General features: G+C 37.2%; 1 protein-coding gene and 1 pseudogene across 1 annotated transcript; both read right to left on the bottom strand.

Annotated features, from left to right (window-relative positions):
* Window positions 1–84,448: 84,448 nt before the first annotated feature.
* LOC118972283 (small ribosomal subunit protein eS25 pseudogene) lies at window positions 84,449–84,825 on the bottom strand (annotated as a pseudogene).
* An 88,108-nt stretch (window positions 84,826–172,933) lies between these two features.
* KCNH5 (potassium voltage-gated channel subfamily H member 5) lies at window positions 172,934–493,294 on the bottom strand. Its single transcript, XM_037006649.2, has 11 exons — window positions 492,447–493,294; window positions 465,940–466,063; window positions 455,088–455,194; window positions 450,968–451,096; window positions 441,617–441,732; window positions 435,653–436,045; window positions 408,882–409,308; window positions 289,336–289,535; window positions 248,958–249,210; window positions 233,556–233,752; window positions 172,934–184,003 (listed from the first exon to the last, which is right to left on the bottom strand). Exons 1-11 carry the CDS (start codon window positions 492,517–492,519, stop codon window positions 183,056–183,058), a joined length of 2,967 nt encoding a protein of 988 aa, XP_036862544.1. The 5' UTR covers window positions 492,520–493,294; the 3' UTR covers window positions 172,934–183,055.
* Window positions 493,295–576,716: the final 83,422 nt, after the last annotated feature.

The following is a 576,716-nucleotide window of genomic DNA, read 5'->3' as shown; positions in this document are numbered from 1 at the left end:
AGAGTGCCTATGTTAATATCCACTAATGTAAACTTCAGAGCAAATATTAGCAGTGATAAGAACATTACATAACAATAGAGACCAATTCATCAAGACATTGCCATGTTAAATATGTATGCATCTAACAACAAATCTTCTAAATATATGAAGCAAAAACTGATAAAACTGAAGTAAACAATTCTACAGTTACAGTTGGGGACTTCAATTCTCCTCTTTTAGTCACTGATAAAACTAGTAGTCAGAACATGATTTTAAAAAAAGAAAATATTGATCTATGAAGTCTTCCAAAAATAAAGGACAATGGAGCACATCCAAACTTATTAGAAGTCAGTAATACCTTAATGTCAAAGTCAGACAAACACATTGTAAGAAAATAGAAGCCAATGTTCCTCAAGAATATAAAGTCAAAACTCTCAGAAATGTTAGCAAGTTAAAGTCAGCAAAACTTTGCTTCCGTCTACCACTGATCTTGCCTGAGAGTCACTTGTCCTTTCCATGGGCATCAGGATATCTGTACATAGTATTTATTACCTATAGGATTCTAAAGCCATCTATCTCTTCTAGGAGTTAAATTTTTAGTCCTCGTCCAGCTGTAGTGTGTCTGCCTGTGTGTTCTGTGTGTGACTGGCTTTGCTGCCTCCAGTTGCATCAGGCTTCTTCTTCATATATTGAAGATGCAAACAAGGCTTGGTGCCCGCTCACCCCTCCCTATAGCCAATAATCTCCCCAATAATTTCCCGACTTGCGAAGTCGTTATTCCGAGCACTCAGCTGAGCCTTCTGAGGAGTCTGCAGCGACGGCAGGATCACCTTTGGTCAGTGCCTCTTCCTCTTGTATCTGGTCACAGGTGAGGCAGTTTGGGACCTAGTCATCTTCCTGGAATGTTTGTCCCACTTAAGATTTCAGAATAGTTGATTACCTTGTGATGTCAACTCTTTGATGAATTTAAGGAAAGTTATGACTTTGTAGTTTTTCCAGATTCTCCTCATCTTTAGGTTGACAGCACGCTTTTTGTAGCTTGTACTTCCTGAGTGGTGGACACCAAAGTGTGGTTTGCTGATTTTGGCCTCTGTTCAGAATCGTTCTTCTCACAGTTGTAAGATCAACATAAGCAAACCGATGTTTCCAAAGTGCAGGAATTGAATGTCCTCTGTCACTCTGGTTGCTGGCTGATTGTGGATCATCTATTTTCTTCCTTCTTTACAATGCCTGTCCACTGTTGTTTGTGGCTTTCCTTTCCTGTTGTCCTTTCATTTTTCTCTCCTCTTATATCCTCGTGTTGTTGTAATGATTTCACTACCTCACCCTTGTAGGTTCCTCTGTTTAGCCCCAAGTTTCTCAGGCATCACACTCTTCCCTGTGACTCACACTCTTCCCTCTGATTTCACTCTCCTGCCCAGCCTGGAAGCCCTTTTACTGCACCCTCCTCCTCCACAAGACGGAGCTGCACCACATTAACATCCTGTAACCTGTATACAAGGTAATTAACATGTCCTGACACCATTTAATTCCGTGGTGTTTCATTGTAGCTCATCTCCTTTCCATGCACTGGTGAATAATGTACAGATCTGTTGTGATTTTAGTGTTCAGAGGCTCTATTATATTGGTTTATTTTTAGACAACATCAGTCTGACTTTGTTAAACTAGCATATCAGCAAATTGATAGTTTGAACATTTTGACTTCTTACTTTCAAAAGATAAGACATCTGCTTTACTCTTTTAAATATCTTTTAGAGCAACCATCAGCTTTAATGTAATTAATGTATACTACATAAGAGAGATGATGGTCTCATTGTGAGAGTTTGATAATTCAGCAACTTGGTTTTCCATCTCTGGGTCCTTCCTCTCATCTGTGACCCACCAGGGAGCCATACCACCCTCCTGCAGACCACCTCCTTCAAGTCTCAGTTCAGGAATCATTGCTCTGCTTTCCCAAAGGGTTGCCTCCTCTTGATCCATTTTGTTCTTTTCTAGTTCTCTTTCTTGTTTTTCTTTTGTATTTCCTGTAAGTCCCAGACTCATTGTTTTATCTCTTGAGGCTGCTTCTTTAGATTGTTTTCTCTTGCTATCAACATTCTATGAATGTGCCGAGAAGTCCCTGCCAAATGTTCTCAAAATTTATTTTTAAAAATAGAGCAAATCTGAAAAAAACAAAATAATTACAAGCTTAACATCTTTGTAACATCTGAACAAGGTTTTTATAAGGAAATGGTAAAATCCCTCTGTTGCCCACAAGCATGAGGAAATCCTGAAATCCGAGCAGAAGTGATTTAAATGGGAAGTGTGGCTCATCTCTTAGAATTCTTTTGTGGCCCAGCTCCTCATTTATAGACATGAGATGTGAACCTCAGATACATTTATATAATATTTTGATCACATTTTGGACTTATAAGAAACTTACAGACTGTATCTCACAGAAGATGTGCTTTGTTTTGCTTACACAATATTTTACAACTTTTGAATTACTTGTCAACAATTAAAATTTTAGAGATTTTACATAAAAATCAGGATTTATGTTTTCCTTTAAAATACATAAGCCCTGTATATTGTATATTGTGTTGTATTAGGCCTGTATTTTGACACAGCAATACAACTGGCTGCGTGTGCATGGCAGCTACCCCCTTTAGATGGGCCATGGAAACCTAGCTTCACACAGTCTTCATAACTCCACACTCTGTCACTCTGCCCACTCTACATACTTCTGCTACCTTGCTGGCTCCTGAGGTTTTGAGATTATAGCTATTATCTTAGAGATTGGCATCCAGTAGAGACAGATACAGTTTCAATGACTAAGGAACCAATCAAAACAAATTATATGACTTCCCTTCAGGCTGCTGACAATTTAAAGCAGATGAGCCTGGCATTGTCTAAATTCACCTATTACTTGCTCCCATCCCTGTACATTTCCCCTGTACTTAGGGTGATCTTAAATTATCATCTAAACCAGGATGGTATGAGTATAAACAGGGACACTATCAATAATCTGTTAGTAGTACAATTGTATAACAAGATTGTCCAGGTCAAACTCTAACATATGCTCATCCAAGTTATATTTATGGATGGAATCCTCTTCATCAACGAACTTACAAAATTATCTGTAATTTCACCTTCTTGCTTAAATTTCCAGCTACCTATAGCTTCTTCTCCATGTTTGTTCAATTATTTATTCATTCAATAAATATTATGTGCTGGGTTTATTCTTGGTTCTGGGAATAAGATATGAAAAACAACAAACTGGGAGTGGTTATTTCAGGCATATTTACATCCTTAGAGATGTACTTATATTTACATCCTTAGAGAACTTACATCCTGTATACAAATAAGCAATTAAAGATGCAATGCTACATCATGGGGACAGGATCTATGAATGCAAATGCAACAAGATAAGGGACAGAGGTGATATATTGGTTCTATTTTCATAGGATTGTTAAGAAAGACCTCACTGAGAAGGTGATTCTGGGACAGAGCCCTGAAAGAAATGGGAAAGTGAACCCTTCAAATGTCTGGGGAGAGCTTTTGAGGGCAGCTGCAAGTGTGAATACCCTGAGAGTGTTTGACATCTTCAAAGAAAAGCTAGCAGCCAGGTGAGGCTACTGCAGAGAGCTCCGGGAATGAGTGATGCAGAATGAGGGCAAAGGTGTACTGAACCAGATCAGATAAATACAGGATTATAGGAGTGACTCACAGGCTCTCTCCTTCTGAGATTTGCCCCTGCCCTGACAGAAGGTATGAAGAAAGTTTCAAAAATGCTTAAGTCAAAACACTGTTGCCTTTGAATCTTGCCAGGGCTTTGGGCAGTGGCCTGCCTAAGTCAGGCTTCCCGGGCCTGACATCTGGACCTCATGCCTCCTCTGACCTCTCCTTATGCTGCAGGCAACTGGTTGTCTTCCAGACTGCTGACTCCTTCCTGTCACCTAGTTACTTTAGACAGTCTCTCTGACCTCTGAATCAAATCCTTGATCTTTCTATCCTTAACTGGATCCTAATCTCTGCCCTTGCACCTGGTTGTGTGTGCTCTTAGTTTCCTAGCTGCTTGACTTCTGGTTGAATATGGCCTCCGATGACTCAGTCTGTTCAACTTCAGCTTCTCTTCCATATTCTCTTCCTCTCCCTGCCTTTCTCCATCCTTGGTTTGAAATAACAATTCCATGCCAGCTATTTGGCCCTGATCCTGATACGAGTTCAGTATCTGATGCCATGAATCCCTATTGTGCAACTGATTTCATTAAGGTGGGTAATTAAAGTAAATGAAATATAATGCCTGAAACAAGCACTCCCAGTATTGTGCCTGAACTTGACGCCGACTGAGTTCATGCTGGTTACTTGCCAATGTAAAGCAAGAGCAAGAGGATTTTTAAAGTTTCTCTCTCTTCCCACACAAATGGATAATATAATTTTGTTGTTTGTAACTTTTTTATTCATAAGAAAATATTTTAGGTCAATGTCATGACTTACCCTTACACCACAAAGACATGCTTCTCAACTGTTCCCATGTTTTGGCCCATGTAGAAAATAATATTTGTATATTGCAATAAAGTAACTGGATGTGACTATACATCGGCCCTAGGGAATCACCTCCTAAGTACATATGTAAGCCATCCAAGCCATACCAGTTAAGAGTCCTTTTGTGCAGGTGGTTTTTTTTGTTTATTTTCCAAATTAGCTTGATTACCTCTAAAATTCAATTAATTATAGATACTTCTACATATGTCATAATAAGAAACTGACACCCCAACTGCATTTCACTTATGTTTCTGAAAAATTCAAGACCAAAAAGAGAGTAGAAAGTATCGTACCACCAATATATTTTAAATCTCCTTTTCACCCCTCTGAAACAAATGACTTACCCAAATGAGACTAATATGAACAGTATTATCTTTCAGAATTAGCTCCTATTTCTGAGCTTTAAAATGTATTATTTTCCTATTTGTTTCATTTTTCTCAAATATTATCTAGCCTAAACTTTTTGTAACATAGATTTCATTCCAGAATACTTCTCATTTGCAGTTTTAATACTTATCGTTTGCACTTCCAAACTAGGAACATGTATTTCACTTTTTATCTCAACAAGCACCTACTTACTGCCTACAATATACTGTGTTCTGTATTCAGAGGCAGTAGGAAGAGAAAGACATAGTCCCTTGTCCAAGGTGTTCATGGTTTAAAGGGGAAATGGAGAAGGAAACAACTGGTTATGACATCAGATGTGTAGATAAAGAGACAGAACAGTAGACAGGAAGGAGTGATCAACTTTATTCATGTGGTAGGAGAGTAAGCAAGTGATCAGAAGAGGCAAAACAAAGTAAGCTACCTAGTGTCTGCAAATTCTGCCTTCAACAGTAATGTCAAATCCTTATTGTGCAAAGTGCATCAAGCCTGGCATTAACAATCCCAGACATATTCCTATACTTGCCCTAGATGAAATTATTATGGCTTTTAAATCACATTTTTTTCTCACCATAGAAGAAAATTCTCAGTGTAAAGTGGGCAACGTGAGCATCTGTGGTTATGAGAAAGATGCTGATCATTTCCATTGCCTTGAATGGGGCAGTTTATCCAAAGGCACTGATGTGCTGTCATAGACGATGGAGTTCCTCTTAATCATTTTATAGAGGGAATAAAGCCAGTTCTACTGGGACACCAACATCATTTTATCTATTTCAGAAGCTTGGCATTAGAAGAACATCAGTTGCTTGCCCAAACAAAAATGTGTTCAGACCTTTTAACTGGCCCCCTTTGTACTGAACTTAACTCACGCCCTTGCCTCACTGCAGGCGGCATGAGTGAGGGTCGGCAGTAACTGCCTCCCTTGAAGATGCCTAAATTAGTCTGCTGCTTTGCCCCTGCTGATACTGGTGATTCATCTGAGTGCCTGAATATGAGGGGAATGTTAACTTTAGTGTCCTAAAAATTCCTAACAAGGTAATTGTGATCTAATTTCTGCCTATCAAACACCTCTTAGCCATTTAAACTATGTGTCGCTATATAACTTCATTTCTCTTCCCAAACCACTGAGTATTACTATAAAAGATTGGTAAAAGTGATGTCATATCTCATTCTGATATAATTACATGTTGTAAATATTCCAGTACTTGAAAAGTGTAGATTATTTTTATTCATTTTTCTCAGTCTTACTTTCATAAAGAATTTGTATTATTTAGGAAAATATAGTCAATTGTAACAAATTAAAAATCAGTTAATTAATGACTGTAAAGTTATAGTAAGACAAGATGCTGTGTTACATTTCCTATTTATTATCTTCTCCTCTTTTTCCTTTTTACATGTTCTTTCAGGTAATATCTTCCAGGACCATGATTTCAACTCAGGCCCAGAATTTTCTGTCCTGGACTTCAAGCCTTTAACAGATGTTTCGCCTGCATATCCTCAGGATATCTCAATCCCCAATTCTAGAAATAATATTATTATCTGTCCTATGTTCTTGTATCTTCTTTTCTCCCCATATTTCCTATACCCATTCATGTTGCCAAGTTAGAAACTTGTGAGCCATCAGGACCAGCTCCTCTTCCTCTCCATTTCTTCTACATCCATGAGTTTACAGAGACATAAGATTCAATATTATGAATATTTAAAATCCATATCCTCCTTTCCATTCTTATTGCTGTTACTCTGGTTCTGGAGCTGATCATCTCCCTCTAGACCCTTGGGATGATTCCTGACTGCAGTCTTCCAGTCTGAGTTTTACACTGCTTCATTCTCTTGTTTGCAATAGCTAGGGAATATCCATGGGATTAGCAGGTGATCAGAAGTTAAGGATATAAGTTATATTTTGAGGTAAGAGATTTAGGATGTTGAAATTCAAAATGTAAATTAGATCAACCAGCCAATATTTCATGAGAAAAGATGGAGTCTTTAAGAGAGGTCATTGAAACAAGAGTAGAAAAATACAGTGACTAAGTTAGAAAAGCTAAATTTTAATGTCATTAAAGTATGTGATTACAGTTTGCCCTATTCTAGACAGTAGGTAGAGTTTTTGCACAGTGAGTGTTTCTGTGTATACCAATCTGAGATTAGGTCCCTAGTCTTCAAACTAGCCACTTGCTCCAAAGCACACCAAGAATTCTTAGGATGGAATGAAGCATTTGGACACTTGCTCCCAGAAGTCTCTTGTAAGTGCCTGCTGTCTTTTGTGATTTGTCTCATATGATAATTTAGCTTCACAATTTCTATCAGATGGACTACCGCTGGTGAAGTGAGATGGTAAGAACAGTGCAGTGCCAGCTACATGTGTTTACTTGATGAGCTATCTGAAAGAGAAAACATCTGTGCCATGTAGTGGCAAGTCTCTTGGGAAAACCATGCATGTGAGACCACTAATGCTGCTAGAGAGCAGAACAGATACAATCACTTGAAGTAAAGTTAGACATCTTTCTCTTCAAGATCATAAGGAGGGTTGTTAAATGTAACACCCTCCACTTTACAGTCTGCAAAGGATTAGAAAAGTGAACAATACTGTTGCAGTTAATCATTTGAAACAAACTTCTGAGTTCCCTTAGTATTTAAGAGCTACATATTACATGTTGCTGTATCAACCATTATCACACTTAATCTGGAAAAGTAGTTAAACTGAACAGCATCTCCTAATCAGCATTATTTTTGTAAGAACAGCACACTATCTCTCCGCCCTTAGATGATACATATTTTAATAAGAGAAACCAATAGCATATAGAATGTACTGTTCTGCAAGAAATCTGATATTCCAGAAAGCAATAAGCAATGTGTTACCTGACTCTAATGCCTATTTCACAGTAAGGTATCTGGCTAAAATGAAAAGCTTATTCAAAACAATCACTTGTGATATTGCTAAGCCTTTGTCCCTAGACAGATAAAAGAAGAAACTATAAATGATGCTGAAATGATATAGAGATCTAAAGAAAGGCATTTTCTATCATTTTTTTTTAGTCAGTACCAATCTAAAAAGATCTTTGCAATACACACGGACCTACGCGCTTAAGAAACTTAACTAAATTTTCAACCAGATCTGTGTATAGAATTGCCGTAAGTCAAAAGTCTTCACATTTCACTTGACTCATATGTTCAAGTTGAAATATTTCTAGTGCTGTGTTGACTGAATTGTTTGACTTACAAGTATAAACCACTTTCAAGATGGTCATACAACTGCATTTCTCAAGGCACTCAATTTTCAAGTCATTTTAATAACAAGCCACACTGCTACTAGTATTGGCCTTCATACTGTGCTCACCTGCAGTGGTTTCATATTTTGATAAGTTTCACTGGTACTAATCTACTTTATTCTTGCTTTAACTCTGTTCACATGATTTTAATTAATCAAAAGGCAGTCATTTGTGCATTGAGAAATACTTTCAAAAAGTAAAAATAAGTAGAAGAGTAACTTTTCAAAACAAGTTTGAAAAGCAGTTGATTACTGACTAGTGCCAAATACTGAGATATATTCCTACCCAAACTTGTACTCAGTTGATGCCTTCAGCTTCAGATTCCAAGGTATGACTTGGATATGTGGCTCCTTTGGGTCATTGGGTTGTTTGCACAGATACTGAGATTCCTGGGCTGCTCTCTCTTTTGTGCTTGTGAAAGTTTGTTCCGGCTGGCCTCTCCATTCCAACACACCCCTGCACATTTGCCCTGAGGCTACCGCTGGAGGATTCTCTTACTGCCTCTGGCCCCCATCGGCCAGCTCCGTGATGTCCAATTTGAGGGAGCCTCCCCCACCCCCACAATAAGGTACTTCAGAAATGCCCAGAGCTGGAGTGTCATTATCCATAGCTCTTCATGCAAGTGAGAAAGTGCAAGATTCATACTGTGAAATTCATGTTTTTAATATTAACTGGATTTAGGATTATTTCTGTAAAGACACAAAACAAATCCACTGTAAAGTATAAGTAAATCATTGGGTCCAGTTCTTTGGTCAGCTGGCTGATAACTTCCTCCTTGAAATACAGAATTAGAAATCCTCCGGAGTAGTTCCTGTGACTTATTTTCCTTGGCTAGCAGGAGGATATGCTGCTGACAGTAAATGAACCAAATGCCTATGTTTTAGACCTTTGGATTCCTTCCTCATTCCCTCAAACTGAAGGAAAGTAAGAGACACTGCCTCAGGCAGTGGCCTTGGAAAAGGGTGTTGATAGACGAAGGAAAGGAGATAGTGTAAGATAAATTCTAGCCGAAATAAGCAGGCGAAGAGAGGCAACAAAGGGCCAGGTAGTTTATTTGAACGCAAGTTCCTGGGTGATGTTCCACAGTCTGGCTAGTCACAGGCCAGGGAAGTCACACTCAGCAGGGCAGGCAGCGAGTTTTTAAAGAAGGTAGGGGGAGGCAGAGCTTAGATTTACAGCGGCCTGAGGATTGGCTAGTCTAAGGCACATTTTTCAGGTTGGGAGGGGGCAGCAGCCAGGGACTTTGGCATGTCATCAGTGTCTGACGTGCTCCCCACTCCCCCCAGTGCCTTCAACCTTACATTCCAGCCTTTTGGTCATAATGGACAACGACTCAATCTGGCTACTTTTGGCTGACAAGGGACATCGTGGCGGGTAGGGGTTCGTAGCATGTAGTTACATTGCTCTGACTGCAAATATCTTGCCCTGCTTTCTCTAGAGGCTCTCTCTTTATTCTGTCTAAGCTTATGGTCTCTGTCTCATTTTCTCCTCTACAGATAGAGACTCTAGCTGCTGCTAGGGAAAAGGGGCAGTGACTGCTCTGGCTGCTTCATGCTGAGGAGGGGTGCAGTAAAGGGTGCAGCTAGGTCTCCATCACTGGTCAGTTGAGAGAGCCTCGGAAGATTAGCATTTCTATTCTGGAAGGACAAACTTGATGAGATTAAGAATGCATGGCTGAATATGAGAACTAGAAATATGAAGAGTCTAATTGAGAATCATAGCTAGGTATCATGGGGAAACTAAAATTCTGGATTGAGTTTACATCTCAATGACTAGGATTAGGATTTAGTATAGATAAAACTGCATTATTGAAACAATACTTTTCTCTAAAATCACCTTTATTTTTATTAGAAGTAGCCAGATTAAGAAAATAATCAACAGTTGGCTTGATTATTTGCGTAAGTGCAGCAAGAAGAGCAATTGATTATATAGGCTCTTTTAAAGGTGCTTTTCTGGAACTTTTTTTTAATTTTGTTTTTTATTTCTTTTATTTTGTTATCATTAATCTACAATTACATGAAGAACATTATGTTTACTAGGCTTTCCCCTACCCCAAGTCACCCACACAAACCCCATTAGAGTCACTGTCCATCAGCATAGCAAAATGCTGTAGAATCACTACTTGTCTTCTCTGTGTTGCACAGCCCTCCCTTTTCCCCCATACCCCCACATTATACATGCTAATCATACCCCTTTCTTCTTCCCAGCCCTCATCCTTCCCTACCCTCCCATTCTCCCCAGTCTCTTTCCCTTTGGTAATTGTTAGTCCATTCTTGGGTTCTCTGATTCTGCTGCTGTTTTGTTCCTTCAGTTTTTCTTATACTCCACAGATGAGTGAAATGATTTGGTATTTGTCTTTCTCCACTTGGCTATTCGGGGTCTTTGGTGTTTCCATATGAATTTTTGAACTATTTGTTCCAGTTCGTTGAAGAATGCTGTTGGTAATTTGATAGGGATTGCATCAAATCTATATATTACTTTGGGCAGGATGGCCATTTTGACGATATTAATTCTTCCTAGCCAAGAGCTGGGATGAGTTTCCATTTGTTAGTTTCCTCTTTAATTTCTCTTAAGAGTGTCTTATAGTTTTCAGGGTATAGGTCTTTTACTTCCTTGGTTATATTTATTCCTAGGTATTTCATTCTTTTTGATGTAATTGTGAATGGAATTGTTTTCCTGATTTCTCTTTCTATGGGTTCACTGTTAGTGTATAGGAAAGCCACACATTTCTGTGTGTTAATTTTGTATCCGGCAACTTTGCTGTAGTCTGATATCAGTTTTAGTAGTTTTGGAGTTGAGTCTTTAGGGATTTTTTTGTACAATATCATGTCATCTGCAAATAGTGAGAGTTTAACTTCTTCTTTACCAATCTGGATTCCTTGTATTTCTTTGTTTTGTCTGATTGCCATGGCTAGGACCTCCAGTACTATGTTAAATAACAGTGGGGAGAGTGGGCATCCCTGTCTTGTTCCCTATCTCAGAGGAAAAGCTTTCAGCTTCTCGCTGTTCAGTATGATGTTGGCAATGGATTTATCATATAAGGCCTTTATTATGTTGCGGTACTTGCCCTCTATACCCATTTTGTTGAGAGTTTTTATCATGAATGGATGTTGAATTTTGTCAAATGCTTTTTCAACATCTATGGAGATGATCTTGTGGTTTTTGTCTTTCTTTTTGTTGATGTGCTGGATGATGTTGATGGATTTTTGAATGTTGTACCATCCTTGCATCCCTGGGATGAATCCCACTTGGTCATGGTGTATGATCCTTTTGATGTATGTTTGAATTTGGTTTGCTAATATTTTGTTGAGTATTTTTGCATCTATTTTCATCAGGGATATTGGTCTGTAGTTGTCTTTTTTGGTGGGGTCTTTGCCTGGTTTTGGTATTAGGGTGATGTTGGCTTCATAGAATGAGTTTGAGAGTATTCCCTCCTCTTCTATTTTTTGGAAAACTTTAAGGAGAATGGGTATTATGTCTTCTCTGTATGTCTGATAAAATTCCAAGGTAAATCCATCTGGCCTGAGTTTTTTTCTCTTGGGTAGTTTTTTGATTACCACTTCAATTTCTTTGCTGGTAATTGGTTTGTTTAGCTTTTCTGTTTCTTCCTTGGTCAGTCTTGGAAGGTTGTATTATTCTAGGAAGTTGTCCATTTCTTCTAGGTTTTCCAGCTTCTTGCATATAGGTTTTATGCTAATAATTCTTTGTATTTATGTTGGGTCTATCGTGATGTTTTCTTTCTCGTTTCTGATTCTGTTGATGTGTGTTGATTCTCTTTTTCTCTTAATAAGTCTGGCTAGAGGCTTATCTATTTTATTTTCTCAAAGAAGCAGCTCTTGATTTCATTGGTTTTTTCTATTGTTTTATTCTTCTCAATTTTGTTTATTTCTTCTCTGATCTTCGTTATGTCCCTCTTTCTGCTGACTTTAGGCCTCATTTGTTCTTCTTTTTCCAATTTTGATAATTGTGACGTTAGACTATTCATTTGGGTTTGTGGGTTTGTTCTTCCTTCTTTGAATATGGCTGGTTTGCTATATACTTTCCTCTTAAAACTGCTTTTGCTGCATCCCACAGAAGTTGGGGCTTTCTGTTGTTGTTGTCATTTATTTCCATACATTTCTGGATCTCCATTTTAATTTGGTCGTTGATCCATTGATTATTTAGAAGCGTGTTGTTAAGCCTCCATGTGTTTGTGAGCCTTTTTGCTTTCTTGGTACTATTTATTTCTAGTTTTATGCCTTTTTGATCTGAAAAGTTGGTTGGTAGGATTTCAATCTTTTGGAATTTACTGAGGCTCTTTTTGTGGCTTAGTATGTGGTCTATTCTGGAGAATGTTCCATGTGCACTTGAGAAGAATGTGTATCCTGTTGCTTTTGGTTGTAGAGTTCTATAGATGTCTATTAGGTCCATCTGTTCTAGTGTGTTGTTCAGTGCCTCTGTGTCCTTACTTATTTTCTGTCTGGTGGATCTGTCCTTTGGAATGAATGGTGTGTTGAGGACTCCTAAAATGAATGCATTGCATTCTATTTCCTCCTTTAGTTCTGTTAGTATTTGTTTCACATATGCTGGTGTTCCTGTGTTAGGTGCATATATATTTATATATATTTATAATGGCTATATCATCTTGTTGGACTGAGCCCTTTATCATTATGTAATGTACTTCTTTATCTCTTGTTACTTCCTTTGTTTTGAAGTCTATTTTGTCTGATACTATTACTGCAACACCTGCTTTTTTCTCCCTGCTGTTTGCATGAAATATTTTTTTCCATCCCTTGACTTTTAGTCTGTGCATGTCTTTGGGTTTGAGGTGAGTCTCTTGTAAGCAGCATATAGATGGGTCTTGTTTTTTTATCCATTCAGTGACTCTATGTCTTTTGATTGGTGCATTCAGTCCATTTACATTTAGGGTGATTATCAATAGGTTTGTATTTATTGCCATTTCAGGCTTTAGATTTGTGGTTACCAAAGGTTCCAGGTTACTTTCCTTACTATCTAAGAGTCTAACTTAACTCACTTAGTATGCTGTTACAAACACAATCTAAAGGTTCTTTTTTATTTCTCCTCCTTTTTCTTCCTCCTTCATTCTTTATATATTAGGTTTCAAATTCTGTACTTTTTGTCTATCCCTTGATTGACTTTGGTGATAGTCAATTTAATTTTGTATTTTCCTCGCAATCAGCTGCTCCACCCTCCCTACCGTGGTTTTACTACCTCTGGTGACAGCTATCCAACCCTAGGAACACTTCCATCTGTAGCAGTCCCTCCAAAATAGACTGCAGAGATGGTTTGTGGGAGGTAATCTCTCTCAGCTTTTGCTTATCTGGAAATTGTTTAATACCTCCTTCAAATTTAAATGATAATCTCACTGGATAAAGTAATCTTGGTTCCAGGCCCTTCTGCTTCATGGCATTAAATATATCATGCCACTCCCTTCTGGCCTGTAAGGTTTCTGCTGAGAAGTCTGTTGTTAGTCTGATGGGCTTTCCTTTGTATGTGATCTTATTTCTGCCTCTGGCTGCTTTTAACAGTCTGTCCTTATCCTTGATCTTTCCCATTTTAATTACTATGTGTCTTGCTGTTGTCTTCCTTGGGTCCTTTGTGTAGGGGGATCTGTGGATCTCCATGGCCTGAGAGACTATCTCCTTCCCCAAATTGGGGAAGTTTTCAGCAACTACCTCCTCAAAGACACTTTCTATCCCTTTCTCTCTCTTCTTCTTCTTCTGGTATCCCTGTAATGCGAATATTGTTCCTCTTGGATTGGTCACAAAGTTCTCTCAATATTCTTTCATTTTTAGAGATCTTTTTTTCTCTCTGTGCCTCAGCTTCTTTGTATTCCTCTTCTCTAGTTTCTATTTCATTTATTGTCTCCTCCACCATATCCAACCTGCTTTTAATACCCTCCATCATGCTCTTCAACGATTGGATCTCTGACCTGAATTCATTCCTGAGTTCTTGGATGTCTTTCCATACCTCCATTATAATGTTGATGATTTGTATTTTGAACTACCTTTCAGGAAGAGTCACAAGGTCTATATCATTTAAATATTTCTCAGGAGTTATATTAACAATTTTACTCTGGACAAGGTTCCTTTGGCATTTCATGTTTGTGTATGGCACCCTCTAGTGTCCATAAGCTCTGTTCTGGAGCTGCTCAGTTCCTGAAGCAATTTCAGGGGTCGCCGGTGAGCAGTACTGGTGCCTGGGGGAGGAAAGAGCTGTTCCCCGCCTCCTGGCTGCTGTGCCTGTCTCTACTGCCTGAGCCAGTGGGCAGGTCACACAGGTATAAATTTTTGTCCCAGAGCAGCCGGATATGGATCCCTGCTTTCCACAAGCAGCTGGAATCCCAGTCTCCCCAGGAACTCGGCCTGTATTAACTTTCCAACCCGGTAGTCATGCGAATCTCATGAAAGCACCATGAAATATAGGTTTGTGCTCCCAGAGCAGATCTCAGGAGCTAGGTATTCAGCAGTCCTAAGCCTTCCACTCCCTCTCTGCTCCATTTCTCTTCCTCCTGCCATGAGCTGGGGTGGGGGAAGGCTTTATCTCTGGTATGTTACCCCATTCGCTGAGGTCTGCTCTTTTCTCCAGGTGTGTGCAGTCTGACACTGTCCTCTTTCCTGTTGCTCTCTCAGGATAAGTTGCACCAATTAAATTTTCTTATTATATCCAGTTTTAGGAGGAAGCCTCTGTCTCTCCTCTCATGCCACCATCTTTAATCCTTGATCTGCTGGAACTTTTTTATGGAATTTCAGATTGAACTTTTAAAGGCCTCTTGAGGCCAGAAAGCCAAGCTAGACTTGCCATCAGGTTTTGCCTGCAGTACCTGTAGATTTGGTTGAATTCTTATCTTCTCGAAGTCTCCAAGATATCTTGCGGTTCCTGCACTTGCCAGGAAGTGACCTTCTGTACTCACCTGGTAAGGCTGCTGGGATCTTGGCAAGCAAGGTACTAGGCCAATTCTTCCAAGGGGTTTTGTTGACTTTATAAAGTCAATGTTAGTTTTTTAAAGTTGTCTGTTCATATCTGAGTTTACACACGTCTCTCAGGTATGACATTCCAGTTAAAGCTTTGGTAATATAACTAGTGTTTCTAATTGGTCTTCTTATGAGGAAAGCAGATTCTTATTGAACTTGTGCAAATAAACATACTGCCATGAAATATAAAAATAGTCACTGAGAACTTTTTTTAAATTCTGGAGGGATCAGGTAGAGAGAAAGATAAAGTTTCAATTCTGCTTATACAGGCAGTCACTTACTAAACTGTTGTCAGCTTAAGAGAAAAAGCTTCAAACACTTTATCAGCAACATTTGAAACAAAAAGCTAAAAATCATCCTCTTTAGTTTACTTAATCTTATGTAACTCATACCTGTTCTGCTGAAATCTAGTTCTTTACTAGCTTAGGAGTCATAAAACAGTGACTATAAATGACAGAAGACTTACAAATGACAATGGTTAAAGATCTGATGAGAGCTTACTGTAAGACAGTTGACATAAGGAAATTCTGGTATTTCTGTAACACAAAACATTCAGTAGCAAAGTTTAGCATTATTTTTTTTTTGACAGTGCTTTCTAGGTAATTAAGCAGATAATTATATATCAGATAAATAAGCTAAATTAGCCAAATACTTTCTCCAATGAGAAAAAGTTCCTCTGACATGTTCCAGGGGCCCTCTGGAAAATATTAGAGTTAACTAGAGGTAAAAGTATCTTTTTGAATTTGATTTTGGGAAGCTGTTAAAAGTTTTAAGGCACTTGCTTAAATAGGATTATAGGTTGCTATGAAGCAATACTTATCTATTTAAGCAGAATGACAACAAAATACCTCAAAGGCAAATAAAGGAGGTTACACAGTTGTTAGCAAACTTTAGCTTTTAGTCTTTTTAATATGAAGATCTCATTTTCTTAAATACTCTGACAACTCATTGAGACTTTAAGCATGAGAAACTGCTTTGATAAAACAATTAGAGAACTTTTTGCAATTTTTCAATATTAAGAGCAGACTAACAGTTAAGAAAACTTTGTCTTTTTAACTGATAACAAAACTCTAATTTTTCTGTGTACTTTATACCAAGACCCATTTGCTTTAATTTTATATAGCATGACCATATTAAATTCTTCCACAAACTTTCTACGACCTTTTTACATTTAGATTTCTCCCTCTAAATAAACTGCTGTACTTTAGAACAAAGTTACTCTCTTTTATCAAAAGACACATTCTTTAGCATGCAGAAATGTTTTCCTTATTACTTTAAGTAGTTTTAATTAGAACTTAAAACTATTAGGTACCTTAATTTTTAGTGAACACTGAGAAGTAGGCTATTATAAACTGTTACACTAGCATTCTTTGGATTGACAAATTTATGAACATTTTATAATTTCTGTTACTATGAGCTTTATAAGACAATCTCTCACTAAGCATAAAGTATATCTTTTTAACTCAGCAAAATTTTAAGGTTTTAGGTTACTATAAAGATTTCTAGGCTGTAGATAGCTATACACACTGTAACACAATTAAAAAGGTGTTCACTTGCCACACTTATTTAATTTACTCATTCATAACAACTATGCTACATTATTTTCAAGACCTTTACTGAATATTAGACAAAGCCAAGCCTTTAGGCATTTTATTCTTAAAAGTTTTAGTAGATAACATCCACTTAAATGACCTTTGGTAAACTTAGGCAGCTGATAACCACAAGGACATGCTCACCTCAGCCAAACCCAAATTAGCATTAATGCTTAACATTTTTTATCAGATTTTCTGGAAGTTTTAGAAAGCCCCATTTTCACAAGCACTTGTTTTTAAATTAATTTTTATTAATACCATCTGGAGGTAGAAAAATATTTTTCATTTACATACCTAGACACACAAACATACAAACTGAGACACAACGACTACAGTCAGCAACACCCCCCACACAAAAACATATAAACAGACAGACAAACTGATATAAATACTTGAGTCACTGATATCCAATTGCCTTCCCTCTCCTCAGCTTCCTGTCTGTGGCTTCTGGAACCAGAGGGCAGGAGGAGTGTGTTCTGATGGGGGAAGAGGGCGGTGAAGGCAGAAGGAGAGGGGGAGGGAGTGGTGCAGCCACTGGAAGAGGAGAGGAGCAGGATGACGGCATGATTGAGAATGTAGGACTTTGAGATGGCAGCAACACGTGTGAAAACAAAGGACTTAAAGATGGTGGTGGAGAGAGAGGGAGGGGATTGCGAGCTTAGGGAGGCAGGGCAGGTGACTGAGATCTTCTGGCAGATCTGAAAAGGAAGAAGGACTGAACAGAGTAAGAGGTTGACAATCTTTAACTGGAGATCAGACTAGGAGAACCTGAGTCATTGAACACTTAACATAAAGGTCTGGGCGGGAGCGCAAAGTCCAAAAAGCCTGCATATATGGGATTTCACTCTACTCTCTGCTCCAGTTGATAATTAATCAAGTTGGTGAGGAGGCCAAAATTGAAAGTTCCCTCAGGGGGCCAGCGAGATTGATTGTCCAAGGGATACTGAGTCCCGGCCTCAGAGCAAAGAAAGACTAGCTTCTGTTTGTGAACTTCCCGGGACAAATATAGAGTAGCCAAATTAGAAATGAGACACCGCAACAGGGTCTGAGCCTCCTTTTTTGAGGTCTGGTTCCCCGTGTCTGTGTCACTCCCCAACTAATCCCACTGAGAGGAGTGCCCAGCGTCCCAAGTGCGCCAAGTCAGGAGGGACGGCCTGAGAGCCTGGGTGAGGGACGTCTCCCCCACCGCAGGGCCAGGGGTGGGCTGGATGCCCACAGATGTCCTGGGGCCTGGGGTAGGGACATCTCCCTTACCACAGGGCTAGGGGCAGGCTGGATGCCTGCAGTGGGTGGGCTTAATGCCCAAGGGGCCGGATGCCCCCACCTGGACATACGTACGATTTCTTATACGGAGTTAGGAAGGGAAGCAGAGCAGGAGAAACTGAGGGACTCACCAGAAAATAGGCCATGAAGCGGAGAGCAGGCTGAGGTCCGGGGTCGGGGAAGGAGGGGGTGGGGCCACTGGTGGCTGCTCGGGGCTCCGTGCTCACGCTCCTTCCTGGGATTTTGGTACCAAATGTAAGATAAATTCTAGCTGAAATAAGCAGGTGAAGAGAGGCAACAAAGGGCCAGGTAGTTTATTTGAATGCAAATTCCCAGGTGATGTTCCACAGTCTGGCTATCACAGGCCAGGGAAGTCACACTCAGCAGGGCAGGCAGCGAGTTTTTAAAGAGGGTAGGGGAAGACAGGGCTTAGATCTACAGCAGCGTGAGGATTGGCTAGCCTAAGGCACATTTTTCAGGTTGGGAGGGGGCAGCAGCTGGGGACTTTGGCATGTCATCAGTGTCTGACATGCTCATCCCTCCCTCCAGTGCCTTCAACCTTACAGATAGTATTCTCAATTAATATAGCTCTTAATACCTGCTGGTACTAGGCCTGAGTAAGCAGCAAGATCACTACAAATTAAGACAAAGAAGGATGATTTATGAGTTGTTTGCAGTATGGAAAGATGAGATCTGTTTTGTGCTGGTCTCAGCCTGTCAGTAACCTATGTGTGGCTAGATTGGCCCTTGTGGCTTCTATTATGTGGCAAGACACCCTCAGGCATAACCATAAGGACACTTTGGGGAGTAAAAAAGTTTTATCACTTACAAGTCTTGGAAATTACACCTCTGGGGCACACAGTGAGGTCCTGGGGAGTGAGAGTGTGCACGGGCCTGGGATTCTGGCCAGCAGGAGGGTGAGGGGCAGCTAGGGTTTTGCAGCTCACTCCTTAGTGATCAGTTTAAAACATTAGAGTGGGAACTTACAGTGTGGGAACAGTAAAACAAGTGGACCAGTGGTTCTCAAAAATCAACCAAGATCTCTAAAACAATGGAACCTGGGGTGGTGGGGGAGGGGAAAGAAGGGGTCCGCTCTTTGTCAAGTCAGGTAGCTGACAATGTGTTATAGGTGATGGACATCTTTGAAGTGGAAGCCTAGGCAATCAGAGCTTAAGTCAGGTACTTGCATCACACACAAAAAAAGAGAAAAACCAACTATTAAGGTTTATACTACAAAGTCAAAGTCAAAGCTAAAATGAGAGTTGAAAATTATAGGGCAAGGTGCAGGAAGAAATAGCAAACCAGATTTAGACACATTAGTTTCAGTGCACTGATTCAGAATCCTGGAGAGAGGTCAATACCCTGGATAAACTCTATTGGAGGTAAATCCCTCCAAATATATTCTGAATCAGCCTGAGAAATTTTAGTTTAGTTTCAGGTTTATCAAATGGCTTCCACCTTCTTTATGAAACTGATTGTTGAAGGAGGCTGACCTTGTCCTGACTGCATTCATTTTCATAGGGTGGGATATATAGGTTTTATTTCAACATAAATTTTTGGTACCCTCGATATCCTATGAAATCAATAAAGTAAATCAAGAGAGCTTGTGCTATGGGGAGGGAGTCTATCCTACTTGTTAGCAGTTCATGTTGTGGAAACATCTTTCTCCTTGTCTAAAACTAAGTACCCACTCAGGACTAGAGCCCTGGCACTTCCTCTGTCGAACATGTATTACATGGCCATATGATTGAAGGTCCACACTTATTACTCAGAACTTTCCTGTCACTATTTGTCATAACTTTGGACTTTGAGGAAGTCAAGTTTACCTCAATACTTTAATCATGTCAAACACAGGAACTTCAATGGGCAGCCATGGTGAGTGCTCAAAGAAAACATCCGTAGGACAGAATATAGGTGAATCCTTGCAAGGAATATAAATTATAGATGCACATGGAACATTGTGCACTTCAATCCTTTCAGGGGCAGGTGACAGAATGGATGTTCTTATGAAAGGTGCACAGCGAGTGTCATTATAAGATTTTCTGACATATAAAATTTTTGGAAAATAATTGACACAATCACCAAAGCACTAATACAGCCTTAGTGTTGGTATACAGGTGGATCATGCCAGTTCTACTAAATTCGGAGTATGAAAGTTTCTCAAAGATTAGCCTGCAAGGTAAGCAGAGTTTGCTTTCAGACAAATGCTTATAGGTCCTTGCACCCTGCCCTACTTAATATCATCTATCCATTTAAGAGTAAGGCTTTAAGTGGACCATGTTTGAGAGTATAAGAGTCATAAAGTGCAATGAGGAGTACAAACAAAAACATGTTCAGATCAAACGGGAAGATAATAGTAAAATAGGCTGAGAGGCACAGCAAAAGGAGTAGAATGTTTACATCTGCCCCTTTTCCATTTGCTTTAGGCATTGACATTTCATTCTCTCCTCAAAGCCTAACGGCCTCACACTTACAAAGCAGGGACCTACATTCCTTTTGTTTGCAGCGAATCATTTCAGAACGCCTCTGTGGGTCCGAAGTTATGTCCTCTTGCTATCAGTTACCTGCATGCAAACACACAGACAAAGGTGAAGAATGCAGATTTCTTCTCTCCAATATACAAAATATGAGAGAGTTTGGATTTTAATTTATAGACCAGGATACTAGTAATCTAGCCATAGTTTGTCTGGCAACATTATAATCATTAAAGGATGTAAAATCCCTTAGGTTAGGTAAGTACCCAAAACCCCTCTTCTCTCCTTTGTTATCTGGATTTATAAAGTGATGGGAGTAGAGGAAGAATTAGGAAGAGACTGGAGAAGAAAATGTTAATGGACCTAATCATCTTTGTAAAAGCTTTTTTTTTTTTCTTCAGGACATTACCCTACTCTCACAATGTCAAGGATTTTCAGACAGAACTGGAATCCCTCTTAAGTTATGCTAAGTCCTTAAAAAATTTTTAAAGCTTCAACTACTCAGATAATAAATTTGAAAACAGCAACAAAATAGTTAAATAGTAAAATACTCTAAAAGTACAGGTTTTACAGTTTTGTGTCCTAGCTTCTACCTCAGCTCAGAGAGAGGTGATACAGAAAAATAATTAAGAAAAAGATGGAAGTAGATGGAAATGATTATAAAGCAAAAAACTTTTTAAAGAGTGCTTATACTTGGGTAATTCTCCTCTTGAGAACTCTGAACTAGTTTTTTTTCCTCTTTCTGTCAAGAACCAGGGAAGATTCTGAATCCCTCTCAATGCATAACAGAAAAAAAAAGAAAAAAGAGAAAGAAAAAGACATTGTAGCAAGTAAAAGAGAGTCATAACCTGAAGTTGGTGCATTTGTTCACATCTGTGCATTATGAAAGAGAAATAATTAGATCTTTTCAAATAATTTGTCCTAGGAAGTCTAAACTTTAAGCACTTGTAACTAATATTAGAGTTGATATATATTTTCTAATGCAAGTGAATCTGAATTGGACCTCTGTGGATAAAATGGAAAGAACAGACACAGTACAAGAGAAATAGATAACTGAATAAAGGTAATGAGGAAAGAAACAATTTTCCTTACTCAGCCAATAAGCAAAGATTCATTGTTGTAGTGATGAAGAGAGATTTGTTAACTCTAGACTCCCATGCTGTGTATTTATTGTAATTATATTAGTGTGTGTGCATACAGGCATGCTCATATCCAAAACTTTGCTTGTGTTCTCTCTCTATATGTTCATGGTTGAGTCTATCATGAGTTTAGATTTTCTTATATAATAACATGCATTGTCTTTATGAAGTCCTAATTTAAAACACCGTGATTGAAGTAAAGTCTTAACTGTATAGACCAAAATACAGTTATTATTGACAATCTTATTGTTCAGAATTGATAGACAAAATTAGCATGTCCACTTGTAAAATGATAAAACACACACGTTCACAGGGCAAGTATGATGATTAGAGAGCTAATACTCAGGCACAAAAGATAATAATACACAAACTCATGATCTTGGGAAACCTTGGTGTAATAGAAACCACAGTTCCTTGAAGAATAACATCACTGAAAAGGTATGAACTGAAACATGTTCTCTGTGATGTGAAATGTGGGGGTTATGTTTACTGGAAATTACCCTTCCTGTGCCAGCCTCTTTTTCTTATTTCTATATTATTTGAGTAAGCACCTGAGTATGGGATGGGAGGGTATGAATAAATGTTAGTTTACACTATAAAAATCATGCCTTTATATAGAAAAACATATTATGAAAGTAACTACAACCATGACAATGAGCAAAAATGTATATTGTCAAACTTTCAGAGTTTTTTTTTTTAAGCATGTAAATAAGGGTGCCTTCCAAGGGTCCAATCCTATTTGGGTCTCTCTTAATCTTGCATGAAATTTCCCCTGCCCTGATGACAAATCTTTTTACAACAAACTGCTGTGTTTTCTAGCAGATCAGTCCTGATACTAAGGCAATGTCTAGAACAAAGTATAGGCTCAAGGCCTATTTTGAGTGATTATTTACTCTAAGGTAAGTTTAATACAGCAGAGACTCATTCAGAACTCACTGTATTTTGGGAGATTTAGATACAGGAAGAAATAATGGACAGATCTAAAAAAGATGCTAATATGTAGATATTGCAACATGTTTCTCGAGGAAAGACTGAGATTGTGACCTTGAGTAGTAGCCTTGCCCAGAACAGGCCCTAAGGCCAGATCGCCCTGAGTATGGAGTCTTGTTGCTCCTTGGCACAGGTCTGCGAGCCTGAGCCAGCAGCATCATGCTATACATTTTCTTCTCAGATACCTAAACAAGAATGACAAGTCTAATTTTACTATCCTTACTCTAGCCAAATACCCGCGGTCATTTGTAAGGACAATATGATCAAGTCCCTTGGCTGAAAAATGCATTTCCTCAGCCATAGTGTCCCTAAGGCTTCTAAATAAAGTGGAAATTTGAACTTTACTTTAAAAAAAAAAATCAGTGGGTTGCATTTCTAAAAATAAGTTTTGTTCAGAAAGAGCTTTCTGTAAAGCTAGAGGGAGGCATTCTAGCTGACGTTTATAGAAAGTGGCAATGGAGTCTCCTAACTGATGTACAGTTAACAGCCTAGCATTGACTCTAGTCACAGGTAAAATAAAGGTGAGGGAGAGAGGATCTGCGACCCAGTGAGGTAAAGCGGAGACAGCAGTGATGAGTTCCACAGGCCTTGGCCAGACTCAGGTGTCTTCAGGGGCCAGACAGGAGATGCATCCTTGTAGAGCCGTGGGTGTAATAAAACATGGAGTGTGAGGGACTATGACATGCCCAGCACACACATCTCAGGGCCAGCACTGGCTCATGAAGCACCAGTGTGTGATTCTGTATTTACAGTCTGGAGAAGAAGAAAGTGGCCACACTAATTAGGGTTGTTTTCTTCCCAGAGAAACTAGAGAGACACAAACATTCACATTACAAAGCTCAACAATTCTGCTCTGGCTTTTTACCTAATATTAAGCCGTAAGTCTTACTGAGGCAAAGGCAAAAAGGTCTTATAAATGCCTCCCTGTTTTCACCCAAGCAAAGGGTGATAATGTTGATGACTAACTAAAGCGTGAGAGGCAGCCCTGTCATCATTAGAGAGGTTCTGACATCTACTATTATGTTCCTGTGCTTCCTCTGCTTACCTCTTCTGCATATTACACAAAACAGAACCACAAGCCATAACCACTTATAAAGAGCAGAGACTAATTATATAACCTTGGGAAAAAGGTCTTATAAATGCCTAGCTGAATTCGCTTTCCTCTCAGTAAAATAAGAATAATGATATCTTATGCTAGCTTCCTCAAAGATTTAGATGGAGAGAAAATTAAATTAGATGAGAATAAGGTTCCTAAAAGTAAAATAGTTCTGTATTAAAGTAACATTTACTTATAATTATGAGACTATAAGTGATAATTCCTTACAGTGAACTAAATTTTAATCAGCCTCTTATTCAACTATTATATATGTGCTCTAAGATTATTAGCTCCTTCTACCATTTGGAAATATGCCATATACAAAAAAGTGGGTATATCTATAAATATATATATAAAAGAAAAAATGTTTCTTACTCTGAAAGTACTCCTGTAGTTGTAGTTGTGAAAGAGTATGTGACTAGGTAGCTGAATCCGTCATCCTTCACAATCAGTTTGAAACCACCTCTATGAGAGAAGGAGCAAAAATCATCCATTACAACAGAACAACCTGTACCATCCCTGGCCCAGAGAATTCTTGTTAGAATATTATAAAATAAGTCTTGGTGAAAAATTCTATTGCTAAAATTAAGGAGGAAGATTTTCATTAACCAAAAAGTAATAACAACTATTCAAACTTAACATTTCACAAATAATAATGCCTAAATTGAAAGAATATTTTTGGAGATAAAAGGAATGGAACCAGGTTGATGGGGTTGTGTTTCCTGCAGCAGAAAAAGTATAGCATCTTGTTCTGCTGAAACCAAATCAGGAAAATGTATGACTTTTGTGTCATTGAAAGATTCTTTCAGCATGTGCCCAGGTGAATAACTCTTTTGGAAGGAACAGAACCAATTTGCCCCGATCAAAACATTAGAAAATAGCTGAAAATAATATCTTTCTTCACCCCCTGGAAACCTAAAGGTCAAACTTTACTCAGCTGGAAGAAGCTTTTACTTTCCTTGGAATAATGAGAAGGAAGTCCTTCTGTATGATGGTTCTTTGAATTGTTTTATGTCTTTTGATGCTCCAACAAGCAATAAAAGGCACACATACATAAGCTTAAGTAACTGCTATCCTTCAAGAACACTTGAGAGAGCCTCAGAAGAAAGGTGCTACAGCTGACATGAAAAGTTACCTGGTAACGGGGACTCGCTTTGTATCAGCTACATTATTTCATGTGATAGAGTGGAAATGTCCATAACCACAGAGTTACACTCACTCAACAAATACCTACTGAGTATCTACTGTGACCAGTACTAGGCATATACCTGCAAACAATATCCCTCCTCTCTTTGAATAATCCAGTGCAAAAAGTAGGAAATCAATAGATATTTAATGTGCCATATAGTGATATGTGCTACAAAGGAAAAGACAATATAATAAAATAATTCAAGGAGATAGAAGGGACTGTGGTGGAGAGGGTGCTTTCATATCACGTGGTCAGAAAAGACCCTTTGATAATGTGATATTTGAGCTGAGACCTAGAGGAAATAATGGAGTGAGCCTGCATCTCAGAGGAAAGGTAGGTCACAGCGGTAAGAGATCTGAAGGCAGGAGCATGCGTTACACACATTTCAAGAAAATAAGGAGCCATTGTAGACAGAACAGAGGAAGGAAGCATGGTGGTCCTTGTGATACTCTTTTAGATTACATTGTCACTTGGAAGTCAAAGTGAATCTTAGTATGAGTGAGATGGAAGGCACTGTGGCATTTTAAACGAAGGAATGAGACAATCCAGTTCACATTCTGAAATTAATAATTCAGAAGCCATGTGAAAAATATACACAAAAGTGTGAGCAGAGTAGGCTCTTGCTCTGTGTGACTAGCTAGGAGGCGCTTGCAATGATGCAGGTAGGAGATGATGATGACTTGGAGAGGATGCAAGGGAAAAGATGGTGAGAAGACAGAACTGCATTAACTTGCTGACAGATTAGAAGTGTGAAGAAAAGTAGTCAAAAATGATGGTAAGGCTTTGGACTAAGCAATCAGAAGAACAGGGTTACCATTTACTAAGAAAAAGTTGGATCTGGAAGTAGCAGGTTCAGGGACAGGGGGAAATTAAGAGTTTGGTTTCAAAAATACTAAATTTGAGCTGCCTTTTCCATGTGTAAATTTTGAGTAGGCACTTGAGTATGTATACAAGTTGGGAAGGCTAGAGATATAAATTAGGAGTTAGTGTTCAAAGACACATAAAACAGACTTGATGAGATCACCCGGACAATGAGTGGAGAGAGACCAGGAGATGTCCCAGGACTGAGCCTCAGGGCTCTATAACATTTAGAGGTTAGGAACAAGAGGATGATTCAGCAAAGGACACTAAGAAGGAGTAACTCATTAAAGTGAAACCAAGAGAATTATTTTCCTGCAGCAAGGGAGAAAGGTGTTGTGAAGACAATGAGTAATCAACTGTTAAGTATGACTAATTAGTTAAGTAAGATGAAACCTGGGAACTGGCCTTCGGATTTCCACAGTGTGTAGCCCATTGGTGACTTTGAATAGAGCACTCTCAGGGAAGAAAGAGGGAAGAAAAACTGATAAAATGACATCAAGAGAGAATGAGTTTCACTTCCAGCTGAAATGGAAGATTTACTACCCACTTGAAACAGTCAAGGGAGGAAAAAATAAACAGACAAAATAAGGGACAATGGTTTTTAAGACCCTGGATATCAGGCAATGCAGGACAGTGATCCCCCAAGACACTGGGAACAAAGATGTTAACCTGATAGATGGCCCAGTTTACTGTCCTGAGGGTTTCCAGGCTGCAGCAACACCAGTCAGAAAACAGGGCAGAGCCTGGGGATGGGGTGACCACCTTGACCCAGCTTGCCTGAGACTTGCCCAATTTTAAACATGACAGTCCTGCCTGCCACCACCCCTTCCACTCAAGTCTTGGGATGAATGGGACTTTACTTGGAGAACTCAACTGAAATGGATCTGAGAGTCCAGGAAACTAAAGCAACTACAGTCGCAGGAAAGATGAGGAAGAAAAGAGCAGCCCAAAGAACCGCATAGATCCACATGGAGAAATTGCCTGAGGCTGGGGAAAGAATGAACTGAAAGGATTAGGAGGGAGCAGAACGGTCCACTAACAAAGGGCCAGCAAGAATGCGTCTCCATTCCCCAGACTGGAAAACACCACACTTCTCAAAGCCCTAGGGAAAGTCCTCAGAAGTGTCTTGCCCCTCAGTATGGAGGAATAATTAGCTCTAGACTAAAGAATACTATGGTTCCAGCCCAACAAGTCTTAAAAGGACAATCTGAAGAGATCAAAGTGTTCTCAAAAACTGAACTGCATTTCCAAACAAAGCTCAAGAAGACTTATAGAAACACAAAAATATGCAACACCACTGAAGTAAAATTCATAAATGTCATCCAGTCCTGGATTTTCATTAAAATCCAAACTTATCAAGATGTCTGGCTTCCTTATTACTAATTAGAATCAGATCATAGTATACAGCTAGCTTTAAAGGCCACTGTGAAAGTGATATACCCACTTCCCTGTACCATCAGTACAGAAAAGTAGGGCAGAATATGCCTTTAACTTTGGAAACATCTGCCTCACTTACCAACTCCCAAGAGACACTGTCAGTTCCCACGCCACTATGTGGCCTTGCCAATTCAGGGATTATCCAGTTCCTGCTGATGATTTCGGCTCCAAAGGCTGCTTTCAGCCATGCAGAGGGCTCTGGTTAATGGAATCCTTATTTTAAGAATACTGCATTCCTCTGTTCTAAAAATAGTCTCTGACAGTTCTCATCATCTAAAAGCCCCTTGGGTGAATGTACCCAAATGTACCTCTTTGAGTTTATAGAATCTGACTAGAAAATTTTCACAGGGGTATAAATTCCAGGGATTGAAGATAAATGAGATGACTTGTATAATATTTTAAGCACTGTGGACATAAACTGCTATATACATCTAAGGCGCAGTGGAGTAACAGAAGAAAAGCATCATAAAGCAACCTAAAAGAACTACCCATCAAACAAGCAAGCAAGTCTCCCCACTAGCTTTCAGTCAAGCTGGTGAGAGACAACTGTGAATGTTGCTACTAAAGGACCCGCAATCTGGGTGCATGTTTCCCAAGATTTTCCCTTTGTTTTTTTTTTCCCCATGGATTTTCTGTCCATTCCTCTAGTGCCATTAAGAAAGCAAGAAGGAAAAACTGTCATTTTCTCTATGTATTAGTGTCATAGAGTTTCCTAAACTATCAAGAAAGTCAAGGGGTTGGAAGTAATTGCTCTTCTTAAGCAACTTGCAATGCTCCTGCCTTTCCTCTTAAAGTAACATTTAGATTCACGGGTAGAACTCACAGGCCCCTGCTTCGCTGTCATCCCATTGCAGATATTCTTTCTGCTCAATGGCAGACAACTAAGGTAGGAAGGGCTTCAGAAATGCTCCTCCTCGTTGCTTCATATTAACCTCACAAACATCCCACTTACCCTTGTTCTGTGGATTGCTCCCCTGCCCACTCTTCTGCTACATTCAGCACCCTGAGCCTCACAGACCCTGCTAGAGTTATGCCATCAGGAGTGTTCTTCTCCTGCCTCTTCCTGTTTGCCTCTGGGGAGACAGAACCACATCACCTGCTATCGCACCCTTTCAATGGGACAGATGCATTTCAGGAAGCATGGTTACTGCACCATATTAGACTGAAAGCACATAGACTTCCCCCAGCCTCCAGGTGAGAGTAGCCACGCCACAACCCCTGCGGAGCTGCATCTCCTTTCATCAGCATGTGCCTCTGAGACATCCATCTGATATCTATTCCCTATTTTGCTCTGGAGAGGTGGGGAAATAGTTATGGGTTGTTTGAAGCTATGGAGATTTGGGAATCCTAGTTTTCACAATTTAGAGAGAAACTTTGCAAACTTTATTAGTCATGATTCATCAATCTTTTTATAACCTTCTATATCTCTTTTGCAAGACTAGCTTATACAAAAAAAAAAAAAAAACAACCCAAAAACTCTATTTCTCACTCCAGGATTTCAGTTTTAGTACACTTGAAATTCAGGACTCTTCTATTGAGATACTACTTGTAAATATTTCAAAGTCTTTTCCATTAAAAGCCTAAAGTTGTCTTCAACAACTGGTATTGGCAAAACTAGACAGCTACATGTAAGAGAATGAAACTGGATTATTGTCTAACCCCATACACAAAAGTAAACTCAAAATGGATCAAAGCCCTGAATGTAAGTCATGAAACCATAAAAATCTTTGAAGAAAACACAGGCAAAAATCTCTTGAATATAGACATGAGCAACTTTTTTCTGAACACATCTCCTCGGGCAAGGGAAACAAAAGCAAAAATGAACAAATGGGACTACATCAAACTAAAAACCTTCTGTAAAGCAAAGGACATCATCAGTAGAACAAAAAGGCATCCTACAGTATGGGAGAATATATTCATAAATGACATATCTGACAAAGGGTTAACATCTAAAAGAACTCACACACGTCAACACCCAAAAAGCAAATAACCTGATTAAAAAATGGACAGAGGATCTGAACAGACACTTCTCCAAGGAAGAAATTCAGAAGGCCAACAGGCACATGAAAAGATGCTCCACATCACTAATTATCAGGGAAATGCAAATTAAAACCACAATGAAATATCCCCTCATATCAGTTAGGATGGCCAACACTGAAAAGACTAGAAACAGCAAATGCTGGCAAGGATGCAGAGAAAAGGGAACCCTCCTACACTGCTGGTGAGAATATAAATTAGTTCGACCACTGTGGAAAGCAATATGTAGGTTCCTCAAAAAACTAAAAAAGAAATACCATTTGACCCAGGAATTCCACTCCTAGGAATTTACCCAAAGAAAACCAAAGATCCCTGATTCAAAAAGACAAATGCACCCCTATGTTTACCTCAGCACTATTTATAATAGCCAAGATATGGAAACAACCTAAATGTCCATCAGTATATTAATGGATAAAGAACATGTGGTACATATAAACCATGGAATATTATTCAGCCATAAGAAGAAAACAAATCCTACATTTGCAACAACATGGATGGAGCTAGAGGGTGTTACACTTAGTGAAATAAGCTAAGTGGAGAAAGACAAGTACCAAATGATTTCACTTGTTTGTAGAGTATAACTATAAAGCAAAACTGAAGGAACAAAACAGCAGCAGACTCACAGACTCCAAGAAGGGACTAGTGGTTAGCAAAGGGGAGGGGTTGGGGAAGGCAGATGGGGAGTGAGGGAGAAGGGGATTAAGGGGTATTATGATTGGCACACATGTTGAGGGGGATCACAGGGAAGACAAGTAGTGACTTTGTGGCATCTTATGCTGATGGACAGTGACTGTGGTGGAGTGCGGGGGGGGCTGGATAATATGGGTGAATGTAGTGACAACAATATTGCTTATGTGAAATCTTCATAAGGTTGTATATTAACGTACCTTAATAAAATAAATAAATGAATGAATGAATAAATGAATAAATAAATAATAAAACCTCTAAGTTTCTATTTCTGAGACCTGGAACCTGAATCAGATATTAATACATACAAATGAGGAAGTCACTAAGTGTTTGCATGGAGAAACATATGCATGAAGATATATCTATGGTTTGTTTGTATATTTCTACAAGGTGCGAAAAGAACTTACAGCACCACATTGAAGCACAGTGGAGGGGAAATCCTGCCAAGTTTCAGTGAGCAATGTGTAATAAATGAAAAGTAACTGTATAAAAATTACTATTGCTAATTTAAGATAGTATAATTGGTAGTCTCTTCATTAAACTACTAAGTGAGTTAGTAACACTTCTGCATTTTAGTGGGCAGCAAATAAAGGGCAATCATTTGATCCTGTGTGGCCATTCTGGTTGTTTATTGCCATGTAACGAATTGTCCCAAGACTTAGTGCTTTAACCCGCAGCAATCATGCTGTGACCAGTTCTCATGGTTAGAACTTTGAGAGGGACTGGACTGTGCTGTCCTAGTCGGAGGTCTGCCATGAACTGGCCGTCAGACAGTGGCTGAGCTGGAGCAGTGGGGAGTTGGAACATCTAGAGAATGGTGAGGCCTCTCTTTCTCTCTCATCACGTGGTCCCAGAGCTTCTCCATTTTGTCTGTTTGTGTGAGTTACTTTGGGCTTCGTCGCAGCTCTGGCAAGCTCAGGGCAGCTGGACTGCTTATGTGACAGCTGCTTAGGGCAGCTCAGGGCTCAGAATGAAAGTACTAGTGAACAACAGGAGCCTTTTATGAATGCGCCTCAGCAGTCACATAATAGTACTTCTGCCATAATCACATGGCTTCCAAGATTTAAAGGGAGGCAGTATAGACCCCCCTTCTCAGTGGGAGGAGTGTCAAATAACATGGGGTCGTATTTCAAAATCTCCGCATTCTGCACTTTGACCAAAAGCTATTTGCATTATCCCCACATTCAAAATACAGTCACTCTCTCATTATAGTTTCCACAAATTTTATCTCATTACAGCATCAGGCTCAGGCTTGAGGACCAGCATCTCATTACAAATGGGTATGAAGTTCCCTAGGTTAGGGACATATCTCAGACACTGTTCCTCTCAATTTTAAGATGTATGAGTTAGAAGTTACCTGCCTCCTACACATCCAATATACACTGGTAGGGTAGGCAGGATAGGCATAGGATAAATGGTTTAGGCACAAACATATATTCATAAAAGGAAAGGAGTCAGAAATGGTGGGCACAAAGGTTACTGATACACAGCAGTTTTGAAACCCAGACCAGACACATGTTTCCAGTTCCTTAATTAGGAGCCAGTCCTGCTTCCAGGCACTGATGCTCCAGAGCCTTTTGTTCCATCTTGAGGGATCATGGTTCTGCACTTGACTTTCCCTTTCTTTCCCATAATAAGGAGGCTTTGTATGCAATCGAGTCATTTTTCTCAGATGGTCTCCTGCCTGTGGAGACTCAAAGATCCAGGGCTATTTTGCATTTTGCCTTGTCTTTATCCTGTTCTGTCCACACAGATGCAATTACTTTAAAAATGATATAGGCTTTCTGTATGGCAGATTATAAGTGATTCCATTAGACAGATGTCAAACCCACAAATGTGTTTCAGAGAAAGATTTTTTACTTGAGTTTCCTGTGAAGCTTCCATGGAAAACACTCCGGAGATTTTTGGGGACTTATTGTTCAACAGTGGAGGGTGGGGGAGGAGTCTGTCTGCCAGTCATGCTCTTAAAATCTTTAAAAGGCTTTTCTGTCTGTTTGAAAGAATTTATGGTGCACAAAGTTAAATTTTTCTTCTGTCTTAACAAGGAATCTTTAGGCCCGTTTTGGATTTGGTCTTTGCCCTGAAGCCATTTCTTACTTTAAACACTGTATTATTTCATTTTGCCATTTGGATAGACTAGAAGTGAGAAATGATTTTATTTTACAATGCAGCAAGCTCTGGATCCTCCAAATTTTAATTATAACTAAGTAGTTAGGTTTTGTGGTTCATCTCTCCACATCTATTGCTTACCATGCAGGTCTGAACGAGTTTACACTTCCAGTATCCTACCCCAAAGTCTTAGCCAGATCCATCAGCTCATGACCTACATTTTTTATTTTCAATATTACCATAACTAAGAGTCTTGCTGAATATTCTGCTACCTGAAATGAATCTCCTTTGCTCTGGCTTCAAATAACATTTCTCTCCATGTCCTTTAAGCCCTCACTAACAACGTCCTTGAACCTCTGACCTGCTTGCATTTAGCTTCCTTAAGTCCACTAAGCTCCTGCCCCCCACGTGTGCCCAAGGCCAGTGTCAGCTGTTTTAGGTTAGTGTTATAGATACAGTCCACTTCAAGGTACCAAACTTGCTTCCGGTTCTCTGTTGCTGCCTTTTGTTGTGTCTCACAGTTTCTGTGGGTCAGGAATTTGCTGAGTGCATGGCAGTACAGATCTGTGTTGGTATCTCTCATGAAGCTGCCCTTGGATGGTGGCTGGAGCTGAGCAAGAAGGGAGCTGGAGCAGCTGGGGGCCCACTGGGCCTCTCGTGCAGCCTTGGAACTGGTCCATGTGATTTCTGCATCAGCTATTTGGGCTTCCTCATAGCATCGCAACCTTAGGGCTCTTATGCAAGTGCTCCAGTGAGCAAGGCAATAGCTTCATTTCCTTTTCTGATCTAGCCTCAAGAGTCACCTACCATCATGTTTCTTGTAGTCACAATTTCTTCCAAATTCATGTGAAGAGAGGGCATAGAGAGACCCTACCTCTTATTGAATTTCGGGCTGTGTTTTAAACCTGATGCAATGACTGTGGTTTAATCATGTTTTTTAAATAAGGTCTTAAGTTTCTTAACCATGAAGCCTGCATCTACTACAAAAATTTGTGAGGAATCCACCTCTCACCTTGGGATATGTTTTAAACCTGATGCAATGACTGTGGTTTAATCATGTTTTTTAAATAAGGTCTTAAGTTTCTTAACCATGAAGCCTGCATCTACTACAAAAATTTGTGAGGAATCCACCTCTCACCTTGGGATAAAAGGTAAAAGGACTATATGTGGAATCTAAGAATAAAACAGAAGGAACAAAACAGCAGTATATTCAGACACTGAGAAGTGACTGGTGGTTACCATGAGGAAGGGCTTGGAGTGAGTGGGTAGAGAGGGTGAGGGGGATAAAGGGGTACCAAACCTCAATCAACCATCATGGGGATGGAAGTGCAGCATGGAGAATATAGTCAGTGGTTCTGTAACATCTTTCTATGTTGACAGTAACTACACTAGTTGAGAGTAAAGATTTAATAATGTGTGTAACTATTGAATCACTTTGTTGTATACCTAAAATCAATATAATATTGTATATCAACTATACTTAAGTAGAAATTTTTTTAAAATATTATAGTATTTTTTAAATAACTGTGTCATGGACTTTTAAGCATCAGATGACATGACACTAGGGTATCTTAGCATTCAACTCTTTGGCCTTCCTGCTCTCCGAAAATGTTTGGACCAGAGTCTAATGATCTAACTTCTGTATATGTGGAGTCCACTCTCTGTTCTGCTCAACTAGTGCCCATTTCTAACCATTCCCTATTAAAACAAGGAATATTTTATCAGTTACACTAAATGGTATGACTTTTGAGTGACCAACCTCACCTCTGCTCTGAAGATTTTTTTCCATTATGCAACTGACTTCTTTGCCCCTATAAAGGACCTAAAATTTAAGACATTTCATTATACCTATCACTTAGCACAAATATCTCATCGAAGTAATATGTTCATTATAACAGGTGAAAGGGAACATTGTGGCTGCTTAATGTTAACAGGCTAAAAATGTGATCCTGATTACTATGAAATTCCCATAATCTTGATATGATTTCTATGTAAGGGAAAACAAAACATCATATAAAGAAATTTAAAACACATTAGGTCATCAAGACAAAATTTTGTTCTTTTCCCCTGTAGTCATTTCTATTTGAAAAACTGACTGGAGTTTTGGGCTGTTATATGAAAATAAAGCCATTAAGTAGCTGAAGTACTGCTCAGTCCTTAAAACAGTCTTTAAAAGATAAGTCATTACATAAAACTCTTGGGTTACAGGTACACTCCAACTTAATTTCACTACCATCCTCCATCACAACCACCTTGGTATCACAACAGGAGCATAGAGTACACAGTGAAACTGAAGACTCTTGAATTTTACTCTTTTAATGAGCATACACTTTCATTTCTGATTGATAGCGTAGTGCAATTGGCCAGAACCAGATCTACATACAAGTTTAATTAAAGGGTGACTAAAGTCTTCCATGACTCTGACTTTCTCACATTATGTTAAATAAGAAAAATCCAGGTAGTTAGAGGAATTGGCTCTGGGAAAGATCTTTATCTTTCTCATCCAAAAGTAACTTGAATTTAAAATATTCTTAGCTCATACTCATCAAATTCTTCAGCTCAACAGATGCACATAGTTGTATAGTGTAGCCTCTCATCTCAGTATTTTATATTTTCAAATAGAAGCCATTGATGAATCCTAGTAGATGTAATTAAAGGATAAAATAAAGAAAATACATTGCTTCTCTCAGCCTTTTGGCCTAATTTGTTAACCAGAGCACCACTTGGTGTATTTTTCCCTTAGTCTCTACCCTAAGTCTACCAGGTTAACTAAAGCAAGTCTGTGGAAAAAGAGAAAGTTTCTACCTCATTTTTAGGTAGAGCTGCTTCTGCTCTTAAAATGTAAGGAGGGACCAATATGTGCAGACCATGATCACATTGATTGGTTCATTCATTGATTTACTGATTCAACAAACATGACATAGTGCAAATCACATACCATGCAGAGAGGACCTTTCATTTGTCCATATCCTGACTTCTAAAAGTATAAAGATCTCATTTTGTGGATTTTGACTGATTTCCAGAAAGCCCTGGAAGAAAAACTAGGAAAAAATGGCTATCTTATAATGCCAGAAATAAAAATATGAATTAAATTAGTTTTCAGATTTCTTCAAGTTTGATATAAGAAAAACAGTCTTTCAACTGAACAATCTTTTGCATTTCCAGACACCTCCATAGTTTGTCATTATCTTCCTGAATTACGTTCAGTATTATCTGCATGTGTCAAGGAAATTGCTCAGGGTACTTCTTCAGAAGTCTTAAAATTAATTTGAGTCTTTAAAAACTTCCATTAAAGTAATAATTATTTTATTCCTAGATAAAGCAGACCTCACTGACAATACAGCAATTACTGTGTAGAAGTGTGTACACATGTATCTGTTCACACACACATAATCTTTCATCTATATGCTGTATTCGCTTCAAAACTTTTTATGCAAGATTTCTCTTGATTCTCATAAAGGAATTGGGATGAATATAAAGCAAATATGTATCCTTATTTTAGAAATTAAGGCAAACCTATTTACATAGAATAGGCTTATATTAATCTTATATCATAGCAACAGAACTGCTATCAGTAACAGAGAATATTTTAGCTATTATACAATTTGGGGAGCTGCTAGAGCAGCCTGTATAACCTGTTGTTTCTGGGTCTCATATTGAGCCTCAGGTCACTATAGGTTAGCCAGATGGGCAGTTGGAAAACTAGATGTGGATGAGAGTAAGGAGGAACTGGAGCCTGCAAGGATGGAAGAAGACATAGAATGGCAGCTGGAACTTATGAAGACAAACTGAACTCATGTCTGTCTCTTAGCATGTCCAACCTCAATGCCATGGGTACATAGGAAAAGCTGGTGTCTTCACACATATTTGCACTTGTGCATGAGCTAAAGTGTCTGGTGTCCTGCACCAACCTTCAGAGCTACCTCATTTCCATCTTTGAAATCTTGTGCAGAATATCTCCTATGGGCTGTGCAAAGCCAGAATCATGCAGAAGAATTCCAGAAAAACTGTTTAGCTTAGCTAAGTTGACTCAGGACAGAGCCACTGTACTGAGTACAGTGCATGATAGAATCTGGGTCTTCTGTCTTAAGTCTTTACCCACTACATTTTCTAAGGCTAATGTTCAATAGTAGGCTAATGTCCAGCAGTGGCCATACAGGAAGCAGAGCCTAGAAGACAAAGCCCCAGAAAAAAACAATCCAATCCACTTGAGATGTGATTACTTCTATAAGGTTATGATAAAAGCAATCACCCTTGCTTAAAGAGGAGGAAGAAGAATCTTGTATTTGGGTTTACTCACCAGACACATTTCATTAGAAAATTAACCTTTACTTTGACCCTCACTACCTTTCATCATTTATGCTATTGTTTAAATAAATGATTCTCTTTAGGCAGTTCTCAGTAATATTATGAAATAGTCATGAGGATCAGATTAATCATCTAACTGTCATCATTTACTTTGCTTCAGTGAAAGTAATTACATCCTTGCATTGAGCCACCAGACAGACCCCTGATGGTATGGAAAGCTGGTGCTTGGACAGAATTAGGTGCTACTGAATATGCAGGGACTTCTGTACCCTGCATTTATGATTTGTCTAGCCAATTAGCAAGACTTGCTAGATGACAAATCTAAATCTTTAAGAAACAATGCATTACAAAAATTTCCTCTTCTGCTCATTTTTAAGGTACTGCTCATTCTCCTGGCTTTTCTCTACCTCCAAATTTGAAGGAAGCTGGGCCTTAGGAATGGGCAAGCATAGAGCTTGTGTATTCCATTGCCTCCTGGCTACAGTATGTGGAGCATAGAGGAGCTATGCAAGACAGCATGTCCTGGGGAAAAAAGAAAGGCAGTCAGGCAGCTCTTCTAGAAGAGTTTGAGAGACAGAAGGTGAGAATTCTCTGGGTGAGACAGAAGGTTCCTCACCCAGAACTGAGGAAGCAAGATGAGAAATAGGGACAAAGGTAGAAATGAAAGAGATGCCAAAACCCTTCAAACAACCTCATTTTCATGTGAACATGGAGAAGCTCTGTGCATAAACTTTTGGAAGAACTCTGTGGATCCATTAAGGAAAAATGAGGCTCCAGGCCTGGAGAGGACTTCACCAAGTACAAAGAGCCTAGAGTTTGAAGTTAAGAAGAGAGAGGGTCAGAATCAAATATTGTAGGGACTGAAAAGAAGGATCAAAGCTTTGGTGCTTCCTCAAGCTTATCATACATAAGCTTTCAGACCGATCCCAGAGTTAAAGTTATAAAGTACTTGATCAGTACAGAACTTCGATCTCTTTAGCATTTTTGCACCATGTCTAGTACAGCCTGATAAGCAAACAAATCAGCAAGACTGACGCTTACACAGGACATGTTTCCTGGTCTGTAGCAATAGCTCTCATGTTTGCTGCAGAGGAATAAGGAGCAACCAGAATGAGTAAGTGTGTGTCAGCACCTGAGCTTCTAGCTGGGGTAATATTTGCTTTTGTTATTATGGATGCTCTTCTTTTTTCTTTTTCCTTAAGTGCAGGCCTAATTTTCTTTCTTGTTATTTTGTTTTTGTTCCCCCTCTGGGAAAAAGGACAGGTATGGAAAACTCAACAGTATTATATGAGAAGTTTTACAGAATCTCATGTAAGGAAAACACATGAAAAATAATAGAATGTTGTAGAAAACATTTTTTTTGAAGAAAGGAAAAGTTAAGTTTTCTCTGGAATCACCCAAACATGCAGTAGGGATTTCATCTCATTCATCCATTGTTAGAATTCAGACATGCCAGAGCTGGCAGACAGCAAGGTACATTTGCTAGAAGATTGAAAACCTCAGGGAACTCATGCCAAGAGAAGAATTATGAGCTGACCCAGTTCAGTTCCTTAACTGATGGAGAAGGAAGGGATAGGTTCAGTGTGATGGATATTATTTGAATTTCCCTGTTTTCTTCAGAGCTCCTTGCCTAGTTTGTAGGGAGAGAAAAAGGCATAACTTAAACTTCTTAAAAGCTGGTTGACTATCCTCTGTTATGTCTTAGGATCCCTTTATCTCAGCGTAACAGGATTAGGGTTTGACAGACTTAACTTCCCCCACTCTGGACCTCCTCCACGGACCACTCTGAAGATTTGACATCTTAGGTTCTTCAGTGACAGTACCAGACAAAGGGAAATAGCCACAGGAGTCATGGGAAGATCCGCTAGGAGCAGACTTCTTTGTTCATACCTGAGAAACGCTCCCTGGAGATACCCAGAAATTATAGGGTTTTGATTTTGAGGAGGTGAGAATATTTCCACAGGGCCTGAGTCTCTTGCATCAGAAAGTATGAGCAAGTCCCAATTACATTTAAGTTATTACTACCTGTGTGGATCTTTAACTACCCAGATGTTAAAGGGCCTGAGGGATTTGGGTTATAAAAGTAATTGGGAACTGTATTAGTTTTATAGGGCTGCCATAAAAAATTAATACAAACTGGTAGCTTAGTACAACAGAAACTTATTTCCTCACAGCTTTGGAGGCTAGAAGTCTAAAATGAAGGTGTTGGTTGGATGGGTTCCTCCTGGAGGCTCTGAGGAGAATATGTTCCAGGCCTGTCTCCCAGTTTCTGATGGTTGCCAGCAACCCTGGGCATTCCTTGGGTGTGGAGGCAGCATTTCAGCCTCTGCCTCTGTCCTCACGTGGTGTCCTCTCTAGCTATTAGAAGGACACTAGTCATTGGATTTGGGGCCCACCCTAATCCAGTGTGACCTCATCTTATCTGATAACATCTGCAAAGACCCTATTCCCAAATCAAGTCGAATTTGGAGTCAGTCATTTGTGTAATATGGACAATGACTTGTATCTTCTGTCAGAATGTTTATACACTTAAACTCCTAACTTGAGCAGTAACCCTGAATCCTCAGAGGGAATAAATGTCTGTGTTAAGACACAGTCGAAATAAAAACCAGCAAAAGGCATTTTCATTCTTAATCAACAAGATAGATTTATGATAGGAAATTCTACTTTTCCGTTGACTATTTCAAATGACATTCTCCTTGGTGCTCATTCAGAATTCCAGAATGTCTTTTATATAGTATTCTGTTCTTCATATTTTTAACTTAGGATGACTCCTGATGAGTGAATTCATTTAAAAATGAAAAATAAAGGTCATATCATACTTCAGAAGAAGGGTTCAGAAAAACTGCCTGAATCAAGGGTTTGGAAGAACAATGGCCAGGGAAAGTCAAGCATAACAAGATCAGATAAAGGATAACAGAGAGTCTGAGACTCTAAAACCTGTTTTTAGTTAGCATAGTTTTCCTTTCATCCAATCTGAGGATGAAAGGGAGAATTCTATATACAAGCAATTTATACTTCCAATACTTAAAATCATTTCGTTCTCTTTAGCTCTAAAGGGAATGGTATGAGACCAAAGCCATCTTTGCTAGCAGTCCCATTTGAAGTCTGATTAATCCTCTCCATTTCCATCTCCTTGAATTACTTTGTATTATTCACATGCTTCCTACTGTTTTCTATCAATTTCTTTTTGCATAATTGATCAGGAACTAAAATTACCTAAGGAGATACTGCCAGCTTTGTATAAGTGTGCCATTAACAGTTCTTTCTCTAGTACAGCCTCATAAATCCTCTTGTTAGCATAAAAACAGTATGAGAGAGGAAAAAGCCTTTAAATGAATGACATCTGACAAGGCCATCAGTGATACCATAAATAGACATGTTTGCTTTTTTTGCAAACATGGTTATCACTCCGCTTTACAGTCAGGGCTAAACATCTTATTTTCCATCATTGACTGCATTTTTTTCTAAGCCCAAGAATTGTGCCTTATTCATACTTGGAGCCCAGACTTAAGAATTGTGTCTAAGAGCATAGTACTCAATGAACGTTGCACTGAGTTGAAAATCACTTTAAGACCATGTGCTATTTTCACAAACAAGATCTTGTTTTTGTTCCAAAGGAGAAAGTCTGGGCAATTTTGTAGGCCTCCTCCCGAAAACACTGGTGGAAGATAAGCTCCAAGGAAGCTTGCTTGCTTTTACTCCTGAGACCGTCTTCGGCAGGGACCCACTTTGTGGCTAGATCTAATTAAAAGCATCTCACTTCAGGTGTGTTTACCCTTTAGGCGAGCACTCAGAGTTCATTTCTACAAAGTAAAAGCAGCAAGAGTAAATTTAGGTTTTATGTTCCATCATTCTAATTCTAGTTAGCTCTTTGAAGTGATTGTAAATATAGTTTATTGTTATTTCTACTGTACTTAGCTTGTATCATTGCCATAGTTATTGTACATTTAAGTGCATTACAACTTGAAAAAATCAACCTTCTTGCCATCATTTAAAAAATTATTATCAATTGACCACCATATCACTAGTTTAAATACAGATTGATAGGAATCTGGATTTGCTGCATAAGAAAGAAACCTTATGCTGGTAATCTCTCCTAATAGCTACTTTCCTTCCTAGAACATAATATAACTACTTTGCTCATTTTCTGACATTCAAAACAAATAAATGGATGAAATCCTATAAACACTGTTCTTCTATTACTGACAAGAAAAACTCTGGCTTTATTCATGCTGAACACTAAGTCACCAGAGGGGAACAAACTGAAGCTCCTGGCAGGTGAAGGGAATGTCAGTTTTAGGATTTAGGGAGCCTGGTCTCCACGCCTGGCTCTTGCAATCTCTAGCACTTTTTGAATCAAAGTCTTAGGTTATGGGCCAGACTAAAAATCTTCACATGAAATCTGCTGCTGTGGTTTAGATCCTACTAAGGAACAATGCTCTATCATAAGAAGTTTTCTTCTATTAAAAAATTAAATATTGAAGAATGATCTAGAATTTACAATATTCCTGAAGGTCCTGGAGATGGGAGCATTTTAAGCCTATAGCATAGTACACTGCCACTATAAGTTCACATTCACATAAACTTTGTATATTACAACATTGATTCTCCCAAAAGCAAAATAATAATAACAATAATAGCTACATCTATGATCTAATTTTTATTACTCATGATCTAGCAGATGACTGTAGTTTAACATGTTAACTATAATGTAACAACTATAATAGGTTATTCCCATTCCATTACAATTATGAGCAGTGTTATAATGGTTCAAGCTAAGCTCAGCCTTATAAAAACTTCATGTTTCGTAAGAACAAAGAATTGACTAGCACTTTTGGTTTTAATGGGAATATGATGGAAAGTTGAATTTCAATATCATCTAATGCAGTATTATTACCATTAATGAGCTCTACTTCTGTGTAAGAACAAAAAAATGCAAAATATAACAAATGAAAAACCTTCAGGGACAGCCCACACTTGTCTGGAACTTGCTGGTAGCACATTCAGCGGTAAAATATAGTAGTAGCACACATTTAGAGGTAAAATCGTGCTGCATGTACCACATTTTGATAGTTTTTTCAAGTATTAAATCTAGATTCAGTTTTTTATTTGGACTAGAGGGAAATGTATATAGCCAGGCCAGCTAAAAGTAATGTCAAGAAATAGATCAGTCCTTGAAATACTATGCTATGACCTCCATAGTACATTATTTAGTCTTAAGTGACACTCTGACAATGAATCTTTACATTGATGCTTAAAAGTAAAAAATCTGCTAAATTGTATCTATCAGAAGAACTGAAATTCTAGTTATCACAACAAATATTTATGAGGATTGGAAAGATAAAAACAAAAGATGCTTAAGAATCACAGAGCTAAAATATCCTTCAGGAGATCATCTAACCCATCCCAAAGCATGAGATAAGTTCACTGCTAAATAACTACCCTAACTGAGAAAATGGAGATTCCAAAAAATTCTTTATTATCCCAAAGAAGTATTCCTCAGCTTATATACATAGGAATGTCTTTCATCCAATCAAAAAACCATAGGCGTAAGTAAAAATTCTTTGTTTTTCATTGTTATTCAGTATAACAAAGAAGGACTTTGATGTAGTTAGACTTCGAACAGCATATGGCTCTTTTATCTCCAAATGTAAAAATGTACACTCAAAATATATTTGAAAAGGGCTCTGGTGGAAAGAGCTCCTGAGGCCAGGGTACTTTGGGGTTTTGTTGGACCAACTCACCTTTTGCGTCAAATGCATTGTGTTCTTCCAAACCTCGACGGCACTTTCATCATCATTAGCAACAGAATTTCCACACCAGGTGATTGAGCTCAGGATGGGAAGACCAACTTCACACAAACCTAAGAAGTAAGTGCTGGTCTCTCTTAGCATACATCCTCGTTAATATATTCACTTTTTTTCCCTAGACCATTCTTTGAGGGAATGAGATTAATAGATATTTTTCTCATTGTCAAAATTAGTAGGATGCACTTTTTCCACCCTAACCTTACCTCAACAAGTTACAACAGGAATTTCCAACTGTGGATAAACTGAGAGTTCCTGTGGCCAGGATTCTCACCTGGCCGTGGTTGACTAGCTCACTGCACACCTGTGGGCAATACATGGCTATTGACTCTATAAAAAGAGCTCCACCCAGTGCTCTGGGCAGGACACTGTGGCAGGGCTGCAAGGCTGCAGGAGAGCAGAGCAGAGGCTGGAGTGATGGCAGTGCTGAGGACAGAGGTCCAGAGGACAGCTGTGTGGGACGGCTGTGCAGACAGAGGGGCCCAGAGGATGGCTGTCAGACAGAGGGGCCCAGAGGCAGAGACTGGCTTGCTGCAAGCAGACTCGCTCTGAGTGAACGGGATTTTAGTGACCTGCCACCTGGAAATAAAGTTGGGTATAACCCTATAACCCCAAGAATGTTTTGCTGTCATTTTCTTAGGTCACATTGAATCCATAGCGAACTCGCCCGGGGCTGAAACCTTTTGGCAAGACACCAACCAACTCATTGTCTTAGCATTTAAAGTTTTTCTAATTCAAAATTTAATTGTAGTTTTTTTCTTTAGAAGCAAAACATATATACAGTGAAATACACATATCTTAAGTGTAAAAATCTGGGAGTTTTGAAAAAGGCATACACCTGGGTAACTCATACCCATGTCAGATACAGAACATTTCCATTATCTCAGAAAATTCCCTCATGCTCTTCCCATCTAATTGCTTTCCACCGAAAGCAGCTACTTGCTGATTACTTTCACCTGTCCTAGGGTTTCAAATAAATGGAATCACACAGTATGCAGTCTTTAGATTTGGCTTATTTCCTTGGACATGCATAATGCTTATAAGATTCTTGCATGTTGTTGTATATATATATTTTTTATTGTTGAGAAGTTTGCCATTTAGTTATACAAAAATTTGATTATTTTGCTGCTGATGAGCATTAACATGGTTACCAGTTTTATTGCTACTGTGAATAAAATGCTGGAACATTCTTGTATCTATGTGGACGTGTTTTTATTTCTCTTGGGTAAATGCCTAAATTGTTAGATCACAGAGTTAGAGCATATTTAACTTTATAAAAAACTTCCAAACACATTTCCAAATTTCTTTTACCATTTTACTCTCTAATAATGCATAAGTTTCACTTCTTGTCCAATCTCACCAAAGTTTGGTACTGACAGCCTTTTTAGTTTTAGCCATTCTAGGGATTTTAAATGGCATGTCATTAGGGTTTGATTTCTGATTTTCTGGAAGCTAATGGTGTTAAGTGCACTTGGAGATGAGTGGTGGGCATGCATGTATCATCCTTTGCACCACGTCTATGCAAGTTCTTTATGTTTTCGGAACTGGATTGTTGTCTATCCTTGAGGTATAGGAATTCTTTGTATATTCTGAGTATTAATTATTTGTCAGATAGATATTTTATGAATGTATTTTCCATTTCTTTTCTTAAAGTTGTATTTTGATGAGTAGAAGTTTAAATTTTGATTAAGGTATACCTTACAATTTTTTCTTTCATGGTTGCTGCCTTCTTTGACTGCCTAGGATATGTTCACCTAACCCCAGGTCACACTCTCATGTCTTCTAGAGGCTCATTTTAGCTTTTGTTTTTAGGTTTAAGATCGTTCTCAAAAAAATTTTTTTATCTGATGAGACATAGGAATTAAGTTTGTTTTATTTTCATATGAATATTTAGTTACTCAAAAACCACTTCTTGAAAATGGTCAAATTTTTATTGACTTGCTCCACTGAATTGCTTTGATTACTGTATCAAAAATCAAATGGGGCACCTGGAAAACAGTAGATAGCATATAACGATGACAAGCAAAGGAAGACTGAAAGGTTAAAACAAGAAGGTGGGCAGCCTAGGCACCTGGGCATTTGAGGAACAGCACGCTGAGGAGTCCCTCTGTCTCCTCATCGCCTTCTGTGTATCTCTGACCAGCATCCTGAAGAAGCCTCCAGCTCTGAAGCCAAAAAATACACAGCAAATAAAAGGCTTCAAGTGGACCCTTCTCCCTAACTAAGGGCTGGCAAAAGGGTAACCAAACAAGAGCAAACCTATTGGCAATACCCACCCTATTCCAATCAAAAACCAATGGGAAAACCTCGCCCCGCCACCTGCTGTGGTGTTCATGGGGCCAGGCTGGAAACTGATCTTCCACCCCAGCCCCAGGCCAGGAGAAGCAGGCAGCCCCCGTGAGCCAAGCAAGGAAGCTCATGTTCCATCCTTGCTGGCCTGAAGGAGGCTGCGTTTCAGTTTCCCCATCAGCGTGGTGTCAGGGAGTTCAGCAGCAACTCAACTGCCATTCCCATCCAGCAGCAGACTTAACAAAGCCCTGTGAGGCGGGATTAGGCATCTTAGGCTTCACTCTCCTAACCGCTCAGGGCACAGTGAGTGGGGTGACAAAGATTCTACCCCACTCATCATCAGGGAAGTGGAAGGAAGTGTGGGAGGCTCCCTGGCAGGCTCCTCTTCCCCTCCTCTAACATCGGTGGGCAAGGAATTGAATATATATGCTCAACTGGCTACTGCTACACCTCAACATCAGCCTGCCTACTAATAAAAGAAGATAACAGAATCCATAGTCTCACAAAGTAACATCCAAAATATTCAGGATACAATAAAAAAAAAAATCACTCATACCAGGTGATGAATCAATGGTTGGAATTATATGACAAAATTTTAAAGCAGCCATCATTAAAATGCTTCAATAAGCAACTATAAATTATTTTGAAATAAATTTTAAAAATAGAAAAATCTCAGAAAAGCAATAGAAAATATAAATAAGAACCAAATATAAATTACAGAACCAAAAAATATAATTACCAAAATTTTAAAACTTGATAAATAGTAGGTGGGAATGACAGAGAATAGGATCAATGACCTTGAGGATAGACCAATAGAATTTACCCAATTTGAACAGTAGAGACATAATACATTTTTAAAAAAATTAACAGAATCTCAGGAACCTTGGAAACAATAACAAAAGAATTAATGTTTGTATCACTGGAGTCCTAAAGGAGAAGAGACAGAATTGAATAATTATTCAAAAAAATAAAAAACTGAAAACTTGCCAAATTTAGCAAAAGACATGATGAACCCACAGATTTGAAAAGTTGGACTCACTTCAAATATAATAAACTCAAAGAATCTACACCTAGATAAATCATCATTTAATTTAAGAAAGCTAAAGAAAAAACAACCAGCCAAGGTAAAAACAAAAGAATATTATTTACAGGGTAACTCCAATTTGAATAGCACATTTCTCATCTGAAATCTTGGAGTTGAGGAGGAAGTGTCACAACATTTTTTTTTAAATACTTAAAGAAAAAGAACTGCCAACGGTATGTTTATGTCCAGGAAAATGTACTTCAGGATGGCGAAATAAAGGCATTTTCAGATGAATCCATAACCCCACTCTAATTATGATACAAAAATCAGACAAATCTCAATTGAGGGCATTCTGCAAAATACCTAACGAGCACTCCTCAAAACTGTCAAGGTTATCAAAAACAAAGAAGTCCTGAGAAACCCGCACAGTCAAGAGGATCTTAAGGAGACACATGATGACTAAATGTCATGTGGAAATCTCAGTTGGATCCTGGAACAGAAAAAGGACATTAAGAAAAGCTAAAAGTACAAATATAGACATTAGCTAATATGTCAATTTTGTTTCATTAATTGTAACAAATGTGCATACTTAAGTAAGATGTTGATAGTAACAGAGACTAGGTATGGGATACATGAGAATTCTGTACTCTTTTGGTAAAATTTTCTGTAAATCTAAAACCATTATAAAATAAGAAGTTTATTTTTTAAAAATGCTCTTAAAGCATAAAGCAGTCTTACAATTAGATAACAAGAATATAGTAATCCAATACAAAGGGGAAAATATTTTAATAGACTCTCAGGAAAAAAGTTCAGATGGTAAATAATTACATGAAAAGATTAGTAACATTAGTAACATTAACTGTTAGGGAAATGCAAATTAAGACTACAGTGAAATACCTGTAGACACTCACTAGAATGGCTGACAATGCCAAATGTTGACAAGAATGAACAACTGTTACAGGAAATGCAAGATGTTACAGCTACTTTGCAAAAACAGTTTGGCAGTTTCTTGTGGAGTTAAATATACATTTATTGTCTGATCCAGGAATCCCATGATTAGCTATTTGCCCAAGAACAATTAAAACTTTGTTCAACCAAAATACTTGTGCAAAAACTTTAGAGCCATTTTATTTATACAAGTCTAAAATTGAAAAGACCCCTAATATCTGTCAATTGACAAATGGAAGAACAAATTATGGTATATATATGCCATAGATACTACTTAGCAATCTTGATGGCTCTGTAATGTGCCGACTTGGTATGCTGAACTAAATTTCCCAGAATTCCTTTTTCATTTATGTTTCTGGTTAGCATGTGCTACTTCTAATGTTCTTATTTTTCATTTGTATATACTCTTGGATAAAGTTGCTTTTCAAGCTCTTTGCCCATTTGTTAGGTTGTTTGTTTTCTTATTGTTAAGATTTGAGAGTTCTTTATGCATTTTTTATATATTCTGGGTACAAGTGTTTTCTTGGATATATGATTTGCAAATATTTTCCCCAATCTGCAGCTATGTCGTTATTATTTAGTGGTATATTTCACTGTGTACTCACTGAAAAAACTCTAATTGTAATGAAATTTAATTTAATTTTATTTTTCTTTTATGGATCATTCTTGAAATCATATCTGGGAACTCTTAACCTAAATCCCAGTAATTAAGATTTCTCTAATTTTTAAAAGTTTTATTTATTTTTATGTTTTACATTTAATTCTATGATTCATTTTGAGTTTGTCTTTTTGTTTGTTTTTTGAAATATTAAGGATGAGGATTTAGTCCAGATTTTTTTGCATTTTGATGTCAAATTATCACACCACCAGTTGTTGAAAAGATGACATATTCTCTATGGAATTCCCTTTGTACCTTTGTCAAAAAACAATTGGCAAATGAACTAAATTGTGAATTGTTCACATTCAAAGTGTTACAGTGATTAATTTTATGTGTATTTTACCACAATAAAATATAGTGGGCCATATTTGTCAAGATCTATTTATGGATTCTATGTTCAATGAAACATCTATCTGTTCCATTGACATCTGTGTCTGCTCCTTTACCAGTACCAGTACCACGCAGTCTTGATTATTTAGCTTTATATAAGCATTCAAATTGGGTAATGTGATTCACTCAAGTTTATTTTCCTTTTTCAAAATTATTTTGCTATTCTATTTTTTTTACCTTTCTCTATAAATTTTAGAGTCAGCTTGTCTAGTATATATCTACAAAAATTCCAGATTAGAATTTCTGTTAAATCTGTTTATTAGTTGTAGAAAATTGACATCTTAACTTTATTTTTCAGTTTTATTGAGGTGTAATTGACAATTGTAAAACCATCTTAACTATCTTGGATATTTCAATCTAAGATGTGGCATGCCGTCCCTCAGAGTTAGATCTTCTTGGAATTGTTTCATCAGTGGTTTGTAATGTTATTCATAGAAAGCCTGCACATGGAAGTATTTGTACCAAAATATTTCCATTTCGGGTGCTATTTTAAATAACATCTCTTAAGATTTTCAATTTTCAATTGTTCATTGCTAGTATATAGAACTATGATTGATATTCATGTGTTGACCTTGTGCCCTGCAACCTTCCTAAGCTCACTTATTAGTTCTAGAAACTTTTTGGTAGATTCCATGGACATTTCCACTTAGAGAATCATGTAGTCTATGAATAGGAACAGTTACATTCTTTCTTTCTGATCTCTATGCCTTTTTTTTTGTCTTATTATACTCTGACTTATAATGTCAAATAGGAACGGTGAAGATAGACATTGATTGACATTATCCATAATATTGCAGTGAACATATTCAGTTGTTTTTACCATTAAGTGATATTTGAGGTAGATTTTTGTAAATGCTTTTATCAGGGTAAGGAAATTCTATTGTTATATGCTATATGCAACCATACTGAGGATTGTTGTGTCTTCTTGTTAACTTGATATTTTATTGCGTGTAATTTTCTCTTCACCTCTGTTAAGTCTACTTGATTTGATACAAACCTTTCTGATAGAATATATCTATCTGGCTATATGACATAAAATTTGCCATTTTAATAACAAATTTTAAGGGTACAATTCAGTGGCATTAAGTATATTCACAGTGTGATGCCACCATTAACACCATTTCCAGACCTTCTTCATCATCCCAAACGGGATCTCTGTACCCACTAAACATTAACTCCACATTTCCCTCCTCCCTACATCGCTGGTAACATCTATTTTACTTTCTGTCTCTGAGAATTTGCCTATTCTAGATGTCTTATATACCTGGAATTATACAAAATTTTCCTTTTATGCCTGGCTTATTTCACATAGCACAATGTTTTCAAGACTCATGCAAGTTGTATCATGTATCAGAACTTCATCACTTTTAAGGCTGAAAACATTCCATCATGTGTATATACCACATTTTGTTTACCTATTCATCTGTTGTGAACATTTAGACTGTTTCCACCCTTTTGGCTCTGGTGCATAATGTTGCTATGAACATTGGTATGTAAGTGTCTGTTCGAATAGTGATTTTATCTATATAATGAGGAGTGAATTTCTGTATCATAAGGTAATTTTATGTTTATCTTTATGAGGAAACGCAAACTGTTTTGCACAGTGGCTGTACTATTTTATAGTCCCACCGGCATTGCAGAAGGGTTCTAATTTCTCCAACATCCTCACCAACATTTGTTATTTTCCTATTTTTTATAATGATCAATAGTCTGAAGAAGTGGTATCTCATTCTGATTTTAATTTTAATTTATGTAATGGCTAGTGATGTTGAGGTCTTTCCATGTGCACATTGGTCATTTGCATATATTTTTTGAAGAAACGTCTATTCATGTCCTTCATGCATTTTTAAGAATTATTTATTTTTTAATTGATGCTGGGTTATAGGAGATTTTTATATATTTTAGATATTTACCCTTTATCAGACATATGCTTTGCAAATATTTTCTCCCCCTCTGAGGATTGCCTTTTCATTGGTTTAATAATATCCTTTAATGGACAAAAGTTTTAAAGTATATGAAGTTCAGTTTGTCTAATTTTCATTTTGTTGCCTGTATTCTGGTATCATATCCAAATAACTGACAAATTAATTGAATATTTTCTTCTGTCCTTTTTTCTAAAATTGTTAGAGTTTTACTTCTTACATTGAGACCTTTTATCTACTTTGAGTTAATTTTTGTATATGGTGTAAGGTAAGGGTCCAATTTAATTTCTTGCATGTGAATATCCAGTGTTCCCAGCTCCATTTGTTGAAAAGACTGTCCTTTCTCTACTAAGGATCCTGGCACCCTTGTCAAAAATCAATTGACCAAATATGCAATCATTTATCTCTGGACTCTGTATGATTCCATTTGTCTGTATATTTGTTCCCATGCTAGTACCCTACTGTTTTGATTATTGTAGCATTTTAGTAAGCTCTGAAATCAAGAAGTGAGTTTTCCAACTTTGTTCTTTTTCAAGATTATTTTGGTTATCTGGGGTCTCTTGAAATTCCATATGAATTTAAGGTTTGATTTTTCTATTTATGCTGAGATTTCGATAGGGACTGCATTGAATCTGTAGAAAGCTTTGGGTAGAACTGTCATCTTAACAATAGTAAGTCTTGCAAGTCATGAATGTGGGATGTCTTCCCATTCATTGATGTCTTTTTTAATATACTACAGTAATGTTTTTAGTTTCCATGTACAAGTCTTTTCTACCCTGGTTAAATTTATTCATAAGTACTTTATGCTTTTTGATGTTATTTTAAATGGAATTGTTTTCTTTCCTTTTTGGATTGCTCATCATTAGTGTATAGAAATGCAATTGATTGTTGTGTGTTGATTTTACATCATGGCTCTTCTGAATTTGTTTAATAGCTCTAACATTTTTGTAGAATATTTAGGTTACCTACAATAGAAAATCATGCCCCCTGTGAAAAGGAATAATTTCTCTTCCTCCCTTCCAATATGGATTCCTTCGTATTTCTTCTACTTGACTAATTGCTCTGGCAGAATTTCCATAGAATGTTGAACTGGAGAGAGACCATATTTGACACTAATGATAATGACAAAAATGTGTATGTCAGACATTAAACAAAGTATTTTATATATATCTTCCTACAATGTTCCCATTACGATATTAAAAGATAGATATTATCACTCCCATTTGGGAGATGAGAATGAACCAGAGGCTAAATAAATTGCATGAGACCACACATCTAGAAAATGACTGACCTGGAGTTTGATTTGGTGTGAGTGACCTCAGAAACTATATGCTGTCCTGTACATTTTGCCTTCATGTCAGTTCATAAGCAGTCTTTTGGTGCACTTTCCAAAGGTATGTATTTTTTATTTGCTCTGTATATTCATTAGGTATCTTCTTTCCTTTTTGATTTCTCTCAAAATTTTTCATTTTGTGGCTATTTGGAACTTTAAATATTTGCTTAGTGGAAAACGTCTGAGTGTAAAATCTTTAATTAGAGCCAGATGAATGCTTCATTCTTCCACAATTGTGATAAAATCCATAAAGACAAGTCACAGGTGACTTTTGGAGTCTGCATTATAAATGGCAAATCAGCAACACAGAAAATCCAAAAGATTCTTTTAGGCTCAATTTGTATCTTATCTGAACTACTAATTAAAATCAGATAGAGTGCCTATATTTGTGAGATGATGCATGAAAAATGGAGATAAGTAATTTTGCATTTGTCTTTTAAGAGCAAATACACCATTATAGGAAAAATCATAGATTAGCATCCTTCTCAAGATATTCCAAAAATGATCCTATTTATATGAGAGAACTGTAACTGCACAAGATGTACAGAGCATTAGTTTGACAAGAAGATCAATCCTGTACTGTGTATATGGCTGTGATTCAAACTTCTTTATTGTTTCCATAGTTTTGCAATCATTTTTTCACCTAATAGTCTTTTCTGAAGTACTTGCTTTTGTTCAATGCTTTATCAATACTCCCAAGAAATTACTGGCCGAAGCAAGATACTTTCTCCTTGAAGAATTATTAACTAGGTCAAGAGTTAGCTGATTAAAATGACAAGAGTAGCAGTCTTAGTCTTGTTTATAGTGAGGCTCTTAAAGTTTCAAGAAAGCAAACAGTTCTATTCTGTTAGATGCATTGTAAATTTCTGATTATCATATACATAAATATATTTGTATTTCTGATTATATTGTACATATTATATATAGAATACAGACTAAGGATATAGAATGCATCTTTGCATACTTTATGTAGAAACAGACCTTACAATTAGAAGGCTCTCTGGGTGATACAAATCTGTATAAGACTTGGAGCCTTCCATCTATATTTTGAGAATAGGTGACACATAATAGAACTAAAGTAATATAACATAAGGACTATCTGATTAACTCAGAACTCTATAGAAAGAAAAAATTAAAATAAAACAGTTTGTCCTGTATTGTGATGTTGCTACACAATAAATAATATAACAACTAATAGAAAGAAAGTAGAAACTGAAGTCATGAAGAAGGAGAATTAAAAGGTGGCACAAAGACAAACTACTACATAGAATTAGAAAGTCAACAAAAAATAAGGGAGACAGAAGTTTCAAGACACATAAAAAGAAAACAAGTTCTTCATGTAAGAAGAAAATCAAGAAAATTACCTTGTAACTAATGAATAGGGAATATTAAAATTACAGCTAATGTTGAAAAATACAGGGTTTACATATTATAATAGGATCATAAAAATTTTGTTCTTTTGAACAAAAATAAATAATACAAAACTTTCAGAAAGAACATCATTCATCTGCAGCCATCTCACCAAGCTCATACTGGGAAGGGATTTGCAAGTTTAAACTATGAGATGGAGAGGAAACAGAATACTAAAGCAAAAAATTTTGGTACCATGAAATAAATAAACAGTGGTAATATAAATTATGTTAAATTAAATAGTAGCAACTATGATGTCACTGAAAGCATTCAAGCAGAACTTAAGTGACTATATGTCAGGAGTGGTGTAGAGGTGATTTTTTGACTGTGAAAAGTAGAATACATAGATGACTTTTAAGCTTCGTTTCAAAACTAAGGTATTTTTGTAACATATTTAATTTCCTTTGTTTATATTGCTTTGCCTGGTTCTGTTCATTTTAGTTATAAAAACTGCATTTAGTTCCCTTTGTTTGTTGTAAATACAAATTGCAAAATCTACCACTATGTCTGTATCTACTACTGCATGTTATTTACTGCAGTAAAATTATGACCAAGGAAACACAAAGAATGGAAAACATTCTTTCAGGAGAAAATACCTCATTAAATATGCAACCTGTGTCAAAAATTCTGTGCTTTTATAATATTTTTTTCTTATTACAGAATTAAAATATGTTCATTGTGGAAAACTTAGAAGATTTCAACAAAACATAAATCATCCTCTGGGCTGAATAAGGGAAATTTACTCCTCTCCTCCTTTCCTCGCTGTTTACTTTCTAGAACAGATGATTAATATTATAGGCTATAGTCTGGAATGCTGCTAGAGCATATTTCCTAGTGGTCAGAATCACTGCATCTTTTAATTTAAACATTGTACATGGTTTTCTTTCTCTTCACACCTCCAAATAGGAGACATTAGATGCAGCTGAATCCAGGCCTTCTTTGAGACACAACCTGTCCCCCTCTCTCCTGTTCTACCACCAGAATCTAGAAAGTTTCAAGATGTATTTTGGGTTTGGGAGTGGAAGAAAGTGCAGGTTCTGGGGACATCAGGTTTAGAAGAGATTTTTAGATCTTTTTCCTGGGCCATCAGTCCATTGGTATTTCAGATACACTGCCAGATAACGAATTTGTGCCTTGGAAGACTTACGTAGAAGAATGGCTGAAATATGGGTTGGAAGTCAAATATTACTTGATGACGCTGCCAAATATTATCTGCTAGCAATGAAACCTCACTCTGATTCCTATCAATTCCCTCTACCCAGAGATAATCACTGGGATACTTTAGTGCAAAGCTTTGTGTCTTCCTTCCATGATATGAGTACAGGAAGTTTATTTTTAATGTAATCTTCCAAAGTACAGAGAATTAGAATATTTATAATTTAAAAATTAATTACTTTCCATGGTATTAAATATATTTTATAACATAATTAAAAAGTTTATTTGAATATAAATATAAAGCAAAACAGAATGAACAAGACAGCAGTAGACTCATAGACACTGAGAAATGACTAGTGGTTACCATGGGGGAGGGGTTGGGGTGGGTGGGTATGGAAATTGAGGGTGATAAAGGGGCACAATAATTCACAATCACAATGTAAGTTGGTCGCAGGGACAGTAGTACAGCATGGAGGATATAGTCAATGATTCTGTAACATCTTTCTACACTGATAGTAACCACACTAGAGGTGGGTGAGGATTTAATAATATGTGTAACTGCTGAACCACTGTGTTGTATACTTGAAACTAATGTAAGATTTTATATCAATGATACTTCAATTTTTTAAAAAGTTTCTTTGTGTGTATACCTAGTTGTTGGACACATGAGTGGCAAACATTGTTAGTACTTACCAAATGGCTACTCTTTTTTCTTTTCCTTAAAATTTAACCCTGATTTTGTTTGGGGTTTCCATGTGTTTAGTCCCTAAGAAATGATTCAAGAGTGTTCCAAATTAATCATGGAAATTCTGTCTCTTTTTCCAGGTACCCACTTACCCACCTTCCTTGCAGCTAGAATTTGCCATGTGACCCACTTCTGGCTAATGAGAGGTAAGAGCAAGTCTGCTGAGATTAGAAGATTTCTGGGAAACATTGCCCTTCCCCACAAGAATGCATAGCTTCTTTTACCATTTACTTCTTTTTATCCAGGCACATTGCTTGGATCTGTGGCCATAACTTTATGGCCAACCGAAAAAAGTCTGGGAAAATGTTGTCAAATGAAGATGGCAGAGAAGAAGTCTAGAAAGAGCCTGGTTCCTTGATGAAACTGCAGAAATAAACTAGGAATAGACCACCTCCAGACTATTAATATGATCTTCTGTGTCTTTCAGCTAAATACAACCTATGATGTTTCAGATCTTCCCCTCTTACACGCAGAGCTTTGATGAACATCTACATAGCTAAGACTTTATTCACATCTATGACTATGTCTTTATGATAAATTCCTAAAGATAGAATTAGTAATTCATAGGAGATGGAAAACGTTAAGGCTTTTGATATATATAGCCTCAGGAAAGATTGTACAAATTGAGACTTCAGCAAACATTGTAGAAACTTTTAAAAATGAAATCATACCTAGAAAACTTAATTTTTCTTAAAAGTCTACATCTCTGCAACTTTCTGGAAAGCTAAGCAAAATTCCAAGAGGGAACAGAGGGTCCACAAAGTCTGGAAATTGTGATTAGATGAATAAAATGTCATGAAGGACATCTTCAGTCTGTAAATGCACACATTCATAAAGAATCATCTCAGTTTCCAGACTTGTGGATACCTGATGTACCAACTGACAATGCTGTCTGAGTTTCAGAGTTTAATTAAGTACCTCAATTAACATGGACAGGTACCATTGCTCCACAGCACAGCAGCGCTCTTTGGCTACTGTGCTTGTCCCCTAAAGACTATCACAGGAGAGCTTGAAAAAGCATAAACTGTCCTTGGAAATCTATTGTCAGACACTGAGCACTGAGTTTCTGTACTTAAACGTCCCCACTGCCCCATCCTCTCAGTCCGCCTTCCCTGGTTATAATACCAAACATGAGCAATGGCATGCTACACGCCAATGCAGTGAAGTGGTGGGAAAACATATGGCGGGCTGATTACTCCAGTACAGCTTAAATGAATGACACAGCAGAACCCCATTATCAGGTTAGCTAACTGGAAGGTGAAAGAAAGGTCGAAGGTACAGAATGTCCTTTTGAGAAGTTATTCTTTGTGGATATCTGCACTACAGCTCATCCGACAAGTCTATTCTCCTGCGTACCTCACTATGACTATTCATAATATCTGAATTTATATACTAAGATATGTTTAAAGCCAATGTCTAGACCATAAAATGTCATTTCTCCTAGGGAACACTTTGTTTCCAGCTTCCTCTGGGGTCAGTTAACAATAGGAATATATGGCATTTCCAAATATCTATCCACTCTAATAAAAATAACAAGTTCGTTCCTACCATTCCTGACCTCTCTCTTCAAGGAAGTGGGCCTGTTTGCTTCCAGCTAAATATTCATTCTATATGTCTTATATGTAGAATGTGAGGCTAGTGAAAGAAGGGGCACAGGAAGGCTGGGGATTGAGGACAAACACTGTGAAGAATGCAATGTTTGGTGTATTGACATAGGTGTGAAAGACAACTGCATGAAACGGTTATGGTGAAGCCAAGAAAAGAAAAAAGTGCTCTGCTCTAAAAAGCTTAAGCTCAACTCTCAAAGTGCAGTAGTGCTATAGTTGTTATCGTTGCTATTGTACTAAGGGCCCACTAGATGAATGGAGAGATATGAACATGGGCTTTGACCTTGAAATGTTTACGCATTAATTGAGAATAGAGTGCAAGTCCCTAAGGAGTTGACTATGATGTGTATGCAGGGAGAACACCATGTACAGACTGGACTCATGCTGCCACAAGCCAAGGAACTTCCCAGAAGCTGGGAGAGCTCGAACAGACCCTTTGGAGGGAGCACGGCCCTACTGACACCTTCATGTGGTCCTCTGGCCTCCAGAACTGTGGGGCAATGCATTTCTGTCTTCCTTAGCCTCCCAGTGTTCAGCACTTTGTGACAGCAGCCCTAGGAAATTAATACAGCTATGTTCTCCATGTTACTTCTCACCATCCTAGTGGTACCTCATGTGTTTGTTCATTTACATCTATCTCCTCCACAGCATGCTTCATGAGAGCAGGAACAGCACTGTTCTGGGTGCTGGAGATTCAGATAGTTGGATGAACTATAATGTTGATCTTTGAAGGGCTTATGGAAGTATTTGTAACTAAAATGTGGAGCATTTATACACTCATTAATTGAACAAATATTTAAGTACTGTATGTTCCAAGTCCTGCCACAAATGCTGAGATCTCAGTGAGAAACAGATCTTATCTTATGCAGGGGAGGAAGATAGTAAGAAGGTATAAACAGAATAAAAATATAAAACAAAATAATTAGTAAAGACTGGAATTCAGAGGGAAATGTAAGTTGACTGGTCAAGAAAAGTCAGTCAAAAGTAAACTAGGTTTATTTAAGGAGCAGCAAGAAGGTGAGTGTCTAGGTCAGGTGAATGAGGCAATGGACGGGACAAATGAGAATGAGGGAGTTGATCTCACGGCACCTGGGAAGCTATGAACAGGGCATGGACTTTATTCTAAGCACCTTGGAAAGACATTAGGAGGTTGCAGTTAAGAGTCTGACATCTCAATTATTTTCTAAAAACATCACTCTGGCTGCTGTGAGGTAAAGGGACTGCAGGGAGACAAAGCTAGAAGCAGAAAGATTAGCTAGGGGGCTGCTGCAGGAGCCCAGGTGAGAGGTTGTGATTTTGTTTAGGATCATAGCAGTGGACGTGATGAGAAAGGTACAGGTTATCCATGTGTTTTGGAGGTATAGTGAATAGGACTAGCTCTTGGATGGAAGACAGGTGCTAGAAAATAAGAAATCAGGACTAATCCTTGGGTTTGATTTTATAAGAGATCTTGAAGAAACCTAACTAATTGGATGATAATTCTCCAATAGAGGAGCATTTGCTTGGTGTTTATAAAGAAGATAGGTAGATTTTGGGGATAGATGATCTTCAAGCTCTTTTATGACACTGAGTACTTATAATCCTAAGGATCAAAGCAGAACTGCCTCTCTGCGATTGATCAGGTGGCACAGGAACTGAGGAGCCCACACAGTGAGAAGATAGTTGAGACTAGGAACCTGGAGACTCCATCCATACTGGATGCATGCTATTCATGATTTTTTCCATTTCACGTTTTGATTAATTACAATCATTATCACTTTCTGGCCACCCCTGGGCTCCTAGACTTGGTAGTAAAGGTTTTACATATGTTATCACATAATGCTCATAAAAATGTCATGCAGTGAGTGAAATTATCCCTCTCTTATGGATCAAGCAGCTGATTCTGAGTGGACAGTGTAATGGCCAAGACCTTAGAGGTTGGAAATGACAGCATAGTTTTAACCAGATCTTTCTAACTTCTAACACTGTTCTTAATTCCTATTTTGTACTGCCTCCTCTCTGATTGATAAAGAACTCCAGAATAATGAATAGGGGCTGTAAGAAGAATTAAAAATAGGGTAGATCACAAAGACATTTTTGTCTAATTTTAATTTAGTTATTTGAAATATGTTTTAGAATGAAATAGTATTCATGTGTTTTAGCATGTGAATATGTACTCATAACATGTACCCTCATATGAAACACACACGTATATCAACTTTCAATAGAAAAGAGTATCTCCTAGTAGGAAACACAGGTAAAACCCTCTTGTCAGGGATGACTTTGGTGATTTCAGATTTACCCACAGACCAGTGCTTTGGCTTATTGGAGAAGAAGCTTCCTGGAAGCCAACATGAGAGTGTTCTTTAAAAAAAAGAAAGAAAAAATGGAATTCCATTTTTATTGCATGCTTTATGTTCCTATTCACTGGGTACTTAGAGAAATAAATCAAAGTGACAATGAGTTGAAACGAAAAGCAACTTTTGCTAGTATTTTCATTCAAAGAAGAATTCTTCAAAAAGCTGGAAATGGAAGAAAAAATGAAAGTCATGCTTATTGCTAATGAAATGCTTCCTTGCTGTCAAGCAATATGTGGCTGGAAGAAAAACAACTTGGACTTAACCAGAAACTCAAAATACAGTGCATTTCCAACCTGGTAATTCGGCTGATATGAGATGTCACAAATAGTGATTGTTACAATAGGCTGGCTCTGAAATGAACACTCTGGATTAAATGGTACCTGCACGGTGAGGGCAGCTCTCTGTAGTCTTGCTTATCTAGGTGAAATGAAGGTATTGGGGAAGCTGCTCCTGCTGGCTCTGACTAAAGCCTGTCCCCAGGCACCTGCTGGAAAAGCAGGTGTTTTTTCCCATAGATCTGATTTTTTTAAATAAGGTTAAAATCTGACAGCTGTGAGAAATTGAAGCCCTTCTCAGGAGAGTAGCTGCCTCATGGAATAAGGAAAACAGTTCTCGGAAGCCAGCCCTGAAGCACTGTATTAGGTGGGAAAGGAGAGTTGCCTCCTCTAGAACTTGGGCTGAAAAGTGACCTTTCAGCCCTCTCTTAGGCAATATAATTTTCACTTTCTAAAAAATAAAGAAAATGAGCCTCTGTGCCAGTATATTCATTTGACACTCGCTCAACAACTATTTATTGAGCAATTACTAAAATAATGTTAATGAAAATGCTAATATGCTCCTGAAAAACTAAATTGTATATGAGTTAAGGAGTTTTTGATGTGCTATAAAAGAAAATACTTTTAATTCACTGTTTCTACACAAATGTGAACAGACTGTGACAGTTAACTAAGGTTGTTTGGTGGTACTGCTCAGAGAGATCAAAAGTCTTTCCAGGAATAGCATTTCAAACCCAAATATATTTATCAAAGTCCTATTTTGTACAAATCATGTATACTGTGGAAGAATTTAATGATGAATAAGATATTCTTGCTTTTAGGGAGCTGAGATTCTAGTGAAGAAAGCAGATATATACAGGATAAAATTCAAGTCACAATTATGCCTAGTTAGTGAAAGTGTCCTATAAGTACAGAACAGAGAGAAATAAAACCCAATTGGGACAATTAGGGAACCACTTAAGGGGAATCATAGTTGAACCTAGATCTGGATGTAAAAAATAAATTAGGCAAGCTTATTTCAGCAGAAAGATCAATAGAAGGAACAAAATGCCCAGAAACTAGAAAATTTGTGGAATGACAAATAGTATTCTGGTTTGAGGGTGGAGGTGGGGAAGGGGATGTTTTAAAAGGAGAAAAATAGAGTGGCCTCAAGTGGCAGGCTATCTAGTGCAGACTTTGTTTTTTGTAGAAAATCAGGAAACAAAAGTGTTTGAGCAAGGGAGTGGAGGCCATAATCTCCATGGAGCTTTAGGAAGATAACATTTGTGACTATATGGGGGAGAGAGCGAGCTGTACAGAGGTTATTTGCGATAGTCCAGGCAAGGAATCACGGGGCCCTAAATGAGTGTAGTGGTGATAGAGATGAGGGAGAAACAGATATCAGTAACACTGAAGGAATAGAATTGGTATTGGTTGTTAACAGTTTGAGTTTTGTGGCAGATGTGAAGATGTCCTGACAAATGTTGTAAATTCTGATCTTAAGAGAAGCGAGGTTTGGAGATGCAGAACTGGGAGTCTTCTGTGTAGAATTTAAGTATTGGGTTTGTGGGAGTAGAAAAAGATACTCAAAGAAAATAAAATATAGCAATTACTAGGGAGAGAACCTCATGATATAATACAAGTGTTTAATAGCTGAAAAAACAGAGTCATCAAGGGGTGGTGCACCCCACAGAGATAGGTGTGTTCTAGACTGTGGAGAAGCCAAGTCAGGTGGATGACAAAAAGGAGGAAGTGGTCCTGGTGATTTGTAAGCATTTGTGACTACAGGCAGAGCATGTTGAGACAGTATTATAGCCAAATACAAACTTCTGTGGGTTAAGGAATAAAAACTGAGGAGGAGAAACAGTGCATAGAGACAATTCTTTGTGACATTCAGGATTTAGGATGGGAGAATATATTGAATGGGAAGCATAGTCAAAGGGAATTTTTTTAGGAATGAGGAGATAAGGGAATGTCCACAAAAGTCAAGAAAAACTGGAGAAGGAGAAAATAGAATTGTGAGAGGATCTAGAAAAAGTGGACTACATAGTTTGTGTGGAGAAGGTAGAGAGAATGTTTAAAAATGTGGAAGGTTTTGAGGTGGCTGAAAAGAAAGCCTATGAATTTCAGTGACTGGAAGTCAAAGAGTTTGAGGTGATGGGCAAGCCCAAACCTAACCCATGTGGAAGCAGGCAGAAAGGATTGGAATGAAGTTTAGGTAAATAGACTTGGTTGTTGAAGTCAAAGAAGATGAGGGAAAGAGCAGGTAGGGAGAAGAGAAAAACTTGATAACTAATTGGTGTTTCTATCATGCTTAATTTTGTGTGTCAGCTTGACTGGGCCATATGGTTCCCAGACTGAACATTATTTCTGGGTGTGTATGTTAGGGTATTTCCAGATGAGATCAGCATCTGAATTATTACCCAGTAAAGCAGATTGCTGTCTCCAGTGTGGGTGGTCATCATCCAATCTGCTGAGGGCCTGGATAGAACAAAAAAAAGAGGAAGGATGATTTGTTCCTATCCTGGTTCACCAGTCTTCTCCTGCCTTTGCACTAGGATTTACACTACTGACTCCTCTGGCTAGACAGTGGAGGTGGGGAAGGGTTATTTTAAAAGGAGTCAAAAATGAAGTGAATGGTCTCAAATGACATGCTAACTAGTGTGGACAATGTTACACCAGCTTTCCTGAATTTGAAGATGCCAGATCTTGGGACTTCTCAGGCTTATCTATCGATTGATCTATCAATCAATCAATCTATCTCCTATTGTTCTCTTTCTCTGGAAAATCCTGAGTAATATACCATCTCTACTGGGATATATGAAGTGTCTTTGTATGTATATACTACATACATTTGGACACATATACACAAAGAATATTTTTTACCACTAAAAATTCAATATTCTTTACTGTGCCTGCTTACTTTTTCATAAATTAGTATTTGACAAAAAAAGTCATCGAGGCACTACAGTAAAGTTACTATCATGTAAATTAGTTTAACCAATGAGAATAAAAGTTAAGGCATAGGAATCTACCAAGGGGAGGATTTAAAGATTGTAGGGTGAGAGGTGAGACAGAAAACTTCTCCCAAAAACCACTTATAATATGAAGATATAGTTAATACAACGAATCCTAAAAGAGCAACAGGAAAGAAGGCTTTGCCAGACTGCATATATCTGGAGAACCGAGCAGACTTCATGAAACAGGATGATGTACCAAAGCCTTGATCTGGCGGGACACAAGACCTTCCCCCACCATAGCTCACCAGCAAGAGGAAGAGAAACAGAGTGGGGAGGGGGTGGAAGCCTAGGACTGCTGAACACCATGCCCTGGAGATCTTCCTAGGGAGCACAAACCTATATTGCATGGTGCTCTGGAGACTAGTGGGGTTGGAAAGCTAAGACAGGTGGAATACTTGGAGGGACTAAGATCCCAGACATTTCTGAATGACAGGGGTCCACATCCAGCTGCTCTGGGACAAAGGAAAGGCAGGTAGTCTGAGAGGATTCCTAGCAGCAAGAGGGCTGCTTAAGGGGTGGGGATTGCATGGAGTTTGCTGTGCAGGAGAAGGGATAGGTGGACAAGGTTGTCTGGGTGCTCTCTGTCCAGCAGGTTGGGAATTTTCAGGAGCTTCACGTACTGCATCCCCCTGGCTGCTACTCAGCTTCGAGGCCCCTCACTGTGATTCACAGCCTGCTCCATCTTCCTGCTGGCCTGTTGGCACTGGCTCACAAACTGGCAGTCTCTGCCCTGGTGTCAGGCCAGCCATAGGGAGGCCCCACCTAAGGAAGCTAAAAACACAAAGCACAGAGGCTTACACCTGTGTGATCAGCCCACCTGTTCTGACAGTGGAGACAGGCACTGCAGCTGAGAAGCAGGAAACAGATCTTTCCTCCCCTCAGGCACCAATGCTGCTCACTGCAAACCCTGACATCACTCCAGGGGCTGCATAGCTCCAGAGACTACAGTTTCTGGGCATTAGAGAGTGCCACATACAAATATGAAATGTTAAAGGAACCTTGTTCAAACCAAAATCTCACAAACACCAGAAAAAGGCCCAAGTGAAACTATACTCACCAATCTTCCTGAAAGAGGAATGTTCAGAAAAATATTCAAGAACAAAGAAACAAATTTAGGATGGAGATTCAATTATTAAGAAATTCCATATCTGAAATGAAACATACAATGGAGGGATTTAAAAGCAGATTCGATGTAGTAGAAGAGATGGTAAATGAAACAAAAATTAGAGAAGAGAAATACAAAGAGGCTGAGGGAGAAAAAAGGATCTCTAGAATATTGAGAAAACTGTGTGACCAATCCAAATGGAACAATATTCACATTATAGGGGTATGGGAAGAAGAAGAAGAGAGAAAAGGATAGAAAGTGTCTTTGAGGAGGTAATTGCTGAAAACTTCCCCAATCTGAAGAAGGAAATAGTCTCTCAGGCCATGGAGGTGCACAGATCTTCCAACACAAGGGGACTCAAGGAAGACAACACCAAGACATATAATAATTAAAACGGCAAAGATCAAGGATAAGGACAGACTACTAAAAGCAGCCAGAGACAGAAATAAGATCACATGCAAAAGATAACCCATCAGGCTATTATCAGACTTCTCAATAGAAACCTTAAACGTCAGAAAGGAGTGGCATAATATATTTAATGCAATGAAACAGAAGGGCCTCAAACCAAAAATACTTTATCCGGCAAGATTATCATTTAAATTTGAAGGAGGGATTAAACAACTTTCAGATAAGCAAAACCTGAGAGAATTTACCTCCTACAAACAGTCCCTACAGTGTATTTTGGAGGGACTGTTATAGATGGAAGTGTTTCTAAGGTTTAGTAGCTGTCACCAGAGGTAATAAAACCACAGTAAAGATCGTAGAACAGTTAATTACTAAGCAAATGCAAAATTAAATAAACTATGCCAAAAGTCAATCAAGGGATAGATAAAGAGTACAGAATATGATACCTAATATATAAAGAATGGAGGAGGAAGAAAAAGGAGGAGAAAAAAAGAACATTGAGAATCTGTTTGCAACAGCATACTAAGTGAGTTAAGTTAGACTCTTAGATAGTAAGGAAGTTAACCTTGAACATTTGGTAACCATGAATCTAAAGCCTGCAATAGCAATAAGTATATACCTAAAGATAATCACCCTAAATGTAAATGGTCTGAATGCACCAATCAAAAGACAAAGAGTCACTGAATGGATAAAAAAACAAGACCCATCTATATGCTGCCTACAAGAGACTTACTTTAAACCCTAAGACATACACAGACTAAAAGTGGAGGTATGGAAAAAGATATTACATGCAACTAATAGTATGAAAAAAAAGCAGGAGTTGCAGTACTTGTATCAGACAAATTAGACTTCAAAAAAAAGAAACTAAGAAGAGACAAAGAAGGACATTACATAATGATAAAGGAGTCAGTCCAAAAAGAGGACATAACTATTATAAATATCTATGAACCCAACACAGAATCACCTACATATGTGAAACAAATACTAACAGAATTAAAGGGGAAAATAGAATGCAATGCATTCATTCTAGGAGACTTCAACACACAATTCACTCCAAAGGACGTATCAACCAGACAGAAAATAAGTAAGGAGACAGAGGCACTGAACAACATATTACAACAGATGGACCTAACAGACATCTACAGAACACTCCATCCAAAAGCAACATGATACACATTCTTCTCAGTGCACATGAACATTTTCAAGAATAAATCATATACTAGGCCACAAAAAGAGCCTCAGTAAATTAAAAAAGATTGAAATTGTATCAACCAGCTTCTCAGACCACAAAGGTATGAAACTAGAAATAAATTGCGCAAAGAAAATGAAGAAGCCCACAAACACATGGAGGCTTAATAACATGCTTCTAAGTAATAAATGGATCAATGACCAAATAAAAACACAGATCAAGCAATATATGCAGACAAATAAGAACAACAATTAAACACCACAAAAGCTGTGCGATGCAGTAAAGGCTGTGCTAAGAGGGAGGTACGTTGCAATACAGGCCTACCTCAAGAAATAACAATCCCAAATGAATCATCTAAACTCACAACTAACAAAACTAGAAAAAGAAGAACAAATGAGGCCCAAAGTTAGTAGAAGGAGGAACATAATAAAGACTAGGGCACAAATAAATAAAATTGAGAAGAATAAAACAAGAGAAAGAATCAGTGAAATCAGGAGCTGGTTCTTTGAGAAAATAAACAAAATGGGTAAACCTCTAGCCAGACTTATCAAGAAAAAAAGAGAATCTACACACATAAACAGAATCAGAAATGAGAAAGGAAAAATCAATATGGATACACATAAATACAAAGAATTATTAGAGAATACTATGAAAAATTATATGCTAACACACTGGATAACCAAGAAGAAATGGAAAACTTTCTAGAAAAATACAACCTTCCAAGGCTGACCCAGGAAGAAACAGAAAATCTGAATAGACCAATTACCAGCAATGAAATTGAGTTGGTAATAAAAAAACTACCTAAGAATAAAATACCTGGTCCAGATGGTTTCACTGATGAATTTTATCAAACATTTAGTGAAGACATAGTACCCATCCTCCTTAAACTTTTCCAAAATGTGGAAGAGGAGAGAACACTCCCAAAATCATTCTATGAGGCCAGCATAACTTTAATACAAAAACCAGGCAAAGATACCACAAAAAAAGAATATTACAGCCCAATATCCCTAATGAAGAGAGATGCAAAAATATTCAACAAAATATTAGCAAACCGAATTGAAAAATACATCAAAAAGGTCACCCATCATGATCAAGTAGCATTTATACCAGGGATACAAGGATGGTACAATATTCGAAAATCTATCAACATCATCCACCACATCAACAAAAAGGACAAAAACCACATGATCATCTCCACTGATGCAGAAAAAACATTCAACAAAATTCAACATCGAATCATGATAAAATCTCTCAACAAAATGGTTATAGAAGACAAGTACCTCAACATAATAAAGGCCATATATATGACAAACCCACAGCCAACATCATACTTAACAGTATTCTCCTTTAAGACCAAGAACAAAACAAGGTTGCCCACTCTCCCCACTTTTATTCAACATAGTTATGGAGGTCCTAGCCACAGCCATCAGACAACACAAAGAAATAAAAGGCTGGCAAGGAAGAAGTCAAATTGTCCCTGTTTGCAGATGACATGATATTGTATGTAAAAAATCCTAAGGAATCCACTCCAAAACTACTAGATCTAATATCTGAATTCAGCAAAGTTGCAGGATACAAAATTAATACACAGAAATCTGTTACATTCCTATACACTAACGATGAACTAACAGAAAGAGAAATCAGAAAAACAATTCCATTCACAATTACATCAAAAAGAATAAAATACCTAGGAATAAACCTAACCAAGGAAGTGAAAGACCTATACTCGGAAAACTGCAAGACACTCATGAGAGAAATTAAAGAAGATACCAATGAATGGAAACACATCTCGTGCTCATGGATAGGAAGAATTAATATTGTCAAAATGGCCATCCTGCCTAAAGCAATCTACAGATTCAATGCATCACTATCAAAACACCAACAGCATTCTTCAATAAACTAGAGCAAATAGTTCTAAAATTCATATGGAACCACAAAAGACCCTGAATAGTTAAAGCAATCCTAAGAAGTAAGAATAAAGCTGGGGGAATTATGCTCCCCAACTTCAAGCTCTACTACAAAGCCACAGTAATCAAGACAATTTGGTCCTGACACAAGAACAGACCCATAGACCAGTGGAACAGACTAGAGAGTGCAGATATAAACCCAAGCATATATGGTCAATTAATGTATGATAAAGGAGCCATCAATATACAATGGGGAAATGACAGCCTCTTCAAAAACTGGTTTGGCAAAATTGGACAGCTACATGCAAGAGAATGAAACTGGATTAATGTCTAACTCCATACACAAAAGTAAACTCAAAATGGATCAAAGACCTGAATGTAAGTCATGAAACCATAAAACTCTTAGAGGAAAACATTGGGAAGAATCTCCTGAATGTAAGCATGAGCAACTTTTTCCTGAACCCATCTCCTCGGACAAGGGAAACAAAATAAAGAAATGAACAAATGGGACTACATCATGCTAAAAAGCATCTATTCAGCAAAGGACACCTTTAGCAGAACAAAAAGGCATCCTACAGTATGGGAGAATATATTTGTAAATGACATATCTGATAAAGGGTTAACATCCAATATATATAAAGAACTCACACACCTCAACTACCAAAAAGCAAATAACCCTATTAAAAAATGGGTGGAGAATAAGAACAGACACTTCTCCAAAGAAGAAATTCAGATGGCCAACAGGCACATGAAAAGATCCTCCACATCACTAATTATCAGGGAAATGCAAATTAAAACCACGATGAGATATCACCTCACACCAGTTAGGATGGACAACATAGAAAAGACTAGGAACAACAAATGCTGGCAAGGATGCAGAAAAAGGGGAACCCTCCTACACTGCTAGTGGGAATGTAAACTAGTTCAACCATTGTGGAAAGCAGTATGGAGGTTCCTTAAAAAACTAACAATAGAAATACCATTTGATCCAGGAATTCTACTCCTAGGAATTTACCCAAAGAAAACAACTTCTCAGATTCAAAAAGACATATGCACTCCTATGTTTATTGCAACACTATTTACAATAGCCAAGAAATGGAAGCAACCTAAGAGTCCATCAGTAGATGAATGGATAAAGAAGATGTGGTACATATACACAATGGAATATTCAGCCATAAGAAGAAAACAAATCCTACCTTTTGCAACAACATGGATGGAGCTAGAGGGCATTATTCTCAGTGAAATAAGCCAGGCAGAGAAAGACAATTACCAAATGATTTCACTCATTTGTAGAGCATAAGAACAAAGCAAAAACTGAAGGAATAAAATATCAGACTCACAGATTCCAAGAAGGTACTAGTGGTTACCAAAGGGGAGGGGTGTGGGAAGGCAGGTGGGGAGGTAGGGAGAAGGGGATTGACGGGTATCATGATTGGTGCACATGGTGTGTGTGGGGTCATGAGGAAGACAGTGTAGCTCAGAGAAGACAAATACGGACTCTGTGGCATCTTACTATACTGATGGACAGTGACTGCAATGGGGCATGGGGGGGACTCGATAATAAGTGAATGTAATGACCACATTGTTTTTCTTGTGAAACCTTCATTAGAGTGTATATCAATGATACCTTAATAAAAAGAAAGAAAAAAGGAAAGATATAGTTTAGGTATAGAAATAGAATGAGGAAGCCTCTCTAATAGTGTACATGTACTTAGTGTTTTTGTGATGGTCAAAGCACCAGATGTAATCATCCACCCCTGTGGCATAATCCTGGAGTCACTCAGGCAGGTGCTGTTTCTCATTCTGCCATAGAAGAAACCTGCTTTGACCACATGGATCCTCATCTTCTAAATCCTGCACTTTCTACTGCAATCCTCCCATCACATTGCTTTACTATTTAGATAAATACTTTATTTTTTTAAGAAAAGGAGTGAAATACAGAAGAGAGATCATTTTTTCAGTGCTCAAGTATTTATAAATGGTTAAGTCTAATGTCTAATATTTATACATTACTGTTCACAAGGCATTTTGATAAAATCTCAATGTTCACTATGTACTCCTTTGAATTCCAAGACAGTCAGTCTCTCATTGCACCAATGTACCATTTTCTCACCTTTCAGCTTCCTCAAAGCCAGGTGCTGTGGGAAGTGCTTCAGACTGGCAAAAAAAAAAAACCATCAGACTTTAGAGGAATTATTGGGAAGAAAAGAAAGCACATTCTGATGGTATTAATTACTTTGTTGAAACTTACAGTCTGGAAGCTTTTGACACATCTCCCCTTCCAGTCAGGTACCAGAGAGAAAGTAACAATACAGAAATGTTTTTGTCGCCTGAGGCATGTTTTAAGTTGGGGCCCAATGTTTCAGTCCTACCTGGGCAACTAAAATACAAACTTTTATTCTGGAAGTTGGTTTGTAAGGTCTTGGGGTTAATATCGCTGAAGATTTCAGCATCATCTGCTAAAGGTTTGTTGTTTTATTTGGTTTAGAATTATATACAGGTAGAGATAAACTCTTATTAAACTCTGAGATGCTTTCTTTCTCATTTTATAGGGAAGAGGATATGTCATCAGTTGGGCAGCAATAAAAACACCATTCTTTCCAAGTGGATGTTAAAGTCATTAACCCAGGATTTCATCCTGATTTTTTTCAGCAGGACTAGTATCAAGGGACAGTTTGCTGAGTCTCACCTGAAATCTATTTTTCATCAGGTTGCTTAGGACCTGAAAAATGGTGGGGCTGAGATCCTCTGTGCTTTCTGCAACTTCAAGCTGCCCATTTTCTGAGGCTGGTTCTTTTCCCATGGTCCTCACGCATGTCATTTAGGATGGCTGCCATATTATTTTGGAGGTTAAACTGAAAGCTTCCCTGGGTAATTGAGGTCACCTTCATGTGAACAGTGGTTGGTCTGAGATAATTCCTTTTTTTAAAAATCTTTCCTTTTCTCTGAAGATATGTTCAGAGATTGCAGTGAAAAAGTCAGAATAGAATGCTCATGAGTGTGTAGCTATTAAATTCTTCGTCCCATATATGTTATATATAATCTTTAATATGTACAAATAGTTCATTTCAAAACTCTTGTAATAAGTTTTGTAAAAATGTATTTTACAGGTGATATAAATCTCACAAGACTTTCTCATTCCATTCTCTGCTTTTTTCTGATTTTGGCATTTGTCAAACAGATTTGGCAAAAATCAAACAGTCTGTTAAAATCAACTCTTTTCAGAGGCTGAGGATTCTGGACCACAGTGCTTGGTGATGGCCAATTAATTATATTGTGCAACTTAGAACAAAAAGAGCATTTTACATAATTCTACATGTGTTCTCTTTTTTTTTTTTGCATTTTTCCCATGTTGTTGCAGGATTTTTAAGACCTTACTTTTGAAATGCTGCAGAGCTGTAGTGCTACAGAAACTGAATATTAAGCATAGAGAGACCTAATGTTTAAACTGAATTTGATTGAAATCAGATGGGAGAGCATTTGGGTCTTCATCCCTGCCCCCCTTGCCTGCTATGATATTATCTCCTTAAATGAAAACAACCCTTCAAAAATGACAATTGCACAGTGGCATTCCTATTGTTTCTTTTAGGAATGAGAACAGAAGAGAATGACATGGAAAGCAATTAAAACTGGAAAAGGAGAGATAAAAGATGCGTGAGAGGGGATGAGAAAGGCAAGACTGAAGTGTAATATGGTTTAGGGCCTAGTGTGTGGAAAGTAGGCAATGGCCTATCAGAGAATGAGACCATCCCCTGTTAAGAAAGTCTCAAAACAAAGCAATTAGCTTATTTTTAAAGTCATGATTACCAGACTCAAATCAATGCTGGGTAATGCCATGCATTCCTGCCATGTTGTCCTGATCAGCTCACTTTTCCACCTCTACAATAACAGCGTTCTCTCTTCTTTTCAGAATTATGTGCCATTTCCCCAGCTCTCTTTTCATTCTTGGCAGCTAACCTCTTGCCTCTTGGCAGATGCATCACGTGGAAAATTGAAGCTGCCAGATGGAAACTTCATCAGCTCACTGCCTCCAAACCAGCACACCTACCTACAAGGTGCTCATCTGTTCTCTTCTTCTCCTGTTTAATCCTATTTCCTTACCTTTCCCCTCCTTCTGTCTAAAATCCACTTCTTCCCCTGGTGCTTTGGATCTGACCCCTTCTGTCTTTCTCAGAAACTGCACTTCCCTGTCCCTTCTCTCTTTGTGTTGGTCCTTTTGATGGTCACTTAAAACATATTTGGTTCTCACGGATGAAACCCCCTTCAATCACAAATCCTCCTCCTGTTGCCTCACTCATCTTCTCCCTTCAGGGCTCCTTAGAAGATGGAGATGTATGTATTTTCTGTCCCATTTTCTTATTTGTATTTATTTCTCAAACTAACCCCCAATCAGTCCACCAAAGCATTTCTTTCCAATGTCACTGATGACTTCTGTATTCCTCACAAGGCCAGTTTAAATACTTTCTCATCATACCCCATTTGTCAAGAGTATTTGACACTGTTAATTGCTCTTTCCTTCTGGAACCTCTCTCTTCTCCTGGCTTTGATGACCCCACATTGTCTTGGATATCATCCTTTCTTCTGCATCCCTCCTTTGTAGTTTTCTTTGCAGGCTTGCCCTCTTTTACAAAGGCATCAAATGCTGGAACGCCTCCAGGGTAGATGCTTGCCTGCCTTCTCATCTCACTCTATCCAGTCTCCTTAGCAATGTCTCCCAGCCCACGGTTCCAAATACCCTCCTTACACTAATGGTTCCTAAAGTGTATCTTCAGCCCAGGTACATATATCTAACAGCTACCTGATATCTCTTATTAGATGTCATACGAATACGTCAAATTCAAAATAGCCAAAATAGATATCATGGTTCTCCTCCACCATGAAATTAATAGAACCTTTTCTGTGTTTCTTTTTTTTATTTTTAGTGAAAGACTCTACCGTCCATCCAAATGAAAAGCAGAAATCTGGAGGGCATTTGTAATATTGCTCACTCTCTCACTGGCTATAATCAATTTATTGCTCAAGCTTGCCAAGTTTAATCTCCCAGCTAACTCCAAACCCATTCCACTTAGCTTGTTCCACTGCCTCCCTAGTCCTGGACATTACCCTCTCTTTCTGGGACTATTCCAAGAGCCTACTAATTGCTATGTCATTTTTCATTCTGACAGCCCTCCCTACCACAAGTTATTCTCTGAATTACAGCAACTGTGATCTTTACAGAGCAGAAATTATATTCATGTTGCATCCCTTACCTGTTTAAAACATTTCAAGGGCTGCCCACTGATCTCAGGACAAAGACCTAAATTCTTAGCAAGGTTCATACAGTCTGATGGTATAGTTCTTGGCTATCTCTCCGGGTTTGTGCCAGTTTTCCTTTATCTCTTTTCTCCATCCTCTCTGGTCCTTCTCAGTTTCTCAAGGAACCATGTTCCCTCCTGCTGCAGAGCTTTAACATATTTTGCTGAAACCTTCCCCTACCAGCCCTCACCTCATTAACTCCTGTAATTCTCAGATCTCACCTCTCGTCACCTGTATAGTCATTTACTACCATAGTCTAAACCAGATGCCATGTATTTCACCCTCACGGAATAATATTCTTCCCTCTGAATGATCTCAGTGTGTAATGATTTATTACTGAGACTTTTTTTTTTAATAAATCTCTCCCTTCTCCCTGTCAGCTCCTTCAAAGCATGAACCCAGCTTCTTCTTTTGCTTACAATTTTGTCTCCACCACTTAATCAAGTGCATAGTATATAGGAGCATTTAACATTTTTAATTTTAATTTTAGTTTTTATTGCACTAAAGCTGATATACAATATTATGTTGGTTTCATATGCACAACGTAGTGGCTCAATAATTATATATATATTATTAGATGCTTGTCACAATAGGTGTAGTTACCCCATAATTATACCAAGATATTTAAGTATTATTGGTTAAATTCTCTATATTGTACTTCCATTCGTATGTCTAACTTATTTTACAATTTGCAGTTTGTACCTCTCTATCCCTTTTACCTATTCTCCCATGCCACCTCATTCCCTGTGATAACCAACAGTCTGTTGTCTACATTTGTGGGTCTATTTCTTTTTGGTTTGTTTTTTATATTCCACATATAGGTGAAATCATATGGTATTTGTCTTTCTTTGCCTGACTTATTTCACTTAACATGATACTCTCTAGGTCTACCCATATTGTCAAAAATGGAAAAATTTTCTTCTTTTTATGGCTGAGTAATATTCCATTGTGTGTATGTACCATATCTTCTTTATCCATTTATTTATTGATGAACACTTGGATTGCTTCCATATCTTTGCTATTGTAAATAATGCAGCAATGAACATACATATGCATATATGTTTTTGAATTAGTGATTTTGTTTTCTTCAGGTAAATTCCCAGAAGTAGAATTGCTGGGTCATATAGCATTTCTATTTTCAGTTTTTTGAGAAACCTCCATATTGTTTTCCGCAGTGGCTGCACCAGTTAACATTCCTACCAACAGTGTAGGAGGGTTCCCTTTTCTCTATATCCTCACCAGCACTTGTTATTTCTTGTCTTTTGGATAGTGGCCATTCTGACTGGTATGAGGTGATATCTCAGTGTGGTTTTGGTTTGCATTTTCCTAATGATTAATGATGTTGAGTGTCATTTCACGTATCTGTTGGCCATCTGTATATCTTCTTTGGAGAAATGTCTGTTCAGGTCCTCTGCCCATTCTTAATTGAATTATTATTTTTTTTGATGTTGAGTTTTGTGAGTTCTTTATATATTTTGGATACTAGCCCCTTGTCAGATATATCATTTGCCAACATATTCTCCCCCACAGTACATTGCCTTTTTATTTTGTTAATGATGTCCTTTGCTGTGCAGACACTTTTAAGTTTCATATAGTCCCACTTGTTCATTTTTTGCTTTTGTTTCCCTTCCCCAGGGAGGCATATCTAGAAAGAAAATCCTCATGCTGGTGTTCATGAGATTCTTGCCTGAGAGATTCTTCCATGAGTTTTATGGTTTCCTGTCTTACATTTAGGTCTTTAATCCATTTAGAGTTTACTTTTGTGTATGGTGTAAGACAAGTGATCTAGTTTCATTCTCTTATGTGTAGCTTTCCAGTTTTCCCAACACCAATTGTTGAAGAGGCTGTCTTTTTCCCATTGTATATTCATGGCTCCTTTGTCACATATTAATTGGCCATATATGTGTGAGTTTATTTCTGGGCTCTCTATTCTGTTCCCTTGATCTATGGGTCTGTTCTTGTGCCAGTATCATACTGTTTTAATCACTGTAGCTTTGTGTGTTCTGGCTTGAAATCAAGGAACTTGATACCCCCAGCTTTGCTCTTCTTTTTCAAGATTGCTTTGGCTGTTCAGGATTTTATGGTTTCATATAAGTTTTAGGATTCTTTGTTCCAGTACATTGAAAAATATCATTGGTGTTTTGAGAGGGATTACACTGAATCTGTAAATTGATTTGGGCAGGATGGCCATTTTAATATTCATTCTTCCTATCCATGAACACAGGATAGATTTCCATTTATTGGTATCTTCTTTAATTTCTCTCAATAGTGTCATAGTTTTCAGAGTACATGTCTTTCACTTCCTTGGTTAAGTTTATTCCTAGGTATTTTATTCTTTTAAATGCAATTGTAAATAGAATTGTTCTTCTAATTTCTCTTTCTGCTAGTTTGTTGTTACTATATAGGAATGCAATGGATTTCTGTATATTGATTTTGTATCCTGCAACTTTGCCAAATTCAGTTATTCTAGTATATTTTTGGTGGAATCTTTAGTGTTTTCAATATATATAGTATCATGTTATCTGCAAATAGTGGCACTTAAACTTCTTCCTTACCAATCTGGGTGCCTTTTGTTTCTTTGTGTTGTCTGATTGCAATGGCTAGGACCTCCAGTACTATGTTGAATAAAAGTGGTGAGAGTGGACATCTTTGTCTTGTTCCTGTCTCAGAGGAAAAGCTTTCAGCTTTTTGCCATTGATTATGTTGCCAGCTGTGGGTTTGTCATACACGGCCTTTATACTCTTGGTGTATGTTGTCTCTATACCCATTTTCTTGGGAGTCTTTATCATGAATGGATGTTGAATTTTGCATCTATTGAGATGATCATATGGTTTTTATCCTTTTTTCTCATTGATATGGTGTATCACATTGATTGATTTATGAATATTGTGTCATCCTTGCATCCCTGGAATAAATCCCACTTGGTTGTGTTGGATGATCCTTGTGATGTATTTTTTAATTCAGTTTGCTGATATTTTGTTGAATATTTTTGCATCTATGTTCATCAGGGATATTGGTCTATTCTTTTTGGAGTGTCTGATTTGGCTATTAGAGTGCTGGCTATAGAATGAGTTTGGAAGTATTCCCTTCATCTCTACTTTTTGAAATACTTTAAGAATGAATATTAGTTCTTTAAATGTTTGGTAGAATTAGTTCTTCTTTAAATGTTTGGTAGAACCCATCTGTGAAGCCATCTGTTTTTGGTATTTTGTTTTTTGGGAGTTTTTTGATTACCAGTTCAATTTTGTTGCTATTAATTGCTTTGTTCATATTTTTGTTTCTTCCTGGGTCAGTCTTGGAAGGTTGTATATTTCTAGGAATTTATCTGTTTCTTCTAGTTTGTCCAATTTATTGGCATATAATTTTTCATAAAATTCTCTTATAATTCTTTAAATTTCTGTGGTATCAGTTGTAACTTCTCCTTTTTCACTTCTGATTTTATTTAAATCCTTTCTCTTTTTTTCTTTATAAGTTCGGCTAAGGGTTTGCTTATTTATCTTCTCCGAGAACTAGCTCTTGGTTGCATTGATTTTTTCTGTTTTCTTAGTCTCTATTTTATTTAGTTCTGCTCTGATCTTTATTATGTCCCTCTCTCTACTAATTGTGGGCTTTGTTTGTTCTTATTCTAGTTTCTTTAGTTATAGGGTTAGATTATTTATTTGAACTTGTTCTTGTTTCTTAAGGTAGGCCTATATTGCTATAAACTTTCCTCCTGCAACTGCTTTTGCTGCATCCCACATATTTTGAACCTTTGATTTCTGTTTTCATTTGTCTCCATGTATTGTTTGATTTCCTTTTTAATCTTGATTCATTGATTATTTAGAAGGTAGTTGTTTAGCCTCTGTTTGTTTTTTCTAGTTTTATTCTTGCAGTTGATTTCTAGTTTCATACCATTGTGCTCTGAGAAAATGCCTGATACAATTTCAACCTTCTTGAATTTTATGAGCCTTTGTTTGTGTCCTAAATTGTGATCTATTTTGAGAACATTCTGTATGCACTTGAGAAAAATACGTATTCTGTTGCTTTTGGATAGAATGTTCTATAGATACCTGAACTCCATCTGGTCTAATGTGTCATTCAATACCTCTATATCCTTTTTTATTTTCTATCTGGATGATCTATCCATTGATCTAAGTGGGGTGTTAAAGGCCCCTACTATTATTGTCTTGCTGTTAATTTCTCCTTTTAGGTCTTTTAGTATTTGGTTTATGTATTTAGGTTTTCCTATGTGGGGTACATAGGTGTTTGATTGTTATATCCTCTTGTTGGACTGATTCTTTTAGCATTATGTAATGTTCTTTGCCTCTTGTTACTTTCTTTGTTTTGAAGTATATTTTATCTAAGTATTCCAACTCCAGCTTTTCTTTTAAATCCCTATTTGAATGTATGTCTTTTTCCATTCCTTCAGTTTCAGTCTTTAGTTTCAGTGTGTGTTCTCAGATCTGAAATGAGTCTTGTGTATGCAGCAAATAGCTGGTTCTTGTTTTTTCATCCAAAAGTCATTTATGTCTTTTGCTTAGAGCATTTAGGCCATTTACATTTAAATGTATGTGTGTACTTACGGCGACTTTGTTAAGTGTTTCATGGTTGGTTTTTTTGTTGTTGCTGTTCTTCTCTAATCTTTCATTTCTCTCTTGCTCTCTTTTCTTGTGTTGTATGACTTTCTTTAGTGTTGTTATTTGGTTCCCTTCTCTTTCTTTATTGTGTATCTGTTAATAAGTTTTTGATTTGTGGCTATCATAGGGTTCTTATATGACATACTATGAATATAAGAATCTATAGTAAGCTGATGGTCACTTAAGTTTGAATACATTCTAACAGCATTACTTTTATTATTACCCCTCCTCCCCATGTGATGTATGTATCTTCTTTTACACTTTTGTATGAAGTGATTCCCTTAACTAGTTTTTAGATGTAATTGCTTTTGTTATTTTTGTCTTTTTGACTTTCATACTAGTTTTCAAATAATTGATCTACTACCTCTGCTGTATGTTTGCTTTACCAGTGGAAATTTTTCCCTTTCTTAAATTTCTTGCTTCTATTTAGGGTCTTTTATTTTCCTGTTAAAAAAGTCCCTTTAACATTTCTTGTAAGGCTGGGTTAGTAGTGATGAACTGTTTTAACTTCCTCAACCTGATAGACTTTCCTTCCTCAGGTTACTGAAGTTTTCATCTATTAACTCTTCAAATAAATTTTCTACTCCTTTCTCTGTTCTCCTTCTGGGACTCCAATAGTACAGATGTTAAGATGTTTGGTGTTGTCACAGAGCACTCTTAATCTATCCTTAGTTCTCCTAGTTCTTTCTGCTTTGTTCAGCTTGAGTGATTTCTATTACTCTATCTTCTAACCCACTGATCTATTTCTTATGCATCCTCTAGTCGGCTGCTCATTCCTTTCCGTGTATTTTTTATTTCATCTATTGAATACTTCATCTCTGATTGTTTCTTTTTCAGATTTTCTCTTTGTTGAGGTCTGCCTTTAGTTCTGCTATTGTTTTCTCAAGTCCAGTGAGTATCTTTGTAACTATAGCTTTAAACTCTTTATCAGATAGATTGGTTAACTTTGTTTCATTTAGCTTTTCTTCTGGGTTTTTTTCTTGTTCCATCTTTTGGAGTGTAGTCTTCTGTCTCCTCATTTTGTATAACTTCCTGTGTTTGGTTCTATGATTTAGTTGGAAGGGTCACTCTCCTGGTCTTGGAGTCCTGGCCTTGTACAAGAGAGTTCCCTGTGTAGACTGTGTGTGCCTCCTGGTTTTGGCAAGCTGGAGGTCAAGTATGAAATGGTGATGGGGGAAGGGAGGGCCTTGGTGGCCCTTTAGAGGTTCTACTGGGTGGACACCTGTGAGTTCTGTGATGGTGTGGGGAGGGTGGCGGGTCAGGGGTATACTCCAGGTAACTCCCAGATTGGCACCAGCTGAATGCCCTGTGCCTCCTCACCCATTTGCCCATGCATGATCTGGACCACTTGTGACCACTCCAGGGAATTCCTGAGTTGGGCACATATCAGGTCCTGTTGGCAGTGTGGAGTCAGGCTCCATGCACATCCCTCCTCAGCCCCTGGCAGCTTGAATCAGGCACCATGGATACACACATTTCCCCATAGCCCCTGCACAATCTGGGCTGCTTCTAGGAATTCCAGAATTGGTGCCCACCTGGTCCTGTGGGAGTTTGGGCTCAGGCATGGTGGGGTCATGTTTCCAGGCAGCCCTGCACTTTCTGGTCTGCTCTGGGGAATCCTGTATTGACCCCCACTGGATCCCACTCATGACCTGGGATCAGGCCTGGCACATGCATTCCCACTTGCTCTGAGGACTTGCCTCAGTGGCACCAGCCCGAAATTTGTGCACCCTCCCTGTGAGCTGGGGAACTTTCAGGTCCTGCTGATGGAGGCTCGGCCACTGGATAACAGCAGGCAGCAAGGTGGGACTACTGAATGGTGCCAAGATCCTGCTCTCAGACACCCCAAGATGTGCAGGAGGAGCACAAACAATGGTGCTGGTTGGCTCCTCCAATCCCAGATTGCCACCATTGGTTTTCTTGCCAAATGGTAGATGTTTAGTTCTGAAACTTAGGTTTCACTTATGGTCTAGTTGCACTTTAAATCACAAGGCTTTTTTGCTGCACCTCATAGCAGGAAGCCAAATGTGGCTCTCCCAGAGACATCCCCTCCCACCCCGATTCTGGTGGCTGTGCTGGGGATGAGGTTCCTTTGATACTGTGCTTGTGTCTCTCCTGCCATTTTGGGCTTTTTCTTATTTGATCTTTCTGTCCCTTGTAGTTCAGAACATCTTCACTTTGGTCTTTGTTCTTCAGGGTGAAATACTCTGTGTGTAGGTGGGAAAAGGTGGATTCAGGTTCTCACTACTCTGCCATCTTCCCACAATCTCCTTATCATTAAAAATAAATAAATAAAATTCTGAATCAGATAATCATTATCTCCTTTCACCCCATTTTAATATTGGATCAGTGGTGATTTGAGGGGGCAGAGAATAAGGAAGAGACCAGAGAAAATAAAATAATCGTGAGCTTATGTGTATGTGAAAGTTTGCTGGGTTGAGCTTGACTAAGATCAGTGGCCTGACTCCTCGGTATTATGCTGGGAACCTAAGCATCCATGACCTCCATAAGGGTGAGTTATAGAGCAGTAACGCTGGTCACTCTCCCATACAATCTCCTCACTGGGTCTCAGGTAGCCTATTGCACAGAATTCAGATTGTTCATTCAGGATTGTAGGTTTTTTTGGAACTTGATTTTATGAACACCACCAAGGAGAAGGCCTCCCTCTTCTGCCTCCTCCTAATCATCATTCACTTTGCCTCATTTTCCCTTCCCTTCCCTCCATGCTTCCTGCCCTCCCTCCCATGAGTCACCTCCCTTCTGTATAACTAACTTCACTGAGGCTGGCCTTGGGGAGGCCTTGCCTTTAAGTGAAGTTGCAACTGACCTTCTTTGGATCATTTAGCTTCAAATTGGGAGCTGAATAAGACAAGAAAATTATACATTTTTAAAAATCATTGTCAACACATTTTTCCTGTATATATTTGTATTTATATAACCTTGTACATGTACAACTCTGATCTAAATTATTTGTTTGTACAGTATAGCAGGTTTCTACAACATATGCCAGGCTTGAGTTTCCCTAAAGACAAAAGTGTCCATTAAATCAAATTCTTAGTTTTAAAGCTTTGTACTCAGTAGTAATGTAGGTAGTATATGCCATTACATTGTGTAATCAAAGAGTCACTTGTAAGGATGAATTCATAAAGTGAGCCAGTAGAGAACATGAAAACACTGCCTCCTACAAATGAGTTCATCCCTCTCCTCTTCTCACTTTTAAGTGGAAGAGGTGACTATAAAATTCTGAATGCCTGTTAATGTATTATTCATGAAAGGATCCCAGAAAAGAGTTGCTTGTTGCATTCGTTTGAGTCTGAAAGTACATGTCCTTACATCTAAGAAAGAAAGCAGTGAATAAAAATCTTGCCAACAAGACAAGAAGATATGTCATTATCAATCTGAGGATTCACTTTTCCTAGAAGATTACAAATACATCCTTCTAAAACTGCTGAACTAATAAGGCATCAAATAAATAATACATAAATAAAATATTTTAGCTACATAATTGAATTTGTGCCCCTTTCATAAACTTCTCCAAAACTCTGAATTTTAAAAATTGGGCAAAAAGAAGTTGATTTTTCAATCAAGTTTATTGAAAGGTATTTTTCTGACCCAGTGTTATTATGCCTATGGAAATAAAAATTCTTGCCTATCTGTATAAAATATTGAAGTGAGTGTGAAAGCTGTCTAGTACCTTCTTTACTGTAGCTTTCCTAGTTTGGATGTCATGTTTCTCATGAATTATGCAGGATATGCAATGTTGCCAATGATCTTAATATTTTCCCCATATTAAAGAAATGTCTTCCTTGACAGGTGTTCTCACAATTCCCACAGAACTTAGCTTTTCTTTTATAAGGTAGTTACATTGTCTAGTAAAGCTTGATCATTTGTCAATGGTTAATTATTGACAATATAAAGAAATGATATTTTAAACATTATAGAAATGTTGAAATTTAAAGTTGAAGGAATATTTCACTGAAAGCCATATATCTAACATCTAAATTCTATAATTAACATTATATACTGTAGTTTATTTATTACACCTGTCCTTCTATTTATCTTTTTATTCACACATAAGTCCATCTGATTTTAAAAGTGTTTCCAAGTCCTACTGAATTGTAAGAATTCTATACATATCTTGGATACCAGTGCATTTTCAGATATATGTTCTCCTACTCTATGGTTTACCTGTGAATTTTTTAATGATGAATTTGATAATCAGAAGTTTTTAATTTTGTTAAGTTCAATTCAACACTTTTTAAGTGTATTTTCAATGTCATGGCAACAAATTCTTTGATGTATCTTGGTCACAAAGATATTCTCCTATGGTATCTTCTAAAAAATTCTCCATTTATATCTATGATCCATTTTCAGTTAATATGTGTATAAGGAGTGATATTTATATTGAGAGCCATTATTTTACATATGGATGTCTAATTGTTCCAACACCATATGCTGAAGAGGCCATCCTTTCTCCACTGAGTTTCTTTAGTAACTTTGTCAAAAAATCAATTTAAGTGTCTATTTCTGGACCATGATTTAGCTGTCTATCCCTTCACCAATACCACCATGTCTTGAATATAATAGGTTTATGGTAAGTTCAAAAATTAAACAGTGTGATTCTTCCAAGTTTACTTTTCTTTTTCAAAATTGCTTTTGCTACTCTAGTTTCTTTGCCCTTTCATTCATATGTTAAAATCAGCTTACTTAGAGGTACAACAAATTCTGCTAGGATTTTTATTGAAATTGTATTAAATCTAGTTAACTTGGGGAGAATAAAATATTTATGTAGTTGAATATTCCAACCTATAGCTAAGTACATATCACCATTTATTTTAGCTTACTTTCAGTTCTCAACATATAGATCTTATATTTATTTTGTTAGATTTTGTTAGTTGTTCATTGAAATTATTTTCCAGCTTTATGTGATAAAATCCACATATAGCATTGTACGAGTTTGAGGTATATAATGTGATAATTTGATACATGTATATATTATAATATGTTCCCCACAATAAAGCTAGTTAATACATCCTTCACCTCAAATAATGTTACTTAGTTATTGCTGTTATGGTGAGAATATTTAAAATTTACTCTCATAGCAACTTTAAAGTACACAATACAGTATTGGTAACTATCATCACTCTGTTGTACATTAAATCACCAGAAATTATCTTATAACTGAAAGTTTGTATATTTTGATCAATATCTCATTTCCTCCATCCCAGACCCTGACAACCTTCACTATATTCTTTTTCTGCCAATTAAACACTTTTAGATTCCATATGTAAGTTACCATACATTATTTCTCTTTTCTGTCTAATTTATTTCACTTAACAATTATTAACAATAATAATGCCCTCAAGATCCATCCATGTTGTTTCAAATGGCAGAATTTCCTTCTTTATTATGGCAGTGTGTACATATGCCTGTTTCTTTATCTATTCATCCATCATTGGACACTTAGGTTGTTTCCATATCTTGGTTATTGTGAACAATGTAGCAGTGAACATGGGGTGTAAATCTCTCTTTGAAAGAGTAATTTCATATTCTTTGGATGTATACCCAGAAGTGGGAATGCCGGATCATATGGTAGTTCTATTTTTAATTTTTTGAGGAACCTCCATAGTGGCTACACCAGTTTACATCTCCACTAGCACTGCACAAGGATTCCCTTTTCTCTGCATCCTCATCAACACTTATTACCTCTTGTCTTTTTGATGATAGCCATTCTAATAGGTGTGGGGTGATATTTCACTGTGTTTTTATTTCCATTTCCCTTATGATTAACGATGTTAAGCACCTTTCATGTACCTACTTGCCATATTTATGGCCTGTAGGTCTTCTTTGGAAAAATGTCTATTCATATTTTCTATTTTTTAATCACTTATTTTTTGGCTATTGAGTTATAAGGGTTCTTCATATATTTTATACATTAACCCCTAACAGATAGAAGGTTGGCAAATATTTTCTCCCATTCTATAGATTGCCTTTTTATTTTGTTGATTGTTTCTTTTGCTGTGTAGAAGCTTTTTTAACTGGATGTAGTCCTTCTTATTACTATTATTATTTTTTCTTTCATTGCTTAGGCTTCTGGTGTCAAATCCAAAAAAAAAGTTGTTGCCAATATCAGTGTCAGGGTGTTTTTACCCTGTATATTTTTCCAGGAATTTTGTGGTTTCTGATTTTATGTTAAATCCATTCTGAGTTCATTTTTGTGAGTGGTGCAAGATATGGGTCCAATTTCATTCTTCTTCATGAGATTATCCAGTTTTTCCAGCACCATTTATTGAAGAGACTATCCCCCATTGTATATTCTTGTTCCCTCGTCAAATATTAGTATATTATGTATGCAAGTGTTTATTTCTGGGCTTTTAATCCTGTTCCATTGGTTTATATGTTTATTCTTGTGCCAGTACCATACTGTTTTGATTACTACATCTTTGTAATATAGTTTCAAATCAGGAAGTATGATACCTCCAGCTTTGTTCTTCCTCAAGATTTCTTGGACTATTTGGGGTCTTTTGTATTTCCTTACAAATTTTAGGGTTGTGTTTTCTATTTCTGTGAAAAAAATATCACTGAAATTTTGATAAGAATTGCATTGAATCTGTAGATGGCTTAGGATAGTACTTCCTAACAATAGTAACTCTTCTGGTCCATGAACATGGACTATCTTTCCATTAATTTGTGTCTTTGGTTTCTTTCATCAATGTCAGAATTTTCAGTCATTTTCATTTAAAATTTTTTTATTTCCATTTTTATTTAATCTTGGACCATTTGGTTATTCAAAGGATCATAATACTCAAAGAATATGTTATTAATTTCCACATGCTTGTTATTTTTCCAGTTTTCCTCTTCTTATTGATTTCTAGTTTCATACCTTTGTATTCAGAAAAGATTCTTGATAACGATTTCAATCTTCTTAAATTTGTTAAGACTTGTGTTATGGCCTAGTATATGATGTATTCTGGAGAATGTTCCATCTGCACTTGAGAAGAAGGTGTATTCTGCTGACATTGGGTGGAGTGTTCTATATGTCTGTGAAGCCCATAGTTTAGATGCAGCATTTTCTTATTGATTCTCTGTTTGGATGACCTGTCCATTCTGAAAGTGTTGAAGTTCCCTACTATTTGTGTATTATGGTTTATTACTCTCTTTAGTATTTCATATATTTAGGAGCTCTGATGTTAGATATATATAAATTCACAATTGTTATATCTTCTTGATGAATTGACCCCTTTATATTTATACAATGACCTACTTTGTCTCTTGTTATATAGTTTTGACTTAAAGTATATTTTATCTGATATGACTATAGCTATCCCTGCTTTCTTTTGGTTTCTATTTCTACATTGAGAGTATACAGGTACACAACTGGAGGGGCTAGCTGCAGGTAAGCCCAGTGGTGTAGGATATGGATAGAAGACAAGACTGGATCCAGGCCCATAAGCAACTACAGGGATCCTGGCTGTTGGTATACATTTCTGTGGCTATAGGGTCTCACCATGGAATTGCATAGCAATAGATGGCAGTGTTGAGAGTTGGGCTGAGAGCTTGCAGGTACACAGTCATAGGGGCTAACCCTGACTGTACATACAGTAGTGAGGGTCAGCTGCAAGGGTCTAGAGTAGCAGGGGTCAGATGCAAGGGTGTCCTGCATTCACTCAGCTGTAAAGTCTGGGGATGTCTGCTGGTGCAGATCCTAGGATTCAATGGAGTTGGAGGGGAGAGAGCAGGGTGGGACTTATGTGGCTGACATCTTGGAACACAAAATCTATGGGCTCAAAATTGGTCAAATTTTCAAGAGGTCCACAGTAGTTGTGCTTGCTATTGTTTTCTCTTGTGGCAAAAGCTGCTGGGGTCCTCTACAAAGCAAGTAACTGGAAACCATGTTTATCCCCCCTGGGTACCTACTACTGGTAACCCTTGCCGTTTTCTCTTTTCCCTTGTTGCTAGCCTTCTGTATACTTCTCAGCTCTTCCGGTCTCTGGGTGGAGTGAAACCAAAGCAAGTCCTTTCTTCAGTGCCCTGAAAAGCTGAGAAAGCTTGTCACTCACCCTGCCTTCCCTTTCCTGGTGAGGGAAATTCCTCCTGGTTGGAGAGTTCCTTGGCACTGAAGCAGTGCTGGCCTTGGGGATGGAATGATGCAAGCAAAATGAAGTTGTTCTTCCTTCCATTTTGAGGAAAGTTATTTTCAGGTTATTTTGTTCCACTGTGTTGCTAAAGTTTCTTAAATGGATTCCTAAGCTCTCCCAAAACTATTTGTTTGTTTTTCATGGATAGATGTTTAATTGTTGATCTTTGTTGCAGAAAGGAGCTTGGGACCTCTTACTCCATCATCTTTGTAATATCACTCTGATTGAATTTTAAATATTAAACTATCCTTCCATCCCTGGAATAAACATTAATTTTTTTTAATTACTAAATTCTATTTACTAAAACTTTTGGAGAATTTTAGTGGTAGCTTGATAAAATTCATTAGGAACTCTTCTACTCTTCTATTTTCTGAAAAAGTTTGTATAGAGTTAGAGTTGAAATTATTTACTATTTAAAAATATTACTAGAATTCACAAGTGAAAACATCTGGGTCCTGGAGATTTCTTTTTTGGAAGGATTTTAACTACTAATTAAATAAGTATAAGACTACACGGATTATCTATTTTGTTTTTGATTTAATATAATTTTACTTTTCAAAATTTAGTTGGTGGGACCTCTTCATGCATCTTCACTAGCAGCTGGGGCATGCTGCCCTTGGTGTTTCTGGTGTAAAATATTTGAGCTCTGTGCTTTGAAATGAATTTAATAAGTCCTTTACAAAGAAACTCCTAAAAGGCTGCCCTGGGCAGGGAACCATGAATCTTCAGTCTCTCGAGACAACAGCTGGGATTATAAGCATATAATTGAGAACTTCCTTACAAAACTTGTCATATGTCACTTTGTCAAACAAGACTAAATTATTGAGCTTAGCTTGTCCTGAACTTGCCTTCAGACCACTTCTTTCTGGCCTTGCCCCCAGACTTGTGTACTGGGTCTTCTTCTTTCTTGGCCATCTTCATGGTTTGTTTTTTCTTCTTGTCTCCCTTGAGTGGCATGATGAAGCTTGCAGAACAGGTCTACCATGGCAGCCTCACTAAGATGTTTAACCAAAAAAAAAAAAAAAGAAAAGGTAATATACCTATTTCAACTTGAATTAGTTTTGAATTCAGTTTTCGGAATTTTTCCAGTTCATTTCGGTTTTGATTTTAGGTATGTACCCTTATCCTTTTAGTGTCTGTGACAGGTGTAGTGATACATTATTTCATTTCTGATAGTGGGAATTTGTGTCTGCCCTCCTTTTTGTTTTTCTTTATCAGTCTTTCAAGAAGCTTATTAGTTTTTATTGATCTTTAGAAAGAACCAGCTTTTAGTTTCACTGATTTGTTTTAATATTTTTATATTTTCCATTTCATGATCTTATATCTATTCTTCCCTTTGTTCTGTTAACTGTAAATTTGTTTTTCTTTTTTGATCCCTGAGTAAGAAATGTAGATTTTCATATGCTCTTCAAGCTTAATTATTTTTTTTTTGCCTTTTAGAAAGTTGTTAAAAATAATAAATAGAACTCTAGATTAAATTTTATGTTACTGGGAAAACAAAAATATATTTGCTATGTAGCCCTACTTTGTTAAAAATGTTTATCAAATCATGGTTCGGATTATTCATCTGAAACTTTTCTTCCTTTCTAATATAAGCATTTCATGCTATAATTTTGCCTCTGAGCACTGAATCAGCAACACTCCCTCATTTTCATTTTCATTGAGGTCAATACATATTAGAATTTCTTTGGCCCTTCCTCTTTTACCCCAGAATTATTTAGAAACATATGTGTCAAGTACAAGTGAGGGGAGAGTTTCTTGTTACTGTTTTATTATTAATTTATATTTAATTCTACTATAGTCAGAAACCTGCTTACATGATTTCTGTGCTTTAAATTATTTAAAGTCAATTTTATGACTTGGGACAAGGTCTATCTCGGTGAATGCTCCATGTGCACTTGAATGTGCATTCTTCTGGTGATGTGTGGAATGTTCTCTAAATGTCTATTAGATCCAGCTGGTAGGTGGTACTGTTTCGTTTTTTAATATCTTTGCTGATTTTGTCTACTAGCTCTAGAGATTGCTGAGAGAGTGTCTTCAAGTCCCTAGTTATGATGGATTTTTAATTACTACTCCCAGTTCTGTCCGTTTTTATGTACTTTTCATAAATATGTATGCTTTATGTATTTTGAAGATCTTTATTTGGAACATAATCATTTAAGGTTGTATTGTCTTCTTGGTGAATTTCTATGTTTAGCCCTCAACATTTTCTTTGCCCTAAAGCCCACTAGTCTGGTATCAAAAAAAAACTACTGAGGCTTTCTTTTAGTTATTATTTACAGAGAATATTTTTTTCTAATGCTTTCCTTTTAACCTATCTACAGCATTATATTTAAAGATGAGTTTTGCGATTGACAAAACTGTTGCACAGTCTCTGAAAATCCCACTGGTATAGGGCCAGGGAGCCACTCCTTTTGTAGTGCTTGCCTACAGTAGGTCTGGTGTAGTCCAAAGGGTACTGTCCCCTAGGTCAGGCTTATTATCAGCCCTTGGTCAGAGAGTCAGCTTCCCTTAGTACTAATTTTTCATTCACTCACATTTCTGAGTTGCAATTTACTTTAATTACCAGGAGGCAAAAGTAAAAAGTCATCCATTGAGGCTTAAAGTCCCAGCCAATATGACTTCTTTTTTCCACTTCCAAAGTCTTCTGATAGTTACTTTATCACTTTTTTCCCCTTTTAGATTTAATTTATGGCATAAATAGGGCACATTGTAGTTACTCCGTCTTATCTTACCCTGGATATTCCGCCTTTTTATTTCCATACAGGTCAAATTTTCCTGTTCTTTCACCCATTGAATGTTTTCTTAGGTGGATACTAAAGATTATGATAGGTACATTGTAGAGACTCTGAATTTGGTTATCTTCCCCTGAAGATTAATTCTTATTCTATCAGATAATCAGCTTAGCTAGGTTCAAATATCAAACTCAGGCTTTCCTGTTTATATCAGCAGCTGAAATCTCTTTTCACTTCCTCCAACTTAAAGTGACTGCTTTTCACCAGACCCTAGTTTCTCCTCTACAGTTGTATTAGTAATTAGCCAAGGATTTCAGTGATTCTTACATATCACATGCAGATTTTGGAGCATAAAAGTATCTGACCCCTTCCTTCCAAGATTGTCTGCCTCCTAAATTTTTATCTGTTCTACCAGTCTCAAATATTGTCTCTGACACACTAATCTGCAGTTTTCTGATGCCTGAACAGTTTTCTGATGTCCTAAGCCATGGGAAGAGTGGGGATTGAGACAGATAAAAATTCTTTAGTTTTATAAATATAACCAGGCTCTTATCTTTCTTATCTCTCAAAGAAAGGCTCCCTTCCAATTTCTATCTTATTGTGATCATGATCCAGTGCCTTTGTATATAGTTGGGTGATTTTATATGTGTGCTGCTTTTCCTACCTGGTATCTCAGTTTTTATTATGTCTACTGGAGATTTAGTCTGAACATGCTACATTGCTATTACTGGAATCTGCAAGCCCCCCTCACTGTTTTTTTGTGGATATCACATTATAATAGTGAAGGTCAGGGAAGGTGTCATTCAGGCCACATATCTACCCTTTGTTAATTTATGCTTTTGTGAACAAGGAATACAACCCTGTCCTCCTTTTTAAAGTGTTAGTTAGCTCTAGCCCTTGAGCAATTAAGGCTATGTGCTACAATCTCAGCCTTGAGGGAGGTATTTACAGATGGAAACAGGTAGCAGTTTCCAGGGGTACTGAGATTTTCTGTCACAGTCAAAAGGGACCAGCACTTGAGTCAGAGATTCACAAGTGAAAGAGCATTAGTGTATCTGGACAGAGCATACTCCTATTACCCAAAGAAAGAATAAAATAGTATTCACTTTTGGGTGTCCTCATAGAATCATGACCTCACAGGGAAATTCCAGTTATCTTCTGATAAGATTCCATATCAAGTCAAATTAACACATCCACATTCAAAACTTCTTTTATATCTATCAGCTTCCTGCTCTACTCTTTTTTAGGCCATGCACAAACTTCTCAGTGTTAGTAAAGTGTGATAGTAAAGAAGAGAAATACAATTGCTTGACACTCACATTTGTGAAACGTAGACTGGAAGCATTAGCATCATTTAGGAACTTTTGCAAATGCAGAGTACCAGGCCTTATGAACAAACTAAATCAGAATGTGCATTTTAACAAGATTCCCCAGGTGACTCTCTAATAAAGTCAGAAAAGCACTAAGCTAAAATATAGGCTGATCTGTGGCTCATATCCATTGTAGATAATATATCCAACATACAATAAAAATGTATTAATATAAAAGTAAAATAAGACATATGATATAAAATCCTGATTTTTATTAGATTTAATGGAGTTACATTTCAAAAACATAATCTGAACATAGAATACAAAAAAATGCAATGTAAAATCTGTGTTCATTGAAAGTATCTTTTAGATTATTAATATTAACATTTGCATATAGCATACTAAATATCTTCTGTTGCTTATAAACCAGAACTGTTTCTTTCAAGTTATTATTTTTTCAAAAATTTATTTGTAATGGCTTGTATGAAAATTCCATGTAGGTTTTGATGGTTTCATTGCTTCATTAGCCAGTGTATCTCTGCAAATAATACATTGTGGTTTTCTCACTTCATGATCAAATATGTTTATAAAACCTAATTAAATATAACTTGGCTGAATTCTCTTTGTCTTTATTTCTTCAGAATCACTTCTATTTTTATCATTTGTTTTATGAAATTTTGACACTTTATTTTTTATTTTTTATATTTTATTAAGATATCATTGATATACAATCTTATGCTCAGGTTTCACATGAGCAACATTGTGGTTACTACATACCCCCTATTATAAATTCTCCACCACATACTCCATTACAGTCAATGTCCATCAGCATAGTAAGATGCTGTAGAGTCACTACTTGTCTTCTGTGCTATACTTCCTTCCCCATGCCCCCCTATATTATGTGTGCTAATCATAATGTCCCTTAATCCCCTTATCCCTCTCTTCCCACCCACCCTCCCCAGTCCCTTTCCCATTGGTAACTGTTAGTCCATTCTTGGGTTCTGTGTTTCTGCTGTTGTTTTGTTCCTTCAGTTTTTTCTTTGTTCTTATACTCCACGTATGAGTGAAATCATTTGATACTTGTCCTTCTCCACCTGGCTTATTTCACTGAGCATAATACCTTCTAGCTCCATCCATGGTGTTGCAAATGGTACGATTTGTTTTCTTCTTATGGCTGAATAATATTCCATTGTGTATATGTACCACATCTTCTTTATCCATTCATCTACTGATGGACACTAAGGTTGCTTCCATTTCTGGCTATTGTACATAGTGCTATGATAAACATAGGGGTACATATGTCTTTTTGAATCTGTGATCCTGTTTTCTTAGGGTAAATTCCTAGAGATGGAATTCCTGGGTCAAATGGCATTTTTGTTTTTAGTTTTTTGAGGAACCTCCATAATGCTTTCCACAATGGTTGAACTAATTTACATTCCCACCAGCAGTGTAGGAGGGTTCCCTTTTCTCCGCATCCTCGCCAACATTTGTTGTTGTTTGTCTTTCAGGTGTTGGCCATCCTAACTGGTGTGAGGTGGTGTCTGGACACAGCATACTCCTATTGCCAAAGAAAGAGGCCATCCTAACTGGTGTGAGGTGATGTTTCATTGTGGTTTTAATTTGCATTTCTCTGATGATTAGCTATGAGGAGCATCTTTTCATGTGTTTGTAGGCCATCTGAATTTCTTCTTTGGTGAAGTGTCTGTTCATATCCTCTGCCCATTTTTTAATCAGGTTATTTGCTTTTTGGTTGTTAGAGCATGTAAGATCTTTGTATGTTTTGGATGTCAACCCCTTATTGGATATGTCATTTATGAATATATTCTCCCATACTGTAGGATGCCTTTTTGTTCTACTGATGGCTTCCTTTGCTGTACAGAAGATTTTTAGTTTGATATAGTCCCACTTACTCATTTTTGCTTTTGTTTCCCTTGCCTGAGGAGCTATGTTCATGAAAAAGTTGTTCATGTTTATATTCAAGAGAGATTTGCCTAAGTTTTCTTCTTAGAGTTTTATGAATTCATGAGTTACATTCAGGTCTTTGATCCTTTTTGAGTTTACTTTTGTGTATGGAGTTAGGCAGTAATCCAGTTACATTTTCATACATGTGGCTGTCCAGTTTTGCCAGCACCAGTTGTTGAGGAGGTTGTCATTTCCCAACTGTATGTCCATGGCTCCTTTATCATATATTAATTGGCCATCTATGATTGGGTTTATACCTGGGCCCTCTATTCTGTTCCATTGATCTATGGGTCTGTTCTTGTGCCAATACCAAATTGTCTTGATTAGTGTGGCTTTATAGTAGAGCTTGATGTTGGGGAGCATAATTCCCCCTGCCTTATTCTTCCTTCTCAGGATTGCTTTGGCTATTTGGGGTCTTTTGTGGTTCCATATGAATTTAAGAACTATTTGTTCCAGTTCATTGAAGAATGCTGTCAGTATTTTGATAGGGTTTGCATTGAATCTTTAGATTGCTTTAGGCAGGATGGCCATTTTGACAATATTAATTCTTCCTACCCAAGAGCATGGGATGAATTTCCATTTCCACTCTTTAATTCCTCTCAAGAGTGTCTTGTAGTTTTCAGGTATAGGTCTTTCACTTCCTTGGTTAGGTTTATTCCTATGTATTTTATTCTTTTTGATGCAACTGTGAATGGAATTGTTTACCTGATTTCTGTTTCTGCTAGTTCATCATTAGTGTATAGGAATGCCACAGATTTCTGTGTATTAATTTTGTATCCTGTAACTTTGCTGAATTCAGATATTAGTGCGAGTATTTTTGGAGTGGATTCTTTAAGGTTTTTTTATGTACAATATCATGTAATCTGCAAACAGAGACAATCTAACTTCTTCCTTGCCAATCTGGATGCCTTTTATTTCTTTGTTTTGTCTGATTGCTGTGGCTAGGACCTCCAGTACTATGTTGAATAAAAGTGGGGAGAGTGGGCATCCTTGTCCTGTTCCCAAAACTTAAAGAAAAACTGTCATTTTTTCATTGTTAAGTATGATATTGGCTGTGGGTTTGTCATATATGGCCTTTATTATGTTAAGGTACTTGCCCTCTATACCCATTTTGTTGAAAGTTTTTATCATGAATGGATGTAGAATTTTGTCAAATGCTTTTTCAGCATCTATGGTGATAATCTTGTGGTTTTTGTCCTTCTTTTTGTTTATGTCATCGATGATATCGATGGATTTTCAAATGTTGTTCCATCCTTGCATCCCTGAGATAAATCCCACTTGATCCTGGTGTATTATCTTCTTGATGTATTTTTGAGTTCATTTTGCTAATATTTTGTTGAGTATTTTTACATCTATCTTCATCAGGGATATTTGTAGTGTTTTGTGTGATATATTTGTCTGGTTTTGGTATTAGAGTGATGCTGTTTTCATAGAATGTGTTTGGAAGTATTCCCTCTTGTATTTTTTGGAAAATTTTAAGGAGAATGGGTATTACGGCATCTCTAAATGTCTGATGAAATTCAGCTGGAATCCATCTGGTCTGGGGTTTTTGTTCTTGGGTAGTTATTTGATTACCAAATTAATTTCCTTGCTGGTATTTAGTCTGTTTATATATTCTATTTCTTCCCAGGTCAGTCTTGGAAGGTTGTATTTTTCTGGAAAGTTGTCCATTTTTTCTAGGTTATTTAGTTTGTTAGCATATAATTTTTCATAGTATTCTCTAATAATTCTTTGTATTTCAGTGGCATCCATAGTGATTTTTCCTTTCTCTTTTCTGATTCTGTTTATATGTGTAGATTGTCTTTTTTTCTTGATAAGTCTGGCTAGGGGTTTATCTATTTTCTTTATTTTCTCAAATAACCAGCTCTTAGTTTCATTAATTTTTTCTATTGTTTTATTCTTCTCAATTTTATTCATTTCTTCTCTGATCTTTATTATGTTCCTTCTTCTGCTAACTTAGAGCCTCATTTGTTCTTCTTTTTCCAGTTTTAAGTACTGGGAATTCAAACTGTTTATTTGGGATTGTTTTTCCTTCTTTAAATAGGCCTGTATTGCTATACACTTTCCTCTTAGAACTGCCTTCACTGTGTCCCAAAGAAGTTGGGGCATTGAGGTATTGTTTTCATTTTTCTCCACATATTGTATGATCTCTGTTTTAATTTGATCATTGATCCATTGATTATTTAGGATTACATTGTTAAGCCTCCATGTGTTTGTGAGCCTTTTTGTTTTCTTTGTAAAATTTATTTCTAATTTTATACCATTGTGATTTGAGAAGTTGGTAGAATTTCAATCTTTTTGAATTTACTGAGGCTCTTATTGTTGTCTAGTATGTGGTCTATTATGGAAAATGTTCCATGTGCACTTGAGAAGAATGCGTATCCTGCTGCTTTTGGGTGGAGTGTTCTGTAGATGTCTGTTAGGTCCATCTGTTCTAATACATTGTTCAGTGCCTCTGTCTCCTTACTTATTTTCTGTCTGGTTTGTCTATCCTTTGGAGTGAATGGTGTGTTGAAGTCTCCTAAAATAAATGCATTGCATTCTATCTCCCCCTTTATTTCTGTTAGTATTTGTTTCACATATGTAGGTGATCCTGTGTTGGGTGCATACATATTTATAATGGTTATATCCTCTTGTTGGACTGACCCCTTTATCATTAATATAATGTCCTTCTTTGTCTCTTGTGACTTTGTTTTGAAGTCTATTTTGTCTGATACAAGTACTGCAATGCCTGCTTTTTTCTCTCTATTGGTTGCATGAAATATTATTTTCCATCCCTTCACTTTTGGTCTGTGTATGTCTTTGGGTTTGAAGTGAGTCTCTTGTAGGCAGCATATAAATGGGTCTTGCTTTTTTATCCATTCGGTAACTCTATGTCTTTTGATTGGTGCATTCAGTCCATTTACATTTAGGGTGATTATCAATAGATAGGTACTTATTGTCATTGCAGGCTTTGGATTCATGGTTACCAAGGTTCAAGGGCACCTTCTTTACTATCTAGTAGCCTACCTTAATTCTCTTATTACATTATTATAAACACAGTCTGATGATTCTTTTTTCTCTCCCTTGTTTTTTTTCCTTCTCCACTCTTTACATGTTAGGTGTCATATTCTGTACTCTTTATGTATCCCTTGACTGACTTTGTGGGTAGCTGCTTTAATTTTTGCATTTGGTTAGTATTTAATTCATCCACTTCCTTAACTATGGTTTTGTTTTCTCTGGTGACAACTATTTAGCCTTAGGCATGCTTCCATCAAGAGCAGTTCCTTTAAAATACACTGCAGAAATGGTTTGTAGGAGGTAAATTCCCTCAAATTTTGCTTATCTCAGGACTGTTTAATCCCTCCTTCAAATTTAAATGATAATCTTTCTGGGTAGAGTATTCTTGGTTCAAGGTCCTTCTGTTTCATTGCTTTCAATATATCATGCCACTACCTTCTGGTCTGTAAGGTTTCTGCTGAGACGTCTGATCATAGCCTGATGGGTTTTCCTTTGTAGGTGATCTTTTTTCTCCCTCTGACTGCTTTTAACACTTTGTCCTTGTCTTTGACCTTTGGCATTTTACTTATTATATGTTGTGGTATTGTTCTCCTTTGGTCCCTTGTGTTGGGAGATCTGTGGACTTCCATGGCCTAAGAGACAATTTCCTTCCCCAAATTGGGGAAGTTTTCAGCAATTATTTCTTCAATGACACTTTCTATCCTTTTTTCTCTCTTTTCTTCTTCTGCTACCCGTATAGTGCAAATATTTTTCCATTTGGATTGGTCACACAGTTCTCTTAATATTCTTTAATTCCTAGGGATCCTTTTTTCTCTTTCTGCTTCAGCTTCTCTGTATTCCTCTTCTCTAATTTCTATTCCATTTTCTGTCTCCTCTACCTCACCTAATTTGCTTTTAAATCTCTCCATTGTTTGTTTCACTTCAGTTATCTCCCTCCTGAATTCATCCCTTACCTCTTGAATATCTTTTTGTAGCTCCATTAGCATGCTTATGACTTCTTAAAATTCTTTTTCAGGAAGATTGGTGATTTCAATCTCACTGAGCCCTCTTTCTGGTGTTTGAGGAATTTTGGATTGAACGAGGTTCTTCTGCCTTTTCATAGTCCAGGAATGATGGGAGTAGTCGTAGGTGAGTGGCTCGGGTGTCAGCTGGGAGTACAAAGTCCCTTCCTGCTTGCCGGTTACTGTGCCTGTCTCCGCTGTCTGTTCCAGTTAACTGTGCACAGGGAGAGGCCTCCAGCTTAATCCCCTAAACTGATGTGGGCAGGGTGGCCCTCCACATGGCCTAGGGCGATAGTATGGGTGTCAGACAAGTGTCACGGGTTCTGCCATGAGGAAAAAGCCCTTTTGTGCTTCCCACTCATCGTGCTTGTCTCTGCTGTCTAGGCCAGTTAGCCACGTGCAGGGAGAAGCCTCTGCATTAATCTGTATAGTTGCTGTATATGGGGCTGCTCTCTGGCTGGTCTGCAGCAATGACTGGGATAATGAGTTTATGCGCAGGCACCGGCAGAGAGGAAGGAGCGGCAAGTTGCTTGTCACACTGAGGGGCCTCAGGGCTGCATTGTCAACCAGGGGTATAGGGTGCCTGAAGTTCCTGAAAGTTCCCAACCTACTGGGCTGAGTGTGCCAGGAAAATTTTGTCCACCTGTTCCTTCTCCTAAACCCTTGCCCCTTTAGCAGCCTTCTGACTGTTGAGAAGTCTTAAAGTGCCTGCTTTTCTTTTGGCCCAGGACAGCTCATTGTGGGGCCTGTTCGCAGCCTTAGTCTCTGACTTTGGTTTTCAGCCCCTGATCTCCAGAGCACCATGCAATGTGGGGTCTGTGCTTCTTGGGTAGATTTCTAGGGCTGGGTATTTAGCAGTCCTGTGCTTCCACTCCCTCCCCACTCTGATTCTTTTCCTCCCAACAGTGATCTTGGGTTGGGGGGAGTCCTTGGGTTCCGCTGGGTTGTGGCTTTTTATTTTACCCTTTTCCATGAGATGTTGACTTCCCCCAGATTTAGACTGGCTGGTTTACTCTTACTTCTGGTCATTCTTTTAGAGATGGCTGTATTTGTGGTATTTTCAAAATACATGTGGTTTGGGGAGGAGATTTCTGCCTACTTCTCATGCTGCCATCTTTTCCCCTCTCACTATTGACACTTTAGAAATAGGGGTGTTTTTGTTTGACAAAGAATCCAGTGAAGCTTGTTTTGCCACAAATAAATTATATTTTAAAATAAATAATTTAAAATGTACTTCCCTAACTTAGTTTTATAGTTAAGAATACCAATTCTTTTAATATAACTTTTCAAAAGGTTATTTATAAAATACTATTATAAAAATAAAGGCTTATATTCTCTCAAATGCTTCTATCCTTTAAATTAAAAATGGAAGACTAACCTTAAAACATTGTATCACACATTGTCTTACAAATTACAGTAATACAAAGTTCATACCATGTATTCATGCCATGCATTCAACAACTCAATTGGTCTAGGTCCTCTTCAAAAGACAAATCCACTCATCATGCTTTTTGATATAACACTAATGTGAAATTACTATAAAATGTGGAAATGCAAAATTCAATTACAGGGCTCATCTTTTTGCACAACTGTAAGAGAGCTGGTGGTCAATATCAATCCACAGAACATACTTCAAGCAGCATTGGTCTAGGCTACTAAGATTGAAGACTGATGGACCCAGAGCACCAAGAAAGTGTGAGCATTTCCCATTTTCACATCCACTCTTTCATGCAATTCTTAAAAATAAATGAGGCAATGTGGATATGGCAACTGGGTGATTTATGTCCTATTCTTACCCAAGTAGAGTCTGCTTGGGAAATGACAGGTAGTTAAGTACCCAAAAAGTTCTCAGACATACAGATTTGGGTCTGTACATTATATTTAGATCAAAAGCCTCCTCCCAAGTTCATTATCTATTACCAGGTTCTTTACCAAAACCTTACTTAATATAATCTTACAGTTCTCTCTATTCCATACACATATTTGGCCTACACTTCTGGCTTCTTCAGTATTTTATTTCTTTGCATTATAAAGACTAGATATTCCCTTTCCACTGTACCTTACTAATATTTTGGGGTCGAACAGCTCTATGTGCATTTGCATTTTGACTATACTTTTCTAATGAAGCTGTTTTTTTCTTAGTATTTTTATTTGTATGTTCATTTCTATATATGCTGATACTTTCTGCAATGTTTTATTTTAATCACCAACATCATTATCACAAGATGAATTCTTTATGTCCCCATGACTTTAGAGCACAGTATGGTAATCATTGGAAGACAGTCCATTGAATGAGGTGTCTGATGGGTGGGAAAGTGGTAGGGGTAATCCAAAGTGTTTACCACATAAAAATGTTCACTACCATCAACTTGAGGACAGAACCTCACCACTGCCAAACTAGCAGTTCACTCACTTAGGAACTCAATTTCCTTACCCACTTAGGTGTTATAGGCTGAACTTTCAAAAATCTTTGAATTGACCAAATGAAAAACATTCCCTGCAGCATTCAGAATCCTAGGGCCATGCCATTTATCTTGGAGAAATGGTGACAGCCTCTCTTTCTTTACTGTATATCACACATTGTTATCTGGATTGCAAAGCTACAGTACCTACACCCCCAGTCTTAAGGAATACCTAGTGAAAGAGATTGTCACCGTCTGTAATGTTTCAAGGTGTGCATCAGATGGATGAATCCAGAAAGAAAGAAGTATAATGGTATGAAAAAATAGATACTGGAAGTAGGACCACTATGCTAGTCATGGTGTAGATAGAAAGCAATTGGGCCTGAATTAACATATTGGGATAAAGAGGAGAAACAATTTTGAGAGACATTTCAGAAATTGGATAAGGGATGATAGGGAATGTGGGGCTTTCAGAAAGAGAAAGATATGAAAAGAAGATAAGTACAGTTTTAAGTAAATGAACTTTGAAGTGCTAATGGGATTCAAGTGGCAGCCATAAATTCTGTCTAATAAAGTACCCCTAAGAACTGAAATGATGGCACAAATATTTAGATAAAATTATGGGTAAATTGTTGTAAAATAGCAATTCTAACATTGCTATTTTACATTTGATTCAACATTTATGAATCAAAAATAATGGATGTTTGTTTTCATGCCCAAAGGAGACTGAAATACACAATATTGTTTTTTAAAAGTCTTAAAACACATGATAAAACATTGCAATATAACATATAAAAATGCATAAAATTAGAAAAGCACTAAAAGTGTAGGACTCCAAGAGAACAAAAATGTTATAGGCAAAATGTTGAAGCAGATAATTCATACCAAAGGAAATACCATTGTTATTTGAAACAAGTTCAATTTGTATAAAAATTAAATTCAAAATGAATTACATAAGATTCTTATATTTAATACTCTAGCTTAACAAATAAGCAAAAAGTTTTTAAAACAGTGTAATTCCTCTAAGTTGGAGGATATACGGTAATACAAACTCAGTTATTCTGACACAATATTCCTAAACAGTCATTTTAAATATACATATCAAAAGACTATTAAAATTGTCTATATCTGAAATTATACTTCTGACTTACCTTATGGAAATAATTAGAAACAAAAAGATCTAAGCATAAACATTCATTGTAACTTATCTTTAATGTCAAAAAATGGGGGAAACCTAAATGCCCAGTAATGTCTCCCCACTAGTTTCTAAACTCTTTCAGAATAAAGAACATGCCTTTTGAGTTTGGGTACATGTTAAATACATATTTTTGCATAAATAAATTATGTAGGCATTAAAACATTAATGAATTTTATGAAGAAATGTTTACAATGTAAAGTTAAAATGGGCACATGAAATCATGCATACGTAGTAATTATGTACGGTATATACAAATGAGAGAACTCCACTAACAGTTTGATGTAGTTGTTTGATGCTTTTGTAATTAACAGTAGGTATACCATTCTTCAATATTTTTCTGTTTTCCAAGGTTACATCATGATGTTGCATATGTAAGTTGTTTTCTACTGAGTAGTAATCCATTTTATAAATGTAGTTTATCCCCAGTGGCAGCCAGGTTGGTCTCCCTTCAAGAGATAGCCGTGAAAAGTGTAGCTAGCCGATAGCCTCTAGCTGCAGCGCCTTTAGGATCTGCCCCAGTGTTTGAGATTAAGTCATGCCTTTCCTGGCCAGTGACTAAGCACAGTTTGTATCCTAGGGCCTGGTTCTTGATGCTCCAGTGAAGATCTACTCAGTGGGTGTTTATCATGCCAGGGATTCCTACTGGGTGATATAAGACCTTGTCAGGGTTGCACTATAACTGAGACTCCTCAAACAAATCTTCCTTTCTTTCCCCTGGCTTCTCATAGATGTGAGAACTGCATCATGTCTCAAGGATTTCCCATGCACTCCCTGCTCCCTCTCATCTTTACCTGTTATAGGTGTTTCCCTAAAACCAACAACTCCATTCACCTGTGAAGGACATTTAAGTGGATTCTAGTTTTTGGTTGTTAGGAATAAAACTGCTCTAAATATTTGTGCACAAATGTTCTTTTGTTTGTTCACTTTGTTTTTTGGGGACATGCTTTTATTTTACTCAGGTAGCTATCTAGAATGAAATTGCTGGGTCACAGCATATGTGTATGCTGAACTTCAACAGAAACTGCCCAGTTGTTTTCCACAATGGCTATACTCTTCTCCACTCCCACTGGCAATATGACAACTGCCATTGTTCCACATCCCAAATGGTGCTTGATATTGTCATACTAAAAAACTATTTTAGTAGTTCTGCATAAGTCTTTCATTGTGGTTATAATTTGTGTTTCCCTGCTGACTAATTATATTGAGCATCTTTTCATGTGCTTAGTGACCATTCATACATATATATATATATGTATCTTCTTTTGTGAACTGTTAAAATTCCAGGTCAATTTTTTTTTTAACTGGAGCATTCACTTAGTGCATTATAAGAGTTTTTATATGTTCTAGAAAATAGTACTTTCCTGAAGATATGAGTATTGGGAATATTTTTCTCTCATTTTGTACCTTGCCTTTTCATTTTCTTAATGGTGTCTTTTGAAAAGAAGGTTTTAGACTGATGAAAAGCAATTTATAGGTTTTTTTTTCATTTATGATTGTTGAGTTTTGTGCCACCACAATTTTCTCCTATTTTTTTCAAGGATTCTTGTAGTCATATCCTTAGTATTTAGGTCTGTGAACCATTTCAGGTAAATCTTCATGTGGTTTGAGGAAAGCATTGAGCTTCATTTTTTATATATGTCACTAATTTGTTCAAAATATTTTGTTGAAAAAATATACATTCCCCATTGATTTAATGAATGTGCACATTTTTCAAGAACCCTTGGCTATGTAGGTTTATTTCTGGACAATGTATTCTGTTTCATTGATTTATATGTCTACTCTTGCACCAATATCACACTGTATTATTATAGTTTCATGGAGTTTTGAAGTGAACTTTGCTCTTCTTTTCAAATTTTTTTGGCTATTCAAGTCCATTTTAATTTCAGGAAGATCATATTTCTCAATTCTTTGAACATATTTGTCTATAATAGTTTTTTTAAAGTGTTTGATTAACCCAGCATCTGTGTCACAATGGGTTAGTTTCTACAGACTACTTATTCTCTTAACTGTAAAGCACCATTTTGTATTTCTTAAATGTCTACTATTTTTTTTTACTTTGCACCAGACATTGTAAATGATAGATTTGAAGCTCTGAAGTTTGTTATCTTCCCCTGGAAAGTGCTGATCATTGTTCTAGTTCAGTGTTCAATTTCCAACTGAACAGCTTGAATTTGTGTAGGTTTGGACTTAGATTTTGTTAGCAGAGATCTCTAAGAAGTTCACTACATTCCCTAAGCCCTTCTAGCTTGACAGGATCAACATTTAAACTCTGTGACCCCTATATATCTAGGCGGAACATGATTTTCAACTTTGTTAGGATAGATCTAGAGTAGGTCTCTCTCTCTCTTTATTTAAGGTGGGGGTTTCTGATGTTTCAGCTAAATGCCCACTTTTGTTAAAAGAATGTTTACAAGTTTTCCACATGCTGTCCAGGCTCAATTCCATAGGACTGGAATCTGTGAGCCTGATGCTGTCTTGCCCTGGCCCATGTATAGTCTACTTCACTGCCAAGAACCACTCCCTGCAAGGAAACACTCCATTCAGTTGCCTTATCTCCAGTGTCTTTCCCCATATGTTCCAATTACCTAAGCTGCTAAAGGTCTTGACATATGACTGCTCAGTTCAGCATGACTGACATGCTATACTGGGACTCTGGCTCACTCTGCTATGGCTAGAATATTACTCCCAGGCATGTCATTTGTCCGATTATGGATCTCACCTTCAGTTTCTTAGCCCTCAAGTACTACTTACTGCACCATGCCTAAATACAGTTGCTTCATATATTTTGTTCAGTTGTATGATTATTTACAAGAAAACAACTAGAGTAGTAGAGTTGTTTCTTTACAACTGGAAATGCTAATTTAGGTTTTATGGTGGGATCAATGCATATTTCTAGGTCAGTGCTAGCTAATAGAACTTTCTGCAATGATGAAAACGTTTCACACCCATACTACCCAAGGAGATGCCAGCTGCTTGCTGTTACTGAACAGTTAAAACATGGCTTGTGCAACTGAACAACTGGATTTTTTAAATATTACTTAATTTAAATTTAAAGTCACAGAGGCTAGTGGCTACCATATTAGACAGTGCAGTTCTAAGTAATAGAGATAAAATCACTCAACCAGAGCCAGAAAAACTGCCATGAGTATATTCTCTTAATACTGTTATTAGAGTTAAATCTCTGGCTAGCTTTTCTTTTTACTCAGATTTATTTGTTCTCAGCTAATTGCTCACCCCAGGCACCATGACTCATCCTTTCTCTGAGATGTGTGCTTTTCTGATATTTCTGTTTTTGCACTGCATTTGGCATGATACTGGCCTTACATTTCACTCTTCTTGCCTTTTCTGATTTACCTGTTTCCTTGATTCTGATCCAGTTTTGCTCTAAAAAAATTGGTGTAAGTACTAGGTCTCAAGTAACTGTGCTCCAATTGTGCTTAAAATGGTGATAGCAATGTGTGCTATGCCTCTTTATGACTATTTGTCTGTCTTTCTTACTCTTAGAGTGAACTGGAGGTTTTATACTTAGGAGAGAGTCAGAATGTAGATAAACATTGATTGTGATTACTTGAATTTATCAAGAAACAGATAATCAGACCAAAGTCTATGTTTTCCTAATATTGTTCTAAATTTATTCCATTAGAATATTATGTTAAAACTAGATCATTTTTATTCCTAGCTATTTTAACCAGGATTCAGTGTGTAAGTAAAAGCATAACTGAGCATTAATTTTGGTCTAATTTTCCACTGCAATGTAAATAAAGGGGTTTTGTCCATTAGATTTCATCAACCTGCTGGAAAATAACATAAAGGCAGGAAACCTATATATAAAAATGAGCTGTTATGGGATTATTATATATATGTCTACCTAAGAAAATTAAATTACAAAAAACTGCTTATTGTCACTAGCTCTTGATGTTTTTTCTTGTAATTTTGTGTGTCTGTGAGAAAGAGAGAGAGAGAAAAAGATGGAGGGGATCATGATTACCTAACAATTTGGTTACTTAAAAGAAATACAAAATTTCCATTTACATAGACTATGAACTACCTGTTTTTTTCACTTGTACTCTTATAATTATATGATATTAAATGTGCAGTAGTTTGTCTGATCATTTTTATTATATGGCTAATCATGATTCATGTAACTATATATCCATTTTTGCACACAGACAGTTCTTACTCTCCATAATTTGTTTTGTGACACGGTCACAAGTTAAAAACATTAAAGAAAGATGTCATAATTAATGTATTTTAATTGTCCAGTATATTTTGTCACCATTGACATACACTGATAAAATATTTCTAAATAAAAATAAGTAGAATGATAAAAATGATTATTATCTAAAACATAGGACTGAAAAAGAACCATGAAGTAATTCTTTCCAACTTTCATAATAAAAGCAGAGCTACTGCTATTTTAAGGAAAAAAAGTCGCCATCATCTGTTTCATGAGATGCTCCTTACAATCCAATTCACTGCCTTAAATTTATGTCCATTTTCTCTCATTCTGAAGTCAAGTGGAGATTTATAATATACAACAGTTACTATACAAATAAAATTGTTATTAAAATCAAAGGAAATTGGTAACAATTTGCTTGAATTTTCTTGTATTATAATGCAGTGTTTAGAAAATGTCTCAGTGTGTCGACTAGATGGGATGCTCCTCATGGATAAAGATTCCATAGACTTTTTCTCCTGCTGTCCTCCAAGGCACCTAGTTTGGTGTTTTGCATAGAAGCACTCCAGTTATTTGGAAAACACAGACCTATCAGCTCATGTTATTTCAAACATAAAATTCCAGACCTCTCTTCCTAACAATCTGAAATCACTGTAGGCTTTCCACCCTATCCTCTGTCCCAGTATAGATTCAGATTTTAGCTCCTAATGCTTCTCAGACTGCCTGATGACTATTCCCAGATGGAGGTCCTTGCCTGCTTCAGGCCTTCTGATGTTACTGGTCAACACCGTATGTCCTAACTATGAAACCCCTAAGATAGTAAAAGCACTTTAGTTAGAATTTATGGGTTGGTAGTCCAGTTTTCACTCTTTCGAAAGGTTGCACGGGCATTATTCTGCACTAGGTAACTAGGGAGAGACTCAGCACAGAGACACAGCATTTCAACTCAGCAAAAATCCTGATTGGAGAAAATTAGAAGAAATGGGGAGAGGAGGGACAAAGTGAGAATCAGCTCAGTGTCCATGGCATTTACAAGACAGAGAACAAAGCAAACCAGAGAGTGAAAAAAGACGAAAGGGGGAAATTTATGGTGTCAGACTTTTGCTTCAGAATGAAATAAATTTATCGATTTAACATAAACTTACACAACTTGCTGACATTGTGATAGTCTTTATTTACTTGATCATTTAACATAATTTGGCAGGGAAGGGACATGAAAGGACAAGAAAAATATGAAGATATTCAGGGTAGAGAAATGACGTTCTATAGAAAAGACTGACAGGAGGGACTTTGGCCAGTAGCAGGCTTCTTGCAGGATCCCACACTTGAAGAGACTACTCCCAGAAGTTACCTGGTTTACAGCTTCTCTCTACATGGACCATGTCTTTGAACTTCCCTTCACCATGGAATTAAAGTATAAAAACAAGTTTCCTTTAATGACATTCCAAATACCTATGTGCATGTTTCAAGCATAAATTATTTCAAGGACTATTGCTTCCCAAATATATATTCAATCTGACCGTTGGTGCCAGATACTCCATTGTTGGGACAAAAAGTCAAAACGGAACATTTTTACAAATAAGAATCACCTTATAATTAGTATCAGTAGAAACAAGGGAGGATGTGACTGCCATTCCTTCTAGAAAAGCTCTGCACCAGAATCTTGACTATCCCGGAAACAGAAAATAACATTTGTGATATTCAGCCCATATTATTTTCATGATGGTAAGAAAATTCTTAATAAAGTCACCATTTTAAACTCTTATAAACAAACTCATGAAAAAATAACATCTTGGTGTGTTGAGAACTAGCCATAACCAAAATTGGACTGACACAAGAATGCCTTGAGCAATAATTTGAAGAAAAAACACTTTGACTGCAGAATATCTTGGATATATAAAATGTTAGATGCTAATGATAATTATCTGAGACATTTTCATGACTTAAACTCATTACTGTGACTCATGAAAAGTAACCATCAGTCATACTTAACATGAAAAATATTCTTATTCTAATCACCCTAAAGAAACAAAGTCCATTCCAGCTTATTATCTAATGCCTATAGTGGCACAACTGATTTGATTTGGTGTAAACATTGGCCCAGTGGTAATCATTCATCAGGGTTATATTTATGTAGTGTAATCTTATACAAGGCAAATTTTCCATGCTCAATAATCTGGTCCAGGCAATCATATTCATCTATGCTTCTATTGTCACCCCTTAAATGATTATTTATGAATAGATTAATTATAATTTTATAATTGTATAAATGCAAGAAAAATGTTCAGTTCTCCTATTCAACTTTACTTGAATAGCAGTAAGTAAAAACTTACTCCTTAAAGTACAGACAATTAAATAAAAATTAATCTGAATTATGGACTCATGATATAGCAAGGATGGTCAACATTAGGTTAATCTACATTCTTTACCTAGGTCTTAAATGGATTCTAAAACTTTTCTGGTGTAAATTAAATCTGGGATGACTTTTTCATTCTGGCTGGAACAGTGGAATTAGAAATAGCTCAAAGAATGAACAGACAGGCGATACAGCATATGCACAGACATAAGAAGAAAATCTTGTAATACTTTGGAATGTATTGTCCTTTTTTTTACCAAAATTATGCTTTGGACAACCAAGGGAATGTTGGGTTATTTTATCAGTAAAAAAGATAATAAATTTATATTGGGCTGAACTGACCACTTAATTTCTCTCCTGTTGTGACCATTTTGACATACTTGCAAGGTGGCTGGCATTAATTACAATGCTGAAATAAACCCTAAAGCAGTTCATCTGTACTTTTTAATCCCATCTATTGAATTTTGTTCTTTTTTTTCTGTTTATTTTCCTCAAATATTTGGTGGTCTTTGGCTTACCACTTATTTATGAAGGTGATAAGCATGCATACATAATACAAAATTATTCTTGAACAAAAATATGTTTATGAATATACATAGAAATCTTGTTTCCAGCTCACAAGAATTGTTTTTCTTCTTTTCATATTTTTACTTCCTTTATATGAATTTAGGAGTTGTGGGAAGTAATTTAAAATGTAAATATATGGAATAAAAGTAATAGGGAGAATTCTGCTCCTAGACATTTTGGAATAACCAGTATAGGATATGTAGCACAGTAAGTAAAAAGATGGAGAAAAATAGGGCTTCACTAATCTGTGAGACAATATAAAATGATCTAATTTAAGGTTAATTGGAATCACAAAAGGAGATGTCAAGCAGGAAAGAAATTTTGAAAAAGAATGGCTAAAATTTTTCAGAGTTGATTAATCCTAAGCAGCCAAGAAGCTCAGAGAACTCCAGGCAAAAAAAAAAATTAAGCCTAATTCTAAAAGCACACCAGATATTGTTATCAAATTACTGAACTAGTGATAAAAAGAAAAAAATCATACAAACATCCAGAGAAGGAAAATTATTTCAAATAAAAACTTGGATGCTTACAAAGGAACACAGTGTACTGTGAATGGTAAATGTGTGAGTAAACATATAAGTATTTTTCTTCTTCCTAAATTTCTTTCCAAGATAATTGTTCAAAGCAAAAAATACTATCAAATGTGTTTTGGCTATCTAACCATGTGCAGAAATAAAAGGTATAAAATCAATACTACAAGGACTAGGAGGGTGTCTTGCTGGAGGTGAATTGCTCCCAGGCAATTTCACTCTGGATGCAGTGAGACTGAATAACAACAAGGGAACATTAAGGGTAAAAGGATTTATATCAAGATTCATTCTCACAGTGGCAGGTTGAATGCTAGAATCATGTCTACCTCTGGGGCATTCACAGTTGATCTCTGTCTCTGCCTCCGGGAAGATCACTGGGCAGAGCTCTTTATATAGTAACACTGACTGACAATAATGGCTCATTGCCAATGAGTGTGTAAGCATTATCCTACAGTAGGCCAATTACATCATCAAGTAGTTTAGGGTCAGGTGAGGATCTTGGCCATAGGAACTTTCATTGTGCCTTGCAGAGGGATAAATGGAAACATATTCCTCTAAATTTCTTATACTGTTTGGGAAATGGTATATTATTCTTTGAAGGTACACTATGATAAGTTGAATTTGCATATTTTAAACCCTAGAGCAACCACAAATTTCATGCAAAGAGGTACAGCTAATAAGCCAAAAGGAGAGATAAAGAGGAATACTAATAGGTACTAAATCCAAAAGAAGACAGAAAAATAGTAAAAATAGAATAAACAATATGGAACACATAGAAAACAAATATCAAGATAATGCACTTAAACATATCCATATAAATAATTGCATGAAATAAAAATATCTGAATACTCAAAGGCAGACATTGCCATACAGGATGTAAACAAGACCTAAATATGTGGTCTATAAGAAACACATTTTAAATGTAAATAAAGATATATCTTAAAAGTAAAGGATAAAAAAAGTCATGAAACATAAGAAAATTGGAGTCACTCTGTTAATATCAAAGAGGACTGTAGAACAAGGACAATACAAAGTGGGTAACATTTTATAATGATGAAGGACCAATTCTCAATGAAACATAAAGTTACTAAATTTATTTGTTAAAAGATACAAATACATGAAACTTCAAAGTACACTGAAGCCAAAACAGGCGGAAGTGAAGGTAAAAAAGTATAAATCCACAAGTATAATTGGAGATTTCAATATTCCTCCTTCAGTAATTAATGAAAGTAATCAGAAAATTAACCAGAATATAAGAGACATGAAAAACCATGTTAATTTTGAACTAATTATATTTATGAGACAGTCCACCAAACACCTACAGAATAGTCTTTTCAAATGCAAATGAAAAAATTCACCAATATAGACCATTTGCTGGACTATAAAACAAGATTTGTTAATTTGTTTTTTAACTGTTTCATTGAGATATGATTGACATACAAAAGTTGCAGATATTTAATGTATACAACTTGATATATTAGCTTGCCAATGGGTTTCAGCCCCAGGCAAGTTCACTCTGGATTCAGTGAGACTGAAAAATGACTCACACTGGAATGTTCGTGGGGTGAAAGGGTTTATTCCCAATTTTATTCCCATGGTCAAGTACTAGGATCCCTTCCACCTCAGAGCAAGTGTTCATGCAGCAAGCAAGTCTCTGGCTCTGGGCCTCTCAGCCTCCACAGCTGTCTCAGTCTCTGTCCTTGGTGCTGCCACCATTCCAGCCTCTGCTCTCCTGAAGCCATGCAGCCCAGAGTACTGGGCAGAGCTCTTTACATAGAGTCAGTAATAACATACTGCGCACACATGCGTAGTGAGCAAGCCGACCAGGGTCAGGTGGGAATCCTGGCCATAGGAACTTTCATTTTCTCTACATGCATTTAGAAGACTCATTAATTTAAAAGAATTGAAATAATACAGAGTATAGTCTCTAATCATAAAATATTTAAAGCAGAAATAAATAGCAAACTATTTCTCAAAAATCTCCTAACACTTGGACAATAAATGACAAGATTCTAAATCGCCTATGGATCAAATAGGAAGTAATAAGGCTATTTAAAATATTTTTTGAGGAATGATGATAAGATATATCAAATCAAAATTTGAGGAATGCAGTTAAAGCAGGGATTACAGGGAAACATGTAACCTAAACTGCTAATATTAGAAAAGAAGATGGGGCTAAATCAGTTATTTAAAATTCAACCTTAAAATCTTTGAAAAAGAAGAGAAAATTAAACCAAAATAAGAAGGAAAGAAACATATTAGAAAAAGATTTAAAAATTTTTTAAATTAATGAAACCAAAATGTGTCTTTAAAAAGATCAATAAACTGAGCAATAAAGGAGAAAAAGAGAACATGTAAATAACCAGTACCAGGAATTAAAGAATGGACATCCCCATAGACATTACAGTCATTAAAAGATAGAAAAGACAGTCGTGCTCAGATTTTGCCAATAAATTTGTCAATTCAACTAAAATTGATAAAATTGTCAAATGATACAGCTTGATTAAATTCATACCAGAAAAAAATGGAAAATGTTATTAGCTCCATAACTATTAAAGAAATTGAATTTATAATTTAAAAATGTCACAAGAAAACTCTAAGCCCATATGTTTTTCCTGGTGCATCCTATTAACATTTAAGAATAAATAATGTCATTCCTACATCAACTCAGTATTTGAACATGAAGAGGTAATATCAAACAAGTTTACTGAGGTAAGAATTACTCTGATAACTAAACAAGACAAATACATTAAAAGATAAAAATTATAGACAAATATCATTCATAATATAGATGCAGAAATCATTAACAAATTTTAACAAATCCAACATTATATAAAAAGGATAGTTCATTATGATCAAGTTGGATTTATGCATTAAACAACAAATCAATGTAACTGTATTATCAACTCAGTAGGTACAGAAATAGTATTTGTCAGAATTGAAACCCATATTCTCAAAAAACTAGGAATAGAAGGGAATACTCTCAACCTGATGAAGGACATCTGTTAAAGAAAAACAGCCCTTATGATTGGGAATAGGGCAAGCATGTGTGTTCTCACTACATTGCACATAAAGCTCTAGAAAGAGCAGTAAGTCAAGAAAAAGAAAGAGAAGACTTACAGATAGTGAAAAATGAGTAAAATGGTCTCTGTGTTCAGGAATTGTGAGTATATATATATATATATATAAAAGTCCTAAGGGATCTACCAAATGCTATTAGAACTAGTAATTTAACTTAGCAAGTTTTCAAGATACATGGTCAACATTTAAAATACAAATTTTTTGTTTTAATTTTTGTGTATAGGTTCAGAAAATAAAAGTTCCTACGGCCAGGATTCTCACCTGACCCAGGTCAGCTTGCTCACTATACATGTGTGGGCAATACCTTATTACTGACAATATATAAAGAGCTCCATCCAGTGCTCTGGGCTGCACGACTGCAGGAGAGCAGAGGCTGGAGTGGTAGCAATGCCGAGGACAGAGACTGAGACAGTTGTGGAGGCAGAGATGGAGGAGGATTACAGACCTGCAGACTGTTGGATGCAGATGCAATTCTAGTTCTTGACCTATAGTAGGGAGAATAAAGCTGGGTAATAAGTACTTTTACTCCAAGACCATTCCATTGTCATGCCTTGGTCTCATTGAATCCACAATGAACTTGCCCAGGGCCAAAACCCTCAGGCAAGACACTGTACCAGCAGTGAACAATTGAAAAAAGAAATTAAAGAGAAACTAGTTGAAATCCATGTATCTGACCAAGGATGTTAATCCAGAACATCTAGAGAACTCATAACAATAAGAAGGCAAGTTACTAAACAAAAAAATTGAGTACAAGAAAACTTAAACTTCCCAAGCTGACTTGCAAAGACTTCAGAAGTCATCATTCCCATCCTCACAACAAGAAAAAAGCTGAACAAACTGAAGATCAACAACTTTTTTTAGAGCCGTCAGAGACCTGAGGTCACAGAGCAAACTGCGGCTCTGAAATTTGGAGAGACAGACACAGATAATCACAGTGTGCAGAGAGCAGAAGCCCACAGCTGGAGCCAGTATCCATGGGGACACTTGAACTGTGGATGATGAATTGCTAGAGGCTCAATGTAAAATAGCTTGAGAGTTAAAATTTCCAAGGGAGCCAAGTCTTAAGGGGGTCACCACACTTTTGGGAGTTTTATACTTAGGAAGCCCACCAGGATCTTACTGTGAAGATGAGAAAAAAAATTCCTTGTGCTTCTACAATGGATTGAAAAAAGTGTACATTCCTATAAAATGAAATTATATTCAATAATAAAAACAGAAGTACTCTATATACAAGAACACAAGTGACTACCAAAAATGTTATGCTAAGTAAATAAGCTAGAAATGAGAGTATGTATAGTATGATTGTATTTATGTGAAATTCTAATTTATAGTGACAGCACATCAGTAGTTTCTTCAGGCCAGAGTAGAAGAATCACTGCACAGAAGCATTAGGGAGTTTTGTGGGGTGAAGAAAATGTACAGTTCATACACATTCATCAAAATTCACTGAACTTTATTTATAAAAATTATTCTAAAAATTATAACATGAATTTGGGGGGGAGAAGACTGACAAGGTGATTCTATAATTGGAAAAATTATATAGAAAAAATAAGCAAGAGTATTCAGAAAAATTGTGAAATGTAAAGCTAATGTCTTGACAAAGCAGTCACCTCCAAATTTCCCAGAATTGAGAAACATGAAGTCCATGTCTTACAATAATATTTATTATATATTCTTAAACAAAAAATTCAGTTTTACTTCTGAAGACACAAGACTGAGAAAGCTTCAATATAAAAAGTTAAATGTAATATTTTATATGTGACTATTCCTACCATTAAACTATTAGCAATATATATTTTATGCTTGACTTGCTAATTTAGCTAAAACATTGAAAACAAATGTGTTTAGGTTAAATTTGAAACCTATTCCTGGATGAAGGAGTGGTATGGAAAACATTTTAATGTGAAAATGCCTAGTCAACCATGAAACAAATGAACAGAAATTTGCATTGATTTTAAATGAGTAATAAATTTAGAATAATTCAGAGTTAAACTAACAGTATACAGTACAAAACTTTTACAAGAAATACTTGCAAAGTCTGCTCTAAAATATATCACACACCTCATTTCACTTAAAAATGAATAAATATCCTCATCCAGTATAATATAGAATCTGATTGGACTTTCTTCTCTTCAGTATTGGTCCAGAATAGATATGACTGTTGTATTAGAAGAATAGGAAGCTGTTCAGAACAAAAGAATGTTTCAGAATCTTCTACCCTATGAAACTCGGTATTTGTTACCTGTCTCTGTCTCTCTGTCTCTGTATGCTTTAAATATTATCAATTTAAATATTTAATAATTTAAATATTATGTATAATATATATTTAAATATGTATTTATAAATATTATAAATATCTTACAAAGTTCATCATTAGTAGCTGTAGCACAGAACTAGATAAGGTCATGTATATACATGTATGCACATACATTATTCATTTATCAACATACATAAATTTATATATAAATATGTAAAGACTATGCATGTATATATATTACATATGAACTGCATATATATGCAAAGAAAACCATCACTAGAAAACCTTCATTAGAAAAACATTTTGTCACTTGCCAAAAGATGTTCATAAAATATACTCCAGTGTAAGTTAAGTCACTGTAAACTCAATGAATTCCCTATCCTGGAATATTCACATCCAGTAAGTTCATAAAACTAATAAAAATTAGAAAAGGGACTGAAAGTTTAGCTTATTAGATGTTTGAAAAAAGCACAAAGAAATTAAACTAAGACTCCTGTTACACTTTAACAAGTATTCTTTTGCAAGGAATAGTTGAATTTCACCTATGAAATGTACTTATCATTAAGACAATTTTAATTAACAGACTCCAAATGTATAAAACAAAAACCAGAAAATGAAATGCATCTTTACTGGGACAAGATTTGTTTCCTAAGGATGGTAATTCAGAGACTTTGAATGCACTTTGGAAGTGCATGATTTCCCAGTGATTTATTAAATAACAGAACTGAGGATCGCCAGTCTCCATTTCCATGGAATAAAGAAAGATTTCTGGCTGTTGCATATGGAAGGCTTGGATCTGAATCCTGATCTCCTCTCTAAATCTGGCCTTAGTCAAGTCACTCAACTGACTTCAGTTTCCTCATCTGTAATAGGGATAATAATTGCTGCCTTAAAAGGGTTGGTAGTGAGGCAACAAAATAATGAAAGTGAAAGGATTTTTTACATATGGCTTTGTTTGAAAATAAAGCTCTTGTGTTTTTCGACGTGTATGTTCACTTTGATTTGAATATACCTCTTGGAGGAAGGTTTGCAGGTTTGTCTCTGTCTTCTTTTCAAGGCCTCATCATGTCACCCTGGTGCATTTCTAGCCTAAGCTGCTTTTATTGTAGGTAATGTGAACATTTACATGCTAATTTCCAGAAACAGCTATAAATTAGTATTTCATTTACTAATAGAATCAGGCAGGAATCATATATTATTTTCATTAATACCAGACCTGCCCTGAGCTAGGCCATACAATAGCTGGATACTCTAGATTTTATTTTGGTGATTTCCAATGTGAAAGACAATGGCCAATATCACTGAAAGTGGGAATATAGGCAGCAAATCAAGTGCCAAAGCTGACAAAGAAAGTGGACTTTACATCGTCAAAATATCCAAAGTAATTAGAGAAAATGCATTATAGAAAACACAGTCTCAGAAAACACATGTAAAGGAAAGCTGTAAAACCCCCAATGTCTGGAATGATGACAGAAATCTTATTGCTCATGTGATACCCAGTACCAGCCCAGGCAGAGCAGAAACAACCTCAGTATATCCTTTGCAAGGAGTACACGTTTTCAAAGACATATAAGGTTTAAATCCTTCTACATTTTAAGTGTCTTTTACAGTTTCCTCCTCTTAGACTCCATCCATTCCACCACAACAGTGCCTATCCCCAAATAAGCAGCAAGAGCTTTATCAGGAAAGATGGGAGTGAGCTGCATTTGTGTCCTGATTCCTATGGGAGAAATTTTTCTCTGAGGCTCTCCTGTCATGCTATTATCATCTAACAAGTACATTTTGATGCCACTTGCACTGGAAAATATACAATTCTAGTATGTCTGATCTATGATTTGGGAATGCTGGGCGTTAGAGACAATAAATGTAAAATTAAGCAATATCCTTAGAGCCAAGATGTTGACCCAGCCTTTTTTTACCTTTTCTTTTGATTTTGTAGCGCTACTCCTTAAATCAACATAAATATACTCCTGATGCTCACATTTTTCTTATTTCTTTCCCTATTTATTCAATTTTTTTTTTTTCAGACAAGCTCTTCAAAGGAGCTTTCCTTTACCTTGCTGGTCATCCAAGGCTCTGTCTCAGGCTCTCCCCTCACTCTACAGACTGGTCTGCACAATCCCATCTTGTCTCCATGTTACAATGACAAGTGTACAAGCCAGTGAGTCTCAAAGTTACATCTTTAGAGCTCTCCTGTGAGGTATAACCTATAGATATAAATATTCAACAGCTTATTGGGCATCTTAATTTCCCAGACCCTCAAGCTCATCACACAAATGAGAGCCCGTGATGATCTACCTGGACTAAACCTCTTCCTGCAGTGTCATCACCTCAGTGATGGTCCTGTCCAGCTCCCAAGTGCCCCAGTCAGAACCCTGAGCATTTTTCTTGATGCTTCTGCTTTCTCACCTCAGCATGTAACTACCAGGTTTGCCAATTCTACCTCCTATATATCTCTCAGGTTAGTCTGCATAATCTCCACCCTCTCAGCCACTGCCTTACATCAAGTTCCCATCAATTTTTGTCCAGATCATTTCAAAGCCTCTCAACCACTCTGCCTACAGTATTACAGTCCCTCTAAGAGATTCTCTGCAAAGCTATCCTAGCAGTCTTCTCACATTTTAAATCCAGCCATTCAGTTTCCTGCTTAAAATGCTGGAATGGTTTTTCAATTGCCTCAAGGTTAAAATTCAAACTCATTTGCATGCCATTCTGCAAGCTCTGGGTCCTGTCCATCTGTCCAGTCCCATGCCTGACCATTCCCTACCACCCACCTTGCCATGCAGATACAACAAAGTACTGTACTGGCAATTCTAGGAGATGGCTCCACTCTCAATGACTCCCCTATTTTAGACAAACTTTTCCCACTTTCCAGAATGTTATTGTTCTCCTTCTTTGCTTGTTTAGCCCCTACCTGTAATTAACAATTCTGTTCAAATGTCACTTCCTCTGGAAAGTTGTCTCTGACCCTCATTATTCCCACCACTTAGACTGGATCAGGTGCCCTTCCTCTGAGCTGCTATATTAGAAGCCCTATTACAGCATGTCAGTTCTCACCAATGTCAGTATGTATTAAGAACTGAATACACGAGCCAGGCATTGGGCTAAGAGTTAGAGAGGTACAAAGATAAGGACACAACTCTTCCTTCTATGAAGCATTTGGCTTAGACTAGCCCCTTTTGCACACTCTGAAAAGTTGGTTCACACTCTTCTTCGTGACACTATGAGCCTCTTGAGGCCAGGTAACTTCGGTGTCCGGTGTCTAACACAGTATCTGGCATCTGGCACACTGAGTATGCTCAATAAGCATGTAAATGAATAGCTTCAGCATTACCCGTAGTGGAAGATTGCAGGGGCCTTAAAATCATTGTAGCATTTTTAAAATAAGCATGCTTGTCTGCAAATGGGCAGAGATTTCATCTTTGTATTTGCGGTAACAATCCTTCCGGACATGCTATTCTGTCTCTCTTCTCCTCTTATCCTTTTGCATTTTGGCAGAAGCCCACTCTGTATCTGAGCATTATTTATGTAATGACTCCTCTCAATACCTGCCTTGGCTGACTGGCATGAAAGCCCCAGCTTTTCTATTAAATCAGGTGCTTATCTCTGACAGAACACTCAACTTACTTTTCTCCTTATCTCTGACAGAATACTGAACTTACTTTTCTTAGTTTGCATTCCAGTGGCTTTAATAGACACCCTGGGGCTTTCCTTATTAGCCCCCATTGGAGCACCCATGACAGTTGTAAGCCATTAGTTCGTGGGCTTGCTGGAGGTCTGCAAAGCACTGTGCCATGAAAGTATGATTAATCCAGTTCATGCAACAACCATAATTCTGAATTTCTGATGGGGTTTTATTAGAAATGGTCAGAGGAGACTGTGTCTCAGAGCCACGAAAATTTATATTTTTCTCCCAATGTCAGAGTGAATTTGAACAATCATGTTTGGTTCTTAAAAAACAAAAGGAAAAGTTTCCTTTTCATATATCTTGCCTGATGAAGTAAATTGTAGGTACTTTCTGAAATGTTCTGCAGAAAGCAACTCCTCCAAATTTATGCCTATCATTAGTTGCATGAATTGTCTGTACATGGAAAAAGGAAACTGAGTTGAGAAATATCTATGCATGCCCCATAAAAGGCTCACAGCTGTCTTTACGCTCGACGCTTTCCTCACCAAGGAGGTGAATGTCAGTCACGTACTTAAGCAACAATAACCCCAAGATTCTGGGATCTTGTCTAAAAGTGCAGCATCACCAAAGGGTCTCTGAAGAGTGAACCGAAGCTTGAACACTTCACTGCTGTTTTATGCTTTAGAAATTAAAAAGGAGATAGCAAAACAAAATGCATTTTTCCTACATTATCTTAGTCAATATTAGCTACCCAAATAATTGATTAAATAGAGAAGTAGAGAAAATATAAGGTTTCTATTTAACCTTGTATTCATATCAATTCTTCACTCCCTCTCCTATGATACCACATTTACAGGATACTGAGAGGAAAGGAAAATATTCCTCATAAGATGAGAAGTCATTGTGGTGCTACATTTGATCACTAAATTTCCCAAGGATACTTTATTGCTCTTCATAGATTTGGTCAGTAAATTCTCTTTTAGTGACTATTTTCTGACACTTTGTGTGGTGCTGAGAACCTGAAAATGTTAAAACAGACATCAGCCATGCCTTCAATGAGCTTATAATGAAGAAAGAAACCAGCATTAAACATTTTTTCATATAAATAAATAAGATTATATTTTGCGATAACAGGTATGAAGTATAAGAGCAGAATGTGAGAATTGGATGTGTTAAGGCTTCCTCTGTCCACTTGCCACCACAGCACAGATGAGCAGAGCAGCGCTCCCAGAGTGGCATGTACCAACCATTTCTCAGCCCAGCGTGCACAGAGCAGCCCACTGTTTCCCTTGAATCAAGGTGCACTGGTGGGTTAGCCAGGAACCAGGTGGAAGCACCCTGCTGTCTGATGGTCAAAGATGCCCCCTGATGCGGCCCAGACTGTTTATAATAGGCACTGTGTGGAAGGTCTGTTTCAAGTCTATCAAAAGAAAACCTAATGTTTATTGCAAGACTCTTCTAGTGCCTCCACTCTGTCCGCAACAACAAAAATGGTATCATTTATGTATCACTTGCCAGTTCCAGATTCATCCACACACATTATCCAGCTTGAATTTTACATTCACCCAGGGAAACAGTTTAGTGTTCTCATTTAGAAGGAAATAATGGCTCAGAGAGGAGGCGTGACTTGCCCAGGGTCATGCAGTTAATACATTATCCTGAATCCAAAGCAGGAGCTCTTTCTGCCAAGCCAGAGCACTCTCCCCTCCAATGCCTTCATCACTGTTGTTCCTGGGAGGATTGTTTAGATCCCAATTTTACTTGCCATCTGGTTTTTGAACAACCCAGGATCAAGTCTAGTCTCTCCGGAACTTAATTATGGTGAGCAGAATGTGAGCCACGTAGAAGCGTCTCTTAGAAGGGGAAGAAAAGTCAAATGGCCAGTGTCACTCTCCTTGTGAGATGAAAGTACAGGCAGCTGAGAAACAGAAAGTGACAGATAGGGTCCTGAATGAAAAATTTATCATAAGTAATAGGTGGAGTAAGCAAAAGAGCGGAGGAATTTAAATTTTTGTTAAGCCAAGCTTAACTGTCTTAGTGTCGGATCTCATTTTACAAAGTTGAGTATTTAGTTTAAACACTTAGGGAAGGTAAATTATTGCATTGATATGGAAAAAAAATCCCAGAAAAAAGCATACTGTTTTCATGAGAAATGGAAGGGTTTTTTTGGCAGCTCACACAAGGAGCAGTGTTGATGAACAAAAGCAACGGTGACAGCTGGCTTTTGCTCCCAACTGGCTGGGGGGACAGCAAGAAGGGCCATGAGCTAGACCTGAGGACAGCTGCTCCCCAGTAAGTGGGGCTTTACCTGGACATTATCTCAGTCTGCATTTGGGATCAGACTTTTTTTGTTTTTTTTCTGGCTTGCATCCTGTGTATAGAGTGCTTCATTTTCTCACTCGGTACATGCTTTTCTTAAAGAGCAGAAGTAGAGGCTCAAATCAAACCAGTATCCAGTTATGCACTCAGTGTGGAATGCTCCAGAGTCTAGGAAATTAGGTGTCCTTGGCAAAGCAGAAATGTGTATTTATGCTCCCTCCTCTGTTTCTGGCCTGTCAGGGTCTGAGGCGCGAGAACAGTTAGCATGATCGGAAGTATGAAACCTGGAATCAGGCAGCCTGGTGCAGAATCTTGGCTCTCCTATCTACAGTCTGTATGTCTGAGGGGAAGTTATTTAATTTCTGTTACCTCATCTGTAAAATGGAAATGGGAAAATTTTTTTCTCCTTTTATCTTCAGTTCTCTTTTCTCTCCTCCTCTCTGTCCTCTTTCTCTTCCTCACTCCCTTCCCGCATTCCTTCTTCCTGCCTAGCATCACACCACCTCCCCTTGCTTCCTTTTGAGGAACCCGCCACGTGAAATCCTCCCCCCAGGGAGGCCAGGGAGGCCAGATAGCCTCTCAACCCCGACCCCTGGTGGCTAAGACGCTGGCAGGTCGCCTTTTCTCAGCCGACGCTTCTTCCTGCTGAGACTGCCTCTGAAGCAGAGGAGAGATGAGGAACGGATGCTGGCGAGAGCACGGGCAGAGGCGGCCTGGAGCGCCCAGGAGGCAACATGTGACGCGACCGCCACCTCGGCCCCGGGGACCCGGCCCCCTACCCCGTCCTTCAGCCTTCCTGTAGACTCCGTAAGCTTCCCGGTTCCAGCCAACACATTTCCTCCCTAAGTCAACCCAAGTCAGGTTCTCTTGTTTTCCTCTAAGAATGTCGGTAGAAGAAATGGGAAAAAATAATACAATTGCAAGAACTAAATAGGCAACTACGAGTTAAGCACCTAATACACCGACTGGCATGTTAAATAGGTGAATTTAACAAAATTTGAGTTATTATAAATGTAATCATTAAAACTACTAGTATTCTAGCATTACAGGTTATCTTAGTATTTATTAAAGAAATGTAAAGGGTTTTTTTCTGGGCATAATTTCAAATGTTTCTGATTAAATGAGCATGGATGATAAAGCATAAGAAATTGGAAATATAGAAAATTATGAGGAAGGAAAAAGAAATAGTTCTTACTCTCCTTAAAAAGTAAAATGGTGGATTGGGTAAAGATGTCTGTATATATATATATAAATATATACACAACAGAATATTACTCAGCCACAAGAAAGAAGGGCATCTTGCCATTTGTGACAACAGAGATGGGCCTTGAAGGTGTTGTGTTAAGTGAGATAAGTTAGACAGAGAAAGACAGATCCTGTATGTTCTCACTTAATGTGGAATCTAAAAAAGCCAGACTCATAGAAATAGAGACTAGAATGATGGTTACCAGGGGTTAGAAATTGGGGGAAATGGCAAATGCTGGTCAAAGAATATAAACTTCCAGCTGTAAGTTGAACAGGTTCTGGGGATCTCATATACAGCCTAGTAATTATAGTAATAAAATTGTATTATATACTTGGGGGATAAGAGTAATTGGTGTGGCAGCTACAAAGATCAGCAACTTCAAGAAAATAAACCAGGCTGAGAAAGACAAATACCAAAGGATTTCCCTGATTTGTGGAGTATAACAAATCAGGTGACTGGTTCCTACATACCTAACCAGGGTTCCAGCTGCATTCTCTGACACGTCCAGCTCTGCTTTCTCCTTGTTTCCAACCCTTTTTTTTTTCCCAGGATAACCCCTGATTCCCAGCTCAGACTCTTCTTCCAGGCCACAGGTCCTGCCTGACTCACCAAGTCTCATCACCCTTGACCCAGCATGACATTTAAGAAATATTGGAAAGATTTAAGAGGTTGCAAAAATGGAAGTATTTGTAATGAAGGCCCACTGCTGAGCCTACACTGCATTTCAAAGTCATGTGGGAATAGCTGAAAGTGTGGGAAATAAGGATGGATAGTAAGACTGGCTTTTACCCTCTGCACAGACCCTAACTTCCTCATATATTTTCTTAATTTTCTGCCTTTGTAAAATAGCTTGGTAATTAACAAAGGCTTTATTTTTTTTAATTATGACAGTGGGAACAAAATACTATTTACTCATAAAAATTATCCTTATGACATTAGGTATAATCTCACTCAAAGAAAGATCATTGCTACACTCAAAGATACCTGTAGAGTATGCTTAACAGACATGTAAATTGTGGGCTCTTTTTTTATGATAGTGGGTGGTGGTGGGAAGGAATTTCCTGCAGCTAAAAATAATAAAGGCCTAACCTCCTCTCCAAGATATAAACAATTGACATATTCTCAGCTTCTTGCAACTGAATCCACCATGGATCCCATCCATAGACTTAAGACCACCACAGTTCCTGAACTAACTATGAGTGAGTCTGAATATGTAACAAAAAATTTTAGTTCTACCACTCAATTAGCCTTAGTAATGGACTGGCAAATTTTATTTTCTAAGCTTGGCCATGGAAATATTTCTGGCCTTACACGCTGTTTGAGAACCTTGCTACTCTCCAACCAAGAGGTAGAGTTTATTTTCTTTCCTCTTGAAGCAGGTCCAGCCTTTGTGGGGTAAATGGTATGCAGCAGAGCAGAAGTAATTCTACCTGCTGAGGTTGGGTCATCAAAGGTGTACAACTTCCACCTGGCTCTTTCTGCTTTATTATGTTCATCCTTAAATATAAGTCATCATGTCAGGAGCCCAGGCCCCACAGAGAGGCCATGCATAGATGTTCCAGTATCTGGCCCCAGCCAAAGTCCAAAGTCCTGGATGTGGGTGAACAAGCCTTCATATGATTCTAGACCCCAACCTTCAAGCTGACATTAGAGGAGTAGAGTTATTTCCACTGAGTCCTACCCAAACCACAGTTTCAGAAACAAACTAAAAGTTGTCATTGTTTTGGGGGTGGCTATTACACAACAATAATCATGACAACAGATGGTCTTGTTGTCAATAAGATATGGTTTCCACTGTGCTAGGGATGAGTGTTGAGTGCTCTTATCCAGAGAACACTGAGATGCAACATTTTACAGTTATCTTTGAGGCTAAAATTGCATAGGAAGAAGAGCACAGGACTTGGAAGCACAAGAACCTGGGTTCAGAGCTCAGCACTGCATCTTACTAACAGCTGAGGGACCTCTGACTAATTACCAAGCCATTTTAAGATGGGGACTTTTTTACTTGTCTCATTAAACTGTTGTGGGGACTGAGGGCCTTTAAAGAATTTAATACAAACTGGCATACACTCTCTTAGAAACTAAGGTCTCTGAATCAATAAAGTTTAACTTTTTAGGGACAAGGAACAAAATTATGGGTTATTAAAAGCAGTAACAGGAGGAACCTCTTCTAATTCTACCCTTTGATTCCTGAACTTTTAGTAATTTGGCCCTAGGATGTAGAGGTACGTGTACTCTGGTTATTGGTTCAAAATGTATATACCACCTCCACTTAATAACACAGCATTGATGTCCACAGACTCCATTATGGTTTGGTAGATGAGATATTATTCACTTTGTGATGGACAACTCAGGTTGTCTGACCACCTGGTATCCCATGGTCAAAAATTAAGTCTTTAACTGGGCACAGTAGCAAGCAGGAGCCAGAGATCTATACAGCATATATGGGGAAAATGGAAATTCCTATGACCAGGATCCTCACCTGACCCTAAACTACCTGATGATATAATTGGCCTGCTACTAGGCTACTGCGTCCACACCCACAGACAATAAGCTTCTATTGACTGAGTCACTACATAAAGAGCTCTGCCCAGTGCTCTGGGTAGAGGCAGAGACAGAGGTGAATTAGAGACCTGCAGACAGCTGGATACAGACATGATTCTAGTGCTCAACCTAGCACCGGGAGAATAAAGCTGGCTATAAACCCTTTTACCCTAAGAATGTTCCATTCTCATTCCTCTGTCTGAATCTGTAGTGAACTTTTCCAGGGCTGAAACCCTCAGGCAAGACAGCATCCCTGTTTGCCACAGACTTCAGCACCATTATGTCAACGGGTGATAGAGTAGCTTGCACTGCAGACCCTGTTTTGCTCCAGGCCTTGCGCAACTGTCAGTCACTCAGCATATGAGAGCAGCACGCTCATTCTGATACATACTGTTTCCAAATTCAAAGAGATGATCATGCCCCTTTCTTAATGGTAAGACACTTGTCTTTCGCTTTGGAAGGGATTTCCAAACAAGCCCCTTATCCTGAACCCTCAGATACTTTTCTAATGAGACAGACCCTTGAATTTTCCTTGTGTTCATGTCCCCCACTCTGGCACACATTTTTTGTTATTTAGGCTTCTAGGACACTTGTCATAAACTTCTCCTCAAGTCCTGTCAATATAATGAATGATCTATGAGATGTCAGGGGGGTCCAGGTTCTCCACACTCTATTATGACCGGGAAGAGAGGAGTTGATATAGCCCTCTCCTGCCAAGTGAAACAAACTGCTGCTGTGATCCTTGATGATAATATGGAGAAAAAAGACATTTAACTGATTGATACGCACATCAGCTGTCAAGGGCTGATTTTCTTCAATAAATATACCACATCTGGAACAGCAGCTGTCACAGGAAATCACCACTGAGTTGGATTTGTGATACTGCATAGTCATTCTTTATAATCCATTTGTCATACAGGGCAGCTAAAAGTGAATGTAATAAGAATCATCATCCCTGCAAATTCTGCCTTTGCTGAGGACACAAACTTCATCGTGCACATATACACAAAGCCCTGGCTCTGGTTTATATGCTTGTAAGGAAGGGAAGTTCCTGTGCCATTGTTGGGTATGTCTATTCCAATTAAGTATTTAGGTGCTGAGGAAATAACCACAGGATGGTTAAAGCCATCAGGCCAACTGCAAGTAGAGTTCAAACTCTATTTAACAGCTGATCTATATAAACTGTCACACAGACCCTTAGAATTCCTTTCAACACATATTTTCCAAGTTTTCACTATTATACATTAACATTTTCTTACTATGCAGTTCAAACTCAACTCTATCCTGCTTGGAGTTTTAAAATTTCCTTCTAGAGCTTTTTAACCTATGGCTTTAGTTATGGGTCGAAACATAATTAGGGAGAGTGGAGTGGGTTTAGGGGAGAATGAGCATTTATTTATTTATTTATTTTGCAAGGCACTTGCTTCAGGGGGTCTTCATAAATTCATGTACTTAACAGAGGAGAATTTCTTCTATTGGCAGGGGATTCTTGGGAAATTGGAGGGTTTTTGATTCTCCTATTTTACCCATGTGCTCCATTCCAATGATAAGGGTCTCCTTCCTTTCCAGTTAAGGCCCTAACTTTCACATGAGAGACTTGGAAAGCACATGAAGGTTACTTATATTGTAATTTCAAATTATAGAAACACATTCTGAGTGTTAGAGAATCTCAGCTCTCAGTCCTGCTGATACTGAAAGTTTTAAGCCTTGAGCTTGTTATTTCCTTCATGTAAGCTCTCTGATGCAATCAGAATGAGTCAAGTCATCGTTGTGCCATGATTATTACTATAATGGTCTGGTTCAGGGTCCAGCTGGTTTCCCCAGCCCTGTCTTCTACAGGCATTCTTCCCCAGGCTTCAACAGATTATACATAAAGTAACCATGAAAACCAACCATGCTATGGGCTATCAGTATTTTATTTTCCACTGGTAATGAGTTCTTCATTTTGTTCAAATACATTCAGGTTCTTATTTTTTTTAATAATCTTTTTCCTGAGAAAAAGTATCAGTCAGGATCTACTCAGGAAAACAAAAAACATATTAGGTATTTCAAACAGAGAGAATTAAATACAGGAAAACAGTTGAAATGTGTGAAAAGGACTGGAAGAGCAGAAGGAAGAGAAGAAGTCACCCCAAAATGAGAAAACACCATCACCTCTTCAATGAGCCCATTTACATGTACCTTCTGGCATTTCCAAAGGCTGCTAGCCCTGCCAGAGCTGGGATCCTGGGAGGGCTGGTCTGCTGGAGTGAAGGCACAGCCTTCTGGTCTCCCCTACTCACCACCAGTAACTACTAGAGCAACTGCTGATGGTTTCTGGGCTAGAATCAGAATTGTTCTTTCTTCATCCCATTTTAAAGTCTCCTATCAGTGACTATTTTGGGGCAGAATTTAACAAGAAATTAGATGCCAAAAGAGTGAGACACATAGTTTGCAGAGTCCCAGGGCTAGTAGTTTGAAGCAGAGTAGAGAAGAATAGGCATAAAGCTGGTAGGAAACAGATAAATACCCAAAGACGACCAGGTGGAAAGGTAGGTTCTGGGATGTTGGTGGCATTGAGTTGCTTTAACAGCTCTGGGCTAAATAAAATTCATGAAAAATAAAATTCCCATTTGTTTGAACAACTATTATTTGTAGTTTGTGCTGCATTCAGCTGATTACCATCCCCTTCTGAAACAGAATTTGATGAGGGGAAGTAGAATGTTACAATATGGAATTAACTTAGCAGGACCCTGGGGGGAAGGACACATGTATAGACTGGAGAACTGGTGACCTTTGCTGTGTGCTGTTGTTTGGCCCATGTTTTCCCTGCTCTACCTGTGAGGGGACATGGCAGGAAATCCAGATTTTTGGGTGTGTGCTGGCTATTTCTTGTCATTTTCTGCAAGAATGTCTTGATAGAGAAATATGAACTTAAACTAGACCTCACCAGTCAGAAAGCAAGGAACAAGGGCACTGCCAAGAGAGGTTTTCTGACCCTGCTTGCAATCTAAATTGAATGAGAGTCCCATAATTTGGAGCCTAACAGAGTTGAAAAAGTCGATTGCTTTTTCTTTTTTCCCAAACAGAAGAGTTATAGACTATACCCAGCAAAGCTGCCTTTGCAGTAATAGATGAGGCTGACACCTCAGGCCTTTGCAAGCACCTTCCTTCAATAAGGAGATTACAAAGAGTTTTCACCAATACCCACATTAAAAGCACATTTTTATATTGCAGTCCAGCACACATGCACATGTACATAACTAAAGTATTTCATGAAACAATATTTACATTTATTGCCTATGATGCTATCTGGTATTCTGTATTCTAGTCCATCTCATTCCAATCTATTTATTCTCAAAAATGCTGACCATGACCCACTGAACTGCCTTCATAATCCAGTAATGAAACATTTTGCAACTACTCATCTACATCTTCACAAATACTGTTACTTTTCATTGGTCAGCAACATGTTTACACTTTTCTATGCCCAGCTTCGATTATGTGGTATATCCTCCTAATCACCCCCTGGCGTTCCCCTAGACCCTGTTACTTGCCTCATAGTTAGTATAATTGGTTAAATCCAACTCTTCACTTACTCCAACCTGCACTTGAGATGAACAAGCCAGGAGAAATCACACAACCAAGCTAAACGGTCTTTAGTGCCACCGAGAAACCTTCCCCAATTCTTTTGTCAGTCCACTCTCCCGCTCTCCTCACAGATGTTTCATATTGTCTGCTTTCTTGAACTTTCAATACCTTTGCTCTCGATTTCAAGCTCATTTGGTGTAAATTCCTTGTTATTTCACTGAGAAAAGAAAAGCAACCAGAAGAGAATGTCAAGATGCTTCCACTGCCAAAAACACCGACCTACCACGTCTGTCCTATGCCTTCCTTCTTTTAGCAGAGGACAACTCTCAATCTCATCCTCTTGCAATTGTCACTTTTTACCTGCATCACCAAATTTTACCTCTACTGGATGATTCCTACAGTTATAAAACACGCTTGTAAGGATTAATCCCACCTTAAACACCCCATATTCTACCCTGCTACTACCCATTTCTCTGATTCCTAGTTTAGCAAAACTATAGGGTTACTATCTCAACTTCATCTCTTCCAATTATTTCTTGAATCAGACTCTAGCAGGCTTTCATCACCACCACCTTCCCAAAAAGATTGTACTTCAATTATATTATGGCTTCGTGGGCCTCATCTTCTTCAGCCTATATTGGCAGCTGTTAATATATACAGGGGCTAACCCTTTACTTGGCCTCCAGAATACCCTTCTCTTTGCCCTTCCATATCATTCCTGGGTCTTGTTAGTCACCTTTCCTAGTACTTACCCATCTCCCAGACCTATAAACCTTTGTGTGACCTAGGCCTCGGTCTCACACATCTCTTTCCTATAAATATTGTAGATGATTTCATTCAGTCCTATGGATTTTAATAGCATCACTTTGGTAATATGTATATCCTAAACATTTATCCCAAACACCTGAATTTTAGTCTCAAATATATAAAACTGGGTACTTGACATCTCCACTCCACTCTGCTCTGTCAGGACTCGCAAAGTTAACATGTCCTCAACTGTACTCTTTATTCATCTCAAACCTGCCTTTCCCAGTGTTCCCAGTCTGAGAACAGGCAAACTGCTTTCTTCTAGTCATTCAGGTCCAAATCCTTGACTTTGCTCTTTCACTCTCACTTTCACTCAAACTCTATTTTGCACCTTTCAGCAAACTCTGTGTGCTCTTCTTTATAAATATTTCCAGAATCTTATAAATTATTTTGAATTCTGCTGCTACCACCTGTTTCAAGACACCATGGTTTCCTGCCTGGACTACTGAAATTTCCTACATATATATAATCCTTCCTTCCATTACTAGCAGTCTTTATTGCTGCTGAAATCATCAGACAATGGCAAAGAATAGAAACACAAATCAATGGGATAGCATAGAGATTTCAGAAATAGACCCACACAACTATGGCCAATAGATTTTCCATAAAAGTGCTAAGGGAAGTCAGCAGAAAACAGATAATCGTGTCAACAAATGGTGCTAAAATAATTGGACATCATAAACAGAAATAATAACAACAAAAATAAACTTCAGCCTAGACCTCCACCTGATATAAAAATTAACTTAAAATGGATTGCAAATACAAATGTAAATATAAAACTATAAACCTTTTAGAAGAAAACTTTCGTAACTTTAGATTAGGCAAAGAGGTCTTATGAAACATGACCACAAAAGCATGATTCATGAAAGAAAACAATGATTAATTGGAATTTGTCAGAATTGTAAAATGTTGCTCTGCAAAAAACCATTAAAGAGAAGGAAAAAGTAAGCTACCACAGAGAGAAAATATTTATAAATGGCATATCTTGGAAATGGAGTTGTATCTAGAATATATAAAGTATTCTTAAAGCTTAAGAATAAGAAAATAAACCCAATGCAATAAAAAAAAAAACAGATATACATAAATGCCTCTTAAAGGGCTTTCCCAAAAATTTAAATTTTTAATTTTCATCTCTGGCTAAAACTGGATCACATGCTCCCATAGCATAGCTACAAGGGAATCTGGGAAAGAAACTATTTTAATGCCCTTGCATTCTGAAGCTGTATAAAACTAATGTCTTTCTGCTTCATAAAATTAGTGTTATATTCATAAATAATATAAGTGCTGTTGACTTTTCATACTTCCATTTATTCCTGCCTTGACTATAAAAATGACGCTGGAGCTGAAGAAACTACTTTGCAATCTTGATACAAGAACATGTAAACAAATACTTTAAGATAGGCTGCTGGACTGTGACTCATAAATGAGTTTTAAGCATGTAAAAAGTGCTGAGCACATAACACATGCTCAAGGATGTTAGTGGTATTATTATTGTTATATTTATAACTTATTTATTTTAAATCTCACCCATTAATTATTCAATGGTCTTTGAATAATAATTAAATTCATTCTTCAGCCATTTTCAAAATCCTGTTTAGAATGTTTTTAGTATGCAGATACGAATGATTTTATAAGTATTATTCCTATGACAATTTTAATAGCGAGTAAAGTATTTCCACATTTTTATACATTTGTTTTCCAAATTCCCTCTCAATAGCATAATTTTTTGAAAGGTAATTATTTTCTCATTTATTATTTAAACATCAAGTTGATAAATTATCTTGAAGGTCTGTGTGTTGTTTTTTTTCCAAAAAGTGTATGTCAGGCAACATAAAACTAAAAGCTGTTTGTCCATTCAGAAATCATCTAAAAATTTGGAACCCTTGCTGTTTTATTTTTCAATGCATAATTTGTCATGAAGTTCCATAACTGTATCATATATTGTCATGAGATTGCTAGCAAACTTCTATGAAATGCAAATGATTCTCCTAGCTATTATCCATCTCATATAAGGGTCTGATGAGTTGAAAAGTCTTTGCATTTAAAACTAACCTCATCCATTATATTCTGGCTTTAACCTCACTGCTAAAATACATTGTCTATAAAATATGCAATAAATGAATCTCACATATAGTGCTATCTCCATAATCTCGCTCTTGCATCCCTTTCTCATTCCATCAAAGAACCTGCTCCTTCATGTTTACTCTAGTACACTCCGTCCTTTAAAAGTATGTTTATTAAATGTGAAAAACACCATTAGTGATCATCAGCATTCACTTCTCCTCTACTTCCTGGGCACACAAGAAACTATAGTTCTCACCAGCTTGCCATTTAAGGGAGCCATCAACTCCCTTAAATTTTGGCTGATGGAACGTAAGCGGTAGTTACCTGAGTCACAGTGCCAAAGGATGCAGAAAGCTGCTGCATGAACATCCAACCCTTTCTTTTCCTGCCACAGTGACCCAGCAGCCTCGTTCTGGGATGATGGAGCACGAAAGTGGAAGCACCCTGGATCTCTAGGTCATTGCTCGGAAGATAGCTCCCTTGGAAAAAAGTCATTAGATCTATAAAAGACTTGGTGTGAGCAAGAAATAAACTGTTGATATATTAAGCCATTGTAATTTGTAGTTAATTTACTACCAAATTGTAGCACAACCTCTTCTGAGGAACACATTACATAATTCACTTTATGGTGAGCCTATATAATCTCTGGTACATTGCTACTTAAGTGATTCACAAATATGCAGATATTTGTACAGTCATTATTGAAAAAGAATTTTTTTGAATGTCTTGAACTGAGAAATGTTACAAATAGATTTACTTTTATCCAATTCTACAGTCATTTTCCCACACTGGATAATTTATTCTCCCCCAAATTTGCAGCAGCAATGAATGTTTTCCCCAACAAGTCTTCTGGTAGTACCTGCTGACAGAGAAATGTATTTTAGCTTATCACCATATTATTTTCCATGTATCATTTCAGCTGACATTGCTGTTGGGCACTGGCAAAGGAACAAGTGATTTCTCTATTGATATCTCTCTGTTTTCTCCCTATTAAGTAAAAAAGACTCAAAAGAAAGTTCTAAATTTTATCAAATTCATTGAAAATTTTAAAGTACTGGACTCTCATGAACTCAAGCATTACAAAAACACAAGTTAGAGGGGTTTGTTTCATTGTTCTGCATGCTTGGTGCTTATATGTTTTAAATTCTGTTTTTCAGATGAACTAAGATGGTTTCATGCTCCCCTGTACTCCACCTCAGGTGGAGTTCATCCTTAAGTCTTTTGGATAATTTCAACAGTGTTTGACTGACTTATAGTCTGATCTGTTTGGACTGTGATCATTTTAGTCATAGAATGTGTGTGATAATGATCTTGTCTTGCAGTTGTGTTTCTTTAATTATTACTAGTATCTTCATATCATGGCTTCCTTGCAAGGATAAAGACATAAAGACACGTCTTTTATGTGAAGTTTCACTCATCTATAATTAGATAACATAATTCATAAATCCAGCTAGCTAAGAGTGTGTAAGTTTAAATAATGACAATACACTGAAAGTGAACAAATGAATAAAGGTGCTATATCATGCCTTCTGTATCTGTGGAACTCTCACATCTCCTAAGGGACACTTCCATGGCAAAGAGTGGGGATTATTGTTCCCAAATTGTAGCACAGTTTGCCCTGATAATTCACTTTATGGTGGGGCTATATGATCTCTGGTACATTATTCCTTCAGTGGTTCAGTGGGCATTGCTACAACCTCCTTCTTCCTTAATCACTCAATTACCTCTACTATAGATGGTGGGGAGCAAGATAAACCAATTCCAAGATCTTCCTTAATCTAAGGTAGCAATGTGACACTGCTTGCCAATGAGATATAACCAGAGGTCCCTGCAGAAAGCATCCCTTCTGAGACAACACATTGCTACGAGAAGGATTTTTACTTTTGGTCTTACTTCTTTTTTTCAGCTTGAAACATGGAAGCAATGTTTGAAGAAGCAGCATCCATCTTGCCTGAGGCTGAGGGGCCTCAAGCATCGACTAGAAAGTGCCAAAGTCTGGACTAGGCTCTAGAAATGTCTGATTCCAAAATCAAAATGTTCTTAACCCCTGTGGTATACCACCTCGCCACAGCTGGGGTGAAATGAGCTTCATGGGATGGAGAGGATTTCAGATGAAAGAAGAAAACAAAAGCAATGGGGAGTTAATAAATGATGAACTTGCTAAGAGAGTAAGATTTTAGGAGAATAAGGATTCTCCAACCCAGGACAAAAAAAGGAACCGATGTCCTCAGGACATTTGTGAAAGTAGGGTGTTTTGATGAGGTATCTTTAATATTAAATACAATCACACATAAATCAAGTTTGTAGAATTGATCCTAATTGTTGGTAAAGTAATAAAAGTGGAGATTATTCAATGTTCAATGTTCTGTAGGTTTTGTAATAAGACCATGGGGCATATGAATAAATAGGTTGTTAATATATTTTGACATTTTGATAAGTTTTTGCTACTTGTCTAAAGGCAAAATTTCAAGTGTTCCAGCATCAGATCCCCAGATAAGAGCCTGTTAATATATATTTGTTTTTTTTCTTGACTAAATCTCAATCTTGTTCTCAATTTTGTTTCATTTTGTTCAAAAGACTATCTTACTGTAAACAATATGAGTAAACATTTAACACTATAGTATTGCCCATGAAAAAATAATTAAAACTATTGAATATCATCATGTAGAATTAAAATATTTAGAAGAGTTTTTCATTTTCTATACTGTAAGTTTTATACTTCAGACAGACTCATGGAAACAGACTGAATATTTCTGAAACTTTCATTATACCAGTTTGAATAGAACAGGGCTTCATAGAAAAAATTAGAAATAAATGGTTGGGTGGGGCCAGGCTATGGCCTAACTGAAGAGGTCCTGGAAGAAAAGGGCCGTTGAGTGTAAGGCAGAGATTTGATGTCCATGTCTGGAATTAAAATGGAAAGACTGTAGCTTATTCTACACAACTGTATAGAACACATGCAATTTTTATATCAGGAATTAAGCTTAAGTTTCCTATACTTTTTTACCCCATATTCACAATGTAGTGAAATCATGTTTTTCATAAGCCTACAATCAACTCCTTCTAAAAATCCCATCTACTTGAGCAGTGAAGACCAGAAACTGAAGCTCTGTTCCTCTAAATTAAGTCAGAACTGAGGACAAATAGGGAGAACAAGGCTGTCTGTAGAAAATTCCATCATTAGTTTGATGAAGCTGGATGCTGAACGCTGCTAACAGAAACATCCCTGCTGACCTGATATCACGGCACACAGGTAGACTGAAAGTCGTCCAGATCACACACACCTCTCAGGAATTTGCAGTTGGTAGTACCTGTTACATTCTGACACACACCCAGACCTGGTCACAGTGTGCTCTCTGCTGCCTGCACCATTTTGTCAGACTCCTGGTTTCTGTGTCAGATGCCAAAGTGGAAAATAGAGATGGAATAAACATTTTCATAATCCAGTTACAGCAGCTGAAACGAGGTGGATTTACTTGGAGTTTGAACCACAGAAAATTTAAAGAATTCCCTTCCCCTTTGGCTGTCTCAAGGTTTCTCAACCTTGGCAGTGTTAACATCTGGGCTTGATGATTCTTTGCTGCAGAGGCTGCTTACATTGTAGGACACTGGGCAGCACCCTTGGCCTCTACTCACTTGAGGCCAGGAGCACTCCTCAGTCGTGTCAATCAAAAATGTCGGTAGACATTGTCAAATGGCCCCTGAAGGCAAAACTGCGCCCCCCCCTGCCTAGTTGAAGACCACCACCCTATTCAGAGATTTGACCTGTGCTGAAATATCCCAAATGGCTCTTATCCACAGTATCAAATAGAACACAGGGGTCATATAGAACAAGTGCTCAGAAGAGGCCATTCGATGTGACAGTGTGGATACCGTGGGGGATGGGAAGGTATGATTCTGCCAGAGTGACAGGCATGCAGACTACAGTCAGGGTTTGGGAAAAGGAGAGAGGTATGATTTTTTTTTTTAAGTAGAAATTGGCACTTTTCTGCAACTTGGCATGAAGGAAGAGATGTAGGCTGATATTTGGCAGGGTTCAGTGTCTTAATGAAAGGCATACTGAACAAACAGAAGTGCATTTATTTATTTAACTTAGGACTTCTTTTCCCCTTCAAGATAGAGACAGCTGAGCATGTTTGGAGATAGAGGAAAAGGAGACAGTAGGTGGAATCAAGAGCCCAAGGAGAAGAATTGGAGGTAGAGGTGTCCTGGAAGGAGGACAATGACAGGGGAGACAGAAAAACAAAGCTGGAAGAATTTGGAATCCAGAACTAGGCTGACTTTAAATCCTGAGTCCACCGTTTATGATATGTGTGGCCTTGAAGATTTGTTTTAATTTCTTGAAGTTTCTGTTTTCTCATCTGCAAAATGGGGAGCATAATAACTGCTCTCCTTGAAGGTTGCTGTGATGTGAAAATGTGATGGTGCCTGTAAGGCTTATAACACAGGGCCTGGGCTAAATAGCAGTGGCACAGTACTGAGGGTGTGATGGGGCTCTGAGGAACACACAGGCCCTGTGTGTGGTGGCTTCCACAGGGGCTGTGAGGATTCTTTGCAGGCCAGGCACAGTGAAGTTCAACAGGAAGATGAGAGTATGGCCCAGAAGGCACAATAGAAAGGACAGGGGAAGATGAAAAGGCTTAGCTGCCCCAGACCCAGCCTCAGTTGAGAATCACTGCTTATTTAATGACTATGCTGGAAATCGGTGAACACAGAGGAGGAATCTGATACCTAATCGTCTAGGAGCATTGGCAAGCAAGAGAGATGACAGGTATCTATGGTAAGTGTGGGAACTGGGACACCAGGGCCACGATCTTGGCAGGAAAGCAGGGAGGAACATGCATGATTCTAGAGTCTAGGTGCTGTCCACATTGCCAGCACACATGTTCTCAGGGGGAGTGGGGCTTGTGCTGAAGTCCCAGCCCTTACAACAGCATCTCTCTTCTGTAAATTTGAGTGAACAATAGAATTGTTGGGAAATCCAATAGCCTTCTTTCTGAAGTGCTCTTCTTTCAAACCTTTTAAATCTTTATAGCAATGAATTTTCCTTTCTTAGGGACATTTACAAATTGTGTTTCTAAATTTTTTGTCAATTTAACTGAGCCATGGGGTGTACAGATATTGGTCAAACATTATTCTGGGTGTCCATGTGGGTAGTGTTGGATGAGATTATTGTTTGAATTCACGAACTGAGTAAAGCTGATTGCCCTCCTTAATGTGCGAGGCCCTCACCCCACCAGGTGAGGGCCTGAATGTAGCCGATAGGCTGAACATCTTGTGACAAAGAACGAACTCTTCCTGCCTGCCTGACCGAGCTGGGACATTGGTCTTTTCCTACTTGCAGACCTGAACTGAGACACTGGCTTTTCATGGGTCTCCAGCCTGCTGCCATCCTTTGGACTTAACCCAGTCAGTTCTTCTGATTTCAGGCCTTTGGACGCAGACTGGAACTATGCCATTGGCTCTCTCATGTCTGCAATGCACCAGATGCACATTCTGAGACTTCTCAGCTTTCATAATTGCACAAACCAATTCCTTATAAGAAAAAAAAAACTAATAAAAAAGAACTTACTATATCACTCACATTTAAGAAACTCTTGTTTGGGAAAGACTGCTAGGCTAAATATCAGGAGAATAGGGTCTAGCCCTGGCTCTGTCAACATTTGGAAAATCACCCTAGACTTCAATTTTGTTATCCATTAAACAAGGGGTTTGAATTTGATTGGTTTCTGAGTTTTTCCCTCAGCTCCAAATTTCTCTGTTTCTAACAATGTTGAAATTAGCAGGGGAACAGGAAGAGAATGAAAATGTGAACAAGACTGTACAAATTTCAAGGAAGGTGAAAACGGTACTTATAAAGCAAGGGAAACTACTATATATCAGTTATTTCCTTTATATTTTCAACTATATTTGTCGTATGACTACTACATAGCAGGCATGGTTCCAGGCATTTGGAACCATCAGTGCACAAATCAATATCCCCTGCCTTCAGGAAATCTGCACTGGGGCATACTTTAGTAGATGTAAATAGAAAACAAACAAGTAAATTAATGAATCAATATGTAGTGTAGAAAAAATGTGTGCTTTCATGGAAAACTATGCACTGTCAGGAGCCTATCCCGCCAGGCTATCCAGTTTTAGTCGTTCATTATCTCTTCTGAAGTTTCACAGTTCTGTAAATTGTAGATAACTGATAGCAATGCAAATAATCCTTATACACCTGCAAATTGTCCTGTCTAGTAGTAGATGTACAAGTGATGTGTCTTCCCCATCTCCCCCCACTCATCCTTCCCAAAAAGCCCATTTTGTCTCCATTTACACACTCATTTCAATATTCTGATTGATAAATTTGATCCGCAGATTGTCTTTTGAACTGGTTACAACATCTGCAAAGATGTTAATTGAGGAATAGAATAGAATCTTTAAAATGTTCATTTTCATTTCTGCAAGAGGGTCGTGCTCTTCCCTTTTTCTGAAATTTACCTTTTAATAATGGCTGAAGTCTGTGAAGGAAGTAAATCACATAAATGTGCCAGAGGAGGATGATGTAGGAGCAGGGCTGAACAGCTCTAGGTCGGGTGGTCAGGAAAGGCCACTTGGAGGAGGGAGCCACTGAGCTAAGCCCCGAGGGATGAAAGGAGCACCGCTTGAAGCCCCGGGCATTGACCATTCCAGGAAGATGCAGCAAGAGTCGCCAGAGCCCTGACCTGAGAATGTCTTTGGTGTGTTCGAGCTTCCAGAAGAAGGCAGGAAATGTGGTTGTCATTTGACAACATGATCAGAGGGAGCATGGTATAAAGTGGACAGAGACGTGGGCAAGTGCTCATGTTTAGAGACTGAAAGGCCATGACAGAATGTTTGGATTTAATTCTCAGTGCAAGTATGAAGACATAGGAGAGAAATGATCTGGATCCTGTTTTTGAAAGACCTTTCTATGGCCAATACACTTGACTTGCTGGTTTACATGCATTATTTCTATCAATCCTCACGTCACTTCTATAGAACAGAAAGTGTCAAGTCCCCCCACCTCACCGATGAGGAAAATGAGACTCAGAGGGTAAATGGAAAACTAGTACCTCCAAGATAGCAGTTGTTATATATCATTATAAATAGGTGTTTCTGCTGTCTACTGTTCATACAATGATTGTGACTAAGTAAAATAAGTTCATACATGATCACTAATACTTTTATGGTTATTACATTGAACTAAGTTTTGTAGATTTGCTTTACAAAGTTTCTTATCCTTTTGAGATTATTTTCTGGTACTTCTTTCAAAGATTATTTGAAAAGTTTGATGTAGTCCCACTGGTTCATTTTTGCTTTTGTTTCCTTTGCTCAGGGAGATGTATCCAGAAAAATATTGCTCATGCTTATGTTCAAAGAAAGTAAATTTTGAGTGGGAATTTGACTTGATATTATTATTGAATCAGTGCTAGCTATGAGGGCCTTGGTAAACTTACCCAACTTCTACATTATTCCTATGAGTTTTTATTTGTCTGTATAATGGAGCATACAATAGCTTGCATATTGTCTTACATGCAGCAGACATGTAATATGTAGTAATTAGATTAATTATTGTAATCAAATGCACTTAAATAGATACATTTCTCATACTTAGAATGTGAGTGGCCAATAAAAATACATCTTTAATCATGTTTGTGATAAGCATTGACAATTTAATGGCCATAATAATGACATATTCTTTTTTTTTTATTTAGTGAGTCTACTACAAATCTTAGTATTCACATTGATACTTCACTGCTTAAATATTCTTACAATATTCTCATTTAAAAATAAAGTAGGGAAATGACATTTGGGAGGAAAAATAGTGAATTGGCAAGTAAAATTCCACCAATAAGCTGGGATGAGAAGACTTGTCAGTATCTGCAACCTTTTTAGCTTAGATATTTTAATTTTTCAGATCATTGTCATTTCGTTCTCATGATGTTCTTAGCTTCTGCTGTTGTGATCTGCTCCACTTTCTTTTCTTGGCTAAATTAGTTTTCTGTGAACCCAACTTAGACACTTTTCCATCTGAAAATACAGATGATTTTGAAATTTGACAAGTAAGACAATCCCAACTTGAAACATACTGAAATGAACCACCAGTGATGTCGCAGAAAAAGTAGAATGACTATTTTGTGGACAACATACTCGCCCTGAGTTCCCTGAATCATTTAGCTTGGCTACATCCCAGTTTTTCTTTCAGCAAAAAATGGAGAAAAGGAAAAAACTGGGATGACTAGCTAAGCAAAACACAAGCTGTTTAAAGATTAAAGAGGCACAAAAGATATTTCAGGAAGGGCAGTCAACTGGAAGTTTGGAGTCAAAAACTATCAGCTTGTTGGATCAGAAAAGTTTAGGAATTTGAACTTTACAAGAAAAATAAAACTACACAAGTCTTTGCATGTGTGTGTATCTACGTTGATAAATATACACTCACTGTGCATTTTACCTTTATTTCAAATACATTTTCCAAGCAGATGGTCATATTTGAGCAGATACCTTGCACACCCACAGGGGTACTACAAGAAACAAAAATAAAACACTAAGCATATTAAAATATGTAAATATTTTCTGCAACTGATTTTGCTAGCTGGGCATCTCACACGAACGTTTAGTCCACTAAGTTTGTTTTATTGATTTAATTAAATTAAGCCCTGATTTAGCCCACTAAGTTTGTTTCATTGATTCCACATTTTACTTGAGGTCAGGCAGAATGCCCCTGAGGTGAAGACAGCTGTTCTCTGCACACTCTCGGGGAGTTCCAGTGAAGGAGAGCTTTCAGTGCTTGCTCAAGCTTAAAAAGAGCTGCTTGCTTAGCCTAAGAAATTAGAATACTGTCCTTAAAAAGCCCTAAAATAGGGCATTTTACATCAAATGTGCTCTGCTAATCTCCGTTGGAGAAAAAAATACCAAACTAAATGCGTTTTTTTTTTCCAAGTCAAGCAGAGTATGGTTAAGAAAAAACAGTGACTTCTCTTCTGACCAGAACTTGAAACCTTTCCTTGACTACCTTATTCTACCCATATGAGCTATTGTAGAAACTGAAACATATTATGGATTATTTTTAGAAAAAAAGTCTACTTATGGCTTAGGTGCCAGTTAATATTAGGATATAAGAATGCCTATGGCTTTAAGTGTCAAATAATAGTACGAAACAACATAAACTGAGTCAAAACAGTTGCTCTAACTATATCAGAAGTTCACTTTGTAAGGAAAGATCAATATATAATGTTTATTTTCAAGGTGGCTGTTGGAGTTACAGCTGTAATTTTCTTTATACACTGAACATTTAACATTACTGATGACTAACAGTCATTTCTAAAAATGTTTAATGCATTGACGAATTGTTAACATATTATATATGTTTGTTAATTATTTAATGCATCTTTATAGGCCCTGACATTACCTGAGCCAAGCACCTGTTACATAGATTCTTTGAAGGTTAATAGAGCAGAAAGAAGGAGCTCAATTACACAGAGATAAATATAATGAAGGGAGAAGAAAAGAGAAAATACTAGCCTTTCAGATGCATATACTGGAAAAATATCATGTAGTCTTTTAACGTTTTCAGATATATTTTAGGTTTATTTTTTGATCGTTAGATTCTCAACCGTTACATTGTTATACAACCTTTACCCATTCTAGGCCTCCAAAGAGCTTTTACCTGTGACTTTAAATATAGCTGAGAACTGCAGTCCTGCCATTCACAGAAACTGTTTTGCACCCTCAACTCTGTTCTGATGTAATCAGGACTCACACTGGGTAACCAACCAAAAAGCCTGAAGGCAATGATACGGGACCCAGAGACATACGGGGGCCAAACCACCTCTAGTTCCCAGGATGGCCAGCGGAACTGGCCTCAACTTCCTGTTCCATGAATGAATCTCAACAGCTCCCTGATGTGGAACATAAGGATTACCCCTATTCCAGAACTACCTATTTTCCACCACTAGCTTGTTCTGTTTCTCTGTGATGAGCTACCCCACTTTAAAACCTAGGCAGTTTCCAGACTCCTTTGTTTATTAAGATGTTTACTAGAAAATCTCTTGCACACATACCAAGATTGAACCTACTAATTCAAATTGCTTACAATGAACCAAATAATTTTAAAACATGTATTATGAATAACAAGAAGCATGTCCCATGGAAATGAAAGCTTATATTCATATGGGCTTAAATTATTTTAAACAATTTTACATTTTACTCAACTTGATTCTTACATCAGCCAGGATAAGAGAGCTTCTGTTGTGATGACAAACCACTACAGGGTCTCATTGACTTAAAACAAGAAAGGCATTATTTCTTGTTCACACAACTTGTCTCTCATGGGTCTTCTAGGGAGGGAGCCTTTCCTGTATCATCCAAACTCAGGGGCCCAAGCTAAGGGGGCTCTATCTCGGTGCTTCCAAGATCGCAAAGGTGGGAGAAAAGAATCATGGCATCCGGTGTGCTGACTCATAAGGTGTCTTCTAAAAAGTGACTCATACTACTTCTGCTCAAGGGTTAAGGGCCATAGAAAGTCACATGATCCCTCCTAACTTCAAAGGAAGTGAGAGATTTAATCTGGCTCTGTGTCTAGAAATGAAATAAATTGAATGTTTGGAATGGCCACCATACTCCTCCTCACAGCCCTGTGAGGATATATAGCCAGTGAGGCAAGTCATAGAAACCAGGCAGATTTTCTAAAAATGGTATTTAGTGAAAGAATGAATAGTTAGCTACATGTGTTAAGGCTTTTCCATTTGGTTCATAAGTATCTTCCTTTCACCAAGCCACAATGCCTAAAATTTCATTCTTTACTTCTTTACACAAAGCAATGCCTTGCTTAAAAAAAAAAGAACCTTTCCTAACATCAAGGGACAACAGAGCACGCTGTCCAAGATGGACATGAAGCACACTCATGACATGAGAATCAGACAATCAAGCGGTGCACCTGCAGGCTGATTCCAGCAGGAGTTTCTGGAGGGCAGCATGGGAAGTAATGAGTCTCCATGACTCTTCAGTATGGTGGGGAAGGTGGGATGAGAGTTCGGGGGCTCTTTTTCCAAAGAGCAGGATGCTCCACGTATATTTCCTGGAATAGGACCTCTGTAGACATTTTTGCAGATGATATACTATGATAGGGTTAAATTATATGTCCTTATATAGTATTTCTCAAAATTGTAGGTAGCAAATTAAAAGCAAAATAAGGATTAAACAGAGAATGTATTTAAGCTGTGAACTTTATGAAAATGCAAACACACTGAAAATTGTCCTTGAATTTGCTGTGCTAGGCTTAGCCAAGCGATTGACCATTCCAGGGAAGGTCAGTTTGGAGGCTGAAATTCACAATTAGACCCAAGGAATAAAAACCAGCTGATGACAGCTGGAGACACACTTTGCCTCCTAAACACTTTTAAATAGAAAGACAAAGAAGTTTTTTGTATACAGTTGTATACAAAAAAGCAAACTGTATACAAAATCATATTGTATTGACACATATATGTATGTGCTTTCTTATTAACAAAGTACTTTGGTGTTTCTGATCATGAAACTTTTTTGAATGGAGCCTTCATGAAATCTCTGATCTTTTTCTACTTGTGTTCTTATAAAATACTAACATTTTCAATCCATAGTTTCTATCCATCCTTAAAAGCACAAAAGCTCTGATGAAAAATACAAGTGGCTTTAAGCAAGCCATCTATTATGGTGATAATTCTCGTGCTTAAACTAAGAAATGCTAAACTATATCATAATTTTAAAATATGGTGAATTATGTTCAAGCTCTTCATGAACTTCAGCCTGATTCTCAAGTTTAGGTTATTTCAAATGATTGAAATTTTAAATTATGGGAAGCAAAAAAGTTATAATGACATTTTCTTACACTAACTGCAGTGTTTGCTTCTAAAAGATGTGAAAATAAAATGAGTGTTTTCTTCCTGTTTATCTTACTTTTTCCCATTTAAGAATAAATATTTAATATACTATTACAACTTACTATTCAACTTCACATTAATTCCACTATGCACCTCTTAGTTCTTAAGCCTTCATCTTGATTTCTAGTTTGCAAAGCATTTTGTGATGGTTTGAAATGAAATTGCCTATTATTGTTTTAATCTTTAAGCTGGGTTTTTACTACCAAAAAACCTATTTACTAGCTCACAAGTATTTTATAAAAATTAGAGTATATTAAAAAGACCCATTGCTGAAATATACCTTTTTTACATTAGTGATAACCTTGTCTGAATTCCTGTATAAAAATCAGGAGACGCTTTACATCACTTACCCTTTTGGCACACTGCCCATTGGAACTGGAAGACCACCAGGATTTAAATTTGGTCTTTGCCACTTACTAACTGTCAGACCTAAGCTTGGCCATTTACCAGCTCAAATTTAATATGCATCAAAAGGAAATAATAATAATGGCCCTGACTCCTAGTTTTCGTGTTGTGAAGATTAAACACATTTAAAATCATCAAAAAAAAAATACTTTGACCATTCTAAAGTGTTACAGAAGCTTAAACTATTAGTATACCATTTAATTACTAGATGTGTTTCCCTGCCCTTTGGAGTAAAGAATTTACTTTAATTATAGTAAGAATTAGAAATGTTACTAAAAGATTTAGTTTACTTTTGTGGCAGTTGAAAGCCTTAGAGATTACAAGTGTCTGAATTCTGTGCAGACCGCTTGCTATCTTATTTCTGCTCTGTGTTTCTACTGTTTATAAAATCTGGTTTAACTGTGTTACAGGGAAACAATGTAATCTAGGATATAAAAATATGCATACTTCAGTAACAATCTCTTCTCCATTTTAGAGTAAACTTTCTTTATGTTGACCTAAAGAAGTAGCTAGATGAACTGGCAGAGATGATACAGAAGTTGTATTTACATTGAATGAGGAAGGCCAGGTGACTGATACAGTAGATTCACATCACGCTTCACCAGGAAACCCAGGTGTGATTGGTTCATTCAAAACTCTTCAGCAAAAACGGAATCTAATCCTGGAGGAAATGTCATTGAATCCAAAGAGATACGAGAAAATTTCTCAGAGATCAAAAAGGAAGTTTAATATAAACAAAGAATTTGCAGATAAATTTTAAAAAATCCAAATCTCTGAAATATATGAAATGCTAAGTGAACTTATAGGAAGAGCTATTTAAATTAAAAATGTATTAAACTTTCTTCCTAAATCTTGTTACTGAATAACAAACGCTACCCCTTAACACTAAATGGCCCCTGGATAAGGATGCAATTCCCTTGGAGTTCTTCCTCAAGGTTTCCTGCTTCCCATCTCCAGTTTAGAGCTGTAGAGGTTTGAGGGCACACTTTTCCCATTTTTGCCTTTGCTTATGCCATTTCCTGGATCTAGAATCCCCAACCCCACCCCAACCTGCATGTCTACTGAAATCCTACTTAAGTTCCTTTCGGAGGTACTTTAAAATTTCCTGCCCTGCTGCAGCAGTCACACAATGTTCTTCCCACCCTCGGCCCCCTCACCTAGGCAGTAGATGTCTCTATTTTACTTTTTGGGCCAATCAGTACAGTACTTTCTGACTTCACTTCTCTTAAGTCATTTACCTGCTATGGATAAGTCTTCCTCACTCCCATTCCTGAACCACAGGCTTTATTTCTCTCATAGACCTACCCTGCATAGTGGGAGATTGAAAGGAATTGAAATTCCCATCGTTCTTTTTTTTCCACTTATTTTTTTTATTAAAGTATCATTGATACACAATCTTATGAAGGTTTCACATGAACAACATTGTGGTTTCAACATTCACCTGTATTATCAAGTCCCCCCACACACACTGCTGTCACTGTCTATCAGGGTAGTAAGATGCTACAGTCATTACTGTACTCCTTCTGTACTCTCCATGCTGTACTGCCTTCCTCATGACCTACCTATATTATGATTGCAAATTATAGTGCCCTTTACTCCCCTTCTCCCTCCCCATCCACGGTCCCCAAACCCTTTCCTTTGGTAACTACTAGTCCCTTCTCGGAATCTGTGAGATTGATGCTGCTTTTTTTCCTTCACTTTTGCTTTGTTGTTATACTCCACAATTGAGTGAAGTTATTTGGTATTTGTCTTTCTCCACCTGACTTATTTCACTGATCATTATATCCTATAGCTCCATCCATGTTGCAAATGGTAGGATTTCTTTTCTTTTCTTTTCATGGCTGAATAATATTCCATTGTGTATATGTACCATACCTTCTTTCTCCATTCATCTACTAATAGACACTTAGGTTGCTTCCATATCTTGGCTATCATAAATAGGGCTGAGATAAACATAGGGATGCATATGTCTTTTTGAATCAGAGACATTGTTTTCTTCAGATAAATTCCCAGGAGTGGAATTCCTTGATCAAATGGTATTTCTATTTTTAGTTTTTTGAGGAATCTCCATATTGCTTTCCACAATGGTTGAACTAATTCACATTCCCACCAACAATGTAGGAGGATTTCCCTTTCTCTGCATCCTCACCAGCATTTGCTGTTTCTTGACTTTTGGATGATGCTGGCCAGCCTAACTGGTGTGAAGTGGTATCTCATTGTGGTTTTAATTTGCATTTCCCTGATGATTAGGATGAGGATTCACATCATTCTTTTAACAAATATTTATTAAAAGTGTCCTAGCTACAAAATCTTATTTAATTGACTCCTTTGAAAGAGATAGCTAAGCAGGTGCTTTGCTCAGGACAGGGTCTGTAAAATGGAATTGGAGTATCACTTGGTAAGGAAGTAATAGGTTTGGAGAATTTCCCCAGCCTTCTATTATTAGTTAAGAGTAGCTTGTCAATACTTCCTTATTGCCTTAGTTGTTTTAATAGAAGAATAGAGTTTGAGAAATGTGATGGTTAAATTCTGAGTGTTTGAAATCATAGCAGAGGCATTAGGAGAGAGCAGTAAATGAACAAGGTGCCAGATAATGGATTGTGTAGAAAAGGATATGGGAGTGGTAAGGACATTCCTACCAATGGAATTGGGAAGGGAAGGATTTGCAGAGTGATAGAGAACCCTCTGCATATCTGTACTTCTTCATGTTTTCACTAGAATTAACTCTGGCCTTAAGAAAGATATTTAAGAGGACAGAGACACTATCAATGGTAGTACTTTGAGAGTGTCTCAATCACCCAGGAAGCATTATAGACAGAGGCACAGACTACATTCACAGAGGTTCTAATCCAAGTGCATAGAGTAGGGCCACGGAATCTGCACTTTTAAGAAGTACCCCAAGTGACTCTGATACAAGAGGTCTAAGAGCCATCCTTTGGGAAACTGTGGTAGAGACTATGAGGTTTCACTGTTAAAACATAGCTTTTATGCCAGCATCTGCTGGTTAATTTACAGCCTGTCCTGTCCATGAATCTGGCATCTGAGTAGCAGGAAAATGTCTGTGGCTTCATTCACAGATTGCTCACAATTTTTATAGCTGCCAGAGGCCTAATTTAAGCGAGAAGAAAGAATCTATAGTTTTGATACATTCAAATCTTGAGGCCCAGCATCTGTTCCATTTAGTGCTGTGTGTTTTCAGCTGAACAGGATGTAGTTTTTTTTCATGTATCTTAAGTTACTTATAGTCTAATAGCATGCATAGCTTTTGGTAGTAAAACCTCTATAACTGTCCCAAGGATAATTTACAAAACTTCTCACAAAAGCCAAGCATGCAAGTACAAACACAAGCCTTTAGCTTTTCAACTTTCAAACTATATCCAAAGAGCACAATTAAGCTTCTGTATAGTAATTATCTCAAGAAAAATGGCCAGTAAATGCTTCCCATAGACAATTTATTTTAGTGTTATTGATTTTTTTTTTCCTCCTAAAAGGCTGTATTGAAACAACAGCTATTAAGGCTTATAAGGCTTTGCAACATCTGGTTATGATTGTAGACAATTGCTCCATTTCTTATTCTTGAGGCTGCATGTAATACCACTGAGAACACCTTCATTAGCCGCCTACTATTTCCCTTTCAGATGGCACCTGGGGAGAAGCATGCAAAAGAGATAAGAAATATCTGAAGGCAAAGCAATAGTTATTGTCCATAAATTACTTATGTCTACCCACAGAGTCTGCTCCCTGGTATTGTGTTAGGAGAACGTTTTGCTTCTATATTCATTACTTGGGATAACTGTGCCCAGTGTATTTAGTGAATTAAATACATCCATTTTTAAATTAGAGCCATCCTAGTGCAGGGTCTGCCACTTAAACAATTTTGCGTAAATAGAATTCATAGCAGTTATTCATCAATTTTGTTAACAGAAAACAGCAGAAACTGACTCTGGCCAGTTGAAGCTGAAGGATTTCATCAAAAAGGTTAGAGTACCTTCAGAAACTCCTGAAAAGACCAGAGCAAGAGGTGCAGAAAATGAACAGAAATAAGGAAGTATCAGGAAGGTCCCAGCATCCCAGAAACTGTTATGTGAACGTACTGCCTCCTCTGCCACGAGGGCTGAAATAGCTGCCGCTGAGAAGCTGGGGGTGGGCGTGGCTGCAAAGGAACACACGCTACTGGCTCCAGGTTCGGTGTCACGCCTTCAAATTCAAAATGCCTGGAGGACTTTGGTCTTGTTGGCCAAGCCTAGATCTCATTCCTGAGAGGAGGCTGAATCTGAATGGACCTGGTTTCCTGGAGCTTTAGTAAGATTTGGGCCCTGCCTCCCACCAACACAGGTGGCAGAAACCTAGGAAGGAGATGTGGCTTCTGGGCAGTCAAAAAATCCTTGTGTCTACTACCCTTAGTGGCAAGACCCAGCATGAAGTTCCAATGTTTCCTTCAGAGGCTTTTGACTCAAAATGGCTAATTTTTAACATGGGATATGTCACATCTGAAAGAATAAAACTAATCACTAAACCCATATCACAACAGTAGTAACTTTAATGAGAGTAAACTGGTAGAGACTCTTCAGAGAATCAGATGTTTTTGCCCACAAAGATTAAGTTTGTGGCTGAATAATATTAAATAAATATGTTTCCATTGTTCTTCCATCCCACCTGTCAATAAACATTTATTTAATGTTTTCTATAGTCCAGGCATTCCCATAGGTACTGGGAACTCAGAAGTGAACTTAACTGTTTTCTTCAGTAAACTTACAGTAGAAGACATATATGCAGAGAGCCAGTGCAATATGTGCTTCATGAATTTATGTACACAGCACAGTGTAGGTACAAATATGTGGGGGGTTAAATCCATCTAAGCAGAAAGAAAGATTTCAGGTTAAAAAAATCAATAAATGGCCTAAGTCTTAGAAAATGAAGGTATGTTCTCTTGGGAAAGTAGAAAACGGATTCCCAGGCATGAGAAAAGACCCAGAAGTAGTTGTATGTGATTTGGAAATGGGTGAATCTATGTACACGGGTGGGGATGGGAAATAGGAGTAGGGGGAGGCAGATGGTAAAATAAAACTAAACAACAAGATGGAGTCAAAATTTGGAGAGCTTGTTCCCAGGAGGAAAGTTGAGTTTTCACACAAACAGAGAATCATTAAAGGTTTTTAATCAACAGGATATTGTATTTTAATTCTGTCCTTTCTCTTTTATGAAATATTTTATGAAGGTTGTCCCTGTGTGAAGAATGAATAGAAGAATGCAATCTAACGCAGAAAGAGCTTGATGGGTTTTGGTAATATCTCAGGGAAGAGAAAAAGAGAGCCAACACTGGTGAAGTTAAACTATTAATGGAAAATGAGAGAAGGATGTGGGAAATGAAAAAGAAAAAAAAGAATTGGCAGGGCTTTGCCACAAGCTGCACATGAGCAGTGAGGGAGGCATGGAGGAGGTGGGGAAAACAGCCAGACTTTGTCTCAGTGAAAGAGGGGTAGAGTTTGTGGAGAAAGAGTGTCTTATAAGTTGGATATATACAGGTTTGGAATGCACAAGAGATATTTCAGTAGAAATATCACTATCAATCACCAGGATGGAGTATATGAGATCATGGAGAATATGTACAATAAAGAAAGAAGACAAAATAAAAAGCATAGGGACACATTAACATTTGGAGAATTGCCAGAAAGAGAAGCCTGCAGTGGGATGATCAGAGAGGTTAGAGGAACCTGATGATAAACACAGAATGGTCGGATGGAAAGAAATTACAGAAAAATGGCATGGTCAATACCATAGGAAGCTGGAATTCTTTTCATTGTCTGTAAGGTCCTCAATAGAAGCAACAATACCTTACTGAATGCCAAATTACTCAGCATCTAAGAAAATACTTGGCACATTGTAGGTGCTCAGAAGTGTTCTTTGGATTGAAGTATAAAACATGCTTGCTGCCAGAGGAGTTGGGGACATAACATCCAAAATATTCCCCTAGAGAAAGTTTACATATCAGTGTGTTAACAAGAATACCCTGAGCTGAAACAGTCATGGTATCCATATTTCTACCTTTCAATAAATGGGGATAGATACCTGTTATAAGCTGAGAGCATATAGGGGAGGCTATTCATCTAGCTTTAAAGGAGCATCTCTTCTCTGCCAGTTAGAAAGGAAAATACAGAAAACAGAAGGGCAGAACAAAAAATAATTGACCAAAGACCTCATAGAATTCAGATCAACCTTGATTCTGGAGAGATGTGTGCAGAACAGTCATTTCCAGAGTGATAGTAATCAGTGGCTAGAATGTAATCAGTGGCAGGCATTTTTGTGGAGCATCTTTCAAGGACAGGAAGATTACAGTGAACTTGGGTATCAGTTAAGGATACTTAGCAAGGGCCATAATAAAATTACTGAGCATCCCAGATAGATTTATATGGGACAAATATAGCATGTAATGCTCAGAGAGGATCTGTGTAATTTATGTAATGTAAGAGGAGAGGAAGCTAGGCACTGCCAGAAGCATTGTAGACTCTTGGTTAAAGGTTTTCACTTATTCCCTAACTGGAGATTAGCTTGCTTCCTCAATCAGGATGCAAACTGCTATGAGAAGCCTATCATGGAAAAGATATCATTTATGATATCAAATTATGCTTGTGTTAGAGTGTGATGCCTTTTCATTCTATAACATAGGTCCAGTTTGTTATATCTTATGGTTATGAACCCCTTCCAGTATATAGATATAGAGATGTGATAAAGAGATATAGTCATAGACAGAGATAGATTCATATATAGATATGGTATATCTATATAATATATATACACATATATATATAGAGAGAGAGAGGGATGAACATACATGTGAATATTAAAGTGGTATGGTTATAAATATGATGAAGAATTTGGAGATAGAGATAGATGTTTGAGCTACGTAGGTGCCTCTTGACTACTGCAGAAAGGATTGAAGTGCTACAGGCAATTAAAATAGGTAAGTAGTGTAGATAAAATGTTTATTTCACATTATAAATGTTTAAAAATAAAATAACATGATTCCTGAGATTTACTGCAAATTCTTGGGAAAGAAGATAGGTGGTGTATAGATCAAACAAGACTAGCTATGATTTGATCATTGTTGAAGCCAGGTGATGGATATAAAGATGCTTATTTTACTAAATCGTCAACTTCTGAATGTGTTGAAATGTTTTTCCACAATTAAAAGTGAAAGTTTACTTTTGCCTCAGAGTGCTAGATGTTAAAATAGCATTTAAGTAGGCACTAAAATACTTGGTAGAGATTATTAAGTCAGAGAATGTTCAAGGCAAGTGTCAAATAGTGGATGGGAATGGAAGCAGGATATTGAAGGGTGGGTATAGTTTAGACAGGCAGAGGAGTTGGGAGTGCATTTTAGGCAAGTTCAAGCCATTGGGAAAGGAAAAGAGGAGACAGGTCATTGAACAATAAAAATACTAGTTTTTTAGAGTGATAGATGACTGATACAAATATTGAATTAGAGAGACAGTTCTCAATTGTGAAAATCCTTGTGTGCTACAAGGTACAATTTCATATCTGCAGAGTAAGAAGTAGGAACCCACTGACGGTTTTTGAAAAACAAATAATACGAAGAAATTTACTTTAAATATCAAACTGGTGTGAGACAATGAAGAGTGGATAGACTAGTCTCAGGAAGTCCTGCTAAAGGCCTTTCAGGAGTCCCGGAGATGTGATAGAAGACCTAACCGGTGTGCTGGCTGGGCAAGGAACTGGCCGAGAGGAGGAAGCACTTGGGGGAAGAACCAGATGACACAGTGATTGTCCAGAGGTGAAGCGTGGGATACTCATAGTCCTGAAGGAAAGAGAACATTAAAGATAAGTTCATCAATTTTTAAATATATAATAAGATAATTTTGGCAAGAACTGGGAAGTTGATTTAAGGTTTTAAAAGAGGCCATGTTAAGATATTTTTAAAGATACGCCTCTATCTAATTTTTCCAAATTGTATTTGAGAAAGCCTGCTTTTCCTTCTCACACCAATTTTCTTCAAATAGAGAGCAATGTCTATAACCGATACTCTGAATGCACACTATATGTAGGCTGTATTTTGAATAATACAAAAGGAAGTATGCAGGGACAGGCCACTCTATTAAAAGTTATACTTTTCCTGTATAGACAGGGGGAAAAATTAAATGTGCATTATAACACACCCACACAGTAAGTCAATATTCATGAAGCCCCATTCTCTATTCATTGCATAAGAAAGTAAAGAACATCTCAATTGTCACTTAATGCAACTGCGTTTAATAAGATTGGACACAAAAAGCAAGAAGCTGGACTAAAAACTAGCACTAAAATACCCAACTTGAGTTTAGTACAGTATTTATGGAACTGAGTATATTTTGTTCTAATAAGGAGCAGCTTAATGAAATTCAGAGTCTGAACAAACACAATCCTACGCAGAGGATAAAGTATAAGAGTGACAAGATGCCAACACATTATGACAGCTACTGTGCCGCCTGACCTGGAACATTTATGCATTTTTCTAAAAGTGCATAAAAAGCAAATTTTATCATCACTTCCAGCACATCAACCTTACATTTTTAATTTTATTACCCATAATCCCACAAGCTTTGATAAAATATCAAACTGAAGTTCATTAGTTAACATTATAAAAGGACATGAGTTTAAGATGTTCCCCAGGTGCCCTGATTTCTGCAAATTTGCTTCACATGCCAAGTAGCGGACAAATCACTAGCCCTGAAAACAGCCAACACCAGTATGATTATCAACAATGAAATCGACCCCTGAGTGGGACCAGTGCCAAACAACCATTCTGAAATGCTGACAGCATCATGGGGCTTTCCAACTGTGGGCACAGGGGAATCAGCTGCAATTTCCACACTAAATGCAAATGGTGAGAAGCTAGACTGTTTTGGTTGGTGTTCAGGATGGATACTTACGGGGAAGTCACTAAGAATCTGCATAGATGTACCCAGTGATGTGGCAATTCATCCCAGATATTAGTTGCAAACTCATCTTTTCATCTCCCACATGCTTCTCCTCCTGCATTTTCTTTCTCAGATCATTGCATTACCACCTACCCAATGGTCCAAACTAGTTGCAAACTCATCTTTTCATCTCCCACATGCTTCTCCTCCTGCATTTTCTTTCTCAGATCATTGCATTACCACCTACCCAATGGTCCAAACTAGAAACCTCCAAATTGGCTTTTTCTCTACACTCCCCAAAATCCAAAGTTAGGAAATCTCAGCTCCATCCCCTCCTCTCTGGCCCCACTACCTCACTTCAACTCCTCTCATTTCCCTCTGGACTATTACTAGGGGTCTTAATCAGGCTTGTGTTTGGCCATAATTAATTGCTAATATAGTATTCTATATTTAATAAGTGAGTAGATGACATATTATAGATTTGTTGTTAGAAGATTTAGAAACTATTAATTTAAAACTGGAAATAAAATTAGCAATTGGAATAATTTCCATGTGGTGCTCAGACTCACATTCAATATTCATAGGGCTGATAGATAACTTTTAAATTAGACATTCCAGATATTCCAAGACATATCTTTTTTTTTATTCAGGGAGAAAGATGCTGGTATACTTAAGTGGCTAAAGGAGGATTTAAAGATTCTATCCTCCTGTCGTTTAGAGGTTGAGGTTGGGTGATAATGTTTTTCCTGGATTCTTCTCCCTGTAAGTAAGCACTTGTAAATGTTGCAAATCTGACTTCTTAAGTCATTCATTTGCAGAAAAAATAATACCATCTCTGATTTTAACTTGGAGGTTGGTACAGGTAGTGGGCTGTTTCCTTTTCTGCCACAGAAACTAATGTCTCTCCCAAATCCTGAACTCAGAGTTTTGAAGAATTAGTCAGATCTAGCCTATGAATGACAGCTTTGCAGGGAACTCTATTGATTATGCTGTCCCTTGCCACCACGGCCCCTGTCATTAGCCTTGTCGGGGGCAGGCCTATTGCTGTGTGACAAACAGTCACCTTGGAGACACAGCAAGTACAGCTTCATCCAGTGCCCTTTTCTTTAGCTCCTTGCTTTGAAAGCCACTTACCCTTGAATGTGTTATTTAACATGGTGAAAAATGCATTGCTCTTCCAGACCTTCAGAGCTCAAACAGGTTTAAAAAGTTTCGGAAACCTTTCTAAAACTAAAATAACCCAGTCCTTGGAAAAACCATACATGGTGTTCACATCAGGACTGTCAACGGTCCTGGATGAGTAAAACAATTAAATGAATAGTTTGATGAAATTTGGTGATGTGCCCCCCCACCACATCCCCTATTCACCCAAGAAGCTTAAAAGGCCTGTGGGTCATAAACCAATTATCCTGCCATCATGTGTGAAAGAAGTACAAAATTGTTGTAGCCATAGCCTCAAAGGTAGTGTCAAACTTTAGACACACAATAACTGGCAAGGAGAAGTGAAATAACTTGATTCAGCTAAAAGAACAAAAATTGAAATAGAGTTGGCCAGATGTCTGATTTCCTGACAAATGGAATAAACTGACACTGCTGCTTGAATCAGAGATTGCCAATTCAATTAGGTCATTTACACAGACCTAAATAGTTTATATATAATTTTTTAACATACCTTTTTAGCCACAGACTTGAAGCATAGATGGGAAGAAAGAAAGGATTCTCATGTCTCTATACAAAGCCAGCTTAGCTAAGCTTGAAATGTGTTTCCTAGAACGTCTTCTCTGTATGATGCTGGTCTAGGGCTGGGACCCCAGGAGAAGTTTGTGAGAGAAATAGATTCCAGAAGGGAATCAGGAGCCTCGTTTAGCCTGGCAGGTCAGTATGGTGTCAGATACTAGGCCAGCTCACATATGTGGCTGCATATATGCTCGTCCACCTTGTTGGCCTACGTCTGACTCCTCCGTGGGCTTCTCCAGCTCTGCAGCCAGGTGCATTTTTAGGATTCTGAAAGATTGGTAGCTTCTCCTGTAGGTCACCTGCCTCATCAAAATTGTAGGCTTCGAGGTGGTTACAAGTTAACTCACTTTCTCTTTGTGGCCCCAGCTTGCCCTCCCGCATCCCAGCTTGCCCCACCCTCTCTGCTTCATACCCATCTTTCCTTCCCAGCTACCTGCTTCCTATAGGCCCAGCACCAGATGCAAAAGCAACAGTCTAACATAAATTGTTCAGACACTTCCTCACACTTTGATTTCCTCACAATTTCATAAATTATTCTACTTCCTTAATGTCAAGTCCCTCTGATAAATTCCTTATGCTAACTTATTCCTGGTGGTTTTGCCATTCTGATCAAACCCTGAGTGACACAGAAAGTATGCCAGATCTTGTAACAGATGCGTGGATGAACATGGTCCGATTCAACCCTCACAGAGATTCATTTTTAAGTAAATTGAAAGAAAAAGTAGGTGAAATGCCTAAAGCCACACAAGTTTCTATGGCACCAAACTTGAGCTTTATGCCATTTTCTGTGTGTCATATAGCTTGGTGAAAGCTCCTTCTCCCGAGTCAAAACACATTAAACATCAATTTTAGGAATGGTAGTGACAGGGTCAAGAATTCAGAGCAAAGAGCCCGGCTAGAATGATAGAGCCAGATTAGAAAAGTGCAGAGCTGAAAAGCAGATGGTCAATGTTAAATTAAGGGTCTGAAAATAAGTTCTCAGTCTTTGGGCACCAAAAATTCTCATTAAGATTTCCAGGAAGACAAATCCGCACAACATAGTGGAAGAGTTAAGATTGGAGCAGGTAATAAACCAGAAAAGAAGAAAAAGATTCCAAGTCCAGAGGACAACCAAAGCAGGTCTGGAACTGCAGAACCCAGGAGATCAAACATTTTATGAGCACCTACTTATGTAAAGTAAATTTGGATACCATGTAATTCGAAGAGCACAGCAAAGTGTTAAAAGCAAACGTGTGGTTGAAAACTGGATTGCAGGGACTGAGGGAGCAGGACTAATGTTCAGGAGGACAGATTCAGGGATGGCCTTCTAGGCCCCTAAGTGTGGACTGCTGCTTGGCTCAGCCAGGAACCATACTCGCTGGAGCTTGGTCTAAGCCCATGTCTGATCTTGACATTTAGGTACAAGAAGCAAAATGAAGATCCAGCCCGTCATGAGGACTCAAGCTCAAAACCAGATTAGAGACAAGTCAGAGTGACTCATTGTACTGCAAAGGATATGCGTTGAGATTCTGTTCCCCTTGCCAAAGCCAGAGTGGGTCCCTTTAGTGCTGTACAGGGAGGTCAAGTGGTTCCTACAGCTAAGAAGGTCCAGGAAACCAGGAGTGACAAGCTATGAGGCTGAAAAACAAACTGCATAGGAAAAGTGTATAAACTATAAATAAATCCTAAGTTCAGAATGGATGAACAAAGTGACTTATCTGAGATTCATATTTATGATCTGTATGTGTAATATTTGTATATATGAGACATGATGTACCTAATGGGGAGAGATTATATATACTTTCTATATATGTAAAGAAGCTACACTGACCCCATTTTCATGACAATTATATTTAGTAAAGTTGAGTATAGGTTGAACTTCATTCACTGACTAACTGAAGTTTCCGAATTTGAACAACTATTAGTTTTTCCTAAACTGCTTCCACTGGGGTAAAAATAACTGTATAGACATTATTCACACAAGCGTTTTCTCTTCTGTAGTTATATAGATCAATTACTCCACATTAAGTTGTGCTTTTCCACGTTCTTGAAACTTTGTGGCTTGTTTGTTTTTTTTTTTTTTTTGCAACAAACATGTAGATAAATAATTATATTGATTAAATTTGGCTTTGATGTTCTGGAATTTACATGATGGGATTTCAAATCCTCAGTCCACAGATATGTATCCTGCTGCCTTCCCTCCTCTGTGTGTGTGTGTGTGTGTGTGGTGTATGTGTGTGACTGTATATATTTTTTTTGAAGGAGTACAAGAGGACTCTCACACAGCTACCTACTATTTATAGCGGGGAAGGAAATGTTTGAAAAGCAATCGGTAATGAGAGGTTTCTGGCTTTTAAGATTATTAGATCTGTTTCTTAACAACAGTAATCAGATCATCAAGATTCAACAAATAAAAACTCCCACTGCCAAGATATGGTAAAGTTTGCAAAAGGAATCTACTTCAACAATGTTGGCTTACACCCCATGTCGGTAATGATTCATTTTAATATCTTCTATCTTGCTGAATTATTATACTTCCTTTTATTTGCTCACCATGTCCCAACCATCAAGAAAGCTATTAACATGATATTCATGCATGTTACTTTCTTTAGAAATTATATTTTCTGTTCCCCTTCACTGGAGGTAACAGCTTTAAAATGAATATTAGACCATTATACTTTCATCTATTCATTATTTTAGGCATTTAATCTGAACCAGGAAAACTTGTCTTCTAGTTGAGCCGCAAGGAGAGACAAATTTCTAGTTTCTTGGTCCTGAAGCTTGATGTACAGTAGAGACCCAGGCTAAGCTGATTTCCAGAGGGAACATATAGATAAATCACATCATGGCCAGCATTACCCACTACCCTCAGGCTGGCTGTTAGATGGGACAGCACTATAGTTCTCACAGGGGGTTTCAGGAAGAAATGCTTATAGTAAAAGTTCTGATCCCATGAAGATCATTTACATCACCATTTGAAAGAGATATGTATGGGCACAGGAAGGAGAATGACTGGCTGCTATGCACCAAAGTACTTTTTGATCTAAAGTACTTTCAGTTACATGGAAGGGCATAGGAGATGCTAACATGAGCTACTGGAAATCTTTTACAAGCAGAGTGGTGGGAGATGTCTGTACAGGTGCAGCGATAAGGGCACAAGGCAATGCTTTGACTCTACAGAAGTGAAAAAGAATAATAAAACCAACTAAAAGTGGGTTTACCTTCTATTAGCACCATTAGTGGGCAGTTTTTAACAACATCAGTGATAACTATATCTCTCAAAAAAATGTGTTCATCTAAGTTCTAAACAAATCCTGCATTATTGTTGAGTTTGTATTATATGTGTGTATAAATAATACACATTATCTTACATATATAATTTTTGTGTATGCTTGCAATTTAAAACACTAAAACAAAGTGTGAACTGTGAGAGAACATTTTTCTTTGGTAAGTGTAAATTTTAGTTCATAGATAAAACATTTTACTGAATTTGAATAATTCCTTTACATTAATCTTTATATTTCACTTTCAATTGTTAAGTGTTATAAAACTAAAGAATCTGAAAATAATGATTATTTTTCATTATTGAATTATTATTACCATAAATATTTTTGTCCTATGAGAAAGAAGGTGTTAAAAAAGTGATTTGCTCCAGGGATCAAATACTCTAAGCATACCACTGACTAAAATAGGCCAGGCTCTGAGACTATGATTTGCACAGTGTATCAGTCACTCACTCCAGAGAAATAAAATTGAACCCACTTAGAAAGGACCTTCAGAGGCATATTTGTAATCAGTTCTGCATGTGCTATGAGTAAGTTACCACCTTTAATAGCCTGTCCCAAATGGCCAATAATTTGATTTTCATATAGGAAATACTTCTTAAAATATTTCTTAAAATAATTCTTAAAATAATTGTCATTCATGACATTTCAACACAGGGAACAAATCAGAACTGTAACACCCCTAGAAGCCCCACCTAGCATTCTGAACTGAGAGCAGTTTGTATGTCTGCTCTGTGAAGACCATCAGGGTGGTTCCGGTAGTCTGGAGTCAGGAGGAAGAGGTGGAGGTGTACTTGCTTGCCCATATCCTTGCTTGGCTGCTGGCTGAACAGCACCAAGGGATCCAGATGAGTTATCCCATCTGTGGTTTTCATCTTCATCCCTTTTTTCTGAGACTCAGCATGATGTATTTTAATTTTTTCTAGTAGCAGAATATGTACTTAATAACTAATAAGAACTCATCTTTGAAAAACAAATATTTTCTTTTGCTAAAAATTACTTATTAGCCTTGAATAAGGCTACAAAAATGCTGGGCATACCTGCCACACAAAGGATATAGAAATAAAACAAATACAGGTTTCAGGGGTTTTTCTTTGTTTCGTCGTTGTTTTATATAATGAGAGGGAACGTGTAAATATAGGCCCTGTTTGTTGCCTCACAGACAAGCATGGTTACTAGGATAATCCAAAAGCATTTAATTTCCTATTTTACCTTTGCATTTGTATGTAAGAATGTGTGATAGCCAAAGAAAAAGCAGTGTTCAAATGGAAGTCATGATCATAACTGAGTAGAGCAAGATCTCCATTTATTTTCCCCCTTCTTTCATCTTCTATGCTTCTAGTTTCTGTAAAATTTACACATGAGTAGAGGAAGCAGAGAGCAGGTAAAAGGTTTCTTGAAAGGTATCTTTCCCATGTCCCACCCAAGGTTCAGAAAGGGTCTCAAGTCTTGGTTATTGACTTAACCTTAATAGCAAGTTCCATCCTTAACCCTCATTTTTTACTAATCAAACAAATCAGTAGGAGGTACAGAAGAACATCACCAAAGGTGAAATAGCCTACTCCTGGCGGATAATCTGCTATGGAGATCATATCTACAGATACTAAAAACAGAGCAGGGAATGACACTCCCCACCCAGAGTAGAGCATATTTTTTAATAGTCGCTATTTTTAGAGGAATTTTTCTCTTTTGGTAACAATGGAAAGAGTTTCACATATTAATCTGCCTTTAGACCAAATTTGGATAAATAATTCAACTGAAACTTCGTCCAGGTTTCAACCTTGCCACATTTAATCATCACATGAGTGAATATTGTGGGAGAAAATTTGAGGTTACTTAAAATTGTTTTCCCTTAGAAATGTTTTTCCCTGGGTATTTTCTTGCATTTCTCTCACTCTTTCCCATCTCTTGACATTACACCAACGTAAGAGGAGAGGCCCCCAACTAAATCGTATATAATTCCTTATGCTACATCAGTGCTCAAGTAACAGCACTGGCATTCCCAAGCCAAAAGGATGCAGGCAGAGTCCCCAGCTTCCCATCTACCGCTTTCCTCTGAGCAAGCTGAAATGATCCTCCTCTTTTGCTCTTCCTTTTCTCTCTTCCTACTGTCTCTCCTTTTCTTTGACCTACTGCCAGCTTTCCTAATATATATACATAAGATGTGGTACTTTGAGAACCCTCTGGCATATAGCTGCCTCTAATATTCCTAAATCTATTTTCTCTTTCTTGAAGACTCACTATTTCAAGGTAATATATCCTGAACTATAACAACTTGCCTATATTGGAAACAAAAAAAAACACCAACATAACTAATACCCAAAGGTACCTCACCTCTACTGAAGCAGAGAAAACAAACCTGTCTAAATAACAGTCAAAATGGAAAATGGAAAGCTTCTTATAGGAAGAAGTGAAGCTGGGTTATTATTGCCACCTTATGTACCACTTGTGGATATTTGCAAATATCCCTAAAGAGGAGATAGTGATTCATCTTAATTAGAGAGGCTGTATAAGCCTCTGAAGTTAGACTGCCTGGGTCAAATTATGACTCTGTTATTATACTCACTGGACCAGGAGACTTAATGTTTCTATGCCTTGGTTTTCCCTACTGAAACAGTAGGATAATAGGGTTGTTGCAAGCATTAATTGAGTTAATATTGGTAAAGCACTTAGAACTGCACCCAGCATACATACTAATACCCCTTTGAGATACTGTGGGTCTTACTCTCCTAGAGGCACCAGGTAGGTAGATGGCAAAGGAGAAGTGACTACTTCTTCCAGAGAAGATCATTGCTGTTTTCACAGAGGAACAGACTCAAAACAATTGGAGTGAGAGGACATCAATGCTAGCAAAACCTATTGTATTATAATACTTCATGTAATAGATAGTGGGAACCTGAATCAGAGTAACAGCCATGGGATCGATTTAGGGACAGCTTCAAATATGGTGAAGAAAAATTCTACAGAATGTGGCAACTGATTGAATCAGTGAAGCAAGGGAACAGGAAGAATTAAAGGTAACAAAATACTGGCCTCAGCATCTGGGTGAATGAGTATCTCTTAAATGCACAGAGCACTGTGGGATTTGGGACTGGTAATGGGGCCCTGGGGAACTTGTCAGCAGACAGCAGAACCATCACAGTCACCTGGAGATCAAGGGCAAAAATATGTGATTGGGAGGAGAATGCCAAGATCAAGGCAGGGATGTAGCCAGGGGACCAAGTCCAGGATTCAGTTTTAAGGAATAAGAATGTTGAAACAAGAAGGGTCCTGGGTCAGGGAGCATGCATTAAGAAAATAGGTCAGGGAAGAATTCTAGATGACCTACATCTGTCTGCCAGGTCATTAGATTAGAGCTTCCCAAATTTCTCTTGCCAAAAGCCAAGATCTATTCTAGATGCTAGAGAGTCATCCTTATAGAGTGTGTTCAGCTAAGGAGAAAAAAAGCATGAAGAGTCCAGAAAACTGGGGATAGTTTTGAAAAAAATGGAGGGACTTGAGAGGAAGATGTTACACATTTTTTGATGAGGCAATGTAGAGGGACTCCAAGTGAAAATGGAGATAGGGGAATAAAATTATCAATCATGTCTTTAAAAACAACTACATGGAGGTATGCACAGGTCATCAATGAAGAAAGTGCCTGGAAATTCACAGAATAAGATAGCTGGGAAAGGGGTCAGAAGATATTCAGATGTCTCTGTACATAAAAGAAATTTCATGCACAGAAATTTGGTAAATTGAATTTAGGTGTTTCATCTTAAGAAGAAATATAGGAACTCATATATACTACCAAGATATAGCAACCAATATATAGCTATGAAAAACTACAGCCTGCACAAAATAAGCATAGGTTTTTGCTTTGTTTAGTTTGATTTGGTTTGGTTTACTTTTCAGAAGGGATACAAAATATGTTTTCTGTTAAGAAGGCATACACTTCTGTATATTGCATGAATTTCTACATGGAAACTAAGCCTTTGGCTGACAGTAGAAGAGTGGGGACATGAAGAAAAGGAGGAAACTTCTGGGAGCACCAAACACATACTTTATTTACTTAACAGTCATTTCTGGGCCCAGGTCTGGTCAAGAGACTGCTCAGGTAGCTGACTGAAAAGATGGAAGGTAGAATATGACCTTACTTTTTGGCCTTTAGTGTTCTGTAAGAATTATGATGGTAAGTAATTGTATTGTCAATAAAGCGTGCATATCCAGGCTTCCTAACGGCCTAGTTGTTCATTAAAGGGAAAGAAATATTTAGCAACAGATTTTTTCAGTATAAATATTGAGAATCAAATTCTGACTAAGAGATATCTGTAACTCCCAACCACAGAAGTGTGTATGCAATTTATCCAATGCAAAATTAGAGTGGACAATGGTTCCACCACAAATCTAAGATCAGTGCCACATGGGTGCAGTCTGCCACTAGGTTATTGATCCTCTGAACCACAGCCCCATGCAGAAATAATTACCATCAGTCATACCTGTAAAGAAAGGGCCACAACACCTCCCTTCCACATGTCAACATGCAGCAGGACACTGTCATTTAGGATAATTCCATATTGTAGCTCTGTAATTCAGCCTTCATTACATTGGGATAATAAGAACTATATAAAGTCACGTTTTTAAAAGTGAGTCTGGTGTGTTATCTACTTGTAAATGTTTTTAACAGTGAATTGTAATCAATAGTTATTTGAAAATAAAATACTGTAGGTTTTAAAATGTTCTATAATTCTAAAAAAAATTTCCCAAATGAGTCACATTACTGAAGTGTGTACATGTGTGTTTGTTTGTAGCACTCTTAAATTTTTGGAATAAATTAATCAGATGAAAATGCAAAACACTGCTTAAAGTCTTTAAGCAAACTACATGTGCTTCCCATCAAAATAAATAAATATTAACACAAATTATGCTTTTTAAGGCAAACCAGAAGTACATTTCTCCAGTATTTTAGAAAGTATATTTAAATTACCCAGATTCCAACTGTCTTATGCACACAATGAAAGAGAAATTGTTTATTTCTGTGTCTCCCACTGCACCCAGCTTTGCCTGTACAGAGTAAAGGACCAATAAACATTTATTGATGCATGAACAAAAAATAACTGAGGAAGCAACACTGCTAGATTATCATCTCCTTTTTATTAAAAATAAATATTTAATAGCTGTCAAGCATACTTCAAGAGATTACCGCAAACCTCCATTTGTAAATAATACTGATGCCTTTTATCTAAGTGGTGTCACAACTATGAATCAAAACAAACAAAACTCTGTACACCCAGGTTATCCAGTAAAATGCTTTCTGCAAAAGTCTTCAAAAAGGTTTTCGGTATAAAACAACCTCTCCATATGTTCACCTTCTTATAACATACAGAAACAAACCAGTCTCAAATATGTTTCTCTTTCTTCTACTGACAGCTTCAGCTACTTAAGTTTATCCCATTCCTTCCCTTCAGTACCGATTGTTTTTAAGCCACTGCAGTGGAAACTAGGAGAAAGCTCTTGGCTGGAGCCCTTGCCTTGTTTATAGTCCTAGCAGAACCACGTGTAGTTTTCACAAATAATAGATTTTGAATAAATATTTTTGAGATGCAGGGATAGAATTAAAGGAGAGTTGGCAAAATTTTTATCTGCAGACTAAGAGTGAATTTAAGGAAGATCTTTTTTTTTTTTAGCTTAGCTCTCTAAACCCATTAAGTGAATGAACTATGTGTCTTTTGTACATTGAGGCAAAAGAATGATTTTACCAAGTACTTTTCTAATTGAAACATTCAACTATTTCACATACTACTTTGAAATATTAAGTGAAAAGAGCATCATAAACTTTTTACTAGGAATTTGTGCTGGAAATCATCTCCCGAAATCCATTCTGCTGTTTTTGATTAGCAAAAGTAACCCAGCATATTTGGTTAGCCATATTACCTCCCTGCTAAAATTCAACAATGTCCCAGTCATTTTTGCAGCTAAGTAGGGTCTGTAGCTAAGTAAACCTATCCCTTCTTTCCTCTAGATCTGCTGGCTGGGAGGCAGATGAAATGGATGGGGTACCAGTAGCCATCTTTGATAATGACAATTAAAGTCCTACCTTGGAAAAATGAATCAGAAAATTAAAAGGAACATGAGTCCCTGAAGGCTCTAGAATAGTCATTCTAGTCCTATTTTGGATAAGACGAAAGAAGATTATACAGGTGAAAAAAACTCTTACATCCTACTAAGTGATGGAGTTAGGGTTAGACCACAGCAAGGCTTACCCCAGAGGGAATTTTCTTAGCCACCATGCTATGCAGTCTCCTCAAGTTCTAACTGCAATTTTCTATATGTTTTATGTGATATTTTAATTGATAGGGCAGGATGATCATATAAAAATAAATCTTTTTAGAATATTAGTATTTTTAGTAAGAGAGTGGAGTTGTACCTGGGGTCAGATAAAATCTTCTTAAAGTGACATGGAGAAGAAAAGAAAAAGGTCCTACAATTTGGGCCGAGTAAAGCTGCAATGATGACGTGACATTCTTGTTTTCAAATAATGATTTTTAATTCTGGAAAAGTTTGAATATTAAAAAAATATTTTTAAAGCACCAAATATTGACCTGTTGTCTCTTATCCTTCTATTTAAAAGTAAGATGATTAGGAACATTCCAAGGTAAAACTTTATGTGTTGGTTACTGGCAAATGCACAGCTATAAAGCAATATTATAGGAGCCTACATTTGAAATTAACACAGAGAAAGAGTTTCCATTTATCCTAAAGCTATTTGCAAAGGAGACACAGGACAACCAGATAGGGTGTTTGGTTTCACTAATGAGATTTTCAAGTAAGATAAAATAATATACCCAGTGCAGATTACCATCATATTCGTAACAGTATTTTCATGTTCAGCCTGTATTTTCAATCATATTTGGTTTACTAGTACTCATCAAAATTCACTGTACAAGAAATAAAATGTAACTGGAAAGTCCTTTCAGGCATTAACTGTCACCATGTCTTATTCATTATAAATTACCTTTCAATCCAACAGTGTTTAAACTGAGAAAATTTGGAGCCTTTTAAATTCATTTTCTCAGAAAAAAAAAAAGAAAACCTTTATAGTAAAATGACCTTCCTTTGAAAAGGAAAGAAGTGACACATTTTTTAATTTTTCAAGGACATGACTGTGATACAGCAGAGGGTTTTTATCCAGATGTAATAACTAGAGCTCACCTGTGTTCATTGTATCAAACTCTTTTTTGTGTAATTCTAACCATGGAAGCTGAAAATGCTCTTGTAAACTTGTTGTCATGACAACAAAATCCCTTGAGAAATGATGCAAGTCTGCCTGGGAAGGAAGTATTCATGACATAATTTAACAGAAAGATGTTTCAACCACCCACTACAACCCCATTTTTTCAGCTTATCTATTGTTTGCTTACATTTTTCCAACATTTAACAAAATTTCCACCTACATAACTCTGTAATGAATATGCTAAATGTAGCAGTTATTTTCTCTTTCTTTTACCAACTGTGATTTATAGTGAATAAGAAAGGGGATTACTAAAATTTTTCAGTCTTTAGAAGTTACTTAGAAATATTTTCCTTGGCCACTTATCCTTGATTTCGTTTGAAGAAGCTCCTTCAATTATGCTCTAATAGATTTCTCTATAAAGGAAATGTTTGATAACTCTGGGCAAGGAGAATTTGTAGGTAAGTATAGATTTGTTGTTTAACAAAGATAAGAAAACAAGGAGTGAAAAGATGAAAAGAATTTTAAAGCATATTTGTTTTGAATAGCTAAAAATAATTTCACAAAATAAATTGGGAGGAATTATTCTAATCAGTTTCAAGAATTACTACATAGCTCCAGTAATCAAGATCATGTAGCATTAGCAGAGCAATTGACACATAATAATAAATGGAACAGATTGGTATGGCCAGCTGATTTCTTACAAAAGTAATAATACATTTCTTTGGTGGGAGCATAAACTTTTCCACAAGTGGTTCTGGAACAATTGGTTATCTATAGGCAAAAAAGTAAATCTCAATTTAAATCTCACATCTTCTATAAAAACCAACTCATAGAATCGTAGATTAAAGTGTAAAACACAAAAGTCTATAACTTTTAGAAGATAGAAGAAAATCTTTGGGACCTAGAACTTTATGAGGAGTTCTCAGACATGATTCCAAAGTCATTATCTATTAAAAAAAAAACTATAAGTTAGGCTTAATCACAAACAGTTTTGCTTCACAAAGATCAGGCTAGGAGGATAAAAAGACTAAAGACTGGGGTGGCTGTAGCAATTTCTTAAAATAAGATACTGAAGTTTACCGCATCAACTGACTCCTCCTTTCATGAATGATTTCTTTGTGGCATGTGATGCTGCATGACAGCATTTTACTCACAGCAGAATTTCCTCCAAATTGGAGTTAACTCTCTCAAACCCTGCTGCTACTCTATCAAATAAGTGTACGTAATATTATAAATCCTTTGTCATGTAAACACTCTTCACAGCATCTTCACCAGTGGTAGATTCCATCTCAAGAAAGCACTACATTGCTCATCCATAAGATGCAACTGCTCATCCATTCAAGTTTTACCATGAGATGCAACATTTCAGTCATACCTTCAGGCTCCACTTCTAATTCTAGTTCTCTTGCCACTTCCACCACATCTGCAGTTACTCTCCCCACTGAAGTCTTGAATCCCGTAAGGTCATCTGTAAGGGTTGGAATCAACAACAAACTCCAGTGAATGCGGATATTTTGACCTCTTCCCATGAATCATAATTGTTCTTAATGGCATCTAGAATGGCAGGTCTTTTATGGAAAGTTTTCAATTTACTTTGCCCAAATCTATCAGAGAAATCACGATGTATGGCAGTGATAGCCTACAAAATGTATTTCTTAAATAATAGGAATTGAAAGTTGGAATGACTTCTTGTCCATGATGGGCTGCAGAATGGTTACTATGTTAACAGACATGAAAACAACATTCGTCTCATTGTAGATCTCCATCAGAGCTCTTGCATGACTAGGTGCATCATCAGTGAGCAGTAATATTATGAAAGGAATCTTTTCTCTGAGCTGTAGGTCTCAACAGTGGGCTTAAAATATTGAGTAAACCAGGTTATTAACAGATGTGCTGTCATCCAGGCTAAGAGCATGGGCAGAGTAGATTTAACGTAATTCTTAAAGACCTTAGGATTTTCAGAATGATCAGAAAGCACTGGCTTCAACTTAAAAGTCACCATTTGCATTGGCCCCTAACAAGAGAGTCAAACTGTCCTTTGAAGCTTTGAAGCCAGGCCTTAACTTCTCCTCTCTAGTAATAAAAGTCCTAGATGGAATCTTCTTCCAATACAGGGCTATTTCATTACATTGAAAGTCTGCTGTTTAGTGCAGCCACCTTAATGAATGATCTCAGCTGGATCTTCTGGAGAACTTGCTGCAGCTTCTACTACATCAGCACTTGCTGCTTCATTTTGCATGTTTATGTTATGGGCATAGTTTCATTCCTTAAACCTCTGCTGGCTTCAGTCTTCCGGAGTTTCCTCACCTCTCAGCCTTCATAGAATTGAAGAGTTAGGGCCTAGCTCTGGGTTAGGCTTTGGCTGAAGGGAATATTGTGGCTTGTTTGATCTTCTCTCCTTGCCACTAAAACTTTCTCCCTATCAGCAATAAATCTGTTTTACTTTCTCACCATTTGTGTGTTCACAGAAGCAGTATGTTTACATTCCTTGAAGAACTTTTCCTTTGCATCCACAACTCGGCCGTTTGCACAACAGGCCTCTCTTTCAGCTCGTCTTGGCTTTTGGCAAGTTTTCATCACCAAGATTTATCATTTCTAGCTTTTGATTTAAATAATAGACATGCAACTCAAACACTTAGAGGCCACTGTAAAGTTATGAATTGGCCTAGATATAATATATTGTGTCTCAGGGACTAGGGAGGCCTGAGGAGTGAGAAGAATGGGGAACAGCCCACTGATGGAGCAGTCAGAACACATACAACATTTACCAATTAAGTTCACCATCTTCTACGGGTACAGTTTGTCACTCCCCCAAATAACTACAATAGTAACTCAAATATCACTGACCACAGATCACCAAAGCAAAGATAATAATGAAAAAGTCTGAAATACCATGAGAATTACCAAAGTGACACAGAGACACAAGTGAGCAAATACTGTTGGAAAAATGGTGCAAAAATACTTGCAGAGTTGACACAAACCTTTAATTTGTGAAATATGCAATATCTGTGAAGCTCAATAAAGTGAAGCACAATAAAATGAGGAATGCCTATAGGACAAATCTAATTAATGTTTGTAAAATAGAACACATTTAAATAATTACAAGAGAATTAAAATGGCGCAGTTATGTACAGGTATTTCTGCAGATTCTGTAATGTTAGCACCATATCAGAATATACAATGTTGGCTCCTTCACTTTAACCATATTGTACCAAAAGGAACAAATTTAAACAAAACTGAAAATTCTGAGCTAGAAGATAGTCTCTCTGGGAGTGAACCAGTGAGGTATTCAGGTATTCATTCATTTCATGATGTTAACATTTAACAATGTTAAGATAACATGCAACGTTTGTTTAGTCAACAAATAATGTCTGAATATATTCCATATGCAAGGCTCTCTGCCAGGTCTTGGAGAAACAAATGTGTCCAAGAGATGTGACCTTACCCTTCACAGAATCAGGTCACAGAATCGGATTTATTTTTGTACATTAGTGGGAGCCTAGTCTGGGCTTTATAAGCACAGAACAAATATATTTAGAAGCAGCACAGTCTGGGGTCCCAGATTTGTGAAGCACTTCTCAATAGGCATCTTCTTTCAAAGCGTCACTGTGGCTTGAGATGTGGCAGGGAAATGTGAGCCTTAAGACTTCGTTCAGAGTAGTACTAAATCCCTCTAATTGCAAACAGGTTTATTCTTCTGCTCCGAATAATTCAAGTTCTATCTCATTAGGTTACTCTGAAAAAATGAACTGTTGCTAACAAGTCAAAAGAAACTTTTCAGGAATGAGTTTGCAAAACAAATGAACAAAGGTAGACTAGTAAATTTTATATTATTGCATATCTTAAGGTTGTGGACCAAACTCTGATTTTCCTAAACAGAATATTGTTATATAGTTACATCTCCTGTTTTAGAGAGCAAGAAGAACTTTTTTAATTTTAGTTTAACTGACAAACAAATGTACCAATAAAAAGTACAGGCCTCCAAACATGAGTTTTACAACTTTATAAGTGCTTAAACAGTGACTAGCAAGTAGAGAGGTTAGTGTAAGTCACCTCTAAAAAAAAAAAAACAAAAAGAAAATTGCAGGCTGCTGAAGAAAGCAGTGGATAGAACCAAGTGACTTTTCTACAAAATAAAGGATTTAACGCAGAGTTGGCCTACTTAGTAAGTTGCTTAGATTGCAAGAAACACAACTTACCTAAATATACATCTTTAATTTTTTAATAGACTTTATTTTTAGGGAAGTTTTAAGTTTAGAGCAAAATTGAGCAGAAGGTACAGAGATTTCTCATATGCTCTCTGCCCCCCACACAGGCATAACCTCCCCCACTATCAATGTTTCCCACCAGAGAGGTACATTCATTTCAACTGATGAACCTACAGACACATCATAATCACCCAAGGTCCATATTTACATTAGAGTTCACTCTTGGTGTTACACACTCTGTGGTGTTAGACAAATACATAGGGACACATTGTAATATCATATGGAGTAGTTTCACTGCTGTAAAAATCCTCTGTGCTCCACCTATTCATCCCTCTTTCTCCACTAACTCATGGCAACCACTGGGGTCATTTTACAGTCTCCATAATTTTGCCTTTTACAGAATAACATAGTTACAATCATACAGTAGGTAGCCTTCTCAGATTGGCATCTTTCACTTAGTAATAGGAATCTAAGTTTCCTTCATGTATTTTCATTGCCTGATCATTGATTTATTTTTAGTGCTGAATAATATTCCACTGTCTCGACCATTCTATCCTGAATTTTTAAGATGCTGTACCTTTGAAGTTTCTTACAGTTTTATCTCGAGCTCATTCAGATAAATTCCTCCTGGATTCTTTTTAACAATCAGCTTTTGGGATAAATAAGGTCTTTTTAGATTAAAATCTCTGGCACTAGAATTATTTTCCATCACCTATTAGCTGCATTTAGGAAATAAGCTTACTGGGTTCAAACATATTAAGCATTAAATAGCTTTAACTTCAAGTTAATGCTCCCCAAAGTGTTAGTGTCTCTTACTTCCCCATCAATAAGATATCTGCAGAGTATACTCTTCTAACTCACAAAAGTAGTGGTGCCAAGAGGCAAAGGAAAGATAAGAGATTAGAATGTTTTCTTAATGCAATATATTCAAATAGAAACTTCACCAAAGAAGATATAGGAAGGCCACATTAAAATACTTAACAACATTAGTCACTAGGGAAATGCACATTTAAACCACAAAGGGATAACATTATAGACCCATTAGAATGACTATAATCAAAAAGACATAATACTAAGGATATGGAAAAACAGGAACTATCATATACATTGCTGGTGGGAATGTAAAATGGTACAGCAACTTTGGGAAAAGACTTGTTACTTTCTTAAAAAGTTAATATACACCTGCCATATGACCCAGTAATTCCACTCCTAAAATCTACCCACAGCAAATGAAAATGTATGTATGTCCACACAGAGACTTGCATGCAAATGCTTAGAGCAGAAGTATTCATAGTAACCCAAAAAAAAAAAGGAAACAATCCAAATGTCTGTAAAATGTTGAATGGATGTAGCAATGCACTGGAATATTACTCACCAATAAATATAAACTACTGACACAAGCAACAACATGGGTTAACGTCAAAAACATTTTGTCTGGAAAAGAAGATAGATAGAAAAGCCTACATATTGTGTGGTTCTATTTAATAAAATTTCTAGTGAAGGCAAATCTATAGAAACAGCAGATCATGATTGCCCAGGGCTTCGAATGGTAGTGAGGACTGACAGTGTGCATGAGAAACATTCTTGGGATGATGGAAATATTTTAGATCAGGATCATGGTAGTGATTGTACAGCTATATAAATTTACTAAATTCATTGAATTGTACACTTACAATGAGTGAATTTTATGCTAAATTATACTTCAAAAAAGTTATTTGTTAAGAGTCAGTGAAGCTTCTCCCATGAAAGCTTGTCCAATAGTTCTGCAGCTGGCAGCGATATTCCAAGCAAACAAAACTCACTTGTATATAAACTTGTGAATCACTAGCAGGCCTAAAGGAGGCAAAATTGCTGAAGTCAATAAATATTCCTTGGAATTGCCTAATTCACAAGGAAATAAAAGTGGTGGCTATTCAGTTAAGATGGTTCCAACACACACATGAATGTGATATATTTATAATTTGAGAGATATTTAAAGGGTCATTTGACTGGTGAGAAAATTCCTCTTTCAAAATAAAGTCAGGATTCCATAACTTTTTTTTCAACTTATAAATTTCAACTGAAAGAAGCCAGTATAAATATATGAAAACTTTAGTATTTAATGAAAGATACAAATATTCTTTAAGAGAGAACACTAAGCTGAAAGTTACAGCATTGGACTGAGAATTACTCATATGATTCTGCTTTGTTCGGCAGGTGGGGAGGGATGGTTGGGTACAGAGATTAAATTCAGGTGGAAAGGGCTGCAAACCTTGGATCAGCCAAGCTTAGCCCCTTGGCCCTGTGTGGTGCTTGGGATTACTTTTAGGAATGTTCTCAAGGACTGCTTCTGAATAATACAACTTCTGGCCCCATTTTGTGTCAAATTATTAACATTTTAGTTGTTTGAAAAGTACAAACAGTACACCATATGGGCCCAATCAGGATCTCTCAATAAACAGATTGTGGTTATCAATTACTATGTTAGAGTGTGTGTGTGGTGGAGGAGGGGCATTTCCTCACACACCCAACAGTTCTCTGACACTAGCTGGGCATCCTACAGTCAACTCAATTCTAACACCATGCACCAGAGAGAGAGGGTCAGATTCCACAGGTTAAGGCACAGTCCCAAAGACTGCCCTCCATTTCAGATGCCAATTGCCAGCTCAGGTTGTTACCTATGCTTCTGACCAAAGGGCTACAGAGTAGAGATTCCTTCAATTTCCTCTCTGGGTTTGATTAATTCGCTAGAGTGGTTTACACAACTCAGAGAAATATTTTACTTACTAGATTACCAGTTGATTATAAAAGGATATTAACTATGGAACAGCCAGTTGGAAAAGATTTATAGGGCCAGGTATGGGAAAGGGGCACAGAGCTTCCATGCTCTCTCCAGGTGCACCATTCTCCCCAAATCTCCGTGTGTTCACCAAGCAGGAAGCTCTCTGAGCCTCATCCTTTTGGGTTTGTATGGAGGCTTCATTACCTACATGTGACTTACTAACTCAGTGGGCATTGGCGATTGAACTCAATCTCCAGCCCCTCTCCCCTCCCTGGAGGGGTGAGGTAGGACTGAAAGTTCCATCCCTCTAATCATAGGGTTGGCTCCTCAGCAACCAGTTCCTAGGACCTAAAGCCACTTCATTAACATCACAAAAGACAACTACATCTCTCTCATCACTTAGGAAATTCAAGAGTTTTCAGAGTTCTGTTGCAGGAATGGGGACTGTAACACAGTATTGCATTGAACCTCAGCACTATGCATATATGGAGCTGGATAATTCCTTACTACGGGGGCATCCTGTGCAATGTAGGGTGTTTAGCAGCATCCCTAGTCTCTACCCATAAACACCCTTAGTGCTGCTGCTCCAGTTAGACAACCAAAAATGTCCCAGAAATTGACAAATTTCCCTTGGGAGTAAAATGCCCCCAGCTGAGAATTAATGGTCTAAATGATCTGTTCAAACTTTTTAGTCAAAAGATTGTGTAAGAACCATGAAAAAGCCCAGTTTCTCTTTCCATTGAATTGTCCAGGTAACTATAAATAAATGATACCTAGAAAATGAAAGGAGTATCGTGGAAAGTGAAAACATTTACGGGAGGGAAAGTGTCATTATTCCAGTTTTTTTGCATCAACAAAGTCCAGCGTCTAGAACAATAAATGAGGAATAAAGTTTGTTCTAAGCATTCAAACTGGATAAAAGAGACTGATTTTTACTACATGACTGACCTCCATGTACATTAAACAAACTGCTTTTATTATGAAATATTAGCAACACATCAAAAGACAAAATCCAAAGTATTTACCCAATCAAATTTTATTACCACATTTGACTACAAAGCTCTACTGTATAAATTGTCATTTAATGAATTCATCAAAGTGAAAAGAGAAAATGTGCTTACTTTGATGAACAGTATTAGTTGATGGACATTAAAATTCTCTTCAATAAAGTGAATTACAGTCTGTTCTTATTGTATCTATTTGCCTTATCGGCAAGGGAGTGGTTCCCACATTCAAAATTACACACGATGGTCAAAACACAACACCAAACACTGGACAGATGAAACAGCAGCTTATCAGCTGCGTACTCACAGTCTGGGACGGAAAGGCATTGTATACACGCAGAAACACCCTGGGACTGCCTGCATTCAGGGAAGAACGGGCAGGGTCTGTGGGTGGGAGAGGCTTTGCTGAAATAAGAGGGCGAGGTGACCCTTGGTTCTCCCATGAGGATGTGATTGGCTTGTTTGAAAAACCTTGCGGGCTGTCAGGGAGGCGCAATGCTGTCGGGCTGATGACCAGGTGGAAAGCAGCTGTGCTGGCTCACAGAGAACTAGGCAGGGGGCAGCCTTTCCTGTTAGGGTGAGGTGAGTGCTCACACCTGAAAATCAGGGGATCTCACCTTGAGGTCCTCTTAGGCACAAACGTAGCAAGGCAGCACATGGAATTTTAGGCCTTCTAACACACATTTGCAGACAGAAGTGATTTAGGATGTCTCACTCATCCTCATTGCAAAAACACCAAGTGGTAGGTATCTCTTTCCTGAATGAGTTGCTGTGTTAAAGCTTTTCAAAACAGAAGAGAATCTAAAAGGAATAGATCTGAACTATTCCAAGGATTCTTTCAGGACTTATAATTGTTGGAACAGTGCTGCATACAGGGCACATTTTAAACATGCAAGGAGCTATAAAGGAAGAAGAAAACACCACCATTTCCTTCCAGGACCTCCTGCCCACATCACCCAAGTGTCCTGCCCTGAGCTCAGGGCTCCTGAGGGGCTCCTGTGATCCTACACAGATTACTGTGCAAAGGAGAAAGTACAGGGATGCCATGAACTGCAGTAGTTTATATCTGTGATCGTACATAAAGGTGAACCTTAGCTTTTCTCCTGCCTTTGAAAGAGCACAAGGCCCCAAATCCCTGAAATTCTATAATCAGAGGAGAACTTTCTGTGAAGAGCCTGAACTAATAAAGAGTGCTCCCCAAAATAATTTTAACGTTTATTTCTACAAGTGCTGACATGATAACCAGGTATCTAATGTGTGTTTAAGAATCACTTTGAGGCAAATAAAAACTTGATTTGGAGTCAGATATCTGGGTCTGAAAACATTCTCTGATACTTTATAGCTATGTGAGCTTAGAAAAGGCTTTTAGTCACCCAGAACGTGTGGCCTTGTCTCTCTAATAGGGTCACTGGTAGCATTAGATGTGAAAGCAACTAGGACTCTATCTGACAAATAGTCATTAATTCTACTTTCTTATCCACCCATCCATTCATCCACCCATTTACATACAACATATGAAATAGTAAGAATCTTGATTCTATACCAAAGTCAATCCAAGTAAAGCAGTCACAATAGCAGCAAAAACACAACAGGTGCAGTTCTATAAAAGTGCAGACATCCCAGCAGGTGTAGAATGGAAGCTTGATGGGGAAGATGAAGTTGTTGGTATGAATTGTGGTCTCTGTGTTACATTTGGTATAAACACTTTCAGTTGTCAACTTCAGCACTATTTCCTCACTTACATCTAAATAAGTTGTGTAAGAGTCTTAAATGAACTCTACATCTAGCACCTCTGCTACTTTAACATTAGCTTTGGGCATTTATCTTATTACTCTGAATCATAAATCAGGAAGAACTGATTTAATTCCTAATCTATGTGACAGAGACCTCCTAAGATACTGATTATTAACTCTGAAAGTGAGAAAGTCAAATAGCACCACTGTCTTGAGAATTTCAGATTAATGAAGCTGGGAACATATTTATGATACAGCCCATAAGTTAATGATCTTTTAAGAAATATTTTATATCCAGAAGTGAGGGTGAGGAGCGGGAGAGGGTGTGTGGTGTTTACATTTGCCTTAAGAGTTGACAGGGAAATAAAGGCACTCCAGCTGCTGGCCACGCCTGAACACACTTTGATCTTGTCTGATTTTCTCTACATATGAGAAAATCCTGGAACTTCGCTAGAAGCTGGGTGTCAGTGTATGTTATTAATATTTATGGCTCCTTCTCAATAAGTTCTGGAATCTATGTTTGACTACTGGGAAAATCAATGGCAAATAGAAAGAACCTCAAATTTTGTATGACCCATTGTATTTTTCAAAGCCCTTTCAGTGCTATTACCTCATTTGATCTGGTCCCAACATACCGTAGGCTACACAAAGAATAAAGGACCCACTAGCAGAGGAAAGGAAGAGGGGAGAGGCTTCTGGCAGCTCCACCTGCACAGAAGAGTCTGCTCTGCTGCTGCTGAAAGGCACAGCCCCTCCCGCCCTCCCTCCTTTCAGAGGACTCCTGTTCACTGTTGGATGTCTTCTTTAGCCCTCCCTTTTTTCCTTAAGCAGGCAGGGAGCCACAAAGCCACCAGCTCAAGGTCACCTGCAGAGCATTTCTTTTCCTCCCCCAGCTTCAAGCCCAGTGGAAAACTACAGGGAACAGAGCACAGTGTATGTATGCAGCAGTGAAAGAGCCAGGATTCCGAAAATCTGCTCCCTTCTCTCCTTCCCCGAGTTGTTAGGATTTGTGGGAAGGGTGTTAGGAGTAGAGAGCATGGAAATTTAAAGAGGGTCCAGAGGAGCTGAAACTCTTCCCTCTCTCTACACTCGGGTATTGTTCTGAACTCCTGCCAATCGGTAAATTAAATGGCTCAAATGCATTAGCATAAAGAATTTCAACAGAAACTTGTTGTTGGTCTTCAAACAGAATATTTATGGTTGTGGAAGACAGTCCTAGGATCCGCTCTCTGGGGGCAGTTGCATTTAGTCAGTCTGGTCACCTTACCATACACAGAAGCAATGTTGTTTGATGGGTTGAACGTCTCCAGGTGGCAAGATGTTAGCACTTCCCACCAATCACTCATCGCATTAAATAGCTGTTTATAAATCATCAACATTTGTCCTTTTCATGGGAATAGTCCCAGTGAATTTTAAGAACCAAGAGGGTATCAGTCTTCTTGAACTCTGGTCCTACTGTTCAGCCTTCACAAGATACAACAAGAAAATGATCTATTTAGTTCTTAATACTAAAACTTCGGTGCACAGAGTATCATGATTGTAGGATACTAGATAACAATCTTAATAGTAAAGGGAGAGTATGGCTTTTGTGAGATACTATTTTTTTATTTAGCAAAACTGAAATAAAGGACATACACCTTTGTGTAAATAGCATAGTTGGACACGCAATTATCCTTTCAGCAACACTCAAAGATGAAACTAGCAACATTTTCAGCAGTATTAAATCAAAAGTGTGTGTGTGTGTGTCCGTGTGTTACACTGTGGAAAATTCAGACAGCGATCTGAAAAAACACTGACTTGAAATCAAGACAACTGAATTTTAATCCCAGCTACTCTACTAACAAAAAAGTAACTTTGGAAAATACCCTCTCCAGTTCTCGGTTTCTTCATTTCTCAAAGTGGTGTGGTGCCGATCCAGTCACAAAGTCCCTTCCATCTGTAAATTGTTGGTGCTGGCTTGCTAGCAATGGGCACATCTTTAATCTAATTAAAGCACCTTGTGCTTATTTGCCTAAATTAAACAAAATGGATCTGGTTTGATATAGGCAAACTGGGTGTTTTCAGCAATCTTAAAGAAAGCAAAGCCTTTCTTGCTGGCTGGGAGCAGAAGCCTACTGATACAAGATTGAAGATGGAAAGATGCAAGCTTATTCTATTCTTCATGACACTCTTAGGAGAAAATATCTCACGGGACAGAAGTTTCTCTCTCATTCTCCTTTTAATACTATTTGTTACTTGAGTACTTAGACAAATCTAGAATATGTTTTAACATGTTCTGAAAATTGTTCTTTCCCACTTCTTGTATTACCACAGAACTTACAAGGAAAGACTGTAATATTTTGTTGAGTGTGTGTGTGTGTGTGTGTGTGTGTGTGTGTGGTATATAAAGAAGAGGGAAAAAAAAGGGCAAAACGACGAGAGCATATTAATGATTGATTATTTATATAAAAAGTATGCCACCACTTGGATGATCTGTTTAGTTCTGTGTGGACATGACACCCTTGTCTCCTGCATAAACGAGAGCCGACTAGAATCTCTATTCTCCATGAATGCACCATAATACACCCATAACAAAGACAGAGCTTTGTTTAGCTGTCCTCTAATCAAGATGTCATATTGCACAGAAAAGTAATAGATAAGAATAACTCTTCAGTGATGTCCAAAAAGTGTCCCTTAACTTGTGTTTCTTTAATTAGAAAAAAATCTTCAGTGCTCATACAACAGTCTTTGTAATAGCACATATTTAGCCCTTGCCTTTCAATACCTCAGGGGCTAGTGGCAAAACCATTTATGAATTTTTCCAAAAAATGAACACATTCTATTGTTCCATGTACATTCTGTCCTTGTGTTTCTAAACTTCACAGACTGGGATAAACCCATAATGTTAGGAAAGTAATAACATTTTTGGTAGATTGATAGAATTAAAAAAACATTCAAAATAAAAATTTCTCCAAAACTCTATCTAGATTTTATCATTACCTATTTCTCATGGAACAGAGAAATCACCTAATTAAAACAAATTCACTCCTGGGGTTTAAAATTTTAACTTCTCATATGACACTACTTTAATTTTATTGCTTGTACCAGCACAGTGCAATTTATCAGAGGAAAAGCATGATAGAAGTTTAAAGTGACGTTATCAAAGCTAATATATCAAGACTATTTTCTCTGAATGCACTGCTTCATGTCCTTGTAAGGCAAAGTTTTCATTTATTAAACCAAATTCAAAATAAAGTTTTCAACAAAGACTCAATTCAAACAAGTTCCATAAAATGCACATTTTATTCTGTATCATGAAAAAATATTCACATTTAAATAAAGTGTGAAAAAACCCTAAGTTAATCCTCCCTGATGTAAGACAATGTATTGTGCTGAAACCCAGAATTCTTTTGGGTTAGAAACTTTCACCAGCCATTCACTTTTTTAAATGACTGTTTCTTGAGAAAAATTTTAAATAAAGTGATATTCACCACAAACTTCCCAGAAGTAATCAAATTTTGATCACAAGATTTCCAGAATTGACCCTAATATCACATAGTTAAAATATTTTCACACATTCTCTCAGCAGTCAGGTGATAGGTCAATAGTACATACAAAACTACTATATCACACATTATGATACCTTTTTTTAAGTAGAAAAAATTACCTGCTAAGCATGAATTAGATTTTGAAAAGAGCAAACAAGTATTGTTTAGCATAGAGTATTAAAAACATCACATGAAATTTTTGCATTGTTTTCTTGGCCAATACATAATCAATTGCTTCCAGTGAATTACCCTTGTAGAGAGAGGCATTTTTAATACCCCCAATTCCCATCAATATAGTTGCAGGGGCAAAAGCATTTAAGAATTTGTGAAAATAAATTCCCATAGTAACATTAGTATTGTAGTCAGGTCAGGAATTTGCATTATAGTATACAAAATGCCACAACCGGAGTAAGCCAAGTCACTATGACATAGACTAAAAAGAAATATATTTTCAATATATCATAAATATGCACATTTTAATTGGTGTTGTCTGAGTACCAAGCACTTCTAGGAGTCTTTGCTTTTTCAGTAAAATATCATGAATGTTTCAGGGAAGAAATGGTTCTAAACTAGTTTCCAGTTTCAGTGTGGTAACAATCACATAGTTCCTTTTATGAAATGCATGTTCTGTGTTGCTTTGACTGTGAATGGGCTCCCGAGTGGAAGATGACTACTCAGTGGAAGAGGGCTGTGCTGTCTACCAAAACAAGACGTAAGTGAACACTACATTTACACCCTCTCTAAGAAAGAATTCCAAGAATCACAACATGAAAACATTCCCACAGCGATAAAAAAACAAGTCCTCACTGCTATTTTTCTAAATTGGGGTTTATGTTAAATAATTTTATTTTAGATGAAAGTACATCTGGTTTTTGTACGAAATGACAATGCATGGCTGTGACATCACGTGCCAGTATTAGACTCAGGTCTACCAAACTTTCTTTGACATGGAATTAAAAATTAATCTGTCTTGTGATTTTGCATAGTGTGCTAGCTCTTCTTCCTATTTGCTCATTTGCCTGTACTATTAAAAGCATCACACACAGGAAGCACGTTAAGAGGAGGCACTGGCTCTCCTTAGCCCTCCCTATTTCCTTTCCCTCAGTTATAACCCTGACCAACATCTGGGCCAATTGTTCTTTGACTAAGTGCTTTTAGTTGTAGTACAATTATGACTTCAATTAAATAATACTGCAATGATAATATAAAAGCCAGGTATGAATGTAAGCCAAGTAAAAAGCTTTTTGTATAGTGTCACTGGGGTCCCCAATGGTTATTATGAAAACCTTCCTTCCTTCCATGGGTACCTCTGGTTATATGACCAAAAACTGGATGGTTTAGGCTAAGGATCCCAAAGCATAATGTTGTGATACCTTGTTTTTTCTTATCTCAAGAAAGCTTTAAAAAATCTCAAAGGGTAGAACAAATAAATCACTTTCAGAAAATTAACATTATTTTCATTAGAGAATATTATTTAAACTCTCCAAAGTAAATATACATACAGCAGACTCATTAAATTTGGAAATAACACAAATTGCCATTCTCAACAGAAGTAGTGCATTTGGATAATGCATTTAATAGTGGTTTGGCCAAAAAGCCAACATCAGTATAATCAATAAAATGATCTGCGTAATCTACTTAAAACTCAGTGGGTCAAAAAATAATCTTAAAAATAAAATTTTTCTGGAGTCTTACCTAAATCCCAACATTAAAAATGAAGGGAAAGTAGAGAAAATCTGAATGTCTCTTTTGCTTTCCCTGACTGTCATGCATTAATTTATTACCTCTTTAGGTTAAAATTCAACTGGAAAGGGAAATTTTAATACCAGTGACTACAGTTTGCTTCTTACTTATAACCACATTTGGCAATTAATCTCTACAGATAGATGCCTTTTGATTGTTGGGATAAATGAAGGAAAATTCCATTATTGGGATGGGATTTGTGCTTGTAAGTTATGACTTCAAACTCTGTTCTTTGCTCTAACCTACCATGAAAAATCAAACATTTATGTTTATATAATAGAGTGAAATTTTTGAAAACTATTTTAGTTTTAGAAACCTTTAAAAGAACATGTCATGAAAGATCTGGAATTTTTGGTTGGACTCGATAGCTCCAGCAATGTCAGTATTCTATAAAATGAAGTTTTCTCTGTAGGGTCTATCTGCCTGTGCTAGAATTTCACCTGTACCACTCAATAGCTATGCTATCCTGACAAGTTCCCAAATCGATCCTTTCACATTTGCAAAAATTAAATTTGATAGATCTAAACAAAGTGTTTAGCATAGTATAAATAGAGAGTGAGCACTCAATAAATTTAATCTTAACTCAATTTATTTAACTTCTAACCCTGAAGGTAAGAAGCAGAGATATTCCACTCAGTTTTCTCTCAGCCTTCGTCTTCATCACTTTCCTGGTTCCTACTCCAAATTCTCAGTGGTCCTGACCCTCATCAAGCTTGCAAACACACTGGTTTCATCATAAAAATCAAGAGAGAGTCTCAAGTTAGAGGCCAGACCAATACCCTTACGTCTAGCACATAGTAGGCATTAAAGAATTCTAGCTCATATTCCCCTTCCCTGTATAACATGATTCTTAATTAGAATGTAGGAATACAAATTCCAATACTATCTAAACAAGTATGTCAACATGTGTACCTAAATAATTTTTCTAAATTAAGCACTCCCAAACTCCATCATGCAGCTTAATAAATTTAAACACTCTTCAAAGAATGAAAAAGTCATGTAGAAGAAGGTGCTTTGTTTGGTTATGTGTTTGTGTATGCCCCCAAGCATTCTGAGAGCCTGGGAAGGACCCTAAAGACATAGTAGTGGAACTCACAGTATCAGTAGTTTTGGGATTTGGGTAAGAGATGTTTTCTGCCCTCACTGGATGGCTAAAACCAATTATTTTACATAAAATGCTTTGAAGATGAAACTTATTAACAATAATTAAATTGGGCAATGTTTAACAAACTGATTTATTTGATATAATTAGGCATCATAATTCTATTAATTATTTTGTAAATAAAGAATGTGCTTCTTGTTTTTTTAGTGCTTCTCATTTTCACATACTTTATGACCTAAAACTGATTTTCACTATGACATTTGGAAATAATACCATTTTCAAAATTGTGACAATTTTTTAATGAAATTTATCATGAAAACAAAATAAAGATCAAATTTATAATTTCATAAATGTCTATCTTCACCATTTCCAACGTAGAAAAGGACCTAGGGTCAAAGAAAAGTTTTGAGCCTTCTTTTTTTTTAGTGGTTTTGGGGGACAAATATCAAGGATGGAAAATGAAACCACTGGAATTCAGAGTAAGCATTTTATCCTAAAATAAGAAGTCAATTGTTTTTTAAATGTGAAATATTGAATAACTCACATTTCTTCTTTTTAGCATCTAAATCTCTAGCACTGGAAATGTTCTCAATGAGAAAAGTTTGGTAAAATCCAAGAGATAAAAGACCTGTAAATTTGTTAAAAAGTAATAGACACCTTTACAGAGAAATAAAAGGTGAATGTCAAATGCCAAAAAGAATGAATGCAAATGTGAACTAATATTAATCTTGTGGTGATGATTCTTGAAAATAAAGTCTGACAAAAATATTTTATTGAAGATCTAAATCTCATAGGAAAGAGGGATGGAAAACCTGACCATGTGTCTCTTTTAATGATGATTCTGTAGCTTCATTGTTAAAACTACATTTTTTATAATTGATTCATGGGTATACCAGAAACATCTCATATAGCCCTCCTTCGCTTGAGGATGAGAAAACCTGATACTAAAGAAAGATATATGCAGCATAGATATGTTAGAATTTAATACTTGAGTCCTAAGATTACATTAAGTTTTGTACAATTATTTAATGTTTAAAGACTCTTTGACACTTGGAAATTCCTTCGAATTTGTCCTTTTGTTTTGCCTAGTGATGTGCCAATGGGAAAAATAAGCTGTAACTACAGAAATGTAAATGTTACAGTTTTGTTTCTGTACATATGCCCTGTTGTGGTTACTCCCGTCCACACTTTTCTTTTTTTTTTTTGTTGACAAATGGCAAATCCATCATTAGCAAATCTTCTCACTGAGTAGGCCGCACATACTTACAAAAAACAGTCAACACAATGCAGACCAGCAAAGCTAAGACAACATAAAATCTATATGAACTCACCAGAGTTGATCTGATTGAACCCATAGGCATTGCCAGTGACCATGCTTAGATCTCCATGCATCTAAATTTTATGCTCCTCTTTGTAGATTTGTTCCAAACATAGGAACACAAATCCTGATTTGGACTCCTGCAAGCTCAGGAGCCTGGTTCCACTAACCTATTTAAAATGTGGTCTTGATTTTATTTTGATCGTGTTGTCCCACATACATCACTTTGTGGTTTGTTTTCCTGGGCCAAGATAAGAAGAATCTTTCCTATACTGTCAAATTGATCTATACCAACCAGCTAAAACACAATGAGTGTCATGCCATAGTTTAAAGAGTTTTTATTATCTAAGCCGCTAACAATGTTTAGGCAGTAAGTACAAAAGTTACATGAGATCAGGTGATTGAAAATACTTATTTACATATGTGTAGAATACATATGTAATGAGATTATAATTTGGAATGCCATAGACCTATCACAGTGAATAAAAATATAAATGTTACTGACCACTTAGCAAATAAATCAAGTTACAATGAATAGTACAAAGTCATGGCCAGTGATGACTGAATCCCTTAAATCTCTTCTAATACTACTTGAATATATTAGGCATTTATAACTAATCCTTCTTTAAATTGAGAAATTGTGTCTGCTTTCAAAATAATGCCTAATTTCTAATTTATAATAACAGTTTTTAAATTCTGGCTTTTTATAAAGATTAAAAAATCCAGTAAGAGATGGAAGTAGCTCTTATAGTGCATAAAAGTTTCCCATTTGTTTCTATGTGCTCTATTTTCTTTACCCAAAGGGTCATGACAAATGTAGTGACTGCAGGTTTGAGTATATCCCTTAGGATACAAGACTCTCTGTAGAGTGAACAAATGTTAACATAATTAATCTTATTTTCAAAAACAAAATGTTTACATGCTATAAGTGGCTTCCTTGAGTTACCAATATTACCAATCACATAAATTTTTAAATTAAAGAACTCTAACTTAGGACACAGTAACATGAGTGGTTTTCTTTTTTTAACCTTTTTTTTTTCCAGTTCAAAATACACATTGAAAAATTAACTGGTCATTGGAAAGAATTCTTTATAGGTAGGAATTTTGTTACAGAAGATCTGTCTATGAGGAGTCATATATCTTGAGTAAGTCATGATTATTTTACACAAAAAGTTGAAAGATGAATTGTTCTATACCATTGAATACTCAACAATTTGTTTAGTTTTCCTCACAAAAATTGAGAATTTCTGCTGAGCAGCATGGTTAAGTAGAATAAGAAACATCACAGTATTTACATGTCTTTTTCTCTCTTCCTTCCCTCAAAAGACCTTCATTCTTCTATGTTTATTTGAAATTAGTAATTCTAACTTCTCAGATAATTTTCAAGTCTTTTGCTCACATGCCACTAATTACTTAGTCACTGATGTCTTTCTCCACCAAACTCTGACCAGTGAAATCTTCTCTAAACACATAGAGATCACATCTCAGCTGATCTATGAACAAAAGAAAAAAAATGATAATGTGAATTTCATTTGAGAGGAAGTTGACTTTTCCACTGAACTAACACCATCTTGATATAAGAAGGGAGCATTTGTTATCTTTATTTTATTTATTGATGGGGGAAGTTGAAGCCCTGGACAGTTAACTTGCCCAGAATTGCACTGTCATTGAGGAAAACTAGATTCATAGTCCAAGGTGGAGCTCAGTTACTCATCCTAGCATGTTTTCCAAAAGACTGTTCTTTCTTCTCTCCTTTCCAACAAGGTCACAAGAGAAATGCTTTTATCCATAACAAAATATTGAAATACAACATTCACATAATTACAAAATACCGATATTTTACAGTTATTCATGTATGATATGTACATTCTAGACAAATTGTCTTAATACCTCCATAAAATTTTGGAAAAGAGACAGATAAAATTACATACAAGATTAAAATTATATACAATAGCAGAATTCATTAGGAATATGACCAGTAATGTCACCAGTACCAGCCACTGCCCACCTAAAAACAATCACTGCTCTGAAGACTAATTTAAAAAAAAAAAAAGCTCTCTAAAAGAATTCAGTTATTTAAAATTGAACAGAAATTTGGCCAGATCTCACAGGTGAACAAAATCTCCTTACATTTAAGGAAACTGGGATTTGCACTTGGGCCCCAGTAAGATTAATTTTCAAAATAGCACTTTAGTTAATGGTTAGAATTAATATTCCTGTTAAAGTGTTGGGTACTCCAGGAGTATACATTTGTTCTTAGGAGAGATTTAAAACTCCAAGTTTACTAATTCTCTTGCTCTGCTCTATATAATCTTTTTAACATAATACTTAGGACATTTGTATTTCTATACTTAATGTGATAGGAAACCAGCATCATGATGAAAATTTTTCAATTTAACAATGAATTATGTGTCTCTAACATCTATGCCTGAACCCTTCCTTTTGAGTACTATTTATGTCAATGTGGGGCACTAGTACTTTGGTATTGTCATCTGTCTTTTATATGCCTATTTGCCCTTGATAGTAAGCTCCTCTATCTACCAGACCACATTTAGTGAAATAATATCCTAATGTAGACTGATAAAAATTGCCATTATGATGCACAGTTTGTATTTCCATTTTTGTTTGATTTTTGCTATTACATTACAACCACCTGTCCAAGTAAGAGCATTTGATCATATAGATTACCATAGAAAAATATTGAAGGAGTACAAGTTGCTTTTGGAAAATGTTTGGCTTTTAAGTACATATCCATTTACTCTTATCAGTACATTGTTCAGAAATATAATAATAAAATCTTTATTCTTGATGCACCAAGAGCATCTATACAGTGTAAGAATAAAACATGCAGTTGTCTGGTCCTCCAAAAGAGAATCTACTGTCTGTGTGCTGGCTGAGGCAACACACAACATGACATATCGTTATTGCACATATTAAAGCAAGTGCTCACCCTTCATTCAAATCTGAGTTAAGTTCAACTGGTAAGAATCATGGAATATGGGACTAAAAGACTACTGAATATATACAACGTTTGCTGAACACATGCATTCCTACTGAAAACAAGAGAGTACATTCAGCACCTCGGCATGTCATGCACATAGGAATAAAGGTGGCCAGAAAAGAACAGTATGATAACTGCATCATAAATAAGCAATTGCTACTTCCTTCCCCTCTTTGTGACAACCTGCAGTTCAAAGCCATGTTTCTTTTCCATACACATGAATGATAATGTTGTAGGTCCATTAGCTGAAATAGAGTCAATGTCAGAACAGTAAATATTTGCACCACTAACAAGCAAAGGCATGGATTGCAACTTCAAACTGTGCTGCTGGTTCACACTCGCTGTCTAATACCTTTATACCAACCACTACTTTTGAAACACATGGCTAAAGTTAAACTGACCATTCCTGTACTCAGCTTATTTTTACCATTCATTCACCTTTAAAAGCTTAGTTAGCTATGCTAGTCTCATACATGGTTAAATAGACAAATGACCTGAAATCCAATAAATGCCAGAGGTCAAGAACAAAGTACCATCCTCACCATGAAAGTAATGAAGTCCCAATTTCAAGGCTGATTTCTTACACCATGATCACCTCATCATCTTGTGCCAATGGTGAGTAGATACTGCAACATAGCACGAAGATAGGCTCCCCTGAAAACTTCCATTATGGGTAATGGACGTTACAGCACAAAGAAAGGAATATGGAACCACGGCAAATAACACCTATTCTGAGATTCCTGGATTAAAGAGGTACATCTTATGGGCATGTGAAGATGTTCTAATAGAAATTGTAAAATGTCAACTGTTTTTCTTATAAATTACTTTGTCTGGCATATCTCCAGTCTGATTGTGATAACTTGTCTTTCAGTTCTGATGGTTTTGCTTGGGGATGCTAGGAGATAGAAAAGCTCATACAAATGGGTACAATAGATCAAAATATTTCCTTTGATTTTGCTATCATCTTGTGTATGTCATTAATGTATATGTACAGATGGTCTGATAATGTACAGATTACTGGAATATACTTTCAACTTGGTGCAAACAATTAACTGCCCTGCTTCCATTATTAAAAGTCATGCATGCACCAATTCAAAAGTATACCTCTTTGATCAACTTCATAAAATATCCATTAGTCAAAAGAAATAAATTCTTCTGGGTTCTGGCAAATGAACATTATTTTATTCCCAATACATATCATTTAAGGGACTAGCTGTACACAACTTTGTGACTTTTTTTTGTAGTTGAGGCACTTTCTAAGAAGAGGATTTGTGACCCAAAGACTCTGAAATTCAGTCTTTAGTAGCCCCTTTCAATTAGTGGATCTGCCTGACCCACATACAGCAGTCTATTGTATCAATGCAAAAGTCCAGCAGTAGAACTGTGTGCAAAAAAGCTTTACAAAATTGTAACCACAATAATATTATAGAAAAGCAGGTATCTGAATTGAGCAACTTAACCTCTACTTTTTAGTTGTTTTTTTAAACCACTTTCATGTGGCATCTCTACAAAGAGTAACAATCATGTGCGAACAATTCCTTACCTGTGTTTCATTCTTCCTAAGTTACTGATACACTACAAAAACTTGTCTATCTGTTTACATTATTTTTTATTTTATATCATTATAGTTCAAATTTTGAAATGATTCAATATTTTCTGCTTGTTTCTTTCTAAGAGACTTCCAACTTCACCTTTGAACAAGCTTGAGAAACACAAATTTAGAACATTCATCACCTTTGGAAAATCAGCATCTCTAACATACAAATTGTTAAAAGGCCCTTTTACCCTGTGGTGCAGTGTTTCTATAATAATATACACTCTATTAATAGTTTAGTATTTATGGGATTGATAAAATGGCAGCTCTTCTCCAAGACGGAGGGAGCAGAGATTGCCTTACATAAGAGTCAATGATTACTATCCAAGTAGAATGTTAAAGAAGGAGAAGTATAATTGAGTGAAAATGCAATTCATGCACAAAACCCACAGCAATACGTTCTCAGTATTGCACACTGCTATCTGACTTAGGCAACAAAACAGTCATTTAAATGGAACAAACCCTGCCTGCTGGAGAAAATAATCTAGCACTAAATTACAGAAAAACATCCTATGGAAAGAAATTATAAAGTGATGCAAACAGTTTAAGAGGTTGAACTCTTCCTTTGCAATAAACCACCATTTTAACTAAACAGAACAGTGAGGAAATGGCAGCTCAATATACTCAGCCTGAGATCAAATTTGTCACGGCAACATTGGCAGGTTGGACCCTGATTGTTCAAATATTACATTGCCTTGGTTAACAAAAATCATACTTTTTTTATAGAATAGAGATTATAAATAAATGTAAAGTGTGCATGCAGTCAACTGCATAATATACAAGCAATATCTATGTTTTTAAATAATCATCTTTGGCAGGCCAGAATCCAGCTGGACATGCAATATTTACATATCAAAATCCATACTGTGTTCATCATATTGAAAGCAAGTGAAAATATATATATATATGTATATACTGTATATACACACATATGTATATATATGTATATACTGTTTTTAATATATTAACAAATATATATGTATATATATTAAAAGTGGATTTCATCTTTGTCAGATTCGGGTGACTCAGGCCTCGAAACACTAAAAATATCCTGACATGGTATTTGGGGAGGTACCTGGAGTGGCATCTGGGATTTGGGAGAAGAGGTCTGGGGCATACTTTTTTCTGAGAGTATTTTTAAAATCTCTGCCACCTGCTTTTCCAGGGCAGTCATTCTGCAGCTTAGCAGCTGAATGTCCTCTTTGAGTTCATGTTTGACTTCCTGCAGTGTGGTCTGTAAGGCCTGCTCAGGAATGGGATAAAAGGGGTGCTTGGCATCAGCCTGAACAGGGCTATGCTCCAGCGGACTTCGGGCCTCACCGGCCTTATCCAAACGAAGGTCACTTTTTGTAATCCCGCTGTCACAAGAATCTGTTTTCCTTAATGGGTTTTTGGTCACACCGTTCTCTGAATCGCTGCCCTTGGGGTCCTCTGACAATAGCCCCATGGACTCTGCTTTAGTGACATTATTCCAGTCTTCCTTTTTCTCCTCATGAGCTCCCATATTATTCTTGAGTCGCAGCCACCCTTTGCCATTTCCGTTCTTCATTCTTACTGGGCTGTTGACTTTGAGACATTTGGGGTCAGCACCACCATTGGGCTTGAGTTCCATGGCATCGCGGTTATTTTGCTTGAGGGCCTCACTCGTTTTCACGTAGGCCAGAGATGTCTGAATGGGTGTGATCTGTGACACAGTGACCACACTGGTGCCAGTGATGGAGGCTCCATTCTGCAAGGAGCGGCTTTCTACCTGGAGCTGGTTCCGCTCAGGGTCACCCTGCGCTGACCCTTGATTCCGCAGCTCCTTCTGCTGCTTGAACTTTTGGAAGAGCTTTCTGACTGGGTGGTCCACAGGGATGCTGAGGGTGACCTCATTCTTCTGTCTGAGGCGTTCTTCCTCCTCTTTCTTCACATCACTGATTTTACGGAAAATGATCTGTGGAGGAGAGACATTCAAAAACATGACTATAAAAACAGATGAGTTTATAATTGTGTGACATGATACTGGATTTATTTATTTTATTAATGAAACCCTTAAACATAGGGTTAGGTCATTTCTGAAAGGAAAACATATTCCAGTGCCATTGAACAGATGAAAGATACTTAAAACTCAACATAGGAATAGTAGAATAAGCTTCTACTCCCTCACATATCAGAGGGCAAATATAATAAAGAGACGATGGGATTAAAGATGGCAGCATAAGAGGTGAGAAAGAAACCTCCTCCCCAAACCACATACACTTTGAAAATATAGCAAATACAACTAATCCTGAAAGAGCAAAAGGAAAGAAGGCTGCCATGGGGAACTTGGTAGACCTCAAGGAAAAGGGTAAAGTACCAAAGCTGTGATCTGTCAGAACCCAAGCCCTTCCCCACACCAGTTCACTTGTGGGATGAAGAGAAATGGAGTGGGGAGGGGGTGGAGGCCTAGAACTGCTGAACACCTAGCCCTGGAGATCTGCTGGGAGCATAAACCTACATTACATGGTGCTCTGGAGATTAGTGGTGTTGGAAAGCGAAGACAGGTGGAATACTTGGAGAGACTGAGATTCTAGCCACTTATGGAGAACAGTTACTCACAGCAGTTCAAGGGCACTCTGAGAGATTTCTTAACATCAATAGGGCTGCCAAAGGGGCAAGGATTAGACAGAGCTTGCTGCTGAGGAGAAAGGACAAGTAGACAATATTGTCCCAGCACACTCTGCCCAGCAGGTTGGGAACTTTCAGGAGCTTCAGGTGCTCCATCCCTGTGGCTGGCAACACAACTATGAGGACCCCATGGCAATACACAGCCTGCTGCTCCTTCATCCTGGTAGGCACCGGCTTGGAAACTGGCTGCCCCTGCCATTGCATGAGGTCAGCCAGAGGGTGGACTGGCCAATTGTAGATACAGGGGCACAGCATAGAGGCTCCTCCCTGTGCACTCAGCCCACTGGCTCTGGCAAGCAGGGAACAGCTCTTTCCTCCTGGCAGGCACAAGAGCAGTTCACCTGCTACACCCACCATCACTCCACAGGCTAAGCAGCTCCAGAGATTAGAGCTTCTGGGCACTAGAGGGCACCATCTACAAATACAAAACATCAAAGATACCTGGTTCAAACCCAAATCCCACAAACACCAGAAAGAGTGCCAAGTTAAACTGAACTCACCAATCTTCCTGCAAAAAAGATTTCAAAATAAAAATCATACACATGCTCATGTGCTACAGAAAAATATGCAAGAACTCAGGGAGGAATTATAGAATGACATACACTGAAAAACACAGTATCTGCAATGAAACATACAATGGAGAGATTTTAAAGCAGGTTAGATGAAGCAGAAGAGATGGTAAATGAAAGAGAAATTAAAGAACAGGAATACAAAGAAGTTGAGGCACAGAGAGAAAAAAGGATCTCTAGGAATGAAAGAATATTGAGAGAACTGTATGACCAAACCAAACACAACAATATTCACATTATTGGGGTACTAGAAGAAGAAGAGAGGAAAAGGGATAGAAAGTGTCTTTGAGGAGGTAATTGATGAAAACTTCCCCAATCTTGGGAAGGAGACAGCCTCTCAGGCCATGGAGGTACACAGATCTCCCAACACAGGGACCCAAGGAAGACAACACCAAGACATATAATAATTAAAATAGCAAAGATCAAGCATAAGGACAGACTTTTAAAAGCAGCTAGAGAGAGAAAAAAGTTCATATACAAAGGAAAACCCATTAGGCTGTCATCAGATTTCTCAACAGAAGCCTTAGAGGCCAGAAGGGAGTGGCATGATATATTTAATGCCATGAAGCAGAAGGGCCTGGAACCAAGATTACTTTATCCAGTGAGATTATCATTTAAATTTGAAGGAGCGATTAAACAATTTTCAGATAAGCAAAATCTGAGAGAATTTACCTCCTACAAACCACCTCTGTAGTGCCTTTTGGTGGTACTGCTACAGACAGAAGTGTTCCTAAGCCTAAATAGTTATAACAAGAGGAAATAAAACCACAGTACAGAAAGAAGACCAATTAATTACTAAACAAATGCAAAGTTAAATCAACTACTCCCAAAATCAGTGAAGGGACAAAGAGTACAGAATGTAATACCTAATATATAAAGAATGGAGGAGGAAGAAAAAGGAGGGAAAAAAAAGAACCTTTAGATTGTATTTGTAATAGTGTACTGAGTTAAACTAGACTGTTAGATAGTAAAGAAGTTACCCTTGAATCTTTGGTAACCACAAATCTAAAGCCTACAATGGCAATAAATACATACCTATTGATAATCACCCTAAATGTAAATAGACTGAATGCACCAATCAAAAGACATAGACTCACTGCATGGATAAAAAAGCAAGACCCATCTGTATGCTGCTTACAAGAGACTCACCTCAAACCCAAAGACATACACAGACTAAAAGTGAAGGGATGGAAAAGATACTTCATGCAACTAATAGGGAGAAAAAAGCAGGAGTTGTAGTACTAGTATCAGACAAAATAGACTTCAAAACACAGAAAGTAACAAGAGACAAAGAAGAACATTGCATAATGATAAAGGGGTCAGTCCAACAAGAGGATAAAACCATTATAAATATCTATGCATCCAACATAGGAGCACCTACATATGTGAAACAAACACTAACAGAATTAAAGGGGGAAATACAATGCAATGCATTCATTTTAGGAGACTTCAGCACACTACTTACTCCAAAGGACAGATCAACCAGACAGAAAATAAGTAAGGAGACAGAGGCACTGAACAACACATTAGAACACATGGACCTAACAGACATCTACAGAACATTTCACCCAAAAGCATCAGGATACACATTCTTCACAAGTGCACATGGAACATTTTCAAGAATAGATCATACACTAGGTCACAAAAAGAGCCTCAGTAAATTCAAAAAGATTGAAATTATACCAACCATCTTCTCAGATCACAAAGGTATGAAACTAGAAATAAATTATGCAAAGAAAACAGAAAAGCCCACAAACACATGGAGGCTTAACAACATGTTCCTAAATAATCAATGGATCAATGATCAAATAAAAACAGAGATCAAGCAATATATGGAAACATATGACAACAATAACTCAACACTGCAAAATCTGTGGGATGCAGCGAAGGCTGTGCTAAGAGGGAAGTGTATCGCAATACAGGCCTACCTCAGGAAAGAAGAACAATCCCATATGAATAGTCTAAACTCACAATTAATGAAACTAGAAAAAGAAGAACAAATGAGGCCCAAAGTCAGTAGAAGGATGGACATAATAAAGATTAGAGCAGAGATAAATAAAGTTGAGAAGAATAAAATCAAAAGAATCAATGAAAGACCAAGCTGGTTTTTTGAGAAAATTAACAAATAGATAAATCCCTAGCCAGACTTATCAAGAAAAAAAAGAGTCTATACACATAAATAGAACCAGAAATGAGAAAGAAAAAATCACTATGGACACCACAGAAATACAAAGAATTATGAGAGAATACTATGCAAAATTATATGTTAACAAACTGAATAACATAGAAGAAATTGACAACTTTCTAGAAAAATACAACCTTCCAAGACTGACCCAGGAAGAAATGGAAAATCTGAAAAGACCAATTACCAGCAACAAAATTGAATTAGTAATAAAAAAAACTACCTAAGAGCAAAACTCCTGGAACAGTTGGCTTCATCACTAAATTTTAACAAACATTTAGTGAAGCCCTAATACCCATCTTCCTCAAATTTTTACAAAATCAGAAGAGGCAGGAATACTTTCAAACTCATTCTATGATGTCAGCATCACTCTAGTACCAAAATCAGGCAAAGACCCCATCACAAAAGAAAATAGCAGACCAATATCCCAATGTACATGAATGCAAAAATACTCAACAAAATATTAGCAAATCAAAAACAAAAATACATAAAAAAGATCATCCATCATTATCAAGTAGGATTTATTCCAGGGATGCAGGATAGTACAATACTCAAAAATCCATCAACATCATCGACATCAACAAAAAGGACAAAAACCACATGATCATCTCCATAAACGCTGCAAAAGCATTTGAAAAAATTCAAAATCCATTCATAATAAAATCTCTCAACAAAATGGGTATAGAGCACAAGTACCTCAACATAATAAAGGCCATATATAACAAACCCACAGCAAACATCATACTTAATAGCGAGAAGCTGAAAGCTTTTCCTTTAAGATCAGGAACAAGACAAGGATGCCAACTCTCTCCACTTTCATTCAGCACAGTTCTGGAGGTCTTAGCCATGGCAATCAGACAAAACAAAGAAAGAAAAGGCATCCAGACTGGTAAGGTAGAAGTTAAACTGTCACTGTTTGCAGATGACATTATATTCTATATAAAAAACCCTAAAGAATCCACTCCAAAACTACTAGAACTAATAATTCAATTCAGCAAAGTTGCAGGATCCAAAATTAATCCACAGAAATCTGTTGCATTCCTATATACTGATAATGAACTAGCAGAAAGAGAAATCAGGAAAACATTTCCATGTACAATTGCGTTTAAAAGAATAAAATGCTGAGGAATAAACCTAACTAGGGAGGTGAAAGACCTATACCATGAAAACTACAAGACACTCATGAGAGAAATTTGAGAAGACACCAATAAATGGAATACATTCCATGCTCATGGATAGGAAGAATTAATATTGTCAAAATGACCATTCTCCTAAAGCAATCTACAGATTCAATGCAATCCCTATCAAAATAGAGCAAATAGTTCTAAAATTCATATGGAACCACAAAAGCCAAATAGCCAAAGCAATCCTGAGAAGGAAGAATAAAGCTTTACGATTATGCTACCCAATTCAAGCTGTACTACAAAGCCACAGTAATCAAGACAATTTGGTACTGGCACAAGGACAGACCCATAGATCAATGGAATAGACTAGAGAACCCAGATATAAACCCAAGTATATAGGGCCAATTAATATACAAAAAGGGAGCCTTGGATATACAATGGGGAAATGATAGCCTCTTCAACAACTGGTGTTGGCAAAACTGGACAGCTACATGTAAGAGAATGAAACTGGATTATTGTCTAACTCCATACACAGAAGTAAACTCGAAATGGGTCAAAGACCTGAATGTAAGTCATGAAACTATAAAACTCTTAGAAGAAAATACAGGCAAACATCTCTTGAATATAAACATGAGCAATTTTTTTCTGAACACATCTCCTCAGGCAAGGGAAACAAAAGCAAAAATGAACAAATGGAATTACATCAAAGTAAAAGCTTCTGTACAGCAAAGGACACCATCAGTAAAACAAGAAGGCATCCTACAGAATGGGGGATTTACATTTGTAAATGACATATCCAACAAGGGATTAATATCAAAAATATATAAAGAACTCACATGGCTTAACACCCAAAAAGCAAATAACCCCATTAAAAATTGGGTGGAGGATATGAACAGATAATTCTCCAAAGAAGAAATTCAGATGACCAACAGACACATGAAAAGATGCTCCATATTGCTCATTATCAGGGAAATGCAAATTAAAACCACAATGAAATATCACCTCACACCAGTTAGGATGGCCAACATCAAAAAATAAGGAACAACAAATGCTGGTGAGGATGTGGAGAAAGGGGAACCCTCCTACACTGCTGGTAGGAATGTAAATTAGTTTAACCATTGTGGAAAGCAATATGGAGGTTTCTCACAAAAGTAAAAATAGAAATACCATTTGACTCAGGAATTCTGTTCCTTTGGGTAAATTTAGGAATTTACCCAAAGGAAACAAGATCTCAAATTCAAAGAGACATATGCACCCCTATGTTTATCACAGTCCTATTTACAATAGCCAAGATATGGAAGCAACCTAAGTGTCCATCAGTAGATGAATGGATAAAGATGTGGTACATATACATGATGGAATATTATTCAGCCAAAGAAGAAAACAAATCCTACCATTTGCAACAACATGGATGAAGCTAGAGGGTATTATGCTCAGTGAAATAAGCCTGGCAGAGAAAGAAAAGTACCAAATGATTTCACTCATCTGTGGAGTATAACAACGAAGCAAAACTGAAGGGACAGAACAGTGGCAGACTCACAGACTCCAAGAAGGGACTAGCAGTTACCAAAGGGAAGGGGTGAGGGAGTGTGAATGGGTAGGGAGGGAGAAGGGGATTGAGGGGTATTAGGAATGGTACACATGGTGTGGGGAGGGTCATGAGAAAGACAGTGTAGCACAGAGAAGACAAGTAGTGACTTTATCCCATCTTACTATGCTAATGGACAGTGACTTCAGTGGTGTATGGGGAGGACTTGATAGTATGGGTGAATGTAGTAACTACAACGTTTTTCATGTGAAACCTTCATAAGAGTATATATCAGCAGAGCCAACATGGCGGCATGAGTAGGACAGTGGGAATCTCCTCCCAAAAACATATATATTTTTGAAAATACAACAAATACAACTAATCCTAAAAGAGAGACCAGAAGACACAGGACAACAGCCAGACTACATCCATACGTGCAAGAGCCCAGCACCTGGTGAAAGGGCAACATGGATGGAGCTGGAGGGTATTATGCTCAGCAAAATAAGCCAAGCGGAAAGAGAAATACCAAATGATTTCACTCATCTGTGGAGTATAAGAACAAAGGAAAAACTGAAGGAACAAAACAGCAGCAGAATCACAGAACTCAAGAATGGACTAACAGGTAACAAAGGGAAAGGGACTGGAGAGGATGGGTGGGTAGGGAGGGATAAGGTGGGGAGAAGAAGGGGGGTATTAAGATTAGCATTCATGGGGGGTGGGAGAAAGGGGAGGGCTGTACAACACAGAGAAGACAAGTAGTGATTCTACAACACTTTGCTATGCTGATGGTCAGTGACTGTAAAGGGGTTTATAGGGGGACCTGGTATAGGGGAGATCCTAGTAAACATAATATTCATCATGTAAGTGTAGATTAATGATAACAAAAAAAAAAAAAGCAGTTCCTGTGTGGTGACCTCCAATGAGTTCTACACAATTCCTGTGTGGTGACCTCCAGTGATTACTACGCAATGGTATAAAGGGCATATAAAAGTGTAGGCAAAGGGTCTGTTTGTGTTTATACAGAGGATCAAAGCCTAATTTGGCTACCCCAAAAATGAACTAAGATACGATATGAAAAAGAACTTCCAACATCAGCACTCTCTGGAAGACTCATGACAGAAGATGATCATCAAAAAACCCCAACAAAGATCCACGCGCTGCTACAGGTGTAGATGCACTCATCCCACAGGTTCCTGGACCTGCCATGGGAATGAAGAAGGAGATATCTAAGCTGGTCTGTGCATACAGTAAAACAACAAATTTGACTGGATCTATACTGTTGGAACTCAACCAAGAATTAGGAGAAGTGCAAATTGTAGCGCTCCAAAATGTTACAACGACAGACTATTTACTCTTAAAAGAACATATGGGATGTGAACAGTCCCCAGGAATGGGTTGCTTTAATTTGTCTGATTTCTCTCAGACTGTTCAAATTCAGCTGGACAATATCCACCATATCATAGATAAGTTTTCACAAAGGCCTAAGGTGCCTAACTGGTTTTCTTGGTTTCACTGGAGATGGCTGGTAATTATAGGTATACTTTGGTTATGTAACTGTACTCCTATTGTTAATGTGTGTGCGCCATTTAATTAGTAGTTTAAAAACCTATACATGCTGAAGTTACTCTACAAGAAGATATGTCAAAGAAATAATCAATCTTCCCATGTTTTCTTCCGCCTGCTACTTCTATAGCTTTTCTTCTTCCTTCCTAATTACAACCCCTAAATAGAATTCGTGCCTCATATCGAATTTACTGTGTATCACAATTCTTCCAAGTGGTAAAGATACCTCAAGACAAATGCTGGGCATAGAAGCCACAGGGCATAAATATGCAAAGAAGTAAAAAACTAACCTTTTCAAACAATAAGGCTTCTCTCTCACTTACCAACTTTACATCTCCCTGTATGGCCCTGGAAGATGACTGGTTAGCCAGAGACGGGTAAGATTCCGCAAGGGAGGAACAACCTAAGACAGGCACAGTCGCAGGGGGGCCATCAGGTGAGAAATTGGGGATCAACAGAGGTGAGCCTTAGAACCTCTCCCCCCTCCCATGTTCTGAGAGAAATCTGCTGCATCCGTGGATGTTTTATTGCCTTGTCTAGCTTGGATTAACACATAGTCTACAGGCACACACCTGATCATCTACATCTGCTCTCTTACAACACTAAACTATGTTTTCTACCATTATCTCACATCTACCTACCACTTCAGCATTTTATTAAAAATAATAATAATAAAGAGAGAAATGTGGTATCCACATATAAATCAAGTATAAAAATCAAACGAATATTCATATTTGACCTGATTGTTTATAGTTCATAATGCATGATCAAAACCAAAAGTTCCTGTGAAGACTGCCCTTGTACTGTTCACCATGTAACTTATTCACTATGTAAGAATTTGTTCTCCATGTAAGAACTTGTTCATTATGCTTCAGAAGATTGGAGACTGATGAAAATTGGGCTTGGGGTGGATTAATGATTGTGCATTGAGCATTGACTCCCCTATACAGAATTTTATTGTTGTTAACAACTGTTTGATCAATAAATAGGAGAGATGCCCTCACAAAAAAAAAAAAAAAAAGTACACACTTTCAATTGTAAAATAAATAAGTAACCGGGATGTAATGTATAGCATAAGGAATATAGTCAAAATATTGTAACAACTTGGTATGGTGATAGCTGGTACCTACAATTATCATGTATATAAATGTTGAATCACTGTATTGTACACCTGAAACTAATGTAATACTGTGTGTCAACTACCCTTCAATAAAAAATAATTATCTAAAAAAAACCCAAAAAAAACATAGAGTATATATCAGTGATACCTTAATAACAATAAAAAATAGATGACTGAAGAGAAATGCTTGCTTTATATTATATATTCCTATTTAATAGATGTTATATAAATACAATCTTAGTATAGGCTTATATGTGCATGCATATATGGGTAAGGAAATACACTAATTTTTCTTGTAATACAATTCTATTTTTTATACATTTTTCTTTTGTATATAAGTAGGATTGAAAACCATTTTTAATACCTTCCTCTGTTTAGAGGTCAAATAGTGAGATTTGCAGGCCACAAAGGTACTGAAAAGTTACACAGTTTACTAACATAGTTAGGTTGGGTGCGAGGAAGGATTAAATTTATTTATGTGATTCCAGAAGGCAGAACTAGTATCTACAAGTAAAAGTTTCTGGGAGGCAAATACCAGATCAACATATACGTCATTTGACATACAGGCTACCTATTAACTAAATAACCTGCCTTGAAAACTCATGAGCATCACACGGCTAAAATACTCAAACATAAGTAAGGATGTTGTCTATGCAATACTACCACTGGGTGGGGGTTTAGACTCTTCAGATTCCAACTTTTTTACATTTTAAATAAAGAATTAAATAAATACACAGTTCATGGATGTTAGATAGGTATCCACAAATAAATAACCATAAATTTTACTAAAAATGTATTCTAAAAGTAATATTGAAAAGAACTTATAAACCCATCAAGAAAAGTAATAAATGTTAATTATGTACGTAATTACCACTTATACTATCAGAGGTCAAAGTGAATTTAGTTAAGTGTGAGATTTGTGCTCCGAGTCCTTCTGAAGATCAGAATAACTGCAGGTGAGGGCTGTGAGGAAAATGCCAAAGGGAGTTACATTCGATTAAATACTTTCGGAATCAGACAATTTTATGAGGCTGGCAAAATTAACTCCGTGTCCCTCCCATTAAGTTGTTGGCTCGGATTAGAAATACATGTGAAATACAGAGTCCCTGGCCTACTAAACAGACATTCAAAATATGGTTCTCTCCCTTGAACTCTCATAAAATACATTCTGTCTGAGTATGAACACTTCTTATTTCATCCCCTCTTGAAGACTCAGCAGCTTCTAGGAGTAACATGTGATCACTGATTTTACACCAGGAGCCAGGACTAGTGATGGTTGCTGTTAACAGAAAAGTCAAGGAGACAGCAGTCCTCTAAGAACAGATTTTCTTAAATTGGGATGGAGAAATATGCTTATCAAGTGGTAATATTTGTATTTTAAAATAAATATTCTCCAAATTCAATAACTGTGTGTGAAGATCAGCATATTTCTCCCTCTCTAGTGGCACATGAAATTGGATCTTTTTAAAAGATGTAATACTAATCTGGAGGTCTGACATCAAAGCTCTAGCAGTTTAACTAGCAGTCTTTCAAAGGGCTGACATATTTCATATGCTTCATGCTTCCTAAGTAAACAGAGCTTGTTCTATGCTTTCAAGATATGAACACTCTTTGGGACCAGACAGATCCAAATATGGAAACACTGATACTACATTCCTACTTCCACCCTTTTCATTGAAAAGGTTCTCACTTTGGTTCTCTGGACTGACATGAAAGGATAAATGTGAATGAATTTGAACTGGAGACTAACTGAAAACCATAGCCCTTGGATTTGATCAGTTACTTACCATAACCAGGTTTTTAAATAATAGGTACCTTTTTAAAAATTAATAGACTAAACAGAGTTTATTGAATGTGACTATATTTATTTTATTTCTTTCGACTGCAGAACAGAAATTAGGACTTACTAAAAAACAATGATAAGAACTTTGCATATAGCAAAGAGGTCACTTTCATACAGACATTGTCTCCTGTAACTTTCATAACGACTCATGAAATAAGTCCTAATATTCTCATGTTACAGAAGAGCAAACCGAGGCATAGACTGTTTAAGCAGTTTGCCTTACGTCACACGACTAGTAAGTGGCCAGGATACAAACCCAAGCAGTCAGATTCCAAGCGGTTTTAACCGTTACACTCTGCTCTAGCTCTGCCGTGGGACTCTGACACTTCCTCCTAGACCCTGGGAAAGCCCAGAGGGCTGAGTGGATGAGGTAGGGAGGGATACAGCAGTTTCATACCCAAAGATAACCCCTATAGAGAGTTTGTCCTGGAGAACCATCCTTGACAGCAGTTAATTGAACAAATGATTGAAGCTCTGAGTCACTGACAGCCTTGGCAAAGCGCTGGGGAGAGCATGATGGGAAGCGGACTCTGCACTCTCCTCACTCTGCTACTTCACATCAGAATACATGCTGCCATTATGAGGCTTCTTACAGCCATTAAGGCAGCCCTTGTATTTTCTTTTGCTTGCTTCCACGTATATTAAATGTACTGCCTTTATGAAGGGCAGGGGATGGGGGAGGGTCAGAGAATATGATTTGCCCTGGACTCTAATACCATTATTGATCCCACAATACCCAGATTCATTTGTTATGGGGCAGAGACTTTTGTCTTGTTTTGTGAACTCCTGTATCTCTAGTCCCTACAACATAGTCCATTACACTGAAAGTTCTCAATAAATAAGTGGCATTCTTAATTCAATAACCTTTTTATACATTCAGAAATGTATGTCTGTGATAGGCCTAGGAATAGAAAATATTACAAATGAGAAGATTTTCCTAGTTCTTTTGTTATTTTCCACTATGTAAACAATGAATCAATGTTAATCTGTATTATAATTGATCATTAACATCTAATCTTTTTTCCTTATTTGGAAGCAAACACTCCATCATCCACCTCCTAGCATCCCCAGGTGAGCCCACTGCCCAGCACAAGTACTTAACAAATGCTTGCTAAGTATAATCAGGTTCAAGTCTTCGATCCACAAATGTCTTTAAAGAACTTAAATCAGAACTTATCTTCAATATCATTGTAAGGATGCAATATAATCCATTAAGAACTTATTTTGCAGCTGATGACAATGCAAACCTTTCTTAATGCAAGGTTTAAAGAATACAGGCACTGAAGTTAAAAACAAAAATGAAGAGATGATTTTTATCATGTTACAAGGTTTAAAGACAATAATCTACAGAGGTGCCACTGCCAGTTGAGTGATGTCATATATGTAAAGTATGATAGGTTTTTGTTCTGTATTAAGTTATAAAGAATGTATGATATAACAAATGATAAAATGAAACAGCAGGAATGCCTAATGAAAGTAACTCAGTGTTTTTCTAAAACATTAAATATAATAAGCCCTCCCTATAAATCCTCATGGTTGAAGATAACTTTATATCCAAGTTGGAATAACAATGTATTTTATTACTAAGGAGACTGCATTTCATCATAAAAATAGCATGGCAATTATTCTACATTACCCTTACAAGCCTGAGCTTTCTCAAATAAATTCTGCTGAATCTTTCCTTTTAAAAAACCTTTAACTTTTTAATTATGCATATAGTAGTTTAATTTAACAAAAGAATGGAAAGATTGATAAAATTTAGTTAAATCCTTTAAAAAGAATGTTTCTATTTAGATTTTTTTAAAATTCTTCATGCTACTCTCACAATTGAAAGAATCTGCAAAGAAGAGTTTTCATAACCCAATTGATTCTCATATGGGCAATAATAGGTCACATGGAAAGTAAAAAAGTTTCCTACTAATTCAATGCATAAATGGTATAGATTTATTTTACCCAATTATTACATGGAAGGGATAATGATTTTTCTTTAGGAAAAAAGCATTAAAAGAACACCTCAATAAAATCATTTTAGAAAATGTTAAAGGATCTGAGTGAAGTTCATAGATCAACTTATATGAATTAAGCCATGTAAAAGAAAACAGGTAAATCCATGGTTATCAACAAGGTGTTAAATCAGTTTTTAAAGATCTAATATTGTTTTTTTTCCCCCACTATTAATAATCAGGACTTTGCAATTGATGTACTCTGTGTCTATCTTTGGCCCATTGGCAAATTGAATTGCTAATGAACACCACAAAAATTAAGGACAAAATTTAAAAAGAAAAATCACAAATCAGGCTATGATTCCAGCCACACATTTACTGGTAAAATGCACAATTGTCTGTACTGTTTCTATCAGCAAAGAGGTTTATTTCATTTAAGCTTTTCTTCTCTGTCCTTCATTATGTTCTGTGGAGACCATGCTGGAAGGCTTATTTTATTTAAATGATAAAAGCTTCTTAAACTTAACAGGGAACATGGCCAACTGAGCTTTCCAATTCAAAAGTAAGACATTTGATCATAAAAGTTGAATATGTACTGAACTTTGAAATCCAATAAAGGCAAGAAAAAAAGGAGTTAGAATCATTTGTTTAATGACATGGATTAAGTGTTATATAATTTGCAGGAGGATAGAGTGTTTTCTTTCAAATGGCCCATCACTTTCCAGATCTGTGAATCTAGGGAACTGAGTAGGAATTCAGCTATATGTGATCAATCTGCAGCTCCAGTTTATCTGACTCTTATAGGACCTGGCTGGTGGGGTTCTCTGGTTGTTTTTATTGTTTCTACATACCTAGTCACTAATTCTAACTCTATCTGAACTAATATGAACTAATACAACAAAGCATCACTTATTAAACACTATCATGTACATATCAGATGCTATAAGCTCTTCTTCACAAAGGCCACAGTGAAAGAGCTGCTGCAGATGGCCACTCAACAGATGAGGTATGTGAAGGCAGGGTAATGACAATGCGCAACACTCTTCTTTGAAAAACGGCTGCCTGCTTTACTTCAGCCACTCATACTGAGGGAGGGCAGGGACATGGGACAGGCATCATCATGATTAATTTTTCCTGCCTGTGATGAAAATGCCAAGGTATAAACAGTAGAGTGAGAACTCCATCTTAAGGCTAAGATTCCACTTTAAAATGTAGGGAGTTAGGAGGTAAGATTCCTAACATATTTTATGGTAATCAGACAATAGCCAACCCTATCTTAAGGGAAGGCAAGCAGTCCTAAATGATATGTTTCCAGTGCTTGAGGGTAACCACTATCTTGGAGAAGAACAGGACCAAGAAATTTCTTGTGTTAAGTTTATATGACAGAATATCTACAGGGCAGACAATGGGTGGTGACATAGTATCTCTCACCAGAGAAAGACATCATGAGACCACATGTCAAACCTACAAACCCCTCACACTCTTCACCCCATTCTTGAAAGCCTTAAAAGACAGAACCTTAAGCCTTAACTGCACCTCCTCTCTGAGGTTGCCCATGCTCCCCTTTCTTTGAGTGTGTACTCTGCCCTAAATAAAGACTTCTCACGGCTCAACTTACTGTGTTTTGTCTCTACACTCTTCCAGTGGTAAAAGTCTGTTACTTTGCTCTTTCATTCAATTTTATAGACTTAAACATAAGTCTTCTCTCTCTCTCTTCTACTTCAGACAAGCAGGGAGGGCCTACTGAGATCTCTGATTTGGGCTTACAAGTTCCCATCTCAGAGTGACCCAGACGGGACTACAACCATATGATCAGGCTCTTTAGTAGCCTGCCCAAAAATCTCCTTTGACTTTTGGGAAGTTCTCAGAACATATTCTCACTCTGTCCAGTGCTCTTCAGCTCCCCCAACTCCTGGGAGTGTAGGGCCTTAGTTCCCACTTAATTCCTTGGTTCTTCTAAGTGCAAGCCCCTGCGTGAGCATGGGCTGAACATTCGTAAAGCTGGCTCTGCTAGGAGGCTTTCACTTGCTGCCCCATGTAGAGTTGGGTCCATACTGTTCAGCAGCAGCAGACAAGATATTTATTCACATTACAAGTATTTGTTAAACACCTACCATGTTCCAGGCTATCTGGAGTTCAGTGTGTATCAGTAAACAAAACAAAGTTCCTTAACTATTATGTAAAATGTTAGATGGTGACATGGGCTGCAAAGAAAAACAGAGTGTAAGGACAAAGAAAAGGTTGGGTCTTGGAGCAGAGGTAGTCATGTAGTCATGGAGTGAGAAGTGGGCCATGCGGATAGCCCTGGGGAGAGAGGGAACCAGAGAGGTGAGAGAATGCTTTGCATGCTTGAGGAACAGCAAGGAGGACAAAGGGGGAGGCTCTTAAGAAACATGGGAAGAATATCTGGAAAGGAGGCCAGGGACTTTGTGTTTTACATGTGAGGAAAGCCATGGGAGCATTGGGAGCACAGGATTCATATTCTCTCACTCCCACCCTTGAAGGATCGTGCAGGCTACTGTGGGTACCATGTCTGTGTCTCCATCTCCATCTCTTTCCATAATGGCAGCTATACTGAAGGCATCAGGTTTGTTGGGAGGTCACATATCCATTATGTGATCTTTGCCACAAAACTGAGTCTTAATGGATTATTTTGTGCAATGACTTTTCAATCTTAACTGCTACTTTACCTGTTCTCAATTCCTTTCCATATTTGCTTACAAGCCAGCCAATTCTTGTCTGAGATCCCTTCTTTCTTCTTATGCTTTGTTAAACGAACTAGTCACAACTCAAACTCACTACTAATACTGTTTTCCAGCCTCTTCCAAAAGAGCTACAGCATTAGAAGGCAATCGCAAGTAGCAACTTTGTTAAATACTTTGTCACTGAAAAACATTTGTCTCCATCTATCATAGTCTCAAATATCAATTTCCTCACTTATTTCCAATCCTGCTAAGTCAATGCCATATATATTAGGATAAATGGTGGCAGAGCCCCACTGTAGGTATCAATTTAAGCTAATGTCCAGTAGCATTGTAATTGTTGTCTATTTCATAGCATTTGAAAACTCAGAAGAAAATTCAGAAGAATAGAATTGTTTTATTGCTAAATTCTTAGCATAAACTTTTTAGGACACTCAAGTTCAAAGGAATGAAACTGATTAAGAAAAACCATCACTATTACCCTTTGTTGTGAATGTAGAAATACAGCCCTGAGCATTGCCTGAATCCTGTAAGTGAACCATTAGATCACGGTGTCTCTGAGAGCATAATTATTCTGATACACAGCAACTGCTTCCACATGTTTTCATCTTAGAATCATTGCAATCCAAACAACAATATTAGAGGACTTGCACCAAATATTTTCCATATCTTATTTGCTCATTTAATATTCACAATCATCTATTTTATAGATGAAAAGTCTGAGGTTTAGAGAGATTTAAACATCTTCCCCAAATCTACATAACTAACACATCACAAAGTAGGGGTTCCTTCCTTGGTCTATTGGGCTCAAAGAGTAGGCTACTATGACTTATGAATTCCTGATATAAATTTAAGAGAGATACAATGGATCAAAAACCCAGAGAGAAGGAAATAAAATGATAAAGGAGGTTGAATCACTTAATGGCACACACCAAAAATCATGACTCTAGGCTGGAAGGTTAACACACAGAAGGTGTATACATATGAAAATGTAATGAGACTCTCCAGTATGTAAGTAGAAATTAACATTATTTAACATTCGGCAAATGTGATACATTTAACAACACACTTTAGCATATGTTACCTCATTTTCTTCCCAAAACCTCATAATTATAATGAGGAAGGGCAATTATTATTATCTTGGTTTGATAGATAAGGGTTAGAGAAGTTATATGCCTGTCTGAACTCACTTAGCTAGTAAATGGTCAAGCTGGGACTAATATCTTTTTCCTGAAAGGGGGCATTATGATTAGCATGTATAATATGGCGGGGGGGGGGGCATGGGGAGGGCTGTGCAACAGTGAAGACAAGTAGTGATTCTACAGCATCTTACTACGCTGATGGACAGTGACTGTAATGGGGTGTGTGGGGGGGGACTTGGTGAAGGGGGGAGCCTAGTCAACATAATGTTCTTCAAAAAAAAAATTAATCTTTTTCCTAAAGCCAACCCCAGTGTTCCTTTCACAAATCCATGTTGACATTCCTAATGCTGTATGTAAATGTTTTGTAGTTTACAGTGTACTTTCAACTATCTTACCCTACTGCCTCTCTTTTGATACTGTTCCTTTGTCCCCAAGAACACATCTAATGTACGCTTTAGCTTCTGCCTTCTGAGAGAATTGCTGAGCATCAGGGAGAACAATCCTGGGGCAGTTAGCATACCTGCAAAGTTGTTTTTTCATAATGAAAGAAAATTTCTACAGCTTTTGTTTGGAAAACCAACTCCAGTACATTCACTTAAATATGTGTTAATTTTTGCATTTGATTTTTAAAAGAATAACGCAGTGTTTACTTGATACCTGAGGAGGTGAATAGTTTTCTCTATTGGTGTACTATCTTCCACAAAGATTGAGAAGTATCTAGTCTAGGTGAGATAGTAAGGTTTCGATCTTTTACAATTGGAATCATATAGAAAATGGGGTAATTCTTGGGTATTTCTTCATTTTGTGGACTGTGAGAACTGAAACTCAGAGGAGTCAAAGTGGCTTGAATGTGCAGCCAGTCATTCATAATTGTACCTTGAAATTATTTTTCCTGGTCTCTAAATCCACTTTCCATTTCCCCCAAGGGGTAGCTCTTATATGTAGATTAAAATTTTCTAGATTAAAAAATTTTAAAGACATCTCTGAGAGTCAAGACGCAAGGGTTTGGATGCTCTGACGTCAACTACCTGTATAACCTGACCAAGCCATTTGGCCCATGTAAATATCAGGTGCACTTAAAGATCTGTTTGAGGTAAAAGGTTCTCTCTCAGGATGACGTAGATATTTACCATCCTGAGGTAGATACAATAGACATCAATTACTTTTGTTGAATTTACTGAGTGGCATAATAAACAATATATGTCCACCCAGGTGAAATGACAATAAGGTCTCTAAGTATTTATTGATTGCAAAACAACCAGATTCTGGTGCAGAAATCTCTCCTCTTTCATTCACTACTTGGATTTTTTAACTTTCCATAGAGATGAAACAAGATATGCAAATGACTGTCCCTGCCTCTCTGGACCATCTCTATTCCAATTGAAGAATAATTTAGATAATACAGAGGAAACAGTCCTACCTTGCCTTAAACACAGATTAGAAAGAAAGCAGTGTAACATATATATTATTTTATATTTAATTTAGTAAAATGTTACTAGAAACAAAATTGGTGACTAGTACAACTTCCAAAGTGAAAACTTTCTGTGAAGGAGACAGGAAGTTAGAGGGTCTTGTGGAAAGGGCAATGATGGGTCATTCGGAGATGGGAGCTCTGCTCCTAACCAGGGCTGTCATTAGTTGTGCAACCTTGTGTGCATGTCCCATAATCTTCCTGAAGTTTCATTCTGTTATTTCAATAGTGATGATGGCGCTAGACCCTCTTTTCAGCTCTAACCATCTTTGAATATATGAAATAAGAGATTATCTGATGTTAAGAAAAAAGAAACACTTTGAAATAAGATACGCCATCTACTTTGTGATCTTTAAATAATTCCTAACATTACTTCTTGCTAGAGGATGACACACTTGTCCACTTTCTAGGTGTCAAAAATTCCTTGCATCAAACACTGCTGAAGCTTCTATGACCCTCAGTAACAGGTGCAGCTTTTATTTGTGTTTTTATTCTGCTTCTTCCAGAGGCAACTGCTCACATCCTATGCTGAGAGATGAAAATTTGATGTTAATTACCAAGGTCTGTGCTTACAAACATTGCTAGCCAGTAAATGAATATCCATATCTAGAGCTGAGTATTAGCTAATAACTTTGTCCATACAATGATGAACTGTAATTAGTTAATGTAGTCAGAGAACAGTATGAGAAGCTATGTGGCTGTTTCTTTAGTGTTTTGACTGCCAGGAGTTGGAACCCTCAGTCTTAAAAAGAGTAGAGCTGTTTAAGTGATTGACATATGCCAATATACTTGCTCACCAACATGTATGCATATATACATACAGCAAAGCTAGTAGATGCCCTTGGAAGTGAAGTTTGAGCAGGTCTGGTTAAGGAGATCTCAGCTCTGAACAGGCTTGGGGACTGAATTATGAAAAATTATATATGAGAATTAGCATTTAAAAATATGATAACTTCACTTGAAGCTTCCTATGTAAATATAGTTATATAATATAGCAAATCTACTATTCTGTTAATTAACACTTATGTGTCTGTGATTTATTACAATAATAAATTGGAAGTATCTTTGTACATCAAGAAAGGTGTCCAACTACGATATTCTATTTATCACTAGCTAGTTGTGTTATCCTTGGGTGGAAGTACCTCGGACTCTCTTTATTACTGTGTGTGGAGGTACTGTTTACAACTAATATAGGTAACATAATAGAGGTAATTTGAGAAGAATCTTTGCCCTGTTTTCCTAGAAAGCACAGATTACAGTAAGTGATATTTCAGGGAGTTTTGGCTCTGAGGGAAAGACAATCTCTAGGGAGAACACTGAGTGCTTTTTAGTTGAGGATAGCATGGTATAAAAGGGGAAAATATGAGAGATCATAATTGATTGAGGACGTAAGAATGGATGGAGAGAGAGAGGATAAGAATTCATAATTTTGAGAGTTGACTGAGCCCCAGGCACATACAGAACACAAAAACAAATGACTGAAATAAATGCAGGGATATACCATGTTATGGTTTAGAACACTGACTTTTGTTAAGATGGGACAAACTCTTCCCTAATTGATTAATAGATTTTATTAAAATCAAAATCAAAATTGGTTGCAAGAGGGCAAAATTAATAACTTTATACCAGTAATGTGCACATGGATCAATTACTACAATCAAAGGCATAATAATCAATTTACAGGACACATCTATCCTTTTCATTTTCTCTTTGTTACTCATCACATATACAGAAAAAATCTCTATAAATTGTTTTACTCTGTTTAATATTAACAGAATCAGGAAACCTCTTGGTATTTAGTCCACATTTGGTGGACTTGGTATTCCACATTTAATCAAGAACAATAATATGTTATATTATGTTTATATGTTATTTGTTTATATGTTATTGTGTTTATATGTTAAATGAATCTGGGAACATAACAGGCTCACAGAAATCTTCATTTCTACTAGTATGATGCTATATACAATTAAAATCTGTCTTTACTAGTGGGCAGATTTCATCTCCCACATAAGACACACATATCAACAGCTGCTAGAGTAAACTACAAAGGCACAGTTTCCAGTTGGATGATATTTAACTGTATTCCAATGAGTATAGATTTATGGCATAAGATACTCTTTTCCAATAATACCATTTTTCTATTGACTTAATTTGTAAAATAGCTTTTTTTCAATTTTGAAAATATAATAACTGACCATTTTTTAAGAACTAATCATATTGAAAAAAAGGAAATGAGAAAATGTCACTGCAATAATTCAATATAGTTCTCTTCTATTTTGAAGTACAATATTAATTTGTTAGCTGTAAGTTTGTAGATTTAGCAAATAGCACTGATGTTTTTCACAAATGTAATGCAGGTTTATAAGACATTTCTTTACTAAAATTTAAACCTCAACTATATCTGCCTTCTGTGATACTTACATTCAACCTTCAGAAAAAAATTTGTTGTACTGAGCATGAAAATGCTCATTATGATACTCTGAAGGCATTCAGCACGCCCAACACAGTCCAAACCTAGCTATCCTTATGTTAGCACAACTATCTGCATATTCTGATGACACTTCAAAGTCAGCATGGCCAGTACTAAAATCATTATCTTTATACTATGTGCCTCAGAACTGTTTCTACTTCTATTTTCCTCTAGGATAATTGTTCCATTTATTCAGTCAGAAGTCTAGTCATCCTAGATTCCTCTTTTGTCACTACCATATCAGCTTCCAGTCATGACTCCTGAAAAATTATTGTTCATACTTGCACCAGAGAGAAATTTCTAAAATAAAAACTCAACCTAAAGACCAAATGGTTTCCCTTATTTGTGGAGTATAACAATGAAGCAAAACTGGAAGAACAAAATAGCACCAGACTCAGAGACTCCAAGAAGGAACTAGTGGTTTTCAAAGGGGAGGGGTGGGGGAAGGCTGGTGGGGAGAGAGGGAGAAGGGGATTGTGGGGTATCATAATTGGTGCACGGGGTGTGTGTGGGGTCACAGGGAAGACAATGTAGCTCAGAGAAGACAAGTAGTGACTCTGTGGCATCTTACTACACTGATGGACAGTGACTGCAATGGGGTATGGGGGTAGACTCGATTATAAGTGTGAATGTAGTAACCACATTGCTTTTCTTATGAAACCTTCTTAAGAGTGAATATCAAGGATACCTTGATTAAAAAAATATATGGTACCAATAAACCACATGTGGATTTAACATTAAAAAAAAAAACTCAACCATGCCATTCCAGTGCTGAAGACCCTTCAGTGGCTCTAGTTTGAGCTCTCTCAGGTCGCCCAGATGCTCCTTGCTGCCCTGACTTACATCCTTGCCTCAGCAGCTGGAAGCATCATTCCCTGTGCTTTATGTGCTATTAATGCCCACCTGCTTATAGTTTCTAGGTCAAGTCATAATATTTTATACCTCCATGCCTTCTGAAGTCTATCCTTTGGCCAAAATGCTCCTCTTTGAATGTGTCCTTAGTGTTTTAGCCTAAGCACCATTCTTTTCCAGGAAGCCTCTCCACTTACTCTTACTTACCTCGCCCTTTCCTCTACGGCAGTGTTCCTTCCCCACTGTCCTCCTGTCTAAGCATCTATAGTCGGGCTCCCAGAACATTTTAAAACCTCTCAGACAATATAAAGTAGTATGTTGAAATTATCTGTCAGTTTCTCTCTCTATCTCATTAAACTTAAAGTGCTCTAAGGCAGGGATGAGGACTTGACCATCTTTTAACAACTGCAGAGCAGTTACCTAAATTAAAGCAAATATTTGACATCAATTTTTATAAATTAGAAGTAATTCTTAAAAATAAGAAACCTCTTGTTACCCTTAACCTCAATGTCATTATTTAGAAAACAAACACTGAAACTTTTTTAATATGCATGAAAAAAATTAGTGTTTTGATATATTATAGGACAGTTTTTCCAAAAATTGATATATTGTATGCAGCAGCCATATACCAGTGGAAGGTCCTGTTATATGTATTTACTTGAAATCAAGACAAGTGCAGACAAGCCTTTGGGTCAGGCCAGTCTGGATTTATATGCCTTAAGACCAAGATAGATGTCCTGTCAACATGTGTTAGAGCTGATATCCGATCCCTATACCTGAGACCCTATTGTAGAGGTCTTGCAGGAAACGAAGCTTTATGATGTTCAGTCAGAAATGTGGAGGGAAGATTTTGTAGCACAAGGGCCTGTAGGGTGAAAAAAGAAAGTTGATATGATCAGATCAATGTAGGTGACATAAAGAGGTGAAGAGAATGATAGAGCTGCAGTGACTGGTGGGCTCGGGAGCAGCAGTGATGCTGGCTGCGAGGCAGAGAAGCAGTGAAGAGTAAAGTTAAGACTCCTCAGGACAATGTGAGTGATTCCAGAGATGCCTTGAACTGAGAGATTTGGTGGCCGAGGACCCTCAACTGCACTGACACCATTGTCCTCATGCATTCCCTAAGGAAGCAGGGGCTAGTTATCACTCAGACTAAGTACACTGCTACTGTGGTCACTGGATCATGATTTTTTAATAACAAAAATAATCGTGGTTACCAATTAGCACTTACAATAGTCACTATGCTATTCTACATATATTTCAATTAGTTGCTTACTATTTCTACTGATACCTCTATGGCCTAAGCCACTTTCATGGGTTAAATTTTATTCCACAAAAAAGAAATATTGAAGCCATAACCCCCTCCCAGTACCTCAGAATGTGACTGCATTTGGAAATAGTCTTTGCAGAGGCAATCAAGTTAAAATGAGGCCATTAGGATGGACCCTAGTCCAGTAAGACTGGTATCCTTATAAAAAAAAGGAAATGTAGACAGAAACAGACAGTACAATGGAGAGATGTGAAGACACACTGGGAAAAGAGAGCCATGTGACAGGAGCGATGCAAGCCAAGGAAGGCCAAGGACTGCTGGGAGACACCAGAAGCTAGAAAAGGTAAGGACAGATTCTCTCCACCATCTGTCAGGGAGCACGGCCCTGCTGACACACTGATTTCAGACTCTGAGGCTCCAGAACTGTGAAACAGTGAATTTCTGCTGTAAGGTACCCAGTTTTTGGTGCTTTGTTAAGGCAGCCCTAGCTAGCAAAAAAACATAGCCACCAAGCTTGCAATAGCCTCCTCACTGGTTTCTTGTATACTGCACCTCTCCATCTTCCCACCCACCCCCAACACATCTATTCTCAATATACAATAACACATAGAACCTAGCATATAGAACATGCACAAGGTATGTATCTGTTAGGTGAATAAATCAACTATCTCTTGTACTTTAGAGATAGCACCAAGTAGTAGAATGCAGAGTGGAGCCACTGGAGTCAGAATTTCTGGCTCTCTACCCAACTGAATCACTTACCAGGGGTAAACAGCCTTGGGTAGGTGACCTCTGAGTCTGTTTATTCAGCTGTGAAGATGGGGAGGACAAAATCCACTTTATCTACCTCACACTGTTATTCTGAGGATCAACTTGGATAATGCATATAAAAGTACCTCGGTAATCTCCACACTGTTATATAAATATGACCTACTATTAAAATAAATCTATTCAAAGTTTTATAGAGTGAAAGTGATTCTGTATGTTAAGAAGTAAATAATAAAAGCTGACATTCTTAACTGTTGAGAAGTCAGGCTTCCTGAAAATAGGTACTGAAAAAGAAAAAGTAAAAGGAGCCTCTGTCAAGCAGTGCTGGAAGATTTTTTTTTTAAGTGGGAATTGCAAAATGCAGTGTTTATCATCAGTACCTATTACTTACTGAGTTTTACTGAACACACTTGGATGTGTAGCAAAATACTTAAGAACCCAGGACATTGAAGCTTTCTTGGTGCCACAAAGAGCTCATTATGAGTGAATGAGATAGCATTATTGCCTGGAAGTGTAGCACTTCACAAAAAAGAAGAGAAAATATTTTAAAATACCATATTGTGGTTTCCTTAATTTACCTTGCTCACTGACTTACATGTGTTAATATACTCCTGCCAAATAAGTTTCCCATGGATAATGTATAATTTGTCTCCATGCCCCTATCAGAACCTACAATCATCCTTAGGACATGTGTTTTCAACTTACCATTCATCAAACAGTTAAACAGGAAGCATTTCTTAAGTATCTCCTGAGGGCCACTGTGCCCGATGGGGGAGGGAGCAATGCTAAATAAAACAGTTTCTCTTTTACAGTGGCTTACAATCCTGTTAGCAATGTAGAGCCATATAAAACCTCAGTGCAAGCCAAACTAGGGAAGGCTCTTTAAGAAATGGAATGCACACACCCAAGAGTGCACTGTGAAAGGGTCACTGAGGCAATCTGGAAGAGTCTTTAGAAATGGTGCTTTTCATTGGATCTTAAAGGACTTCAATAGGCAGAGAAGTGGAGAGGATATAAAGGCATAGCAGGCAGATGACGAGGAACACTTAAAGGTTCAAGAAGAAATTAGACAGGCTTGTAGTAACTTTATCTGTAAGCAGCTTTTAAGGGCAACGTGGATATTTAGGGGACATCCTGAATCTGAGGAAATTAATGTCAATGGTAAACATTTGCTCTGATACAAATCATGCTATGGTGTTATAGTCAAAGACAGTGGCACATGGCATTTCTTAATAGCTAAATCTGAGGATGAGTTCAATCTCTTACTGGGTCACACATTTTTAGGGGTATCTGCTAAAACTTTAAAAACATCCCTCAAAAGTACACATTGTCCAAGACATGAAAAAATTAAAATCTTATTTCATAATAAATTTCCCTGAAGCCTGCATTTGGACCTCAGGCTCAGAACCTCTAGGCAAAATGACAAGACTTTTTGCATGGAAAACTGTTTTCCTTTTTTTATGCCAGGGCACTTAAGCGTTCTTAGAGGGGAAGTTTTGAGGGCAGGGCTATAGTAACATATCATCTGAAAAACAAGAAATCATATGTAATTATGTTGGAGAACATCTAAGATGTTGTCTACTGAATATAAAATCTGCCACATTAACAGAGAAAACTTTTGATAGGGACCTCTGTGACCCACTGAAATAATAAATCCCAAAGGCCTGTCAGCTTCAATCACAGTACTGTTGCACTGATTGAAATACTTAAATAAGAAAGTTCTGCACAAACATTATAACTGGACAAAGATTTATGTTCCTATAGACCCAGGACATGGAATTTGAGTGTGACTCTCTGTCATATAAACCTGAAGGGAGCTTAAAGAACTGAAGGGAGAGTTTGCTGCAAATCCCAAGGACGGCCAAGAGAACATTGTCTTGGATGTACAAGAGCAGGGTAATAGCATTATATGGATAGTCCATAAACATAAAAGTAATCAAATGAAAGCCCTTCAGCAAATAAGACAGTGTGTTTGGAGGGGTGAGATGGGAATGTTTTAGCATCTGAATCAGCACTATGAAGAATCCTTTCTTTCAACAAACTGCCATGTAAATAGTAAGCTTCTTTCAATTCCTAGAGATCACACAATTAAACAAGTCAGATCTGGTTAAACCAACAGGAGAATAAAGAAGATCAAGTAGGAGTCAGTCTGTGATAGAATCATTACATGGACTAAGTACCAATGTATTTTAAACAACCACCAGCCCCTGTCCTGTATCCCTCCTGAGCTGATTTTCTAACATTACACTTAAACTTGCCTCTTGCTTTTCACCCCAGCCTGAAAAAGCCTTCCCAGCAGGGAAGGTAGTTCTGAGAACAAAGGATAATACCCCTGTATTTCAACCTTATTCTGATTTCTTCCTTTGTTTACCTTTATCTGGCTTATCTTGCTATTCATGTATTTTGATAAGTTATGCATAAAAGATATTAAATATGGAGGTGGAAATGAAGTGTAGTCAACTGTACATTACAAAGCTGATTGTTTAGTGTCAAGAAATCACTTTTGGATAATAGTAAGAACAGAATTAATATGCACTAGCATGTAAAGCTTTCCCGTTGTCTCTTTAGAGCTATACAGACTGATGAGTTCTGTGCAGCAATCTAAAACAAAGAACTCATGGGAAGCATTTAATAGTCTCATTTCTGACTTCTATGACTTATCTAACTAAACTTAATCTGCTAATTTCCAGACATGTCTTATTTTTAAGTAGAAGTCACTTAAACAGATGCCTTGATTTCTTTGAATATGAAAAAAAAGAGGGAAATGCTTATAAATGTAAAAGATATCCCTCTCACATTTTTAAGGGCAAACATTATAATCTCAAACTGTATCTATGTGAAGATGGCTTATATGGGATTTTCCCAGCAAAGCAAGTGTACTGATAGGCGAAGTGGTTTATATCTATTCCTTAAGAACTTTTGTAAGGTACTTAATGCTTCATATGTAGGAGGAAAAAGGACTGCATTATATTTTCAGATGAGAGGATGACTGACAATACAAGGTCCATTCTATCAACAGGCTAGATTAGGATGGAAGAAAAGCTTTCAGGGCAAGTTCATGATGGTGCAGACGGAGTGACCTTCTAACTGTACTACAGGCTGCCTGTAGATAACAACCTACTAGCACACCATGACTCATTCTTTTAATGAACTGAACATGCCAAGACAACTTTCAGTTAAAATTAAGATTGAGTGATCCAGATTTCAGATTGTAACAGCTCTTGCATCTCTTCTGGCATCCTATAGGACCTTTAGTCTCCTCCTCACACCCAGTGATAATGTAAATCATGGAGACAAGGATCCACCCACATGAGTGGTATTTGCTCATGATTCTTAGAAATTTTTCACCAGAGAGAAAGGGAAAGTGAGAAAGACATTCTTGGCTAATGGAGTTGCTGTTATTTTCTAAAACTTTTATTTTCTATTTAATCTTTCCTCCCTGGCAATACTCAGTAATACAGTTTTGTTTTCCGCTTTTATTTTATAATAGACTTGACATTTGTGCTTTAACACATCTCTGTGCAACTAAAGAATAGCACTAGTGGTTTAAATGTAAAGCACTGTAAATTGTTAGTTCTGCAAAAATTGTCTACAAAATTTTTCTCTAACTAAAGATAGTGTAGTATAAGAAAAGACTACTGGCCTCAGAGAGACCCTGGGGTATAAATTCCATCTCTGCTGCTTATCAGGGTTACAATTTTAGGAGTCAACTTAGTATTACCTTCTGTGTATCTCAGTTGTCTGGATTATAAAATGAAACAGTGGTATCTTACCTCAAAGGCTTGGTGGGAATGAATGAAATAATATCTGGAAAAGAGAGGCATGAAGAGTGTATAACATACTTGCAAAGCTTTGGGATAGCGAGTATCATAAGTGGCAAAAGAGTCCAAGGTAAATTGTAGTACCTCATTTAACGTATTTCAGAATTTTGAAGGATCTTCATTTACTTTACACTTTATTATCAGACTTTAATAAAATTAACATAATTATATTTTAATAAGTAACAATCCCAAATAAAGTGAATAAAAATATTTCAATTAAATTTTCACAAAACTGAAGGCAGAAACTCTTAAGGATTTTATAAACTGAGTCTATGTCAAAAAATGAGAAGCTTCTGCACAGCATATATTTAATTTTATAGATAAGGGAGAAAGGAAAGAAATTTTAAAAAATAAGAAAAAGGAAATAGCTACATTCTTTTCCCTTAGCTGTCAAGAAAGTTGAGTTTAGATATTCATTTTTAGTGAACTGAAATCTTGTCTTGGTTCCCACAAGACAGTCAGACTCCAATTACTTAAAGCTCGTGAGTGGTGTTTCTCAAAGTGTTTTCCAAGAAGCACCCAAATTATAATCATTAAGGGTACTATTTCTAGGTCTCACTTCACACCAACCAAATCAAAATCTTTGAGAGCATCTCCCAGGAATCTAAATTTTAACCAATGCCCCTTAGGTAATTCTCATGCACAGTTTCAGAATCACTGGCTTAGAACAGTAGTTTTCAAACCTGGCTGAGCATTATAATCACTCAGAGAATATTAAAAAAAAATCCATGCTTTTTCCCAAACCAATTTGAATTAGAACTGAATTTTAAAAAAATCTCAGCATCATACTCTTTTTTAAAGCTCCCAGAACGACTCTGGAAGTGCTGCCTGGGTACCAAACCACCACTTTAAAGCATTCCAGAGTTCCTGCTTTGTATGTCAAGGTAAAGGCTAAAAATCTATAGCAAAACATAAACTTGACTTTATATGCAAATCTATAGCTGGGCCTCACTGCTGAAGCCAGAATGGTCCTTTACCACCCATATTCACACTATGCTGCCTATATTCAAGAGGAGCAAATCTTTGCATGTTTCCACTTGATTCAACCCCATATCTGAACAACTTAATTCCCATATGAAACTGATGTTTTCATCTCATTATAATTTTTATTCTATTGCTACTTTTTGCCACATAATAGTCACTCAATACATATTTGCTGATTGGATGTCTCTTAGTCCCCTTGCGCTCTTTTAATAGAAATAACCAACAGAAATTTATTTCTAACAGTTATGGAGACCGAGGAGTCCAAGACCAAGGTGCTGGTGTGCTCAGTGTCTGGTGGTGGCCTGTGCTTTCCCTGTGCCTTCACATGGTGCGAGGCAGTGGGGAAGCTTTCTCAGGCCTCTTTTAAAAGGATATTTAACCCCATTAATGAGGGCTCCATCCTTACAACCCAAATATGTCCCAACAGTCCCACCTTAGGAATAAGGATTTCAACAAAGGAATTTGGGGGCAGTGGAGGGAGGGGGAACAAACATTCAATCTATCGCAGTCTCTCATCACTAAAAGGCTAAAGGTAGCAAGCTCTGTGTTATAACGGAGAACCACAGTGGTAGCCAGCACTACACAACCTAAGGTGGACTTAAAACTCAGTTTCCAAACTTGCTGACAGGTTTTTAATCTATAAAAATAAAATTATCAGTTTGTCTACCACCACATCATGCAAAAATAGGCTATTCTCACCAATATGGAGGATGTATTTGAGATATATACTCATTATGCAGTATACATGCAATTCACATACTGGGGAGCATCATGAAAGATCGGCAGCCCAATTCCAGAGTAACTAAAATGCAGTGAAAAGCCCATGTGATTATCATTCAGGAAGAACAGGGTATATGAGTTAGGACACTGTAGAGAAAGCACAGTGGTTTGAGAGATCAAGAATCAAGTCACAAGAGCAAAAGCTTTGAATGGCAGGGCTCAATTCCCAAATTGTTTCCTCACGTGAACAATTCTAGGTGGCTTTAGAGTGAGCAGTAGCAGACATTTATTTTTAACAATGGCTAATATTTTTCCTGAGCACAGCTGTAGAAGTCACTAGAAACTTGCTAAATGACTTGGTTTTTTAAATAAAGCTCTCTTATCCCAGAAGAGAAAGCTAGCTGGCTGCGTGTGCCATGCATAGTCTTCATCCCATGAAAGAGCCAGTGAACAGCTTCGGCCCTGGTTGGCACCAACTAGTAAACATGAGCAATACAGAATCAAGTTAAGTTTCTGAGCTTCCATTGAAAGGTTTGTCTCTATATTGATTTCTTTATCCCATATCAACTTTGAACTCTCCTAAGCTTAAGGAACTAGAGAAAAGCAAGACTACTGAAGGGTTTCAGTAGTAAAGACAATCCTGCTTCATAAAATATTAACTTACCTTATACTGTTTTTGATTTCTTAAAAACCCTTTTGCTATTCTTTACTTACTTTTTTTAATAATTCCTTGAGCTCTGTGGGACATATTTATATAAGGGAAAAATTAGTAAATTTCCTGAAGACTTATGTTTTGGTACAATGATTGTCACTTTTAATACTGAGGGATCTTGGCAAATTACTTTGCTTCTGCAGACCCTGGTTTTCTAATTTACAAAATGCAGACAATGATATGTTTGGTCCCTGAAGGACACATATGTACTGCATTACAAATAGACTTCTAGACTGTAAAAGCTATTAAAATGTCAGAAATTATACTTATTCCAATTTTAAAGATGATCAGATTGAGGCTCATCAAGAGGTTAAGGTGGTCACCTAAGGTAAGAAGTAAGAAAAGTTACCATAGATTTTCTAATTCCTGTCCATAAGTTTTTTCTATATTATCACAAACAGTCTCAATATTACCAAATAGACTTCCTGATACCAAATCAAGAAAAAATAATATTGAGAACTTACTATGGTCTGGGGTACAAACATTGACAAAAAGAGCTTTTCGGATCTTGACCATATCTTTGGGAAAGGAAATGTAACCACATGAGTTTATATATTCTGAAATAACAAGTAGAAAACTAAATAAAAACTGAGTCCCTTAGCAACTGGCACCAAAATTCACACTCTGGTCAGAAGCCCTGATGGATCACTCTCCACACCAATCACTCAGAGGCCTCTGAAGAAACCTCCTCTGATTTGAAATGGCTGCAAAAGCAGATACTTTCTTTCCATACTACATACCTCTTACCAAGGGCTGGAGAATCAGAATCTTTGGGAAAAAAATCAAGTAAAACATCATAGCTTTCAGAACACCTTGTAATGCAAGACTGTTAGGCAGGAGATGTAATGAAGGAACAAAGGAAATTGGAGAAAGAAACCAGGAGAAGGTATGTCTTCTAAGGACATATCAGCAGACCTCTTCAATTTAGTCTTTGCCTCTGCATTTTGTTTTGACCTGAGTTTAGCAGAGGGAATTCTTTACCACTGGCTTTCCTGTATGATGCTGACATCACACAAGTTGCCTACAAAAGTAAAGGTCAGATGTCTAGGCTTTTAGAGATCTTAATGCACAAGTTATCTTGTGTAGCAAGTCGACTCAGTGGCTGGTTACTCAGTTTGTCTATGTAGATCACAAGTCATGAGGTGGAAAAAATTCATTTGTTCCCCCATTTTTAGGCCTGTATTGTCCCAGACAGAGCAGCAGCCACAGTACTTCTAAAGAATAACATGCTGTCCTCACTCTACAAGAAACTGTTATCCTAGAAAATGCAATTTTAACCTGGACTCAATGCTGAGTCTGGCTTTTCAACCAAGCAATATTTCTTCAGAATATCTGACATTGTATGAAATGTTCAAAAGCACCAACTTCACCAACTCTCTAAACAAGTATACATTTAATGTCTCTATGATATATGGTTTAACCATATATAACAGAGAACCAGTCACACATACTTTATTCATTTTTATTTAAACATCGTTGGAAGACTTTCATTAGAGCCAGGGGCCAGAGGGACTCTAAGGATAAAGACTAGATGGGTGTTGACGGTTGGTGAGGGGCTAGGGTATTCATCACGGAGGCCACTAGAAGACAGACTGGATCATAGTGGACTGCTGCTTCTCACATGAACACGCCCTACTATGGGTGTAAGTGCCAGGAATCTCTCAGAAGAAGTGCTATACACTTGGAACTATTCACAATTCCCATACAGAGCAGCCATTTCCCTGGCCACTCCTATTGTCAGAAGAGTCTTCACTCAAAATCTAAGTAACTCATGTGGTAACTGAGTCCTTCTGTCTCCTTTCAGTGGGGAACAGGTGATTGCCAAAGCTGATCACAATCCCCCGCAGAACTCAAGGTCAAGCGGTCACTACTTTGGCCATGGCTTTCCATTCTACACATGAATCCCTTGGAGTGAATCCCTAACCCCCGTAACCTGGTAACTACAGTTCAGTGTCTGAAGTGGGGCCCATGTATCTGCAACTGGAAAAAGCATTCAAGTGATTCTGATCTACTTTCAGTCCATGGGCCTCACTTTTCCCTACGGTCTGCTCTATGTCATTCCCAAAAAAGTTCACGGCCCATGGCATCTTGTCCACATTACTTCCAATCCTTCAGGTCATAGTCACTTTGCCTGCAATTCTGCTGGTAGAGACTGAGTAATCTTTTAAAGTGTAAATGTACACATGTAATATGTTATGTATTATACTGCAAAAGACATGTTATATATGTATATGTATCATTATGTTTATATATTAGTATCTGTTTTGAATTTTATATGTTATAAATGTTTGCAAAGGTTGTATATGTTATAAATGTTACATAATTCATGCATGCGTATGATTCCTAACTAGCTTGATTCCACTTGCACTCATCAGGGGAGAATATGCAGTCTCCTCTCACTCCTCCCCTCATTACGTATCCAAATGGACAGACCCCTACAAGGCTAATATTACTAACATTTGTCTCATCTTTCATTTGCTTCTCTCCAGAAAAGGAATGATTTCTCTGGCTGGAGAAGAAACCAGGCCTTACCACTGCCTCTCCCCTTGGGAAACAGTCCTTCCAGAGATGAAGCATTTGCAGCGACCTATGGAGGGATGAGTTCATCAGGGCAGGCTGTGCCTCGGAGGGGGGCTGTGGTTACTCAGCCAAGCCAGTGCCTGGATGGAAAACATGCCTGATTCAGGGCTAAAGCACTAGAAAGTCTACCTGATAGAGCCTTAAAGCCATATCCTCCAATCAGCTTTCTCAGTGCTAACAGTGATATTCTGATCTCTCAATTAGCTCCAAACATGAGCTGGACACAGAGATATTGTATCCTGACCCCTCAAAGCTAGACAATACCTAATGCCTGAAAAGACAGATGTCAGGCTCAACAAAAAAGTGTATATTTCCAAACACCAAGAAGCTGTGTGGAGAATAAAGTGTAAGAGGTGGAGACAGAGGCAAGACCAGACGTTCGAGGAGGTGGGAGGGAAGTATGAACTCCTCGAAGGGAAAATTTATATTACAATTTTCTCACGACCTTGCTCTGCTGCAGATTTTTATAGCATTAGCTTCTCTTCAACAAATTAAACAATTCTAGCCTCTTTAACCTTTTCTTAGAGATATTTTTGTTAAGGGAATAAAAATCCATGTAATAATAACTATATTAGTTATCTTACAACTAGGAGGCACTCAAATACGGATTCACTCACTTACCAAACATTTACTGAACCTTAAGAGTACAAAATGTTACTCTAGGTGCTATGACTACACTAGCCACAATATTTGACCTCAAATAGTTTACAATTCAGTGAGAACAATCAACCAAAAATAAGAAATATAATAAAAAATTCAAGTAATAAACTCAAGGAGCTACTTCTGTAAGCTTACTAAATGTTTGATGCAAAAGTATCTCATGGCAGATGATGTAGTTAGGATCATTTCCACTGCCTGGCCAGCCACCAATCCTGAAAGAACTTCATGGAGCTGTATTTTTGACTAGAAACTTTCTGTAATTCATTAGTTGCTCTTTTTAAATGACAGTTCTCTCTTCCTGCATTTCTTTAAATTAATTACCCTGTGGAATATTTTTCATTAAAAATGAATTTTACCTTTACTATGAAATGTCAAACATGAATAAAATGAGCAACTTTTTCTTGCAGGGAACATTATAAAAAGGAAAGGTAGTAGTTCACCTTTTCTTTGACAAATTTGACTAGTGGAATGAGCTTGTTGAAGCAATATTTCTTTTCTTCCCATGCCAGTGGCCTTTTTTTATTATGTTCTTTCACAAGCAGATGAATGGATGCAAAATAGTTTTTTTTAATTAAGTCTTTCAAAGATGCCATAATGTTAAAAGCAGGTGAAATGTAAAATTTTATGAAAGTAAAATGTAGTTGCCTTTTATTTCTAAAACAGCAATTCAAATTTAGCTTGAGGTTCTAAATAAAAGAGTGAACTTAGCTCTTGGTTTACAAACTACTGTGTTAATGTTGAGCACAGATTGGAAAAGCTCTTTTCCATTTTTTTCTGAGTGTCTCCCATTAAGAACACATTGACGTAGTAACTGTTTCTATAGCCAAAGGGACAATGTTAAGAGGAGAGTATTTCAATAGATAGGAGTGCCCAAACAGTCAAACTTGGTAGATGTCATTCAGGATGAGTTTAGAACCTGTAGTTAAAGTGTAAGTCTTAGGTCAAGTTAAATTGCTGATGCTAATGTTAGCAACACAACAAAACAGAGCATGGAAGTTGTTCATTAACCTAGATTAGAGAAATGCAATCCTTGAGCTAAAAGTGCCAAGAACTGAATGTGACATCACAATCCTCATCTGTTCCCTTAATATGTATCATCAGCCAAATTATGTCATCAAATGTTAGGGACCACAATTGAGATTTTACCCCAATAGAGGTTATGCTAAATGTGTGAAGTTAGAAAGAGGTGGAGAAAGATAGTGCTTTGTGTTAACAGAAGAAAGTAGGTATTTCGAAAAACTCAACATAGTTCCAGGCAAGTGTAGAAGTGTGTACTTCTGCCACTCTCAGCAGATCCTGCATCTTCTCAACATGCTGCTGCATATGGAATTCCTTGCCATGACACAGTTCATTTGGCTTAAAAGAAGGGGAGGCTACCTTCTAAAGAGTTTAGTGCTGGCTGCCTTGTTAACATTTCTCTTACTTTCTTATCACCAGTGACTGTGGACTCAGTCAATGCTGAGACTACAGTCTGACCTTCTCTTCCCATCAGAATCTTGGAAGAGGGTCTTGGGCACCCATTTGGTACTGCCACTTATGAAACACAATCTTGCCACCATCACCATCATCATTGCCATTGTCACTGCCAACATTCACTACAACCTCACATGGGCTAGTCTCTATCTTTCTAATACTTACAACTCTACGAGGTAGATACTAGACCCTAGACCCCATAAGGAACATGTCTGTTTTATTCACCTGTAGGTATTCTGCATATAGAAAAGTATATGGCAATCAAAAGCACTCCCATGCATATTTATTAGCTGTTATTCTCATTTTAGAGCTATATGAACTGAGGCATATTGAGTAAACTGATGTGCCCAACATCATACACCTAAACCAAAAGCTGGCTTTCTACGCCTTACAACAAAGAGATCTTGGAACACTCCGTAGGACAGAGTATAGATGCTTCCTGATTGTGGGGGTCAACAGGATTGTTTTTACTTCTGAATTGGGAGGAAGTTATGGTCCACTTCTGCCTGCAGTTGTTTAAGAGCAAAGCAGCCACATGTCTGGGACATGCTTTCCTCTCTTGCCCAAACAACTAAAGATTCATTCTAAATTAAATGCCTAATGCTGGCAAAGGAATAATTCAGGTGCCTTCTGGAGAATCCCAACTATTACCATTTCCCTTTACTATTTTTGGACAAGTCTTAACCATTTAAAAGATCTTCCCTACTACATTTCCCTCAGCACCCATTCACCCATGGGTATTCGGTGCTACCACCAGAGAGGGAAGATCACACACAGCTTTGTGTGCATGGGCTCCGCAGTGTTATCACTGCTCAGTCATTCAATCAGCAAGTGTCCTCAGGGAGCTGGAGTGCAAAGAGGAGCTGGATATACTGGGTAACAGGTGTTTCTCACCTTGAAGAGCTAAACAGTTAAGTGTATGAGGATGGGGCATGTATACAATACATACAACTCTACAAAAAACATACAATCAATACTGAAGGAAATGATACAGGGCTGGGTGGTACAGAAGTAGAGAGGAGGGCCGGATCACCTGGAGAGGGAGCACAAGAGGAGGCCGATGGAGAGGCTGGGCTGAAGCTCATCTTTGAGGGGAATGAAGTCATGGGAAAAGGGGGTTGGCTGTTTTTATAAAATAGCAATGCAAGTGACAAGTATCTTTTTTCTTGTAATACATTTTTTTCCCCAAGTTTGCTTCCTTTAGTCTAAATCTTCATTTCACTGTCTCATACTTTGAAGACATGATTTCAAATTTCTAGTTTTGAGAACAAATGTCCCTTCACAACTCAATAAAAGAATACCTTTGCCCTGTTCGCCATTTAAAATAACCACTTTATTGCTGGATGAATAGCTACCTTTTGTCTTATTATAGCCCTGGTCACTCATAGATATTTATATGGAGAAGACTTGACCAAAATGAGAAAATACTTAGATACTTTGAAATTTTATGGCATCAATTAAGAATTTATTTCTGAGATATAGATATTTGACCAAGGAAATAGAGAGGTGCCTGGGCTTCCAGAAAAATATTGATATATTTGTTTTATAAAGTTGCTCAAAAGCTAGAAATTCATATATCATATATTCTGGTTGGTATAGGAAAGTCAGCTTACCCTCTGAGCATCTGATACATTTTCATATAATTACGTTTGTTACAAAACTTCTCTGCAGAAAGACATGTCCTGACTGATTTTTTGAATTTTTAAAGCATACCTCCGCCCCTGCCCAGCATTGCTTGAGTCTCAACCTCCATAGATATGCTGGTTCACAATTAAAAACACACCTTCAAAAGGAACGTGTCAAGTAGAATGGCCTAGGGATCCAACAACAGAGATTTTTCAATTTGGCAAAAGCTATTAAATTCAGATCTACTTTCATAGTTGTCTTGGCAGAGTAAATGTCCATGTTAAGACCTTGTTTGCAAACGCTCTGGAGAAGTCAGGTGCATCAGAAGGAAGGGGACAAGGCCCTGACAGGACTTTCTTCTTCAGGTTCTCACCCCCATACCCACTTCCAAAAGCCTACGGAGAAAGCCCTTTTAATGTGTGTGATTTCAGTAAGAAGTCCCTTTGTGACTGTCAGGTGTGGAAATGTTGTTATTAACAAGCTGGCAGTCCGTCTCATTTTATGGAGTTATAATCTGGCAGGCTGGGTCTCACCCCTTGTGCTTGATCTCTTCTGGTACAACAGACCCTTCCCCATGTAATAAGACACTATGCAATGGCTCTGTAGGCCATTCTACACCCTGGTTTCTGAATTTTTGAGCATTAGAAAACTATTTCTCACTCAAGATGGGTCATGTATCTTCCTGCCACAGGAAGCTAACTTTCAAAGGACCTGTATTACATATCACCCATTTAGCATGCTGGAATTACTCGGCAATCCACAACCATATATAACCATTGCTAAGCACCTCTTAAAAAGAGGGAAGCAAATTCCTGAATGGGGTCCAATTCTCCAAGTTACTCTGTGTGCTGCCATTAGGGGAAACCGGCTGTTGCATACATGCAGAATAAGCAAATTATGGTTTTTATTCCACACTTTTCATTCCAGATTGTGTGTTTCCTAAGGGACGGTGCCTCTGCCCAACTTCTACAGATGACCTTGCTCTCCAGAGGATAAAAGTGTGGACATAGAATAAACCCCAGTGAAATCAAATGCCAGCTTCTGCAAGTATTGGTGAATTAAGCATAATCTGATTCAGAGAGATGAGGCAGAAAATGAATGACTTTCTCTGGGAGAAATTAGTGTAGCCTTGCAGGGTCATCTGGAGTGTCTCTGGCTATTTATTAGAATGATTTGATTTGATCCCTTTGGGTAAAGATCACTTGATTGGAATGTCAAAATCTATGAAATGTACCTCCCAGCTAGGAATAAAAATGGATATTCTAGGAAAGTAAATGCTATTTTAGTCATAATTGTCAACTATGAAGAATTGAATCTAATCACAGAGCAGCTCCGTTCTCATTTGCAAAATGTATGTAATGCTTTAAAATGCGTTCTATTCTACATTAATTGATATATTTTAATACAATGTTTATTTTACTTGTTTTGTCAATAGGCAGAATTTACTGAATTCACAATAATACTAAATTCACTGTAAGTATTTGGGATCCCTCCTCCAAATAATCAAATGCTTCTCAAAATATATCCCATTGTAAAGTTTTACAAGGCTACTTCCCAGAATCAGCTTGGAAGCCTTTTGAATAAGTCTATTGAGCTCTGTATTTCTCAAGTATAAGCCAGAGGACAGAAAAAGCTGCGTCAGCAAACTCAGCTAAAAAGTGAAAGGAAGAAATCCTACAATGACAAACTAGCTATATAATCAAATTTAGAGTTGTCTTAGGAAGAACCCCCCCAAAAGAACTCTGCCAAAAATTATATTAAAATACACATCCATAAACAGATCCAAGCTTAACATTATCTATAATACAGATGTGTTATTATATATTATATATTAATTTTCAACCACAGAGAAGATTCATTGACTTCTTTTTCTAGAACTGAGAAGGAAAAAAACATAAGAAGTTAGGATAGGAAAACTGCGCCTATTCCAAATTCATCTCAATACCAAAGGCATTAGAAAAGAAAATATTACATGTATTTCAGTCTTAATATGAGTATAAATCTTGCTTCTTTTAATTCAAAAGGAGCATTTTCTTTTTGTGTGATAAGCACTCTGCTTCCAGTGTCCCCTCATCAAATATTAATTGTTGAGAATTCAGAAGTGGTAGCACCCTGAAAATGAACAGTCCGACATCCAGCTGTGATGCCTCTAGGAAGCAATTATTTATTGTAAGGCAGGATACAGCCCTAAAGTAAAAATAAGTGTTTCAGGTGGATTGTTGGCTACTTTGAGGATTCCCATGAAAAATAATTTATAAATTCTCTACCTTTTCATATTCAACTAAATACTCCTCTATTAAAAGTTTATTCATTATTTCCTTCTTGTTTATTACATTACATATTTTCTTACAAGAAAAATAAACTCTAGTTCTGAAAAGAGGAGCTATCAAACAGTGTAATTTACTGCCAAGTATTAGTAAATTATTGAATCCAGCCCCTACTCTGAAACTTGAGAAAAACTCTGTCCTTAAATAGCTGCTTTGGGGACATTATTGCAGAGTGAGAGTTCTGTGAACCTATGTCCTGGTAACTAAATGTGGAAAAGTTTTTATTGTCTGGAAGCAGACCAAGACAGCCCTAAATAGAAGCCGCTTACGGGCTCAGAAGACTGCATAATTACGTCTCTGCTTCATTTAAATGCACATGACAAATTCTGGAACTGCTGAAAGTCTGCCTTTTCCTACCAGCATCAGTGGAATGAGACCCAGTGTGGAGTTGGGAAACCAAAGTTGGAGCCTCAGTGTAGCTCTCAGCTGTATGGCCATAAGAAAGTTGCCCAATTTCTCTTAGCTCACTTCCCTGCAGTGTTTATCTGAAGCTCAAATGATATATCTCCTGTGGTGTGTAAACTCCAAGGCACAAGCTACATCAGTTTGGAGGTGAAAGTTCTACAAAATACAGCATGTAAGCAGAACTATTGCCAGCAGGGCCAATAGTTCACAGTGAATTTGCAGTCCTGATATGAACAGACACTTCTCCAAAGAAGAAATTCAGATGGCCAACAGGCACATGAAAAGATGCTTCACATCACTAATTATCAGGGAAATGCAAATAAAAACCACAATGAGATATCACCTCACACCAGTTAGGATGGCCAGTATTGAAAAGACTAAGAACTACAAATGCTGGAGAGGATGTGGAAAAAGGGGAATCCTTCTACACTGCTGGTGGGAATGTAAGCTAGTTCAACTATTGTGGAAAGCAATATGGAGGTTCCTCAAAAAAATAAAAATAGAAATACCATTTGACCTGAGAATTCCACTCCTAGGAATTTACCCAAAGAGTATGATTTCTCAAATTCAAAAAGACATATGCACCCCTATGTTTATTGCAGCACTATTTACAATAGCCAAGATATGGAAGCAACCTAAGTGTCCATCAGTAGATGAATGGATAAAGAAGAGGTGGTACATATACACAATGGAATACTATTCAGCCATAAGAAGCAAATCCTGCCATTTGCAACAACATCGATGGAGCTAGAGAATAATATGCTCAGTGAAATATGCCAGGCAGAGAAAGACAAGTACCAAATGATTTCCCTCATTAGTGGAGTATAACAATGAAGCAAAACTGAAGGAACAAAACAGCAACAGACTCACAAACTCTAAGAAGGGACTAGTGGTTACCAAAGGGGAGGTGTGGGAAAGGGTGGGTGGGGAGGGAGGGAGAAGGGGACTGAGGAGTATTATGATTGGCACACATGGTGTGGGGGGTCACAGGGAAAACAGTGTAGCACAGAGAGGGCAAATAGTGACTCTGTGGCATCTTACTATACTGCTAGGCAGTGACTGCAATGGGGTATGTGGGGGGACATGATAACATGGGTGAATGTAGTACCCACATTGTTTTTTCACATAAAACCTTCATAAGAGTGTATATTAATAATACCTTAATTAAAAAATAAATAAATAAATAAATAAATAAATAAATAAATAAATAAATAAATAAATAAATGATTTGCCATCCTGATGATCAATTGAGGTCATGAGTTTTAACTATACTCTACTCAGATTCAAATGTAGTACGCAGATGCTTCAAAGGAAACAAGGAAAAAAGTTCATTCTTCAAAGTCCTTGGGAATAAAAATTAAGGTGCCATTCTGGCAGTCACAGCCCCTCTGGCATCTGATGATCTTAATTCATTCAACAGTGATGTCGAAGCACTGTACTACTCTGAGAGCACTAAGCAAGATGCTGCATTGTGCAGAAGCAGTTGTCATAAATGGTTACAAACTGCAGCTGGAATTTAACTCCAATCGTGATTTAACACTGATTAGTAATGGTCATTTTCATAATCCTATTTTGTGAATTCCTTTGCCAAAGTTGTCAAGGGTATCATTTGCTTTTCTGGATGACAGTGAATATTCTAGTGGGGGTGATGATAAAAATAGTGCTGGGCAGCACATCTGGTTCACATTTCATTCATTCACTGATTCATTCATTCAATAACAAAGCCAGACACTCTTCTGGTCTTTGGCAATAAAGATCATAGAAAATACTTATGGAGCTCACTGTTTAGTTGAGAAAACAAAAATGTAAACAGGAAACCAAACTACTATAACCAGTGCTATGAGAAGTAAGCATATGTACTATGGAATACTTCAGAATTTTATGGGGACCATGTTATCACTTGTTCCAAGTGTGAACGGAGTTTTAGAGAAGTCTTTTTCATGGGATAAAATAATAATTACGGGTATGTGGAATGAATGTACTCCCAGATTTTGTTTACCTGACAGACCAGTGTGGGCAGGAGTGGTAAGAAAAGAAAGTAGCGAGGTCAGAGCTCCCTGTATCACATTCCCAGACCACGTTTTCAAAACTGCTAGCATCAACTACTGCAACACACGCAGCCTGCATCGCACGTGCACCAGGCAAGTGCTCTCGGCCTGCTGGACATCCAATCCCAGCATGCTTTCCACCCACAGAGGTGCCTCACTGCTCACGGAAAAAAAGACATTCTATGTTGCCGGCTTCACCATGGAACGAATGCTTTCTGGAAAGAAAAAGAGTAACTGAGTTCTGAACCTTTGTTAATGCAGAAGTGAGCCTAAACCACTGTTCCTTACTGTGGGAACATTAAAATCTGGACTGGTGTTGTGCTTATCCTTAGACCTGCCAGATGGCTTCTATAACCCTCTGCTTAAGATCAGTCCTGTGTGCAGAAAAGGACTCTGCCTTTAATGGTGTGAAAGGGACACTGAGCACCTGTATGCTCAGTTTCTCCAATTTGTAATTTGTATTGATCATTCTTGAGGGAAATTTTACTAGGTTTAAATGGGAATCCTTTCTTAAATCGCTGGAGGAGTGCTTTGCTAGTACTGATAATTAAGCATTGCACAGAAGTTACAAAAATCAATATGGCTGCCTCAATACATCCCCAATAATGCAGATCTAGTCCTGCTGTAAATTCTCATTTCAGAGTATTTCTCAAAGTTACTCACTCCTTTACCTTTTATTTTAAAAAGAAACAATACAGAGTTATTATGGACTGCATGTTTGTGTCTTCCCCCAGCATTCATATGTTTAAACCCTAACCCCCAATGTGGCTGTATTTGGAGATGGGGCTTCTAAAGAGGCAATTAAGGTGAAATGAAGGCATAAAGGTGGGGCCCTGATCCAACAGGACTAGTGTCACTATAAGACGAGACACCAGCGAACTCACACCCTTTCCTTGGGTAAAAGTAAGCACCCCACAAGAAGGCAGCCATCTGCAACCCAAGAAGAGAGCTCTCACCAGGCGCCAGCCCTGCTGGCACCTTGATCTTGGACTTCAGCCTCCAGACTGTAAGAAAATAAATTTCTGTTTAACCTGCCAGTCTTCATTGTTTTCTTATGGCAGTCCAAGCAGACTAATACAAGGGTTCAATGAATATTGTGGGGAGGACCCAGATTAGCATGAGTCTTGAACTAAGGGGTATGGAGATGTTCCGTTAAAAAGAGTGTAACGTAGATGTTTAGTAAAAAGGTGTATAAACTAGTAGCAAAAGGCATCTCTGTGGCAACAACGGTGGTATTTCTTTGAAACCATAACTAAAGGGCAAGTGTTACTTTGGCCTCACTTTTGATCAATGCCCAATGGGCTCTACTCCATGACAATTATAGAGGTACTCGAAACATTTTCTGTAGAGCCGTTTGGCTTAGAAATTTTGAGTACATCAGCAACAAATTTGTGGAGTGAATTCTCTGGCCATAACCACTCCATCTGGAACCACAAGAGGGTTTATATTCACTAATCTAACAGATACAGTCTTTAAAAGAGAGACCCACTTTAGCATATTCGCCTGAAATGACATTGTTCAAACTTAATTCTTTTCTTTCCAAATTTCAGTTAGCAACCTTTTTATTTGAGTTTTTGGAATTGGCCAATTGTGATGGTAGTCCTCAGTCCTAACCAAGAATTCTCAATACCAGCTCATCCCATGTCTGCTTCCTGCCGTTAACCAGGTCTGGGGTTTTCCCAGTTCTATATGGAAATGCTTGTTTTTTTCTTTTCTTTCTTTCTTCCTATTTCTCTTCCCTTTCTTAAAATCAACTAATGTTTTTAGTAGTCACAATTCTCATGTTTGGCAGTAAACCTGTCAATGTTTTCATAATGTTTAATGTGGAAGTGCTAACCTCTTAAAAAATAAAATCTGAAGATGTAAAAAATGGGGGTTTTGAGAAATTTTCTTTTATATATGTTTACACTAATTGGTGCAGCAGTCAGTATAGTTCTTCAAAGTACTGACAAGAGAGCAAAGGGTGTATCAGAACACAGCATCATCAGCAAGGCAACATTTCACCCTATTCAGTAGCACTTACTGGATAATACTGATATTTAAGTTACCTGCTTTTACTAAAATGAGACCCTTCAAAATCGGAGTGACACACCTGCTGTGGCCCATCACACACACGGGCCCGTGGTGAGACTGGGACTCCCATTCACAACTCTGCACACTGCTTATTGCTTGGTTTGGGTTTGTTGTTTTTTTTCGTTTCACTGTTATTTTTTACTGGATGATGGTGTGAAAAACACTAAAATCAATCTATGAATCACATGCAAACTCATGCCATATACCTTCCTTTTTCCCTGCTAGAAATGAATAGAATCAAGTGTTGCATTGCACTCACAATTTTCTATACAAGACTTTTAATCTAGGCTAAAGAGTAGAAGAACAGCGAGCATGGGATTCTGAGGCCTTGAATTCCAGTCCCAGCTCTGCTAACTAGCTAAGGGAATTTAAGCAAATCACTTAATTCTCTGGGTCTCCATTTTCTCATCTTTAAAGAAACCAGAAGTTAAACTAGGTGATCTACAGATCCTTCCTTGCTCTAGAATATTTCTCTGTTTGAAATGAAATCTTAACTTCAGGGTTGTCATCATCTCCTGGAATCCATGCACCTCCTCCCCTGGGATGAACTGGATTCATGTCCCCTACGCCCCCTGTGTGTCTGAGCATAGCCCTGTCTTCACACTTACCTGATTTGTTCATCTGTCTCTCTTACTAGACTATAGGCTCCAGAGAGCAGGCACTCGGCCTTTTATCTCCCTGAGCCCACAGGGATGTGATGCGGCCATCATGGATATACACTGGGTATATGCTGAGCCAGCCAACACTTTCTGTGCCACATGTTATCAAAGTGTCTCATCAGAAAAGGTACAAAAAATAGGAAATAAAACTCCTTGCTCATCCTGTCTAATCAATATGGAGGAAAATATGTTCTTGCTAGACTGAAAGTGAAGGAAATATTTAGAAATTAGAGTTGACCTTTGAACAACATGGGTTTGAACTGTGCAGGTCCACTTAAATGTGGATTCTTTTCTCCAATAAATATATTGGAAAAGTTTTTGGAGATTTGCAACACTTTGAAGATACATTTTCTTCTCTCTAGCTTACTTTATCGTAAGAATACAGCAAATAATACATATAACATACAAAATATCTGTCAATTAATTGTTTATGTAATTGTAAGGCTTCCAGTCAACAGTAGGCTATTAGTAGATAAGTTCTGTGGGAGCTAAAAGTTATACATGGATTTTGAACTGTGTTGGGGGATTGATGCACCTAGCCTGAGTCGTTCAAGGATCAACTGTAATTCAAAATCCCAGCTATACTTAATGTAAATGTAAGTGCATTGTAAACTGTAGCATTGACTTTAGGTTTCAAGGAAATGGAATTTTCCTGACAGTCTCATGGAAAAATATACAGAGCAATTTAAAAATGGTTCATTCTTTTATACTCATAAAACATAATGTCTGTCAGTTTCAGCATCTTTTACAGAATAAAAGGTCACAGTGAAATTACCAAGTTATCTACCCATTTGAGGACCTCTCAGAATATAGATTTCTTACCAATCTTTATAAATGGTACATTGATGGTCCTCAAGATCACTCCCAGGTTAGATGACTCACTAGGAGGCCTCACAGGATTTAGCATATACACAGTCATAGTCACAGCTTGAACTTGCTGCAACATAAAGATGCAAAGCAAACTTAGCAAAGGGAAAAGGGAGAAGTCCAGGGGAAGCTAAACACCAGCTTCCAAGCGTTCTTTCCCTAATTCCTCCAGTGACAAGTTGTGACAATACTTATGAAATGTTCCCACCAGGGATGATAGCGAGGGACTCACTGGAGGTTGGTCATACGGATATCCTCTGCTTGACACATATCGAAATTCAGACCCGTGGAAGGAAAGTAGATGCTCAGCACAAACCACACTGTTTGAATAAACAGTGTAGGCACAGTAAGCCACTCTTATCAGTATGAGTAGCAAGAATGGCCTGGAAATCCAAGTTCCCAGATGCCAACCAAAGGCTCGCTTTATAAGCAGGTCTTTCAAAGGTCAGCTGGTGTGCCTGCCATGTTAACTCTTCAGACAAATGGGAAACATCACTCTATAACAAGCATGCAGAAGAAGCAAAAGGGCATGAATTATTTTAAAAGTTTGATTAGAATCCTTTAAAACTTATATATCACCCACACTGCTTGCTTTCTCAGAGCTATATGCCTGAGGGCTGGTCCTCAAGTTAATGAACACTCTTTTGTCCTTGCAGTTAATGGTACCTTAAGTAAATAAATACATAAATGAAGTCATCAAGTGAATCAACCTTCCTCTGGTGCTTTCCTGTGCCTTTTCTGAGTATGTTTGAACTTATTGGAAGTTATGGAATTGTGTTCTTATTATTGAAAAAAAAATCACACTGCTCTAATTGTTTAGTTTCTGACTCTCATTCAGAGAATTTTAATCTCCAACCATCTAGTAAAGCCTGTGGAGAAGGGCTCACTTTAAAAGAATTGCTTTAAATGCACAAAATAAAATGCATAGTATTGCAAAGGAAATACATTATATTGAAATCCAGTTATCAAAATATTAAAAAATAATTCACAAGATAACCTATGTGTTTTTTTATCAGTGTAATAATATCATCCCAGCAGGAGGTCTAATGACTACCATAATTATTAAGTAGAAATAAAACATAAACAATATTTCAGGATATCTTCAACAAATACAATATGATTTTTAAATATCTATGATTTCTTTTAGTACTTCTAATCATACTGCAGTTTGTTACTAACCTTTGTAATTGAAGAAATAGCTAAATATCACTTAGAAATCAAAGAAAAAAAAGATGTAACAATTTTTCTCATGCAAATTTACAGGATCCAGGAAAAAGTTCAGGTTTCTAGTATCATGAGATCAGGAGTTCATAAAATCATTTAATTTAGTTCCCAAACTGTTAGACTAACAGCAAGCTGACTTGTTTTCATTGACCATAGTATTTTAAAAAACAGCAGATTACTTATCAAATTAATGTGATTTCACATAAAGAGTCACAGTCTGTCTTCTTGGGGATATAAATACGCAGACCAAGCAACACTGGGCTGCCTACCAGCAAGGCATAGGCAACCAGACTAAGGAGCAGTTGCCCCTTTTGCATATGGTGTGACCTTTCCAGTCTGCAGCCACGTAAGCCTTGCCTCACTCAAGTGGGTTTTCTACCTGGCTCCTATAGCCACCTCTTTTTTTGTTTTGTGTGTGACCACCTTTATATATGGTAGTTTCCATTTCATGATCACCCTCTGGCTGGGTGGCAAGTAGTAGAGAGTTGCTTCCTAATAAACAGGGATGGAACTCTATTTGCATACCCACTGTCATTCCCATCTAACTTCCACTCCATTTCCACACACTAAGACCCATGAGAGCCACCTGCTTTTGCAAATAAAGGTTTATCGAAATATAAATATGCTTATTTACTTACATACTACCTTTGGTAGCTGCCATGGACTTGTGTCCCCCTCCCCACAAATTTCACATATTGAAGCCCTAGCCAACCATTGTGATGATATTTGAAGAATGAGTTTTGGGAAGGTATTTAGGTTTAGAGGAGATCATGAGGGTGGGGCCCTCATGATGAGATTAGTGGGTACATAAGACCCCAAAGATTGCTTCTTTCTCCCCTTCTTTTTCTCTTCCTCCCTCTATCTCTCTCCCAGTCCACACCCACCCTGCACACTCCCACCCCTGACCCCTGTTTCTCTCTCCCCCAGCCACCATGTAAGGACACACCCAGAAGGCAGACATCTTCAAGACAGGAAGAAAAGAGTGGTTACTGGGGAACTGAATTGGCCAGCATCTTGACCTTGGACTTCCCAGCCTCCAGAAGGGTGAGAAATAAAGTCCTGTTGTTTAAGTCCCCCAGCCTACTGCATTTTGTTATGGCACCCTGAGTAAGGCAGCTGCTTTCACACTACAGTGGCAAGGTTGAGTTGTTGAGACAGAGACTATACGGCTCTCAAATCCTAAAATATCTGCTATATGATCCTTGACAGAAAAATTTTGCCAACACCTGCTCTAGTTATTGGGTGAAATTACCAGTTAGATTTCTAGAGTTTTTATAGACAGGGACTTAAGACTGGTTAGCAGGAGCTTTATAGCTTTATTCACACAACAAATATCTTATTTTTCCTCAACAGAGAGGGAAGCAAGCAGCTAGAGTACTACCACATTTCTTCCTATTGCAGTCATGGAGAACTTCACAGGGTACACACCTCTCCACCGAACCACCTCCTGCAGTCGTGTGGCCAGAGCTGTGATCTATGATGGCTGGAAATACGGGTTCTAAATGTTCTCCCCCGACTTACTAGGAACATGCCCTTATTTAATGGTTATGGTAGCTATGAGATAGCAGGACCATTCTAAGAACATAGTTTTGATTACATGATTCACAATGAATGTTCATTGCAAGAATGCTTACAATAATAGCAATAAGGACAGAATCTTTTTTTATTAATAGCTCAATGGAGAACAAAGTTAAAGTGACTGAGTGAATGAGAAATTCTAGGTTCTGTTCATAACGTGCCTGTGGACTAGTGTTGTGGAAAAAAAATGTCAGCTACTTTGACAAGCCAAAGCAACATAGTATATTCTAGATATTATACATTTCAGAATCAGACAGAGATGGATTCAAATGCAGAACATGACTCATAATTTATATGGTGACTAGCTGTCCAACCCTCAAAACCTCGACTTCCTTATTGAGAATATACTGCTTCATCTATGGTTTGGTGACTTTAATAAGATCAGTTATTATATATAAAATATGTTGAAGTGCCTGGCTATTAAGTAGGCTCTCTAAATAATAATTATTCTCACAAATCATTGGAGGGTATTTCCCCACAGTTTCCTTTTTATGAGAGTATTTTTTTCTGAGACTAAAGTGACACTGACTGAAAATACACCTCACCCTACATTTTGCCAAGTTATTAAGACTATCCATTGATTGCAGAAGAGCTGGAATCGTTAAAAAAAACAAGTAAAGAAAACTGACACAGGTGTTACAGGTGACAGGTTACATAGGGGAAAAAGCTATTTGATGTAACTTGTGTGCAGAAACCTGAAGAGGCAGGTACACCATTCCCAGGTCCCATTAAAAAACAATACGAGTTTTCTGTTTCTAGCTTCTCTTCCTATCAGAGGTAGCAATGCTGGTATGTGCACTGAGTTCTCATAATCCATGTGTGTGTGTATGATGTGCATGTGCTCAGATGTGTGAAAGAGAAAAAGAGGCAATAGAGCTTTGTGATGAACTCATTTTGAAGAACCAATTTTTTTTTCTACTGATGAGTTGTCTTAATTATCCCTCTTTGAGATCTTGCCCTGCAAATGTGTCAGTTGGTGATCTGATACCAGTCCCTCCAGGCCTGAGTTTCCTCATGTGTTTTGAAGGGGAAATAACTGCCCTTTTTCTTCACAGGCATATTATAAACATCAGATGAGATACTGTGTAAACAAGATGCTCTGAGGAGGACAGTGACGAATAAGATATGCCCTGAGGACTGTAATGATGATGGAGAGGGGTTTTGGTAATCTTGCAGAATATGGGAAGATTCCAAAACTGGCAAAATTCATATTGGAGAAGACTTAAAAAGACATAAGAGTTTCAAATATAAAACAGGCTGCCTGGTAGTAAAGGAATTTGTCAGTGAGATGACAGAATACAGACCAAAGGAGACACATTTTTGCCTAAAAGGGACTCCAGGCTCTCTAATAAATAAGCAAGAAAGTTCCATATTTAGCTCATATTTGGTGCCCTTCCTCCACATTCATCACTAGCTTAACTTTCAGTTACTTGTACAAATATATGTTTACATAATATTCACAATTGGCTGTCAGCTACTTAAGCACAGGACTCTGTATTTGGTGTTTGCGTTCTTGTCAGTTTTTTACATTTTGTCAAGCAGATTATGGATGCTCAATAACTATTTCTTAACAAAAATATAAACTGAAAATGCTACTCAAATATAGATCGAATGTTGTGACACAGCTAGTACAAATATGACTCCTGCAGTCTTATCCTCACTCAGAACCGTGAACAGGGGATAATGGTGGTTTGCTTATATTCGTGTCTATGTTGCTGCAGTGGAGATGTTAATTTGTCTCCAGGCTTGATTTTCTCCTCCATGTTAACTACAGGGAAGGTCCTACTTAAGGGAGTGGAACAGAATGTTTGCTATTTCAAAATACTTCACCATAGACAGGCAATCATTTTAGATTAATTCTTTAAATGCAGTTAACTTAACATGTATCATATTCTTAGCAATTAAAAAAGCCCTAGCCAATGTCCAATGACCTATAAAGCAGAGCTAGGACACTTGTTTATGCAAATCAAGTTTGTGTCACACTCTTCAGCTAAATAGAAAATGGCAGTGAAGATTGTATTTGCAGGAGCAGTGCAAAGTAAAGGATTCCCATACCTATTGTGGGCTATGTCAGTGTGGTGGATTACTTTCTGAGATAGTATACTTTGAAAGAATTAATACAGAATAAGTTTTGTGAATGATTATTAAATAAGAAGGAGAGTTTAAAGAGAGTCAGGAATATAAAATAGGCAAATAATTTTACTAGCTTTTAAAAATCTGCATAATAAAATAAGAGGCACTGATATTAATTTTATGGCAATATTATCACCCCCAAGAGCTAACTAATTATAGTTTGTTTCTCCTCAAACTGTTTTTCATACTGTATTTAAACAATAAAGATTAAAATATTTACCCATGTACTCCGGGTCTTTTTCTCCCTTTAAAAGAGAAGAAAATGTAAAGAAAGGGAAAGAAAATTATGTCACTACGTTTTTGTAGTATATGCTGCAAAATGAAATAACTTTTCCACTGCTCAGCTAATAGACATATTAACCTCTGGATACTAATTAGGGGAAGTGGATACAGACAACATACCCGTTTCCTTAGATTGCAAGTAAGGGTGAGGTTCCTGGAGAACGAGTTTGCAAAAGCTGTATAAAAGTCTAGGACTTTGAGCAAGGCTTCTCGCTTGATGATGTGGAGGTCACAGTATGTCAGTGCTCGGACATTGGCACACGCGTGAGCAAGGGTGGTTTCCTTCCAGAAGATGTCTCCAAATACATCTCCTTTCCCTGGAAAATAGTATAACACATGTATTCAAGGATCTACACCAGTTCTTATAATAATCACTATTTTGATTCAGTTGTATATATAGTATCAATCTCCTAACAAAATTTAGAGGCTGAATGTATACCTCCATCTATATATTTAAAACAATATACAACACCTTCATATAGTATGTAAAGTAACATCACCCTGAATTCAGTTCTTGATGGAAATCTGTAGCATTATGAATAAATGGAATCCAACAGAAAAGCCAAAAACCTAATTTTAACAAATAGCTTCATTGTTTTCTGCCACCTTTACTTTTCCCATCCTGACTAGAAGGAACAAAGGTGACTTCTTAGTTTCATCCTTTCTTCTGCTCCTTGTGGTAGACATGACAGTAAAATGCAATGTATAAGGATCTACTGTTACAGCCTTTATACATCTTGGACTGATTCGACATAGTATATTAAACATAACATGATTCAGCAACTAAGTCTCGTGCTCCAGGCAGACTGAAGCTCACCATGATTTATTCCCCAAAGATGCCCTTCCTGAGAGCTCACTGCTGAGTTGGGTAACAGGTGGAGATCCAGGTTTGTTATGCCATCAACAGTTCCATAATAAATGCTATACTATAGCCAAATGTCGGGTTTTTTTTAATGATAGAAGTCACACAGAAATCAACTATTCACTTCAGAGCACCATCCACTGATAGCCTGAATTCAATGTTTACCTCTCTGAATCAAGAGTACTTTAATTGCCCAAATGAAGTGGGGATGAGGAAAGCTCAGATTAAGGCCAAAAGGCCTTTCTGTTGAGGCAGTTCCACAAAGCTCCTGGTTTCTGAAGTGTTGTCAGCCTCATTCTTTGTTTTGTGAGAAAGGGACAGTTTTAAAGTAGAAAAAATAAGGAATATATCCAGGTGGGAAGATCTATCTAGAGGCACTCTGCCAAAGACATATTCTTTCTACATTTAACCACAGAGATGAGCAAATATCTACTCTCATCATAAAGACTGAAGTCAGCATGGACAGAAAAAAATGCAGGAAGAAAGGCATTTCTAATACTTTAGACCAGCCAGACCACCAGAGAAAAAGATAACCTGTAACCAGAGAAATGAGAGAGAGAAAGACAGGGAAAGAGAGAGAGGGTGAGAGAGACTGAGGTGAGAGAGAAAGAGACTGAGGCAGTGTGGTTACAGATTCTTTGTCCACACGGTCTTTCGGAAATCCTTACAGAACCACAAGGCACTCTGGGATAGAAAGAGAAAGCATGCATTTGGCTGAAGAGGTGGTTAAAACCACCAAGCAATCATATGATCAGCATAAAATAACGATAATGAGTATTTTATTAATCTTGAGTGATATCATTTGTTTCCCAACCCTCCAAAAATTCCTTTTAGTTAGTGACATTGATGGATGACTTTACTGTCTGATAGCCATATATTTGTCTAAGGAAAGATAATTAGAGACCAGGGACCTAAATAAAGTGTCTGGAGTTATACAGCTTCATAAACTAAGGGCAACTTCAGCTATAGAAATTTAAAAGGTAAACCCTATCATCACACACACAGATGAATTTCAGAAATCTGTAAAGGGCATTCTCTTTAAACCAGTAATTCCAATTTTAGGCATTTATTCTAATTGCATTATCAGAAGTAGCAAATTTCCTTATAAAAAACATTTACTGAAGTGTTATTTATAATAGCCAACAAAGGTAGAAACAAGATAAATGTGAATGAATAAATAATGAACTGTTATGCAGCTACACAATATCATAAATTGAAAAAAAGTGACAGAGAAATGTCCACATTATGTAAAGTAATGAAAGCAGGATACCAAATCGTACATACAGTATGACCTCATTTATGCACCCTGTCCCTCCCGCAAACACACACACACACAGAAAGCAAATCCAACGCAATCGTAGGTTCCCTCTGCCTTATGGGATAATGGATGGGCTTTAGTTCCTCTGATAATTTACATACATTACTTTTAAAAAAGAAGAGATCAACAATGGTTATATCATCGTAGCCTCTGGTGCTATGACAATACCAAAGTTTTTAAAAACATGCTTTGATGTCCCTCTTGTCTTTGTCTGTATTGTCATTGTTACTTTGACCATAGTGGGATTTTCCTTGAAGAGATCAAAAAAGGATTACAATTTCTTTCTGATTCATTTCTGTGACTCTTTCTCACCTTATCACTTACAGTACAACCTCTGGCCCACTTGTAAGTACTCATTAATTTTCAACTATTTGATTCTCATGGATACTAACTACAATAATAATCAGTGCCTTCGAGTCAGTAATTTCACCTCTGGAATCAATCAAAAGATTTAGAGTCAACCCATGTAATAGTCACTGTGGTGTTACTAATCACAAGCTCAGTTTGGTATAAATAAATAAATGTCCAACAACAGTGGAAATCTATCTATATATAAGTATCAAATTCATATAAAATTAAAACCAGTTTTTAAAATAACATGGAAAAATGCTTACTTTATTTTAAATAAAAAATAAAGATATAAAGAATAATATGATTATGGTTACAGCTATAATAAAGTGCACTAAAATGAAACTGAAACTCTTAAGAGTTTAAGAATTGTTTTTAAAAATCTACTTTTTCCCATTTTCTTCAAGAAAAATAATCTTGATAGAACCAAAGTATGTTTTACTTTATTATTCTATTTTTCTATATAGTATATTATGTTATTATAAACTTGTCAATTGATAATAAATTGTATTAAAAACTAAGAGGGATACAAGACTAAAAGAAAATGCATTTAAATAATTACAGCAACTGGCTTCAAGTGATGTGTTTATTATTTCTCCTTTCTACTTTGTTTTCCAAACTTTTCTCCAATGACTCTAACATTTGAAAATAGCAAACCATTTTCACAAGTCTTTTCTTACACTTTTTAATGAAACTGACTTAATATGTTCAAATATATACAGAGTAGTAAATAAATATCCATTGATTGATAAGTGTATCATCAATAGCTAAAAGATACCCAACATATAAATGAATTTCCCCTTGCCAATATAGGTCATTTTTTAATTGTGGAGGCATTCAGATGTCAGTTTTAAAAGTTATTTTCCCTAACTGATGAAGTTAAAATTCTTGCCATATTTCTATCAAAAAATTTAATTTAAATTATTTATCCTTTTAGTATAATTGAGAAATAAAAAGAAATAAAAATGTGGAAAGAACAGTATTTAACTAGAATATAAACTCAAGAGGGCAGGAAATTTTTCCTCTTTTGCCCACTCCTGTTAATCCCAATGTCTAGAACAGTTCAAGAGCTCAGTAAATATTTATTGAAAAAAAAATACATTAATGGAGGAGGAGGAAAGACACAGAAGGACAAATTGGAAAATTTAAGATTGGTATTAGAATTGCATCTCTATCTCCAACAGTATGGACTGAATTAATTTATTAAGCTACCTGAATCTAATCTTCCTTTAATCCTAAAGAGAACAGTATGAACACACACTAATATTAAGGTTTCTGTATATCTATAATTCCATAGCAAATCAACTAAAAATCATCAGATTATATTTTGTCTGTATTTCACTGTCAAAAAAACAATAAAAAAGGACTTTAAAAACTAGGACCTCAAGTCCAAATTCCATTACGAGGCTGAAAAAATAACAAAAGAGTTCACTGACTTAACCAAAGTAAAACTTGTCCCCTCCTCCTCCCCCGAAAAAAAATTTTAGAGTCATAGCAAAACTAACAAATGTGGATAATTTTGTTCTCAACTTCAGAACTCACATTACATAATCAGCAGTACTAATTGTTTTGTAACACAAATTTCCATTAGAAATCACAATATATCAATTGGATGCTAATCTAATGAACTGTTTAAAAATGTGAATGCTTTTTTCAGTTTTCTGTATCACCCAATAGTCACTTAATGCACAACACATTTTTATGACACTTCTGGGAAGATGGTTGTTTTGTAAATCAATTAATTAATTTATCAGCCACAGTAGAGATGGTTAATGTCCTTGCTCAAGAAATATTATGCACATTTACAGGGAGTCATCTGCAGAAATCACAGATTGTGGAGACATGGAATATCCAGCAGAGAAGCCCACTGTTCATCATGACAATCTTGCACACTTTCAAGGCTGGAAACTCCTGTTCACCTTCATGACTACAGAATATTTAATGCTAGTTTTTAGGTCAGCTCCCACTGGGTGGAAGCAGTCTCAGCTATAAACAATTTAGAGCTTGAGAAAAACCTTCCCCCAAAACCCTAAAATTAGTAGAAAAGCTCACACTCAACATGAAAGTTGTTGTTTGGTCTATTTATATATTCTCAGTTCTTTGCATCAAGTCTTATGAAGAATTTCACTTTTAAACCACAGGAAACAGGACTGTAAAATAGAAGTAAATGTTAAATATTTTTAGAATAGGAAATAGGAAAATTTAAAGATAAAACAGAGACAGAGTTACAACATAATTAAAGGAGTGATACAGAGAATGGTATGTGTGGGGATTATGGTCCTCTGAGGTACTGGTTTTACAGGCATAGTTTTTGTTTTTGTTTTTAATGTGAAACACATTATTTGGTGAGTTAATGACATGAACAAAATAAATGCATAAAAATAATCTCAGCTATTCAATAGTGAGTATAACTATCTAATATAGTCAATGAATCCTTAAAAAATATAGCATTTGAAGTGTACTTACTTAGGTAGTTTCCTGTGAGTGTGTGTGGAGATGCAATGATGGCCCTATTTGATGATTCTTCTATAGAAAGGACTTAAGCCATGAATTCACTTTTTTTGATTAGTCAACACTTCACTATAGGTGATTATTGCAGTAGGCTCATAAACTTTATTATGAATACATATGCATAAAAATATTTATTAGTAAATGAAAAACAGTATGACTTTTAAAATTATAATATTTTTAAATGGACTTTGGCTATTTACCACAGCAACTGTCATACAGTATATTTTAAAGGAAAAGAACAGAAAGAATAAGATGATGTATGTTAAAATTAACAAATTATATAGGTGTCTTGAAATAAAATGTTTTAAAATACTTAAAATTGAGGCCTGCCAAAAAAATCGTAACAGATACACACTTGAAGACACTTTCAGAGCAGCAAGCAATTTTTATGTACTAAACAAACAAATCACCAGTTTAGCTTATAGATTTTTACCTGCACACATGAAAAATGAGCCAAATAGGTCTTACTAAGTATAAAGAAAAAAATAAAGAGTATCTGGAGAGCAGCAAGGCATGATGGTAGCAACTTGTAAGGAGGTAGAAGATAACAACAAGCAGGCTAAGAGTCCTGAGTTTGGCACTACTAGATTAAGAACACACATTATATACAGAAACCCAAGTATGAGCCCAAATCAAGAAACTCAGCAGCATATTATAAAAATGAAATTTAAGAAAAAGACTAAATTAAAAAGCAGTTGCATCTTGAAATTCTTGTTTTCTTTTTCTAAAAGAACATTTAATGTTGAAGTCAATAAAAACGTTCATATTATAACTTAGTCTTATAACTTTCATATCTGTGAAATGGTGAAATGATGGCTGCACTATTCACCCCATTCAACTAATATATTCAGCATCATAACCATAACCTTAACACTATCTTAAGCTGGAACGGGTGGGTGCTTTATGGCAGGGAAGAGGGAAGGGGAACAGGTGGATAGAGACATGCGGCAAATGGAAATCCTGCTCTCACAGTCTTTAATTTTGTAAGTAACAGACATGAACCCACAAAAAAATCATGAAGTAGGAAATATCAGTGCTACAGTATCAGGATAGGCAAAGCACACAAGAAAAAAAAAAGTTGTTTTGAATGTGAGGGGATTTAGGAAAGAGCTCCCAAATAAAGTAGTATTTGAGTTTAATCACAGGTGAGCCTTCAAGAGAAGACAGTCATGTGTGTCAGAAAGCAGTGTAAGCACAGACTGCTCAGGGAGTGCTGAGCAGGGTTAGCCCCATACACTGGACACCTAAGAGACACAGAGAAAGGACCAAGTCTAGAGGCAAAAGGCAGTTCCCAAGAGGAAGAGAAGAACCTTGAATGCCATGCAACACAGTCTGCTTAATCCTCTTTTAAGTGGAAACAACTAAAAGTGTTTCAAGAAGAGAGTCATGACCTGCCCAGTGCTTTAATAGCAGAACAAATGACAGCATGAGGATTGGCAACGGAAGTGCTGTTGGAAGCCCATTTCCATCACTGTGAAACAAGTTATACTTCACAGACTACAAATACATGATTTCACCTTGCCTCACAATCATCTCATCAGGAGTCAGGACAGTGACAGAATAAAATGGAGAGAAAGATATAACAGTAGGAAACAATCACTATGATTTACTCATTGATTTGAATGGAGTAGAGGGAGTGACATACTTAAGATACTCAAGGAAGGAAGAACCAAGAATTTCATATCCTACAAAACTGATTTTCAAGTTTAAAAGGCACAAGCATAAAAGAACAAAGGGAATATTGTTCCTGTGGACCTTCCTAAGGAACTTAGTGATATGCTTCAAACAACCAAAATACCTAGAGAGACATTGACGTAAAGGCTAGTGGTAGCACCGACTACACAGTTACTTGTAGAAGTAAGACAACATGAAGGTTAAGGGAGAGAGTATAGTGCGTAATGGCTATATGTTTCACAGTTTAGAGATAGTACAACCACTAAAAGTAATGGTAGGTAGGGAAGAATGGGACAAGCGTATGCAAAAATATTTTTACATATTTTCAATAATCATATTGGTGGTGGTAATGGTATTAGTTTTGCCATTCTGAGGTTGTTACAAAATTAATGTAACATAAAGTAATTGAGCAATCATGTGGAATTTTAATTATATCATCTCAGCATTCTCAATGTAGAAGAAAGTAGATGAACATGTAACAGAATGGAGTAAATAAAGCCCTATTGCACTGAATTTAGTTACACATATTTGTATGAACTCACGAGAAATTTTGTGTACATGTGTGTACACACACACACACACACACACACACATATTTATATTTTCCCCTAATTCTATTAAAAAGGCTAAGCAATGATGACCAGTCCAAAAGTAATGAGCATCTCTAGGACCAAAGACTGTGCTTTTGAAATATTATTTTTCACAAACACAAATTAGACTTTCTTAGAGAAATGGCTAATGGCTGATTCTAGGTCTGAGGCAGAATATGCACAAGCTGAGGATCGGTCATACTACACAGAAAGGAAGTTGTCAAAGACCACTGTATCAAAGTGACACACAGGCCAACTTGAAGGGGCTCTCACTGGCCAAAGATGGGACAATTTGCACTTCCATAATGATAAAACTGCAATACATTGAAATTCATCATTTATTTAAATCCATTAGTACATAAGGATAGTTTTTAAAGAAACGACCTAGGTACCATCAGAAAACAAGAAAACAATTATCTTAAAAAAATTGGCAAATAGTGGAAAGGCATCAAGCATTTATGTGGCCATTTCTACATGAAGGGTAACCAAACAGTAGTTGACAGGAAGCAATTCTCTATAAAAGTACTCCAATAACAAACGAAAATGTCAAGTTAAGTATCTTCATGGTGCAACTTCCCCAAATTAATGGATCCAAGCATTGAGAATCAATAGTTGTTAACAATGCAAAAAATATTCAATTAGATAGCATGTGCCTCCTGATGAAAGAACCCAGACCCAACCATAATCTCACCAAAGGGATTGAACCTGGGTCTGATGAAGCCAGCTGCTAATTTGCAGGAAGTATAGAGGATGGAAGGACAGGGTTGAATTTCAGTGAGCAAACAATCACCAGAATACAGACTGTGGAAACTCGGCAGGACAAACGGCCCAGGTTCTTCAGCAAATAATTACAAAGAAGGGGATGGGAGGAGCTTCTTGATTAAAAGTGATTTAAAAGATATATCAAACTTAAAAATAGGCAAATTAAACTTGGTGTTTAGGATGGGTCACAATGGCATGACTACTGTGAGTGGGTGAATGTTAAAGTTTTATTTCTTGACCTGCGAAATGGTTACTCACTCTTTGTCTTATACAGTTTCACTGGGTTATGCATTTATATTGTGATATTTTTCTGATTCTGTTTTTTAATTTTCAAATAAAAAATTTCAGGTGATTTTGATGTGCATCTACTCACCAATACCACCTCCCCCTCCCCACACCTAAAGGAAAACTGAATTCTCCTTGGCATCACTGAGCAGGTAAGACAATACCCACAACAAAGTAGCTCTAATCTTCTTATATAACAACATAAAGCCCACTTATTAAATTTATAGTTAGTTAACTTCCCAGTTCCTTGAAGACAAAAACATCCTTGATGCTTTTTGAGACAGGATGAAATAATGGACTCGACTAGGGGAGGACAGAAGAGTGGGAGCACAACACTGATGTGTCGGTAGGGCTAGGAAAGCCGGGAAAATGCACATGTAGCTGTCTTAAGTGGGTGTCACAATCTCAGAAAACAAAGAGCTATGAAAAAAAGCAAGCCAATCAGCCCCACTTCATCCAAAGAGCTCAGCACATAACAGAAGGATGGAAGATTCAGCAGAGCCGAGACATGTCACCAGGCAGTACACACTCAAGGAGTGGAGAGAAAGGCTCCACCTCTTCATGAAGGGAACTGCAAAGACTCTGGCCATTCTTGCAAACGTGGAATATTCTCACAAGCTTCATTTCCACTTTCAGACCTACCAACTAGGTAAACTCTGAACACTTTCAGGACCCAAATGAAAGACCTGTAACCAGAATTTAAGATCTCCATCTTGTATCTAGTGGTATATTAGTCCCTTGGAGGAGGACCCTATTTTTATATATTTAATGGCTGATTAACTAACTTATACTCAGGTAATGTTTGGGGAAGGATTTTTTGTAATGTACACTGTTAGTACACTAACAGTATTGTTAGAAAAAATAATATTTTTAATAAAAGGAAACAAATTGGTATAGTTAATGTAGGCACTTTATTTTATGTCAAGATTAAATTAATAGTTGCATAATACCAAAATTCTATTTAAAAATTTCTGTTAAAGAACACATCACATTTATAACGTGATATTTAAGGGAATTAACATATAGTTAGACAGATCTGGGTTCAAATTCCGTGCCAACGACTTATTTTCTAGCTGTGACCTGGGTAAATCATTTGATACTGCAGAGCCTTGGTTTCTTTGTAAGATGATGATGATATAAGTGCTTTGTTTACAGAGTTAATTAAAGGATCTGATGTAATATTGCATATATAAAAAAAGAGTACTCAATAACTATTGGTATTTAAATCAGGCTTTGAAAGACACCTGAAGTGCATTTTTCAAAAATGTATTTTAAAACTTTTGATAGGAAATATTAAAATAAAAATGTTTCTATGGACTTAATATTTTACTTAAGCATGGTGGGGGAGGAGTTCACTTACAAACTATAAATAAGATTTTTCTTTCTCTAAGCCCCTTTTAACTCTTTAATGTTCATTTGCTAACAATATTCATTTTGATTTGTATAACTATCCACTCCAGTTATGGCAAAAGTAATGTCATTTTTAGGAATTAAAGCTAAATCCATTCCTGTAATTTAAAGTTTTCCTACCAAGGATAATGACCAGAGTATAAGTTAGATAATTTCTCGACACTAAGAGTTTCTGATGGAGAGCAGGGAAGGAGTGTTTTATTAAAGAGTTTTAAATGGCCTGAGATATTTAACATTTAGCCCTTCTTATTCTCCTCATTCACAGTGCCAATTAACAGTAGGAAAATGTTTTCTCAGTCCATAACAGATCTATGCTAAAACTAGAGTCTTAAGGAAATGAATTTTATTATAAGCAGCAGATGAAAGAGAAACAGAGGGTCGTCAGTCTCAAATTAAAACATAAAGGAAATGGCAACAGAACACAACATATTTTTTACGGGTACCCAGAACTAAAACAATTATGGAAACAGCTTAATGGCATAATAAAGGGCTCGTTAATTTAGTTCATTGAATCTTTACTGAGAACCTGTTTAAGGTGTCCTATCACAGATGACAGAGATAAAAATGAACAAGACGTTTCAAGTGCTCACAATGTAGTAGGAGGATAAACAGATGCGAGATAACAGTAGGAGGGACTAAGAGCCCTATGGAGACATGCAGTGGGAGCCCGGAACAGAGGTACCTGGTCCAGACCAGGACAAGAAGGGAAAGAATAAAAGATGAAGAAAAGGGTTTGAAACAAGGAAGCAGTATGTGCAAACGCTTACCAGGAAGAGGAAAGTTGGTAGAACTAAATAAACTTCCTGCAATTCAGTGTGGTGAGAACAGTAGGGGGAATGGCACAAATCAGGATGGAAACAAGGGCAGAGACCAAGATCTTAATAGCTTCATAGGCCATACTAGAAGTTATCTCCAAGGTGCTAAAAAGCCAATCCTCATGAGGAGACTGACAGTTTCATATCAGAAAGATTATTGTGGCGTCAGCATAACGTAGCATTGGAGGTGGAAGATAATGACAGCTAGGCAGTCACAGCCTACATCCAAAATTTTAGGAGCAGTGCTCATAGGAAGGGATTATTAAGAACAGGATAAAGAGATACCAAGGAGATAGCATAAACAAGATTTTGAAGGATGGCAGGAAGAGGGTTTGGCATCTAAAGCACCAGATTGTGAGGACTCATATTTTATCCAAAAACCTACAGGCTGAGGAACTCTAAAGTGTATAATTTGAACCACAGACAAATGACATTATAATCACTACTTACAAAGTTTAAAACAAGACAAGCATGCAAATTTTTTTTAAAGCAAATAACTGGTTTGCCCCTTACAAAAATGTCTGAATTAACTAAGTTCATCACCATAATATGTGGAACAAACCTACCTGGTTCACAGTTCAACAACTCAAAACACAGAAATGTGGATGCAAAAGAAAACAATTTTTTCTGGGGCTTGGGAAAAGCCCTTTTAAGGATTTAAAGTGTGAAGCATTTGACTTCTAAATAGCAAGGATGCAGGAAGAAATCTTAACCACAGCATAAAAGTCACATTTTCACAGATTCTCAAAATAGCAAAGTATTCATTCACATCTCAGATTTTTTCTTTTTGGAATAAAAATCAGAAGCAAATTTTAAGTTTCGAGAACCACAATTTAAAAGTTTTCCTTGATAATGTACAAATGTTTATAAATAGTTCTAATTAAAATGGAATCTTAACCCTGGTATAAGAAATTATCTTTTTTATATTATTAAGTTCATTTAATTCTGCCTTTCCCTTCTTCACTTATGTTCCCTTCCCCCAGCCCCATAATAACTAATTTGTGCATTCAAACTTTATATAAACAAGCATAATTCTCCTGGGAACTTAAAGTTATAATTAAAAGATTTAGATACAGATTGTCTTCAATTAATAATGCAAATTGTATGATTCTAATAATCAATAAATATAGAAGATAAAAGACAAAATGTGAAAGCAACAAAGCAATTATCTTAGAAGCCAGGTCTATTATTAGTGGGGAAATGCCATTTTTATAACCTCTAAAAGGTACAATATTCCTTGTCAAGACATGTAGCAGTCACCTGGCTATTTTAGCCATACCCATAAATCTGTTCACTTAAGCAATTATAGAATAGGAACTAAAAAGCAAGAAGATATTAAAGAATATAAAATATCATTGAGTTTAATTTGGAATTCTTTGTATTTCATAAAAAGTGGAAGGTCAAAAAAAAAGGTGGAGGTGTAAAAACTGAAAGAACTTCAAATGGGAAAAAGACATGAACTGCAATTATCTTCATATGCCCTATTTAGAAAAACATCTTGAAGCCATCCTTCAGAGTTAAAAAAAGAAGGTATTTGTTGACTACATTTTTTATCTTTCCATTAATTAGTTATGCTTCAGAACTTATTCATTAAACACCTTAGCACTTTTGACACACAGAATTATGTACCTACCAAGAGACTGCTGAGAGGCAAAGATCCAAAAAAATGAAACTGCACCTGTTTTTTGAATTCAGAGTTTTTAATTAATTCTAAATTCCCCTCCTCCTCCCCACCTTTTAACTGGCAAATTAATCACTGTAAGAGAGATTATTTCTTCTATCAGACCAGTTAAGACAAATTCTCATTTTTCTAATGAGGTGTACTCAGATGTGAGGAATGCCATTTCTCTCTGACCTTTATGAAGCAAAAGTCCTTAGATATGATGAAAAAGGACAAAGTTCAATGCTAAAAGCCACAAGTCGCAATGAATATACAATGGCTATGAATATCTGTGCACCAAATAACGTAGCAATAACTATTATAATGCACAAAGTACAGGAGATGCAAGGAGACATAATAAAACACATTAATAAGATACCTTAACATGTCACTCTTGGTTCAAATGACAGTTCAAGAAGAAGAAAAAACAAGTGAAGATAGAAAAGCCCTAAGCAACTTAATAAGTAGAAAAGATAAAGACGTATGAACCTTCACACCCTGACAATTTTTGAAATTTTTTATTGTTTTTAATTCTTTCAAAATTAAACTACCAAAATATGAGAACAGGAAGAAGGAAAATAGGGTCAGGAAAGGAAGGGACAGTCATCAAAAAGTCAGGAGTGACACAATGAGTTACTAGTTTCTTCTCCCTTTCTTAAAACATTGCTAAAGCATCTTGACTGTTTTTTTTAATTGTAAAAGAAAGTATTTTTTATTTAAAAACATGCATCCCCCATGGAAACCACAGTCACAAGATTGAGCCAGCGCCATGACCTACAAGTCAAGAAGCTGGCTCAGCCAGGGAAGGCTCTCCTGGCAGGTTCCAGCCCCTCGGGCAGAGCACAGGCTGCACGGGACACCCGTCTTCAGCTGCCTCTGGGGTGGAACCTGAGCACAAGGGCGAGGTCAGCATGGTAGATGCACTCCGTGGGGCCCTTGGTGCATCACCCCTCACATGTGGCATGCTCCCTCTCCCGCCGAAGGTCACCTCGAGTGCACACCGCGGGCCCACAATCTCCTCAGATGCCTCTCCTGTAAACTGAGACTGGCGCAAGGCCAACTCCAGGACGACTGCCTGAAGCTCATCTCCGCCGGCCGTGTCGTCACTGACCCAGATCTCAGACTCAGACTCATGCAGGGCAGTGTCTCGGCTCTGCCCATGACGCAAGGCGGCCCGCAGGCCTGTGTGCTGCCTCCGGTGTCTCACCTACTCACGAACGGGTCTAAACATTATTTTTTTTTTAAGAAAACTTTCTGACTTATTAATGGCTGAACTAATCTTTGTTGGAAGTTCATGAAAGAAAGAAAGGTTGCCAGAGAGGTGTACATATAATTTGACTCATTAAGCCAAGAGATGAAAAATCTGAGTCCCAAGATTTTTGAGGAGGATAAGTAAAAAGCACACACTCAAAGAATATGTTAACAGATATATGATGAGACTGGTCCAATACCCAGGGGCCCTGTGTTCATTTTTACTCTGTTACTGGGCAAAGCAGCTACCATTTTATTTTTAAATGAAAAGAAAATGCATTTTGTCTGTTTCACTGAGCAAATGATTCCAGCTTAGCTGACCCAGCCCAGAGGCACTGCACTAAGGGCTTTCTCCATCCTTCTTTTTAGAAAATAAGTTACCAAGGTGACGCTGTAATGAAGAAAATGAGGCAAAGCAAATGACAGTGAGTACACAGCTGAGGTAATTTGTCACAAGGATACTCACTTTACTGTCATATATTTGATGTCTATTCTCCCACCATCGACACAAACATTCAGGGAAAAAAAAATACACCTGTTTGGGGCTTGTATTTTATCCTCTTCTTTAAGCAAACAAGACTGTTTGTGGCATGTATATGCTTCATTTTACCACAAAGGATTGTTCTGGCAAGATGTACACTTTTTATGAAGGGTTACGTAAAACTCCTTTACACCCCAGGAAACAAAGCAGAACAAGCACTAGTGTTAAACACATTCACGGTGCTGACTCTAAAAATACTGTATGAATTTTTCTTGCAAAAATAAAAAATAAAAATAGTTCCTAAATGAAATTTCACCATAACTGTAATGTAATTTCTAACCAGTTAAGGAAAGGTTTACAAACAATATTGTTCAGTCATTTGCAACCCTATTTTATATAACTTACAAATTTTCCTGAACTTGTTTTCCTAGGAAGGGTCATTTCTTTTTAGTTCTCAACTCTTGTTTTTTTTGGGTAATTGCAGTTTCTAAAATACATCAGTCGTACTTTTACTTATGAGCATAAGTGGCATTCAAGCTATGGTAGGTTAACCTCGGTAGCTAAAAAATTCAATAGTTGAAAAATTGAGCTCATTTTTCATGGGACACAAGCCATGAAAAATGTGTTCAAAATGGAGTTGACATCCTACAAATCTAACTCATTTTACTTTAGAGAAAAGCAAGGGATGATTCTTCTCTGACCCTATTATTGCTTCCTTTAAATTTATATGGATTTGATGAACCTGCTGCAAATATTTGAGCAGAAAATGATTGGAAATATCGTTTAGCACTCTTTTACCTATATAAATTAGACTGTCCCCAAACATGTAATTAAAAAAATTTTGTCACTTCCATACATTACCACTGACTTTTTCTTATTAATACATCTATGGTCTCTGAATTTTTAGATAAATTTACTATCGGTTAAATAATTTACCTGGTTCATGAATGGATAGAAACCAGCTTTATAAATCTAATTTAGTTGCATTATAAGTACTCCAATATAATAGATGAAATTCATTTACCTCTTCATCACTCTTAGTCACTACTTAGGTCCACTGTGATGAGGTACAAAGATTTAGAGTAAGATGATCTGTACTCACGCCCTAACTCACTCACTAACTGGTAAGCCACTAAACCTTCCTGAGCCTCACTTTGCTCATCTCTAAAGAAAATTACTGAAGTAAGCAGCTTCTTTTGCCCTCTGAGACTAGCATTCTGTGTTACTAACCTGACCATCATTTCAGAAGCCATTTTCACAGTTACCAACATGGTGGTACAAGCCACCTTTGGCTGTGATCAGCTCTAGTCTAAATGGTATTGTTCTATGTTGCCAAAGAAAACTTAATCAAACCCTCATGCAGCCCATTAAGCTGTAACCAGTACTAATGTTCTTTGCTGAAACAGCATTACTAGTTTTCACTAAGATTCATCATCTCATTAGTGGTCCAATTTCCAAAGTTACCAAGCAAAGGAAATTTTTCATAAGAAACCTGAGAAGCAAAATCTCTAAAACTGTTACACATTTGCTACTACATTAGGAAGGTTCACAGTACCTAAGATAGCCACCACCTCATCATCCTGGATGACTTCCAAGGATCCTGATACCACAAAGCAGAGGGCATCCACACTTTCTCCAGCATGGTAAATGAGGTCTCCAGGAGCACAGTGAATAGTTTGGAACTCTACCGCCAAGGCACGCAGACACCCATCGCTGGCCAATCGAAAAGCAGGATGTTCATTAAAAACCTTCCGGTTTAGATGAACACAGATATCAGCTCTCATATCCTTGGGACAGATGGAGAGGACCTGAAAAAAGTGAAAGATGAATAAGTGAGAAGAAAAAGGAAAGGACCTACTTCAGAAAAAAAGTCATCTAACAAATACTTATCTGCAAAACACTGCACTAGATATTGGAAAGGCCAAGTTAAAAGACATGGCTCTGTTCTCTAGGACCTAACAATCCAGGGAGATGGGCTGAGGAGCACATGGACCTTTACAATCCAGCACCACACAGTACAGTTTGTAATTGGGTATGGCTCTCCTCATAGAAAGAATAGTGTTTAGGTGGTCACAACAAGTTTCAGAAAAAATGTCTAGTCTCTGTTTTAGAATTTTTTCATAAAAAATCAAAATTCAGTATAACGAACTTGTTCCATATTGGAGGTAGATTCATATCAACCTGTTATAAGAAAATAAAATCAACAGAAGCACCCTTGCAACTTGTTATGCTGGCAACTGGCTGTTATAACTCCATTTTTTATGTTTTTCACTCTGAAATATTTTCATTTTACAAATGGACTTATGTCCAGGGAGTGAAAACAGTATGCACCACTATGTGGGCCTTAGGCAACTGGAAATGTCAATGTCCGCAAGGTGGGCACATCATTTTGCATGGCAGCCCTTGCTCATTTTGGTCTTTCACTCCTAAAGACTGCTGAGGGCAACAGCAAAATACAAGCTTTAGGCATCCTTTAGAAGAGCAAACAAATGGCAAAAACATACCTAGAGAGCTAGGATTAGAGAGGTTTTATTGCCTGAAGCTTTCAGAGCAGGCAATTTAAAAACTAGATTAAAATGGACATTATCATCACATTTAATCAGAGCATCATTGAGCAAGATGGGATGACAGAAGTCAATACTACCCACTTTAAAGTTGCATGTGCAAACTCAGGATCCTCTTCCAACCCTGTGGTAAACTATTCCTTATATTGAGAAATGCTTTTCTTTGATAGGCTTTCAATTTTTCAAGCTGAAGTCTAAACTAACTTCTCCCATTAAGTTGTACTGAATAATGTTTAATATAAAATAGTTTTCTTTCCTGTACTAATTGCATTTTAGCCTTTTAAAAAATTACGGCTGGAAATATCCCAAGTATTCCGTTTATTTGGGGCTCACTATCAAGAAAAGCTGGTTGCTTCCCTGTGTAGAAGATGAGTCCATCATAAATGCAAAGACCATTACCTAAATTGTGCTTCAGTGTCCCTTTCCTTAACCTTTCCTAATACTGTACATATTATTTCACATCACTTAGGCATTTCTCTGGGATTTTCTCATACTCCTTTGAATTCCTGTAAGCAGGAGCCATCAGCTACCTAACTCTTGGAAGTCTCATTTTTGAGGAAAGGAATGCCTAACAGAAATTTAAGAGCAGTTCACTTCCTTCATATCAGTTTTTTTCCATAATAATTTTCTTTAATATATTAATTTTTAGTGGCTTCTAACAACAACAGTTGTGCAATAGGCACTAACTGAGCTCTCCTACGGGTCATGCCACTGAATTAAACCCCTGAAACTACTTGGATAAATTAGACACTCTTTGCCTTGGAAGAGCCAACCATGAAGTAGGGGGAGGTAGGCATGTGAAGAGACAATTATAACACAATGAGGAAAGTGCTATGACAGTGTATGGCCAGGGTGAATGGGGGTGCATATTGCCTAGAAGTCATTACTTATGACTTTGAGGCAGCATAAAAGATCAGGCTCAAGAGGACCCAGGTCTGGGTACAAATCTATCACTTAATACCTCTGTAACCTAAATAATTTAATCTCTCTAAGCCTCATCTATGAAATGGGATGAAAGTGCCTATTTCATAGGCTCATTGCAAGAATTAAATAGCTTACCCTTGCACACAGTAGGAACTAAAGAAATGCTAGTTTTCATTATCTCTATTGAGCCTAAGAATTCCTACAAAGTTTATGTTGCTTTAGCTCTCTAGAAAAGTACTTTGCTTTTCTTTGTTTTCCACCCTGACTAAATTCTGTATCTTGGCTGTTTGATGACTTTCCAGGAAAAATTAAGACAATATTTCAGCATGAATCTGAAGGTGGTTTCAAGCACTAGCTGAAGTTAATGTTTTACATAACTTGAAAATGAAATTAGTATTAGGAAGGCAAAAAGGTAAAAAAATTGAAAATATATATATACACACATGCATAAACATTACACTGAACAGCTTAATGGGAAAATGGGTCATTCTATTTCTATTCCATTTCCCTTACAGGATTTCGACTGTTTTAGATGCATTTTGGTAATAGCCATTTTATGTCCTTTTAATTATTTCTTTCAGGATTCATGCAGCAAATGAAATCTCCCAATGTTTGCAATATTCTTTGTTTAGTGGCATGGCAAAAGAGGTTTTTATTACACTTTAAGTGCATCTTTCTTTTTTTCATTTTACTTCACTTATGACACTAACTCATTTATTATTTTTATTGATGGTATATACTAAAGTCTAGATGTCATAAAGTAACAAGTTAAAACTAAGTGTTAAGTTAGACCGAAGTCACACCCAGTGGCAAGCTTTTTCCCTATCATAGATAGAGCATGTGGCTTACGGTGTATCTGTCATCAAAATATGGGTATCGTGTTATTTTTCTGTAAATAAAAGGACTGGTAAGTGTTTTAGGCAAGGTAAAATTTAGCTTGACATGATAAAATAAAATTACAATTCAAGACGAATCTAACATCTAGTCCATAGTCCCAATTTCAATACACTATGCCTTGAATGTGATATCCAATCTCTTGTGGGTAGGTTCCTCATGGGTATCTAATAGTGATAAACAAATGAAATTACATTTAAGTAGAAAATATTTGGGTAAAAATGACTGTTACTGTCTCCAAAGTTGTTTATTTATCCCCTCTACATGTTAGGATAGTTATAAATTAAAGATTCTTAAGACAGTTAAGTTTTTCACTTGGAAAGAGTTATGGCATATATAAAGAATCATTTTTAGAATTCTGTAAACCAACCCTGAAAAAAAAATAAAAGGAACACTACAGTTTGATAAAGAAAACTTTTTGAAAGAATTTATGATACCAGTTCCACTGAACCCAAGATCAAGAGGTATCTTAAGAGATATCCTTTAGGTACCAAAGACCTAACCTCAACAATGTGATAAAGAATTTTTAGTAAAATACAAATATGACTATGTTACCTTGCTTTCTTAAAATATCACTGGCTTGTTTCTCCACCAGGCAAAGCTAAAGTCTTCACCAAGCATATGAGGCTCTTTATGATGGGAGCCTCCACCAGCCACATCCCTTACTACCTTCCTCCAGCCCTGCATGCCAGTCACAGGATATTTCTCACTTCTCTAAACCTGCCATACTCTCTCATGACTCTGCTTTGCATATGCTGCTTTTTTTGACTGGCATATCCCATCCTCCCTTCTCTGCCTAGGCACCTCTGATTCATCCATCAAAGCACAGATTGTTCCTCTCTCTGTCATAAATACAATTTATACACAGCTCTAGCATAGAATTTGGTAATGTATAAAAGGGGAAAATGAGAGTAAGAGGGACTGTGATCTGTATTTTTTTAAATAATAGCACGCATTAAATTATCAAAGAATTGAAAGGACTTTAGCTCAGAGACTTCACATTTTTATTTTCAGCAGCAAAATCATTTTTAGTTTTTTAATGAAGTCTTACCTTATGCCCAATATAGAAAGCTGATATAAGCAGAATTATTCTGGGTGAAGCTCTGGTGGGAAAGCAGAGTCCCAACAGGGCTCCACAAAGGTACACTCAGTCATTCACTTAACTCATGGTTATTAAACACTGATTATGTGCAAGTTACACGCTGGCTCCTATGCAGGCCCTCTAAATCCATGAACAAAAATTCTCACAGTGCTTGTCGCCCTGGGGCTTTCAGTAAGAGAGAACTTGAAAAATCACTGTTTCTAGTCTGATGCCCCACTTCACACAAGGCAAATTATAGCATAAAGATTATGGGACTAACTCATGGGCTCTCAATAAATTACTAGCAACCCCCAAAACTTGGGTTCCAGCTCTTAAGCCATGGCTCCTCAAAGCTCCACCAGGAATAAAATATAACATCTGGTATTATCTGATATTTTCTAGTTCTTTGTGTACTACAAAAATAAGAATTTCTGAAAATCATTCAAAGTACAGTTAGTCAAAGTACGGTTTATTTATCAAGAAATTAGTAATGTCTCCCCACCGTCAGCACCACAGAACAGCCTAGATTTCTTTCCAAATTTGTTTCAGTTCTAAACAATTTAATTTCAGCTCCAATAAATGTCTTGCATATGTTAGTGTGTCGATAAAGACGTAAGGATTCACTGGCAAATTGTTTATTTACCTCATTACTATCTCACAAAAAGAAGTCATCCTATTTGGGATATAGGTTTTCATGTATATGCAAAAAGGATCTAAGGTAGATATTAGCATACAGTAAACACTGGTAGTTGTCATTCTTCTTAGGTCCCTTCTTCCATCACTTTCATTCATTATGGTGTTAGTAATGTTGCAAAAGCTTATAAGAAGAGTGAGATTAAGTACTTTAAAAAACAGTTAAACCAAGACACTCCTGAGGAAATAGTTGACTAAAGAGAGTCACAACACTTTATCCTCTCCTACTCATTCTTTGAATTACTTTAAAAAGCATTTTAACAATCATTATACAAAATATAGGAAATTAAAAACCATAAAGAAGAAAATAAAATTTTTCTATTATTTATATACATTTACATAGGTATACATCATTTTCATAAAACTTGAATCTCTAAAGTTTTATTTCCTGCTATAATCACCTGATATATTATAATCATTGCCATGCCATGAAATACTGATTTAAAAAAATTATTTCAATCATTGCATAATACTCCATCATATAATTGAAGCAAAACAAATTTAACCACTGCCTTATAACTGGATATCAAGGTTTTTAGTTTCCCATTTCATAAATTAAGTTATAACAAATACCTATATCACATTGTCTAAGGACAGATTTTTTTACAAGAAAAATTAGTGGGTAAAATATAGAAACATTTTTAAGTCTCTTGATAAACAGCTTCCCAGAAAGGTAAACCAAATTACACTCTAAAAAGTAGTAGATGAGAGTATCTTACATCTTTTTTAATAACTCCCTCTAAAATCTTTCATCTGTATTTGTCAGAGAAAAGGCAATTTCACCTGAAACAAAAGTATAATTGTATAGTGTAATGGGACACAGGCTGGAGACCTTCAATCTTTGGAACTAGTCTTCTATCACTATTCCCTTCTATCACTATTCCACAGATTGGTCACTTTTAATTAATCTATAACACATTTCTAATGTGAAAATGGGGAAAACGGACTTAATTCTACTTTAAAATGCCTGAAGGTAGTGAATTAAACAAGGCTCCCTCTCAACGTCTCTTAATGCTCTAAAATACATTTATTATATATTTATAATAATAAATTTTTAATAAATAGGTTTATTAAATATCTATAAAGTCCTCCATCAGAAGTAATGTATTATCAGCTATTTTTAATAATAATTGATAATGGAGATGATCCCCCTGTTTTCTTTTTTAGGACAAAGAAATAAATGCATTAATGACATTTTGATAGGCTTGAACCTTCCACTGATCTTCAAAATCCCTGCTTCATTTGATGCAGTTAAGTTGTGCATTACTAATTAATCTCTCCTCACCAGTCCAACTGAATTGGTATTAAGTTAGTGAAAATCAGTGGAAAGATTCAGCCAAGTGAAATTTGCACATATAACATTTTTTACAATCCTTCCTGGGAATGAGGAGTTCAAACACTGCCAACAAATGAAGTAGAGTCCTCTACAGGAATTCAATTCTCATTCATTTTATGGGAAGAAATGAAAGCTCACCTTATTTTGTAAGAAAAAAAAAAGCAGAGGCAGGCAGTCATGTGGACTAAGAGACAGGAGCTGTCTGAATGTTAGTCTGATGATTTCTGGGGTTATCAAAACCTCCAAGGAATTAACTCAGGAAAAATGTAATGAAATAAAACCAAAGCAAATTAACTTCCATTTAACTTCCATTTTTTTTAAAAATAAAAGGTCATATTTAGCAACAGAAGACAGCTCTAACCAGTGAGAGATTATAGGTTAAAATTTGTGGGTTTCACTTCAGAGATAAATTTCCTGCAAATAGACCACATACAAAAGTGAGACTTAGGTTTTTCTTTAAAAAATACAGAACCAATTCTACCAAGTTTTTATGGTTTTGATTTTGCAATAAAGCAAGTATTGAAAAGAAACAAACAGCAATTACCAATTTATAACTTGTTAAAGCTCCTATTTTGGGCCATAGTTTTCCCAAAGTTAGGGCTCTGGATGAAATTTAGGGTTTCTATTGTTCTCGTTTCTTAATCTCATGTCTGTAATTTTTTATGTGTATATATTTTACTAAATAAGAATACTTTACCACCTGTGAAGATATTTTCTAAAATTAGAAATACATTTTAAAATATATTTGATTAATTACACACAAGAGTGGAAACAATATTGGAAACAATATTGCATGATCTTTTTAAAGACCTCTTAAGACAAATGATGTTTCCAGCTTCTTTAAAAGAATTAGTTTCTCTAATATACTGTGGTTGGAAGTGAACTGGCACTTCCATTACCTAGCTATACTGACAGAAGTTAAACATTTATATATATATATATAATATATATACATATATATAATATATATATACACACACACATACCTTGGATCCAGCAATTCCACTTCTAGGTATATGACCAACAGAAATGTCTATATATATGCACCATAGCACATGAAGAAGAGTGTTTGTAGCAACACTATTCATAATAGCTCCAAACTGAAAATTACCCAAAGATCCATAAATATTAGAATAAACATATGGTGGCATATTTATGCAATAGACTGCTATACAGCAATAAAAGAGCACTGCACATAACATAGATGAATCTCAACAACATGTCAGTTGAAAAAGAGCCTGACACGAAAGAGTATCCTCACCATAATTCCATTTATATAAAGTTCAACAACTGGCAAAATCAATAAGTGGTTTTGGAACCCAAAATATTGGTAACACCTGGAGAGAACACGGAAGGGCTTCTGCGTTCCGGTAGTGGGGCTTTTGAACCCACGTGTTCAGTTTGTGAAAATTTTTCAAGCTGTTCATTTATGATGTAATTTTCCCACTTTTCATCATTATAGCATATTTCAATTTTAAAAGTTTACATATGCTATGATAACTATGTGAAGAGATGGATGTATTATTATATAATTATTTGAATATGTATATGTAATCAAGTCATGTTGTACACCTTAAATATGATTTTTATTAAACACAAAAATTCAGCTATTTTTAAACAAATAGGTATTTATCTAAAGAAGATGAATAAAACAGATATTGGGGCTGACAAATCAATAGTGACAATTATTTCTAAAATGATTGTGATTATGAAAGCTTATGTCTCAACCTACTATCTTTCCAGTAGAGAGAGCAAACTCTACTCCCTAAAGGTATGCATTGGCTCTCTTTCAAGTTATTTATGCCATTTAATATATTTATACACATACATGCATATATACCAACTGTAAAATGTAAAGGTAAAGGAAGTCACAGAGTAGCAAATGAAGCAAAGGATATGTGGGTTGACTATTTATATTGTATCTAAATCCAAAAAGAATTTAAGATCTGATGATCCAATCATAAAATATAAAATATATATATATATATATACACACACACACACACACATATACATACACATATATATGCACAAATTACATATGTGTGTATATATATGTGTGTGTTTATATAGATAGATAAAATCAAGTACATATAAATAAAAACTAGAAACTCTTAAAAAAATTGGGAAATCATTAAAGTGGAAGAAAAATTAAATGAAATAAACAAATTACCAATGCTTAGACAACTGAAAATACACTGAAACATTTTTTCAGAACTCTAACACTCACATATAGATTACTGATATGGTGGGTGTGTACATATACCAATGTGTGTATGTGTAAGAAACCACGTACTCATAAAATCAGAAACCTTTCACAGAGCATCAAGCTCCTCCACCCATTCTCCTAGGGTGCTGATATTCATCAGACTAAACCCCAATCAATATGTTCTTATTGAGTGAAGCCTGTTATGTTATTACTCATAGTTAAAATAGGGTGGTAATAGTACATTGAGTTTTGTGATAAATTGAACCTTTCACTATTAGTAAAGCACCTCAGGAATTTAGCTCTTTGGGACCTGTGGAATAGACAAAAGGGTATAGTTATTTGACTATTTATATTCACAAGTATGCTTTCTAGCATTTTCTAATGCTGTAATTCATATATAAGTAAAATATAAAAAACAACATATAAACTATAATAAATATAATAACAATATAATAGTACAGAAAATAAAAGCTTAAAAGTTAAGAAATGAAAAGCTTCGATTGAAAAAGATATTTGCAATACATATATCCTACAAAGAAGTCATATCCAAGATATATGAAAAACTCCTATGAGTCAAAAGAAAAAAGGTAGATTACCTGATTTAAAAAAAAAAGCTCAAGACTTGGACAATTTACAAGAGATTATCTAAATGGCCAGTGTAATTTTAAAAAGTGATCAAAACCATTAAGTATGGGGAAATGCAAACTAAAACTACAATTAGATACCACTACACATACATCCACAATGGCTAAATATAAAAGGCTGACAGTATCCCAAGTCTTGGGGAACATGTGGGACAACTGAAACTCTCTCGTATTCTACTAGGAATGTCAAGAGCACAGTCACTCTTCAAAACTCATTGATGACTTTTAATGAAACAAAACTTCTACCAATACTATAACCTATCAATTTCATTCCTATGTATATACACCAGAGAAGTGTATAAATATGTTCATAAAGATTTGTACAAGAATTTTGTAACATCTTTATTCATAACAGCCAAAAATTAGCATCCACCCTAATGCCCATCAGCAGTAGAAAGATCAGATAACTTTTGTCATATCCATACCATTGAATACTACCTATGTACTGCATGATTCCATTTATTTGAAGTTCAGCATCAAAACAGTGGTTACAAGAAACAACCCAAATGTCCATCAGCTCATGAATGGAAAAACAAAATGTGGTTAACCCATTTTATTCAGTCATATTCAGAATACCATTCAGTCATAAAAAGAAATGATATGTGCTACTTCATGAAAGAAACTTGAAAATTTGCTCACTGAAAGAAGCCAGTCACAAAAGGCCACATACCATTTGTGATGTGATTTCCACTTATACAAAACATCCAGAATCAGCAAGTGTATAGAGCCAGAAAGTTAATTAATCCTTTATGATGTCTTGGGGGACGGGGTATAGAAAGTACCTGGTAATGGGAACAGAGTTTCTTTTCAGGATGAAAATGCCTCTGAAAAGTGGTGATGGTTGCACAACCTTGTGAATATACAAAAAAAACATTAAAGTGTACATTTTTTAATGGTGAATTTTATTATATGTCAATTATATCTCAGTTTTTTAAATAATGGTTACTTTGGCAAGGGCAGTAATTCTTTTGACAAGACATTGGGGAGAGATTTCTGGGATGATATAAAATTTTTTATCTTGATCTGGGTAGCAGTTACATGGTATATAGATATGTGCAAATCTGTTTATCTGTATGCCTGTGATTTGTACATATTAAATGTGTATGTACACGTGTGTGTGTACCTTTCTATGATAAAATACTATTGGAAAATTGTTACTATCACCATTCTTCTCCAACCACTAAAAATACTGGCATTAGGCAAATTTGCTCAAAAGTAAGTTAAACCACTTATGGAATAGAACATTGCAAAAAATATGACTACCTAATTGCATTCAATAATCATACAATACTGGATAGAGTGTTTACTGTATGTGAAACACAGATAGCAGGCAGCATTAGAAAAGCAGCTCCAAACAGTTTATGCATGCAGTTTACCAGTCTCACAAGGAAGACGAGACAAACTTGCAAGTGAGTCAAAGTTACAGGGAAAGACTAGGGTGTTGCAAAGGCAAGCTGGTTTAGGGGAAATAGGCAGCAGCTCAGAAGAGGACGTAGGTAAAGAATGTTTGGCAAAAGTAAGCTGTCTACAGAAGCCAAAGCAAAGTGAAAGCTTGGCCATTTTATAATAAGTGACTTTATGATTATGACACCTCTGTGTTCAGTTCATGTAGTGTCTACAATTTTAATAAAGTTTATATCAGTGCTGTTGATAAGACTTAAAAACAGAATGGTTAACACTGATCTTTATTTGTTTACTTGGTAGTATATATGCTGTTATAGCAACTAAAATGTTACAGTATTTTTAGGACCAAAAATAAGCAAACTTTTCTTTTTGCATGAGTCTATTCAGTAGCACAGGGACTATATATATATATATATATATATATATATATATATATATGTGTGTGTGTGTGTGTGTGTGTGTGTGTGTGTGTGTGTGCGTGTGTGTGTGTGTGTGTGTATGTGTGTATACACACACATATAGACATTTATTTTTTTTAAGTTTAAGAAATTTCTTTAAAACTCATTAGTATTCTACAATATCTTAGAAAACAAATTATCATCTTTTTGATATAGCATGTTATGTTGAAAATATTAAAAGGACCTTGGGGAAATAAACCATAAATGAATTTTGGTTTATATATTAGTTACATTGATATTTGCCACCAATGTCTTTATTGCTGAGAAACTAGCCATGTCAATAATCAAGCTTGCAATTTTCATCATCCAGAGAAATAGCCATGAATACCAGAATAAGTACAAATGTCCATAAATAGAAGACTGTCACAGAACATGGAGGATTTACATGTAACAAATGTCCCAGACACCACTTAATGCCTCTAGGAACCCTTCCAGAATCCCAGATGCTACAAACATGATCTAGTTTCTGTCCATGGCAGATCAAATAAATTTTGCAAGACTTGAGTGCTGACTATAAGGAAAAGCAATAGATGAGAGCCTAAGGCCAAAGAACTATTTTAATAGACTAAAACAAAATGATGAACATATGGAAACCAAAACTTAAAACATAATACAACTTATAATTTATAAAATGAAATACTTAGGTATAAATCTAACAAAACATGGACAGGATTTATATCCTGAAAATTTAAAAATGCTGATGAAGGAAATCAAAGAACACCTAAATTAATGGGGAGAGACACCATATCAGTGAATTGAAAGACCCAACACACTAAATATGCCAATTCTCCCCCAAATTGATCTCTAAGTTGAATGCAATTCCTATCAAAATCTTAGGAAGGATTTTTTGTAGCTATAGAGAAGCTTATTCTAAAATTGATATGAAAGCACAAGATCTAGAATAGTTAAAACCACTGAAAAGGAACAAAGTCTCCTTTTCACTCACTCTCCTCAATGTTTTGACATACTGTCTAGCTAAGCAATCAAGACAGTGTGGTATTGGAAGAGGAAAGATAGTCTTTTCAACAAACGGTGCTGGAGAAGCTGGACATATATTTTGCCCCCATCCTTAAAAAGTAAAGAAAGCCAAATTTCAACTTAAACCTCACACCTCATGCAAAAATTAACTCACAATGCATCAAAGACTTAAATAAAAAAATAAAAGACTATAAAACTTATAAAGAATAAAAAGACAAGCTACAGACTGGGAAAAAATACTTGAGAATCACACATCCAACAAGGGATAAATATCTGAAATACATAAGAAGTATCAAAATTCAATATTAAAAAATATCCAATTAGTGAATAGACAAAAGAAGTTTGAAGAGAATATATAGATGAAAAGCAAGCACATGAAAATATGTTCATTATCAGCCATTAGGGAAATAAAAATTAAACCTACAATGTGGTATCACAGGCAACCACAGTGAAAAATAATGATAACCCCAAATGATGTGAGGATGCAGAGAAATTAGGTTGCACATATGCTGTTGGGTATACAAAACTGTATATCTACTCTGAAAAACAACATGACAATTTTGTATAAAACTAAACACGTGCTTAGAATTGCACTCTTGAGTATTTACCCAGAGAAATGAAGATGCGTGTTCACACAAAAGCCTGTACATGAAAGAACTTATTCACTATGTAAGAATTTGTTCACCATGTAAGAACTTGTTTGTTATGCTTCAGAAGTTTGGAGACTGTTGAGAACTAGGCTTGGGGTTGATTAATGATTGTGCATTGAGTCCCCTATACAGAATTTTATTGTTGTTAACCATTTGATCAATAAATTTGAGAGATGCCCTCTCAAAAAAAAAAATTAAAAATTGTGCTCCACAAAAAAAAAGCCTGTACATGAATGTTTATACCAGCTCTATGTGTGAAAGCCCCAAACTGAAAACAACACAAATTTCCTGTAGCAGGTGAAGAGTTGAACAAAGTATAGTACATCTAAGCCATGGCATGCTTCTCAGCAAAGAAAAACAGGAAATACTGATATGGACAACAATTTGGATGGATCTCAGGGGAATTATGTGCAATGAAAAAACTGCTCAAAAGTATGAAAAAACTCTCAAAAAATTTATATATTTCTATTTATATAGCATTGTTGAAATGACAACATTAAAAAGATAGAGGATAGATTTATGGTTGCCAGGGTTTAGGAAGGTTGGAGGAAAAGGAGTGCTGTGGCAGTATGAGGGGCACACAAGGGATCCTGGGATGGAACTGCTCTGTATCTTGACTGTGGTAGTGGCTACATGAATCTATGCCTGTGAAAAAATAGTTTGATGTAGAACCACACATGCACAATACACAGAGAAATGGGTATGTATAAAACTGGTGAAATCTGTATAAGGTTGATGATTCATATCAAGGTCAATTTGCTAATAAGAGAAACTGGGCAAAGAGTATATGCAATCTCTGTATCATTTTTTATATTTGCAGGTGAATCTACAGTTTTCCTGAAATTTAAAAATATTAATTATAACTTGTGTATTAGCAGAAACTAAAAGTTTTGTCCCTCCCTTTGAGGAAGGGATAAATAGCCCTATGATCAGAGCCCCTAGAACATCAACTAATTACAGGGCATTGCATTCAGTGTAATTAACACACTTTTATTAAGTGTTATGTTTCATAAAGCCAAAAATATTTGAGAAAGCCCCTCGGTAGAAGAGCTGTCTGTATGCCCCAGATTTACAAAGTGCCAGCATGGCAGGTTGAAGAGCTGTCTCCCCAGGGACAACTGCAGTTTGTCTCTCTGCTCCAGGGACCAAATGCCAAACTCGTGACCTGAGGCATTAACCTACAGCACAAAGCCCAGGGTTTTGGCCCAAAAAACTTTGCTGAGGAAAATCAACATTCAACCTTGAAATTTATAAGAGAGCTCTACACAAAACACTCTAGTATCACTTTCTTAAATGCTCTAAGCACTTCAAAACTGCATTGAAATTTTCATTTAAAGAAAGAGTTTCTCTGGCCCTTGGTGATGTTTTATACCTGAACAAAACCTTTATAGTATTATTTTCCCTTTAATGAATGCTTTATATGAGGTTTGCAAATTTTATCTCATCCAATAAACTGAGGAAGCAGTGTTAAAGAAAAGGGAGTAATTGCTTCCATGACTAAGTTCCAAGAGGCTTTCAAATCACTCTAAAATATTTTAGTTCTGTTATTGTTTGTATTTCATTTGCTCATTGACTGATGGTCACCTATGAATGCCAGAAACATGTTATGTCTTCTGGATACAGACCAAAAAATAAAAAGGCACAGCCACTATCTTCAGAAGTTTCTAGTGTATTGGCTGAGATATATTAACCACTTTATCAATTAGATGTGACTAGCATTCTGGGAAGACCTGAGTGACTTAAAAGGTATCCTTGGAGTCAGCAGCCTTATGCCTATTTGTGAAATGGCAGTATCTAGTATTTTAGTGGAACAGCAAATCAAATTTCCCTCTCTGAAGGTTCAAACACAGCTCAGCAGGGATTCCAATATTGTTTTCTTAGATTCAATTGGTTCAGACTTCGAAAGAGACAGCAAACATCAACAGCTTACTTCTAACAAACACTCTACAGTGCATGTATTGGTATTTCCATTTTACAAAGGTTAGTGATAGACCCACGGCCCAGGTGACTTTGAAACCCTCTTGCTCAGCATTGATTCTGGATACAGAGACAATCAACAGAAAGTCATCCCAAGTCAACATGTAACAGCTGGAGGCATATTTGACTACAAAGCCTAAGCAGAATGCTGCCTAATAGGGCTCTTACAATTCCATGTGGCCCTTTCAGAAACATTCCCTGAAAGATTCTCAGATTGGAACCCTAGTGCCTTTTGTAGAGCACAATTCATCTAACACCCCATTAGCTTATAGTGACAAAACCATCTGTCCCTCACCCTGACTTTCCTCATCTTTTGATGTTCTTTCTGCTCCTCAAACTGACCCTTGATCTTATTCAATTCACTCCCATGATAAATGTAATCATTCTCTGTATTTAGCTTACCCTTTCTCAAGAGTTTCTCCATTTCTGCATCACTAAACCCAAAAGCTCATATGTTTCCCTGGTCTAAGGTACTTGCCATGCAGCACCCTGTTAGAACACTCAAAGGCTGGTGGTATGAACAATGTAATCATTGTGGAATTAAATGCCTCTGAACACCCAAAAGTCAAATTCACGCACACTGCCAGCAGCAGTTCATTAACTGTATTAAGTTCCCCAAACCACTGACCACTCTCAACTCTTTCTCCCTACCAATTTAAACTCTCCTGGCTTCGTTCATTAAATGTCTACCAGATTCAGATTATCCAACATTGTGAATACTTGTATTATTCTTCACCTTTATATTATCTACGATAATCTCATCCTTGGTTTATCCCTTTAGCTAGATGATATCACACAATTCTGTTCAATGCTCTTACAAAATGAGTATTAACTTAAAATGGGCATTCATCAATACTTAGTGTGTCTACTGTATTTCCCTGACAGTTACACATTCCCACTTATAGGGTCTATCTTGGAGTTTATTATAATAGATCCACTTTCCCCAGTATGAGGTTGACCAGGTGTATGGAGTTTGGGGGCTTTTGTTTGTTTCAGTAATGTTTTCCTGAGTTATAAACATTAGTTCTACTTTTTTTTGTTTTATTTCAAGTTTTCATATTTCATATATGTTGGATCTTTATGCCTGTGTTCTCTATTATATGTTTTCTTACTTCATACCTTTTTATTTTGGCTTCACTAACTTTTTTGTCTTTCTTCTCATCCTCTGTATATCTTCTTATAACTATTAATAGATAATAGAAGATAGAATGTGGGCATCTTGTAATTAAGTCTATACTTGTAAGATTATCTTTTCTCTTTGTTTTATGACTTTGATCAGCTGCCTGTATTTCTCTTTCTATAACCATTTTTTGGATTTCTGACTCATTAAGTTCTTTCCTGTCTCAAATTGCTTGTTTGGCTTTATTTAATTTAGGTGTTATATTAGTTTTATTCTGTACTATGGCTTTGAAGGGGTATATTTTTCATGTTGAAAACTTTTATTCCCTTATTTCCAATATTTTTATATGAATCCTTTTTTTTTTTTACTGTTAGAATTATTTGTGCTGTGTTGTTCTTAAGCTGAATAGATAATCCTCTGTGAGGAAGGGGAGGGTGTGTGGGTGGGTGGGAGGTTGCTTCTGTATCTTACCAGATTCCTTGGTTCAAAGGCATTTGTTACTACAGGTGAGTGTGGTTTCTTCAATAAACAATAACATTTGGATATGACTTATTCTATCTTGTTCTTAGTCTGTTTATTTTCACACACTTTCTTCATTTCTTCATCCCTTCACCACTAAGCTTTCCTTTTCCCCAGTACGGCCTTCACACAACTGTTTTCCTCTCATCTAAGCTGTTTAACCCCACAGTAGCATGTGCTCTGGCCCACAAGGTCTCAGCCCTGTCCTTGGTACTTCCCATTCCGGATGGGGTTCTTTCTAGTAGTGAACCCTGCTGGCCGTGTGTCCTCCACTGTGCCAAGAACGCATGCCTCTTCCGCTGTTCTGTCTGTTTCCCTCATGACTCTCAGCTCTTTTGTGGGCCTCAGAGTCTACTTCGTTGGTTTGGATGTTTATTTCCCATGTTCAGCTCAGTATAAAAATTTGTGGTGTTCTCTGTCTCTTATCTAAGCTTTAGGAATACTCTGAGGGTGACTTTATTTGTCCCCCATGTTATTCTTGAGATTTTGGGAGAAGATTTGTGAACAAATTTTGGCTACAACCATTACATTATAGGAATCCAGAGCACAGAATTAGGTTTTTAATTTGTATTTCTGCCTCTTAAAATGCCTGTTTGTATCCGTTCTTTATTTTTCCATTGGGTTAAATATTATATATGCACATATATTTTTAAACTAATTTTCAGGAATTATATATTGTGGATGCTAACATTTTACTAGTTATGTTTCTAATTACTAGATCTTTACTAATTACTTCTTTCAGTATTTTCTCCTAGTTTGTAGGTTGTTTCCACTTTTCTTGTAGTGTAGTCTGATGAAAATAAAGTGTTAATTTTAATAAAGCTAAATATTTTCTTTATAGTTTAGCCAAAATGTACAATGTTTGAAATTAAAAGCATATTTAATCAGAAATTATTTTCATATATTCTTTTTTCAAATCATGGTAGAACACTTAACATGAGATTTACTCTCTTGACAATTGCTTAAGTGTGCAGTACAGTATTGGTAGCCATATGCAGTGTTGTACAGCAGAACAACATTGCCTAACTGAACCTTACTCATCTAGAACTTATCATCTTGCATAACTGAAGCTTTATACCCATTGAATAGCAACTCCTCACTGCCCCTCTGCCCAGTCTCTAGCAACCACCATTCTATTATCTGTATCTAAATTTTACTATATTTAGATACCTCATGCAAACAGAATCATGTAATAATTGTCCCTCTGTGACTAGCTTGTTTTATTTAGCATAATGTCATCTTAGTTCATCCAAGTTGTCACATTGGGCAAGATTTCTTTCTTTTATGGCTGAATAATACTCTATTGTGTGTGTGTATTTTCTTTGCCCATTTATCCACTGATGGGCACTTAGGCAGCTTTCACATCTTGACTGTTGTTAATACTGCTGTAATGAAAATGAGAGTGCAAATGTTATTTTGGATAGTAAGATTGCTATAGTAAGTTGGATAGTAAGAGGTAAGATTGCTGGTTCATACAATAGTTTTAATTTTTGAAGAACCTTTATACTGTTTTCCATAGCAGCTACACCATTTTATATTCCTACAAATAGTGTTTAAGGGTTTCAATGTCTCCTCACCAACAGTTGTCCACATTCATTTTGCTGAGAATAGCCACCCTAAAGTGTTAGGTATTAAGTTTTTATTAGAATTACCTTGATGATTAAAAATGTTGAGCATCTTTTTTTGTACTTGGCCATATGTCTTCTATGGACAAATGTCTGTTCAGGTCCTCTGCCCTTTTTTAAATTGGGTTATTGTTTTTTACTATTGACTTGCATGAGATCCTTATGTACAGGGTTTGAAAATATTTCATATTCTGTAGGCTGCCTTTTTACTCTTTCAATCGTTTCCTTTGCTATGCAGAGGTTTCTTAGTTTGATATAGTTAGTTAGAAAGTAAAGGTCATAACATTAAGATTTGGGTTTTTCTCTCAGTTCTTTTGAATCTCTTACAAAATACTTTAAAAATAAAGTGTCGAGAAAGAAAAATTAGACAGTTGGGGTTTTTGTTTGCTTGTTTTATTTTTGAATTTTGTTTTATCTTACTTTTGAAACTTTACAATAGTCCAAAAAAGGCCAAAGAAATGAAGCTCTTTTTCTGTGGGTTTGTAGGGAGATTTCATTCCATGAACTTTCATAAAAACCAATTAAAAATAAATCTAATATCAATAATATTAGCTCTACTCTTCCACCAATTTTAAATTACAGAACCAGGCCTTTTTGTTGTATGTATGTGTTCTATATATGTATTAAGTCTGATGGCAGGACCACAATTGAAATGCTCATTCACTACTTTCTCACAGTGGTATTGTAGGGTTGTTGGCTTAAGAAAATCCTATGGCTTTCTGAAATCTGTTCATTAAAATATTCAGCTCTTGGATTCTCACAATGGTGGCATGAGTAGGGTGGCAGAAATCTCCTCCCAAAACCATATATATTTTGAAAATACACGGAATACAACTATTCCTAAACAGTGACCAGAAGGTACACTACATGAGCCAGGCTACATCTGTGAGAGCTCAACATCTCACAGAAAATGGGCAGGATAAAAAGCCGTGACCCAGTGGGACCCAAGCACTCCCCCAACCCCAGCTCACCAGCAGGAGGAAGAGAATCAGAGCCGGAGGGAGTAAAAGCACAGAACTGCTAAATAACCAGCCCTGGTGGTCTGCCCCAGGAGCACAGACACACATTGCATGGTGCACTGGATATTGGAGAAGCAGAAAAGCAAGGTCTGAGATTGAGACTGTGAACAGGTTCCCATAGCTGGCTGCCCTGGGACAAAAGAAGAGTGGGCACTTTAAAACACTTAAAGGGACAAGGGTTTAACAGGTGGACAAAATCGGCCTGGCACACTCAGCCCAGCAGGCTGGGAACTTTAAGGAACTTCAGGCACTCTAACCCCTGGGTGGCAATGCAGCTTTGAAACCCCTCATGGCAATAAGCAGCATGCTATTCCTTACCCCTGCCAGCACTGCAAACAAACCAGCAGACTTGCCATTGTTGTGGAACAGCCAGAGCAGCCCCACCTACAGAAACCACACAGCTTAGCACAGAGGCTTCTCCCTGCATGCAGTTAACCAGCCCAGACCCAGAAACTGCTCCCTGCGCACGGTTGACTGGCACAGACAGTGGAGATGGATACAGAGTCCAGCAAGCACGAAGGGGCTCTGTTCTCATAACAGAAAACACGTCACTGGCCAGCAACCCCCACCAGGGCCCTAGGCCATCCCAAGGGCAGCCCCACCCACAGCAGTTCAGGAGATTAACCCAGAGGCTACTCCCTGTGTGCGGTTAACCAGCACAAACAGCAGAGACAGGCAAGGCAACCAGCAAGCAGGAAGGGACTTTGTTCTCTCAGCTGACACACACGCCACTTGCCAGAGACCACTCCCATTGCCATGAAAAGGCAGAAGAACCTTGTTTAGTCCAAAACCCTCAAACACCAGAGAGGGCTTAGTGAGATTGAAATCACCAATCTTCCATGAAAAAGAATTCAAAATAAAAGTCATAAGCATGCTGATAGAGCTACAGAGAAATATTCAAGAGCTAATGGATGAATTCAGGAGGGAGATAACAGAAATGAAACAAACAATGGAAGGATTTAAGAGTAGACTGGATGAGGTGGAAGAGACTGTTAATGGAATAGAAATCATAGAAGAGGAATACAGAGAAGCTGAGGCAGAGAGAGATAAAAGGATCTCTAGGAATGAAATAATATTAAGAAGACTGTGTGACCAATCCAAATGGAACAATATTTGCATTACAGGGGTACCAGAAGAAGAAGAGAGAGAAAAAGAGATAGAAAGTGTCTTTGAAGAAATAATTACTGAAAATTTCCACAATCTGGGGAAGGAAATACTCTCTCAGACCCAGGAAGTCCACAGATCTCACAACACAAGGGGCCCTAGGAGGAAAGGACATATAATAATTAAAATGGCAATGATCAAAGAAAAGGACAGAGTATTAAAAGCAGACACAGAGAGAAAAAAGATCACCTACAAAGGAAAATCCATCAGGCTATGATCAGACTTCTCAGAAGAAACTTTAGAGGGAAGAAAGGAATGGCATGATATATTCAATGCAATGAAACAGAAGGGCCTCAAACCAAGAATACTATATCCAGCAAGAGTATCATTTAAATTTGAAGGAGGGATTAAACAATTCCCAGATAAGCAAAAGTTGAGGGAATTTACCTTCCACAAACCATCTCTACAGTGTATTTTAAAGGGACTTCTCAAGATGGAAGTACGCCTAAGGCTAAATAGCTGTCACCAAAGAAAAAAAAAACCACAGCAAAGAAAGTAGACCAACCAAATACAAACTAAAAGCAAAATAAAATCAGCTATGCACAAAATCAGTTAAGGGAAACACAAAGAGTACAGAATAAAACATGTAATATATAAAGAGTGTGGGAGGAAGAAAAAGAAGGGACAGAAAGAAGAATCATCATACTATGTTTGTAATAGCATAATAAGTGAGTTAAGTTAGATGGTTCGATAGTAAAGAAGGTGCCCTTGAACCTTTGGTAAGCAGGAATCCAAAGCCTGCAATGGCAATAAGTACATACCTATCAATAATCACCCTAAATGGAAATGGAATGAATGCACAAACAAAAGACACAGAGTAACAGAATGGATAAAAAAGCAAGACCCACCTATATGCTGCCTACAAAAGACTCACTTCAAACCCAAAGACATACACAGACCAAAAGTGAAGGGATGTAAGAAGATATTTCATGCAAACAATAGGGAGAAAAAAGCAGGTGTTGCAGTACTTTTATCAGAAAAAATAGATTCCAAAACAAAGAAAGTAACAAGAGACACAGAAGGACATTACATAATGATAAATGTGTCAGTACAACAAGAGGATATAACTATTATAAATACTTATGCACCCAACACAGGAGCCCCTACATAATTGAAACAAATATTAACAGAAATAAAGGGGGAAATAGAATGTAATGCATTCATTTTAGAAGACTTCAACACACCACTCAATCCAAACAACAGATCAATCAGACAGCAAATAAGTAAGGACACAGAGGCACTGAACAACACACTAGAAAAGATGGACCTAACAGACATCTACAGAACTCTACATCCAAAAGCAGCAGGATACACATACCTCTCAAGTGCACACAGAACATTTTCCAAAATAGACCATAAACTAGGCCACAAAAAGAGCCTAAGTAAATTCAGAAAGATTGAAATACTGCCAAACAACTTCTCAGATGACAAAGGTATAAAACTACAAATAAATTGTACAAAGAAAACAAAAAGACTCACAAACACATGGAGGTTTAACAACATGCTCCTAAATAATCAATGGATGAATGACCAAAATAAAACAGGAATCAAGCAATACATGGAGACAAATGAAAACAACAGCACAATGCCCCAACTTATGTGGGACATAGCAAAGGCAGTTCTAAGAGGAAAGTATATAACATTTCAGGCCTATTTAAAGAAGGAATAAGAATCACAAATGAATAGGCCAAATTCACAATTATTGAAACAGGAAAAAGAAGAACAAATGAGGCCCAAAGTCAGCAGAAGGAGGGACATAATAAAGATCGGAGAAGAAAAAAATAAAATTGAGAAGAATAATACAATATAAAAATTAATGAAACCAATAGCTGGTTCTTTGAAAAAATAAACAAAATAGAAAACCCCTAGCCAGACTTATTAAGAAAAAAAGAGAATCTACACACATAAACAGAATCAGAAATGAGAAAGGAAAAATCACTATGGACATCACCAAAATACAAAGAATTATTAGAGAATAGTATGAAAATCTATATGCTAACAAACTTGATAACCTAGAAGAAATGGACAACTTTCTAGAAAAATACAATCTTCCAAGACTGATGCAGGAAGAAACAGAAATTTTAACAGACAAATTACCAGCAATGAAATTGAATCAGTAATCAAAAAACTATCTAAGAACAAAACACCTGTACCAAATATATTCAATGCTGAATTCTATCAGACATTTAGAGAAGACATAATATCCATTCTCCTTACAGTTTTCCAAAAAATAGAAGAGGAGCGAATACTTCCAAACTCATTCTATGAAGCCAGCATAACTCTAATACCAAAACTAGACAAAGAAAGTACAAAAAAAGAAAACTACAGACCAATATCCCTAATGAACATAGATGCAAAAATGCTCAACAAAATATTAGCAAACCAAATTCAAAAATACATCAAAAAGATCATCCATCATGATCAAGTGGGATTCATCCCAGGGATGCAAGGATGGTACAACATTTGAAAATTCATCAACATGATCCAATACATCAACAAAAAGGACAAAAACCAAATGATCATCTCCAAAGATGCTGAAAAAGCATTTGACAAAATTCAACATCCTTTCATGATAAAAACTCTCAACAAAATGTGTATAGAGGGCAAGTACCTCAACATAATAAAGGCCATACATGACAAACCCAAAGCCAACATACTTAACAGTGAGAAGCTGAAAGCTTTTTCTTTAAGATTGGGAACAAGACAAGGATGCCCATTCTCCCCACTTTTATTCAACATAGTTCTCGAGGTCCTAGCCATGCCAATCAGACAACACAAAGAAATAAAAGGCATCCAGATTGGCAAGGAAGAAGTTAAACTGTCCCTGACGCAGATGACATAATATTGTACATAAAAAACCCAAAAGAATCCACCCCAAAACTACTAGATCTAATATCTGAATTCAGCAAAGTTGCAGGTTACAAAATTAATACACACAAATCTGTTACATTCCTATACACTAACGATGAACTAGCAGGAAGAGAAATCAGGAAAACAATTCCATTCACAGTTGCATCAAAAAGAATAAAATACCTAGCAATAAACTTAACCAAGGAAGTGAATAACCTATACTCTGAAAAGACACTCATGAGAGACATTAAAGAAGATATCAATAAATGGAAATACATCCCGTCCTCATGGACAGGAAGAATTAATATTGTCAAAATGGCCATTGTGCCTAAAGCAATCTACAGATTCAGTACAATCCCTATCAAAATACCAACAGCAAAAGAATCCAAATAGCCAAAGCAATCCTGAGAAGGAAGAATAAAGTGGGGAGGATTATGTTCCCTGACTTCAAACTCTACTACAGAGCCACAGTAATCAAGACAATTTGGTACTGGCACAAGAACAGACACATAGAGTCCAATGGAACAGACTAGAGAGCCCAGATATAAACCCAAGCATATACGGTCAATTAATATACCATAAAGGAGCCACGGATATACAATGGGGAAATGACAGACTCTTCAACAACTGGTGCTGGCAAAACTGGACAGCAACATGTAAGAGAATTTAACTGGATTGCTGTCTAACTCCATACACAAAAGTAAATTCAAAATGGATCAAGGACATGAATGTAAGTCATGAAACCATAAAACTCTTAGAAGAAAACATAGACAAAACTCTCTTAAACATAAACATGAACAACTTCTTCATGAACATATCCCCATGAGCAAGGGAAACAAAAGCAAAAATGAACAAGTGGGACTATATCAAACTAAAAAGCTTTTGTAAAGCAAAGGACACCATCAATAGAACAAAAAGGCATCCTACACTATGGGAAAATACATTCATAAATGACATATTGATAAGGGGTTGACATCCAAATATACAAAGAGCTCATGCACCTCAACAAACAAAAAGCAAATAATCCAATTAAAAACTGGGTAGAGTCAGAGCCAAGATAGCAGCGTGAGTAGAGCAGTGGAAATCTCCTCCCAAAACCACATATATCTATGAAATATAACAAAGACAACTCTTCGTAGAATAAAGACCAGAGGACACAGGAAAACATCCAGACCACATCCACACCTGCAAGAACCCAGCGCCTCGCAAAGGGGGTAAGATACAAGCCCTGGCCCCGTGAGACCTGAGCGCCCCTCCACCCAGATCCCGGTGGGAGGAGAGGAGTCAGAGCGGAGAGGGAGAGGGAGCCCAGGACTGCTAATCACCCAGCCCCAGCCATCCGGACCAGAGCGCAGACACAGTGCATGCGTGGGGTCCTGGATACTAGGGAAACAAGGCAGCAAGACCAGCGAGGGGTACCAGAGGCCGGCGCCGGAGAACAAAAGAAAAGCGAGTGGCCATTTTTGTTGTTGTTGTTGTTGTTTTGTTGTGGCGAGTGCTTTTTGGAAGTCTTACAGGAACAGGGACCCCAATACTAGGGAAACAGGGCTGCAAGACCAGTGAGCAGGTGCCTGAGGCTGGCAACAGAGAATAAAGAAAAACGAGCAGCCATTTTTTTTTTGTGGTCATTTTGTTTTGGCGGGTGCTTTTAGGAAGTCTTAAAGGGGCACGGTGGGACACTTAGTCCAGAGGTAGAGAATCTGGGGATCTCTGGGCACTCTAATCCCCTGGGCTGCAGGGAGCACAGAGGCCCCTTACAGAGATAAATAGCCTCCCAGCCGCTCCCCCTCCAAAGTGGCTCCACCATTTTGGAGCAGCGGCCCCAACCAGGCCACACACACAGCAATAGCGGAGATAAACCCCATAGCAGCCGGGCAAGAAGCAGGAGCCCTGTCTGCATGCAGCTACCCAGCGCAAGTCACTAGAGGTCGCTGCTCTCCCAGGAGAGGAAAGACACAAACCAACAAGAAGGGAAGTTCTTCCAGCCGTCACTCGTCCCAGCTCTGCAAACTATTCCTATCACCATGAAAAGACAAAATTACAGGCAAACCAAGATCACAGAGACACCAGAGAAGGAGACAGACCTAACCAGTCTTCCTGACAAAGAATTCAAAATAAAAATCATAAACATGCTGACAGAGATGCAGAGAAATATGCAAGAGAAATGGGATGAAGTCTGAGGGAGATCACAGATGCCAGGAAGGAGATTACAGAAATGAAACAAACTCTGGAAGGATTTATAAACAGAATGGCTAAGATGCAAGAGGCCATTGTTGGAATAGACACCAGAGAACAGGAAAGCATAGAAGCTGACATAGAGAGAGATAAAAGGATCTCCAGGAATGAAACAATATTAAGAGAACTGTGTGACCAATCCAAAAGGAACAATATCCATATTATAGGGGTACCAGAAGAAGAAGAGAGAGGAAAAGGGATGAAAAGTATCTTGGAAGAAATAATTGCTGAAAACTTCCCCACACTGGAGGAGGAAATAATCAAACAGACCATGGAAATACACAGAACCCCCAACAGAAAGGACCCAAGGAGGACAACACCAAGACACATAATAATTAAAATGGCAAAGATCAAGGACAAGGAAAGAGTCTTAAAGGCAGCTAGAGAGAAAAAGGTCACCTATAAAGGAAAACCCATCAGGCTAACATCAGACGTCTCAACAGAAACCCTACAGGCCAGAAAAGAATGGCATGATATATTTAATGCAATGAAACAGAAGGGCCTTGAACCAAGGATACTGTATCCAGCATGACTATCATTTAAATATGACAGTGGGATTAAACAATTCCCAGAAAAGCAAAAGCTGAGGGAATTTGCTTCCCACAAACCACCTCTCCAGGGCATCTTACAGGGACTGCTCTAGATGGGAGCACTCCTAAAAAGAGCACATAACAAAACACACAACATATGAAGAATGGAGGAGGAGGAATAAGAAGGGAGAGAAGAAAAGAATCTCCAGACAGTGTATATAACAGCTCAATAAATGAGCTAAGTTAGGCAGTAAGATACTAAAGAGGCTAACCTTGAACCTTACCTAAACACAAATTTAAAGCCTGCAATGGCAATAAGTATATATCTTTCAATAGTCACCCTAAATGTAAATGGACTTAATGCACCAATCAAAAGACACAGAGTAATAGAATGGATAAAAAAGCAAGACCCATCTATATGCTGCTTACAAGAAACTCACCTCAAACCCAAAGACATGCGCAGACTAAAAGTCAAGGGATGGAAAAACATATTTCAGGCAAACAACAGCGAGAAGAAAGCAGGGGTTGCAGTACCAATATCAGACAAAATAGACTTAAAAACAAAGAAAGTAACAAGAGATAAAGAAGGACACTACATAATGATAAAGGGCTCAGTCCAACAAGAGGATATAACCATTCTAAATATATATGCACCCAACACAGGAGCACCAGCATGTGTGAAAGAAATACTAAAGGTGGAAATAGACTGCAATGCATTCATTTTAGGAAACTTCAACACACCACTCACCCCACAGGATAGATCCACTGGGCAGAAAATAAGTAAGGACATGGAAGCACTGAACAACACAGCAGAGCAGATGGACCTAATAGACATCTCTAGAACTCTATATCCAAAAGCAACAGATATACATTCTTCTCAAGTGCACATGGAACATTCCCCAGAATAGACCACATACTAGCCCACAAAAAGAGCCTCAGCAAAATGCAAAATATTGAAATTCTACCAACCAATTTTTCAGACCACAAAGGTATAAAACTAGAAGTAAATTCTACAAAGAAAACAAAAAGGCTCACAAACACATGGAGGCTTAACAACATGCTCCTAAATAATCAATGGATCAATGAACAAATTAAAATAGAGACCAAGGAATATATAGAAACAAATGAAAACAACAACACAAGCCCCAACTTCTGTGGGATGCAGCAAAAGCAGTCTTAAGAGGAAAGTATATAGCGATCCAGGCACACCTGAAGAAGGAAGAACAAACCCAAATGAATAGTCCAACATCACAATTATCGAAATTGGAAAAAGAACAACAAATGAGGCCTAAAGTCAGCAGAAGGAGGGACATAATAAAGATCAGAGAAGAAATAAACAAAATTGAGAAGAATAAAACAATAGCAAAAATCATGAAGCCAAGAGCTGGTTCTTTGAGAAAATAAACAAAATAGATAAGCCTCTAGCCAAACTTATTAAGAGAAAAAGAATCAACACAAATCAACATAATCAGAAATGAGAATGGAAAAATCATGACAGACTCCACAGAAATACAAAGAATTATTAAAGACTACTATGAAAACCTATATGCCAACAAGCTGGAAAACCTAGAAGAAATGGACAACTTCCTAGAAAAATACAGCCTCCCAAGACTGACCAAGGAAGAAACACAAAAGTTAAACAAACCAATTACGAGCAAAGAAATTGAAACGGTAATCAAAAAACTACCCAAGAACAAAACTCTGGGGTCGGATGGATTTACCTCGGAATTTTATCAGACACACAGAGAAGACATAATACCCATTCTCCTTACAGTGTTCCAAAAAATAGAAGAAGAGGGAATACTCCCAAACTCATTCTATGAAGCCAACATCACCCTAATACCAAAACCAGGCAAAGACCCCACCAAAAAAGAAAATCACAGACCAATATCCCTGATGAATGTAGACGCAAAAATACTCAATAAAATATTAGCAAACAGAATTCAACAGTCTATCAAAAGGATCATACAGCATGACCAAGTGGGATTCATCCCAGGGATGCAAGGCTGGTACAACATTTGAAAATTCATCAACATCATCCACCACATCAACAAAAAGAAAGACAAAAACCACATGATCATCTCCATAGATGCTGAAAAAGCATTTGACAAAATACCAAATGATTTCACTCATCTGTGGAGTATAAGAACAAAGGAAAAACTGAAGGAACAAAACAGCAGCGGAATCACAGAACCCAAGAATGGACTAACAGGTACCAAAAGGAAAGGGACTGGGGAGGATGGGTGCGTAGGGAGGGATAAGGGGGGAGAAGAAGAAGGGGGTTATTAAGATTAGCATGCATAAGGGGGGTGGTGGGAGAACGGGGAGGGCTGTACAACACAGAGAAGACAAGTAATGATTCTACAACATTTTGCTATGCTGATGGACAGTGACTGTAAAGGAGTTTATAGTGGGGACCTGGTATAGGGGAGAGCATAGTAAACATAATATTCTTCATGTAAGTGTAGATTAAAGGAAAAAAAATGAAAGAAAGAAAAGGGGGATTACTCCCTGATAGGATAAAACTAACTGTAAATCAACGATTAATGCATGCTTTAAATATCCTTAATTTTGATCACTTAAAGGGTGTCAGATGATCACCTATGTAGGTGTACTTTTCTGATAACATTCCTTTCTCTTAAAAAAAAAAAGGAGTTCCTGTGTGGTGACCTCCAATGAGTTCTACACAATGGTATAAAGGGCATATCAAAGTGTGAGCAAAGGGTCTGTTTGTGTTTATACAGAGGATCAAAGCCTAATTTGGCTACCCAGAAAATGAACTAAGATACAATATGAAGAAGAACTTCCAACATCAGCACTCTCTGGAAGAGTCATACCAGAAGATGATCATCAAAAAACCTCAACAAAGATCCAGGCGATGCTGCAGTTGTAGCTGCATTCATCCCACCAGTTCCTGGACTTGCCATTGGAATGAAGAAGGAGATATCTAAGCTGGCCTGTGCATACAGTAAAACAACAAATTTGACTGGATCTGTACTGTTGGAACCCAACCAAGAATTAGGAGAAGTGCAAGTTGTAGCGCTCCGAAATCTTACGACTACAGACTATCTACTGTTAAAAGAACATATGGGATGTGAACAGTCCCCAAGAATGGGTTGTTTTAATTTGTCTGATTTCTCTCAGACTGTTCCAGTTCAGTTGGACAATATCCACCATATCATAGATAAGTTATCACAAATGCCTAGGCAGCCTAACTGGTTTTCTTGCCTTCACTGGAGATGGCTGGTAATTATAGGTCTGCTTTGGTTATGTAACTGTATTCCCATTATGTTAATATGTGTATGCAAATTAATTAGTAGTTTAAAACCTATACATGCTTAAGTTACTCTACAAGAAGATACGTCAAAGAAATAATTAATCTTCCCATGTTTTCTTCCATCTGCTACTCCTACAGCTATTCTTCTTCCTTCCTAATTACAACCCGTTAGTAGAATTCGTGCCTCATATCGAAAATTACTGAGTATCATAATTCTTCCAAGTGATAAAGATACCTCAAGATAAATACTGGGCATAAAAGCCACAGGGCATAAATCTGCAAAGAAGTAAAAAGCTAACCTTTTCAAACAATATTGCCTCTCTCTCACTTACCAACTTTACATTTCCCTGTATGGCCCCAGAAGATGACTGGTTAGCCAGAGACGGGTAAGATTCCTCAAGGGAGGAACAACCTAAGACAGGCACAGTCACAGGGGGGCCATCAGGTGAGAAATTGGGGATCAACAGAGGTGAGGCTTAGAACCTCACCCCCCCTGTTTTGAGAGAAATCTTCTGCATCTGTGGATGTTTTGTTGCCCTTGTCTAGCTTGGATTAACACTTAGTCTACAGGCACACACCTGATCATCTACATCTGCTCTCTTACAGCACTAAACTATGTTTTCTACCTTTATCTTGCATCTACCTACCACTTCAGCATTTTATTAAAAATAATAATAATAATAATAATAATAATGGAGAAATGTGGGATTCACATATAAATCAAGTATAAAAATCAAACAAATACTCATATTTGACCTGATTGTTTATAGTTCATAATGCATGATCAAAACCGAAAGTTTCTGTGATGAATTCCCTTGTACTGTTCACCATGTAGGAACTTATTCACTATGTAAAAATTTGTTCACCAGGTAAGAACTTGTTCGTTATGCATCAGAAGATTGGAGACTTAATGAGAATTAGGCTTGGGGTGGATTAATGATTGTGCATTGAGCATTGAGTCCCCTATACAGAATTTTATTGTTGTTAACAACCATCTTATCAATAAATATGAGAGATGCCCTCTCAAAAAAAAAAAAAACTGGGTAGAGGATCTGAACAGACACTTCCAATTCAAATGGCCAACAGGCACATGAAAAGATGCTCCACATCACTAATCATCAGAGATGCAAATTAAAACCACAATGAGATATCACCTCACACCAGTTAGGATGGCCAACATCCAGAAGACAAACAACAACAAATGTTCACGAGGATATGGAGAAAGGGAAATCCTCCTATGCTGCTTGTGGGAATGTAAATTAGTTCAACTATTGTTGAAAGCAGTATGGAGGTTTCTCAAAAAACTGAAATAGAAATACCATTTGACCCAGGAATTCCACTTCTAGGAATTTACCCTAAGAATGCGGCAGCCCAGTTTCAAAAAGACATATGCACCCCTATGTTTATTGCAGTACTATTTACAATAGCCAAGAAATAGAAGCAACCTAAATGTCCATCAGAAGATAAATGGATAAAGATGTGGTACATATACACAATGGAATATTATTCAGCCATAAGAAAAAAACAAATCCTACCATTTGCAACAACATGGATGGAACTAGAGGGTATCATGCTCAGTGAAATAAGCCAGGCAGAGAAAGACAAGTACCATATGATTTCACTCATCTGTGGAGTATAAGAACAAAGCAAAACCTGAAGGAACAAAACAGCAGCAGACTCACAGAACCTGAGAATGGACTAACAGTTACCAAAGGGAAAGGGACTGGGCAGCATGGGTGGGAAGGAAGGGATAAGGGTAAAAAAGGGAATTACAATTAGCTCACATAGTGGGGGGGTGGGCACGGAGAAGGCAGTACAGCACAGAGAAGACAAATAGTGATTCTGTAGCATCTTACTATGCTGATGGACAGTGACTATAATGGGGTATGCGGTGGGGACTTGATAATGGGGGGAATTAGTAACCACAATGTTGCTCATGTAAATGTATATTAATCATAACAAAATAAAACATTCCATTCTTAAGGGGACTTTAGTTCTTAAAGGAATTTAAGAAAATATATTTTGTATGTATGTTTGAAATGTTATATACTAAATGCCTGTACAAATGAAAGCAGCTTTCCTAAGGCCTATGCCAGTAAAAGAACTTTTCTTCAGTACTGAGAAGTCTGAATATTAATCTAATATTCATCATAAATTAGGCAGCATAAGCTCACTTAAAGTCCAAGTTTCATTGTTCCTGATTATAATTATACCAATTCAGTTTAGTAAAATTATGTACTTTGTATTGATTAATAAAAACAGAAACAAGAATTGTTACAATCATACTATTATCTGGCTTCAGAGTACTTACAAAATAGTCATCAAAGATCGTATAATTATAATATGCTCATAAAAATTGATGTTTCAAAATATCACAGAGTCTGTTTGGGAATAGGACATTTATTCTGCCAATCTCAATGCAGGTGGGAACTACCTTCTGTATGTCGTAGAAGAAAACCAAAGCTTAAAACAAAATCTCTTTTACCTTAAATACTACCACTCCATAATCATTTGAATTTTTATTATGGAATTGGAGAATAATAATTATTCATGTAATCAGAATTCTCTGTCTCCCCCACTAGTGTGAGTTTCATGAGTCAAGGACCCTGGCTATCTTGTTCAGAGCTTTAAAAGTCTTTGGTGCCTAGTGTGGTGTCTGATACATAATAGATGTGGAATAAGAGAATAATGCAAGACAAAGGGCATGGAGTTTGGAGTCAGAACCCCAGGAATCAGAAACAAACTCTGACTCTGCCATTTCACTCTCTACCTGGGTAGTCTTCCAGGTATTTCAAGCCTGGTGGCCAAGAACGTTTTCATGTAGACGTGAAACAGTTTCAAGCAGGTCAAAGAAAGTGGAAATTATTTGATTAGTCTTGCTAGATCCACGTCCCATGTCTCAGGGAATGTCTCATTCACCATTGTCATTCCAGAGACTGAAAAAATGTCTTGAGTGTAAGCAGGGGCTTACCCAACACTTATTATTGAATATTGGAATAGTAAACAAGTCTTTAAAATAAACACTAACCTATACCATCAATCTCTACCTAATATTTAAGAATTCTTATCCAAACCTTGTCAGGCCTCAACTCTCAGCAGAATTCTTTTAAAAAACATTTTCCATTTCTCCTCTAACCATACCATATTTTATTTCAAGGTCAATAAACCGTTGTTAGATCAAAATCCTTCTAATAGAAAATTTGAATGATAATGAAGTATGACCATCGAGTTACTATCAATAGGAAAAGGATTTTCAGTTTGGGATTTTAGTTTTGTTTCCTTATACATGGAAGGATGGTTCTCAACTGTCTTGAGAATGGTTGAATAAATGAATCACTTCTAACTGTACTGTATTCTATGATTTATTGAAGTATATGAATCATTAAAAACATAAAATTATGTAACCATTGATTTCACTACTTTCCAAGGCAAGTCGTTTGATTTCTTACAGCCTAGTTTCTGTATTAGTAAATGGGAGTAATTGTAGTGCCTATGTGTTGTAAAGAGTAAAAATTAAACACACTAAGGTTATTGGCCTATTAAATTCACAAAGATTAAAAGAAAAAGCCCAGTATTAACAATGTTATTCCAAAAGAGAACACAAATAATGTGTTGGTTATAGCTAATTCATCTTTAAGAAAAAATAAATTATAAAAATAATATAAACTCTAAAATGTGCATAGTCTTTGATATAGCAAACTCCATTCTCAGTGTTTACATTAATATAATTATTAGATACCTTAAATATCCAGTTATAGGAGATTAATAAAAATACAACATGTAAGTAGAATACAAATGTTTATATAAACATAATCACACAGAATAAATGTGACAAGGTATATTTCTGTGAGTGGTCGGACTATAGATGGCTTATTATATTTTCTTCTTTTTCTAGCTCTTTTTTCTAATTTTAGGTGACAGTTTTGCATTTCTATCAAACATTTTTTAGAAACAAATGGTTATATAAATACTCTGCTTCTAGCATTTATCCATCCTTGGTAAAAGTGATGATAACAGGACAGCAGTTTTCATTCTAAACAATATGTGCTAATTAGTTCATCATGATTAGGGTACCAGTAGAGTCAATATGCCCCTCTATTGATTTGTGTATTGTTATTGGTTTTAGAGTAAGATTTTTAAACAACATGAATGTTCATTTGAAGTTATTCTAAGGCACATTGGATGTATAGGCCATGTATAGTTAATTAATGTCAGTTAACTAATAATTTATTAGCAGTTAATGGACTAACTGGATTTTGCTTTTTCTCCTTTCTATGGTTTTTCATTTTCAAATGAGTTACTAGAAGATTAGTACATAGGTAATTTGCATTTTATTATAAAATATGTGAAGTGTTTCAACTTCTAACCAAGCTTTAATTTTGAAATTCTATTGCTTTCTCTATTGCCTTCTTTAATCCACATCTTCGCAACATAAATTAGATTCACCCCTCTCCTTTTAAAAAATCATTACATAGCTCCCTATATTGTATTTATGTGTCATTATGATTTGGAATCATGATTATACCTGACATTACTTAAGTTTTTCCTCCCCCACTAGACTCTGAGCAACCCAGGAAAAGGCATTGTGTTTATTTTTTATTTACTACTCTACAGCAATTACTCTAATACCCAACAAAACCATGGTTTCCTTTTATGTGGATGTAAATTTTAAAGGATGGGTAATTTCTTATTTGTAAGTTCTACCACAGTATAGATCCTTCTTTAGCTGGTATCTTATATATCTCAGAGATATCACAGCAGAAATGAGGGGAGTGAAGACTTGCTCAAAAAAGTTCGAGATATAAAGAAAGAAGGAAAAATGCTGATGTGAGAAAAGAAGGGAATGTGTGGAGGTCCCCAGACAGGTCACGACTCCTGACCAGCAAAGCTGCGAGAAAGCCACCAGACGGCACAGCCATGCGCATCATCTTCCCCTTGCCTCCAGGACCACACCCAGGGGAAGGGCGCGGGGGAGCACCGCAGGCAGCTGTCAGTGAACAACGAGAGGAATCTCTTACATAACAATGTTTCTGTTTCTTTTAATGTATTTATTTTTTCCACCCTCTTGCTGCCTTCTGCTGTGCCAGACAAGGATGCCCATGGTTATTTGGCACTACAAGTAAAGCAGCTAAAAGTGGCTTTTCAGTAGTGCACACAGAATAAATTAATCCAAAATCAAAAACAATCAGCCTAAGCCAAAAAGACAGGCATCTTTTAGGCATTATCATAAAAGCTAGGAAAGAGATAGAAAAGTGGGTGGAGAGTAGAAAGCCACAAAGCCCTGGAAGAAAAATAAAATAACAAACACAGTTAAATAACAATAGAAATCAGAGGCAAGGAAACTTTTTTTAAATTCAGTTTATAAAATCCAACCACCTGCATAATCCTATCTTTATCTAGTAGACTGTAAAAGTTGTAGGAAGCACTATGATCTTATTCAAAAACAGGTTTTTCAATAGACATTTCTATGGATTCATTCTAGTGAATAAACAGATCAATCAAGGCAGCTCAGAACAAAATAATAGTTTGGATACACACACCTACTCCTGCAATAACATTGTCTGCAGCACATGGATTCATTCAGGAGTTAATTTTTTCCCCAAAGTCTAAAACATATTTGTGTTCAGTGTGTATGTATACCAGAATATTTTATTCATCCAAGTTACTCTCCAATTAAGGCTCTATTTTCATCTATTTTTAAAGACAACAGTATACACTGAATAGCAAGCAAAGACTAAGATTAAAAGTGGTGCCAGGCATGACCAAGTTCTCATAGTTTATAACTGGTAAAGGACAATAAATTATTGCCACAATAGACTAAATTATTTGCCACCTGAGTAAGAGGTGGGGGGTGGCATCTCCACTGCAGATGGGAACATGAGAGCATGAAATGCAATCTTCATGATCTAGATAAAGCCAGGCTACTGAGTAAGTCATCCACGGCCCTATATGGACCTCCCATATATATCTTCTTATATATAATTCTTATACGTATCTTCTTCTAGACCACACTACTACACCAGCCCACACTACTCCACAAAAGGAATTTCAACATGGGATATAAAAAGAATGCTCTCAGTATTATTCCTAGAGAGAAATTTGGGTCATTCAGGATTTAATTTAGTTATACAATGCCTCCCTACCATTACTGGAGAAAAATAATAGTGCCTGCTACCTGACACACAAAAAGCTTACTGATAAGTATATTAGCTAACAATATAAATCACACTGGCATACTCTTAAAACTATATCAAAAGCTATAACAAATTATATATACTTGAATGGTTCCAAAATACTACCATAGAAGGTTATTACTTAAAGTTTTCATTTACTTGTAACGTTTCTAATAAACCCTGGAGAGGCTTTTTTTAATTTAATTTCTGATAGATGAAAGAAAAAATAAAACTGAGGTTTCAAATAAAGTCTGCCTTTTCAGAGAGGGCCTGTAGGTCAGCTAGAAAAGAGATAAGTCAGTAATGACTTATTGCCTTCAGAGGTTCAGCTGTATATCACCATAGGAATCTCTTAAAGTATTTAAATATTGAACCAAGAAAATGATGCTAGGTTAGACCTATCCCTGTTTTTCAGATTTAGGAATATAACAAATATTTAGATGTGTTTTGCTAAGTTAACAAGAAAACATAAAAGTAAACTGACTAAAAGAACTATAAATTGTAAAAAAAATATACATTGCCTACTATATTTGGAACAAGTAGAGTATATCTGTAATAGTTTTGGTTAAAGAATAATCCAAGATTTTAAAATGTTAGAAGTCTCAGTTTGTTGAAATTCTGAAGGCATAATTTGACCTGAATATTTTATGTAATTCTCCTAGAACTTTCATATAATGTCATATTTCTACCCATATTTTCTGTTTATTACAAAACAGATGAAACAAGAAATGAAGACCAAAGATTTTTCACCTACTGATTTTTTTTAGAAAAATCATTAGAAAATGTGAGATGGTGGAAAATAAAAATGGGAAAGTTTTAAGCTTCATTCTATAAAACAAGCTAAAAAATCCAGTATGATAGGAAATAAACAGTCTACACTATGTTATACAAGTGGCACATGTTTCATATGGTCCCCAAAACTGAAAATAGAGTCTTTAGCCACTTACTTCATTTGAATTATTTTCCAGTAAAGTCATTTCAAATTGCAAGATAGATTTTTTGAGCTTTAACCATCATCCTTTCTATTTTTTTCCCATAATCTCCCCTTTCCCTTGTAAATCCTCATTCATTCCACCCATGTCTCTGCCTTTTAAGTGCACAGAATGTTAGCAAGTAGCAAAGCCCACAAGACAGATTTTGGTTATTAAATTTTTAAAGAATCTAAAGCAACTGTAGTAATTAGTACTCAATAAACTACTTGCAACTAAATAAAATTCATCTAGGTATTATCCTATATAGAAAATATTGCCTAGGGCAACCTTTCATGATAGAAATGCTACAATCTCCACATCGCTACTAATTTTAATGCCAAATTTGTATTAGAAAAAGCATTATTCACATAAGGCAAGTTAAGGCTGAATTAAATCACAGTGTTTAATTTGCTTGTGGAGCAAAGATGAATTAAAAAAATCTATAAAACTAAATATGTGAAAATGATAAAAGGAAATCTCAGTAACTGGGCTGAAGATTTTTGTCTAATTAGCTGCAATACATAATTAAATTCTGTTTTACTAGCAACTGAAAAATATAGCTCTTTTAGAACTAATGAGAGAAGAGATGCATCAGGACAGGGAAACTTGTCATACATTTCAATCTTTTTCAGTATGTACTTATAATTAAATCAGGTAGAACTAGTATTAATAAAATATTTTAAAGAAATCTCACAACCGAATTGTGAGATAAGAAACATAGTATATAGTAACATAAAACAGACAGTAAGATTGTGACTATAATTACAGTATTTATGATTACTATTATCAATCATTCATTTACTTGTTTCCACCCTTATTTAATATTTTAATAGGTTCAATCAATTTTATTCTTATTATCAAAAAGCCTTCAGTACAGATGAATGTATGATAGAGAGAGACAAAACTTTACTATGAAAGCCATGTAAGCTCATTGGCTGCTCTGCTAAAAATATACAATAAAGGGACAAAAATGGAAGCACAGACCTGTTATTTGGCTATAAATAACCCAGGCAGGACCAATGGTGACTTGGACCAGGTGAATGAAATGGAGGTGGAACCAACAGCATTTGGTGATTTTATTTGTGGGGGGTTTTGTCCTAAGCAACTGAGGGGTGGAGTGGATTGGAAAGAATGCTAGTGGAGCACTTTTGTGGAGATTGACTAGGAGTTCAGCTGTGGACAACTTCAACAGACATGGGTAGGAAGTTGGATAAAAGAGTGTAGTTCAGGGAATAAGTCCATGATGAGTATGTATATTTGGGTGGTGTTATCATATATTTTTAGAGTCATAAAATTATTTGATATAACCAAAGGAGAAATATAGAGAGAAAAGGGAAGAAAAACAAGGATTGAACTCTAGCATATCCCAAAATTTAGTATATCATTTTGGTCGAATTGCTTTCAAGAAATGTCCTACCAAATTACACACAGGCCAGAATTACATGATAATGTCAGTCACTACAGCCTTTGCTAAGATTGGGCATTATCTTTGGCAATTTGACATGTTAAAAATGGTCTCTTGCTGTTTCAGTATTTATTCATTGTAAGTGAAAATAAGATTTTTTTTGTATGTTTATTAGTAATTTGTATTTCTGTCTTCTATAAATTATCTACTCAGTTCATTTTCTCCCCAAGTATTCTAATTCTCATTGATTTCCAAAATCACTTTATATATTAAGGTAATTTACCTTTAAAATTGTAATATTTGTCACAAATGCTTTATCTCATCTTCATTCTCATGGTGTTTTATCTGAGTGATTTTACATTTTCTAGCCAAATCTACTTAACAGTCACTTTGTTGTATATTCTATTGCTTTAATATGTGCAAAGATAAATATATTCACATATTTTCTTTTAGGGGTTTATGGTTTCTTATTTCTTACATTTAACTCTCAGTCCTTCATTTATATCATGTGGGAATAAATGTGATATTTATTTATTAATAAATATTAATTTATTAAATATTTTCTTAGAATTTTAGCTCATTTTACATACATAATTTATATAAATATGTAATTAAATAATATGTCAGTTCCATTTGTGATGTGTCCTTTAACATACATTCAGTTCTTATCTATAGTAAAGCCTAGTTCTGAAATATTTATTCCTACTCATTGTTTTAGCTACTAATTCTTCTGTCTATACTTCAATACTTTATTATTACATTTTAAAGTAACATATTACACTTTAAAGTAAAATATTATCTGTTTGTCACATAACTAAATAACTAAATGCCTAACAGGCATGTGGGTTGTTAGGATCTGTACTAAAAACAGAGGATTGGATGCCAATTTTTGTATTCTTCCTGTCCAGTATAGCATATGGTGTATAGTCTAAGACTGTATCTTTAAGTTCAGCCTTATTGGCTACACTTTTAATGGGATCTGCCAAATCCCCTTCCTAGACCCAGACCTTATCATATGTCTCTTTACTTATAGTGCTCTTACCACTAGTTCTTATGCATCTGGGTGGAGATTTTCTTAGCACACTGGAAGAAATCAATATAGACACAGAGAGTTTATTGCCACATTAAATTAAACTTTAGATATGTTCTATACATGCACAACAAAATTCTCATATTTACCACAGTTATTTAAATCTGCTTCTGTTATTAGTCAAAACTACTGTAAGGATTCCCCATTCATTTAGGAGTGACATCCATAATTTTTTCTTACTCAAAGCTAATTCATTTAATATTTTTACTTATTTAAAAATTATTTTATTTGAATTAAAATTGTATTTCACCTTCAGTATTAGCCTCCCCATCTTTTTCCCTTGTATTCCAGTTTCCACACTCTACTAAACAGAAGTACATTTATTTCTGTGAGCACAAATGATAAACAAACAAAACAAAGAAAAAGTAGTAAATAATAAGAACCCCCAGAAATCATTCCTTGCTTCATGGCATGTACACTTCCAGGCTGGTGTATTATACCCTCACAAGGCTTGCAGCTGAACAGGTCTGGGAAGGGAAGCTTGTGAGAATCTAGTCAGTTCCATTCTTGAACCAACCCAGCATCTGGGAATACAGAGAACGGGGACTCATACATATGGCACATACCAGACCTGTGGCACAGGCTCTGGGTCTGGCTCTTTTCTAATGTAATGTGCCATTATTCCATTATTTTACTCGTGTTTTCTGTCAGCTACCACATGACCCCATTGCATTTTTCTGGAAAGAAAAACTTCTGACTGAGATGGTGACTGACAAGGTGATCTCAGGCTCACCGAACGTGGACCTCAAAGGACAGCCTGCATTTCACGTCCTAAACACTGCCTGTTGCTTGCATCCCTGAGGAAGACTCTGTGCTGCCTTTGGGCACTCAGGCATACCCGAATCAAATTCCACAGCAATGTGGTTTGACCTTTTCCTCTCTGTGCTCATACATTCCACTTCAAGTGGCTGTTTAAGTAGAAAATTAATACTGCATCTTGTAAAATATTGAAAGAGGAACAATTTTCACTCTCATGATTCCTCTACATAACTGCCCTAGTATCTCATCTACACTCTTTCTGAAGGCTTCTCTCCCTCAGCTACTCCACTCCACGTCTATTCCCTAAATGCTTCCTCAACCTTCTCCTCCTGACAACACTACCAACTTGCTCTGGCATAAAACTACCTGCTGAATCATGTAATTCTTCTGAGTGGACATCCCCTTTGCTCATTTGTTCTTTCCCTTTAACACTGAAAGGTGACTGCTGAGTAGATCTTGAAGAAAACCTACAAGTCAGTCTCATATGTTAAAAGAACAAATCAAATTTGTGAGAAATGGCAAGGAAGGTGATGTGCTGTCTGATTATTATAGGTCAAAATCAGTGCCTAAAACTAATAGTGTCCACTGATGCTTATAAAGGAAAATCATTCAAGTTTGGTTTTCTTTAAAACTTGTGCACAAGCCCTATTTGTCATTCCCTATATTTGATGTGAAACACCCAGGTGTAGGAAGTGAGAATTTATTAATTTTTTTGTGTTTGCTTATTTATTTATTGTGAAAAGGTCTTTGGGTCCTTCTTTGCCCCTAATATGACATAGACAGGAAAATTTTAAAGAGATTCCATGAAAACACAAGCAAAAATTAGAGATGTCAGATGAATGGGGAGGATGGTATCCAATTCATATATTTTTGAAAGGAAAAGAGGAAAATAAAGAATTATAAGTCGCTTTATAAACATGTGAAGGAGTTGGGGAGAGACTTAAGTGGAGGATAGCATAGAAGAAATATAATTTCTTAGCCCACAGTGAAGAAAGTTTCCTGCTATATTTTAAATGGCAAAAAGTCAAAGGAGAAATCAAGAATAAAATCTAACACCAGAAATGGCAGCACTGCTAAGAATTTTAGAGGAATGCAGCAAATTACTCTGAGTGGCAATGAGAGCATTTTAGAGAAATGGAATAATTACTTATTTTCAGGAACCACAATTTCTAAATTGAGTGTGATGACTAGTACTGATTGATAATTAATGGTTGAGCGCTTTGCACCTTCTAAGCCCTCAATACATAAAATAATTGATTGGTATGTCATTTATGAAATACAGAGTAACATTTACAAAGCAGTTATACAGGCAATATGTGAGTGGGATAGCTACCAGCATCTAAAGGCTCTAAAGAAATAGAAAATAAGCAATAATAACCCATACCTTCTCTGTGTCAATGCCTTTTGACATGGACCATGTTGACACAATATAATCCATGACTCGTTCACTAAGGCCTTTGGGGACCTGATAGAGTTTCAGAAAGTCCCGTACATTATTCAGCATCTCATGGTATCGGTTGGTGTTGGCATACATTTGCTGGAAAATTGTGGTAACATTTCCAAAAATAGTTGCATAAAGAAGAGCTGCAAGAGAGGAAATTATGAAAATAAAACAAATATCCCAATTCAAAAAGTAATATGAATATTGGCCAAGTCAATGAATCATTTGACAGAGATGTCTCCCTAAACTATAGGGTCTAATGCATGTTAACCCCTGAGAAGAGAGCATGGATTTGGTGTTGCTCTGTAAATGTACATTCAGTACAATAAACATAATTTTATGAGCATGCAGCACTCTAGTCAATGTGGCAAAACATGAGAGTAGCTAATAGATTTTGTAAAGAACTAAATGTTCCAAAGTTATAACTTGCCTAAGAAATTCTAGCCTTATGACTAAAAGTTATCCTCCAGCCTTGTCTTCCCAAAGGAAGCCTAATCAATTTAAATTTCCTGGGATTGATGATCCAGTTTATGAATGCATGCTCTTTCTTATTGCTTGCTTCTTCCAGCTTCTATAATATATCCCTGCTTATGAATATTTTTGACAGAATATCAGAAATAAAAGGAATGGAGACAAATTACAGTGCTCCATTTTTATAAGATTCTGAAGTGAAATGGGTTAGAAATAACAGCTAAAATAAAACTTCAGGAGTACCTGAAATTTCAGTTATTAAACTCATGTCAGTATCCCAGTGTTACAAGTTTTTTTATTATATCATTTTAACTAAGCATAAAGCCAATTTGCAAACTATTGTTATTTATTGACAGGGACCTGTAGATAAATGGACAGGGTTTTTTAGTGCCCTTGACTGCTACTCCCTCCTTCAACCTATAATTTACCAAATCTTTTCATTCCAGATCTGGTCAGGCTACCAAAGTTGACCTGATCTTATAAAAGCTTTTAAAGGCAATGAGTTCAACCCAAATTCAGCATATCCCCTATCACACACCACTCACCCTATTCTGTCCTTTTAGTATCATTCCTTTGTTACTAGAAAGCTCTTTTGAAAAGGAGGTAGTACTTTATGCCCTTTAATATTTGGTAAACACAACGTTTAGTGACCGCATATATTGCATAAGCATTTCACAAATAAGTGGAATATCAGACAATGATCACTTCCATTCTATATCCTCCAAGCATTTGAAAAATGATTCCTCTAAATAAAGAGTGGGCAGTTTCATTTTCCTGTTTCATTGACTGAATCCCATTTGATGGAAGTGGTATAAAATCGAGCTAGTGAAGAACTTAGTGTATTTTCAGGAAAACATTTGGTTTTTTTTAAGAATAATTGTTCTTTGAATATAACAAATTATAATTTCATAACAAAAAGCTATGTATTTATAAGCATTTACCCAGTTAAAGCTGAGTATGAAGAATATATTGCTGATATTTCTCAACTGGGTGTTTAAAACTTTGAATATTTATACTTAAAAACAAAAATAATGTGAACAAATTAATGGTAGAAGAATCATATAACATGAAACATTGTGCTTTCAGAAAAGATAAAGATAATTTATGGTTTTAAAATAATGAGAGCTTTAGAAGTTAACGAAATAATGTTTGAATAGTGTCCAGCTATTTTAAGTCATCAATAAATAAAATAAATATCACAGAACTACCTATTATTTTGACATGTCTAATTTGTCTGGCTCCTTGAGGTGCTTGCAATATGTTATATTTAACTAAATATATAAATATAAATATATAAAGTATCCTACTACTACCTTTTAGTTTAACAAATCATCACACATTTCACTTTTTGGAGTACATTGAAGATGCACACATTCTGCTCATATAAAAAGTTAATACACTAACATATGAATAAAACTGCCAATGTATTAAAAGTCTGCAACATTAGCAAATGGAAAGTATAATCAATACCCATTTATTTGGCATATGACAAAGTTACCCACTTCTGCCTCCCATTTTCATGTGAGTTGGTGTCCTAAATAAGGTCATAACTTAAAGACAGATGTTCAATTCTACATATATACATTTTTTAATTTCTTTACTTTGAAATAAGTTGGAAAAATTATGCAAATAGTTCACATGTACCCAACATGCAGCTTCTCTCAATGATGGCATCTTATACAACTACAGTAACTTTTCAAAATCAGGAAATTGACCATGGCACAACACAATCAAATAAACTATAGACCTTATTCATATTTCACAAGGTTTTTATATATACTCATTTCTCATGTATACAATTTTATAAAATTTTCATATGGACAGATCTGTACGTCTATGTATATATCTATGATATATGTACATTTTAAAAAAGAGAAACACTTCTTCCTTAAAATTATTCTCAACACTTAGGACTAGTATACATTTCAAAAAATTTAGTGAAAGCAAGTATATTCCACATCAAGCAACAACACTATTTCCCTCTGTAGTCTGGGTTCCCAGGAAAAATGGGCACATCTTTAATGAGAGAGGCCCTGGGACATAACAATGATGGGGACATAACAATCTCAGTAGAAACCACATCATTGCCACTAACTCCCAAAGTAATACTTCTTTCCTGAATTGCAGGCACACATATTTCTTGGAAGTCTAATAGCCTTTCAAGTCAAACATTTCCAAAAAAAAGAACTCTTAATTTACAACGCCCTCTCTCCAACCACCAAATGTACTTTTCAACTCAGTAAATTGCAAAGCCACACCGAGTTGCTGAGACAAAAAACTACAAAGTCCTCCTTCAACTCACTCTTCAGTTCATCCCCTACATCTAAGCCATCAACAATTCCTGTTGGTTCCACCATCAAAATAAAACCTCAATTCAACCACTTCTCACTACCTCTACCAGCATCCTTGCAAAGTCTTTAAGAGTACATGCTTTCCCACTTAATAGCTGTGTGCCTTTGGGCCAGTAACTAAACTTGTCTAGGCTTCCATTTCCTCACTTATAACTTTAAAATTACACTAGAATTCTTTACAAAGAGTGTGTTAAATGAGATAACTCATAGACAACAGTTAAAACGTCCAACAGGGAGTAAACATCCATGAAAGGTTATGCATTACTGTCCTCAATATCATCAAAATACCTTCCAAACTTTCCCACAGCAGAAAAATGAGATGATCTTGGCCCTCCTCTATTTTAAACCTTTCCCATCACACTTAGACTTAAATCCAACATAGTCATGGTCCCAGCCCACATATAATCAGAGTGCTGCCTCCCTCACTGATCACTGATCCCAAGTCTTCCCTCATGTTCTCTGTGCCAGTTGGAGCTTCTTGATGCTACTCAAACATTCTAAATTATTGACTCTTCAGGGCCCCTTCACTAAATGTTTCTTCTGCCTACAACACACTTCTCTAAGATCTTCATGTGGTCTATTTCCTCTCCCCATTCAGGTCTCTGCTCAAAACCCAGCTCATCACAGAGGTCTTCCCTAACTACCTAGTCATAGTTCAAAAGATTGAATGATGCCAATATAACTAATTACAGATTTCATTATTCAGTCAGCATTGGTGAATTTAGTAGATATTTATTGAACACCTATTATATACCAGTGCCTACACTAGCCACTAGGAATATGGTGATAAATAAAATGACAGATAAAACCCCTGCTTTCAAGTAGTATCCACTACTTCTTACTGAGAAGTATTAGTCTTCAGTTCTCCCAAATCACATTCTTTGAAAGAAGGCTAATGATCTTTTCCAGTACATAGTTTATAAAAATTGACAAATGTATAGCCATTCCAAGTATATGAATTAAACAGCTTATTTCTCATGGTTAAACAGTTTTCAGAGTCAAACAAAAAAATCTATGTTCAGCTAACTAATTGTAACTCAGCCTCTACTCTTATGAGTTGCTCACGAAAACAGGTAAGGATGATATCCAGGTCTCTCCAGGAGTGTTCTCTAGTCACTTCATTTTGTTTGCGTCTTAGGGCAAGCTGCATCCATTCATCTCATTAGTGATTTGTACTTTTTAGATTTTTGTGGCTATTCATGATGACATCCAACATTTACCTCTCCTAATTATCATCCTTTTATAAATCTTGGCAAGTTAGCAATGGCTTTAGGCTGAGTACCTTAAATATTGATAAGCGAGGATGCATTTCTGGTAATTATTAATGCCATGTAGATGATTCAGCTATTTCCCTTCCTATTTGCATTCACTAAAGTCCACCCTTACTAATATTATTTAAGATATGAAAGGAAAATGTTCCATCAATATATGATTATATGTGTTGCTCACAGCCTGTTAAAATATCTGGTATTATGCCAGTTGGCCTTAGAATAAAGTGAACAAGTTTATGTTCAGAAACCTCTAGTTTCAAGGTCTTTCTCTCCTCCCAGCTCTCTCACAATGGTTCCTTGTCTCTCTGGATGCCCCATACGTATAGGCACCCTCCAGGCATTGACTATGAGCCAGACATTTTCTTCTTCCCAGTCTTCACTATCTATGCTCCATCCTATCTAGCACCCAAACTATGCCAATTATCCCATTAGAAACTGATCTCATTAATTACTTTATGTTAGGTTCTAAATATTGAAAACCAGTTAATGTACTATCCCTCTCAGGGATGTTGGAATTTTGAAGGGGGAATTCCAGGTAATATAATGAGTTACTTGAATCATTATTTGTATTAACTGTTAACTAGTAAGATAAATTTAGACAGAATAAGGGATAATATTTAGAACTTAACAAATTACGGCATAATATTTGATAGGTTTCACCAGCATACAGCTGATCCATGATTGTCGTAACAACTGACTATGTTAAAATGTTCTCAATGGGAATGATGTCCTTATTATTTCCTACATACTCCAAAGAATCACTTAATTTTAGGAAATTAATCATAAATCTATGTTGATCAATATGTAAATCAACGATGAAGAAAGGGAGGGAGAAGAATGAATGGAATGATGTAGATGACTGTTAATTCAAAAGAACTGTAAGACAACATAAAGTAAAAACAAAGAATTAAAGGATCAAAATAGCTTGATTTAACCTTTAACTTTCTCTGATAGTTATGCTATCTTTATGCTAAGTAAATACATTTTCTTTATTCTTTAATTGAGCACAATTCATTTGGACTTCAAATAAAATTAGTACACTGACTATATAACTATAGAAGTTTTTGTAACTTTGATAAAGACTAGCTGGGAAATACCGAATAATGTTTGTGAAATAAAAGGAACCATAGTAACAGATGCTAAATGAATACTGACCTCATCATCCCAGACTCATTTATTTTGAGTCCAACAAAAGTTCCCAAAATACATCAACTGTCAGGCAACCAGAAAAAAACAAAGATTAAAATGGTATGTCATATTTAGAGGCCCCCAGCTCCCTCCTAGCACCCATCTCCTCCCTATTTTTTATACACCTACTACTACCCTGAACCCCTCCATCCAGGGACCTACCTGGTTGCATAGGACTTCACAACCTTCTGGTTGGTTCAGTTGCCCAGCTGATACAAAGACTAGTGAGGTCACTTAAAAAAAAAAAAAAACACTTTGGAGGGAGCTGTCTTAGGTGCTGAACACAGTCTCAAGCAAGGGCGCTGTGAGCTATGCCAGCCTTGGAGCACAGATCTCTCTTCTGCATGTTTCTCAGGAATACTAAAACCAGCTTAGAAAGAAGCAGAGGCAGGAGGAATGTGAGACTGTAGAAAATAAAAAGGCACATAGGTAGAGACTGCTGGTGATGCACAATCACTCAGAGATGCCAGAAGGGAAAGGAGATACCTTTATTTTGACATTATTTTTTGAAAATCATAGTTACTAAGACTAAAACTTCAGCTGAGAATGAATTACTAAAGGAAAATAATTTATGTTCATACCAGGTGATGCAAAACTGGGTAAGGGTCAGCAAAAACAGAAGGAGCAGAACACCAACTTGGAAAATATAACATGATGGAGCTGTTTTTTACAATTAGAAGATACTATTTATTTTTATTTTGTGTGTAAAGTAAAAATTGCTACTTTTATTGTTTCAAGAAACAACTGAAAGAATATTTCATAAGTTTCTTAGCTGATAAGACATGCTTTGATACTTGCATTTTATTTCCACCTCTGTTAAAAAAAATACATTTCTCCTCTATCATCTCCATTCAAAACACATTTACAGAGTTCAATTATGATCTGATCTGATGAAAAGATGATAATTACATACATTGTATTTGCAGGATATTTATAAACTCTTATACTGTATCTTTTTCTAAAAAAATATTTAAAACACAAAATGAAACCACAATGGTTAGATTCAAATACTGTAGCAGTGCTGTGATTTAATACAGAGATTTTCCTATGCCCTCAAATAATAAAATGCAAAAGTTGGCCCTAATCCACCTAGTTGTAAGTCTAGCTTTATCCATACAGGAAAAAAAAATGAGAAAATACAGCATGGTTACAGAATGGCTTCACTTAAGTGAAAAATGGAATTTATTTATAGCTGTTTTTATTTATTCTGTACTAAACACACACTTTAATTGCTTTTCAGTAGCCTTTGCTTTTCAGTAATGATAACTGCAAGTCATTTTTCTAACTTTTAGTACCAGAATATACATGAAAAAAAGCAAAATGTAGAGAATGACATTAAATCACTTTTTCTATAGATGTATAAAGTGAATGTTACTATTATGCTTACATTAATATGGAAACACTAAACATGATACTTGAAATAACACTAAAATGTCTTTTTGCCAAAACGCAAGTATTACTGATCCAAGATCCAAAGAGTTAAGTGGCACTGCTAATCACATAAATTAACTGTTGGGGCTCCTAAGAAGAGTACCTGTGGGACAGCCAAGAGCTTCTTAGTTACTCTGAAAAAAATGGTGTTACACCTATCTGCTTGCTGACCCTCAGTATAATACATTCTTGCTTCCAAAACATTGTTCTTACAGTTTCCTTGTGGTGGATTTCAAAATATAACCACAGTTGTTTCCTCTCCTGGTTTGTGCATCTTTTTGCAATGGGACTTCATTGCTTCTCACCAAAAGGTGGAATCGATTTCCTTTATCTGGGCTGGCTTTGTGATTTCCATGATAGACTGTAGCAGAGTTGATAGTGTATAATTTCTAAAGCTATCCCTTAAGGGGACTTGTATGCTCTGTTTTGATTTATGGGTACACACAGAAACATGACTAGAAGGATATCTGCAAAATGTTAACAGTTGTTGTATTTGAGTAATACGATTTGTGGTGATTTCTATGTTCTTTAAACATTTCAGCTTTTTATTTTTTCGCAATAAGCATGCATCAACTTAATAAAAAGAATAAGTTACCTGTGACAAGAACAAGATCTCTCTTCTCTCTCCCTCTCTCTTCACAATGACTCCTTCATAACTTACATTCTCAGGAGCCAGACTGCATCTGTCCAGTTTCATGTGCTCTGGCTCCAAGGCCAAAATTAGAGTATTTGGTTCCAGAGTGAAAGTCAGGACAATAGCTGGAAGTGGAGAGCAATTATTCTACTTATACTAAAAATTTACACGTGTGTAGCAAGATTAGTTCTTCCAAAGAAGATGAAGTAAAGGGCACTGAATCCACTTTCTCATGGTAAACAACTAGAGAATTTGACACAAAATATATGGAAGAAAAGTTTTTGGAGATCAGAAAACAGAAAAGCATGGAACTGTGTACTTGAAAGAAAAGGAATTTACAAAGATAGCCCTGCAATTGCAACAATTCAATACCTGGTGGTATTTTCCAGGATGCAGTATACAGATGAGAAATTAAAAGAGAGCCCAATGAAGGAAAGATTGGAGTTTTTGGAGGCCAAGTTACCTAATCTCTGCAAGACAGAATTTGCAAGATGAAGTCTACACCTAGAGAGACCTGGAGATTTAAATAAAGCCCTTCCCACCCTTCCCGTGTTTTAGCTTAGTACTGATTTGTGTATCAAGAGATAAAACTGCATGAGGCCAGAGAAAGAACCACAGAAAGAAGTTGGTGGAAGATCTCCTCACACTAGTAAGGAAAATTTTCAGTTTATAATATGTAAAGTGAAAAGACATAGTAATACACAAAGCATCAGTTAGAATAATCAGAAAGCTACTTGGTCAGAATGAGATTACCAAATGAATAAAACACATTGGTCCCAGGACCAAATGCTTCTCTCTACCTGTGCTACCAAATCTTAAAAGCAAGCCTTGAGAAGGAAAACAGGACATTTAAAAGAGCCACATGAAACTTCCATAGAAAAGAACTGCAATATCTGAAAAAAAAATACACTAAGGCAACTGAGAGCAATTTAGATACTAAAGAAAAAACTAAGTGAATGTGAAACATAGAAACTTTTGAAAATGAAGGACAGCAAAACAGTTTCAACAAAGAATAGAGCATCAGTGATCAATGAAATATAAAATGTATGGGCAATTAAAGAAATTCAATTCAAGAAAAAGGAGAGAAAAAGGGGATTATAAATATATAAAAATTAATGGCTGAAATGTTCCCAAATTTGTTGGTAAAATCACAGTTCAAAGAAGTTCAATAAATCCAAAGAGAATAACACCAAAGAATCCTATCAAGTCATGTTTAATCAAATTACAAAAAAAATCACTGATAATGAGAAAATTTTTAAAAGCCAACCGGAAGAAAAAACAACATTGCACAGGAGAAAAAATTAAAATAACAAAAGTTCTTTGTCAGAAAATATTGTAAGTAAAAAGACAATAAAGAGACACCCAAAAAGTAAATTAATTTTATAAAACAGAATTCTTTATCTAGTAAAAATATCCTTAAAAAGAGAAGGTGAGGGGAATTGGATTAAAGATGGTGGCATGAGAGGAGAGACACAGGTTTCCCCCTAAAACTGGATACAATTAGAAAATTTAATTGGCCCAACTAATCCTGAGAGAGCAACAGGAAAGAGGATGGCATCAGACTGCACACACCTGGAGAAAAGAGCAGACCTCAGCGAATGGGGTAACGCACCAGAGATAAGCCCCTCCCCCACCCCAGCTCACTGGAGAGAGGAAGACAAACAGAGCAGGGAGGGAGTGGAAGGCTTGGGACTGCTGAGTACCTAGCTCCGGAGATCTGCTCTGGGAGCACAAACCTACATTTCATGGTGCTTTCATGAGACTCGCATGACTACCGGGTTGGAAAGTTAATACAGTCAGAGTTCCTGGGGAAAATGGGATTCCAGCTGCTTGTGGAAAGCAGGGATCCATAACTGGCTGCTCTGGGAAAAAGCTTGTACCTGTGTGCCTGGCCCACTGGCTCAGGCAGTGGAGACAGAAACAGCAGCCGGGAAGCGGGGAACAGCTCTTTCCTCCACGTAGGCACCAGTACTGCTCCCCTGTGACCCCCGAAATTGCTTTAGGGGCTCAGCAGCTCCAGAATAGAGCTTCAGGACACTAGAGGGCACCATATACAAACATGATACACCAAAGGAACCTTGTCCAGAGTAAAATTGTTAATACAACTCCCGAGAAAGATTTAAATGATATGGACCTCCTGACTCTTCCTGAAAGGGAGTTCAAAATAAAAATCATCAACATTCTAATGTAGGTATGGAAAGACATCCAAGAACTCAGGAATGAATTCAGGTCAGAGATCCAATCATTGAGGTGCACGATGAAGGGTATTAAAAGCAGGTTGGATACCGTGGAGGAGACAATAAATGAAATAGAAACAAGAGAAGAGGAATACAAAGAAGCTGAGGCACAGAGAGAAAAAGGATCTCTAAGAATGAAAGAATATTGAGAGAATTGTGTGACCAATCCAAGCGTAACAATATTCGCATCATAGGGATACCAGAAGAAGAAGAGAGAGAGAAAGGGACAGAAAGTGTCTTTGAGGAGGTCATTGCTGAAAACTTCCCGAATCTGGGGAAGGACATAGTCTCTCAGGCCATGGAGATCCACAGATCTCCCAACACAAGGGACCCAAGGAAGACAACACCAAGACACATAGTAATTAAAATGGGAAAGATCAAGGATAAGGACAGACTGCTAAAAGCAGCCAGAGAAATAAGATCACATACAAAGGAAAGCCCATCAGGCTAACATCAGACTTCTCAGTAGAAACCCTACAGGCCAGAAGGGAGTGGCATGATGTATTTAATGCCATGAAGCAGAAGGGCCAAAAACCAAGATTACTTTACCCGGCAAGATTATCATTTAAATTTTTGTAAAAATTTTATTTTGGTATCATTAATCTACAATTACATGAAAGACATTATGTTTACAAGGCTCCCCCCTTCAACAAGTCCCCTGCACATCCTCGTTCACAGTCACTGTCCATCAACATAATAAAATGCTGTAAAATCACTTGTCAACAAGTTCACAGTCACTGTCCATCAACATAGAAAGATGCTGTAAAATCCCTACTTGTCTTCTCTGTGTTGCACAGCCCTCCCTGTGACCCCCCAACACTATACATGCTCATCGTAATGCCCCCTTTCTTTTTTTCCCACCCTTCCCAATCGTTCTCCCCAGGCCCTTTCCCTTTGGTAACTGTTAGGCCATTCTTGGGTTCTGTGAGTCTGCTGCTGTTTTGTTCCTTCAGTTTTATTCTGTTCTTATACTCCACATATGAGTTAAATCATTTGGTACTTGTCTTTCTCTGCCTGGCTTATTTCACTGAGCATAATACCCTCTAGCTCCAACCATGTTGTTGCAAATGGTAGGATCTGTTTTTTTCTTATGGCTGAGTAATATTCCATTGTGTATATGTACCACATCTTCTTTATCCATTCATCTACTGATGGACATTTAGGTTGCTTCCATATATTGGCTATTGTAAGTAGTGAATGATAAACATAGGGGTGCATCTGTCTTTTTCAAACTGGAGTGCTGCATTCTTGGGGAAAATTCCTATAAGTGGAATTCCTGGGTCAAATGCTATTTCTATTTTGAGCATTTTGAGGAACCTCCATACTGCTTTCCACAATGGCTGAACTAATTTATATTCCCACCAGCAGTGTAGGAGGATTCCCCTTTCTCCACAACCTCGCGAACATTTGTTGTTGTTTGTCTTTTGGATGGTAGCCATCCTTACTGGTGTGAGATGATATCTCTTTGTGGTTTTAATTTGCATTTCTCTGGTGACAAGCGATGTGGAGCATCTTTTCATGTGTCTGTTGGCCACCTGAATTTCTTCTTTAGGTAACTGTCTATTCAGCTCCTCTGCCCATTTTTTAATTGGATTATTTGCTTTTTGTTTGTGGAGGTGAGTGAGCTCTTTATATATTTTAGATGTCAACCCTTTATCAGAACTGTCATTTATGAATATATTCTCCCATACTGTAGGATACCTTTTTGTTATATTGATGGTGTCCTTTGCTGTACAGAAGCTTTTCAGCTTGATATAGTTCCATTTGTTCATTTTTGCCTTTGTTTCCCTTGCCTGGGGAGATATGTTCAAGAAGAGGTCACTCATGTTTATGTCTAAGAGATTTTTGCCTATTTTTTTTCTAATAGTTTTATGGTTTCATGACTTACATTCAAGTCTTTGACAAATTTCGAATTTACTTTTGTGTATGGGGTTAGACAGTGATCCAGTTTCATTCTCTTACATGTAGTTGTCCATTTTTTTCAGCACCATCTGTTGAAGAGACTGTCATTTCCCCATTGTATGTCCATGGCCCCTTATCAAAAATTAGTTGACCATATATGCTTGGGTTAATGTTTGGAGTCTCTATTCTGTTCCATTGGTCTGTGGCTCTGTTCTTGTGCCAGTACCAAACTGTCTTGATTACTGTGGCTTTGTAGTAGAGCTTGAAGTTGGGGAGTGAGATCCCCTCCCCACTTTATTCCTCCTTCTGAGGATTGCTTTAGCTATTCACGGTCTTTGGTGTTTCCATATGAATTTCTGAACTATTTGTTCCAGTTCATTGAAGAATGCTGTTGGTAGTTTGATAGGGATTGCATCGAATCTGTATATTGCTTTGGGCAGGATGGCCATTTTGATGATATTAATTCTTCCTAGCCAGGAGCATAGGATGAGTTTCCATTTGTTAGTAACCTCTTTAATTTCTCTTAAAAGTGTCTTACAGTTTTCAGGGTATAGGTCTTTCACTTCCTTCTTTAGGTTCATTCCTAGGTACTTTATTCTTTTTGATGCTATTGTGAATGGAATTGTCTTCTTGATTTCTCTTTCTATTAGTTTATTGTTAGTGTATAGGAAAGGCACAGATTTCTGTGTGTTAATTTTGTATCCTGCAACTTTGCTGAATTCCGAAATTAGCTCTAGAAGTTTTGGAGTGGAGTCTTCAGGGTTTTTTATGTACAATATAATGTCATCTGCAAATAGTGACAGTTCAACCTCTTCTTTACCAATCTGGATTCCTTGTATTTCTTTGTTTTGTCTAATTGCTGTGGCTAGGACCTCCAGTACTATGTTGAATAACAGTGGGGAGAGTGGGCATCCCTGTCTTGTTTCCGATCTCAGAGGAAAAGCTTTCAGCTCCTCGCTGTTCAGTATGATGTTGTCTGTGGGTTTATTAAATATGGCCTTAATTATGTTGAGGTACTTGCCCTTTATACCCATTTTGTTCAGAGTTTTTATCGTGAATGGATGTTGAATTTTGTCGAATGCTTTTTCAGCATCTATAGAGATGATCATGTAGTTTTTGTCCTTTTTGTTGATGTGGTGGATGATGTTGATGGATTTTCAAATGTTGTACCATCCTTGCATCCCTGGGGTGAATCCCACTTGGTCATGGTGTATGATCCTTTTGATGTATTTTTGAATTCGGTTTGCTAATATTTTGTTGAGTATTTTTGCATCTACATTCATCAGGGATATTGGTCTGTAGTTTTCTTTTTTGGTGGGGTCTTTGCCTGGTTTTGGTATTAGGGTGATGTTGGCTTCATAGAATGAGTTTGGGAGTATTCCCTCCTCTTCTATTTTTTGGAAAACTTTAAGGAGAATGGGAATTTTATCTTCTCTGTATGTCTGATAAAATTCTGAGGTATATCTATCTGGCTCGGGGGTTTTGTTCTTTGGTAGTTTTTTGATCACCGCTTCAATTTCATTGCTGGTAATTGGTCTGTTTAGATTTTCTGTTTCTTTCTGGGTCAGTCTTGGAAGGTTGTATTTTTCTAGGTAGTTGTCCATTTCTCCTAGGTTTCCCAGCTTGTTAGCATATAGGTTTTCATACTACTCTCTAATAATTCTTGGTATTTCTGTGGGGTCCACTGTGATTTTTCCTTTCTCGTTTCTGATTCTGTTGATTTGTGTTGACTCTCTTTTCCTCTGAATAGTCTGGCTAGAGGCTTATCTATTTTGTTGATTTTCTCAAAGAATCAGCTCTTGGTTTCATTGATTTTTGCTATTGTTTTATTCTTCTCAATTTTATTTATTTCTTCTCTGATCTTTATTATGTCCCTCCTTCCGCTGCCCTTAGGCCTCATTTGTTCTTCTTTTTCCAATTTCAATAATTGTGACATTAGACCATTCATTTGGGATTGTAATTCACTCTTTAAATATGCCTGGATTGCTATATACTTTCCTCTTAAGACTGCTTTTGCTGTATCCCTCAGTAGTTGGGGCTTTGTGTTGTTGTTGTCATTTGTTTCCATATACTGATGGATACCCATTTTGATTTGGTCACTGATGCATTGATTATTTAGGAGCGTGTTGTTAAGCTTCCATGTGTTTGTGAGCCTTTTTGCTTTCTTTGTACAGTTTATTTCTTTTATGCCTTTATGGTCTGAAAAGTTGGTTGGTAGGATATCAATCTTCTGGAATTTACTGAGGCTCTTTTTGTGGCCTAGTATTTGGTCTATTCTGGAGAATGTTCCATGTGCACTTGAGAAGAATGTGTATCCTGTTGCTTTTGGATGTAGAGTTCTGTAGATTTCTATTAGGTCCATCTGTTCTAGTGTGTTGTTCAGTGCCTCTGTGTCCTTACCTATTTTCTGTCTGGTGGATCTGTAATTTGGAGTGAGTGGTGGGTTGAAGTCTCCCAGAATGAATGCATTGCATTCTATTTTCTCCTTTAACTCTGTTAGTATTTGTTACACATATGTTGTTGCTCCTGTGTTGGGTGCATATATATTTATAATGGACTGAGCCATTTATCATTATGTAATGTCCTTCTTTATCTCTTGTTACTTTATTTATTTTGAAGTCTATTTTGTCTGATACTAGTACTGCAACAGCTGCTTTTTTCTCCCTATTGTTTGCATGAAATATCTTTTTCCATACCTTGACTTTTAGTCTGTGCATGTCTTTGGGTTTGAGGTGAGTCTCTTGTAAGCAGCATATAGATGGGTCTTGCTTTTTTATCCATTCTATTACTCTGTGTCTTTTGATTGGTGCATTCAGTCCATTTACATTTAAGGTGAGTATGTACTTATTGCCATTGCAGGCTTTAAGTTTGTGGTTACCAAATGTTCAAGTTTAGCTTCTTTACTATCTTTCTGTCTAACTTAACTTGCTTATTGAGCTATTATAAACACGGTCTTATGATTCTTTATTTCTCTCCCTTCTTATTCCTCCTCCTACCTTCTTCATATGTTGGGTGTTTCATTCTGTGCTCTTTTTAGGAGTGCTCCCATTTAGAGCAGTCCCTGTAAGATGCCCTGTAGAGGTGGTTTGTGGGAGGCAAATTCCCTCAACTTTTGCTTGTCTGGGAATTGTTTAATCCCTCCTTCATACTTAAATGATAATCGTGCTGGATACAGTATTCTTGGTTCGAGGCCCTTCTTTTTCATTGCATTAAGTATATCATGCCATTCTCTTCTGGCCTGTAGGGTTTCTGTTGAGAAGTCTGATGATAGCCAATGGGTTGTCCTTTGTAGGTGACCTTTTTTTTCTCTCTGGTTTCCCTTAATACTTTGTCTTTGTCTTTGATCTTTGCCATTTTAATTATTATGCATCTTGGTGTTGCCCTCCTTGGGTCCCTTGTCATGAGAGTTCTGTGTACCTCTGTGGTCTGAGAGGCCATTTCCTCCCCTAGTCTGGGGAAGTTTTCAGCAATTATTTCTTCAAAGACACTTTCTATCCCTTTTTCTCTCTCTTCTACTTCTGGTACGCCTATAATGTGGATATTGTTCCATTTTGATTGGTCACTCAGTTCTCTTGAAATTCTTTCATTCCTGGAGATCCTTTTTTCTCTCTCTGCATCGGTTTCTCTGCATTCCTGTTCTCTGTTTTCTAGTCCATTAATGGTCTCTTGCATCTCGTCCTTTCTGTTTTGAAGTCCTTCCAGAGCTTGTTTTATTTCTGTATTCTCCTTCCTTAGTTCTTGCATATTTCTCCACAAGTCCATCAGCATGGTTATGACTTTTGTTTTGAATTCTTTTTCAGGAAGACTGGTTAAATCTATCTCCCCAGGTTCCTTCTCAGGGCACGATGTAGAAGATGTTGAAGCTGTCTGGGTTAGTCTTGTCTGTATGAAATTTTTTTGCCTTTTCATGTTAATAGGTGCAATGGTGAGCTATTGACTTTCTGTCAGCTGGGAGAGCCAAGGCTTTCCACTTGCTCCTGGCCTTTCTTTACTGGGACAACTGCAACCCCTAGTGGCTTGTGTTGGGCAATTGCGTGTAGACTGGGTCTCTGTATCTTGCCTGGCCAGTATGGAGGAAGCTCCCTTGCTATGAGCGTGGCCAGCCTCAGGCTGCTACTCTGCTATGGCGGGGCCCCGGAGGGATAATTTTCAAAGGATTATTTGGCTGTTTACCTCCGTGTGGGGTCTCAGAGCTGTTGCACAGGGGGTTAGTGTGCCCAGAGTTCCCTGGAATTTCCAGCTGCTGGACTCTGACCCAGGATGCTTCCATCCAGCTGTGGGATCTCTGTCCCTTTGAGACTTTCAAAACACACTCGCTTTTCTTTATCCCAAAGGCGCCAGCTACAGGACCTGCTCACAGGTCTTACTGTCCTGCTCCCCTAGTATCCAGGACCCCACACATGCACTGTGTCTGTGCTCTGGTGTGGATGGCTGGGGCTGGGTGACTAGCAGTCCTGGGCTCCCTCTCCCTCCCCGCTCCAACTCCTCTCCTCCCGCCGGGAGCTGGGCTGAGGGTCACTTGGGTCCTGCTGGACCAGGGTTTGTATCTTACCCCTTTCACCAGGCGCTGGGTTCTTGCAGGTGTGGATGTAGTCCGGTTGTTGTCCTGTGTCTTCTGGTCTCTCTTTTAGGATTAGTTGTATTTGTTGTATTTTCAAAAATATATATATTTTTGGGAGGAGATTCCCACTGTCATACTCATGGCACCATCTTGGATCTGCCTCTTCCGATTATCATTTAAATTTGAAGGAGGGATTAAACAATTTCCAGATAAGCAAAAGCTGAGAGAATTTACCTCCCACAAACCATCTCTACAGTCTATTTTGGAAGGACTGCTATAGATGGAAGTGTTCCTAAGGTTGAATATCTGTCACCAGAGGTAATAAAATCACAGTGAAGAAAGTAGAGCAGCTAATTATGAAGCAAATTCAAAATTAAAATAACTATCCTCAAAGGCAATCAAGGGATAGACAAAAAGTACAGAATTTGATACCTAATATATAAAGAATGAAAGAGGAAGAAAAAGGAGGAGAATTATAGAAAAGTACCTTTAGATTGTGTTTGTAACAGCATACTAAGTGAGTTAAGTTAGACTCTTAGAGAGTAAGGAAAGTAACCTGAACATTTGGTAACCATGAATCTAAAGCCTGAAATAGCAATAAGTACATACCTATTGATAATCACCCTAAATGTAAATGGACTGAATGCACCAATCAAAAGACATAGACTCACTGCATGGATAAAAGAGCAAAACCCATCTGTATGCTGCTTACAAGAGACTCACCTCAAACCCAAAGACATGCACAGACTAAAAGTCAAGGGATGGAAAAAGATATTTCATGCAAACAATAGGGAGAAAAAAGCAGCTGTTGCAGTACTAGTATCAGACAAAATAGACTTCAAAACAAAGAAAGTAACAAGAGATAAAGAAGGACATTACATAATGATAAAGGGCTCAGTCCAAAAAGAGGATATACCATTATAAATGTTTATGCACCCAACACAGGAGCACCAGCATATATGAAACAAATACTAACAGAACTAAAGGAGGAAATAGAATGCAATGCATTCATTTTAGGAGACTTCAACACACCACTCACTCCAAAGGACATATCCACCAGATAGAAAATAAGACACAGAGGCACTGAACAACACACTAGAACAGATGGACCTAATAGACATCTATAGAACTCTACACCCAAAAGCTACAGGATACACATTCTTCTCAAGTGCACATGGAACATTCTCCAGAATAGACCACATACTAGGTCACAAAAAGAGCCTCAGTAAATTCTAAAAGTTTAAAATCCTACCAAACAACTTTTCAGACCACAAAGGTATAAAACTAGAAATAAATTGTACAAAGAAAGCAAAAAGGCTCACAAACACATGGAGGCTTAACAACATACTTATAAATAGTCAATGGATCAATGACCAAATTAAAATGGAGATCCAGCAATATATGGAAATAAATGACAACAACAACACAAAGCCCAACTTCTTTGGGATGCAGCGAAAGAAGTCTTAAGAGGAAAGTATATAGCGATGCAGGCACATTTGAAGAAGGAAGAACAATCCCAAATGAATAGTCTAACATCACAATTATCGAAACTGGAAAAAGAAGAACAAATAAGGCCTAAAGTCAGCAGAAGGAGGGACATAATAAAGATCAGAGAAGAAATAAACAAAATTGAGAAGAATAAAACAAAAGAAAAAAATCAATGAAACCAAGATCTGGTTCTTTGAGAAAATAAAGAAAATAGATAAGCGTCTAGCCAGACTATTCAGAGGAAAAGAGAATCAACAAACATCAATAGAATCAGAAATGAGAAAGGGAAAATTACGACAGCCCCGACAAAAATACAAAGAATTATGAGAGACTACTATGAAAACCTATATGCTAAGAAGCTGGAAAACCTAGAAGAAATGGACAACTTCCTAGAAAAATACAACCTTCCAAGACTGACCCAGAAAGAAACAGAAAATCTAAACAGACCAATTACCAGCAACGAAATTAAAGTACTGATCAAAAACTACCCAAGAATAAAACCCCCGAGCCAGATGGATATACTTCAGAATTTTATCAGACATACAGAGAAGATACAATTCCCATTCTCCTTAAAGTTTTCCAAAAAACAGAAGAGGAGGGAATACTCACAAACTCATTCTATGAAGCCAACATCACCCTAATACCAAAACCAGGCAAAGACCCCACCAAAAAAGAAAACTACAGACCAATATCCCTGATGAATGTAGATGCAAAAATACTCAACAAAATATTAGCAAACCGAATTCAAAAATACATCAAAAGGACCATACACAATGACCAAGTGGGATTCATCCCAGGGATGCAAGGATGGTACAACATTCAAAAATCCATCCCATCAACATCGTACCACATCAACAAAAAGCAGGACAAAAACCACATCATCATCTCCATAGATGCTGAAAAAGCATTCAACAAAATTCAACATCCATTCATGATAAAATCTCTCAGCAAAATGGGTATAGAGGGCAAGTGCCTCAACATAATAAAGGCCATACATGATAAACCCACAGCCAACATCATACTGAACAGCCAAAAGCTGAAAGCTTTTCCTCTGAGATTGGGGAACAAGACAGGGCTGCCCACTCTCTTCACTCTTATTCAACACAGTACTGGATGTCCTAGCCACGGCAATTAGACAAAACAAAGAAATACAAGGAATCCAAATTGGTAACGAAGAAGTTAAACTGTCACTATTTGCAGATGACATGATATTGTACATAAAAACCCTAAAGACTCCACTCCAAAACTATTGGAACTGCTATCGGAATTCAGCAAAGTTGCAGGAAACAAAATTAACACTCAGAAATCTGTGGCTTTCCTATACACTAACAATGAACCAATAGAAAGAGAAATCAGGAAAACAATTCCATTCACCAATGCATCAAAAAGAATAAAACACTTAGGAAGAAACCTTACCAAGGAAGTTAAAGACCTATACCATGAAAACTAAAAGACACTCTAAGGAGAAATTAAAGAAGACACTAACAAATGGAAACTCATCCCATGCTCTTGGCTAGGAAGAATTAAAATTGTCAAAATGGCCATCCTGCCCAAAGTAATATACAGATTTGATTCAATCCCTATCAAATTAGTAACAACATTCTTCAACAAACTAGAATAAATAGTTCAAAAATTCATATGGAAACACCAAAGACCCTGAATAGCCAAAACAATCCTGAGAAGGAAGAATAAAGTTGGGGGGATCTCGCTCCCCAACTTCAAGCTCTACTACAAAGCCACAGTAATCAAGACAGTTTGGTACTGGCACAAAAACAGAGCCATAGATCAGTGGAACAGAATAGAGACCCCAGACATTAACCCAAACAGTTATGGTCAATGAGTATATGATAAAGGAGCCATGGACATACAATGGGGAAATGACAGTCTCTTCAACAGTTGGTGCTGGCAAAACTGGAGAGCTACATGTAAGGGAATGAAACTGGATCACTGTCTAGCCCCATACACAAAAGTAAATTCAAAATGGATCAAAGACCTGAATGTAAGTCATGAAACCATAAAACTCTTAGAACAAAACATAGGCAAAAATGTCTTAGACATAAACATGAGTGACTTCTTCATGAACATATCTCCCCAGGCAAGGGAAACAAAACCAAAAATGAACAAGTGGGACTATATCAAGCTGAAAAGCTTCTGTACAGCAAAGGACACCATCAATAGAACAAAAAGGTACCCTACAGTATGGGAGAATATATTCATAAATGACAGATCTGATAAAGGGTTGACATCTAAAATATATAAAGAGCTCATGCACCTCAACAAACAAAAAGCAAATAATCCAATTAAAAAATGGGCAGAGGAGCTGAACAGACAGTTCTCCAGAGAAGAAATACAGATGGCCAACAGGCACATGAAAAGATGCTCCGCATCGCTTGTCATCAGAGAAATGCAAATTAAAACCACAATGAGATATCACCTCACCCCAGTAAGGATCGCCAACATCCAAAAGACAAACAGCAACAAATGTTGGCGAGGTTGCAGAGAAAGGGGAACCCTCCTACACTGCTGGTGGTAATGTAAATTAGTCCAACCATTGTAGAAAGCAGTATGGAGGTTCCTCAAAAAGCTCAAAATAGAAATACCATTTGACCCAGGAATTCCATTTCCAGGAATTTACCCTAAGAATGCAGTAGTCCAGTTTGTAAAAGACAGGTGCACCCCTGTGTTTCTTGCAGCACTATTTACAATAGCCAATATATGGAAGCAACCTAAATGTCCATCAGTAGATGAATGGATAAAGAAGATGTGGTACATATACACAATGGAATATTATTCAGCCATAAGAAAAAAACAAATACTACCATTTGCAACAACATGGATGGAGCTAGAGGGTATTATGCTCAGTGAAATAAGCCAGGCAGAGAAAGACAAGTACCAAATGATTTCACTCATATGTGGAGTATAAGAACAAAGAAAAACTGAAGGAACAAAACAGCAGCAGAATTACAGAACCCAAGAATGGACTAACGGTTACCAAAAGGAAAGGGACTGGATAGGAGGAGTGGGAAGGGAGGGATAAGGGCAGGGAAAAAGAAAGGGGGGCCTTACAATTAGCATGTATTATGGGGGGGCATAGGGAAGGATGTGCAATGCAGAGTAGATGAGTAGTGAGTCTACAGCATCTTACTATGCTGATGAACAGTTACTGTAATGGGGTTTGTCAGGGGGGACTTGGTGAAGGGGGTAGTCTAGTAACCATAATGTTCTTCGTGTATTTGTAGATGAATGATAATAAAATGAATTTTTTAAAAAAAGAGAAGGTGAAATATTTTTTAGACAAATATTGATAAAAAATCATTGTCAGTATACCTAGTATAAGATATGGTAAAAGATGTTTCTCAGGAAGAAGAAAAATGATATCAGATGGAAATTTGGATCTGTAAAAGGACTCAAGAGAGTCAGAAAGTTTAAATCTCTTAAAGGGCAATTAGGTTATTTCCCAGGTGACATATTCATTAAAGTCATTAAGAAACCCAAGATGATAATGGTGAATTCAATGGTATATGAGTGAATATAGAAGACATTTTCTCGGATTTAACTTCTTTAGAAGTTAAATATTTAAGGCAAAAAAAACAGATGACAACATATTTTGAGTTTTGTAACATACATAGAAATAAAATATACGACACCAACAGTGGAGAGGATGAAGCAGAGAAAGGGAAGTGCATTGTTGTAAGGGCCATAAGGGTACATGAAGTGGGAAAATATTTTTTCACAGTAGAGTATCACCATCAAAGGGAGAGAGATATAGAGGTAAAAATAGAGATGATGGGGGTGTGAAGAATCAAACAGTGAAGAAAAGAATGAATCATTGAAAACTCACTTAATACAAATAGTAGCAGGTAAAGAGAAAAAACAGACCAGAAATCAGATGGAACAAATAAGAAGCAAATGGCAAAATAATAGCTTTTAATCCAACCATATCTATAATTATAACAAATGTAACTGATTTAAACCCTCAAGATAAAAACCAGGGATTGTCACAGGGAATTTTTTAAAAGACCCAACTATAGAAACCCACCTTAATTTTGTATACATAGATGGGGTAAAAGTAAATGGATAGAAAAACTAACTCCCATTATGAAAAATTGGAGTTTCCTAACCTTGAGATTCCTTGCCTGTCATAAAACATATCATGTGTCCAGGCATCATATGGCTTTGTGGCAACTGAGGCTTAGGGAATGAGAACAAATGCTGATATTCTGGTTACTGCTGCACACCTTTGTCTTTGATCCAGAAGTTTTATATTTTGCCAGCAACCATGAAACTATGTCAGGCTCATTTGTTAGCTTACAAAAAAGGTAAAAATAGGATAAGAAGTAGGGAAAATTTTCAAACTCTTCACAGTTCCTGACAGGATACACTTCCAGTTGTCCCATAACTGGAGATTGGTTTCAGTGCGAGGCCTCCGTTTCTCCCCAGGTGGGCCTTCTCATCTGCCTGAGTGTCCTTGCAACATGGCAGCTGGTTTCACTGAGAAAGAATGATCCAAAGGAGATAGAAAACCAAGTAGAAACTAACCTTTTTATGACCTAACCTCGGAAATCAAGTAGTATAATTCTGTAGTATTCTTATGCATTAAAAGCTAGTTAGAAAATTGAACCAACACTGAAGTAGAGAGGAATTAAAGATTCCCTGTTGAAGGAGGAATGTCAAAGAATTTCTGGAATTTATAAACCACCATGTAGTATGATTCCACTTCTATGAAGTTCTAGAAAAGACAAATCTATAATGACAGAAACTCTTCAGTGGTTGGAAGTGACCAGAGGTGGGGCATAAGGATTGATTGCTAAAACAAGGGAACTTTGTGAGGGGAATGTTCTATATCATGCTTCTCATGTTCATTGCCTAATAAAACTGCACTTAAAATGGAAAAAAAAAAAAAGAGAAAGTTACCTGTATTTTTTATAATAGTAGAACTATAAATCTCTACTATAACATATTCATGAAAGTCATTAAGAAACCCAAGATGGTAATGGTGATAGCAAACCATTACATAGTGCTTATTATGAGCCTTATCATTGAATTCACACAATCACCCTGTTACTCTTTTATCCTCATTGTAGATACGTAAGAAAACAAATATAAGAAATTAATCTTCCTCAAAGTCAGATCCGAGATTCTGTCTCATCAACTACAACATCTAACACCCTTATCAGCTTTAAGATTGATATTGCAAATAATAATCATTCTGTCCCACAGCAGACCTCTTGTAGCCAGTGTTAGTTGTTTACTAACCAAAATTTATCTGACCAAAAGTTCTTAGGTCTCAAAGAATTAAGCAGAATATCAAAGAATTAAGTAGGCCCAGGGTCTAGATTATAGACTAAATTGAAACAGGATGCACCCCTTAAGTGTTATACAGCAAGAGCTATTCTGGACCCATCACTACATTAGGATATGCTTAGTTAGATACAGACAAGGAGCCCTTAAATACACTATGTTGCCACATTACCTAGTTATTTAATGTAGTAGCAAAGAAAACTTACTAATATTTTTGTAGCATAAAAGGAAAATTTTAGTTTACTTTTCTTAGGCTTATACACTATGATACGCTATTATACATTATCATACACATTAACACTAAACAAGCATGAATCTTTCTTTTGAGAGCATTAAAAATTCAAGAAAATGGATATATACTTAATGATGGAATGGCATTTCTAGTGTTTGAATCTTAGAAGGCAAAATACCCAGAAAACATGAGAAATACTACCATTTATAGTCTCCCCATGATCATCTTCAAAGTGTGCATTTTCAAGTCGCTGCTGTATGCACCCATGTGATCCCCACCCCGCGATACAATCTAGCTCAGATGCTTTGTCGTCAATTTGTTATGACTTCAGCTGGGCTCCTCCTTCTATTTTCTCAGATATTAGGGTCACTCCACTGAACTCTGGAACAGATCGGTATCATTTATCGGCAATCTTTGAACCCTTTCTTTAAAGCACTGGGCAGAGATCCACTTGCTTGTCACTATTCCCCTCCTTCCCTTCTAATCTGGAACTACACTAAAGGTCAAGCATCCAAGCCAGATCAGAGCATTTTGGGTAGTGGGGTGCAGACTTTCATTTTTGAGCTGGGAAGAGAGATGAGATTTATTGTGAATTTCTTTATTTCCTCAGTGTACATAATCTACAGATCCCTTACATGGTGGAAATGCAGACAATGTTACAACTCTTCAAAGGTGGAACTCGAACAATTTTACGAGGCAGACGTTTTGATCGAGAGCACCACAGGCCTTCTCAGGTCCACTGTTGGCTCCTCTCTCTCTACGACCCCTTCATGAAATCAGTTACTAAGAGTTTTCCATCTGCCTTCAGAATACCTCTTACACTCACAGCCTCCTTTCTTCCTACTAACAATTCAGAAGCCTGTCTTATCCCATGGCTAAGTTACCACAACTGCTTCCTAACTGTTCTCCTTGTCTCCAGTCCCTGTAATACAACAGCCTGCACGTGGACACCAGACAAAATTTTCTAAAATACTAAAATCTTGTGATTTTACTTTTCTTGTTAAAAAATATTTAGTGTATGCACAAAGCCTGTAAGGTAAAGGCACTTTGAGAGAAGCTATAGGATCTATACAGTGGGGAAAACTTTCTGCCAGACTCAGTACTTTTTTTGTTTCCATAGGTCAATTTATCACTTCCCCAACCTTGACTTGGAGCTATTGGAAGGAAGAAACTACATCCTTAACTTCTTTTCAAACAAAGGCAGAGTTTTATCCAGTGAATGAATAGATAAGTTAATGTACTCCTATGAATAAACGTGAGGCTTTTTCTGATTATGTGAGTTTAACAGCATTATCATGACTGTATCTCTCCAGCTGCCTATATGGCGCATTAATTATCTTATACCCTATTATAATTTCATGTATTGCATAGCAAGCAATTCACCAAAGGAAAGGCAATATAATCCTTAGATAAATTAATCCTTTAAACTCTTTAAGTCAGGACCAGTATCATCCATTTCCTTCATTATCCCCAAGAGTAACTACAATGTTCTTCAACAAAGTGGGTTACTGACAAAAGTTGCCAATGAGGATGAAAGAATTATAACAGCTGATCTGGAATGTATCCCTTGTTTGGTGAATTTATAAAACTAGTTGGTGTAAGCCCAGAGGACACTGTTGTATGCATACTGTCAAAACTTTTTAAAATGGCATTTTAGCCATTTTATAAATATAATTTGGCTTTTTGTGTGTGTGTTGGTCAATAGTCAGGGTACTCATCAACATATTGAGCACACATTTATCAGATGCTTACTGTATATAAACACAATACTAGGCACTGTGGGAGATACAAGGATGTGCAATTCTCCTGTAAATATTTTTTTAACTAATACATGAATAATTTTGGTTGCAAAATTCTATGCTTAGCACTGATTATGAATTTTCTTATATTCCCTAAAAATGTTCTAAACAATGTATCAGAAGTCTGACAAAATTTCAACACAAAAAGCCTGATCATTATATAGCAATACAATTGGCAAATACTCTGAGAGTCATTAAGGTAAAAAGTAAAAGGTTGACCTTATTTTCCTACTGAAACTATTCCATATTGAAATCTCTGTTAGCTTCATCATTGCTGACTTAACATTGCCCCTTTCATTGCTCTTTTCCTTTTGAACAGTGTGACTCTTCACTTTTAGGACTCACGGTTTCTCTACTGGCTCCTGTCTCCTTCCTTATCTAAAGTGTTGTCCAATTAATTAGTCAAACCAGCACCTTTCCAAGAGTAAAAAAGGGCATTCTTAATAGTCATGTAGAGACAACAGAAGTCAGGAGGGCTATTCCAGGTAAACCAGGGACACGCGAGGTACTCCATTCTTAGTCCAGTCCCTCTTCCTATGGTCCCTTCCCCCATTACACAAGAAGGTCTGTGGGCTTCTGATGGTCATTTGCACTGAAACTTATTCTCTGAGGAAGTCTGTCCGTTCACAGGATTTCAACTAGCATCTGAACTCAGATGGCCACCCTGTTCATGGGCCCTACCATCTCATGTTGCAAGGTCCTACATGGGCACTTTATCTGGATGAATGTATCTCTCAAACTGCCCAATGTGATGCCTAAAAGGAATCATTTCATTTCCTCCAGGTCTGGATTATTACTTTTCCGCAAATTCTTTTTTACATTCATCTGATGGGCATAAAGTATAAAACCAAGGCTCTAGAAGCTGAAACCACTATGTTTTGTTTTGTTTTTGTTGGCTAGGACTGTGAACATACTCATTTAAATGTAGCTGACTCTGGAGTTTTAAATGAATGGTGAATTATGGGAAATATATGAGTGACGTGAGAAAAGTATATGTAGAGGAGGTGATGAGTGGTCAAAGCATAAAGAATTTTATTTGATGGAGAAGTCCAAACTTTTCAGACTGTATTCTATTGGGATACTATAATAATTCTCTGTGATGGTAAGATGTGTGTTTAAAAAATAGTTTCTGGATCAAGTAAGTTTCATATTAGTCCTTCTTGGGGAGTCCCAGTTCACATTACATGCATATTAGCATATCGAAACCTCTGAGAAGCCTTCCAGTAAAGACACCATTTTTCATACTTGTTTGTTCTTGTAACTCTCTTTGTTAACTAATAACCCACAAACATTTTACAGATCTCCATGGAAAACCATTTCACAATCACTGCAGTGGGCAAGAGGGAGCAGGTGCAGGCACTGGGGCACATGAGACACTGTTGCCACAATCTCAGGATGCTAATGCAGGCCAGCCACTGGGGAACCCATTTTAGCAAATCTAAAAACTGATGGTACTGCATTAACCAGTGTCACAGATTGATGTTAAAAAAGGAAATAGTCATGAAAGGTAATGCCTCCCTGTAGGAAAAGCAGGAGTGGGAGTCCCAAGTGGTGAAGCAAAACTTGAATTTGTTCAAAAAATAATCGAGGCAGAGAGCTGGGAGAAGGCCAGTACAGGTATATGAGCAGGCAGGGCTTGTTGCTTTCTCTAGCCAAGGCTTGCTGGGTTTTTAGGCACAGCCTCCCTCCACTCCCCTGCCACGATGTTTTGTGGGTCTTCTAATCCCTAATTGAGTTAAGTCAGTATTAGGTGACTAAAGGGTGAAATACAATTTGAAAAAGTTCACTCTGTAGTTTTAGACAATTTGTACTGGAGTGGGAAAGAGACTAAAAACAAGTAAACAGCCTATCAGATTGTCACCATATCCTGAAGAAAGAGGGAAAGTTTTTATTTTAAACAGAGCAGAGGCTAGCAGATAAAGGGAAAAATAAATCAACCAAAAGACCTGAGGAAGAATAAGCAGGGCAAGACATGGACTTAAATCAATAGACTCAAGCACAGTTCTGTTCTTGGAGTCTTGGAGGGCTTGGGACAGGCCTGCTGTACTTTGGCACTCTGCATATTCAGTCTGCACTCTCCTTTATATTGATCCCTACCTTCCCAATTCTTTTTTGTAAATCACTTCAGTTGTGTACCTTTAGCTTCTCTACATAAAGCATAAATTTCATGTAGACAAAAAAACATTTTCCATGAAGTTGCATTTCCTATGAGAACCTTGTGCATAACTTAGGCAATAAATTAACCAATGTAAAAACCTGATGTTAAGCATGCATTGTATTTATGATAGAGCACTACACTGACTTCTTTTAAAGATAATATCCCATCCTATGTTTAAACAGGATTGAATCTTTTAAAGAGGAACTGCCAAGAGATTATCATGTATAAGACAATCATATCATCATCAAATTAGAGGAACAAACACATGTCATGATATATGAAGAGATGAAAAAATTCCACCATGAAAATAGCAGAAAATATCACTCCACTGATTCCTCAGAACTATTACTTGTAGAAACTGAGTATTACAGCTACAGAAACTTTCTACCCTCAGCCTATTCATTAGCTGCTGACTGAAAAGTGAAATTTAGTTTAATAGCCTATGATAAATGGAGCCAATACAAAGCATTTAGGTCAACAGAAATAGCGTTGGTTTAGTAGGTTTCAAAGATTTTATTTCCTGATTTGATAAAATTATCATCATCTTTCTAATTTGCAAGACAGTGTACCCCATGAAACTGTGTATCCCATGAAACACTGCTGCATGATGTCTTACTAAATTGCTCCTCTATCTCCCACATTACTGGATTTCATTCTTTTCTAATAACACTTGGTACCGAATGTTCACCTTTTCAATAAATTGTTACTGCCAAGGTCTGACGTGTAGAGAATAAAGCCATAGCAAGTTCATTTTACTGGGCATATCACTGCAGCAGAAATGCCAACTATCATAAGTATGTGATGAAAAAGATCTACAGGGCTCCTGTCAGGTACTATATAACCTGACAGTAGGTTAAAATTGAGCATTTACATGAAGAAGGTGGATGACTGAGGCTAACAGCTTGTCCTTAACACTGTGAAGAAGAAGAAATACGCTACCTAAGATTTCTCTGCTTTGAAGTTTACAAATACTTTCACATTCCCATTTAATCCATTTTACATGGGATTAAGCATTACTCTCCTCTTACAGGTGAGAGATCTGTCTCTCCTCCCCATCCACGTGACCACTGCCCTGGTTTAGGCGCTCATCACCTCTCACCTGCGCTACGTTAACAGCTTCCTTGCCAACAATCACATTCCAACCATAAAAACTGAGTAGTATTAGGCTTTTCTTGGGGGACAAAATAACCTGGAACCTCAGTTGCTTAACAATGACCTGTTTTTACTTATAGTTCAAAACTATAGGGTAGCTGTGGATCACACAGTTCTTCATGTTGTTACCAATTTATAAGTCTATAATGTGGCTCTTGCTGAGTAAATAGATGGCTTTTGTAATTGTGTCAGTCATTAGGCAAACTCGTAAGATTTATCTGAAAATGAGTACTATATACAAATCAGAAATTCAAGCATATACTAATTGTTATACATCTTTGGGTACTCAATAATTATGAGTCACGGACTACATTTACAAACTGTGACTGCTTAATGATTGAATGCTTTGAATGTCATTAATTATTGTTTGGAGGCACTTAAGAAATCAAAGACTTATTTTTACTTCTCTGATATTTGGAATATAAGAAAATTAAATTCTGTAACCATTTATTATAAATGCCCCAAATCCTCTTTAATATTTTTCCCCAAACAAAAGGATCACATGGCAAGTATAGAAATAGCTGAAAAATGACAATAGCCCTGAGACCCTGAAAATCACAGGAAGTGCCAACAAACATAAAGTGATTTCTGGGTATGTACAGGTCAGTTAATGATTCAGGCTCCAAGGCTGATCTAGTTCTAGCTTCCTATTTTTAATTATGAAGTGAGGCTCCTAAAATGAGAGAGAATATTAGGAGGCTCAATACCTACTAACCCTTAAGCATGCACGAGGCCTGGAATTCCTGAGGCTACTGATGACAATGATTTTTTTTAATTTTGATATCATTAATGTAAAATTACTTGAACAACATTATGGTTACTAGACTCCCCCTATTATCAAGTCCCCCCCACATATCCCATTACAGTCACTGTCCAACAGTGTAGTAAGATGCTATGGAATCATTACTTATCTTCTCTGTATATACTGCCTTTCCTGTGCCCCTCCCCTGTTACATTATGTGTGCTAATCATAATGCCCATTTTTCCTCCTTCTAATGACAATAATTTTTATTTAAAACAAACTAAGAAATCCTCCCATAGGAGAAAGAACAGAGCTTAGACTAATATTTGCCTCCTAGAACTTCATTCCTGAGGAAGTGAGGTTTTGCTGGAGACTTTGCTTGTGTGTTTCTTACCACAGAAGATTTGAACTTCACAAGGAGGCTCATAATAAAAGTTACAGAGCGCCTTGTGTATAAATGTGTTTGCTTTCTTTCAAATAGATGGTAAAATGAAGAATGTAAATTTATGGATTAGACTAATCTGGATTAAAGTCCCAAAAGCACCACACATTAGTTTCTAATTTTGGAGAAGTTATTTAATCTTTCTGAGTTTCTGTTTTCTCAGCCAAAAAAAAAAAGTCAATAATAATAACAATAACAACAACAATAATAATAATGATAAATCTTGCTTATTGGTTTTAGGGGGAATTGAATGACATGATGCGTATAAAATGGTTTTCACAGAGGCTGTCAAATACAGCACATTCAAGAAAAGTAAGCTATAGTTCTATAATAGGTAATAGTGAAATTTGGTTGGCTCTCTGAAAGTTGTCATATGGGAAAATTTTAATCTGAATATAATATAATACTGGCTTATATAAAGATTTAAAAATATATATTTCCTCTTCTGCATCCATGGATGTTTTAATGCCCTTGTCTAGCTTGGATTAACACATAGTCTACAGGCACACACGTGATCATCTACAATTGCTCTCTTACAACACTAAATTATGTTTTTCTACCTTTATCTTGCATCTACCTACCACTTCAGCATTTTATTAAAAATAAAAATAATAGAGAGGCGGAGCCAAGATGGCGGCGTGAGTAGAGCAGTGGAAATCTCCTCCCAAAAACGCATAGATCTATGAAAATATAACAAAGAAAACTCTTTCTAAAATAGAGACCAGAGGACACAGGACAACATCCAGACCACATCCACACCTGCAAGAACCCAGCACCTTGCGAAGTGGGTAAGATAGAAGCCCCGGCCCGGTGGGACCCGAGTGCCCCTCCCCCCGGCTCCCGGCGGGTGGAAAGAAACCGGAGTGGTTTTTTTTTTTGGTGAGTGCTTTTTGGAAGCCTTAAAGGGACGGGGACCCGGATGCCAGGGAGGGAGGGTGGCGGGACGGGTCCTGAGACAGGAGCCTGAGGATGGAGAAAATCGCGCGTTTTCCCCTTTTTTATTATTTTTGCTGAGTGCTTTTTGGAGGCCTTAGGGGGACAGGGACTCCAGTGCCAGGGAGGCAGAGCAGCAGGACTGGTGAGCAGGTGCCTGGGACCGTCAACTGAGGACAAAGAAAACCGCGTTTTTTCCTTTTTTTTTTTTTTTTTCTTTTTCCTCTTTCGTTGTTGCTGTTGTTGCTTTGGTTTGGAGAGTGCTTTTTGGAAGTCTTAAAGGGGCAGGACAGGACACTTAGACCAGAGGAAGGGAATCTGGGGATCTCTGGGCACTCTAACCCCCTGGGCAACAGGGAGCACAGAGGCACCTTACGGAGATAAATAGCCTCCTGGCCGCTCCCCCTCCAACGGGGCTCCACCATTTTGGAGGAGCAGCCCCAGCCAGGCCACACCCACAGCAACAGCGGAGATAAACTCCATAGCAAATGGGCAGGTAGCAGAAGCCCTGTCTGCGCACAGCTGCCAAGCAGAGGACACTAGAGGTCACTATTCTCCCAGGAGAGGAAGTCCACAAACCAACAAGAAGGGAAGCTCTTCCAGCGGTCACTCATACCAGCTCTGCAAGCTATCTCTATCACCATGAAAAGGCAAAACTACAGGCAGACAAAGATCATAGAGACAACACCTGAGAAGGAGACAGACCTAACCAGTCCTCCTGAAAAAGAATTTAAAATAAAAATCATGAACATGCTGACAGAGATGCAGAGAAAAATGCAAGAGCAATGGGATGAGATGCAGAGAAAAATGCAGGAGCAATGGGATGAAGTCCGGAGGAAGATCACAGATGTCAGGAAGGAGATCACAGAAGTGAAACAATCCCTGGAAGGATTTATAAGCAGAATGGATAAGAGGCAAGAGGCCATTGAAGGAATAGAAGCCAGAGAACAGGAACATATAGAAGCTGACATAGAGAGAGATAAAAGGATCTCCAGGAATGAAACAACACTAAGAGAACTATGTGACCAAGCCAAAAGGAATAATATTCATATTATAGGAGTACCAGAAGAAGAAGAAAGAGGAAAAGGGATAGAAAGTCTCTTTGAAGAAATAATTGCTGAAAACGTCCCCAAACTGGGGGAGGAAATAATCGAACAGACCACGGAATTACACAGAACCCCCAACAGAAAGGATCCAAGGACAACAACACCAAGACACATAATAATTAAAATGGCAAGGATCAAGGACAAGGAAAGAGTCTTAAAGGCAGCTAGAGAGAAAAAGGTCACCTATAAAGGAAAACCCATCAGGCTAACATCAGACTTCTCAACAGAAACCCTACAGGCCAGAAGAGAATGGCATGATATATTTAATGCAATGAAACAGAAGGGCCTTGAACCAATGATACTGTATCCAGCATGACTATCATTTAACTATGAAGGCGGGATTAAACAATTCCCAGACAAGCAAAAGCTGAGGGAATTTGTTTCCCACAAACCACATCTACAGGGCATCCTACAGGGACTGCTCTAGATGGGATCACTCCTAAAAAGAGCACAGAACAAAACACACAACATATAAAGAATGGAGGAGGAAGAATAAGAAGGGAGAGAAGAAAAGAATCTCCAGACAGTGTATAAAACAGCTCAATAGCGAGCTAAGTTAGGCAGTAAGATACTAAAGAAGCTAACATTGAACCTTGGTAATCACGAATCTAAAGCCTGCAATGGCAATAAGTACATATGTCTCAATAGTCACCCTAAATGTAAATGGACTTAATGCACCAATCAAAAGACACAGAGTAATAGAATGAATAAAAAAGCAAGACCCATCTATATGCTGCTTACAAGAAACTCACCTTAAACCCAAAGACAAGCACAGACTAAAAGTCAACGGATGGAAAAATATATTTCAGGCAAACAACAGTGAGAAGAAAGCAGGGGTTGCAGTACCAATATCAGACAAAATAGACTTAAAAACAAAGAAAGTAACAAGAGATAAAGAAGGACACTACATAATGATAAAGGGCTCAGTCCAACAAGAGGATATAACCATTCTAAATATATATGCACCCAACACAGGAGCACCAGTATTTGTGAAACAAATACTAACAGAACTAAAGAGGGAAATAGACTGCAATGCATTAATTTTAGGAGACTTCAACACACCACTCACCCCAAAGGATAGATACACCGGGCAGAAAATAAGTAAGGACACACAGGCACTGAACAACACACTAGAACAGATGGACCTAATAGACATCTATAGAACTCTACATCCAAAAGCAACAGGATATACATTCTTCTCAAGTGCACATGGAACATTCTCCAGAATAGACCACATACTAGCTCACAAAAAGAGCCTCAGTGAATTCCAAAATATTGAAATTCTACCAACCAATTTTTCAGACCACAAAAGTATAAAACTAGAAATAAATTCTACAAAGAAAACAAAAAGGCTCACAAACACATGGAGGCTTAACAACATGCTCCTAAATAATCAATGGATCAATGAACAAATCAAAATAGAGATCAAGGACTATATAGAAACAAATGACAACAACAACACAAAGCCCCAACTTCTGTGGGATGCAGCTAAAGCAGTCTTAAGAGGAAAGTATATAGCAATCCAGGCACACTTGAAGAAGGAAGAACCATCCCAAATGAATAGGCTAACATCACAATTATCGAAACTGGAAAAAGAAGAACAAATGAGGCCCAAAGTCAGCAGAAGGAGGGACATAATAAAGATCAGAGTAGAAATCAATAAAATTGAGAAGAATAAAACAGTAGCAAAAATCAACGAAACCAAGAGCTGGTCCTTGAGAAAATAAACAAAATAGATAAGCCTCTAGCCAAACTTATTAAGAGAAAAAGAGAATCAACACAAATCAACATAATCAGAAATGAGAATGGAAAAATCACGACAGGGTCCACAGAAATACAAAGAATTATTAAAGACTACTATGAAAACCTATATGCCAACAAGCTGGAAAACCTAGAAGAAATGGAAAACTTCCTAGAAAAATACAACCTTCCAAGACTGACCAAGGAAGAAACACAAAAGTTAAACAAACCAATTACGAGCAAAGAAATTGAAACGGTAATCAAAAAACTACCCAAGAACAAAACCCTGGGGCTGGACGGATTTACCTCGGAATTTTATCAGACACACAGAGAAGACATAATACCCATTCTCCTTAAAGTGTTCCAAAAAATAGAGGAAAAGGGAATACTCCCAAACTCATTCTATGAAGCCAACATCACCCTAATACCAAAACCAGGCAAAGACCCCACCAAAAAAGAAAATTACAGACCAATATCCCTGATGAATGTACATGCAAAAATACTCAATGAAATATTAGCAAACAGAATTCAACAGTATATCAAAAAGATCATACACCATGACCAAGTGGGATTCATCCCAGGGATGCAAGGATGGTACAGCATTCGAAAATCTATCAACATCATCCACCACATCAACAAAAAGAAAGACAAAAACCACATGATGCTGAAAAAGCACTTGACAAAATTCAACATCCATTCATGATAAAATCTCTTAGCAAAATGAGAATAGAGGGCAAGTACCTCAACATAATAAAGGCCATATATGATAAACCCACAGCCAGCATTATACTGAATAGTGAGAAGCTCAGAGCATTTCCTCTGAGATTGGGAACAAGACAGGGATGCCCACTCTCCCCACTGTTATTTAACATAGTACAGGAGGTCCTAGCCACGGCAATCAGAAAAAACAAAGAAATACAAGGAATCCAGATTGGTAAAGAAGAAGTTAAACTGTCACTATTTGCAGATGATATGATACTGTACATAAAAAACCCTAAAGACTCCACTCCAAAACTACTAGAACTGATATTGGAATACAGCAATGTTGCAGGATACAAAATTAACACACAGAAATCTGTAGCTTTCCTATACACTAACAATGAACCAATAGAAAGAGAAATCAGGAAAACAACTCCATTCAAAATTGCATCAAAAAGAATAAAATACCTAGAAATAAACCTAACCAAAGAAGTGAAAGACATACTCTGAAAACTACAAGTCACTCTTAAGAGAAATTAAAGGGGACACTAATAAATGGAAACTCATCCCATGCTCATGGCTAGGAAGAATTAATATCGTCAAAATGGCCATCCTGCCCAAAGCAATATACAGATTTGATGCAATCCCTCTCAAATTACCAGCAACATTCTTCAATGAATTGGAACAAATAATTCAAAAATTCATATGGAAACACCAAAGACCCCGAATAGCCAAAGCAATCCTGAAAAAGAAGAATAAAGTAGGGGTATCTCACTCCCCAACTTCAAGCTCTACTACAAAGCCATAGTAATCAAGACAATCTGGTACTGGCACAAGAACAGAGCCACAGACCAGTGGAACAGATTAGAGACCCCAGAAATTAACCCAAACATATATGGTCAATTAAGATTTGATAAAGGAGCCATGGACATACAATGGCAAAATGACAGTCTCTTCAACAGATGGTGCTGGCAAAACTGGACAGCTACATGTAAGAGAATGAAACTGGACCATTGTCTCACCCCATATACAAAGGTAAACTCAAAATGGATCAAAGACCTGAATGTAAGTCATGAAACCATTAAACTCTTGGAAAAAACACAGGCAAAAACCTCTTAGACATAAACATGAGTGACCTCTTCTTGAACATATCTCCCTGGGCAAGGAAAACAACAGCAAAAATGAACAAGTGGGACTACATTAAGCTGAAAAGCTTCTGTACAGTGAAAGACACCATCAATAGAACAAAAAGGAACCCTACAGTATGGGAGAATATATTTGGAAATGACAGATCCGATAAAGGCTTGACGTCCAGAATATATAAAGAGCTCACACGCCTCAACAAACAAAAAACAAATAACCCAATTAAAAAATGGGTAGAGGAACTGAACAGACAGTTCTCTAAAAAAGAAATACAGATGGCCAACAGACACATGAAAAGATGCTCCACATCACTAATTATCAGAGAAATGCAAATTAAAACTACAATGAGGTATCACCTCACACCAGTAAGGATAGCTGCCATCCAAAAGACAAACAACAACAAATGTTGGCGAGGCTGTGGAGAAAGGGGAACCCTACTACACTGCTGGTGGGAATGTAAATTAGTTCAATCATTGTGGAAAGTAGTATGGAGGTTCATCAAAATGCTCAAAACAGACCTACCATTTGACCCAGGAATTACACTCCTAGGAATTTACCCTAAGAACGCAGCAATCAAGTTTAAGAAAGACAGATGCATCCCTATGTTTATCACAGCACTATTTACAATAGCCAAGAATTGGAAGCAACCTAAATGTCCATCGGTAGATGAATGGATAAAGAAGACGTGGTACATATACACAATGGAATACTACTCAGCCATAAGAAGTGGAAAAATCCAACCATTTGCAGCAACATGGATGGAGCTGGAGAGTATTATGCTCAGTGAAATAAGCCAAGTGGAGAAAGAGAAATACCAAATGATTTCACTCATCTGAGGAGTATAGGAACAAAGGAAAAACTGAAGGACCAAAACAGCAGTGGAATTACAGAACCCAAAAATGGACTAACAGGTACCAAAGGGAAAGGAACTGGGGAGGATGGGTGGGCAGGGAGGGATAAGGGGGGGGAAGAAGAAGGGGGGTATTAAGATTAGCATGCATGGGGTGGAGGGAGAAAGGGGAGGGTGGGCTGCACAACACAGATAGGACAAGTAGTGACTCTACAACATTTTGCTAAGCTGATGGACAGTAACTGTAATGTGGATTTTAGGGGGGACCTGATATAGGGGACAGCATAGCAAACATAGTATTCTTCATGTAAGTGTAGATTAAGGATTTAAAAAAAAAGAAAAAAAAGGAATGAAAGAAAGAAAAGGGGGATTACTCCTTGATAGGATAAAACTATTGGTAAATCAAAGATCAACGCATGCTTTAAATATCCTTAATGTTGATCACTTAAAGGGTGTCAGATGATCAGCTATGGAGGTACTCTTTTCTGATAATATTATTTTCTCTTAATAAAAAATATAAAAAATAAAATAAATTAAAAAAGCAGTTCCTGTGTGCTGACCTCCAATGAGTTCTACACAGTGGTATAGAGGGCATGTCAAAGTGTGGGCAAAGGGTCTGTTTGTTTCTATGCAGAAGATCAAGGCCTAGCTTGGCTACCCAGAAAATGAACTAAGATACAATATGAGGAGAAGCTTCTGGCATCAGCACTCTCTGGAGGACTTGTGCCGGGGGATGATCATCAAAAAGCCTCCACACGGATCCAGACGATGCTGCGGTTGTGGCTCCATCCACCCCACCATTTCCTGGACTTGCCATTGGAATGAGGAGGGAGATGTCTAGGCTGGCATGTGCATACAGTGAGACAACAAATTTGACCGGATCTGTACTGTTGGAACTCAACCAGGAGTTGGGAGGGGTGCAAGTTGTAGCACTCCAAAATCTTATGACTATAGACTATCTACGGCTAAAAGAACATATGGGATGTGAACAGATCCCAGAAATGGGTTGCTTTAATTTGTCTGATTTCTCTCAGACTGTTCAAGTACAGTTGGACAATATCCATCATATCATAGACAAATTTTCACAAATGCCTAGGGTGCCTAAATGGTTTTCTTGGCTTCACTGGAGATGGATGGTAATTATAGATTTGCTTTGTTTATGTCACCGTATTCCTATTATGTTAATATGTGAGCGCAAGTTAGTTAGTAGTTTAAAACCTATACATGCTTAAGGTACTCTACAAGAAGATATGTCAAAGAAATAATCAATCCTGCCATGTTTTCTTCCATATGCTACCTCTATAGCTTTTCTTCTTCCTTCCTAATTACAACCCTTAAATAGAATTCATGCCTCATATCGAATTTACCGAGTATCATAATTCCTCCAGGTGGTAAAGATACCTCGAGACAAGTGCTGGGCATAGAAGCCACAGGGCATAAATCTGCAAAGAAGTAAAAAGCTAACCTTTTCAAACAATATGGCTTCTCTCTCACTTGCCAAATTTACATTTCCCTGTATGGCCCCAGAAGATGACTGGTTAGCCAGAGATGGGTAAGATTCCTCAAGGGAGGAACAACCTAAGACAGGCACAGTCACAGGGGGGCCATCAGGTGAGAAATTGGGGATCAACAGAGGTGAGGCTCAGAACCTCACCCCCCCCCCTGTTTTGAGAGGAATCTTCTGCATTCGTGGATGTTTTGCTGCCCTTGTCTAGCTTGGATTAATACTTAGTCCATAGGCACACACCTGATCATCTACATTTGCCCTCTTACAGCACTAAACTATGTTTTCTACCTTTATCTTGCATCTACCTACCACTTCAGCATTTTATTAAAAATAAAAATAATAATAATAATAAAGGGAGAAATGTGGGATCCACATATAAATCAAGTATAAAAATCAAACGAATATTCATATTTGACCTGAATGTTTATAGTTCATAATGTGTGATCAAAACCGAAAGTTTCTGTGATGAATGCCCTTGTACTGTTCACCATGTAAGAATTTATTCACTATGTAAGTATTCGTTCACCATGTAAGAACTTGTTCGTTATGCTTCAGAAAATTGGAGACTGACGAGAATTAGGCTTGAGATGGATTAATGATTGTGCATTGAGCATTGACCCCCCTATACAGAATTTTATTGTTGTTAACAACCATTTGATCAATAAATATGAGAGGTGCCCTCTCAAAAAAAAAATAAAATAAAATAAAAATAAAAATAAAAATAAATAAAAAAATAAAATAAAAATAATAATAATAATAAAGGGAGAAATGTGGGATCCACATATAAATCAATTATAAAAATCAAATGAATATTCATATTTGACCTGATTGTTTATAGCTCATAATGTGTGATCAAAACCAAAAGTTTCTGTGATGACTGCCCTTGTACTGTTCACCATGTAAGAACTTATTCACTATGTAAGAATTTTTCACCATGTAAGAACTTGTTCGTTATGCTTCAGAAGATTGGAGACTGACAAGAATTAGGCTTGAGATGGATTAATGATTGTGCATTGAGCATTGACTCCCCTATACAGAATTTTATTGTTGTTAACAACCATTTGATCAATAAATATGAGAGATGTCCTCTCAAAAAATATATATATATATTTCCTAAGCATTTTCATGACCAGAATATGACTGCGGGTGATTAAAATCTCAAATTCCAAAAATTTAACAAGATTTGCTTCCTATCTTAAATGCATTTTGGATTTCTTATGCACTATAGTTAAAATAAGGAACTATTTTTAAAAACCTTAATAGAGCAAATACAATAACGAAGTACCAAATCTGCTTTTAAAATTACTGAAAGCCCAAGAAGGCTAATTTAAACTACAAAGGTTTATTTTTTGTGATTCTTCTTGTTTCCCATTAACTTGATCTCTGAATTTATGGTTCATGTGTTTTAGGGAACATTAAGTGCCTTCCTAAAAATGAAATCTGGATTTCTGCTTCCACCCATGATATAGTAACTGCTAACAGACATATCCTCCCATCATATACAATGAAAAACTGAACAAAATGTATGAAAGAACTGTTTTTAGAACTTGGGCAACAAATTGTTTTTAGAAGAAAGCAGGACATACTATTTCCCTAAGGGATAGGAAGTAAGCAAGATGAGCCCAACGAGTGCCCTGGCTATCTTTCTGGAGACCAAAGAATGAGGTGGGGAGGGAATTCAAATTGATCAGGTGATAAGGAACCTAAAATTTTTTGATGGGCTATCAAAAATGAATTCACTAAGCAAAGAAAAAAAGCTCCAGAAATCTACATAATTTCCCCTTCAATCTTTAACTGAAGACAGCTTATGGGTAGGTTGAAACTGTTTATGGATAGAATGAAACTCTTTGAGGACAAGCTAAAAACAGCAGATGTATCTGTAAGCTCAACCCAGATCTCATAAAGGGCTATTACAGACTTGCCTTCCAATCAGCAAGAGAAAAGAGGCCTCACTGAATATGTTGGACATTAACTAGAGAATCCAGAAAAGTCACGTGTTAGGAGTAGGGTTTTACTAGTAAAAGAGTAAACACTATTTTAGACTTATCATCTAACAAAGCTTTAAAAACAAGCCTTAAAAGGATCAATCTTATCTGTAAATTACTGAACCATGTATCAGAGTGAGAGTCAAAATTCTTTAAAGGAGGGCAATAAAATCCAGTCAACAATATAACACTGACAATGTCCAACATCTGATCAAAAATTACTAGATATTTGAATTAGAAAATGTAACCCATAGAAAGGGAAAAAATCAGTCAATATAAACAAATCAAGAAATAATAGGGATGATAGAATTAGCACACAAGGACTTTAAATAGCTGCTATAAATATATTTAAGAATTTGAATCAAACATAAGCATAAAGTGGAGAGAAAGGGAAAGCATAAAAATAACCAAATGGAACTTCTAGAGATGAAACACACAAAATCTAGAATAAAATATATACTGGATAGTATTTATAACAGATTATATTATAAAAGAATGGAAAACACTGGAAAGAATAAATATATGGATAATTATAAAAAAACATTTCCTCATTTTTATATTTATTTAAAAGGAAAGTGACTAAAGTAAAAACAATAATATAGAGTTCCTAACATATGTAAGAGTAAAGTATATGATAGCCATAGCACAAGAACAGTGGGTATGATATACATATACCCTGGGGGGTGATGTGAGGTCCTTGTGAAGGTAGAACAGATGGTAAATTAAAGGTACATATTGTAAACCTGAGAACAATCATTAAACATTAGAACAAAGAGGTTTACTAATACATCAACAGAGGCAATAAACTGCTGAAAAATATTCACTTACTATCAAGGCAGCAAAGAGGGGGGGGAGGAAAACAACAAAGGTAAATAGTAAAACAGTAGAGATAAACCCAACCATCGTGACAATACATTAAAAATAGTCTGAACATTCCAATTAAAAAGCAGAGACAGCATGTCAGATAAAGATGGCAACATGAGAAGTGAGGCAGAAATTTCCTCCCAAAACCACATATAACATGAAAATACAGCAAATACAACTAATCCTGAAAGAGTGGCCAGAAAGAAGACTGCAAAATATGGCTTACCTCTGGGGTAAGCCTCATCACAGAGAGTAAAACAGCAAAACTATAATCTGGTGGGACCCAAGCCCTACAACCAAACCCAGCTCACAGACTGGAGGAAGAGAAATGTACTGGAAAGGGAGAAGCCAAGGACTGCTAAATAAGCACACCTGGAGATCTACTTCAGGAGCACAAACTCACATTACATGGTGCTCTGGAGATTAGAAGGATTGGAAAGCAAAGACAAGCAGAATACTAGGAGAGATGGAGATTCCAACCACTTGTGGACAACAGGTACATACAACCAGCCACTGGAGGACAAAAGAAAGGTGGGCAGCTTGAAAGACTTCCAAGCAGTGAGAGGGCTGCTAAAGTGGCAAGGATTACACAGTGCTTATTGCTTAAGAGAAAGGACAGGTGGACAAAATCATCCCAGCACACTCACCCCAGCAGGTTGGGAAGGCTCAGGAGCTTCATGCACTCCATTTCCCTGGCTGGCAATGCAGCTCCAAGAACCCCCACCAAAATAGGCAGCCTACCACTCCTTCCTCCTAGCCAGCACTGGCTCACAAACCTGCTGCCCCCACCATTGTGCCAGGCCAACTAGAGGGAAGCCCTGCCTATAGCAGCTACAGGGGAGTAACACAGAGGCTACCCCCTAGCTCGGCTTACTGGCCTTGGCAGTAGAGGCAGAAACTGTGGCCGGGAAGCAGGAAAGAGTTCTTTCCTCCCAGCAGTAACCAGGGCTGCTCGTGTGTGACTTCTCTCATCACTCCAGGTGCTGGGTACCACCAGAGAGTAGAGGTTCTAGGTACTAGAGGGCACTTCCTACACAAAGTTATAATTCCATATTATTCAGCAGTAATATATAAAGATAGAACCTTATCCAATCCAAAATCCCTCAAACACCAGAAAGAGGGTCAATGAAACTGAAATCATCAAACTTCTTGATGAAAATTTCAAAATAAAAAATCATACATATGCTCACGGAGCTACATAAAAATATTCAGGACGTCAGGGAGCACTTCAAGAAAGAGACAGAAACTTTGAAAAATACACTATCCAAAATGAAACATACAATGGAGGGGTTTAAAAGCAGATAAGAAGAGGTAGAGGAGACAGTAAATGGAATAGAAATTAGAGAGCAGGAATACAAAGAAGCTGAGGCAGAGAGGGGAAAAAGGATCTCTAGGGAATTAAATGATAATAAGAAAACTCTGTGATCAATCCAAAGAGTATAATATTTGCATTATAGTGGTACCAGAAGAAGAGAGAGAAAAAGGGATAGAAAGTGTCTATAAATAAATAATTGCTGAAAACTTCCCCAATCTGGGGAAGGAAATAGTCTCTCAGGCATGGAAGTCCACAGATCTCCCAACACAAGGGTCCGAAGAAATACAACATCAAGACATATAATAATTAAAATGGCAAATATAAAGACAAGGACAGAATATTAAAAGCAGCAAAAGAGAGAAAAAAGATTCATGTATAAAGGAAAACCCATCAGGCTATCATCAGAATTCTCAACAGAAAAATTACAGGCCAGAAGGAAATGCCATGATATATTTAATACAATTAAATAGAAAGGCCTTAATACTCTACCCAGCAAGACTATCATTTAAATTTGAGGGAAGGATTAAACTATTTCCAGATAAAGAAAAGTCAAGGGAATTTACCTACCACAAACCATCTCTACAGTGTATTTGACAGGGACTGCTATAGATGGAAGTATTCCTAAGGCTAAATAGCTATCACCAGAGAAAATAAAGCCACAGTAAAGGAAGCAAACCAATTAATTACTAAGAAAAAGCAAAATTAAATATGCTACCCAAAAAAATCATTCAAGGGATACACAAAAAGTACGGAATATGACAACTAATATATAAAGAGTGTAGAAGCAAGAAAAAGAAGGGAGGAAAAATAATGAGCCCTGAGATTGTTTATAGTAGCATAATAAGCAAGTTATTAGACTGTTAGATAATAAAGAATCTGCCATTGAACCTTGGGTAACCACAAATTTAAAGCCTCCAATGGCAATAAGTACATATATATAGACCATGACCCTAAATGTAAATGGTCTGAATGCACCAATCAAAAGACATAGAATCACAGAATGGATAAAAGAGCAAGACCCATCTATATGCTGCCTACAAGAGACTCACTTCAAACCCAAAGACATGCACAGACTAAAAGTGAAGGGATGGAAAAAGATATTTCATGCAAACAATAGGGAGAAAAAAAGCAGGTGTTTCAGTACTTGTATCATACAAAATAGATTCCAAAACAAAGAAATTAACAAGAGACAAAGAAGGACATTATATAATGCTGAAGGGGTCATTCCAACAAAAGGATATAACCATTATAAATATCTATGCACCCAACATAGAAGCACATAAAAATGTGAAAAAAGTACTATCAGAATTAAAGGGGGAAACAGAATGCAATGCATTCATTTTAGGAGACTTCAACACACCACTTACACCAAAGAAGAGATCAACCAGAGAGAAAATAGGTAAGGAGACAGAGGCACTGAATAACACATTAGAACAGATGGAACTAACAGACATCTACAGAGCACTCCACCCAAAAGCAGTAGGATACATATTCTTGTACATGGAACATTTTCCAGAATAGATCACATAGTAGGTCAAAAAAAGAGCCTCAGTAAATTCAAAAGGATTGAAATTGTAGCAACCAGCTTCTCAATACCACAAAGGTATGAAACTAGAAATAAATTGTGCAAAGAAAACAAAAAAGTCCACAAACACATGGAGGCTCAACAACAAGCTCCTAAATAATCAATGGACCAATGACCAAAAAAACAGAGATCACACAATATATGGAGACAAATGAAAAGAGCAGCTCAATGCCCCAACTTCTGTGGGACACAGTGAAGGCAGTTCTAAGATGGAAGTATATAGCAGTTCAGGCCTATTTAAAGAAAGGAGAACAATCCCAAATGAACATATAAATTCACAATTATTTGAAACTGGAAAAAGAACAAATGAGGCCAAGGTCAGTAGAAGAACATAATAAAAGTCAGAGAAGAAATAAATAAAATTGAGAAGAATAAAACAATAGAAAGAATTAATGAAACCAGTAGATGTTTCTTTGAGAAAATAAGCAAAATAGATAAACCCTTAACCAGACTTATCAAGAAAAAGAGTGCACGCACATAAACAGAATCAGAAATGAGAAAGGAAAATTCATGATGGACACCACATAAATACAAAGAATTATTAGAGATACTATGAAAAACTTTATGGTAACATATTGGATAATCTAGAAGAAATGGACAACTTTCTAGAAAAATACAACCTTCCAAGACTGACCCAGGAAGAAACAGAAAATCTGATCAGACCAATTACCAGCAATGAAATTGAATTGGCAATCAAAAAAATACCTAAGAACAAAACCCCTGTCCCAGATGGCTTCACTGCTGAATTTTATCAAACATTTAGTGAAAACATAATACCCACCCTCCTTGAAGTTTTCCAAAAATGTAGAAGAGGAGGGAATACTTCCAAACTCACTCTATGAAGCCGGAATCACTCTAATACCAAAACCAGGCAAAGAAACCACAAAAAAAGAAAATTACAGACCAATATCTCTGATGAACATAGATGCAAAAATACACAACAAAATATTAGCAAACCAAATTCAAAAATACATCAAAAAGAGCATACATCATATCAAGCATGATTTATTCCAGGGATGAAAGGATGGTACAATATTCAAAAATATATCAACATCATACACCACATCAACCAAAAAAAAAATCACATGATCATCTCCATAGATGCTGAAAAAGCATTTGACAAAATTCAATGTCCATTCATGATAAAAACTCTCAACAAAATGGGTATAGAGGGTAAGTACCTCAACATAATAAAGGCCATATACAACAAACCAACAGTCTATATCATAGTTAACAGCAAAAAGCTGAAAGCTTTTCCTCTAAGATCAGGAACAAGACAAGGATGCTCACTCCCCCCACTTTAATGTTACATAGTACTGGAGGTCCTAGCCATGACAATCTGACAACACAAAATTAATACACAGAAATCTGTTACATTCCTATATACTAAAGATGAACTAGGAGAAAGAGAATTCAGGAAAATAATTCCATTTACTATTGCATCAAAAAGAATAAAATACCTAGGAATAAACCTAAGCAAGGAGGTAAAAGACCTTTACCTTGAAAACTATAAGACACTCATGAGAGAAATTAAACACCAATGAATGGAAATACATCCTGTGCTCATGGATAAGAAGAATTAATATTGTCAAAATGGCCATCCAGCCTAAAGCTATCTACAGATTCAAATACAATCCCTATCAAAAAACCATTGGCATTCTTCAATAAACTTAAGCAAATAGTTCTAAAATACATATGGAACCACAAAAGACCCTGAAAAGCCAAAGCAATCCTGAGAAGAAAGAATAAAGCTGGGGGGATTATGCTCCCCAACTTCAAACTCTACTACAAAGCCACAATAATCAAGACAATTTGGTACTGGCACAGGAAGAGACCCATAGATCAATGGAACATACTAGAGAGCCCAGATATAAACCCAAGCATATATGGCCAATTAATACTCAAAAAAGGAGCCTTGGATGTACAATGAGGAAATGACAGCATCTTCAACAACTGTTGTTGGCAAAACTGGACAGCTACATGTAAGAGAATGAAACTGGATTACTACCTAACTCCATACGCAAAAGTAAACTTGAAATGGATCAAAGACCTGAATGTAAGTCATGAAACCATAAAACTCTTTGAAGAAAACATAGGCAAAAATCTCTTGAATATAAACATGAGCAACTTTTTTCTGAACACATCTGCTCAGGCAAGGGAAACAAAAACAAAAATGAACAAGTGGGACTACATCAATCTAAAAATCTTCTGTACAGCAAAGGACACCATCAGTAGAACAAAAAGGCATTCTACAGTATGGGAGAATATATTCATAAACAACGTATCCAATAAGGGGTTAACATCCAAAACATATAAAGAATGCACACGCCTCAACACTCAAAAAGCAAATAACCTGATACAAAAAATGGGCAGAGGTTATGAACAGGCACTTCTCCACAAAGAAATTCAGATGACCTACAACAATACATGGAAAGATGCTCCACATTGCTAACCATCAGGGAAATACAATTTAAAACCACAATGAGATATCACCTCACACCAGTTAGGATGGCCAACATCCAAAAGACAAGAAACAACAAATGCTGGCAAGGATGTGGAGAAAGGGGAACTCTCCTACATGGCTGGTGGGAATGTAAATTAGTCCCACCGTTGTGGAAAGCAATATGGAGGTTCCTCAAAAAAGTAAAAATAGAAATACCATTTGTGCCAGTAATTCCACACTTAGGAATTTACCCAAAGAAAACAAGATCTCATTTTCAAAGAGACTTATACACCACTACGTTTATCACAGCACTATTTACAATAGCCAAGAAATGGAAGCAACCTAAGTGTCCATCAGTATATGAATGGATAAAGAAGAGGTGGTACATATACACAATGGAATATTATTCAGCCAGAAGAAAACAAATCCTACTATTTGCAACATGGATGACCTAGAGGGTGTTATGCTCAGTGAAATAAGCCAGGTGGAGAAAGACAAGTACCAAAGGATTTCACTCATTTGTGGAGCATAAGAACAAAGCAAAACTGAAGGGACAAAACAGCAGCAGACTCACAGACTCCAAGAAGGAGCAGTTACCAAAGGGAAAAGGGGTGGGGAGGATGAACGGGGAGGCGGGAGAAGGGGATTAAGGAGTTTTATGATCAGCACACATAATGTAGGGGGGCAGGGGGAAGGCAGTATAGCACAGAGAAGGCAAATAGTGACTATGTAGCATCTTGCTATGCTGATAGACAGTGAATGTAATGGGGTATGTGGGGGGACTTGATAATACGGATAAATGTAGTAAGCACAATGTTGCTCATGTGAAACCTTCATAAGACTGTGTATCAATGAATATATAATTGAATATCAATGAAAAAAATTTTTTAATTAAAAAAAATAGCAGAGACTGTTGGATTAGATGAAAACACAAGACCCAACTATAAGAAATGTGCTTTTAACATAAAGACACAGGTAGTTTGAAATTTAAAAATGGCCATACATATAGTAAATGTAAGAAAGCTGTATAGGATAAATTTATCAAAGTAGGCTTCAGTTTAAGGAATACCACTAAGATAAAGAATAATACTTCACAGTAATAACTAGTGAGTTCATCAAAAACGTAAAATTCCTAAATGCATGTGCACCTAAATAAGAGACTTAGAATATATAAAGCAAAATTAAAGAACTGAAATTAGAAATAGTCAATTCCACTAATGAAGCTGTAAACTTTAATTCTCTGCTCTCAGGAATTCATTGAACAAGTACCAGAAAACATTAAAAATATGGAAAACCTGATCACTAATATCAACCAACTTGACCTACCTGACTATACAACATTAGTCCTAAAAATGAGAGAATACAAATTATTTTCAGGTATAAATGGAATATTTAGCTGAATCGACCATATGCCATACAATGAAACAAGTGTCAAAGACTTTGAAAAAGGATTGAAATTCTAAAGGAAAAAAAAACAAACCAGGAATCAATAACAAATTAACATCTGGAAACATCTTCAAATACATGCAAACTAAGTAACATACTTATAAATAATCTACAGATTAAAGAAGAAATCACAAAGAAAGCTAGAAAATATTTTGGACTGAATGAGAGTGAAACTACAAAAACAATTTTATGTGAAATGAAAGCAGCGTTTAACTGGAAATCTATTACTTTAAATATTTATATTTAGAAATGAAGACAAAAATAATAATTGTAGAATCCAACTTAAGAATCAAGAAAAAGAAGTGTAAACTAAACCTCAAGTAAGTTGAAGGAAGGAAACAGATAAAAGCAGAAGTCAATGAAATTTTTAAATGAAAAAAAAGAAAACCAATGAAATGCATAGATGGTTATTCAAATAGAAGCAATGTGACAATCACCAGCTAGATTAATCAAGAATAAAAGGTAAAAAACAAAAATTATCAATATCAGGAATGAAAGTGAAGGCTCTCATTAATAATAAAGAAATACTATAAACATCTTCATGTGAATCAATTAATTGACTTAGGTAAAATGGATAAATTTCTGAATAACATATTTTACCAAACTGCCATAAGAATACACAGAAAAGCTGACTAGCACAGTGTCTATTGGAGACATGAAATTTGAATATTAAAAACCTTCCCACATATAAAACTATACGCATATGGTTTTACAGGGGAATCTCTCACACATTTAAGGAAAAAATGGTATTTCTTAGCCTGCATTTTTGTTAATTACCAGAGGTGTTGATCTTTTTCAATAGCATTTATTTGCATTTCTTCTCTGTACATTTTGAAAAATCTATTCTTATAGTTCAGCTTTTAATGCCATTCAAAAGTAAATGCCATCCATGCCTTCTAATCATGATAGAGCCTATATAATAATTACTAAATTCAAAATAATAATAATTATTATTATTATTAAACTCACAGAGCCAGAGCAGGACTTTGAGTCCACCTTCTGCTACATAAGTATATTTTTATTAAAGAATATTTCATTAAGTATGCTAAGCAATGTGTTTATTACATAGCTGTTTCACAATAAGCTACATTTTAAATTATTTCTAGCAGAAATATATTGACCCAGATTTATATTCAGTGAAGTTTTTGGTGGTGATTGTATGTGAGAGACACTGACCTAAATATTTTATCTCAATTTCTACTCATGCTTTCACAGTCACGGGCATTGCAAGTTTCTTTATTTGGATCTCCTTCTAAATGAAATTATATTTTCTCTGAAATAGACTACAGCATTTGAAAAACAGTTCAGTAGTGGTGCAATTATATATTAGAGCTACAAATTGCATCCTTTTTTAAAAAATGCACATACATGCACTCATACACTTACACATACCATTCCAAATTATGTGAAGTGGATTCTGCCATGCAAATTCCCCACAATTAAAGGAAAAGAATAACTTAAAAGTAATTAAGAGAAAATTTTTCAAAAACACAAAAACCCAACACTGAGATTTAAAAATTCTTTTACAATATACAAAAGCAGAAGGCAGGATCTGATTTTCAGTGCTTGCGGAATGAGAAACTGTTTGGTCTCATTGGGCACATCATTAGGATATTGCGGCATTCTAGAAAGAGAAGGAGATCCTCACTCAAAAAAAAATTGATTGAGTGCCAACTAGTTCTAGAACTACATACAAACAAATTCTTAGATGATAGTAAAATGATGTGTAGATGCTCATGGGGACAAGAGCAAAGGATAAAAGAAAGTGGACTGTAGGCAATCACTTGTCAATCATATTGCCTTTGTAGCTTTCAATAAAGTGAATATGCATTAGGGGACGTTTAAACCACATAATCTCATTTTTTAATCCATATTGACATCAGTCAGTGGTACCCTGACATAGTACTTGGCTGCCAAGAACTTAGATTCTAAAACAAGCAATGATGAGGCATATAAGAATAAAGAGAAATGAAATGCACATCGTTTGTTTAGAGAATTCCATGGAAGGTTCCATTAGTTTCACCGTTTATAAATACTCTTGACAACAATCTTACTTTTGAAATCCCTGAAATCCATCATGCTGTAATAAATGGAAAATAGTTCATCTCACTTTGTATATTGCTAGTAATAGGTACCATTTAATGAACACTTTTCATCACAATACTTCATCAGGTTGATATTTAATCCTTATTTTATAGATTCAGATAAAGAATATTTAGAAGAGAAAATAATTTCCCAATGATACTAGTTGCTAGTGAGTGATGAAGCCTAGGCTCATATTTCAGGCCCTCTACTTTTGAAGCCCTATCTCCTTATCAGATGTATATACTATCTTCTAAAATAACTTTGATGGTCCACTGTATTTTTATCCCCCCAGAAACCTTTTTAAAAAATATTTTAATGATCTTCTAGGGACCTCTAAAATCCACTGAAACCTTTCAACACCATTCTTCTGGTCAGTGGGAAGGACCACAGGTTAAAAGCCTTTTTCAGGAAAATACTAACTCCCTCTAAGAAGAGAAAATGTGCATTATAGAATCGGTATTGCACTGCATACTGTAGTTTCTATGTTCCATGACATGAATGGGACTTTAGCCAAGTCCCACAAGCAATATGCTACACACTGAGTTATCAGACTCATGTTTAATACGTGACAATTAAACTTGACATTGTCCACGATACTGACATGTATGTAGTAGACTACAGAGTAAGGCCACAATGTCATAGTGACTCTAGCCTGTAGTGTAATATGTGCCCTGAAGTAATAGCACCACCATTCTGTTTCACATAATAGTCACTTCAAAACAGTTTAGAATATTCATTTTCTGGTATTTCTCTTTTTCAAAAAAGTTTACTAAATTTGTTTTACCATTATAATTCATCCTGGATGGATTTTAACTGAGCAGAGTAACTCCAGAATTAGACACAAATATAAACATACAACCAATCAAGGCTCTTATAAAAACATGCAACTTTAGCTCCTATTGGTCAACTAAACTAGCATTCAGGAAAGCTAAAATATTTTTTAAAGTACATCTGTACAAGAGCCTTTAGCTTTCTATTATTTCCTTTCTAATAGGTGGGCTAAGAAATTTTTCTAATAACTCTGGAAGTTTTATCAAACACAATGATGAGCTTCTGCAGTTAGGTTTTAAGTCTCTAAACATCAGTTTAGATTGAAATTACAATGAGGAATCACAGTGGGAATTGTTTAATGAGTTAATTAGTACTCATTCTTCAAACAGAATTGCATTCATTAATCTGGGAGATAAACAGCAGATGCTTGCACTCTGTTCTCTAAAGTATGGATCTTCCCCACACTCTTAGTATCCTTCTAACTATTTGATCCAATCAGGGCAATTGAGTAAGAATTGGACATATTGCCAAGTTCCATAGAATTAATTTACCTAAGATGAGCCTAAGAAAATTTAGATGCCCTGTTTAGAAAGCTAGTAAATGAGAGTCCCTTAAGTACCCCAGGAATTGCAATGATTTTACCTGAAAAAAAAAGATTTTTCTCAATATGGAGAGTTATGATTAACCACGGCCTGCTTCTAAGTTCAGGATAGTGATAACTCTGCTGTTGCTCATTTGACGTAAATTAAGAAAATAAAAATTCTAGGACACTTTAAAACTCAAATACTAGCAATCTAGTGTCCCTCAAGCCTAGGTGCATAAGTGGCATATCCAGACGGAAAAACTGAGATTGACACAAGCTAAATGAAATATATACTTGTAGATACATAAAATTTCTGTTAGAATACACAAGCAACTATTAATAATACTAATTGCCTCTGAAAAGGGTGGAATGATGGGGTAGTTATGTGGAGGGAGACTTTTCACATTATACCCTGTTCTTTTTTCCATCATGGATATGTATTGCAGCAATAATAATAATATAGAGTAATCATCATTGTGGTAAATGACTCATAGTAGGTGGAAAGCATAAAGTTAAGAGTATGAATTAAGAATCTTTAAGCCATGGAGGTAATGTCCTTTGCTCCCAATTTAGATGATCACAATGTAAAAACATAGCAGTTGCTTTCTCTTATTCAGACACAGAAATTTAACAAGTTTCTAATCCCAGAAGTAGCTAACCCGAAAGCCACAGGTGTTTTTTGCCAATTAGACAACCACAGAAATGGAATGCTTTATTCAAGTTCTGTGTTACAATGAAAAGCATTTTTTTTCTAATTGAAATTACACTAACTCACAAAATTCCATTTAATCTGCAAGGTACCTATAATGATATTATTCAGTATGTATACAGCCCACACTAAAACCTAGGATTTCCCTGGTTCTGTGATTTCCATTCCAAAACACTGACTTAGAAATGAAAATTACTACTCTAGGCTTGCCATTTGCACAGCTTTGAGGTATGTATACATAGCAGATATAATATACATGAATATGTCAGCTGTTTTTAAAAAGGTAACTGATGAACACAAAAGAATGAAAGGCAAGCTGATAAATTAGTAAGTGGAAAATACTGATGATGAAAACATTAAAAATCTAAGTTTGAATTAGTGTAGGTTCAAAGTCAGAAAATTTCATCTGAATTCTGTAGCACAAAATTGTATCATTTAGTATGAAATTAGTGAATTTAAACACAGACTAGATGCTTTTTTAACAAGCACTGAGAAATTAAGACACATATTCAATGTATGAATTATTTATATAACTTTATAGGATGCCAGTATACAAAAAACAAAGATGATCTCAAATCCCTAAAAAACAAGTATGCTACTTTAATGAATGAAAGTGAAGACCAGTTTTTGAACAATGAATTAAAGGATGATATATTTCCATGATTGACCTTAGTGCTCAGGAAAGATTTTTGAAATATCACCAAATTTAAATATACATATACATATATATATATATATGAAACTAAACAACCCACAACTGAAACTGAAATCTACCAGCTACCAATACTGTACAAGACAAGTAATGTCATCTCTCTGGGCCTTAACTTAGTATTTTCCATTTGGGCTACATGATATCTAATGTTCTTTTCAGCTCTAAAACAATTATATTAATTATAATTATTATTATAGCCCATAATGTTATAGCCATATAACTATATACAACGTAACCATATACAATGTTATAGGAGAATGTAAAAAGAAAAAAGTGTTTTCTAGGACTAACGAAAAAAAAAAAAAGGCTTATAACTAAGATTATCAGTTTTCATTACTGACCAGGCTCATAAATAATCACTTAAGCAATTATAGTTACATTCTTATAGGAAAACATGTTTTTTATATGAGTGGATAAGGTGAGGACTGGCTAATGGAGAATTATTCTACAAAACACACTTACAAACAAAGCTTTTAAATATTTAAAGTACAAAAATATATTGAACAAATACTAATAACAATACAATAATTCATTCCTTATACATTTTCCAAACACCTAATATGGGCCAAGCACTGTCAGATAATGGGGAAACAATGACAAAATGATATGATCTGTGCCTTCAGTGGAGGTAGATTCTAACAGAGGTAGCAGGCAGTTAAACAGGTAAGTAGTTTAAAATATTATGGGTATAAGGAAAGAAGTTTGTTGAGAGGACAGGGGAAGTCATTACTTAAGTATCCTTTGTGTTTCAGAGTTATTATTTATTGCCATATAGTAGATGTAGATGGGAGAAGCACAACTAAATACTATTGGGCAGATAAAGTATATTATACAGTGTTTTTTAACAAATAAGTAAAATGTTGAAATTCCAAAGAAAGAATGTTAGAAGAAAGGACTAGATCTGTAAGGAAAATACAAAGTCCCAAATCCCATAGCATTTCCCTAAAGTAGTAATTTCTGCTTTAGATTCTGTGCTGCCAACACTTGTCTGTTTGCAAATAAACATCTCACAATTATTAGTCATGTTTGCTAAAGCTGAACATTTCTCTCCTTGAAAGTTTAGCACCTGCAGAGAAAACACACACACACACACACACACAAGAATATCACTCTTCTGGGCATTTTCAGCCTGCAACTTTAGTACAGATGTGCCAAAACATGTCTCACTGCACAGCTGGCTTCTCCTGGAACCTATCCGCCCAAAAGATAACAGCCAAGCATGAAGCAAGTTGGTAGAAACTACGACACTTGCAGCCTTCAAAAATTTGTGCTTTTATATTTGTGTTATGTCATGTGGTTTGCACTTAAAACTAACATAACAGAATCCCGTGGGGGGCATGTTTTCTAGAATACAACCAGCCGCGTGCTTTCATTAATGGCTGCGCTGCACCAAAGCCTGGGCGCACCAGGACATCCCACGGCTTTAATCGGGACAGGGATGTGGATGTGTTTAGAAGCCCACAATGATCGTGACACCGGTTAAAATTTTTAAAAGAGTTCTTTTCCCATTTGCTACAAAATTCATCAAGCTGTCAAACTTGAATTGAACCTTGAAAGAAATTGGTCAAGAACTCTTTGTCTGCAAAACTAGCTTCATCAATCATGCTTTTTCAGGAAAAATATGGCTCCTGTCAACATGAGCATTACCTTGATATGAACACATGATTGGAGGTGTATTTCCTTCCAAAGAGTCCACTGTGGCACAGAAGAGGTTTAAATTTATGAAGCATTTTGAAAAAGGAACAGAATATGTAAATTAGTAAATCTCTGAAAAAACAAACAAAAATCTGAGGAGATAATACCAGAACAGTTAATACTGTTCGGTGAGTAGTTAAATAACAGAACATTTAAATATGAGTAGAATTAGTAGTGTGATAATATGGGAAGTTATACTTTTCAGGAGTGTTAAAATATTTCTAGCCATAAGAAAATACCAAACAAAATGCCACATTTGGTTTACCTAATTCTCTGTCTCTCAAAATGGCAGAAAGGGAATTTTAAAGGAGAATACATAATTAGCTCCTCTGCTCCTAACTTCCCATATATAAATTGTTATCATGCTATCTTAATTAAATGAGATACTTATTTTACTATTATCACTGCATAAACTTAAGAAAATACAGGTCAAATCATTTCTGCCTGCTAACCTGGACTTCAGGTAAACTTCAGAACTATACCTCTCAGCTTATTCAATGTTTTGGGCAATTGGAGGAAAACAGTATAAGCTAAATCAGTTCTTGGTTGAGGCAGGAGCAAAATAGTGTAAGTTACATATTGTGGTGCTGCTACAGAGTATAATAAGGCCATAAATAAGGATGGCCCAAAAATTCGGGTCAAAAGTTGTGTGGCTCATGCAATTCAATGTCGGTTTTGGAAGGTACATGGTGAATACTTCCAGAAGTAGGAAGACAAAACACCTAAGTATAAAGAGCAAGACAAAATCTGCCTCTTATCAATGCTTCAAAACTTACTTGGCTATCTTCAAAAAACAAAGTGTAGGATTAAGCTTTCAACTTAAACCATGGTGCTAAACACATCAGATAAAATAATGCTAAGCAAGATATAAGGTTTGAGTTTCATAGAAGGGGACTCACTTCATTACAATGGAAAAGGCCACTTGGCCTTGGAGGCAGAGCCAATGCGTTCTGATGCTCGCTTTGCCACTGAGCAGTCCAGAAACTTGGAGCCTCATCCCTTTTTTAACTGTGGTCAAATATACAGCCTCATCACTTCCTAGGGCCCAGTTCTTCCTCCTTAAAATAAGAAGGGCAGATAGATTACATGATTTTTAGTCTTAGTTCTCTCTAAAAATTTATGAATCTGTCTACTAAATCTAATTCATGTGTTTCTAAGAACATTTTACATTTCCTTTACCTAAGAAACATGAATAATGATGGCATGCTAATTCTCAATCAAGAGTCCCGGGTCTCTGCTGATGACTTTTGGGGCCTGCTGTATTTTATTAAATTTATTGTGCTTTGTGTCACCAAGAACATAAGCCCTCTCTGCTTTGAAAGGGAAAAACATTTGATTTTATCCTCTAGTCCCACTGAGCTGAAACTACAGACTGAAGTCCTGCACATATTACAAGATGTGCTTATGATGTTGCAGACTGCTTTAGAAGCTTTCTATGAAAGGAAAATTTAAACAGAAATTATGAGAGCATATTTTCCCTTTTGGGCTATAACTCAATAGATGAGATTTATTTTCTTTCAAAGCTTTGCTATTTGGCAGGAAAGTCATTCAATCTCTTTGAGTCTCAGATGGACACTTTATGTGAAATTTGACTTACACCTAGGCTGACTGTAGGCAGCTGTCTGAAGTAGATGATGTCTTAAAGTGACTTTCAGCTCTAAAACCTATATTTCTGTGGTTTTTATCTGGAATATAATTTGATATACATTCCTATAAGACTCTGTCTTATAGAATTTTAACATTCCCCTCAGAGAACTGCATTAGATTAATTCTCAGTGACAGAAATAATATTACATATTAGATGCAAGTGTCTGTGTACCTCTTGACTTACTCAATATCATTATTACTTGTAGACTTCCTAAGATTGCAGAACACCTGTCACCCATCTGCATAATCCATTTGGATCTATGTCTCTCTTCCCAAAGCTATTTTTCATGCCACAGAAAAGACCACTGACCCCAACTCAGTTAGACAATATACAGAAATAATTCCACTTACCTAACAATTTCCTGAAATTGCTCTCTGATAAAACCTAAGAACTTCCTATCATGAAAACATATAATTTGGGAGAGGCCAAAGTCACTTGGAGACTAATTTATCCTTAGATGCTGGCTACAATATACTCTAATGGGTGATAAACCTTACAATATTAGTGTCCTAAGGCATATAATGCAGTAGAAATAGCCAGATGCACATGAGCTCTGAAAAAGAGGGATTTTGCCTAGAGTTCCTGTATCACCCCCTAGGTAAAGTAGGTAGGCACCTGATGAAAAAGGTTAACATGGAAATACAAAGGTGACAGAGTTAGAGAAAAACAAAATGATAGAGTCAAAAGTCAGCAAATTTCTTTCAACATATATTGATCGAGAGCCTAACACCTGCCAACACTGTCCTAGGCATTGAGGGCAGCACATTGAATAAAATAAATAAGTAACCTCCCTGTGTGGGCTTACATTCTAGCAGACCATCACATGGGGCCAAGCCGGGAAAGGTAGAGACTGCACAGAGGAAGCTCAGTTTCAGGGGCGCAGAATATCAGGAACAGCATAGCCAAGTGACAGGAAGGAAGGAAGGGGAAAGTCAATAACTAAGAGCTGAATACCCAGAACCAGGTGGAAGCATGATGCAGTAGTCTGCAGAGGGGCCAGCAACCACACTAGCTGACAGAGCAGGGCTGGTTTTTCATACCGGCCCACTGTCTGTTGTTCTGCCTCACAGATTCTTGAGAATCAAATCTCCACAAGGCAACAAGCCAGATTTTTGACACTTGGACTATTTCAGGACCTACAATGTTTTGGATATGAGACAAAATTGGCTCATTAAGTACCAAATTCTGCACAATAACAATTCTGGGTGGTAATAAATTATTCTGCATAGTGCCTGTGAATTTCAATTGAATATATAATTACGCAGAGATAAGTTAGAAGTTAGTTACCTAGAAGTACTGAAGAAGTTGCTTAGAAAGGTATTAGAAGGTTAAGTAGAAAAAATTAGAATTTGAAGGTCATAAAGATGTCATGTTTCAAATAGTCATCAAATCAATGAGTCATCAAGACATGAAACTACACATTATACCCCTAATCCTATAATCCTGTTCTCAGAGCACACATGTATCACAGAACATCCATGCACACAGAATCTAACTATTAAGGAGAAGGGGTGTAGACCCTGGGAGGTGTGGGAGGGCAAAGGGAAGAGTTCAGACCAGTATGTAACAAAGTAACATCAACTAAGGGAGACATGTTTCCTTTACTGTCCTCTTGTGTTGTAAATGCATTTATGTTCAACAACTTCACACAGATTTCCTCCATCCTGAGTAGCAATAACACCAAATTAATCCAAGCTTCTTAGCTCAGCAAATTATTATTGCATATCAATATATTCAAAGCAAATATTCAAACTGCCTCCCATAGAGTACCTGTAGGTAAAGATTACTAATGATTTCCATTGTATCAAAACAAAAGCTATCTCACATTGGTTAACATCCAACAAATTCTGCATAGCTTCTTTCTGACCATTTGTTAAATTGGAAGCCAAAGGTTAACTGCACGTCATTTTCCACTCTTACTTTAAGTCTCTGCACAGAAGAAAAATTTCTTCCATCTGATGGTCTTAACTAAATGAATCCACCTTTAATTTTCATTAAATGCCCTGAAATTAAACTTACCAAGGCTCAATAAACTTTTCAGATATTTCAAAAGATAATTCATCTTAATTTAATTTCTAAAACTCTGAGTAAATATAATCTTCCCTCTTCTACAGCTAGGAATCTATATATAACCAAGCTTATAATTTACTCTAATGAACTCAGAAACAGAGCAAAGTACATTAAATTCACGATACTGAACTTATTACGAAGGTTTATCAAAAAACTAAAAACAGAAATACATATAACCCAGCAACTCCACCTCTGGAAATCTACCCAAAGAAAATGAAATCATTACTTCATAAAGCTTTATAAACCCCTACATTTATTGCAGCATTATTTACAATATGCAAGACACGGAAGCAACCAAAGTGTCCATCGATAGATGAATGGATAAAGAAGATGTGGTACATATGTACAATGGATATAATTTAGTCATAAAAAAGAAACATTCTCATTTACAACAACATAGATGGACTTAGAGGGCATTATGCTAAGTGAAATAAGTCATTCAGAGAAAGATTAATACCATATGATTTCACTTCTATATGGAATCTGAAAAATAAACAAACAAAACAGAAATAGACTCATAAACACAGAACAGAAGGTTGGTTACCATGGAAAGGTGAGGGGGGGAGGTGACATAGGTGAAGGGGATAAAGAAGTACAAATTTCAAAATATAAAATAATTTTGTCATAGAGATAGAAGTATAGCATAAGGAATATAGCTCATAATATTCTAATATCTTTATATGGTGACAGGTGATAACCAATTATCATAGTGAGTAGTAATGTATAAGTTGATGAATCATTAAGTTGTTCATCTGAAACCAATATTGTATATAAACTATATTTCAATAAAAAATTATGCCTCATGTAGTATCATGACTTGAATAGGGCAAATTATTTTCTGAGTCAGGATGGGACAAGGTACAAATTGAAATGTGCCATATGTCGCATTTATAGTCAGTATCTTCCTGGTTCAGAGATATAACAAGATGACACTGAAATTTAAGACGACCAGAAGACTTTTTCTCAAAAAAAATCCAGTGATAGAACTTACACTCCAAAAAGATATCTTGTAAAGGTATGTTAGCATTACTGAGGAACATCTCTTTTTAGTATGTCTGGATAGCCTACAATGAACCCTCCTTCCTATAAGTTTCTGTAGCAGGAATAACCCTACCTCCATTTAGGAAGAGACTTAATTTACTCTTATGGCAGGGAAAATAATGAAGGTAGGATTGGGACACAGAAGAAAGAAGTTGCTTTTCCAGTGGGCAGAAATGATGGAAGTATCTTCTGTGTCTTCATTCCAACAATCTATAGATATATCCAGAAATAAGGAACCTACAGCGGAAGTCTCAAGAATTTTGCTTTCTTTGATGGCAAATCTCTTGGACTAGGAAAAGGGCAAAAGTTATAATCAGTAGCCTCAAGCAAATCCTTCTTTCCCTTTGAAGTGTCAATAGGTTACTATAGCTATAAGCTATGAGTCAACCAGAATTACAGTCTACTTGACTACAGAAGGAACTCTGCAGTAATACAGTGAAACAGTTCAATTCACTTTAACAAGCAAAGAGTAGATAACAGATAAAAATGTTGTAGGGTGAGGAAAGAGTACAACACGGAGGCCTGCCATTAGTATAGCTGCTTAATCCATTTTCCACTGCCAAAGATTACTGAGAACTGTGAGAGAATATCCCTTCCACCTTTATTTCACCTTGGGAAGTATCCTTAATGGAAAAGCAAAAATACATTGATCCATGTTTTCAAAAGTCCTTCTGCACTAGATTCAGAGTTCATTTTTTGATCGAGTATATGTTATCCAGTCATCAATGTAATTTACATAATAAACTGCTATTTGACTTATAGACTCTGAAGTGAATTCCTATATCTTTATAGGCATTCTGATCAGAATTCAAAGATTTTGACAAGATCTTCATGAGATCATAGGAAGCCCTCTTTTAATCCTTTTAGGTTCCAGCAACTATATGTAACAACACAGTGAATAATCTCAATGAAAGATTTAAAAATTTTTGAAGATTATATAAATGATATCACACAGCCACATATGAGACATATACATAAAAAGCATCCTGCCTCTCTTCAGAAGAAAATTATTGAAAGCTAAAAATCCAAAATTATTCTTCAGCAACTGAGTGACAAAGGGCCCCTGGGAAGCAGTGGTTAGAACTGACAAATTTTATCACTAACTGGATTTATAGTGGTGGTCCCCTGTTTCCCATTAAAAACCAATGTTTCAAATTTTGCTTAGGCTTTACTGACATCACAGGCAAAGTGAAAATGACTAAAGACAATGCAGGAGTCTTTTGAGCAAGAAGTCTGAGAAATAAATAGCAGTGACTCCTGATTAGCATGACTTTAAGCCAGAGGTTATAAATAATGAGTAACAGACGTCTGATCTGGAGTCCTTTTATTACATTATCTTAAGTGAACTTCAGGTTTATTTTTAAACTATTCTTAGATCAGATATTGTAAGACAAAAAAAAGTGTTTTTATTAGTGGGAAAGAAATGTTTTTCTAGATGAACCTACAAAAAGATAAGACTGAAAAATTAACAGGTCACACTGAAAAAAGCAGCTTTTTTATCTAAAAGACACTGAAATACTGGAAAAGAACAGCATGGATAAAAAGAAAAGAGACATGACTTTTATCTTGGATCTACTATAGCCTTGTTTGACTCAGAACAACACCAAGGAATAAAATGTATCACCGCCTTGTCTCTAGCATAGGAATATTATGAGAACATAGACATAAATAAGTAAAAACAGAAAGAAGAGTTAGGTAAAAGAGCAGCAAATAAAAAATGAAACTGTTTTTCACATAGCCACAAAATGCAGTGATACTTTTTGAATTCCCCATTGTTTCCCAACGCTTTTCCCACTCACTCCTTCCCACACCAACTTGGCCTGGTAATTAAAACTTCTAGTTGAAGCAGTCCCATGGAAATGGAGCATGGAAAACCCATACTAACTACAGCAGGAAAAAAAAATCTCTAAATGTTTTAACTTGGATGTTAGATTTTCTCATTTAATGAAAACTTATGAGTGTAATTGGATGCTGAGTCAATGAACCAGAATTTATTGAGTACCTGCTAAGTACACAGCATTGTCCCAGGCACTGTGGATCAATAAAAAAATGTATAAAACCAGATAGTTGGTCTTAAGGAGCAAAGATTATGTTAGGGACACAGACTAGAAAATATAATATAATAAAGGGTTAAATTCTAAAATTACACTTTAGAAAGTAAGAGATAAAAACAATCACAGTGATATAGTTTTAATCACTATGGTATCTAATTTCTAGCATTTAAAGCCAAATTGAACCAACAGACTAGAACAATAGTGAAAAGTTAAGAAGGGAATGAGTAGATTTGATTTTAGATCCCTTATATTACACTGAAAGAAGGTAAAGAAACTCATTAACAGAAAATTTTAATTAAACATACACATTAAGATTTCTAGGGAAATCCCTAAAAGAATAGATATGAAGATTATAACTCCCAAAATAGCACAGGAGGAAAAACTCTCAGTCCAAAAGAAAAGAGAAAATACGAAGGAAAAAAAAACAAAACAGAAAAATTGGAACTGAAAACACAAAGTAATGTTACATATACGAACTTAAAAGTATTGATGACTAAACCAAATGTAAATGGACTAAAATCCTTAGTTGAAAAGAATTTGATAGTATTTTTTTAAAAGCACAATTATGAACTGTTTACAAGAGATTTAAGTGTATTCAGACATAGAAAGGTTTAAAGTTAAAGGTTAAAAATTATATGTCAGACAAATACTAATCAAATTAAGTCTGGTATTAATAACTGACAAAAGAGACCTTCACTTTACTGAAAAAAATCCACAAAGATAAATGGAGATTTTAACACAACTGTCCTAAAAACTGATATATCAAGCAGATTTTTAAAAATCAATAATGGTATTGAACAACACCATTTATAAGCCACAAAAACTGGAGAATTTAATTAATCTCAAACATACAAAGAATGTTAACAAAAATTAGCCACATCAAGGCCATAAAACAAGTCTTGACAAATTTCAAAAACAATGGTACATTGTAAAACAATTAAATTAGCAGTCAATGGCAAAAATAAAAATAAAACACTCATGAATTTAGAAATGCTAAAGTAGGCTTTTAAATAACCAATGTGTCAAAGAAGAAAGATGATATCAGAATAGAAATTGGAAAATACTTGGCACTGAGCACTGTCTTGTAGCTAATCTAAGGCATTCAGCATTTCACACTTTTAATATTCCTGAAATAAGAATGTATCTTATAATCAATGATGACTTTCAATTGGAGTTGGCTAGATGACATAATTGCTATTACCTGCACATAATGGATTGCTTTTTCTGGTGACTTAACAAGAAAACCATACCATCCCTATTTCAGTGCGCACAACATTTAGGACCACTTAAGGAAGAACTAAAAATCCTGTTTACTGACTAAAAATGACCCAGTGACAATTTCTGAAAAAAATTCACAAAGATAATTGGAGATTTTAACAGAATTGTCTTAAAAACTGGTTTATCAAGCAAATTTTTAAAAATCAATAATGGTATTGAACAAGATAGCAGCAGCATCAAAATCACAGGGTAGCTGTCAGCATTTTGGAAGAAAATCCCAGTAAAAGTAGTAAATCACTCTTAAGAAACACTCTTGATGGCACAAAGGATGGTTTAAGGCAGACAAAAGTAAAATTCCATGACTCTGAGTCAATATAATGATTCAGAAGAGTTGGATTATAGATGTGAAAAAGTTTAATAAATATATTAACCAATTTAGCTTTAAACATTTTCTCACATGTATGCACAAAAGCAATATATGACAATGATCATATGTTTTAAAAGTTTAAAGAATCTTTCAGAAACAAATACAAAATAAAAATGAAAGACTACAATTTAAACTATGTAGGATATTCCCAAATACATGCAATATTCCAAGACTGACCCACGATAAAACAGAAAATCTAAACAGACCAATTTCAAGTAACGAAATTGAACTGATAATCAAAAAACTCCCAACAGACCAAAGTACAGGTCAAGATGGCTTCAGAGCCGAATTCCACTGAACTTGCATTCCTCTTAGGTTCATTTTTGTTTCATATATATGTTATTATGTAATATAGATTCTAGCTGGTTCCAATAAAACAAGAAAATGAATTAAAGTATTATAACTGAAAGAAAAAATTTTGATATATTTCACCACATACAAAAAACAAGAATCTACAAATTTTTAGAAATGCTAAAAGTTTATCATTATGATTGGCTCTAAGTTTAATAAAGAAACATTAATGGCTTTCCTATTCAATATCTATAAATGGTTATAAAATAATTTTAAAGTATACTATTATAATTCATTAATTCAACAAATATTTATTAAGTAGTCATTGTATGTTATGTACTTAGTCTATGTAGTGGGGCTATATAAGTTAAATAAAAAAAAGAAAATTTTCCACCCTTGTGAAGCTTACAGAACATATGTATATTATATGGGGTATATTCTACCTATAATATTACATAATAATATAGATATAACATATATATATATATATATGAGAAACAAAAATGAACTTAAGAGGAATATAAGTTTAGAAATGAACTTAATAGATGTGCAAGACCTTTAGGGAGAAAATTTTAAACACATGGAAAGACGTACCATGCTCAATATCATGAGATGCAAGTTCTCTACCAATTGAAGTACATTTACAATGTAAAATTGAAATACCAATAGTTTTTAGGTATTCCTGTGTGTTTATGTAGATTTACCTGCTGACTTTAAGACTCAAATGGAAAAGCAAAATACTTAAAGTCATAATATTGAAAAGTTATGGGACCAGACTAGGAGATTTGCCTTCTTTATATTAGATTAAACTCTAGTGTAAAGAGGCAATGAGTAAGTACTGGAGAGATAGCGTAATGTACAGAACCAGACTACCTGTGCTTGAACCTGGGTCTGCCACTTTCACACACTAGTGTGTGTAACCTTGGATAAGCTACACTTTGTGCCTCCATTGCCACATTTATAAGATGAAGTAATATGAGTACCTTTCCTATGAAGATTCAATGAGTTTACCTTTATACAGCTCTTAGAATAGTGTCTGGCATATAACAAGCACTTTTTACATATTTGATAAACAAATAGTGTGGTATAGATATATGGAAAGACAGATAACTCCATCAACTCCATGCATCTATGAAAGCCTGTTATATAAAACAGGTAACACTACAGATAAATTACAGATAAGTGGGGAGAAATGAATTCAATAACTGGAAAAACTGAGTATCTACATGTGGGAAAATGAAAATAAATCCCTATGTTATACACTAACAAAAAATAAAGCCCGGATGTGTCTAGGACTAAATGAAGGTATTAAGTTTTTAAAACATTAAGAAATACAGAATATTTCTATGACCTCAAACAAGATGACAAAAGCACAAATCATGACAAATAATGAAAGACTGATTTGACTATACATAAAAATCTATTCATAAGATTCCATAATGATACGCAAATGAAAATATATGCAAACATATTGGAAGAAAATATTTGCAACACATATTAACAAAGAATATATCCAGAATATAGAAAGAGCTATTATGAATCACTTAGACAACCAAATGAAAATGTACAAAAGACTTGAAAAGATTCATTATGAAATAGAGACATATGAAATGTTATCAGCTTTTTAAAATTCTTATTAGTAATCAGGGAAATATAATCTGAAAACACAATTATCACATTGGTGGGATGTAGATACGGACCTCACATTTACTGTTAGTGGAAGACAATGGAACAAAAATTCACATTATGTTGTAAAGTTGACCAAGTGTACAACTATGACAAAGCAATTTCACTGGAAGGTACATCCATACTTCTTGCACATGTGTACAAAAACATTTATCAAGCCATTTGTTGTTTGTACAGAAAATGAAATTAGAGATAATCATGTGTACACAGTTTAGACTGGTAAAAAAAAGACCTGCAGCAGCCGTACAATGGAACACTACTCAGCAGTGCAAAACAAAAAATGAATTACAGTCTCGCATATCATAAAGATTTAATTAAAAACACCTATTGTTGAGGCAAATAAGCAAATCACAGACAAATGCATATAGAGTATGGATCCATTAAGATACAAAACCAGGCAAAACTAAACAATCTTTAGGGATACATTTCTTGGCATGGAAACAAAAACCAGAATAGTGGCTTCCTCTAAAGCAGAGCGAGGGTAGGGGTTACAAAGCCATGGTGACATCTAAAGCATCTCTCTTTTTTTCTTTAAGCTGGGTGGCAAGTATATTTTACTGCTTTGATACTATACATATATGTGCTAAACACTCTTTAGATGTAAGATGTATCACACAACAAAAATAATTTTTTTAAGTATCATTGATATACAATCTTATATTGGTTTCAATTACACAGCACAGTTGTTCAACAGTTACCCATATTATTTAAATCCTCACCCCTTCTAGTGAAGTCACTATCTATCAACATAGTAAGATATTACAGAATCATTAACTGTATTCTCCATACTGTACTACTGTTCCCATGACCAACTTTCATTGAACACAAATAATTTTAAACAAAAAGTGCTTGCAATTCCTGCCCTCATCAAAATGCATAGTTTTTAAAATATATGTAAACATATTTATTTTATAATCCATACACCTTTTTAATTTTATTGTGGTAAGAAGGACCCTCTCAATGGATTTTCAAGTACACAATACACTACTGTCATCTTTAGGCAGAATGTTGTACAGCAGATCTATAGAACTCACTGATGTGGCATAGCTGAATCTTGTTAACCAATGGGTACCAAGTTTCATAGTACATTTTTTTTACTTGCACACTTATCTCCCTATTCTTAGAAACTGATTTAATTACCTTTCTAACAACAGCATAGGTTGGGTCTGTTAGAGGTAGTATATTATTCTTTTTTTAAGAACCCAATTTTGTAGTCAGAGAGATATGCCTTATATCCTGACTCTGTCACCAGTTAGCTGTAGGACTTCAGACACTTAATTTTTCTCTGCTTCAATTTTCTCACCTGAAAAAAAAATTTGGATAATACCTATTTCATAAAACTTTTATAAATTCACTTGTGGAAATTAGGTGATTTTTCATAAGTTATGAAAATTTAAAACTGTCAGCCCCATCATTAGGACATAATAAATAGTGTGGGTAAGAGCAGACTACTGTAGTCCTTTGGCTGTTTTCCAAATGAAAAAAACAGACCTCCCTTCGCCCTCTTCACTCCACACTTGTATTCCTGTTAAAAGATGGAATCCTCAAGCCACCACCACCACCCACATACATACACTCCTATGCTACTAAATCTCAGTCCATTCCTGGCTTCCATTTTGCTAAACATCTTCTCTGGATAAGAATGTGTCAAGTGTTTATTCAGAGAGGGAAGGAATGGTACCCAACCCAGAGTCAGTCCCTTTAGAAGGGAGGAAGGACTCCTTTTCTGAGACTGGGGGAAAAAATGAACTGGAAAGGCAGACAGTTAAGGTGAATACAGAAGGAGTCTGGGTATAGTCAATCTTACTGCTTTGTATCTCTGGACCTCGATTTCATTGAAAAGTTTGCTCAAACATGTACAATCCTTTTGAGTGCTTGCACTCCAACAGCCCAAGCAGGATGCTGAGTCACTGCTGCTCAGAAAAAATAATCTAGACATGACAGGGAGTGTGCCAGGGGTTCGGTAATAAATGAGATTGTTCCACAATAACAAAGATTAAACTAGACTTGTCATTCACATGGCTTGAGGAAATAGCTATAAAAACAATGAAGGTTGATGGATGGACGGATGGCTCCACTCTCAGGACAATAAAAGTTATATAGAACCTATGAGTACTCATGCTGTTAAGATAGTTTAATACTAAGAAGTTGATCTGATGTCATATGGAATAATTTCATGATACTGCAAATAATATTTGTCTATTTTTCAGAAAATAATTGATTGTGAGGCGACCTCAAGCTTTTTCCTTAAGTGAAAAATACCATTCTTACTTCAGTTTCTTAGGGAATTATAACACTGATGTGCAATTAAGAGAGTATGAGTTTCCAACACGTCAGAAATTATGGCATTCCAATAAAAATACTCCAAGGCTACTCCCTGATGAATTTGTTACAAATGCTACCCCCTCTGAAAGCCATATCATCTTCATTAAGAAAGAGTAATTGTTTCCACATTGGCATATAAATAATTATAGTCTAAGTCCTTATGTATCAAGAATGAAATCACCATAAAATCACTATACATATTTTTCCTTCATTGGCATGAATCTTCTATTTTACACAAATAAAGGGTCTCCACACTAATTTCATCATATTATCTCATATTTATATTATTATTGCAGAAGCAAAAGCAGATGAGACTTACTTAGAGGAAGCCCAGTTAATTAGACTGGAGGGCATGTTATGCTTGATTCCACCTGTCCGAACCCAGAGGTCCTCTCGCCTTCACCAAAATCCAACCCATGCACCTATCCCCAGACTTAACCCGCTATGGTCTTAACTGGTTTTCTCATAAACTGCACCTTCTCCAATCTAGGAAAGCTGTCTTGGGTCACCTCACACACACATGCACACAGACACGTACATGCTCCACAGAAACTAAGCCTTCATCAAAATTAGAAAACATTTTTGTTTTAGACATGTTTATCATTTCTCATATTTTTCACAGATGACATGCTGAGGCTCAAGAGGCTGCTGAAGATAACCACTAACCCAGACCTTAATAAAACAAAAAAGTGCTAAATTCCAATTTAGGATGTACTTCTCAATTTCTTTTCCCCTCTCCACAAGCCAAATGGAGGTCTTACAGATGAAATTTGATCATGTCTGACTTCCACAAAGCCTATCACCAATAGTAATTATTACCTTACGTGTTCAAGCTTTGCTTTGCTGAGAAAAAGAAAAGTTTAAAAGAAAGTGGAACTGAGATTAGAATGCAAAGGACATTCATTTATATAAGTTCAAATTAACCCCACCACTGATCTAGATAAAATCTTGGGTATGAGGTTACTTATTTGGCATCATTCACAGTCAGTTAGAGGAGTCACTGAAAACTCATCAAGCTGATCACCTGGGTTCAGATGGAATCCTAACCTTCCTAGACTAAGAAAAGAAAATCTACCTCCATTCTCAGGAAGTCCAAATAAGTAGCCACAACTTCCTTTCTTGTCCTATCTCCCAATCTCAAAAACTTACCAGTTCATCAGCTCCTTTTAGAATACCATTAAACCCCTTTAGTTTTGTTTTGGCTTCAATGTAAAGGGAATTGCACTTGTATAATAACCTCAATGCTTGAAATTATTAAGGAACATGCAAGATAATGAGGCACAGAGAATAAGGCCATAGCAGGTGGGAATAATGCATGTCTGCCATGAAAGCCAGCATCATCCAGCACTTGACTTCATCAGCACACTACAAGTGTAAATTTGGATTCTTTCTGTCTTACTTTTCCCTCTCTTGCTAAGATCTTTTCCCCCCTCATCCCAGCCTGACTTTCTCCTTCACTTTAGGAAAAAAAAAAAGACTGATATTAGATAACAGTCCTGGACTTTCCCAACAAAAAGGAAGTCATGATATCATGAAATTGCCAAAGGTTAGAAAATTACAGTTAAATGTGTTCAATTGCTGTAAAAATCTATTATCTTCCCTGCTCTCCAATAAATGAATCTCAACTTCCTGCTCAGTGAACCAGTTATCAGCAGCAGCCAGCCTTCCAGGGTGAGCCGGCGACATCTAGTTCTCTCAGGGTTTAATCACCCCCACTTGCTGTATCACAAGGACCCACAGAGTGCTTTTAAATAGGCTTTCAATGACAGGATAAGCGAGAAACCTGTTGGGTAACAGTTACTGAAATTGAGCAGACTAATGCTGGAACCAGGCCCACTTCACGTCCATCTGCCACCCACCTGGAATTTGATGACGCTCCCTCCTACCCACCACTCTGCTTCTTCCATATATTTGGAAAGTAGCCTTCCTTACTCAAAAAGGTAACATACCTACTATAAAACATCTAAGTGAAAACTCCTTTCCTGGGCAAGGACTACAGTTTTATTCAACCTCACATTTTGTTTTGTGTTTTTCAGTTTCCTTTTTCAGTATTTCAATATCTTGACTATGTTCATTCATTCATTGCCTCATTCACTTTTAAGGATCTAATAAGTGTCCACAAAGGTGCTCTGGTTAGAATATGATGAGCCAAAACTTGCACATTCTCTGTGTTCAGTGGAGCATACAGTCTAACTAGTGGGGAAGATTAAATTAAAAAGTCACAAATATGACCTTTGTACATGGATGTGTGTCACACCCAAACACACACACATATGTCATATCACATATTTGGTGCTGTGAGTTTATTAAAGGTTGACATGATCTGCTCGGGAAGGTCAGAGGAGCTTTTCTAGTTATTGAGCTGAGATGTAGGAAAAATGCAGAGGCTTGTTGTGGAACAGAGACACTTTCTTTTTCTTTCCTTTTACACAAATCTGTATTTCACTTGGGTCAACACTGTTCAGTTTGCATTAAGAATGAGATTTATCCATCTTCCCTCTAAAAAAAAAAGGTTGTATACTGAAAATATAAAACTGACTCATCTCTCTGTTGAACAATAAACAGAAGACAGCTGGGCTCTTCTTCCCTTTGCTTTCCAACAGAAACTATTAAACTCATGAAGAGTAAATGAACTGACCACCCTTCACATATAAAAGTCGTGTTACTCCCACAGCACAAATAGGATACAAATTAGAGATTAGCTTTTTTTTTCTTTAATAACAATAGTTTTTTTTTTTGTCTGACTCTTTTCTGGCTCATTCCACATTCCCGATAAAGTACACGAAGTAAACCTATTGGAAAAGGTAGTTTACCAGATTTAATAGAATCAATCCAACTCATTTCAAACAGTCTCAAACACCTTACCTAGGGTGTCTCATAAACGAAAACTGTGTCCTTCATTGAACAATTTACAGCACCACATCAATTTTTCCTGGATTCTTTGCTAAAATAATGCTTATATTTTTAAGCCACAGTGATTTTTCTTAACTTTACAATCCTAACTCCTTCCTGAAATTCTGACTCCAATTTCTTACATGGAGGAAGCCTCTCTTGTTCTTTCTAGATAGAAATAATTCTCTCTTTAATTCTTTATTTCTGCTGCTCTGATTCTTGTTAGCACAACTGATCAGAATGCAGAATGTTGGCTGGAATGCAGAAGCTCAGGGAAACTTGACAGATTAATCAGGCCCAGTAACAAAGATCCTGTGTTTCCCATTTATATGAAAACATAAAAAATGGCTCAGTTATACCTGGTGCATTTCATAAATGATTACAGGGAAGCAGCATAACTCTTATCCATTATTCCTCCTTGTTCATGAAGCCTGTCACTCTATTAGAAAAGAAAATGATTAAGTCTATGTGATTTGTCTTCACAGTGCCAAGATGTTTCCTAGTTTCTCATGCCTTTTTATTCTCTCTCACATGATGGACTTGTTGACAATTTCACACAAGTCTTGAAGGAAAGGGCAACAGTTAATACATAATAGGGACTGGAATCCAAGATCAGTATCCAGGACAGGAATCCAAGCAGCTGCAATAAAGGGATGCCTGCAGGGTTAGGAAATTGAGGTTCCATACCTAGACTAGGAGTTTGAGTAACAAGTATTGGAAATTAAAAGCAAGTAGGATCTCTAAGTCACATCTTTGTGTCACTCTCTGCTTGTTTATATCTTTCTGTAAAGCAGGAAGCCATTCTCAAGTTTGAGTTGCAAGCATCTGAGACTTGCTCTGCACTTTTGCTGTGCATAACCACATCATAAATAACTCAGAGATCACCTAATAGTCAATGGTTTCTTGCTGCTACAATCACATGAGGGCATTACAGATGATGAAGGTCATCTACCACAATGCCATCTTCAAAATATTGGAGACACAGTCTCAGACATCCCAAGAATATCCTTGACACTTCATTATGAATCTATCCTTATGTAGATTCATTATGAATCTACCCAGGACCTTATGTAAATGATTTTAAATCATAGTTATGTATAAAAACTAAACAAACTCTAAGGGTTAAAAGATCCCATATGTTCACAACTTAGTTTGTATAAAAGTATCACATTTCATTTTATTTAACCTAAAAAGAGAAAAGAAACCAATATTTATTAAGCATAAAATATGTAATATAAGGCTGTTTGTCATTCTCCAAGTCGTTCATCTTCACAAGACTGCTATGACGGACATTTTACAGATTAGTAAACTAAAGCTTATGAGGTCCACTACTCAGTAATAAGGGGAGCAGAGATATGACAGACAAGTCTCAACTCCAAACACCTGCTGCCTCCTGTTCACACAAAAAGTAATTCCAGGGCGCTCTTGTCCCCTCCTGTTGTGAGCCAGGAGCTCTATTCTCTCACTTTATTTCTAAATAAAAGCCTGTACCTTGCTCTCCTAAAAAAAAAAAAAAAAGTACTTCCTGAGTTCTTGGTCAGGATGGTGACCTTAGAACATGCTGTGGGCTGTCCTTCCCACCCCAAATTCCTAGAAATTGCAAAATAGATTATTGAAACCTAGCTTAGGAACTCTCAGCAATCTTCAGATTCAAGAAGAGAGATAGCATCTAAACAAAGAAGGAAAACAAAGCTCCAACATCCAGAGGAATGGACTAGAATTCAACAGCTGTGAATAAGGAGTGATCGCTACTAATGACAGCAACAATGAATAGCATGAGACGAATTCTAGATGATGTCAACATTATAGTTGACAGGGCATAGGGAAAGACAGGAGAAAACTAAAAGAACATTAAAGTTCTTTTCTTAGACAAGGTAGAATAACATAGTAATTTTGAGCTATATGTTAAAAAAGTATACATACATTTGAGATACATATAAATCAAACATATTTGAAATGTATATGTCAAATTATAAAGTATTACATTTAAAAAATAAGTATTTATTGTATATCAATACTTCAATGAAACTGTTTTTAAAAGATGTCAAGTATGTGCATTAAAAATTTACAATGTCAGACAGAGAAATGTTTAGCTTCCAAATTATTAAAGAGGAACTAAACAACTTTAACAATGACAACAAAAACAAGATAATCAATTCCACAAAGGCAGGCGAGGGGATAGAGAAACAATCCCCTTAAACATAAAATAATTCCTATACAGAAAAATTCAAATTAAACATAATAATTTTAAACTCAAAATACAAAGGAAACATTTAAAAATTGGGAATAAAAAATTTCAAACAACTCATGTATTATGAAATAAATTTAAAGACAAATTGGAAACAGGAAATTTAACAATAATGGAAGCACTATGTATCAAAACTTGTGGGCTCACTCCAAGAAGATTCTCAGAGTGTGCTTTCAGCAATAGATCTTCTTAAAAGAAAAGAAAAATACTAACATAGAGAATTAATGTGGGAGGTTCAAGACAGTGGCATGAGAAGAGAGACAGAGAACTCCTCCCAAAACCACATACAGTGTGAAAATATAGTTAATACAACTAGCCCTAAAACAGCAACAAGAAAGAAGGCTGCACCAGACTGCATACAGACCTCACGAACAGAGCAGACCTCATGAAACACAGTAACGTATGAAAGCCTTGATCTGGTGGGAACCAGGCCCTTCCCCTGCCCCAGTTCACCAGAAGGAGGAAGAGAAACGGAGTGGGAGGGGGTGGAAGCCTAAGACTGCTGAACACCCCAGCCCTGGAGGTCTGCTTTGGAGCACAAACCTACACTGTGTAGTGCTCCGGAGGTTGGTGGGGTTGGGGAGCTGGGACAGGCAGAGTGCTTGAGAGACTGAGATTCCAGCCATTTGTGGAGGACAGGATCCACACCCAGCCACTCTGGGACAAAGGAAAGGCAGGTGGTCTAAGAGGCTTCCAAGCAGCAAGAGGGCAGGATTTGCACAGAGCTTGCTACATGGGAGAAGGGATAGGTGGACAAGGTTGTCTGGGCACACTCTGCCCAGCAAGTTGGGAACTTTGAGGAGATTCAGGTGCTCCATCCCGCTGGCTGCCTACTCAGCTCCAAGGCCCCACACTGTGACATGCAGCCTGCTGCACCTTCCTCCTGGCCTGCAGGCACCTGCTTGCAAACTGACAGTCACTGGGCTGGCGTCAGGCCAGCCAGAGGGAGGCCCGCCTACAATAGCTAGACAGGCCGAGCACAGAGGCTTACACCTGTGTGCTGGGCCCACTGGCTCTGATACTGCAGATAGGAGCTGCAGCTGGGAATCAGGAAACAGCTCTTTCCTCCCCTCAGGCACCAGCTCCACTCCCCTACAACCCCAATGCCTCTCTAGGGGCTGAACAGCCCCAGACACTAGAGCTTCTGGGCACTAGAGGGTACCACATAGAATTATGAAACGTCAAAGGAATCTGGTTCAGACCAAAATCTCACAAACCCAAGAAAAAGGACCAAGTGAAACTGAACTCACCAATCTTCCTGAAAGAGTTTAAAATAAAAATCACAAACATGCTCATGGAGTTACAGAAAAATATTCAAGAACTCAGGGACAAATTTAAGATGGAGATTCAATCATTAAGAAGTTCCATATCTGAAATGAAACATATAATGGAGAGGAAATGCATCTTGTGCTCATGTACAGGAAGAATTAATTTTGTCAAAATGGCAATCCTGCCTAAAGCAATCTATAGATTCAATGCAATTCCCATCAAAATAACAACAGCATTCTTCAACGAACTTGAGAAAATCATCCTAAAATTCATATGGAACCACAAAAGACCTCTAATACCCAGAGCAATTCTGAGAAGGGAGAATAAATCCAGGGGGATTACACTCCCCAACTTCAAACTCTTCTACAAACCCACAGTAATCAAGACAGTTTGGAACTGGCACAAGAACAGACCCAGAGACCAATGGAACAGACTAGAGAGCCCAAATATAAACCTACCCATATCTGGTCAACTAATGTATGATAAAGGAGCCATGGACATACAATGGGGAAATGACAGCCTCTTCAACAGCTGGTGTTGGCAAAACTGGACAGCTACATGCAAGAGAATAAAACTGTATTGTTTAACCCCATACACAAAACTAAATGTGAAATGGATTAATGACTTCAATGTAAGTCATAAAACCATAAAACTCTTAGAAGACAACATAGACAAACATCTCCTGAATATAAGCATGAGCAACTTCTTCCTGAACACATCTCCTCGAGCAAGGGAAACAAAAGCAAAAATGAACTCATGGGACTACACCAAACTAAAAAGTTACTATACGGCAAAGGACACCATCAACAGAACAAAAAGGCATCCTACAGCATGGGAGAATATATTTGTAAATGACATATAAGACAAGGGGTTAACATCCAAAATCTATAAAGAACTTACATGCCTCAACACCCAAAAAGCAAATAACCCAATTAAAAAATGGGCAGAGGATATAAAGAGACAGTTCTCCAAAGAAGAAATTCAGATGGCCAACAGGCACATGAAAAGATCACAAGGAGAACAGTGTAGCACAGGTACATATACACAATGGAATACTATTCAGCTATACAAAAGAAACAAATCTTACCATTTGCAATGATATGGATGAAGCTGGAGGACATTATGCTCAATGAAATAAGTCAGGCATTGCTAATTATCAGAGAAATGCAAATTAAAACCACAATGAGATATCACCTCACACCAGTTAGGATGGGCAACATCCAAAAGACAAACAACAAATGTTGGTGAGGATGTGGAGAAAGGGGAACCCTCCTACACTGCTGGTGAGAATGTAAAATAGTTCAACCATTGTGGAAAGCAATATGGAGGTTCCTCAAAAAACTGAAAAGATAGAAATACCATATGACCCAGGAATTCCATTTCTAGGAATTTACCCTAAGAATGCAGCAGCCCAGTTTCAAAAAGACATATGCACCCCTATGCTTATCGCAGCACTATTTACAAAAGCCAAGAAATGGAAGCAACCTAAATGTCTATCAGAAGATGAATGGATAATGAAGATGTGGTACATATAAATAATGGAATATTATTCAGCTATAAGAAGAAAAAATATCCTACCATTTGCAACAACATGGATGGAGCTAGAGGGTATTATGCTCAGTGAAGTAAGCCAGGCAGAGAAAGACAAATATCAAATGAGTTCACTCATCTGTGGAGTATAAGAACAAAGCAAAACTTGAAGGAACAGAACAGCAGCAGACTCACAGAACCCAAGAATGGACTACCAGTTACCAAAGGGAAAGAGACTGGGGAGGATGGGTGGGAAGGGAGGGATAAGGGGGAAAAAGGGGCATTATGATTAGCACGTATAATGTTGGGGGGGAGGACACAAGCAAGGCAGTATAACACAGAGAAGACAAGTAGTGACTATATACCATCTTACTACACTGATGGACAGTGACTTTAATGGGCTATGTGTTCCAGACTGTAATGGGGTATGTAGGCGGAGTCTAGTAACCATAATGTTGTTTATGTAATTGTACATTAATGAAAGCAAAATGAAAAATAATAAAAAATAAAAGAATTAATGTTAGAAATTTAAACAGTAATCAGTATGATCTACCTCCTGTCCCTATAACCCCAATTCTTCTGTGCAGAAAAGAGTTATCAGAGCAGATAAATTCTCAGAAGGGTCAGTTTGCAAGGTTGGCTGGCATGTGGAACTTGTCTGATAAACAGTTCCCCACACTGATACCCTTCTCTAAATAAGTGGCTCACTGTGTCTAACCTGTATGAACACTATGGTTTATGCTAAACACCTGTGTTCTTTCTGGAAGTCTGGAGTCTTGATGCATGCTATAGAGAGAGCATTTATGTGACCAGTCCCCAATCAACCTGGGTGCTAAGTCTCTAATGATCTTCCTTGGTAGACCAGCTTCACATGTTTTCATCTTGTTGCTGGTAGAATTAAGCATACTCCATGTGACTCCACTGAGAATAGACTCTTGGAAACTTATACCTGGTTTCCCCCAGACTTTGTCCCATGTGCCTTTGCTCTTTGGTGATTTTGCTTTTCACCCTTTTGCTGTAATAAATCTCAGCCATGAGCATAAGTAAATATTGAATCGTGAGTCCTTCAGGCAAAATCACCGTAGTTGGGGTGATCCTAGTGACCCCTGTCACATCCCTCCACTATGTGCAAAAAAGGTAAAGGTCCAAATGACAGTTTGAGCAAGCTTAAGCAAACTTTTAAGTAAAAGAAAAGTCATTTATGCAAGCTGCTCCCAAACATATAAAATACTACCCCATGTATTTTAAAAGGCTTGTATAACCAAACAAGCCTTATGGAAGAACAGATAATCCTAGCACAATTTTGGTTTGAGCATCATTGCAGAAGTCCTAAATAAATTATCAGCACATTAAATCTAGCTGTTTACCAAAAGAAAGAAACATCCTGATCAAGTTGTTCAGGCCAAAAAATTTCTATTCGGTTTCCTATTGAGTGACAATCTTGCCTGATGACTATTTATCTCCTCCATCCTTACCTATGTGTTTTAGTTCTTTTTCTTTGTCTTATTACAATTCTAGGATACTCAGAAAAATTACACCTCTCTTTTTCTCATACCCAACATGCAACTGAAAATCCAGAAAACCCAGTTAAGCTCTACGTCAAAATGGAACGAGGTTTTTATCACCTCCACTGCCATTCATTAGGTTGTCTACATCACCTCCCTCCTGAATTACTATAATGAGCTCTTAACATATCTCTCTCTTCTCTTCCTCATCACCCTCATACAGTCAATTAGTTTAGAAGGAGCCACAGGCCACTCATGTCACTTTTCTGATCAGAACCTGCAATGTTGGCCCATTTAAAATTAGAGTACAAACCCACTCCCTCACCTAATTCCCCTGTTCTGCTGTCTCTGTATTACAGTGTATTTATCTTTTCCTACCAAAAATACAATTTTCTCATCTATTGTGTCTTTTATTTATTTGTTATCTCATTTATAATATCTACTGTTTATTTTCTGCCTCCCACCATTAGAATGCAAGCTCCAAAAGTCAAGAATTTTGGGGTGTTTTGTTGACTGATATAACTCAACATGGTCTGTACCCATAACAGTTATTTTTTTTTAAGTAAATGTATATCTAAGAACTGAAAAATCATTCTACATAAGGAGTGATATCAATGCAATTCACTATATTAACATGTTTCATACACACAACACACCCATATGAGCTTTAGAGATGTTGAAAAGTTTTTACTTAAAAAAAGTCTCTTATCAAATCATAAATAGTAGAAAAATTCCCCTGCTTCATTAAAGAAAGAAATAGCAAGTATGCTGTATTGTGAAGGTAGAAGCATTTCATTAAAATTAGAGAAAGTAAAAAAGATGCTCACTTTCATAGCTACTACTACATATTTTTCTGAATGTCCTAAAACTGTAGTAAGACAAGGAAAAAAGAAATAATACATAGGTGAGGATGGGGAAGATAGTCATTAGGCAAGACTGTCCCTTAATAGAAAACCAAATGGAGCCAACTGTCAAATACTAGGGCTAAGTTCAATAATGTGAAAGGATATAAAATCAACATACAAGAATTGGTGATTCTTCTAAGCCAGCAGTAACCAATTAGAAAGGAAATTTTAGAAAGAACATAAAAAAGACAAAGCACAGACTGTAAAATACCTGGGGATAAACTTAACAAGAAATATTCAAGATATTTAAAGTGACAAGCACCAAATGTTTCTCCCCCTCTCTGTCTATTCTAACCACTCCGGGCTCTGCTCACTAGCGTGTTGTGAACATATCAGGAAGTCTCCTACCTCAATAATCAGCATCTATTGTTCCTTCTGAAAAGCAGCTCTTTGTCAAGATATTCAAGTGGCTCACTTCCTATCCTGATTTTAGCCTGTTCAAATGTTACCTAATTGTTGAAAATTTCCCTAATCAAACAGGGTGCGTGTGTGTGTGTGTGTGTGTGTGTGTGTGTGTGCATATACACACACACACATAGGCACTTCTATTGTTGTCTCTCCCTAGATCATATTTTACTTTCTTCTGGGCACTTATCACAGTGGTACATATCATATATTTGAATCTTCTTTGTTGTCTCTCTTTGCCCACTAGAATATAAGCTATTTAAAAGTAGGGGCATTTTAATCAATATTGTATTCCAACACTTATAACAGTGCCCTAAAAAAGTATGTGCTAAAACAGTATTTGCTGAGCGAAGTACATACAACACCTGAATAAACTGAGATATGCCATGTGCATGGAGAAGTGTTAATGCTCTAAGTATGCTATTGATCCTTATTTAACCTATAAATACAATAGAATCTTAATTGAGAGCTCAATAGAATGTTTTCATGGAACTTGACAAGATAATTCTGAAATTCATATGGAAGAGTTAATGTTTAGGAATAGCCAAAGCCTTGAATTTTACTCTATCAGATATCAAAATATATTACAAAGATGCATAAAGTGATTAAACATGACATTGGTTCAGAAACAAACATCTTGATCAATAAAATAGAACATAGAGAAATGGGCCCATTACAGGTGAAAATTTTTAATATGATAAAAATCAGCATTACAAATTAGTGGATAAAGGCCTTAAATGAACGAATTTTTTTAAAAACTCAAGAAATATAGAGTATATACTCTGTTTATTTCAGAATATACACATATTTCAATTCATCACATTTACACTCTATACTTCCACAGTATTATGTCAATTATATCTCAATAAAGCTGGGGGAAAAAAAGATATATTGAAAAAACCTACAGTAGACCTTTGAACAGTGCAGGGGTTAGGGACACCAACACTCTCAGAATCAAAAATCTAAAAATTTAACTACTAATAGCCTACTGTTGATTTGGAAGCCTCATCAATAACATGAACAGTCCATTAATACATATATTGTATATGTTTCATACACTATATTCTTATAATAAAATAATTTAGAGAAAATAAAATGTTTTTTCAAATTGTCCCAAATCTCCAAATAATTTTCCAATATATTTATTGAAAATAATCCACGTATAAGTGGACCAACACAGTTCAAACCCATGTTTTCCAAGGGTCAACTGTTTATGACTAAAGATTACTTTTACCTAAGCCTGTCTACTCCTTAGGGTTGTTGTGAAGACTAAATGAGGTGGTATATGTAAAAAAAAAAACAATAAAATGTATTCAAATGCCCCTAACATAACATTTAGTAAATTTTGAATTAATAATTTTCTTACACTTATAATAATTAATTGAAAATTGATGATGACCACCAATCATATTCTTCTTTATCCTTAATCCTCATAATGTTTCCTGAATTAAATCAGAATCTAGTCTTCCATTTTTTTTACCTTGCTCTATTATCTTTCAGTTTCTCTTATATCTTGATTTATTTTAATAATTGGCTCAAAAAGCAGTCTTCCATGCACAAGTACAACACAGTAATCAGTTTTATAAGCCATTTTGAGTGTGAAGCTGAGAGGGTATAGAAAGCTTCAACTTCTTTTTTTAAACATTAAAGTATTTACACAGAGCAAGGAATGTTTCCCTTCAAGTTTCACGGATTGGTATATCTGTCTACTTAAGACGAAGTCCCTGCTGGGAATATAAATTGCTACAGAGAGCAAAAAGTGGTAAGTTTTTCTTCCCTAATATTGTGGAAAATTACCTAACAAATACATCTATATTTTCTAATAACATCTATCTGAAAATGACTTTTAAATCAGTACTAAATTAAAACTTTCTTCCTAAGGAGTAAAAAATGTATGGGAGGAGAGGTTGGGGCAGTGATTTGTCAAGATAAATGAAGCCATAGGATAAATCTAATGCATTTTCTTGGTCTAGGATATAAAATGAGTCATAAATAATCAATAATGACATAAATCAAGAACAGACCACATATTAAAATAAATTTGCAACTTCTGTATTTGGAGAGTAGTGGTGGGCCACTAATTCAGAACTGCAGATAATACAGCAATGGTTTGTCTAATTAATAGGGACTCTCTAAATTCAATTTATACAACCACCTAGAATAATTACAGTGCTCAGGAGAAGTTAAACAGTAAGAACACTATAAAATCCTAGGCAAATGGTTTTTAATGCCTGCTGGAAGAAGCTTTGGTTTCTTAATGATTCATAATCATCACCTAAAATAACATAGTTTGTCAAAGATTTTTATTCATCTTTCAAGTAACTATAGAGCTGTAATACATCTCTGAAATTTAAAAAAAAAAAATGGCTCTTGGCTTTCTTCCCATAATACACTCTTGGAGTCTTGCAGAGGGAAGCAACAATTTTAGCCTCAAAACTTTCCAACTAAATTCCCTCACTCTATATATAAAAATCAAGAATTATTAATTATTACTTCATCCTCAAATCTGAGAGTATCAATAAAGAAACACATTTTGCAGAAATGCTGCTAATGGATATAAACAGAGCAGAAAAGGCTGAATTTTTAGGAGTAAACACCATTCAAATGTGTTTTTTTAAAACAGAAAAATATATCAAAGGTTATTATAAAAATTAAATTTGCTAATGATATATAAAGAGTTCTCAGATGTTAACCATATTCCTTCTACAAAAATAGAAATCGTTAATCACCATCTCAATTGAGTTACTCATGGTGAGTCACCATTTACGCTGGCCTAATGCGGTCTGGGACAGTCTCACTCATATTTATATTTTCTGGAGGCCCTCAAACCACCCCTTTAAATTTAAAGAGATACAGAAGAGAGAAAGAGGGATAAAATAAGGGGACAGACATAGAAAATGCCACAGGGATTGTGTACCACCATAGAACCCCAAACACTGAACAAATTAAATAAAACTGGCCTCTAACAGAAAGACAGCTAAAAACAGATTATTGAAATCACATTTTATATAAAACTTCATAAAAAGAGGAAGGTAAAATGTGGCTTTATAATTAAGTGACCAGAACTCTTCCTTTCCTAGGAATTTTCCATTGGAAGAGAAGGAAATCTCTTCATATCCTTCTTCTCACATGTATTTTATATGTTCATAAAATATATTACATGTACACCTACACATATTACATGTACATGTTTCCTTGAAGATACTTAAGGGATGTGCAGAGTATCAATGGGACAGGGATCTTACAACTTTGGCAAGAGGCTTGGTGAGATCACAGAGCTATGACAACAAACCAGTTGGAGGAAAAGTCCCAGCCTCTTTCTCAGTGTGAGGACTAAATAACCAGAGTTAGGCTGACTCAGCAGGCACTGTCTGCATCCTAGCTGTCCTTAAGGTGCATCAGAAACACTACCAGTTCCAGAAAAATAGTTCAGTGCCTACCTAAGCCCAGTCAGCCTTCCACACTGTAGTCATACAATTCAACAGTGCTTATTATTGGTCAGATATTTGTGGGGCACATTACTTAACATATAATTTCCCTTCACCCTCTTTACACTGCCATAGTCACACAGGCTTCCTCCTCATTATTCCTCCGATGTTAACAAGCCAGCACAATCACACCATAGGCCTTTGTGTTAGTTGTTTCCTCCATTTCGAAGGCATCTCCACAAGACATGCACAAGGTAACACTCACTTTCTGAGGGATCACCTTCCCCATGAACAGACCAAACTCCCTCCCTGATTTCCACACTCCCAAAAGCCAGATCCCGCTCTACTCATCCTATTTCCATCTGTTAATCATTATCATTTGCTAATATATTATTCAGTCCCTTATTTACTATGTCTATTATTTATTGACTGACCTCCCTTTTAGAATTTAAGCTCCATGAGAGTAGGAATCTTTTTTAGTTCCTACTCTCTGTTGTATTCCAAGAGCCCAGAACAATATCTGACACATAGTAGATGCTCAACAAATATTCAGTGAATAAATGAATGAACACATCTCTAAACCTCACAACAACCCATAAGATAGCCATTACCTTTCATTTAAGATAAGAAACAAAACCTTAGAAAGAATAAGTAGTCCAAAGGCACACAATGAGAAAGTGCAGAAGCAGAAGTACTACTGCATGGTACTAGGGCACCTTCATTATTATACCTACTACTTTGACCTCAGAAGCAACATTAGTTCTATTCATGCATCAATTTCCCCACTAGTAGTGTCTTGGGTTCAGTAAGTACTCAGTAATCCATAGGAAGGAATGATGAGGAACAGGCCATAACCAGTGCCCATTATTAGATACTCTAATTTTCATAAAGTAAGCTATGAAGGGGAAGAACAATAGTATAAACTCTAGACCATTTTCCAGCAACACCATACTTAAGAAAGTGTAAGAACCTGTTTGTAAACAAGAGCCTATATATGTCCAGTTACCTGATTCTTCTTTGGAAGAATGATAATCTTATATTCTTATTCCAGTCTGTGGGTACTAATCTAGAAAGTGACTTGAAATTAATAAAGCAGCTCTTTTAATGTTTGATAGTCTAGAAATCAATGCCATGCATTGTTGACCTTTCTTTGTGTCATTTTTCAGCTTGAGTACAGAGTATTACTGCCCTGAAAAAAGCATTTATTAGAAATTATCATGAAACTGGGTTTTTTAAAATATTTCCTTCATGTTCCCTTTTCTTCCTACTTAAGGAATTAAGAATTATTTGAAATTATATTTAAATAATCTGACCACTATATAAATACACTACTTCTAAACATAGTAGCATTTACATGTAGAAACACAGAAGCACCCCTCATAATCTGATAACTAATTCCATGCATTATTGCCATAAGAGATGTGACAAAGAGTGAACACATTTGATAAAATACTCTTGAGAATATTCAAATATTCACATTTCAAATGGTGCATATCTGCCATTTGAGCAGTGAAAATAGAGAAGAAGTAAATTCTCAAGAGTAAAGTATGAAGCAAATTCCCATTAGATTTTGGATTTTTATATTCTTTGAGGATGGGGTCTTTGTCTTATACACCTTTATAATTTCAAAGCTGAGCCAGTGCCTGGCACAGAAAAAAACATGCAGTAAATGTGTATGGACTCAGATCTGTACACTGCAGTTCTCAACCAGACACTCCCCTGCTCAAGTTAAACAGTATATGAAAAGTAACAATTTAATTGGCCAAAACTCTTGAGATGTTCTTACCAACTATTTGGGTGGAACTAATTGTGCTTTTTAATCTTTTCTGTACTGAATTAATGCATTCAACTCACTATATATATTTGCACATTTTCCTGTGTCCTTCCCTACTTCTTGAAACAGGGCGCCATATGTTTTGGAGAGCACCACAATGAATGAAACACTCAAGGCTTGAAAGGTGCCCAAACTGTCATTCTGCATAAGAAATATGATGAATAGAATACCAGAGCAAGAATGGAATACCCATGGGCAGTTGGCTTATATTCTTTCTCAGGAATTTGTCTAGGGCACAAAGGCCATGGAAATACACACATGATATTAGCAACATACTTGTTTAGAACCAGAGCTATAATATTACTCTTTGTGTCCCAATGCTGAACACACTGGATCCAATTTATTTTGCAATGGAAATAGAAGTGGGGAAATGTTATTCCAAAAAGCACATATAAAGGTTAGCTGTTTATGAAAGTACCAACAGTTTGGTAACATTCAGTGCCTAATAATAGTATGAAAATCATTTGCCTTGAATACATTTGATATCAGATACTATGTAAGCATTTTATGTGTACTACCTCATTTAATCTTAAATGCAACTTCAATGAATGGTTACTTAGGTACTGTTATTCTTAGGTATTTAGGTATATTTATTATTTAAAGGTGAAAAATGAGGAAACTGTGGTTTAGAAATAGGCACCTTGCCCAAAGTCACCCACATAGTAAGTGGCAGAGCCAGGATCTGAACCCTGTGTGTGGCTGATGTCTGTATGCTCAGCGACCATACCTGGAGTAACTGGTTAACTGAAGGAATACTACCAAAGGAAAGTCAATAAATATCTTGAACAACACTCAAAATTCCTTAATGTTATTTTTTTTTGTTTTTACTTGTCAAAAGATCGGCTTCTTCTTAGGGTTACTGCTTTATTAGAAAGAACAACCACCGTGATGTGAGAAGCAATTAACTCTGGAGGAAAGCCTTTTTATTAGAACACTAAAACAAGTAAGTTTGTTGTACCACTGAGGTGACTGTTCTGCTTTTCTGATGAGGGAAAAATCCTTCCCCACTGCCATGTAAACCCTGGATTTTGCTCTGAAAACCTCCAGGCCAGAACACACTACTAATGGGATTTCAGAACACAGAGATGCTTTGGAACTAAAAGGTTTGATTAAAGAAGAGAGAAGCACCACTCAACAGAGGGTCATGCCAATATGCTTTCAGCATGGCACAGGTGCAAATAAACGCTGAGACTCAGAAAACAGTCTTATTCTTTACAGCTCTCAATCCAAATTATTGATTCAATTCAACTGTAAGGGAAGAGATTCACACAAAGGTAAAAACAGCAAAGCCCGCATGTTACAGCTAAGTAATTTTCTAGCAACTCGATTACTGAGAAGAGTCCTGAACCATCTAGAAGCAATTTCTGCAGGAGGTGAAGTGGTTCATTTTCTGGAAAAGCAAGAAATTAGGGTTTGATTATCCACACCAATGAAATCGGAATGCAAACTAACATAAAAATTGGAGCCTATGCTACAGTTTAAAATGTTTTTGACTGCCATGAAAAAGGATAGATTAGAAAATCATGACGCCTGTTTTGCCCTAGTCAGAGTAAGATCTGTTGCATTTATTGCACAGCTTCTTTTATTCTGCACTGAATGTCCTAACCTTGTTAATGAGACTGAACTCTGTTCATCTCATTGCAAGACCAGGAATCGTGTGCTTGCTGCTCCCTACTGAAATTTATCCTTGGAGGGGGACAAGAAGGCAAAAAATTACTTTACTTTTGCATTGTCTCAAATACAGTGCTTGCCATAGACATCAAATGCAGTCACACAAGTGCTAAAAAGTAAAGGTGTGATATCAAATCTGTATGCCTCTTTATTCTAACAGGAAACTCTGACCTGAAGTGTTCTGTGAATGAAAAATTTATCTGCATCAAAATCCAATGTAATACCAGGCAGAAAATCCTTTCTAATTGTACACCTAAAATCCTGCTTAATACTTGCTCTAACTGTGTACTGAAAATGAGATGAGGGAAGAATTTGCTCAATATGCCCGCCTGAAAATGGACCAAGCATTCTGATGTAATGCTCTCTTCTTGACCCATTTTCACAAATTCATTCAGCAATTTGGACATCATCCTCTTAATTCTTAAAATCCGAAGCATACCCCTCATTATACTTAATACTTTAACATTCCTGTGTCTCTTTTTTTAACATCTAATTGCTTTTCCACTGAAATTCCTTTCAAAAGACTGAACTGGAACTCAATTACTATGAGAAACATCATATTAATAGTGAAGGATTCAGTTCCTAATCTTTCTATGAAAAAAAGGAACACATTTTAGTATGAGGTAAGCCATTTAACCTTCCCATTTCTCTGCTATTTTGTCTAAGGGATCATAATACACTGCCGTGGTTAAAAGCATGGCTTTAGCATCAGACTAACCTATATTCTAACTGTTACTACATGTGCGATTTGGGGTAAGTTATTTATTCTCCTCATCTCATTTTCCTCATCTGAGAAACACTAATAATAATGTTAAATTGAACTCAATTAAGTGAGAAAGTATTTGTGAAAGCTTACTGAACTTTGAAGTGATTGACACATAAATGAGAGTTACAAGGCCAGGATCTGTGTTCTATTAAGAACAAGCCATTTCTTCAATGCTGTGATAAAAAAGATTTCATTTAAAATGGCTTAAAATCCAGAAGAAACCATAAAAGATGTTTGACCACATGCAATTTTAAATTCCTGTATGACAAATAACAAACAGATAAGTAAACAAACTACTTTTAAAACGGCTAAAGAACTAATCAGCTGAAAAAAATATTTGCAACACATAGGACAAACAAGATATATCCTTAACATATAAAAAAAGACAATAAAAATGAACACTAATAAAAAAATGGAGGGAGGGACTTGGTGAGTAATTTGCAAAACATATACAAAGGGTCAATAAACACAATAAATACATTCAACCCCAATAGTCATTAAGTATTAATTTAAAAAAAAATTTCAACTATCAGACAGGCAGAGGTCATTTTTAGCTGACATTGGCAAGAAATAAGAGAAATGGGCACACTCAAAATATATTGGTAGAGTGTGAAGGTTACAGCCTTTCAGGCTTGGCACTATACACCCAAATAAAAAATATAAATGTCCTTTGTGCCAACAATCTCACTTCCAAAATTGCACCTGAAAAGGAATTGTCCATGTTATCAAAATATTTGTGGAAATCATGTTTATCATATTTTTATAATGTCTATATTGGAAGCAACTTACATGTTTATCAACATGAGACTGCTTAAATAAAGTACAGTACAGCCACAGAAGCAGCACTATACAGCCAGTCAAAAGCATGGTACTTATTGCCACTGCCACAGAAAAGACATCCCAACACACTGTGAGCAAAGGAATAGATCACAAAATAACATGCATACGATAGTCTAATTTATAAAAATGGTAGATGTATGCACATGTGCACCAAGATATGTCAGAGAGCACATCTACCCAATTATCTATAGGTAGTGGGGCTTCAGATGATCATGATTTCCTATGTGTATTTTCTTGTTTCATTTTTCTTAATGAATATGAATTATCTTTATGATCAGAAAAAAATGAAGCTATTTTCATATTAGAAAACAAATATTATAGCTACTTCCTTAGAAATAATATTTAAATGATATAACTCCTCTAGGTTTTTTTCTATGTTTTATAAAGTTCAAGCAGCATTTGAGGATCCACAGGGATAAAACAAAAAACAGAAAGGAAATTACAGCCCTGCTGAGATGACTGAGAGCCTCACACATCCTAGACTAGAGTAAGACTGCCTAACCAAATTTCACGCCTTACTAGCTGGACAGCTTTCAGCAGATTACTTAATCTCTCTGTGCTCAATTTTCTCTCCTTTTTAACATATGGGTGATAATATCACTTGATTCATAAGGTTATTGTTAGGATGAAATGACTCAAAGTATGTAAAGCACTTAATTCATACCTGACATCCTAGAAAAAATGTCAGCTGTTCATTGTAAAATGAGGTAGTATATAGAATCATCCCTGCCCATCATGAAAGTACAATAAGTATTTACTATTTTTGTAATTTATCTGCTCATCATACACCACCTAAGGACACTGAGAAGATGTATCATTTTCTCTGTCTCAAAATACTAAGCATCAAACAACCTCTTGAACATGAATAAATTGAAATACAGCATCTCCAAACCAAGGGTAGAAAGAAGGTCAATGAGGGCATTCCTAAGAAGGTATACCAAAGTCCTAGGATGTCTGACGTTGTCCAATCTTAGCAAACTGACATCAATTACTTTGACAAATCAACAAACTACTATATAAAACTATTAGTAACACCTTGCATTTATCCAGGCCTGACAGCTTTCAGGGAGCTCACCCATCTCCATAATGGGTTGGCAGTGTTTCTGATCATTGTGCCAATTCAATGGGGGAATTCAGTTTGGTGCTTGACCTCACTTTAGGACACAAAATCCCCCCTGGGGCAAATGGCCCAGGGGAATCAGAGGCCTAGGAAGAAGGAATGGGGAAGAGAAGGCAGATGACAGGGAGAGGGGCCAGGACACTCATTTGTGTGAGTAGCAGCAACAGGGCAAAGGTCCCCAGAGAAACTTTACATCATCTCTGTAACTCCTCCAGTGAACCCTGGAAAATTTATCCTGAATGCAATAAAGAAAATGAGAAAAACAGAGTCTCTCAAGTTAAAGCAGGGATGGAAGGACAGGAGTCAACTTGTTCATCCATTCCAATGGACCGAGTGGGCTAAGTGCTAGGCAGACAATGAGGTGCAAAAACGCTCCTGTAGTTCACAGTATGGGGCCCTGTCTGCTCACCCACCTTACCAGTTCCAAAGTGACCCCTCAGAAATCCTCAACCCTTCTCTTAAAAACTGGTGAGCTCGGTATTGTTCTGTGTTCTAAAATAAACCCTCAAAATAAATTTATCCGGGTTATGGTGCCACCAAGAAATTAAAACTACAATCTTGAAAATAAGATTCATTAATTCATTATTCAAAGCTGTTAAATTTTTAAAAAGAATTTCCCTTTCCTTCCCTTCTCTAACAACCTATAACAATTTACCTCATTAGGAGCTCAGTTCTGGATTTATACAATAAGAAAGAAAAATACTGACTGAAAATAAAGAGTATAAAAAATATAGAAACAGATACATTACCAAAACTCCCTACATCAGAGGTCATGCATTCATTTACAAATTTAGGAAACATTCTCATCACACAAAGAAATGCAAACTGGAAAAGAGCTTTTTGTTTCAACGAAACAATTAAGAATATTAATTGTTCTGTGTTATCACTTTAGACAGCACAATTAATTTGTCATTCCTACCAATGCCTGCATGCTTTCATGTGGCTCTCTATCTTTAGCTATCTCTAAGCATTTTCCCAAACATTTATTTTATTTTATCCTTTGTTGTAGAGCCGCAAAACATATTCCATGGCAGACCTGAGAAGCTGACATTAGTTCAGAAACAAAAAAATGGTCAAATGTGGCTCAGCATGTTCTGTAATTAAACACAGTTGCAGGGATACAGGGCTGTATTCTCATTCTCTTGTTACTGAAACCTACTCATTAGCCCAAAGCAAAGTAAAAATAGGAGATTGAAAACATATCACTTCTCTAAATAAATGGAAGATAAATTAAGCTTGTTCTTTAAAATACAGTGAAGTATGACTTGTGCTTTCCTGACTTCGTGGATAGAATCTCGAAACCCTAACTTAATGCGTAGTCTGACAGACTATTAACCATAAGAAGAAAATGCATTGGATCTCATCCAGAAATTGAGTGTGATGGAGAAAGGTTTAGAGATGACTCCAGCCTGATATGACCAAGTTTTGAACCTTCAACATTCTGGGAAATCACAAAATTTCTCATGACTATAAATGACTCACTAGAGCCCCACACTTCTGGACATGGGATAAGTAGACCACCATCCTGAAGACAACGTGATACCAGGGAACCCCACCGAAACATCACTCCACCCAGCTCATGGCTCTGCTCAAGGTCTCAAATGAATCAGGACCGACCTGCCTCTCAGGGCCCACCAGGCTGGGTATAACTTGATTTCAGAATGGACAAGGACAGCACCTTTCACCCAGGAGCCTTCTAGACCAAGAAATGATGAATAAAATACATCCTATTTTGCCTCATTTTAACAGGAATGATACATAGGAGTTTGAGTATTGTGAGCATACCAACAGAATTTTTTGTGCTTAAAAGCTTAAAACAAGCTCATTACATGTTCTTTCATCTGAACTTATAGCAACTGCAAGATACATAGGACTCCATGATTATAACTATAACCAAGGCTCTTTTTCTGGTTCATTCCAGGACATAATGAGGCAGGGGATATACATTTTTGGTTCCACCTTATATAAGTGCATTAGAGTACCTAATTTATGCTTTGTCCAGATACTACTACATAAGGTAGTTTTCTTTTGCTATCCATGAAGTTTTGAGAGAAGAAAAAGTATTTTCCTTGATTTTGTATCCTTAGGTCCAGATACCTATATTTACATCTATGCCTCTCTCTTTCTCTCTCTCTCTCTCTCTCTCTCTCTCTCTCTCTTTCTCTGTCTTTCATTCTCTGTCTTGAGAGAGAGAGAAAGACAAACAGATGCCAAGGTGCTGAGGACACAAGTATATATATAATATATATATGCACATAAATTTATATTATACAGTGGATATACATGAATATGAAATATGTCAAATAAGTTTTGACTGAATAATTGATGAATGAAGACCTAGAAATTCTTTCATTCTAGTTAAGCAAGGTGTAATAAGAAAAAAAAATCACATTCCCAATATAGTAAGAATTGGCTGGCCTGGGTCTCTGTAGACCACATTTGGTTGGTTAATTGGTATTTTGACCTAACACCAAGAATAAAGGAGAGAATACCACATAAATCTGTGTTTAACCACAAGACATATGCCTCCCCATGCCACTTCAAAACTAATTAAAGCACATATTCATTTTAAATTGAAAATAAACCGCAAAAGGCTTAAAACAAACTAATGTATGGAATTAAACCATATGGGCTCTCGTTTGTGTAACTGTGGCTTGCATACTTAAATGAGCATGTAAACATTTCCTCCTCCTCTTTCAAAGTTCTCCAGAAGTACACTGTTTTATTTTTCCCCTTGAGTAATATAATGAATATTTTTCAATATCAGATATGTGTCAGCCTAAAATACAGAATTATGTATGTAAGATATGATATAGGTATAGATATGATTAATATAGATACATTTTCATTCTGTATTTCACAGGTAGAAGATAAAGTATTAACCAATTAACCAGTAAAAATTCACATATTCATAGACAATTAATATGACAAAGGAAAAAAAGCATATACAATGGCAAAAACACAGTCTCTTCAATAAACAGTGTGGGAAAAACTGGACAGCTACATGCAAGAGAATGAAACTGGATTACTGTCTAACCCCATACACAAAAGTAAACTCAAAATGGATTAAAGACCTAAGTGTAAAACATGAAACCATAAACTCTTAGAAGAAAACATAGGCAAAATCTCTTGAAGAGAAACATGAGCAACTTTTTTTTTTGACACATCTTCCTGAGCAAGGGAAAGAAAAGAAAAATGAACAAGTGGGACTACATCAAGCCTAAAAGCTTCTGTACAGCAAAGGACACCACCAGCAGAACAAAAAGGCATCCCACAGTCTGGGAGGATATATTTGGAGATGAATTGTCTGATAAGGGATTAACATCCAAAACTATGCAAAGAACTCATGTGACTTAACACCAAAACAAAACGAACAAAAAAACCCTGATTAAACAGTAGTCAGGGGACATGAATAGACATTTTTCTAAAGACATATAGATGGACAACAGGCATATGACAAGATGCTTCACGTCACTGATCATCCAGAAAATGCAAATCAAAACCACAAAGAGCTATCACCTCACACTAGATTGAGTGGCCACTATTCAAAAGACAAGAACTAGTAAGTGTTGATGAGGATGTGGAGAACAGAAAAGCCTCCTACCCTGTTGGAAGGAATGTAAATTGGTGCAGGCACTGTGAAAAGCAGTATGGAAGTTCTTCAAAAAACTGAAAATAGAAATACCATATGACCCAGTAATTCCACTTAGAGGAATTTACCCAAAGAAAGCAAAATCTCTGATTCAAGAAAATATATGTGCTCCTATGTTTATTGCTGCATTATTTACAATGGCTAAGATATTAAAACAACAAAAGTATCCATTAATAGATGAATGATGAAGACAATGTGGTACCTGTACACAATGGAATATTACTCAGCCATAAAAAAGAAAGACATCTTGCCATTTGTGACAACATGGATGAACCTATAGGGTATTGTGCTCAGTAAAATAAGCCAAACAGAGAAAGACAAATACCATATGATTTCACAAACAAAACATAGTCACTAGGAAGAGGCACAAAATCTTAATCATAATATAAATTAGTCACATGATGAAAGTACAGCCTAGAGAATATAGTCAATAATTTCTGTCACATCTTTCTATGTTGACAAATAGTAACTACACTAGTTGGGAGGAGTATTAATAACGTATGTAACTGCTGAATTACTATGCTACATACTTGAAACCAATATAAAATTATTTATCAACTATAGGTCAATTTAAAAAAAAGGTATTAACCAATCCCCTCCCACTGCCCCTTGCACACACATCTGATGACTTTAAACCTTTAGATTCCCAATGAGTAACCATTCTCTTTTATGCCTATAGGACGAGGATGGTCCACAGCCTCGTTCTTATGGCCATTATGTAGCCTCTAATCAATCCTTGTAGGCATAATTCTGAAATATGAGGTTAGATTTCCAATTACAGATTTCCAGAAACTTCAGATAATAGTTTAATATTTTAATGCTTTCTGACACAATATTACAGAAGAAAGAAATACCCATATTAACAAATAAGATCTGAAACAATCAGAGAAAAGACCTCACAGGTACTGAAGTTTTTCTGCTACTAGATAAGCTTTTCTTCCTTCCACTATAGGCTTACACAAGCTTTAAAAATGACAACGGCTACATACTGATCAATACTGGATGAATGCTTCATGTAACTGGAATACCATACAGTAAACAATTCAAAATGTTTCAGGCAGGAAATATTGTAAGTGGCTAAGGGCAAGAAGAAAAATAAGGGGGAGAGAGGAAAGAAAAGGAAACAAGGAAGGCAAGAAGGGTAGGCTTGCATCAGTTATCCTATCCCTTAATTCTAGGAAATTAAAGGAATTCAGTGCCAATGAACCAGGTAAACTAGGAGTGCATCTTCATCGTTGTTCTGATAAATTTATGAAACTTCTAGGAGGTCTTCAGCACAAAGCACTATATTGAATGCAGTTAAAGAAGCTGCCAGTATTTCTGAGCCTAAATGAGGATTTATTTCTATGCAGATGGTTAACTAGATTGCTAGGAAACCTTAAGTTCCCAAAGAGCTGATGTTTTTTTTAAAAATGCTAAGAAAATAAATAGTAGAAACAAAGCAGAGCCCCAGTGCCTTAGTATGTCTGGGCTGCCATAACAAAATACCATAAACTGGGTGACTTAAACAACAAAAGTTTGTTTTCTCACAGTTCTGCAGGCTGGAACTAGGGTACATACATGATCAGGCTCTAGTGAGAACCTTCCTGCCTCACAGAAGGCCACCTTCTTGCTGTGTCTTCGTATGTGGGGAGAGAGCCCTGGGGATAAGCTTCTTATAAGGGCACCAGCTCTATCAAATCAAAGCTCCACTTTCAGGACTTAATTTAACCTTAATCATCTCCTTAATCAGCAATACAGTCACGTGGGGAGGGGATTAGAGCTTCAGCATATGTAATTTGGGTAGACACAATTCAGTCCGCAGCACTTGCTTCGGGGGCTGTGGTCAGTGCTGATGTACCACCCAAAGACTGCACAAGTCATCAACTCCGGCTCTGCCTGTCCTCCACTGCAAGCCAAGGACATTCAGACTAGAGCACAGATTATAATGAGCACTGCTGAGAGAGCACACAAGCCCAAAAGGAGACAAATTGATTTTAGGGGAAAATCAAACATTAATAGGTCTAAAAAGTTCGTGTATTCTGACCCCAGAACCCTGTGGAGAACCTATCAAAGAGACCACTGTGCCCCTGCCATCTATGTTTGAGGAATATAGAGTTGGCAAAAGATCAGAAATAAGGCACATCCAACTATAGTTTTCAAATAAGAACAACAAAACATGGTGAATTCCAACAGCAAACTGATGAACTAGACATTATCTTTAGACAAGATTTAGAATGGACAGCACCCAGAAACAAGAGAAGTGATGGCTGAGAGCCGGCACGTGGTCCCAAGGAGGAAGTCACGCTGTATAATTTCTGTTCCTTGATAGAGTTACCGCACTATGCACATCTGCCTATACTTCGGTGAGACACTGGACAGGTTCTTCAATGTTAGCCTGGAAGGGAGATGTATAGATTGGATGCTCATTCCGTTAGGTGGATTCTCAATCAGTCATATGACCTTACCCCAGATGGTGACTGGCAATTAATGTCCACTTAAATAGAGGTCTCTAGAAACAAGAAAACTAAAATTTTTTAGCATTTACATTCTGCTAGACACTGTGCTATGTACTTTATATGAATCCATTTATTTAGTTCTCACAACTCTACAAATTGGGTAATTGTACCCCATTAACATATGGGAAAACTGAGGTTTAAAGAGGTTAGAAAGAGCTTTTGCCGCCAAGATTCCATCACACCTGCTCAAGATCACCAGTGAACACATTGCTTACTCACCTTTCCTTGAGACATTTTCCTCCCCTGGCCTGGAGGACACGTCAGTCCTAGATGTCTTCCTACCTCACTAAATGCTCCCTCTCAATCTCTTGGTTGCTTTCACCTTGTTTTACTGACCACAGAGTGGAATGCCCAGGGCGAAATTCTTAGCCCTCTTCTGCATCTACACGCAATCCCATGGAGAGTTAAACCAGTCTCAACCAGCTTTTAAATATCAGCTTTAAACCAGCAACTTCCAAATGTATATTTCCAGCTAGAATCTCTCCTCTGAAATCCAGACTTCTCTATCCAACTGCCTATTAGACATCTACATTTATGTCTGATCACTGCAATTATGTCTAATCTCGAAGTTAACATAATATATCAAAATTTAATTCCTAATTCTACTACATCCTGCCTCAAAAAAGAAACCTTCTGCTTTCACCTTAGTGATGCGCACACCAAAATAACAAAAACAAAACAACTTTGAGTCATCCTTAATTTCCCTCTTCCTTTAACACCCCACATCCGATCTGTCAGCAAATCCTGCTGGTTCTCTCCAAAATGTAACTCAGATCTACCCACTGCCCCCATCTCCACTGCTGCCACCTTGGTCCACGTCCCCATCTCTCACTAGGGCTATGGCCACAACTTCCCTGAATTGTCTTTACCCTTCCTTGTGTACTTTAAACACAGTAACCAGAGTGACTCTGTTAAAATGCCACATCTTGGATTTTTCTGCTCAGAACCCTCTAGAGGTTCCCATCCACAGAATAACATGGTCTCCAGGGCCCTATATGATACAGTCCCATTACCTTTCCGGCCTCATCCCACACCATTTTCTCTCATCTTCATTCTATTCCAGATACTCTGGTTTCTCAATTTATAATAGGACACAGCCTTTAATCATGATACTTTTAAAGCTTGCTTTTTACCACTGACTATGATGATTTTTATTAGTCGGCCTTCCTCTGCTTTAAATGTGTGAAGGCAAATTTCTATCTGACAACAGAAAAGTTGCAAATACCATAATAGATGTCAGGGACTGGGGAAAAAAGCTCTGCTGGAGATGGAATTGAGAACTGATGTAGTATCAGAGAAAGCCTGGCTCTCATGAATACAGAGAGATTTATTGAGCAGAGGTTGTCATAACTGCACAGGACTTCCAAAGAGCAGGGACCACAGACTATAGCTTCCAAAGACCATAGCTGAGAAGCCAAGCAGCCAATGGAACAGAATTAGAGATTCAGTAGACTGATATTATAGCAGTGAACCTCTGATGGGTTTAGTAAGGTTGGGATAGTTCCTATTAACCTAGTAGCCTGAGACAAAAGGTAAATAGTTGTGGGCAATTTTAGATCAAGAGCTGTATAAATTTTTGTGATAAATTAAAGAGATGCAAGAAGCAGGAGAACAAACAAAACTATGCCCGAGAGACAGAGAGGCTCAGTCAAAGGTGGAGAGCTGATCACATGTATGTGCCTCTGCTTCCTTTCAAAACTCCACAACAGCAAATGGATTTTTAAAGCCAAAAAGCCACAAGGACAAAGAGAACAGGAGATGACACAACAGCAAAATTTTGAAAGCACAGGACAACTACTAACTGATAGCAGATCCAAGAAAGCTGTATCTTCAACCAGCATAAGAAAAGACCAAGATTCTACCTGATTTACACTACGGAACCCCCAAATAATCCATGAACTGCTACTCCCAGAGACCTCTGGGAATAAAGAGGCAAAGGGGGATCTGAAACTGGAGGATTTGTTGAAAGTTTTTTTCAGAAGCTAGTGGATATCCACCTTCTCGATACCTGACCTAATTCCACAGAACCAGGCAGTTCCTTTCTCACACCTCAGCAGAGTGAACAGGGTTTCAGGAGTGAGAGAAGAGCAGAGAGCAGAGGTACCATACTGAAACCGGGGGGGATTATATGGACGTTTACACAGTGAATGTCAAACCCTCAGCTCTATTCTCCATTCAGCTTCCAGAAAACTAGAAGGGAGACTTACATTCTCCAGCCTAGAAATTAGAAAAATTCCTCTCTGGAGAAATTGACAGCCCAACAAAAAAGATATAAAAATATGATGTTGAGTAGTCCCCACAACATAACCCAATCAGATCTCTCTACATCAAGGCCACAGCCACAAGTCCAGCCATTAACAGGCAGACAGGATTCCCAAGCACCTGCGCAAAGCCCCCACCATGAGAAACATACCAAAACTAACAAAATAAAGTCAGCTTAAAGGACACAGAGACTGTGTGGAGACATGAAAACTGGACATAAGTTACCCTGCATCCTCTAAAGAGAAGAGATTTGAACTCATGAAACAAAAAGATGTTCACAGGGAGAACTCAAGAGCTTTTGAAAATTAGCATAGGGTGCAGAAATGAAAATTCAATAGAGGGTAAGGAAATGAGCTTAAGGAAAATTTCCAGGACACAGAGTTTTAAAAAGACAAAATCAGAAAATTATAGAAAGGGGATAAAGAAACTAGATTAATGATATCAAAATAAAACAAAATCAATCCAGGAGATCCAATGTCCAAGTAATAAGAGTTTCAATAAAGAAAAAAAAAGGGGGGGAATTTATCAATAAAATAAGAAAATTTCCCAGGAGTGAAGAATGGGTATTTCCAGATGATGAAACATGTCCATAGAGAATCTAGAAAAGTAGATAAAAACAGATCTACAGAAATAGTATTTCATAACAATGGGCACCTCAAGAAGATGATAAAGATTTCCAAAAAGGAAGGAGAAAGAAAAATATATTGTTTTCAAGAATCAGGACTTGAATAGAATCACTCTCCTAAATAATCCCACTGAAAACTCCAAGAATGCCTTAAAATTCTGTCATGAAATTATTTCTTCTCTCTAAGTCTCTACCCAGATGAACTATCAGTAAGTGTAAGGATAAATGGAATACATTTTAAGACACGTGCAACCTACATAAAATTATCTTTCATGTATCCTTTATCTGCAGGCCATTTTAAGATTTGTTCCTTTAAAACAGATGTATGAAACAAAGGTTCCACAAAAGAGAAAGGCAAAGGGAATCCTGTAATTCACAGATGAAGGGAGATAGGCTGAGAGCCGTGGGTCAGGTCTTAAGAGACTAGTGCAGAGTGAAGAAAGTCAGAAGGCTCCAAGAGATGCCTCCAATGACAAGAAGTTGATAACTACCTAATATAAGCACACAGAGATAAGTTGCATGATGGAAAAGCACATGGAAAACCAAGAAAAAAAGTTCTAATGCCAACAATTACCCCAGGGAAAAACAAATGTTGTTCAGGAAAATAATCATAGTGTACCACATGACCCAGTTGTAAATAGTGTTTGCAGAATCATAATAATGAAAACTGACTATCGATTTAATCAAAATTATGATATAAAGACACTAAGAAGATAAAAACATGCTGGATAATGTATGTATGTGTATGCAGTGGTGGACAAGGGACAGAGGGCAGAAAAGAAATATATTCATCTATCAAAGATGGAAATGAATAGATAATGACTAAAACTGAAAATCTTCTCCAATAAACCTACTAGAGATAGAAATACAGCTATCACCAAAAAAGTGAAAATATTTTAAAATAATCTCTACAAAATGGAAAAATGCATAGAAAATAGAGAACTACTTCTCAAAATAAACCTTCTAGTAAGTACTATTTGGTTCCTGAAACAATGTGCATTTATTACATTGATCTAAAAATTAAATTTAAGAAACTAGACAGATAATCTGAATTACCACACAGATTAAATTAAAAAGAATCCAGGAAAACTCAAGGATGGAAAAATATCTGCATTTCTTTTCTTCCTCTGTGGGCCTGGGTCTTTTCCTACTTATCTCAGCTCAACATTCTCTGGTGTTATCATATTAAACAAATCCTGTGACAATCACCTTTTTACCTTCAGAAATCACTCTAGGAGGCAGAGCCAAGACAGCGGTGTGACTAGAGCAGCAGAAATCTCCTCCAAAAACCCCATATATTTTTGAAAATACAACAAAGATAACTCTTCCTAAAAGAAAGACCAGAAGACACAGGACAACATCCAGATCACATCCACACCTGCGAGAACCCAGCACCTCGCGAAGGGGGTAAGATACAAGCCCCAGCCCAGTGGAATCCAAGCGCCCCACACCCCAGCTCTGGGCAGGAGGAGAGGAGTCAGAGTGGGGAGGCAGAGGGAGCCCAGGACTGCTAAATAGCCAGCCCTAGCTATCCGCACCAGAGCACAGACACAGTGCATGTGTGGGGTGCTGGAAACTAGGGAAGCAAGACAGTAAGACCTGTGAGCAAGTCCCAAAGCCAGCACCCCTGTGACAAAGAAAAGTGAGTGCATTTTGAAGGTCTTAAAGGGACAGGGACCCCACAGCTGGATGGAAGTGTCCTGGGACACTTAGTCCAGCAGCAGGGAACTACGGGCACACTAAACCCCTGGATAGCAGGACAGCTCAGAGGCCCCTTATGGAGATAAACAGCCTCCCAGCCATTCCCCCTCCAACATGGCTCCACCATATCGGAGCAGCAACCCGACGCAGGTCACTCCCACAGCAACAGTGGAGATAAACTCCATTGCAGTCGGGCAAGAATCAGAAGCCCCATCTGCACACAGCTGTGCAGCACAAGCCACCAGAGGTCGTTGTTCTCCCAAGAGAGGAAAGCCACAAATCAACAAGAAGGTAAGTTCTTCCAGCCATCACTCATGCCAGCTCTGCAAACTATCTCTATTGCCATGAAAAGGCAAAATTTCAGGCAGACCAAGACATAAGAGACAACACCTGAGAAGGACACAGACGTAACCAGTCTTCCTGAAAAAGAATTCAACATAAAAATCATAAACATGCTGATGAAGATGCAGAGAAATATACAAGAGCTAAGGGATGAAGTCCGGAGGGAGATTACAGATGTCCAGAGGGAGATCACAGACGTCCGGAAGGAGATTACAGAAGTGAAACAATCTCTGGAAGGATTTATAAGCAGAATGGATGAGATGCAAGAGGCCATTGATGGACTAGAAACCAGAGACCAGGAACGCATAGAAGCTGACACAGAGAGACATAAAAGGATCTCCAGGAATGAAACAATATTAAGAGAACTGTGTGACCAATCCAAAAGAAACAATATCAGTATTATATGGGTACCAGAAGAAGAACAGAGAGAAAAAGGGATAGAAAGCATCTTTGAAGAAATAATTGCTGAAAACTTCCCCAAACTGGGGGAGAAAATAATCAAACAGACCACGGAAATACACAGAACTCCCAACACAAAGGACCCAAGGAGGACAACCACCAAGACACATAATAATTAAAATGGCAAAGATCAAGGACAAGGACAGAGTTTTAAAATCAGCTAGAGAGAAAAAGGTCACCTTTAAAGGAAAACCCATCAGGCTATCATCAGACTTCTCAACAGAAACCTTACAGGTCAGAAGAAATGGCATGATATATTTAATGCAATGAAACAGAAGGGCCTTGAACCAAGGATACTGTATCCAGCACAATTATCATTTAAATACGAAGGAGGGATTAAACAATTCCCAGACAAGTAAAAGTTGAGGGAATTTGCCTCCCACAAACCACCTCTACAGGGTATTCTAGAGGGACTATTCTAGAAGGGATCACTCCTAAGACTAAACAGATGTCACCAGAGAAAATAAAATCACAGCAAAGAAAGCAGACCAACCAAATAGTAACTAAAGGCAAAAAATAAATCAACTACCCACTAAAAGCAGTTAAAGGAAACACGAAAGAGCACAGAATAAAATGACCAACATATGAAGAATGGAGTAGAAGGAATAAGAAGGGAGAGAAGAAAAGAATCTCCAGACAGGGTATATAACAGCTCAAAAACTGAGCTAAGTTATGCAGTAAGATACAAAAGAAGCTAATATTGAACCTTTGGTAACCACGAATCTAAAGCCTGCAATGGCAATAAGCACATATCTTTCAATAGTCACCCTAAATGTAAATGGACTGAATGCACCAATCAAAAGACACAGAGTAACAGAATGGATAAAAAAGCAAGACCCATCTGTATGCTGCTTACAAGAAACTCACCTCAAACCCAAAGACATGCACAGACTAAAACTCAAGGGATGGTAAAACATATTTCAGGCAAACAACAGAGAGAAGAAAGCAGGGGTTGCAGTCCTAGTATCAGACAAAATAGACTTCAAAACAAAGAAAGTAAAAAGAGATAAAGAAGGACATTACACAATGACAAACGGCTCAGATCAACAAGAGGATATAACCATTCTAAATGTATATGCACTCAACACAAGAGCACCATCATATGTGTAACAAATACTAACAGAACTAAAGGGGGAAATAGAATGTAATGCATTCATTTTAGGAGACTTCAACACACCAATCACCCCAAAGAATAGACCCACTTGACAGAAAATAAGTAAGGACACAGAGGCACTGAACAACACACTAGAACAGATGGACCTAATAGACATCTATAGAACACTACATCAAAAAGCAACAGGATATACATTCTTCTCAAGTGCACATGGAACATTCTCCAGAATAGACCACATACTAGGTCACAAAAAGAGTCTCAGTAAATTCTAAAAGATTGAAATTCTACCAACCAACTTTTCAGACCACAAAGGTTTAAAACTAGAAATAAATTGTACAAAGAAAACAAAAAGGCTCACAAACACATGGTGGTTTAACAACATGCTCCTAAATAATCAATGGATAAATGAACAAATTAAAATAGAGATGAAAGAGTATATGGAAACAAATGACAACAGCAACCCAAAGCCCTAACTTCTGTGGGATGAAGCGAAAGCAGTCTTAAGAGGAAAGTATATAGCAATCCAGGCACACTTGAAGAAGGAAGAACAATCCCAAATGAATAGTCCAACATCACAATTATTGAAACTGGAAAAAGAAGAACAAATGAGGCCTAAAGTCAGCAGAAGGAGGGACATAAAAAAGATCAGAGAAGAAATAAACAAAATTGAGAAGAATAAAACAATAGAAAAAAATCAATGAAACCAAGAGCTGGTTCTTTGAGAAAATAAACAAAACAGATAAGCCTCTAGCCAAACTTATTAAGAGAAAAAGAGAATCAACACACATCAACAGAATCAGAAATGAGAATGGAAAAATCATGAAAGACTCCACAGAAATACAAAGAATTATTAAAGACTACTATGAAAACCTATATGCTAACAAGCTGGAAAACCTAGAAGAAATGGAGAACTTCCTAGAAAAATACAACCTTCAGAAACTGACAAAGGAAGAAACACAAAACTTAAACAAACCAATTACGAGAAAAGAAATTGAAACGGTAATCAAAAAACTACCCAAGAACAAAAACCCTGGGCCAGACTGATTTACCTTGGAATTTTATCAGACATACAGAGAAGACATAATACCCATTCTCCTTAACATTTTCCAAAAAATAGTAGAGGAGGGAATACTCCTAACACATTCTATGAAGGCAACATCACCCTAATACCAAAACCAGGCAAAGACCCCACCAAAAAAGAAAATTACAGACCAATATCCCTGATGAATGTAGATGCAAAAATACTCAATAAAATATTAGCAAACAGAATTCAAAAACATATCAAAAGCATCATACACCATGACCAAGTGGGATTCATCCCAGGGATGCAAGGATGTTACATTTGAAAATCCATCAACATCATCCACCACATCAACAAAAAGAAGGACAAAAACCACATGATCATCTCCATAGATGCTGAAAAAGCATTTGACAAAATTCAACAACCATTCATGATAAAAACTCTCAACAAAATGGGTATAGAGGGCAACTACCTCAACATAATAAAGGCCATATATGATAAACCCACGGCCAACATCATAGTGAAGAGCGAGAAGCTGAAAGCTTTTCCTGTGCAATCGGGAACAAGACAGGGATGCCCACTCTTCCCACTGTTATTTAACATAGTACTGGAGGTCCTAGCCATGGAAATTAGACAAAACAAAGAAATACAAGGAATCCAGACTGGTAAAGAAGAAGTTAAATTGTCACTATTTGCAGAAGACATGATCTTGTACTTAAAAAACCCTGAAGACTCCACTCCAAAACTACTAGAACTGATATCAGAATACAGCAAAGTTGCAGGATACAAAATTAACACACAGAAATCTGTGGCTTTCCTATACACTAATAATGAACCAATAGAAAGAGAAATCAGGAAAACAATTCCCTTCACAATTGCATCAAAAAGAATAAAATACCTAGGAATAAACCTAACCAAAGAAGTGAAAGAGCTATACCCTGAAAACTACAAGACACTCTTAAGAGAAATTAAAGGGGACACTAACAAATGGAAATTCATCCCATGCTCTTGGCTAGGAAGAATTAATATCATCAAAATGGCCATCCTGCCCAAAGCAGTATACAGATTTGATGCAATCCCTATCAAATTACCAGCAACATTCTTCAACAAACTGGAACAAAAGTTCAAAAATTCATATGAAAACACCAAAGACCCCAAATAGCCAAAGCAATCCTGAGAGAGAAGAATAAAGTGGGGGGGGATCTCACTCCCCAACTTCAAGCTCTACTACAAAGCCACAGTAATCAAGACAATTTGGTACTGGTACAAGAGCAGAGCCACAGACCAGTGGAACAGATTAGAGACTCCAAACATTAACCCAAACATATATGGTCAATTAATATTTGATAAAGGAGCCATGGACATACAATGGCAAAATGATACTCTCTTCAACAGATGGTGCTAGCAAAACTGGACAGCTACATGTAAGAGAATGAAACTGGACCATTGTCTAACCCCATACACAAAAGTAAATTCAAAATGGATCAAAGACCTGAATATAAGTCATGAAACCATAAAACTCTTAGAAAAAAACATAGGCAAAAATCTCTTAGACATAAACATGAGTGACCTCTTCTTGAATATATCTCCCTGGGCAAGGAAAACAAAAGCAAAAATGAACAAGTGGGACTATATTAAGCTAAAAAGCTTCTGTACAGCAAAAGACAACATCAATAGAACAAAAAGGTACCCTACAGTATGGGAGAATATATTTGTAAATGACAGATCTGATAAAGGCTTGACATCCAAAATACATAATGAGCTCACCCACCTCAACAAACAAAAATCAAATAATCCAATTAAAAAATAGGCAGAGGAACTGAACAGACAGTTCTCCAAGTAAGAAATGCAGATGGCCAACAGACACATGAAAAGATGCTCCACATCGCTAGTTATCAGAGAAATGCAAATTAAAACCACAATGAGATATCACCTCACACCAGTATGGATGGCTACCATCCAAAAGACAAACAACAACAAATGTTGGCAAGGTTGTGGAGAAAGGGGAACCCTCCTACACTGCTGGTGGGAATATAAATTAGTTCAACCATTGTGGAAAACAGTATGGAGGTTCCTCAAAATGTTCAAAATAGACTTACCATTTGACCCAGGAATTCCACTCCTAGGAATTTACCCTAAGAATGCAGCAATCAAGTTTGAAAAAGACAGATGCACCCTTATGTTTATCGCAGCACTATTTACAATAGCCAATTGGAAGCAACCTAAGTGCCCATCAGGAGAAGAATGGATAAAGAAGATGTGGTACATATACACAATGGAATATTATTCAGCCATAAGAAGAAAACAAATCCTACCATTTGCAACAACATGGATGGAGCTAGAGGGTATTATGCTCAGTGAAATAAGCCAGGCGGAGAAAGACAAATACCAAATGATTTCATTCATCTGTGGAGTATAATAACAAAGGAAAAACTGAAAGAACAAAACAGCAGCAGAAGCACAGAACCCAAGAATGGACTAACAGGTACCAAAGGGAAAAGGACTGGGGAGGATGGGTGGGTAGGGAGGGATAAGGGGGGTGGGGGAAGAAAGTGGGTATTATGATTAGCATGCATAATGTTGGGGGTGGGAGAAAGGAGAGCGCTGTGCAACACAGAGAAGACAAGTAGTGATTCTACATTTCACTATGCTGATGGACAGTGACTATAATGGTGTTTGTGGGGGGGACTTGGTGTAGGGGAGAGCCTAGTAAACATAATATTCTTCATGTAAATTAGATTAATGATAACAAAAAAAATAAGAGAAGGAAAAGGGGGATTACCCCTGATAGGATAAAACTAACTGCAAATCAACGATTAATGCATGCTTTACATATCCTTAATTTTGATCTTTCAAAGGCTGTCAGATGATCAGCTATGGAAGTACATTTTTCTGATAATATTCCTTTCTCTTAAAAAAAAAAGCAGTTCCTGTGTGGTGATCTCCAATAGGTTCTTCACAATGGTATAAAGGTCATAATCAAAGTGTGGGCAAAGTGTTTGTTTGTGTTTACACAGAGGATCAAAGCCTAATTTGGCTAACCAGAAAACAAATTAAGATACGATATGAAGAAGAACTTCCAACATCAGCATCCCCTGGAAGAGTCATTCCAGAAGATGATCATCAAAAAACCTCAACAAAGGTCCTGGCGCTGTTGCAGTTGTAGCTGCATTCATCCCACTGGTTCCTGGACTTGCCATTGGAATGAAGAAGGAGATATCTAAGCTGGCCTGTGCATACAGTAAAACAACAAATTTGACTGGATCTATACTGTCAGAACTCAATCAAGAATTAGGAGAAGTGCAAGTTGCAGTGCTCCAAAATCTTGCGATTATAGACTATCTACTGTTAAAAGAACACATGGTATGTGAACAGTTCCCAGGAATGTGTTGTTTTAATTTGTCTGATTTTTCTCAAACTATTCAAATTCAGTTAGACAATATCCATCATATCATTGATAAGTTTTCACAAATGCCTAGGGTACCTAACTGGTTTTCTTGGTTTCACTGGATATGGCTGGTAATTGTAGGTCTGCTTTTGTTATGTAGCTGTATTCCTATTATGTTAGTTTAAAACCTATACATGCTTATGTTACTCTACAAGAAGATATGTCAAAGAAATAATCAATCTTCCCATGTTTTCTTCTGTATGCTATTACTTCTATAGCTTTTCTTATTCCTTCCTAATTACAACCCTTTAGTAGAATTCATGCCTCATATCGAAAATTACCGAGTATCATAATTCTTCCAAGTGGTAAAGATACCTCAAAACAAATGCTGGGCATAGAAGCCACAGGGCATAAATCCAGAAAGAAGTAAAAAGCTAACCTTTTCAAAGAATATTGCTTCTCTCTCACTTACCAACTTTACATTTCCCTGTATGGCCCCGGAAGATGACTGGTTAGCCAGAGATGGGTAAGATTCCTCAAGGGAGGAACAACCTAAGACAGGCACAGTCGCAGGGGGTCCATCAGGTGAGAAATTGGGGATCAACAGAGGTGAGGCTTAGAACCTCACCCCCCCTGTTTTAAGAGAAATTTTCTGCATCCATGGATGTTTTGTTGCCCTTGTCTAGCTTGGATTAATACTTAGTCTATAGGCACAGACCTGATCATCAACATTTGCCCTCTAACAGCACTAAATTATGTTTTCTACCTTTATCTTGCATCTACCTACCACTTCAGCATTTTATTAAAATAATAATAATAATAATAATAAGGGAGAAACATGGGATTCACATATAAATCCACTGAAATAAATATCAAACGAATAATCATATCTGACTTGATTGTTTACAGTTCATGATGCGTGATCAAAACCGAAAGTTTCTATGATATGACTGCCCTGGCACTGTTCACCATGTAAGAACTTATTCACTATGTAAGAACTTGTTCACCATGAAAGAACTTGTTCGTTATGCTTCAGAAGATTGGAGACTGTTGAGAATTAGGCTTGGGGTTGATTAATGATTGTGCTTTGAGTCCCCTATAGAGTATTTTTTTGTTGTTAACAACCATTTGATCAATAAATATGAGAGATGCCCTCTCAAAAAAAAAAAAGAAATCAGTCTAATGACTAAATTATCAATTAAGTTATGTAGCTATAGGAAGGCTCTCTTCAAACATCATAAGCCACTGAAATTTCCCTTTAGGATGGACACTCTTGTTTCAAGATGCAAATTTCTCTAAAATACACTTACGGTTTGTTTCGTTAGTGAGCAATGAGGATATTTGTGCCTCTGATCTAAGTTGAAAAAGTACTAACCTTACATTGCCTCTAGAAAATAGACTATCCAAACTTTATCATTGAATTCTATGTATGATACAGAAAGTTCTTTCCAAACCATTTAAATTCCCAGATAATTTTCTTCTCTAACCAATGAACCAAAAGAGATGGGTAGGTTCACAAATTCATTCATTTATGCCAGGACTCAGTCATGATTGAGGGTGAGGATCACACACCAACACGTGTGTGCGCACACAGTATTTTCGGTCCCTCTAATTCCTAGTTCCTAATTGCTCCTCTGCTGTCCTCCCACTGAAATAGTGGGAGCCACTTTTCAAGGGGAATGCGGATACAGCTGAGAACAAAGAAAGCAGTGTAGCTTTGAGTTTCAAATTAGACTTTTTTAAGCCCGTAGCCAAAACAATAATCTTAAAAGCACAGATTTCCTTTGCAAGGGTGCCAGGGCCTTGAGACAGCAAGTGGTTTTTTTTGTTGTTTGTTGTGTTTTGTTTTTACTGTTAAAATCTTCCTCTTTTCCCAGAAAGCATGAGCACAGGGGCAGGGGACAGCAGGGAAACATAGGTGGGCAGAACAGAAGGAAAACAGAGGTGAAAAAATAAATTGGAAGTAAGTTGAGGGGAAATCCAAAAGCAACAGGTATATTCTGTGCCCCATCCCAAATTCTGGTACATGACAGAGTAACCAGGGCCATAGGACAGATACAGCCTCAAGGGGGAGATGGAATTGAGAACTGATGTAGTATCAGAGAAAGCCTGGCTCTAATGAATACAGAGAGATTTATTGAACAGAGGTTGTCATGACTGCACAGGACTTCCAAAGAGCAGGGACCATAAACTATAGCTTCCGAAGACCAGAAAAGAGCAAACTTGGAGGTCACAGGCTAAGAGGGCTCTCTATAGAAAAATTAAGCCAGCCTCATATTCAGGTGTCTAAGTTTTATTGTATAAAAATTTAAACCCATCACAAAAATACTCAGCTCTGGAGAACTGGTGTGGTTGTGCTTTGCTGTGAATTTACATATTTTCAAATACAGATTATCAAAATCCATTCTTTTGTTCAAAAAGAATGTAATGCCTATTATTCTGTCACAACAGGGAGCAGAGTTGAACCAGACAATCTCCTTGCCTTCCTAGCTACCATTTTAGTTGGAGAGACAAACAGTAAATACATAAAGAAAGAATTAAGGAACATATCCAGACCAAAATAAAATGATAATGAGATACAGAGGACAAAGACACTAGACAGACTAGGCAAAAAAGTTCTCATGGCAGGAAACCAGAGAAAAGGGGCATGAATTATCAATCCCTGATGATTTTTCCCACCATAGAGCTAGGAAGCAAAAAAGAGTTCTTTTTGAAGAGTCTTTTCCCTCTTGGCATCATCACTTAGTTCCTTCCTGCCCCTGCCAGGCAGCACCACACACTCCAAATGTTTTCTCCGCCCTCTTCTGAAATCTCAGCATCCCTTTTCTCCTACTGTGACAGTGAGCTAGTTTGGACCCAGTCCATGCTGCTCGCATGCTGATAGGGACTAAAGACTTACACCTTTCAAAGAGAACAAAAAGATGGTTTCCCAGGGCCTTCTGAAGGAGAGGACATACAGAACAGGGACCATCAGGCAAAGCAACCAGGGAAATATCTGGAAGTTCTCTGGCTCCCCTCAAATTGCTCCCAGTGCAGAGACACTGCTCAGCCTGTCAAGAGAGCTGCCTTTGATCTTTCAATAATTTGTTCCCAGTCAGTTTTCAATATTTAAGAGACAGAGTATAATGATCCAGCAAAACAAACGGCTTAGAAATAGCCAAGCAGCAGGAGGGAAACCAGGGAGAGATAAACATCAAGAAGCCAAAGGAGATGTTTCCATACGGATGGGCAAAGTGTTTATGAAATTTAGCAAGTGTAGTTTGAGTTGTGGTAGAAGAAAGAAGTCCACTTTCAGTAAGTAGTAAATGAAGATAAGAAAGTAATGGCACATGCTTTAGGAAGCTGCCTTAAAATGGGAAGAACTGGGAGATAGACCATGGGCAAAGAGAGAGTGCAAAGTCAAGTGCTTTACTCACATATGTGTGTTTTTTAGGATTGAAGAGATATGAACTTGTTCATGGACTGCTGAGAAAGAGCCAGTAAAGGAGAGAGAAATAGACAACACAGAGGAAATAAAACATCAAAGGACAAAGCAAGACTATGCCCAACGACCATCTGCAGAACTCTAGACTCATATATGTAACTGCCTACTTGACATGACAAAGGACATTGCCCAATTTAGCATAGCAATTGCTTGCCCCAAAAACCTGAAGGAGATCCTCATCTTTGCTTTCTCTCATACCCTCATAATTTGTTGGGCCTAACCATTTGTCCAGGATCTAACCAATTCCAACTACCACCATCATGACCTCTTTGACTACTACTTTGACCCCTTCCAGTCTATTTTACCCACAGCAGCCAGACCGATCTTTATAAAACATAAGAAAAATCATGCCACTCTTGGCCCAAACCCTCAAAAGTCTTCCCATTTGACTCAGAAGAAAATTTACTACTGTGTTTGGTGTGGCGACCCCCAACCCCGTATCCCTCCTCCAACCCACCTTTGTAAGAGGAGGGTCAGAAATGTACAGGAATGCACCTCTGCTACAGCTACGCTTTCTTTTTCAGAGCAATGAATGGAAGACTACTGAGATAAAGAAAGGTGAGCATAGCTTGAGAAGTGGGAGGAAAACACACAAGAGTTGCATAAGAATATCTGCTAAGCAAAGTGTGCAAGAGGGATGAACCAGATTAAGTGACGATTTGTTAGATTGCAAACCATGCATTTTAATGACACCTGTTCACATGGCTGCATGGTTTACTGCAGCTGGTGCTCAGCAATCCTGAAACAGGAGCAGAGAGGCTGGTAGATTCAGATGGGAAATTTTTGAGGGCATGGTACAGCAAAAGGACAAGGGATGGATGGGCTCCAGTGTGCTGAGGTGAGGGGAGAGTGGTATTATTCTCTAGTGAAGGCCACTTAAGAAAAGGAGCTGGGGAAACACATCAATCAGTAAGGCTCTCAAATCCACAGATTATGACTTTTGGGGTTTCTTAAACGTAAATTCAACTTTAAAGAAGATAATTGGATCTAAAAAGGTTGCTGCAAACTAGTTTTAGAAAGAATTTTTTTAAAGCCTCCAGAATTTCCTGAGTTGACCTGGATGTAGTTCTCATCCCATAGAACCTTCTTACCCACACACCCAGTCCAAAACCAGGCCCATGTGCCTGGCACCTGACCTCCCAGGGAGGCCTAATCTAATCATCACAATTTACACAAATACTGGATAAGCTGGCAAGAAGCAGCCACTTAGGAACTGGCTTAGAAGTTGCTCCAAAGAAAATCTCCTCTCTAAGGAAACCAAAGCAAGTAAGTGTTAAATCCATGTATAAGGTCTTTGGGTCTGACATTTATTTTAACAAATTCCAAATAACATTCATAGATGGATTTGTCATCTTTCAACCTGTGAAAACAATTTCCTAAGTATTTTAGATCAACAAAATTAAAATGAACTGAATCTTGATGCAACATTTGCAAGAATCATGGAAGTTCCCTTGTTCTTTCTCTGGCACAGCACCTCTTCACCTACCAGGTTACAACCTGTCCCAGGCAATACATACTCTCATAGAAATCAAAACTAAATTTACTGTAAGGTTCAGAATCACCCTGTATCATCAGTAAATACAATTATCCCCTCTTCTTAGAAAGTGGGATTTCATAAAAACTTCTCTTCAAGTCACTTGTGTTTTCTATTTTTGTAACATGACAGGAAAACTTCATGTATATGGAATACATCTAATAATATAATTTAAATGTCTTATTGAACTTGAAAGCTGATTCAGAGAAAAAGCACCACTGGCAGTGAAAATACTCCAAATACAGAAATTTGGAGCCCATAGAGAAAAACTGCCCTGTGGCTCTCTCCCTTCAACTGTGCAACGAACCACTCACGGAAGGTCACTGATGACCTCCTAACGCCACCAGACCTCCTGACTCGCTGCCCGATTTGTCTTGCAGTTTCCCCTTTCTGGAAGTTTTTGCATACTTTGTTAGCTACAAAGTCTTCATCAGGAGCCACACTTCCTTTCTATCCCTCTGGGTTTGTTAGAGGTTCTAACAAGACTAACTGACCCCATTTGAAACAAGCTAAGAAGCTGAACCTTTCTCAACACATTGCCTTCTAACCAGACCTTCCTGAGTTTTCAGGAATTTCACTCCGAGTCCCCTGGAAATTATAGATAAGGACACTCCACTCCCAAGGCAGTTTCGAAGCACACAGCCTCCTTTACTCCAGCAAGGCTGCCTGTGAGACACTGAGTCCGTGAAGTTCCCCTTTAAACACTCTCACTCTGAACGGGCACTTGGGGGATGGTCTTGGGACACTAGTCCACCATCTTCCTGGGTTGACAACTTCCGGAATAAAACACTCCTTCCTTTTCACCAACGTTTCTCTCTCTCAAGTATTGGCCTTTCAGGCAACGAGCAGCCGAACTTGGGTTCAGAATCAGGCTACAGCCCCGTAACAGGTTCTCTTTTTAACCTCTCCATGGCTCTTCCCCAGGTATCCGGACTTCAGTCGGCCTCTGCCCTGCACTCTCTTGACATCAGTTACTTTCCCTACATTGTGATCCTCCAAGAGGTCTCTCCACACCTCACGTCTCTGAAACCCAAAACCACACTTCTAACTACCTAACCTAACCTATTAGGCTTCTCCTACTAAATGACCTGCAGCCCCTTGCACTCAACATGTCCAAAACAGATTTAAACTCTTGCCCCCTCCATAACACCTGCTCTTTCTTTCCTGTCTCAGAAAAGAGCTTTGTCACTCACTGTGCTGAGTCAGCCAGAAATCTTCAAGCCCTTTTGAGCCCTTCTTTCTACCATATTTCACACATTCACTCATTCATTTGCCAGTAACACCTTTAAAAATGTTTCATAAACTTTACATACAATCTTTTTTGCAGTATTCTAAATAACTTGGCAATGTGGGGATGATTATTTCCATTTTACAGATGACAGTTTAGATAATGGATGTCAGTTCTTAAGAAGTGATGAAAACCTGAACCTAGGTCTGTCTGACTCCAGAGTCTACAGTCTTTTCAATTAACATGATTTCGACACTAGACTCTGGGAAACTATGGCCTGGAGGCCAAATGTGGCCAGCTACCTGTTTAAACTTTATTGGAACACAGCCATGCTCATTCATATATGTACTGTCCATAGCTGCCTTTGCATTATAGCAGAGGTGAGGAGTTGCAACAGAGATCGTTCGGCACATGTGCTTTATGATAATTATTATCTGGCTCTTTACAGAAAAGAAAACAAAGATTTTGCAATTCTAAACCTGTACCATCCTCCATATCCCACCACCTCAGCTGATGTCTTCCCAGTTACTGCAACAGCCTCCTAACTGGTTTTCTGCCTTTATCTCCTCCAATCTGTCTGCCACACTGAAGAATAAGATTCTTCTTTTCCCACAGCCTTTAGGCTAAAAGACAAATTCTTCATCAAGTTATATGAGGGCTTTTGGCATGCTGGTTCCCTCTTTTTCCCATCCTCATCTACTTCCCATTGAAGCCAAAGTCAAATATATGGAGTTCTGCAAAAGGCCAATCCAATTCATTCCTGTGTTTTTTCACATATGTTCTCTTTACCTAGAAAGTACCTAAGTCCTGCCTCATTAACCTACTTGTATTTGTATTCTGAGCTCAAGAGTCACTTCCTCTTAGAAACTTTCCTGGATTCCTCAGGCTCATCTTGAACTTTTTTTCATTTATTCATTCATTCAACATATGTTTAATGAGCACAGCTATCAACTAGGCATGATGCTTTGGGCTAAAGATACAATGATGAACAGGACAAACACAGACCTTGTTCTTAAAAGTCCTACGGTTCAGCCCAACTTCTTTATTTGCCTAGTTAAAGTCTTGGCTGTTAATACACAGTACAGAGATGAGATGAGATGGAGATGGAGAGCATGGCAGAGAGAGAGAGAGAGAGAGATGATTCCGTTATTTTCTTATCTGATATTCACCATACCATTAACTTATTGAGGTCAGGAGTTATCTAGTTTGTCTCCCTAATCCGAATACCTACCACCACACCTGGCACAGTGCCGAATGAATTAAATAATTTTGAGTGATATGGTAGTTACAGAAACCAAGCCCTTGCAAAGAGGACAAGCTAGTTAATAGGCCACTGAAAAAAAACTCCTGTTGTTTTCTGGGAAAACTCAACACTTACAGAATCTGAAAGGCTTTGTGAAAATGTGACTAGGCATAAAAAGTAACATGAGTACAAAAGAACATTCCTGTAAAAGATACAAGTTCAATTTTGAATGTGAAACATGGAATAAAGGGCACATCACATAGTCTCTTTCTAACTACTAAACTATGTATCTGAAACTACTAGACCAGGAAGAAAAGGTACCTGTAACGCTGAACTCTGGGCTCCATGAAATGTTTTTGCTCATGGGATACTGAACTCATTAAAGAAAAGGAAAAAAAGAAAAACTCTCTTTTACAACAAGGGTAAGGCAGACATAAAGAACTGACCCAGTTTCCAAAATAAACATCAGGCTTAAAGTTCTCTCCATCTGGCTGAAACTAAAACCAGAAATGAAAATCAGCATGTTCACACTCCATTTCCTACCTACACCACAACAGAAAAGGCAAGAAAAAATTTAACATAATATTATATTTGAGTCACCTAAAGTCTTACATTAGCTACCTAATTTCTATATGGAAAAACATTTCTCTTCCTAAAAGCATATTTTCTTTTCTCCATAATATTCTCAACAACCTTCCCTCTCAATTCTTTACTGAACATATTCTATAAAAGCCACATCTTACCCTCCCTAAAACAAGGTATGCACTCTCCGTAAAAAGCCCTAAAACTTTATGTGACACCTCTTCCCTTTCCATATTAACTTCTTCAAAAGCCAGCCCCATTCTATGGACAGTGGCATAGCTACAACAACAGAAGCTTAGATATATAGAATGTTACCATTAAAGGGATCTTAAAAGTCATTTATTTCAACCCCTGCAATACACATTTAGTTGGAAAAAACTGAAATCCAAAGAAATTCAAAGACTCTCCAAGGTCTCAAAAGCCATTGCCTTCCACTTACTCTATATTCTCCCAGAGATGAGAAGAATCTCAGCCAATCTCACCATCTTCTATTATTTCTTGTTCCTATGGAGAGGGGTGGGGACTAGGCCCATAAACTCAGCTTGGCTTTCATCTGAACTCCAGAGGGTGCTAAATGAGATCACCAGCTGGAGAATATGATGCCTGCCAGCAGTCCCCTCTGCATGATGCTGAGTGACCAGTGTGTAACTAAGTGCTCCCTCGTGGCACTTAACCACCCACACAGAGATTCAAATTTCCCTTTGTACACATCCCACTGGCAGATGGTCTCCGTGTACTTCTAAATGTGCTAACCCATGTGCCTGCTGCATTATAAACTCTATCAGTCAATTAGAGAAAGTTCTTTGACTGAGCTATCATCAATTATATCCTATTTGAAAATTGCAGATTAGCATTATTATGACTGGGTTTCCTGTCTACCAATTAAACCCTAGCAATTTTCATATTTATTGTTTTTAGTTTTGCTTTGTTGTACTTTTAAAGACTTAGTTTGCATGGCACCCCACCAGGACAGATTCTGATTGTCATATACCATGTGAATCAGGCTGCCTCAATGTAGCAACTAAGAAGGCAACAATGGAGAGAGTAAAAAATGGTTTTAAAATAAAATAAGTACTGAAGTTCAACCTTACAGACCTTTGAAATATGTTGTCTGCATACTTACTAATGTATATAATATTTAATAGTGTATTTAAACAACACAAAGCAAACAAAATAGTGAGAGTGGCAGAGGGAGAGAAAAAGAGGAAGACAAATTTATGGTTGGATATAAATCATTTATAGTAAGTTATTCATAATTTATATTTTGTTATTTTGTTTCTTTTTTAAAATTGACTGGAAGATACAAATGCATTACAAGGGTTGGATTAAACTAAAATACAATGTATGTGATCATTTAGTAGTAAAAAAAGAACTAAGTAAGCAATTGCTCTCTTGATAAATCCTTAGAAGAGCATTCATAAAAATACAATAAGGACAAAGGATAATCCTACCAAAAAAATTCGATACTCATATTCTTTCACTTTATAGTCATCAAAACAAAATATCAGTGCAATAAGTTGCTTTCTGAATAGAAGTAAAATCAGTCGGTCTGCTAATCTTCGGAAAAAAGAAAATCATAAGGGGGCTCAATAATAAGATTATATGAATGAAATGGATTAGGAAACTTTCAAGAAGGTATCATGAAGTATTTCTGGAAAAAATTAACAAAGACATTGTCCACATCTTGATTCAAGAAAAAAGTATGCTATTTTCCACAACTACTACAGAATTAAAATGCAAAATATCTGCTTTCACCAAAGCCCTTTGGTAGTGAATTTCATGAATGTCAGCAGAGTATTCAGGTTCATTCATGAATGAATGAACACAGAGGAATGAGGGGGCATGGACCCCCCTGAGGAAGCAGTGGCTGCTCCCAGAGCCACGGGAGTTCACTCCAGGCACAGAGCAGACCAAAAGTAAGCAAGGAAAATTCTTTTGGGGTAAAGAATGCATGGCAGTAGACATACACTGAGAAGACCCAGTCAACCCTTCCATTCTGGAATCGAGCAGGAGGGCTCACCCTTTTGGAGAAATGTAGGAAGAAATGATTTAAGTTTAAGAGAGCCTCTGTAGCAGGTAAGATAAAACATCCTGGGATCTTGCTGATACAGATGGGGTGGAGAGGTCACTAAGGTGACTGGGATTGAAGAGGCCACAGTCCCAAATTTTGTTGGATGTCTTGTTTGATATCAAGGAGAACCTTGAGATTGTTTCCCTGGACAGGGTTCATATGCAGGTCAGCACCAGGGGGAAAGAACCTGAGAGTCAGAAAGGAAAGGCCATTAAAGGAAGAAGAGAGCTCAGGAAGGACAAGGAACTGGAACTGTTGCCATTCAGATTTCTAAATTTTGCTAGAAGGCATGAAAATTTCAGATAACTTTCTCTGGAAATAGAGGCCACCGTTTACAAGTAATAATAATTTTTCTCAGCAAATACAGGCAGCTGGTATCTCCTTTAACCTTTGGATTAACATTTCCTCAGTTACTGCCTTACAAGGTTACAAGTGGTGCTTCTCAAACAGCCAGTCTGGATCTGGACGGACTAGAATCCTAGCAGGAATCCCTCTCTCCTTCTCTCCTTCTTCCCTTTTCACACACACACACACACACACACACACACACACGCACACACACACACGCACAGATAAAACGGGAGAGCCAGAAAACATTCCTAGAATTAATGAGCTAATCAGTTGAAGTTCCAAAGGTCAGGAGTAACTTGGAATGTCTGGATAGTCCCCAGATAAAGGAAAGTATCCGAGTGCAACCCATGTCTTCATTGTGTCAATTAGACCAGGCCATTGTAAGATTTACTTTAGCCTGCTAAAATACCCAACTTATTCTTTAACTTAACCTTTATGATATTTTTTTTTCCTCCTCCTCCTCCAACCCCCTAATCAAGTAATTTTGTAACCAGGGCAGGAAACAAGCATCCTAATTAATTTTCCAAAAAGCCCAGATATAAACAGTATAGTAAGAACAGAAAGATTTCATCTGAAAGCTAAGATTCCACTTTAAAAGTCAGGAAGTTAGAAAGTAAGATTCCTAACACATTCTTCAGCAAACAGACAATACCTCAGCCTACCTTGGGGACAGGGCAGGTGGTCTTGATTAATATGGTCGGAGATGGAAGCTGCTGTCTTGGGAAAGAACTGGATCAGTAAATTTCTTGTGTTAATTTTGCAATTACCTGGAAGACTTGATTAAATAACAGAGGAGAGGAGAAATGGTGTCTCTCACCAGAGATAAGCATCTTGAGACCACTTGACAAGTTTATACCCCCAGACCCTTTGAAAAATCCTTAAAAGATGGAACCCCCAACCTTTCAGGGCACCTCCTCCTCTCAGAGGACACCTGCATCTTTTCTCTCTTTAAGTGAGTGACTTCAAATAAAACTTTTACTCTGCTTCACTACTGTGTCTCTGCCCTTCAATTCGTTGTTGCAGCAGAACAAGAACAGAGGAAAATAAGATCAACCCTGCCCCCAACACTAAGATTATGAACAGTTGCAATAGCCACATTTGGTTGATACTTTGTGCATGTGTGTCTAATAAATTTTGCAATTGTGGGAAGTTACCCGTAACACTTCAAGGGTTTTGACAGTTTTCTATCCCCTTCTTGGGCTGTTGCAAAGGAAGCATGCCATGAAATTACTAAGGATCTAAGGACTAAGAAGGAAATTGAAAAGCATCTTCGTGGAACACTCTGGCTATAAAATCTGGACTTGTTCAAAGCATAAAAAAACCAAAGTCGACATTAAATAGGTGTCAAAAACTGGATTATAAACAGAAAACTACTGCTCAGGTGTTAGAAAGAAATAGAAACTCAAGAAGGTAAAGGACCAACTTTAAGACTTTCATCTTGAAATCACAGAACTAGAGAAAAGGAAGGGAAAAGAGGAAAAGAAATTTAGATATAACAATATAATAGGCCATATAACAAGTAGAGAAGAAATGGGACCACTCTGAACTAAATGAAGCTTTGAAAACTCTACTGAATCCATGTGAAAAATTCCAATGTGGGAAGATTTTTAAAAGGAGGTAGCAAAGGGTTGTTAATGTTTCCATTGACTCGCCTCTTAGACCTTGTCATCAGACCTAGTGAGAGACTTAGGGGTGAGGCAATCCAACTAAAGAGTCTACTACACTCTGACAGGCTGACAATACAGCTGAGCGCCCCAGGGCTTTCACAGAGGAATCAGGGACAAAATTTGAAGGGTATGCATTTTCCTGACACGTATCTTCATCAGAGATCTAACTGGATTGGATTCAAGGACAGGACATCCTCATTATAACCATCAAGGACATTTTCAACTTCACTCATTCATGCAACACATTTAGATTGAGCACGGCATTAAAAATTATTTAGAAGTTGGGTATATAGAAGCAAAAAACAAAAGCAGATAAGAGCCCTACTCTCATGAAGCTTATATTCTGAAGAAAAAGAAAAACAGAGTAAACATGATTTCAGATCTTGGTACGTACACTGAAGAAAAAGGCTAAAAGGCAGGGAATAAGGGTGATTGGCATTGGGATGGTTTTTTATGGTAGGGTAGCATTGGCAGGAATTTTTGAAAGAGTGACTTGACTGGAGACCTGCATAAATTGAGGGCATAAGTCAGGGTAGGGGGGTTATAGGTAGCGGGAAGCAAGTACAAAGATGCTGAGATGGGTCAAGCTTGATGTGCTCACAGCCAGCAAGATGGCTAACCTGGAAGAAATAGAACAAGCACGAACACAAATGGTAGAAAGTCAAGTGGGTGATGCAGGCAAGGGCCTGACCATCAGGGCTCTGAGAGAAGGGGTAGGGAATCTGGATTTTATTTTGCGTGCAGTGAAAAAACACCGGAGGGCTTTGGGCAGAGGAATGATTTGATGTTATGTACTGAAGGCCACTCTAACTTCTGGGTAGAGATTGAGGCAAAAGTGGAAGCAGAGGGGACCTATAGGAGGTGAGTGCATACACCAGGCCAGTGATGGTGGTGACTTGGTCTTGAGTAGTAAGCTATGGATAAAGCAGAGAGAAATAATCAAATGTGTTTTGAAGGTAAAGCCAGCAAGACTTTGTTGTGAATAGATGTGATACATGAGAGAAACAGGAATCAAGGAGGATTCCCAGGTTTGGGGCCTGAGAAACAAAATGAGTAATGGTGATGTTTAACTCTACATAGATTTTATTTTCTATTATTCTCTTGTTGAAAAATGTAACTATACTAGGATGTCCCCTCTGCAAAACAGTTAGGCAATTTCTTAAGAAAATTAAACATACACTTCCCATATGTCCCAGCAATCACATCCTGGGTATGTGTCCCAAAGAACCGAGAACTTACATCCAAAATAACCTGTACACAAATGTTCACGGAAACTTTATCTATAATAGACAAAAACTGGAAACAATCAAAATGTTCTTTAAGAGATGAATGGTTAAATGGCAGCATATCCAAACCATGAAATACACTCAGCAATAAAGAGCAACAAACTATTGATACACTCGACGATGATGAATCAAGAGGATTATGCTGACTGGAAAAAAGCCAATTTCAAAAGGTCACATTTTATATGATTCCACTTATGTAACATTCTCAAAAGCACAAAATTACATAGATGAAAAACAGATCAGTGGTTGCCAGGGCTTAGGGATGCTTGGAGGAAGGGGTGGGTATGAAGGGAAAGGTGACATTAGGGAGGTCCTGCAGTGATGGAGCCATTCTGCAACTTGATTTCAGTCGTAGTTACAGGATTCTACACACACGACAAAACAGCACAGACCTATACATACCCATTGTACCAATGCCAACTACCAATGCTGATGTTGCTGTAGAGTTATAGAAGATTTAACTATGGAGGAAACTAGGTGAAGAGCACTAAGGCCCTCTCCATACTACTTTGCAACTTCCAATGAATCTATAATTACTTCAAAGTAACATTTTTCATAAATCTAACTATGCTAAGTATAAGGTAAATAGATTATATAAATATTAAAAATAGTAAAGTGATAAACACTACATCTCACAAAATGATGTTTTATGAATTTATAAAGTACCATTTTGTCAATACATCTTACCACTTGTGGTGCATAGGCAACAGTTTAATTAATCATCAGGATCTCTCTGTAAGAATATTTTCCTCCTAAAAGCCCCTGGAAGCAAACAGCACTTGGAAGTCTCACTCTCCTCTGTTACCTCTAAATAGCAAACAGAACCTGTGCATTCTCATTTCTGTACCTGCACCAAGGGGTAGAGAGGGGTGGAAGCTAAACAGCTGCTGACACTGTTGCTCCAACAGATTTCAGACATGCAAAACTCTGAAAACTACCTTGCTTAGACCCAAGATACTGACCTTTCATAGCCCAGCAGTCACTCCTATACTCTAACACCTTTCCTACCCATGTCAAAATGCAAACCTCTGCAATGTGTAATCTCAAAAAGGATGACACTGAGAAGTGAACAGTGGTTCCAAGGGAGAGTGGTCGGAGCTGGTGAGGGGGATGGGGGAGGGCAATAAAGGGACGTAACAATTTGCAATCACAATATAAGTTGGTCACAGGGACTGTAGTACAGCATGGAGAACAGAACCAATGATTCTGTTACATCTTCCTATGTTGACAGATAGTAAGTGCACTAGTGGGGGTGAGGATTTAATAATATGGGTAACTGTTGAACCACTGTGTTGTACATCTGAAATCAATATAAGATTGTTTATCAACAATTAAAAAAAAAAGAAGGATGGCTTAGACCACAAGCCAATGACCATAATCCAAAGACTTCAGATGCTCGTAACACCAATCATATCTCCAGTATTATAATCTTAAATTTACTGTAAGTCTCAGAACTAGGCTTGGACAAATCATCTAAGTCAACTTGAAGGTGTGAACGGTGATGTAGTCTCCCTCAAACTCTTCACAGCTTCTTTCCTATGCATTTCTTAATGTTCTGGTCTCCTGAACCATCGGTCTCAGTCTGAGTGTAGAACATGCAGTCTTATATTCCTTTAGAGAGGACTCCACCCCCAAGAACACCATTAAGACACACAGTACTCAGGTATGCATGTTAAATCCTAGACACTTTTGTCTTTGCTGAATGACTTGTATTTATTCATCCTTTCATTCTCTTAAACAGGTACATATTTAATCTAGAGAGTTTTTAATGGAGACTAGATTTATAAACCTTTTTTACTATCTTAATTGTAAAAACCTACACAAAACTGTATTCTGAAATCAACTTTAATTCAGGAATTCAAGTATTAACTAAAATATTTTTTTAACTATGTATCTCACATCAGATCCTATCTGATTTTTCAGAATTTAACGCATTGCCAACAAAACCTAGAGCATGTGTTCAATGCTGCCTCTCCAGAGGCTGGTCTCCCTTGGAAAGGGTTCTGTCAGGCACAACACTGTGAACAAAATTAAATCAAAGAGTTCCCATTCTGATTTTTTATCACTTTCTCCATACTGTTTTTCACATGTTCATACATTCCAAAAAGTAAGACATATTATTTTACATTTTTCTTTTCTATTGCTGAATAAAAATTAAACGAATGCAAATGATAAGGGTTAAACACTCTACTAAAGACAAAGCAGTTTTATTTAAATTCTGCCAGTGATCGGAGCCTGGAAAATAGCCAAAAATTAAAAGAAAATGAAGGTACTTACAGCCTACCATCATCATGGCCACTGAAAACATCTTCTCCACGTCCGTGGTAGGAGCTATGTTTCCGAATCCTATGGTTGTAAGGCTTGTCATGGTAAAGTAGAGGGAGGACACGTACAGTGAGTCCTTGCTGGGTCCTCCTTCCCATATCCCTGCACTGGTGTTGTATCGATACGGAGTCCCAATGCTCAAGGCCAGCTGGTAGAGCCAACTGTCTATCTGGATGGTGTTCGTGACTTCATCAATGACCTCATAGTCCCCAATGCTATACCATATGCAGGCCAGCCAGTGGGCAACTAGTCCAAACACACATACCAGGAGTACAAGGACGGCTGCTCCGTACTCTAGGTAATGATCCAATTTCCTAGCAACACGGCCCAGTCTCAAGAGACGTACCACTTTTAAAGAACTGAAGAGACTGCTGATGCCCTGCATAAAAGAAAGGAAATGATACATTTTCAGAAAAGACTGGAGAAGCAATGCAATTCTTCAGGAACTTCATCACCCATTTATATACTAAGAATACACACATAACGTAGCTCTGATGTTCAGTCAACACAAAAACCAAATGATTTAAAATAAAAAGCAGATTCCTTCTCACCAAAAAATAAGGTATTTGTGAATTATTAGATAAAGCTTTTCATTAGTTATAGACGACCCAATCTATTTTCATACGTGAAGTATAAAGAGCACAGAAAAAGAAACAAAGAAAATTGCTCAAATGCAATATAAAGAGAGTACAGAAACAGGGTAATGAATTCAGACCTTTTATTTCCTCTTCCTATCAAACTTTTCCTCTGCTCTAAAAGATTTATTCTTATTTCTCACTTTAAATGGCTATGAACAGCAAAACTGCTGAAAAAAGAATACCAATCTTACTGGCAAGCAAACAGGAAATACTTCTGTGCATATGGGGAGAATGAGCAAGTGTCATTGGGTCCACTACCTCCTGCCACAGCCATGATAAGCACTAAACTTGTAGAGCTCTGAAAAACCAAAGAGTCGATGTAAAATGGGTGCATAACCTATGAAATCCTATCATCCCCTAGCAATAGGCACAAAAAAAAAAAAATACCAGAAGGGAACAGCAGCAAGAAAACTCAGATTCTGTTCAGGAGCTTAAAATACCAAATACAGCATTATCCAAATGGAAATAGAGCATAGACTTTTTTTAACCAACGAGGGTCCCATAATGATGCTTTGGAAGCATATAATAAACCACCTGGGGAAAGGGATAAATGCATTCTTGATGCACGGAGGGAAGACAGCCTCGATCCAGGAAGCCTCTCCTGATCATCACCTCCAAGTCTCATGAAGTTCACGACTTCCTTCCTGCTAATTCTGTCTTCCAGAGGGGAGAAAAGGAATCTAACATAACTTACTCTGAGCTTAATTCTGACCACCGTAGAGGAATTGGTGGTGCAGTGGAACAGATGTGACATTAATAAGACTCTAATTACAGCATCGTAAAGTTCCTGACCATTATGGTAAAAGAGGTTAAGAATGTATTTAGTTATACCATATTCTAGATGGTAGTTTGTGACTGAAATTTTTCAAAAAAAAAAACTGGAAAGAAAGAACAAAGAGAAGAAGAAGTGATAGACTTTGTAGAAATGAAAAAATGGTAGAAGCATCCTGACAGTTTTCTGTCTCAACCTCACTATTTTAGGCCTGGCTTTATTTCAATTCCTATTCTCAAATGCTCTGGCATAAATGCAGCCTTAAAATAATTTCTCAATTCACTGAACACTTAGGGGTGAAACAGATACTGAACTTTGGACAGTTTTTTTTTAAAGTAGAATTAATAAATTCAGAAGATGAATTGACACAATTCAGTGACATGAGATATTAAAAGGTAAAAAGATTCAAGAGACTCTCAAAAGTGGAACTTTTGTGAACAAGAAAGACAAAAACAAGCATTTATTGAACACATCTATAGTCTAAGCTGAGGTAGGCTCTGGGAACATTAGGATAAATATAAATATGCCTTACTTCTTCTCTAAAGAAACTCATAGTTAAAGTCCATGAAAAACTCAAACAGAATTAAATTGAAAATATAAACAGTGTTGCTATTGATGTTCTCTAGTTAGCTCATTTTTTAAAGGAACTGTGGTACTTCTGTTTAAATACTAGAGGGAAAAATTATTTCTACCTGAATTCTTTTCTCTAAAAATAACTAAAAACAAAAATAAGTAGTATCTCTCCCCATTCAAACTAAAAACTAGTCATAACCCTCCACAAGGGGCCTACTGGAATTAGGCCCAAATGGTGGGAGGACATGCTCCCTGATCTCTGACCTAAGCAGATTTCTCCAACAGGAGGTGCTCCATCCTGATGGCACCTGCTCTGAAGTCCACTTAACCAAAAGCTCCATTTTCTATAGCAATGTCTAGCATATTATTACATATCACAAAGTTTTTTGAAAGCATTGTAAACTCTCCCTGCTATGGTTTGATGGTGCCACCACCCCTTGAGTTCTAACCAACCCCCAGCAGACATCTCTTTCAAAACTATTTTCTAGGACTTCCCTTCCAAATGCTTCTGTAATGTATTAGCATTTTCATCATGATTACCCTCAGCCTGTTCCTGAGTGACCTATGAATATCCATGTTACAAATGACTTCTGCATGTAGATGATTCATAGTACATTTCTTAGAATCATCTACAGAATTCTCTCCTTGAGTTCCTGATACAGGAACCAAATGCTCACTATAGATTTCCACTTGGATGTCCCATAGGTGTTCAAAAGGTAATAGGTCCCAAAAGGAATCCTTCCCTTCTCCTGAATCAGCTCTCCATCTCCTGTTCTTTTGAGTGGCATAATTACCTACAGGTCCTTCAGGCCTCAGCTCCTCCCTTTCCTGGCACATCCAGTCAATCAAGTACTGAGAATCTCACCATTCAAAGTGCCCAAGTCAGTTCTCAAAATAGATCTACTTAATAAATCTCTCAGCCATTTTCCTTCTTTCTTATTCCTAGGCCATGCCTTGGGCATGATTCATTCTTTTTCTCATTTGTGTGGCAGTAAAAGCCTCTCTGGTGGCTGCACTGCCTCTAGTCTAATTCCCTTTAGTTCACAGATGACAGTATACCGGCTACCAGCTTGGTGTTCTTTAAAAATGTAGCTATTTAGGGAGGATTAAAGATGGTGGTGTGAGAAGAGAGACAGAGGCTTCCTCCTAAAACCAGATACAATTAGAAAATATAGTTGGCACAACTAATCCTGAGAGAGCAACAGGAAAGAGGATGGCGCGAGACTGCATACACCTGGAGAAAAGAGCAGACCTCACCAAACCGGGTAACATACCAAAGCTGTGGCTCAGCGGGACCAGAGCCCTTCCCCCACCCAAGCTCACCAGCAGGAGGAAGAGAAACTGAGCAGGTAGGGAGTGGAAGGCTTGGGACTGCTGAATACCTAACTCCAGAGATCTGCGCTGGGAACACAAACCTACATTTCATGGTGCTTTCATCATACTCTGCTGATTACGGGGTTGGAAAACTGGAACGGGTGGAATTCCTGGGAAGACTGGGATTCCGGCTGCTTGTGGAAAGCAGGGATCCATAACTGGCTGCTCTGAGACAAAAGCTTATATCTGTGTGCTCGGCCCACTGGTTCAGGCAGTGGAGATAGGCACAGCAGCCAGGAAGCAGGGAACAGCTCTTTCCTCCCCAGAGGCACAAATACTACTCCCCTGCAACCCCTGACATTGCTTCAAGGGCTGAGCAGCTCCAGAATAGAGCTTCTGGACACTAGAGGGTGCCATATACAAATATGAAACTCCAAAGAAACCTGGTCTAGAGTAAAATTATTAATACAACTCCTGAGAAAGATTTAAATGACATGGACTGTGAATCTTCCTGAAAGGGAATTCAAAATAAAAATCATCAACATGCTAATGGAGGTACAGAAAGACATCCAAGAACTCAGGAATGATTTCAGGTCGGAGATCCAATCATTGAACAGCATGATGGAGGGTATTAAAGGCAGGTTGGATACAGTGGAGGAGACAATAAATGAAATAGAAACTAGAGAAGAGGAATACAAAGAAACTGAGGCACAGAGAGAAAAAAGGATCTCTAAGAATGAAAGAATATTGAGAGAACTGTGTGACCAATACAAACAGAACAATATTCATATTATAGGGATACCAGAGGAAGAAGAGAGGAAGGGATAGAAAGTGTCTTTGAGGAGGTAGTTGCTGAAAACTTCCCCAGTCTGGGGAAGGAGATAGTCTCTCAGGCCATGGAGATCCACAGATCTCCCAACACAAGGGACCCAAGGAAGACAACACCAAGACACATAGTAATTAAAATGGAAAAGATCAAGGATAAGGACAGACTGTTAAAAGCAGCCAGAGACAGAAATAAGATCACATACAAAGGAAAGCCCATCAGACAAACATCAGACTTCTCAGCAGAAACCTTACAGGCCAGAAGGGAGTGGCATGATGTATTTAATGCCATAAAGCAGAAGGGCCTGGAACCAAGATTACTTTATGCGGCAAGATTATCATTTAAATTTGAACGAGGGATTAAACAATTTCCAGATACGCAAAAGCTGAGAGAATTTACCTCCCACAAACCATCTATCTCTACCGTCTATTTTGGAGGGACTGCTATAAATGGAAGTGTTCCTAAGGTTGAATAGCTGTCACCAGAGGTAATAAAACCACAGTAAAGAAAAAAGAACAGCTAATTACTAAACAAACACAAAATTAAATTAACTATCCCTAAAGCAAATCAAGGGATCAAAAAAAATTACAGAATATGATACTGAAAATATAAAGAATGGAGGAGGAATAAAAAGGAGGAGAAACAGAGAGGAACCTTTAGATTGGGTTTGTAACAGCATACTAACTGAGTTAAGTTAGATTCTTAGCAAGGAAATTAACTTTGAACCCTTGGTAACCACGAATCTAAAGCCTGCAATGGCAATATGTACATACCTATTGATAATCACCCTAAATGTAAATGGACTGAATGTACCAATCAAAAGACACAAAGTAATAGAATGGATAAAGAAGCAAGACCCATCTGTATGCTGCTTACAAGAAACTAACCCCAAACCCAGAGACATGCACAGACTAAAAGTCAACGAATGGAAAAAGATATTTCATGCAAACAACAGGGAGAAAAAAGCAGGTGTTGCACTACTAGTATCAGACAAAATAGACTTCAAAACAAAGAAAGTAACAAGAGATAAAGAAGGACATTACATAATAATAATGGGGTCAGTCCAACAAGAGGATATAACCATTGTAAATATATATGCACCCAACACAGGAGCACCAGCATATATGAAACAAATACTAACAGAACTAAAGGAGGAAATAGAATACAATGCATTCATTTTAGGAGACTTCAACACACCATTTACTCCAAAGGACAGATACACCAGACAGAATATAAGTAAGGACACAGAGGCACTAAACAACACACTAGAACAGATGGACCTAATAGACATCTACAGAACGCTACATCCAAAAGCAACAGGATACACATTCTTCTCAAGTACACATGGAACATTCTCCAGAATAGACCACATACTAGGCCACAAAAAGAGCCTCAGTAAATTCAAAAAGACTGAAATTCTACCATCCAACTTTTCAGACCACAAAGGTATAAAACTAGAAATAAATTGTACAAAGAAATCAAAAAGGCTCACAAACACATGGAGGCTTAACAACACGCTTCTAAATAGTCAATGGATCAATGACCAAATTAAAATGGAGATCCAGCAATACATGGAAATAAATGACAACAACAACACAAAGCCCCAACTTCTGTGGGACGCAGCGAAATCAGTCTTAAGAGGAAAGTATATAGCAATCCAGGCATATTTAAAGAAGGAAGAACAAACACAAATAAATAGTCTAATGTCACAATTATCAAAATTGGAAAAAGAAGAAATAATGATGCCTAAAGTCAGCATAAGGAGGGACATAATAAAGATCAGAGAAGAAATAAATAAAATTGAGAAGAATAATACAATAGAAAAAATCAATGAAACCAAGAGATGGTTCTTTGAGAAAGTAAACAAACTAGATAAGCCTCTAGCCAGACTTATTAAGAGAAAAAGAGAATCAACACACATCAACAGAATCAGAAACAGGCAAGGAAACATCATGACAGACCCCACACAGATAAAAAGAATTATGAGACTACTATGAAAACCTATATGCTAAGAGCTGGAAAACCTGGAAGAAATGGACAACTTCCTAGAAAAAATACAACCTTCCAAGACTGACCAAGGAACAAACACAAAATCTCAACAAACCAATTACCAGCAAAGAAATTGAAGTGGTAATCAAAAAACTACCCAAGAACAAAACCTCCCAGGCCACATGGATTTATCTCAGAATTTTATCAGACATACAGAGAAGATATAATACCCATTCTCCTTAAAGTTTTCCAAAAAATAGAAGAGGAGGGAATATTCCCAAACTCATTCTATGAAGCCAACATCACCCTAATATATTGTACATAAAAAAACCCTAAAGACTCCACTCCAAAACTACTAGAACTGATATCGGAATACAGCAAAGTTGCAGGATACAAAATTAACACACAGAAATCTGTGGCTTTCCTATACACTAACAATGAACTAATAGAAAGAGAAATCAGGAAAACAATTTCATTCACAATTGCATCAAAAAGAATAAAATAGGGGTGGGAGAAAGTGGTGGGCTATGCAACACAGAGAAGACAAGTAGTGATTCTATAACATTTTGCTCTGCTGATGTACAGTGACTGTAATGGGGTTTGTGGGGGGGACTTGGTATAGGGGAGAGCCTAGTAAACATAATATTATTCATGTAATTGTAGATTAATGATAACACAAAAAAAAGAGAAAGAACAGGGGGATTACTCCCTGATAGGATAAAACTAACTGCAAATCAACGATAAATGCATGCTTTACATATCCTTAATTTTGATCTTTTAAAGGCTGTCAGATAATCAGCTATGGAAGTACATTTTTCTGATAATATTCCTTTCTCTTAAAAAAAAAAGCAGTTCCTGTGTGGTGATCTCCAATAGGTTCTTCACAATGGTATAAAGGTCATATCAAAGTGTGGGCAAAGGGTTTGTTTGTGTTTATACAGAGGATCAAAGCCTAATTTGGCTACACAGAAAATGAATTAAGATACGATATGAAGAAGAATTTCCAACATCAACATCCTCTGGAAGAGTCATTCCAGAAGATAAACATCAAAAAACTTCAACAAAGATCCTGGCGCTGCTGCAGTTGTAGCTGCAGTCATCCCACCAGTTCCTGGACTTGCCATTGGAATGAAGAAGGAGATATCTAAGCTGGCCTATGCACACAGTAAAACAACAAATTTGACTGGATCTATACTGTTGGAACTCAACCAAGAATTAGGAGAAATGCAAGTTGCAGTGCTCCAAAATCTTGCGACTATAGACTATCTACTGTTAAAAGAACACATGGGATGTGAACAGTTCCCAGGAATGTGTTGTTTAAATTTGTCTGACTTTTCTCAAACTATTCAAAAGCAGTTAGACAATATCCACCATATCATTGATAAGTTTTCACAAATGCTTAGGGTACCTAACTGGTTTTCTTGGTTTCACTGGATATGGCTGGTAATTGTAGGTCTGCTTTTGTTATGTAGCTGTATTCCTATTATGTTAATGTGTGTATGCAATTTAATTAGTAGTTTAAAACCTATACATGCTTATGTTACTCTACAAGAAGATATGTCAAAGAAATAATCAATCTTCCCATGTTTTCTTCCGTCTGCTACTTCTATAGCTTTTCTTCTTCCTTCCTAATTACAACCCTTTAGTAGAATTCATGCCTCATCTCAAAAATTACCGAGTATCATAATTCTTCCAAGTGGTAAAGATACCTCAAGACAAATGCTGGGCATAGAAGCCACAGGGCATAAATCTGCAAAGAAGTAAAAAGCTAACCTTTTCAAACAATATTGCTTCTCTCTCACTTACCAACTTTACATTTCCCTGTATGGCCCCGGAAGATGACAGGTTAGCCAGAGACGGTAAGATTCCTCAAGGGAGGAACAACCTAAGACAGGCACAGTCGCAGGGGGGCCATCAGGTGAGAAATTGGGGATCAACAGAGGTGAGGCTTAGAACCTCACCCCCCTGTTTTGAGAGAAATCTTCTGCATCTGTGGATGTTTTGTTGCCCTTGTCTAGCTTGGATTAATGCTTAGTCTACAGGCACACACCTGATCATCTACATTTGCCCTCTCACAGCACTAAACTATGTTTTCCACCTTAATCTTGCATTTACCTACCACTTCAGCATTTTCTTTAAAAAAATAATAATAATAATAATAGGGGAGAAATGTGGGATTCACATACAAATCAAGTATAAAAATCAAATGAATAATCATATCCGACTTCATTGTTTATAGTTCATGATGTGTGATCAGAACTGAAAGTTTCTGTGATATGACTGCCCTTGCACTGTTCACCATGTAAGAACTTATTCACTATGTAAGAACTTGTTCACCATGTAAGAACTTGTTCGTTATGCTTCAGAAGATTGGAGACTGTTGAGATATAGGCTTGGGGTTGATTAATGACTGTGCATTGAGTCCCCTATACAGAATTTTATTGTTGTTAACAACCATTTGATCAATAAATATGAGAGATGCCCTCTCAAAAAAAAAATTATACAGAAAATTCAATAGTCACTACTGTGTTGTTAGGTGAACTTTCCACCACAGTGCCTAATTCAGATTACTGATTTTTTCCACATGGTATGATATTTTAAAGAGAGGGAGTTATATTCAATATAGTATCCAAAGTAAGAGACTTTCCTTATTTCATGATTCAACCACATAACCTTTCAATTAGGCCACAAATTGTATTTAATTCCTTGGTAATTTTAGTTTCACCCATATGTTAATACTGGACATTTTTATGGCCAATCCTCAAAAAGTACCCTCCTCTGTATTATCACCTTTTTTATAAGACTTTCTTGATTCTGTACTTCACACCAATTTTAGCTGCTCCTTCATTTTCTGCTTCATTTCACTCCATACTTTCCAGTCTTTCTGTGCCCTTCTCTGCACTCCAGTGGTTTTCTGCCTCTATCCCAACCTCTGAGCACTTAGCTCGCAAATCCCTGGGGTTCCACTGGTGGAAGATAATATCAAACACATCAAATGAATAATAGAACACAGCAGGGTTAAGGGAGAACTTTCAGTCATCAGCCTTCCACCTTTCTAACTAATTTCCTTACTTGCTAAGCCCCTCAGGCCACGATAGCATAAGGAACAATATCCAGGAGACATCTCTATGTTATTAACTCTTTACTATTTTGTTGTGGAATCCCACGCTAAAGAGAGGATGCTATTAGCATAAAAATAATATTTTTCAATGATAAAGTCATTTAAAATACGAATCAATTCTCTCATTTGATCATCACTAAAGACAGTGATTAAATAACTCAGCTAATAATCTTCCCTACCTCCTTCCATTCTTACTTTGTAAACAGAAAAGGGTTGATCAAAGAACTTTCTTGTCCAAGTGTACACAACCATTAAGTGGGAATGACAGCGTGGGAATACAGACGTGTAATATCCAGCTGCGTGGTGTTTTACCTACATCTTGCATTCTCACACAGGAAGTTATGGTAGAGTTTACAAAAAAAAAACACCTCTTGTTATTTTCCTTCCTTCATCCACACCCCTTGGCCATGTGACTTTGTAGCTCTTCTCATCAAGAGATTAGGTCTACTACCCCAACCCTTAAGCTGGCTGTCATTATGACTTGCTTTGGCCAACAGAACTGGTGTAAATAAATGGCATTGTATCAGTTCTAAGCCTAGACCTCAAGAGGCACAGCGTCTCCATTCATGGTCTTGCAACTCAGCCCAGTTGCCATAGGAAGAAAACCTACTCAGCTTTTTGTTGATGACAGACCACAAGAGCAGCCCCATGGGTCAGCCATTTGGGCCATCCCAGACCAGTTCAGTAACCAACCAACTCAGCAGCCTACAGATGCGTGGGAAAATTTAGCTGAAATAAGCAAACCTAGTCCAAGTTAGCAGAACCACCCAGCTGAGCCATAGATTCATGAGTTAAAGAAATGGTGGTTCTTAAATCCACAAAGTTTTGGGATGGTTTACTATGCAGGGAAAAAAGCTAACTAATACTAATGGGGAGAAAGCTAATATGTATTTATGTGTGCACAGAATTCATATTTGGGATGACTTAAGACTGGGGGCATTATAGATACCTACTAGATACAAAGGTCCCATTTTAACAAGACATTATCCCAAACAGGTAAGATATGGTTATGTAAAATAACATTTAACATAGTTGTCAGGTATTATTTACCTTTTGTATTGGGAAATGTATTGCTCTTGTTGCTTTGCATGGATTCATGCCAGTGAATAGTCCATGAGAACAGAGAACTCAAAGTTATCACTTCAAATATCTCCTATCTCCTAAATATTTCCTCAAATCCAACCTCACCTAAAATCTTGCCATCACCCTAACTAACTTCATTATCCACATGGAAGATACTTCCAACAACCCAATGTCACAGTTTTTCATCATTTTATGTTCAACAATCATTCCAGTTTCCCTCAGACACCCAGTCCCATGGTTGTAATCTGAAATGTCATATCCTAAAACTTTGTCCACTTCTGAAACCTTGAATTGAACCATCCTGCTATCTGACTACATCCTCTTTCCTGTTGAACTAAATGGTCTAATTACATCAACTCCAATAGCAATTCAACCTTACTAAACTTCCAGTCCACTGATCTCCTTTTTTCCAGTCTATGACCCTTCTGCATTCCCCACTTTCTTCCTTATGCATCCCCACTATTTCAGTAATACAGTAACCCTGAATTCTTTAGCATCTCTGTCTCTTCCTTATAACCTCTATCAAAATATGAATGTTGACTCAAATATCAGCTTTCTTCATGCCTGTGTTAAGAACTGTTCAAGAAAGTTGTGATATTGAACATACAATGGGGCAGGCTGATGATAATGAATTTATGGAGGAACCAGTCTCAAAGCACCTCTGAACTTACCTACCAATTTTACTGTTTTCCTTATGTTCATCAATTCACTATATTTCAAACTTTCTCCATGCTGCTCAAAATTCTAACCACTTCCCCTTCAAACCATACCCTTCCCATGAACATTTAAACATAGCATGTCTACCCTGTTTTTCAAAAAAGCTACTATCCCCCTTCCACCTCCCATTCCAAACCTTGTTCCTGGTCATCTTCTAATATCTAAGTAAATGTAATCATTAGCCATTTGATTAAGCAAATTAGAAACCAAGAAATATTCTTTTCAACCTTCTCTCTGACATCCCCCATACCCAATTTACCTTCAAATACTATTAATTTTAACTCCTAAATACTATCACTCATCTACTACTTCTCTCCATCTCCACTGTCACCACCTTAGACTATGCTACGAGCATCACCCTCCTGGGCCCATAGAATCTTCCTAATAAGTTTCAAGGTACTCATTTGACCCCATCCAAACTGTTCTGAACACTATGCAGTTACCTTTTCAAAATCAGTCCTAGATTAAAATTAGATGATAGCTTCCTGTTGTTCTAAAATCTCTTTTAGACCTGTATGGTCAGGCCCTTGCTTTACCACTCTAACCACATCCTTCCATGCTCTTAAGCTCACCCTCCATCTAGCTTTCAATTCTTTCAATATGCCATGTCCTCAAACACAGGGCCTATGCACTTGCTATTCTTTTTAAATGGAATGCTCTACAACTCTTTCATGCCCCTGTCCATAGCCTAGTTAGCTCTATTCATTCTTCAGATCTCAGTTTAGTCACTGTTTCCTCAGGGAAACTTTATTCTCCAGTTTAAGTCAGGTCATCTCATTATACAACCTCAAAGGACCAAATACATTCCTTTCATGACTTTGTCTGTTTGTGATTGTGCACCCACGTCATGTTTGTTCATTCCTTTATCCCTAACACACTCTCTAGCACTCCCCAGCATGCAGTAGGCACCAAACATCTATGGAAAGAATGACTATGTTAATTAAAGAATAAACTAACCGATGTACAAATGTCCTATAATTCCTGACTCCTCCAGCACTGATATTATAATTAATAATTAATAGTTCTTTCATGTTCATGGGTGGCACCACATCAAGCAACTGGATAGAAACCACAAAACAATAATACGCATTGGATTCTTATTCTAAATAGACTTTACACATGAAATACTACATAGTCCATTTCCATTTCCTTTTTTAGAACATAATATAAGATTGAAAGAAAATTGCAAACTGTATTTGTTATCGGAAACCTCTAACCCAGATAAAAGTTCTACTGCCTCCTTCTTAGTCAGAACTCACTGCTCCAACTCATGCTACCAAGATATCCATGGAGAAATAATCCTAATTTCTCTATGCATTAGTTAACATGCTTCAGTAAAGGACCTCAGTTTAAATAACTTGTATATACCACCTGTTCTAGCCAATTATGTTCTTATCAAAACAGTGTCAAAGAAAGATGATAGATTAGATAGACATATAGATAGATAGATGATAGATAGATAGATAAATGATATAGATAGATGATTAGATAGATAGATAGATAGATAGATAGATAGATAGATAGATAGATAGATAGATAGATAGATAGATACATGATAGATGATAGATAATAGATAATAGATGAAAAAGAGATATCTATTTTCAGCAATATCCATTAACATACTAAATTCTTAAGTGCTTCTTGTTGTGAAAAAGACTGTCTTTAAAATCCAGTAGGTCCACAGACTGATCAAAATATGCACTCTAAGAAAAGGCATATTGTCTAAGGCTCAGTTAGATTTTTTTTCAAGCATTATTATACATGCTTTAAATCCTTCAATAACCTGTTGCTGCCTTTACAATAAATAATCCAAACTCCTCAACACAACCTGCCCATCTCTGTAGTTTGTGTATCTGTCTTCTGCTCTCTGTACTCCACTCACAGAAAATTACACTTTCTTCAAACATTTCATATTCTTCACTTGGGAGTTTCCAAACATGATACTTGAACACTCTCCCCGACCCACCAGCCACTCCTTTGCGTGGTTAATTCTTCATTCATCTTTCAGATCTGGGCTTAAATGTCACCTCTTCAGAGACTTCCCCTAACTACCCTATGCAAAAATAGATGAAGACTATTGTTTTGTAGTATGAATGATTGGTCTCAGAAATGCTGAGGGAAAGGTGCAGTGGACAATGAGAGCTGCTGCAGAGCCAGGGCAACGTGGCCAGGATGGACCATGTGTTGGTGGATGTCACAAAGATTCAGGACAGGGAGTCAAGTGATAAAGAAGAAGGGGAGAGAAAGTATATGATTTCACTTATTTATGGAATATAAAAACAAAGCAAAACACATCACTAGTCACCAGAGAAATGCAAATCAAAACCACAATGAGATATCATCTCACACCAGTAAGGATTGCCATCATCCAAAAGACAAACAACAACAAATGTTGGCAAGGTTGTGGAGAAAGGGGAACCCTCCTACACTGCTGGTGGGAATGTAAATTAGTTCAACCATTGTGGAAAGCAGTATGGAGATTCCTCAAAAAGCTCAAAATAGAAATACCATTTGACCCAGGAATTCTACTCATAGGAATTTACCCTAAGAATGCAGCAGCCCAGTTTGAAAAAGACATGTGCACCCCTATGCTTATCGCTGCACTATTTACAATAGCCAAGATATGGAAGCAACCTAAGTGTCCATCAGTAGATGAATGGATAAAGAATATGTGGTACATATACGCAATGGAATATTATTCAGCCATAAGAAGAAAACAAATCCTACCATTTGCAACAACATAGATGGAGCTAGAGGGTATTATGCTCAGTGAAATAAGACAGGTGGAGAAAGACAAGTATCAAATGATTTCACTCATCTGTGGAGACTAAGAACAAAGAAAAAACTAAAGGAGCAAAACAGCAGCAGATTCACAGAACCCATGAGTGGACTAACAGTTACCAAAGGGAAAGGGACTGGGGAGGATGGATGGGAAGGGAGGGATAAGGGAGGGGAAAAAGAAAGGGGGCATTATGATTAGCATGCATAATATGGGGGGGCATGGGGAGGGCTGTACAACACAGAGAAGACAAGTAGTGATTGTACAGCATCTTACTACGCTAATGGACAATGACTGCAATGGGGTATGTGGGGGGAACTTAGTGATGGGGGGAGTCTAGTAAACATAATGTTCCTCATGTAATTGTAGATTAATGATACCAAAATCAAAATAAATAAAAATAAATAAACAAAGCAAAACAGAAGAAACAAACAGCATTAGACTCATAGACACTGAGAAGGGACTAGTGGTTACCAAGGGAGAGGGGTGTGGGTGGGGAAGGAGAATGACTTTTGAACCACTATGATGTATATTTGATAATAAATAAGAAGAAAGAAGAAGAAGAAGAAGAAGAAGAAGAAGAAGAAGAAGAAGAAGAAGAAGAAGAAGAAGAAGAAGAAGAAGAAGAAGAAGAAGGAGGAGAAGAAGAAGAAGAAACTGTGACAGATTGAAAGACATTAAGAAGACATGACAACTACAATGTGGTATCCTGTATTGGATACTGGAACAGAAAAAGAACAGTATTGGAAAAACTGGAGCTATACAATGAAGTTTGCAGTTTACCTAATGGTATTGTATCAATGTTAATTTCTTAGTTTTGATAAACATAACATGGTTGTATGAGATGCAACATTAAAGTAAGGCAGAGGAAGGGTATATGGGAACACCCTACTGTCTTTGCAACTCATCTATAAATCTAAAATTATTTCAAAATAAAAATTTTAAAATAAAAAAATAATTTAGTCAATAGAGAGTAGACAGAAAAGCATATTGACAAGACTAAATGAATCACATTAATGATGGAACATTAATGAAGAACACTTCCCTTCCCAGCACTTCCAGGCTCACTCCCCTAATATTACAGCATCGCTGTGCCCTGAGCTAACATTCCCAGAGCTACCGTGCTCCAGGACCATACACTCATACCTAAGGTCCCATTGTTTCTCTTCCCACATTCCAAAAAATGTCCATCCTTATGTTAAATCTCCCATCACTAGAGGTTACTTGAGTCTCTTTTCTTTGCAACTACAAAAAAATTCCTAACCTAACAGTTACATTTAGCCCATAAATGCTTTCGTACATGCCTCAATTCCTGATCATCCCAGTTACAACCTGTGTATCTTATTTGCCCTGTGTCATTTTTATTTGTAGAGCATATCACTATTGGAAATTACACATATACTTTTTAAATTTGTTATGAATGTCTACTGTCTATTTTTCACCAAAATGAAAATTTTGACAAAGAAAGCTTTAATATTTCCTCCAGCTTGATTAAATTCTAGGCAGGCTCTTTCCTGACTTCAGGACCCTGACCTCTCTTTTCTCAGAGCATTTTCTCTAGAAAACTTTCAGTTATAAATTATTTCTCTCCCCCTTCAAGATAAAAATCTTCTCCCAGACTCCTGCCAGTTTTACAACCAGAAATGTCTTTCTCAGGGACTTGGGAGCCATCCCTTTGAAATGTAATCAATAAAAATACCACCCAATCTCTGTAGGAGTGTAGAAGCCTAATTTTGATAACACCAATTAGCAAACACAGATAGCTTAGTCATACCAACCAACCTCCCTGCCTTTTGTTTCAGCAGAGTTGACTTCTCTCCCCTATTGCAATAGTTTTGAACAAAGTCTTCCTTGACATTTTTAACAAGGGCCCAGTGTAATTTCTCTTTGACAGTTCCATGAAGATAGGGGAGGATTTGTTTTATGTGTTTGTTCACTGTTAGATTCCCAATATTTAGAATAAAAAAAGTAACTCAATACATATTTGTTGAGTAAATGGATGAATGAAATCATGCAAGGCTTTTTTTTTTCTTTTTCATTTAAAGGACAACATTGAGAGAAAAATAACTCCCTCTTAGGTTATTCTGGTATATTTCTGAAAGTACCACCCCATCGCAAAAGTCTAAGCATGGCTTATTAATCAAACTGAAGAGCAGAGATGACCAATCCAAGTGATACAACTTTATCATACACATTAACAGGCTGTGCATATGCAGATTGTATTTCCTAAATCTGATCACTTTCTTTGCCAATACAGGTGAAACTGTCATTAAATAGATGTGCTATTATTAAACTTGTTAGATTTCAATATGGAACACAAGAAGTATAATTGGTCCTAAAATTTTAGCAGAACCATATTTGAATTAAATTATACTAACCTAATAATTTGTAATTATCATAAAACAATTGTTGCACAAGCTCCTGTCATCTCAGCCTGTTCACTCACTATAGCCAAAACAATTGCAACATCCACAAAAACTCAAACAAAAACTTTTGAGTATGGCCATTCATAACTCAGTACAATCCTGTGTATGAATGTAAATGTATAAAATGGTTGATTTTTACTGACACAATGACCTAAACACAAATCACAGTGAAAACCAACATCTTCGGGAAAAACACATACCAGGCATATTGTAAGGCCCTTTCTGTGTGTGTCTACAATGCTGACCAAGAAAACATTCATACTCACAAGATTATCACAGACCATGGGTGTTATCATTAGAATCAGAAGAATACAGAGTTGAAATCACTGCTTATCACTAGGGCTGCATCAAGCATCCTCTGCCACAGGATTTGACCTCCTAGCAGTCTGTGTAGCAGTCCACAGAGTTGAGCTCCTGTGTCCTTACTCCAAGGGTACAACTCAGAGGTGAGCAAATTAGACTTAATGGGCAGGTTCTGGAATCATCTTGACTTAAAAACACTGAGAACTAAAATTGTCTAACCCTCACACTCAACCTGGATACACAGAACTGAAACCACACCTCACTGTCTATGTTAACATGACTTGTTGCTAGTCGTCTGTCTTCCTTAGCATGACCTCCTTGCCCAGGCAAATGGTTTGATTTTTCATTACAGGAACTTCTCAAAGATCTATTAACTCCTCAGCAGAAAGCATCAACACGCAGTTTATGCCCTAAGACTCCTTGAACACTTTGCCTCAAAATCCTCACCTTGCTGTTTCCACAATCCTGGACTATTATATCATGATCCTTAAACCTTACCCAGCTCTAACAAAGCTCACTCCCCTAACCCCTCCCTGCTTTGAAAGAACCATCTGAAATCAAATTTCCAGTCCTTAATAAATTCTCTCCTTTTTTGCTCTAAGATGCTACAAAGTTTTGTAAGATAGTGTTCTCCCTTATAACGTCAGCAATAAACTCAACTCAGCTTTGTCTTATCAATGGGTTGTGCTACTAATGTTTAGGGATACAGTTTTGACACCTCATGCTCCACCTTCCCCATTACCTATCATAACAACACAGGCACAGCTTTCAGAGCCCCACAGGGGATGCTCGGAGTTGTATCATCCAGAGAACATGTAAGCTATGTTGTCCTAACCAGATTATAGTTCATTAAAAAGTATTCCCAGTTCAGATGCAATTTACTGATCAGAAGTCTTTTTAAAATATCAGTAATATTGCCTAGAAATATAGGTAACATAGTTCCTTCATCAGTTCCCAGGGGATCAAAGGAAGACAGTTTGCCAAAGGTATAATTCCCATGCAGAAGGAGAAACAGCTTTGTTAACCCTTTACCCACAATGTCAAATAAACAGACTTCTTAACAATTAACTCCAATATAAAGATAAACATGTTCCTTGTGAGTTAACATATGTTTTATGTGAAAGCACAGATTAAATTACAGAATAAAATGAAGCAAAAAAAAGATCAAATAGTGTAAGGAAAGAGGTTTAGAAATTCCTTCAAAGAAAAGTAAGGAAACAATGTATTCTCAAGCATAGGGATAATTACTATGCAGAGAAACAGTAAAGAGCAATTTAAACACAAGTATCCACAGTTAGTTAAGGTAAAAAATTTTTAATGGTTTTTAAATTTTTAAGTAGTAATCAAGACCATGTGGTATTGGACAAAGAAGAGACAAATAGATCTGTATGCTTTGCCTGTATATCAGTCATTCCCTAATGCTTAACAATAGAATATATTCATCACAAACAAAGACCGATACAGATAAAAATTTCTTTTCATGTAAGCAACAAAATCAGATAACGGATTCTCAGTGCTGTCATCATTGCTTGTTATTTCTCATCCTCTCAGAGATAATTCTCTCAGACAGACTGTTTTTTTCTCTGTGAAAAATTAATGAAAATAATATATTCCAGTAACATCACCAAATTTGACAAATGTAGGAAGGATGTCTATCTTTAAGTCTGTATATTACCCAACCTCAATAACATTCTGTACTACCAACCCCTGGAACAGAATTTAAGGACCATCACTACCATGTTCCAGTTTGGAAGCTGGGGGTGACTCTTAACCATTCTCCAAATCTTTTCCTCATCTCCTTCCTCACACCATTGAATAGTTGGTGAGAATATCAATAAACTGATTCTGAAGTTTATATAGAGAGGCAAAAATAGTGCAAAATAGCCAACATGATATTGAAGAAGAACAAAGTTGAAGAACAAATACTACCCAACCTCAACACTTGCTATAAAGCTATAGTTATCAAGACAGTGTGATGTTGATGAAAAAAGAGACAAATAGATCAATGGCACAGAATAGAGAGCCCAGAAATAGACCCACATAAATACAGTCAACTGATCTTTGGACATCCAAATGTGAAAAATGAATCTAGTCACAGACATTATACCCTTCACAAAATTCACTCAAAATTGATCGTAGACCTAAATGTAAAACACAAAATTATGTAAGGTAACATGGGAGAAAATCTGGGTGAACTTAGATATGATGATAACTTCTTAGATACAATATCAAAGACACAATCCATGAGAGAAATAATTAATAAACTAGACTTCAGTGAAATTAAAAACTCGGCTCTATGAAAGATACTGTCAAGAGAATGGGAAAAAAATCCACAGACTGGGCAGAAAATATTTGCAAAAGATATATCTGATTAATTAATATTATCCCAAATATACAAAGAACTCTTAAAACTCAACAATGAGAAAATTAATGATCCAATTAAAAAACAGCAAAAAATCTGAACAGACACCTCATCAAAGAAGATATTCAGATGACAAATAAGCTATAAAAAGATGACCCATATCATAAATCATCAGGGAAATGAAAAATGAAAAAGAGGTACCACAGCATACTTACTAGAATGGCCAAAATCCAGATACTAACAATACCAAATGCTGGTGAGGATGTGGCCTGACAGGACTCTCATCCATTGCTAGTGGGAACGTAACTTTTGAAGATAGTTTGGCAGTTTCTTACAACCTGGCTGCATATAATAAATAATAAACCTGGCTGCAAATAATAAATAAATGCAAAAATTTGGAAACCTACACAAGAAAGTTTATAGCAGCTTTATTAATTGTCAAAACTTGGAAGTAACCAAGATCCTTTAGTAGATAAACAGATAAGCTGTGTTAAATCCACACAATGGAATGTTATTCAGCACCAAAAAGAAGTGAGCTACCAGCCATGAACAGACAGCTAATAGCTGGAGAAACCTTAAGGAACCCCATGAAAGAACCTTCAATGCATATCACAAAGTGAAAGAAACCCACTTGAAAAGGCTATCTACTGTATGATACAAACTATGTGATATGCTGGAAAAGGCAAAACTATGTAGACAGGAAAAGGATCAGTGATTGCTCAGGATATGCAAGGAGGAAGGGATGAAGAGGAAGAGCACAGAGGATTTTTAGGGCAATGAAACTATTCTACAAGATACTCTAATGATGGATACATTTGCCCACACCCAGAGAATGTATAGTTATGGACTTTGGGCGATAATGATGTGTCAATACAGTTTCACTGATTGTAATAAATGTACCACTCTGGTGGGGAATGTTGATAATGGGGGAGGTTACACATATGTGGGAGCAATTTCTATATGGGAACTCTCTACACCTTCCTTTCAATTTTGCTGTGAAGCTAAAACCACTCTTAAAAATAAAGTCTATTTAATCAGCTGGGCAAACACACTGATAAGGAAAATCAATCAGTTCCAAGGTGAACCAAGGCAATGTTTTACGGATTTAATAAGACTAAATCTAGGAAGATTAAAAAAGAAATACTATGTGATCACTACCCATACTATTCAAACATTATTTTAAATTACCTATAAGCTTTAAATGAAAAGTAATGGCAACAAAACTGTATTAAATAGCAATTTCTGACATGCTATTCTTGGTAGGGATCTGAGATTTAATAGAAGGGAGAAAAAGGGATCAGAGGTTGACAAAAGTCACTGAAATCTGCAAGCACAATTAGCCTCTTTCATTTCCAGTTCTTGTTTTAATGGCTAGATAAGAGATAAAAATTTGCAATGTAAACATGTATGCTAAAACAAAATAATGCAGTGGCAGCTTGGCAAGCATAGTTCATTAACAGGTAGTAGTTTAGAAAATTGTTTTCCACTAACTTTTCTGAAAATTAAAAATATTTACACATAGGTTCACCCAACTATCCAAAGGTAGGACATTCCTATAAAACCTTTCATAATCCAAAATATTGTAAAGCAAATTACCCCCACTTTCTCAAAGTTCAGGTTATGCCACTTTGCCTTTATGAAAGATCTACATTACTGCCTGTTTTTGCTAACTAAAGTAAATCTGAAGAGAATTTTTGCTTTTACAAAAAAAAGTATACCATACTAAGGTTAGGTCTTTTGTAAAAGCACAATGGCATAATCCAAACTTTTGGAAAGCGGGGGATCCTTGTACTTCCACTTAGCTGTTTTTGTCCTATTCATTTCGCTTCCTAAAACAATGCATGAGTCATCTTTTTCCCAATTGCAATTTGTTCTGACTTATTTTATCATGACCACTTACTAATACCACTCATTGTCCTCTGAATCCCCTGTGTATCATGTTTCCCAAATCCACTTACACTACCAAAGTGTGTCACCTGCAGCTGCCCCATCTCTAATATCCTATATTCAGCTCTCCCTAACCTCCCAGAGATCAAGCTCTGTGGACCTCCCAGAACTCCGTTCAGATCCACACCACCAAAGAACTTAATTCCAACCCTTGGATTCTTAGTGAGGACATCTTTATTCCATTATGGTTTCTAGGAAGTTTGCGTTACTTCTTTTCAAACAGAATGATTTCCTTTAATGGATAGTCCTTCCTGCCTTACAATTCTCTTAAAGAATCACTTTTCCAGTTTGCAAATTCCTAGCATATCAAATTAGCTTCATAGAGCACACTTGATTAAGACAATCTTGAAAATAAAGTGCTAAGTCCTCTAAATCATCACGCACCTGCATCATGTTAAAGGATTCCACTGTGATTTCTAGACTCATGCTCTCCTATTCCCAAAGCACCAGTAGCTCACTTCCTCATTTTTAAATTCTATTTTGTTTCATCTCATTAAATAATTTACTAAAACCTTGCTAACACTTCACTGCTTCAGGTCAGGGAGTCGCCAATATGCACTCAGAGTAACGAAGGATTTGGATTTAACAAATTCTTCACTATCGTTAAACAAAATTCTTCAATATCTTATATAAAAAGTTCTATATTTCAGCACCATATCTTCCCATGATAGAGCACCAAATTATTAAAAAGGGCATTAGTTACATGATTACAACTGTATACTCTACTACCTTTTTTGCTTTGCACAAAGAGCTTTATAATCAAGCTGAGGAAATATATACATGAAATAATAATATCCCTTCAAACATGCAGAACTCTACAAGAAAAATTCATTCACATCTCTTTTCCCATTTATTACTTATAACTGCCTTGTGATTAAGTCAGACCTTCCTTCCCATTTTTTACAGATGTGAAAACTGAGAGCCAGAATAACCATCCCACAGGCTCACAACAAACACATCCCAGAGAAGGCATAAGACCCAGATCCCATGACAAAGGAGACAGTGTTCACAAACACAAAGCAATTAAGGAAAAATAATTTAAATTATATTAATGTACATGTATGCACAAAGTGAAGATCAAATACAGTAAAGATGTTCATTAGAGTTGCTTGGGAATAATTATTAAAAAAAGAGACAACAGGCCCAAAATGGAGTCACTTGTGCTAAGCCCACATCAACAAATCAAGAGGTCATATCTAACATATTGCAGTTTCAGCCTATCTGAGGAATGGAATCTTAACCTGTCAGTCTGGAATTACCTGGTCAGCACTAGTGAGATTATCTGCCTGCTAGACCCCCTGTCTTCCCCTAAAGGGAGGTGACCTTGCTTGAAATTCTCCACTCTTGTTAGTAAAACTTTCTTGTCCCACTCTCTTCTGTCTATAAAAGTCTTCACTTTTGTACATCTCCTCAGAGCTCCTTTCTGTTGGCCAAATGGGATGCTGCCCAGTTCATAAGCATTGCATAAGTCCAGTAACACCTTTAAAATTTATTCAGTTGAATTTTATTTTTTAACATAATGTGGGAAGGCTTCCTGAAAGAAGTATGTTCCAGAAAGTTGGATGTTATATAATAGATAATAAAGAGCCAATCTACAGGAACTGAACCAGAAAGAAGACCAAAAATGCATCAATTAGTCTGAGCAAAGAAACTAGTAGACATGTGGATAAATATAAATAAGCACTAAAATTAAATAAGACAATAACATAATAAGACAATGAGGTACAAGAATATAAGAGAAAATGAGGTAAGAGAAAGGTAAAATTAATGTGCAACCAAAATACAAAATAATAATAATCTGAAAGATGAAACAATAATTTGAAAAAGATCCTTAAATTATTTAGGAGAAGGGTAAAAATACTAAGAAGTCAAAACTGGTGCTAAAAATGTTAAGAGTAAACAATTAACACTTGCATCTACCTACCACTTCAGCATTTTATTAAAAATAATAATAATAATAAGGGAGAAATGTGGGATTCACATATAAATCAAGTATAAAAATCAAAAGAATATTCATATTTGACCTGATTGTTTATAGTTCATAATGCATTATCAAAACCAAAAGTTTCTGTGATGAATGTCCTTGTACTGTTCACCATTTAAGAACTTATTCACTATGTAAGAACTTGTTCACCATGTAAAAACTTGTTCATTATGCTTCAGAAGATTGGAGACTGTTGAGAATTAGGCTTGGGGTTGATCAATGATTGTGCATTGAGTCCCCTATACAGAATTTTATTGTTATTAACAACCATTTGATCAATAAATATGAGAGATGCCCTCTCAAAAAAAAAAAAGAGTAAACAATTAACAGAAAAGCTTCCAAACCAGAAGAGGGAATCTGTAAGATTAAAGAAAGATTTAAACAATTCAAAAGATAGCAGAAAAGAAGAAAAAAAGAAAAGCAATGAAACAGCATTTTAAAATGGAAAATACTAAGAAAATCAAAAATCAAAATGTAATTGATCTCAATAAATATACACAGATTAAACTTACCAGTTAGAGAGATTCTCAGTATCTATTTACTCTTTAAAGATATAACTAGAGCATAATGGCTTAAAAATGATAAAAAGCCTAAGGATAGAAACATATATACAAAATACTATACAAAAGCTAATTTAGCTCTATTACTATCAAGCCAAAGAGACCTTAAGCAAAAGAAGCATATTAGAGACAAAGAAAGTTAGAAAATAACATTGAGGAAATCTCCCAAAAAGTATAGCAAAAAGACAAAGAATTGTAAAATATAAGAGCTAATTAATTAATTAATTAAAGGACTAGTCAGTAGGTACAATATCTGAATAAAAGAAATTCCAGCAAGAGAAAAAACAGAGAAAAGGAAGGGACATAGGTGGAGAAAACCAACATATGGAAAAAACATCAAGATGTATGATGTTTTTGAGACTGAAAAAAGGCCACTCAGTCAGCGTCTGGCAAAACTGATGAAAATGGACCCACACTAAGGCATATCATTGGAAAAATTTCAGAACCACGGGACAAAGGAGATACACCAAATTTTCAGAAAGAGAAGACAGGTCACAAGTTAAGAATCAGAAATCACAAGTTTCTTAACATAATTATTAGAAGGTGGACTGCAATGGCACTATGTCCTTCAAAATTCTGAGGAGAAATTACCTTAAGCCTACAATATTATTGCTAGCCAAACTGTCCATCAAGTCGGAGAGGAAAGTGAAGAGAGACTTGTTTATGAAAATGATGTTGACAGAATATTGCTAGCGTCAATGTAATGAGGGGAGATTTAGACAACTGACAGAGAGCTTAGTGGTTAAATTTGTGACAAAGCTAAGCAAATGATAAAAGCAGACAGTTATCATCTACTCTCAGGAAAATGGAAAGTGCAGAAAAGGAAAAGTAATCATAGCATGTTTAAGGTTTAGCTATAAATAGCATATCTGTAATCACTCTGATATAAACACCTAATATTTATTGACCCAAAGGGCTGTACCTGAACTGTGAGAATAAGGAAATAGTGCATGTAGATAGTGAGGATAGGGAGAAAAGGTACTAAAACCTCATATCTATACTGAGAAGCTAAAGCTATAAAACCAAGAGGTAGGTACATAATCTTGTTTGGTGACATGGAAGCAAATAATAAAATTAACTATTTGAAAGTGGCTGCCTCTAGGGTCTGCTTTTTAAAATAAGATATTGCCAGTTATTCTTCATAGAGGTTTTACTAATTCATACTCCTCTGAACAATGTATGAGAGTGTCCCACACCACCTTTTATCAGTTCAGATCCCCTAAAGAGTGATGCCAAGACAGGGTTAAACGTACAATAACTTTACTGAGATGCCTGAGAAGGATAAAGGGTAGAGGAAAGAGCCTTCAGCTCTCAATGCAAGTCTGACACCTGTGAAGAGAGAAGGAAGAATTGGGTAGAAAGAGCCTCAGACCACAGAACGGATAAATGGAGAGCCCCAGAACATAAACTGCTCGGCGGAGTTCTGCTCTGAGCAAGGGTAGACTAATCAGTATTTTTACCACCAGAGTCACTGGTTTGGGGGCAGCCTTGGGGAAATAACGGCTTCTATGTGTGAACTGCAGCAGATCAGAAAATACAGCAGCTGTCAGTCAACTATGTTGACTTGTATGTTGGTAATTAACAACTGGTTTTACAGAAAGAAAAAATACAAATTCTTTATTTGCAGCATTTGTGCCTTTCTGGGCGTAAACATTCCCACTATGCGCACTCTCAAGCTACCAGTGTGATAGCGTGTTGACTAACTGAATGCTGACTTTGAAAGAGATGCTAACAATTGACTTTCCCAATCCGGGAGTAGGTTCCAGCAAGCCTCAAACTGCTCCATAACAGGTTTTCATGAGAGGAGATGTGAACAGTACACCTCCTTAGCCACTGTACTCACCAACTAGGGTGCTCACAGAGTTTTGATCTTAATAGTATTAGATCACTAAAAACATCAATGTTGTATGTTTTACCTTGCATTTTCCTTAATGAATGAAGCTGAGGATATTTAATATATTTATATATTATATATAATGCATTTATTATTATGTAATATATTTAATGTTTTCTTTTCTTGAATTGTGCCAATCATTTTATTATTTTTATTAAAATCTTTATACTTCTGTTCTAATAACTGAAACCTTAATGTACTGATCTAAAAATATTAATCCATTTAGTAAGTAAAATATAAAAAGGGCTTATTATCTTTTTATTGTATGATTAACATTTTCAAAATTAACTCCAGAGAGTAAATAGGAAAGAAATAAATGTACCTTAGAAAGCTTCAGGTAGGTGGAATCTAAAGTTAGAAAACAAATTACTATGCTTCCTTTTATTCCCATAATTTTTAAAGTAACAACTACATGTACAGCATGAAAATACATGTCTACACTTAACTTTCAGGAAAATTGCTTTTATTAATATTATTAAAGTTGACTGAATGTAGAAAGTTTATGGGGAAAAAATTCACTGAAGTAAAGCTTTTATCTACTTCTACAGAATAACAACAGCAAAGACAAAAATGTAGTGGAGAATTTTCCATATGAGCAGTCCACAAGGACAGAGTGGGATCTTCAGGGAAATTAAGTCTGTAATGTTGTCATTATGAACACATTTTAATAATAGATGCCTTCTATATTGCTCATTTATATATTATTAGCTGAGATTATTGGTTGTATCCTATTAACGTGGTGCAGTAAGTTGAAAATCCCCCACTATTAAATCAGAGGCTAAAAAGCTCTGGATGAAGTGGCCTTTTAAGATATTACACATTTTCAGTATTCCTACTTGTGCAGATAACACTGAATGAACAGAACTTTGAATTAGACCAGACATCAGAAGTCAGCCAATGTAGTCTCTAACCACAAATGTACTTAGACACAATTTAAAATAAAGGCTATGAAGAAGAAACCAAAAAGACAAAAAAATCAAGAATTGCTCTTCCATAAGTCTTCTTATCTTTCTGTTAGCTCAAGCACTGCTACCATATTCATCTGCAAGGGAGGAGTCAGAGATCTATGGAGGCACAGAGTTTTAAAATGCTACAGTTTTCCAAAGAAAATACATCTGTTTCATCATCTTTCAATCACTTGTCTAGGTTGGAGAACTTCTTTTTGACTCTTAATGTCACTGCTTTTCTACTGCTCCACCTCCTCCAACCTCAACCTCCAACCAAACCCATTTTCCTGGTACTTAGTGTTTTCAACCAGAAATCAACAAAAAGCAGCAGGAAAATTAAGATAATCAAAAATGACCATTTATGGCAAATGTTTAATAGGGTGAAAGTTGCATATGGTGGCCAAAACAAAATTTGGATTATCTATAAATACCTCTTATCTTAATTTCTCAAAATATTTGATCCACAGTACTCAAAAAAGGAAACTTACCTCATCCACATTTTCAAAGGCATTGATGATGTCATAAGGTAAACAAGACAACAGATCGATCACAAACCAAGTTTTCAGATAGTTCATTCTTATCAGCTTAGGGTCAGAAATGACCTCTCCACCGGGTCCCACAAAGGTCGTGTGAAAATTTAAAACAATGTCAACCAGAAAAATAACGTCCACCACACTGTCCAGCACCAGCCAAGCTATGTTGTTCTGCTTCGTTTTGAAGGACACGTTATAGGGAACCATAATGGCGGTGTAGAAGGTAAGAATTAAAATCACCCAATCCCAAGTGGTTTTAAAAGCACAATAGTGTAAAATAATGTGTGGTGGCGTCTTTGGCGCTTCTTGTTTATACTGAGGAAGGATATCTGATCCCAGCTGAAGAACCTACAAGAGAGGAAATGTAAATATCAATGACTGGGATATCTCTGCAATTAGTAATTAATTCACACTTACTGGCAGCCAAACCACAGCCTGTCTATCATTAATCCTGGTTTCAAGGCCAGTCACAGAAAGGGTGTTCAGGAAAGTCATTTGGAGTCCAGTCTCTCTACGAAAGGTGATCTGTCTGCTGTGCCATCTGGCTTTTTCTCCAGAAGCTCAAACACGGAGGGCAAGGAGAGGGCAAAGGAAGAGGCAGAGCAGACCACTCCGAGTTGGTATGTGGTCATTTTAATACACAAGGAACAAACTGACTTAGAGGCAGCCATGAGATGAGTCGATCTCCACACCCACCCACCACAACTTTTAAAGTTTACATTGAGGCCTGAACTGGGTTTACACATATACCATCCAGATGGTTTCAACACCGTACTCTCTCAAGGCTACTTTCTTAAAAACAGCTCCTACTCTGGGAGCAGCAGGCAGAGGGCACAGTCTAAGGACAGGGGATGAGGTGAGGAGCTTCTGATTGCCCAGATTCAGCTCCAGAATCAACTGACAGCCATGTCCTCTCAATGACCTCCTCCAACATCAACACTTATCCACAGCACTGCTGGACATCCACTTCTGGGCGAGGCTTCTTCACACTCCCTTGGCAAGCCTGCCTCGAATCACATGTCTCTCTGATTGTCCAACAGTTATTTGGGTGACGCACTATTTTCCATTCTTCACACATATTTAGCACCTCAGGGAACACAGCTTTGATTCTGATGGCCTTGCTCAACCCCAGGACTCCACTGCTGGTGATTTCCCTGTTTAGCAGAACTCAGCAAGGGCCCTAATGACTGACAGAGTGATATCAGGGTTATAAATGGTCTGGCCTGCTTTTTCCTTTTCTCCCTTCAAACAGGACTTCAAGAATATTGTGTTTCCTGCACAAATGAAAATTCCCTTTAAAAAAATGCCAAATACTCAGATTTGCTTCTCTGTACTTTTTTGATGAAAGGAAAACTTTTAGTGCAAGGTTATATGAATCTTGACTTACTCTAATTTGGTCTAATTAAAAGGACAAAGAGAAAAAGCAGATGACAACAAGAGTAGAGGTCTGAGCAACTGTGGGTGAATGTGAAAACACAGGACTTAGCATAACCTTCCAGAACCTGAATCTGCGAAAAGGAGTTGAAGGAGCAGGTCAGAGGCCTCTGCTCCATGCCTTCAGTGAAGCTAAGGCTCAGATAGCCTATGTGTTAAGGAGTTTACATAAATGGGACTTTGATAATGTTTTTGGCAGTTTTGCCATCTTATTATCCAACTGCTCAGTGTCTCTAGGACAGTGACACCCAGGAGGTAGGAGTCAAGATGTCCAAAAATAAAATCATAAATGCATTAGACATTTGAATGTAATAGTAAATACACATACCTGTTAGCATGCAACTCATATGCCACAAAGCAGAACAAATATACCAGCATTTTGGAAACCTGGGAGAAAATTATCCTGAAAAGCTTCTCTCATACGTAGAACTTACATAACTGAAAACTAAGTATATAATACCCATTACTACTATTTTGAAATACAAAAAACATCATTGGTATTCACTTTAATTGTGTATTATAATTATTGTTTTAAGTATGGTGACTGTAAGAACTATTTATAAAGATTTTTTATGTATTTACCCTCATTATCAATGCCCCAACCATATTTTTCTCACACGGTCTTAAAAATTACATAGCAGCAAATTATCCTAACAGAAATGTAAGCTCCATGTTGGGATGAAGCATTCTTATACAGAATTATACATAATCATGGCTTCTCTTTCACTTTTCAAGTACTAGCCTGTTTCTTCCAATTTCACTGTTTTCAACATGAATATTTCCTTCAGTGTCAACTTCAATATTATACCATCTGTATTTATACAGTCTATAGTTTGAGCACAAAGGAATCACACTTAGAAAATAAACTCAGTGCCAGGGTACCTTATGACCTTCATGAGCCCCAGGAAATTGTGCCTTCCCAGACCCTTTCCTCCATCAGAAACAAAAATTATATTTTACAACTGCATTGTTACAAAGATGAATAAATTCATATCATATATCCAAATATTTTTATCTAATAGGTCATTTTTTCCTTCTACTGTTAATAGAAAATCAAACATCCCACGGACCCCTGGAAGTGTTGCGGACCCCACACGCCATGTTTATAGACAAGTTGGCCCTGCTCAGCACTCAGCAATAATATGAGATGCCTCCTCCAGAGGCAGAATGAGATCACTCCCAAGTTCAGTATTTCTAAAATCTGGCTACATATTAGAATCAGCTGGAGTTTTTAAAAATACAGTAAACTCCTACCTAGACCCCACCCCAGAAAACAATTAAATTCATCTTAACATGGGTGCTCAGAAAATCTGTACTTTCAAAACCTTTCCAGGTGATTATAATGTACAGTTCAAAGTAAAATCTTTGTTGTATATTTCTTTAGACATTCGGAACCCAATTATTCCGATAGTGACTTACATATGTAAAGAAATCCAAAAATGCAGAAGAGGAGAAGGGGGAGCAGGAGGGAGAAGAGGAGGACGATGGGAACAGTGAAAGGGACCCCAGTGCTTAGACTTTGATCATTCTGGTCTGCAGAGCATGACTGCGCACTTCCCTCTGTCCCTGGGCCCCTTTACAAGGCAGTGAGTAAAAACTCATCACTTTCATTGTTATTTCATTTGTACTTCCATAAGCAAAAATCCTTGGTGAAGGGGGCATGAAAGCACATTTTCGGATGTATTTTTCTACCAAGAGAGACACATTCTTTCTCTCTGAATATCGGAGAGGTTGACTGTAATGGAACAGGCCCATGGATGGGACAGCGCTGTGTGTGTTTATCTAAAAGGGAGAAGCTGAAACCAGCCGCAGGACGTCAGTGCATGTAGAAGATTGATGAACTGCCTACACAGAGACCAGGATCTTTGAAACCAGGGATCAGCTCTAAATTTAAGAGTCCCAGTGGAATTGAGATAAAATTTGTATGCCTTAGAGAACGTGAAAGAGCCTGAAATTCAATGGTAAATCCAAATCCTCAAGTAGAGCAAATTTTATGACTCCAAGCACAGCTGGGAAAATGACATCCTTGGACTAATTTGGTGCTTCATCTGGTTCAATCTTTGGAGATCTAGGAGCACGTGCAAACTAAATATCTGTTGACAAGTTTATTAACCTTCATGGTCTTTGACATCAAGTTTAGGACCTGACAGAAAATGGTTTTGTATCTAAACCAGGTTTGTGAATCAGGGCTAACTGATAAAGAAACTAACAATAGTCAAAAGACAAAGGGGAAAAAATCAGGTGGGAAGAACAGGAATGCAAGTTCCTCAAAAATAAAAGTAAAAATGATGAGCTGTGAAGAGGAAAGAAACTTCCCTTTTGATATAGTGGAAGAAACAATCATGAATAATCCAGGATGCTAACCTTTCTGTGGAGCCTTTGTTCTTGTTCTTTCCCAGGTGTGTAACAGAGAAAAAAATCTCTGAAGAGAGTATAGGTAAAACCCAGGAGGAATCATGACTACAAAAGTCAGCAGTCACAAAACAAGCTCCTATACTTCATTCAGCTTGATTTGTAGAAGGAAGACAACTCAAAGCAGAAAAGATCGGAGCTTCAACAGAAGTACTTCATAACAAGCACTACTGAGAAAGCGAGTTGTATCTAATTGTCTGCCTTAAACCTTATGCTAATAACCTATCATCTTTTAAAATATTGTCATTATTATTATTAGTTAATATTTAACTGTGTCATGTTAATGTCTTATCTGGGCTTTTAACATGTCTGCACATCAAAGCACTAACCTTAACTCCAAAATAACAGTGCTGCTTGGAGCAGAAAGCCATGGAAGCCCTCTGTTAGCTCTGATCCAAGAAAAACACCAGAGCCCTCTCAGACTCCAAGAACATATTTTACTTCCTAATCCTCTCTAAGCCAAATTTAATATCTTCAACTAGTTTAGAAAGTTAACATGGAGAACGACAACTCACTTTCCTCCAGCAGAGCAAATTTACAAACAAATGCATTTCATCTTTTTATTTTTTGGCAAATTATCTCAGAATACTTTGAGAATGCCACTAAATACTCAGCATAGTTTGGGCAGCCTAATTAGCTTTCTGGCATCTTTCACTCCAGTAAGACAAACAATGATTACAGAAGACATGTGAACAGCAAAGCTTCAACCTGCCTCGGAGTTGGGTCGTCATTCCTTTTTTTCACTGGTTTTGATACACTGTCTCTGGGTAACATCACCTAGTCCTATGGCTTTACAGCCACATCTGTGAGAATGACACCTAAAGTCTGCAGCTCAACCCAGATATCCCTCCAAAACCACATCCATGCATCCCTCTGCCTTTTAGACATGGCATCTCAAATCTAGTATATCCAAAACTGAACTCCTTATCATTGTCCCCAAACCTTCTCTTCCTCCTCTTATGTTTGCCATTTTCTTAACCAACAGCACTATTTACCCAGCTGTCCAAGCCAAAAACATGGAGTTGTCCTGGACTCATCCCCTACACACATACAATTCAAACTGATCAACAAATGTGTTAACTCTAATCTGGTGTGTCTGTAACCTGCCCATGTGTGCTTCTGGTTTCCTTGCTTAAGGTCATGGTCAACCTAACTAAATTACTACTAGGACCTCTTAATTGCTTTCCCTACCTACCCATTCCACACAGAGTCACTAGGTGAAACAGAATTCTTAGCTATTTTTGTACAAGAGATCCTTTTGGCAATCTGGTGAAATCTATGGACCCCTTCTTAGAATAATAATTTTGAATTAATACAATAAAAGCATGGGGCCATTCTCCTTTTGAGAGGTTTTCCGGAAGCACCCATGTGATCAGATCATTCCCCTGGCACATGGGACACCAACCACCATTTCATCCTCCCTCACCCTAATCCTTCCTCCCCTACCTGACTTCACCTACACTGAAGTTACACTCAGAGTCATTATGCTGCCTCATCTCCGAGCCTTTGCACATGCTGGCCTCCCTCGGAGGAATGACTTTCACCTCTTCTTTACCTGCCTCTCATATACTTTCCTTCCAAGATTCACTCAGTCAGGGACCATCTCCCTCAGGCAGCCCTCCCTAGGGCCCTAAGCCAAGGCCAATGCTCCTGCATGTGCTCCCATGTGCCCAGACATGGTATTTATAACTTTCCATTGTTGGTTTCTTCTGCTGGATCGTTAGCTCCTTCAGTAACTAGCCTTGCTCACTTTCACATCCTTTGCAGAGCACCAAGCACAAAGCAAACCTCTCACTAAGTGTGTGCTGGACATAAACAGATGAATGAGTGATTTCCCTATCTCATTTTTTCAAATACCTCAGACTCTACAAATATCACCTGGGATCCCCATTTCAAAACAGAGGAGAGAATTTAAAAAGAAATATTTGAAATTTCTATAATTCTATAAGGGAAAAAATAATTAGAAGATCAGCACCTGTAAAATAATAGCCAGAAACACATTTGTTCAGTCATTTTGGAGGAAAAAAAAGTATCACCACCATGTTGGGAAGAAAAGGTTTGTCTCACACTTACTTCAGCTAATCTTGAATGTTTATGGACCACCTCCGTTTTATTCATTGGTGTGAGCTGCTGCAAAACACTTCGGCTATTTGTCAAAGCCCGTGTCAATCGGGCAAATTTTGTCCAACCTTAAAAGTAAAGAAAGAAATTCTCAGTTTTTCACACATAATGAAATGGAATCCAACATTCTTGCTAATATTCAAAGGATCTCAGAAATTACATAACATCCAGAACTAATGAAAAGCACTGACCTAAACATTTTATTTCTACATAGATATCATCATATATTTCAAGTGTGGCTGCAAAACACTGAGTAATTTTTATACATAACCTTTGTGTTTTGCTCATATCTATTACACAGTCTCAGTAGCCAAGTCACAGCTGTCCACAAAATTCTATGCTTTTCCTTGCATTGTAAAGTTTTTTTACTGGGAAACAGCTGCCCAGCTTGTAATACATTTCCAAGCATTCCTTGCATCTAAGTGTGGCCTATGTCCCTGGTTCTCACTAATGGAATGAAAGCAGATATAATGTGTGTTACTTCCATTCATGCCACAGCTTAAGAAGCAAGTGAGACTTCTACACACTTTCTCCCTCCTTCTACCAGCTGGATACAAATGGTAAGGCCCCAGGGAATGGCATGCCACTGAATCTGTGCACGGAATGCCATATGCCAAGGATCACCTGCTTTGGACTGCTACATGAGCAAGAAATATGGTTCTATTGTGTTAAACTACTAAAAGTTGGGGGTTTATTTATTAATAGCCTAATAAAAACAGTCCTACTGTATACTGATATGCATATATATATATACATTTAAGAGAATAAAGCCCAAAGTCAACAAATCTCACACATTATGTTATGCTTCATATCACACCTGTTTGTAATGTAGCAAAATGTTATCTCTCTCTTACTAATAACTACGGTGATATCCAAACATTTTTTAAATATCTAGAACCTTAATAATGTTTTCTGAAAAAGTAGTAATTTTAACTTGGTGGGGGGAAGAATATGTATTTAATGAGAAATTTCTTCTGGAATGTCAAATTTTCATTATGAACAACCATTAATTTCAAGGAAATGTCTATAAGATGTGATGTGAACAAATAGAGCAAAACCAACCATATTCAGATCTTTTCTCTGGATATCTCAAAAAGCTCTAATCTATTAAAGATTTTATTAAGACCATTTAATAACTTCTGTGATATTCCCTTTCACTAGGGTATTTACCAAACAAATCCTCAAAAATGAAATGCCTGATGGTCCAAAGGAATGATAGTGGAAATGATGAAATTTCAGGAAATGTGTCAAAAGATGAAGGAAGAAATCCTGGATAGACACCAGTTAAATGTCCTTCAAACCATACTAGGAAGATGACATCATACTTTACTACCATTCTTCAGGCTAATTCTGGCTTCATTTAAGCTTTGTATGCCTCACCAGTTCAGCTCCCTCTATGGTATCCAAAAACTGGATTTGAATAGAAGTAAACTAGCATCAACTGATGGAAGGTCCTTAATTCTTCATTAATAGACTTCATACTAGTGACTAGGACAAAAAAAAATGTTAGGCTTTGGGAACTGTACATAACCCTAAGGCTTACCATGTGCAATGTGCTAGAGAAACAAAGAAATACCAGGTATGCCACAAGCTCTCTAAGAACTCAACATCAACGTGAAAGACCAACATGCAATCTATACCACCAACCTAGAATCTTTTTCTAAGTGCTAGACCTGTGAATCTAATTGGCCAATGGCTACCTCTTACTAAGACCTTCTATAGGCACCTAACACTCAGCAGGTCCAAAAGTGATCTCTTCATCATCTTCTCCCTCTCCAACTCTGCACTGAAACTGAGCAGCCACAATGTCTAAGTCAGAGAAAAAAGATACCTCAGCCATGTCTATGCCTAGTCTTAACTAATGGCCCCATGATATTTCCAGTTGCCCATATCAGAAACTTGAAATTTACCATCCTCCTTCACTATTATCTCCACACCCACATATCTAATCAATTCCAAGCTTTATAGAATACAATGTCTTAACAAATACACTTAAATTGAATCTCTTCTCTCCATCCTTTTATGTCAGACACTATATCATCTTCTATCTGAGTTAGGAGGCAGCATCCTAAAAACCATACTCTCTATTTGCCTTCTAACCATATACTCCTCAATCAACTCAACACTGATGACAAAGTTCTCTCTAAAGCACATATCTGGCCATGCTCACCCCGTTTCCAATTCTTTAAGAGATTCCTGGAGGCCTTCAGGATAACACTGCATATCCTTGTTATACAGACCATTTAGTTTCTGACTCAAAGATTGGCTATGCATCCGTTGTTCCACTTCTTCACACCTACTCCGTATTTCAGACTTACTAAAACTAATAGCAAGTTAAAAGAAGAATAAATTCAAAACTAAAATTAAATCTACTAGGAATTCTCTGTCCACCCTATGATGTTTTATGCTTCCGTGTTTTCACATGTTATAATCATTCTGCCTGCCTGGAATGTTACCCCAACCATCCTCCAGAGTCATCTAAAGCATTATCTCCTTCTGGAAGCTTCTCTGATCCACTCCTAAGACAGAGATTCTCTACTCCATGCACTCATGCATTCGTACCATAGGATATATCCCTCACATGTTACTAACAGTTGTCAATTAACATGTCAGTCTCTCTAACTATAGTTCATCTCTCCATACTCAGCACTAGAACAGGGTCTGGCATAAAGCAGGCCACTAGCTAATTAATTAAAGTGTATTTGTGGCTTTAAAATAGGATTTAAAATAAGTCCCATTTTGTTTTATTATCATTGGGTTTTGGTTTGGCTTTGCTTGTTGGTTAACAGTGGTAAGGGTGACTTCAGATGACAGTAACTATGTTGGCAAAAGGCACGTTAAGTATTTCCTGTGATCACTTCTATTTCTGACATTAATTAAATATTATAATATTGTAATTGTATTGAATATTTCCAGGAAGTTCTAATTCAGTTTCATACTTACTGACATTTCATATTTCTAACAAGTAATGTTGTACCCCTTAGTACATCTGGGTGTTAGATTAAATGAGAAGCCATTTTCATTCCCTGTGTGCAATAAGATTTATCCAGAAAATGTTTTGAAAAAAAAATAAAGGCAATTTTGAAGGAATAAATTCAATGACACACAGGAAGGATACAAATCATCAAATGGCACAAAAGCTTTCAACTTCAGTTCTGTCCCCTCCACCTCTAGACCCATCCACATGGCACTGATTCTTGCCTGTACACTTGTCATCTCACGGAATCAGGGCATTTGCTCTTCCTGATCATGCGTATGTTCCATTCATGGACATCAAAGTGGTTTCTAGATTTTTCACTATTACTAACAATACCACAGTGAATGTCCTTACTGCCTGCCCCTTTGTGCTCATGGACACATCTGGAATGGCCTATGTTATAAACTAAATTAGTACATTTGATTTGTCATCAACTCCCACTGTATAGTCAAACTTTGAAAAAGCTGAGCAGCCACAATGTCTAAGTCAGACAAAAAAGACACCTCAGCAGTCCTAACTTTTCCCAGCGATACATTTACTAATCTCACCTTTATAGAGACGTAACTGATGTGACTGATTATTCAGCACAGTTCACTGACATTACTTAGATGTGGTCGATACAGGGTAATGTGAACAGAGAGCTGAATATGAGGAGTCTAATACTTGCTCTGTAAGTACCTCATGGAATTATAAGAACAGTTGTTCTCCTAAAAGCTCAGGATGCCAACTCCTTCTTAATAAAATATTAGTTAGCTCTATTGAGTTGCAATTAACCTTTTTGTCATAGACGGGCTAATCTTCAAAATAAAAGGAAATCACAGAGGCAGTTAAATCAGTCTACTAGACTGCAACACCAGAGTCTGATCTATAGGAAAAGAGCTTAAGTAAACAATTTACTCTTGGCCAAAGAGACTCCATGGTATAATTAGTCATATTTCATCTGCTGTTCCTCTCTAAAGAAAACCACTGGCTTCCTTCCACAAGGGGAAAATTGCTATTTTTGCTGGTTTTTTTTATCTGAATTATTGGCATGAATATGCCATAACTATTTGGCACAGGATATTTCAGACTGTAAATGTCTTGGCAGTTTTGGAATCTGTTTGAAAATACAGTATAAATGGGCAGAGATTTGAGCCATCTCTTTTAGAACACATACGAATAATCAACAGAATGGATTTCCTGGCTTTAGTTTTCCCCCTTTGTATTATTATAAACGATGTATCAGGCACCATTGACTGATTATCTGATCAACAGTTCCAAGACCTCAATATCAGGAACAAAAGATATCAAAACACTTTGCCCCACTGAATTATTATCAGTAAATTCCATTGGTTCAAAGCAGTACAATTCTGTCAGAATCAGAGGGTTCTCAACTTGTGCTTCATTTTTGTACGGAAAAAGGACAGTCGGGGACTAAAGTGGCCAAACCCAATGATAAGTCCACTGGAAAGGATAAGGACGCATGGGGCAACAGAAAGACATGAGATTGGATTCCAGTCAGACTTTGCATGTCAGGATCTTCAACAATAACATGGAGATAATAATACCAATTTTCAGAATTACAGGAATGAGCAGTAAAGAATATAAAGTTCCTGACACCTATTAACCACTCTATCAAAATTGCTTTCCTTCCCTTTTAATGGTTTTTGCTACCATCATAATGGCATAATGGTATGGTTGTCATCACTTAGTGCCATTTATTTTATGGTAAAAATCAGTCTAGAATGAAGTTTTCATAATCTTAAGATTCATGATAAGGAAGACTGGCACTCAAATTACAGTAGAGTTACTATCATACTACTGCCATCACATTATAGTTACTATCCCGCATACAATGATGTAGAAATAAAATTCAGAATTAGCCAGTTTACTTAAGCCTTTCAACCACGTGTCTGAGTTTCTTGGTAAAAATACCAATCCACATAGGAGAAGACTGATGTAATTTACCACCAATGTAGCACATCCTCAAAGAACTTGGGCCCTTGCTTCAACCACTGGCCCCTCTTCACTTTAAGAAGGTAAAATGCCCCTGTGTTTGGTTAAAAATTACTTTCTGACTTGCCAGCATGTGGATTCACCTGTCTGTTCTGCATCCTAAACCACTATTTCCCATATCCTAGGCAGAACTTTTGTTATCCAAGTATTTCTTCAAATTTTGCAAATACCATCAACCTCCCCTGTAAGCATTAATCCCCTGATCCTAAAGCTGCCTGATTCTTTTCATCTTACCTTACCAAACCTCAACTCTAGTTAAATCCAATTCTTTACCTACTTCTGCATTTATGTACCTCTTACGAAATATGGGTGAAGTAAAACACCTAACCATGCTGGTAGATCCTAGAGAGACCCACGACCACCAGCCTCCTGCAGACCTTAGTGCTACTCATCACTGCTCAGCAAACCTGCTGCATTTCCCTTGGCCACTCTCATCTCCAACCCTCTGAGATGACCTTTCCATACCAACTCCTCTTTCCTCACACCTTCAACATTTCTTCACCTCCTTCACCATCCTTACTTTGAGTTGCTGACCATGTTTCTAATATAACTGAGAAAATAAGAGTAATCAGAAGAAAACTTCCACTGTATATTTACTTGTCTGTCTGCCTCCTCTCCCCCATTAGGATGTGAGGGAAGGAATTTTGTATATCCAGGACTTAAAATAGTGCCCACACCATTCTGTGTGCCCAGTCAGCATTTTTGGTTGGGAAAAAAAATAGATAAAATAGATTAACAAGGGGAATTAAATATTCCTAGAAGAGCAATGAAAAGAGTTACGCTGAGTAATTGGTGCCAAGGTTGCACCAAAAGTAAATCTACTGTCTCCAAGTTCAGTGCTCTAGACCCACATCATCTTGATATTATGTTGTTGTTATGAAATCTCATCTGCTATTTCCCAAAAGTTCCATAGTCCCCTTTTCTTAAAAGATGACATTTTTTTTGCCAAGGTTTCAAAACATATTTTCCTATACTTCTAGCTTCACAGCAATAGTAAGATGATTACTTACTACCATAAATATTTTATTTCTATTGAATTTTTCATATTAAATTTATAGCTTACATGAATAATAGAAAATAGCTCATATACACCATTCATAGTTACATTGTGCAACACTTTTTCAGTAATCTGTTATGTATTTGAAAGTGTAGAACAGTCTCAAAATACAAATCGATTTAAAAGAAGCTTTTTCCTCAACAAATCCTAGCACTAGAAAGAAATAGTTTACTCAAACGCCTTTCACTATGGTGTCTGATAGTCCCTATGAATTCTAATTTACATGTCTATTGAGCAAAAGTTCAAAATCAAGTGGTGTGAGTTGTCTGGAATTTATTCAAATGTCATTTTTTTTGAAAGTACGAATTACCCCTTTAAGAGACTGTACCTGCCAAAGAATTCTGTGATTGTGTCTGTGCCATGAGGATGCAGCTATGGAGATGGAGGCAGATAAATGGAGAGGCATTCACTTGAGAAATGAAAGTCACTCTCACTATCAGCACCCTTTCTCCAATATCAAGTAAAATGCTGCTAATTTCCAGTTTCCAAAAATAGACTACACAGTTACTGACACATTCTGCAGGTTAACACTGAGAAACTGCTGTACTCTTCCCAATTTCATTTGTGCTGAAATCACTTAAAGTAAGTAAGAGAAAACAATATATTCATCAAATACAACTACAACTACAGATATTTTTGAGGGGAAAAACTGTGGCTTAAAAGCTTTTTACTCGATCTTGCTATCATTCATGTGTGAAGGCAAGAGAAATTTATTTGAATATGGTAGGTCACAAATCATACACCAAATTATCTTTTGTTTTAAAATATATTACTTTAAGATACAGTCAGCTGTTAGCTGTAGGTTTTTCATACGTGTCCCTTATCAGATTGAGAAAGTTGCCCACTATGCCTACTTCGCTAAGATTTTTTATCATGAGCAGATGTTGGGTTTTGTAAAATGCTTTTTCTATGCCAAATAATATGGTCACATAATTTTTCTTCTTTAGCCTTCTGATATGGTGCATTACAGTGATTGATTTTTGAATACTGAACCAGCCTTGTATATGTGTAATGAGTCCCACTTGGTCGTGGCATGTAATTCTTTTAATATATCATTGAATTCCATTTGTGTTGAGGATTTTTACATCTATTTTCATAAGAAATATTGGTATGTAATTTTCCTTTTTTGTAATGTCTTTTTCTGGTTTTGGTTGAGGGCAGTACTGACCTCATAGAATGAGTTACGAGAGTTCCCTCTGCTTCTGTTTTCTGGAAGAGACTGGATTCACCAAAGAACTCATTTGCACCAGGTATTCCCTTGCTTTAGAAGTTTATTAATTATTGATTAAATGTATTTAATATAGGCTGATATATGATGACTCAGGTTATCTATTTCTCCTATGGTGAGTTCTGGCAGTTTGTGTCTTTCAAGGACCTAATCCTTTGACTGTAGAGTTGTTCAAATTATTCCTTTATAATAATGTCCATGGATGAGTTGTGATGGTCCTTCTTTAACTTCTAATATTGGTAATTTTTGCCCTTTTTTTCTTGATTAGCCTGGCTAGAGGTTTAACTTTATGATCTTTTCAAAGAACCAGCTTTGGGTTGCAGTGATTTTCTCTAATGTTTTTCTGATTTCTATTTCACTGATTTCTGCTCTAAGGTTTATTATTTCTTGTCTTACTTGCTTTGGCTTTCATTGCTCTTCTCAATCTTCCTAAGGTAGAAGCTTAGGTTATTAATTTAATATATTTCTTCTTTTCTCACATATGCATTGAATGTTATGTGTTTCCCTCTAAGCAGCGCTTTTGCTGCATCCCACAAAGTTGATAAGTTGTATTTTCATTTACATGTAGTTCAAAATATTTTCTTAATTTATCTTAAGGCTTCTTGGACCCCTGGGCTATTTAGAAATCTGTTCATTTCCAAATATTTGGGGATTTTCTAACTATCTTTCTGTTACTGATTCCTAGCTTAATTCCATTGTGGTCTAAGAACAGACTTTTCAAGATTTCTCTTCTTTTAAATTTGTCAAGGTGTGTTTATAGCTAGAACATGGATCTATTTGGTAAATGTTCCTTGTAAGCTTGAGAAAAGCACATATTCTGCTATTGGATGGAGCATCTTGAATTTTAGAACACTAAACCTAAATACTTTTAGAAGACTATTCTATTTTTAAAATAGTATTTAAGTTTATCTTCAACTTCCCAGACAATGGGTCTATGAGTAAAGGTAGAAGAAAGACAGGAAGTATGGGTCCAAAACCGAATACCCTGTTTGATCTTCCAGAAGATGATTCAATACACATACTTTCAGAAGCCTTCACAAATCAATTGTTCTATGGCATACTTTAAACGGCTTGCACATTGTAAAGTTTTCCTCTTACAATTTGATGATAAACCAGAAATCAAGCAGATATAATACATGTGAGTTCATATGAAAGGAATAAACCTAATGCAATGTTTTCTATAATTATGGTTACAGTTGGAAAGAGTAAAGCTTCTGGGTCATTTTTTAAAGAAGTAAGAAAAGGCAATGTTTGTCAAATGCAAAGAGGAAGATTTCATTTTTGTCCCCTAAGAGATTATTAAAAATAACATTTCATATAAACTTCTTCTAAGGGTATTTGAAATCTTCATTTATGTGATACTAGTTTTTAATTTAAACATAATTGGAAATAAATATGAGTAAATTAACACAGAAAAGGGGGCAAAAGCACATGTCACTGACTACTGTTTTCTATAGTAGTCTCTCAGATATTATAGTTAATCAGACTCCATTAGGATACTTCAATTTTGCCAGCTAATCTCTTGATAACAAAATTATTCTTCACATAATCTAGCAACATCTACCCAAGAGAATCTATAGATGAATAAATAGAGAATGGACAGTAACTAATCAAACTGCAATCAATTCAACAAAATTCAATCAACTAATCAACTGTGCTCTTACAGGACTTCACTCAAACCATTCCACAGGGGGTTACACTCTGTTTCTACAGCTCACCCTGGTAGAAGTTTTTGAAACTCCCATTGTATTGATTCTAAATCAATAATGCTTTATTTCTTCCTTGAGTCTTATCTCAATTCCTGTTATTATGATTTAAGTAAACCAACTATTACTTCAATTTTTGATAGCCATGCTATTTCCATCAAATAATATGATTGAATAAAACTGATTCTCGACAATTGTTAGCATGAATGTAAAGCAAAAGAAGTGCTACAAGAGTAAAATTTTGGTTTCCAGTTCAACCAAGGATTTTGCTAAAATAATAATAATAACATATTTAAGTGACAGCCTAATTCTTAAGTGTGGTGATTCCTTTGAAAATTACCTTTTGTTGAATCATCCTCTATTGGCTGTTTGAACAATGTAATATCCTTGAAAGTACATAGGAACAAGACCACCTTTTCATGTTCATTTCTTATTGGTGCAATTTGCATATAAAACCAAACAGGGGTTCCTGTAAAACAGAGAAAGGACAATGGATGCAACATAGCTTTAATTCTGTATCAACCATCAATTATTCAAAAATTAACAAACATTTTTCAACCCAAAATATGAAAATTCAAAAGTAAAGCACAAGGTGTCATTTAACAGTGCAGGAGCACAGAGTCTCACCACTTACATAACCGCAGCATCGCCCGGGTCCCTGCCCCACCGCTGCTCTCACCAACTTCCTTCCAGAGATTCACCAAGTGTGACCCTCTCACATGCCTCTCTCATCACTTTGACAAGTGTTTCCAGTTGACTTCAACAGCAATACCTGATGCTCTGATAGGTATTGCTCTTGAGGAAACACCTGAAATGCTATTTCTATCTCAAGGCTTTCCCGTGGATCAGACAGACTTACAATACAGCTCTGTGGCTTTGACTGCACATCCCTATCAGAGAGAGAGAGAGAAGACACCAGCAACACTGGATGCCTGGTATATTCACAGCTCTACTTGAAGCTTTTAAGGTATCCTTAAATAAAAGATGTGTCCCCAGACCCCAAAACTCTCAGGTGTCTTCATGAGCCACTGCTTCCTATCTCCCTCACTCAAAGCATAATGCTGGATTTGTTGCCATGTTCTTCAAACAATGGCTCCTGCAGACTCCAGAGAAGAGTTTCAAAGCATTCAAGGCTTAGGATTTGGACAAATCAGAAACCAGCATAATGTCAAATCATAAATATCTGAAGAACAAGAAATGCTTTCAGAGGAGAAATTATCTGTTAAATGATAAAACACTGAAGGCATACTTCATCACAATCAAAAAGACACATTTTCCACCATGTTCTCTCCAAGCCATAGTGCAGTAACGCCTCTTCAAACATTCTATCTTAAAGACATAAAGGCTTTTGTTAGGTTTGGGATTTAGGGAGTGAAATGTGCAGCTATTAACAGTCTCTAGGTAAGAGTTGATAGCCTGCTAATGGTTTCCAATGAAAACCAAATAAGAAGCACCTCCATACACGTGGCCCAAAAAAGTCAGGTAATAATGTCACCTCAAAGGGGAACTTGCCATTTAAACAAGATGAAGTGACAATTACTGGGTTCAAGAAGTCAGAGAATTTGAGGAGATTTCTATGGGAATATTCAGTTCTGACAACCAAGCCCTTTGTAACTCCAAGGGGCCTACAGAAGAACACAACCCTTTCCAAAATGATTACAGGATGAGACAGGGGTCTCAGAAACAGTCACACTCTCTGCCGGAGAGGCTTGTTCTTTATTTTCTGCTTCTTATTTTAGACAGTGTGTCTAGGAACTGTGAGTGATGTACAGTTTTACAAATCACCAGACCCAGATGCTAGCAGACACGTAGCCTATGGCTGTTCCAACACAGTGAGCTTAAGGCAGCAGGGTCATAAACAGAGAAAAGGGCATTAAAAGTAAGTCGTTTTCCAGGACCTGTTAAAAATCTGAACAGAAAGAAATGATGTTACATTTTGTACCTTCCTATGAAAACAGCAACTTTTCAAATTTTGGCATAGAGTCAGGGCTATTTTTAAAACTGCTTTCAGATACCAAGGTAGATTTTTTTCAAGTTGAACTGTAAGGTAAGACTTCCCCAAGCAGACTGAGTATTTGCTGAGTGGCTGGTGAAATTTCCATATTCTGGTGTTGGGGTTCAGAGGAGCCAGAAGTCTGGGCAGGTTAGGCAGAGAGGCCTGTTGCTGCTGAAAATTCGGGCAGTACCCTGGCCCAAGCGATCATAGTTGTGCCTTTTGGTAGACAGAGAGACCCATTTAAATCATCATCCTAGAGCTGCTGTTTCTCTCCAGTCGGCATAGCCTCCTGCTAATCAGAGCAATGTACCTAAAGAGTAGAAGCTACAAAATGAAATGTCAATCATGTCACATGTTAAGTCAGATGCCTTAATCTCCCATTTGCAAAATGGTGTTTACCCTAATTACTTAATGGAAGTGTTGGGAGGACTTGGCATTCAAGCATTTCCCACAGTTTTCTACAGACATATGAATTTTTCTATCTAACATAAAAAAAGTCACAAGAACAGACTTTCATCAGTTGATGTTCAAAAGCCTTCAGCTAACAGTTTACAAGGCTTTTTAAACTGCTTTTAAGTATACTAGAACTCCATTAAAATACATGGATAACATCTATCCTTCATATTAAAGAAAGAAAAAAAACAAAAAACTCAATGCAGACACCACACCGACTAGACAGGAGCTTTATTCTATAGCACTGTGGGCTGGGTCTCCTACGTGCTGTAAGCAGACACCTTCTACACATACATAGATACTTATCTGAAAAGAACCAGACCGGCCTAAACAAAAACCAGACAATTATTTTAAATCATTAAAATAAAGCAAAATACCTAGGCCACCTCAGAAGGAAACTTTTGGAAATGTAAAATTCAGGTTATTGCTAAGTTGATTATAAGGGATATAAACAAAACAGAATTTCCACAAAGGTATTTTTAAGAAAATCAGAAACTATGGACTTAGCCTTGATACTTCAAAATCAAAGATTTGTGTGTTCTGCTTAAATATAAAAGTGAAATGACCTCAGTAATATGGAATATACTTAAATTATTTGCTAAACTCAGGGTACATATCTAAGTCATTCAAGGGATAAAAACCCTTGTGTCATATGAAAATGACAGGGAGTTTTGGCATATGGGTCTGCTTCGAATTATCAGTATATATTTTGGACCTGGTGAGAAAGACCCAGAAAACTCCTAGAGCCTGACTTTTCTCTTGCAGAGGAAGGAGTTAATCATTCACAGTGTTTTGTTTTCTAGGTGAAAAGAGATAGGCATTTGGCTATGACTTCAAACAGAAATAAACCTCTTCAGTCTTGATTCTAAAATGAAAGATAAAATGATATGGTATTCCTTAGGTAAAACCATTAAAGACTAATGCTCCCCTTACCATGAACGCTCCTGTGAATAAATGCCTATGACTGTTGTTATTCTTTGATGGTCTAGTAAAAAAAAAAATAGAAACCTAAATTCAATTCCAAAAATTCCACAGAGAATAAATGCTTGAGATAAAATGGAAAGGAGAAATTATGCTCCATAAAATCCAATAATACTGAACATGAAATAAGTGTTTCCTGTAGAAACAGGGGAAAAAATTTAGTAACCATCAATTTCCACTAAAGATAATAATTGGCTAGCTATCACTTATCATTAACACTAAATAAATTGACTCATCTTACAAAGTAACTATTCATTAAAAAAAAAGAGAAAGTAATTTGGGAAAGCAATAAAAAGAAAGAAAAGTAGGTGACTAATCCAAGAAAACAAATTAGACAATAGACTTGGCTAATCAGTGTACTAATTGGGTTTTTTCTTTGGTTGGTTTTTTTTCCTCCACAGAGAGTCCATATCATGAGATCCTATATGATTATATAATGGACAACTGACCACTCACAAATTCCATTCCAGAGAACAGCTCACAACAATCAATACAAATTCACCAGTTGTGAATGGCCTGTTTGGAAAGTACCACCAGCCTTCCTCGCAAAACAGTCTGAGTCTAACAAAAGGCCATACTAGTACAGACCGATCTCAAGTAGATAACATATATTCACGTGTTATCTGTGTACATGTAGAAAAGTAACCACACATACCCAGTGATACAAATATCCTTTTCCTTTAACCATAAGAAAAAATGAATGAATTTCTCTGTCATTTTTAGCTGTCATGTAACCACAGGATCTTTACCATGAGCATTAATTACAAAACATTTTGTTCCAACATACATACACACACACACACACAAAATCATTTAAAATACACCATATTCTTCTTACATTACTCAAAAGGTCACTCTTCATAAGTAGAATCATTTGTTAATTTGTTATCTAATTTTACCATCACCCCTTGCCCCAGCCAAGAGAAGGAACAAAGTTTTATATTCTCTGTACACTAAAGATCAACTAGTTTTTCCCAAAACATAACATTAATAAGAGTTGGCACAGCTTATGGATAATTTCGATACCTACTGTTTTTCTTGTACAAAAGAACTTCAAAGCAGTTTGACTCGTAGTTGTCAAAAGTCTGCCTGACTTTCTCAACGGTCTTCTTATCAGTCAACTCCCCATACATAAAACTGGGGGGAAAAAACAAACAATTCGTTTCAGTTTTGTGTTGCTTTTCAAATGCTACATAAAACCATATGGTTGTATTTAAGTATTCAAATTTGGTTACAAAATACATGTACTTGAGTTGCCTCCTTGTCTCTCAATGATGAACCCACATGACATTTTACAAAAATGCAAAATCAAAAGCAGGAATTAGCCATCAAAGACTAAAGCACCACAATGATATGAAAAATGATAATGCTGGAAGTGACATTCAAATTAAAAATAAAGTTATAGGAGAAATACATGATTGTGGGAATGTTGACACTGCTGACATTTGAGAGACTCTTGATGCAGCCAGAGGAATTTAATGAGGGTGAACTTATCAGCATAAATCAGGAACATGATTTTGACCAAAAGGATCAAGGTTTCCCAGAGGACGTGATGCCAGTAAAAAAAAAAGTCACATTATAGGAGCCATAGGAGATAGTTCACAGTAGTGAAAGTAGAAAGATAAAATAGTTGAAGCTGATTTAAACTTATAAAGGAGTATAACCATTTGCTAAGAGAAAAAAAGGTTCTCTACCTATCAAGTTATACAAGAGAAGGAAAGTATTGTTCAAGTGACTTGTGACGATTTTTTACAAAGAAATTTTTAAATTTTCAATGTTTCTAATGTTCTAAATCACAATGTACTAAATAGATATTAGTTTTACTATTACTATCATTTCCCTGCTTCTATTACCAACAGCAAGAGCTTTTTTAATGTTTTGCTGGTATTGCTAAGTCATAGAACAATCATAATTTTTTCCATTGAGTATTAAGATTGCATTACACGGTTTCAGCATGCATGGTTTTTTTAGGCTCCAATACTACAGTGAAATGTGAAGACTCCATATATTCACTGGCATTATCATTTATGAGGATTTCTTAATATACGTACAAATGTAGCTAATGGAAAGAAAATCAAGGTGACAAATTGAAGGAGGCATACACTATTACCATGGCTAGCAGAATACGTAAAACAAAAAGAGTGAGTTTTACATCCCACAAAAATTTCCTAATGTCTGAAAATTTTTTATTACTTTTTTATAATATTTGAAGTTTAATATTTTTCTAAAGGAACTTCACCAGAACTCTGATAATCTACAAAAAAGAACTCAGTCAAGGACCACAAGCCTCTAAAACTCTATTCTTGAAGTTTTTACAATCATCAGTTGGGCTTCTGGCTTTAGATAAAGTACAACTCAATAGTATAATTGTCTAGATCATTTCTTCCACCAGGAAAGAATATGCAGCACTGCTAGACATCTTGGGTAAGTTTTTGAAGGCTCAAGTATGTCTTTGTTATTATTTTTCTCCCAGTTTTTATTAAATTAGCATATTGGCAAGAGGCAAATCCAACTGTGGTAGGGCCTGAAGCTTATATAATTTTAGGGGCTCACTTAAGGAAAAGAATACAAAATTATAAAACAAAATTAGGCACAGAGCCTTAAAAGACATCCACTCAAGGGAGGGCCTCTGAAGGTGAAGATTCATTATCCTCATGAGAAATCTGACCCTGAATGTATCAATCTAGAAAATTTACAACATGAAAAGCATAGTTTGTTAGCAATATCCAGCAGAATTAGCAGGACTGAATAGAAATGCCACATCACCACTAGAAATTACACAGTAAGGGCCCACCTTATGGTAACACTAACTTAAGCAACTAGAATTCTAGAAACCATGAAATGAAAGGAAGTAGGTGAAGTTGACCAAGATTGCCCAATCTGCAGTCTGCATTTTTAATTACAGTATTTCTTCTACAAAAGAGAAAAATTTCCATTGTTATTATAATAGTAAAATAAGCAAGAGAATCTCAGAATAAAATGACAGACTCTATTTCCATATCCCACAGCTAGACTAACACATACAGCTTCAGAGCCTACCTGTAAGGTGGCATTAAAAAGCCACTATTCTTGACAAAGCCTGAATTTCAGCTCAAGTGAGTTTTATGAAAATCTCTTGAAGGCATTACAGTTAAATTAGTATTTCTCAGTTAAAGAGCATAAAGTCACCCTCTTTCTCACCAAAAAATAAAACACTAGTTTAATATTGGTAATATTTTTTACAAACAGATTAAACTTTTTATTTAACCAAGGTTTCTTTTACTGTTATCTTTAATCTAAAGACTCTTTAATAAATAGAACATATTAAGAGAGAAGTTAAGCAAGCTGTTTGGGGTCTTAAAAAAAAGAAAAGAAAAGCTATTTTACTCCTGTTGCAAAATATCAGAGTTCTACGGTTCAATAAATTAAAATACATTATTCACAATTGGTTGATAGAAAAGCATTAAAAAAAAAAAGAAAGCACCTATAATATAACAAGCAACTAGGAATAACAAATTGTAAAGAAGTAACTCTAATTGGGTTAAAAAATAAGTTACAACTCAAATTAAAAAACACTGTTGGAAATTGATGATTACATAATACCACTTAAGAAACACAACACAAGCCTGATTTAGCTAAAATTCTGGAGATGAAAACAAGGAATTTTTCAAATAAACTCTAAAAATTCTGTAATATATTCTTCATTAGTTTAGCCCTCCCAATACTAAAATCACTTATCCTAAGAAAATAGAAGTACTTTAAGAAATCATCCCAGATCATTACATTCTGATTACTTCTTTAAAATAGTCTTTTACTTCTTACACTGTTTCACTCATAAAGTTTATCAAACCACATATTTCCAGTGACAGAACACAGAAGTGGTAAAATGCAACAGTTAAATAATAAAATATATTTTTAAATGGACTATAAGGAATGTCTGAAATATATTATCAATCCTTCCAAAACAAGTGTTCTAGAGGTTAATTGAAACTATGAAAGTATTTCTATCCAAAGTTGTGCAAACCATACTGACTACTAAATTAATGCTTCCAGGCACTCTACACATATGGCGCTTTGTTTATTTCCATGGCATTTTTACACATAAGTGTCGAATGTGTTTATCCAGGTTTCCCACAGCCTGGCAGCCTGACCCTCTACAGATAAAGCCCGATGCAGTCTTTGAATGGTTAATGGGATTTGAAAGGAACTGAGATTCAGAAATTATAATCAGCAGGCTTTAGAAACTATATATCTCCATACTAATTTTACACAGTTTTTGTGTCCCCTATTGAATAATCTTCAGGACTATATAGGGGAATATTTTAAAAATTACAGGATTTCAAATCACTCTGCTAGACAGAACACCAAGCTCCCCTTCGGCAATTATAAATGACTTCCTACAAATGCAGTCATTTTATCAGAAAGAAAATAAAATTAAATACACAGAAGCGATCTATCTCTGCTATAATATTCAGCAGTCATGATATCACAGAGGACCACTGCACTTGGAGGACCATTTACAAACCGTATCATGGGCGATGCCTATAATCTCTCCGACTCTAAATTTCCTTATCAGTAAAATGGTGATAATGTCAATATAACTCAGTGAGGATTAAAAGGATAATGCACACGATGTTGCAAATTATAATGTTCTACACAAGGGCTTACTTATTACTGGAATGCTTCTTATGGGTGGGGTTGGAAGAATTCCCTCCCCCGCAACCAACTCATCCCAAACTCCACTACTGCCTTGGTCTACAATTATAGTACAGGGGTTGAGCCATGCTTGCTAAGGGGCAAGGCACTGTGTCTTGCAGGGATACACACATAATTTTGTGTTTCTGTCTTTATGATCCCGTGAAGCTAAAACATAAACTCACCCAGTGCCTGCTCCTAGATAATACAGCCACTTGCCACACAGCTAAGTAGTTGGTAACATTTGGTCTTGGGAGTAAGGGAGTAGTTTTCTGGAGGCCTGCCCTGGGCTATGTCCAGCTTGCCTGGGCATTTGGCAATATATCTTTCATGTATGCTCTGTCCTAGCAAATGTCTAAGAACAGGTGGCTTTGATTTATAGCAGGATTTAATTTTTCTTGGATCCCCTGTTCAGTCATGAAAATCTCACAAACAAGCTGCATTATGATACTAACCAGTAAGGATGGCTATCATGTTGACAGACTTTCAAGGGAGAAAGGAACCTTAGAAACTGAAACGAAATGTAACCTAATCATGAGTTCTGCCAGTCTGTCTTAATCCGCTAATGGTCAACAATGTTCCTGGACTAAACCACCACAAACTTTCAGCCACCACAAGTAAAGGATAACATTAACTATGGACTATAATTCACAGCCTAGTGAATGGTTCATCACAGAAACCCCACAGATTGGCATCATGCAGTTTGGTAAATGTGGTCTCCACTTCCCAATCAACCACAAGAATAAAATCATAGCAAAAGTTAATACAATGATGGGCTGAGATCTGCAGTTGAAGGATCAAAAAATATGAAGCATGAGAGAGAAAGTGAGGAGAATTTAGAAACAAATAACAAAGCTTTCAAAATTGTAAGAGGTAATTTTGGAATAAATCAAAGCATTATTTTATATAATGGATCATAACCAAGAGGTTTCACGACCCATTAATTTACACGAGGTTAAAGGGATTTAGAGAGAGTCATAAATGGTAGATTGATGACATGTAATTAAGGGAAACTAGTGATCGCACTGGACACCTCTAACCTTTGGAGTGTGATATTGCTGAAATACCTCTGCCTTCCAACACTTTCTCTCAGGGTCATTGCATGAAACACAGCCCTCAGCCAAACAGAACCACATTGACTGACGTTGACATCCATCATATGTAATGTGCTCTTTTTGGCTGAGATAATCCTGTGTTAATAAAACTACTTGTGACCAATAAAGTGTCTCTTAATTGCTTCACTGTCTAATTTGATGGCTTGGGTAAAAGATTATGAATGAGCCTTCCAGAAAATAATGTATTTGAAACATCTATCTACCACAATGTCCCCTACTTATATGATTGCTCTTTTCACCCCTCTGAAAAAAATGCAGAACAGGCTCTGTAATGTCTCAAGTTAATCAAAGGTGAAATCCTCAAGTGGTTTCTACCCAACCTTGATAGTATGTCTTGAATGACAGGGTTTCCTGGGGGGTCATGAGATAAGATCAGATGTTTTTGAATGCTGTTCCCCCAAATCTGACAATCTCCTTTAAACATGAATGTTTTTGTGTCCTTCAGTAAATAGTAGAACAGTTCAAAGCCTTGAAAATGCAGTTATTAGATAATAAAATTAACTAGATTTGAAGTTTAAGTGTCATATAAGAATATTTTTTTATTTTAGCTAAAATAAAAATGAGATAGTATATAGCACACACAGATTTTTCTAAATAGAAATTTAGATACTACTATTAAGTATAATAAGAACATAGGAAAACTACAACCCTCCCTTATGGCTGCTGAGAGCAGAAACAGAAGACAACTCTGAACAGCAATTTGATAGCAGTTAATTTAGAAATTCTGTATATATATATATATATATATATATATATATATATATATATATATACAGTTGACCCTTGAACAACACTGATTTGAACTGTGTGGGTCTACTTATACACGTTTTTTTCAATAAATACACTGGAAAATTTTTTGGCTATTTGCAACAATTCGAAAAAACATTTTCTTTTCTCTTTATTGTACAAATACAGTATGTAATACTTATAACAGACAAAATACATGTTAACTATTTCTGTTATCGGTAAGGCTACCAGTCAAGAGAAGGCTGTAAGAAGTGAAGTTTTCAGAGAGTCAAAACTTCTGACTGCAATGTGGGTTGGCACCTCTAGTCCCACACTGTTCAAGGGCTAACTGCATTCTGTTAGCCAGCAGTCCTATTTCTGGACATAGAGACAGACAATTTCTCACACAGGGCCACAATAAGATGTGTACAAACATATCTATTTCCAAGTGATTGCAGCAAAGTATCAGAAGTTGGAAGTTCATAACTAGTAGAATAGATAAATCAAATAGAAGGCTGGGAAGATACTGGACCACTATACAACAGTCAGACATAATGAAATAAATTATCATATAGCAACATAAAAAAATCTCAAAAACATAATGTTTGGTGAAAAGAGTAAGAAACCACGAATTTTACTGCACAGTAGGAATTACATAGTCTTAAAAACATACATACACAAAGCAAGACCATTTCAAGACTATACATATTTAATAAATAGAAGACAGATTAAAAAGTCATAAACACCCTATAATGAACAACTATGGAAGAGTAAGGGGGTGGAATAAAGAGGGAAAGAAATAAAACAAAACAGGGACTCTTCCCAGAGAGGCCGCAATGATAATATTGGAACAAACCAAAAAGTGTATTTAATTTGATGCTGTGCACCTGGTCTAATGAGAGAAGGATTGGGAAGGACAAAGAAGGAAAGAGGAAACAACTAAATCTAGCTTCTTGAATCTGTAAAAATCACAAATTAATATTTGTTTCATTTTCTCATTAAATAATTCATATTTGAATGTTTAAAGTACAGCATGTTATCTTTATACAGGTATTACTTAATCCTATTGACTTTAATCTACTAATGCAAGTTGTATATAAAGATGATTCTTTTTCTCAATATACGAAGTGTCATATTTTTTCCTCACAAACTGATGCTCACTGATATGCAGTTTCTTATTGTTACATGTCTAAAACTTGTCATTATATACATAATCAATAAAACTCTTTTAATTATTTACAAGGCTAGCCTCAGCATCAAATTATTTATCTACATATTTAATTGGATTTCAGTGATTCCAAAACTCTACCAAAACTGTACAGCTTTAACACTGTATTTCCAAATGTGTACATAACTTTCTTCATTCTTCCCTTTGTCTCCTTCTGCATAGTATTCAAAGTCGCTGTAGATCTTTTACTGGAAATGGAAAAAAGCTGTATGTAAAACATTTGGAATCATGACACAATATGATCAAGATACTGAACTGTAAATGGGTTTTTCTTTGGTCAGTTGATTTTTTTACTTAATAATATGTTGTTAGCTTCTTCCAGTGTCATTATCCTTTCAACCTATGATTTAGAAAATTAGAGTTTTGTCATATCTTTTAACAAACATAGTAGTAGACATTCTGATTATTTCCAGGTCTTCATTCTTCTAAAAAATGCTGCAGTAAAAATACAATGGGTGTAGTTTAATTTTTAAAAGGGATGAAGTTTAGAAGTCCATTAAAATAAACCATGTATCTAAAAAAACAAAACGGAGCTCAAATATCATTTCCTCATATCAAATGTTAGCCTTCATTGCTCTGTGAATGCATTAAATGCTGCAATTTTTAGGTTAGCAAAACACACTGGGTGTTTTGTACAATTTGTTTATATTAAGAATATTATCATTTTGAAAATACTGTCTCTAATAACAGTGAAAAACAGTTCAAGGGGGTGACTTTTTCCCACAGTGAAAAAGTGTAACATAATCCAAAGCTTTCTGCTCTCACCCACCTCAAATCTGTAACACTTGGGATGAAATACAATAAATAAAGACATGTTCTACAGAAGCATGTGGAACCTAGGTTAGGGTTTATGACAAAGCAGGACTATCTAATTCAACAAATACTGACACAAAACACTGAGCTGTGTCCTGAAGTACACACAAAAAGGGAAAAGATGGGATCCCTACATTCAAGGCATTTATAACCTAGCACAGGTGGCAGGAGGGGAGAGAGCAAGTTTAGGGCAGAAAATATGCTAATATATAACATGCCATTGTTTTTTAATGAACCCTTTTGTAGGACAAACTGCACACATCAAAGAAAATGGGCTATAAATGGAGACAGATAGCTGGAAGCAAGAAGAGATGGGAGCAGGACTTTATAATATATCCAGGCATGAAAAGCATTACTTCTCAAAAATGACAACAAAAGCAATAGCAAAGAAAACCCAAGGGTAAAGGGAAGCTAGTTTAAGACCAGATACTGAGGCCAAATGATGACCCACAGGAAGTCAGAGGAAGAAAAGCACGTCTGGTGAAGGGAATCATAAATACCATCAGGTGGAAAACGGCATCTGAAACAGACATGGCATGATGATAGGATGCCCGAAGTCCAAAAAGAGGAAATAGCTAAGGGAGTGTCTACATTCCCTGCAACTCTCTACACACCTTGGGTCCCCAGGTAAGGCCAACCATAAACCTTATCTATTCCTCACCTACACCCTGCTGAGACATAAAGGAGCAGAGCTGTTCAGTACAGATCTTAACCTCCCAGAACTTAGACACGTGGCTTAGTGACAGTGCTAGCCCAAGAGCCAATATACCCCCAAAGGACTAAAAGGCACAAAGGCACCAGTGTTACCAAAAGGAGTTTCTCAGTAAGGGGCCACCATTTTTCATCACTCTCATTTACCAATTTCTGACCTGAGAGTGAAAACTGAATGTGAGAATGACTTTAGTAGAGAAAAAAACAAGAACCCTGGGGGAGGGTTAAGTGAAGGAAGAAGAGGTCTGAACAGATAATTTCTCAAACCTAGCTAAGCATCAGAATCATCTGAGCTGTTGGTTAAAAATACCTGATTCCCACCCCCACCTACCCACCTAAGGTGATTGTGATTCAACATATTTGAGGGGAGACCTAGGAATCTGTGTTTTGCAAAACCTCTCTAAGGGATTCCTGTAAGTAGTCAGGTTTAGATGCACTGGTATAATATGAATTCCCTGGCCTCCATGAAGATGCAGAATACATATATTTGTATATACACATAATGTTTCTCAGCATAAATGGGTAGAAAACAAATAAATAAATCACTGTGTTTCCCTAGGCAAGTTCTTTACATAACTCTACCTTAGTTTTTCTCCCTTGAAAAACAAAGGACTTAGAGTGGAAAATAATTCAGATCTCCTGTAATTTTAAAATAACATAATTTCAGTGCCTAGTTAAGTGAGACTTTTAAAGAGAAAGTAACTCAAGGAAGAAACATCCCATCTGGCCTTACTGAAATATTGTAAAAAGTTTTTGACTCCAAATTGGTTCCTTATATAGAATTTCCTTTTCTTTTTTATGATCTTTTTCAAAATACTCTCTTTAAATTCACAGATATGGCACATTTTAAAAAGTATGGTTATAAATAATATAAATGCCAGATTCTGTTTTACATAAGCCAAACAAAATAGCAATGGAAGAATGTACCAACAATACAAAATACACGTGATTTACACAGGATGTTAAGAACTTTATTTTGATGTTCTTTAAATGTTCCCAAACTATGTCCTACTTGGTTGGGGAATGTTTACTTTGTTCAAGACAGTTTTAGCAGCTCAATTAGTACTGACGCTTTAATCACTTGGCATCTAGAATAGATTGTGGTTCCTAGTAGTTGATCAAAAAACAGTTATTGAATGAATTAATAAATTCACAGATAGGCAAAAATCTTTTTGCAAAAATTCTCACCAATGACTCTTAACTATATATATTTGCATTAACAATTTAGTCTCCTTCATACTCTAATTTTTAACCTATAATTTTTATATGTGAATAAGTAGGTTCTGATACCAATTCCTGTGTGGGAGAAGGTCCCCATACCAAAAACAAGCAATTCTTAGAACACCAACTGGATGTTCTACAATTCGACTCAGTCCAAACACTATTTGCCCAAAGACAGCATCTTAAAGACTGCCCACACCTCCCCTCCCTCCACTCTGCACTTCAGGCAACAGTGACCAGCCCAGGTTGTTACCTATACAGATTCTGACCCACTGGCTGCAAACTGGAAGTTCCCATGACCTCCTCCTTGGGTTTGATTAATTTGCTGAAAAGCTCACAGAGCTCAAAGAACATTTCACTTACTAGACCACGAGCTTATTATAAAAGGAAGAGCCATATGAAAGAGATTCATGGAACAAGGTATTAATGGAGAAAGGGTACAGGGCTTCCATGCCCTCTCCAGGCACATCTCTCCCAGCATCTCTGCAAGTTCACTAACCCAGAAGCTCTCTGAACCCTACCTTTTGGGGGTATTTATAGAGGCTTCTTTACATCGTTGTGATTGATTAAATCATTGGCCATTGGCGACTGACTCAACTTTCGGCTGGTTTCCCTCCCTGGAGGTTGGGGGTGGGATCCTCAGAGTTTCAACCCTCTGAACAGGTGGTTGGTTGCCCTTTGTTATCTAAGGGTTTTCCAAAAGTGATCATAAACATAACAAAAGATAACTTTCCTGCTCTTACCATAAGAAATTCCAAGGGTTTTAGGAGCTCTTTGCCAGGAAACAGGTAAAAGAAACAAATATATATTTCTTAGAATATATTACAGTATCAACAGTGAATCTAAGATAGCAATCCCCATTTTCCATGGGAATATGTTCCAAGACTCCCAGTAGATGCCGAAAACCACAGATAGCATATACTACATTTTTTCTTATACATACATACTGATGATTAAGTTTAATTCACAAATTAGGTATGATAAGAAATTAAAAACAAAAATAGAACAATTATAACATTATACTGTAATTAAATTTAAGTAAATGTGGTCTCTCTTTCAAAATATTTTACTGTACTGTACTGTAATTTTACTGTATTCACCCTTCCTGTGATGATGTGTGATGATAAAGTGCTTATGGGATGAGATGATGTGAGGTGAACGTGGTAAAATCATTGTGATGTGGCATTAGGCTACTATTGACCTTTGGAATATATGTCACGAAGAGGATCGATCGATCACCTGCTTCCAGACTGCAGTTGACCCTGAGTAACGGAAACCACAAGAAAGTGAAACCGTGGCTAAGGAAAGACTACTATAAATTTAAGCCTTTAAGCCATATTCAGCATTTAGTTAAATTTCAGAAAAGATTACTGAGTTGTTCAATTATTACCAACCTGCAAGTGCTGCTTTTCTGCATGACGTCAGCTCGATGATACCCAGAGAGTTTGCAAAAACCGTCATTACTATAAACTACAGGCCAATCCACAATCTGAGCATTTCCCAGTAAGAAACTCGATTCTAAAGAAAGAAGAAAAAGGAAGTTTCTTAACTTCATTTAACAATGTGCTTCTTTCAAATAAACATAAAGACAAATTCATAGGTAGACAAATGCAACTATGGTTTGTTATGGTTAAATAAACAATAGAAACTATCCTTGAAATTGACTGATTTATTTTAGCATGCTCACCAAATAAGATTTGCAATAAGTACAAGATTTGCATACAAACAAAAAATCTACTGAAAAGAAGCCAGTTCATAATACCTCTTTGTATTCAACTATACTTTAAGCTATGAAAACAAAGTATGATTAATAATCAAAGTTAATGAGTTTAATAGTTACACCTAAAAACAGTAATTTAGTAAGATGAGGGAAATAGACACTTCTCCACAAATTGAGACTACTAAAGTTAATAACAGAGGCAAATTTGGATCACTCCTTCAAAATTCTATTACTGTAATTTTGACATGATGGGACAAATTCTTTGTCTATTAGATTCACCTTGAGAAACTAATTTAAAATAACATTGAAGAGTCCTTTTTAAACATAGAATTATTCAAAGATATTATTTTCAACCACATGCTACACAGAATTTGGAAACTATCATTATTCTAAATAAAAGAAACATCTCTAGTCTATTTTGCATGGAGAATTAGTTTTTCCTTTAGGTATAAAAATTAATACAAAAAATAATATATTTTGTAACAGCCTTGATTGGAAATCCAATAGTTTTAGTTAGCAAGTTCAGCAATTTTATAGATCATATAATGAATGTGTTAACATTAAAATGAGTTAAAGTTAAAATAATATTAAAATATAAAAATTAAAAAATTAAAATAAATATTTAAAAAGAATAAAAAATTTTTAAATACTATACTTCAAAAGACCCAAAATATCTCCCTAAAAATCCCCTTCAAACTCATATTCAGAGTAGTGTACTAAAAAGATAAACTAACTTATGGATAGGAGACTTAAAGTTTAAATCTTGACTCACAGTTGGTCTTCCATAAAAATAACAACGGAATTCAACATTTACTAAGTAGCTGATAAGTAAAAGGTACCAATCTGAGCCAGACAATTAGCTAGTAAAGATCAATAAAACATATGCTTGACTCTCAAAAAACTTGCATAGTAAGAAAAAAATACACAACCAATTATAATTTAGCAAAATAGATCATAAATCAAGCAGCACTGTTCAAAATGAAGGAAGATAATCTGTTTCAAGGCACTAAAAAACAACCAAAAGTAGACAGAAACTGGAAAAGGCAAACCCTTGAAAAAAGGGAGTATATTAGGTGAGATATTCATTTAACTGTTCACTCCCCTGAGAGCACTTCCCAGTTTGTACAATTCATGGGTAATAACAGTTCAAGCAGAAAAGCCTTATGGTGCTAAAGAGTTAAAGATCACAGTTCAGAGCCGCCAGAGCAGCTTGAAGTTGAGGGGAAGATCCTTTAACATATGGAGCCATAAACCTCTATATAAATCTACCTCAAATCCTTCTCTGTAACCCAAAATTGTGCATGCAAAGGATGAGATTACAAGGAACCCATCTAGTATAGCAATGACTAGAAGGTTAAAGAAGTAGGCAGAAATTTCAACAGCTCCCCAAAGCTAAAATACAAATTTTGGAGTTCAAGTCCTGTCAGGTTAGAGAAGCATGGTAAACACCTCAAGCTTTCCATTTAAGCCATAGAAGGCCATGCTTTAAGAGTAATAAACAATTCCCAGGATAAAGCGCTATGACCTGGGACTAAGCAAAAACTGTAGAAAATAAATTAAGAAAATACTATGAAATCATGATCAAAGTGATCCACAAGTAATTTAACTGTTAAAATAAAATGATCTTTTCAGAGGAAAATAACGAAATCAAAATCTCTGCAATGTATCAATGCCGTGTCCAATACACACTTAAAAATTATTAGGTATGCAAAGAAACAGAAAACAGCAATAATCAAGGGAAAATATAGGCAATAGAAAGAGAGTTTGATATGGGAACATAGAAATAAACAATATAATCTCTGAAATAAATGTATTGGAAAGGTTTAACAGATGAAACACTAAAAGAAAAAGGATAATTTAAAAACATATCAATGCAAATTATTACAAACTGAAGTAAAAACAGGAAAAGATTGAAAAGATGTCCTATGGCACAATATCAAGCAGTGTAAAATATATGTAGAGTATGGGGGGAAAAAGACAGAATAGGACACAAATATTATTTGGATAAGTGATGGCTAAAATTTTTCAAACAGCATGGAAAATAACCCACAGATCTTATAGCTCAGTAAACCTCAAGCAAGATAAACACAAACAATATCACAGTAGGACAATGAAACTGCTGATATAAAAAATAAGGAAAAAAAATTTTTAAACATCCAAACAAAAAAGACACATTATTTATGTGTTTTGAGGGGACTATGGAAAGATAATAATTACAGCACACAAATCATGAAAAACAGAGGCCAGAAAAACAATGGAACAACATTTTTAAAATATTAAGAGGAAAATATTCATCAACCTGGATTTTTATATAAAGCAAAGATACCCTTCAAAATTAAAGACAAAATAAGGACATATTCAGAAACAAAAGCTAGGGGAATTCACTGCCAGCAGAATCACACTAAAATAAATGTCATAAGTATTTCAGCCAAAAGAAAAAAAGAAGCATTAAAAATAATAATTAATAAATAATAATAACTCCCCCTCTCCCAAAAAATAATCTAAAATGGAAAAACAAACAACAGATGGGACAAATAGAAAATAAAACACAGGATGGTATCCCTAAATCCAACCATATCAAGCATTACATTAAATGTAAATGGAATAAACACAATAATTAAAAGATAGAAAATTTTCAAACAGTTACTTTAAAACAAAGAAAATAAACTGATAATCTACTGTTTTAAGAGAGCCAAGGGAAATATAAAGAAATAGACAAGTTAAAAGTGAATGTTAGGGAAAATAAACTACAACCACTGTGCATTAGAAAGTAAGTATGGCCATATTAATACAAAATAAAGTAGTCTTGAAAGCAAGGGGTAATAGAGATAAAGAGGGCATTTAATAACAATAAAAGGGTCAAGTAAGAATACATAATCCTCCTAAATACTATGAAAGAAATGAAAGAACTACAAAATACATGAAGAAAAAAAGTGACATAACAAAAAGGAGAATTAAACACTTTCACAAAAATAATGGGAGATTTTAACCCCCCTCACCTTAACTGGCAGAACCAGACAACAAAATGATTGAAGATAAAGAATAATTTAATAATATCAACACTATCAAGTAACTCAGGGACTTATTTCTCATTTTAAGTGATAAATATTTTTTAAATGACAGGTTTAAAATTAATGATCTAAGCTGTTATATGATGAAACTAGAAAAATAATAGCTATTATATTCAAATTTAGTAAGGAAGAAATAAATAAATATCAGAATGCAAGTCAAAGAAACAGAAAATATTTTAAAAAGAGTGAACCTCAACAAGTAAAAAGTTGGTTCTTTGGAAAAATTAATAAAAATGATAAACTTCTAATAAAACTGACAAAGAAAAACAGAGTGAAAACACAAGTTACCAACATCTGGAATGAAGGAAGAGACATTACTAGGTATGTTAATAAAGGGATAGTGTAAACAATTTTTTTCCAGTAAGTTTTATAACTTTTATGAAATAAACAAAATTTCTGAAAAAAAACCACAACTTACAGTAACTGGCATAGAAAGTATTGGGAAATCTGAATAGCTTAATATCTATTAATGAAAACCAAAGGCCCAGATGGCTCCAGGCTCAGTAAATTCTTTAAAAATTTTAAACAAAACCTTACACAAATATTATAAAGACTCTATCAGAAAAATAGATGAAGAAACATCTTGTTTTATGAGGTCAGCATTATCATAATACCAAAATCTGACAAGTGCTGTCAAAAAGAATTTCTGACCAATAGATCTTATAGATGTAGCTGAAAATCCAGAAGAAAATATTGCCAAATAGAATCCAGCAAGATATATATAAGAAAATAGATTATGACTAAGTAGGGTTTATCTCATGAATGTAAGGTTGATTTATCATTATGAAATCAATCAGTGTAATCCTCACATCAACAGAATAAAAGAAAAAAGCTGTCTGATTATATCTCAATAGATGGAGAAAAAAGCATTTGACAAAATACATACTCATTCATGATTAAAATCTCTGAGTAAACTAGGAGTAGAATGAAACTACTTCAAGCTGATAGAAGACAGCTACTAAAGAACCTTTAGTTAATGATCATTCTTAAAGATAAAATACTGAATACTTTCCCCCTAAGGGCAGAGAAAAAGTCAAGAACACGTATTCTCAATCCTTATATTTAAAACATTTTATTGGAGGTCCAACTAGTGAAATAAGGCAGGAAAAAAAGAGAAGGGGGAACCAAACAAAACAAAGAAAAACACAGAAGATAGAAAAATTAGAAAGGGAGATGTAAAATTTTTCTGTATGCAGTTGGCATAATTGTTTGCATAGAAAATCCTAAGGAATATTCAAAGGAACATTTAAAATAAATAAGTGAATTTAGCAAGGTTGCAGGATATTAAGTCAAATATAAAAGTCAATTTTGTTTCTATACTAGCATTAAACAACTGAAAATGAAAAACAATTTCACTTGGAATATGAAAAAATATAAAATACTTTACCAAAAGACAAGTAAGATCTCTAGAATGGAAACCAAAAAACTTGCTTAGTTAAGCTAAAGAACACCTAAATAAATCAAAAACTATACATGCACATGAATTGAAAGACTGAAAATGTTTATGATGTCAGTGTTCTACAAACTGATCTATGGATTCAAGTAATTTCAAAGAAAATACCAATAGGCTTTTTTGAAGTAATTGACAAAAGAATCATATAATGTTTGTAGAAATACAAATTACCTAAAATAATCCAAAATAAAATCAAAAAAGAAAAACCAAGTAGGAGAAATATACAATTACAGTAATTAAGATGGTATGAAATTGGAATGAAGACAAATAGATCAATGAAACAGATTAAGAATTTAGAAATAGATGTGTACATAAATATTTAAATGATTTTTTGCAAAGATTCCAAGGCAGTTTAATTGATACAATCTTTTCAATGAATTGTACTAAAACAAATGAATATCCAGATGAGCAAAAATTGAACCATGATGCCTACCTCACACCACACACACAAAAATAATTTTAAATGGGTCACAGACCTAAATACAAAAATAAAAACTAAAAAGAAAACATAGGAACAAATCTTTGCAACTTGGAGAAAGCAAACATTTCTTAGATAAGATTCATATACCAATTATCATAAAATCAAAGGTTGATAGACATCATCAAAATTAAAATCAACTGCCCATTCAAGGACACTGTCAAGAAAATGAAAAAGAAATCCACAGAGAGAAAATATTCACAATACACATGTCTGAGAAAGAACTCCTAACCAGAATGTACAAAAAAAAATTCTTAAAAAAGGACAAATGACCAAGAAGATGGGCAAATGGCATGAAGAGTCATTTCACCAAAGATATACAATGGCCAGTTTGCACAAGATGCTCACCACGATCATGCATCAGGGAAACACAAACTATAAACACAATGGTATATTACTATTCAACCACTAGAGTGGTTATGAAGTCTAACAATACAAACTGTTGATGAGAATGTGGAACTGAAATTCTTCATAAACGCTAGTGAAAATATAAAATGCTATCATCACTTTGGAAAATAGTTTCTCGTAAAGTTAAATATCCAACTTTTTCATAGAAATATTCAAATTCCTGTGACACAGAAATTTCACTCCTAGACATTTACTCAAATGAAGTAAAAACATATGTTAACAAAAAGATTTACAGAAAAATGTTCATATCAGATTCATTCATAGTAGCCAAAAAATTTAAAACAATACAAATACGAGAATGGATTAATAGTTGTGATACAGTAATACAAGAAACACTACTCAGCTCTAAAAGGGAACACACTACTTATACATGCAACAACATGGATGAATCTGAAAAACATTATGATGATTGAAAGAAACCAGAAACTGATTTCTTTCATATAAAGTTTAAATACAGGTAAGGCCAATCTATGGTAATATGGACCAGAACAATGATATCTGAAGGGGATGATGGTAGGACAACTGACAGCAAAGAGGCAAAAGGAACTTTCTGGGGAAGGTCATTGATCTGTATCTCAGATAAGTTACATAGGAATATACATTTAATGTACTGTATACTTATGATATGTATATTTTGCCACACATAAGCTATGCCTCAAATTTAAAAGAAAACACAAGAAGAGCAAAGGACCAGAGATTCAGAAGTTTTAGGAAAAGAGTGGCATTTGAGCTGAACTTTAGCTGTGAAGCTGATATGGTAAAACTCTCTTTCCTTGGTACCCAGGGTGGTTAGAGTAAGAGATTAAAATGAGCTTATTCCCACAAGAATGCTTCATTTGTACTTCATAAAGTATAAATTCATCTATAAATGTTATTTTCATTTATGTATAGCATCAATTATAAATCATAATAATATGATCATCAAAAATTAACTTCTTTCCCCTCTTAACCCAGGCCAGCTCCTAGTCAGTTTACCCTCTGTAATCCATATGTCCCTGCTTCGTGACTAGGTAACTGTGACGGTCCACACTGCCAAATGGTCTCCCTGCCTCAACTCATCCTGATTCTCAGACTAATGTTCATTTGCCTCCCTGAAGCCCTGCCTTCTTCCTACTACCCTTCATCCACATCAAGACTCACAGCTGTTTACATCATCAAATCCTCTCCCAGACAAAAAACCTCTGAAATGCAGCCTCACCTTCCCTACCTATACAAATGTATTCCTAACTACTCCTAATGGCCATACTACGGCAGTGAGGTCAGCTTCCTCATTCTGGGCCCAAAATATACTCAGTCGTGATGCCCACTATCCACTGGTAAGACTTTCCCTCCACCCCTCTACCCATCAAAACCTTTAAGAACTAACTCTTCCTTCTCTGTGACACATTCACTGAGTACCACTCAGCCCACACCCCCATCTGGCTACCGCCCTATCTGTCTCCAACCCTTGCCTGGACAACATTCCATGAAAGTCGTCTGTTCTCCCTGGCTCCATCTCCTCACTCCTATTCACTCCACTACTCTTATCTAGCTTCTGTCATCACCACTCCAAGACAGCCAAGATCACTAACAACCTCTCCGTGTCACCAAATCCAAAGAACACTTTTTACTCATCTCACTTGACAATTCAAAAACACTGGTAACCACTCTCTCCTTAAAAACTGTGCAAACCTTAGCTTTCATAGAACAACATTCCCCTGTTTGTCTGGACAGCCCTCCATTTCCTCTGCAAGCTCAACATTCTTTATCCATCAAATTCATCCTAGAGTTCCTCCCCATGAGTTCCTTTTATGCTTTCACCTTTCTCTGTAGTCAGTAACTCCTAATTTTATATCTCCAAACCAAACCTCTTCTATAAACTCTAGGTCTTGATATCCAAGGTAAATCTCTTCTCTTAGATATTTTAAATATACCTCAGTAGAACATGTCCATAATCTTTCATTCACCCCAAATCATGCTCTTTTCCAGGATTTCCTGTCTTAGAAAATGGGACCACCATCTGCCCAATTACGTAAGCCGTAAACTGAGAGGCATCTTTCAACATCCCTCTCATTACCCCTACATATTCAATCCATCACCAAATCTTTTTCATTTTAACTGCTACAACTTTTTAAAAATCACTTCATTTCTCTGGATTCTGACTATAATTTCCTAACTCCAAGCTTCCATCTCTTCCCTAGACCATTCCAATAGCCGTCAATAGATTCCTTCAATAGATTGTCCACACTGAAGCCAGACAGGTCTTTATAAAATTCAAAGTGGATCATGTCCCCTCCCTGCTTTAACACCCATCAGTAGCTTATCATGGATCTCAGAATGCCCAAATTCTTTCCATGGCCTATAATGACTCAATGTCTGTCAAGTCTCAGGTCTCACCTTTCTGCCCCTTGCCCTGAGTATGACAGCCATACTGATTTTTCATATATTCTTCAAGTTCTCTCCCACTGTAGGACCTTCTGAATTGCCATTCTCTCTGCCTAAACATCAGTCCTTTCCCTCTGCATCTGGCTGACACCTACATTTATTTAGAGCTTAACTCAATTGTCCTGACAGTGAATCTTTCCCTGACCTTCTGACAGGGTCATCCCTAATAACTTTAGATATGACATACTCTTCCTCACAGCACTAATCAACAGTTGTCATTTTATCCCTAATTGTGTCATGACATGATTAATATACATGTACAAGGAAAGACCCTACATCAGTTTTGCTCACCATTTGATCCCAGATTACCTAACACAGCACCTGGTACATGCTTGCTTATTGGTTGACTATATCAGTAAGCAAATGAATTAATATATTCTTTACATATATCTTTACATAATTGTTGTCATGAAATTTGGTATGCAATGCCTTTCTAAATACCTCATATGTGCTATTTTTATCTTACCAATGGATGATATAGAACTCAGGGCTATGAATTTTGTGCTCACTGTCCACACCAGAGTTGCAATAGTGATTATTTATTGATTAAAGTAATTGATTATAAAGTATTGATTAAAGACATTAAAAGTCTTACTGAGGGGGGCTTTCTTTCCCCAGAACTACCCAAACCAGTGTTTTTCAAACTTTTTTTAATTGAAGCTCATAGTAAGAAATTCATTTTATGTACTGACTTAAAATTGCTTATACATACATACACATGTACACACACAGACACACAACTGAAATGCTTCTCAGACAACACTTACCCTTACTACATGAGATGAACTCTTCTTCTATTTTATTTCAATTTTTTTCTGTGCTAGTCAAGATCCATTAAATCCACTTTACATACCCCAAAGTAAGAGTTGTATCAGTTTTAAAAATAAGGTTTTAAATTATCCCTAAGGCCTGCAGACCACCCTCTGTCAGAAACAGACTTGTTTTCAAGACATGTTTTAGGATTTGGATCAGAATTTATAACTCTTCCTAATTAACTCTGCTATTAAAAACATTAAACTGCCCCAACATACCATTTTCAATAAGCCCTACAATGGGAAAACTAAGACTCCAACTCAGCAGGATGCAACTATCACTACTCGTTTGTCATTGGCATATTATTTCACTTACACTCTAGTAACTCTATGTAATAACAAAATTGATAACAAAAGTGACCATTAGCTGAGCCCCTACTCCATGCTTGACATTGGGCAAGATGTCAAATACGTTATCTCTAATCTGGAAAATGACTCCATTCTTCAGTGAGTCAGAAACTCACCAAACCCAGATTCCCCAGCAGGTCAGAAGCGGCATCTAGAACAGAAGGTCCCTACATTTTACTTCTTGACTGAGATATTTGTAAACTCAAAGTTTTTCTAAGAGAAATTGTGTCTCTCTTTTTTTTCTTGGCTTCAATGGAAAAATAAGAAGACTAGGAATGAAGGGGAAGTCCTAAAACAACTCAGGGCAGGGAGAACTAATTCTCATATTGGCTGAAAGGCAGAGTTGTGTATGAAAAAGAACACAGAAGTTAGAATCAATCCTATTTTTCAAAATATATACTTGGTTTTAACCAACATAGAATATAGGCAGTTCAGATACTGTCAGATACACCACTGGAGTATTTGCTCCCATATTCAATCAGACCTACCAACTCAGAGAATTTTTTTAAAACCAACTTAAAGTTTAAAAAAAATATCTAGAAAATATGCTTACCGTTCATCTTTATGCTTCAAGTTTGAATCCATTAATTTAGACCATCAGAGAGTGAAGTAACTGTGTGCTCATCAGTTCTCACCTCAAGGTCTTAATGACTGCACATTAGCAACATGTGCTCTGGGTTTATGCAGGACAAGCATAAGAACTGAACTGCTGCTATCATTTATGAATGTTTTATAAAACCATAATGGAGAAAATTAACCACACTGCTGGGTCCTTAATATAACACGTCATCAACTGGTATGATCATAATAATCAAATTATCACAAAGAACCCTGTTTCCAATCTACCAGCATTTGGATCCCCTCTGAAAAACCTGTTGAGTTTTAATTAGGTTATTGGTTTCCTTAAATGCAAACTGGAGACAGCAATACCCACCACTCAGGGAAGTTTATGGAGATTAATTAGTATGAGCAAGATCTTTATAAACTTAACTAGTGAAGCAAAAAATCTTTATAAACTATTAACTGCTATTGTTTATTATGTAGAAGGTTCTTTTACAACTGTGTCATATATGCAGAAAGAGCTTTCTATTACAAAGAATTAATACAAAGCTATTAATGAAATTGCCGAGATGTCTTGTGACCATCACGATCCTCAGTGTCATGGACTGAGTGTTGTGTCCTCCCAAAATCCATGTGTGAGTTCTGTATGTGTATGTGTACAAGCAAAGAACCTGGAAAAAATGAATTTTTAAATGTTGACACTGCAAATTAAAACCTTATAAAATCATATTTATCACTGAGAGCTAAACTACAAAATAAAACATTAGGAGGAACGGGGGTTAAAAGAAAGGGAAGACATATGCACCCCCAAGTTATCGCAATTTACAATAGCCAAGATATGGAAGCAACTTAAGTGTCCACCAGTAGATGAATGGACCAACATGTGGTACATTTACACAATGGAATATTTATTATTCAGCCATAAGAAGAAAACAAATCCTACCATTTGCAACAACATGCATGGAGTGAGAGGGTATTGTGCTCAGTGAAATAAACCAGACAGAGAAAGACCAGTACCAAATGATTTCACTCATTTGTGGAGCATAATAATGAAACAAAACTGAAGGAACAAAACAGCAGCAGACTCACAGACTCCAAGAAAGGACTAGTGGCTACCGAAGGGGAGGGGTGTGGGAGGGCAGGTGGGGAGGGAGAAGGGGGTTAAGGGGCATTATGATTAGCACACATAATGTAGCAGGGTCACGGGGAAGGCAGTATAGCACAGAGAAGACAAGTAGTGACTCTACAGCATCTTACTACACTGAAGGACAGTGACTGCAATGGGGTGTGAGGCAGCACCTGGTAATTTGTGTGAATGTCATAACCACAATGCTGCTCATGTGAAACCTTCATAAAAGTGTATCAATGATACCTTAATTTTAAAAAAGGGGGGGTGACAAACTTATTTGAGTGTTAAAGGCTAAATTAGATGGACATTGCTGAATATTAAATTAGATATTTAATACTTAGACTGTCCAGGAGCTCCTTTCAGAAATTTGTCTATCAGTTGAAACACAAATATGTATATCTGAAATATTCATGCAACTGTCCCATTTCTCTGTAGTCATGAAAATTATTGTTCTCATTGATGTGAAATCTGGTATTATTAACAAATATTAAGAACAAGAGAGCAAATTAAATAAAATTGTTTCCAAGAAAATTTTAATTTCCTATGGCTTTAAAACATGGTATGGAAAAGGATCTCATTACTGAGGACTAACTTCTCTGCAAAGGAGATGAGTTGCAAATCTAGAAATTGAGATCGGTTCAGAAGTTTTGGAAATACAGAGCTCTTAAGGAAATTGCCCAGAAGTCTTGGTGACCATCACCATCCTCAGTGTCCTCCCAAAATCCATGCTAAAATCCTACCTCACATGTGATGGTAACAGGAGGGAGAGCCCCTGGCATGTGGTTAGGATTCGATGAGGTCATGAGGGTGAGGCCCACAGGAATGGGATCAGTGCCCTTGTAAGGGTGAGAGGAGAGCCGGCTGCCTCTGCTCCACCTCCCAGAATGGAAGGAGGTAAGTCAGCTATGTATAGCTAGGAAAAGGGTTCTCACCAGGACCCAACCACACTGGCACCCTGATCTCAGAACCCAGCCTTCAGAACAATGAAACATAAATTTCTGTTGTTTAGAAGCCAATCAATTTATGTTTTTTTTATTATAGAAGCCAAGTAGATTAAAATATTCACCAACCAATCCTGACAGGGAAAAACCCAGTTCTGATTCATTCTCATGGCTCTTAGGACACCAAGAGCCATGAACTCTGAAAAACTGAACCTGCTTTGGAATCCAGGAAGATGTTTCTTGAAGAAGTTTACAAACATCTCATGCCCAAAGAGTGCAAATATGCGATATGTTTCTGTGTGAAGGTCCTAAGAATCAGGTCATTAGCCCTACAGGTGGTAGTAGTCCAGTACATTTCAGAAGCTATAATTCCACACCTGAGCACATTCCCTCAAGGGTTATTAAAGAGTCAAAAATTAAATCTCAGGCCCCTAATTCAAAATGGCCCATTAGGAATCATTATGAGTGCTTCTCAATTTTGAGTGTGCATTCAATTGGAATGGAGGTTGAGGAAGACTGGAGGGATTGGGGGATTGGTCACAGGAGTTACTCACTCCAGGTCCAACCCCCAAAGATTCTGTTTTAATTGGTGTGGTGTAAGATCTAGGCATCAATTTAAATTTCTCAGGTGGTTCCAAAGTTCATCCAAGATGGAGAAAAAATAATCTATTGCAATAATTCCTAAATGTTGGCAGCTTCAATAGAATCTTATCATGTGTCAAACATGTCAAAAATACAGATTGCTAAATTCTAATAGAGACACACTGAATAGACTTCCTCAAGGTGCAACATGGAAATACAGCCACAGAGTAAAGTCTCATGCTTAGCCAGGTCTGGGACACTTTGATCTAGTACCTGCTACTCCAAGTGTGGACCAGGATCACCTGGGAGTTTATTCACAATTTTACGATTTATTCACAATGCAGAATCTGGGACCCACCCTAGACCTCAAGAATCAGAACCTGCATTTTAACAAGATGAATGGAACAGCAGGCCAGGAAAGTACTCAGCTAATACAGGAAAAGGGTGCCTGGCAAGGGTAAAACACAGAACCAGCAGCCCTCATGGTCTAAGACTTGCTATTCTATCTATCATACTATCTTCCTAAACTTCTGTTTTGCTTTGTTTTAATATAAAGAAAGCACTTCCTCTTCACAGTGTTTCTTCTTAGGCAATAGGAAAATACCTACACTCAATACTACTGCATGTTAATATCATTCCTTAAAAAGATCATATATAAACCATGAGGTCAATAATCCTAGCTGACAGAAATTTCTGGTAGAAGAGAGACTATAGTCAGCCATGAAAACAGTATAAAAGCAAGTGAGATGTTTCTTCTCTTTCTACAGCAATTCCAGGAAAAAAAATAAATGTTTGCTTCTGTGCTGCTCCAACACTACCTATATCTGGCAATTTTTTGAGTTTTTTTTTTTTTTTTTATGAGAACTATACCCTTCTCTCATCTGGAAATTCTATGGGCATTAACAATGGTGGAACACCTTTTTTGGGTTAAACCTCTCTCCCACCTTCTCTTTCTATTCCCAAACTCCTTCAATCTCTCTCTTTCTTCCCCACCCTCCCATATTTTTAATGCAAATTACCCTAGAGAGACTTATTTCAGAGCATTAACATAGAGAAGCTTCCAGATATTTTAGGAAGTGATAAGACACACAAAAGAATTTTAGAGGACTGAGGAAAAGAGAACACATAAAGTGGAGATGAGAAGGGACAGGATTTCTCAAAAAAGAAGTCAGAAACACTAAATAAAACATTTTCACTAATGCAGTTTTTCCAAGGTTTAGGGCTACCTCTGAGGAAAACCAACAAGATTCCCTCTGACCATATTCACTCAGTCCTAGCTTTGCAGACGCACTGCCCAGAAATCAGCAGAGTTATTCTGAAAGCCTCCAAACCCTGGGCAGAGCTCCTCCAGCAGAGGTTCAGTGCAGGCAGAAAGCTGGAAATCTGTCTGAGGTTGTTTCAAGCTGCTCCCCCCCAACCTCCCGGGTCCCTAGGGGTCTCTGTGAAAAAGGTGCTCAGAGCTCCATGGCTCATCCCACCCGCCATAATCAGTGATCAAGAAGGGAAACTCGAACCTTAAAAGCAGCACAATAAAATGTATGTAGCAGTCACTGACGTTTTCTGAGCAGGATTGGTTGAGAAGGGCATTTCAACAATGATGACTGTGAAATATTCTTGATAAATTTAGGTTTTGGTTTGGGATTTTGGTTTTATTTGAAAATTTACTTTCTAATTTGAATCACCTCTTATTCAAATACGAAGTTACATATTTCTAATCCACAAGAACAATCATACTGACCAAGCTAATTACCTGGCCTGTGAGACTGTTTTCTGACCATCTGTAAGAATATTGAAATCACGTCGGTACAGTCACAGTGAACTAAGCTCCCTTTGTCTATGTTCTTCTTTACTCCAAGGGAATGGACAGGCTACTAGATGACAAAGGGATGGTGCAGGTGATCTCTAGGGCTCCACTTCCAGTTCTCCCCATGTCAGGGAAGACTTCCCTTCCTCTCTCTATACCCAGTTGCTTGACCCAAAACCCTAAAAGTCATGCTTCACACCTCTTCATCCATGCCATCCATTTCCTCATTCAACCCTAATAAGTCCACCAACAAAACATATCAGATGCACCTACTTCTCTCCATCTCTAGTGGTATCATCCCAGGCCAGGCCACCAACATCTTTTGCCCAGACTATTGTAACAGTCTCCTCACCGGTCTCTCCACTATCGCCCCTCCTCCTTCCAACCCAAGTTGCATTACACAGCAAGTAACCCTTGTGGCGGGGAGATTTGTCCGCTGCACTTGGAATACAAGGCAAAGCATTACCCTGCCCAGCCAGGCTGTCTGTCTGTCTACCCTTGTTCCCCATCTTTCTTTTTTTGAGCCACTGCAATCCAACTACACTGGCCTTTAAGCTTCACAAATTTAGCCACTCATTTTCTCTCTCTCTCTCTCTCCTTAGGACTGTTAACATGTTTCCCTTTGCCTGAAATATTCTGCCTACTTATCATCTAGTTACCTCTTACTTTAGGTCTCAATTTAACACTTCTTCCTTAGAAGATCCTTCCTTGACACTACCATTTCCCAGTCAAAATTAGCCTCTCACACTTGATCACACCATCCTCTCCTTTTCCTTCAAAATGCTTACCACAATTTGTAATTATAAAGTTGATACAGGTTTGCTAAATGCCTGTCTCCCTTACCAGACTCCAAGTTCCATGGGGCCAGGGACTGTTTGTTTATCGCTGTATACCCACAAGTATTTCTTGAATAAACAAATCAAATACAAAAATTCTGATTCACTTTAAACGTCACACAGTTAATTATTAGAGCAATGCCAGACATTGTCAAAAATATAGATAAGGACCATAGTGGGTATTTTTTGTCAAAGAACTGACAATCCTGACAATTCTGGTGTTCCCAAGCAGATTTCCCTGCATTCTGAAAACCTGTGATTTTAAATAATGGAGTATATGTTATTTTTTTTTAAGTTTGTTTTCTGGTGAATGATATCTATAAACATATTTAAGTTTCATAGAACAGTAACAGCGGAACCCCTGAAACACATATAGTGCATTTTATTTGGGTTAAATAAAATCCTAGCCCAGATGGCTACACAAAAGCATTAATGACTTACATGCCATGCCCACATCCACAATGTTGATTTCTGATAGATGCAATGCCCACTTCTACTAAGTCGATAATAGAATATAAGGCTGGTTGGTATCTTTCATTTCCTTACAAATACACCTAATCCTACAGCTCTACAGCAAGGAAATGTGTGCACCTGTGTGTTTGTAGACATACTTTGTACCTTCCACAGTGAGACTAATTCTTATATAATAATATTGACAACATTAAGCAGACCATCACTGTGGGAGTTTGAAATATGCAAAAAATAACTTAATTTATTCAAACTTGTTCAGCTGTCATCAAAGATAAAAATATGCCTCTACTTTTCATCTCCTTCAAGATCAAAGGTACATTTTTAAGTTTCTGTGTTTCTTTGATGGCATTAACTTCATCATTCTCCTTCTTGCAAAAATGATTCAAAATTCATGAGATACTTTAACATATATTTCTGAAATTCTAATGGTAGCTTTTTGTTATAGAAAAATATTTTTCCACACACACAAAAAAGAATGTTGAACAATTCAAAGTTTCTACTTTTAATAGCTGTCATTTTGTTCATGAGAAGACGGGTTTCTTAAAAGTACACAACCCTTGTCAGAATCATTAGAAGCAAAATGTAACTGTAGTAATGCTCTATATGATTCACAAACTCATAATAAAACAGAAAATCTTCACCCTGATATATATACATAGTGACAAATTTTTACTGGATTTTATTTCAATGATTTTTCTTAAAATACCTACAACCATAAAATACTCACTACTTGTAATCTGGTGTAAAAGCTAAATCAGTCAAGATGTGTTTATCAGCAAGAAAAAGTATTACACATTTAATGTTTAAGCATCATTTTTCAATCTTGCAAATAAACCTTGTTTTTACAAGTGAACTGCATCTGTCCTGAAGGGATGATATTTTTTCTTTGAAGTTAAACTTTTAAGGCAATCAGGCACTAATGGCAAGATTACTAATGAAGACTTTCAATTAAAAGACTAGTCTAACCTGCACACCTGGTAGAAAAGGAAAAGCAAGACTTTTTGAATACATTTACAAGCCAATTAATTTTCTAAAACTTTGTCCTATTTAATTTCTACTATCTATGCTATAGGAGCTAATTGTTCAAGGGAAAGATACAGATCACAAATTCAACTCATTTCTCTCCTTTGCCAGATTTCACTGGGCCAGTTATAGGAAGAAGCTGACATTTCTCTGCCTTGTTCTTTGGCTTCTCCCAGCACTGCCACTTACTGAGGTAAAGAGAACTGATGTTTCTTTGACTCTAAGTAATTGTTTTTTTGTTGCGGGTGACAAGGGGTGTTAGGTTGATTGGTTTGGATTTTATTTTTTTTCTCCAAGAAGTAAGCCAAAGTAACTAAAGTGAATTCAAATGCTTTTAAGCTCAGATCCACCAGTTTATGACTTAGGAAAGTCTCCACTATTCAACACTGAGTTCTTCAGGTTAAAAAAAGAAAAGAAAATCTCCCCTACCTTCCTTTATCTAGAAAAAATAGGAAAAGGTGAATATTTATGAAGCCCTTACTATGATGGGGCACAGTGCAAGATCTGTGGCTTTGCTGAGTCTCTACAGCAATCTTGCAAGGTAGGTAGTATAATCCTGGAGAGCCCCGTTGTGTCACTGGGGGGTAAGGGCTAAAGCCAGGAGACAGGAGCTGTGTCATGAAGAGAGAAACACCTTTGCTCTGTACTGAGCACTGTCATCGGAGCCTTGGAAATGTCCCCACAAGGTTATGGTAAGAATACTAGTTACCTTGAGTATGGTTGCACTAGGAGAAAGAAACTGCTTCAGGAATGAATAAAGAGAACATTATCACACCTTTCATTCTGTTCTCTCAGAGAAGACATTTTGTTTCTGAGCCCAATTAATGAGGCAACTTTTTTCTTTAACCTGCAGTTCTTTGGTCCATCATATTCATATATATTGGCTGCATATATGTCAGTTATGGGCATGTTTCATGCCCTGAGATGAGTTAAATAGTGAACGGGCCTGAATTCACTTACTCTGCCCACAGTATTTTTAGGGGGTATAAAAGAAGTACATAGCTAAAGTTTTACCTGTAAGCATTGGTAATCTGGTTAAGAAGTAAAACTAATTTTATACTGAGAGGGAAGCCAAAAATGACCCTAAGCTTTCTAGAATAAAAGACTAAAATACTAAAAGACACCTTCAACAGAAATGGGGAAATGTCAAAGACAGAAAGTCTGTTCGAAAATGGTATGTTCAATGATATGTTAAATTCTGACCACACGGAGTTTCAAATGACCTGTGACAAGTACACGGAGAGAAATTACCCAGGCCCCTGGAAACAGGACTGTAGCACAGAGAAGACAAAACTATGACAGAGGACAAGCCTGCTCTGAAAGAGAGGGTAAAGGTGTAAGAAAGATGGTTTAAGGTTGAGCATGGATGACTATTTATTCTTTAAGAAAAGGGAGAGGAGGAAAGAGGAGGGGAGAGAAGGGGAGAAGAGGTGAAAGAGAATAGAAAAAGAATCCAGGGAAACGGCCAAGAAAAAGTGCCAAGTCATGAAGGCCAAGAAATAAACATGTGTGTGAAAACAGGAGGGGAGCACAGTCTCAAAGCCTGGTAAGCCAGAAAAATGTGTACAAATAAGAAGCCTTTGGATTCGCAAGAAGAATGGTCATGTGAAACCTTCTAGGAAGTTTCAACATTATGGCATAGCCAGAAATCAGTTGAAAAGTGGTACAAAAGGAAATGGCCACCAAGAATTAAAGCTATCAGCCACAGATGGTGCATTAAAAAATGTAAACATCTAAATGATAATGACGAAAAACAGTGACACCAATAGAGTGCTTGTTATGTGCCGGACACTGTCCCCAGCACATCGCACGCATCACCTCATTTAATCCTCACTCCACCACCGTAACCTCCGTACCTCTGTTTTACAGGGGTGAACACTAGATGAAGTTAACTTGCAGAGTGAATAAGCAACAGAGCCAGGACTCTAATGCAAGCCTCCAGAACCTACAGCTTCTAACCAATGTGTACACCATCCCTCACAGGAAAAAAAAGGAGAAACATTGTCTTTATCATTCTGTTCTTTATGGATCCCCAGTGCTTGAATGAGTGCCTAGCGCACAGTGGGCACTCAAAAAAACTTTCATTTCATTAATCAACAACTAAAAAAGGTATAAGGGTCAAGCAAAAGAATGGGAGTTGTGTTTAGGGGGCTTTATTCTGGGACTCTTTAATCCTCATTGGAGAGCACCTCTATTCTTTCAATGCTGCAAACATATGAAAATAAACTCATTGTGCTTTAATTTATTCCAAATAGAAAATATGCCAGTAGACAGAAAAGACTTACAGAAAAGATCAGGATAAAGGTTAACTTTACCCTCAATCTGAGAGTTGTTTGATTTCCAGTTAAACTAAGTGATCTGAGGCTGGCCCTACAGTCTCTAAAAAGCCAAAATCCATTTTCTCTCTTCTGCTGGATACCGCACAAGACTGCAAGCTGCTCCTCAAGGCAAAACTCACTCAGAAGATACTTATCCTGGTAAAGATCAGTTCCAAAGAATAAAACTTCCCATCAATAACTCCTTACTAAAAAATTATAAAATAAAAATAATTTAATTAGAATCTACAATTTTCTAAGAAGTTCTTTCTTGTAAAAAGTTGGCTAGCTTTTAAACCCTTAGAGATTAAAACAAAAAGGATGAAAAATATTTCAGCTGTCCATCAAGTTAGACTGGGAGATGAGAACGAAATCACTTACATGTTCACCCCTCTTGCTTTCACGAGTCCCATCTGAACTGCCCTGTACAATGCAGTTTCCATTTTCAGAGACACACACGGACTGACTAAATATTTTAAACAATGCAGTTATTTATACAGGATTACTTAATTGATTTAATCAGCATTGTTTTGGGAGAAATCAATTTCGGTTTTGTTTAATTTAGGAGACAAAATAAAAAAGTATTGATTCAGCTAGTTCTTGGTGTTATGCACTCTTCACAGTGGAGGACATAAAAATACGTGTAAGGTATGACCTATATCCCGAAGGAGCTGAATTCGTATGCCAACACCTTTACGACTTCCCAGTTATGTCATTACCTCGAGAAACCGCTACAACTGTGCACCTAATTTCTCATCTCACATGGCTTATCTCTGGAAATCAATAGGACCTTGTACTTAGTATTTTTATTTCTCTGGTGGGACCAGAGCCCAAGAGAGAAAGAAATCCATTTCAATAAAATTTCAAATAGCTCTTCAACCACTCTTCCTTTCTAAATTATTTTGGTCTTTACTTAATTTTCCTATCTTTTTCCATGTGAAAACTTGGTATATCAAAAAACTACTATCTGGAATGTATACAAATATGTCTCTTTATTATTGATAGTATCTACATAAAACCAAATACCAGTAATGTCTAAAATGCACACTGACTTATCCGACAACTTTATCATTGCCCTCATTCGATTAAATATCTTTCAAGACTAGGCTTTCTCAGTACTAACATCTGTAATAAATAAAATGAGAATATTCAAATGCTTCTTTTTAGTCACTCCTCATGAATGAGAGTCATGCCATACATTACTAAGCTAGAGTATTTGGTGGAATGTACTGAAGATTCTTTTTCAGCTTTATTGAGGTATAACTGATAAATAAAAGTGATATATATTCAAGATATATACCCAGATGGTTTGATATGTGTATACACTGTGAAATGACTAACACAACTAACACAACCTAGCTAACCAACACATCCATTACCCCACATAGTTACTATTTGCTTTCTTTTTTGTATGTGAAACAAGAACATAAGATGGGATTTTTTTTAATTCTATTCTGCTATTAGTAAGTGTTTATCTGATTTCATGACATCTTTTTTATTCATAAAATTGCTGCATGGCATATTTTAATTTTTTCCATTAATATTAATTTTGTTTGGGACATTTTGAAATGTTTCCCAATACATGGTTTCTAATCCTACCAAATAGAAAAGAAATCCTTAAAACCAAGATTCAGATATGCTGATTGACAGGAAATAAAACCTCTTAAAGTAATATTATCTTCAATCATATTTTGGAGAGAATTTAATAAAACTGGGGAATTTTGAAGAATATCTGTTTTAGCTCTGTATTTCAACAGTTTGGATGATATCAAAATACTAGAATCAGAAGATATCCTACTTAAGTAATTGTAACTATCTTAAGTAATCTGTGAACTATCTTTCAAAAAAATCAAAGCACTGGAACTGATTTTAGTTTACCAATCTAATATAAATTTTATCAAGACATACAGTAGATAAAAAATTTTGTTGAAACAGAAACTATACATTCATCCTTCCAATACGAGCATTATTTATATGGCATTTTTCTGCAAAACTTTTTATTTCATACTTATTATCACTACTCTGAAGTGGTTTACTACCATACAATCTTTTTCATCTACTAAAGTAAATCGTATACTATTCTAAAATGCATTAAATTTATTCCTTTACATAAACTTTTATTTTATCCCACTCATTTAGTCATAAAATGTTGGTCACCGTTAACTAAAATAAGACTGTTATAATTAAAATAAAACCTTTCTTCATTTTCCTAGATGTATTACATTTTAGATATTTTCTGCCAAGAGTAACAACTAACTACATTAATTTCAACTTCCAATCAAACTTGAGGAAAAAAATAAAGAAAATAGAGAAAGAAAGATGTGAACTACTTGGTTCACCTGTGACAGGACCTCTAGTGACCTCTTGTGGTAAATACTATCTACAGAGCTTTGGAAAATACAGCCTTTCCCCAGGCTAGATACTGGACAATGTGGAAACATTGCTCCTCCATGCGAGCAAAACAACAGTTATTAACAAGGAAAGCAAGATATAGGCTAACCTAGAGGATTTCTTTTGTAAATCTACTAAGTCACTGTCAGTTAAAATAATCATAGCTGCACCCTTATTTTAAAAAATAGTGTCTTTATGGGTTTTCTTAGCAGAGCAGTTAAAAGATAGCGAGGTACATGGATTTCTTACCCACCCCATTTCTAGAATCAAGCAAAAGATAGACAAAGAGGGAAATTTCTAGTAAAGACAAGAATGTCCTGGGATAAGCAGCCCCATGGTCAGCAAAGTACTGCTACTGATTATGCAATGCAGTGTAGGCTCTAACACAAGAGACAATCCTCTGGCTTACTTATAAATATAATTTTGGAAGTGGTTAGTTTAATTTCAACTTGCGGGATATTTTAAAAATGAAAGTGATACATTATAAGGCCTGAATACACTATGTGGTTTTATCAGTATTTCCTGAATAGTAGTTAAGATGTTAAAGACTATCTTTCAAGAAAAATATCAAGAACTTTATATCCCAAAAAATTCCATTTGTTTTTCACTATTTCTTTTAAGATGGATGATACTTAAAAGGTATTTTACCATCTTTGTTTTGCTTTTAATACATTAGTTGTCTATTTCCTCTCCTATAAGTTCTCTTTTAAGATCTTGGTGTTCACAAATATTAATTATAGCACTAAAACAATTTTACATTTTCCTATAAGAGATAATTGCATACAGAAAGTGCTTTTATGCAAGCTAGGTATTTCAAACAAAATAGGCAATTGAATATAATGAGCTTGCTCTATTCAAAGTTAAATAGTTCATAAAATACTACCTTTTCTGGGTTTTTTTTTCCTATGTCCCTTCTTTCTCTAAAGATAAAAACCTTCCTAGTTCCTCATAATGTTTAAAATACTAAAGGACAATAATTAAATTCTAATAAAAAGACATTATTTTGTAGTTATAATTTTTTTAAATGGCAACCTAGTTTACTGCCACTTAACTAATCATTTCTGCCTATTTGTTAAGGAATCAAAGGCAACATATGAATAAAATGCTGACACAATCAGACTGAAGCCTTGAAAATATTTTGTTTTGTTTTGAATGTAAAATTCCACCTAAAAGTCTTTAAAAGTAATGCTTTTCTTTCAGGTATTTATCTTCCACACACAAGTTTACTGCTCCCTACAGCCCAATATATACTGATAAATAATTGAAATTTAAATAAAGTAAGATAGCCTAATCATGTTCCAGACACAGATTTGGTCAGTAAGCACTTTGGGTAGGGGCCTTCAATGAGACATTGCACTGACGCAGTAAACTCACCACATACAACTGAAACTTTCCCTTCCTAGCAACTTATTTTGATCCTACTAGACAAAAATGTACCTCAATCTTGCTAATGACCTTTTATAACTTTTGGTCTTAACAACTTCTTGGAGTAATAGTGTGCTTGCTATATCTACTAGAGCACATGTTAAGAATTACTGTAATTTCTTTTGTTTGTCTAAAAATGGTCTCATGTTGCCTTTTTTCTTAAAACTAAAAAGAAGATTCCCTACTTCTACTATTTTGGGATTCAGCTATAATCCCAAATTATATGAGTTGGATATAATGTTTGTATCCAACCTTCTCAATGGCCCTCATTATTTTATTTTATAGACTTTGAATCACCAGTAACAACTTGAAATGCTTTCCCATAACAGACTGAGTCAACTAAGTAAGGAAAATATAAATCCAATCTCAAGAGGTGTAAAATAACAGCAAATGGGTTATAGTGCTACTCTAGGGCACAGAATAGGGCACTATTATTCTGGGGAATTGCAACTGAGGATTTCAGAACTTTATCAGGACCTCAGGTTTAAAAGCTATACTCATATGTACAGTACTTCTTGTTCTTTCGCTCTGCATCATCAAGAAGGTCTCTGATGGATTTCTAACTGGCTGAGATTACAGCTCATTAGCAGTATCTGTTGACAAATAAATGTCCGTCGTTTTCTTTTTGTGTCCATTTCCCTTTCATTTCTAATATCCCTCCTTCTCTCTTTCCCTCTCTGTCTTGCTCTGTACATTTCTATTACATTCAACATCTCTCTTTTACTCTTTGTGTGTGTGTGAGAGTTTTCCTCCTAAGCTATCTTTGTATCTGGGTAGATGTCTGTCTGTATGTTTACCTGTGTGCATATCTTTATGTTTCTATTTCATCTGATTCTCACTAAAAGATCTGATCTTTTCATTTAAAAAAATAAATGACATTGTATCAAAAAGAGGAGCATTTCATGGGGGCAAAGGTAAATAGACAATCTCAGCCTACTTTTCTTTAATTCCTAAATACATTGCTGACACCTTTTCTTTCTTTTTCCACTAAAGCTCTGCCAACACTTCACTTTTAATGTTGTTAAGCTAGTGAATAATGAAATCTTCACTGTGACGAACTCCATCTATCTGCAAGAGTCCAGAAGGGAATTTTCTGTTAGCCTCAATTAAACAATTTTCTCAGAATATTTGTGAGAGGGAATTTTTTTTCTCAGAAAACATATTTCTCAGAATGAATTTTTCTATTTCTCTGCCCAGTCACATAGAAATAACAACTGTGGGGTACTCCCACGTGAATGTGTAGACCAATTTAGTACTGTAATTGTCAGTCTCTGAGGTTCTCCCTATAAAAGTGGTATGAAACTTTCCAGTATTCATTATGTACATGTGTGCATATACTTACTTTGAATACCTAACACTTCAAATAAAGCTCAGAGTTTTTGAGCAGTGTATTAAATGTTGGCCATAAGCAGTTAGAGGTGGTATTTAAAATGTCAAAATGAATAAATTTTTCAATTGGTGCAAAGAAACATTAAATTAACGAAACAATTATGAAGTGTAAAAAAGATAAAACATTCATTAACTTGGATGGTAAATGTAAAATGGAGACAACATATGCAGATATTTCTAAGCCACATAAGGTAAATCTTAATTTAATGGCATATCTGAAAAGATATTCTACAAACTGGCTCATAGTTCCAGACTGTATAAGAAGTTTCAGCCAAAGATCCTATATTGGTAAACTTAAGTCAAGGAATTCTCATCTTTCTGGTTACTGTGCAGAGCAGCAGAGAGCTATGGTTTTATTTTTTAAAGCCTCCTCTGAAAAGTCCTCTCACAGACTAAATTTCATGGAGTTGAAGCAACCCAAGAGGATGAGAAAGCTCAAATAAAACTGGTACATCTTAAATAGCTGATTCCCATTAATCTTTAAATTTCCAAAACTGGTTGTTCTAATGGTAATAATCCACTATACCTCAGGTCTTTGTATAATATTAATAGTAACTAATATTAATTAATGTCATATTAGTACAAGTAATGTGTGACATAGAAATTACCTGGCATTATTAATTTACACTTTATATTATCATAAAAAGTTGAGAACACATTTGAAAGCACACTGAAATGGCTAACAATATGACAGGTATTTTTTTTAAAATAGACCAGGCCTATTATCTATTTTTTCAACCCAAAAAGTCTGCCCCAAACTTGCATATTTTCAGGTGTTGACTAAAATAGATGAAACAAAGTCACAAGGCTCAAATTAAAACCAAATACTATATCAAAGATTATGAAAAATATGAACACCATACTCAAATATATATATATATATAGTCCACAACTCAGGGGAAATATCTGCAAACCTTCTTTTAGAAGAAAGCCTTATCTAAGAATTAGAATAATCTAATCTACCAGTTCAGGGAAAGCATAATTGTATTTAATTATTTATTACAATTTGAGTATGCCCCTGTCTTGCCCACTAAGCAGGAAGCTTATTGAAAAGAGAAGTATCTTAATCAATTTTTATCCAAGGAATCCCACAGAGTGTCCGTTGTATAAGATACCCAAATAAATATTATTTCAATGAATGAGTGAACAAGTAAACAATGAATTATGGAACTGCATAGAATATTCTCATTGCTTTGATCCTAACTCTTTTGTAATCAATATTCAAAAATGTCTTTTTCATAATTCTCCAAGCAAAGGATGTCAGAATAAAACAAGAGGCCTCTGAAAGAAAAAACTTTAAATGATACTTTACATATCTTGCTTATAAAATTGAAAAGTAAATAAAAAATTTTTTAAAGTAGAATATGTGGATTTCAGTAAAATGCAAGGTTTATAAGTCTTAATATATGAAATACATATATTTTGTATATATTTAAATATGTATTTAAATATGTGAAGTATATATATATAAAACCATTCCCATTCACAATATCTTTAAGGAAATTAATGCATAAATGGGTGGTATTTTAAAGACATTTTAAGACAAGAACAGCATAACATCAGTGGCAAAGTAGAATGGCAGTGTTTGAATTCTTTCTCCAGTTACTTTAAAAGCACAGTAGCTATTGCTTCCCTTCGACATTTCTCCTGCTTAAGTCAAATCAAATACATCATATAGATCAATACAGACCAATCCACAATGAAAAAAGAAAAAACGTTAAACACAAATTTGACCATTGTGAATGCCTTCTAGGTACCAGCTGTCTATATTTTTTCAGACATTGACACTTTTTATTAGGTTCAATTCCAACAACCCTCCCCAGAACAAGGTTCCTTTCAGCAATGCCCATTGGGCCCAAAAGCCATTCTAGAGACTTAAATTTTATGAGGTAACCACTTTCACAACCATCCCAAATTGAGGGAAACCCTTCTTCCACTGAGATTAAGTCTAAGAATTTGGTCAAACTCTACAGCCTATTTGTGGGGACCGGATGAACAAGATGCCCCTCATCACAGCGAAACTCAACTCTGTTCTCCAGAGGTATCTGCACCCCACCTGCTCCCCTTCCCCCTGTTCCGGGCTCTGGACAGGAGGGAAAGTGGGGTGAGTACATCGTGGAGAGCGGACGCAACTAACTTTCCTCAGCCACCTCACTCCCACTCCCACCCAAAATCAGGTCCAGCTAGTAACTGAAGCCATCAGGTGGGGCTGTATGCATCCCCTTCCGCCTGGGGAAAGGGATAGGATGGAGGAGAGGATTGGGGGACACGCCTGGGCAGGATGGAGGAGGAGGGTGCTCTGAACTACAACTCTTCTTACCACTGGAGCGCCTGACGATATTCTCCAGAAATGTGTTCTGCGGTGCCACCAGCCCTCTCTTGCCCCCCGGCATCCTGGGTCTGGAGAGCGGCGGCCAGGATCCGCGGCGGGGGAGGGCGGGATGCAGGAAGAGAAGGTGGAGGAGGAGGAGGGAAAGGTGGAAGAGAAAATTGAGCCGAAAGAAGAGGGGGCGCGGCGGCGGCGACGGGGTCCCCTGACTGTGTCTCCAGCCCGACCTGGATGAGCAGCTCTGGGGAGGACGACCAGGCAGTTCATGGTAGTAGCGCTGCCCCGACCGCCGCTGCCCAGACTGTGGCGGTGCCGCACACGGGGCTCGGGAGCTGCAGGCTCCGCGGGGCACAGTGCGCCTGCGCCGCCCCCGCTGTCGCTGTCCCGCCGGTGCTGATGCTGAAGCTGAGGCTGCGGCCGCGGTGACGGTCGCCCTGGCGCGGACTCAGCATTTCTCCCCCTACCCCGCGCCCCGGGGCCGGGGGAGCGGAAGAGCCAGCTCAACCCCCTATCTTGCGGACCCTCTTAGCCCAGACGCAGACCCCTTTCCTGCGCCTTCCTCTCACCCGGACCTAGCCCACCGCTCAGCTGCACCACCGCTGCCCAGCCAAGCCCAACTTCTGCCGGGCTGTGCGCCTGGTAGCCGCTCCTCTCTCCCCGGAGCTCGAGGCAGACCTCGCAGTACAAAGCGCCGCGGAGTGGAAGAGGAGGTGGGAGAAGAGGCGGGATGCCAGGGAGGGCAATGGGCAGTCGGAGGGGGTCACATCTCAGCTTCTCCGGCCGGGGTCCCGCGCCCCGGCTGCTGGCGAAGACGGCTGCTGGGGCTGTGAATCAGCTCCCCTCCGGCTAAGGCTGAGCGCCAAGCAGGGACTGACTGGGCGGCGCGCGGGGACGCAGGGCAGCCACCTGACGCTGCTACCGCCCCCCTCCGGGCTCCGGCGCCCGAAGCTCCTCAGAGGAGCTTTCGGCGCCCGCCCCACCCAACGCCCGGAGCGGGAGCCAGATAGGGACGGCGTGCGGAGCCGGCGCGGGAAGATCCCCGGCGCCCCAGGCTGGGTCTGGCGCGCCCGGGAGTGCGCAGCCACACAGCTGCCCCCGGGCTGCGGGGCTCAGGAGGCGAGCGGCGAGCCCGCCACCGCTGCTAAGTTGCGGGGAAGGTTGCACTTAACACAAGGAACAGGGGAAGAGTGTGAATAATTCACACCCAGACCCAGGAGGGGTTGTGCAGCGGACAGCGGTTTTTGCGCTGGAAAAACAGTGGAAGCAAAGGGAGCGAAGCTGTGCAGATCGGAGGGTGAGGGTAGGTATGGTTTCTAACAACCCTCTATCGGCTTGGAACAGGGGACAGAAATGGAGCCGTTAGAAAATAGTCTAAAAGCAGATCTTCCACGGAGAACGGAAAATGGTAGAAGTGTGAAGGGAACTCGGAGAGACAGAAAGAAAGGCGGAGCCCAAGCCGCGACACCTTCTTTTATCTAAAGCAGTGGTTCTCAAGGTGGTTCTGGACTGGCAGCGTCTACTAAGAACTTGTTAGAAATATCAGGCTCTACCCGAGAGCTAGAGAACCAGGGACTCTGAGGGCGAGGGCAATTATTTCCTTTAACAAGCCCTCCAGATAAATATGATGCACGCTCAAGTTTGAGAGGCCCTGATCTAAGGCTTTGTCTCCGGAGGCTCCACCTGGGCCTGTAGAGAAGGCACTGCGGAAGCAGACTCAACGAGTGGGGAAACTGCTGAGGCAGGGTCAGAGGTAGCGGTGAGGCCAAGCCCAGGGAAGTGAAAACGAAAGGAAAGTCGGATGGGGGCATCCCCTTTTGCTGGGGTCATAATATGGTAGGTGACCCTTGTTAGAAATGGTCAAGGCTACGCTGCGGGGAAGCAGCGGGAATCCCCAAGCTAGGGTTAGTGGAAACACCTCTGCTAGGCGCCTGCTCCACGCAGCAATAAGGGAGAAGCGGTGTCTGACTTTGTTTGGAATCCCCAAGATTCCCAATCATTGGCCATGAATTATTGATCACTCTCTCTCAAGAGCAACAGACACATAAACACACAGCCAGCTTCCAGGCTTTAGCTTAGTGTCATTTTTCCCCTCTCCTCTCTGAAATTTCCACCCATTCGTCCAAAGTTTGGGCGGCTGAGCAAACTCAGAAGGTTGACACAAGGCAAAGAGCAGGTTGCTCTGCTAGAAAAAAAAACTCAGCGGAATAACACCAAGTCATTCTAGCTTTCCAGCCAAGCACTGCTGTTGGTGCAAGTTTAATCCCCCACAGCTGGAACACCTTCTAAATACATTGGGGTATCTTTAGTTAAATAACAAGGGACTTGGGCACAGATTGGATCTCTGTGGTTCATCTACCAACTGCAAGGATCAGGAATGTGGCTGAGGTTACAGCTCCCTCCCTGTACAAGCAGGAAGGGACCTGGAAAGGCATCCTTGGACACATAATGTGATTTTCCTCCTCTGGTGGGTCTTGTATGACCTGTGTTCACAGCAACTAGGCTAGTGTGCAAACATACTGCGATCCTACACTGATCAGTCATTCAGAAATATATATATTTCATTGATCACTATTCTAGACTTCTACAATATGATCAACCCATCATCATCAACAGGAAACACTCTAAATCGGCACATCAGCAGCAGCCCACATTTTGCCTCTGAGTATTGACATGAAACATTGGCTTCCAAGCGTTTCCCATCCAGCATAAATATCACTCTTCCAAATCACTCCTCTGTGGGTATATTAGCTCACACTTCCCAAAGAGAAAACTCTTCCAGACTCCATTAAGATGCAGTCACACAATTACTGTTAGTCCTCCCCCATTTACTTTCATCTGCAGACTTACTAAAAATGATATTTATCCTGTCTCTTTGTGCTTAATAACTACATAGGATTATGCAACTTTGGATTATTTTAATTATGTAAAAATGGTAGTTATAAAGTGTCAAATCCTTGATTTACACACTTTTCTTAATCTTCTGTTTCAAATTTTCATTTTACAGAAGAAGAAACCAAGTCCAAGAGAGACATGAAGTGCCTAGTTGAAAAAGACACGTTGCTTTAGAGGCTTCACTGGGACTAGAATCAGGTCTCCTGACCCTGTAGCAAAAGCTCCGTGTAAATGAGAAAATAATCAGCTGTTGGTTTAGTGTGGTAATAACCAGCAACTCCAGTGATCTCTGTTGCCATCACTGATTCTGCAGCACTAGAGGAAAGAGAAACCCCTGGCAATAACTTGCAGCAGTTCTAATCAAAATTGAGTTAAAGAAAATAGAGCGGCACCATATGGATTGCCTGGCCCTCAGCAATGTGCTGGCAGGTTGAAGGTGCCAATACAACATTTGAATTTTTTTGCAGACATCCATGTGCTGTAACCAAACCACAAGATTTAAAAGGTGAGAGAGGCAGGAACCAAAGAGCTTCAATGTCACATAAAGGGCTTCTATTTGTTTGTTTCATTGCAAAGCTTCTAGTTTAAAGCAGAACTATTTGTGCTTTTCTCTTCTCCAGAGGTATTGTAATCAGAGTGGTGTTGTCTGTGAGTGATAGAATCCGGACCAGAGTACCGCCTTTTTTAATAAGCCCACCCACCATCTCAGATCACTCTCTCTCAAGAGAGAGTAGGTTTCATCTTACTTAAGCTACAAGCATTCTCCAGAGGACACATCAGCAAGCCACAAGCCCACCTTTCCCCTGACCCCTCCCTTCAAAGAGCCCACCAAAAGCCCTGGCCATAAAAAGCCTCTTGGCCTGTTAGAGACCCCTTTTCCATGTTTTGCTGGCCAGAACAGAGGGGTCCCTCTCAGGTGTAGCAATAAACCTACTTGAACTGTTGAGTTTGCATCCTCTTATCAATCCCTCTTTTTCTTTCATCTATCCCCTCTTTCAGTGAGAACCAAAAGTTCCAGTACCCAGAGGTGTCCACTGACTCCCAGGTCACAACTGCGTAGAACACAGCTAGATGAACTGAAGGTATGTTCCAGTTTAACAGCAGCCAATATAAAAGTGAAGACTTACAAAACTGATGTATTAGGAAGTGATGTTTTGCAATTACTACTGATTCACTGAGTCTTTTATCAAGCACCCCTCCTCTGTGAGTTTTAAAATATAGTTTATTTGAGAGTAATTGTAATTATATATAAACTCTCAGAAACGCATTAATATCTGACTTAATGTTTGATCCCTTCTGTGAAAATGGCCTAACCACTACTCTCTGGGGAATGACTTTTCTCCCCATCCCTGTTCTTTGTTTCTGAGCTAACCTCAGCATAGGTCTAAGGTGCAATCCACACATGCTAAAAGGGTGCTTCTGATGGAGAAATGGGAGGAAAGAAGGAAGGAAACTGCCAGAAGCTGCTCTCCAGCCTGGACTCATTAGCATGAGGTTGGTCACATTAGCATAAGTATCAGTGCAAAACATTTCCTCCTCTCCAAGCCACTTCCCAAGCCCCACTCTGCCTCCCCAGAGTCCTTTCCCAGCTCTAGTGGTGAATTATCCAAGCAGTAAGCAATTCCTCTGCATTCACAAAGTCCCACACTTAAACTTAGAACTTCTTCCTCTCCTGTCTCCTCACATCCCCAGAATCTAAGGTGAGAAAAAGCAGAATAGAGAGATAGTATTGTACAGAGGTTCAATGCCTGGACCCTGGATCCAGACTGCCTGGAACTTAATCTGCCACTTACTGACTATACTTGAGAGCAGGTTCTTTAGTCTCAACTTGCCCTTCTGTAAAATAGAATAAAAATGACCTATTTAATAGTACTGTTATGAGGGTTAAATGAGTTCTGATTTGATAAAAATAATATCTCTCATATAACAAGTATAATATAAGTGTTTGTAAATTAAATAAACCTTTTCATCCCCTTCTGCTTTCATTTATAGTAAAAACTCTAGATAGTGGTCATTACTAGTGTTCACCAATATTCATTTGCCTTCTCTACCTCCTAGAAACTTGTTGTGACCATAAACTAGTTCTGATCAGTGAGAATGAGTGGAGGTGATATGTTACTTCTTGGTAAAAACAGGTAAGAACCAGGCTCAGTTATTAATGCTTCTCTTCCTCTGTCCCAGTGTCTTTGGAATGCCCAGCAGCACAAGGATAGCTGCCCAGAGAGAATTACCCAGACTTAGTGGGGTAGAAAGTAAGCTTTTGTTGTGTTAAAACACTGAGATTCTAGCACTGTTTCTTAGGGGAACAAAAATCACCAACCGTACATTAGCATCACAGTACAAATGGCAAGTTTACAAAAATCCCAACATCGAGACCACCGCCCCCAGACCCAGTAAATCAGAATTTCTGAGCATAAGACTCAGTCATCAGTAGTTGTTAAAGTTTCTCCGGTGATATCAATGTGCATCCAGGTTGAGAGCCACTGTCCTAGAGCATCTTGCACTCTCCGGGGTTCTCTGGGATTTAGATATTGTGCCAAGATCCTCAGTTCCCAAGGATCAGACCTATGGGTACAGCTACTCAGCAAGGACACAACTCTAATACATGCAACTGTGGGTTTCTTCATACTTGTAGCTACTGAGCATCTCATGAAAAAACCACAAAACCTCCAAGACTGATGCACCATCAAATCAAGGCCTCCTAACTCAAATTGCCCCCCAATGCCACCCAATCTTACTATACATCCCTAATCAACTGTCCCTTCCATTCTTTTCAGTAACTTTTTCAAAGCTTCTCCTCTCTCTCCACATTTCAGATGTCACCCTGTCACCCTCTCACCCTCTCACCTCTCAGTCTCAGAAGATGACTCATAAAGGGCAGGTCATGCTGTCAATCCTCAGACTTCCTGCTCTCTTTCTTTGCTTCTTTCTTCTAGACCAATAGGGAGCAATTTCCCCCACCATCCCTCCACCAGTACTTAGGCACTACCATCCCTCCACTTGTGCCTCTGGAAGGAACTCACATTACTGGTGGTCCCCACATGCCTCTCTCTTTAACATTTACGAGTGCTTTCTTAACTCGCTGTCCCCTCTATTCCATCTCCCACATCTCTTTGTGTCAATTTCTTACAAGAAGAGTAGTCTTAAGAAGTATCTCTGCTCCCATGCCTCCTATCCACTCCTTAACCTACCACAAATTAGCCTCCACCCTCCTACTTACCTGAAACTGCCTTCTCAACATTTTTTTTCAAATTGTCAAATCCAGTGAGGCAGTTTCATTCTTGATTTTATTTTGCCTGCCTATGACATTTAACCCTGTTAGCACCTCTCTTCTTGAAACATTCTCCTATCTTAGACCACCTCAGTTTAAAACATGACTGTGTGACCTCAGCATTTTAATTAACCTATCTGTGCCTGAGTTTCCTTATCTGTAAAAAAGGAGAATAGTAATAGTGCCTACCTCATATGGTTGATGCAAGAATTAAATGAGATAGTACAGGTGGACACTCTTGTATCCACATTTCTGAAATTTTTTTCATAATGTCATAAACACATTTGCCAGAAAAGCCTGACCTGAACTGCCATGAGGCTATTTCTGGTCTTTCTTTCTCCTTCTTGCTGTGAAAATTAATATGTTTTGCTGCATAGGTATTAATGCACTTGATAACAGGGATTGCTGTCCCTCATCGTGAAAGGGGAGATACAAATACACAGAAATCCACACATTTCTGAATTCCAAAGCACAAAATGCAACTCTAGCATGCATACTTGTATGCTGACTGGCTAGCTCTATGTGACAGTTCCTCAGGAACCCCAAATCTAACACCCTAAACAAATGTAGCATCTAGCAGCCTACCCAAACTTTCTCCCCCTCCAGTGTTTTGTATCTTGGGAGCGCAGCTTCCAGCCACCCAGTTGTCCAAGTCTAATTCTCCCTAGCTTCCATGTCCCAATCTGCTCATTCTACCTCCCATACATCTCTTTAAAGTATCCAGTTCTCACCATCACTGTTGGTACTGCTCAAAGTCAGGGCTCTTCCTATGCAGTGAGGATTGAGAATTTTTGTCCCCAAATTTCCTGTACCTAAAGTAAGTTCATAATCCATTTCAGTCAGGACAGACTAGGTTATAGTACAGTAAAAACAGTATGTGAATCTCATCTTTCACTTGGATTACTGCAACAGTCCTCTGAATATTTCCAGTATCTTCCTGCGATCCTCCTCTCCACCTCCATCTGTAAATTGCATCCCAATTTATTCTTCAGTCTTCACTGAAGCGAAAGCTCTTTAGGTCATTTAGAGCATAAATCTACTTAGGTCACCCTTCTAAATTCCTCTTTGCCCTCAAGTTAAAGTCCCAAGCCCCTAGCTATACTTATATATTAATTATACTTATATTTAAAAACAAAAAGGTGCTTTGGGGAGAAAAAAGACCAGAAGTGGAGAAACTAGATTAAAGACCCCTGCACATGAGGTGAAGTTTTTAAATATTAATAAATGCTCCCTCCCAACCCCATATTTATTATTAGTCTCTTGCTACCATTGCACCATTGATCCTCCATGGCACACCTCTTTCTAGCTTGAATTTCAAAAGTCCAGACTGCAAAAAACAAAAATGCAGTAAGAAGTGTTATAATAAAGGCTATGTGTATTTTCACCATGCTAGACACAGTTCTAAGTACTTTACATGCATTTTCTCATTTACTCTCATTTCATTTTAATAGAGTACAATTGAATTTCATTTATGTGCCAGACACTAGTAGGTATTTAAATTATTCCCATTGAACCAAAAATGAAACTAAGCCACAGAGATGTTAAGTAATTTGCATGAGATCACAAAACTGGTATATGAGGTAGTCAAATTATACACTCAGGTATTCTGTCTTCAGAGCTCAAATTCTTAACCATTCTGTTTAACCAAAAGGTTTGGGAGATAACTAATAAGAACCAAGTATCTCAGATGCTCCCACTTCCAGCCTACATGAGAAAACAGTTCCCTCTGCTAAGGAAAGGGAGACTAGCTAGAGAGGAACCACAGAGTAAGAAAGTCCTGTCTTTGGGGCAATATGGGTAGATCCCTGAATTTCCAAGGGAAAAAAAACAATAGGTTTATGAAAGCCAAGACAGAGAAGATCTCTAAGGAGGAGAAAGGACCATGAGAAGAAATGGTTGATGTGAGTGGCTAGAGACATGCAATCTTAATTAGCATAGAGAAATGACCAGATGCTGGTGGGCACCTGGACACAAACATAGTGGAGTGATTCACCCATGCCCTAGAGGTCACCCAAGAAGCAGGCAACATGAAATAAGTAATTTCAAATCAGGTACATTGCTGGACTTACCTACCTGTCTCCCTTACTACACTATGAACTCCTAACGTCAGAGATAGCATATTCTATATACATGTTTCTTTACCTCAGAGTCAAGGCCTACAGCATGCAGGCCACAGAATAAGTTGATCTGTTAATTAATCAATGCAGTTGGAAAAATTTTAGTGTGAAATTAAAAATTATAATTTCTACACACGCTTCAGACTATACCTCACAATTCCAAATATATTACCAAGTAAAACACTTAAAAACTATTTAAAATAGGCTTCTAATTTACTTTTGAAGCATAGGAAATTATAAATAATAAGGCAAGCAGGTCTGATTACATCAAAACTATATCACCTGCATGTATACAGAAAGCATAATACAGATGAAGAGGAATTCGAAGGAATGAGAAAAATTATTCATAATTAATATGATTTTGAATTTGAGAAAGAATATGTCCTCAAATGTTTTATTGCTATTTACAATGTGACAACTATAGACATGAACACTTCTAAGTCTAATCTGCATTATTTATAACCTGCATTTTCTCTACCATTTTCTCAACTCTACATAACCAACAAAACAATAAAGAAAACACCAATTTGTAGCATTAGCTGGTTTTAGTGACTGGCTTCAAGTTTCTAATGTGGCATCACCGAATGTGGGATTAGAAAATGACACGCAGCAGCACACCATTATATAGGATCTCCACCATGCAGATAATTGGCATAAGTAACCTTAGGAGCATAGATAATAGTAAAATGTAGAAACATAATTAGAAAGTGATGAGTTTGAGTATTGACTGTCTTCATTTTTAATATGTTATTTATTGCAAACATAATTTTTATTAGTGACTATGTTTAACAACCCACTCACAAGATCCCTGAAAATGTAAAAGCTGGCAAGACAGTTCCAGCACACCACTGAATGTAGGGCTGTAGGAGGACATTTCCCCAACTCAGGGCAGAGGGCCCGTCTGCAGAGCAAAGGCGACTCCCCAGACGAAGCACTGTGGAAACAGGGACCAACAAGAGGGGTTCTGCTCAGGGACAGTCTTGACTTTCTTTTTTGCTCTAGCTAGATGGACCTGAATTTCTGTTGCCACCAAAACAGCCCTGAAATGCATAGGACTCTATAGTATGTTCCATCTATTACTTCCATTTCTTAAAATGGCTCAACATGGAAGGTATTGCCTCCATTTTACAGATAAAGTATTTTGGTTATTAAATCCTGTCTCATTTAAGCTCAGAACAACCTATAAAATATCTGGATGACTATTTTTCTTTGTTCTCATTCTTTCCTTATTCAGTGAGATATTGAATGACTTGCCCCACAGTGGGATTCGATCCCAGTGTGTCTGAGTCCCAGCTACTTCCTCAGCTTGCAATCTCAGCAAATGCAGGGTTCCTCAGCAGTGAATAGATCAGCATCTATAAGATGACTAAGCTTTTGACCTAAAGAAAAGAAAAATCTATTCACTGGCTTACTCCACCTTCAACAACAAAAAAAGTCTGTCACATCACTGGCAAGCATGTAAATTCTATTCTTATTGTTTCATTTTCATCATTAAGATAAATGAAAACACCAACCAATATTCATGTTGGAACTACACTATCATTAATAAGAACCATAGGTTGGCCACAGGCTCAAGACTAAGCCAAAAATCAGCGAAAGCATCCTGTGAGTATCAATAGCTACATGGAATTTACAATAAAGAGTGCTGAATATCTATTATTCTATCTTTACGGATAAAAAGATGCTACCCATCTTTTCTATCAGTAGAATTTATAATAAATTTAAGTATGTATATATGTATATATATATAAATATATGTGCATGTATCTTTTTCTTGAAAGCCACCACACAGTCAGCCATTAAACATTTACCCGCGTACAATTCTGCATTTAGCAATCCCAGTTTAAATAAAAGCTTCTCTTCCCACTATCTCAATACCCATGCAGAGGAAGGCTGATGGGCTCTACCTGTGTCACATGTCTATGTGTCTATGCCCACACCAAGGCCACTTCGGAAGGGAATGTAGTAGAGAAACTGGCTCAGCCTGGGCAGGTGCTGGGCAATACCACATCAGGTAATCTCACTGGATATGGAGACAGACACAGTTCCCTAAAAGCAATAGAGATGCTGGACGAACACAACAGTAACGCCCATCACAGTAGGTCCTCAATAAGTGGTCGCCAGTACCATGTAAAGCAGCTCTGACCTTTTAATCTCAGGAAAGAAGATTAGTTTACTCACTCTGCAGTACATCTGACATTCTAAAATTAAATAATCTCCAACTCATTTTCATTTTCTCCTTTCCCCAGAATGTCAATAGAGTTCCAGTCAGCAGTTGTTCACAATCAATCATTCTCTCATCTAACTAGTATTATTTCTCAAGCTTCTGCTTTTTAAGGAACTGGGGTCAGTGCTGTGGATCCACTTAAGTTTACTCCAAATTTGATAAATGCATTCTAGCCTGATCAAAAGCCCATCTGTGGTGTTGTAAACATCCTGTTCTGTATATGGCACTACTTTTTTAAAAACAGTTTATGCCACCTCAGTTTCAGTAGACTAATTGAACCAAACATGTTCAAAGAAACAAACTCTAAGAATAAATCCCCAAATGTCAGTGCTGTCTAGGAGGAATGAAGAAACATATGGGATCCCAGCTATTCTTCAAATTATTCATGCCTAAGTGCCTTCGGGAGCTGGACTCCAGAGAGCAGCTCTGTGCCTTCCAGAAAGTCCTATGGCCGTGTAATTCTAGTGGCAATCTTGAAAAAAAAAGATTAGATAGTGCACTTAAAAGTCATTGCAAAAAAAAGATTCTTATCACAAAGGGCCTTTGTTACATTCCATTTGCAGTGTAAAGCACTGATATATCCCTAAAATTGGGCAAGAAATGTCTCCTATCATAAGAACATCCTTTGCATGTGGACATAATGAATGCTATCCACCCTATACATCATCTTTGGGTAGATCACGCCAGCATCTTCTCGGGAGATGACTATAGGGTTCTTTGAAAAACCTATGGCATGAATCTTACATCCAAAAATGAACAAATGGCTCTTATGCTAGAAAGGAATAGATCAAAGTGGCTCAGATGTATAAACCAGGGAGAGTTAAAAAAGAGTTTTTGTTTAAAGGATATGGGCCAAAAAGAAAACAGAAACTCAGGAAGTTAAAGTAAGTATGACCTCCCAAAAAAACCTTGAGAGAGAGAGATATATACACCTGTTTTGAGTAGTGGTTACTTTGGGTGGCAGAATTCTGAGTGAGTTTTACTTTCTTTTTCATATTTTAATCCATTACCAGGTTATTTTTATAATGCACACACATTTCTGTATGTGTATGTTTTTACATCTGCCTTTATAATCAAAAAGAACAAAAATAGTCATTTTCATTTAGGAAGAACCAGACAAACAACGGTCTGGAAATTTCAAGTGGAAGCCAGGCTGGCAGCCAGTTGCTCTGCCTCTGATGTGATCAAAACATAGTTTTTGTTTATTCATTCAGTTCAACAAACACTACAAACACTTCCCATGCACCTACTCTCGGCGAGACCCTAGTTACACTACAGGAAGCATAGACGAATCCATCTTATTTCCTGCCCTCAGTAAATTCACAAGGAAAGAACCCAGCTTTAGATACACATTTAGAGAAGATACGCAACTTGGCTAGAGTTGCCATAACAAAATACCCGGACTGAGAGGCTTAAACAACAAAAATGTATTTGCTCATAGATTTGGAGGCTACAGGTCCAAGATCAAGGTGTCCGTCGGCAGGTTTGGTTCCTTCTGAAGCCCCTGTCCTCGGCTTGCAGATGGCCACCTCTGCATCATCTGCTCATGTGGCCTTTCCTCTGTGCACACATCCCTGAGGTCTCAGGTGTCCAAACTTCCTCTTCTTGTAAGGATACGAGCCAGATCATATGAGGGCCCAACTTAAAGGCCTCATTTTAATTTCATGACCTTTTTAAAGGCCCTATCTCTAAACACCACCATATCCTGAGGTGCTGAATGTTATGACTTCAACACAGGACTTTTGAGGGGAGACCATTCACAAAATTGAACCTTCAGTGGTAAGATTCTTATTTATTTTGTGATTTTCTATTGATGAGTGAAAGAAAATCTTGACTCTGTCACCTGCTGGTGGCTGTGATGTCAGTGATACCTATAAATGTATTCCCTATATTATCTGTCCAGTTAATCATGACAGTATAACAAACTATTTCAAAATTTAGTGGCTCAAATAACAATTAGTTTTCTCATGGATCTGCCCTCTGAGCAGGGATTGGTAAAGGTAGTTAATTTCTCCTTTACTGGGCATCAACAGGGACCACATGGAGGATGGGGCTGGAGTCATACAGAAGCTTGCTCATCACTTGTGCAATGGTTAATGCTGGCCATGGGCTGAGACCTTAGCTGGAAATGGCCAGAATGCTTATATATGGCCTGGCTTCCACCCAACATAATCTCAAATTTCCAAGTGTGAACAATCCAAGAGGGAGGGAGAAAGAGAGAACCGGGTGCAATCTTTTACTCAGAATTCAAATGTGCTGGTTAATTTATTATCACAACTAACAATATCAGAATGGAGGAGCATGGAACCATCCTCTGAGCTGCAATACATAAGCAATTTTATAAAGATTTAGTCACTGACTATGCTAGGAGAAAGACTGTACCATGAAAAGTGAGAAAACTGACAAACCTCCAAGCCTTTAATTTATCCCATAAATTGTACTATGATAGTCCCTGATTGACAGGAGTACTATAACCTAGACACAAAACCTTCCTGGAGACCTTGCCAGCCATTGTACATGAACATGATAATGTTTATTTTAATATGAAAGATACACAGTCATTGAGATCTATTCATATTCACACATTTTATTTATACATAAATGCCCTAGGAAGGCTGAAAATCTCTTTTGACTTGTTGATTTCATGTGTTGATTCTTTATCCCATATTTGGTAAACAAAAGAGCTCTCACAAAAGTTTTAAATTAATTACAATAGAGAATGCCAACAAGAGTAACCAATACTTTACATTTTCTTTCGTAAGAGTAAAAGAGGAGGAAATCTTTGTGTTTCCTGGTGGCTAGTCCAGGAGACTCAAAGATTGTTTAGACATAAAGACCATTTAACAATTTTATAATTATGAATTTGGGGTTTGAATTTTGGAAAGGCAAAATCAAAAAAAATCATCAGAAAAGACAAAAATATGTCATAAATATCCAAAGACAAGAAATAGTTACATGCAATATTTTTAAATAGGTAACCATAATTATCAATATTCTTAACTTAAATAAAGGTAAGTAATCCTTTATTCAAAGTAATTTAAGAGCATTCAGAGAGCACAGAACAATTTACTAATAAAAGAAATCTCTATTATCTGGACACAGTAACTTTACTACATAAAAGAAAGAAAAAAACCTCAAATACTAGCTTTATTCTTTGTGAATTTAATCTGTGACAATTTGCAATAGATGATTTGTAAGCCTTTTTTTCTTAATGTGTAAGTCCATATAAATTGTCAGAAATTTCAACACTTTCCTCACTCCTTTTCAAATCATTAGATGTAGACATTATACTTATAAATGGCTTCAGATTTGTCTTTTTTAGCTTGATTATAAAGACCAACACCCTTCAAGAACATAGTTGCAAAATTCTTAAGAAAGTACTAGCAAATGAAACCCAGCAAAACATAAAAAGGAAAATACCACATGACCAAGTGGAGTTTACCTTAGAAATGTTAAATCTGGTTTAACATTAAAAAATCAATTGATGCTATGTCAAGTAATAAGTGCTAAAGAGAAAAATGAGATAGGGTAAGGGAGTAGGATATGCCACGTGTGGTGGGATGAAGTCAGGAAGGCTTCAAAGATAAGGTGACATTTGAACAGACACCTGGAGGCAGTGAGGGACAAATCATAGGACATCTGAAAGAAGAAGGTTCCAGATAGAGAGAATAGCATATGCAAAGGTCCTGATATGGGAGTGATTCTGATGGTGCTGGAGCCACATCAGTGAGATCATTATGGGTGAAACAGTAGGCGAGGGGGAAGTGGGGCAAGTGTGTGTGTGTGTGTGTGTGTGTGTGTGTGTGTGTGTGTGTGTGTTGGGTGGGTGTGATTTCCAGCCTTTACAGGATATTTGTAAGGGCTTTGGTTTATACTTTGAGTCACTTGAGAAGCTACTGGAGAGTATTATTATTATTATTATTATTTTGCTTTTTATTGAAAAACAATTCACATAAGATAAAGTTATCATTTTAAAGTATACAATTAAGTGGATTTTGATAGGTACACCATGATGTACCACCATAACCACTATCTTATTCCAGAACATATTTTATCAACCCCCAAAAAATCCCCCATCCATTAGCAGTCACTCCTTTCTCACTCCCTACTGCCCCTGACAGCCACAAACCCACTTTCTGTGTCTATGGATTTGCTTCTAACAGATCCTTCATATACATAGAATCATAGGGGTTGGAGGTAAGGGAAATGAGTGAAAGTGATAAAAAGGTATAAACTGCTAGTTATAAGATAAATAAGTTCTGGGGATATAATGTACAGCATGTTGGCAATAGTTAAAAATACCATATTGTATATTTGGAAATTGCTAAAGAGAGATCTTAAAAGTTGGCATCACAAGAAAATATATTGTAACTGTGAGGTTATGGATGTTAACTGAAAACTTACTGTGGTGATCATTTCAGTATATATACATATATCAAACCATTATGTCATACATCTGAAACTTATACAATGCTATATGTCAATAAAATCTCAATAAAACTTGGGAAAAAAAAGAAGCAAAAAAAAGATCAATTGATGCAACTCATCATGTTGAAAGAATAAAGGAGGAAAACATACTATGATTTAAATAGATGCCAAAGGCATTTAACAAAATTCAATAGCCATGTATAATAAATCTCTGCACTTAGAAACAGAAGGGATCTAAGCCACCTAACATCATCGTAACTGTGAAATACTGAATGCTTTATCTTCAAAATCATGAACAAGGATGTCTACATCTACTCAACATTTTATGGAGGTCCTAAACAGTGCATAAAGGCCCATGTGGTAAATATAAGGCATACAGACTGGGAAGAAAGAGGTTAAAAACTCCCTATTTGCAAATTACATGACTGCTTAGGTAGAAAATCCTAATGATCCTAAGTGAATTTAGTAAGGTCGCTGAGTAGAGAGTAAAGGGTTTCAGGACAATTCTCTCCAGAATGTCCTACCTTGGCGTGTGGACTCTCTTGAGCTGCAGGCTCAAAAGAAACTTCTGCTCCTCCATTAACTACCTAGAAGAATCTAAATTGGGGTTCTTTTCAGAATAAGAGTATTACTAGAGATAAATTTTATCTGAGTGACCCATCTTGTACAGCAGGGCAAACATCTACCTACCAAACAACTGCTCTGCCTCCTGCATGGTCATTTGCCCTTCTCCCCTTTGAGGCGCCAGGCCCCAATCCCATTCCTCAGTTAAGAAACGCATTATCTACCTCATATTACCTTTCTGTCTTTGAACTTCTCATGTATGTAGGGTTCCCGTATGTACAGAATTAAATTTAATTTTCTCCTGTTAATCCATCTCATGTCAGTTAATCCTTAGACCAGCCAGAAGAACCTTTAAAGGGTAAAGGAAAATTTTTCCTCCCCAACAAAAGTCAATATACAAAAATAAGGTGAACATAATAGCAGGAAACCATTGGGGAAAAGAATGTTTAATATTTATACAATAGAACCAAGAAATTAAATAATCAGGGATGTATTTAACAAAAGACATATAGAGATATCTACAATGAAAACTTTAAATACTGCTGAGATTAAAGAAGACCCAAATAAATGGAGCAATACGTTCAGGTATTAGAAATAATACTGTTAAGATGTCAATTGCATCCAAATTGATCTAGCGATTCAACACAATTTCAATCATAATCCCAGAAGGTATTCTGTAGAAACTGATGAGCTCTCGCTCTAAAATGTATACGAAAACGTAAAGGAACTAGAATATCCAAAAATATCTTGAAAAGGAAGAATAAAGTTGGAGGAATTAAACTACCTGAAATTAAGACCTACTCCGAAGTACTGTAATCAAGACTATAGCACTAGCATAAGGATAAAGCAAGAGCTCTATAGAAAGAATAGAGAACACAGATACAGACCCAAATCTTACGGTCATGTGATTTTCCATGAAAATGCCAAAGCAGCCCAATGGGCAAAGGAAAGTCTTTTTATCAACTGGTCCTGGAAAAAAATAGATATTGATAGGAAAAAAAATGAAGCCTCAAGCTCTAACTCAAAAATAATTTGAGATGAATTTGAGATCTAAAGGTAAAAGCTAAAATTATAAAGCTGCTAAGGGAAATAAAAGAAAATATAGGAGGATCTCTTTGAGACATGGAGATAAGGAAATATTTCCTAGGATATAGAAAGCAAAAAAATTAAATTAACATTAGAATTTATCAAAATTAAACTTCTCATTAAGATACTATAAAGAAAATGAATAGACAAGCCACCTACTAAAAAATACTTGCAATACATATTTCTGACATACAACTTGTATTGAGAACATAAAATCAGCTTTAAAATTCATATATAAAAATTCATATATATATAATAATAACTTTTAAGTATATGTAATTGAGGAATATTACATAATGGTAAACAGGTCAATTCACCAAGAAATCACAGCAATACTAAATGTGTAAATGCACTGCATGCAGTATCAGAATGAGTAAAACACAGCTATAAAGTCCAATATCAGGCAATTGACAAAATTTTAATATGAACATGGATAAACTTTAAAACATTACACTGAGTGAAAGAAGCCAGTCCAAAGGACCACATGCCATGACTTATATGAAATACCGAAAGTAGCAAATCTGCAGAGCCTGCAACTGGATTGGTGCTTGCCTAGGACTGGGGAGGATGGTTGAGTAGAGGGGTGAGAGCTAGTGTAACAGGTTTCTTTTTGAGGTGATGAAATACTCTTAAGTTATGGTGATAGTCACATATCTGTGAATATTCTAGAACCACTGTTTTGTTCCCCTTAAAAAGGTGGGTTGTATGATATATGAATTTTATTCTCAATAAAAATGTAATTTTAAAAAGTCTATGGTCCTTCATGTATGTCCTCTTTCTTATACATAACATCTAGGTATTCATCATTGTCTTACACCCTGTTCCCTGGAAACAGAGACAGAGTCTTGGATTCTAGTGCATAAAATGTATTGAGGGAGTGCTCTTCAGGAAAAAAGAATGAGAACTGCAGCTCTGGAAGAGGAAAGAGTCCAGCAAGAATAAAGTCTAGCTCTCAAGCCACAGTTGCCCCTGCAGAATTATCCCTACCTTGAATCAAGAGGGCTGGCCTTATGTACCATAATATTAGTCAGTCTCGGGCTGCAGCTGCCACCAACAGCTGGAGTTGTACCTTTGTGCCAAGCAGGTTCCCTTTAGCTAAAAGCTGTACTCTATCTGGTGAAAAGGGGGTAGCTGTGAGTCGTTAGCTGCCAAAACATAGCAGCTGGGGTATGGATTTACTTGGTCTAGTAAAGGGGGTCTGGGCAGGACATCAACAAAATCTATAGGTACCACAAATGATCTTCATGGAGTTTAGCAAATATTTAGCTAAAAAAATCATTACAATATTGTTTAGAATAACAAGAACTATATTTAATTGCCCAAAAATTTAGCAGGTGTGTGTTTTGTTCATACAGCAGGATGCTAACTGCCACCGAAGATGTGGTAGAAGACCATTTAGAGAAATGGAAATAAATTCCAGAAATATTGGAAAGTAAACAGACTACAACACACACACACACACACACACACACACACACATAAGGTATGAACAGTATAATCCCATTTTTAGCAGTAAATATTTTTGCACACATTCCTTCCCCCTTTTGGGAAAGATGTACATAAAAATTTAAATAGTGGTTATTGCTCAGTAGCAAGATTATAACTATTTTTAGTTTCTGTATTTTGTTTATTTAGCCTGTATCATTTTATATAAAGAAATAATTTCAAATATTATACACCAATAAATCAATTCTCAAATTTGACCTGAAATAGTGTGCCCGTACTTGAATAGTGAAAGATTAAAGAATAAGACTTCAAGAACAAATCTGGTTCTTGGAGAGGTTACCATCCCAGTGTTTAGTCCTCTACTTTGCCATTTGGTTTTGTCATTACACCTAAAGCTGGTCAGATTGGTGGTCATTTGCCAAGAAGAGATGAATCTACAGATCAAATATCCATGTAGTAATTTTCAATGGAGTGATCACTGCATTCCAGGAACCATTTCCTTATAACTTATTCACACATCCTTGTGTTCCCAAAGTCAGATGCCTGAAAAGACATGTAAGTTAAAAGAAGGTTGTCTGGTGAGTATATGAAGCAGACGCCCTGGAGAAGTATTTCATCCAGGCTTTGTGCCGAAGCCTGACGAATCCCAGTGGACCCCCAGAGCATCCCTGCTCACTGCTTCTGCTGAGTCCGTCCGGCAGCCCTGGCCACCACTGAGAGAATGAAGAATGTGCACCCTACTCAGAAGCAGCACTGCACACGCTGGTCAGGGACTTTGGTGTGACCTGCAGCAGAAAGGTGAGATGATATACAACTTGTCTCTCCTGGAAATTCTTATTAGGCATTATTAGGATAATGAGGCTGCGAGCAGAAGAGGGAACAAAGCCATGAAACCTGTCAGGGCCATAGGAGCTCACAGAAAGCCAACACTATGAGGCAAAAAACCCACAGAGAGAAATGAGACACCATAAGCAGAGAGGCCACGGCAGCCCATGAGGAGGCAGAGTCTCCATAAGGCTCTCAAGTGGCCCCAGCTCTGGGCTGCTTTTATTTATCAGCTCACAGATATCCTCATGATAAACTGGAGTGACAAGGACCTTAAGTGAACTTCGATTTTTTAATCACAAGCATTTCCCTTCACATGCACTACCTCTAACTCACCACTGAGTAACCAGAGCCTATCACACTCAGTATCTCCTAGGAGCCAGCACAGATGAACTCTCCCAAGAGAAGGGGCTGGAGGGCACTTCTTCAGTGCTCCTTGGAAGGACGGTCTCAGAGGGAGCCTCCTCTGGCTTTGCAAACCGGTGTAACCCAGCAGGGTGTCAGCACACAGACCCTCTCAATAAATATATTTTGAATGAAAGAATCAACAAATCACCTTAAAATGTCATTAATATCCACAACAGTCATGTGAGATATTTCTCTCCTAGTCAGAGCTTATGGCAATGCAGTTGTCTGCGGCCCATGTAATATACATTTTAACAGTTTCGTCTGAACCATTACAATCAAGAGAAAGAATAATAGCCAACTTTTAGTATTTCAGTTAGTTCCTACAGTCATAGAGAACAACAGCAAAAAAATCCCCTCCTTATCTACAATGTACTAAGTCACTTTTGTTATTCTAATATTCCTATCACTAGATGAAATAAAATTACACTCCCATTTTACAAACAAAATCCAAGGCACAGAGGAGTTCCATAACTAGAAAGGAATGAAGCTGGGGTTCAAACATAGATCAGTTCTTTCCATTTACTCCATGCTGTTCACAGGGATCTTAAAGATCATCTAACTCACTCTTGTTTCACCCGGGTTGGGGGAGGAGGGAATTCTAAGAGTTACAGTAGAACTTCTGATTCCTGACTCTTTGAAAATCGTGAAGATGTGGATACCATTGTTCTGCTAATGAAGAAGTTGGAGCACAAAAGAGGCTGAGACCAGCATCATTCCTTATTTGAGTCATTGGAAGTACTGAGGTCTTCTGATTTCTTATACAGATATTAGTATTGCTGATTCCATTTTACTATTACATTTGTTCCATTCCACCATAGAAGAAAAATAGCTTAACTCTCTTTGTTTTTCATAGGTTAATTTTTCTTATGTTGCACATGGATGGTTGAATGGCAGAAGGATGGATGAAGGCATCAATGGATCTATCTATATACATATGCAATTTCTCCTGCAGAGCAAGTTATTACACTTTACATAATCAGTTTCTTCTCATTCAAATAAAGGTAGCTTTTTAATAATTTTGTAGAGCCACAAATTGTCCAGGTTATTTTATCTATATACGACCTTACTAATTTAGAGCCATAAGAAAAGCTTTCATTGCCCAAGTCTCAGTTCACCTGGGGAATTAAAATCTTCTGTGTAAAATCTGAGTCAGCATGAAAAGGCCTAATTCTGCCATTGTTCAGCACTCATGAGTCCTATTTCTTCCAAGAGAGGCAAAGGGTGGGCCACTGCCAGTGTAAGGTCCTGAGGGCTGATTTCTACAAGTGTCTATAACCAGACCACCAGCTTTACCTCATTCTAATTACATTAACTTTATGTACTTGGCACCCCATAGCAATAAAAAGTCACCCTGGCACTGAGTTACATGGTAACAGAGTTTTCTAAATTCCAGTTTGCATTAATTAGCAATGATACCCTTGCACAGGTGTCAGCAAAGGGAAACACCCAAATGTGACACCTCTGCTTCTAATGTCAAGTGAAGGGAGCATGTCCATGCTGGCTAAGCAGGGCAGGCAAATGCCAGACCAAGCCCATGTTTAGATTTTAGAACTATGGTGTCAAGAAATACTAGGATTCCAAGATACCTCAGGGTAACTTGCAAGTTCGCAGGCTATAATTAAATCACACACACACTAGTTATGCACACTGTGGCAATTTACTATAACTTGATGGTTTCTGTAAAACATTCTTACCACCACCTGGTATAGTAGAAACACCATAAACTTCAGTCTGACAGCTAAATTAAAATCCAAGTTCTGTTATATACCAGTTGCTTACTATTATGCCAGGACAAGTTGCTAAACCTCTCTCTTTTCCTTCTTTTCTTCATTTGTATAACAAGAACAATAATGCATTTCCTTATAATATGACTCTATGGATAAAGTAGATGATGTAGACAATGAACCCAGCATAACACCTACTACTCCATGAATGACAGGTACCTTCGTCTGAGAAGAATGACAGTCACTATTCACAAAGGTATGGCTTCGCAAAGGTTAAGCAGGCCACCAACTCGAACTTGAAAAAATACTGAAGAATATATGGAGGCAAAAACATACAAGTGCCTGGAAAACCATGGAATATTTAGAAATCCAGAACAAAATAATATAGAATCAAAATAACCCCTGGTTGTCTTCCTCTGAAAATGAATTATAACTTTCACTTTGAAGTGTATCTTTCTCAGGAATTTGTCTCTTTGAGACATTTTGCCTTAAGGCACAGATTTAAAGAGTTCACATTGTCATCAGCTTAAAAGTTGGGGCATAAAGACCCCTAAAATTCAAATGGGAACACCAAGACTTTATCTGTACCCATTTGTTACAGATAGATCAAAAAGAGAAACTATTCTACAATATTGAAGATAAAAGAAAACTATGAAAGAGTATAATGGTGCCATCAAGTGTTTCATTTTCCAGTTAAGTATGACATTCTTTAGAGGATCATTATAGCTATTAGGCCAGGTAGTGTCTCCCAGCTACTGCGAATCACTGCACTCAGGCTTGGGGGTGACTAAACCATGTAGGACAGATGAGGTCTGTTATTTTAAAGGAGCTTTGTTGTAAGTTATGGAGCTTCACAAACCTAAATCATAGCAACAAAATTCACAGAACAAGCTTCTTGAAAATTGTCTGAACTTGAGTGAGGTCAGCTGAATAAAATAAAGCATACTGGTGCTGGTACAGACATCTTTTAAAGGCCTTTGGTCCTGCAAATTCAAGAAGTGAACTGAACTTAACCCTCCACGCAGAGGACTGACCTGAGTCTTAGGTGTGCTTTCTTTCACAGCGATCATAGATAAGGGCAAATGTGCTTCATGGGGGACCCTTGAATCAGCAAGCCATGAATGTGGAACCCCAGGCTGTAGTAAAACTGAATTTGCAAAACTATCAGTGAACATAATATCTTAAGCCTAAGCTGGACTCCTGATGAAGGAGCATATCAGATCAACTGGATAAATTTCATAAAAGTAAACAAACTGTTAGCATGAAGGTCACTTGTAAAGAAAGATGTTTTCACAGATCTGTAAACACTAAAGGAGGTGGGCCACAGGGTGTGTGGGGGAGCGCGTCTCTTCCTTCAGCCACTCCGTTGGTGGGAGGGACCCCTGAGTAATGAAAGGGAAGCTAACTGTGGAAGCTCCAAGCAGAAACAATATGTTTTCACCACTGTGTTTTTTGATACAAATATTAGCCAAGGCAAAATGCTCTAAAAATCAGAGTATTCAGCAAATGATAGGAACATGTTTCTCAAATGATAGAAATTATCTTACAAAAGTCATGAAAACTAATAAATGCCTTTCGATCATGCTTTAAAAACTATTTCCCATTCATCATCTCTTTTATGCCTTCTAAAACTCCACGTGTTAAGTGTTACTATTCCCATTTTACAGATGAAGAAATAGAAACACAAGATGTTGATTAACCTGTCCAAGACGACACAGCTAGTAAGTGGCCCAGCAAACACTTCATCTTGTTTTCTCTAGTCTCACAAATTTACCTGAATGGCATAGATATCGCATAGGTAATAATCTCATTTAAGAATATCCTAGGATAAAAATAAAGTCAAAATAAAAACATAAAAGTGCAACAAAAGTACAGAGATCATCATTTTGGGGGATAAAAGTTGCCCTGAAAGGCCAGCACAGAACAATTATTATTACTCATTAAGGGAAAATAATCACTCTCCAGGGATATTTAATTTACTGTAATATTAATAAAGGCTTAGAAACCCCCCAGGACTGTTTATTGTGTGGAAGCAGTGTGGATTACACACGACCAGGGAAACGCTGCAGAGTGTGCTTGTCTGAGTGGAATGGCTTTTTTTTTTAATTCATTGTCTTTGCTCAGCCCAGCAATTATGTTTTGAAGTTCCATAGCACCGAGAAGCTGATGTGGCAAGTAAGTGAATTTGAACAGGTTTTCCATCATTTCCCATTGAGACATGATTTGTGGGTGCAGCATTCCCCGGCCCTCAGTGCCTTCAGATGGTCAGACAGTCCCTTCAAGAAAGGAAACACAATCAGCCGAACTGCCAACATTTCTCACCTCTGCCACCACTTGAAACAGCTTATTTTCCTGTTGTGATGAAGGTTTTTATTAGCTCTTAGAATCCTATCTTGAATCTGGAATACTTTATTATGATCTTAAAAAGATGCAGTATCTCTACCTCTATGCCTTTGTTAATGCCCATCCTGTGGAGTTTAGTGATAAGCCTGACACTGCCATTTTCTCAAATTCTGCTGTGGGACAATTTGCAAGTATTTTTTAAGTTATTCATTTAAGAAGCTGTACACAGAATGAGCACCTAATGGAGATTCTCCTTATCTGAAATGAGTTGCCATCCTTCCTATCTAATCAATGTAGCCAAGATTCCACAATACAGAGTAAACTCATTCAGATTCCAAAAGATTGGTGATAAAATTAAACTTAACAATAAGCTGAGCAACATCTGAGCAGAATCAGAGATGCAAAAAGGACATCTCCAAAGGGAGTTGGAGGAAAGGATGACACACACAGTTACTGGCTTTCTCATCCTTGAAATGAGCTTTCGAGATACCCAGGTACCAGGAAGACATCATCAGAACTCCGAAGACCAAAAACCATAAGAAACTTCTGTGAAGATAGAATTCAGGACCCAGAGTTGGCAGGAAATGGCCACCGAGAGCAGAAGAGGGCCAGGCACCATGGACAGGAAACAGGCTGTGGGAAGCCATTTTCCCGCCTCACACACTCTTCATGTTAAATTAGAATCAGCCAGCCACAGAAGGGACCCCAGGATGGGCCAGTCCCTCCTCCCAGACCCATCCTGCCCTCAGGCCTGGTGATGACCACTGTGGGAAGCACGTGAGAAAAAGGGCAGTGCCTAACACAAAGACAGAGGGCAGCAGCCTGAGGGGCAGGAGGATCAGCCTGTCGGGTAGAAGGGAATGTCCCTATCTATCAGCCAAGTGGGCACAGGAAGTGCTGAGGAAGCATAGGCAGCTCGGCCTTGACCCAAAGACCAAGACATTTCCCCTCTTGGCTGCTAAACACCCATCTTTGCATTTCCTTCCCTCTTTCTCTCCTCTAGTGATTCCTTACATTCCTGAAAACTACCTCCCGGCTTCAATTCTTACATCATCTCAGCACCCTTCGAAGCACAGAGAACAAAAGATATGAACAGAAAAATGAAGGCTGAAAGGCAGGAAAGAGGGCAGAGGAGAAATGGACGAGCCACCCCATGGTTCCTCCTGCCTCAATAGCAGCACACCCTAAAGTTTAGTTTTAGAAACCCAATCTGCTGACATTAACATAAGGTACCACATATTCCATGTCTACTATGTATCAGGCTCAGTGAACTAGCTTGACATTGTAATTCAGTACAACACCTTGGAGTGAGTATCACTGCCCCTAATTCATAGGTGAAGAGGCAAACATCTAAAAAGATGTCTTAAAATTTGCCCATAGTCATATAGATTTTATGTATTTTCAGATCCAAGATTCAAACCCAGGTTGGGGGGCTCTGAAGAACCCCCTTAAAAAATAATTAACAAGCAGGCATCTACAGAGCCCAGTACAGCTCAGTTGCACTTGGAGATGAGGAAGACACTTTCTCTCCCTCCATGCCCCATGCAGGGGAAGTGAGCGGCCCTGCTCATCCTCACCCTAGCTTCTCCCTAAGCAAGGCAGGACCAGCAGCAGGCAAACGGCAGAAGAGGTTGCTTTTGCCTTTTCTAGTCACACTTACTCTGTCTTCCCAGTTCTGCGTCAGAAAAAGAACACAACCCCTCTTCTATGATTTCTACCCAAAACACAAGGCATGAAGTTTGACTACCGTGAACTGCATGGCAAACAAAATTTGAACATTAGATATTCCCTAAAGACTTCATGCTTCTCTGATTCCCAAACTCTCCTCCCTCAAGAATCATCTGGAAACTCGATTCCCCAACTTAAATTTACAGAACACCTTAGCTCTCTGCTCCCTGTTACTTGGCTTGGACATATCACTGTTTTTTCTAAGATTCATTTATGTGCTTTGCTCAATAATGGACCAGCCTCTTTAGGTTCCCTGATTTATGTGTCCAGAAGAACTGGACAGAGGCCCATTTTCTTCTCTTCTTTCCCTCTCCCCTGTGAGCTCCCAGATAGAGGTTTATTTCTCTCACCTATGTAAATTATTCTACCTCCTTTGAAAGTCAAATGCTGGTCATTGTCATTTGGGATTACATCTGTCTTTGAACAGAGGTAGCAAGAGGTACTCTTACTAATTCTCCACGGACATAGGCATTCCAATACACTTCTTTGGTTGTGACATTTTAGAATAAAAGTATTATATTAATCCCAAACCATGCTATTAATATACTCCAGTAATACTTTCCCACAAAAGCTTTAGCAATAACAGTTTAGTAACAAAGGGACTGGTCTGTGTTTTAGCCACATAGGATGAGAGGCGGTTTCAGAACTTCCAATTGGAGCACCACAGGCAGTAGGATAGCCCCCAAGGGAGGCAAGCTCAGAAGTGCACTAGGAACTGCCCAGAGCCTCACTGGTGGGCTACAAAGGAAGCAGGGAAGGGAAATGAGCTCTTTTAGAAGAGATGGGGAAGAACAGATAGGCTGGCACCTTGAGGTGCCCTATTGTTACCAGTGCAGGAAAAGCTAAGAATCTTTCTGCTATTATTATTTTTTTTAATGAAGCATTTAAGTGGTTCCTGAAACCAAGAACAATGGTTTACATAAGTTCTGCTTTCGTGGCTGCTGGAAATTTATATCTGATTTCTGCTTTCTTTCAAAGGATGTTCTTGGAACATTTCCTGAAATCTCACAGGTAAAAGATAAAGGCAAGCCAGGATCTCTAGCATTTGTTAAAATGTTTTGTTATAATCCATCCTGGCTTACTTTGCCCCAGTGCAGGCTGATTTTAATCCTCATATGCAGTCCATTCCAACCCTGTGCCCAAAAGATAAGAGGAGTAAAGCTTTTACAATAATGTAATATCATATCTGGAAAGGATTCCACAAATCCTCCTGTAAGATTCGTATAAAAAAATCCAATTTAGCAAAAGCTTTAAACACACCCAGGCTCACACATGATACAGTGCACTCCCAATCCATGTGCTCCTGGGCCACCGACAGGTATAAACCTGCATTCCCAAAAGACACACCACTTCAGAAGGCAAGTCTTAATCCTGCAATTTTTTTTTAAATAGTCACTGGACTAGTTATTAAATTAGTATTAAGATCTTTAGACTTTATTTTTTTCCCATTTGTTTGGAACCCCAGCCTATCAAAATACAACTTTTTTGTTTTCCCTTATGAATCTCACAGTTTTTTCTAGCAAAAATGGCTAGCTTTGGCAAACTCAATTTTGCTTTTTCTTCTCCTTTACAATATAGTGCCATGATTTCAGAATAAATTCAAATTTTTTTCTAATTTTAAGCTCACTGCTTTATGCTTATAGTATTATCCAGGTTTAATGGAGAATTAATAAACAAACACAAAAATCAGTCTAATGGTTTGCCGACCAACAGAGGTACAGATAAAAGCAGTTTGCTTCCCCTGGGCAGATTTTGACCAACATTACAACAGTGACCTCATCCTATAAAACACAGGGATCAGCTCCCCTCAAAGCAGTCACCTATCTACCTACTCAGGCTATTAATCACGTTTCATTACCTACATTTCTGTTCTGCTTTGTGTGTTCCCTCAGTTGCTGTGGGGCTGTTACAGTTACCAGTTTAGGAAATGAGATGTAGCAGTACCATCAAGTGCAGCAACGGAGAAGAGAAAGTGCCAGTGGCATGTGCATGGAGGTGACGGAGGACCTTGCTTTGGAGAGAGCTGGAAAGTTGTATAAAGAAGAACTTTTAAACAAAATTCTCTCTTGTCTCTGGGGACGGCACTGCTTATTTATTCTACGGTGAATTATTTCACAAAACCAAATATTATGTAGGAACATAGCTAGCCTTACTCGAATTTATCTCTTTTAAACTGGGATCTTTATTTGTTGGATTTCCTGGAGTGACTTATTTACTCACCATTCTGTCTCCATCCATCTCTGATCCCACCACATGCTCTCAGACAGTCTCAGTCCTCTCCTCTTCTTTTGCACAGATTCACTCACAAATTCATAGCAGCTTTATCTATGCCTTTAATTCTTCACCCACCTGCCCTGGAACAGCTGCCTATCCCACATTTCCTGGCTTTAAAGTTGTCTGGCTCTACGTTCCTTCTCATAGTAGTTACTAGTTTGTAGGTCTCATTTCCCTACCAGATGATCATCTCAAAGGTCAGAGCCAAGTCTGGCCTCTTTTTGTATCACCCAGGGCTTCCATACTAGGTCCTCAATAATTACTTGTTGAATTTGAACTAATGTGTTCTTCTCATCATCATCCAACCCTCCTCTGACCTGGGCTCAAGCGAACTGAGTTACAGCACAAAATTCAAATACCTTGTGTAGCACACGAGACTGACCATATAGTCGCCATTTCATCAGCCTTTTTTTAAGTGTAAATTTCTCCAGTGAAGCCTAAATTCTGTGCCCAACCCATACATATTTTGAGAGTTCTGTCAACATGAGTTTCTATGACATAGACATGCAGGTTAATTCGCATGATTAGAAGTCTAACACAATGAGACTGAGGGCATGGACTCAATTCCCTGTTAATTTTACTGCTCTTTATGGTTAAATAGCTCCTGGTTGAAGATCCCATAATCATGCATCTTGAAACTGCAAGTGTTTGACTGTCAGGAATAGAGAGTTTGACTACAAAAAATAAATCTATTATCACTAATGGAGTATCAGATTATTTAAATTATTTCTCTCCTGATAGACTCCTTTTTAGAGATCTAGGCTTACATCTTCACCTTCCTTCTTCTTAAAATTTCCATTTATATGTCCCACAGTTACCTCATATGAAACTTTTCCAAAACTAAACTCCTGTATCTCATGCCACCTCAGCCTGCTCCTTCTCTATGGTTCCTTATTTCAAGAACTGCCCCATTATCCACCCAGTGCCAGAAACTTGGGAGTGACCTTTGACAATGATCTCTCCCTTTACCAGATCTAATTGATCATCACATCCTAATGATTCTACCACTAAATTATAACTTGAAGTCACATATTTATCTCCACTTCTATGGTTACCACCCTAGCTCAATCCAACTTCATCTCTCACTGGACTACAGTAAATAACTGCCCTTTCTGCTAAGACTTTCTTTAGCTCATTTTTACACAGAAGCCAGCATGTTTTTTAACAATGAAAATCAGTTCAATACTCCTTTATTTTAAATTCTTCAATGCTTTCTTTCTACCCTACTTGGAATAAAATTCAAATTCTTCAACCTAGCCTACAGTACCAAGTATAACCTGGCTCCTGCCTATCTCTAAAAACACCCCACAATACTCTTCCTCTTCGGGCACTGTGCTCTAGCCACACTAAGTTTCTCTCTGTTTTTACAACATCCCATCATGTCAGATCCAAATCTGAGCTCTTCTTTACTGTATCCTCAGCACCTAGGCAATGCCTGGCACATACATGTTCAGTTAGTATTTCACTGAATATATAAGAGAATGAATGAGTGGGTTTTAAGCATCATCACCTTCATGTCAAAAGAGCAGTTGAATCCATCATGATCCTTTTAGTTGCAAGTATCGAAGGATCTAAATAACAGTGGTCTAAACAATAAAGAGTTTTATTCTACCAGCCCAAGAATAGTGCAGCTTTGGGTCAGTTACTTCAGCTTCAGAATGACCTGTTCAAGCCTGCAGTATCTTTCCTTCTCTGCTCAGCGTGAGTGAGCAGAACGGTCCCCTTACAGTCACAAGATGGCTGGAATATTTCAGATAGCACAACATCCAGCTAAAAACAGGAGTGTTCCTTCCATTCAGCTTTTTTTATTGACCAGAAAAAAACCTTACTCAGAAACTCCTCAGCAGAACTGCATTCAGTTCAATAGGCCAAGTTTGAATCACATGTCCTATGCTTTCCTAACCAAATCACTGGAAAAGGAAATAAGACCACCACAATTAGATTAACTATCATTTATCCCTTGGAGCAAGGATGAAGTCCATTTTTCTTAAGCAGTCAAAGGCAAAAAACAGCTCTACCCATAATGAAAAGTTGAGGGACAGGGAGAAATGGAATTGATATGGAAAAGGCTGTTAGGTAGGTAACCAACTGTGTTTGCCACAAAAGAATATCAACATCATCAGCAGCATCACAGTTTAGAAACATTCTTGGCCAAAACATATTTCCTTTATTTAAGTGAGTTATCAGGACTTGGATCTGAAAGCAAAAACTTAAACTTAATTCTAAAAATATTTGTTGGGGTAGATAGCATGACATGTAAGAGCACAGTTTCCAGAGGGGAGAGAAAAGATGGTAGTGTAGGAAGGTAAGGCAAAAACCTCCTCCCAAAATCACATAGAACATGAAAATACAACAAATGTAAGTAGGCCTGAAATCAACCTGAAGACTGCAGAACTTACCACCTACATCTGGGGAAGAAAAGAAGACCCTACAGAAAAGGGTAAACTGACAAAGCCATGATCTGGTGGGATCCAAGCTCTCCCCCCATCCTGGCCAACAGGTGGGAGGAAGAGGAAGGGAGCAGGGAGGGAGTAGAAGTCCAGGACCCTGAACACCTGGCCCTGAAGATATGCTCCAGGAACATGAGCCCACATTGCATGGTGCCCTGGTAATTGGTGGGGCTAGATAGCAGAGATGGGTGGAACACTGGACAGGCTGAGATCCCAGCCACCTGTGGAGAACAGTCATGCTCTACCAGACCCCCTGAGAAAGAAAGCAGAGCAGTTTGAAAGACTTCCCAGCAGTGAGATAGATGCCACTGGATCTGCCACAAGGATTGCATAGTGCTCTCTGCTTAGAAGAAAGGGCAGGTAGACAATACCTCTCCAGCCTGCCCTCAGCACAACAGGTTGGGAACCCTCAGAAGCTACAGACACTTCATCCCCCTTGCTCACAACAAAACCTAGAGACTCCCTGCAGTGGCATGTCACCTGAAAGCTGGCAGTGAAATCAAACTTTACTCCCAGGTAGACAGGGGAAGAACCCCTAGCCTGCTCAGCCCTATTTTGGGCCAGTCAGGAAACTGCATTTGCAGCCTAACCCCAAGAGCTCTTTCCTCCAGGCAGTCACTGGTCCCACTCACCTGCACCGCTTCCATTGCAGCAGACTGGAGAAGAACACCATGAGAAAAGCAGATAGGTGCCATAACCACTGCATGCAAACAGCTGGAGCCCATGCACAGGAAATTGAGCTTCTGGGTACTAGAGGGTGTCTCCTACACAAATCTATTATCCCATAAGAAACACTAAAAAAAGAGAGAGAGACAGAGAAATTTGGTCCAAACAAAATTTCAAGGAAAAAATACCAGAAAGAGAGTTTAGTGAAACTGAAATCACCAATCTTCTTGAAAAAGATTTCAAAATAAAAATAATAAACATGCTCATGGAGCTACAAAAAAATATTCAATATCTCAGGGAGGACTACAAGAAAGAGATAAAAACTTTGAGAAATACAGTGCCTGAAATGAAGCATACAGTAGAGGAATTTAAAAGTAGATTCTATGAGGCAGAGGAGATGGTAAATGAAATACAAATTAGAGAACAGGAAAACAAAGAAGCTGATGTAAAGAGAGAAAAAAAAGGATCTCTAGGAATGAAATAATAAGAGAGCTGTGTGACCAATCCAAATGGAACAATATTCGCATTGTAGGGTACCAGAAGAAGAAGAGAGAGACAAAGGGATAGAAAGTCTCCTTGAGAAAATAATTGCTGAAAATTTCCCCAATCTGGAAGAATATAGATGGGTCTTGTTTTTTTAAGTGGAAGGAAATAGACACTCAGGTCATGAAAGTGCACAGATCTCCCAACACAAGGGACTCTAGGAAGACAACACCAAGACATATAATAATTAAAATGGCAAAGATCAAAGGCAAGGAGAGAGTATTAAAAGCAGCCAGAGAGAGAAGAAAGTTCACTTATAAAGGAAACACCATCACACTACCATCAGACTTCTCAGCAGAAACCTTATAATCCAGGAGAGAATAGCATGATATATTTAATGCAATGAAACAGAAAGGCCTTCAACCAGAATACTCTACACGGCAAGATTATTTCAATTTGAAGCACAGATTTAACAATTTCCAGATAAGCAAAAGTTGAGGGAATTCACCACTAACAAACCATTCCTAAAAGGTATCCTAAAAGGAGCAGTAAAGGTACTGCTCCAGATGGGAATGTTCCTAAGGCTAAATAGCTGTCACCAGAGAAAATAAACCTGCAGTAAAGGCAGTAGACCAATCAATTACTAAACAAATACAAAATTAAATCAACTTCTCACAAAGTTAGTCAAGAGATACACAAAGAGTACAGAATATGACCTAATATATAAAGTGGAGGAGGAAGAAAAGAAGGAAATAAAAAAAAAGAACCTTTAGATTGTGTTTGAAATAGAGAAATAAGCAATTTAAGATAGACTGTTAGATAATAAGGAAGCTATCCCTGAAACTTTGATAACCACAAATCTAAAATCTACAATGGTGATAAGTACATATCTACTGATAATCACCCTAAATGTAAATGGACTGAATGCACCAATCAAAAGACATAGAGTTGCAGAATGGATAAAAAAATAAGATCCATCTATATGCTGCCTATTTTCAAACCCAAAGACATACACAGACTAAAAGTGAAGGGATGGAAAAAGATATTTCATGCAAACAATAGGAAGAAAAAAGGAGGTGTTGCAGTACTTGTATCAGACAAAATAGACTTCAAAACAAAGAAAGTAACAAGAGACAAAGAAGGACATTACATAATGATAAAGGGGTCAGTCCAACAGGAGGATATAACCATTATAAATATCTATGCACCCAAAACAGGAGCATGTAAATAATGTACAACAAATACTAAAAGAATTAATGGGAGAAAAAGAATGCAATGCATTCATTTTAGGAAACATCAACATACCACTTATATCAAAAGCCAGATCAACCAGCCAGAAAATAAGTAAGGAGACAGAGGAATGAACAATACATTCAAACAGATGAACCTAACAGACATCTACACAACACTCCACCAAAAGCAGCAGGATACACATTCTTCTCAAATGCACATGGATTGTTTTCCAGAACAGATCACATACTAGGCCACAAAAAGAACCTCAGTAAATTCAAAAAGATTGAAATTGTGCCAACAAGCTTCTCAGACCACAAAGGTATGAAACTAGAAATAAATTATGCAAAGAAAACAAAAAAGCGCACAAATACATGGAGGCTTAACAAAATGCTCCTAAATAATCAATGGATCAATGACTAAATTAAAACAGAGATCAAGCTATATATGGAGAAAAATGAAAACAGCAACTCAACAGCCCAAAACCCATGGAATGCAGTGAAGGCAGTTCTAAGAGGAAAGTATACAGCACTACAGGCTTACCACAAGAATCAAGAACAATCCCAAATGAACAGTCTAAAATCACAATTAATGAAACTAGAAAAAGAAGAACAAATGAAGCCCAAAGTCAGTAGAAGGAGGGAGATAATAAAGATCAGAGCAGAAATAAATAAAATTGAGAAGAATAAAACAAAAGAATCAGTGAAACCAGGAGCTGGTTCTTTGAGAAAAATAAACAAAATAGATAAACCCCTAGCCTGACAATTCATGGCTAAATTTTATCAAATATTTAAAGAAGAGATAATACCCATACACCTTAAAATATTTCAAAAAGTAGAAGAGAACCAAACTCATTCATTATTCCCCCAAAAAGAAAATTACAGACCAAAATTCCTGATGAACATCTATGCAGAAATCTTTAACAAAATATTAGCAAACTGAATTCAAAAACATATCAAAAAGATCATCCATGATGACCCAAGCCAGATTTATTCCAGGTATGCAAGGATGGTACAATATTTGAAAATCAGTGAACATCATACACCACATCAACCAAAAGGACAAAAATCACATGATCATCTCATCGATGCTGAAAAAGCATTCAACAAAATTCAACATCCATTCATGATAAAAACTCTCAACAAAATGGGAATAGAGGGTAAGTACCTCTACATAATGAAGGTCATATATGACAAACTCACAGCCAACATCATATTTAACAGGAAAAAGCTAAAAGCTTTTCCTCTAAGATCAGAAACAGGACAAGGATGCCAACTCTCCCCACTTTTATTCAACATAGTACTGGAGGTCCTAGCTATGGCAATCAGAAAACACAGATAAAAGACATCTAAATTGGTAAGGAAGAAGTTAAACAGTCATTGTTTGCAGATGACATGATATTATACATAGAAAACCCTAAAGACCCAACCAAAAGATTAGAACTAATAACTGAATTCAGCTAAGTTACAGGATACAAAACTAATACAAGAAATCTGTTGCATTCCCATATTCTAACAATGAACTAACAGAAAGAGAAATCAGGAAAACAATTCCATTTACAATTGCATTGAAAAGAATAAAATACCTAGGAATAAACCTAACCAAGGAGATGAAAGACTATACCCTGAAAACTATAAGACACTCATGAGAGAAATTAAAGAAGAAACCAATAAATGGGTATCTATCCCATGCTCATGGATAGGAAGAATAAATATTGTAAAAACAGCCATCCTGCCAAAAAGCAATCTACAGATTCAATGCAATCCCTATTAAAGTACCAACATCATTCTTCAGTGAACTATAGCAAATAATTCTAAAATTCATATGGAACCACAAAAGATCCCAAATAGCCAAAGCAATCCTGAGAAAGAACAAAACTGGGGGATTATGCTCCCTAACTTCAAGCTCTACTACAAAACCATAGTAACCAAAACAATTTGATACTGGCACAAGAACAGACCCACAGATTAATGGAACAGAAGAGAGAGCCCAGATATAAACCCACACAAACATGGCCAGTTATATACAATGGGGAAAGTATAGCCTTTTCAACAATTGGTGTTGGCAAAACCAGCTACATGTAAGAGAATGAAACTGGATTATTGTCTAACTCCATACACAAAAGTAAACTTGAAATGGATCAAAGACCTGAATGTTAGTCATGAAACCATAAAACTCATAGAAGAAAACATAGGCAAAAATCTCTGGAATACATACATGAGCAACTTTTTCCTAAACACATCTCCTTGGGCAAGGGAAACAATAGCAAAAATGAACAATGGGACTACATCAAACTAAAAATCTTTCTGTACAGCAAAGGAAATCATCACCAGAACAAAAGGCATCCTAAAGTTATGGGAGAATATACTTGCAAATGACTTATCCAATAAGGGGTTAACATCCAAAGTATATAAAGAACTCACATGCCTCAACATCCAAAAAACAGATAACCTGACTAAAAAATGGGCAAAGAATCTGAAGAGATACTTCTCCAAAGAAGAAATTCAGATGGCCAACAGGCACATGAAAAGATGCTCCACATTGCTAATCATCAGGGAAATGCAAATTAAAACCACAATGAGATATCACCTCACACCAGTTAGGATTGCCAACATCCAAAAGACAAACAACAACAAATGTTGGCGAGGATGTGGAGAAAGGGGAACCCTCCTACCCTGCTGGTAGAAACGTAACTTAGTTCAACCATTGTGGAAAGTAATATGGAGTTTCCCCAAAAAACTAAAAATAGAAATACCATTTGACCCAGTAATTCTACTCCTACAAATTTACCTGAAGAAAAGATCCCTGATCCAAAAAGACATATGCACCCCTGTAGGGAAGCCTCCCACACCTTTCCCTACTGTTCTATGAGGATAGTTGTTCCACTGCTTCACCCCAAATACATCTGTCCTCATATGGAGCCAGATATGTCTGGCCTTGAGAAACCTGAAAACACAGCATGTTGCACCCATGAGTAAGGAGCTAGATAAGGGCCTTGAAGGCCAGACACCTGGCCATGAAGGCCACACACATGCATGTCTTCAATATTTAAGCAACCAGAAATTAGTACTGTAGCAGTATAAGAAATACAGCTTTATGCACAATAAAGTGGCCTCTTCTGAGCACCCTCCATGATGACTCCCACTGCTTCTTTGCTCTTTGCATTACCCCAAAATCTCAATGGCAACCCCCAGACCCCGACAACCACTGTTTATTGCAGCACTATTTATAACAGCCAAGACATGGAAGCAACCTAAGTGTCCATCAGATGAATGGATAAAGATGTGGTACATATACACAGTGAAATATTATTCAGTCATAAAAATTAAAGAAATCCTGCCATTTGCAACAACATACATGGAGCTAGAGGCTATTATGTTCAGTGAAAGAAGCCAGGAGGAGATAAACAAATACCAAATGATTTCACTCACTTATAGAATATAACAACAAAGCAAAACTTAAGGAACAAAACAGCAGCAGACTCACAGACTCCAAGAAGGGAGTAGCAGTTATCAAAGGGGGGATTTGGGGAGAGTGAAAGGGATTAAGGGAAACTATAATTCACAATCACAATATAGGTAGGTCACAGGGAAGGCAGTATAGCACAGAGAGGACAAGTAATAACTCTATAGCATCTTACTAAACCGATAGACAGTGACTGCAATGAGCAAGCAGTGAGGACTTGATAATATGGGTGAATGCTGAAACCACAATGTTGTTCATGTGGAACCTTCGTAAGATTGTATATCAATGATACTTTAATAAATAAAAAATTTTTTAGAAGAGCACAGGTTCTGGTTCTACCTGACTCAACTTCAACCAAAGCAGCTATAATTTTTCCTGTTTACTATATTGAGGCTCCACAAAATACTACATTTGAGAAAAGGGTCCTATGGTTGGGAAAAAAAAGGAATTTGAAAATTACTGATCTGGTTTGCCTGTTATTTTTGAAATGAACAATTGAGTCCCAGAGAAATTATATAATTTGTTTAAGTCACATATTGGCCAAATACCCTGGTAAAACAGGACACCTGCAGGAACCCAAGTCCCAGAGCAAAGCTATACACCCTATTCAAGACACCAATAACTAAAGATGATGCTGCTGGGGAATGCTTTGCTTGAATCCATCTTTTTGGGATGGCTGCTATTAGACTTCCAGGGGAAAGTAATGCTTGGTCAAGAGGAGTGTTTGAGGGCTGAGATAAAGCACCAATTGTCCCCTGACTCTTGTTTTTTCTTCTCTAACATCCCTTCTCCATCTGTTTGGGGCCTCCTCTTCTACACACTCCTTACATGTTAATGTACCACAGTCTCTTTCTATATGTTTTGCTTCACATGTTTCTTTCTTCAGTTTGCTAATTAACAGAAATTTCTATCCTAGCACTTTTCTCCTGAGCTTCAGAATCGAATCACTCACTGGTCATCTCCAACTAAATATTCCACAAATACCTCCAAATCCACATATTTAGAAATTATATCAACACCTGGTGTCTCCTCACTCCCCACCTGTATTTGTTCTTCCTCAGGTGTCCCCAATGCCACTAAAATGTTTCCCCATCCATGAAGAAACCAGGCCAGAAAACTGGTCATTGTGCAGCCCTGTCTTTCCTGCACCCACACCCAGACATCAAGGAGTCGCCAATATCATCACTTCCAACGCCTGAATCTCTCTCAAGCCAGCTCCTTTCCACCCTAACCCCTGCACACTATCCTCATCATTTCTTGTCTAGTTTGTTAACAGTAAATCCCATGGTGGCACATCTTCCACCTATAGTCCATCCTCCCTCCTATAATCAACAATATTTCTAAAATGAACATCCGAAGTCATTTTCTTTCCAGAGCTACTTGATCACTTCAACTCCTCAGGAGGCCCCAGGAGCCCCACGGTGATCTGACTCTCACTTCCTGTCCAGTCTAATTTCTGAGCCTCTCCTCCTCAGGATAAGAGGTGGCCTTATTTAATGATTTAGAGCCCAGGCTAAGAAGTCAGACTGCCTGAGTTTGAATCTGGGCTCTGTCACTTACTGACTTACATGAGCAAATGATTGAGCGTCTCTGTGTCTGTTTTCCCATATATAAAATGGGGATTATATTCCCTGAAAATCAAGTGATGTAATACTTGTAAAATTTGTGGAACAGTGCCTGGCACATAGTAAGTGCCCAATAATAGCTACCATCTCATGTAACAGCCACCCCAACTTTATGTGAATCTGATGTTTTCATTCCTATCTCTATACATCTTCCTTGAATCCCCTTCCCGATTTTGTTTGCCAGGCAAAGCCCTCCCTTTAGCTTTTCCATTTGTACTACTCTTTTCCATCAAGCAATCTCCTATTCACTCTTTGTGAACAAATATTAGATTTTTCCCAACTCCAAAAACAAGTAGTCACTGACTTCTCCTCTTTGATTCTATATTACTTTATACATATCTCATCAATAGTCCTGGTCACCTGGTAATTATTTCTTTATTGGTCTAGATTGTGCTATCTTACATGGTAGTCACTAGGCACATGTGGCTCTTAAGATTCAAATGAATTCAAATTAAATTAGATTAAATTAAATATTCATTTTATCAGCTGCAGGAATCACATTCCAAGTGCTCTATAAGCCACATCTGGCTAGTTGCTATGATATTGAGTCAAAGAAGCTATAGAACATTTGAATAACCACAGAACATTCTATTGGCCAGTGCTGGCATGGACTTTACACTGTGAATGCTTATGTTACTAACCTTTGTAGTCTCTGCCTTTAGTGGAGTGCCTGTAATAGGAACTCAACAAATGCTTGTTGAATAAACCAATGAATAAATGAATGATGAAGAATTCCTTTATGTTAACTCTCCAATCTGAAATAAGTTTTCTACAAATCTTTAATCTCTATTTTTTATTGGAATGGAGGATCGAGAGTTTTATCTGAAGTTTTAAAAGTCCAGCAGAAGTAACTTTTGAACTGTAGTCAGGATACAACTTAATACAGTGGGTGCAATGCAAATCTGCATGTTTATTCTTTAGGGTGCTGAAAAATTAGCCAAGAAAAAACTGCAAATTCCAACCTCCTAGCAAGTAGTGGAAGATAAGAGGAGTTTGGAGATACCAAGTATGTTGCCCCTAGTGATTGTCCAAAAAGCCTGCAGCACATTGCATGGGAGGTCAAATTTATTCTACCAACCATATATTATTTAAAATATTGAACAAGGATAACTTGATTTAAGAAAACGATACACAGATTATTACAGAAGTGAGTCAGTGAACCGTGCGCAAGGTAGATTCAATTTGGGCAGAAGCTAAAGTCCCAATCCAGCGATGTTGTGTTGACTCCTGCACCCCAAGTAAAGCAAGTTCTTTCATGTTTCTTTTCAACATAAACTAACTCCAGTCAAGAAGTCAAGAATATGACTTCCTTCTCATTTAGGTTTTAGCCAAGGTGTGCTGGTAAATGCTTAACAACTGGCTCTTCAAATGGAGTTCTGAGTTAAATTTCAGATGATGTTTTGCTTATTGTTAGCAAATAAGATGAGTGAAACAATTAAGGTGTACTATATTGAAACTTCACTAGTTTTTCATTTATGTGAACAGTTTCTTTACTGAACCAGATAAAGATTTCCTAATATTGGATGAATATTTTCTCAGTTGTTTTGTGCTATTCACAAGGAAACAGCTAAAGAAACTAGACACTTAAGTTTACTGCATTAACATTTTCTTCGTCACTTTATTATGTCTAGATAATCAACAAAATAATAACCCAAGCCTTAATTTATAGTGTTTGCTGATTTCCATGGTGTGAGAATACTCCCACAATGGCCCTTTCAGGTACCAACATGATGTCATTGAATGCAGATTTGAGAAGAGATGCACAATAACACACTATTATCTGATTTTTCCACACAAATAATATAAACATAAATAACCTCAAAATCATAGGTGATAATTACAGAATAAAACAGTTAAGCAACAAGTGTTGAGTGTTTTTCCTGCTTTTAATGTAATTCATTTCATTGTAAGTTTATATAATTTACTTTTTAATGATGGCTATGTTTAACAGGCAGCTTGTAAAATTCCTGAAAATTTAACAGCAGACTCTCAGGGGAAAGTAGAGCTAGCTGCAGCATACTGCTGGCTCAGCCATGGTCTAAATGGTAAAACACTATCCTGAATGAGGGTAACATGCAATCGAGTAGTATCCTTCAATATACAAGTATGTGTGGCTTCTGAGACTTAAGAGAATAGGGCACTGTAGGAAAGAGATACAAAGCCAACAATAAAAAATAAAAAATCACAGAGAATATTTATAACAACCAAAAAATACAGAAGTAGATACAAAGCAGTGAAAGAAAGAAAGGGTTGTTGCATTAAAGGCTTATGGGTTAACTGCAGAATTTCCAGAATCTTGCACCTAGCCTTAGTTCATATACATATCAACAGGTGTTTACCACGGCAGGCCTCCCACTGATCTGGGGAAAGGGGTGGAGAGATAATTGGCCCATTCTCTTCTTCACTCCGTTCCTAGCACGTAAGTGATCTGGCGTCTGCCAGTCACCACGGACCCACCAATGGAGATCCTCTGGAACTTGTGGACAGGAAGTAGTGCACTGAGGCAGAAAGCAGCAGCCAGAAGAGTCAGACAGGGCTGGGCCTAGCTAGTGATTCCAGCGAGTTGTAAGCAATAAAAACGGCTTCTCCCAACCTACCTTTCCCTTGATTTACTTCAGTTTCACCAGTTTCATAGGCCATTCACCCCAGGCTAGCAACACCCTTCTCCCTGGAGCTACAGGTTTCCATAGAGGAGACTTCCGGTTAACTATCCAATCACAATTCTCCACCTGTCCAATATCCAGTAGCCATTCTCCTCTTCCTTCTTACTAAAAGAACCATGATTATTATTTGAAGCACCCATGTGTCCAATTAGGAAATTACACTTTCCAGCTTCCTTTGTAGCTGCAGGTGGCCATGTGACAGCTTGAGCCAATAAAAAGTAAGTGGGTCTTTACAGTGGTAAGTAGAGCTTCCAAGAAGGCTGTCAGTTGACACATGGTATTTCACTTCTCTTTCTGGAATTCTGTGTCAAGACTCTGAGACCTTAAGACAGAATCCATGCTTGAGATATTTAAGCAGAAAGACAGAAGAAGTTAGGTCCCTGGTGACATCACAGAACCCCTGCTATCCTACACTGCCATCTCCATCTCCTCATTATGTGAGGGGAAAAATTTTTAATTAAATAACTTTCACTTGGATTTTCTGCTACATATAGCAAAACTAAAAAAGCTTAATTAATAAGGGGTCAACATGAGACAATTAGGGAAGACTGTCAAATGCTAATATGATAAACCTCAGCCATCAGTAACACCATCCCAGTTTAAAATGCATCTTAGAGTCCTTCATAAACTCTCGCTCAGCCTGCCCCTAAACATTTACAGGAATTAGAAAGAGAAAACTAGGGGTGACTATTAATATACTCTAAGAATTTAGTAAGAATTTCAGCTATGAGGCCATTCTTAAAGTAGGAATGAGATCATTGGTGACCTAGCAAAGCACAGGTAACAAGACCAAAAGGAAGAGAAATATTACATCTCCCTGCCACTAGCCACTTAAGTTTACTGCATTAACATTTTCTTTGCTTCCAAAAGATAGAAATTAAGCTCCAGTTAGCATAATAGTTCAGTCAGAGATTAATCTACAGGCTTGTGTATTATTAAGAATCTTCATGTTTTGTCTGTCTTCTCCTGTGTTGGTCGAACTAAATCCATCTCAGGCTCCATGTGATAGCCCTTAGCAGCTCCAGAATATTCTCCCAGCCTCAAATGCAAAAAAAAAAAAAAAAAAAAAATGCGCATCTATGTCTTTCTCAGACTGAAAACATCATGTCTCATTGGCTCTGTCTGGGTCATCTCCTATCTATGAACGGATGATTGGAACATGCAGTCCTCTAATTTGCCATGCCAGAGCTACCTGCCACCTCCCTGGAACTGGCAGAGGAGCCCTTTGAAAGCACTGGGACTAATCAGCATCCTTTACTGCCAGATTCTAACAGCAGGGAGAGTACAAATATAGAAAGCTACACCTTGGTCACTTTCTCAGTGTATCTAATTTTCTGAGAAGGCATAACTTGGGGAAAACATGTTCCAGGGAAAGAATTGCTTCCCTACTCTCAACCCATATCAGCACTGGAGAATAGAGAAGGACTATATCTCTCAAAGACAAATGGAATTTGATACCAGAAAAAGAGAGAATGCATAAGGGAGGGTAAAAATAGTGTCTGTTGTAACTTTGTTAACCTTAGGTTAGAAATTCAGAGTTTGCACTAATGAAAACTAGCAACAGTTCCCCTCCCATGTTGGTACTTCCTTCTAAGTCATATGCCCCAGATTGTTCAAACAGTACGACATCTCTTTCTACACACATCAGAAGGCTGCAAATTCAAGGAATGCAGGGGAGGGAGCAAGAGGCAGAATATTTCATCCTGAGAGGTACTCCTCAGTGTAACACCTGAAGGGAGGAAGAGTACTGGATGTTGAGGATTATAATTTTTCATGTGCCATACTGATTCACAGAGTCAGAGGCAATAGAAATATAAAAAGACCCTGTCTCAACCAGGCAGTGCCACACCACACAAAAGCCTCAGACACTAGGAATTGAACTGGGAGTACTTTATGTCAAAAACAAAAAGATAGTGATAGATTTATTAGGTATACAGAAATAAAAAGTAAAGCAGGGACACATACCAATTACAGACAAAAACTTCAGTAATACAAAGGAATTTATATTGACAAAAAGGGACAAACCAGCATAAATTTTTATAAGTCAACACTATAAAGCAAAAACTTACAAATAAAAAGGAAAAAAGATCAAAAATACTATTTCAGATCAATAATAACAAAAATAAAATCACTACATATAAAAACTTATCAGTAATGTAGTGTTAATACAGTAGAGGATTGTTTTAGTCATTTACTCAGTGAAGCCACAAACTATGCTGGGGGGAAAAAGATTAAAAGTCAGTTCTCCCTGTCCCTCTTTTTATTATCCTAACCAGCAACCTACTTGAAACTGAAGAGCTTTGAATGGTTCTGTGTTTTCATTATGGTCTTCGTTCTACCTACTGTTTTCTTTATTTTCTTCTTCACTAGCCCCTAGGCTATATTCTATCTGCCACCTATCTGATTATTTATTTAATATGATATATTATTAACCTATTCTTCTTACTCAAGTACAGCTTTTCTAAAGGGGAACAGATAGAAAATATAAGAAAAAAAATAAAAGAAAGGTCCATACTTTTGGAACTTCCATGACAGGAAATGCAGTAAGAGGCAGGCATTGGAGGTAGCTAGTTTGAGAGGACTGTCCTTGCAAGCCCACAGACCAGACAGCTGAAACAACAGAAATGCACCATCTCACAGTTCTGGAAGCCAGAAGTCCAAAATTAAGGTGTCGGCAGGACTGGCTCCCTCTCAGGGCTGTGAGGTAGAACCTGCTCAGGCCTCTCTCCTTGGCTTGTAGAGGGCTACCTTCCCCCTGCATCTCTTCACATAGTCTTCCTTCTGTGCATATCTCTCTGTTTAAATTCTTTTTTTTTATCTACTTCTATTTTTTTTTATTTTATTTTGGTATCATTAATCTACAGTTACATGAAGGGCATTATGTTTACTAGGCTCCCCCTTACACCAAGTCTCCCCCACATCCCCGTTCACAGTCACTGTCCATCTGCATAGTAAGATGCTGTAAAATCACTACTTGTCTTCTCTGTGTTGCACCGCCCTCCCTGTGCAACCCCTACACTATACATGCTAATCGTAATGCCCCCTTTCTTTTATTCCCGCCCTTATCCCTCCCTTACCACCCGTCCTCCCCAGAACCCTTCCATTTGGTAACTATTAGTCCATTCTTGCGTTCTGTGCTTCTGCTGCTGTTTTGTTCCTTCAGTTTTCTTTTGTTCTTATACTCCACATATCAGTGAAATCATTTGGTATTTGTCTTTCACTGCCTGATTTATTTCACTGAGCATAATACCCTCTAGCTCCATCCATGTTGTTGCAAATGGTAGGATCTGTTTTTTTCTTATGGCTGAGTAATATTCCATTGTGTGTATGTACCACATCTTCTTTATCCATCATCTACTGATGGACATTTAGGATGCTTCCATTTCTGCTGCGATACACATAGGGATGCACCTGTCTTTTTCAAACTGGAGTGCTGCATTCTTAGGGTAAATTCCTAGAAATGGAATTCCTGGGTCAAATGGTATTTCTATTTTGAGCTTTTTAAGGAACCTCCATACTGCCTAATTCTCCATGCCTAATTCTCAACCGTCTCCAATCTTCTGAAGCATAACGAACAAGTTCTTACATAGTGAACGAATTCTTACATAGTGAATAAGTTCTTACATGGTGAACAGAACAAGGGCATTCATCACAGAAACTTTTGGTTCTGATCACGCATTATGAACTATAAACAATCAGGTCAAATATGAATATTCGTTTGATTTTTATACTTTATTTATATGTGGATCCCACATTTCTCCCTTTATTATTATTATTATTTTTATTTTTAATAAACTGCTGAAGTGGTAGGTAGATGCAAGATAAAGGTAGAAAACATAGTTTAGTGTTGTAAGAAAGCAAATATAGATGATCAGGTGTGTGCCTGTAGACTGTGTGCTAATCCGAGCTAGACAAGGGCAATAAAACATCCATGGATGCAGAAGCTTTCTCTCAACACGGGGGGGGGGGGGCGGTGAGGTTCTAAGCTTCACCACTGTTGTTCCCCAATTTCTCACCTGATAGCCCCCCTGCGACTGTGCCTGTCTTAGGTTGTTCCTCCCTTGAGGAATCTTACCTGTCTCTGGCTAACCAGTCATCTTCCGGGGCCATACAGGGAAATGTAAAGTTGGGAAGTGAGAGAGAAGCCATATTGTTTGCAAAGGTTAGCTTTTTACTTCTTTGCAGATTTATGCCCTGTGGCTTCTATGCCCAGCACTTGTCTCAAGGTATCTTTACCACCTGGAGGAATTATGATACTCGGTAAATTCAATATGAGGCACGAATTCTATTTAAGGGTTGTAATTAGGAAGGAAGAAGAAAAGCTATAGAGGTAGCATATGGAAGAAAACATGGGAGGATTGATTATTTCTTTGACATATCTTCTTGTAGAGTACCTTAAGTATGTATAGGTTTTAAACTACTAACTTGCACACACATATTAACATAATAGGAATACGGTGACATAAACAAAGCAAATCTATAATTACCAGCCATCTACAGTGAAGCCAAGAAAACCATTTAGGCACCCTAGGCATTTGTGAAAATTAGTCTATGATATGATGGATATTGTCCAACTGTACTTGAACAGTCTGAGAGAAAACAGACAAATTAAAGCAACCCATTTCTGGGATCTGTTCACATCCCATATGTTCTTTTAACCGTAGATAGTCTATAGTTGTAAGATTTTGGAGCGCTACAACTTGCACTCCTCCCAACTCCTGATTGAGTTCCAACAGTACAGATCCGGTCAAATTCATTGTCTCACTGTATGCACATGCCAGCCTAGACATCTCCCTCCTCATTCCAATGGCAAGTCCAGGAAATGGTGGGGTGGACGCAGCCACAACTGCAGCATCGCCCAGATCCCTGTGGAGGCTTTTTGATGATCATCCCCCGGCACGAGTCCTCCAGGAGTGCTGATGCCGGAAGCTCCTCCTCATATCGTATCTTAGTTCATTTTCTGGGTAGCCAAGCTAGGCCTTGATCTTCTGCATAGAAACAAACAGACCCTTTGCCCACACTTTGACATGCCCTCTATACCACTGTGTAGAACTCACTGAAGGTCAGCACACAAGAACTGCTTTTTTTTTTTTATTAAGAGAAAGGAATATTATCAGAAAAGAGTACCTCCATAGCTGATCATCTGACACCCTTTAAGTGATCAACATTAAGGATATTTAAAGCATGCGTTAATCTTTGATTTACCAATTGTTTTATCCTATCAAGGAGTAATGCCCCTTTTCTTTCTTTTTTTTTTTTTAATCTTTAATCTACACTTACATGAAGAATACTATGTTTACTATGCTCTTCCCTATATCAGGTCCCCCCTAACAACCACATTACGGTCACTGTCCATCAGCATAGCAAAATGTAGAATCACTACTTGTCCTCTCTGTGTTGTAGAGTCCTCCCTCCCCTTTCTCCCTCCCCCCCATGCATGCTAATCTTAATACCCCCATTCTTCTTCCGCCCTCTTAACCCCCCCTGCCCACCCATCCTCCCCAGTTCCTTTCCCGTTGGTACCTGTTAGTCCATTTTTGGGTTCTGTAATTTCGCTGCTGTTTTGTTCCTTCAGTTTTTCCTTTGTTCTTATACTCCTCAGATGAGTGAAATCATTTGGTATTTCTCTTTCTCCGCTTGGCTTATTTCACTGAGCATAATACTCTCCAGCTCCATCCATGTTGCTGCAAACGGTAGGATTTTTCCTCTTCTTATGGCTGAGTAGTATTCCATTGTGTATATGTACCACATCTTCTTGATCCATTCATCTACCGATGGACATTAAGGTTGCTTCCAATTCTTGGCGATTGTAAATAGTACTGCGATAAACATAGGGGTGCATCTGTCTTTCTCAAACTAGATTGCTGCGTTCTTAGGGTAAATTCCTAGGAGTGGAATTCCTGGGTCAAATGGTAAGTCTGTTTTGAGCATTTTGATGAACCTCCATACTGCTTTCCACAATGGTTGAACTAATTTACATTCCCACCAGCAGTGTAGGAGGGTTCCCCTTTCTCCACAGCCTCGCCAACATTTGTTGTTGTTTGTCTTTTGGATGGCAGTTAACCTTACTGGTGTGAGGTGATACCTCATTGTGGTTTTAATTTGCATTTCTCTGATAATTAGCGATGTGGAGCATCTTGTCATGTGTCTGTTGGCCATCTGTATTTCTTTTTTAGACAACTGTCTGTTCAGTTCCTCTGCCCATTTTTTAATTGGGTTATTTGTTTTTTGTTTCTTGAGGCATGTGAGCTCTTTATATATTCTGGACGTCAAACCTTTATCGGATCTGTCATTTTCAAATATATTCTCCCATACTGTAGGGTTCCTTTTTGTTCTATTGATGGTGTCTTTCGCTGTACAGAAGCTTTTCAGCTTAATGTAGTCCCACTTGCTCATTTGTGCTGTTGTTTTCCTTGCCTGGGGAGATATGTTCAAGAAGAGGTCACTCATGTTTATGTCTAAGAGGTTTTTGCCTATGTTTTGTTCTAAGAGTTTTATGGTTTCATGACTGACATTCAGGTCTTTGATCCATTTTGAATTTACTTTTGTGTATGGGGTTAGACAATGGTCCAGTTTCATTCTCCTACATGTAACTGTCCAGTTTTGCCAGCACCATCTGTTGAAGAGACTGTCATTTTGCCATTGTATGTGCACGGCTCCTGTATCAAATATTAATTGACCATATATGTTTGGGTTAATGTCTGGAGTTTCTAGTCTGTTCCACTGGTCTGTGGCTCTGTTCTTGTGCCAGTACCAAATTGTCTTGATTACTGTGGCTTTGTAGTAGAGCTTGAAGTTGGGGAGTGAGATCCCACCTACTTTATTCTTCTTTTTCAGGATTGCTTTGGCTATTCGGGGTCTTTGGTGTTTCCATATGAATTTTTGAACTGTTTGTTCCAGTTCATTGAAGAATGTTGCTGGTAATTTGATAAGGATTGCATCAAATCCATATATTGCTTTAGGCAGGATGGCCATTTTGACGATATTAATTCTTCCTAGCCATGAGCAGGGGATGAGTTTCCATTTGTTAGTGTCCCCTTTAATTTCTCTTAAGAGTGACTTGTAGTTTTCAGAGTATAAGTCTTTCACTTCTTTGGATAGGTTTATTCCTAGGTATTTTATTCTTTTTTATGCAATTGTGAATGGAATTGTTTTCCTGATTTCTCTATTGGTTCATTGTTAGTGTATAGGAAAGCTACAGATTTCTGTGTGTTAATTTTGTATCCTGCAACTTTGCTGTATTCCAATATCAGTTCTAGTAGCTTTGGAGTGGAGTCTTTAGGGTTTTTTATGTACAGTATCATATCATCTGCAAATAGTGACAGTTTAACTTCTTCTTTACCAATCTGGATTCCTTGTATTTCTTTGTTTTGTCTGATTGCTGTGGCTAGGACCTCCAGTACTATGTTAAATAACAGTGGGGAGAGTGGGCATCCCTGTCTAGTTCCCGATCTCAGAGGAAAAGCTTTCACCTTCTCGCTGTTCAGTATAATGCTGGCTGTGGGTTTATCATATATGGCCTTTATTATGTAGAGGTACTTGCCCTCTATTCCCATTTTGCTGAGAGTTTTTATCATGAATGGATGTTGAATTTTGTCAAATGCTTTTTCAGCATCTATGGAGATGATCATGTGGTTTTTGTCTTTCTTTTTGTTCATGTGGTGGATGATTTTGATGGACTTTCGAATGTTGTACCATCCTTGCATCCCTGGGATGAATCCCACTGGTTGTGGTGTATGATCCTTTTGATATACTGTTGAATTCTGTTTGCTAATATTTTATTGAGTATTTTTGCATCTACATTCGTCAGGGATATTGGTCTGTAATTTTCTTTTTTGGTGGGGTCTTTGCCTGGTTTTGGTATTAGGGTGATGTTGGCTTCATAGAATGAATTTGGGAGTATTCCCTCCTCTTCTGTTTTTTGGAAAACTTTAAGGAGAATGTGTATTATGTCTTCTCTGTGTGTCTGATAAAATTCCGAGGTAAATCCGTCCGGCCCCGGGGTTTTGTTCTTGGGTAGCTTTTTGATTACCGTTTCAATTTCTTTGCTCATAATTGGTTTGTTTAACTTTTGTGTTTCTTCCTTGGTCAGTCTTGGGAGGTTGCATTTTTCTAGGAAGTTGTCCATTTCTTCTAGGTTTTCCAGCTTGTTGGCATATAGGTTTTCATAGTAGTCTTTAATAATTCTTTGTATTTCTGTGGAGTCTGTAGTGATTTTTCCATTCTCATTTCTGATTCTGTTGATTTGTGTTGATTCTCTTTTTCTCTTAATAAGTTTCGCTAGAGGCTTATCTATTTTGTTTATTTTCTCAAAGAACCAGCTCTTGGTTTCATTGATTTTTGCTATTGTTTTATTCTTCTCAATTTTGTTTATTTCTTCTCTGATCTTTATTATGTCCCTCCTTCTGCTGACTTTAGGCCTCATTTGTTCTTCTTTTTTCAGTTTCAATAGTTGTGATGTTAGACTATTCATTTGGGATTGTTCTTCCTTCTTCAGTGTGCCTGGATCGCTATATACTTTCCTCTTAAGACTGCTTTCGCTACATCCCACAGAAGTTGGGGCTTTGTGTTGTTGTTGTCATTTGTTTCTTTATATTCTTTGATCTCTATTTTGATTTGTTCATTGATCCATTGATTATTTAGAAGCATGTTGTTAAGCCTCCATGTGTTTGTGAGCCTTTCTGTTTTCTTTGTAGAATTTATTTCTAGTTTTATACCTTTGTGGTCTGAAAAATTGGTTGGTAGAATTTCAATATTTTGGAATTTACTGAGGCTCTTTTTGTGAGCTAGTATGTGGTCTATTCTGGAGAATATTCCATGTGCACTTGAGAAGAATGTATATCCTGTTGCTTTTGGATGTATAGTTCTATAGATGTCTGTTAGGTCCATCTGTTCTAGTGTGTTGTTCAATGCCTGTGGGTCCTTACTTATTTTCTGCCCGGTGGATCTATCCTTTGGGGTGAGTGGTGTGTTGAAGTCTCCTAAAATGAATGCATTGCAGTCTATTTCCCTCTTTAGTTCTGTTAGTATTTGTTTCACAAATGCTGGTGATCCTGTGTTGGGTGCATATATATTTAGAATGCTTATATCCTCTTGTTGGACTGAGCCCTTTATCATTATGTAGTGTACTTCTTTATCTCTTGTTACTTTCTTTGTTTTGAAGTCTATTTTGTCTGATATTAGTACTGCAACCCCTGCTTTCTTCTCACTGTTGTCTGCCTGAAATATGTTTTTCCATCCCTTGACTTTTAGTCTATGCTTATCTTTGGGTTTAAGGTGAGTTTCTTGTAAGCAGCATATAGATGGGTCTTGCTTTTTTATCCATTCTATTGCTCTGTGTCTTTTGATTGGTGCATTAAGTCCTTTTACATTTATGGTGACTATTGAGAGATATGTACTTACTGCCATTGCAGGCTTTAGATTCGTGGTTACCAAAGGTTCAAGGTTAGCTTCTTTAGTATCTTACTGCCTAACTTAGCTCGCTTATTGAGCCGTTATATACACTGTCTGGAGATTCTTTTCTTCTCTCCCTTCTTATTCCTCCTCCTCCATTCTTCATATGTTGTGTGTTTTGTTCTGTGCCATTTTAGGAGTGCTCCCATCCAGAGCAGTCCCTGTAGGATGCCCTGTAGAGGTGGTTTGTGGGAAACAAATTCCTTCAGCTTTTGCTTGTCTGGGAATTGTTTAATCCCACCATCATATTTAAATGATAGTCGTGCTGGATACAATATCCTTGGTTCAAGGCCCTTCTGTTTCATTGCATTAAGTATAGCATGCCATTCTCTTCTGGCCTGTAGGGTTTCTGTCGAGAAGTCTGATTTTAGCCTGATGGGTTTTCCTTTATAGGTGACCTTTTTCTCTCTAGCTGCCTTTAAAACTCTTTGCTTGTCCTTGATCCTTGCCATTTTAATTATTATGTGTCTTGGTGTTGTCCTCCTTGGATCCTTTCTCTTGGGGGTTCTGTGTATTTCCGTGGTCTCTTCGATTATTTCCTCCCCCAGTTTGGGGAAGTTTTCAGCAATTATTTCTTCAAGGAGACCTACTATCCCTTTTCCTCTTTCTTCTTCTTCTGGTACCCCTATAATATGAATATTATTCCTTTTGGATTTGTCACATAGTTCTCTTAGTGTTTTTCCGTTCCTGGAGATCCTTTTATCTCTCTCTATGTCAGCTGCTATTCGTTCCTTTTCTCTGGTTTCTATTCCCTCAATGGCCTCTTGCATCTTATCCATTCTGCTTATAAACCCTTCCAGGGATTGTTTCACTTCTGTGATCTCCTTCCTGACATTTGTGATCTCCCTCCGGACTTCATCCCATTGCTCTTGCATTTTTCTTTGCTTCTCATCCCATTGCTCTTGCCTTTTTCTCTCTGCATCTCTGTCAGCATGTTCATGATTTTTATTTTGAATTCTTTTTCAGGAGGACTGGTTAGGTCTGTCTTCCTCTCAGGTGTTGTCTCTGTGATCTTTGTCTGCCTGTAGTTGTGCCTTTTCATGGTGATAGAGATACTTTGCAGAGCTCGTACGAGTGACAGCTGGAAGAGCTTTCCTTCTTGTTGGTTTGTGGCCTTCCTCTCCTGGGAGAATAGCGACCTCTAGTGGCCTATGCTTGGCAGCTGTGTGCAGACAGAGCTTCTGCTACCTGCCCAATTGTTATGGAGTTTATCTCCACTGTTGCGGTGGGCGTGGTCTGGCTGGGGCTGCTCCTCCAAAATCGTGGAGCCCTGTTGGAGGGGGAGCAGCCGGGAGGCTATTTATCTCTGTAATGGGCCTCTGTGCTCCCTGTTGCCCATGGGGTTAGAGTGCCCAGAGATCCCCAGATTCCCTGCCTGTGGGCTAAGTGTCCTGTCCTGCCCCTTTAAGACTTCCAAAAAGCACTCTCCAAACCAGAACAACAGCAATAATGAAAAAGGAAAAAAAAAAAAAAAAAGGAAAAAATGCGCGATTCTCTTTGTCCTCAGGCGCCGGTCTCAGGCACCCGCTCACCGGTCTTGCTGCCATGTTTCCCTAGTATTGGGGTCCCTGTCCCCTTGAGGCTTCCAAAACGCACTTGCCAAAAAAAAAAAAGGGAGAAACGCATGATATTGTTTGTCCTCAGGCACCGGTTTCAGGCACCTGCTAACCGATCTTGTTGCCCTGTTTCCTTAGTATTGGGATCCCTGTTCCTTTAAGGCTTCCAGAAAGCACTTGCCAAAAAAAAAAGGTAAAAACGCACAATTTTCTTTGTCCTCAGGCACCGGTATCAGGCACCCGCTCACCGGTCTTGCTGCCCTGTTTCCCTAGTATTGGGGTCCCTGTCCCTTTAAGGCTTCCAAAAAGCACTTGCCAAAAAAAAAGGGAAAAATGCGCTCTTTTCTTTGTCCTCAGGCGCCTGTCTCAGGCACCCGCTCACCAGTCTTGCTGCCCTGTTTCCCTAATATTGGGTTCCCTGTCCCTTTAAGGCTTCCAAAAAGCACTCGCCAAAAAAAAGGGAAAAACGCGCGATTTTCTTTGTCCTCAGGCGCCGGTCTCAGGCACCCGCTCACCTGTCTTACTGCCCTGTTTCCCTGGTATTGGGATCCCTGTCCCTTTAAGGCTTCCAAAAAGCACTTGCCAAAAAAGAAAAAAAAACCGCTCCAGTTTCTTTCCACCCACCAGGAGCCAGGGGGAGGGGCGCTCGGCTTCCGCCAGGCTGGGGCTTGTATCTTACCCCCTTCGCGAGGCACTGGGTTCTCACAGGTGTGGATGTGGTCTGGATGTTGTCCTGTGTCCTCTGGTCTCTATTTTAGGAAGAGTTGTCTTTGTTATATTTTCATAATTCTATGTGGTTTTCGGAGGAGAGTTCCACTGCTCTACTCATGCAGTCATCCTGGCTCCGCCCCCTCTTTAGGGTTTTGTATGTAAAATATCATGTCATCTGCAAATAGTGACAGTTTAACTTCTTCTTTACCAATCTGGATTCCTTGTATTTCTTTGTTTTGTCTAATTGCCATCGCTAGGACCTCCAGTACTATGTTGAATAACAGTGGGGATAGTGGGCATCCCTGTCTTGTTCCCGATCACAGAGGAAAAGCTTTCAGCTTCTCGCTGTTCAGTATGATGTTGGCTGTGGGTTTATCATATATGGTCTTTATTATGTTGAGGTACTTGCCCTCTATACCCATTTTGTTGAGAGTTTTTATCATGAATGGCTGTTGAATTTTATCGAGTGCTTTTTCAGCATCTATGGAGATGATCATGTGGTTTTTGCCTTTCTTTTTGTTGATGTGGTGACTGATATTGATGGATTTTCGAATATTGTACCATCCTTGCATCCCTGGGATGAATCCCACTTGGTCATGGCGTATGATCCTTTTTATGTATTTTTGAATTCAGTTTGCTAATATTCTGTTGAGTATTTTTGCATCTACGTTCATCAGGGATATTGGTCTGTAGTTTTCTTTTTTGGTGGGGTCTTTGCCTGGTTTTGGTATTAGGGTGATGTTGGCATCATACAATGAGTAGAATGAGTTTGGGAGTATTCCCTTCTCTTCTATTTTTTGGAAAACTTTAAGGAGAATGGGTATTATGTCTTCTCTGTATGTCTGATAAAATTCCGAGGTAAATCCATTTGGCCCAGGGGTTTTGTTCTTTGGTAGTTTTTTGACTACCACTTCAATTTGTTGCTGGTAATTGGTCTGTTTAGATTTTCTGTTTCTTTCTGGGTCAGTCTTGGAAGGTTGTATTTTTCTAGGAAGTTGTCCATTTCTCCTAGGTTTCCCAGCTTGTTAGCATATAGGTTTTCATAGTACTCTCTAATAATTCTTTGTATTTCTGTGGGGTCCGTCATGATTTTTCCTTTCTTGTTTCTGATTCTGTTGATTTGTGTTGACTCTCTTTTTCCTCTTAATAAGTCTGGCTAGAGGCTTATCTATTTTGTTTATTCTCTTGAAGAACCAGCTCTTGGTTTCACTGATTTTTGCTATTGTTTTATTCTTCTCAATTTTATTTATTTATTCTCTGATCTTTATTATGTCCCTCCTGTTGACCTTAGGCCTCATTTGTTCGTCTTTTTCCAAGTTCGATAATTGTGACGTTTGACCATTCATTTGGGATTGTTCTTCCTTCTTTAAATATGCCTGGATTGCTGTATACTTTCCTCTTAGGAATGCTTTTGCTGTATCTCAAAATAGTTGGGGCTTTGTGTTGTTGTTGTTGTTTGTTTCCATATATTGCTGGATCTCCATTTTGATTTGGTCATTGATCCATTGATTATTTAGGAGCATCTTGTTAAGCCTCCATGTGTTTGTGACCCTTTTTGCTTTCTTCGTACAATTTATTTCTAGTTTTATGCCTTTGTGGTCTGAAAAGTTGGTTGGTAGTATTTCAATCTTCTGGAATTTACTGAGGCTCTTTTTGTGGCCTAGTATGTGGTCTATTCTGGAGAATGTTCCATGTGCACTTGAGAAGAATGTGTATCCTGTTGCTTTTGGATGTAGAGTTCTGTAGATGTCTATTAGGTCCATCTGTTCTAGTGTGTTGTTCAGTGCCTCTGTGTCCTCACTTATTTTCTCTCTGGTGGATCTGTCCTTTGGAGTGAGTGGTGTGTTGAAGTCTCCCAGAATGAATGCATTGCATTCTATTTCCTCCTTTTATTCTGTTAGTATTTGTTTCACATATGTTGGTGCTCCTGTATTGGGTGCATATATATTTATAATGGTTATATCCTCTTGTTGGACTGAGCCCTTTATCATTACATAATGTCCTTCTTTATATTTTGTTACTTTCTTTATTTTGAAGTCTATTTTGTCTCATACTAGTATTGCAACACCTGCTTTTTTCTCTCTGTTGTTTGCATGAAATATCTTTTTCCATTCGTTGACTTTAAGTCTGTGCATGTCTTTGGGTTTGAGGTGAGTCTCTTGTAAGCAGCATATGGATGGGTCTTGCTTTTTTATCCATTCTATTACTCTGTGTCTTTTGATTGGTGCATCCAGTCCATTTACATTTAGGGTGATTATTGAAAGGTGTGTACTTATTGCCATTGCAGGCTTTAAGTTTGTGGTTACCAAATGTTCAAGGTTAACTTTTTTACTATCTTACTGTCTAACTTAACTCACTTATTGAGCTATTATAAACATGGTCTGATGATTCTTTATTTCTCTCCCTTCTTATTCCTTCTCCTCCCTTCTTCATATGTTGGGTGTTTTGTACTGTGCTCTTTTTAGGAGTGCTCCCATCTAGAGCAGTCTCTGTAAGATGCCCTGTAGAGGTGGTTTGTGGGAGGCAAATTCCCTCAACTTTTCCTTATCTGGGAATTGTTTAATCCCTCCTTCATATTTAAATGATAATCGTGCTGGATACAGTAGTCTTGGTTCGAGGCCCTTCTGTTTCATTGCATTAAGTATATCATGCCATTTTCTTCTGGCCTGTAGGGTTTCTGTTGAGAAGTCTGATGTTAGCCTGATGGGTTTTCCTTTTTAGGTGACCTTTTTTTTCTCTCTGGCTGCCTTTAATACTTTGTCCTTGTCTTTGATCTTTGCCATTTTAATTATTATGTGTCTTGGTGTTGCCCTCCTTGAATCCCTTGTCATGGGAGTTCTGTGTACCTCTATGGTCTGAGATGCCATTTCCTCCCCTAGTTTGGGGAAGTTTTTAGCAATTATTTCTTCAAAGACACTTTCTATCCCTTTTTCTCTCTCTTCTTCTTCTGGTACCCCTATAATGCAGATATTGTTCCGTTTCGATTGGTCACACAGTTCTCTTAAAATTTTTTCATTCCTGAAGATCCTTTTATCTCTCTCTGCATCAGCTTCTCTGTGTTCTGTTATCTGTTTTCTAGTCCATTAATGGTCTCTTGCATCTCGTCCATTCTGTTTTTAAGTCCTTCCAGAGCTTGTTTTATTTCTGTATTCTCCCTCCTTAGTTCTTGCATATTTCTCTGTAAGTCCATCAGCATGGTTATGACTTTTGTTTTGAATTCTTTTTCAGGAAGGCTGGTTAAATCTATCTCCCTAGGTTCTTTCTCAGGGGAAGATGTAGAAGATGTAGAAGCTGTCTGCGTTAGTCTTGTCTGAATCAAATTTTTTTGCCTTTTCATGTTGATAGGTGCAATGGAGTGCTATTGATATGTCCGTCAGCTGGGATAGTCAAGCCTCTTTCCACTTGGCTCCTGGCCTTTCTTTACTGGGACAACTGTGACCCCTAGTGGCTTGTGTTGGGTAATTGCATGTAGGCTGGGTCTCTGTATCTTGCCCGGCCCGTATGGAGGAAGCTCCCTTGATGTGGGCATGGCCAGCCTCAGGCCATTGCTCTGCTATAGCGGGGCCCCGGAGGGGTAATGGATGGGGAGGGGTCTGTTTGGCTGTTTACCTCTGTAAGGGGTCTCAGAGCTGTTGCCCAGAGGGTTAGTGCGCCCAGAGTTCCCTGGAATTTCCAGCTGCTGGACTGTGACCCGGGATGCTTCTGTCCAGCTGTGGGGTCCCTGTCCCTTTAAGACTTTCAAAAAGCACTCGCTTTTCTTTGTCACAGGGGTGCCAGCTTCAGGACCCACTCACAGGTCTTACTGTCCTGTTTCCCTAGTATCCAGCACCCCATGCATACACTGTGTATGTGCTCTGGTCCGGATGGCTGGGGCTGGGTGTTTAGCAGTCCTGGGCTCCCTCTCCCTCCCTACTCCAACTCCTATCCTCCCGCCAGGAGCTGGGGTTAGGGACCTCGGGTCCCACCAGGCTGTGGCTTGTATCTTACCCCTTTCACCAGGCGCTGGTTTCTCACAGGTGTGGATGTAGTCTGGCTGTTGTCCTGTGTCTTCTCGTCTCTCTTTTAGGATTAGTTGTATTTGTTGTATTTTCAAAAATATATATGTTTTTGGGAGGAGATTCCCACTGTCCTACTCATGCCGCCATCTTGGTTCCACCTCTAAATTCTCCTTTTTATAAGCACACCAGTCCTACTGGATTTGGGCCCACCTCTATGTCCTAACTTGATTACCTCTTTAAAGACCCTATGTCCAAATACTGTCACATTCAGTGATACTGAGGGATCAGGACTCCAATGTATCATTTTTTGTTTTAAAAGGGGTAAGGGAGACACAATTTAACCTTTAACAGGTGGGATGGGTCTTTCTGAGAATGCACCAGAATAAAATTGGTGCTGTCTCTGCACACTGAGTGCAGCTTATGTCTCTTTAATAAGCCACCTAAAATCAGCACATTTTAGGAGACTCCTCTGGTTTTTTTGCCTTACCATCCCTCAACTCATACGCCCACCTTCCCCCTGCCATAAATCAACTAGATCTATATTTTTCTATCTCTTATTGAATTTTTGCTCACTTAATAAATAAAATACTAACTCTCTTTTAATAAAAGCCAAGTCACCACCCATGGGCACAAGAGTGGTATAAAGCCCTTAACATCCAGCCCCTGAATAGCTCCATTCTACAAATGGAGCCGAGTTCCTCCCAAACTCTGAGACCAATCTTGGTCCCAGAGAGAATAGAAGAGTCTGGCCTCAAGCTTTACTTCTGGTTCCACACTAATAGAAAACTTTAATAAACAGTTTGCAATAATTGATTTTCTGGCTGACCCATCCTCCCTGTCACTGAATCCTTACCCTATCTTCTTACTCTTTATTTAAGTTCCTAGTAATGATATATCCAGCTGTGAAATTATGTATTTCTATTGTTTATGCTGTCTAGTCTGTGGTGCTTGTAATGACAATCCTCTCAAACTAGCTACCTCCCATGCCTGACTCTTACTGCATTTCCTGTCCCTGACCTCTAGTTCCAAAGGTATGGACCTTTCTTTTATCTCTGTTTCTTATATTTTCCATTTCCAGCACCTTATGGCCAGATTCTTGTTTTTCCCTTTACGAGTAGGACTCACAATTTCTGAATTCTCTACCTGTTAGCTAAATATAACTAAGAAATTGTATTATTGTCTCTGTACTTCACTCTCCTTAGAACTAGGTCACTAATATAGTTGCCAAAGTTTTATAGTGTTGCACACCTGCTAATTGTTGATCCTGTCCCCACTTGGATATCATGGTACCTGCATATAGTAAGTATATTATAAATATTTGTGTCTTTGAATAGATATTAATCAGTGTTGGACATTTGTCAATGTCACTTCCTCCCCACCAGACCAAGGACCAATACTTCAAAAGTACATCTTCTTTCAAACTCACATCACTACCTTTCCATCCTTGGGGAGTCTTACTTTGCCCCCATGTACAAATCCGTGATTTTTATTGGAATAGTGAGTCTCTCCTGACTCAAACCCAGGACTTGCTTAGAGTCAATTCATGTCAGCCCTGATCAGGCAATGGTCCCACCACATGCTGTTGTATGAAGCAGTCCTAAAATAAAGTTTGCTCAGCCCTAAAATAAAGAAATGATCAAACATCTGCCAAGAAGCCTGTGTAGTAAAGTGTTACTTCGGGCCTGGTTACTCAAGCCATGTGCATTCCAAAGAAAGGCCTAACCTCAGGAGGACTCATCCTTGGTCAGCTTCTAGGAGATCTTGGAATATCCTGCTTGGTAGGAGTGTTTTCTATTCCTGAGGCCTTGGGCCAGGCTGTACTAGTTTGACCTCTCGGGGGTTGGTAACTGGGGAGCTAAGGTTAATCACATGGGTGTTGCACTGCCTACAAGGCTGACTTGTACTATCGTCAAGCTAAAACCTGGACACCAAGACTCAGCAAGCTCCCCTGGCTGGGAACACTGCACACATGCTCTCACCTATCATTGCAAGGAGGATTCAGTGTGTTCATGCGATTCCACTGACAGAGGACACCTCCAAGCTTACAATTGATTTCTCCTGGACTTCATCTATTCTCCTTTTTTTACCTTTGCTGATTTTAAGCTATATCCTGTCTCTGTAATAAACTAAAACTGTGGGTATAACAGCTTTTCTGTGTCCTGTAAGTCCTTCTAGCAAATCATCAAGTCTGAGAATGGTCTTGAGGTGTCCTGGTTCAGAGCCACTTTGAATGAATACCAAAATGAGTAAAATAAGTCAATTATTTTAGCTTCTTCATCCCTGAAGATTTTTGGTACTGAGAACACTTGGGTCTTCTACATGGATCTATCCCTTTACCTTGATTTTCACTTCTACATCAAATCTTCAAGATGAACTGACATTAACTAGAAAAAAATTTTAAGGCCTAAATGTACTGATCAAAAAATTCAACCTCTATATATTTAGCAAAAGGAAATGCTCACACATGTCTACCATGATAGGTATAGAATATTCATTCTAATATTACTTATAAGTAAAACATCAAAGGCAACTTAAATATCTGTTAATACAGAAATCTTATAATATATCATAGAACAACCTTACTATGGAATATGTAGCTGGATACTGATATGTAGCACAATCCAAGAAAGATTGATAGGGATAAAAATTAAGTATACAGAATACAGCTTCAGTTTGGTAAAAACAAAATAAAATCCTAAGTATATTATTTGTGTACACATAGAAAAAGAGCTGGAATCTCATCAATCTGATGCCAATGGTACTGTGGAGCAAAGAAGGGAGACTGAAGTAAGAGATTTCTTTGGTGATATTTAAGTATTTGTCAATCATTTCTGGTGTGGTTTGGTATCATTTTCATAATTTTCACAGATTTTAAAAACACCGGACATCCAAACTTTTAACCACTTTGCCTTTATTTACAATGCCAAAACCACCTGGCACTAGTCGGCAATATTCAGCAATGTTATAATTGATGTGGCATTTGTCTCCACCTCTCCCTCTGGGAAAATCTCACTTGAGCTATGGTCTTGGTTTACTAGATGGGATCTGGCCCACCAGTTGTGAGAACAAGTAGCTGGAGGGGAAATGTTAGATACCCTGCACAAGAATGAGACTCCTTCTTAGAGGCTTATTTAACCTTACTGTACACTATCATTAAGATCTTTATAAAGAAAGTATGAATGCCCTAGTTTTCCTGCATTAGGGAACACCCTAAGCAGGAATTCCTCCAATGAACCCATTCTCTATACCCTGTGGAGTTGAGGGAGCTCCCCACTGTTGGAGAGCAGTCTGAATACTGGTATGGGTTGCAGCCAGTATGGGGTGATAACACCTTTCCTGGCTATAATCCTGCTCATCCAACTGGTGGTGTGACCTCATGCATACCCACTTGTATTCTAAATTCAGTTTTCCTCATCGGTAACATAAGAATCATGAACAGGTCATATCTAATGTCCTTTCTGGCACTACAATTCTAAGTGTATTATCACAATATGTTAGCTCCATTTTCCTTCACCTGGACATACTTTCTTCCCCACTACACAGCTACTACTTCCAACCAAATACACTCATCATCCCCACCAAGAGAAAGAAAGACTAGGCTTCTGTAAAAAGAAACAGAGTGATTCCTGTTGGAAAATTTTCATCACCCATCACATAACTCCTCATCCACCATGACAATACAGACATTAATACTTTTACTTAAAATAAAGCTACCCACTTCACATCAATTGTATTATATAATTCTAATTCTCACATAGCGATTTATTTCTGTTGATGTCTATCAAGAAGAGAAATTAAAACTTTGATTAATGAGAAAAGCATTTGTTTCATACTTCTATGTCCTCTTTAATCTTTTGTATGAATAAGAAAGAAACATTAATTTCTGAGAAGAAAGGAAGCTTCAGTGAAAAGAATAGGAATGGGCTTCTCACTGTTAACACAAGGTGATTCAAAGAGCTCATAATCATTTTCAAATTCTAGGACCAACTTCTAGATATTTCTAACATTTATTTTTGTCTCTCAATTTCAAGTCCTATCAGGAAATACAATACAAGAAGAAAAACATTCATTTATGGTCTTCATTTCCAGAACAAACTGAGTCTCATTATAAAATATCCATACTTTTCTACTGAAATTAATCTGCTCAAAAGAAGGCCAATGCAAAAGATTAACAGATCACAAATAAGAGGGGCTGGGCATGGCAGAATGAATGACACCACTACCTCAGACATGACAACACAGACCCAACAAACTGCAACACACATTCTGCACATGACTTCCTGAAATTCAATTTACATTCTATTTCACTTTTGCAAATATAAACCCCCAAAATGTAAATTCTGTTCTATAGCACTGCATGGGCAATTGATATCACCAATATTTTTGATGCTCTTGGAGCAGCTTTTGTGTTTCAGATTGTTTACTGAAGGAGTTAACTTTAGATTGAACACCAACAACATCTGAAAAAAAAAAACCTTGAAAAACTGTACATATAGTAACTAAAATACAATATTATGTAAGCTATAATTTAGCTGATGAGCACATTTAGGAAACAGCTGTGAACAAACAGATGCTGTTAAGATCTGAGGTAGGCACAAAGTATATAGATGACAAAATCCTTTTCTTGAAGAAATTTACACTCTACATGGGGTGCAGAGCATGGGAGGTAACACTTAATTTGGTCAGGAAGGTATAAACTGCTCTGAAAACAAACTGAGATGTACACGCTGCGAGTCTCTCAAAGGAGGGTCTGAAACAAACCAGACATTGTTAAACACGCTACACACTAGAGGAGCCTGGTTAGGAGGAAGATGCAGCAAGTGGAAGCATTTTATGGCATAGCAGAAATGGCCAGAGGGTGAAGGCTGAAGATAAAAAATTTAAATGGCAATAGGAACTTTAGACAGAGACAGGAATCAGCAACATTTGGTAGAGTCTTCCTGATTAATGTTTCTTGAGTTGTTGCCTGGAACAATAAAAGAGTAGGGCCCTGTTAGGGATACTCAGAATGCCTGGACTGGACTCTACAAGCAGAGATAAGGATAGTGACATTAAGAACTCATGTTATCAGGAGGTTCCAGAAAAACCTAGAGAACTTGGGGAATCATGTGTGCATGTTCATACTTTGGAGGTCCACTCAGGAAATTCTAAGAGCTGTACAATCATAACAAACAATATCAGTGCTATTGATCAGCTATGATAAATCCCAAAACAACCACTACTCAACCAGGTTTGTGTTCCCAAACACTTAAATAACTATACATAAGCCTGAACATATAGAAAAGGAAAAGGCTAAAAATTACTCATATACATAAATCCCTGATTTCAGCTTCTTATTTTCCTTGTTTTTTCATTTGCAATTACATTAAAAGCTTCCAATATCAGCCATACTAGAGTATGATATCAAACAAATCATCCCATTGAAAAAATCACAAAACCTGGACAAAATATTTTTCAATAACCATAGGCAGGGAGGGGGAATTAGTACAGGCATTTCTCATTATATTTAGCTTCACTTTATTGCACTTTGCAGATACTGGTTTTTTTTTTTAAGTTGAATGTTGTGGCAACCCTGCATCAAACCAGTCTCTTTGTACCATTTTTCCCCACAGCATTTACTCATTTCATTTCTCTGTGTAACATTTTTGTAATTCTCATAATATTTCAAACTTTTCATTATTATTATATTATGGTGATCTGAGATCAGTGATCTTTGAGGTTATTACTGTCACTCTTTTGGGACAACATGAACCACACCCATGTAAGATAGCAACCTAATCAATAAGTATGTGTGTCTGGCTCCTCCACCTACCAGCCTTCCCCTGTCTCTCTCCCTCACCTCAGGCCTCCCTGTTCCCTGAGACACAACAATATTGAAATTAGGCTGGTTAATACCCGACAATGGCTGCTTAAGTGCTCAAGTTAAAGGAAGAGTCATATATCTCTCACTTTAAATCAAAAGCTAGAAATGATTAAGTTTCATGAAGAAGGCTTCTCAAAAACTAAGATAGGCTGAAAATATGAAAAAGATTCCTTCCAAAATATTACTGCTCTTGTGCCAAACAGTTAGCCAAGTCATGCATGCAAAGGAAATGTTCTGGAAGGAAATTTGAAGTGCTACTACAGTGAATGCACAAATGATAAGTGATTGAAATGATAAGAAAGTCTCACTGATGACATAAAGTTTTAGTGGCCTGGAGAGAAGATCAGCCACAATATTCCCTTAAATCAAGGCCTAATCCAGAGCAAGGTCCTAACTCTCTTTAATTCTGTGAAATCTGAGAGAGGTGAGGAAGCTGCAGAAGACAAGTTTGAAGCTAGTAGAGGTTGGGTCATAAAGTTTAAAGAAAGAAGCCATCTCCATAACATAAAAGTGCAGGTGAAGCAGCCAAGTGCTGATGTAGGCACTGCAGCAAGTTCTCCTGAAGATCTAGCTAAGATCATTAAAGAAGATGGCTACACAAAATAACAGATTTTCAATGTAGATGAAACAGCCTTCTATTGGAAGAAAATGCCATCAAGGACTTTCATAGCTAGTGAAGCTTTGAAGCCAATGTCTAGCTTCAAAGCTTCAAAGGATAGACTGACTCTCTTGTTAGGGGCTAATGCAACTGGTGACTTTAAGTTGAAGCCAGTGTCATTGGCCTTCAGGAAATTCTAGGGCCCTAAAGAATTATTCTAAGTCTACTCTGCCTACACTTTATAAATGGAACAACAAAGTCTGGATGACAGCACATATGTTTAAAACATTGTTTACTGAATATTTTAACCCCACTGTTGAGACCACTACTCAGCAAAAAAAAAAAAGATTCCTTCAAAAATATTGCTGCTCATTGACAATCTACCTGGTCACCCAAGAGCTCTAATGGAGATGGACAATGACATTAACGTTGTTTTCATGCCTGCTAACACAACATCCATTCAGACAGTGGATCAAGGAATTAGTTTTGTCTTACAATTGTCTTACAATTCATAAGGCTGTAGTTTCCACAAACAGTGATTCCTCTGATGAATCTGGGCAAAATAAACTGAAAAGTTTCTGGAAAGGATTCACCATTCTAGATGCCATTAAGAACATTTATGATTCATGGGAAGAGGTTAATATCAAAATATCAACATTAACAGGAGTTTGGAAGAAGTTGATTGCAATCCTCACGGATCACTTTGAAGGGCTCAGTACTTCAGTGGAGGAAGTAACTGCAGATGTGGTGGAAATAGCAAGAGAACTAGAATTAGAAATGGAGCCTGAAGATGTGACTGAATTGCTGCAATCTCATGATAAAACTTTAAACACATGAGGAATTGCTTCTATGGATGAATAAAGAAAGTGTTTTTTTGAGATGGAATCTACTCCTCATGAAGAACCAAGAAGATTGTTGAAATGACAACAAAGGATTGAGAATAGTATATAAACTTAGTTGATGAAGCAGCAGCAGGGTTTGAGAGGATTGACTCTAATTTTGAAAGAAGTTCTGCTGTGAATAAAATGATATCAAATGGCATTACATGCTACAGAGAAATCATTTGTGAAAGGAAGTATCAATCAATAGAGCAAACTTCACTGTTGTCTTATTTTAAGAAATTGCCACAACCACCTCAGCCTTCAACAACTACCACCCTGATGAGTCAGCAGCCATCAACACCGAGGCAGAATCCTCCACCAGCAAAAAAAAATGAAGATTCAGTGAAAGTTCAGATGGTCAGCATTTTTTAGCAATAAAGTATTTTTAAATTAAGGCATGTACATTTTTTAGACATAATGCCATTGCAAAGACTTCAGTATAGTGTAAATATAACTTTCATATGCACTGTGAAACCAAACAATTCATTTGACTTGCTTCATTCCCATGTTCACTTTATTGTAGTGGTCTGGAAGCAATCCTGTGGTATATCCAATGTAGGCGTGTACAGGTGGGATTTGAAGGGCTTTCATACATGCAGGAAACAATGTACAGGTTATGAACTTTGTCATATTTATTTAGCTCTTTCTCTGAGGTTGCTTTCTAGTTTCCCATAACTTAGGAATAGATTCCTAGTAGAGATATGTTGGTCTTAATGGACTATGGGGAAAGAGTTTGGAGTAGAGGCAATCAAAGCAGCTAGAACCTGAAGATTAAAATCATAGAGAGAAGGGAATCTTAGGAAAGAAATCTCCATGATCTGCATATAAACTCCCCAAGCCATCAGCTAACACCTAAACTTCACATGAAGGTTATGAGCATAAGAGAGGTAACTTCTAGCCAATTCAATAAGGCAAGAAAGAAAAAAGCCATACAGATTGTCATCTATTCTCAGACAATATGATTGTCCTTGTTGAAAATTCCACTGAATCAAACAAAACAAAACAAAACCTAGAACTAATAAATTAGTTTAGCAAGAACACAAGATACAAGGTCAATATACAAAAGTCAATTGTATTGGAATATGCAATTAACAATTGGGAACTGAAATTAAAGGAGCAGTACTATTTATAGTAGTACCTCAGATACAAATCTAACAAAATATGTGCAGGTACTTAATGTTGAAAATTATATAACACTGATCAAAGAAATAAAAACTAGCTCGAAGAAGACCTAAATAAATGGAAAGAGATGTACTGCTCATGGATTAGAAGACTCAATATTGCTGTCAATTTTCCCCAAATTGATTTTACACAATCCCAGTAAAACTCTGTGCATTTTTTTGCAGATAACAAGCTATTTTCGACCTTTAAATGAAAGGCAAAGAAACTAAAGCAGTCAAAACAATTTTTAAATGAGAAGTAATCCTGGAGGAACCCCTTTACCTGATCTCAAGACAGTATGAAGCTATAGTATTCAAGACAGGAAAGTACTGGCAAACAGATAGACACAGCCCAACATAACAGAATAAAAATTCCAGAAATAGGCTCTAGGAAATATAGTCAAATATATTTTTGACAAATATGTTAACACAATTCAGTTAAGACATAGTCTTTTTAGAAATTGGACACGCATATGAAAATTAAATATTCTCAGGAAGCTAGAAATAATTAAATGTCCATCAACAGTAGAGTGGATAAACTGGGATTTATTTATACAACTGTGTAGCATTGGAAAAGAACAAATTATTAAGTACTCAAGAACATGGGTAATCTTAGACATAATGTTAGAAACCAGACAAAAAAGACTACATATTACAGGATTCCATTCATATGAACGTCTAGGACTAACCCATGAAAACAGACTTCAAAATAGTGCTTTCCTATGAGGAATAGTGACTGCGAAGAGACAAAGCGAGGCTTTTCGTGTGGTAATAAATTTCTCTATCTTGATCGGTAGTAGTCACACACATGAAAAACTTCACTGATTTGAGCACTTAGGACTTGTGCACTTTGCTCTATATAAAAGTTGTTGTACCTCAGTTTTGAAAAGGAAAGAAGAAAATGGAGGAGGGAAGGAAGAAAAGAAGGAGGGAGAACTTTATATACTGCTATGGGGTAATAATGTGATCTTCAGGATACACGGTCAAGAGAAAAATCAAAACGGAACAATATTTATTACATGGCACCTTTTATCTAAGAATGGAGGTAGGAAGATACAAATATGATTTTTTATCAAAAAACAATTGATGAGTAAGTCAAAAATGAATAAACTGTTACTTATGGGGAAGGAGTAAAATAGGGTGCAGGCAATAAAGATAAAAGCTTTGTCTCTGAATGTGCTTTGTTTAATGTTTTGATTTTGGAGCCATGTAAATGTTTTTACATAATTTTAAAAAACAGATGAAAAAAGACTAGTCTATAAAAGTAACACACTGAAACAGATGCACCTAATAACCTAAAATTGCAGTATGAATATAAGGAGAAGAATTATTTCAAGTGATTCATACAACATTATATTTTGAGTGTACCTTCCTCTGAGAATGTATACAAAAGACAAAAGAACAGCCATCAGCTAAAATATTTTTAGTAGAAATATGCCATTATTGCTTTTAAAAGACAATAAATAAGAAATGTTATTAGGAAGTAACATTTTCAGCATAAAAGAGATACAAACATAAAATCAAAAATTATCTGTTTTAGTCTCAATCCTTATCCCTGTATTTCTTCTAAATAGCTAATAGTCATCATCTCAGTTGTGGTTTAAGAATAAGCTTGCAGATCTGGGAAATACGGAAATCAGGTTTGGGGCCCAAATTAATTTGAGGATGAACAAGCACTACATGATAGTGATCCTGATTCTGGCAGCAACACAGCAGCTGCATTGCTCTGAATCTTTCCATCACAAAGAAGAGCAAGAAAAATGAAAAATAAATGCATAAACTTTGTTTTCAATGAAACCAGGAGACAAAAAAGTCACAAAACATCAAATGGCAAATAACTGCTGCCCAAAGATGGAGTGGCACCAGAAGGAACGATAAGGAGTACGGAGGCCTGGGCAGGAAGGATCTCAGGACAAGCCAGTAGACAGAGAAAGTACAAAACGGTGGGGGCTGCTCTTTCTCTTGATGACCGTGTCAGCCTGCACCCAAGACTGTTGAGAGAAAGGAGCAAAAACAGAACCATCGGGAAGGCCAGCCTTTCAGTTTTTTGTCAGGTCAGAAAAGGACACCTGGAGTGTGGAGCCTAGAAACCTACCCTGGCCTCCTGCCTCCACAGAAACTGCCCACTAAAACATGACAAAAATCACCTCATTAAAATATGAGTAACAAGAAAGAAATGTGTTCTATGTTCACACAAAGAAACTACAAGGAAAATAAAAAAGATGAAAAGCAGCAAGAGAGCCTTCTTACAGACAATAAAAACACCAGCAAAATATTGACACAAAGCAGACAGCATGTGCAACGTAACATTCCAACTGGGAATTTTAAATTTTATGCAGCAATCAAAGCTATAAAAGAGAAATACCAAACAGAGAAGAGTTGGCCAGATAAGAAGTGATAGATAACAGAATATGTGACAGGAACTAACAGAACTCAGAAGAATTAGAAGAAAAAAATAAAGCTGCTTCAGAAATGAAGATGAAATTACAAGGAATTTGAGGCAGATTAGACACCCTAAAAAGCATGATAAGGATACACTGGGCAGAAATAAGTAAAGGAAACAAAATGGGAAATAAAGAGAGGACCACATTAAAAAATATATTTTAAAAAATAAATGAGTTTTGCTAATTTACTTTCTCTTATACATACATTACACAATCTAATATTGATACTTCATAATTGGACACTGAACAAGCCACAGAAGGTATTTCTGTTTTTGTCACAATAAAATACTGGGTAATTTTTAAAACTTTAATATAGAACTTTCTAGATCAACAGCACAGGCTCTAGTTTTATACATCTCTTTTCTTCTTATGTCAACAGTGAAAATTTGTGGAACAAAAACATTTTCCTAAAAACACAAAATCATCTACTACACTTGGGGAAAAAAATCTCCTACTTTCCAATAATTTAATGTGAGATAGATAAAGGAGAGACTGAAATGTTGGTAGATAGATTAGATAGGTAGGTAGGTAGGTAGGCAGGCAGGCAAGCAGGCAGATGAACGGATAGATAGATAGATAGATAGATAGAGATAGATGATAGATAAATAGATAGATAAATAGATAGATAGATATAGATTAGATAGATAGATAGATAGATAGATAGATAGATAGATAGATAGATAGATAGATAGATAGATGATAGATAGTTTGACTGAACTTCTTTCTCTAGTTAATGCCCTTTCCCACTTCTGTCAACATCAGTCTTAGCCCTCTCCCATTCACTTTTCAAACTGGGGTGTGCTAGTCTCTGCCCCAGCATTCTTCTAAAATTGCTTTCACCAAGGTCATTCGTGACTCTCTAAAGTCATTGAAGTCTGGTGACTTCTTCAAGAGAACTCTCTGCTGCCCCTGCACTGCCCGCTACTCCTTGTTTGTGAACTCCCTCTCTTGATGTGCAGCACTGTCTCAGTCTTCTAGACTGGTTCCTCTTCATCTGTTTGCCCCCTAAATGGTGATACCTCCTAGGAACTCATCTTTGGCTTTTTACCTCATTTTTTTTTCTTGGACCCTTACTGACTCCAACTATCAATATGCTGATGATTTCCAAATCTACATCTACATGCCTCCTCATGCCTGTTTCCAGTCAGTCCCATTATTTTGACTCCCTACTGACAGGCAGTGGAGTGGAGTGATTAAAAGCATGGACACTGGAGCCAGAATGTCTGCTGTGTGGCCTTGCGGAAGTCACCTACGCTCTCCCTGCACATAGTTCTCCTATCAGTAAAATTGGGGAGGGGAAGCAATGACAGTGCCTACTTCATAGGATTATTGTTCAGATTAAAGAGTTAATATATGTAAAGTTTTTAGAATAGTGCCTGAAACATAAAAAACATAATGTGTTTGCTATTATTACTTTTTATTAGGTATCATTTCTAGAATTCCCTATAAGAATCTCAGGCTTATTTCCTAAGTCTGTCCCTGATATACTCATTTCTCTATCCAATTCCAAGTATCTAGGTGGTCAGGCCATACTTACCACTCTAGCTTGATTTCCGCCATTTTCCCCTACCTCCCCACCCCTCTTTCATTCCACAAAAAAACTGAAATACCTTTTTGGTTCCTTGACCATGTTGCACTTTCTCCTACCTCAGGGCCCTTCTCTTCTGGTTACTCTGCCTGGAGTCCTCTTTCTCTTCCATCCCTTTCTACCTAGAACATGCAACAACCATTCCCATGCAGGGCCAGCATGTATGGTTGTATGGGTTGTATAGTGAAGAACTCCAGGGAAACTCCATTCATACTGAGCCTATGTGACCAACATCCCCTGGAATTGTGTAACGTCTACACAGTCACATATGATGGCTCTGGTCTACCAATCTGGGCTACCAGGTAACTTTTGCTCTCCCTTTTAAGTCTCTGCTTAGAGGTCCCTTCTTTCAGGAAGCTCTTCTGGGAATACCTCCTTCAGTACCCCATGCTGTTAATCAATCTTTTTCACAATATACTGCACCCATCTACTTTCCTGTATTATTAGCCCCCACTAGACTGTTAGTGATTCAACATTCAAACCAAACTCACTAACTTCTCACCCCAATCCACCCACCCAGTCATTGGCTCTGAAGCACTCACACCTCCCTTCTTCTACATTTTCTATTTAGGTGGAATCATCTATCTGCCCAATTCTTCAACCTATCCTCTGACAAGATTCTCGTTTTCCAGTCAGAATTAATGAGCTCCCATAGCACTTTCATACAGATTTCTATAATGGCAGACATCCACCTGAGTTATATTATGATCACTGGTTCATGTGCTAATTTCTTCACAGATCATGAACTTAATAAAAGCACAGGATTACCTCCCCATCACCAATATGTGACATAGTGCTTGAAACTATTCTGCATTAATACTTTTTAATATGTAAAAAATAAATAATTTTGTAGGATTTAGAATAAACTATAAATCCAAATAAACCATTTGTTAGAACCCTGTTAATTCATTCATATGCTTTAGGACACTGATTCTTTTCTATTTAATATATTTTATTCATTTAAAATGCTTGTTTTTCCATTCAGAAAAATACTGAAATGACAATTTTTCTGTAATCAATTGAACATATTTCCTAATAAGTAAAAATAATTTTAGCATACCCTCACATATGTCACTACTTGCAAAGTCTATTTCAGTGCTGAAATTATAACTGGCATAAAATACATATTGGCAATTATGCTGAGAAAAAGATGTTGCCTTGAAGAGCACTGTAAATAGTAAAGCCATCCAAAAATAAAATCAAAATTCTAAAAAGTGTTCTTTTAAGTAAATTCCCATCACTTTTCTGATAATAAAACATTCTTATTGCTCATAGATGTAAAAACATAAATATTTCCTTGTAACAATAAAGTCTCTCCTTCCCAAAAAACAAATAACTACTGTGTTAAGAGTCTGGGCTCTGACACTTACTGAACAGGGGATCTTGGACAAGTCCATTAATCTCACAATGCTTCAGTTTCTTTATCTGTAAACAAAAAGAGACAGAGTAATAATAATGTGATCTCACACAATTAAATACCAAGATTAATTGTGACATGGTATATGAAAGTGATTAATCTATACAGTCCCAGGTTACTGTCACTACCACTGTTAATATGTTTCCTACATTCACTACCAAATCACTTTCTAAAGAATGACTCAATCCTAGCATGAATTCACTTCTTACATCCCTATGTTTCTTTATTATTGGAGCTGACTCTGGAAGATAAAAGTTTCAAGGTATTATCTTGAAAGTGGAAAAGAAAATCTAGTGTGTATAAATAAAACATACATGCACATTAATATTTGGGTGTACACTGAATTTGCATTGGACATTTTAACAATTTTTAGAAAACAAGGCCATAGGAAACCAATACCTCAAGTCTCATGCCCAATCACCAGACAGTACAGAACAAGGGTCAGTAAACTTTTTCTGTAAAGTACCAGATAGTAAATATTTTAGGCTTTAAGAGCCATATGGTCTCTGTTGCAACTTCTCAACTCAAATGTTGTGCAAAAACAGCTATTAACAATACGCAAATGATGAGTATGGCTGTGTTCCAACATAATTTAGGTGCACTAAAACTGGAATTTCATAAAATTTCACATATCATGAAATCCTATTCTTCTTTTAATTTTGTTACCTATTTAATAATGTAAAAACCTTTAGATCACAGGCTGGACAAACACAGGTGGCAGGCCAGATTTGGTTGTTGTGCCAGCCCCTGGTATAAAAGATAACATCCCATATTGGACATTTTTCTGGTAAAAGAGCAATGCAAGTTAGGTCCTTCCAGTGAAATAATTTAGCCAGGTTTGATAATTTTTTAAATTAGAATACTGAGATTATATTACATGTAAAATTCCTGATCATTTCTGGGAACACTGCCAGAGGAAATTTGGAGAAAGCTATTCCAAGGGAGGTCACTGTCTACATTAAATCAAGGTCCAGAAGTTTGGTATTTGTGCACATCCCCTACCATATCATCTGCCTTCAGATGGTATCATGTAATCTGGAAAGACATACATTTGGGTTTCTCATTGTAAGTTTGCATCTACGGAATCCTTGCATCCTGGTCATACAGTCTATGTCCCACACAGTGTGACGAGAGTGTGGCTTAGAGAGCCACTCAAACTGGCTTTGCATCCCAGCTTTCCCACTTCATACCTGTGTGACTTAAAGGGAGTTTGTCAAATCTTTTAAACTTAATTCTTCATTTGCAAAATGAGAAAAATGACAAGAATATTTGCAGGGTTGTTGGAAAATGAAAGGAGATGACATATCTGAAGCACCCAGAGCAACACATTTTTCTCTCAAAATTTTCAATTTCAAAAACATTTCAAAATCTGCCTGCTATGCTAAGGTGAATTTCCATCTTTCCTTTCTTCTTTTGTCTGAATTAGCATGATCAATTTCTAAAATTTTTATCACACGTTAGTATAACTTACCTCATTTTATCTACAATTAAAAATCCCTCTTAACAATGAAGCTCAGTACTCATCTTAAGGAAACCTGAAAAGCAAAGACATTCATAAGAACATCCAACCATTAACTTCAACTGTTCAAAGTATCAAAAGGTTTCAAAAGTCATGCATATTTTCCCTTGTAAAACATTAATATCCTTTAAATTGGTCTGAAAATACAAGTCTGCTTTGTTTTCTTTTTAGATGTACAGTTCTTTAAAATTATCAATCTTTCCATTCTACTTGACATCAAACAAAGTAGCTCCTAATTCTCATCACCAAACTGGAAAAAGCTGAGGAAAAAGTCTCTTGACACTGAAGGAACAATGAGATATGAGTATCAGAGCCAACCAATTAGACCTGCACAGCTATCCACATGCCCCTCAGATGACTGACTATTGTGGCAGACAGAAGGTTCTGGAGTCTGACTGCCTATATTCAAATCCCAGCTCTTCAGTTAGTCAGCTGAATAACCCTGGATAAGTTTATTAACTTTCTCTTTGCCTCAGCTTCCTCATCTATAAAATGGGGCCAAGGATAGTATTATCTCACAGGTAGGCCTATTGTGGAGATTAAATGTGTGTGTGTCTCAGTCTGGGTTGCCCTGGAAGTGGAGCCTAAGACAGGGCTTAGGTTCAAATAGCTTGTTTGGGAAGCCCTCTCCCAGAGCAAGACAGCAGGGCAAAGGGAGGAGAAACACCAAGCCAGCCAAGGATTCATCGTTCACCTGGGTGCCTCTCTAGGCACCCGGGCTCAGTCCTACAGGCGACCTGCTGAGGAACCTTACAGAATGGCCCTCAAAACTGTGCTTCTGAAGGCTGGGAAGCCAGGGCATTTATCCACTGACCCCAGTCCTAAATTTCGAGGTTCACTCCGGGATGTTTGATCTTCCCCTCACAACCTGGCTGGCTTGTTCACCGACTGAACAGCATTTCCCCTGCTTCAGAGAAAGCCTCAGGCAAGAAAGCCTCAGACAGAACTTTTCACCACGGCTGCACTAAAATTCAGCTGATGTGAGCAATATGGCATGGGTTCAGAAATTATCTAGCACAATGTATGAAACACTAAGTACCGGGTACATAAAATAATAACTGCTTAATAAATCATGCTTTTTATTACTATTATTAATTTTGTTATCAGAATCGACTCTGTTGTAGGAAGGTAACACCATTCATCCTTTGGATCCTGAATACTGAATAAATGATACAGACCCAGATAGGAAAGGCAAGCAGAAGAGCACCAAATAATGGGTTCAGTTAGGAACGCACAGGGTGCTGGGTGTCTGCAGGATATGGTGGTGGCAATGTTTAAAAGACAGAGAGGAATTTCAATCTGGAACTCAGGAGAGAATGGATGAGAGCTGAAGGTGGATACTTGCAAACTACCAGAATCTGTACCAGAGTTAAAATATTGATGTGCGATAACAGACAAAGACAAGTTGAATGGAGAAAAGAAGAGTGCTAAGAATAGAACTCAGGCCACAGAAGTATTAAAGAGATTGTGAGAGGAGGGTGACGCTGGAAAGCAAACAAAAAATAATCCTGCCAGTGAAGTAGGAGGCAAACAGGGCACGGTGGTGTCATGGAAACCAGAGCAGAGTGGAAGAGAAAGTTCTCCAGAAAGAGGGAGTATTTAATACTGTCAATTCTGCCAAGACCAAGCATGAAAACAACTCAAAAATGCTCATTACATGCATATTTTTAAAGATGTATGTGTTCTTAATGGAATATGATTTTAGTCGGGAAAAGTAGAAACAAGAGCAATTTGAAAATCGAGGCACAGGGGAGTATACACAAATTCAATTCAATATAAAAAGGCTTTTATTGAGCACCTACAATGTGCCCAGAGCATACCTGAGGCTGATTATACAAAACTAATAAAGATCCTTTAAATCTCTTCCTCTCATATTTTTCTGTCCTTGGAAAGTGGGTTTTATAATATGAACATTGGATATTACAAAATTGGCTCAAGCTTTAACTCGACTAGTGTGCATTACTTGATCAGCAAGCATTCCTGACTGCTCTTTCTCCACTAGAATGCAAAGCATGTCATCTGAACAATGGAACTATGCAAGCCAACCTAATTATTAGTACGCCCACCGGCTTTTCCAAACATATGCTTAAATATCTTCTTCATTCTAGGATTTGAAAGCCCAGTATTGCAAAACAAGAAACCCCATTTGTTTCATTGCCCCATAATAACCAATTGTCTTTTAGTTTTGTAGTTAGGAGGAATTGGCCACTAGATGGAGAAAGAAACCCAGTTGACCCCCTGAGCAAAGGCATGAACCAGATTTTTAGTTCCCAAGATTCATTTAATGACTTCTCCGGACAGTAGGTTAGATTCAGTTATGAACAAAAGAGCCTTCTATAAATGGCGATGCAAAGTATTCCATGCACTTAGGGGTCATTACTCTTTTTCCCTGGAAGCTATGCATTCACTCTCCAAGAATGAGTTCCCTGCCCTTTGATCAAGATAAGCCTCAGAATTTGAATTAGGTTACTGTTCTGCCTCTCAGCCTTTAGCCTTCCACACAGCTCTGGGTAACACAGCTCTAGTTACATCTGTGAAATAGAAGAGATTATGCCCCTTTGTTTGCTCTTTCAGCCCCTGAGCCACACTCAGACCCCACCCTTGCCCTCAAGAAACAGAAGCAACCAACCATACCCTCCAGAAACGTGTGCTTTTCCTGGGGCCCTTGCAAAGACAGAAGACCTTCAGGACCCAAAGGAGGTAATCCGAGAACCACGACCCACATAGCCATAACCTATCCTAAAATCTCTCTTGATCTGGAATCATAGTAAATTTCCCATGATCTTTGAATAATTTATGAGAATAGCATTTTATAAAGAAACCTGTTCCTCCAACCAAAAGACATTTTATTCAAGTACATTAACTCTATTAAATACCTTTTGTTATATTCGTTACCTCTTAAACTTTTAAAATCACAGCATAATTTTTGTTATTTTTCTAATGTTTTTCTCTGAATACACCTCTCCTATTTTTAATGCACTTATTACTTTCACAGAAGACCTTAAATATAGACTTTTAACTTTCCCTTCAACTAAATTTATACACTTATTTTTCTCATTCCCTCAACTGAACAGTTACAGTCATGCCCAAATATGTCAGTTATTTACTGGAAACTATTTTCCCAATGATCTCTGTTAGCAGGGAGGAAAAATAAGAAGTCACAGCAATTTCATAGATATGATTTTCTTGTTGCCCGAGACTATCCCAGCATCTGCCATTTTAAACTTTAGAGTTCAGCAATTTAAAAATGTAAGAGAATAGATCTTACAATTTCCTACCTCTAAGGAAAAAAATTATTTTTCTTTTTTTGTGTGCCTATATGAGATGATGGATGTTAACTAACTTATTGTAGGAATCATTTCATAATACATGTAAGTCAGGCCATTATGCTGTACACCTTAACCTTGTAAAAAAAAAAAACTAGAAGTGGAATTTAGATGACAGACAAAAATAGTTAGAAAGAGAGATAATAAGGCAAAAAGGAAACATGGTGAGAAAATGAATGAAGGACTGAATGGAAAACCCTATGCTGGTATCTGGGGTTGGGTCTAAAGAACTTGTTACTTTTCTTTATCCCAGAATTATCCCTTCCTAACTCTGGGGCTTTCAGATTTGTTTCCGTCTTCCTTTCATCTCCAGACTCACTTTCCTTGATGTTTTAGATTTTATAAAGATAACCGTTAACTTAGATTATTTCAAGGAGAAATTGCTATAATTAACTTAGCAATTAATTAACTTACATTTATTTCCTTTTATAATTAACTTCATCAGTCTGAAAATTGTGAGGTCAAATCTTTTACTCTGCTAGATGACGTCAACCTTTAAGAAAGCGTGCCCTCTGCACACCGTGAACTCTACGCACACATGGGATCAAAGACACGAAGAGTGGAGACATTGGGAACGTCTCATCTGAGCCCCTCATCCAAATGACAGGCCACCAAAGCCTGGGGAAAAGAGCACCTTCCTCCACATTTTCTAATGCCAGTCGATGGATTCAAACTTTCAGGCAGAGCTCCTCACTCCTAGTCTAGCACTTGTCCCACATGATGATTTTCCAAAAATAAGGATAAATTCAGCCTACACTGCGTGTTTGTCACACTAACAGAAAAGTAGATACTCTGACCTCTACCAGTGGAAACAAACAGAATGGTGTCTGTGCAGCTCAGATTTCTCTGACATTTGGGGCTTTTCACATGAGAGGCTAGGAAAAACCATCAGCCCAAACCTCAAATTTAGACTTTTGACCTTACTTTTAAATAAAGCTAAACATCCACTTACAGAAAGACACAGACAGAACTGAAATATATTCCCACATGACTTTAAATTTGGATTCCTTCCAGACCACCCTGTAGGGTGCCAGGATGGGATGAATAACACAATCACATTGCACAATGCTTTATATGTGTGTATATGTACATGTGTTAACAGCATTGGTGTATTAAACGCAATTATGTAAATCATATATTTACTTCCATATTTCACCTCTTCACATGCCAGAAGATTCAAAACTGGAAGAGCTCTGAGTCTGGACACTCTGAGCAGCTCTGCTGACAGTTATATGATGTTGTTTGTGGGAAAATAAAGAACACCTCCAAAACAGAGGCCCCATTCACACTCATTCTGCTGCGCTTTCTGTTTGGAGCTTTGTTATATCATGTTGTGTAATAACATAAGATCCCATGCAATCTTCATAATACCCTCTGACATTGGTACAATTTTTCTACCCAGTTCACAGATGAAAAAAGTGAGGCTTCAGTTAAGCACTCAAGTACAAACAACCAGCAAGTGGCTGAGTGACGACCAGAGAGAACCCAGTCTTGGCTCACAATGAAGCCACGTTCCACCCTCTGGAACCACTTGCTGTGGGTGGGTTAATTTCCATGAAGCAGCCCCAGGGCTTCAGGAAAATCACCAGAAGAGCTTCAAGAACCACTTGGTGACCTATCAATCAAATGTTAAGCTCTTCCCATTGGCCTGCACGGCCCTCATTAACACAGAGACGGTGAGGTCCTCCAGCCTGTCCCAGAGAGGACAGTGAGGGTCTGAGTGAGTACATCATATTCAAAGTTTAATGTTAGTGACATGAGGACTAACTGCTAGTTGACTTATCTGTATCCTACATCCTTTCCTGACCTTTATTCCTGAATCATTTCTGACACTAACCACTTTTTGGTCCTTGTTTTACATCAGAATCTATTAAATGGTGCAGTATGGCTCATTCCTCAGCTTTTCTGCCTACTTCCAAATAACAACCAAATCCTGTTTGTGCTTCCTTCTCCAGTGACCCTGAAGGACAGTGTTTTGTCCATTATTGCCTCAGCATCCATGATATGCCAAGCCACACCAAAGCTTAAAGTCATGTAAGCTGCTAGCGCACGACTGAGACCAGATAAAGGCAGAAAAATGGGAAAAGCTCTCCTCAATGTCTCTACCTACTCCCTGTATAGGTCTCTAATGTTCTGCTCTCCTTGGGCCTCACATGCCCACCTGCCACCCTAGATTCCTGTAGTTAGGAAATATAATGACAACTCTGATTAATGGCCGTATTTGTGACTGGTCGCAGCCCTTGCCCTTCCAGAGGACTCCTGGAGGGAGAAATGCCTTCGGGAGAATTTCAGGCACTGCCACTGCACACCTGGCAGGGAGAGATTTTTAGGAAGGAGCATTCATATGACACATTCAAGTGGTTATTAGCTCACAAAATTGGCCCTTCCCAGGGCTAAATACCACACCCAGAGGATGGTCACATATGTGCCCTCCTCCATGAAGCAGGATAAGGCAGCCTAGGATAAAACAGATAACAAACAAGACCCACCCAATGGAGGGAGCCAGCCCTCAAGGACAAGTTCAGCCCAAGAAACAGAGTACAGTATCCAGAGGATTCAAGCAACAGAGAAAGGAAGTGGTCCCGGCAAGTTGTCAACTTCAGGAACCCAACACAAATTGGCAGGGGCCACCAGACAGGCAAGCGGAACAATAAGGAGAGTCACCCTGGAGCAGCTCACATTCCAAGATCCAAGCAGAAAAGCCCATGTGGAAACCAGCAGCAGCAGCCAGGCTGGGGTAACTGGAGCACTGCCCAGATCTCTGGCTGTGGATGGCCAGACCAAGACAGGTCCCAGCTCTAAAGGGATCAAGATGCCAGGCATGTATCTGAGATGCCAATTTGGGTGAGAAAATTAGACAAGAATGTCTCTCCTAAATATAAGTGGTCACAGGGCAAGATCTTCCTGATCAGAATGGAGAAAGAAACTCAGCCAGGCTTGGTGCACTGACCTGTGGACAGAGTCCTACAAGCTCCCAGGTTTGCAGTTAGGATGGAGCCATTCCTGAGACATGGGTACTACTGGCCCAGCAACTGAGAGGGCAGTGGTCGCAGTTTAGAGGTCTGAGATGGGGACACGTTGGGCTATAAGGCCATAGAACACTTTATGCTAATTAGGAAAAGCATCCTGTCCATGCAGAGGTAAAGCTGTATGTACAGTTCTTGGCAAGTGGACAGCATCTTTATATTATTTACAAGACTGTGCAGGTCACAGCCTAGTATGTGGAACACTGGCCAAATTCTAACCTCCTTCTTATTCCTCAGTTAGGCACCTTTGGACAGTAAACAACCTGTCCAACCATACCGGGCAGACCTGGAAAATGTGGTGGCTTAACAGTAGGAAAAGGTTTGCTATGGAAAGGTCTAGAATCAAGGGCAAAGAAAGGGTTTTCCTTCTCTTCTCTAAGGTGTAACCAAGCCTTTACCTCATATCCTATGGGTCAAAAAGTAAAATCAAGTGTAATGTGCATCAGCAGCTGATCAACAGATTTTTTTTTCCTCCCAGAAAGAACATTTCAATATGAATCCAAGCTAAGAAATCTGAGAAACTCCAAAATAAATAATTTGGCAAAAACATACATTTCATGACTTTCTTTCATAGTCAAGTTATGTTCTTTCTTTGTTTTTTTCCAGGCTTCCTAACAGAGTTTTCATCATCTATGACCAAGTAGAAGATAAGTTGGACAGATGCACCATTAAGAGGCCAAGTTCCACAGCAATTTTTTTACTAGATGTAACATCTGGCTCTTTGGCTCTTTCCCCTGGAGGTTCAGTGGCTGTGGATGTGGCTGGCTGCTGGCTCACTTCCTAGTTGAGAAACTGCATCCTGAGTTGCTTCTGGCACAAGCTGCAGCTGGGCAACATCTGACTTCATCCTTCCACATCCTCACCCTGTCCTTTCCCATGAGACAGACCCAAAAGGAATGAGGGAAAGATTCTGGATGGTGTCGGCGCTCTGGCCCTAGGCCCTCAGTCACCACTGCAAGGGGAAGTCGGCCATGTGGGGACTGGCATTCTGTACCATGTTATGGTTTAGGAAAGAGTTAATGCCCTCCATCAGGCAGGATCTAGGGGAAAAAGTGGGTTTCAGTTTACAGGGGATATAAAATGAAAAACGTTTTTGGAGAGCAAAGCCTTTTCTGTCAGTGAATCCTGAAGATAAAGAATGAGGAGCAGAGCCTATAATGACACTTGAGAAAGGAGGGTAACAGTCTCCAAGGGTTCTAGAAATACCTTTGAAATGGAAGGATTCTGGTTTGGTAATGCTTTGAAAATAATGTTTTCATTTTCCAAACACCACATATTCCCTAAAGAAACTATAGAGTAAGAAATAAAAGAATAATACATACCTAGAGAAAACCATATTTGTACCATGCAAACTCAGCCCACCAGGGGTACTTCCTTCCTATGCGTATTTCCTCTGTATGTAGAATGCTGGGTGAGGGTCGGGGGTTCCCCTTGATTTAATCATACACAATATATGTTTTCATATACATAATATTAAATTATGCAAATTTACCATGTTAACATTATTCTTAACCATTTTTAATGGCCACATTATCAAGCAGTTATGTCAATTCTCTAAATCATTCTACCAAAATTTAGGCCAGTGGACACTTAAAGAGACATTTGAAAAGGGGAAACAAACAGTAAAAAAAAAGACTGGAGTAGGCAATAAGAAGAAAAGGAAAAAGCTAAAGGAAACGGCAAGGTGTATACAGCCTGGGAAACTAGAAAGATTGCGACACCACTAGCCCAACTACTGAAGCTGAAGGAGCCTCAGAGGTGGTGCTGCTTGCCAGGGAACCACCTGCCACCACATCGCCTGGGAGCTTGTTAGAATGACGAACCTCACCTGCCATCGCGGACCTACTGAGTCAGGATCTGCATCTTCACGAGTCCTTCGGGCAGATCATATGTACATTAAAGACTGAGAATCACTGACTTAGAACAACCCCTTCACTAACCAAAGAGGTAAAATCTGGCACCATCACACAGCTGTATATAGTGGCAGACCTGGTCTCTACTTCTTCCTACTAAACCAAAATTTATCTTATTCAACTAATAATTATACTAATTTTTATCAATGCCTACATACTAGGAATCATTCTAATTGCTTTACATCTGATCCTTACAACAACCCTATTAGTGTCCCTATTTTATAGATCAAAAAAATGAGTTTTAAGTAACATACCCAGGGTCACCTAGTAACTGGCAGAGCTGAAATCTTACCGTGGCTCCACCGCTTGTGCTCCTTGCCAGCTAACTGAGCTACACGGATGGGTGGATGGGCGGATGGATGAAGCCTTTTGCTGTATTTAGCCCAGCTTATCTGACAAATATCACATTTAAATGTGCTAAGGACACACTTGCATATTCTAGGGACAATATGCTTTGAACCTAAGAAGTCTGGCTCCAAAGCCCCCATCTGCTCTTAATCAATCACTGTGCCGAGAGAACTGCAGAAGAAAACAGTGAAAAACCACTGTAGATGGTATAAGGAGCTTTACATCTGCAAGAAGTTGGCTATCTGTTAGGCCAACTTATTGGATTTTCTATTATTGTCTATTTACCCATTGGTTTCTTCTCCCAATTCACTCATTTGCTTTAATCTTTATCATGCCCATTTGTACCAATGCTCAAGAGTTTATGGTGATTAAAACAGTCTCTGCCCTCATAGTTTGCAGTCTAGAGGGAAAGATGGAGACTAAATAAGCACAAATATATATATATATATAAATATACATATCAAGCAGTGCTGTGAAGGAAAATTGTGGAGTACTGAGAAAACACATAGGGGTCAAAACCTCATCAGCTGTACCCAACCCTGCAGTTTCACACATCCTTCACCTTCTTCCATCATCATCTCTCCACCCAAAATCAAACTCATTTTGCAAATATTCACATATGCCCTAATCGTAACTTCCCCCATTATAACCGGCATCCGTGTTACTTTCCTACTGTTGCTATAACTGATTATAATTAATTAATAAACCACAATCTTAGTGGTTTAAAATAAAACAAATTTATTATCTTACAGTTCTGGGGATAAGAAGTCCAAAATGGATCTCCCTGGCTAAAATCAAGATGCTGGCAGGGCTGCATTCCTTTAGGAGGCCCCAGGGGAGACTGGGTCTCCTCGCCCTTTCCGGTTTCTGGAGGCTACCCCAGGCTAGCCAGCAAGTGCATCACCCTGACCTCTACTTCTTTCATCACATCTCCTCCTCTGACCCTGATTCTCCTGCCTTCCCCCTGTTACTTACAGGGACCCCTATGATTCCACTGAGCTCACCACATAATCCAGGATAACTTCCCTACTTCAAGATCCATAACTTAATCACAGCTGCTAAGTCCCCTTTGCCACATGTAGTGACATAGTCGTGCGTTCAGGGGGTCAGGACATGGATATCTTCAGGAACCATTATTCTGCCCATCCCAGCAGGCTCCTTTCACCTCTTCCGCTCTGTTCCCAACTCTGTCCGCGTCTATTCCCTTCATCCTATTTCCCGCTGTCTCCTCACTCTTCCCCCTCATGCTACAAGCATGTAATGATCCGGGCAACATATCAGCCAAACAGGAAGAAGGCGGCACAACGGGTCAGCCCGTGAGCCGCGGCTTTTCTACTGAGCATGACCTTTATTCTTTATTCAAACAAAGCTTTTGTCTTGAATTTTTTTTTTTTTCTAAAAACCAACACAGCACATTTCCTGGTTCAGAATGTGCCTGCAAAACAATAGGAAGACAATCATTTTTTCCAGGTAAGTTTTATAAAGGAAAAAGTTACACTGGAATAATTCATCACGTTGGTAGTATGACACTAGGAAGGTCACTAAGTATATATCAAAAGGAACTTCAATTCTAAAAATCTATCCTAAAGTAATTAGGGATGAGCACAAAGACACACAATGGCTTATCATGATGAGGACTAGAAAACAACCTAATATTCAAGACTACGGGACTGAATTACTGGATATTTGTTCAGTAGTCCACTATGAAGCCTTTAAAGTAATACAGTAATACATATTAAGTGATATGGAAAGAGTGGTGATATCAATTTTCAAAAGACTACAACATGGTTAGTTAATATACATAATTAAGCCCAGCATTATATAACTAAGATATAACTACATGGCTTTTGTTTATTATTTTGGCCTTATCTGTGGTTTTCTAACTGTTCCCTTATAAATTAGATTACTAAGCAATAAAAACACAGTTATAAAAAGTAGGGTTTACTGATGAAAATATGCCAATATCCAAAAATTTTAAATAATAGCAATAATAACCACAATGCATTCATTTTCAGTTCACAAAGCATATTTTCATGCAAACTCAACAGCCATAAAATGATTTGGACACTAGCCAGGAATATTTACATTCAAAACGATCAGTGAGAATCCACCCAGCATTAGTAACAGATACAACATCACCCCTACTGTTTACCCTTCTTCTCCTCGTCTTCTTTGCTCTCATCACACAGGCTTACAGCAGCTCCTTCTACGTGTCACTCTTACTGCCACTGCAAAGCCGGACTGCTGGCTGTTCCCTCTGCCTGGAATACTCTTCCTGCAGATCTTCCTAAGGCTGGCTCCTGCTTATCATTTAAGATTCAGCTCCTACTCAAAGAGTCTTCCTTCACTACCTGATCTAAAATATTTCTGCCGCGACCTCTTCTCCCAGTTTTATTTATGGAACAAATTTGAAATATTTTTATCAATTAAGTTGTTTGTTTATAGTTTGCTGCTTCCCCTATTCCCCATACACACCCTCTACCTGACCTAAAATGTAAAGCATATGAGAGCCAAGTTATCTTTCACTCTGTTCACCAATTCTCAGAACATGCCTCATACAAAGGAGGTACGCAAAACAGTTTTGTTAAATAAAATAATTACCAACCCAGGTTAATTCTGAAGACGTTTTATCTGTTGCATTATAGAACATGGACTACAGGAGAATTTTCTTTGATTTTTCTTTGTAACAATTCCTCAACATGATGCTGGGTTTTTTTCTTTTTTAATTGAATTGTCACTTACATACAGTATATACATGTATATGTACATATGCATGCTATTTATATACTTTATGTTTATATATTATATGCATAATTCATATACTTAAATGCACACATCTAAGTGTATAATTTGGTGAATGTTGACAACTATATAACCTCATTTAACCCCAATCAAGATATATAGCATTTCAATCCCCTAGAAAGTTTACTTCACCCCTTCGAGTCATCTCCACAGAGGCAACAAATATTGTATCTTATTTCTATCACTCTAGATTGAGTCTCCCTGTTCTTAAACTTCATTTGAAAGAAATACTATAGTACCATGCTCTTTGTTGGTTAGTTGCTTTCACTCAATATTGTATCTGTAAGATTTGCATATGTTGTGTTTAGCAGTAGTTTATTCATTCTCACTGCTTTGCCGTATTTTGTTGCATGACTTTATTTTTCTATTTCATTTTTCTATTTTTCTGTTTATGGAAATTTGTTTTATTCCCAGATTGGAACTATTATAAAGCTGGTATGAACATTCTTGTACAAGTCTTTTTGTGAACATACATTTTCACTTCTCTTGGCTAAATACTCAGAAACAGAATTAACTGGGCCATAAAGCAGTTATATATTTAACTTTATTTTTTTAAACTGTCACACTGTTTTTTTTTTTTAATAGTTATACTTTTTTACATTCCCACTAGCAAAGTATGAAAATTCCTGATGTTCTATATCCTCACTGACTTTTGATGTTAGCAGTCTTTTTTAATTTTGGCCATTCTGTTAAGTATGATGTTGTATTTCATTATGGTCTTAAACTGCATTCTGATGACAAATGATTACCATTCCTTGTGTTTGATATTTCTTGTGTTTGTTGCCCATTTTTACATCTTCTTAATAAAATGACTACTTGAGTCTTTTTTTCCATTTCTTCTATGGATTGTGTGAGTTTGATTTCTTACTTACAGGAGATCTCTGTTATATTTTGGTTATAAATCCTTTGTCTGATGCATGGACTACAGATATTGTTTCCCAGTCTTGACTTGCCTCTTCATTTTCTTAATGATGTCTTTTGATGAACTGAGGTTTTTAATATTTCTGAAGTCCAATTTATCCATAAATAAATGTACAAAAACCATACACTCATTTTTTTTATATTGCTAAGAAATTCTCATGTATCCCAAAGTCAGAATGACATTTTCCTATTTTAAATTATTTTTTGTGTATGGTACATGGTAGAGGATGATATATATTTTTCTCACACAGTTGTCTAGTTCTCCCAGCACCACTTGCTGAAAAACAATTACTTTATTGAATTGTTAGGGTGCCTTTGTTGAAGATCAGTTGGCTATAAAAATATGGAACTATTTCTAGACTCTATTTTGTTCCATAGATCTACTTGTCTATCCTTAACTAAATATTATGTTCTTGATTATTATATCTTTGTAGTTAATTTTGAAATCAGGTAATGTAATTCCTCCAATTTTGTTCTTTATTTTTTTAAGGACTATTTACATTTTCTATTTCTTGTTGTGGAAGTTTTATACGTTGTCTTTCAAGGAATTTGTCTGTTTCAACTAAGTTGTCAAATTTCTTGGCACAAAGTTGTTCATAATATTCTCCTATATGTTTAATGTCCAAGATCTACTGTTATGTCCAGTTTTCACCCACACTATTAAATTGTGGGTTGTTTTTTTCTCTTCATCAATTTTGCTAGAGTGCATCAATCTTTTTAATCCTCTCAAAAATCCAGTTTGGAATATGTTGATTTTCCTTGCTGTTTTTTTCTGGTTACTTTTAAGAATTTTTTCTTTGTCTTCAGGTTTCATAAGTTTGA

This window comes from Manis javanica, chromosome 8 (assembly GCF_040802235.1).
Source record: "Manis javanica isolate MJ-LG chromosome 8, MJ_LKY, whole genome shotgun sequence".
Lineage (NCBI taxonomy): Eukaryota > Metazoa > Chordata > Mammalia > Pholidota > Manidae > Manis > Manis javanica.
The sequence above is the reverse complement of the archived record's forward strand: the minus strand, read 5'-3'. Positions and strand labels throughout refer to the sequence as shown.

What these genes read in the sequence shown, in the direction of transcription:
- KCNH5 (XM_037006649.2), bottom strand. Translation starts at nt 492,519, where the DNA reads ATGCCGGGGGGCAAGAGAGGGCTGGTGGCACCGCAGAACACATTTCTG. An exon ending in TCTTTTGTACAAGAAAAACA is followed by an intron (nt 451,097 to 455,087) that starts GTAGGTATCGAA and finishes TCTGTTTTACAG; the next exon opens with GAACCCCTGTTTGGTTTTAT. An exon ending in GGCCATGATGATGGTAGGCT is followed by an intron (nt 289,536 to 408,881) that starts GTAAGTACCTTC and finishes CCTCTCTTGCAG; the next exon opens with CTCTTCTTTATGCAACTATT.